At 45.9% G+C, this 576,716-nt stretch overlaps 1 protein-coding gene across 3 annotated transcripts; it reads right to left on the bottom strand.

Moving 5' to 3' along the window:
- Positions 1–149,795: 149,795 nt before the first annotated feature.
- LOC141162203 (cytochrome P450 2K4-like) lies at positions 149,796–453,095 on the bottom strand. Of its 3 annotated transcripts, XM_073648051.1 has the most exons (9): positions 452,852–453,095; positions 417,106–417,268; positions 415,578–415,727; positions 415,000–415,160; positions 404,989–405,162; positions 211,802–211,943; positions 200,813–201,000; positions 198,825–198,966; positions 149,796–150,278 (listed from the first exon to the last, which is right to left on the bottom strand). In XM_073648051.1, the coding sequence occupies exons 1-9, from the start codon at positions 453,044–453,046 to the stop codon at positions 150,091–150,093; spliced, it is 1,503 nt and encodes a 500-aa protein (XP_073504152.1). In that variant the 5' UTR covers positions 453,047–453,095; the 3' UTR covers positions 149,796–150,090. The 3 variants fall into 3 exon arrangements, with proteins under 3 accessions (XP_073504152.1, XP_073504153.1, XP_073504154.1); XM_073648052.1 differs by lacking the exon at positions 404,989–405,162; XM_073648053.1 differs by lacking the exon at positions 198,825–198,966 and having other exon boundaries at positions 452,852–453,094.
- Positions 453,096–576,716: the final 123,621 nt, after the last annotated feature.

The raw sequence follows: 576,716 nt of genomic DNA, 5'->3' as shown, positions 1-576,716 counted from the left end.
GCACACTGCTACAAAGCCCAAATTATTTTCCTGCCAAGATACAGATAAACATGATTAGTAATTTTAAATCTGGTGGAGCTTAGTATAGATGGCCTGATAGAATCAGTACTGCACACTGCTACAAAGCCCAAATTATTTTCCAGCCAAGATACAGATAAACATGATTAGTAATTTTAAATCTGGTGGAGCTTAGTATACATGGCCTAATAGAATCAGTACTGCACACTGCTACAAAGCCCAAATTATTTTCCAGCCAAGATACAGATAAACATGATTAGTAATTTGAAAGCTTAAAACGGTTGGTGAGGTGATTTTAACCAATCATCAAGCTTTTACTCTCCCCAGGATGACACAGGGGTAGAAAAGTCGTTTCGGATCCATGATTTGTTCATCTTTATGAACGTGAGTCTGTCTACATTATCAGTGGAGAGCCGCGTGCGCTTATCTGTCAGCACACCACCAGCAGCGCTGAACACATGTTCAGACAGAACGCTGGCTGCGGGGCATGACAAGATCTCCAAGGCGTAAGTGGCGAGCTCCGGCCATTTATCCAGATTAGAAGCCCAAAAAGAGCAAGGGTCCAGTGACACAGTCATGGTTTCAATGTTTACTTGGAGATACTCCTGTACCATCGCCTCTAGGCGTTGACTATGTGTCAGACTTCTTGTTTCCTGTGGGCTTGCAAAGGATGGGCTAAAAAAGTGGTGAAATGATTACGGCAAAATTGATGTTACCAGCAGATACTGTGTTTATGTTACGGTTTGAGTGCTGAACACTCGACGGTCCCACGGTTGGCAAGTTGGAACTGTGAGATTCACTACAGGCACCACTGGTGTTTTGTGGAAAAGTACATTTAAGATTCTGCAACAGTCTCTGCTGATACTCCTGCATTCGTGCATCCCTTTCTATGGCAAAAATAATTTCTGCAAATTTACTTTTGTACCGGGGATCTAACAGTGTGGCATCCCAGTAGTCAGGATTATTTCTAATTCTCACAATTCGAGGGTCATGTTGCAGGTAGTGCAGCAAGAAGGCACTCATGTGTCTTGCGCATCCAGGAGCACCAAGTCCCTGTTGTGTTGGTGGCGAGGTAATAATCATGCTTCTTTTCTCTGTCCTCTCCCCCCAACCTCGCACAACAGAAATGTGATCAAGGTCTCCCTCATCTGATGAGTCTTCCATCAGTTCGTCCTCCACTTCTTCCTGTGCTCCTGCACCTTCCTCACTAGTTTGGCTGCTACCATGCGCCCTGGTAAAACCATCTCCCCCACCCTGCCGCCTTGGTGCTGCCGACCGTCTGGACCTTGCAGATGTTAGCCCTTCCGCATACAACTCCTCCTCCTCTTCTTCCTCCACCTCCTCTTGTGCCACCACCTGACTCCGAATTCTGTTTAACATGTGCTTCAGCATGTAAATCACCGGAATAGTCATGCTGATAATGGCATCGTCAGCACTAAACATCTTCGTCGCCATTTCAAAACTGTGCAGAAGGGTGCATAGGTCCCTGATCTGAGACCACTCCTCCAGCGTGATTTGCCCCACCTCTGGATCTCGTTGGCCCAGGCTATACGTCAGAACATTTTGCACCAGGGCTTGTCGGTGCTGCCACAGTCGCTGCAACATGTGCAGAGTTGAATTCTACCGGGTAGGCATATCGCATTTTAACCAGTGAAGTGGCAGGCCCAACGACTTCTGTAGAGATGTAAGTCGCTGAGCTGAGGGATGCGAACGGCGGAAGTGAGCACACAGCGACCGTGCCCTCTGCAGAAGGCCATCTAGTCCGGGATAGTGGACTAAAAATTGCTGGACAACCAGGTTCAACACATGAGCCATACAAGGCACGTGTGTGACATTGCTCCGGCAAAGGGCCGCACCCAGGTTTGCAGCATTGTCGCACACGGCCTTCCCTGGTTTCAGGTCCAGTGGAGACAGCCATACATGAAATTGGTTCTCCAGAGCTGATCACAACTCCTCAGCTGTGTGACTCACATTTCCCAGACATTTCAAAGTAAAAACCGCCTGATGACGTTGAGCCCTACTGCCAGCATAGTAAGGAGGTGTGCAGGATCCCTTCTGTGCAGTTAGAAACCTTGTGGCATGACCAGACAGGCTTTGGGTGCAGGTGGAGGACCGAGAGGAGGTTGAGGAGGCAGAAGCAGTGGAGGAACTTTGAGATAAAGAGGATTGACGCACAACTCGTGGGGACGGCAAGACTTGGACAGCAGCCCCTTGTCCTGCTGTCACCATAGTTACCCAGTGCCCAGTCAGCGACATGTAATGCCCCTGTCCATGCCTACTCATCCAAGTGCCTGTGGTGAAATGCACCCTGTCACACACAGAGTTTCTCAAAGAAGCGGTGATGTTGTGTGCGACATGCTGGTGTAGCGCAGGCACACCTTTCTTTGAGAAGTAGTGCCGACTGGGCATCTGGTACTGGGGCACTGCGACGGACATAAGGTCTCAAAAATCCTCTGTGTCCACCAGGCGGAAAGGCAGCATTTCTGTAGCCAAGAGCTTGCAGATGGTGAAATTTAACCTCTTAGCTTTCTCATGGCTAGGAGGATATGGTCTTTTACTTGTCCACATCTGGGGGACCGAGGGCTGGCTGTTGTGCTTAGACTGGGTTGATAAGAGTGTCCCGGGCAAACTGCCGGTCTGTGAGGAAGATGCAGGCGGACATGTTAGGTAGCCTTGATCCAAAGGTGGTGCTATCAATGTCGGACAGCGCTGAACATCAGCTGGTGTTACCACCTCCAAAGAAAATGATGACCTGTCAATCACGCTGGCTGTTGCGGTTAAAGAGTTGGCAGGTCTGCGTCCCAAAACAGGTGTGACTGCTGTCCCCCCAGTCACAGAGTATGAAGAGGCCGCAGATGCACAAGATGGGGCAGATGGTGGTTGGCCCGGCCGGCTAGGCCGCATTGTAGCACAGTGAGCTTCCCACTGCAACTTATGCTTCATGTCCATGTGCCGGTTCATGCATGAAGTACTCAAACTATGTATTATTTGGCCTCTACTTAGCTTTTGTTGACCAATGTTACAGACAACATGAGTTGGGTCATCTTTATCGATCTGAAAAAATGCCCTGGCTATGCAAGGCTTAGCACCCATGCGACGTGAAGAGCCACCACGACTTGTGGTCAGAGGCAGAGTTGTGTTTGAGGATGCAGTTGTTGACGTGCTTCCAGTACTACGTCTCTGTCCAGGAAGGCGCAACCTGACCTCGTCGTCACTAGCATCCTCCTCCACCTCCTCTGCTGACCTTATCTCATGGCTGACTGTGGGTTGACAGTAAGTGGGATCTCCAACCTCATCATCATCACCCTGTGTGTTATCACACCAGTCGTACTCAGAGCCAACCTGTTCCTGCCCTGACAAAAAACTAAAGTTGTCGCTCCAATCAGGTATTTGAGTCTCATCATCGTCTTCCTCATTGTCTCCACCAACAGGAGTTACAGTTTGGGAATGAGGGTCTACATTATGTTCAGAACCTTCTGCGTCTGGTCCTGGATCCGACTCATAAAGATTCTGAGCATCAGTGCAGATCATTTCCTCGTCTGGATTCACAGAAGCGCTGGAGCCGACCTCTGATTCCCAGGCTATAGTATGAGTAAACAGCTCTGCAGACTCAACCATCTGTTCTACCTCATACTCAGACGAGCAGCTGGAGATTTGGGAGCTGTGAGGAAGCAAGTGCGATTGGGGTGACACCTTTGAGGACTGGAGTATTTGTGATGTTGAAGTTGATGTGGATGAGAGCCCACTTAAAGGAGCACTTGATATCCGTTGAAGCACCTGCTGTTTTTGTGCCTCATCTGGAATTTGCAGCGATTGGCGTGGCCGTAAGAAAGGGATCTTAACACATTGTCCGCTAAAAGAAGTAGACATTTTAGTTTGGCTGGAAGATGGTCTTTCTTCTGCAGATGTTACTGTTGCTTTAACACCTACCCCACGGACACAACCTTTTTTCCCCTTCCCAACACGCCTATTCCCCTTTCCACCAGCAGCAGGCCTTTTTCCACTCATTTTGATGGTTAACTAATTCACAACTCTGGAGTTGTTTGCACAAAAAAACAATGGATGTGAACCGAGCAGAGTTGAGTGGCCAAACTGTGGTATTAGGCCAAAACTATCGTCTGGGTTAGATGCAGAAAAAAATTATATTCAATTTGCAACCTGATGGAGGTCAGTATAGATGGACTAATAGACCAAGTCCCACACACTGCTAGAAGCCCGAATATTTTTTCAGAGCTAGATGCAGAAAAAAATTATATTCAATTTGCAACCTGAAGGAGGTCAGTATAGATAGACTAATAGAACAAGTCCGACACATTGCTAGAGGCCCAAATATTTTTTCAGAGCTAGATGCAGAAAAAAATTATATTCAATTTGCAACCTGATGGAGGTCAGTATAGATGGACTAATAGACCAAGTCCCACACACTGCTAGAAGCCAAAATATTTTTTCAGAGCTAGATGCAGAAAAAAATTATATTCATTTTGCAACCTGATGGAGGTCAGTATAGATGGACTAATAGACCAAGTCCCACACACTGCTAGAAGGCCAAATATTTTTTCAGAGCTAGATGCAGATAAAAATTATTTTTAATTTGCAACCTGATGGAGGTCAGTATAGATGGACTAATAGAACAAGTCCCACACACTGCTAGAAGGGCAAATATTTTTTCAGAGCTAGATGCAGACAAAAAATTATTTTGAATTTGCAACCTGAGGAGGTCAGTATAGATGGACTAATAGAACAAGTCCCACACACTGCTAGAAGGCCAAATATTTTTTCAGAGCTAGATGCAGAAAAAAATTACTTTTAATTTGCAACCTCATGGAGGTCAGTATAGATGGACTAATAGAACAAGTCCCACACACTGCTAGAATGGCAAATATTTTTTCAGAGCTAGATGCAGATAAAAATTATTTTTAATTTGCAACCTGATGGAGGTCAGTATAGCTGGACTAATAAAACAAGTCCCACACACTGCAAGAAGGGCAAATATTTTTTCAGAGCTAGATGCAGATAAAAATTATTTTTAATTTGCAACCTGATGGAGGTCAGTATAGATGGACTAATAGAACAAGTCCCACACACTGCTAGAAGGGCAAATATTTTTTCAGAGCTAGATGCAGACAAAAAATTATTTTGAATTTGCAACCTGATGGAGGTCAGTATAGATGAACTAATAGACCAATTCCCACACACTGCTAGAAGGCCAAATATTTTTTCAGAGCTAGATGCAGATAAAAATTATTTTTAACTTGCAACCTGATGGAGGTCAGTATAGATGGACTAATAGAACAAGTCCCACACACTGCTAGAAGGCCAAATATGTTTTCAGGGCTAGATGCAGCTAAAAATTATTTTTAATTTGCAACCTGATGGAGGTCAGTATAGATGGACTAATAGAACAAGTCCCACACACTGCTAGAAGGGCAAATATTTTTTCAGAGCTAGATGCAGATAAAAAATATTTTTAATTTGCAACCTCATGGAGGTCAGTATAGATGGACTAATAGAACAAGTCCCACACACTGCTAGAATGGCAAATATTTTTTCAGAGCTAGATGCAGATAAAAATTATTTTTAATTTGCAACCTGATGGAGGTCAGTATAGATGGACTAATAGAACAAGTCCCACACACTGCTAGAAGGGCAAATATTTTTTCAGAGCTAGATGCAGATAAAAATTATTTTTAATTTGCAACCTGATGGAGGTCAGTATAGATGGACTAATAGAACAAGTCCCACACACTGCTAGAAGGCCAAATATTTTTTCAGAGCTAGATGCAGAAAAAAATTATTTTTAATTTGCAACCTGATGGAGGTCAGTATAGATGGACTAATAGAACAAGTCCCACACACTGCTACAAGGCCAAATATTTTTTCAGAGCTAGATGCAGAAAAAAATTATATTCAATTTGCAACCTGATGGAGGTCAGTATAGATGGACTAATAGACCAAGTCCCACACACTCCTAGAAGCCCAAATATTTTTTCAGAGCTAGATGCAGAAAAAAATTATATTCAATTTGCAAACTTATGGAGGTCAGTATTGATGGACTAATAGAATGATGCTATGCCCAAAAGGTTTTACTTCACTAGGTGCAGTAAAAAAATTGGTATTCTATACACAGGTGGTGTAGCTTGCAACTCAGATTGGCTACTCCACTGACTAACACACTCTGCAATAGGCCAAAAAGGATTAGCTTTGCTACTGTAGATTTAGCCAAATGCTGTGAAAAAAACTTGCACAGCACTGGCACAGACCTGCCTGGCAAAAACTGATAGGAACTGATGTAACTTAGTCCTGAAAAGGACTGCAATTACAATTAGTCTTTACTCCAAACCTATCTATTTAAGAGCACAGACCTGCCTGATAAAAGTCGTAGGAAATGCTGTAACCTAGTCCTTAAAAGGACTGCAATCACAACTATTCCCTACTCCCAAGCTATCTGTAGATTTGTGCGAAAATTGGCTTGAAATTAACAAGGTATAGCGCACACAGCAACAGCTGTGCCCTCTAACACATAGCTGCAGCAGTGAGACAATGGTGGCGATGGGGAAAATGGCTGGGTCTTATAGGGCAAGGACATGTGACATACACTGCCAATGACACATGCCCTTGCTTGTGTGAAAAAAAGCAGCTCGCTCCGTGTGTGCTCTGCTGATAGGCTGACAGATTGCACCTCCCCACTGTAAATGCGGGAAAGAGAAAAAAAAAATGGAGATCTTCATTATTCCTGCAGAGATCCATCCCCTGCCCCTCCCCCCGCCCCGCTGTAGACTCAAACTGCGTATTAACATTAATTTTCAGCATTACTGAGAAAAAATCCAGTAATGATTTTGGTGCATGAACAGTTATCGAACATAACCTCGAACAGCCAAATTTTTTTCAAATCGTTCGTGTTCGCCGAACGGCTCGAACACCGTCCAAAACAGCTCGTATTTGAGATTGGCGAACAGTTCGAGTCGAACAACGCTCATCTCTACTGCTGATAACCCCAAAAAGGCCATTTGTACCACCAGCCATGTCCGCATCAGCAGGGGTGACAAAACTACCAGCCTGACCAACCACCACCAGCATGATCAGGCACATGGCAGCAAAGTACCCGAATTTGCGGGTGTCACCACTGCTTCTTCCGCTGTTGTGCGTGCAATAGAACCCCCTGTTGTGTGTGCAAGGCAATGTCCTGTCCATACTGCATGCAAAGATACCCCCTCCTCTCAGTCTTCACTTGATCTGTCAGTTTCTCAAGAAACAGCATCAACGTCCACTTCCACGTCCCACCGCAGTGTTCAATTGTCCATATCCCAGACCTTTGAACGAAAGCGGAAATTCGCAGCCAATGCCCCACAGGCCACAGTCCTAAATTCGCATATTTCACGACTGCTTTTGTTGGAAATGCTGCTTTTAGGCTGGTGGAGAAGGAATCCTTCCGCAACCTAATGGCAGTGGCAGTCCCTCGGTACTCGGTCCCCAGCCGACACTATTTTGCCCGGTGTGCCATCCCCGCACTACACAAGCACGTGTCCCAAAACATCTGCCGTGCCTTCAACAATGCAGTTACTGGGAGAGTCCACCTGACAACGGACACGTGGACAAGTGCTTGTGGCCAGGGACGGTATTTCTCCCTGACGGCACACTGGGTAAACATAGTGGAAGCAGGGACCCAGTCAGACCTTGGGACGGAACACATCCTCCCCACACCGAGGATTGCGGGCCCTATGTCAATCAGAGTTGCCCCCACAGTATACAGCATCATCGTCCTCCTCCTCCTCATGTTCAGCCTCCATCTCAGATATCACCACATCAGTTACAAGCTGGAAGCACTGCAGTACTGCCTCCGCCAAGTGGCAACAGTCTGTGCTGAAACTCCTAAGCTTAGGTGAGAAACCTCACACTGTTTGTGAGTTGTGGACAGCTGTGAAAGAGCAGGCAGATCTGTGGCTGAGACCGCTGAACCTACATCCAGGCATGGTCGTGTGTGACAATGGCCATAACCTGGTGGCGGCTCTGAGGCGAGATCACACACGTACCATACCTGGCTCATGTGCTTAACCTCGTGGTTCAGCGGTTTCTTAAATCGTACCCCGAGTTGCCAGATCTGCTTGTCAAAGTACGCCGCCTATCAGCTCATTTTCGCATGTCGGCTACAGCTTCCGCCGCCCTTGCTGTGTTGCAGCAGCGTTTGCAGCTTCCGTCACACCGACTGGTGTGTGATGTCCCCACACGTTGGAACTCTACCCTCCACATGTTGCAAAGGATTTGTGAGCAGAAGAGAGCAGTTTTGGAGTACTACCTGCAACAAGGCTGTCGATATTCAGGTCAGACTCCACACATAAGACCATCTGGAGTGGACCCGGATGTCTGACATATGTACCATCTTGACAAACTTTGAGGAGTCCACTAAGATGGTGAGTGGCGATGACGCCATCATTATTGTCAGTATTCCACTTGTCTGTCTTTTGCAACGCTCTCTGCAGAGAATAAAGAGAAGGCATTGCAGCCAGAGTATGATGAGATGGATCAAGAAGCCGTAGCGCTCGATTACACACAGTCCAGCCTCATCTCATCCCAACATGCATTGGGGGACAATGAGGAAGAGGAGGAGGAGCAAGAACAGGAGCTTGTATCATGCGCTGTAGACGGTAGTACCTGTACAACTGTCATACCGTCGGTTCAACGTGGGTGGCCTGAGGACAGGGGGGAGGAGGAGGAGGACAGCATGGTCAGTCGTCATCTTGGTGAGGACATGGAAGTCTTGCCCGTTACCAGTCTGGCACGTATGGCTGACTTTATGTTACGCTGCCTTAACCATGACCCTTGCGTTGTCAAAATGTTGGGTGACAGTCATTACTGGTTGGTGACACTTTTATACCCACGCTACAAGGAGAACTTTCACTCTCTTATTCCTTAGGTGGAGAGGTCTACAAAATGGGGCAGTACCAGAATGCCCTTGCTGCAGAACTGTTAAAAAAATTCCCATCTGAACATGCTAGCGGCAGAGGTCACAGTTCGTTGCCCAACCAAGGCGTACATGCAAGAGAGACGCAACTCCATCCCAGCAGAGGCAGGGGAACACTCTCAACGTTCTGGGACAGTTTTCTCAGACCTTCCCTTCGGATAGACCCTGAGGTGCGGGGTACTCTCACAAGGAGTGGAAAGTTTCAAAAGATGGTGAGGGAGTACCTTGCCGACCATACCAGCATCCTCCCTGATTCCTCTGTGCCTTTTAATTCTTGGGTATCCAAGCTTGACACTTGGAATGATCTTGCTCTGTATGCCTTGGAGGTCATGGCCTGCCCTGCCACTAGCGTGTTATTGAAGAGTGTTTTTAGTGCAGCTGGGGGAATTATAACTGATAAGCACACTCGCCTGTCAACTGACAATGCTGACAAGTTGACCCTTATCAAAATTAACAAGGGCTGGATTGGGCCAGACTTCTTATTACCACCAAATGACAGCAGAGTAACATAAAGTCAAATCCACTGTGTTATTTCGGGAGGTGTATTCACATGCACCGCTTAACACCCACTCATGGGTATACGCGTCCTCATTTTGGCTGTTTTATGTTCTTCTCCTTATCCTCAGCCTCCACCACCACTATACCACCAGGGTGACCGTGGTCCATGTTGCCATTATTGAAAATTCTTCCTTCCTTATTTTTGTCAGCTTTTGCTTGGAAGGCATAAGCAAAGACTGTGGGAGACCTATTCCCCAATAATGGGAATCATATTTTTAAGATGCTGTACTGTATGGCTCTTGTAAGGGGCATTAAAACCATCTTGTTAAGCTACTGGGACCTCCACAACTTTTCCAAGGGGCATTAATACCATCTTGTTAAGCTACTGGGACCTCCACGTCTCTACCAAGGGGTATTCAAACCATCTTGTTAAGCTACTGGGACCTCAACGTCTCTTCTGAGGGGCATTAAAAGAGTCTTGTTAAGCTACTGTGACCTCCACCACTTTTCCGAAGGGCATTCAAACCATCTTGTTAAGCTACTGGGACCTCCACGTCTCTTCCAAGGGGCATTCAAACTGTCTTGTTAAGTTACTGGGACCTCCATGTCTCTTCTGAGGGGCATTAAAAGCGTCTTGTTAAACAACTCTGAACTCCACAGCTCTTCCAAGGGGCATTGAAATGTTGCTTTTAATTAACTCTAACCTCCACGACTCTTCGAACGGGCATTGCATTCCCTACTAATTTTTGGCAGCTTTTGCTTGGAAGGCATAAGCAAAGACTATTCCCATTATTGGGAAGTGGGTCTCCCATAATGTTTGTAATATGTTGTACTGCATGGCTCTTGTAAGGGGCATTGCAAGTTCCTCCATCCAAATTTTTGGCAGCTTTTGCTTGGAAGGCATAAGGAAAGACTGTGGGAGACCCACTCCCCAATAATGGGAATAATATTTTTAAGATGCTGTACTGTATGGCTCTTGTAAGGGGCACTGCAAGTCCCTCCGTCCTAATTTTTGGCAGCTTTGGCTTGGAAGGCATAAGCAAAGACTATGGGAAACCCACTTCGCAATAATGGGAATAATGTTTGTAATATGCTGCACTGCATGGCTCTTGTAAGGGGCACTGCAAGTTCCTCCATCCTAATTTTTGGTAGCTTTTGTTTGGAAGGCATAAGCAAAGACTATGGGAGACCCACTCCCCAATAATTGGAATAATGTTTCTAATATGCTGTACTGCATGGCTCTTGTAAGGGGCATTGCAAGTAGTGATGAGCCACCCCCGTAGTGTTCGAGTTCGGTTCAGTTCGTCGAACACCCGTATGTTCGCCGAACTGTTCGTCGAACTGTTCGTCGAACACCTTTCAACACCGTTAAAACCAATGGCAGGCAAACAAAAACGCATAGAAACACATAGAAAACACTTTCAAAGGAGTCTAAAAGCTGACAAACTGCTCAGAAGACACAACTAACACATGGAAAAGTGACAAGTACATATAGTCATACTAAAAGAAAAGAGGTGGAGGAGTAAAAGAAGGGGGAGACACAGATATAGGCATGTCATGCCCTTCTAAAACCAAAAAAGTGCGAAGCGGACACGGCCAGTCCGTTCCTGCCTGTGCGACCTCCATGTCGCCGGGTTTGTGCCAGAGCTGCGGTGGACCCTGACGGCCAGCCCCCCTCTCCCAATACTGGTGCCTGTCCGCTGGTGGGTCGAGAAAGCCCCCCTGTGGTGGAGGCAGGTCTAAGCTTTTTCATTTAAATTGTCTCTCTAATTTGAATGAATACACTTTAAATCCTTTTACAAGGATCTATTGGAGGGCAAGTCTCATGCCAGCAGCTGCGTAATTCCAGCTCCAGTAGCTTCCACTAAAGCTGCTGCAGTTAAAAAGCTTTTATAAGGATCGAGCTCGGCTGTCCACCGCAAGGCGTTCTACCGCCAGTCCCAGCCCCTATGCCTTGGGGTGCCTCCCCTATGCTCTTCACTGAGTGTCCCGGGGGACCGAACAATTTCCTTTGAAAAAATTAAGCGTCCAAACTACAGGTGGAGTAGCTTGCTTAACAGCTGGGATAATCCGCTGACTAGCAGACACTGCTACTAGGCACAAAGTATTTCCTGGGCTAGATTCAGTTAAAAATTTGTAATTAGATACTCTCGTTGGATGCTGAGAAAGCACTCCATGGAGTCTCCTGGCACGCCATATATTATTCCCTTAAAAAGCTTGGGGTAGGGGTCTAGGGGACCCTTTTATAGGCAAAATCACGGCCCTGTATCACAATATGTCACCTAGGCTGAAGATAAATGGAACATTTTCATCCTTTCATAATCACCAATGGGACAAGGCAGGGATGTCCTCTGTCCCCTCTCTTATACATCCTAGTGACGGAGCACCTGCTCTCATCAATTTGTCATAACCCCAATATTAGGTGGATTGAGGTGGGAGGCACCGAGTACAAGTGCTCTGCATTTGCTGATGATATCTTAGTATATATCACTCAATCACATATATCCATCCCTGCTGTTATGGCTGAAATAGATCACTTTGTTACATGGTCAAATTTTAAAATTAAAGCAGCGAAGTCTGAGGCCCTCGATGTCTCCCTCCCCAAATCCATACAGGATTCCATCCAGTCCAACTTTCCCTTTGCCTGGCCCTCACAGGGTATCAAATACTTAGGAATTCGTATTCATAGAGACCTATCTCGTCTATGTTATGTTAATTTTGGGCCCTTTATTGAACAACTCCATACAGACCACGCTTGGCAAGTTAGAACTGTAAGATTCACTGCGTAAACCACTGGTGTTTTGTCGAAAATCACATGTACACTGTGTTCCAAATTATTATGCAAAAAGTGTTTAGGAGTGATAAGAGAAGAATTTGTTTGTTTGTCAGTTAAACTCATTGATGGTGATGCGTGTCAGGTCTTTTTATATCACTGTAAGCAATTGCAGACACCTGTGCTAATTAGTTTGGCAGGTGTGTCCAATGAAAGGCAAGACTACTTAAGAAGGCTGTCCCACATTATTAAGCAGACTACATTTTCTGCCAAAATGGGAAAGAAAAAGGATGTGTCGGCTGCTGAGAAACAACAAATTGTGGAGTTTTTAGGTCGAGGCATGACTACAATGAACATTGCGAAGACACTTCATCCTGATCATCGCACAATTACGAAGTATGTAGCTGATTCACAGTACACACGTGTGCATGCTGATAAGGGAAATTGAGGACTCTTTCCTACAGGCAATTACGTCAGGTTAAAGGAGCAGCGGCAAAAAAGCATTGTCATAGCAGCAGACAAGTTTTTGAAGCTGCTGGTGCCTCCAACGTCCCCCGAACAACAAGATGCAGAGTCCTTCAGAGGTTTGCAGCTGTGCGTAAGCCATCCTGTCGACCTCCTCTTTCCACTGCACACAAGCAGAAACGGCTCCAGTGGGCCAAAGAATACATGAAGACTGACTTCAAAACTGTTTTGTTCACCGATGAGTGCCGTGCAATTCTCGATGGTCCAGATGGATGGAGTGGAGGATGGCTGGTTGATGGACACCCCACGCAAACCTACTACAGCGCCAACAAGGAGGAGGTGGAGTAATGTTTTGGGCTGTAATCATGGGGAGAGAGATTGTCGGCCCTATTAGGATCCCTGAAGGCGTAAAGATGAACTCCATAATGTATGTGGAGTATCTCAAAGAGCACTTCCTGCCATGGTTCAAGAAGAAGAACCGTGTATTCCGCAGCAAGATCATTTTCATGCATGATAATGCACCGTCTCATGCTGCACATAACACATCTGCATCTCTGGCTGATATGGGCATAAAAGGGGACAAACTTATGGTGTGACCCCCATGCTCCCCTGACCTCAACCCCATTCAAAACCTCTGGAGCATCATCAAAAGGAGTGTCTATGATGGCGGGACGCAGTTCACATCTAAGCAACAGCTCTGGGAGGGTATTTTGTCCTCATGCAAAACAATTGTAGCAGAAACCATCCAAAACCTGACAAATTCAATGGACGAGAGAGTTCAGAAGCTCCTTTCGAACAAGGGGTCCTATGTGCAAATGAAACATCACCTAGAATAAAGTTTTGAGTTGAAAACTGTTTGATTTCAGTTTCTAATAACCTGTTAATGCTTATAATTTCAAAAATGACCATTTTTTTGTTCTTTATTAAAATGAAAAGGTTGATCGAAGAGTGTGGGGGATCTAAGAGTGTGGCAACCCAGTAGTCAGGATTACTTAGAATTCTGACAATCTGAAGGTCATATTGCAGGTAGTGCAGCAAGAAGGCACTCATGTGTCTTGCGCATCTAGGAGCCCCAAAATTATTTACCGGGCTAGATGCAGCTAAAAATTATTATTAATTTGAAAGCTGGTGGAGCTTAGTATAGATGGCCTAATAGAATCAGTACTGCCAACTGCTACAAAGCCCAAATTATTTTCCAGCCAAGATACAGATAAACATGATTAGTAATTTTAAATCTCGTGGAGCTTAGTATAGATGGCCTAATAGAATCAGTGCTGCACACTGGTACAAGGCCAAATTATTTTCCAGCCAAGATACAGATAAACATGATTAGTAATTTTAAAGCTTAAAACGGTTGGTGAGGTGATTTTAACAAATCAGCAAGCTTTTACTCTCCCCAGGATGACACAGGGGTAGAAAAGTCGTTTCGGATCCATGATTTGTTCATCTTTATGAACATGAGTCTGTCTACATTATCAGTGGAGAGCCGCGTTTTCTTATCTGTTAGCACACCACCAGCCGCGCTGAACACACGTTCAGACAGAACGCTGGCTGCAGGGCATGACAAGATCTCCAAGGCGTAAGTCGCAAGCTCCCGCCATTTATCCAGATTGGAAGCCCAAAAAGAGCAAGGGTCCAGTGACACAGTCATGGCTTCAATGTTTACTTGGAGATACTCCTGTACCATCGTCTCTAGGCGTTGACTATGTGTCAGACTTCTTGTCTCCTGTGGCCTTGCAAAGGATGGGCTAAAAAAGTGGTGAAATGATTCCGCAAAATTGATGTTACCAGCAGATACTGTGTTTCTGTTATGGTTTGAGTGCTGAACACTCGACGGTCCCAGGGTTGGCAAGTTGGAACTGTGAGATTCACTGCAGGTAGTGCAGCAAGAAGGCACTCATGTGTCTTGCGCATCCAGAAGCACCAAGTCCTTGTTGTGTTGGTGGCGAGGTAACAATCATGCTTCCTTCCTCTGTCCTCTCCCCCCAACCTCGCACAACAGAAATGTGATCAAGGTCTCCCTCATCTGATGAGTCTTCCATCAGTTCGTCCTGCAGTTCTTCCTGGGCTCTGCACCTTCCTCACTAGTTTGGCTGCTACCAAAACCATCTCCCCCACACTCACATGCCTGCCGCCTTGGTGCTGCCAACCGTCTGGACCTTGCAGATGTTAGCCCTTCCGCATACAACTCCTCCTCCTCTACTTCCTCCACCTCCTCTTGTGCCACCACCTGACTCCGAATTCTGTTTAACATGTGCTCCAGCATGTAAATCACCGGAATAGTCACGCTGATAATGGCATCGTCAACACTAAACACCTTCATCGCCATTTCAAAACTGTGCAGAAGGGTGCATAGGTCCCTGATCTGAGACCACTCCTCCAGCGTGATTTACCCCACCTTTGGATCTCGTTGGCCCAGGCTATACGTCAGAACGTATTGCACCAGGGCTTGTTGGAGCTGCCACAGTCGCTGCAACATGTGCAGAGTTGAATTCCACCAGGTAGGCACATAGCATTTTAGCCGGTGAAGTGGCAGGCCCATGATTCATGAAACTGGTTCTCCAGAGTTGACCACAACTCCTCAGCTGTGTGACTCACATTTCTTAGACATTTCAAAGTAAAAACCACCTGATGACGTTGAGCCCTGCTGCCAGCATAGTAAGGAGGTGTGCAGGATCCCTTCTGCGCAGTTAGAAAGCTTGTTGCATGACCAGACAGGCTTTGAGTGCAGGTGGAGGACCGAGTGGAGTTTGAGGAGGCAGAAGCAGTGGAGGAACTTTGAGATAAAGAGGATTGACGCACAACTAGTGGGGACGGCAAGACTTGGACAGCAGCCCCTTGTCCTACTGTCACCATAGTTACCCAGTGCCCAGTCAGCGACATGTAATGCCCCTGTCCATGCCTACTCATCCAAGTGTCTGTGGTGAAATGCACCCTGTCACACACAGAGTTTGTCAAAGAAGCGGTGATGTTGTGTGCGACATGCTGGTTGAGCGCAGGCACACCTTTATTTGAGAAGTAGTGCCGACTGGGCATCTGGTACTGGGGCACTGCGACGGACATAATGTCTCGAAAATCCTCTGTGTCCACCAGGCAGAAAGGCAAAATTTCTGTAGCCAACAGCTTGCAGATGGTGAAATTCAACCTCTTAGCTTTCTCATGGCTAGGAGGAAATGGTCCTTTATTTGTCCACATCTGAGGGACCGAGGGCTGGCTGTTGTGCTTAGACGTGGTTGAGAAGGGTGTCCCCGGCAAACTGCCGGTCTGTGAGGGAGATGCAGGCTGACATGTTAGGTTGCCTTGATCCAAAGGTGGAGCTATCAATGTCGGACAGCGCTGAACACCAGCTGGTGTTTCCACTTCCAAAGACAATGATGACCTGCCAATCACTCTGGCTGTTGCGGTTAAAGAGGTGGCAGGTCTGCGCCCCAAAACAGGTGTGACTGCTGTCCCCCCAGTCACAGAGGATGAAGAGGCCGCGGATGCACAAGATGTGGCAGACGGCGGTTGGCCCGGCCGGCTAGGCCGCATTGTAGCACAGTGAGCTTCCCACTGCAACTTATGCTTCATGTCCATGTGCCGGTTCATGCATGAAGTACTCAAACTATGTATTTTTTGGCCTCTACTTAGCTTTTGCTGACAAATGTTACAGATAACATGAGCTGGGTCTTCTTTATCGATCTGAAAAAATGCCCAGGCTATGTAAGGCTTAGCACCCATGCGACCTGAAGAGCCACCACGACTTGTGGTCAGAGGCAGAGTTGTGTTTGAGGATGCAGTTGTTGATGTGCTTCCAGTACTATGTCTCTGTCCAGGAAGGCGCAACCTGACCTCGTCGTCACTAGCATCCTCCTCCACCTCCTCTGCTGACCTCATCTCTTGGCTGACTGTGGGTTGATATTAAGTGGGATCTCCAACCTCATCATCATCACCCTGTGTGTTATCACACCCGTCGTCCTCAGAGCCAACCTGTTCCTGCCCTGACAAAAAACTAAAGTTGTCGCTCCAATCATGTATTTGAGTCTCATCATCGTCTTCCTCATTGTCTCCACCAACAGGAGTTACAGTTTGGGAATGAAGGTCTACATTATGGTCAGAACCTTCTGCGTCTGGTCCTGGATCCGACTCATAAAGATTCTGGGCATCAGTGCAGATCAGTTCCTCATCTGGATTCACAGAAGCTCTGGAGCCGACCTCTGATTCCCAGGCTATAGTATGAGTAAACAGCTCTGCAGACTCAACCATCTGTTCTACCCCATACTCAGACGGGCAGCTGGAGACTTGGGAGCTGTGAGGAAGCAAGTGCGATTGGGGTGACACCTCTGAGGACGGGAGTATTTGTGATGTTGAAGTTGAGGTGGAGGAGAGCCCACTTAAAGGAGCACGTGATATCCGTTGAAGCACCTGCTGTTTTTGTGCCTCATCTGGAATTTGTAGCAATTGGCATGGCCGTAAGAAAGGGATCTTATCACATTGTCCGCTAAAAGAAGTAGACATTTTAGTTTGGCTGGAAGATGGTCTTTCTTCTGCAGATGTTACTGTTGCTTTAACACCTACCCCACGGACACAACCTTTTTTCCCCTTCCTAACACGCCTATTCCCCTTTCCACCAGCAGCTGGCCTTTTTCCACTCATTTTTGTGGTTAACTAATACAGAACTCTGGAGTTGTTTGCACAAAAAACAATGGATGGGAACCGAGAAGAGCCGAGTGGCCAAATTGTGGTATTAGGCCAAAAGTATTGGCTGGGTTAGATGCAGATAAAAATTATATTGAATTTGCAACCTGATGGAGGTCAGTATAGATGGACTAATAGAACAAGTCCCACACACTGCTAGAAGCCTAAATATTTTTTCAGAGCTAGATGCAGAAAAAAATTATATTGAATTTGCAACCTGATGGAGGTCAGTATAGATGGACTAATAGAACAATTCACACACACTGCTACAAGCTGAAATATTTTTTCAGAGCTAGATGCAGAATAAAATTATATTGAATTTGCAACCTGATGGAGGTCAGTATAGATGGACTAATAGAACAAGTCCCACACATTGCTACAGCTGAAATATTTTTTCAGAGCTATATGCTGAAAAAAATTATATTGAATTTGTAACTGTCATGGTTGTGTCGCCACGAAGATCGTCACGATTGCACAGCCTGACTTCTCGCAGCTGAGTTTTTGGTGTTTTGTGCTTTTCGGCAGTGAGGGAGTTAACTCTCTCTCTCTGTGCTAGACAAGGTCCAGCCTCACCCAGCTGCAATCAATTCTGCAGTAGTGAGATTCCTTCATATGTCTGCTGCTCTGTTAGGGAAGTTGTCGGTGAAAGCATTTCATGCAGACTAACAGAGCGGATCGTGGTATTTGGAGTATCAGAGCTAAGTGTATTTGGAGTGGTTTTTCCCTTCCTCGCTTTATCATTTATCTCCTTTCCCGTTGGTGTTCCCTCTGTTGTAGTTGTGTAGTTTTTGTATGCAAGGTGGTTTTGGTTTTACCCTTGTACTGTCTCGTTCGTCTAAGAACTGAGTGTTGGGATATTATTACTAGTGTAGAGCCACCCCCGTAGTGTTCGAGTTCGGTTCGGTTCGTCGAACACCCGTGTGTTCGCCGAACTGTTCGTCGAACTGTTCGTCGAACACCTTCGAACACCATTAAAACCAATGGCAGGCAAACAAAAACACATAGAAACACATAGAAAACACCTTCAAAGGTGTCCAAAAGCTGACAAACTGCTCAGAAGACATAACTAACACATGGAAAATTGACAAGTACATATAGTCATGCGAAAATAAAAGAGGTGGAGGAGTAAAAGGAGGGGGAGACACAGATATAGGCATGTCATGCCCTTCTAAAATCCAAAAAGTGAGAAGCCGACACGGCCAGTCCGCTCCTGCCCGTGCCACCTCCGTGTCGCCGGGTTTGTGCCAGAGCCGCGGTGAACCCTGACGGCCAGCCCCCCTCTCCCAATACTGGTGCCTGTCCGCTGGTGGGTCGAGCGAGCCCCCCTGTGGTGGAGGCAGCTCTAAGCTTTTTAATTTAAATTGTATCTCTAATTTGAATGAATACACTTTAAATCCATTTACAAGGATCTATTGGAGGGCAAGTCTCATGCCAGCAGCCGCGGTAATTCCAGCTCCAGTAGCGTCCACTAAAGCTGCTGCAGTTAAAAAGCTTTTATAAGTATCGAGCTCGGCTGTCCACCGCAAGGCATCCTACTGCCAGTCCCAGCCCCTATGCCTTGGGGTGCCTCCTGATGCTCTTCACTAAGTATCCCATGGTCCCGAAGCATTTCCTTTGAAAAAATTAAGTGCCTAAACTACAGGTGGTGTAGCTTGCTTAACAGCCGGGATAATCCGCTGACTAGCAGACACTGCTACTAGGCACAAAGTATTTCCTGGGCTAGATGCAGTTAAAAATTTGTAATTAGATACTCTCGTTGGATGCTGAGAAAGCATTCCATAGAGTCTCCTGGCACGCCATATATGATTCTCTTAAAAAGCTTGGGGTAGGGGTCTAGGGGACCCTTTTATAGCCAAAATCACGGCCCTGTATCGCAATACGTCACCTAGGCTGAAGATAAATGGAACTGTAGCACCCTGAGGGCTCGGTTGCTACAGACGTATTGCACCTCACCCAGAGGTGTGATATCTCACTCTCAGGTAAGGATGGAGTGTGGATCAGGACCCGACACCTGCATGCATTACACCACATTGCCGTGGGGCAGGGCGACCAATATGCCCCTGAGATGGGCACGACAGTCCCTGTCCCTGGCTGGAGTGGGGGGAGGGAACACTGAGGAAGGGGAACCCTGTAGTGCAGGAGCAGGGAGGAAGCAGTTCCTGGGTGCATTGAGAAGGGAGTATAAAAGGTGGGCACCATCTTAGTTCAGTGCAGAGAAGTCTGAGCAGAAGTGGTAGGGAGCAGGGGCTCTGCATGAGCTCTGCTCCGGAGGCGGGCCTAGTAACAAAGGCCCAGGCCTGGAAGAGGGAGAAGGAAGAAAGAGGAGCGGAGAAGGCTCCAGGAACGAGGAATGAAGGGATCCCAGGGGTGCGGACGGGCGAGTCGCCACCGCACGCCCGAATCCACCTGTGTGGAGGGGTCAGGCCAAAGGGGGAGACCGGTCCCCGAACTAGTGGAGGCAGGAAACGACCCTCAGCTAGAAACCGGAGGCTCTGACATTTTATGTGGCGCAGCCCCTCGCTACACCCGCTAGGAAGGCACCACATAGGGTCAGGGAAACTGGCGCCAAGTTTACCAAGAGGAGGCCCGAGGCAGCCGGACAGAAGTGTTGGTAAGAAAGGCCAGACAAAGGACACACAAAGGGGGTCCTGTGAAGTGCTCCAAAGTTATCTGGGAGTTGTCTGAGCCCCTCACCTGGTGAGCACAGTACGACGTGGGCAGCCGTTACCTGCAGACGTGGTCTGGATAATAAGAACTGTGAGTAAAGGCCCTGGACTGCATCACTGACTCCGTGTCGTTACTGCTGCTGCCCTGCACCATCACCCCCATCCTCCGCAAACACTGCCCTGAGGCTATACTCCTCCCGTGGGGAGTTATGCTACGCTCTGCTGCACCCACAACACCAGCCTCAGCGGTCTGCCCTGTAGCGGCGGTTCACTCTGACCGCAATCCACGGGTGGCGTAGTCGGACATTTAAACATCAAAACCACATAAATAGTTCCGCCACTGGTTTGACCGCCCTGAGCCACGGAACCGGGTCGCCGCCACGAATACTACAACCACCAGCATCCACCAAAAAGGGTCCGGCTCCGGGTGTCCCAAGGCCCAGGGGGTGCGTCAGAACATTTTCATCACCTTTCACAATCACCAATGGGACAAGGCAGGGATGTCCTCTGTCCCCTCTCTTATACATCCTAGTGACGGAGCACCTGCTCTCATCAATTCGCCATAACCCCAATATTAGGTGGATTGAGGTGGGAGGCACCGAGTACAAGTGCTCTCTATTTGCTGATGATGTCCTAGTATATATCACTCAATCACATATATCCATCCCTGCTGTTATGGCTGAAATAGATCACTTTGTTACATGGTAAAATTTTAAAATCAATGCAGCGAAGTCTGAGGCCCTCGATGTCTCCCTCCCCAAATCCATATAGGATTCCATCCAGTCCAACTTTCCCTTTGCCTGGCCCTCACAGGGTATCAAATACTTAGGAATTCCTATTCATAGAGACCTCTCCCATCTATGTTATCTTAATTTTGGGCCCTTTATTGAACAAATCCATACAGACCACGGTTGGCAAGTTAGAACTGTAAGATTCACTACGTGAACCACTGGTGTTTTGTGGAAAAGCACATGTACACTGCGTTCCAAATTATTATGCAAAAAGTGTTTAGGAGTGATAAGGGAAGAATTTGTTTGTTTGTCAGTTAAACTCATTGATGGTGATGTGTGTCAGGGCTCTTTATATCACTGTAAGCAATTGCAGACACCTGTGCTAATTAGTTTGGCAGGTGTGTCCAATGAAAGGCAAGACTACTTAAGAAGGCTCTCTCACATTATTAAGCAGCCTACATTTTCTGCCAAAATGGGAAAGAAAAAGGATGTGTCGGCTGCTGAGAAGCAACAAATTGTGGAGTGTTTAGGTCAAGGCATGACTACAATCAACATTGTGCGATGATCAGGATGAAGTGTCTTGGCAATCAAGAAGTATGTAGCTGATTCACAGTACACACGTGTGCGTGCTGATAAGGGCAAATTGAGGACTCTTTCCTACAGGCAATTACGTCAGGTTAAAAGAGCAGCGGCAAGAAAGCCTTGTCATAGCAGCAGACAAGTTTTTGAAGCTGCTGGTGCCTCCAACGTCCCCCGAACAACAAGATGCAGGGTCCTTCAGAGGTTTGCAGCTGTGCATACGCCATCCTGTCGACCTCCTCTATCCACTTCACACAAGCAGAAACGGCTCCAGTGGGCCAAACATTACATGAAGACTGATTTCAAAACTGTTTTGTTCACGGATGAGTGCCGTGCAGCGCTCGATGGTCCAGATGGATGGAGTGGAGGATGGCTGGTTGATGGACACCCCACGCAAACACGGCTACAGTGCCAACAAGGAGGAGGTGGAGTAATGTTTTGGGCTGGAATCATGGGGAGAGAGATTGTCGGTCCCTTTAGGATCCCTGAAGGCGCAAAAGATGAACTCCATAATGTATGTGGATTTTCTCAAACAGCACTTCCTGCCATGGTTCAAGAAGAAGAACCGTGTATTTCACAGCAAGATCATTTTTCTGCATGATAATGCACCATCTCATGCTGCACATAAAACATCTGCATCTCTGGCTGATATGGGCATAAAAGGGGACAAACTTATGGTGTGACCCCCATGCTCCCCTGACCTCTACCCCATTCAGAACCTTTGGAGCATCATTAAAAGGAGTGTCTATGATGGCGGGAGGCAGTTCACATCTAAGCAACAGCTCTGGGAGGGTATTCTGTCCTCATGCAAAACAATTGAAGCAGAAACCATCCAAAACCTGACAAATTCAATGGACGAGAGAGTTCAGAAGCTCCTTTCGAACAAGGGGTCCTATGTGAAAATGTAACATCACCTACAATAAAGTTTTGAGTTGAAAACTGTTTGATTTCAGTTTCTAACAACCTGCTAATGCTTATAATTTCAAAAATGACCATTTTTTTGGTCTTTATTAAAATGAAAAGGTTGATCGAAAAGTTTGGGGGATCTAAGAGTGTGGCAACCCAGTAGTCATGATTACTTTGAATTCTGACAATATGAGGGTCATGCTGCAGGTAGTGCAGCAAGAAGGCACTTATGTGTCTTGCGCATCTCGGAGCCCCAAAATTATTTTCCGGGCTAGATGCAGCTAAAAATTATTTTTAATTTTAAATCTGGTGGAGCTTATTATAGATGGCCTAATAGGATCAGTGCTACACACTGCTACAAAGCCCAAATTATTTTCCAGTCAAGATACAGTTAAACATGATTAGTAATTTGAAAGCTTAAAACGGTTGGTAGGGTGATTTTAACCAATCATCAAGCTTTTACTCTCCCCAGGATGACACAGGGGTAGAAAAGTCGTTTCGGATCCATGATTTGTTCATCTTTATGAACGTGAGTCTGTCTACATTATCAGTGGAGAGCCGCGTGCGCTTATCTGTCAGCACACCACCAGCAGCGCTGAACACATGTTCAGACAGAACGCTGGCTGCGGGGCATGACAAGATCTCCAAGGCGTAAGTGGCTAGCTCCGGCCATTTATCCAGATTGGAAGCCCAAAAAGAGCAAGGGTCCAGTGACACAGTCGTGGCTTCAATGTTTACTTGGAGATACTCCTGTACCATCGTCTCTAGGCGTTGACTATGTGTCAGACTTCTTGTCTCCTGTGGCCTTGCAAAGGATGGGCTAAAAAAGTGGTGAAATGATTCCGCAAAATTGATGTTACCAGCAGATACTGTGGTTCTGTTACGGTTTGAGTGCTGAACACTTGACGGTCCCACGGTTGGCAAGTTGGAACTGTGAGATTCACTACGTGCACCACTGGTATTTTGTGGAAAAGCACATGTAAGATTCTGCAACAGTCTCTGCTGATACTCCTGCATGCGTGCATCCCTTTCTATGGCAGGAATAATTTCTGCAAATTTACTTTTGTACCGGGGATCTAACAGTGTGGCAACCCAGTAGTCAGGATTATTTCTAATTCTCACAATTCGAGGGTCATGTTGCAGGTAGTGCAGCAAGAAGGCACTCATGTGTGTTGCGCATCCAGGAGCACCAAGTCCCTGTTGTGTTGTTGGCGAGGTAACAATCATGCTTCCTTCCTTTGTCCTCTCCCCCCAACCTCGCACAACAGAAATGTGATCAAGGTCTCCCTCATCTGATGAGTCTTTCATCAGTTCGTCCTCCACTTCTTCCTGGGCTCCTGCACCTTCCTCACTAGTTTGGCTGCTACCATGCGCCCTGGTAAAACCATCTCCCCCACCCTCACATGCCTGCCGCCTTGGTGCTGCCGACCGTCTGGACCTTGCAGATGTTAGCCCTTCCGCATACAACTCCTCCTCCTCTACTTCCTCCACCTCCTCTTGTGCCACCACCTGACTCCGAATTCTGTTTAACATGTGCTCCAGCATGTAAATCACCGGAATAGTCATGCTGATAATGGCATCGTCAGCACTAAACATCTTCGTCGCCATTTCAAAACTGTGCAGAAGGGTGCATAGGTCCCTGATCTGAGACCACTCCTCCAGCGTGATTTGCCCCACCTCTGAATCTCGTTGGCCCAGGCTATACGTCAGAACGTATTGCACCAGGGCTTGTCGGTACTGCCACATTCGCTGCAACATGTGCAGAGTTGAATTCCACCGGGTAGGCACATCGCATTTTAGCCGGTGAAGTGGCAGGCCCAACGACTTCTGTAGAGATGTAAGTCGCTGAGCTGCGGGATGCGAACGGCGGAAGTGAGCACACAGCGACCGTGCCCTCTGCAGAAGGCCATCTAGTCTGGGATAGTGGGCTAAAAATTGCTGGACAACCAGGTTCAACACGTGAGCCATACAAGGCACGTGTGTGACATTGCCCCGGCGAAGGGCCGCACCCAGGTTTGCAGGATTGTCGCACACGGCCTTCCCTGGTTTCAGGTCCAGTGGAGACAACCATTCATGAAATTGGTTCTCCAGAGCTGACCACAACTCCTCAGCTGTGTGAATCACATTTCCCAGACATTTCAAAGTAAAAACCGCCTGATGACGTTGAGCCCTACTGCCAGCATAGTAAGGAGATGTGCAGGATCCCTTCTGCGCAGTTAGAAAGCTTGTGGCATGACCAGACAGGCTTTGGGTGCAGGTGGAAGACCGAAAGGAGGTTGAGGAGGCAGAAGCAGTGGAGGAACTTTGACATAAAGAGGATTGACGCACAACTCGTGGGGACGGCAAGACTTGGACAGCAGCCCCTTGTCCTGCTGTCTCCATAGTTACCCAGTGCCCAGTCAGCGACATGTAACGCCCCTGTCCATGCCTACTCATCCAAGTGTCTGTGGTGAAATGCACCCTGTCACACACAGAGTTTCTCAAAGAAGCGGTGATGTTGTGTGCGACATGCTGGTGGAGCGCAGGCACACCTTTCTTTGAGAAGTAGTGCCGACTGGGCATCTGGTACTGGGGCACTGCGACGGACATAAGGTCTCGAAAATCCTCTGTGTCCACCAGGCGGAAAGGCAGCATTTCTGTAGCCAAGAGCTTGCAGATGGTGAAATTCAACCTCTTAGCTTTCTCATGGCTAGGAGGAAATGGTCTTTTACTTGTCCACATCTGAGGGACCGAGGGCTGGCTATTGTGCTTAGACGGGGTTGATAAGGGTGTCCCCGGCAAAGTGCCGGTCTGTGAGGAAGATGCAGGCGGACATGTTAAGTTGCCTTGATCCAAAGGTGGAGCTATCGATGTCGGACAGCGCTCAACACCAACTGGTGTTACCACCTCCAAAGAAAATGATGACCTGCCAATCACGCTGGCTGTTGCGGGTAAAGAGGTGGCAGGTCTGCGCCCCAAAACAGGTGTGACTGCTGTCCCCCCAGTCACAGAGGATGAAGAGGCCGCGGATGCAAAAGATATGGCAGACGGTGGTTGGCCCGGCCGGCTAGGCCGCATTGTAGCACACTGAGCTTCCCACTGCAACTTATGCTTCATGTCCATGTGCCGGTTCATGCATGAAGTACTCAAACTATGTATTTTTTGGCCTCTACTTAGCTTTTGCTGACAAATGTTACAGATAACACGAGTTGGGTCATCTTTATCGATCTGAAAAAATGCCCAGGCTATGCAAGGCTTAGCACCCATGCGACCTGAAGAGCCACCACGATTTGTGGTGAGAGGCAGAGTTGTGTTTGAGGATGCAGTTGTTGAAGTGCTTCCAGTACTACGTCTCTGTCCAGGAAGGCGCAACCTGACCTCGTTGTCACTAGCATCTTCCTCCACCTCCTCTTTTGACCTCATCTCTTGGCTGACTGTGGGTTGACAGTAAGTGGGATCTCCAACCTCATCATCATCACCCTGTGTGTTATCACACCCGTCGTCCTCAGAGCCATCCTGTTCCTGCCCTGACAAAAAACTAAAGTTGTCGCTCCAATCAGGTATTTGAGTCTTATCATCGTCTTCCTCATTGTCTCCACCAACAGGAGTTACAGTTTGGGAATGAGGGTCTACATTATGGTCAGAACCTTCTGCGTCTGGTCCTGGATCCGACTCATAAAGATTCTGGGCATCAGTGCAGATCATTTCCTCGTCTGGATTCACAGAAGCGCTGCAGTCGACCTCTGATTCCCAGGCTATAGTATGAGTAAACAGCTCTGTAGACTCAACCATCTGTTCTACCTCATACTCAGACGGGCAGCTGGAGATTTGGGAGCGTGAGGAAGCAAGTGCGATTTGGGTGACACCTTTGCGGACTGGAGTATTTGTGATGTTGAAGTTGATGTGGAGGAGAGCCCACTTAAAGGAGCACTTGATATCCGTTGAAGCACCTGCTGTTTTTGTGCCTCATCTGGAATTTGTAGCGATTGGCGTGGCCGTAAGAAAGGGATCTTATCACATTGTCCGCTAAAAGAAGTAGACATTTTAGTTTGGCTGGAAGATGGTCTTTCTTCTGCAGATGTTACTGTTGCTTTAACACCTACCCCACGGACACAACCTTTTTTCCCCTTCCCAACACGCCTATTCCCCTTTCCACCAGCAGCAGGCCTTTTTCCACTCATTTTGGTGGTTAACTAATTCACAACTCTGGAGTTGTTTGCACAAAAAAACAATGGATGGTAACCGAGCAGAGCTGAGTGGCCAAACTGTGGTATTAGGCCAAAACTATTGGCTGGGTTAGATGCAGAAAAAAATTATATTCAATTTGCAACCTGATGGAGGTCAGTATAGATGGACTAATACAACAAGTCCCACACACAGCTAGAAGCCCAATATTTTTTCAGAGGTAGATGCAGAAAAAAATATATTCAGTTTGCAACCTGATGGAGGTCAGTATAGATGGACTAATACAACAAGTCCCACACACAGCTAGAAGCCCAAATATTTTTTCAGAGGTACTGTAGATGCAGATAAAAATTATTTTGAATTTGCAACCTGATGGATGTTAGTATAGATGGACTAATAGAGAAAGTCCGACACACTGCTAGAAGGCCAAATATTTTTTCAGAGCTAGATGCAGAAAAAAATTAGATTCAGTTTGCAACCTGATGGAGGTCAGTATAGATGGACTAATAGAATGATGCTATGCCCAAAAGATTTTACTTCACTAGGTGCAGTAAAAAAATTGGTATTCTATACACAGGTGGTATATCTTGCAACACAGATAGGCTACTCCACTGACTAACACACTCTGCAATAGGCCAAAAAGGATTAGCTTTGCTAGATTCAGCCAAATGCTGTGAAAAAAACTTGCACAGCACTGGCACAGTCCTGCCTGGCAAAAACTGATAGGAACTGATGTAACCTAGTCCTGAAAAGGACTCCAATTACAATTAGTCTTTACTCCCACAACCTATCTATTTAAGAGCACAGACCTGCCTGATAAAAGTCGTAGGAAATGCTGTAACCTAGTCCTTAAAAGGACTGCAATCACAACTATTCCCTACTCCCAAGCTATCTGTATATTTGTGCGAAAATTGGCTTGAAATTAACATGGTATAGCGCACACAGCAACAGCGGTGCCGTCTAACACGCAGCTGCAGCAGTGAGAAAATGGTGGCGACGGGGAAAATGGCTTGGTCTTATAGGGCAAGGACATGTGACATACACTGCCAATGACACATGCCCTTGCTTGTGTGAAAAAAAGCACTTCGCTCCGTGTGTGCGCTGCTGATAGGCTGACAGATTGCACCTCCCCACTGTAAATGCGGGAAAGAGAAAAAAAAATGGAGATCTTCATTGTTCCTGCAGAGATCCATCCCCTGCCCCTCCCCCCACCCCGCTGTACACTCAAACTGCGTATTAACATTAATTTTCATCATTACTGAGAAAAAATCCAGTTATGATTTTGGTGCACGAACAGTTATCGAACATAACCTCGAACAGCCGAATTCTTCTCAAATTGTTCGTGTTCGCCGAACGGCTCGAACACCGCCCAAAACAGCTCGAATTTGAGATTGGCGAACAGTTCGAGTAGAACAACACTCATCTCTAATTATTACCTGTCCCCTTTTGTTGTGATCGGGGTCCTTCTCAGGACTAGATTACTTAGGTGCAGGGATCCTCAGGAGGTAGGGGTTACGCTGGCGGCCTGGACCTCTGTACCTTTAACAGTACATCCAGGTAGAGGGATTAGTCAGGGCCCCTGCTTAGGGTCAGCTTAGGCCCCCTACCTCCAGTACACAGAGACAGCGTGACATTTTCACCGACCACTTAGATTTTTTCCAGCTACCATGGATCCAGTAGCCGGTCTAGCTCGGCAGTTGCAGAGTTTGTCCATGGAGCTGGCGGACGTTAGGTCCAAGGTTTTGTATCCCCAGGAGCAAGCCGGACCAGAACCTAAAGTAGCTCTCCCTGACAGGTTCACTGGGGGGCGGGACAAGTTTTTTGTTTTCCGGGAGGCATGCTAGTTGTACTTTCGGCTGCGGCCTCGGTCATCAGGGAGTGAAGAACAAAGGGTGAGAATTGTCATCTCGCTCCTACAAGGGGACCAACAATCTTGGGCATTCTCTCTTCCCCCGGGCTCCCCGGCTCTCCAGTCAGTGGATAGGTTTTTTGATGCTCTGGGTCTTGTATATGATGACCCGGATCGGATCTCCCTTGCTGAATCTAAGTTACGTAGGATCCAGCAGGGAGATCATCCGGCGGAGGAATTCTGTTCGGAGTTCCGTAGGTGGGCCACTGACACCCAGTGGAATGACCCGGCTCTTAGGAGCCAGTTTTGTCAAGGTTTATCCGACAAATTAAAGGATGTGTTGGCACAGTATGACTCTCCCGCATCTCTGGAAGCCGCTATGGCCCTTGCTATTCGCATTGACAGACGGCTTCGAGAGAGGTGCGGGATAACTCCACCCCCTGTGATGACTCCACCTCCTACAAGGTCCCCTCATATGGTGGTTCCCTTGGTCAGTCCAGAGGAGCCTATGCAATTAGGAGGGACATCATTTCGGGGGAGGGGACCGGTGGCACACCACAAGACTGGAAGGTGTTTCTTCTGCGGGAGAAAGGGACATTTTATTGGGGGGTGTCCATCCCGTCCTTTGCAGAGTAAAGAGTCGTCGGAAAACTTTTAATCCCAGGTTGTGTGGTGGACGGCAATCTGGGAATAGGTATTTCGTCCCTAGGGTCATCTCAGTTTCTCATACCGGCGGAGGTGGTGGTGGGTACGAGAACTGAGAAGATATCTGTTCTTTTAGATAGTGGGGCCAGGGCTAATCTGGTGGACGCTCGGTTTGCCCGGGTTCAAGGTATGCATTTGAGTGAGTTGGCTAAACCCATCCCCATATTCTCGATCGATACCAGGCCCTTCGGTCAGGGAAGTTTTTTGCATGTTGTGCATAACGTAAAACTTCAAGTGGGGGCGATACATAAAGAACTGTTGTCTTGCTACGTGTTGGAGGGTCTTCCCACTCCTATAGTGTTGGGCCTTCCTTGGTTAACTAAGCATAACCCGGTCATTAATTGGCAATCCAGAGAGATAAGCCAATGGAGTAATTTCTGTAATAAAAACTGCATGAATACGGTCGTCGGTGCTGTCACTCCTAGGGTCTTGCCTCCATTTTTGGTGGACTTTGAGGATGTATTCTCAGAGAAGGGGTGTCGGGAACTACCTCCTCATCGCGAGTATGACTGTTCTGTAAAACTGCTCCCTGAGGCCAAGTTACCTAAATCTAGGTTGTATAACCTTTCTGGTCCTGAGAGGCAGGCCATGAAGGATTATATTTCTGAAAGTCTGGCTAAGGGGAATATTAGACCTTCATCTTCCCCGGTGGCCGCGGGGTTCTTCTTTGTGAAGAAGAAGGATGGAGGCCTACGCCCTTGCCTGGATTTCCGTGAATTTAATCGGATTACGGTACGACATCCGTACCCGCTCCCACTTATTCCCGATCTCTTTAATCAGATCGTGGGCGCCAAAGGGTTCTCTAAGTTGGATCTCAGGGGGGCGTACAATCTGATTAGAATGAAGGAGGGGGATGAGTGGAAGACGGCGTTTAACACTCCGGAGGGGCATTATGAGAACCTTGTCATGCCATTCGGTCTGACTAATGCCCCGGCGGTGTTCCAACACTTTGTTAATGACATTTTTCGCCGCCTGGTTGGACAGTTTGTTGTCATATATCTGGATGATATCTTAATTTACTCGCCTGATCTGGTGTCTCATCAGGAGCACGTTAGGCAGGTGTTACAGATCTTGCGGGATAATAAACTGTATGCTAAATGGGAAAAGTGTGTGTTCGCCGTACAGGAACTCCAGTTTTTAGGTTTCCTGGTTTCAGCGTCTGGTTTTCGTATGGACCCTGGGAAAGTGCGGGCAGTTCTTGAGTGGGATCTGCCTGAGAATCTTAAGGCACTACAACGTTTCCTGGGGTTTGCTAATTATTACCGGAAGTTCATTTGTAATTTCTCGTCCATGGTTAAACCTCTCACTGACATGACAAAAAAGGGGACAGATTTTTCTAGGTGGTCTGACAAGGCTTGTCAAGCTTTCTCCTCCTTGAAAAAATGTTTTGCCTCGGCACCCATACTCATTCAACCTGATGCGTCACAGCCATTCATTGTAGAGGTAGACGCTTCCGAGGTAGGGGTGGGAGCAGTGTTGTCACAAGGTTCATCCCCTGGTAAGTGGCATCCGTGGGCCTTTTTCTCTAAAAAATTGTCGTCCGCCGAGAGGAATTACGATGTCGGCAATAGTGAACTCTTGGCCATTAAGTTAGCTTTTGAGGAGTGGCGCCATTTTTTGGAGAGGGCAGTCCATCCAGTCACCGTCATCACCGATCACAAGAACCTGCTTTATCTGGAGTCTGCAAAACATCTGAATCCCAGACAAGCCAGGTGGTCGTTGTTTTTTACCAGGTTTAATTTTGTAGTTACGTTTCGTCCTGGGTCAAAAAATGTGAAGGCGGATGCCTTATCTCGTAGTTTCCCTGGGGCCGGGAATACGGATGACCCGGTTCCTATCCTTCAAGAGGGGGTGGTGGTGTCGGCAGTATGCTCTGAGCTTGAGGAGGAGGTATTGGAGGCTCAGGGGGACACCCCTGTTGGACCTCCAGGGAGACTGTTTGTTCCAGATCAGCTACGACAAAAGGTGATCGAGGCACACCATAACTCAGCTTTAGCAGGACACCCAGGGAGTAAAGCAACTGTGGATCTCCTCTCGCGTCGGTTTTGGTGGCCTAACTTACATAAGGAGGTGGTAACTTTTGTTGCATCCTGTGGGGTTTGTGCGCGCTCTAAGACCCCACATACCCGTCCGTCTGGGGCCCTCTTACCTTTGAAGATCCCGGAGCGTCCTTGGACTCATCTGTCTATGGACTTTATTACGGACCTCCCGCCGTCTTCGGGTAAAACTGTCATTCTCGTTGCAGTAGACAGGTTCAGCAAGATGGCACATTTTATCGCTCTTCCTGCTCTTCCTAATGTTAAAACTCTTGCGCAGTTGTTCATTGGGGAGATTGTGAGGCTTCACGGGGTACCCTCCGATGTGGTGTCGGATCGGGGGTCTCAGTTTGTGTCCAAGTTCTGGAAGGCATTTTGTACTCAGCGGGGGATGCATTTGTCGTTCTCATCGGCTTTTCATCCCCAGACCAATGGTCAGACGGAACGTCTGAACCAGAGTTTGGAGACATATCTCCGGTGTTTTGTGTCAGAGAACCAGGAGGACTGGGCTTCTTTCTTACCTCTGGCAGAGTTTGCTCTTAATAATAGGCAGAGCGAGTCCACTGGTAAGTCCCCGTTTTTTGGGGCATATGGTTTTCACCCCCAGTTTTGTACTTTCAGTAGAGGGGGCTCTTCGGGGGTTCCTGAGGAGGAACGATTTTCGTCATCACTCGCTTCTGTATGGAGAGGGGTAATGAATAATCTGAGTACTATGGGGAACCGCTACAAACGTATGGCTGACAGGAGGAGAGTGTCTGGTCCGGACCTAAGTGTGAACTATCTGGTATGGTTGTCTACTAAGAATATAAAACTTAAGGTTCCTTCCTGGAAACTGGGTCCCAGGTTCATCGGGCCATACAGGATCAGTTCTATAATTAATCCGGTGGCATTCCGTCTTGATCTCCCCCCTACGTTTAAAATTCACAACGTGTTCCACAGATCGTTGCCTAAGAGGTATGTGGCGCCGGTGATACCGTCACCTTTACCTCCGCCTCCAGTGGTGGTCAATGGTAACTTGGAGTTCCAGGTATCGAAGGTCATCGATTCACGCTTTAATCGTCGGTCCCTTCAGTACCTGGTTCATTGGAAGGGGTATGGTCCTGAGGAGAAGATGTGGGTTCCTGCGTCAGATATTAACGCAGACCGGTTAATTCGGGCGTTCCACACGACTCACCCAGATAAACCTGGCCCTGAGGGTCCGGAGGCACCTCGTAGAAGGGGGGGTACTGTCATGGTTGTGTCGCCATGAAGATCGTCACGATTGCACAGCCTGACTTCTCGCAGCTGAGTTTTTGGTGTTTTGTGCTTTTCGGCAGTGAGGGAGTTAACTCTCTCTCTCTGTGCTAGACAAGGTCCAGCCTCGCCCAGCTGCAATCAATTCTGTAGTAGTGAGATTCCTTCATATGTCTGCTGCTCTGTTAGGGAAGTTGTCGGTGAAAGCATTTCATGCAGACTAACAGAGCGGATTGTGGTATTTGGAGTTTCAGAGCTAAGTGTATTTGGAGTGGTTTTTCCCTTCCTCGCTTTATCATTTATCTCCTTTCCCATTGGTGTTCCCTCTGTTGTAGTTGTGTAGTTTTTGTATGCAAGGTGGTTTTGGTTTTACCCTTGTACTGTCTCGTTCGTCTAAGTACTGAGTGTTATTACCTGTCCCCTTTTGTTGTGATCGGGGTCCTTCTCAGGACTAGATTACTTAGGTGCAGGGATCCTCAGTAGGTAGGGGTTACGCTGGCGGCCTGGACCTATGTACCTTTAACAGTACCTCCAGGTAGAGGGATTAGTCAGCGCCCCAGCTTAGGGTAAGCTTAGGCCCCCTACCTCCAGTACAGAGAGACAGCATGACAGCAACCTGATAGAAGTCAGTATAGATGGACTAATAGAACAAGTCCCACACACTGCTACTAGCTGAAATATTTTTTCAGAGCAAGATGCAGAAAAAAATTATATTGAATTTGCAACCTGATGGAGGTCAGTATAGATGGACTAATAGAACAAGTCCCACACACTGCTACAAGCTGAAATATTTTTTCAGAGCTAAATGCAGAAAAAAATTATATTGAATTTGCAACCTGATGGAGGTCAGTATAGATTGACTAATAGAACAAGTCCCACACATTGCTACAGCTGAAATATTTTTTCAGAGCTAGATGCTGAAAAAAATTGTATTGAATTTGCAACCTGATGGAGGTCAGTATAGATGGACTAATAGAACAAGTCCCACACACTGCTAGAAGCCTAAATATTTTTTCAGAGCTAGATGCAGAAAAAAATTATACTGAATTTGCAACCTGATGGAGGTCAGTATAGATGGACTAATAGAACAAGTCCCACACACTGCTAGAAGTCTAAATATTTTTTCAGAGCTAGAGGCAGAAAAAAATTATATTGAATTTGCAACCTGATAGAGGTCAGTATAGATGGACTAATAGAACAAGTCCCACACAATGCTAGAAGCCTAAATATTTTTTCAGAGCTAGATGCAGAAAAAAATTATACTGAATTTGCAACCTGATGAAGGTCAGTATAGATGGACTAATGGAACAAGTCCCACACACTGCTAGAAGTCTAAATATTTTTTCAGAGCTAGATGCAGAAAAAAATTATATTCAATTTGCAACCTGATGGAGGTCAGTATAGATGGACTAATAGAACAAGTCCCACACACTGCTGCAAGCTGAAATATTTTTTCAGAGCTAGATGCAGAAAAAAATAATATTGAATTAGCAACCTGATGGAGGTCAGTATATATGGACTAATAGAACAAGTACCACACAATGCTACAAGCTAAAATATTTTTTCAGAGCTAGATGCAGAAAAAAATTATATTGAATTTGCAACCTGATGGAGGTCAATTAAGATGGACTAATAGAACAAGTCCCACACACTGCTGCAAGCTGAAATAATTTTTCAGAGCTAGATGCAGAAAAAATTATATTGAATTTGCAACCTGATGGAGGTCAGTATAGATTGACTAATAGAACAAGTCCCACACACTGCTAGAAGCCTAAATATTTTTTCAGAGCTAAATGCCGAAAAAAATTATACTGAATTTGCAACCTGATGGAGGTCAGTATAGATAGACTAATAGAACAAGTCCCACACACTTCTGGAAGCCTAAATATTTTTTCAGAGCTAGATGCAGAAGAAAATTATATTGAATTTGCAACCTGATGGAGGTCAGTATACATGGCCTAATAGAACAAGTCCCACACACTGCTACAAGCCTAAATATTTTTTCAGAGCTAGATGCAGAAAAAAATTATATTGAATTTGCAACCTGATGGAGTTCAGTATAGATGGACTAATAGAAAAAGTCCCACACACTGCTAGAAGCCTAAATATTTTTTCAGAGCTAGATGCAAAAAAAAATTATATTGAATTTGCAACCTGATGGAGTTCAGTATAGATGGACTAATAGAACAAGTCCCACACACTGCTAGAAGCCTAAATATTTTTTCAGAGCTAGATGCAAAAAAAAATTATATTGAATTTGCAACCTGGTGGAGGTTAGTATAGATGGACTAACAGAATGATGTTATGCCCAAAAGGTTTTACTTCACTAGGTGCAGTAAAAAAAATTGTATTCTATACACAGGTGGTGTAGCTTGCAAAAAAGATAAGCTACTCCACTGATTAACATTCTCTGCAATAGGCCAAAAAGGATTTGCTTTGCTAGATTTATCCAAATGCTGTGAAACAAACTTGCACAGCAGTGGCACAGACCTGCCTGACAAAGAGTGATAGGAACTGATGTAACCTAGCCCTGAAAAGGACTGCAGACTGCAATTACAATTAGTCTTTACTCCCAACCTATCTATTTAAGAGCACAGACCTGCCTGATAAAAGTCGTATGAAATGATGTAACCTAGTCCTTAAAAGGACTGCAATCACAACTATTCCCTACTCCCAAGCTATCTGTAGATTTGTGCGAAAATTGTCTTGAAATTAACAAAGTATAGCGCACACAGCAACAGCGGTGCCGTCTAACACGCAGCTGCAGCAGTGAGAAAATGGTGGCAACGGGGGAAATGGCTGGGTCTTATAGGGCAAGGACATGTGACATACACTGCCAATGACACATGCCCTTGCTTGTGTGAAAAAAAGCACTTTGCTCCGTGTGTGCGCTGCTGATAGGCGAACAGACTGCACCTCCCCACTGTTAATGCGGGAAAGAGAAAAAAAAATGGAGATCTTCATTATTCCTGAAGAGATCCATCCCCTGCCCCTCCCCCCGCCCCGCTGTACACTTAAACTGCGTATTAACATTAATTTTCAGGATTACTGAGAAAAAATCCAGTTATGATTTTGGTGCACGAACAGTTATCGAACATAACCTCGAACAGCCGAATTTTTTTCAAATCGTTCGTGTTCGCCGAACGGCTCGAACACCGCCCTAAACAGCTCGAATTTGAGATTGGCGAACAGTTCGATTCGAAAACCGCTCATCTCTAATTGCAAGTTCCTCCATCCTAATTTTTGGCAGCATTTGCTTGGAAGGCATAAGCAAAGACTATGGGAGACCCACTCCCCAATAATGGGAATAATGTTTGTAATATCCTGTACTGCATGGCTCTTGTAAGGGGCATTATAAACATCTTGTTAAGCTACTGTGACCTCCACCACTTTTCCAAGGGGCATTAAAACCATTTTGTTAAGCTACTGGGACCTCCACGTCTCTTCTGAGGGGCATTAAAAGCGTCTTGTTAAGCTACTGCGACATCCACCACTTTTCCGAGGGGCATTAAAACCGTCTTGTTAAGCTACTATGTCCTCCACCACTTTTCCAAGGGGCATTAAAACCGTCTTGTTAAGCTACTGGGACCTCCACGTCTCTTCTAAGGGCCATTAAAAGCGTCTTGTTAAGCTACTGCGACCTCCACCACTTTTCTGAGGAGCATTAAAACCATCGTGTTAAGCTACTGGGACCTCCACCACTTTTCCAAGGGGCATTAAAACCGTCGTCTTAAGCTACTGGGACCTCCATGTCTCTTCTGAAGGGCATTAAAAGCGTCTTGTTAAGCTACTGCGACCTCCACCACTTTTCCGAGGGGCATTAAAACCATTTTGTTAAGCTACTGGGACCTCCACGTCTCTTCCAAGTGGCATACAAACCATCTGTTTAAGCTACTGCGACCTCCACCACTTTTCCAAAGGGCATTCAAACCGTCTTGTTAAGCTACTGTAACCGCCACCACTTTTCCAAGGGGCATTAAAACTGTCTTGTTAAGCTACTGGGACCTCCACATCTCTTCCGAGGGGCATTAAAACCGTCTTGTTAAGCTACTGTGACCTCCACGTCTCTACAAAGGGGCATTAAAAGTGTCTTCTTAAGCCACCCTGACCTCCACAGCTCATCCAAGGGGCATTGAAATGTTGTTTTTAATTACCTCTAACCTCCACGACTCTTCCAACGGGCATTGCATATCCTCCTAATTTTAGTCAGCTTTTGCTTTTCAATGCAAAGGTGAAAACGAAGGGAGACCCACTACCCAATAATGGGTAGAAGGTTTTTAGTACGCTGTAATCCACGTCTGTTTCAAGGGGCATTGCAGTACCTCATAATTTTTGGAAAGCCTTCCATTCACTGCTTAGGCCAACAGTGTTCAGGAGACCCAGTTGCTATAAATGGAAAAAACGGTTTAGTTAAGGCCCTCTGACCTCCATGTCATTTCCAAGGGGCATTGGAGTGCCTCTAAATTTTTGGTAGGCATTGCACTCACTGTATGCCCTATAACTGTGTAGCCGAACCACTCCTTTTGTTACAGAAACATATCCTACAAGACATATGTGGTTGACTGGCCTGATATTGATGTGAATGGTCCCTGTTCCTCCTGCTCTTTCTCCTTTGCCACCACCTCATCCATCATTTATCACCTGAAGCTTTGTTTTAACGGGAGTCATAGAACTGGGATAGTAGCAGGGAAACATCCAGCAATCCTCGGAGGAGGTAGGATATGCGCCAGAACGCTGACCACCTCAGGCCTAGCCGCTACTACATACATGCGCTTGCATTCCAAGAAAACAAAGCAAATGCTAACTTCTATCATCATCATCATGCTCCTCACCTTGGCACTCTCAACTCCCCTGATGGAGAAGCCAGGGCCCACTGGAGGAGTCTGGTTCTCTGGTGGGCTCGTCTAAAGTAGTCCGGGCTAAGAAAAGTGTGTGGGTGGAAGTTGACAGGAGAAATAGGGGCTTCTGGGGACCTTTTATGGACACCTGGCCACCACCAGGCGGCTGGGGACCGTGTGTGGACACCCGGCCGCGGGGCGGCTAGGGACAGAGTATGGACACCCGGCCGCCCCCTGGCGGCTGGGGTCCGAGTGTGGACACCCGGCCGCAAGGCGGCAGGGGACCGAGTGTGGACACCCGGCCACCGGGTTGCTGGGGGACTCAGTATTGATACCAGGCTGCCAACGCAGCCATGACTTGGTGGCCAGATTCCGCCTCCACATGCCTAAAAGGCCCAATTTCAAGTGCAGGCAAGCAGTATGGTATTGCAGCCTGGGGTGGGTGGGTGGCAGGCTGCATACATGCGCTTGCTTTGCAAGGAATGGGAGAGGTACAATTGAACACTGTCCTGGGACAAGGACTTGAACGGGGATAGTTGCAAATCTGCAATGACAGGTGCAGGGTGGGAGGCATCTTCGCATGTACCATGAACAGTGGTTTGGCATGCACACACTACAGCGGATTAGGCTGTCCTTCCCACAAAATTCACTGGGGAGGGCACAGGTAATGTTTTGGTATGCGCGCTTAATCTTATGTATAAGGCACACCAGGACAAATAGGGGCTACTGGGGACTGAGTATGGATACCTCGCTGCCGAAGCAACCATGAGGTAGTGGCCAGCTTCGGCCTCCTCCAAACTAAAAGGCCCCATTTCAAGTGCAAGCTAGCAGTATGACATTGCAGCCTGAGGATGGGTGGCAGGCTGCACACTTACTCTTGCATTTCAAGAAAACAAAGCAGATGCTAACTTCTATCATTATCATCATGCTCCTCACCTTGGTACTCTCAACTCCCCTGATGGAGAAGCCAGGGCCTACCGGAGGAGTCTGGTTCTCTGGTGGGCTCGTCCAATGCTGCCCTAAAGCAGGCCAGGCTAAGAAAAGTGTGTGGGAAGGTGACCGGAGAAATAGGGGTGGCTGGGGAACGAGTATGGACACCCGGCCGCCCCCTGGCGGCTGGGGACCAAGCGTGGACACCCGGCCGCCGGGCGGGTGGGGACTGAGTATGGATACCTCGCTGCCGAAACAGCCATGAGGTAGTGGCCAGCTTCGGCCTCCTACAAACAAAAAGGCCCCATTTCAAGTGCAAGCTAGCAGTATGGTATTGCAGCCTGGGGGTGGGTGGGTGGCAGGTTGCACAGTTACGCTTGCATTCCAAGAAAACAAAGCAGATGCTAACTTCTATCATCATCATCATGCTCCTCACCTTGGCACTCTCAACTCCCCTGATGGAGAAGTCAGGGCCCACGGAAGGAGTCTGTTTCTCTGGTGAGCTCGTCCAATGCTGCCCTAAAACAGGCCGGGCTAAGAAAAGTGTGTGGGGGAAAGTTGACAGGAGAAATAGGGGCGGCTGGGGACCGTTTATGGACACCCGGCTGCCCCCAGGCGGCTGGGGACCGAATGTGGACACCCGGCCGCCGGGCGGCTGGGGACTGAGTGTGGACACCCGGCCGCCGGGTGGCTGGGAACTGAGTATTGATACCAGGCCACCAACGCAGCCATGACGTGGTGGCTAGATTCCGCCTCCACATGCCTAAAAGGCCCAATTTCAAGTGCAAGCAAGCAGTATGGTATTTCAGCCTGGGGGTGGGTGGGTGGCAGGCTGCATACTTGTGTTTGCATTGCAAGGAATGGGGGAGGTACAATTGAACACTGCTCTGGGAGAAGGACTTGCACAGGGATGGTTGCAAGTCTGCATCTTCTGATGCGGCAAGGATGACTTCTGATGGGCACACTTTTAGGCAGTGACCTGGGTGTCAGAGATGCTTCCAGTGGTCTTCCCCATGCTATTCCCATGTCTTTTCAGCACTGTATGCATGTGTCACACAGCACATGGCCAGATAAGGTTGTAAAATATTAAAATGACATTTCCCGGTGAATGCATTTGTCACAGTTGAAAGCAATACAAAAGTGCAAAAACACATTAAAAATGCTACTTGTGAACATAGCCCAAGGTATGGAGGAGTATTTTTTGGGGGGGTTATTTATTTTACCTTATACACAAGTCTTTACTTCCTTAACATATTTCACAGGAAAAAAGTTTGTTTCGTTTTTGAACGTTTTATTGTGAGCACTTAAAAGTGGCTTAATACCTCTGACCACGTTGTTGACAGCAATGACCTGGGGGTCAGAAATGCTTCCTGGGGCGATCCTCATGCTGTCCCCATGTAATTTGAGCACTGTCACTATCGTTTTGGGCACTTGTTAGGCTTTTAAAAGACTGCCGAAGGTGCCGCCGCAAAAATGCTCGGGTCTCCCATAGACTAACATTGGGCTCGTTGCTCGGGTCGAGCACCCGAGTTTCACGGTGAGCTCAGCCCGAGCTTCGAGCACCCGAGCATTTTAGTGCTTGCTCAACACTAATCATTATATATTGGGGCAGATTTCTTATTGTTTCTATCTCAAAGTTAACATGAAACTAAACGAGGCAGAATATGAGCAAAATATACCACAGTGGCTTACACTGAGTGATAAATTTGGAGCATCTTGCTAGATAAAGGGAACCTGTCGCCAATGTTACCCAGTCCAATCTGCAGACATCATGTTATACGTCAAGAGGAGCTGAGCAGATGGATTTTGTGAGAAAAGATTAACTATATTCATCATTTAATCTTCTGCTCTTTCTGGGATGTTCGGTCCAGTGGGCGGTCCTCTCTGTGACTGACAGCTGTCTCTGCATGCACATTTATGCAAGGAAAGCTGTCAGTCGCTAATAGAACCGCCTATTGGACTGAAAATCCCAAAAAGAGCAGAGAATTAAATGGTGAAAACACAGGTTAGGGCTCATACCCATATGCGAGAAAAACGGACACATTCAAAAAAGGTGTGGTGTCCCCAGTCATTTTATTCTCTAGCAGAGGTTAAGCAGACAGCTGGGGCAGATGTTTTTAGCTTGGGAAGGGGGTATTATCCATGGAGCTTCCCAGGCTCCTAATATCAGCCCCCAGCCTTTGCTGGTTGTTAAAATAGGGGGACCCCACATCAATTTTTTTGGGGGTCCCCCATTTTAATAGCCAGTAAAGGCTAAGTGTAAATCTGGGGGCTGATATTAGTAGCCTGGGAAGCTCCATGGGTATTAACCCCTCCCGAGGCTACAAACATCTGGTCCCAGATGTTTGCTTACCCTCTGCTTGAGTATAAAATTATGGGGGACCCCACGCCATTTAAAAAAATCTTTAAATGAACAATAAATTTCATGTACAGTAAGCAACACATGCAAAACACAGAATATATATCTCACTCACACATTTATATATATATATATATATATATATATATATATATATGAATTTGTGTATTGTGTATTGCATTGTATGTATTGTAAGATGGCTGACGGACAGGTCCTTTAGGAGAGATATGTATCACCGAGGATGGTAGCTTCGGTGATGCAGACCCGGGAAAGCATGCTCCAGCACACGTAGTACTGAGAGGGTTGAGAGGGCGTATCAGGGCTGTTTTTTACGAGCAGTCATAAGAGATAGGAGGGAATATTTGCTCGTACCACGCCCACCCCAGGACGAGGTTTTGGTAACACTCATAACCGAGTGTCTCATTCAGTGTCTGTGGCTGGAGATGTGGAGACCTCCAGCGTGTTTGTGCTAAAAGACACTGTCTGTGAGTGGGCGAATCTACACTACTGTTATGTTCTGCAACTTAGAACTAAGGAATAGGAGGGAAAAGCTGTTACTGCACTGAGATTCAGCTTTACCCTATGCTGGGGTGCCCTATTCCTTATGAATAGCCCCATGGAAACTCCTGCACTGAACTCAAACAAAGACCTGTAGGAAAGGGAAAGGGGTCCCTAAAAGATCTAAGGACTGGGAGCAAAAGCAGGAGACCTCCTAACAGAAAAGTTAGTTGCAGAAATGAAAATTAAAGGAAACAAAGCTGGTGGAACAAGAAGTCCCAGGATAACCATAGTCCAAAGCAAGAAGAACTAAACTAGACTACTTAGCCAGAGCACGAGCGTTACAACACTGATGTCCAGCGGAGAAAGGGAGCCAGGTGCTGAGTAATAAAGAGTGCAGTGATCACGTGACCAAGAAACTCAGCACCAGAGGAAAAGACTAGAAGCCAGCAAACCACAACAAGATGGCCAATATTAAAACAACATAGATTCTAACAGTACCTCCCCTTTTACAAGGATCCTCCGGATCCTCTAGGTCGAGCCTTACCAGGAAATCTCCTATGAAAAGCCTTAATTAGCCTTGAGGCCGAGACGTCATTGGCCTTCACCCAGGAATTATCCTTGGGGCCGAAACCTCTCCAGGACACAAGATACTGTAATCTTCCTCTATGCGACCTGGAATCCAAAATGCGAGAAATCTCAAATTCATTGTCCTCATCAACAGGAGGAACAGTAGGATTTGACTACTTATCAGGTGTCTGCGCCTTCTTAAGTAATGACACATGAAACACAGAATTAATCCTCCAGGACGAGGGAATGCCCAACCTCACAGCTGCTGAGTTGACCATCTGAACCACTTTGAAAGGACCCACAAATTTAGGCCCCAGTTTTTTTAGAAGGAATTTTCAAACGAAGATTCATAGAGGACAACCAAACCATATCCCCAACAGCAAACAAGGACTCCTTTCTTTTTTTGTCAAAATACCTTTTTGATCTCCTGTTAGCCTCTTTAAGGTTCAGACGTACACTGGTCCAAACCCTTTCCAAATCACCAGAAAAATTGTCCTCCTCTGGTACAGCAGCCCCACCTTTGGAAAATGGACCAAAAGTTGGATACCTGCCAATACAACAAAAAAAAGGAGAACAACCGGCCGAGGAAGAAGTATGATTATTAAAGGTAAACTTCGCAAGTGGTAGAAATCCTGACCACATTTCCTGATTGTCTGCCACAAAACATCTCAAAAACTGTTCGGCATCCTCATTCTTCCTTTCAGTCTGTCCATTGGACTCTGGATGATACCCCGACAAGAATGACAAATGAATTTTCAATCTGTCACAAAAAGCACGCCAAAAGCGAGCTACAAACTGTGGTCCTCTATTGGAAACAATGTCCGTGAGAACACCATGGAGCCTGACACTCTTCTTCACAAAAGCTTTAGCAAGAGTCTTGGCGCAAGGTAACTTGTTGAACGGAACCAGATGACACATTTTACTAAACTGGTTCACAACAACCCAGATGACAGAAAAACCCTCCGATAAAGGCATATCGGTGATAAATCCCATGGCAAGGTGCGTCCATGGCGAACTAGGAACTTCCAAGGGGCATAGCAACCCCGCAGCTGGAGCGTGACAGGCCTTCGACCTAGTGCACACAAAACGCTGACGCACCCACTTGATGACTTCCCTTTGCCACCATGGCCACCAGAAACTCTGACCAATAGACTTCCTATTTTCCGAAATCCCTGGGTGACCCACCAACTGAGACTCATGACATTCAACAAACAACGCTCTCCTCAAGGCTCTAGGCACAAACAATTTACCACACGGACTGTTATTTGGTGCCGCACTCTGAGCTCCAGTATGCTATTCTCCAACTCAGAATCCAATGCGGCCATCACCACCCCTCTCTGCAAAATACACTCCTCCCTCTCAGCATTCACCGCTGGAGAGAAACAACAGACAACGCGTCAGCCTTAACATTCTTTGTCCCCCGGACAAAGGTTACGGAAAAATTGAACCGGGGAAAAAACAGGGCCTACCTAGCCTGACGGGCATTCAAATGTTTAGCTGAGTCCAGATAAATCAAATTCTTATGATCAGTGAAAACCTGTATAGGATGTCGAGCCCCCTCCACAAAATGTTGCCAATGCTCGAACGCGACTTTAATAGCCAACAAATCAAGATTCCCAACATCATAGTTGAGCTCTGTCTCAGAAAATTTTTTTGAAAAGAAGGCACAGGGATGCACCCCATCCTCACCCTCCTGGGACAGAACTGCCCCTACGCCTATAGATGAGGCATCCACCTCAGCCAAAAATGGCTTGGTCTCATCCATCTGGATAAGAACAGGAGCAGAGCTGAACCTCTCCTTGAGATATTCAAAAGCTTCAATAGCCTCAGTGGACCATTGGACTGTATTAGCACTCTTCTTGGTGAGATCAGTAATGGGTGTAGCGATGACAGAGAAATTATTTATGAATTTCCTGTAATAATTGGCAAACCCCAAAAACCTCTGTACGGACTTCAAACCCTCCGGCCTCGGCCTCTCCATCACAAACTGAACTTTCATAGGGTCCATCTCAAAACCATCACAATAGACAAAGAAACCAAAAAAATGAATTTTCTGGACAGCAAACTGACACTTCTCCAATTTAGCAAAGAGTGTGTTATCTCTCAGTATCTGAAGAACTTCGCGGACTCTCTACCAATGAGACTCAAGATCCGATGAATAAATCAAAATGTCATCCAGATAAACAATACCACTCCTACCGATCAAGGGTCTCAGAATGTCATTGATGAAATTTTGAAAAAATGCTGGGGCGTTAGTAAGCCCAAAAGGCATCAGCAAACACTCAAAATGTCCTTCTGGGGTGTTCACAGCTGTCTTTCATTCATCTCCGTCCTTCACCTGCAGCAAATTATATGCCCCACGAAGGTCAATCTTAGAAAACCATTTAGCTCCGGTCAATTGGTTAAACAAATCCGGAATAAGTGGTAACGGGTAAGGATTGCGCACAGTGAGTTTATTAATCTCCCGAAAATCCAGACATGGCCTAAGACCCCCGTCCTTCTTTTTTACAAAAAAGAACCCAACCGCCACAGGAGACTTAGAGGGTCTTATGTGACCTGCAGCTAAACTAGTCTGAAGGTACTCCTTCAAAGCCTCCCTCTCGGGAATTGTCAGATTAAACAACCGGCTCTTAGGGAGCTTAGCATCAGGGACGAAGTCAATAGCTCAATCGTAATCTCTATGAGGTGGTAAAGCTTTTGACTCCACCGCCAAAAAAACCCTCCAAAAATCCTGAATGGGTTCAGGTAACTCCCCTTTCACAACAGCTGCAATGTGAACATTACAACACTTACCATAACACCCCTGACGCCAGGATCTTATGGAACCAGATGACCAGTCCAGCAAAGGATTATGCACTTTTAACCAGGGCAACCCCAGGACGACCGGGGAAGGCAACTTAGCAAGTACAAATAAGTCAATCTGCTCCTGATGTTTCATATTTATAGTAAGAAGAAACCCAGTGACCTTTCGAAGAATGCGCCCATGCTCCAGGGGAGTATTATCAATCGCCACCACAGGAAAATTAGATGACAAAGGTGCAGAATCAAACTTATACTTTTCAAGAAATTGTTGACCAATCAAATTAAGTGCAGAACCACAATCCACCATAACCTGAAACTCAATCAAAAGATCCTGACAGGTGGTATTACCAGGAAAAAATACCCCAGCAGAACGTAAAAATGCAATGCGAACGGGAGTCTTATTTCTACTGACTATTTTCTTTTCTTTCCTTAAGCGAACCTCACATTGCTTTAAAAAATGATCAGCAATACAAGCAAAGTTCCTCAGAGAACCTCCTGTCCCTCTCCCTGGAATGGGATGACATTGCCCCGACCTGCAAAGGTTCCCCAGTGTCGGCAGGAATATCGTGAGAAACAGAATCCAACAATACAGGAAACTTCTCCTCATTCTGTCTAGCCCTCAACCTTCTATCCACATAGATAGCTAACTGCATGGCAAATTGCAGAGTATCAGGTGCAGGGAATGCAATGAGCAAATCTTTAACCCTTTCACTCAAGCCTGCCAGAAACTGAAACTTGAGTGCACGGTCGTTCCACCTGACCTCAGAAGACCATCATCTGAACAGGGTGCAATAACTCTCAGCATCAAAAGAGATGTCTGAGCTCTTCCTCAGCTGATGTAACCCGATCAAGATCATCATATTGCAAACCCATGGCATCAAAAAATGCCTCCACAGACCTCAGAAAGTGATCATCAGGAGACAAGGAAAATGCACAGATTTGAGGATCCTTTCGCGATAGAGACATAATAATTCCTACACGCTGTAGTTCACTACCAGAAGATCTAGGTCTGAGCCGAAAATACAACAAACAAGCATTTTTAAATGAAAACAAATCCTCTCGTTTGCCTGAGAAACACTCAGGTAATCCTACCTTAGGTTTTACATAGCGTTCTGCAGGGTATTTACTCATGTACTGCTGAAAATCGCAAACCTCCAGAGTCAGCCCATGCAAGCGTTGAGCAAGCTCCTGGATGGTACACATACTGAAGAAAATCCAGGAAGAGGAGAGGAGAGGAGAAAAAAAACGACAAAAAAACAAAAAACAAAACCTTTTTTTTTTTTTTTGAACGCTTCTGGACCTACTGTTCTGCAACTTAGAACTAGGGAATAGGAGGGAAAAGCTGTCCATGCACTGAGACTCAGCTTTACCCTACGCTGAGGTGGGTGCCCTATTCCTTATGAATAGCCCAACCTAAACTCCTTCACTGAACTCAAACGAAGACCTGTAGGAAAGGGAAAGGGGTCCCTAAAAGATCTAAGGACTGGGAGAAAAGCAGGAGACCTCCTAACAGAATAGCTAGTTGCAGAAACGAAAATTAAAGGAAACATAGCTGGTGGAACAAGAAGTCCCAGGATAACAATAGTCCAAAGTAAGAAGAACTAAACCAGGCTACTTAGACAGAGCATGAACGTTACAACTAGAGATGAGCGGTGTTCGACTCGAACTGTTCGCCAATCTCAAATTCGAGCTGTTTTGGGTGGTGTTCGAGCCGTTCGGCGAACACGAACAATTTGAAAAAAATTTGGCTGTTCGAGGTTATGTTCGATAACTGTTAGAGCACCAAAATCATAACTGGATTTTTTCTCAGTAATGCTGAAAATGAATGTTAATACGCAGTTTCAGTGTACAGCAGGGTGGGGGGAGGAGCAGGGGATGGATTTCTGCATAAATAATGAAGATCTCCATTTTTTTTTCCCTTTCCCGTATTTACAGTGGGGAGGTGCAATCTGTCAGCCTATCAGCAGCGCACACACGGAGCGAAGTGCTTTTTTTCACACAAGCAAAGGCATGTGTCATTGGCAGTGTATGTCACATGTCCTTGCCCTATATGACCCAGCCTTTTTTCCCCGTCGCCACCATTTTCTCACTGCTGCAGCTGCGTGTTAGACGGCACCGCTGTTGCTGTGTGCGCTATACTTTCAGTGTTAATTTCAAGCCAATTTTCGCACAAATCTACACATAGCTTGGGAATAGGGAATAGTTGTGATTGCAGTCCTTTTGAGGACTAGGTTACATCAGTTCCTATCACTTTTATCAGGCAGGTCTGTGCTCTTAAATAGATAGGTTGGGAGTAAAGAATAATTGTAATTGCAGTCCTTTTGAGGGCTAGGTTACATCAGTTCCTATCACTTTTATCAGGCAGGCCTGTGCTCTTAAATAGATAGTTTGGGAGTAAAGACTAATTGTAATTGCAGTCCTTTTGAGGGCTAGGTTACATCAGTTCTTATCACTTTTTGCCAGGCAGGTCTGTGCCAGTGCTGTGCAAGTTTTTTTCACAGCATTTGGCTAAATCTAGCAAAGCAAATCCTTTTTGGCCTCTTGCAGTGTGTGTTAGTCAGTGGAGTAGCCTATCTGTGTTGCAAGCTACACCACCTGTGTATAGAATACAATTTTTTTACTGCAGCTAGTGAAGTAAAACCTTTTGGGCATAGCATCATTCTATTAGCCCATCTATACTAACCTCCACCATGTTGGAAATTCAAAATAATTTTTATCTGCGTCTAGCTCTGAAAAAATATTTGGGCTTTGGCTTGAAGCAGTGTGTGGGACTTGTTCTATTAGTCCATCTATACTAACCTCCACCAGGTTGCAAATTCAAAATAATTTTTATCTGCATCTAGCTCTGAAAAAATATTTTGGCTTCGGCTTGTAGCAGTGTGTGGGACTTGTTCTATTAGTCCATCTATACTAACCTCCACCAGGTTGCAAATTCAAAATAATTTTTATCTGCATCTAGCTCTGAAAAAATATTTTGTCTTCGGCTTGTAGCAGTGTGTGGGGCTTGTTCTATTAGTCCATCTATACTAACCTCCACCAGGTTGCAAATTCAAAATAATTTTTATCTGCATCTAGCTCTGAAAAAATGTTTGGGCTTCGGCTTGTAGCAGTGTGTGGGACTCGTTCTAATTAGTCCATCTATACTAACCTCCACCAGGTTGCAAATTCAAAATAATTTTTATCTGCATCTAGCTCTGAAAAAATATTTGGGTTTGGGCTTGTAGCAGTGTGTGGGACTTGTTCTATTAGTCAATCTATACTAACCTCCACCAGGTTGCAAATTGAAAATAATTTTTATCTGCATCTAGCCATCCAATACTTTTGGGCTTGTACCACAGTTTGGCCACTCAGGACTCGGTTCCCATCAAGTGTTTTTTGTGCAAACAACTCCAGAGTTGTCTATTAGTTAACCAACAAAATGAGTGGAAAAAGGCCTGCTGCTGGTGGAAAGGGAATAGGAATGTTGGGAAGGGAAAAAAAGGTTGTGTCCGTGGGGTAGGTGTTAAAGCAACAGTAACATCTGCAGAAGAAAGACCATCTTCCAGCCAAACTAAGATGTCTATGTAGCACCCTGAGGATTCGGCTGCTACAGGGGTATTGCACCTCAGCCAGAGGTGTGATATTCCACTCCCGGGTAAGGATGGAGTGTGGAGCTGAGCTCAGAAGGCTGCATGCACTACACACATCCCATTTCCGGAGGGCAGACCAACGGTACTCCCACTTAGAAATGTGCAGGTACGACCGAGTCTGTCCTTGGCTGGAGTGGGAGGGGGGTGGACCATCCCAGTAGTGTAGGGGCAGATAGGGGGAGCAGTCTGGGTAGTGCTAGGAGCTCATTGGGTGCTGGTCACCTGAGCTCACACATAGAGGGAGTATAAAAGGTGGGAACCATCTAAGATCAGGGTCAGTCTGTGAGAAGTCAGTAAGTCTTTGCAGAGGAGTGGAAGAGAGCAGAGGAGCAGAGCAGCCCCAGGCCCAGAGTGAGAGAGGAGAGAACGAAAGACCCAGAGGGGGAGAAAGAAGGAACTCTGAGAGCCCAAATACAACCACAGGGTGAAGAGTTGGCAACAGGGTACCGGATCCCAAACTGGTGGGGGCTACAGCATACCTCAGCCAGAGACCGGAGGCCGTGGGCAGAATCTGCCACGGCCACCCACTATATCCACCCGGAAGGCAGACCACGCATAGGGTCAGGGAACCCAGAGGCAAGGGTTCGCCAACAAGAGGCCCGAGGGAGCCGGACATAGGTGGATCCCTGGTGGGGAAGGCCAGAGACGAGGACAGGACAGAAAGGGAGCTCAGAACCACGCTCCAGAACTACTTGGGGGTTGACCGAGTCCAGGACCTGGTGGACGCAGCACGGCTCGGGTGGTCACTCAAGGCCGGAGTGACCGGTACAAGAACAGCAGTAAGTAAAGAACCCTGAACTGCACAACCCGACTCTGACTCTAATTACCATCTTCCCTGCACTTCCACAACCACCATCCTCTGCACCTGACCCCCTGAGGCTATACCCTTCCCGTTGGGGGTTATACCACCTAAGCTGCACAAACACCATCAGCCTCAGCGGACCCTGCTGCAGCGGCGGCCGTAGTGACCGCAATTCAACGGGTGGCGTAGTCGACATAAAGAACTTTAGTAACATCAGTAAGGACTGCCACACACTGAGTTTGACACCCTGGGCACGGATCGGGTCACAGCCACTCGGAGACTACAACCCCCATCTGATCCGGCTCCGGGTATCCCCCAACAACACTGGCCCAGGGGGCGCGTCAACTTTGGCGTAGTCGGCAGGATTACGTGCCCGCAACAACCGGGTACTGCGTGCCTGAAGAAAAGTACATCGTTACCTTAAAAAGAAGTCTCCTGCCGGTTCCGGAGGGTCCCCGCCATTGGGCCCCATCACAGGTCGTTTCCCGCCGGTTGTCCGCCATTTGCAGCTTTTTCCCGCCATCCATGGAGTTTCCCGCCACTGGGAGACGATTCCCGCCATTTCCGAAGATTTCCCGCCTTGGAAGAGCGGACGCCATTATGGGCGTGCCAGAGGGTGGCAAGAGGCCACCTCCCATCGTGGGCCAGGTCGAAGAATGGCGCCAAAAGCGGAAACCGCGCCCACCAACAGAGACTGTGATGCTGGAAGTGTCCATCAGCGTAAGAGAACTGCCCCTGGAACTGAAGTTGCCCCGGGACCACCCTCGATGTGGGCGGAGACAGAAGAAGAGAACAAAGATGGGTGCAGCCTGGAGCAGTCTGGAGAGAGCGCACCCGGAGACAAGACATCTGGAAGAGAGTCCAGAGAAAGCACACCCGGAGATGGAGGGAGAGCCAGGCAGCACCGACCCAGTGGTCAGGAGCCTGATGCGGGCCGCCACTCCAGGCAGCACCGACCCAGTGGTCAGGAGCCTGTTGCCGGTCGCCATTCCAGAAGGCCGGCTGGAGACAACGGGAGGAGAGCAGAGCAGCACCGACCCGTTGGTCAGGAGCCTGCTAGAAGCAACGACTCCACTAGGCTTAGTGGAGGTCTTGGCACAGCTCCCCCGAGATCGGGAGTGTGCACAGACTGCGCTGGAGGGCCTCGCACGGAGGATGGCCCGGGTGCAGCGAGAGACGTTAGCAGAATGGAGCCGTGAGATGGCCCAGCAGACAAGAACCCGTCAGCGGAGCACGCCACCCGAGACGAGGAGACAGACCGCCTCTGAGGATGGCGCAGGAGGACTGAAGGCCGGAGACGGCGCCGAGAAGGGAGCCGAACGAAAGGAGGCAGGTAAAGGGGACGTCTCTACCCCAAACCGGGAAACCGCGTACCTGCCCCAGCTCCCCGTCGCAGAGCCCGAAGTATCCCCTGCCGTGCCCGTCGCTGCAACGTCACCGCCGCAGACTAGGCCTCAAACGGGAGCCGCGACCCCTGTGACGTCACACGCCTCGACCCCGAGCGTGACCAAGCAGGAAGTACCATCGGCCTGGTCGCAAGGCCTAGTACCCCCGGGCGCCGCAATACCAACAGCGCCCCCTACCTCCGCGGAGCCACCGGCCTGGTCGCAGGGCCAAGTAACACAGGGCGCCGCCGTCCTTACGGTGCCCTTTACTTTCAAAGTGCCCCAAGCCTGGTCGCAAGGCTTGGGCAACCCGGGCGCCGCTACCACCACAGCGCCCGTAACATCAAGAGTGCCGCACCCGGGTGAAAACCTGTTCGCCCAACATACGTGCCCGGATGGGCAGCCCTTCATATGGCCACCGGAGTTTCACCATCCTCGACTCCGGAAAGAGAGACCCCTAGACGAACCCCTGATCCCGGCTCCAAAGCCCATGAAGAGGATCTCGCCCCCGCTAGAAGAGACCCAGTTTGAGTGGGATCCCACCGGAGAAGACCTCATGGGGTTCACTCAGGAGACTCGGGCAGCCGCAGCGGAGCGTGCAGAGTGCTGCCGGCAGCAGCTTGAGGTCTTTGAGAGGGAGCGGAGAGAGAGGCGGGTCCGGGAACAGCAAGCCCAAGTAAGGAGCGCGGAGCAGAAGAGCCGGACCAGGAGAAACCCCCGTGCAGCGCATGGTCCCCGTACCATCGGGACTGTGATAAAGTTCAATCTGCAACATGGGTGGGGTTTCATCAGGGATCACCGCACCCCAGGCGACGTCTTCGTGACCAGGAGAGACGTTGAGTCCCACCTACCGGAGGGACACAGAGGTCGTGACCTGTATTTAGGGGACGAGGTCACCTTCACCCGGCACAAGTGTGCCAAAGGACCCTACGCCCTCCATGTGCATCGCCTGACGGAGGAGGAGCTGCGGTGTGAGGAGGAGCAAGAGGACCCGGACGGGTCTGAACCAGAACCTGGAACCAATCACAAAGAAAGAGCAGGAGGACGCCGTCGTTGAGTACGGTAGTATAGAAACTGTATATAGTTGCCCGTCGGGGCACAGTGAACCGTTGCTGCTAATATAGTCCCCTTTGGGACCAGAGAACTGAACTGTTAACCCGTGTGTCCCTATTCCCACTGACCGAGGACTGAGAACGGTCAATCCTCCCTAATACCTGGCCGAGGACTGAGAGCGGCCATATCCCCTTGTATATAGTTGCGCTTCCTAAAGCGCCCCCTTCTGGTTTTATGGGAAAACCATTTTCTTCAAGAGACTGTCGCACTTTACCCGGTCACAAGTTGCACCGTGACCGGAGGTACCAGAGACAAGAATGTTTTTATGAAAAGTTTATATGAAAAGTTTATGCTGCTGATAATGTTTATATGTTTTATATGTATATGTTTATGAAAAAATTGTATGTTTTGGTGTTTTTTATATCTTACAGCCCGAGGACGTGCTGTGATTTACCAGGGGGGAATGTAGCACCCTGAGGATTCGGCTGCTACAGGGGTATTGCACCTCAGCCAGAGGTGTGATATTCCACTCCCGGGTAAGGATGGAGTGTGGAGCTGAGCTCAGAAGGCTGCATGCACTACACACATCCCATTTCCGGAGGGCAGACCAACGGTACTCCCACTTAGAAATGTGCAGGTACGACCGAGTCTGTCCTTGGCTGGAGTGGGAGGGGGGTGGACCATCCCAGTAGTGTAGGGGCAGATAGGGGGAGCAGTCTGGGTAGTGCTAGGAGCTCATTGGGTGCTGGTCACCTGAGCTCACACATAGAGGGAGTATAAAAGGTGGGAACCATCTAAGATCAGGGTCAGTCTGTGAGAAGTCAGTAAGTCTTTGCAGAGGAGTGGAAGAGAGCAGAGGAGCAGAGCAGCCCCAGGCCCAGAGTGAGAGAGGAGAGAACGAAAGACCCAGAGGGGGAGAAAGAAGGAACTCTGAGAGCCCAAATACAACCACAGGGTGAAGAGTTGGCAACAGGGTACCGGATCCCAAACTGGTGGGGGCTACAGCATACCTCAGCCAGAGACCGGAGGCCGTGGGCAGAATCTGCCACGGCCACCCACTATATCCACCCGGAAGGCAGACCACGCATAGGGTCAGGGAACCCAGAGGCAAGGGTTCGCCAACAAGAGGCCCGAGGGAGCCGGACATAGGTGGATCCCTGGTGGGGAAGGCCAGAGACGAGGACAGGACAGAAAGGGAGCTCAGAACCACGCTCCAGAACTACTTGGGGGTTGGCCGAGTCCAGGACCTGGTGGACGCAGCACGGCTCGGGTGGTCACTCAAGGCCGGAGTGACCGGTACAAGAACAGCAGTAAGTAAAGAACCCTGAACTGCACAACCCGACTCTGACTCTAATTACCATTTTCCCTGCACTTCCACAACCACCATCCTCTGCACCTGACCCCCTGAGGCTATACCCTTCCCGTTGGGGGATATACCACCTAAGCTGCACAAACACCATCAGCCTCAGCGGACCCTGCTGCAGCGGCGGCCGTAGTGACCGCAATTCAACGGGTGGCGTAGTCGACATAAAGAACTTTAGTAACATCAGTAAGGACTGCCACACACTGAGTTTGACACCCTGGGCACGGACCGGGTCACAGCCACTCGGAGACTACAACCCCCATCTGATCCGGCTCCGGGTATCCCCCAACAACACTGGCCCAGGGGGCGCGTCATCTACTTCTTTTAGCAGACAATGTGATAAGATCCCTTTCTTACTGCCATGCCAATCGCTACAAATTCCAGATGAGGCACAAAAACAGCAGGTGCTTCAACGGATATCAAGTGCTCCTTTAAGTGGGCTCTCCTCCACCTCAACTTCAACATCACAAATACTCCAGTCCTCAGAGGTGTCACCCCAATCGCACTTGCTTCCTCACAGCTCCCAAGTCTCCAGCTGCCCGTCTGAGTATGGGGTAGAACAGATGGTTGAGTCTGCAGAGCTGTTTACTCATACTATAGCCTGGGAATCAGAGGTCGGCTCCAGAGCTTCTGTGAATCCAGAAGAGGAAATGATGTGCACTGATGCTCAGAATCTTTATGAGTCAGATCCAGGACCAGGCGCAGAAGGTTCTGACCATAATGTAGACCCTCGTTCCCAAGCTGTAACTCCTGTTTGTGGAGATTATGAGGAAGACGATGATGAGACTCAAATACCTGATTGGAGCGACAGCTTTAGTTTTTTGTCAGGGCAGGAAGAGGTTGGCTCTGAGGACGACGGGTGTGATAACACACAGGGTGATGATGACGAGGTTGGAGATCCTACTTACTGTCAACCCACAGTCAGCCAAGAGATGAGGTCAGCAGAGTAGGTGGAGGAGGATGCTAGTGACGACGAGGTCAGGTTGCGCCTTCCTGGACAAAGATGTAGAACTGGAAGCACGTCAACAACTGCATCCTCAATCACAACTCTGCCACTGACCACAAGTCGTGGTGGCTCTTCAGGTCGCATGGGTGCTAAGCCTTGCATAGTCTGGGCATTTTATCAGATCGATAAAGATGACCCAACTCGTGTTATCTGAAACACTTGTCAGCAAAAGCTAAGTAGAGGCCAAAAAATACATAGTTTGAGTACTTCATGCATGAACCGGCACATGGATATGAAGCATAAGTTGCAGTGGGAAGCTCACTGTGCTACAATGCAGCCTAGCCGGCCGGGCCAACCACCGTTTGCCACATCTTGTGCATCCGTGGCCTCTTCATCCTCTGTGACTGGGGGGACAGCAGTCACACCTGTTTTGGGACGCACACCTGCTACCTCTTTACCCGCAACAGCCAGCGTGATTGGCAGGTCATCATTTTCTTTGGAGGTGGAAACACCAGCTGGTGTTCAGCGCTGTCCGACATCGATAGCACCACCTTTGGATCAAGGCAACCTAAAATGTCCGCCTGCATCTTCCTCTCAGACCGCCAGTTTGCCGGGGACACCCTTCTCAACCCCGTCTAACCACAACAGCCAGCCCTCGGTCCCTCTGATGTGGACAAGTAAAAGATCATTTCCTCCTAGCCATGAGAAAGCTAAGAGGTTGAATTTCACCAACTGCAAGCTTTTGGCTACAGAAATGCAGCCTTTCCGCCTGGTGGACACAGAGGATTTTCGAGACCTTATGTCCGTCGCAGTGCCCCAGTACCAGATGCCTAGTCGGCACTACTTCTCAAAGAAAGTTGTGCCTGCGCTATACCAGCATGTCGCACACAACATCACCGCTTCTTTGAGAAACTCTGTGTGTGACAGGGTGCATTTCACCACAGACACTTGGACAAGTAGGCATGGACAGGGGCGTTACTTGTTGCTGACTGGGCACTGGGTAACTATGGTGACAGCAGGACAAGGGGCTGCTGTCCAAGTCTTGCCGTCCCCACGAGTTGTGCGTCAATCCTCTTTATATCGAAGTTCCTCCACTGCTTCTGCCTCCTCAACCTCCTATCGGTCCTCCACCTGCACCCAAAGCCTGTCTGGTCATGCCACAAGCTTTCAAACTGCACAGAAGAGATCCTGAACACCTCCTTACTGTGCTGGCAGCAGGGCTCAAGGTCATCAGGCGGTTTTTACTTTGAAATGTCTGGGAAATGTGAGTCACACAGCTGAGGAGTTGTGGTCAACTCTGGAGAACCAGTTTCATGAATAATTGTCTCCACTGGACCTGAAACCAGGGAAGGCCGTGTGCGACAATGCTGCAAACCTCGGTGCAGCCCTTCGCCGGGGCATTGTTACACATGTTCCTTGTATGGCTCACGTGTTGAACCTGGTTGTCCAGCAATTTTTAGCCCACTATCCCGGACTAGATGGCCTTGTGAAGAGGGCACGGTCATTGTGTGCTCAATTCCGCCGTTCGCATCCTGCAGTTCAGCGTCTTACATCTCTACAGAAGTCGCTGGGCCTGCCACTTCACTGGCTAAAATGCGATGTGCCTACACGGTGGAATTCAACTCTGCACATGTTGCAGCGACTGTGGCAGCACCGACAATCTGTATCTTGGCTGGAAAATAATTTGGGCCTTGTAGCAGTTTGCAGTACTGATTCTATTAGGCCATCTATACTAAGCTCCACCAGCTTTCAAATTAATAATAATTTTTAGCTGCATCTAGCCCGGTAAATAATTTTGGGGCTCCTAGATGCGCAAGACATATGAGTGCCTTCTTGCTGCACTACCTGCAACATGACCCTCAGATTTTCAGAATTCAAAATAATCCTGACTACTGGCTTGCCACACTCTTAGATCCCCCACACTCTTCGATCAACCTTTTCATTTTAATAAAGAACAAAAAATGGTCAGTTTTGAAATTATAAGCATTAGCAGGTTATTAGAAGCTGAAATCAAACAGTTTTCAACTCAAAACTTTATTCTAGGTGATGTTACATTTGCACATAGGACCCCTTGTTCGAAAGGAGCTTCTGAACTCTCTCATCCATTGAATTTGTCACGTTTTGGATGGTTTCTGCTTCAATTGTTTTGCATGAGCACAGAATACCCTCCCAGAGCTGCTGCTTAGATGTGAACTGCCTCCCGCCATCATAGACAATCCTTTTGATGATGCTCCAGAGGTTCTCAATGGGGTTGAGGTCAGGGGAGCATGGGGGTCACACCAAAAGTTTGTCCCCTTTTATGCCCATATCAGCCAGAGATGCAGATGTGTTATGTGCAGCATGAGATGGTGCATTATCGTGCATGAAAATTATCTTGCTGCGGAATACACGGTTCTTTTTCTTGAACCGTGGCATGGAGTTCATCTTTACCCTTTCAGGGATCCTAAAGGGGCCGACAATCTCCAATGATTCCAGCCGAAAACATTACTCCACCTCCTCCTTGCTGGCGCCGTAGCCGTGTTTGCATGGGGTGTCCATCAACCAGCCATCCTCCACTCCATCCATCTGGACCATCGAGCTTTGCACGGCACTCATCGGTTAACAAAACAGTTTTGAAGTCAGTCTTCATGTATTGTTTGGCCCACTGGAGCCGTTTCTGCTTGTGTACAGTGGATACAGGAGGTCGACAGGATGGCTTACGCACAGCTGCAAACCTGTGAAGGACCCTGCATCTTGTTGTTCGGGGGACGTTGGAGGCACCAGCAGCTTCAAAAACTTGTCTGCTGCTTTGACAATGCTTTTTTGCCGCTGCTCTTTTAACCTGACGTAATTGCCTGTAGGAAAGAGTCCTCAATTTTCCCTTATCAGCACGCACACGTGTGTACTGTGAATCAGCTACATACTTCTTGATTGGGCGATGATCAGGATGAAGTGTCTTGGCAATGTTGATTGTAGTCATGCATTGACCTAAACACTTCACAATTTGTTGCTTCTCAGCAGCCGACACATCCCTTTTCTTTCCCATTTTGGCAGAAAATGTAGGCTGCTTAATAATGTGGGACAGCCTTCTTAAGTAGTCTTGACTTTCATTGGACACACCTGCCAAACTAATTAGCACAAGTGTCTGCAATTGCTCACAGTGATATAAAGAGCCCTGACACACATCACCATCAATGAGTTTAACTGACAAACAAACAAATTCTTCCCTTATCACTCCTAAACAATTTTTGCATAATAATTTGGAACACAGTGTACATGTGCTTTTCCACAAAACACCAGTGGTTCACGTAGTGAATCTTACAGTTCTAACTTGCCAACCGTGGTCTGTATGGAGTTGTTCCATAAAGGGCCCAAAATCAAGATAACATAGACGGGAGAGGTCTCTATGAATATGAATTTCTAAGTATTTGATACCCTGTGAGGGCCAGGCAAAGGGAAAGTTGGACTGGATGGAATCCTGCATGGATTTGGGGAGGGAGACATCGAGGGCCTCAGACTTCGCTGCATTGATTTTAAAATTTGACCATGTAACAAAGTGATCTATTTCAGCCATAACAGCAGGGATGGATATATGTGATTGAGTGATATATACTAGGACATCATCAGCAAATGCAGAGCACTTGTACTCGGTGCCTCCCACCTCAGTCCACCTAATATTGGGGTTATGGCGAATTGATGAGAGCAGGTGCTCCATCACTAGGATGTATAAGAGAGGGGACAGAGGACATCCCTGCCTTGTCCCATTGGTGATTATGAAAGGTGATGAAAATGTTCCAATTATCTTCAGCCTAGGTGACGTATTGCGATACAGGGCCATGATTTTGCCTATAAAAGGATCCCCTAGACCCCTACCCCAAGCTTTTTAAGAGAATAATATATGGTGTGCCAGGAGACTCTATGGAATGCTTTCTCAGCATCCAATGAGAGTATCTAATTACAAATTTTTAACTGAATCTAGCCCAGGAAATACTTTGTGCCTAGTAGCAGTGTCTGCTAGTCAGTGGATTATCCCAGCTGTTAAGCAAGCTACACCACCTGTAGTTTGGATGCTTAATTTTTTCAAAGGAAATGGTTTGGGCCCCCAGGACACCCAGTGAATAGCATTGGGGAGTCACCCCAAGGCACTGGGCTGGGACTGGCAGTAGGACGCCTTGCGGTGGACCGCCAAACCTTTTTAACTGCAGCAGCTTTAGTGGATGCTACTGGAGCTAGAATTACCGCGGCTGCTGGTGCGGCACCCCAGGGGTCTGGTTGCCGCAGTAATAGAGATATTATGTCTGAGAGCAAGTGGGAGGTTTCTCTGGTCAGGATCCCTAAACATGCAACACGGCCCACCCAGACCTGGGAGGGGAGGAATCTGCCCTTATAAACTGGGTCTGGGGCGGGATTAGAGAGTGAAGTTCCAGACACAGGGAAAGGAAGAACTAGGAGCTCTGTAGGAGCAGTAGCAGAAGTCCAGGGGCTGGAGCTGAGCAGAGCTCGCCCTGGACGAGGACACTAAAACCGGACACAGGAGTCTGAGGCTGTGGGGCTGATCTACACCCAGCAGCAGAAACCAGCTGGCAGGGGATTCCAGGTCCTCTGGCCATAGAAGCCCGGAGGCTCGGTCACAGAGAAGGGACCAGCGCCGCCATCCAGGAGCGGAGGCTAACAGAAGGCCCCAGGTCACCAGCCATACGGGTGAGCACCACACGGTATACTCAGGGACGTGGGCTACTTGTAACCGCTGAGAGCAAGGTAGCCAGGAAGAGTGCAGATTAACGGGGAGGCCTACAACTCCATCTGGCCAGGGGAACTCCTGCTTGCTCGCAGACTGACCAGGCCCCTTATACTAGCCAGTACTCCCGGGAGGGTCTGCCTTGTACCATCAGTAAAGACCCTGAACTGCACCACACGTCTCTGTGATTCCTTGCCGCACCAGCACCATCAGCACTGGGACCCTCACACCATCACTCCCATCATCTCTCACATTAGCTGCCCTGAGGCAATACTCCTCCCGTGGGGAGTTATCCCATACTCGGCTGCGCAACCAACATCAGCCTCAGCGGTCGGCAGCGCAGCGGCGGTCCCCACTGACCGCAATCCACGGGTGGCGTAGTCGGACACTTATTACAACATTTAGACTGCCACTGGTTTGACCACCCTGGGCACGGACCGGGTCACCGCCACGGAGAACTACAACCCCCAGCGATCCGGCTCCGGGTATTCCCCCTGCACAGCAGCAGCGCACAGGCCCAGGGGGTGCGTCAACTTTGGCGCAGTCGGCAGGATTTCGTGCCCGCAACCACCGGGTACTGTGCCTGAAAAATACTTTTTGAACTTACCTGTGGTGAAGTTTCCCGCCGTCCGGAGCCGATTCCCGCCATCAGACGCCATCTTGGACCTTTTCCCGCCGTCTTCTGCCTTCTTCCCGCCATCAGACTCCATCTTGGACCATTTCCCGCCGTCTTCTGCCTTCTTCCCGCCATCCGCAGCTGCTTCCCGCCATCGGACGCCATCTTCGGGACGCCGAGCAGGAAGAAGAGGGGCGTGGACGCCGAAAGCGCGCGAGATCCGAAGCTCCGCCCCACGCTGACGCTGCGCAAGGTCCTGGAAGGAAGGAAGAGCGACGCTGACATCATCGGAGCGCGACGCCAGGTCCTCAACCCCGACGATCGACTGCGGAGCCGCGGCCTACGCAAGAAGAGCATCGCAAGGTAGGCCACGGTCCACTATGGGGGAGGAGGATGCCGGATACCGAGGAGAGCTCCACTGCCACAGCCACCGCCAGCGCAACCGCTGCTGCGGTCATGCCCTTCACCATGCCCTATATCCCGGGGGCAACCTGGCTACCCCAGTACTCAGGGGAGTCACATACCCTAAATGACTTTAGAGAAAGACTAGATAGCCTCTTCCAGGTGTACCCCATCACAGAAGAGCAAAAAGTGAGCATCCTGGTGGCCCAATTAATCGGGGCAGCCCAAAGGGAGGTAAAGTCCTGGCCACCTGGGAGGAAGAGGACTGTCAGAGAGATACTAACCCGGATGAAAGACACATTTGACACCCGCACCTCAGCCGAAATAAAGCTCAGATTTTACGGGTGCAAACAGCGAGCACATGAGAGTATAAGAGACTATGCGCTAAACCTACAAGAGGCCCTGAGAGCCATTAAGCAGGCAGACCCTGACAGCGTGGGAAATGAAGATAAGCTGTTGACTGAACAATTTATTGAGGGTCTACTGTGCAATGCCCACTGAACCCAGTTGCGGGCAATGGCCTTACAGGACCCTGACCTGGACTTTGCACAGTTCAAGGACAGAGTCATCCGGGTGCTCCGAGAACCAGCACCAGGTGGCGCTGTGACCCACAGGCGCCCTGCCATCACTTATCACCAGGAGACGGCGCCCTTGTCTGCAGGGCCTGTGGGGGCTGATGCGCAGGCTTTAAACAGTGACCCGGCTACAGACCTGCACCATCAGGTCCAAGAGCTGACTAAGAGCGTTGCCGCGCTAACCAGAACTGTGCAGTCTTTACAGGTCTCTTCTCCAGGAAAGATCCAGCTGGCATCCGGACCGGAGGACGTCCCGTGGCGCCGACTGAGGAGGACCCCACCGGCCAGAGGAAGACCCAGCGATAGATACGAGGACGGACGACCCATCTGCCGTCGCTGTAATCAACCCGGACATGTGGCAAGGTACTGTCATTTAAACGGGCACAACCTGGGGTAGAGGGCCAACCCCCAGGCACAAGACCATCAGGCCCATCAAACTGGCGTGATAAATACGTAGGGGGACGTCCAATCTTGCCTGTGGTACTGGATGGCATTCCTATGAGTGCCCTACTAGACACCGGGTCACAGGTCACCACCATCCCGTACGTGCTCTTCAAGCAGTACTGGAATGACTCGGACATAACCCGCTACCCAGATGACGACCTGAGTATCATCGCCAGCAATGGTCAGCCCGTGCCGCAGGTGCGATTCAAGGAGGTGACCATTAAGATCGGTAAAGTCGAACTGGCGGCACAGGGACTGATTATAGTGGACATAGACCGTCATGAGAGTCACCCTAGAATAACCTTGGGAACTAATGTGATTGAAAATTGTCTTGCAGAGGTGATTCTCATTTTACAGCAGGTTGCCAAGAACGCCGGTTCCGGCCAGCAGCGTGTGCTCCAAAAAGAGATCCGGGCACTGATGAAGCGGCAACAGGTGGAACTATCTGGTGGTGAGATAGGTAGCGTGAGAATGTGTGACCCGTTCCCTATTGCCATGCCCTCAAAAAGTGAGATGATGATTTGGTGTCGGGCAGCTATTGGTCTAAGAGGTAGAGACTACCAAGCAATGGTAGAACCCGTCTACTCAGACAGTAGGCCCACCATTTTGACAGCACGGGGGGTGGTCGATGTACGCCATGGGAGGGTGCCCGTTCGCATCATAAATATCGGGGAGAGAGAAGTACACCTGCACCGGTATGCCACGCTAGCCAAATTGTTCACCATAAACCAGAATTCTGTACAGGCCGTGGAACCCTTGCCTCCATCTCAACCAGAGGAAGGTAACGGCTCTAAGAAACCAATGGAGGACTGGTGTCAGCAACTGCATTTGGGTACTGACTCCACTCCCTCACACCAGAAACAGGGAGTCTATCGGGTGGTTCAATAGTACGAGAGAGTGTTTAGTAAACACCCGTTAGACTTCAGGCGAGTAAAGGGGGTAGAACACCACATCCCCACGGAAGACCATCCTCCCATAAAGGAGAGATACCGACCCGTACCCCCGGCACACTACCAACACGCCAAGGGGATGCTTAGAGACATGAAGGAGGCTGGGGTAATCAGGGACAGCTGTAGCCCCTGGGCAGCTCCACTAGTCTTAGTGAAAAAGAAAGACAACACCATGAGGATGTGTGTAGACTACAGGAAGGTCAACCGTATCACACACAAAGATGCGTACCCGTTACCAAGGATAGAAGAGTCCTTAGCTGCATTAAAATCTGCTAACTTCTTCTCCACTTTGGATCTCACTAGCGGGTACTGGCAGGTTCCTGTAGCAGAGGCGGACCGGGAGAAGACCGCATTCACCACCCCGATGGGTCTCAGTGAATTTAACTGTATGCCGTTCGGGCTCTGCAACGCACCAGGAACCTTCCAACGGTTGATGGAATGCTGTCTGGGACACCGGAACTTCGAGACGGTCCTGTTATACCTGGACGATGTCATCGTCTATTCCAAGACCTACGAGGACCACCTGAAACACCTGGCAGAAGTGTTTGAAGCTCTGGCAAACTACGGCCTAAAGGTGAAACCCTCCAAGTGTCACCTCCTGAAACCAAAGGTGCAGTACCTGGGACACGTGGTGAGTGCTGACGGAGTGGCTCCCGACCCTGATAAGATCACCGTGATTAAGGACTGGCCAAGACCCTCCAGCATAAAGGAAGTGCGGCAGTTCCTCGGGTTGGTAGGCTACTACCGAAGATTCATTCCCGGTTTCACCAAAATGGCAGCCCCTATGCAGGACCTCCTGATAGGTCAATCTCGGAAAGCCAAGAACCAGAAGCCGCCCTTCAGGTGGGAAAAGCTGGAAGAGGAGTCCTTCTGCCAGCTGAAGATGGCCCTCACGGGGGATGAAATCCTGGCATATCCAGACTACAGCCAGCCCTTTATCCTCCACACGGACGCGAGCAACATCGGGTAAGGAGCCGTACTGTCCCAGATCCAGCAAGGGAAAGAACGGGTAATCGCTTACGCCAGCCGAAAGCTACGGCCCACAGAGAGGAACCCTGAGAATTATAGCTCATTCAAGCTGGAGTTCCTGGCAGTAGTGTGGGCTGTGACCGAACGTTTCAAGCATTACCTTGCCTCCTCCAAATTCACCGTGTACACGGATAACAACCCGTTGACACACCTGGACACTGCAAGGCTCGGTGCCCTGGAACAGAGATGGATGGCTCGCCTGTCCAACTTTGAATTCACCATCAAATACCGGGCGGGACGCTCAAATGCCAACGCCGATGCCCTGTCTAGAATGCTGAACTTACCGGATGTAGGGGAAGATCCAGAAGATCTGGAAGAAGTCGAGCTCCCTGCATTCCACCGTCATGGGATTACCCTGTATTCCCACCGTGTGAAGGACAGGCGCTCTGTGACGTTCAATCCCTTGCCCCACTACAACTGGGCAGAAACGCAAGACAGTGATCCCGCAGTCTGTCTGGTGAAGGAAATGCTGACCCAAGCCGATGCCAGTCTTGACCCAGACGCTCCGGAGGAGACCAAGCAACTGTGGAAGGAGAAAAGTAAGCTGTTCCTCTACAGGGAGAAGCTGTGCCGGAGAATGGTTAACTCTCGAACACATGAGTTGACCTGGCAGGTAGTGGTCCCAAGACGAGACGCGGCTATGATTCTGGAGGCATACCACAATGGAGCAGGGCATTTCGGATGGAAGAAGCTGGAGTTCTTGTTGCGTGAACGGTTCTACTGGGTAGGCATGAGAGGAGCCATCGAGAGGTGGTGCAGAGACTGTGGCCCGTGCCACCTGAGAAGAAAAGACCGTGCCAGCCAGAAGACTCCCCTGCAGCCCATCATCACCAGACAGCCACTGGAACTGGTAGCCCTGGACCATGTGAAACTGGCTCCAAGCAGATCTGGGTATGTCTACGCCCTCACAATCGTAGATCATTACTCCCGGTTCCTAGTGGTGGTCCCGGTCAAGGACTTAACGGCTCAAACAGCAGCTAGAGCCTTCCAGCAGCACTTCTGCCGTCCACACGGGTACCCGGACCAAGTGTTGACAGACCAAGGACCAGCCTTTGAAGCGGAGGTCTTCCAGGAGTTCTGCAACCTGTATGGCTGCAAGAAGATAAGAACAACGCCCTATCACCCTCAAACCAATGGACTCTGCGAGAAGATGAACCAGGTGGTGATAGATCTGCTAAAAACATTGCTCCTGGAAGAACGCAGTCTGTGGCCTGAGAAACTGCCCGATCTGGTGGACCTGTATAACCACATCCCTGTAGGTTCCACCAACTGTACCCCGGCTTACCTAATGAGAGCAAGACCTGGTAAGCTGCCTATCGACCTGGATATGGGAGTCCTGGCTCCTGAGGACACCTCGCCAGAGGCAGACTGGGATACAGAACGGCAGCAGCAGTATCGGAAAGTGCAGGAGAGCGTCGAGCGAAGTCTGTCTCAAGCTAGAGAAAGGCAAGAGAGGGCTTATAACCAGTATGCTCCCGCTGTTCCCCTGGTACCTGGAGAGCAGGTCTTGAAGAGGAAGAGACGGCTCCACAAGTTGGACGACCAGTGGGAGAAGGACCCGTACACCGTACTGCCATCAAGCCATGAGAACCCAAAAATCTGCATAATCAGTAAGAATGTAGGAGAAACCACAGCCATTGTCTCCAGAGACCACCTGAAGAAGTGTCCCGAGCAGCTGCAAAGCCCTGATGAAGATCAAGAAAACCCTCAACCCGCAGAGGAAAGGGAAGAAATGATCAGTACCGTACTCGGAGACTTCCCCCGGTCTTGGACACAAGTGAATGGCGCTGTCGTGGTACCCGTCCTCACCTTTCTCCAGCCAGCCCCGCAAGTGCCTACAGAGGAATTGGTAGAGCTGGAAGAGCAGTCGGCCCAAGAGGCAGAAGAGTCCACACCAGCAGTCCAGGAGGATCAACCCTCTGCTAGTAGTGAGCCTGCCGTGCCCCTAGTGGGCCAAAGAGTGCGCAGACAGCTGCCTAGCTTACCCACAACATCTCCTACACCCTGTAGTTCAGAACCAGTTAGTGAGCTCCGTAGGTCCACTAGAGTCACTAGAGGTCAGATGCCCGCTCGCTGGAGAATCTAAACTAATGCACTGTAAATTTACTTGTTTCTTGAAAATGTTTTTGGTTTATGTTTGTTGCCTGTTACTAATTATGTTTCTCAGTTACCCTGCAGATTTATTTGGACTAACAGGTTATGGACACTGGATAACCGGAACAATGCTTGTAGATAGTTGCACCTTGGTGCCTCTTGCGAAGACGGCCGCGGAAGAGAAAACCTGTCTGGCGTGGCCTACTTACGGCCCAAAGTAGCTAGCTCCAGCCTTGCAGCCACGCCAAAGGACAACACAAGGGGTTTGCTTTGGACAGGTCCCCTACTTCGCTTAAAGTTCCACCTTGGGTGACATGGACACCCCCTTGTTTTACAAACTTCACCTTGGGTGATATGGACACCCGGTCACGGAAACGCCGTGACCTCTACAGACTAAAGCTTCTTGTAAATATGTTGTCTTGTTATTGTTATACCTTGTATTTATGTTTCTTTAAAAATGTGTTTAGTCCCAGAGTACTAAAATTTACTAGGGGGGAATGCGGCACCCCAGGGGTCTGGTTGCCGCAGTAATAGAGATATTATGTCTGAGAGCAAGTGGGAGTTTTCTCTGGTCAGGATCCCTAAACATGCAATACGGCCCACCCAGACCTGGGAGGGGAGGAATCTGCCCTTATAAACTGGGTCTGGTGCGGGATTAGAGAGTGAAGTTCCAGACACAGGGAAAGGAAGAACTAGGAGCTCTGTAGGAGCAGTAGCAGAAGTCCAGGGGCTGGAGCTGAGCAGAGCTCGCCCTGGACGAGGACACTAAAACCGGACACAGGAGTCCGAGGCTGTGGGGACTGATCTACACCCAGCAGCAGAAACCAGCCGGCAGGGGATTCCAGGTCCTCTGGTCATAGAAGCCCGGAGGCTCAGTCACAGAGAAGGGACCAGCGCCGCCATCCAGGAGCGGAGGCTAACAGAAGGCCCCAGGTCACCAGCCATACGGGTGAGCACCACACGGTATACTCAGGGACGTGGGCTACTTGTAACCGCTGAGAGCAAGGTAGCCAGGAAGAGTGCAGATTAACGGGGAGGCCTACAACTCCACCTGTCCAGGGGAACTCCTGCTTGCTCACAGACTGACCAGGCCCCTTATACTAGCCAGTACTCCCGGGAGGGTCTGCCTTGTACCATCAGTAAAGACCCTGAACTGCACCACACGTCTCTGTGATTCCTTGCCTCACCAGCACCATCAGCACTGGGACCCTCACACCATCACTCCCATCATCTCTCACATTAGCTGCCCTGAGGCAATACTCCTCCCGTGGGGAGTTATCCCATACTCGGCTGCGCAACCAACATCAGCCTCAGCGGTCGGCAGCGCAGCGGCGGTCCCCACTGACCGCAATCCACGGGTGGCGTAGTCGGACACTTATTACAACATTTAGACTGCCACTGGTTTGACCACCCTGGGCACGGACCGGGTCACCGCCACGGAGAACTACAACCCCCAGCGATCCGGCTCCGGGTATTCCCCCTGCACAGCAGCAGCGCACAGGCCCAGGGGGTGCGTCACTGGCATGAGACTTGCCCTCCAATAGATCCTTGTAAAAGGATTTAAAGTGTACTCATTCAAATTAGAGAGACAATTTAAATTAAAAAGATTAGACCTGCCTCCACCGCAGGGGGGCTCGCTCGACCCACCAGCGGACAGGCACCAGTATTGGGAGAGGGGGGCTGGCCGTCAGGGTCCACCGCAGCTCTGGCACAAACCCGGCGACACGGAGGTGGCTCGTGCAGGAACGGACTGGCCGTGTCGGCTTCGCTCTTTTTTGGTTTTAGAAGGGCATGACATGCCTATATCTGTGTCTCCCCCTCCTTTTACTCCTCCACTTCTTTTCTTTTCGCATGACTATATGTACTTGTCACTTTTCCATGTGTTAGTTGTGTCTTCTGAGCAGTTTGTCAGCTTGTGGACACCTTTGAAGGTGTTTTCTATGTGTTTCTATGTCTTTTTGTTTGCCTGCCATTGGTATTAATGGTGTTCGAAGGTGTTCGATGAACAGTTCGGCGAACATACGGGTGTTCGACGAACCGAACTGAACTCGAACACTACGGGGGTGGCTCAACACTACTTACAACACTGATGTCCAGCGGAGAATGGGAGCCATGTGTTGAGTAATAAAGAGTGCAGATTTCAAGTGACCAAGAAACCCAGCACCAGAGGTAAAGACTAGAAGCTAGCAAACCGCAACAAGATGGCCGATAGCAAAACAACATAGATTCTAACAACTACTGTATGGACTGTTTGTTTTCTATTTTGTTACTCTGTGCTGGACAAAGCTGTCTTTTGTTTGCTTATACGGAAAGGTTTATGAAGCTATAATAAACCTGCCTTGGACATTTTTAAAGAAACCACATCCCGTGCCTACCTCAAAAGCAGCGGAGTGAGTAAAACCCTACAATTGGTGCTGGAAGCATGGGCACGAATCCCAAGGGGCAGTATGACTGCTACAGGAAACCGTTTATGTCCTGTGTGAAGGCCGCCAGCCAGCAAGGGTGACGTCTGGCAGCATGAGGGAGCTGATAAACCAACTGGTGCAGGCTAATCTCCAGCAGCATCAAAAACAGCAGCAGCAGTGGCAGCAACAGGAGCTGCAGCATCAACAGCAGCAGCAGTGGCAATAGCAGCCGGAGATGCAGCAGCAGCACAAGCAGCAGATGGAGCTCCTAGCAGATGTGATCTGTGGCAAGGCAATCGCCCCACCCCCAAGTCCAGGTGATGACTCACATATCAGGAAGACGTTAAGAAGAGCATTACAAAAGATGACCCCGAGTGATAATGTTGAGGTGTTCCTGACTGTATTTTAAAGGGTAGCGGAACGGTAGAAATTGCCTCCGGAGCAGTAGGCGAATGTTCTTGCACCATATTTAACAGGGGAGCCGCAGAAGGCCTATTATGACCTGGCCCTGCAGGAGGCAAAAGAGTACGCCAAATTGAAAATGGAAATCTTGACGCGCTTGGGAGTGACTTTGACTGCCAGGGCACAACGGGTGCACCACTGGGCCTATTGCAATGACAAACCTCCCTGGTCCCAAATGTTCGACCTCCTACACCTGATACAAAAGTGTTTGCAACCTGAATCTTCCTCCCTAGAACAGTTGGTGGAGAAAGTTGTCATGGACAGGTTTATACAATCCCTTCCGAGGTCGATGCAATCCTCGGTTGCCCAGGGAGATACCCATAATGCTGATGACCTGGTGGGGTTGGTGGAAAGGTACCAGGGGGGTAAAGAGTTCCTTGGGGAAGCAAGGGGTCATATTATTTCCATACTGGGTTTCCCAAAGGGGGGACAGACACCCAAAAGAGGGTCTCTAGAGCCACATCTGGGGGCGTCCTAGAGCCTAGGAGGGGTCTGAGTTGCTGTCAAAGGCCCCATCTTATGTCGCAATTTGTTGGAGGTGTCACACCCCAGGTCACATAGCGGCCCATTGCACATGACCAACGAGCCAATGGACTGAAGCACAGGATGACGCTGCTTGTATTTTGCATATCCTGCCTACAGTGCTGTTCCTCAACCAGGCGAGGGTATGCAAGCATGCCCTGTGTCAGTGAATGCAGTGCAAATGACTGGTCTCTTGGACTCGGGGAGTTTGGTAGCCCTAGTGAGGGCCACCATTCCTCATTGGCTGATTCCGGGGAAAAAGGTCGTCATCCGTTGTATCCATGGGGTAGCTAAGGACTACCCTCTGGCCCGAGTGTTCATAGACACAAACTGTGGCCCCGAGTCCCATGAGCTGGGTGTAGTCAAGGACCTGTTGCACCCTGTTATAATAGGGCCCTGTTATATTAGGGCTTAGCCTTGTTTTGGGACTTGTGGAAGAAAGGAAGGATGCCGACTTGTTCAGACAACAACCAGGTCGCTCCTAAAGTGACCTCCTCTCAGGCCACAGCCGATGAGTTTCCTTTTTGTGTGCTGGTTAGGGATGAGGATGAGGTGGCATCCCTGGAGGCCAACATCACTGAGCTGGAGGTGTCCGGGGGAAACAACTCAGAGACTTAACTCTAAAAGGGGCATTTGATAATGTCACTGTTTTTAATCTTGTTGCTCAAGAGCTGGGGGCTGACACCCGATATCCGTACTTTGCCATAAATGGGGAGTTAATGTATTGAGTCACCAAGCTCAGAGGAGAGGTAATAGAGCTAGTGCCACGGCTGCACAGACACAGGGTGTTCTAAATGGCCCATGCACATGTCTTAGGTGGTCATCTTGGGGAAGAAAAACCCAGGAAAGGATCCTCCAGAGGTTCTAATGGCCTGAATCTCACTGAGAGATCGTGAATTATTGTAGTTCCTGTCTCACCTGTCAGCTGACCTGCCCATTGGCAGACTTCCGTAGCCCATTAGTGCCACTGCCTATCATTGAGGTCCCGTTCAATCGCATCGCCATGGATCTAGTGGGACCCCTGGTCAAGTCTGCCAGAGGAAATCAGTATATCCTGTTAGTACTGGACTATGCTACATGGTATCCGGAGGCCGTATCACTATGAAACTCCTCTTCCAAATATGTAGCCCGTGAGTTGGTCCATATCTTTTCCAGGATGGGGTTGCCTAAAGAGATTGTAACTGGTGATGAGCGAACATGCTTGCCACTGCTTGGTACTCGCCCGAGCATCACTGTGCTCGACAAGCTTGGTGAGTATTTCTGGGTTGCTCGGGCGGGAACTCGGGTCCCCTCCCTGTATGTTTGGCGCTCTTTAGAGAGCCAATGAACATGCAGGGTTTGACTGCCATGCACTGTAATGCCATCGCCATGTTGGTTGTGGGCATTACAGTGATTGGCTGGCTGCACAGCATCATCAGGTCTATATAAGACCTGGCGCCGCTATGCACGTCACAGTCTACACCGGAATCAGGCAGAGTAGGGAGAGCTGCTGCTGAGTCAGGGAGAGATTTGCATGTTTATAGTTAGTATAGGTATTCCACAACATATATCTATATCCATCTGAACTAACAGCTCTTCAGAGGACTAATCCAGCTGCATATCAGTGCTAGGCAGGCAGGCTGCAGTGTATGATACAGCACAAGAAGGTCCATGGAAAGTCTTGTCTGCTGCTTCTGTAATAATTACATATATTTGTAGACATAGCCCCTGATATCAGGGGCCGGGACAATTTTTTTTTTGTCTTAATCCTGGTTATTTGCTTAAAAAGCAATCCAGAGTACACCATTTTTCTGCTACATTTGCTTGTTCTCACTGAAGAATAAAGCTGGATCTGTTCCATATTTCAGCTATAAAAATCCAGAAATTTGAACTGAACGTGGAAAATATTGACCTCCTTTTTCATTCTGTTGCAGTGTGTCAGTGAAGCTATTCACACTAGGTGTCTGTGAAGAATAGTATTAGTAAATTACAGGCCTGCTATTTAAAACCATGGTTCTCTGTCAGACATATCACCTATAAGACTGTTCCAAAATCAGCCATTTCTTCCATTTCCATTCTGATGCAGTGTGTCGGTAAAGCTAATCACACTAGGTTTCTGTAGAATAATATTAGTAAATTACAGGCCTGCTATTTAAAATTGTGGTTCTCTGTCAAACGTATCACATATAACTGCGTTCCAAAATCAGTCATTTCTCGTGAACGCGGAAAATATTGTCCTCCATTAAAAATGGGCAAGGTACGTGGCAAGGGACGGAGAAGTGGACATGATGGTGATGGTGCATGCAGAGGCCAAGGACGGGGCCATGGGAAAGCCAAAATTGTGCCACAACAAACACTCACATCTTGTGGCACGACCTTCGTGTCCCAATTACTAAAGAACCGCAGTACACCAATATTGAACCTACAGCAGTGTCAAAAGGTTGTTGGTTGGATAGCAGATAATGCTTCCGGTCACTTTGCCACCACCACCACCACCATGTCTTCCATACAGTCAAGTCTCAGTAGCCGTGAGTCTGGACCGCATATTCCTCACCCTGATCCTCCTTCCTCCCACCATGCCGAGTGCCCGGAGACAACTGATCCCACACTTGGACACTAAGAAGAGCTGTTCCCTTTTCCATTTGTAGATTCAGGCATCTTGCCCAGCCAGCTTCAAGTGAGTCAAGAGGAGAACGCATGTAGTGATGCCCAAATATTGGAGCAGCCACGGTCACACAAAGGCGAAGGTGGGAAAGTGCAATTACTCTTGCAATAGGTGGATGATGATAATGATGAGACACAATTGCCAGAAAGTCAGGAGGAGGATGAGGGTGCGGAATTGGAAGACGAGGTGGTGGATGATATATTAACTTGCCCAACCTGGCAAGGGGACATACAGAGCGAGGACAGCAGCACCCAGGGGGAGGAAGGCGTAGCACCACAACAGGCAGGAAGAAGCAGTGTGGTGGCCGTAGACACAAGGAGGTAAAGCGTTCTTCATAACACCAACAAAACGGAAGTTGCCGGTACAACTGTTAGGTCTTCCCAAGTCTGGTTATTTTTTAAAGACTCTGCAGATAACCCCAAAAAGGCTGGAACCTGGTGGCGGCTCTGAGGCGAGCTCACACGTACCATGCCTGGCCCATGTGCTTTACCTCGTGGTTCAGCAGTTTCTCAAAACCTACCCGGATCTGCCGGATCAGCTTGTCAACGTATGCTGCCTGTGTGCCCATTTTAGAAAGTCAGCTACAGCTTCCGCCGCCCTTGTCGTGCTTCAGCAGCGTTAGCAGCTTCCAGCTCACCGACAAATTTGTTATGCCCTCACGCGTTGGAACTCTACATTGCAAATGTTGGGAAGGATTTGTGAGCAGAAGAGGGCAGTTGTTGATGACCAGCATCATCAAGGCCATGTGTATTCAGTTAAGACTCAACAAATAAGACCTCAGGAGTGGACATAAATGTCAGACATATGTACCATCCTCCAAAACTTTGAGGACTCCACCAAGATGATGAGCGGCGATGACGCCATAATTAGCATCACCATCCCGCTTCTCTGTCTTCTGAAATGCTCTCTGCTCACAATTAAAGAGGATACATTGCAGGCAGAGCATGATGAGATGGAGCAAAGAACCGTACAGGGTGATTCGACACAGCCCAGCCTCATCTCATCCGAACGTGGATTTGGTGACAATTAGGAAGAGGAGGAGGTGGAAGAACAGGAGCTAGTTTCCTGCGCTATAGATGGTACTACCTGCACAACTGTTATACCGTCTGTTCAGCGTGGTTGGCCTGATGACAGGGAGGAGGAGGAAGAGGAGAAGAATGAGGAGGAGAGCATGGTCAGTCGTCCTCTTGTTGAGGACACGGAAGTCTTGCCTCTTTGCAGTCTGGCACACATGGTCGTGTTTATGTTACGCTACCTTTCCAGTGTCCCTCGCGTTGTCCAAATTTGGGTGACAGTCATTACTGGTTGGTGACATTTCTAGACCCATGCTACAAGGAAAACTTTCTGTCTCTTATTCCCACGCTGGACAGGCCTAATAAAATGGGGCAGTACCATAATGCCCTTGTTGTGTAATTATTAAAAAAATTCCCATCTGAAAACGCTGGCGGCAGATGTTACAGTTCTTTGGACAATCAAGGAGTACAGGCCAGAGAGACACAGATGCAATCCAGCAGTGGCAGGGGAACACTGTGAAAGTGCCGGGACAGTTTTCTCAGACCCTCCCATCGCACAAGCCCTGATGCGCGAGGTTCTCTCGCAAGTAGGGATAAATTTCGGAAGATGGCGAGGAAGTACTTTACCGACCATAGCAACGTCCTCAAAGTTTTCTCTGTGCCTTATAATTATTGCATATCCAAGCTCGACATGTGGCATGAACTGGCTCTCTACGCCTTTTAGCTCCTGGCCTGCCCTGGCACTAGCGTTTTGTCAGAGCTGGTTTTTAGTGCCGCTGATGGAATTATAGCCAATAGGCGCATTCGCCTGACAACTGAAAATGCTGGCAGACTGACTCTTAGAAAAATGAACAAGGGCTGGATTGGGCCAGACTTCTCAACACCACTGAATGATAGCAGCGTAACATAAACTCAAATACAGTGTCTTTTTTTGGGAGGTCTAACATTATTCCCATGCACCTATGTCTTCACACCCATACATGGGTATACGCTTCCTGATTTTGTCTATTTGCTCTTGTCCTCCTCCTTCTCCGCATCCTCATCCTCCACCACCATATCACCACCATATGCATTATATCAACATATCTACTCATCTTGCAAGAGACATTGGAGTTCCTCCAAATTTTTTGCAGCCGTTACTTCACTGCATAGACAAACAGTATTTGAGACCCACTTCCTAATAATGGGAACATTGTTTTCAGGAGGCCCTCTGAACTCTACGTCTCTTACAAGGGGCATTTGAGTGAGTTCCTCCAAATTTTTGGCAGTCGTTGCTTCACTGCAAAGGCAAAAAGTATGGGAGACACACTACCTAATAATGGGAACATTGTTTTCAGGAGGTCCTCAGACTTCTCCATCTCTTACAAGGGGCATAGGAGTTCCTCCAAATTTTTGGCAGCTGTTGCTTCACTGCATAGGCAAACAGTATGGAAGACACACTTCCTAATAATGGGAACATCATTTTCACTAGGCCCTCTGACCTCTATGTCTCTTGCAAGGGGCATTGGAGTGCCTCCAAATTTTTGATAGCCATTGCAGTCACTTCAAACAGTATGGGAGACCCTCTCCTTTCTAAAGGGAATATGGCATTACTGAGGCCCACCTCTATGTGTCTTTAAATAGTTATTGGGGTTTTTCCTAAATTTTGGCAGCCGTTGGACTCACTGCATACCCTATAACTGTATACCAGACCCTTTCCATTCTAACATGAACATGTTGTACTGTGGCCCAGCTCTATGTGTCCAAATTTTGGCAGTCCTTGCAGTCGGCATGGGCATTACCACTATGGGAGACCCACTCCTTTATAATGGGATCACTTTTTTTACTGAGACCCTCCTCTATATCTCTTTAAAGGGATATTTGGTTGCGTCCAAATTTTTGGCAGCCCTTGCAGTCACTTCATACGCAATAACAGTATAGGAGACTCACTCGTTAATAATGGGAACAACAAAGCATAGCCAGCTGATGGTCTTAAGCAATAGCGAGGGCCAGCTGCTGGCCCTTTAAGAATAGTAAGGGCCGCCTGATGGCCCTATAAAAATAGACTTTGTGACTTTCACAATCCATCCTTCATAAAGGAAACAGGATGTGTCTGATGATGTGTCACACACCACATGGCCAGATAAGGCTGTAAAATGTTAAAATGACACTTCCTGGTGAATGCATTTGTCTTGGTCGAAAGTAATGCAAAAATGCATCAAAATGCTACGTGTGAACATAGCTCAAGGTGTGGAGGGGCATATTTGTTTTTGTATATTTATTTTGCCTTATATACAAGTCATTATCCTGGAAAGGATGTTCCTTAACATATTTCCCAGGAATCCATTTTGGTTTCATTTTTGTATGTTTCATTATGACTCTGTAAAAATGGCATAATACCTCTGACAACATTGTTGACACCAGTAACCTGGGAGTCATAAATGCTTCCAGGGGTCTTCCCTATGCTAAAATTCCTATGTCCCAAGTTGCCAAGGAGAAGACGGCCTATTCAGTGCCAGATGGGTGCTTCCAGTACACAAAGATGACATTTGGGTTGCAAGGAGCTACACCTACCTTCCAGAGAGCCATCCTAGCTCCCATAAGAAGCATGCAGTTGGCTACCTGGATGATATTGTGATCTATAGCCAGGATTGGGGAAGCCATCAGAGCAAAGTCCAGGCAATATTCGATGCTCTACAGCAGGTGGGGTTTCTCATCAACCCGAAGAAATGTGCCATGGGCATGGAGAAAGCCGAATATTTGGACTATGTCATAGGCAGAGGTGAGATAAAGCCCCAAATAAATAAAGTTGACGCGATCCAGGGTTGGCCACAACCTCTCTCAAAAAATCAGGTCAGAGAGTACCTGGGCATTGTGGACTACTACTGCAGGTTCATCCCTAATTTCGCCATCATAGCCGCCCCTTTGAAAGACCTCCCTAAATGGACAAAATCGGCTATGCTAAGTGGTCTTCAGTAGTGTTGAGCCACCCCCGTAGTGTTCGAGTTCGGTTCGGTTCGTCGAACACCCGTATGTTCGTCGAACTGTTCGTCGAACACCTTCGAGCACCGTTAAAACCAATGACAGGCAAACAAAAACACATATAAACACATAGAAAACACCTTCAAAGGTGTCCAAAAGCTGACAAACTGCTCAGAAGACACAACTAACACATGGAAAAGTGACAAGTACATATAGTCATGAGAAAAGAAAAGAGGTGGAGGAGTAAAAGGAGGGGGAGACACAGACATAGGCATGTCATGCCCTTCTAGAACCAAAAAAGTGCGAAGCCGACACGGCCAGTCCGTTCCTGTCCGTGCCACCTCCGTGTCGCCGGGTTTGTGTCAGAGCCGTGGTGGACCGTGACGGCCAGCCCCCCTCTCCCAATACTGCTGCCTTTCCGCTGGTGGGTCGAGCCTCCCCGCGGTGGGGGGGGAGTAACATCTGCAAAAGAAAGACCATCTTCCAGCCAAACTAAGATGTCGACTTCTTTTCGTGGACAATGTGATACGATCCCTTTCTTACGGACACACACCTCGCTACAAATTCCAGATGAGGCACAAAAACAGCAGGTGCTTCAATGGATATCAAGTGCTCCTTCAAGTGGGCTCTCCTCCACCTCAACTTCAACATCACAAAAACTCCAGTCCTCAGAGGTGTTACCCCAATCGCACTTGCTTCCTCACAGCTCCCAAGTCTCCAGCTACCCGTCTGAGTATGGGGCAACACAGATGGTTGAGTATGCACAGCTGTTTACTTATACTATAGCCTGGGAAATGGAGGTCTGCTCCAGAGCTTCTGTTAATCCAGATGAAGAAATGATCTGCACTGATGCCCAGAATATTTATGAGTCGGATCCAGGACCAGATGAAGGTTCTGAGTATAATGTAGACTCCATCAATGCACTCTTCTAAGATCTGTGATACCAAGCACAGCGGGGCGTCACAGATGCTATTGACGACGAGGTTAGGTTGCAACAGAGATGGAGTACTGGAAGCACGTCAACAACTGCATCCTCAACCACAACTCTGCCTCTGACCACAAGTCGTAGTGGCTCTTCAGGTCGCATGGGCTCTAAGTCTTGCATAGCCTGGGCATTTTTTCAGATCGATAACGATGACCCAACTCGTGTTATCTGTAATATTTGTCACAAAAGCTAAGTAGAGGCCAAAAAATCCTTAGTTTGAGTACTTCATGCAAGAACCGTCACATGGATATGAAGCATAAGTTGCAGTGGGAAGCTCACTGTGCTACAATGCGGCCTAGCGGGCCGGCCCAACCACCATCTGCCCCATCTTGTGCATCCATGGCCTCTTCATCCTCTGTGACTGGGGGGACAGCAGTCACATATGTTTTTGGACGCAGACCTGCCACCTCTTCACCCGCAACAGCCAGTTTGATTAGCAGGTCGTCTGTTCTTTTGGAAGTGGAAACACCAGCTGGTGTTGAGCATTCTCTGACATCGAGAGCACCACCTTTGGATCAAGGCAACCTAACATGTCCACCTGTATCTTCCTCACAGACTGGCAGTTTGCTGGGGACACCCTACTCAACCCCGTCTAAGCACAACAGCCAGCCCTCGGTCCCTCAGATGTGGACAAGTAAAAGACCATTTCCTCCTAGCCATGACAAAGCTAAGAGATTTAATTTCACCATCTGCAAGCTCTTGGCTACAGAAATGCTGCCTTTCCGCCTGGTGGACACAGAGGATTTTCGAGACCTTATGTCTGTCGCAGTGCCCCAGTACCAGATGCCCATTCGGCACTACTTCTCAAAGAAAGGTGTGCCTGCGCTCCACCAGCATGTTGCACACAACATCACCGCTTCTTTGAGAAACTCTGTGTGTGACAGGGTGCATTTCACCACAGACACTTGGATGAGTAGGCATGGACAGGGGCGTTACATGTCGCTGACTGGGCACTGGGTAACTATGGTGACAGCAGGACAAGGGGCTGCTGTCCAAGTCTTACCGTCCCCACGAGTTGTGCGTCAATGCTCTTTATCTCGAAGTTCCTCCACTGCTTCTGCCTCCTCAACCTCCTCTCGGTCCTCCACCTGCACCCAAAGCCTGTCTGGTAATGCCACCTGCTTTCTAACTGCACAGAAGGAATCCTGCACACCTTCTTACAATGCTGGCAGTAGGGCTCAACGGCATCAGTGTTTACTTTACAATGTCTGGGAAATGTGAGTCACACAGCTGAGGAGTTGTGGTCAGCTCTGGAGACACAGTTTCATGAATGGTTGTCTCCACTGGACCTGCAACCAGGGAAGGACATGTGCGACAATGCTGCAAACCTGGGTGCGGCCCTTCGCCGGGGCAATGTCACACATGTGCCTTGTATGGCTCACGTGTTGAACCTGGTTGTCCAGCAATTTTTAGCCCACTATCCCGGACTAGATGGCCTTCTGCAGAGGGCACGGTCGCTGTGTGCTCACTTCCACCGTTCGCATCCCGCAGCTTAACGACTTACATCTCTACAGAAGTCGTTTGGCCTGCCAGTTCACCAGCTGAAATACTATGTGAGACACGGTGGAATTCAACTCTGCACATGTTGCAGCGACTGTGGCAGCACCGACAAGCCCTGGTGCAATATGTTCTGACGTATAGCCTGGGCCAACGAGATCCAGAGGTGGGGCAAATCACGCTGCACGTGTGGTCTCAGATCAGGGACCTATGAAGTTGATGCGCACCCTGGGCCATGGGGTACCCAGAGCCGGGCCGGTAGACACTGGGGGTTGTAGTCACTGTGGCGGTGATCCGGTCCGTGACCCAGGGCGGTCAATCCAAGGGTAATTTTTATATATGGGTTTTATAATGTCCGACTACACCACCTGTGTAGTGCGGCCAAAGGGGCCGCCGCTGCAGAACAGTACTCTGAAGCTGGTGGTTTTGCAGCAATGGTATTATTACTCCCCACAGGAAGAGTGTAGCTTCAGGGCAGTGTGGGTGGATGATGGTGGTTGTAGTGCAGGGAATCAGTAATGAACACAGAGTCCGTGTGATGCAGTCCCAAGATCTTTACTCACAGTTGTTGCAGTCCAGATTACAGGTACCAGAGCAATCTCCCCCGTCATGCTGTGCGTACTCAGTGAGGGGCTCAGTCCACCCCCAGATAGCTCCGAAGTACTTAGCAGGACCCCCTTCTGTGTGTCCTTTCTCTGGCCTTCTCCCTGCACCTCACACCCAGTGACACTTCTATCCGGTATCCTCGGGCCTTGGCGGGCGATTTGTGTTCCGTCCCCTGGGTCCTATATGGCTACCTTCTTAGTGAGACTGGTGTGGACTTTGGCCTGCAGTACATGAAATGCTGCAGCCTCCGGTTTCTAGTTGAGCCTTGCTGTTTCTCCGCTAGTTGAGGGACCGGTTCCCCTTATCTGGCCTGACCCCTCTACCTCCTGGTAGCAGCGAGTGTACGGGTGGCCTTCTACAGGGCCCATACACCTAGGGTCCCTTCGGTTCCTGGAGCCTTCCTGCTCCCACTCCTCTCTTCTCTCCTTCAGTCCTGGGCCTCCCAGGCTAGGCCCGCCTCCGGAGAAGAGCTCATGCAGAGCCTCTGCTCGTGTCACTTCTCAATCTCGCCCTACCCCCCACTGCGGGTATGTGTTGGATGCAGGTGTTAGGGTCCCGAGCCATACTCCTTCCTTACCTGAGGGTGAGATACCACACCTCTGGGTGAGATGTAGTAACTCTGTGGCGACTGAACCCTCACGGGCGCCACACATCCTTCTGCACAGTTTTGAAATGGCGACGAAGATGTTTAGTGCTGACGACGATGCCATTATCAACATGACTATTCCGGTGATTTACATGCTGGAGCACACATTAAACAGAATTCAGAGTCAGGTGGTGGGACAAGAGGAGGTGGAGGAAGTAGAGGAGGAGTCGTATGCGGAAGGGATAACATCTCCAAGGTCCAGACGGTCGGCAGCACCAAGACGGCAGGCATGGGAGGGTGGGGGAGAGGGATTAACCAGGGCGCATGGTAGCAGCCAAACTGTTGAGGAAGGTGCAGGAGCCGAGGAAGAAGTGGAGGACGAACTGGCGATGGGCATGTAAGACTCATCAGATGAGGGAGACCTTGATCAAATTTCTGTTGTGCGAGGTTGGGGGGAGAGGGCAGAGGAAGGAAGCATGATTCTTACGTCGCTACCAACACAACAAAGACTTGGTCCTCCTGGATGCGCAAGACACATAAGTGCCTTCTTGCTGCACTGCCTGCAACATGACCATCGGATTGTGAGAATTCGAAGTAATCACGACTACTGGGTTGCCACACTCTTAGTACCCAGGAACAAAAGTAAATTTGCCGAAATAATTCCTGCCATAGAAAGGGATTCACGCATGCAGGAGTATCTGCAGATGCTGTTGCAGAATCTTACATGTGCTTTTCCACAAAACACCAGTGGTGCACGTAGTGAATCTCACAGTTCTAACTTGGAAACCGTGGGACTGTCGAGTCTTCATCAATCAAACCGTAATTTGCATATTCCCACTGCATTTTGGGGTAAGTGAAGAGTCTCCGCGAGCTCAAAGAACACTGGATTTTGGCTGTTGGAGCTGAAAAGAGGACATCGGTAAACCGCGCGCCTACCGGCGCGCGCATTTTGAAGCTTTTTTTTAAAGCTTTTTTCACTGTTTTCAGAACATTAACAATTAGAACATGGAAGAGTCCAGGAGCCATTTGGTGAGCTGCATATCCTGCTACATGTTCACAGACTTGCCAGTGGAAAAGCCAAACTTCACATGCCAGAAATGCAAGCTTGTGTCCCTGTTGGAGGAAAAGTTGCGAAATCTAGAAGAGAGGTTAACTACCTTGAAAATCATTAAGGAAGGTGAAGAGTTCTTAGACAGAGCAGAATTATCTCTTCATGATTCAGAAAGAGAAGAAATTCGAACTGCACCTGACGAAACAGAGGAATGGAAGCATGTGACCCACAGAAGCAGGAGGATCGAGAGGCAGTCAGCACCCATACTGCTCAGGAACCAGTACCAGGCTCTCACGCAGGAGAACCATGAAGAAATACAGCAAAATAAGACTTTGCCAGCAATGAATAACCTTGTAAGCCCTCAGAATCCTCCTGGATGGAGAAAGAAGAATGTTGTGAAGAAAAAACGGAGAGTGGTGGTCATGGGGGATTCCCTGTTAAGAGGAACAGAGGCCGCTATCTGCAGACCAGACATAACCTCAAGAGAAATGTGCTGTCTTCCAGGAGCAAAAATTAAAGATGTGTCTGACAGGATATCAAGACTCTTCAGACCTACAGATCACTACCCATTCCTGCTAATACATGTGGGGACAAATGACACCGCAAGAAAGGACCTGGAAACCATCTGCAGTGACTTTGAAGACTTAGGCAAGAAAGTGAAAGAATTGGGAGCGCAGGTGGTCTTCTCATCCATCCTCCCAGTGGATGGCCATGGAACAATGAGGTGGAATAAGATTCTACAGGTGAACAACTGGCTACGTCGATGGTGCCGTCAACAAGGATTTGGATTTCTGGATCACGGAATGAATTACCTATACGATGGACTACTTGCTAGAGATGGGGTGCACCTTACGAAGACTGGAAAACATGTATTTGGAAGTCGCCTTGCTACACTCATCAGAAGAGCTTTAAACTAGAACAATGTGGGAAGGGAAGCAAAAGGCCAGAAAAAGCCATACAGCTGACAAATACTATTGAGATCTCTGCTACTGGAAGTGGAAAGGAAGAACAAAGACAAAACAATTTAAACAATAAAAATATGGGAGGAAGAGAAACCAATCACAAACTAAAATGTTTTTATACAAATGCACAAAGCATGGGCAACAAACAAGGAGAATTGGAACTACTAATGCAGGAAAAGGAATATGATGTCATTGGAATCACTGAAACTTGGTGGGACGATACACATGATTGGAATAAAAGGCTAAAAGGATACAACTTATTTGCAAGAAACAGACTTGATAAACGAGGAGGAGGTGTTGCATTGTATGTTAGAAAAGCATATATCTGCACAGAGATTGAAGCTTCAGAGACTGGGAGTTCTGTGGAAACTGTTTGGGTAAGAATACAAGGAGAGAACAACGGAAAGGACACCATTGTAGGCAGTTACTACAGGCCACCTGGGCAAGCTGAAGATATGGATGAACTCTTTAAGTATCAAATGACCAAGTTCTCCAAAAAATATGACGTAGTGGTCATGGGAGATTTCAACTATCCAGACATTTGTTGGGAATCTCTCTCAAGTAAAACTAACAGGTCAAGCAAATTCTTATCCTCTCTTGCTGACAACTTTATCTTCCAAAAGGTAGGGGAGAAAACAAGGGGATCTGCTACTTTGGATCTAATCCTTATAAACAGGGAGGAAATGGTTGAGGAGGTAAAGGTGGCTGGGACCCTAGGAGGCAGCGATCATGCTATTATAGAATTTTGGATAACTAGAGGAGGAAGACATGTGAAGACTCAGACTTCAAGGTTAGATTTTAGAAAGGCAGATTTTAAGAGACTCAGAAAGAGAATAGGAGGGATCCAATGGCTGGATGTCCTTAAGGACAAAAATGTCCAGGAAGGTTGGGAAATTTTTAAAAATGAGATTCTCAAAGCACAATCGTTAACAATCCCGAAAAGTAGGAAGAATGGGAAGCATTTAAGGAAACCAGGATGGATGAACACAGAACTTAAACACATGCTAAAAAGAAAGAAAGAAATGTTTATTAAATGGAAAGAGGGAGGCATATCTAAAGAAGATTATAATGGAGTCTGCAGATCCTGTAGGGCACGTATCAGGTTAGCTAAAGCTGACAATGAATTAAGGCTTGCAAGAGATGTCAAAAGCAATAAAAAAGGATTTTGGGGGTATGTCAAAAGTAAAAGAAAAGTCAAAGATGCTATAGGATTTTTACAGGATGAAAATGGAGAAATGGTAAGAGAGGATGTTGAGAAGGCCGAACTTTTTAATTCCTATTTTGCATCTGTTTTCTCTCAGAAAGAAAATGTAACATCAACTGATCTTCACTGTCCTTTTAAAGGAATAGAGGAATCCAAGTTATCTGTAAACAGAAAGATTGTGAGGGAATATTTAGCTAACATAAATGAGTTCAAGTCTCCAGGTCCAGATGAATTACACCCCAGAGTACTGAAGGAGATCGTAGAAGAAATTTTAGAACCACTCTCCATAATCTTTGAAAATTCTTGGAGAACAGGAGAAGTCCCAGAAGACTGGAGAAGAGCAAATGTTGTTCCTATCTTCAAAAAGGGGAAGAAGGTGGACCCAGGGAACTATAGGCCGGTGAGTCTGACTTCTATACCAGGAAAGATCTTTGAACAAATTATTAAACAACATATATGTAAGTACATGGATAAGAATGAAGTGATTAACCAGAGTCAGCATGGGTTTGTAACTAACAAGTCATGTCAGACTAACTTAATTTCCTTCTATGACAGAATCACTGACTGGGTGGATCAGGGAAATGCTGTAGATATAGTATATCTTGACTTCAGCAAAGCATTTGACAAAGTATCTCACACCATCCTTATTGAAAAAATGACCAAGTATGCAATGGACCAGGCAACTGTTAGGTGGATTCATAACTGGCTTAGTGATCGGACTCAAAGGGTGGTTGTAAATGGCTTCACATCCAGCTGGATGAATGTCTCAAGTGGGGTACCACAGGGCTCCGTCCTGGGACCTGTATTGTTCAACATCTTTATCAATGATTTAGATGAAGGAATTGAGGGTAAACTGATTAAATTTGCTGATGACACAAAGCTAGGAGGGATAGCTAATACTAGAGAAGAGAGAGAGAGGATTCAAAAAGACCTAAATAAACTGGAGCAGTGGGCAGCAACCAACAGAATGGTTTTTAACAGGGAAAAATGCAAAGTACTACATCTGGGCAATAAAAATGAAAAAAGCATATACAGAATGGGAGGAATAGAGCTAAGCAACAGTACATGTGAAAAAGACTTAGGTATACTAATAGATCATAGACTGAACATGAGTCAACAGTGTGATGCAGCAGCAAAAAAGGCAAATACAATTCTGGGATGTATTAACAGAAGCATACAGTCTAGATCACGTGAAGTCATTATCGGTCTTTACTCCTCTTTGGTCAGACCTCATCTGGAATACTGTGTACAGTTTTGGGCACCACATTTTAAAAAAGACATAGACAAACTGGAGCAAGTTCAGAGAAGAGCGACCAGAATAGTGACTGGTCTGCAAACCATGTCCTATGAGGAACGGTTGCAGGATTTGGGAATGTTTAGCTTGCAAAAAAGAAGACTGAGAGGAGACTTAATAGCTGTCTACAAATATGTCAAGGGCTGTCACATTGTAGAAGGATCATCTTTATTCTCATTTGCACAAGGAAAGACTAGAAGCAATGGGATGAAACTAAATGGGAGGAGACACAGATTAGATATTAGAAAAAACTTTTTGACAGTTAGGGTGATTAATGAGTGGAACAGGCTGCCACGAGAGGTGGTGAGTTCCCCTTCAATGGACGTCTTCAAACAGAGGCTGGACAGATATCTGTCTGAGATGATCTAGTGAATCCTGCTTTGAGCAGGGGGTTGGACCAGATGACCCAGGAGGTCCCTTCCAACTCTACCATTCTATGATTCTATGATTCTATGAACAGAAACACAGTATCTGCTGGTAACAGCAATTTTGTGGAATTGTTTCACCACTTTTTTAGACCATCCTTTGCAAGGCCACAGGAGACAAGAAGTCTGACACATAGCCAACGCCTAGAGACGATGGTACAGGAGTATCTCCAAGTGAACATTGAAGCCATGACTGTGTCACTGGACCCTTGCTCATTTTGGGATTCCAATCTGGAAAAATGGCCGGAGCTCGCCACTCACGCCTTGGAGATCTTGTCATGCCCTGCAGCCAGCGTTCTCTCTGAACATGTGCTCAGCGCTGCTGGTGGTGTGCTGACAGATTAACGCACGCGGCTGTCTGCTGAGAATATAGACAGACTCACGTTCATAAAGATGAACAAATCATGGATTCGCAAGGACTTTTCTACCCCTGTGTCATCCTGGGGAGACTAAAAGCTTGAGGATTTGGTAAAATCACCTCACCAACCGTTTTAAGCAACTGTGGGACAATTGATGCCACTTAAGTGGTGTCTGTGCCACAATTTTGCAAAAAAATGGAGACTCTCTTTGGAGTCCCCTTGCTGTGTCTTATGTGACGTTGGCATCGTCAATTTCAGGTGGGTTGGGTTGCTCCCCCCTGTAAGAAACTACATACACTATGGTTTGGGTTAACACAGATGGTTGAGTCTGAAGAGCTGTTTACTCAGAGGTCTGCTCCAAAGCTTCAGTGTCTGCTAGTCAGCGTATAATTTTGCATCTAGCCTAGGTAATACTTTGGGCGTAGTAGCCCAGGTGCGAAGCAAGCTGCACCGCTTGTGTATCTTAAAAGAATTTTTAAATGCATCTAGCCTAGGCAGACTGTGGGGACTCCCAACCAAACCCAGACGCTCAGCCCCCCTACCGCCCCCCTTTCCTTGACAATACAATAATGTAACTCTTCCAACTGGATGGGTGAGGATCGGTCACAGCTTTATTAACTCTTTATACTCATTCCATTAGAAAGGCATTTTATTTCTAAAATAATTCAGCTTGTTGCAGCATGCCCTGGGTCTCCACTCCGGCAAGTGGGCCAACAAGTGTAACTCTCCAACTTGTCCTTTCTATTTCCAGGCCACGAAGGATCCTGCTAACTCGTATGCAGGACTCTGACCCCCACCCATCATTCTTAACGCTTGTTCCACTCCGTCCTGGAGTCCTGACAGGAACATGTCCAGTCCAATATCCATTAAGTGAACACCGTCGGGCCGTATGAGGCCTGCTTTATCTCCTTTCAGTTGTCGGTGTCGTATCACTACACCACCTCTGTCTCTTCTAAATTTTCCCATCCGAATATTTATTACCCGCCTTGTCCATTCGATGGCTGTGATGTCTCGCGCTCCTTGCCATACCGCTATCGGCACAATCACCATACTATAGTTAGTTTTGTGAAAAATTCTCTGAAGCGCTCAGTGTCTAGTTTCATTATTGCCATGAGTTATGCGCTCTTGTGATGACCTAGGTTGTTTCCCCTGGCCTGTATAACTAAAATGACCAGACCTCTTGCCTCTCTCCCTACCTTGATTACCTCAATTTGTACCTGTGGCCATAGCAGGCCTCCAATACCTCTCCAGTAGAAATGTGTTATGAAACTCTAATTTCCTCCCACCTGGGCGGACTTTCGCCCTTTTTTCTGCCCAATATATATACGAGTGGCCTATCACCCACACTGTTGGCTTAGCGTCACCTGTAAAAGAAACAAACCACGTTAGGATAACAAGTCCTGTCTTATGTATCTCGCCAAACACGTGGATCGCCATCTCCCTATCCTCTGAACTTCCGTTTCTGACAGTCCTGCTCTTGCTGCTTCCATGGCCGCGCCTATGCGGAATGAGTGTGTCCCGTAATCTTTGGGGTGGTTGCCTGCCAATGTTATGCATTTATTAAATATAGCTTGGAACTGGTATCTTGATAAAGGCGTTCCATCAATGTGTGATAGGAAGAAATTACTTTGTGATCTGATGGTTATATATGTTTTTACTATTGTTAACCGACTCAGCGTACCGTTTGTGGGTTGTAGAAGTACCCAAGTGCCCCTGCCCGCTGGAACCATTTTCGATTGGCGTATGCGTAGACGTATTGCATTATTGGCTATGACTACGTCCTGGTGTAATAAGCCTCCACTGGTGGTAATTTTGGATTGAGGGACTAATTCGCTTATGCATAGCTCCCCGAAGAAGGCGATCGCAAATGCAGTAGACAGTAGTGTTGCTTCAAATTGTGAGTGTCATGTTAATGGTGCTAGGGATATGATGTGAGAAATCAGTTTTAGTGACACGGGACGGGACGTCTACACTCCTGACTTGGCTGACCTCTTTTCCACCCTTTTATGGATTGTCTGATGATGAATCTTTGTCACATCTCCCCAATTCAGTAGTTGGAAGTGAAATGCTACTCCTGTCAGACACCGCTGCGCTGACGCCCCTGATATGCCCCTCATCATTAGCTGGTGGAGAAATTCTATGGTGACTTGTGATCAGGCTTGTTCACATTGGTCAACCCCTCTGCCTGCTACTAGTCGAGTCCACTCTCCCATGCCTTACCGTATGCTTGCCACATCGACGGGGCAACTGTCGCTCTGATTAATGGCATCAGCTATTCGCCACTAGATCCCATAGGGAGGGTGGGCAACTGTTGCCCGATGGGTGAGCGTTGGGGAAGAGCTCTGTGAAAATCTGCCAATAGAATTATGATAAAGCTTTAGCAGCCGCTTTAGACCCCTCAGCATTGTGGCTAGCACGGACCCATACATTGTGTTTTAGGTACAGGAATGCTAGCCGGCGTAGTAGGCCTAGCACTGGGAGAGATGATGATGCCATCTTATTAATGCAGTGCGCTAGGCTGGTGTTTTTTGTTATGAAGCGTATATTTTTGTTAGCCAGGCGAGCGCCCCATATTTCTATTGCTACCACTATTGGGAAGAAAATTTATTTTCAGGGCTAGATGCAGCTAAAAATTATTATTAATTTCAAAACTGGTGGAGCTTGGTATAGATGGCCTAATACAATGAGTACCACACACTGCTACAAGCCCAAATATTTTTTCAGAGCTAGATGCAGATAAAAATTATTTTGAATTTGCAACCTGGTGGAGGTTAGTATAGATGGACTAATAGAACAAGTCTCACACACTGCTACAAGCCCAAGCCCAAATATTTTTTCAGAGCTAGATGCAGATAAAAATTATTTTGAATTTGCAACCTGCTGGAGGTTAGTATAGATGGACTAATAGAACAAGTCCCACAGAATGCTACAAGCCGAAGCCCAAATATTTTTTCAGAGCTAAATGTAGATAAAAATTGTTTTGAATTTGCAACCTGCTGGAGGTTAGTATAGATGGACAAATAGAACAAGTCCCACACACTGCTACAAGCCGAAGCCCAAATATTTTTTCAGAGCTAGATGCAGATAAAAATTATTTTGCATTTGCAACCAGCTGGAGGTTAGTATAGATGGACTAATAGAACAAGTCCCACACACTGCTACAAGCCGAAGCCCAAATATTTTTCAGACCTAGATGCAGATAAAAATTATTTTGAATTTGCAACCTGCTGGAGGTTAGTATAGATGGACTAATAGAACAAGTCCCACACACTGCTACAAGCCGAAATATTTTTTCTGAGCTAGATGCAGATAAAAATTATATTGAATTTGCAACCTGGTGGAGGTTAGTATAGATGGACTAATAGAACAAGTCCCACACACTGCTACCAGCCGAAGCCCAAATATTTTTTAGAGCTAGATGCAGATAAAAATTATTTTGAAATTGCAACCTGCTGGAGGTTAGTATAGATGCACTAATAGAACAAGTCCCACACACTGCTACAAGCCGAAGCCCAAATAATTTTTCAGAGCTAGATCCAGATAAAAATTATTTTGAATTTGCAACCTGGTGGAGGTTAGTATAGATGGACTAATAGAACAAGTCCCACACACTGCTAGAAGCCGAAGCCCAAATATTTTTTCAGAGCTAGATGCAGATAAAAATTATTTTGAATTTGCAACCTGCTGGAGGTTAGTTTAGATGGACTAACAGAACAAGTCCCGCACACTGCTACAAGCCGAAGCCAAAATATTTTTTCAGAGCTAGATGCAGATACAAATTATTTTGAATTTGCAACCTGCTGGAGGTTAGTATAGATGGAATAATAGAATGATGCTGTGCCCAAAAGTTTTTACTTCACTAGGTGCAGTAAAAAAATATTGTTTTCTATACACAGGTGGTGTAGCTTGCAACACAGATAGGCTTCTCCACTGAATAACACACACTGCAAGAGGACAAAAAGGATTTGCTTTGCTAGATTTAGCCAAATGCTGTGAAAAAAACTTGCACAGCACTGGCACAGACCTGCCTGGCAAAAAGTGATAGGAACTGATGTAACCTAGTCCTGAAAAGGACTGCAATTACAATTAGTCTTTACTCCCAACCTATCTATTTAAGAGCACAGACCTGCCTGATAAAAGTGATAGGAACTGATGTAACCTAGCCTTGAAAATTACTGCAATTACATTTAGTCTTTACTCCCAACCTATCTATTTAAGAGCACAGACCTGCCTGATAAAAGTCATAGGAAATTATGTAACCTAGTCCTTAAAAGGACTGCAATCACAACTATTCCCTGCTCCCAAGCTATCTGTAGATTTGTGCGAAAATTGGCTTCAAATTAACAAAGTATAGCGCACACAGCAACAGCGGTGCCATCTAACACGCAGCTGCAGCAGTGAGAAAATGGTGGCGACGGGAAAAATGGCTGGGTCTTATAGGGCAAGTACATGTGACATACACTGCCAATGACACATGCCCTTGCTTGTGTGAAAAAAAGCACTTCGCTCCGTGTGTGCGCTGCTGATAGGCTGACAGACTGCCCCTCCCCACTGTAAATGCGGGAAAGAAAAAAAAAATGGAGATCTTCATTATTTATGCAGAGATCCATCCCCTGCCCCTCCCCCCGCCCCGCTGTACACTCAAACTGCGTATTAACATTAACTTTCAGCATTACTGAGAAAAAATCCAGTTATGATTTTGGTGCACAAACAGTTTTCGAATATAACGTTGAACAGCCGAATTTTTTTCAAATCGTTCAGGCTCGCCGAACGGCTTGAACACCGCCCAAAGCAGCTCGAATTTGAGATTGGCGAACAGTTCTAGTCGAACACCACTCATCTCTAGTCTCCAGAAGCTGAGATGGCCTTCCAGGAACTAAAGCAAGCCCTGTTTAAACAGCCAGTTTTGGTGGCACCAGATTTCTCTAAAGAATTTGTGGTCCAAATGCATGCGTCACATACTGGGCTGGGTGCTAACCTATCACAAGAGATGAATGGGTAAGAGCACCCCATAATGTATTTAAGTCGGAAGCTGACATCTTGTGAGAAGAATTACTCCATAGTGGAGAAAGAATGTTTGGCCATCAAGTGGGCGTTGGACACTCTAAGATACTATCTCTTAGGCAGGGAGTTCAGACTGGTGCCAGACCATTCCCCACTAAGATGAATGATCCAGAAGAAGGGGAACAATGCCCGAGTAGCCAGGTGGTTCCTAGCCCTTCAGGACTTCAGCTTCCATGTAGAGCATAGGCTCAAGAAACTGCATGGCAATGCTGATGCATTGTCGAGGGTCCACTGTTTGTTAGCGGAAGGTGCCAAGCCCCCCGGCTTTGAAAAGAGGGCGGGTACATAAGATGGCCGCCAGAAAATTCCTTGAGGGGAGATATGTATCGGTAGCATCGGTGATGTAAACCTGGTAAAGCATGCTCCAGCACACGTAGTGCTGAGAGTAACCCTCTCAGAGAGAGGGCATATCAGGGATGGTTTTTAAGAGCAGTCATAAGAGATAGGAGTGAATGGCTGCTCACATATCCCCAACCCAGGGCGTGGTTTTGGTAAATAAAATGGAGACCAAATGTCTTATTCAGTTTCTGTGACTGGAGGTGGGGAGACCTCCAGCGTGTTTGTGCTAAAGGACACTGTTCATGAGCGGGCGACCCTCCTCTATTGTATGGACTGTTTATTTTCTGTTTTGTTACTCTGTGCCGGTCAAGGCTGTGTTTTGTTTGCTTATACGGAGCGGTTTATCAAGTTATAATAAACCTGCCTTGGAATTTTTTAAAGAAACCACTTCCTATGCCTACCTCAAAAAAGCAGCGGAGTACCCTACAGTACCTCTGAATCTGTATTAGTGTTGAGCGAGCATGCTCGACACTGCTCGGTACTCGCCCGAGCATCACGCTACTCGGGATGTTCGGCGAGCACCAAGCATTTCCGGGTTACTCGGGCGGGAGCCCGGGTCTCCGCCCTGCATGTTTGGCGCTCTTTACAGAGCCAATGTGTAGCGCCCCGAGGGTTCGGCCGCTACAGGGGTATTGCACCTCAGACCAGAGGTGTGATATTCCACTCCCAGGTAAGGATGGAGTATGGACCAGGGCTCAGTTAGCTGCATACAGCACACACACCCCATTTCTGAGGGACAGCTCAACGGTGCTCCCACTAGACAGAAGTGCAGGCACGACCGACTAAGTCCCTGCCTGGAGAGGGGAGGGGGGTGGAACACCCAGTGCTGTAGGGGCAGATAGGGGTTGGTTCCTGAGCGTAGGAAGGAGCCCATTGGTTGCTGGTCACCTGGGCTCATGGTCGGAGGGAGGTATAAAAGGTGGGCACCATCTTAGATCTAGGTTCTGTCCAGAGAGGAGAAGACAGGGAGTAGAGGCTCTGTAGGAGCTCTACTCCAGAAGGGCCTAGTGAGAGGCCGAGGAGGAGGTGGAGGGGAGCTGAGATTTTGGCTCATCTCAGCTCCAAGAGAACGGAGCAGAAAGGAACAGGAAGGAACGGAAAGGGAGCAGAAGAGACAGAGAAACAGAAGGGCTCAGGAACAAGAAGGTGGAAGGGACCCTAAGAACCCACGAGAATCCAGGGTGAAGGGTCAGGCAGATTAAGGGTACCGGATCCCAAGTTGGTGGAGGAGAAACTACCCTCAGCCAAAGACCGGTCGTCGTGATCATCTATTGGTGCGACACCTCATCAAACCTGCTAGGAAGGCACCATATAGGACAGCGGAGGACGGGGTCCACGTTTAACCGCACAAGTCCGCGGCAGCTGAACAAAAGTGGGTCACTGGTGAGGCAGGCCAGAGAAAGGATTAAAGGGGGTCCTGTGCCATGCTCCTGAACTGCCTGGGAGTTGACCGAGCCCCTCACCTGGTGGACGCAGCACGGCTCGGGCGGTCACTGCCGACGGAAGTGACCCGGAACAAATGAACTGTGAGTAAAGACACTGGACTGTAACTTGTTGTCCGTGTGCTCCTTCGCGCCTCCAGCACTACCAGTACCGAGACTCTCACTACCATCACTCCCACCATCCACTACACTGCCCTGGGGCCGCACTCTTCCCGTGGGGAGTCACACCATCCCAGCTGCACACGTCATCAGCCTCAGCGGACTGCCTTGCAGCGGCGGTTCCTAATAGCCGCAATCCACGGGTGGCGTAGTCGGACATTATCTAAAACATCTGAAAGACTACCACTGGTCTGACCACCCTGAGCCGCGGGACCGGGCCGCCACTACTACTCCCAGCGTCTCCCTATCGCCCGGTTCCGCGTGCCCCACGGCCCAGGGGGCGAGTCAAATGAACATGCAGGGATTGCCAGCCAGTCACTGTAATGCTGCAGCCATGTTGTTTGTGGGCATTACAGTGATTGGCTGGCCGCACAGTATTTAAAACCGGGGGCCGCCATCTTGGACACAGTCGCTCCGGAATAGACAGTGTAGGGACTGCACTGCTGAGCTAGGGAGAGATTTTTCCTGCAAAATAGTTTGTGTAGGGTCTGTAAAGGCTGCCAGAACAAACAAACAGTCCTTCTCAGGACTAATATCCATCCCAGATATCAGGCAGGCAAGCAAGCAGGCAGGCTGTATAGGAGACGCAATGGTTATACCAGCAAATGCTGCATTACAGTCCTGTGTACTCCTGTTTCTGAAATTGCTGGACTTTTGGTGTCCCCCCCCCCCTCCCACCAGAAAAAAAGTGTGTCTTAGATTTTTCAGACACAAATATATCTGTTGAAAAGAGTCTGGTATAGGCCACAGAAACAGAAGTGTGGTTTTGCAGTTCCACGGCTCAAATCTCTGTATTATCTAGTTTTGGGCCTTTTGTATGTAAAAAAAAACTGTTTGAGTGTGTTGCTCACTGTTCAGCCGCAAATCTATCTATTTAAAAAATTCTGGTATACACCAGTAAATTATAACTGTGGGTTTGCTGTTCCACGGTAAAAAATCTCTATTAGCCTGCTTTTCGCATTTTTTGCAGTAAGAAAAAACCAGTAGTGTATCCTGACTGTTGTGACACAAAAATATATCTGTTGAAAATAGTCTGGTGTAGGCCCGACAAATCCCAGTGTGGTTTTGCTGTTCCATGGGTAAAATCTCTGTAGTATCCAGTTTTGGGCCTTTTGTATCTAAAAAAATACAGTTTGAGTTTGTCACTCACTGTTCAGCCGCAAATCTATATTTATTAAAAAGTCTGGTATACACCAGTAAACAATAACTGTGGTTTTGTCATTCCATGGTAAAAAGTCTCTATTATTCAGGTTTTGGTATTTTTTCCATAAAGAAAAACAGTAATAGTTTCACCCTGATTGTTCTGATTGTTTAAAAGAGTCGGGTGTAGGCCAGAGAAATAGAACTGTGGTTTTCCTCTTCCACGGTTCTAATCTACTTTATATTACCCTTTTTCCATTGATAGTGCGAGTGTAAGCTATATTACTTCCTTTACAATGGGCAAGGCACATGGCAAGGGACGTGGAAGTGGACGTTCAGGTGATGGTGCGTGCAGAGGACGGGGCCGTGGCCAAGGTAAAAAGGTGCCACAACCAAAAGCCACATCTTCTCGCTCCCACTTCTTGACCGAATTACTAGGGAAGCACAGAACAACACCAGTATTGCGAACTGATCAGTGTGAACACACGGTCAACTCTTAGTAGCCGTGAGTCTCGACCGTATACTCCTCCTCACCCTGATGCTCCTTCCTCCCACCATGCCGAGTGTCGTCAGACAGCAACTGATCCCACACTTGGACACTCTGAAGAGCTGTTCACTGGTCCATTTCCATATTTGTGCCCCTCGCCTTCTCTGCTTGAAGTGGTGGAAGAGGAGATCCCATGTAGCGATGCCCAAATATTTGAACAGCCACGGCCAAGGGAAGGCAACGCTGGCAATTTGTCACAAGAGGTGGACGATGATGAGACACAATTGCCACGAAGTGAGGAGGAGGACCGTGCGGAAGTGGAAGAGGAGGAGGTGGTGGATGATCTTGTAACTGACCCAACGCAGAGCAAGGCAATCAGCACACAAGGGGAGGGAGGCAGAGTACCCCAAAAGGCAGAAAGAAGCAGTGTGGTGGCCGCAGACAGAAGGTGAGCAACCGTTCCCCGTAACACCAACACGAGGGACGTTGCCAGTACAACCAGTAGGTCTTCCAGAGTCTGGAATTTTTGGAAAGACTCTGCTGATAACCCTAAAAAGGCCATTTGTACCACCTGCCAGGCCAGCATCAGCAGGGGTGACAAAAGTACCAGCCTGACCACCACCACCATGATCAGGCACATGTCAGCAAAGCACCCGACTTTGCAGGGCGAACCCCAGGGTCCACGACCAGTGTCAAGGGGTGTCACCATTGCTTCTTCCACTTTTGTGCATATAACAGAACCCCCTGTTGTGCGTGCAAGGCAATCCCCTGTCCATACTGCATGCAAAGATGCCCCCTCCTCTCAGTCTTCACTTGTTATGGCAGTTTCTCAAAAAACAGCATCAACGTCCACGTCCACGTCCCACCGCAGTGTTCAATTGTCCATATCCCAGACCTTTGAACGAAAACGCAAATTCGCAGCCAACGCCCCACAGGCCATAGTCCTAAATTCGCACATTTCACAACTGCTTGCATTGGAAATGCTGCCTTTTAGGCTGGTGGAGGCGGAATCCTTTCGCAACCTTATGGCGGTGGCCGTCCCTCGATACTCTTTCCCCAGCCAACACTATTTTGCCCGGTGTGCCATTCCCGCATTACACAAGCACGTGCCTCAAAACATCTGCCGAGCCGTCAACAATGCAGTTACTGGGAGAGTCCACCTGACAACGGACACGTGGACAAGTGCTTGTGGCCAGGGACGGTACATCTACCTGACGGCACACTGGGTAAACATAGTGAAGCCGGGACCCAGTCGGACCTTGGAACGGAACACCTCCGCCCCACACAGAGGATTGCGGGCCCTATGTCAGTCAGAGTTGCCCCCACAGTGTACAGCTCCTGCGCATCATCCTCCTCCTCATGTTGAGCCTCCATCTCTGGAAGCACTGCAGTACTGCCTCCGCCAAGCGGCAACAGGCTGTGCTGAAACTCATAAGCTTAGGTGATAAACCTCACACTGCTTGTGAGTTGTGGTCAGCTGTGAAAGAGCAGGCAGATCTGTGGCTGAGACCGCTGAACCTACATCCAGGCATGGTCATGTGTGACAATGGCCGTAACCTGGTGGCGGCTCTGAGGTGAGGCGAGATCACACACGTACCATGCCTGGCTCATGTGCTTAACCTCAAGGTTCAGCGGTTTCTTATATCATACCCCGAGTTGCCAGATCTGCTCGTCAAAGTAAGCCGCCTGTCAGCTCATTTTCGGAAGTCGGCTACAGCTTTCGCCGCCCTTGCTGTGTTGCTGCAGCGTTTGCAGCTTCCGGCACTCTGACTGGTGTGTGATGTTCCCAAACGTTGGAACTCTACCCTCCACATGTTGCTAAGGATTTGTGAGCAGAAGAGAGCAGTTGTGGAGTACCAGCTGCAACAAGGTATTCAGGTCAGACTCCACACATAACACCTCAGGAGTGGACCTGACATATGTACCATCCTGACAAACTTTGAGGAGGCCACCAAGATGGGGAGTGGCGATGACACCATCATTAGTGTCAGCATCCCACTTGTCTGTCTATTGCAATGCTCTCTGCAGAGAATTAAAGAGGAGGCATTGCAGCCAGAGTATGATGAGATGGATCAAGAAGCCATAGCGGGCGATTACACACAGCCCAGCCTCATCTCATCCCAATGTGCATTGGGGGACAATGAGGGAGAGGAGGATGAGGATGAAGAACAGGAGCTGGTATCATGCGCTGCAGACGGTAGTACCTCTACAACTGCCATACCGTCATTTCAGCGTGGGTGGCCTGAGGACAGGGGGGAGGAGGAGGAGGAGGAGGAGAGCATGGTCAGTCGTCATCTTGGTGAGGACACGGAAATCTTGCCCGTTACCAGTCTGGCACGCAGGGCTGACTTTATATTACGCTGCCTTAACCGCGACCCGCGCGTTGTCAAAATGTTGGGTGACAGTCATTACTGGTTGGTGACACTTGTAGACCCCCGCTACAAGGAGAACTTTCACTCTCTTATTCCTGAGGTGGAGAGGTCTGCACAAATGGGGCAGTACCAGAAGGCCCTTGCTGCAGAACTGTCAAAAATATTCCCATCTGAACACGCTAGCGGCAGAGGTCACAGTTCGTTGACCAACCAAAGCGTACAAGCGACAGAGCCACTCCAATCCAGCAGGGGAACACTGTCTGGGACAGTTTTCTCAGACCCTCCCTTTGGACAGACCCTGAGGCGCGGGGTACTCTCCCAAGGAGTGGAAAGTTTCAAAAGATGGTGAGGGAGAACCTTGACGACCGTACCAGCGTCCTCCGTGATTCCTCTGTGCCTTTTAATTATTGGGTATCCAAGCTGGACACTTGGAATGAACTCGCTCTGTACGCCTTGGAGGTCCTGGCCTGCCCTGCCGCAAGCGTGTTATCGGAGCGTGTTTTTAGTGCCGCTGGGGAAATTATAACTGATAAGTGCACTCGCCTGTCAACTGACATTGCTGACAAGCTGACCCTTATCAAAATGAATGAGGGCTGGATTGGGCGAGATTTCTCATCACCACCAAATGACAGCAGAGTAACATAAAGTCAAATCCACTGTGTTATTTCGGGAGGTGTATTCACATGCACCGCTTCACACCCACACATGGGTATATGCTTCCTCATTTCGGCTGTTTTATGTTCTCCTTATCCTCAGCCTCCACCACCACTATACCACCAGGGTGACCGTGGTCCGTGTTGCCATTATTTAGAGTTCCTCCATGCTGATTTTTGTCAGCTTTTGCTTGGAAGGCATAAGCAAAGACTATGGGAGACCTACTCCCCAATAATGGGAATAATATTTTTAAGATGCTGTACTGTATGGCTCTTCCAAGGGGCATTGAAAGCGTCTTCTTATACCACTCTGACCTCCACGTCTCTTGTAAGGGGCATTAAAACCGTCTTGTTATACCACTCTGACCTCCACGTCTTTTCTGAGGGGCATTAAAAGCGTCTTGTTATACCACTCTGACCTCCACGTCTCTTCTGAGGGGCATTAAAAGCATCTTGTTATACCACTCTGACCTCCACGTCTCTTGTAAGGGGCATTAAAACCATCTTGTTATACCACTCTGACCTCCACGTCTCTTCTGAGGGGCATTAAAAGCATCTTGTTATGCCACTCTGACCTCCACATCTCTTCTGAGGGGCATTAAAAGCGTCTTGTTATACCACTCTGACCTCCACGTCTCTTCTGAGGGGCATTAAAAGCGTCTTGTTATACCACTCTGACCTCCACGTCTCTTGTAAGGGGCATTAAAACCGTCTTGTTATGCAACTCTGACCTCCACGTCTCTTCTGAGGGGCATTAAAAGCATCTTGTTATACCACTCTGACATCCATGTCTCCTCTGAGGGGCATTAAAAACATCTTGTTAGGCTACTGGGACCTCCACGACTGTTCGAACAGGCATTGCAATTCCTCATAATTTTTGGAAGCTTTTGCTTGGAAGGCATAAGCAAATACTATGGGAGACCCACTCCCCAATAATGGGACTAATGTTTGTAATATGCTGTACTGCATGGCTCTTGTAAGAGGCATTGCAAGTTTTTCCCTTCTAATTTTTGGAAGCTATGGCTTGGAAGGCATAAGCAAATACTATGGGAGACCGACTCCCCAGTAATGGGATTTATGTTTGTAATATGCTGTACTGCATGGCTCTTGTAAGAGGCATTGCAAGTTGCTCGTCCTAATTTTTGGAAGCTTTTGCTTGGAAGGCATAAGCAAATACTATGGGAGACCCACTCCCCAATAATGGGACTAATGTTTGTAATATGCTGTACTGCATGGCTCTTGTAAGAGGCATTGCAAGTTGCTCCGTCCTAATTTTTGGAAGCTTTTGCTTGGAAGGCATAAGCAAATACTATGGGAGACCCACTCCCCAATAATTGGACTAATGTTTGTAATATGCTGTACTACATCGCTCTTGTAAGAGGCATTGCAAGTTGCTCCATCCTAATTTTTGAAAGCTTTTGCTTGGAAGGCATTAGCAAATCCTATGGGAGACCCACTCCCCAATAATGGGATTTATGTTTGTTATATGCTCTACTGCATGGCTCTTGTAAGGGGCATTGCAAGTTGCTCTGTCCTAATTTTAGGAAGCTTTTTGATTTGGAAGGCATAAGCAAATACTATGGGAGACCCACTCCCCAATAATGGGACTAATGTTTGTAATATGCTGTACTTCATGGCTATTGTAAGAGGCTTTGCAAGTTGCTCCATCCTAATTTTTGGAAGATTTTGCTTGGAAGGCATAAGCAAATACTATGGGAGACCCACTCCCCAATAATGGCACTAATGTTTGTAATATGGCTCTTGTAAGGGGCATTAAAACTGTCTTGTTCAGCTACTGTGACCTCCATGTCTCTTCCACGGGGCATTGATATTGTCTTTTTATTCCACTGCGACCTCCACCACTCTTCCAAGGGGCATTAAAACCATCTTGTTAAGCTACTGTGACCTCCATGTCTCTTCCAAGGGGCATTAAAACCATCTTGCTAAACCACTCTGAACTCCACAGCTCTTCTAAGGGGCATTAAAACCGTCTAGTTAAGCTACTGTGACCTCAACGTCTATTCCACGGGGCATTGATATTGTCTTTTTATTCCACTGCGACCTCCACCACTTTTCCAAGGGGCATTAAAACCATCTTGTTAAGCTACTGTGACCTCCACGTCTCTTCCAAGGGGCATTAAAACCGTCTTGTTAAACCACTCTGAAATCCGCTGCTCTTCCAAGGGGCATTAAAACCATCTTGTTAAGCTACTGTGACCTCCATGTCTCTTCCAAGGGGCATTAAAACCATCTTGTTAAGCTACTGTGACATCCACGCATCTTCTTAAGCCACCCTGAACTCCACAGTAGACATGAGCGTTGTTCGACTCGAATTGTTCGCCAATCTCAAATTCGAGCTGTTTTGGGCGGTGTTCGAGCCGTTCGGCGAACACGAACGATTTGAGAAAAATTCGGCTGTTCGAGGTTATGTTCGATAACTGTTCGTGCACCAAAATCATAACTGGATTTTTTCTCAGTAATGATGAAAATTAATGTTAATACGCAGTTTGAGTGTACAGCGGGGCGGGGGGAGGGGCAGGGGATGGATCTCTGCAGGAATAATGAAGATCTCCATTTTTTTTTCTCTTTCCCGCATTTACAGTGGGGAGGTGCAATCTGTCAGCCTATCAGCAGCGCACACACGGAGCGAAGTGCTTTTTTTCACACAAGCAAGGGCATGTGTCATTGGCAGTGTATGTCACATGTCCTTGCCCTATAAGACCCAGCGAGTTTCCCCGTCGCCACCATTTTCTCACTGCTGCAGCTGCGTGTTAGACGGCACCGCTGTTGCTGTGTGCGCTATACCTTGTTAATTTCAAGCCAATTTTCGCACAAATCTACAGATAGCTTGGGAGTAGGGAATAGTTGTGATTGCAGTCCTTTTAAGGACTAGGTTACAGCATTTCCTATGTCTTTTATCAGGCAGGTCTGTGCTCTTAAATAGATAGATTGTGGGAGTAAAGACTAATTGTAATTGCAGTCCTTTTCAGGACTAGGTTACATCAGTTCCTATCAGTTTTTGCCAGGCAGGTCTGTGCCAGTGCTGTGCAAGTTTTTTTCACAGCATTTGGCTGAATCTAGCAAAGCTAATACTTTTTGGCCTATTGCAGAGTGTGTTAGTCAGTGGAGTAGCCTATCTGTGTTGCAAGATATACCACCTGTGTATAGAATACCAATTTTTTTACTGCACCTAGTGAAGTAAAATCTTTTGGGCATAGCATCATTCTATTAGTCCATCTATACTGACCTCCATCAGGTTGCAAATTGAATATAATTTTTTTCTGCATCTAGCTCTGAAAAAATATTTGGCCTTCTAGCAGTGTGTGGGACTTGGTCTATTAGTCCATCTATACTGACCTCCATCAGGTTGCAAATTAAAAATAATTTTTTTCTGCATCTACCTCTGAAAAAATATTTGGGCTTCTAGCTGTGTGTGGGACTTGTTCTATTAATCCATCTATACTGACCTCCATCAGGTTGCAATCTGAATATATTTCTTTTCTGCATCTACCTCTGAAAAAATATTGGGCTTCTACCTGTGTGTGGGACTTGTTCTATTAATCCATCTATACAGACCTCCATCAGGTTGCAAACTGAATATATTTTTTTCTGCATCTAGCTCTGACAAAATATTTGGGCTTCTAGCAGTGTGTGGGACTTGTTCTATTAGTCCATCTATACTGACCTCCATCAGGTTGCAAACTGAATATAATTTTTTTCTGCATCTAGCTCTGAAAAAATATTTGGCCTTTTAGCAGTGTGTGGGACTTTCTCTATTAGTCCATCTATACTGACCTCCATCAGGTTGCAAATTAAAAATATTTTTTAGTCTGCATCTAGCTCTGAAAAACTATTTGGCCTTCTAGCAGTGTGTGGGACTTTCTCTATTAGTCCATCTATACTGACCTCCATCAGGTGGCAAACTGAATATAATTTTTTTCTGCATCTAGGTCTGAAAAAATATTTGGCCTTCTAGCAGTGTGTGGGACTTTCTCTATTAGTCCATCTATACTGACCTCCATCAGGTTGCAAATTAAAAATAATTTTTTGTCTGCATCTAGCTCTGAAAAACTATTTGGCCTTCTAGCAGTGTGTGGGACTTTCTCTATTAGTCCATCTATACTGACCTCCATCAGGTTGCAAACTGAATATATTTTTTTTCTGCATCTACCTCTGAAAAAATATTTGGGCTTCTAGCTGTGTGTGGGACTTGTTCTATTAGTCCATCTATACTGACCTCCATCAGGATGCAAATTGAATATAATTTTTTTTTGCATCTAACCCAGCCAACAGTTTTGGCCTAATACCACAATTTGGCCACTCAGCTCTGCTCGTTTCCCATCCATTGTTTTTTTGTGCAAACAACTCCAGAGTTGTGAATTAGTTAACCACCAAAATGAGTGGAAAAAGGCCTGCTGCTGGTGGATAGGGGAATAGGCGTGTTGGGAAGGGGAAAAAAGGTTGTGTCCGTGGGGTAGGTGTTAAAGCAACAGTAACATCTGCAGAAGAAAGACCATCTTCCAGCCAAACTAAAATGTCTACTTCTTTTAGCGGACAATGTGATAAGATCCCTTTCTTACGGCCACGCCAATCGCTACAAATTCCAGATGAGGCACAAAAACAGCAGGTGCTTCAACGGATATCAAGTGCTCCTTTAAGTGGGCTCTCCTCCACATCAACTTCAACATCACAAATACTCCAGTCCTCAAAGGTGTCACCCCAATCGCACTTGCTTCCTCACAGCTCCCAAATCTCCAGCTGCCCGTCTGAGTATGAGGTAGAACAGATGGTTGAGTCTGCAGAGCTGTTTACTCATACTATAGCCTAGGAATCAGAGGTCGACTCCAGTGCTTCTGTGAATCCAGACGAGGAAATGATCTGCACTGATGCCCAGAATCTTTATGAGTCGGATCCAGGACCAGACGCAGAAGGTTCTGACCATAATGTAGACCCTCATTCCCAAACTGTAACTCCTGTTGGTGGAGACAATGAGGAAGATGATGATGAGACTCAAATACCTGATTGGAGCGACAACTTTAGTTTTTTGTCAGGGCAGGAACAGGTTGGCTCTGAGGACGACGGGTGTGATAACGCACAGGGTGATGATGTTGAGGTTGGAGATCCCACTTACTGTCAACCCACAGTCAGCCAAGAGATGAGGTCAGCAGAGGAGGTGGAGGAAGATGCCAGTGACGACGAGGTCAGGTTGCGCCTTCCTGGACAGAGATGTAGTACTGGAAGCACGTCAACAACTGCATCCTCAAACACAACTCTGCCTCTCACCACAAGTCGTGGTGCCTCTTCAGGTCGCATGGGTGCTAAGCCTTGCATAGCCTGGGCATTTTTTCAGATCGATAAAGATGACCCAACTCGTGTTATCTGTAACATTTGTCAGCAAAAGCTAAGTAGAGGCCAAAAAATACATAGTTTGAGTACTTCATGCATGAACCGGCACATGGACATGAAGCATAAGTTGCAGTGGGAAGCTCAGTGTGCTACAATGCGGCCTAGCCGGCCGGGCCAACCACCGTCTGCCATATCTTGTGCATCCGCGGCCTCTTCATCCTCTGTGACTGGGGGGACAGCAGTCACACCTGTTTTGGGGCGCAGACCTGCCACCTCTTTACCCGCAACAGCCAGCATGATTGGCAGGTCATCATTTTCTTTGGAGGTGGTAACACCAGCTGGTGTTGAGCGCTGTCCGACATCGATAGCACCACCTTTGGATCAAGGCAACCTAACATGTCCGCCTGCATCTTCCTCACAGACCGGCAGTTTGCCGGGGACACCCTTATCAACCCCGTCTAAGCACAATAGCCAGCCCTCGGTCCCTCAGATGTGGACAAGTAAAAGACCATTTCCTCCTAGCCATGAGAAAGCTAAGAGGTTGAATTTCACCATCTGCAAGCTCTTGGCTACAGAAATGCTGCCTTTCCGCCTGGTGGACACAGAGGATTTTCGAGACCTTATGTCCGTCGCAGTGCCCCAGTACCAGATGCCCAGTCGGCACTACTTCTCAAAGAAAGGTGTGCCTGCGCTCCACCAGCATGTCGCACACAACATCACCGCTTCTTTGAGAAACTCTGTGTGAGACAGGGTGCATTTCTCCACAGACACTTGGACGAGTAGGCATGGACAGGGGCGTTACATGTCGCTGACTGGGCACTGGGTAACTATGGTGACAGCAGGACAAGGGTCTGCTGTCCAAGTCTTGCCGTCCCCACGAGTTGTGCGTCAATTCTCTTTATGTCAAAGTTCCTCCACTGCTTCTGCCTCCTCAACCTCCTCTCGGTCTTCCACCTGCACCCGAAGCCTGTCTGGTCATGCCACAAGCTTTCTAACTGCGCAGAAGGGATCTTGCACACCTCCCTACTATGCTGGCAGTAGGGCTCAACGTCATCAGGGGGTTTTTTCTTTGAAATGTCTGGGAAATGTGAGTCACACAGCTGAGGAGTTGTGGTCAGCTCTGGAGAACCAATTTCATGAATGGTTGTCTCCACTGGACCTGAAACCAGGGAAGGCCGTGTGCGACAATGCTGCAAATCTGGGTGCGGCCCTTCGCCGGGGCAATGTCACACACGTGCCTTGTATGGCTCACGTGTTGAACCTGGTTGTCCAGCAATTTTTAGCCCACTATCCCAGACTAGATGGCCTTCTGCAGAGGGCAGGGTCGCTGTGTGCTCACTTCCGCCGTTCGCATCCCGCAGCTCAGCGACTTACATCTCTACAGAAGTCGTTGGGCCTGCCACTTCACCGGCTAAAATGCGATGTGCCTACCCGGTGGAATTCAACTCTGCACATGTTGCAGCGACTGTGGCAGCACCGACAAGCCCTGGTGCAATACGTTCTGACGTATAGCCTGGGCCAACGAGATCCAGAGGTGGGGCAAATCACGCTGGAGGAGTGGTCTCAGATCAGGGACCTATGCACCCTTCTGCACAGTTTTGAAATGGCGACGAAGCTGTTTAGTGCTAACGATGCCATTATCAGCATGACTATTCCGGTGATTTACATGCTGGAGCACATGTTAAACAGAATTCGGAGTCAGGTGGTGGCACAAGAGGATGTGGAGGAAGAAGAGGAGGAGGAGTTGTATGCGGAAGGGCTAACATCTGCAAGGTCCAGACGGTCGGCAGCACCAAGGCAGCAGGGTGGGGGAGATGGTTTTACCAGGGCGCATGGTAGCAGCCAAACTAGTGAGGAAGGTGCAGGAGCCCAGGAAGAAGTGGAGGACGAACTGATGGAAGACTCATCAGATGAGGGAGACCTTGATCACATTTCTGTTGTGTGAGGTTGGGGGGAGAGGACAGAGGAAGGAAGCATGATTGTTACCTCGCCACCAACACAACAGGGACTTGGTGCTCCTGGATGCGCAACACACATGAGTGCCTTCTTGCTGCACTACCTGCAACATGACCCTCGAATTGTGAGAATTAGAAATAATCCTGACTACTGGGTTGCCACACTGTTAGATCCCCGGTACAAAAGTAAATTTGCCAAAATTATTCCTGCCATAGAAAGGCATGCACGCATGCAGGAGTATCAGCAGAGACTGTTGCAGAATCTTACATGTGCTTTTCCACAAAACACCAGTGGTGCACGTAGTGAATCTCACAGTTCCAACTTGCCAACCGTGGGACCGTCAAGTGTTCAGCACTCAAACTGTAACAGAACCACAGTATCTGCTGGTAACATCATTTTTGCGGAATCATTTCACCACTTTTTTAGCCCATCCTTTGCAAGGCCACAGGAGACAAGAAGTCTGACACATAGTCAATTCCTAGAGACGATGGTACAGGAGTATCTCCAAGTAAACATTGAAGCCATGACTGTGTCACTGGACCCTTGCTCTTTTTGGGCTTCCAATCTGGATAAATGGCCGGAGCTAGCCACTTACGCCTTGGAGATCTTGTCATGCCCCGCAGCCAGCGTTCTGTCTGAACGTGTGTTCAGAGCTGCTGGTGGTGTGCTGACAGATAAGCTCACGCGGCTCTCCACTGATAATGTAGACAGACTCACATTCATAAAGATGAACAAATCATGGATCCGAAACGATTTTCTACCCCTGTGTCATCCTGGGGAGAGTAAAAGCTTGATGATTGGTTAAAATCACCTTACCAACCGTTTTAAGCTTTCAAATTACTAAACATGTTTATCTGTATCTTGGCTGGAAAATAATTTGGGCTTTGTAGCAGTGTGCAGCACTGATTCTATTAGGCCATCTATAATAAGCTCCACCAGATTTAAAATTACTAATCATGTTTATCTGTATCTTGGCTGGAAAATAATTTGGGCTTTGTAGCAGTGTGCAGCACTGATCCTATTAGGCCATCTATACTAAGCTCCACCAGATTTAAAATTAATAATAATTTTTAGCTGCATCTAGCCCGGAAAATAATTTTGGGGCTCCGAGATGCGCAAGACACATAAGTGCCTTCTTGCTGCACTACCTGCAACATGACCCTCATATTGTCAGAATTCGAAGTAATCATGACTACTGGGTTGCCACACTCTTAGATCCCCCAAACTTTTCGATCAACTTTTTCATTTTAATAAAGACCAAAAAAATTGTCATTTTTGAAATTATAAGCATTAGCAGGTTATTAGAAACTGAAATCAAACAGTTTTCAACTCAAAACTTTATTCTAGGTGATGTTACATTTTCACATAGGACCCCTTGTTCGAAAGGAGCTTCTGAACTCTCTCGTCCATTGAATTTGTCAGGTTTTGGATGGTTTCTGCTTCAATTGTTTTGCATGAGGACAGAATACCCTCCCAGAGCTGTTGCTTAGATGTGAACTGCCTCCCGCCATCATAGACACTCCTTTTGATGATGCTCCAGAGGTTCTGAATGGGGTAGAGGTCAGGGGAGCATGGGGGTCACACCATAAGTTTGTCCCCTTTTATGCCCATATCAGCCAGAGATGCAGATGTTTTATGTGCAGCATGAGATGGTGCATTATCATGCAAAAAAATGATCTTGCTGTGAAATACACGGTTCTTCTTCTTGAACCATGGCAGGAAGTGCTGTTTGAGAAAATCCACATACATTATGGAGTTCATCTTTAGCGCCTTCAGGGATCCTAAAGGGGCCGACAATCTCTCTCCCCATGATTCCAGCCCAAAACATTACTCCACCTCCTCCTTGTTGGCGCTGTAGCCGTGTTTGCGTGGGGTGTCCATCAACCAGCCATCCTCCACTCCATTCATCTGGACCATCGAGCGCTGCACGGCACTCATCCGTGAACAAAACAGTTTTGAAATCAGTCTTCATGTAATGTTTGGCCCACTGGAGCCGTTTCTGCTTGTGTGAAGTGGATAGAGGAGGTCGACAGGATGGCGCATGCACAGCTGCAAACCTCTGAAGGACCCTGCATCTTGTTGTTCGGGGGACGTTGGAGGCACAAGCAGCTTCAAAAACTTGTCTGCTGCTATGACAAGGCTTTTTTGCCGCTGCTCTTTCAACCTGACGTAATTGCCTGTAGGAAAGAGTCCTCAATTTGCCCTTATCAGCACGCACACGTGTGTACTGTGAATCAGCTACATACTTCTTGATTGCCAAGACACTTCATCCTGATCATCGCACAATGTTGATTGTAGTCATGCCTTGACCTAAACACTCCACAATTTGTTGCTTCTCAGCAGCCGACACATCCTTTTTCTTTCCCATTTTGGCAGAAAATGTAGGCTGCTGAATAATGTGAGACAGCCTTCTTAAGTAGTCTTGCCTTTCATTGGACACACCTGCCAAACTAATTAGCACAGGTGTCTGCAATTGCTTACAGTGATATAAAGAGCCCTGACACACATCACCATCAATGAGTTTAACTGACAAACAAATTCTTCCCTTATCACTCCTAAACACTTTTTGCATAATAATTTGGAACACAGTGTACATGTGCTTTTCCACAAAACACCAGTGGTTCACGTAGTGAATCTTACAGTTCTAACTTGCCAACCGTGGTCTGTATGGAGTTGTTCAATAAAGGGCCCAAAATTAAGATAACATAGATGGGAGAGGTCTCTATGAATAGGAATTCCTAAGTATTTGATACCCTGTGAGGGCCAGGCAAAGGGAAAGTTGGACTGGATGGAATCCTATATGGATTTGGGGAGGGAGACATCGAGGGCCTCAGACTTCGCTGCATTGATTTTAAAATTTGACCATTTAACAAAGTGATCTATTTCAGCCATAACAGCAGGGATGGATATATGTGATTGAGTGATATATACTAGGACATCATCAGCAAATAGAGAGCACTTGTACTCGGTGCCTCCCACCTCAATCCACCTAATATTGGGGTTATGGCGAATTGATGAGATCAGGTGCTCCGTCACTAGGATGTATAAGAGAGGGGACAGAGGACATCCCTGCCTTGTCCCATTGGTGATTGTGAAAAGTGATGAAAATGTTCTGATGCACCCCCTGGGCCTTGGGACACCCGGAGCCGGACCCTTTTTGGTGGATGCTGGTGGTTGTAGTCTTCGTGGCGGCGACCCGGTTCCGTGGCTCAGGGTGGTCAAACCAGTGGCGGAACTATTTATGTGGTTTTGATCTTTAAATGTCCGACTACGCCACCCGTGGATTGCGGTCAGAGTGAACCGCCGCTGCAGGGCAGACCGCTGAGGCTGGTGTTGTGGGTGCAGCAGAGCGTAGCATAAGTATAGCCTCAGGGCAGTGTATGCGGAGGATGGGGGTGATGGTGATGAATTTTCCCACGCTGTCAGTGACGTGCATGAGGTGAGCTGAGTTCATTGGACATGACCTCACCTCATGTATGTCACTGACAGCGTGGGAGAATTCTCACGCTGAAGCGCTGAGTGCAGGAGAATTTTCCCACGCTGTCAGTGACGTGCATGAGGTGAGCTGAGTTCATTGGACATGAACTCGGCTCATCTGGATGACGTCACAGAGAGACACTGAGGAGCGCAAGCAAGCCTGCGCTTCTCAGCGTCTGCGGGATGACAGGCTGGATGGCAGCGTTCTGCTGCGGTCCAGCCTGTCATCTCGATGTAGCAGAGCTGAAGCTGTCGTGGGAACCATGGAAAGGTAAGGATGAGGTTGCTTTATTATTTTACTTTTATTGCAGGAGATCGTTGGCTTCAGCTGGAATGGGCGTGATGGTAAGTATGGTTTAATTTAGAACAATAAAGAATTGTGTGTTTATTTCAATTAAAGGACTTTATTCTGGGTGTTGTGTTTCTTTTAACTTTGACTATGGGGTTAGTAATGAGGGTGTCTTATAGACGCCTCTCCATTACTAACCTGGGCTTGATGTCAGCTGGCATTATAAGCTGACATCAACCCCAACCCTATTACCCCCTGCCACCGCACCAGGGCAGCGTGGAAGAGCGAGGCTAAGTGCCAGAATTGGCGCATCCTATGGATGCGCCATTTCTGGGGCGGCTGACGGCTGGTGTTTCTAGCCTGGGAGGGGGCCAATATTCATGGCTCCCTTCCTGGGCTATTAATATCAGCCCCCAGCTGTCTGCCTAGCCTTTGCTAGCTATTAAATTAGGGGGGACCCCACGTCATTTTTTTGGGGGGGTTCCCCCATTTTAATAGCTAGTAAAGGCTAGGTATTCAGCTGGGGGCTGATATTAGTAGCCTGGGAAGCTCCGTGGGTATTACCCCCTTCCCAGGCTTCAAACATTTGCCCCAGCTGTCTGCTTAACCTCCGCTAGAGCCTAAAATTAAGGGGAACCCCACGCCAATTTTTTTTTAAATAAATCCTTTATTTTAACACTAAATGACAAGTACAGTAAGCAACACTGTCACTGTACTTCATATATATGTGACTGACATGTTTCTATCTATCTAATCTATGTGTGATTCTCTATTCTTTCTATTCTAAATTGTCGGGTACAGATGCTGAATTGCCGGCCGGCTTTTTTAAAGAGACGGTGCATGAAAACACTATTATTTTTTTAAATAAATCCTTTACACTAAATGACAAGTACAGTAAGCAACACTGTCACTGTACTTCTTATATATGTGGCTGACATGTTTCTATCTATCTAATCTATGTGTGAAGCTCTATTCTGTCTGTTATAAATTGTCGGGTACCGCTGCTGAATTGCCGGCCGGCTTTTTTTAAGAGACGGTGCACGAAAACACTAATATTTTTTTTAATAAATCCTTTACACTAAATGACAAGTACAGTAAGCAACACTGTCACTGTACTTCATATATATGTGACTGACATGTTTCTATCTATCTAATCTATGTGTGAAGCTCTATTCTTTCTGTTGTAAATTGTCGGGTACCGGTGAATGCCGCTGATGAATTGCCGGCTTTTCATGTCATTCTACATTATTCTTAGTTGTTTTACTTCATGTAGAATTAACCTACAAGGAAAGAAAGGGTTTATTTTCATTCCGATATTTGTGTCCCATTGACTTGCATTGGTTTCCGGTATCGGAATCGGCGATATCCGATACTTTTTGGGTATCGGCCCGATCCAATCCGATACGATATTTCCTGATATCGGAAGGTATCGCTCAACACTAGTAATAATATTATCAGACATTTTCTCATTTTTGCCTGTCATAATCTCACCTTGGAGCTGTGCTGTATGCTCAGTATCCAGAGCCTCAACTATTAAACAGCGCGCTTGTGGTGTGTTGCTAGTGTCTGCCAAGATGGGTTTCCCCAAGTGCAGGGACATTTCCTGAGCTGGTAAGTAGCCCGACTTCTGAATGACAATGGCGCTGCCCGTTCTATCGCTGCCACGGCACTCCGTGTCATTAACCCCTTAAGCCCCGCGGGTGGTTTGCACGTTAATGACCGGGCCAATTTTTACAATTCTGACCACTGTCAATTTATGAGGTAATTACTCTGGAACTCTTCAACGGATCCTCCTGATTCTGAGAATGTTTTTTCGTGACATATTGTACTTCATGATTGTGGAAAAATTTCTTCGATATCACTTGCGTTTATTTGTGAAAAAAATGGAAATTTGGCGAAAATTTTGAAAATTTTTGCAATTTTCAAAATTTGAATTTTTAAGCCCTGAAATCAGAGCGATATGTCACACAAAAGAGTTAATAAATAACATTTCCCACATGTCTACTTTACATCAGCACAATTTTGGAACCAAAATTTTTTTTTGTTAGGGAGCTATAAGGGTTAAAAGTTGACCAGCGATTTCTCATTTTTCCAACAAAATTTACAAAACCATTTTTTTAGGGACCACATCACATTTGAAGTCACTTGGAGAGGTCTTTATGACAGAAAATACCCAAAAGTGACACCATTCTAAAAACTGCACCCCTCAAGGTGCTCAAAACCACATTCAAGAACTTTATTAACCCTTCAGGTGCTTCACAGGAATTTTTTGAATGTGGAAGAAAAAAATGAACATTTAACTTTTTTCACAAAAATGTTACTTTAGACCCAATTTTTTTTAATTTCACAGGGGTAACAAGAAAAAATGGACCCCAAAATTTGTTGTGCAATTTCCCCTGGGCACGCAGATACCTAATAATTGGGGAAGAAACACTGTTTGGGCGCATGGCAGGGCTCGGAAGGGAAGGAGCGCCATTTGACTTTTTGATTGTAAAATTTGCTTGAATAATTAGCGGACGCCATGTTGTGTTTGGAGAGCCCCTGTGTGCCCAAACATTGGAGCTCCCCCACAAGTGACCCCATTTTGGAAACTAGACCCCCCAAGGCACCTTTATAGATGCATAGTGAGCACTTGGAACCCCCAGGTGCTTCACAAATTGATTCGTAAAAATGAAAAAGTGAAAAAAAAAAACTTTTTCATTTTTACGAATCAATTTGTGAAGCACCTAGGGGTTCCAAGTGCTCACTATGCATCTAGAAAGGTGCCTTGGGGGGTCTAGTTTCCAAAATGGGGTCACTTGTGGGGGAGCTCCAATGTTTGGGCACACAGGGACTCTCTAAATGCAACATTGTATCCGCTAACAAATTGAATGGAAAATCGGCTCAAATTGTTAGCGGACACCACATTGCATTTGGAGAGCCCCTCTGTGCCCAAACTTTGGAGCTCCCCCACAAGTGACCCCATTTTGGAAACTAAACCCGCAAGGCACCTTTCTAGATGCATAGTGAGCACTTGGTACCCCCAGGTGCTTCACAAATTGATTCGTAAAAATGAAAAAGTGAAAAAAAAACACTTTTTCATTTTTACGAATCAATTTGTGAAGCACCTAGGGGTTCCAAGTGCTCACTATGCATCTAGATAGGTGCCTTGGGGGGTCTAGTTTCCAAAATGGGGTCACTTGTGGGGGAGCTCCAATGTTTGGGCACACAGGGACTCTCTAAATGCAACATGGTATCCGCTAACAAATTGAATGGAAAATCGGCTCAAATTGTTAGCGGACACCACATTGCGTTTGGAGAGCCCCTCTGTGCCCAATCTTTGGATCTCCCCCACAAGTGACCCCATTTTGGAAACTAGACCCCCCAAGGCACTTTTCTAGATGCATAGTGAGCACTTGGAACCCCCAGGTGCTTCACAAATTGATTTGTAATAATGAAAAAGTGATAAAAAAAAAACTTTTTCATTTTTATGAATTAATTTGTGAAGCACCTGGGGTTCCAAGTGCTCACTATGCATCTAGATAGGTGCCTTGGGGGGTCAAGTTTCCAAAATGGGGTCACTTGTGGGGGAGCTCCAAAGTTTGGGCACACAGGGGCTCTCCAAACGCAATGTGGTGTCCGCTAACAATTTGAGCCGATTTTCCATTCAATTTTTTAGCGGATACCATGTTGCATTTAGAGAGTCCCTGTGTGCCCAAACATTGGAGCTCCCCCACAAGTGACCCCATTTTGGAAACTAGACCCCCCAAGGCACCTTTCTAGATGCATAGTGAGCACTTGGAACCCCCAGGTGCTTCACAAATTGATTCGTAAAAATGAAAAAGTGAAAAAAAAAACACTTTTTCATTTTTATGAATCAATTTGTGAAGCACCTGGGGGTTCCAAGTGCTCACTATGAATCTAGATAGGTGCCTTGGGGGGTCTAGTTTCCAAAATGGGGTCACTTGTGGGGGAGCTCCAATGTTTGGGCACACAGGGACTCTCCAAATGCAACATGATATCCGCTAACAAATTGAGCCGACAATTTGTTAGCGGATATCATGTTGCATTTGGAGAGTCCCTGTGTGCCCAAACATTAGAGCTCCCCCACAAGTGACCCCATTTTGGAAACTAGACCCCCCAAGGCACCTATCTAGATTCATAGTGAGCACTTGGAACCCCAGGTGCTTCACAAATTGATTCATAAAAATGAAAAAGTGTTTTTTTTTTCACTTTTTCATTTTTACGAATCAATTTGTGAAGCACCTGGGGGTTCCAAGTGCTCACTATGCATCTAGATAGGTGCCTTGGGGGGTCTAGTTTCCAAAATGGGGTAACTTGTGGGGGAGCTCCAATGTTTGGGCACACAGGGGCTCTCCAAACGCAACATGGCGTCCGCTAACAATTTGAGCCGATTTTCCATTCAATTTGTTAGCGGACACCATGTCGCGTTTGGAGAGCCCGTGATGTGCCTAAACAGTGGAGCTCCCCCACAAGTGTCCCCATTTTGGAAACTATACCCCTCAAGGATTTTATTAAGGTGTATAGTGAACATTTTGAACCCAGAGGTACGGCACAGAATTTGTTTACATTAGGTCATCATATTGAATAAGTTGTCATTATTCTTGAGCGCAAGTGCTCGCTACTTGAGTTTGCATCGGGTACTCAGGTATGCACCATGTACAGCGTGTGCTTGAGTGACATGCTCGAGTCCCTGCTCCGCATGTTTCACGGTTATTAGACACCCAAAAAAAAACATGCGGGGATCGCTTGTGCATGGCAGGCAATCCCCGTAAAGTTTTTTGGCCGCGAAGCATATGGGGCAGAGACTCGAGCATGTCACTCAAATACCCACGATACTCAATGCATACCAGAGCACCCGATGCAAACTCAAGTAGCGAGCACTTGCTCTCAACACTAGTCGCCATATCGTCATCTTTTTTTCTTACTTTTGAAAAAAATCCCAACCCCAGCCCTAACCCTAGCACAACCCTAACCCTAGCACAACCCTAACCCTAGCACAACCCTAACCCTAGCACAACCCTAGCCCCAGCACAACCCTAGCCCCAGCACAACCCTAGCCCCAGCACAACCCTAGCCCCAGCACAACCCTAGCCCCAAACCCAGCCCTAACCCTAGCCCAATCCTAACCCAAGAGTTTATTTTTGAAGCCGTTCCTTGTGCGGTATAAGTGATTAGACGACTTTATTCTTCGGGTCGGTGTGATTACAGCAATGCCAGAATCATATGGGGTTTTTATGACTGACAGCTGTCACACACTAAAAGACGCATTTTTTGTAAAATCTAGTTTTTGCATCGCCATATTTTGAGAGCTATAATTTTTCCAGATTTTGTCAGACAGTCATGTGACGGCTCATTTTTCGCGGGATGACTTGACGTTGTTATTGGTGCCATTTTCAGGCACGTGACATTTTTTAATCGCTTTCTATTCCGATTTTTGGGAGGCAGAATAAACAAAAAACAACAATTCAGGAATTGTTTTTTTTTTTTTTTATTCTGTTCCGCGTGTGGTAAAATTGATGAGGTAGCTTTATTCTTCGGGTCAGTACGTTTACAGCGGTACCACATTTGTATCATTTTTCTATGTTTTGGCGCTTATACACAATAAAAGCTATTTTATAGAAAAAAATATTTTTTAGCATCGCTTTATTCTGAGAGCTATAACTTTTTTATTTTTCGGCTGATGGAGCTGTATGGCAGCTTGTTTTTTGCGGGACGAGATGATGTTTTCAGCGGTATCATTTTTATTTATATGCGTCTTTTTGATCGCGTGTTATTCCACTTTTTGTTTGGCGGTATGGTGATAAAGCATTGTTTTTTGCTTCGTTTTTTTTTTTTTACCGTGTTCACTGAAGGGGTTAACTAGTGGGACAGTTTTATAGGTCAGGTTGTTCCGGACGCGGCGATACCAAATATGTGTACTTTTATTGTTTTTTTTTTATTTTTTTTATAATAATATTTATTGATGGGTACATTATATTTTTATTTTTGGTGTATTATTTTTTTTATTTTTTTATAATATTTTTGCACTTTTTTTTTTTTTTTTCACTTTCAGACAGTTTATACTCTTTATTACTTTGTCCCACTCTGGGACTTTCACTTTTTTTTTCTGATCGCCTGCATGGCACAGGAATGGAGCACCATCCCTATGCCATGAAGGCTGTTAGAAGTGCACAGTGTGAAGATTGCTTGGAGATGCACTGCGCATGTCCAAGCAATCTTCCTGCTCTCTGGTGACCCGGATGTTGTCATGACGACATCGGGTCGTCATGGCAACACCCGGGAAGCCTCTGCAAACTGCGCTGGAAGCCGGAAGAGGAGGTGAGTATCGGCGATCACCTCCCCTTGCCCCCGCAATGCCGCGATCGATTTCGATCGACTTCGATCGCAGCATAGCGGGGGTTAATGTGCTGGGAGCGGTGCAGGACCGCTCCCTGCACATAGTACCGGGTGTCAGCTGTGACAATCAGCTGACACCCGGCGGCGATCGCGCCCGCACAGCCTGTGTGCGCGCGCGATCGCGATGACGTACTAATACGGGTCTGGGTCTTAAGTCCCAGGGCACAGACGCGTATTGGTATGTCAGATGTTGTTAAGGGGTTAATGAAGCATGCGGTGCTGCGCTGAGGTAAAGGGAGTTTACTCGTTGCTGCTGCTTAAGTGATTCCTGTCAGCGATGGGCTTTTTCTTCCTACTGTAAGTTCCTTTCTTTTTACCTCAGGTAGAGGTGGAGGTACCATTGGACCTTGATGGAGGGGTACAGAGGTGGGTCCAGGAGTAGGTTGAAGGTCCATGGTACTTCTTTTGGAAGTTGCTATCTTATGAAGAGAGAAGGTACTCACTGAGGTAATTGATTTCAGCATGGAGGATGTCAGTGAAACAGGCTTGTTTTCATTCTTCCAGTTGAACGGCATATTTATGTCCAGGAATATCCAAATGAGTCTAGATTTTCCCAAAAGAATCCAGGGAGGGTATTGAAGGTCTTAGGTACAATATGGCAGGTCCAGGTCTTCTTTTGTCGCTTTATGAAGTCATTCCAGGCTTGGTACAAGCAGAGCTTTAGCAGAGTGTGACCATACTCCTGCACTCTCAGGCTACGCCCCCATAAGGACTTTTTTATACACTCACTTTCAGGATGAGGTAACCCTGCAAATACACATCAGTTAAAGTTGAATGTGACAGGTTCAGTGGAACAATATTGCCAAACCTTTGCATTTTATGTATTACTGCATCAGTATAAGGCATTTTCTTCTGATCTTTAACTGTTGGTAGCAGTCCTGGTTTAATATGTTTTAATTTTATCCTGTACCCTTTTTGTAAAGCAAAACAAAACACATTTTTTTACTTTTTCAACCAGTTCAACAATGCTAAAGCAATTTAATCAATAGATAATAGGCTTTTATTACAACTCCTACAAAAGACAAAAAATATATCACATACCCTACCATCATTATATATAAATGTAAAGCAAAGTTGCATATGAAATATAGGGTACTTAGTGAACTATTTTTGATCAAAAAAAGTATACAAGCCGTTCAACCAGCGACAAGGTGACCCTAATTGGGACGGTCCTACACTGTCTATATTAAAAACCTTACTGTATATCAGAGTTGCTAGTGTGAACATGCTCTAATTTCTTGCATGTGTACCATCTTAGACCTCAGTTCACATTGCTTGGTTTTTTGTCTTGTTTGCATTCTGTGCAAATTAGGGGCATGGCATCCCCCTTGTTGAGCTGGTCAGTATATATGTAGCTTACCACGGGCTTAGGTGGTCTGATATTGTGACCCGGTTCTATTTGTCTACCCTTTTATATGCATTACTTCAACTCTGATATACAGTAAGGTTTTTAATCTAGACAGTATAGGACCGTCCCAATTAGGGTCACCTTGTCGCTAGTGGGACGGCTTGTATACTTTTTTTGATCAAAAATAGTTCACTAAGTACCCTATATTTCATATGCAACTTTGCTTTACATTTATATATAATGATGGTAGGGTATGTGATATATTTTTTGTCTTTTGTAGGTTTTGCATCTTTTTGCTAGTGTGAACATGCTCTTATTTCTTGCATGTGTACCATCTTAGACCTCAGTTCACATTGCTTGGTTTTTTATTACAACTCTTACGTTCAGTACTAGGGGTAACTGAATCAAGTATAGGCTGCCAATTGATTTAGCATCACCATATACCTACCTTCTTGTTATTTCTTGCCTCTCCTGACCTTTTTTTTTTCTTTATTTTATCTGCTGTAACTATGTATGTTTACTTATTAAATATATACAATAAAATTATGATTATAGCAATCCATTATATATAATAGTTTAAATAGTAACAAAAATAGTCTACACAGTCTAAAATCATTTCAGTTTTAACTGAATGTACTCAATAACCACAAATGCCTAATTCTTAACTAGAACAAGCATCTATTGTCATCTGTCATCTGAATTCTTAATGGAGTGCACTTAAGTTTATTTTTTAGTGGTTTTATTATGCCAGAATTTGGAATGAACAACATTATATAAATCCATTTTAAGGCAAAAGGACACCACGAAGACAAAAGAGACCTTGCCCCAAAGTTATTAAAAAGTCCCAATCAGCTGATGGAGATAACAAAATATTCCAGTCACTGAATATTCTTTAGGGCAACATTATGTAAATCATCTGTTCAGAGTAAGAAATCTTCAAAAAGGAAAGCACCATTAACCCTTTCGCAACCCTGGGATTTTCCGTTTTTGTTTTTTCGTTTTTTGCTCCCCTTGTTCCCAGAGTCATAGCGTTTTTATTTTTTGGTCAATATGGCCGTGTGAGGGCTTATTTTTTGCGGGACGAGTTCTACTTTTCAATGCATTACTAGTTTTACCATATAGTTTACGGGAAAACGGGAGAAAATTCCAAGTGCGGTGAAATTGCAAAAAAAGTGCAATACCACAGTTGTTTTTTATTTTGTTTTCTTACCACGCTCACAGAATGTTAAAATTGACCTGACATTCTTATTCTTCAGGTCATTCTGAGTTCATAAACACCAAACATGTATAAGTTCTTTTTTGTTTAAGTGGTGAAAAAAAAATCCAAAATTTGGTAAAAAAAAAGAAAGCGCCATTTTCCGAGACCTGTAGCGTCTCCATTTTTCGGGATCTTGGGCTGGGTGAGGGCTTATTTTTTGCGCACCGTGCTGACATTTTTACTAATACCATTTTTGGGTAGATACGATGTTTTGATCGCCCGTTATTGCATTTTATTGCAATTTTGTGGCGACCAAAAAACGTATTTCTGGCGTTTAGAATTTTTTTCTCGTTACGCCGTTTACCAATCGGATTAATCCTTTTCTCATATTGATAGATCAGGCAATTCTGAATGCGGAGATACCAAATATGTGTATGTAGGTTTTTTTTTTATTATTTTATTTTGAATGGGGCGAAAGGGGGGTGATTTAAACTTTTATATTTTTTTAATTTTTTTAATATTTTTAAAAACTTTTTTTTCACTTTTTGCTTGCTTCTATAGTCTCCGTAGGAGACTAGTAGCAGCACTTGTCTAATCGCCTCTGCTACATAGAGGTGATGAGCAGATCACCTCTATGTAGTAGAAATGCTCCTGTGCTATGTGCGCCGACCACTAGGTGGTGCTCATAGCGACCAGCTCATGACAACCATAGGCATGGGGAGCACTGAATATTCATGCTCCTTAATAGCAGCACACAGCATATCAGCAGCGCGTCTCCTGCTACTGCTGGGCGATTGCGTGTGCACCCCCATGGGCGTGGGGAGGGGGTGAATATTCATGCTCTTTAACAGCGGGCACACGCGATCGCCCGGCAGCAGCAGGAGCAGTGCTGCGGCTACGCTGTGTGCCAGATATTAAGGAGCATGAAGTCACTGCTCCCTGCGCACACACCCGGCGTGGGGAGCAGTGACTACCGGCAGCTGATCTCTTCTAGTTAGCCGCGCATGGCAGTGACGTTATGCGCGGCTCACATGTAGGATGCAGCGTTGGAGGAAAGAGAAGAAAGGTGAGTAGGAGTGTTTATTTTTTTATGTGCAGCCTGATGGGGATTAGGGGGACCATGCATACTAGGATAAGAATGAGGGGGGCCATACATACCAGGGTATGGATGAGGGGGCCATACATACCAGGATAAAGATGAGGGGGCCATACATACCATGGTAAGGATGAGGGGGCCATACATACCAGGGTAAGGATGAGGGGTGCAATGCATACCAGGATAAGGATGAGGGAGCCATGCATAGCAGGGTAGAGATGAGGAATGCCATGCATACCAGGATAGGGATGAGGGGTGCCATGCATAGCAGGATAGGGATGAGGGGTGCCATGCATACCAGGATAAGGATGAGGGGGCCATGCATACCAGGATAAGGATGAGGGGTGCCATGCATACCAGGATAAGGTTAAGGGGTGCCATGCATACCAGGATAGGGATGAGGAGTGCCATGCATACTAGGATAAGAATGCGGGGTGCCATGCATATCAGGATGGAGGGGTGCCATGTGACGCGCCCCCTGGGCCATATTCTTTAGTGGGAATATCCGGAGCCGGATCAGATGGGGGTTGTAGTCTTCCGAGTGGCTGTGACCCGGTCCGTGCCCAGGGTGTCAAACTCAGTTGTATGTGGCAGTCCTACAGATGTTATAAGTTCTTTATTGTCGACTACGCCACCCGTTGTATTGCGGTCACTATGGCCGCCGCTGCAGCAGGGTCCGCTGAGGCTGATGGTGTAGGTGCAGCTTGTGATGGTATAACCCCCAACGGGTGGGGTATAGCCTCAGGGGGTCAGGTGCAGAGGATGGGGGTTGTGGTGGTGCAGCATAGGTGTTAAAGGAAGACAGAGTCGGGTTGTGCAGTTTTAGGGTATTTACTCACTGCTGATGTTCCGGTCACTCCAGCTTCAAGTGACCTCCCGAGCCGTGCTGCATCCACCAGGTCCTGGATCCAGCCAACCCCCAAGCGAGTCCGGAGCGTGACCCTGAGCTCTCCTTCTGTCATTTCTCTGGCCGTCCCCACTAGTGATCCACCCAGGTCCAGCTCCCTCGGGCCTTCTGTTGGGTGACCCTTGGCCTTGGGTTCCCTGACCCTCCGCGTGGTATGCCTTCGTGGTGGATGTGGTGGGTGGCCGTGGCAGACGCTGCCCACGGCCTCCGGTCTCTGGCTGGGGTGTGTTTTTGCCCCCACCAGCTTGGGTTCCGGTACCCTAATGCCGGCTCTTCACCCGTTGTTTGGATTTGGGGTCTTAGAGTCCTCTCTTCTGCTTCCCCCTCTGGGTCTCTCTTTCTTTCTCCTCTCTCTCTCTGGATCTGCTCTGCTCCTCTTCCTGTGACTCCTCTGCAAAGGCTGACAGACTGACCCTGTTCTCTGATGGTGCCCACCTTATATACACCCTCTATGTGTGAGCTCAGGTGACCAGCACCCAATGAGCTCCTATCTTTACCCAGGCTGCTCCCCCTATCTGCCCCTACACTACTTGGGATGTACCACCCCCCTCTCACTCCAGCCAGGAACAGACTCGGTCGTACCTGCACATTTCTAAGTGGGAGTACCGTCGGCCTGCTCCTCGGAAATGGGATGTATGTAGTGCATGCAGCCTACCGAGCTCAGTTCCACACTCCATCCTTACCCGGGAGTGGAATATCACACCTCTGGGTTGAGGTGCAATACCCCTGTAGCAGCCGAATCCTCAGGGTGCTACATTCCCCCCTGGTAAATCACAGCACGTCCTCGGGCTGTAAGACATAACACCAAAAACATACAAAATTTTCATATAAACATATAAAACATTATATAAATAACATATCTTAGCAGATAAAACTTTCTCGTCGTCTCAGGCTCCTCCTCCGGTCACTGTGCAACGTGTGACCGGGTAAAGTGCGACAGTCTTTCTAGAAAAATGGTTTTTCCTATAAAACCGGTAGGGGGCGCTTTAGGACGCGCAACTATTTACAAGGGTATGGCCGCTCTCAGTCCTCGGCCAGTTAAGGAGGGGAAGGGAATGGCTGCTCACAGTCCTCAGCCTGTGGGATTAAGGGTAAACGGGTAAACAGTTCACTCAGCTGGTCCCAACGGGGACTATATTAGCAGCAGCAACAGTTTCAGTTTATGGTGCCCCGACGGGCAACTATTTACAGCATCTACTCCGCTGTACTCAACAACGTCTTCCTCCTGCTCTTTCTTTGGGGATCTCAGCTTCAGACCCGTCCGGATCCTCTTGCTCTTCCTCCTCACATCGCAGCTCCTCCTCTGTCAGGCGATGCACATGGAGGGCGTAAGGTCCTTTGGCACACTTGTGCCGGGTAAAGGTGACCTCGTCCCCGATATAAAGGTCACGACCTCTGTGCCCCTCCGGCAGATGGGACTCCACATCTCTGCGCGTGACAAAGACGTCGCCGGGGGTGTTGTGGTCTCTGATGAAGCCCCACCCATGCTGCATATTGAACTTAATTACAGTCCCGGTGGTGCGGGGACTGTGCGCTGCACGGGGGTCCCTCCTGGTTCGGCTCTTCTGCTCGGCGCTCCTTATTTGGGCCTGTTGTTCCCGGACCCGCCTCTCTCTCCGCTCCCTCGCAAACTCCTCGAGCTGTTGGCGGCAGCACTCAGCACGCTCCGCTGCAGCTGCCCTGGTTTCCTGAGTGAACCCCATTAGATCTTCTCCGGTGGGGTCCCACTCAAACTGCGCTTCCGCTAGCGGGGGCGAGATCCTTATTACGGGCTTCGGAGCCGGAATCAGGGGTGCACACATGGCCCCAACCCTCCTCTGGTGCTCCAGTTCATAATACTTCTGGGGCCAGATGAAAGGCTGCCCGTCCGGCCACGTGTGCTGGGCAAACAAGTCCTCTCCCAGACGCGGCACCCTTGGTTTCACGGGTGCGGGCGCGGTGGTGGTGGCGCCCGGGTTGCCCAGGCCTTGCGGCCAGGCCTGGGGCACCTGGAAGGTGAAGGGCACCGTTAAGACGGCGGCACCCTGGGCTACCTGGCCTTGCGGCCAGGCCGGAGGCTCCGCGGAGGTAGGGGGCGCTGATGGTGATGCGACGCCCGGGAATTCTAGGCCCTGCGACCAGGCTGGTGGTACTTCCTGCTTGGTCACGCTCGGGGTCGAGGCGTGTGACGTCACAGGGGTCGCGGCGGCGGCTTCCGGTTGGGGCCTAGTCTGCGTCGGTGACATGGCGTTTTCGGGCACAGCAGGGGGACTTTCGGGCTCTGCGACGGGGAGCTGGGGCAGGTAAGCGGTGTCCTGGTTTGGGGTATAGACGTTTCCTTTACCTGCCTCCATGCGTTCGGCTCCCTTCTCGGCGCCGTCTCCGGCCTTGGGTCCTCCCGCGCCATCCTCAGAGGCGGTCTGTCTCCTCATCTTGGCTGGCGTGCTCCGGGTCTTGGTTTGCTGGGCCATCTCTCGGCTCCACTCCGCCAATGTCTCTCGCTGTACCCGGGCCATCCTCCTTGCGAGGCCCTCCAGGGCAGTTTGTGCACACTCCCGGTCTCGGGGGAGCTGTGCGAGGACCTCCACTAGGCCTAGTGGGGTCGTGGTTTCCAGCAGGCTCCTGACCAACGGGTCGGTGCTGCTCTGCTCTTCTTCCAGCAGGCTCCTGGCCAGCGGGCCGGTGCTGCTCTGCTCTCTGGCCATCTCCGGGTGAGCTTCTCTGCTACTCCTCTCCAGGCTTCCTGCCTCCGGGTGCGCTCGCTCTCGACTGCTCCAGGCGGCACCCATCTTTGTTCTTTTCTTTCGTCTCCTCCCCCTTCGAGGGCGGTCCCTGGGCCACTTGGTGACTGTCAGCTCCAGGGGCAGTTCTTTCACGCTGACAGACACCTCTAGCATCACAGTCTCTGTTGGTGGGGGCGGTTTCCACTTTTGGCGCCATTTTCGGTCCTGGCCCACGATGGGAGGTGGCCTCTCGCCACCCTCTGGCACGCCCATAATGGCGTCCGCTCTTCCAAGGCGGGAAACCTTTGGAAATGGCGGGAATCGCTTCCCAGTGGCGGGAAACTCTGCAGATGGCGGGAAAAAGTTGTTAATGGCGGACAACCGGCTGGAATCGACTGGTGATGGGGTCCGATGGCGGGGACCCTCCGGAACCGGCAGGAGACTTCTTTTTGAGGTAAACTTGCACTTTTCTTCAGGCACGCAGTACCCGGGTGTTGCGGGCACGTAATCCTGCCGACTACGCCAAAGTTGACGCGCCCCCTGGGCCATATTCTTTAGTGGGAATATCCGGAGCCGGATCAGATGGGGGTTGTAGTCTTCCGAGTGGCTGTGACCCGGTCCGTGCCCAGGGTGTCAAACTCAGTTGTATGTGGCAGTCCTACAGATGTTATAAGTTCTTTATTGTCGACTACGCCACCCGTTGTATTGCGGTCACTATGGCCGCCGCTGCAGCAGGGTCCGCTGAGGCTGATGGTGTAGGTGCAGCTTGTGATGGTATAACCCCCAACGGGTGGGGTATAGCCTCAGGGGGTCAGGTGCAGAGGATGGGGGTTGTGGTGGTGCAGCATAGGTGTTAAAGGAAGACAGAGTCGGGTTGTGCAGTTTTAGGGTATTTACTCACTGCTGATGTTCCGGTCACTCCAGCTTCAAGTGACCTCCCGAGCCGTGCTGCATCCACCAGGTCCTGGATCCAGCCAACCCCCAAGCGAGTCCGGAGCGTGACCCTGAGCTCTCCTTCTGTCCTTTCTCTGGCCGTCCCCACTAGTGATCCACCCAGGTCCAGCTCCCTCGGGCCTTCTGTTGGGTGACCCTTGGCCTTGGGTTCCCTGACCCTCCGCGTGGTATGCCTTCGTGGTGGATGTGGTGGGTGGCCGTGGCAGACGCTGCCCACGGCCTCCGGTCTCTGGCTGGGGTGTGTTTTTGCCCCCACCAGCTTGGGTTCCGGTACCCTAATGCCGGCTCTTCACCCGTTGTTTGGATTTGGGGTCTTAGAGTCCTCTCTTCTGCTTCCCCCTCTGGGTCTCTCTTTCTTTCTCCTCTCTCTCTCTGGATCTGCTCTGCTCCTCTTCCTGTGACTCCTCTGCAAAGGCTGACAGACTGACCCTGTTCTCTGATGGTGCCCACCTTATATACACCCTCTATGTGTGAGCTCAGGTGACCAGCACCCAATGAGCTCCTATCTTTACCCAGGCTGCTCCCCCTATCTGCCCCTACACTACTTGGGATGTACCACCCCCCTCCCACTCCAGCCAGGAACAGACTCGGTCGTACCTGCACATTTCTAAGTGGGAGTACCGTCGGCCTGCTCCTCGGAAATGGGATGTATGTAGTGCATGCAGCCTACCGAGCTCAGTTCCACACTCCATCCTTACCCGGGAGTGGAATATCACACCTCTGGGTTGAGGTGCAATACCCCTGTAGCAGCCGAATCCTCAGGGTGCTACACCATGCATATCAGGATGGTGATGGGAGCCACGTATTATAGGAAGGGGGGGCATATCTACCAGGATGGGGGATATTATCAGAATTGGGGGACATTACCCCTATTCCAGTGTCAGCAGCAGACCCGCTCCCCCTTAACAGTGCATCATGACCACATTTTTTGCTTACATTTTTTTTCTATTTTCCTCCTCTAAAACCTAGGTGCGTTTTATGGTGCGGTGCATCTTATAGTCCGAAAAATACAGTATGTTGTTTGATGCGAATCTACCTAGAACGTATTGGGGAGAAGCCATCACGACAGCTTGCTATCTTCAAAACAGACTGCCAGGTAAAGCCACAAGTAAAACTCCATATGAGCTATGGAACTGTGAGAAGCCTAACCTGAAGCCCCTAAGGATATTTGGAAGCAAAACGTTTGTGTATGTTCCCAAAGCAAAATGTTCCAAGTGGGAATCACATGCAAAACAAGGAGTCCTGGTGGGTTATAGCGAAACTCAAAAGGGATACAGAAACCCAGAGACCAATACAGTAACAATCAGCAGAGACATAGTGATTGATGAGAACTCAGTTTCTCTCAAATTTTTAAGGCCCATCATGAATCCACTTATACCTGTTTCATTCAGCAATCCAATTCCTTTGCTCCCAGTTAAATACTGTTGCACCCTCTTTGACTATATAGTAAATACAGTATCCTACCTACATAAGAGATTCGTAGAGTCTTTTCAGGTCCACCAGGTTGAGATTTCTGAAAGCCAGAGGGATAGGTCCAGGGGGCATCTTTTCGGTGTCCTTCTTAGTTCCATTTATCCAATATGTGAAAAGTGCAATGAAAATTGAAAAGTATACCAACACATCGGCTCTAGCCAATAAAAGTCATAGCAAAGTACTGTTAAGAGTCTGTTCTGATTGTGCTGCTGTCCTTATTTATCCACGTGGGTTTATTTTTCCTACATGTGTTAATCTGGGGCTCCTGTTTCTGACTTACTTGGCACTGCAGCACTTTATGGGTGAGTATTGACTTTATATGCCCCTAAGCTCTCCTGGAAACATGGCCACTTTGGCTAGTATTGGGGTTTATCTTGAGATCTGATTGTATCATGGAGTATTATCGAGTACTAGTCCCCCCCTATAGCAACATTCATTTATGTAGGGACCTTATAATTATTTATATACACACTCTGAGTATCCCGTATATATGGAAGATGCTATTATTTATTTCCCTAGGTGTCTAGATACCCTATGTGAAATACTATTTTATATAAGTGTGGCACCCCAGGGGTCTGGTTTCCACAGTAATGTAATGTTATGTCTGAGAGCAGGTGGGAGGTCCTTTGGTCAGGGATCCTGTGCATGCCACACCTCCTGCCCAGTCTTGGGAGGGGAAGAACTTCCCCTATATAAACCCGGGGCTGAAGCAGGGTTAGGAGTCAAGGAGAGTACAGACAAGAAACAGTCACAGGAAGAAACAGCAGAAGCTCAGTGGGAGCAATACTACTACAAGTCAGGGGCTGGCAGCTGCAGAGCTCGCCCTGACTGAGAAGCTATCACCGGACCCGGAGTCCGAGGCTGTGGGGACTAACTCTTACCCAGCAGCAGAAACCGCCCGGCAGGGGATTTCAGGTCCTCAGGCCCAGAAACCCGAAGGCACGGTCACACGCGTGGGACCAGCGCCGCCATCGTGGAGCGGAAGCCATGAGAAGGCCCCGAGTCACCGGCCATACGGGTGAGCACCACACGGTACACTCAGGGACGTGGGCTACTTATATCCGCTTCTAGCAAGGTAGCCAGAAGAGTACAGTCAGTTTGGGAGGCCTACAACTCCGCCTGGCCAGGGGAGATCCCATCTGCTCAAGGACTGACCAGGCCCCGTTTGCTAGCAAGTACTCCGGGAGGGTCTATCGTTGTTACCAGTAAAGACCCTGAATTACACCGCACCGTCTCTGAGTGGTTCCTGCTACCCTCATCTTCCACGTCGGCTGCCCTGAGGCCATACCCCTCCCGTTGGGGGTTATACTATCACGCTGCACAATTCTACACCGGCCTCAGCGGTCTGCCCTGCAGCGGCAGCTCCATAGCTGCAAATCAACGGGTGGCGTAGTCGACACTCAAATAACATCTATCAAGACTGCCACACACTGAGTTGACTCCCTGGGCACGGACCGGGTCCCTGCCACTCGGAGACTACAACCCTCATCTGATCCGGTTCCGGGTAAGCCCCCGTGCGCGAGACGCTGCGCGACACAGCAGGCCCAGGGGCGCGTCAACTTTGGCGTAGTCGGCAGGATCTCGTGCCCGCAACCACCGGGTACTGCGTGTCTGAAAAAGAGACTTTTCAAACTTACCTGTGGTGAAGATTCCCGCCATCCGGCGCCATCTTCAGCCTTCTTTCCGCCATCGGTGAAGTTTCCCGCCATCCGGCGCCATCTTCTGCCTTCTTCCCGCCATCCGTGGAGTTTTCCCGCCATTGGACGCCATCTTGAGGACGCCGCGCGGGAAGAAGAGGGGCGTGGACTCCGAAAGCGCGCGAGAACTGAAGCCCCGCCTCACGTCACAGGAGCGCGACGGAAGGTCCTCAACCATCCACTGCGGAGCCGCGGCCTACGGAAGAGGATCATCGCAAGGTAGGTCACGGTCCACTAGGGGGGAGGAAGATGTCGGATACGGAGGAGAGCTTCACTGCCTCAACCCCCGCCAGCGCTACCGCTGCTGCAGTTATGCCCTTCACCATGCCCTATATCCCGGGAGCAGCTTGGCTACCCCAGTACTCAGGGGAGTCACATACCCTGCATGACTTTAGAGAAAAGCTGGATAGCCTCTTCCAGGTGTACCCCCTCACAGAAGAGCAAAAAGTGAGCATCCTGGTGGCCCAACTAACCGGGGCAGCCAAAAGGGAAGTAAAATCCTGGCCACCTGGGAGGAAGACTGTCGCAGGGATACTAACCCGGCTGAAGGACACCTTTGATACCCGCACCTCAGCCGAGATTAAGCTTAGATTCTACGGGTGCAAGCAGCGAGCGCATGAGAGTATAAGGGACTATGCACTAAACCTACAAGAGGCCCTGAGGGCCATTAAGCAGACCGACCCTGATGGAGTGGGAAACGAGGACAGGCTGTTGACCGAACAGTTTATAGAGGGACTATATTGTAATACCCACCGAACCCAGTTGCGGGCAATGGCCTTACAGGATCCCCATCTGGGCTTTGCACAGTTCAAGGACAGAGCCATCCGGGTGCTCCGAGAACCGGCACCGGGTGGCGTTGTGACCCACAGGCGCCCTGCTATCACTTACCACCAGGAGGCGGCGCCTTTGTCGGCAGGGCCTGTGGGAGCTGATGCGCAGGCTTTGGACAATGACCCGGCTCCAGACCTACACCATCAGGTCCAAGAGCTAGCTAAGAGCGTTGCTGCGCTAACCCGAACTGTGCAGTCTTTACAGGCTTCCACCCCAGGGAAGATCCAGCTGGCATCCGGACCGGAGGACATCCCGTGGCGTCGACCAAGGAGGACCCAACCGGCCAGAGGAAGACCCAGTGACCGATACAGCGAGGACGGACGACCCATCTGCCGCCGCTGCAATCAACCCGGACATATGGCAAGGTACTGTTCTTTAAACGGGCACAACCTGGGGTAGAGGGCCAACCCCCAGGAAAAAGATCACCAGGCCCATCGAACTGGCGCGACAGATATGTGGGAGGACGTCCAGTCTTGCCTGTGGTACTGGATGGCATTCCCATGAGTGCCCTACTGGACACCGGGTCACAGGTCACCACCATCCCGTACGTGCTCTTTAAGCAGTACTGGAATGACTCGGATATTACCCGCTACCCTGACGACGACTTGAGTATCATCGCCAGCAATGGCCAGCCCGTGCCACAGATCGGATTTAAAGAGGTGACCATCAAAATCGGTAGAGTCGAACTGGCAGCACAGGGACTGATCATTGTAGATATTGACAAACATGAGAGTCACCCAAAAATAACTCTAGGAACTAATGTAATTGAAAATTGTCTTGCAGAGGTGATTTTCCTTTTACAGCAGGTTGCCAAGAACGCCAGCTCCGGTGAGCAGCGGGTGCTCCAGAAAGAGATCCGGGCACTGATGCGACGGCAACAGGTGGAACTCTCCGGCGGTGAGATTGGTAGCGTAAGAATGTGTGACCCTTTTCCTATTGCCATGCCCCCAAAAAGTGAAATGATGATTTGGTGCCGGGCAGCTATTGGTCTGAGAGGTAGGGATTACCAGGCAATGGTAGAACCAGTTTACTCGGACAGTAGGCCCACCATTTTGACAGCACGGGGGGTGGTTGATGTACGCCATGGGAGGGTGCCCGTTCGCATAATAAATATCGGGGAGAGGGAAGTGTACCTGCCCCGGTATGCCACGCTAGCCAAATTATATACCATTAACCAAAATTCTATACAATCTGTGGAACCCTTGCCTCCATCTCACCCGGAGGAAGGTAACGGCTCTAAGAAAAACATGGAGGACTGGTGTCAGCAACTACATCTGGGTACTGACTCCACTCCCGCACACCAGAAACAAGGAGTCTATCGGGTGGTTCAAGAGTACGAGAGAGTGTTCAATAAACACCCGTTAGACTTCGGGCGAGTCAAGGGGGTAGAACACCACATCCCCACGGGAGACCATCCTCCTATAAAAGAGAGGTATCGACCCGTACCCCCTGCCCACTACCAACACGCCAAGGGGATGCTTAGAGACATGAAGGAGGCTGGGGTGATTAGGGATAGCTGTAGCCCCTGGGCAGCTCCACTAGTCTTAGTCAGAAAAAAAGACAACACCATGAGGATGTGTGTAGATTACCGGAAAATCAACCGTATCACACACAAGGATGCGTACCCCTTACCAAGGATAGAGGAGTCATTGGCTGCTTTAAGATCTGCTAACTTCTTCTCTACCTTGGATCTCACTAGCGGGTACTGGCAGGTTCCTGTAGCAGAGGCGGACCGGGAGAAGACCGCATTCACCACCCCGATGGGACTTAGCGAGTTCACCTGCATGCCGTTCGGACTCTGCAACGCACCAGGAACCTTCCAACGACTAATGGAGTGTTGTCTGGGCCACAGAAACTTCGAGACGGTCCTGTTGTACCTGGACGATGTCATCGTATATTCCAAGACGTATGAGGACCACCTGAAACACCTGGCGGAAGTGTTCGAAGCTCTGGCGAGTTACGGCCTAAAGGTGAAACCCTCCAAGTGTCACCTTCTGAAACCAAAGGTGCAGTACCTGGGACACGTGGTGAGCGCTGACGGAGTGGCTCCCGACCCTGATAAGATCACCGCAATTAAGGAATGGCCAAGCCCCTCCAGCGTAAAAGAAGTGCGGCAGTTCCTCGGGTTGGTAGGCTACTACCGAAGGTTTATTCCCGGTTTCACCAAAAAGGCAGCACCTATGCAGCACCTCCTGATAGGCCAGTCCCGGAAGGCCAAGAACCAGAAGCCGCCCTTCAAATGGGAGGAGCTGGAAGAAGAGTCCTTCCGCCAGCTGAAGATGGCCCTCACGGGGGACGAAATCCTGGCGTACCCGGATTATAGCCAGCCCTTTATCCTCTACACCGAAGCCAGTAACATCGGGCTAGGAGCCGTACTGTCCCAGATCCAGCAGGGGAAGGAACGAGTAATCGCCTACGCCAGCCGAAAACTGCGACCCACCGAAAGGAACCCCGAGAATTACAGCTCATTTAAGCTGGAGTTCCTGGCCGTAGTATGGGCAGTCACCGAGCGCTTTAAGCATTACCTCGCTTCTTCCCGGTTCACCGTGTACACGGATAACAACCCGTTGACACACCTGGACACGGCAAGACTCGGTGCCCTGGAGCAGAGGTGGATGGCCCGTCTGTCCAACTACGAGTTCACAATCAAATACCGGGCAGGACGCTCCAATACCAACGCGGACGCCCTGTCCAGGATGCCCAACCTGCCGGACGGAGGAGAAGATCCGGAGGGACTGGAAGAAGTTGAACTCCCTGCGTTCCACCATCATGGGACTATCCAGTATTCCCACCGGGTAAGGAGTAAGCAGGCTGCTACGTTGAACCCCTTACCCCACTACAACTGGGCGGAAACGCAAGACAGCGACCCTGCCGTCCAACTGGTGAAGGAGATGCTGACTCGGCCGGAGGCTCGCCTTGAACCAGACGCTCCGGAGGAAGCCAAACAACTATGGGCAGAGAAGAGTCGACTGTTCCTTTACAAAGGGAAGTTGTGCCGCCGAATGGATAACTCCCGGACGCATGAATTACTCTGGCAAGTAGTGGTGCCACGAAGAGACGCAGCCATTGTGATGGAGGCATACCACGACGGAGCTGGACACTTCGGGTGGAAGAAGCTGGAGTTCCTGCTGCGCGAGCGGTTCCACTGGGTAGGCATGAGGGGAACCATCGAGAAGTGGTGCAGAGACTGTGGCCCGTGCAACCTGAGAAGGAAGGACCGTGCCAGCCAGAAGACTCCCCTGCAGTCCATCGTCACCCGGCAACCGTTGGAACTGGTAGCCTTGGATCATGTAAAACTGACCCCAAGCAGAAGTGGCTACGTCTACGCGTTAACCATCGTGGATCATTACTCCCGGTTCTTGGTTGTCGTCCCCGTCAAGGACTTAACGGCTCAAACAGCAGCTAGAGCCTTCCAGCAGCACTTCTGCCGTCCACACGGGTACCCGGACCAAGTGCTGACGGACCAGGGACCTGCCTTTGAAGCGGAGGTCTTCCAGGAATTCTGCAATCTGTATGGCTGCCGGAAGATAAGGACGACACCCTACCATCCGCAAACTAATGGACTTTGTGAGAAAATGAACCAGGTGGTAATGGATCTTCTAAAAACGTTGCCCCTGGAAGAACGCAGTCTGTGGCCTGAGAAGTTGCCCGATCTGGTGGACCTATACAACCACATCCCGGTAGGTTCCACCAACTGTACCCCGGCTTACCTAATGAGGGCAAGACCTGGTAAGTTACCTGTTGACCTGGAAATGGGAGTCCTGACACCCGAGGACACTTCACCAGAAACAGACTGGGACACAGAGAGGCAGCAGCAGTACCGGAGAGTACAGGAGAGCGTGGAACGAAGTCTCTGTCAGGCTAGGGAAAGACAAGAGAAAACTTACAACCAGTATGCTCCCGCTGTTCCCCTGGTACCCGGAGAGCAGGTCTTGAAGAGGAAGAGACGGCTCCACAAGTTGGACGACCAGTGGGAGAAGGACCCGTACACCGTACTGCCCTCAAGCCACGAAAACCCGAAGGTTTGTACCATCAGTAAAGATGGAGGGGAAACCACAGCCATTGTATCCCGGGACCACCTGAAGAAGTGTCCCGAACAACTGAGGAACCCTGAGGAGGAACAAGAAGACCATCGACCCGTAGAGGAAAGGGAAGATATGGTTAGTACTGTGCTCGGGGACTTCCCTCGGTCTTGGACTCAAGTCAATGGTGCAGTTGTGGTACCCGTACTCACCTTCCTCCAACCAGCATCCCAAGCACCTACGGAGCAACAGGTAGAGCTGGAAGAACAGCCGGTCCAGGAGGCAGAAGGCCCCACACCCGCAACCCAGGAGGATCAACCCTCTGCTTGCAGTGAGCCTGCCATATCCCTAGTGAGCCAAAGAGCCGGTAGACAGCTGCCCAGTTTGCCCTTGACAGCTCCTACACCCTGTAGTTCAGGGCTAGGCAGTCAGCTCCGTAGATCCACTAGGGCCACTAGAGGCCAGTTACCCGCACGCTGGAGGATTTAAAGTGTATAAATTGTTTTATTTATGTTTACCTGTGTATTGTTGCTTGTGTATAATTTTGTGTTTCTAGTTATTTTTAGGAATCCTTGGTGGATCTACCGGGAATCCTTGTACAATTAGTTGGAGCGTAACCCAGGATGGACTAGAGACTGTAAGGACTCGGGGTAGGACAGACCCCTACCTGGTTACGTCTCCCTGTTTTGGTGAAATGGACACCTTTGTTTCTTCAAAGACTGCACCCGGTTACGGACATGCCGTGACCACCTTTATGTGTTTCTTTATTGTATTGTTATTGTTATATCTTGTTATGTTTTTCTAAAATATGTTTAGTCCCGGAGTACTAAATTTCACTAGGGGGGAATGTGGCACCCCAGGGGTCTGGTTTCCACAGTAATGTAATGTTATGTCTGAGAGCAGGTGGGAGGTCCTTTGGTCAGGGATCCTGTGCATGCCACACCTCCTGCCCAGTCTTGGGAGGGGAAGAACTTCCCCTATATAAACCCGGGGCTGAAGCAGGGTTAGGAGTCAAGGAGAGTAGAGACAAGAAACAGTCACAGGAAGAAACAGCAGAAGCTCAGTGGGAGCAATACTACTACAAGTCAGGGGCTGGCAGCTGCAGAGCTCGCCCTGACTGAGAAGCTATCACCGGACCCGGAGTCCGAGGCTGTGGGGACTAACTCTTACCCAGCAGCAGAAACCGCCCGGCAGGGGATTTCAGGTCCTCAGGCCCAGAAACCCGAAGGCACGGTCACACGCGTGGGACCAGCGCCGCCATCGTGGAGCGGAAGCCATTAGAAGGCCCCGAGTCACCGGCCATACGGGTGAGCACCACACGGTACACTCAGGGACGTGGGTTACTTATATCCGCTTCTAGCAAGGTAGCCAGAAGAGTACAGTCAGTTTGGGAGGCCTACAACTCCGCCTGGCCAGGGGAGATCCCATCTGCTCAAGGACTGACCAGGCCCCGTTCGCTAGCAAGTACTCCGGGAGGGTCTATCGTTGTTACCAGTAAAGACCCTGAATTACACCGCACCGTCTCTGAGTGGTTCCTGCTACCTCATCTTCCACGTCGGCTGCCCTGAGGCCATACCCCTCCCGTTGGGGGTTATACTATCACGCTGCACAATTCTACACCGGCCTCAGCGGTCTGCCCTGCAGCGGCAGCTCCATAGCTGCAAATCAACGGGTGGCGTAGTCGACACTCAAATAACATCTATCAAGACTGCCACACACTGAGTTGACTCCCTGGGCACGGACCGGGTCCCCACCACTCGGAGACTACAACCCTCATCTGATCCGGTTCCGGGTAAGCCCCCGTGCGCGAGACGCTGCGCGACACAGCAGGCCCAGGGGCGCGTCATAAGTGCCAAATTAGTCACACATTTGCGTTTTTTAGCATTTGCTCTTCACCATTGCCATAACAATTAGCTTGATTTTTAATTGATCAAATAAATTTTATTATGTTTTGTATGTATTACTGTTGCATTGACTCATTATTGGGTTACAACTCCCTTTTGCCTCTTATTGTTGTTCATGTTCATATCTAGTTTGGGAGGACCCCCCTGGTTACTATGGTCCCTACTTATTTAGACATTTCCATCTTATCTACTATATAATTGTCTTATCCCGTCTGTCTGTCTGTCTGTCTGTCTGTCTGTCTGTCCAGGAAATCCCGCGTCGCTCATTGGTCCGGCAGCGGCCAATCAGCGCCGCGGGATTTCAGAAAACAGATGGCGGCCGTTAGCGGCTCATCTGCGGGACGGAGCTCAGCGGCGTTGCAGCCGGGAGATGAGCGCCGCGAAGCGCTCATCTCCCGGCCGGTACCAGCAGAAGGACCCCGACCGCAGGACCCATCTGCGGGACGGAGATGCAGCTGGGAGATGAGCGACGCGAGGCGCTCATCTCCCGGCCGGTAGCAGCGGAAGGACCGCCGGCGCCGCTGACCTCCATGCGGAAGGGAGGACCGGGGATCGGCGCTGCGGGTCGGGATACTTCTGCTGCCAGCGCCCGCTATGTCCCGGGATCTTGCAGCAGAAGTAGCCGCACATGCAGCGCCGCTCCCCGGTCCTCACCAAGACGATTCGATGATTGGTCGCGGTCTTCGGACCCGACCAATCACTGATCTTAGTGCAAAAGTTAAATACCGCTGTGCTGATTGGTCGCGGACGCTGCCCGCGACCAATGACCAATTTGGGCGCCAAATTTAAATATCGGCCGCGACCAATCAGCACAGTGGTGTTTAAATCTGGAGCCAAGATAGGTGATTGGTCGCGGACGATATTTTAATTTGGCGCCCAAATCGGTGATTGGTTGCGGGCAGCATCCGCGACCAATCAGCACAGTAGTGGTTAACTTTAGCCGCAAGATCAGTGATTGGTCGGGGGCTAAGACCGCGACCAATCACCGATTCGTGCGGCAGATTTAAATAGCGGCCGCGACCAATTGGATGTCAGCGCCGCACCCCGGTCCTCCCGTCACACCCTAGCCGCTGATGTCCCCACAGTATCCGCATGGTGTTTCAAAGGTCCGGACATTTGTGTTAAAAATCGGTGATTGGTCGCAGGCGCTGCCCGCGACAAATCACTGATTTGGGCCCCAAATTAAAATATCGGCCGCGACCAATCAGCACAGCGGTGTTTAAATCAGGAGCCAAGATCGGTGATTGGTCGCGTCCGATATTTAAATTTGGCGCCCAAATCGGTGATTGGTCGCGGCCAGCGTCGGCGACCAATCAGTAGAGATGAGCGTTGTTCGACTCGAACTGTTCGCCAATCTCAAATTCGAGCTGTTTTGGGCGGTGTTTGAGCCGTTCGGCGAACACGAACGATTTGAGAAAAATTCGGCTGTTCGAGGTTATGTTCGATAACTGTTCGTGCACCAAAATCATAACTGGATTTTTTCTCAGTAATGATGAAAATTAATGTTAATACGCAGTTTCAGTGTACAGCGGGGTGGGGGGAGGGGCAGGGGATGGATCTCTGCAGGAATAATGAAGATCTCCATTTTTTTTTCTCTTTCCCGCATTTACAGTGGGGAGGTGCAATCTGTCAGCCTATCAGCAGCGCACACACGGAGCGAAGTGCTTTTTTTCACACAAGCAAGGGCATGTGTCTTTGGCAGTGTATGTCACATGTCCTTGCCCTATAAGACCAAGCCATTTTCCCCGTCGCCACCATTTTCTCACTGCTGCAGCTGCGTGTTAGACGGCACCGCTGTTGCTGTGTGCGCTATACCTTGTTAATTTCAAGCCAATTTTCGCACAAATCTACAGATAGCTTGGGAGTAGGGAATAGTTGTGATTGCAGTCCCTTTAAGGACTAGGTTACAGAATTTCCTACGACTTTTATCAGGCAGGTCTGTGCTCTTAAATAGATAGATTGTGGGAGTAAAGACTAATTGTAATTGCAGTCCTTTTCAGGACTAGGTTACATCAGTTCCTATCAGTTTTTGCCAGGCAGGTCTGTGCCAGTGCTGTGCAAGTTTTCTTCACAGCATTTGGCTGAATCTAGCAAAGCTAATCCTTTTTGGCCTATTGCAGAGTGTGTTAGTCAGTGGAGTAGCCTATCTGTGTTGCAAGATATACCACCTGTTTATAGAATACCAATTTTTTTACTGCACCTAGTGAAGTAAAATCTTTTGGGCATAGCATCATTCTATTAGTCCATTTATACTGACCTCCATCAGGTTGCAAATTGAATATAATTTTTTTCTGCATCTAGGTCTGAAAAAGTATTTGGGCTTCTAGCAGTGTGTGGGACTTGTTCTATTAGTCCATCTATACTGATCTCCATCAGGTTGCAAACTGAATATAATTTTTTTCTGCATCTAGCTCTGAAAAAATATTTGGTCTTCTAGCAGTGTGTGGGACTTTCTCTATTAGTCCATCTATACTGACCTCCATCAGGTTGCAAATTAAAAATAATTTTTATCTGCATCTACCTCTGAAAAAATATTTGGGCTTCTAGCTGTGTGTGGGACTTGTTCTATTAGTCCATCTATACTGACCTCCATCACGCTGCAAATTCAAAATAATTTTTTGTCTGCATCTAGCTCTGAAAAAATATTTGGCCTTCTAGCAGTGTGTGGGACTTTCTCTATTAGTCCATCTATACTGACCTCCATCAGGTTGCAAATTAAAAATAATTTTTATCTGCATCTACCGCTGAAAAAATATTTGGGCTTCTAGCTGTGTGTGGGACTTGTTCTATTAGTCCATCTATACTGAACTCCATCACACTGCAAATTCAAAATAATTTTTTGTCTGCATCTAGCTCTGAAAAAATATTTGGCCTTCTAGCAGTGTGTGGGACTTTCTCTATTAGTCCATCTTTACTGACCTCCATCAGGTTGCAAATTAAAAATAATTTTTATCTGCATCTACCTCTGAAAAAATATTTGGGCTTCTAGCTGTGTGTGGGACTTGTTCTATTAGTCCATCTATACTGACCTCCATCAGGTTGCAAACTGAATATAATTTTTTTCTGCATCTAGCTCTGAAAAAATATTTGGCCTTCTAGTAGTGTGTGGGACTTTCTCTATTAGTCCATCTATACTGACCTCCATCAGGTTGCAAATTAAAAATAATTTTTATCTACATCTAGCTCTGAAAAAATATTTGGCCTTCTAGCAGTGTGTGGGACTTTCTCTATTAGTCCATCTATACTAACCTCCATCAGGTTGCAAATTAAAAATAATTTTTATCTGCATCTACCTCTGAAAAAATATTTGGGCTTCTAGCTGTGTGTGGGACTTGTTCTATTAGTCCATCTATACTGACCTCCATCACGCTGCAAATTCAAAATAATTTTTTGTCTGCATCTAGCTCTGAAAAAATATTTGGCCTTGTAGCAGTGTGTGGTACTTCTCTATTAGTCCATCTATACTGACCTCCATCAGGTTGCAAATTAAAAATAATTTTTATCTGCATCTACCTCTGAAAAAATATTTGGGCTTCTAGCTGTGTGTGGGACTTGTTCTATTAGTCCATCTATACTGACCTCCATCACGCTGCAAATTCAAAATAATTTTTTGTCTGCATCTCTCTCTGAAAAAATATTTGGCCTTCTAGCAGTGTGTGGGACTTTCTCTATTAGTCCATCTATACTGACCTCCATCAGGTTGCAAATTAAAAATAATTTTTATCTGCATCTACCTCTGAAAAAATATTTGGGCTTCTAGATGTGTGTGGGACATCTATACTGACCTCCATCAGGTTGCAAACTGAATATAATTTTTTTCTGCATCTAGCTCTGAAAAAATATTTGGCCTTCTAGCAGTGTGTGGGACTTTCTCTATTAGTCCATCTATACTGACCTTCATCAGGTTGCAAATTAAAAATAATTTTTATCTGCATCTAGCTCTGAAAAAATATTTGGCCTTCTAGCAGTGTGTGGGATTTTCTCTATTAGTCCATCTATACTGACCTCCATCAGGTTGCAAATTAAAAATAATTTTTTGTCTGCATTTAGCTCTGAAAAAATATTTGGCCTTCTAGCAGTGTGTGGGACTTTCTCTATTAGTCCATCTATACTGACCTCCATCAGGTTGCAAACTGAATATATTTTTTTCTGCATCTACCTCTGAAAAAATATTTGGCTTCTAGCTGTGTGTGGGACTTGTTCTATTAATCCATATATACAGACCTCCATCAGGTTGCAAACTGAATATAATTTTTTTCTGCATCTACCTCTGAAAAATTATTTGGGCTTCTAGTTGTGAGTGGGACTTGTTCTATTAGTCCATCTATACTGACCTCCATCAGGTTGCAAATTGAATATAATTTTTTCTGCATCTAGCTCTGAAAAAATATTGGGCTTCTAGCTGTGTGTGGGACTTGTTCTATTAGTCCATCTATACTGACCTCCATCAGGTTGCAAACTGAATATATATTTTTTCTGCAGCTACCTCTGAAAAAATATTGGGCTTGTAGCTGTGTGTGGGACTTGTTCTATTAATCCATCTATACAGACCTCCATCAGGTTGCAAACTGAATATAATTTTTTTCTGCATCTACCTCTGAAAAAATATTTGGGCTTCTAGCTGTGTGTGGGACTTGTTCTATTAGTCCATCTATGCTGACCTCCATCAGGTTGCAAACTGAATATAATTTTTTTCTGCATCTAGCTCTGAAAAAATATTTGGCCTTCTAGCAGTGTGTGGGACTTTCTCTATTAGTCCATCTATACTGACCTCCATCAGGTTGCAAATTAAAAATAATTTTTATCTGCATCTAGCTCTGAAAAAATATTTGGCCTTCTAGCAGTGTGTGGGACTTTCTCTATTAGTCCATCTATACTGACCTCCATCAGGTTGCAAATTAAAAATAATTTTTTGTCTGCATCTAGCTCTGAAAAAATATTTGGCCTTCTAGCAGTGTGTGGGACTTTCTCTATTAGTCCATCTATACTGACCTCCATCAGGTTGCAAACTGAATATATTTTTTTCTGTATCTACCTCTGAAAAAAATATTGGGCTTCTAGCTGTGTGTGGGACTTGTTCTATTAATCCATCTATACAGACCTCCATCAGGTTGCAAACTGAATATAATTTTTTTCTGCATCTACCTCTGAAAAATTATTTGGGCTTCTAGCTGTGTGTGGGACTTGTTCTATTAGTCCATCTATACTGACCTCCATCAGGTTGCAAATTGAATATAATTTTTTTATGCATCTAGCTCTGAAAAAATATTGGGCTTCTAGCTGTGTGTGGGACTTGTTCTATTAGTCCATCTATACAGACCTCCATCAGGTTGCAAACTGAATATATATTTTTTCTGCATCTACCTCTGAAAAAATATTGGGCTTCTAGCTGTGTGTGGGACTTGTTCTATTAATCCATCTATACAGACCTCCATCAGGTTGCAAACTGAATATAATTTTTTTCTGCATCTACCTCTGAAAAAATATTTGGGCTTCTAGCTGTGTGTGGGACTTGTTCTATTAGTCCATATATACTGACCTCCATCAGGTTGCAAACTGAATCTAATTTTTTTCTGCATCTAGCTCTGAAAAAATATTTGGCCTTCTAGCAGTGTGTGGGACTTTCTCTATTAGTCCATCTATACTGACCTCCATCAGGTTGCAAATTAAAAATAATTTTTATCTGCATCTAGCTCTGAAAAAATATTTGGCCTTCTAGCAGTGTGTGGGATTTTCTCTATTAGTCCATCTATACTGACCTCCATCAGGTTGCAAATGAAAAATAATTTTTTGTCTGCATCTAGCTCTGAAGAAATATTTGACCTTCTAGCAGTGTGTGAGAATTGTTCTATTAGTCCATCTATACTGACCTCCATCAGGCTGCAAATTAAAAATAATTTTTATCTGCATCTAGGTCTGAAAAAATATTTGGGCTTCTAGCAGTGTGTGGGACTCATTGTATTAGGCCATCTATACCAAGCTCCACCAGCTTTGAAATTAATAATAATTTTTAGCTGCATCTAGCCCTGAAAATAATTTTTCCCAATAGTGGTAGCAATAGAAATATGGGGCGCGCGCCTGGCTAACAAAAATATACGCTTCATAACACAAAACACCAGCCTAGCGTACTGCATTAATAAGATGGCATCATCGTCTCTCCCAGTGCTAGGCCTACTACGCAGGCTAGCATTCCTGTGCCTAAAACACAATGTATGGGTCCGCGCTAGCCACTATGCTGAGGGGTATAAAGCTGCTGCTAACACTTTATAACAATTCAATTGGCAGATTTTCACAGAGCTCTTCCACAACGCCCACCCATCGGGCAACAGTTGCCCACCCTCCCTATGGGATCTAGTGGCGAATAGTTGATGCCATTAATCAGAGCATCAGTTGCCCCGTCAACGTGGCAAGCATACGGTAAGGCATGGGAAGAGTGGACACGACTAGTAGCAGGCAGACGGGTTGACCAATGTGAACAAGCCAGATCACAAGTCACCATAGAATTTCTCCACCAGCTAATGATGAGGGGCATATCAGGGGCGTCAGCGCAGCGGTGTCTGACCGGAATAGCATTTCACTTCCAACTACTGAATTGGGGAGATGTGACAAAGATTCATCATCAGACAATCCATAAAAGGGTGGAAAAGGGGTCAGCCAAGTCAGGAATGTAGACGTCCCGTCCCGTGTCACTAAAACTGATTTCTCACATCTTATCCCTAACACCATTAACATGACACTCACAATTTGAAGCAACACTAATGTCTACTGCATTTGTGATCACCTTCTTCGGGGCGCTATGTATAAGCTAATTAGTCCCTCAATCCAAAATTACCACCAGTGGAGGCTTATTACACCAGGACGTAGTCATAGCCAATAATGCAATACCTCTACGCATACACCAATCGAAAACGGTTCCAGCGGGCAGGGGTACTTGAGTACTTCTACAACCCACAAACGGTACACTGAGTCGGGTAACAATAGTAAAAACATATCTAACCATCAGATCACAAAGTAATTTCTTCCTATCACACATTGATGGAACGCCATTATCAAGATTCCTGTTCCAAGCTATATTTAATAAATGCATAACATCGGCAGGGAACCACCCCAAAGATTACGGGACACACTCATTCCGCATAGGTGCGGCCACGGAAGCAGCAAGAGCAGGACTGTCAGAAATGGAAGTTCAGAGGATAGGGAGATGGCGATCCACGTGTTTGGCGAGATACATAAGACCGGACTTGTTATCCTAAAATGGTTTGTTTCTTTTACAGGTGACGCTAAGCCAACAGTGTGAGTGATAGGCCACTCGTATATATATTGGGCACAAAAAAGGGCGAAAGTCCGCCCAGGTGGGAGGAAATTAGAGTTTCATAACACATATTTCAACTGGAGAGGTATTAGAGGCCTGCTATGGCCACAGGTACTAATGGAGGTAATCAAGGTAGGGAGAGAGGCAAGAGGTCCGGTCATCTTAGTTATACAGGCCGGGGGAAACAACCTAGGTCATCACAAGAGCGCATAACTAATGGCAATAATGAAACTAGACCCTGAGCGCTTCAGAGAATTTTTCACAAAATTAGCTATAGTATGGTCAGAGATTGTGCCGATAGCGGTATGGCAAGGTGCGCGAGACATCACGGCCATCGAATGGACAAGGCGGGTAAAAAATATTCGGATGGCAAAATTTAGAAGAGACAGAGGCGGTGTAGTGATACGACACCGACAACTGGAAGGAGATAAAGCAGGCCTCATACGGCCCGATGGTGTTCACTTAATAGATATTGGACTGGACATATTCCTGTCAGGACTCCAGGACGGAGTGGAACAAGCGTTAAGAGTGATGGGTGGGGGTCAGAGTCCTGCATACGAGTTCGCTGGATCCTCCCTGGCCTGGAAATAGAAAGGACATGTTGGAGAGTTACACTTGTTGGCCAACTTGCCGGAGTGGGGACCCAGGGCATGCTGCAACAAGCTGAATTATTTTAGAAATAAAATGCCTTTCTAATGGAATGAGTATAAAGAGTTAATAAAGCTGTGACCGATCCTCACCCATCCAGTTGTAAGAGTTACATTATTGTATTGTCCATGAAAGGGGGGTGGTAGGGGGGCTGAGCGTCTGGGTTTGGTTCGGGGTCCCCACAGTCTGCCTAGGCTAGATTCATTTAAAAATTCTTATTAGATACACAGGCGGTGCAGCTTGCTTCGCAGCTGGGCTACTACGCCCAAAGTATTGCCTAGGCTAGATGCAGTTAAAAATTCTACGCTGACTAGCAGACACTGAAGATTTGGAGCAGACCTCTGAGTAAACAGCTCTTCAGACTCAACCATCTGTGTTACCCCAAGCCATAGTGTATGTAGTTTCTTACAGTTAAAAGGGGGGGAGCGACCCAACCCACCTGGAATTGACGATGCCAACGTCACGTAAGACACAGCAAGGGGACTCCCAAAATTGTGGCACAGACACCACTTAACCCTAGAACGCATACCTGTGGCCTTGCAGGCCCGCCCAGTTAATTGTTTTCTTTTTTCTGCAAGATTACTTTAGTTAGAATTTTGAAACTCTAGGTATTCTTCATGTATATAGTTGTTTGTCATTTGAGTTTGAGTTATTCCATGTTATTTGCACACGGGCCTAAAGGGCCCCAGGTATGTGAAAGTGTAGATTTTTATGGTCATGCATTCTAGGGTTAAGTGGCATCAATTGCCCCACTGTTGCTTAAAACGGTTGGTGAGGTGATTTTACCAAATCCCCAAGCCTTTAGTCTCCCAAGGATGACACAGGGGTAGAAATGTCCTTGCTAATCCATGATTTGTTCATCTTTATGAACGTGAGTCTGTCTACATTCTCAGTGGACAGCCGCGTGCGCTTATCTGTCAGCACACCACCAGCAGCGCTGAACACACGTTCAGAGAGAACGCTGGCTCCATGGCATGACAAGATCTCCAAGGCGTGAGTGGCGAGCTCCGGCGATTTTTCCAGATTGGAATACCAAAATGAGCAAGGGTCCAGTGACACAGTCATGGCTTCGATGTTCACTTGGAGATTCTCCTGTACCATCCTCTCTAGGCATTGACTATGTGTCAGACTTCTTGTCTCCTGTGGCCTTGCAAAGGATGGTCTAAAAAAGTGGTGAAACGATTCCACAAAATTGCTGTTACCAGCAGATACTGTGTTACTGTTACTGTTTGAGTGATGAAGACTCGACAGTCCCACCGTTGGCAAGTTAGAACTGTGAGATTCACTACGTGCACCACTGGTGTTTTGTGGTAAAGCACATGTAAGATTCTGCAACAGCGTCTGCAGATACTCCTGCATTCGTCAATACCTTTTTATGGCAGGAATTATTTCGGCAAATATAATTTTGTACCGGGGATCTAAGAGTGTGGCAACCCAGTAGTCGGGATTACTTCGAATTCTGACAATCCGGGGGTCATGTTGCAGGTAGTGCAGCAAGAAGGCACTCATGTGTCTTGCGCATCCAGAAGGACCAAGTCCTTGTTGTGTTGGTAGCGAGGTAAGAATCATGCTTCCTTCCTCTGCCCTCTCCCTCCAACCTCGCACAACAGAAATGTGATCAAGGTCTCCCTCATCTGATGAGTCTTCCATGCCCATCGCCAGTTCGTCCTCCACTTCTTCCTCGGCTCCTGCACCTTCCTCAACAGTTTGGCTGCTACCATGCGCCCTGGTTAATCCCTCTCCCCCACCCTCCCATGCCTGCCGCCTTGGTGCTGCCAACCGTCTGGACCTTGGAGATGTTATCCCTTCCGCATACGACTCCTCCTCTACTTCCTCCACCTCCTCTTGTCCCACCACCTGACTCTGAATTCTGTTTAATGTGTGCTCCAGCATGTAAATCACCGGAATAGTCATGCTGATAATGGCATCGTCGTCAGCACTAAACATCTTCGTCGCCATTTCAAAACTGTGCAGAAGGGTGTGTGGCGCCCCTGAGGGTTCAGTCGCCACAGAGTTACTGCATCTCACCCAGAGGTGTGGTATCTCACCCTCAGGTAAGGAAGGCGTATGGCTCGGGACCCTAACTCCTGCATCCAACACATACCCGCAGTGGGGGTAGGGCGAGATTGCTCCTAAGGGAGAGCACAGTCCCAGGTCCCTAGCTGGTTTGAGGGTCCTATGTGGTGGGTGCTTAGGGGAGCAGCTTAGGGGAGCACATGACAAGGAGAGTATAAATAGGAAGCCATCTTAGAAAGAGCAAGCCAGACAGAGGAGGAAAAGTGACAGGAGCAGAGACTAGGCATGAGCTCTGCTCCAGAGGCGGGCCTAGCCTGGGAGGCCCAGGACTGAAGGAGAGAAGAGAGGAGTGGGAGCTGGAAGGCTCCAGGAACCGAAGGAACCCTACGGCTACCCGTACTCCCGCTGCTACCAGGAGGTAGAGGGGTCAGGCCAGATAAGGGGAACCGGTCCCTCAACTAGCGGAGAAACAGCAAGGCTCAACTAGAAACCGGAGGCTGCTGCATTTCATGTACTGCAGGCCAAAGTCCAAACCAGTCTCACTAAGAAGGTAGCCACAGAAACCCAGGGGACGGAACACACGTCACCCGCCAAGGCCCGAGGATACCGGATAGAAGTGTCACTGGGTGTGAGGTGCAGGGAGAAGGCCAGAGAAAGGACACACAGAAGGGGGTCCTGCTAAGTACTCCGGAGCTATCTGGGGGTGGACTGAGCCCCTCACTGAGTATGCACAGCACGACGGGGGAGATTGCTCTGGTACCTGTAATCTGGACTACAACAACTGTGAGTAATATCTTGAGACGGCATCACACGGACTCTGTGTTCATTACTGACTCCCTGCACTACAACCACCATCATCCACCCACACTGCCCTGAAGCTACACTCTTCCTGTGGTGAGTAATAATACCGTTGCTGCAAAACCACCAGCTTCAGAGGACTGTTCCGCAGCGGCGGCCCCTTTGGCCACACTCCACAGGTGGCATAGTCAGACATTATAAAATCCATATATACAAATTACCCTTGGATTGACCGCCCTGGGTCACGGACTGGGTCACCGCCACAGTGACTACAACCCCCTGCGTCTACCGGCCCGGCTCAGGGTACCCCATGGCCCAGGGGGCGCGTCAACTTCATAGGTCCCTGATCTGAGACCACTCCTGCAGCGTGATTTGCCCCACCTCTGGATCTCGTTGGCCCAGGCTATACGTCAGAACGTATTGCACCAGGGCTTGTCGGTGCTGCCACAGTCGCTGCAACATGTGCAGAGTTGAATTCCACCGTGTCGGCACATCGCATTTCAGCCGGTGAACTGGCAGGCCCAACGACTTCTGTAGAGATGTAAGTCGTTGAACTACGGGATGCGAACGGCAGAAGTGAGCACACAGCGACCGTGCCCTCTGCAAAAGGCCATCTAGTCCAGGATAGTGGGCTAAAAATTGCTGGACAACCAGGTTCAACACGTGAGCCATACAAGGCACGTGTGTGACATTGCCCTGGCGAAGTGCCGCACCCAGGTTTGCAGCATTGTCGCACATGGCCTTCCCTGGTTGCAGGTCCAGTGGAGACAACCTTTCATGAAACTGGGTCTCCAGAGCTGACCACAACTCCTCAGCTGTGTGACTCACATTTCCCAGACATTTCAAAGTAAACACTGATGCCGTTGAGCCCTGCTGCCAGCATAGTAAGGAGGTGTGCAGGATTCCTTCTGCGCAGTTAGAAAGCAGGTGGCATTACCAGACAGGCTTTGGGTGCAGGTGGAGGACCGAGAGGAGGTTGAGGAGGCAGAAGCAGTGGAGGAAATTCGAGATAAAGAGGATTGACGCACAACTCGTGGGGATGGTAAGACTTGGACAGCAGCCCCTTGTCCTGCTGTCACCATAGTTACCCAGTGCCCAGTCAGCGACATGTAACGCCCCTGTCCATGCCTTCTAGTCCAAGTGTCTGTGGTGAAGTGCACCCTGTCACACACAGAGTTTCTCAAAGAAGCGGTGATGTTGTGTGCGACATGCTAGTGGAGCGCAGGCACACCTTTCTTTGAGAAGTAGTGCCGACTGGGCATCTGGTACTGGGGCACTGTGACGGACATAAGGTCTTGAAAATCCTCTGTGTACTCCAGGTGGAAAGGCAGCATTTCTGTAGCCAACAGCTTGCAGATGGTGAAATTCAACCTCTTAGCTTTCTCATGGCTAGGAGGAAATGGTCTTTTACTTTTCCACATCTGAGGGACCGAGGGCTGGCTGTTGTGCTTAGACGGTGTTGAGTAGGGTGTCCCCGGCAAACTGCCGGTCTGTGAGGAAGATGCAGGCGGACATGTTAGGTTGCCTTGATCCAAAGGTGGTGCTCTCGATGTCGGAGAGCGCTCAACACTAGCAGGTGTTTCCACTTCCCAATGAACTGACGACCTGCCAATCTTACTGGCTGTTGCGGGTAAAGAGGTGGCAGGACTGCATCCAAAAACATGTGTGACTGCTGTCCCCCCAGTCACAGAGGATGAAGAGGCTGCGGATGCACAAGATGGGGCAGACGGTGGTTGGCCCAGCCGGCTAGGCCGCATTGTAGCACAGTGAGCTTCCCACTGCAACTTATGCTTCATATCCATGTGACGGTACATGCATGAAGTACTCAAACTATGGATTTTTTGGCCTCTACTTAGCTTTTGCTGACAAATATTACAGATAACACGAGTTGGGTCATCCTTATCGATCTGAATAAATGCCCAGGCTATGCAAGGCTTAGAGCCCATGTGACCTGAAGAGCCACTACGACTTGTGGTCAGAGGCAGAGTTGTGGTTGAGGATGCAGTTGTTGACGTGCTTCCAGTACTCCGTCTCTGTTCAGGAAGGGCCAACCTAACCTCGTCGTCAATAGCATCTGTGATGCCCCGCTGCGCTTGGTATCACAGATCCTAGAAGAGTGCATTGATGGAATCCTCCACAAGAGGCCCCCATAAACATTCACACATCTCCACCTTCCACCTCAGACCAGCAGAGGGAGCCCGTTAGGGATATAAATAGGGAAGGTGGAGCTAGGCAGTTCAGTTCCTCTGAAGAGTTCCTGCAGTAGAGAAGCCTAAGAGAGGTCAGTCTGCAGTGGAGCTCAGTCTAGTCTAGAGAACGCAGTTAATAGTTCAGCAGTGGAGCACGAGGCTCCTGCTTGCTAGATTCAGGGAGCCCAGATAGAGCTTAAGGTGTGCCGGTGCCGTAAGATCAGTGAAGCGCGGCAAGCTGCCGTTAGTGTGTATAGCCTAGTGAGGGCCCGAGTAGGCCGAAGGCGAGTGGCGAGTTAGTACATAAGGGGCAGAGGAGCTTAACCAGCTCACCCCGAAGCATTTACTGGACACAGTATCCGAGCTTACCGGTATCTCTATGACCCAGTAAGGCATAACCGGAATCCCTGGAGAACTACAAGTCCCAGGATCGCTAAGGTGCTGATATGTAACAGAGCCAGGAGACGCTTAGGCCCCGCATACTGGGAGCGTGAACTCCAAGAGAAGGCCCTACCACAAGGTCAGCCAGCGCAGGACAGAGACAAAGTTAGGCCTAGCTCCAGGCAGGTCAGAAACTTACTACGCAGAGGCAAGAAACAGGATGCCCTACACCCGCTCATTGGGGAGGATCCTGATATGCACCCTTCACCCTACAGTGCTCCGGGATGTGCCTGAATTTCCACCAGTAAAAGGTACTGAAGTGACTACCGTGTCCGTTCCCGTTCTTGCTCTGACCCAGCTGGGTCTCGCCTGTCCTGCATTCCCCCTGCATACGCTGCCCTGAGACCTAGCTCCACCTGTGGGGAGCTATACCATCGAGCTGCCTTATCACCGGCCTCAGTGGACTGCTGCAGCGCTGGTGCTTGTCACCAGATACCACAGGTGGCATCATGAACTCTTATAAAATTAACAATTATCCACCCTTTTAAGAGAGACCCCAGGGTACGGGCCAGGGAGCCGACCACCGCGACATCCCCAAGGCCAGGCAAATGCCTGGGTACCGAGTCATCCCCATCCCCAGGGCTAGTCACATCCTCCTCCACCTCCTCTGCTGACCTCATTGACTGGCTGACTGTGGGTTGACAGTAAGTGGGATCTCCAACCTCGTCATCATCCCCCTGTGTGTTATCACACCCGTCGTCCTCAGAGCCAACCTCTTCCTGCCCTGACCGAAAAGTCAAGTTGTCGCTCCAATCAGGTATTTGAGTCTCATCATCGTCTTCATCATTGTCTCCACCAACAGGAGTTACAGTTTGGGAACAAGGGTCTACATTATGCTCAGAACCTTCTTCATCTGGTCCTGGATCCGACTTATAAAGATTCTGGGCATCAGATCAGATCATTTCCTCATCTGGATTAACAGAAGCTCTGGAGCAGACCTCCGTTTCCCAGGCTATAGTATGAGTAAACAGCTGTGCAGACTCAACCATCTGTGTTACCCCATACTCAGACGGGCAGCTGGAGCCTTGGGAGCTGTGAGGAAGCAAGTGCGATTGGGGTGACACCTCTGAGGACTGGACTATTTGTGATGTTGAAATTGAGGTGATGGAGAGCCCACTTGAAGGAGCACTTGATATCCGTAGACGCACCTGCTGTTTTTGTGCCTCATCTAGAATTTGTAGCGATGGGCGTGTCAGTAAGAATGGGATTGTATCACATTGTCCACGAAAAGAAGTCGACATCTTAGTTTGGCTGGAAGATGGTCTTTCTTCTGCAGATGTTACTCCCCCCCCACTGTGGGGGGCCTCGACCCACCGGCGGACAGGTACCAGTATTGGGATAGGGGGGCTGGCCTTCAGGGTCCACCGCGGCTCTGGCACAAACCCGGCGACACGGAGGTGGCACGGGCAGGAACGGACTGGCCGTGTCTGCTTCTCACTTTTTGGACTTTAGAAGGGCATGACATGCCTATATCTGTGTCTCCCCCTCCTTTTACTCCTCCACCTCTTTTCTTTTCGCATGACTATATGTACTTGTCACTTTTCCATGTGTTAGTTGTGTCTTCTGAGCAGTTTGTCAGCTTTTGGACACCTTTGAAGGTGTTTTCTATGTGTTTCTATGTGTTTTTGTTTGCCTGCCATTGGTTTTAACGGTGTTCGAAGGTGTTCGACGAACAGTTCGACGAACACACGGGTGTTCGACGAACCGAACCGAACTCGAACACTACGGGGGTGGCTCAACACTACCAATCAGCGATTTTTAACACAAATGTCCGGACCTTTGTAACACCATGCGGATACTGTGGGGACATCAGCGGCTAGGGTGTGAAGGGAGGACCGAGGAGCGGCGCTGCCTGTGCGGATACTTCTGCTGCGAGAACTAGGGACATGAGCGGGCGCTCGCAGCAGAAGTATCCCGACCCGCAGCGCCGCTCCCCGGTCTTCCCTTCACACCCTAGCCGCTGATGTCCCCACAGTATCCGCATGGTGTTACAAAGGCCTGGAGATTTGTGTTAAAAATCGCTGATTGGTCGCTGGCGCTGGCCGCGACCAATCACCGATTTGGGCGCCAAATTTAAATATCGGCCGAGACCAATCACCGATCTTGGCTCCACATTTAAACACCACTGTACTGATTGGTCGCGGACGCTATTTAAATGTGGCGCCAAAATCGGTGATTGGTCGCTCCCAGCGTCGGCGACCAATCAGCACAGCGGTGTTTAAATGTGGAGCCAAGATCGGTGATTGGTCGCGGACGATATTTAAATTTAGCGCCCAAATCGGTGATTGGTCGCGGTCAGCGTCCGCGACCAATCAGCACAATAGTGTTTAACTTTGGCGCCAAGATCAGTAATTGGTAGCGGGCCAAGACAGCGACCAATCATCGATTTATGCGGCAGATTTAAATAGCGGCCGTGACCAATTGGATGTCAGCGCCGCTCCCCGGTCCTCCCTTCACACCATAGCCGCATGGATGTCAGCGGCGCTGCCTGTGCGGACACTTCCGCTCCGAGAACCCGGAACATGAGCGTGCGCTCGGAGCAGAAGTATCCCGACCCGCAGCGCCGCTCCCTGGTCCTCCCTTCACACCCTAGCCGCTGAGGTCCCCACAGTATCCGCATGGTGTTACAAAGGTCCGGACATTTGTGTTAAAAATCGCTGATTGGTCGCCGACGCTGGCCGCGACTAATCACCGATTTGGGTGCCAAATTTAAATATCGGCCGCGACCAATCAGCACAGCGGTGTTTAAATGTGGAGCCAAGATCGGTAATTGGTCGCGGCCGATATTTAAATTTGGCGCCCAAATCGGTGATTGGTCGCGGGCAGCGCCAGCGACCAATCACCGATTTTTAACACAAATGTCCGGACCTTTGTAACACCATGCGGATACTGTGGGGACATCAGCGGCTAGGGTGTGAAGGGAGGACCGGGGAGTGGCGCTGCGGGTCGTGATACTTCTGCTCCGAGCACCCGCTCATGTCCCAGGTTCTCGCAGCGGAAGTACCCGCACAGGCAGCGGCGATCCCCGGTCCTCACTAATACGATTCCGCTCCCCGCTCCTCACCAATACGATTCGCTGATTGGTCGCGCTCTCCGCACGCGACCAATCAGTGATCTTGACGTTAAAGTTAAACACCGCTCTGCTGATTGGTCGCGGCCGCTGCCCGCGACCAATCACCGATTTGGCCGCCACATTTAAATAGCGGCCGCGACCAATCACCGATCTTGCCGCCACATTTAAACACTGCTGTGCTAATTGGTCGCGGACGCCAGCCGCAACCAATCACCGAGCTTGGCGCCAAATTTAAACAATGCTCTGCTGATTGGTCGCGGACGGCGGACGCGTCCAATGAGCGAGATTGGCGCCAAATTTAAACAATGCTCTGCTGATTGGTCGCGGACTCCAGCCGTGACCAATCAACGAGATTGGCGCCAAATTTAAGCAATGCTCTGCTGATTGATCGCGGTCGCTGGCCGAGATCAATCAGCAGTATTGGCGCAAAATTTAAACACCGCTCTGCTGATTGGTCGCGGTTGTCGGCCGTGACCAGTCAGCAGTATTGGCGCCAAATTTAAACCTCACTCTGCTGATTGGTCGCAACCACCGGCCGCAACCAATTTGCGTTTTTTGTGCCAAATTTAAACAATGCTCTGCTGATTGGTCACGGTCGCCGACTCTGCGACCAATCAGCAGTATTGGGGCTAAATTTAAACCCCTCTCTCCTGACTGGTCGCGGTCGCCGGCCGCGACCCAGCAGCATTATTGGTGCCAAATTTAAACCCCGCTCTGCTGATTGGTCGCGGCCGCCAGCCGCCAACAATTAGCGAGATGGGTGCCAAATTTAAACACCGCTCTGCTAATTGGTTGAGGCCGGCGGCCGCGACCAATCAGCGATTTTGGCGCCAAATTTAAACAACGCTCTGCTGATTGGTCGCGGTCACCGGCCTCGACCAATCAGCGATTTTGGCGCCAAATTTAAACCCCGCTCTGCATCACTCTGCTGATTGGTGGCTGTTGGGGGCTGCGACCAGTCAGCAGTATTGGCGCCAAATTTAAACCCCACTCTGCTGATTGGTCGCGGCCGCCAGACGCCAACAATTAGCGAGATTGGCACCAAATTTAAACACCGCTCTGCTGATTGGTCACGGCCGTCAGCCACGACTAATCAGCGATTTTGGCGCCAAATTTAAACAACACTCTGCTGATTGGTCGCGGTCGCCGGCCTCGACCAATCAGCGATTTTGGCGCCAAATGTAAACCCCGCTCTGCATCGTTCTGCTGATTGGTTGCGGTCGGGGGCTGCGACCAGTCAGCAGTATTGGCGCCAAATTTAAACACCGCTCTGCTGATTGGTCGCGGTCACGACTAATCAGCGATTTTGGTGCCAAATTTAAACACGCTCTACAGTCCTCACCAACACGGTTTGCTGGTTGGTTGCGGCCGCCGCCCGCGACCAATCACCGATATTGCCGCCAAATTTAAACACCGCTTTGCTGATTGGTCGCGTTTGCCGAACGCGACCAATCAGCGATTTTGGCGCAAAATTTAAACACAACTCTGCTGATTGTGCCCGGTCGACCGCATACCTATTCTAGAATACCCGATGCAATAGAATCGGGCCACCATCTAGTTCTTTATATGTATGAATCTTTACTAGGGCACAAATAATCTATAATAAACTGATTGGCCCATTGACATTTACCTTGGTCAGACAATCTTGGCTTAGATTGCACAATCTTTGAGGACACAAATGAACCGATTTTTAATTACAGTAGATTTGTGTTTTAATGGTTTTAGTAAGTTACCAATATAGTCAGCTAAACGGAATTTGAGAGCAAGATTTTAAAAATATTTTGTAGACATTTCTGACAATTACATACATGAGAGCTTAGATGCTCACATGCCCACTAGTGATATACACAGAAGAAAAGGGTCCCGTTAGCAAAAATTAAATGTCATGATTAAGAGTGTTTAGCAGAAATGCGTTGGTTGCCGTGTTAGATGTAGTTACAGTTCTTGAACATGCCCGCTATCTGAATTGTCATCTTTTTTATGTACATTTGGGCTTTGGATTTTACCTAAAATATCAATAAAATTATTCATTTTATTTCATGGAGCTGGATTTTTTCTTCTACAAAACTAGTCCAGTATTATTCGGGGGTTCCTCCTCTTTTACAGAATTTGCTGTATTGTCTTTCATTCAGGAGGACCAATCAATTTTATGCATTTTTGGGGTAAGCCACAAGTTGCACTGTTAGGTATAAGAGAATTTTCTCTAGCTATAGATCTTAATGGTATTCTTATTTTTTACAAGCATTAATATTCTGATATGTAGAGATACATCTTTATATACCAGTACATTATTTCCCTGCATGTGTGTGCAATAATAACAGCAGCAATTACAATCATTCACTGTAGCTGGAGACCCCTTAGAGTACTTTACTCTGTCTTATGCCTTTGGGTGTAATAATCTATTGTAGGACTTTGTTTTCCTGAATATTTACACTGTTATCAGTCAAGAGGATGGATAGTGTCCCAAAGGCCCTGATTAGTGATCTACACGTGCCGATAAAGCTAGAAAAAAGTCGGCCACCACTCAATCGACCAACAACTATCTCTCCTGACTTCTAAAAATATATGTACACTTGGTGTGTAAATTTTTAATGGCAAAAGTGGAAAAAAGCTTAGAGCCTTTAACTTGAAAATGAAAGAACTTCCTTACTCCTCCTCACATCATTAGTCGGTAGAAAGTCAGGAGGCCCCTATACAGATTAGATGTTTGTCCGGCTTTAACCTAATGTGTACGGGAGTCCTAAGTTCTATTTTCTGTCCCAGAAGTTAAAGGCACAAGAAGTCAGGAGAAAACAAAATATCTTACAAAAGATAAACTATGCACAGTTATAGCACATTAAAATTTTTATTTGTGCCAGAATAAACATCTAATCAAAGAAATCCTATCAGAATTTACTACAACTCAAAAAATATTACTTTAGTTTAAAGGTCGATTAATAGCTGGAGACCATTACAAGATTCACTCCATTAAGGTTTGTGTGTGAGCTGTGTATTGTTTATTGATAATTTAGTGTTATATATTTGATAATGAAATTTTAAAAAAAAGTACAAATTAAAATATCTTAAAATATAATCAACAAAAAACATCGGTCTCTGTGTTGTCTCGTTTTTTCACTCCAAGCTAATAGTTTGGCTTCGCACATGTCATGTATGGTGTGGGGACTAACGTAAATCCAACGCCAGGCTTGAGATTTAGATCTTCTCTGGAAACTCCTGGAGGCGGATAGAAAGTAAATGCTTGAAGAAGTCCAGTAAAAAACAGGAACAGTTCCATCTTGGCCAAGGCCTCCCCAGCACAAGCTCTTCTTCCTGTAGAAATGGGATTAGTGAGTTAACATTGTCATGTTGAAAATAGATTTTGACCCCAACACTTGTAGTAACGAAATAAAACGGATGTAATGCAAACTTTCCAACTCTATCTGACTGCGAGTCTCCTGGAAAAAAAGGAGACCTCCAGGAAGTAACCAAAGTTTCCTAGAACCTCCTGGAAATCTTGATCATGGCTCCAGGATGTTTTGTATCCGAGCAAGTCTCAGCGTACATAGAATATTACAATACTCCATCCTCTACAAGGATGCCAATTGAGGGACAATTTCTTGAAAAGGGTCGAAAGTTTGACTTTGCCCCAGATATGACTATACTTTTTAGAAATGAATGCTTGTCTTTCTGAGCTTAAGTACCTAAAAGCATGACCAAGCGGCATATGATGATGTTTTTAACAATTGGCAGAGGAGGAAATCTCCAGTGATGCAGGTAAGTTAAAATACAAATTCTTTATTGGAATTGTTAAAAGAGTAAGGCTATGTCTACACTATGCGGAAATTCCCGCCAAAATCCACATGCGTTTTTTCTTCTCCCTGGCAGAAAAAAACGCATGCGGAATGGACATGAGTTTTTTCTGCCAGGGAGAAGCGTTTTAACTTTTTTACATGCGTTTTAAGCATGCATATTTTCAAGCACTTTTCCAAGCGATTTTGAGTATCACTTGGAAAAGGGCTTGACAAGTTGGTCACACAATATAAATCCTTGCGACTGGCATAGATTTAGATTTTGTGACCATAAAATAGTTTAAAAAAATGAATTACAAAGTAAAAAATATTCATACTCACCTTCCGCCAGCCCCTGGTCTCTTCCCGGCGACGATGCGCTCTCCTTGCCTCCTAGCGCTGATCTGCAAGGACCTTCGGCGAGTCATTTAGTCAGTTGATGGTCGCAACCATCATCTGATCGCTGACATCAGCGGTCATGTGACCATCAGCTGACTAAATGACCTCAGCGAAGGTCATTGCAGATCACCGTTGGGAGCCGATCAGAGCGCATCATCGCCGGGAGAACACCGGAAGGATGTCGGGGGCGCCGGAGAGGTGAGTATGACTTTTTTTTTAACTTTATAATTCTTTTTTCACTTGTAGGTACGATGGTACCAGGGTCGAGTGATAGTCTCCTCTTCTCCAGACCCGGGAACCATCCGCGCATTAAATCGCATAAGATCCGCATGACTACATGTAGTCATGTGGATCTTATGCAGTCCAAATCAAGTCAATGACGGCGATTTCACCGTGGAATCGCACTAGAATTGGTTTTGCTGCGGTTTTTACCACAATGCGAATCCGCAGCGGAAATTTCCATATGATGTGCACAGTACATGCGGATTTGTATTGCTGTACATGTCAGACCTATTACAAGCGATTTTAATGCATTTTCACAGCGTTTTCGCTGCGAATATCTGCCACAAAAACGCATTAAATCCGCATCGTGTGCACATAGCCTATCTCCAAAATACCAGCAACCAGCATGTAAATCTGATTAGGATCGACACGTTTCGACTATAACAACCTTAGTCATGATCTAATGTGAAGCTTAGACAATGCTATTTTTATATAGCTGTGCGATTCCTCCCTGCTGAAACAGATGTATGGAACTATTAATTTATTATTTCAAATCCACTGCAAGTGGAACAGTCAGGGAAGTAACGCTGTAGAATGGAATTAGATGGTAAATCCCATAAAAACAGATACATATATATAAAAACAAAAGTGAAAAAAGAAAAAAAAGGAGAAAAAAGAATAAATTAAAAACATACAAGATGTGACATCATCATACTAAGTATATTGAAGAATAAGGTCCTGTCTTATATCTACACCATTGGGAATTCTAGTTTGTAGCTTGAAAATCCAAACGCTCTCCCTATTAAGAATTTTCCTCTTAAGATCACTTCCTCAAATGGGTCTAATAACCGTCTCTATTTGTAAAAATGTAATAAATTGAGTGTCTCTCTGATGTTTGTGTAAAAAATGTTTTGAGACCACTGATAGATTAACTGCATTGGAATTAGTTTCATCTGACAGGTGCCTATGGATACTTTATTAAGGGGCCCTGCAGTACATCCAACATTTTGGACTTTGCGCGCTCTACAATCTATTAAAGAAGTTGCTCACTACTTAATATTACTCCCCCAATGTATCCCCCCGGGGCCCCTAAGACTTTTTGTAAATACCTTACAGGCATCATGTGACCCCGCGCTGACGTCACAACAAGTGAGGCGTGACTCAGTGCTGGGGTCCCCGTGGAGGCTGATGGGTTGTGGGCGGGGTTACCCCAGCGTCACACCAGGCAATCACAGTGCACTTTTCCAATGAATGGGGAGAGGCAGAGTGTGCGGTGGATGCCGGGTGTGACGCAGGGGGGTAACCCCACCCACAGCCTGGCATCCACCTGGAACGCGGAAGACAAAGACCTCCGGCTGCTGCTAGCACTTGTCGTGACATCAGTGGATGTCAGAGCCGGCTGCAGCCGGGAGACATGTGATGCCTGTGATCGGCCAGTGATAGCGCCACTCACAGGCATTATCAGCAACATAGCAACATAAGGTATTTACAAAAAGTCTTAGGGGCCCCAGGGGGATACATTGGGGGGATAATATAAAGTAGTGTACAACCCCTTTAAATAAATAACTCCTGTAGTATTACAATTAGTGTTGACCGAGCATACTCGGGCGGGAGCTCGGGTCTCTGCCCTGCACATTTAGCGCTCTTTGTAGAGCCAATGAACATGCAGGGATTGCCAGCCAGTCACTGTAATGCCGCAGCCATGTTATTTGTGGGCATTACAGTGATTGGCTGACTGCACAGCATCACCTCGAGTAATTAAAACCGGGCGCTGCCATCTTGGACACAGTCGCTCCGGATCAGACAGTGTAGGGTCTGTGCTGTTGAACTAGGGAGAGATTTATCCTTCAAAATAGTTAGTGTAGGATCTCTAAAGCCTGCCAAATCAAACAAACAGTCCTTCTCAGGACTAATATCCATCCCAGATATCAGGCAGGCAGGCAGGCTGTATAGGAGACGCAGTGGTTATACCAGCAAACACTGCATTACAGTCCTGTGTGCTCCTGTTGGACAAATTGCTAGACTTATCCCCCGGCCTCAGGGGCCAGGAAAAATCTTTTTTTTTTTCATCTAAATCCTTTTTTTTTTCCCTCAGTCAGACTGTACAAATACTCGTCTTATTAACCTTTTGGTATTTCCCCACCCCCCCAAAAAATTGAGTGTACCTGTGACTGTTCAGACACCAATATATCTGTTTAAAAGAGTCTGGTATAGGCCAGAAAAATAGAAGTGTGGTTTTCCAGTTCCACGGGTCAAATCTCTGTATTATCCTGCTTTTGGCATTTTTTGCCGTAAAAAAAGCAGTAATAGTGTCTCCCTGACTGGTCAGACACTAATATATCTGTTTAAAAGATTCTGGGGTATGCCAGAGAAATAGAACTGTGGTTTTGCAGTTCCACGGGTCAAATCTCTGTATTATCCTGTTTTTGGCATTTTTTGCCGTAAAAAGAAACAGTAATAGTGTCTCCCTGACTGGTCAGACACCAATATATCTGTTTAAAAGATTCTTGGGTAGGCCAGAGAAATAGAACTGTGGTTTTGCAGTTCCACAGGTCAAATCTCTGTATTATCCTGCTTTTGGCATCTTTTGCCGTAAAAAAAAGCTGTAATAGTGTCTCCCTGACTGGTCAGACACCAATATATCTGTTTAAAAGAGTCTAGTGTAGGCCACATAACTATAACTGTGGTTTTGCAGTTCCACGGGTCAAATCTCTGTATTATCCTGCTTTTGGCATCTTTTGCTGTAAAAAAAAGCTGTAATAGTGTCTCCCTGACTGGTCAGACACCAATATATCTGTTTAAAAGAGTCTAGTGTAGGCCACATAACTATAACTGTGGTTTTGCAGCTCCACTGGTCAAATCTCTGTATTATCCTGCTTTTGGCATCTTTTGCCGTAAAAAAAAGCTGTAATAGTGTCTCCCTGACTGTTCAGACACCAATATATCTGTTTAAAAGATTCTGGTGTATGCCACATAACTATAACTGTGGTTTTGCAGTTCCACGGGTCAAATCTCTGTATTATCCTGCTTTTGGCATTTTTTGCCGTGCCCTCAACAACGCAGTTACTGGGAGAGTCCACCTGACAACGGACACGTGGACAAGTGCTTGTGGCCAGGGACGGTACATCTCCCTGACGGCACACTGGGTAAACATAGTGGAAGCAGGGACCCAGTCAGACCTTGGGACGGTACACATCCTTCCCACATTGAGGATTACGGGCCCTTTGTCAGTCAGAGTAGCCCCCACAGTGTACAGCTCCTGCGCATCATGCTCCTCCTCCTCCTCATGTTCAGCCTCCATCTCAGAAATCACCACATCAGTTACCAGCTGGAAGCACTGCAGTAATGGCTCAGCCAAGCGGCAACAGGCTGTGCTGAAACTCACAAGCTTAGGTGATAAACCTCACACTGCTTGTGAGTAATGGACAGCTGTGAAAGAGCAGGCAGATCTGTGGCTGAGACCGCTGATCCTACATCCAGGTATGGTCGTGTGTGACAATGGCCGTAACCTGGTGGCGGCTCTGAGGCGAGGCAAGATCACACACGTACCATGCCTGGCTCATGTGCTTAACCTCGTGATTCAGCGGCTTCTTAAATCGTACCCCGAGTTGCCAGATCTGCTTGTCAAAGTACGCCGCCTGTCAGCTCATTTTCGCAAGTCGGCTACCGCTTCCCACGCCCTAGCTGTGTTGCAGCAGCGTTTGCAGCTTCCGGCACACCGACTTGTGTGTGATGCCCCCACACGTTGGAACTCTACCCTCCACATGTTGCAAAGGATTTGAGAGCAGAAGAGAGCAGTTGTGGAGTACCAGCTGCAACAAGGCCATCGATATTCAGGTCAGACTCCACACATAAGACCTCAGGAGTGGACCTGGATGTCTAACATATGTACCATCCTGACAAACTTTGAGGAGTCCGCCAAGATGGTGAGTGGTGATGATGCCATCATTAGCGTTAGCATCCCACTTGTCTGTCTTTTGCAGCGCTCTCTGCAGAGAATTAAAGAGGAGGCATTGCAGCTAGAGTATGATGAGATGGATCAAGAACCCGAAATGGGCGATTACACACAGCCCAGCCTCATCTCATCCCAACGTGCATACGTACAACTGTCATACAGTCGGTTCAGCGTGTGGAGCCTGAGGACAGGGGGGAGGAGGACGAATAGAGCATGGTCAGTCATCATCTTGGTGAGGACACGGAAGTCTTGCCCGTTACCAGTCTGACACGCATGGCTGACTTTATGGCTGCCTTAACCGTGACCCTCGCGTTGTCAAAATGTTGGGTGACAGTCATTACTGTTTGGTGACACTTTTAGACCCACGCTACAAGGAGAATTTTCACTCTGTTATTCCTGAGGTGGAGAGGTATATAAAAATGGGGCAGTACCAGAAGGCCCTTGCTGCAGAACTGTTAAAAAAATTCCCATCTGAACATGCTAGCGGCATAGGTCACAGTTCATTGACCAACCAAGGCGTACAGGCGAGAGAGATGCAGCTCCAATCCAGCAGAGGTAGGGGAACACTGTCAACTAGAGTTGAGCCACCCCCGTAGTGTTCGAGCTCGGTTCGGTTCATCGAACACCCGTATGTTCGTTGAACTGTTCGTCGAACTGTTCATCGAACACCGTTGAACACCGTTAAAACCAATGGCAGGCAAACAAAAACACATCGAAACACATAGAAAACACCTTCAAAGGTGTCCAAAAGCTGACAAACTGCTCAGAAGACACAACTAACACATGGAAAAGTGACAAGTACATATAGTCATGCGAAAAGAAAAGAGGTGGAGGAGTAAAAGGAGGGGGAGACACAGATATAGGCATGTCATGCCCTTCTAAAACCAAAAAAGTGCGAAGCTGACACGGCCAGTCCGTTCCTGCCCGTGCGACCTCCGTGTCGCCGGGTTTGTGCCAGAGCTGCGGTGGACCCTGACGGCCACCCCCCCTCTCCCAATACTGTTGCCTGTCCGCTGGTGGGTCGAGCGAGACCCCCTGCAGAGGAGGCAGGTCTAAGCTTTTTAATTTAAATTGTCTCTGTAATTTGAATGAGTACACTTTAAATCCTTTTACAAGGATATATTGGAGGGCAAGTCTGATGCCAGCAGCCGCGGGAATTCCAGCTCCAGTAGTGTCCACTGAAGCTGCTGCAGTTAAAAAGCTTTTATAAGAATCAAGCTTGCCGGTCCACCGCAAGGCGTCCTACTGCCAGTCCCAGCCCCTGTGCCTTGGGGTGCCTCCCCGATGCTCTTCACTGAGTGTCCCGGGAGCCTGAAGCATTTCCTTTAAAATCAATGCAGCGAAGTCTGAGGCCCTCGATGTCTCCCTCCCCAAATCCATACAGGATTCCATCCAGTCCAACTTTCCCTTTGCCTGGCCCTCACAGGGTATCAAATACTTAGGAAGTTGTATTCATAGAGACCTCTTCCGTCTATTTTATCTTAATTTTGGGCCCATTATTGAACAACTCCATAAAGATCTTACTTCTTGGACGGTGAAGGATTTTTCCTGGTTCAGCAGAATAAGTATACTAAAAATGAACGTCCTACCTAAACTCTTATACCTCTTTCAAACCATTCCCGTGGTAATTCCCTCAAATTTTTGGAAAAGACTACGCAGTAGCTTTTAGTCTCCCCAGGATGACACAGGTGGGGCAGATGGTGGTTGTAGCACAGTGAGCTTCGCACTGCAACTTATGCTTCATATCCATGTGACGGTTCATGCATGAAGTGCTCAAACTATGGATTTTTTGGCCTCTACTTAGCTTTTGGCGACAAATGTTACAGATAACACGAGTTGGGTCATCCTTAGCGATCTGAAAAAATGCACAGGCTATGCAAGGTTTAGAGCCCATGCGACTCTGCTACCAGCAATACTATCAAATGATTGGCTGGGTTAGATGCAGAGCGTCTGGGTTTGGTTGGGGGTCCCCACAGTCTGCCTAGGCTAGATGCAATTAAAAATTCTCATTAGATACACAGGCGGTGCAGCTTGCTTCGCAGCTGGGCTAATACGCCCAAAGTATTGGTAGACTCTATACTAAATGAGGAAGGATTCACTGACTGTGGTGGACCCTCCGTGGTCCGTGGCGATTGGTGGAGATTTGGTGGATGATTATAGGAGAAAGCTCCTTAATAGAGAAAGTTGGTGGATTTATACTTTAAATACACGTGTACCAGCGGGTTTAAAAATCAGACATGATTTGATGTATCATTATGAGTGATCATTTATAGATTATTATTATATATGTTCCTTTTTTCTTCTTTTCTTTTTCTTTTTGATTATTTACATTTATATGCATTGTTTCTATGCTATACGATTTTAACATGGTATGTGTGTTTACATTTCTGATTAACTCAGCCTTGAACAGGTGCATAGCAGGACATGACATATAAATACCACTTCCTTGCGTTTTTTTTGCTATGCAATGATTAAGAACTAGTATATATATTGTGTAGAAAGAAGGGTGAAAGTCCGCCCAGGCGGGAGGAAATTGGAGTTTCATAACACATATTTGAACTTGAGAGGTATTAGAGGCCTGCAATGGCCACAGGTACTAATGGATGTAATCAAGGTAGGGAGAGAGGCAAGAGGTCCGGTCATCTTAGTTATACAGGCCGGGGGAAATGACATAGCTTATCACAAGAGTGCATAACTAATGGCAATAATGAAACTAGACACTGAGCGCTTCAGAGAATTTTTCACAAAACTAACTATAGTATGGTCAGAGATTGTGCCGAGAACGGTATGGCAAGGTGCGTGAGGCATCACGGCCATCGAACGGACAAGGCAGGTAATAAATATTCGGATGGCAAAATTTATAAGAGACAGAGGCTGTGTAGTGATACGACACCGACAACTGGAAGGAGATAAAGCAGGCCTCATACGGCCCGATGGTGTTCACTTAATGTATACTGGACTGGACATATTCCTGTCAGGACTCCAGGACGGAGTGGAAAAAGCGTTAAGAGTGATGGATGGGGGTCGGAGTCCTGCATATGAGTAAGCAGGATCCTCCGTGGCCTGGAAATAGAAAGGACATGTTGGAGAGTTACACTTGTTGGCCAACTTGCCATTCTGGAGACTGGAGACACAGGGCATGCTTCAACAAGCTGAATTATTTTTTAAATAAAAAGTATTTCTAATGGAATGAGTATAAACAGTTAATAAAGCTGTGACCGATCCTCACCCATCCAGTTGTAAGAGTTACATGATTGTATTGTCAATGAAAGGGGGGCGTTAGGGGGCTGAGCGTCTGGGTTTGGTTAGGGGTCCCCACAGTGTGCCTAGGCTAGATGCATTTAAAAATCATTATTAGATACATAGGCGATGCAGCTTGCTTCGCAGCTGGGTTACTACGCTGACTAGCAGACACTGAAGCTTTGGAGCAGACCTCTGAGAAAACAGCTCTTCAGACTCAACCATCTGTGTTACCCCAAGCCATAGTGTACAGTGCTGGCCAAAAGTTTTGGCACCACTGCAATTCTGTCAGATAATACTCAGTTTCTTCCTGAAAATGATTGCAATCACAAATTCTTTAGTAGTATTATCTTAATTTAATTTGATTGCAAGGAAAAAACACAAAAGAGAATGAAGCAAAAATCAAATCATTGATCATTTCACACAAAACTCCAAAAAAGGGCCGGACAAAACTATTGGCACCCTCAGCCTAATATTTGGTTGCACAACCTTTAGCCAAAATAACTGCGAACAACCGCTTCCGGTAACCATCAATGCTCTGCTGGAAGTGTAGACCATTCTTCTTTGGCAAACTGCTCCAGGTCCCTGATATTTGAAGGGTGCCTTCTCCAAACTGCCATTTGAGATCTCTCCACAGGTGTTCTATGGGATTCAGGTCTGGACTCATTGCTGGCCACCTTAGAAGTCTCCAGTGCTTTCTCTCTAACCATTTTATAGTGCTTTTGGAAGTGTGTTTTGGGTCATTGTCCTGCTGGAAGGCCCATGACCTCTGAGGGAGACCCAGCTTTCTCACACTGGGCCCTACGGGTTGACACTGTTGTACCCTCGGACTGCAGGGCAGCTTGAACTTGTTTGGATGTTAGTCGAGGTTCTTTATCCACCATCCGCACAATCTTGCGTTGAAATCTCTCGTCAATTTTTCTTTTCCGTCCACATCTAGGGAGGTTAGCCACAGTGCCATGGGCTGTAAACTTCTTTATGACACTGCACACGGAAGACACAGGAACATTCAGGTCTTTGGAGATGGACTCGTAGCCTTGAGATTGCTCATGCTTCCTCACAATTTGGTTTCTCAAGTCCTCAGACAGTTCTTTGGTCTTATTTCTTTTCTCCTTGCTCAATGTGGTACACACAAGGACACAGGACAGAGGTTGAGTCAACTTTAATCCATGTTAACTAGCTGCAAGTGTGATTTAGTTATTGCCAACACCTGTTAGGTGCCACAGGTAAGTTACAGGTGCTGTTAATTACACGAATTAGAGAAGCATCACATGATTTTTCAAAGGGTGCCAATACTTTTGTCCACCCTCTTTTTTAGGTTTGGTGTGGAATTATATCCAATTTGACTTTAGGACAATTCTTTTTGTGTTTTTTTCATTGAAAACAAATTAAATGAACAGAATAATACCAAAGAATTTGTGATTGCAATCATTTTCAGGAAGAAACTGAGTATTATCTGACAGAATTGCAGGGGTGCCACTTTTGGCCAGCACTGCATGTATTTTCTTACGGTTAAAAGGGGGGGGGGCAACCCACCTCTAATTGACGATGGCAACGTCACGTAAAACAAAGCAAGGGGACTCCAAACAGAGTCTCCATTTTTTCCAAAAATTTGTGGCACAGACACCACTTAAGTGGCATCAATTGCCCCAGAGTTGCTTAAAACGGTTGGTTAGAATGAGTACCACACACTGCTAGTACGACCAAAATTATTTTCCAGACAAGAGGCAGCTAAAAATTATTAGTAATTTGCAAGCTGGTGGAGCTTAGTATAGATGGCATAAAAGAATGAGTACCGCACACTGCTACAGGCCCAAAATTATTTTCCAGACAAGATGCAGCTAAAAATTATTAGTAATTTGAAAGCTTAAAACGGTTGGTGAGGAGATTTTACGAAATCCTCAAGCTTTTACTCTCCCCAGGATGACACAGGGGTAGAAAAGTCCTTGCGGATCCATGATTTGTTCATCTTTATGAACGTGCATCTGTCTACATTCTCAGTGGAGAGCCGCGTGCGCTAATCTGTCAGCACACCACCAGCAGCGCTGAACACACGTTCAGAGAGAACGCTGGCTGCGGGGCATAACAAGATCTCCAAGGCGTAAGTGGCGAGCTGCGGCCATTTATCCAGATTGGAAGCCCGAAAAGAGCAAGGGTCCAGTGACACAGTCATGGCTTTGATGTTTACTTGGAGATACTCCTGTACTATCGTCTCTAAGCGTTGACTATGTGTCAGACTTCTTGTCTCCTGTGACCTTGCAAAGGATGGGCTAAAAAAGCTTTGCAATGATTCTGCAAAATTGCTGTTACCAGCAGATACTGTGTTTCTGTTATGGTTTGAGTGCTGAACACTCGACAGTCCCACGGTTGGCAAGTTAGAACTCTGAGATTCACTACTTGCACCACTGGTGTTTTGTGGAAAAGCACATGTAAGATTCTGCAACAGTCTCTGCTAATACTCCTGCGTGCGTGAATCCCTTTCTATGGCAGGAATTATTTCTGCAAATTTACTTTTGTACCGGGGATCTAAGAGTGTGGCAACCCAGTAGTCAGGATTATTTCAAATTCTGACAATTCGAAGGTCATGTTGCAGGTAGTGCATCAAGAAGGCACTCATGTGTCTTGCGCATCCAGGAGCACCAAGTCCCTGTTGTGTTGGTGGCGAGGTAACAATCATGCTTGCTTCCTCTGCCCTCTACCCCCAACCTCGCACAACAAAAATGTGATCAAGGTCTCCCTCATCTGATGAGTCTTCCATCAGTTTGTCCTCCACTTCTTCCTGGTCTCCTGCACCTTCCTCACTAGTTTGGCTGCTACCATGCGCCCTGGTAAATCCATCTCCCCCACCCTCACATGCCTGCCGCCTTGGTGCTGCCGACCGTCTGGACCTTGCAGATGTTAACTCTTCCGCATACAACTCCTCCTCCTCTACTTCCTCTACCTCCTCTTGTCACACCACCTGACTCCGAATTCTGTTTAACATGTGCTCCAGCATGTAAATCACCGGAATAGTCATGCTGATAATGGCATCGTCAGCACTAAACATCTTCGTTGCCATTTCAAAACTGTGCAGAAGGGTGCATAGGTCCCTGATCTGAGACCACTCCTCCAGCGTGATTTGCCCCACCTCTGGATCTCGTTGGCCCAGGCTATACGTCAGAACGTAATGCACCAGGGCTTGTCGGTGCTGCCACAGTCGCTGCAACATGTGCAGAGTTGAATTCCACCGGGTAGGCACATCGCATTTTAGCCGGTGAAGTGGCAGGCCCAACGACTTCTGTAGAGATGTAAGTCGCTAAGCTGCGGGATGCGAACGGCGGAAGTGAGCACACAGCGACCGTGCCCTCTTCAGAATGCCATCTAGTCCGGGATAGTGGGCTAAAAATTGCTGGACAACCAGGTTCAACACGTGAGCCATACAAGGCACGTGTGTGACATTGCCCCGGCGAAGGGCCGCACCGAGGTTTGCCGCATTGTCGCACATGGCCTTCCCTGGTTTCAGTTCCAGTGGAGACAACCATTCATGAAACTGGTTCTCCAGTGACTCACATTTCCCAGACATTTCAAAGTAAAAACCGCCTGATGACGTTGAGACCTACTGCCAGCATAGTTCGGAGGTGTGGAGGATCCCTTATGCGCAGTTAGAAAGCGTGTGGCATGACCAGACTGCTACTATGCCCAAAATTATTTTACAGGCAAGATGCAGTTAAAAAGTATTAGTAATTTGAAAGCTGGTGGAGCTTAGTATAGATGGCCGAATAGAATGAGTACCACACACTGCTAATATGCCAAAAATTATTTTACAGGCAAGATGCAGCTAAAAATTATTATTAATTTCAAAGCTGGTGGAGCTTGGTATAGATGGCCTAATACAATGAATACCACACACTACTAGTATGCCCAAAATTATTTTCCATGCAAGATGCACCTAAAAATTATTATTAATTTCAAAACTGGTGGAGCTTGGTATAGAAGGCCTAATACAATGAGTACCACACTGCTAATATGCCCAAAATTATTTTCCAGGCAAGATGCAGCTAAAAATTATTATTAATTTCAAAGCTGGTGGAGCTTAGTATAGATGGCCTAATAGAATGAGTACCACACATTGCTGATATGCCCAAAATTATTTTACAGGCAAGATGTAGCTAAAAATTATTATTAATTTCAAAGCTGGTGGAGCTTGGTATAGATGGCTTAATACAATGAGTACCACACACTACTACTAGGCCCAAAATTATTTTCCGAGCTAGATGCAGATAAAAAATATTTGTAATTTGCAAGCTGGAGGAGCTTAGTATAGATGGACTAAGAATAAGTCCCACACACTGCTGCAAGCCCAAAATTATTTTCCGAGCAGGATGCAGATAAAAAATATTACTAATTTGCAAGCTGGTGGAGCTTATTATAGATGGCCTAATAGAATGATGCTATGCCCAAAAGGTTTTACTTGGCTAGGTGCAGTAAAAAAAATTGTATTCTATACACAGGTGGTGTAGCTTGCAACACAGATACGCTACTCCACTAACTAACATACACTGCAAGAGGCCAAAAAGGATTTGCTTTGCTAGATTTAGCCAAATGCTGTGAAAAACACTTGCACAGCACTGGCACATACCTGCCTGGCAAAAATTCCTAGGAAATGCTGTAAAATAGTCCTCAAAAGGACTGCAATTACAATTTGTCCCTACTCCCAACCTATCTATTTAAGAGCACAGACCTGCCTGCTAAAAGTCATAGGAAATGCTGCAACCTAGTCCTCAAAAGGACTGCAATCACAACTATTCCCTACTCCCAAGCTATCTGTATATTTTAGAGAAAATTGTCTTGAAATTAACACTGAAAGTATAGCGCACACAGCAACAGCGGTTCCGTCTAACACGCAGCTGCAGCAGTGAGAAAATGTTGGCGACGGGGAAAATGGCTTGGTCTTATAGGGCAAGGACATGTGACATACACAGCCAATGACACATGCCCTTGCTTGTATGAAAAAAAGCAGTTCGCTCCGTGTGTGCGCTGCTGATAGGCTGACAGATTGCACCTCCCCACTGTAAATGCGGGAAAGAGAAAAAAAATGGAAATCTTCATTATTTCTACAGAGATCCATCCCCTGCCCCTCCCCCCGCCCCGCTGTATATTCAAACTGCGTATTAACATTGATTATCAGCATTACTGTGAAAAAATCCAGTTATGATTTTGGTGCACGAACAGTTATCGAACATAAACTCGAACAGCCGGATTTTTTTCAAATCCTTCGTGTTCGCCGAACAGCTCGAACACCGCTCAAAACAGCTTGAATTTGAGATTGGCGAACAGTTCGAGTCGAACAACGCTCATCTCTACCGTCAACGTTCTGGGACAGTTTTCTGAGACCCACTCAGCTTACAGGCCCTGAGGCATGGGGTACTCTCACAAGGAGTGGAAAGTTTCAAAAGATGGTGAGGGAGTACCTTGCCGACCGTACCAGCATCCTCCGTGATTCCTCTGTGCCTTTTAATTATTGGGTATCCAAGCTAGACACTTGGAATGAACTCGCTCTGTATGCCTTGGAGGTCCTGGCCTGCCCTGCCTCTAGCGTGTTATCGGAGCGTGTTTTTAGTGCCGCTGGGGGAATTATAACTGAAAAGTGCACTCGCCTGTCAACTGACAATGCTGACAAGCTGACCCTTATCAAAATGAACAAGGGCTGGATTGGGCCAGACTTCTCATCACCACCAAATGACAGCAGAGTAAAATAAAGTCAAATCCACTGTGTTATTTCGGGAGGTGTATTCCAATTCACCGCTTCACACCCACACATGGGTATACGCTTCCTCATTTCGGCTGTATTTTTCTCTTCTCCTTATCCTCAGCCTCCACCACCACTATACCATCAGGGTGACCATGGTCCTTGTTGCCAGCATTGCAAGTTCCTCCGTCCTAATTTTTGGCAGCTTTTGCTTGGAAGGCATAGGCAAAGACTATGGGAGACCCACTCCCCTAAAATGGGAATAATGTTTTTAATATTCTGTACTGCATGGCTCTTGTAAGGGGCATGAAAACCGTCTTCTTAAGATACTGCGACCACCACCACTTTTCCCAGGGGCATTAAAACCATCTTGTAAAGCTATTGTGACCTCCACCGCTTTTTCCAGAGGCTTTGATATTGTCTTTTTATTCCAATGCGACCTCCACGTCTCTTCCAAGGGGCATTAAAACCATCTTGTTAAGCTACTGCGACCTCCACCACTTTTTCAAGGGGCATTGATATTGTCTTTTTTTCCACTGCGGCCTCCACCATTCTTCCAAGGGGCAGTAAAATCATCTTGTTAAGCTACTGCGACCTCCACCACTTTTCCCAGGGGCATTAATACCGTCTTGTTAAGCTACTGCGACCTCCACCACTTTTCCCAGGGGCATTGATATTGTCTTTTTATTCCACTGCGACCTCCACGTCTCTTCCAAGGGACATTAAAACCATCTTGTTAAGCTACTGCTACCTCCACGTCTCTTCCAAGGGGCATTAAAACCGTCTTAAGCTACTGCGACCTCCACGTCTCTTGCAAGGGGCATTAAAACCATCTTGTTATTCTACTGCGACCACCACCACTTTTCCCAGGGGCATTAAAACCGTATTGTTAAGCTACTGTGACCTCCACCACTTTTCTCAGGGGCATTAATTTTGTCTTTTTATTCCACTGCGACCTCCACGTCTCTTCCAAGGGACATTAAAACCATCTTGTTAAGCTACTGCGACCTCCACGTCTCTTCCAAGGGGCATTAAAACTGTCTTGCTAAGCTACTGCGAAATCCACGTCTCTACCAAGGGGCATTAAAACCATCTTGTTAAGATACTGCGACCTCCACTACTTTTTAAAGGGTCATTGATATTGTCTCTTTATTCCACTGCGACCTCCACTATTCTTCCAACTGGCATTGCATTTCCTCCTAATTTTAGTCAGCTCTTGCTTTTCAATGCATAGGCGAACACTAAGGGAGACCCACTCCCCAATAATGGGTAGAAGGTTTTTAGTATGCTTTAATCCACGTCTGTTTCAAGGTGCATTGCAGTTCCTCAAAATTTTTGGAAAGCCTTCCATTCACTGCTTAGGCCAACAGTGCACAGGAGACCCAGTTGCTATATATGGAAAAAACAGTTCATTTAAGTCCCTCTGACCTCCATGTCACTTCCAAGGGGCAATGGAATGCCTCGAAATTTTTGGTAGGCATTGCACTCACTGCATGCCCTATAACTGTGTAGCCGAACCGCTCCTTTTGGTACAGAAACATATCCTACAAGACATGTGTGGTTGACTGGCCTGATATTCATGTGAATGGTTCCTGTTCCTCCTGCTCTTTCTCTTTTGCCACCACCTCATCCATCATTCATCACCTGAAGCTTTGTTTTAACGGGAGTCATAGAACTGGGATAGTAGCAGGAAAACATCCAGCAATCCTCGGACGAGGTAGGATATGCGCCAAAACACTGACCACCTCAAGCCTAGCCGCTACTACATACATGCGCTTGTATTCCAAGAAAACAAAGCAGACGCTAACTTCTATCATTATCATCATGCTCCTCACCTTGGCACTCTCAACTCTCCTGATAGAGAAGCCAGGGCCCACCTGAGGAGTCTGGTTCTCTGGTGGGCTCTTCCAATGCTGCCCTAAAGCAGGCCGGGCTAAGAAAAGTGTGGGGGAACTTCCAAGAAGAAATAGAGGCGGCTGGGGACCGTTTATGGACACCCGGCCGCCCCCAGGCGGCTGGGGAGCGTGTGTGGACACCCAGCCGCGGGGAGGCTGGGGACAGAGTATGGACACCCGGCCGCTCCCTGGTGGCTGAGGACCGAGTGTGGACACCCGGCCGCCGGGCGGCTGGGGACTGATATGGATATCTCGCTGCAAAAGCAGTCATGAGGTAGTGGCCAGCTTCGGCCTCCTCCAAACTAAAAGGCCCCATTTCAAGTGCAAGCTAGCAGTATGGTACTGCAACCTGGGGGTGGGTGGGTGGCAGGTTGCACACTTACGCCTGCATTCCAAGAAAACAAAGCAGACGCTAACTTCTATCATTATCATCATGCTCCTCACCTTGGCACTCTCAACTCTCCTGATGGAGAAGCCAGGGCCCACCTGAGGAGTCTGGTTCTCTGGTAGGCTCATCCAATGCTGCCCTAAAGCAGGCCGGGCTAAGAAAAGTGTGGGGGAAATTCCAAAGAGAAATAGGGGCAGCTGAGGACCGTTTATGGACACCCGGCCACCCCCAGGTGGCTGAGGAGCTTGTGTGGACACCCGGCCGCGCGGCGGCTGGGGACCGAGTATGGACACCCGGCCGCCCCCTGGCGGCTGGGGACCGAACGTGGACACCCGGCCTCCGGGCCGCTGGGGACTGAGTATGGATACCTCTCTGCCAAAGCAGCCATGAGGTAGTGGCCAGCTTTGGCCTCCTCCAAACTAAAAGGCCCCATTTCAAGTGCAAGCTAGCAGTATGGTATTGCTGCCTGGGAGTGGGTGGGTGGCAGGCTGCATACTTGCGCTTGCATTGCAAGGAAAGGGGGAGGTACAATTGAACACTGCACTGGGACAAGGACTTGCACGGGGATAGTTGCAAGTCTGCATCTTCTGATGCGGCAAGGATCACTTCTGATGGGCTCACTTTTAGGCAGTGACCTGGGTGTCAGAGATGCTTCCAGGGGTCTTCCCCATGCTGTTCCCATGTCTTTTCAGCACTGTATGCATGTGTCACACAACACATGGCCAGATAAGATTGTAAAATGCTAAAATGATATTTCCCAGTGAATGCATTTGTCACAGTTGAAAGTAATACAAAAGTGTAAAAACGCATAAAAAATGCTACTTGTGAACATAGCCCAAGGTGTGGAGGAGTATTTTTGTTTTTGGTTATTTATTTTACCTTATACCCAAGTCTTTACCCTGGAAATGAAGTTCCTTAATATATTTCACAGGAAAACCGTTTCAGTTTCGTTTTTGAACGTTTTATTGTGAGCCCGTAAAAGTGGCTTAATACCTCTGAGCAGGATGTCAGAAATGCTTCTTGGGGCAATGCCCATGCTGTCCCCATGTCTTTTGAGCACTGTCACTATTGTTTTGGGCACTTTTTAGGCTTTCTACAGACTGCCAGGGGTGCTGCCGCAAAAATGCTCAGGTCTCCCATAGACTAACATTGTGCTCGTTGCTCGGGTTGAGCACCCGAGCATTTTAGTGCTCGCTCAACACTAATCTATATATATAATCGTCTTATCCCGTCTGTCTGTCTGTCTATCTGTCTATCTGTCTGTCCTGGAAATCCCGCGTCGCTCATTGGTCCGGCAGCGGCCAATCAGCGCCGCGGGATTTCTGAAAAAAGATGGTGGCCGTTAGCTGCTCATCTGCGGGACGGAGCTCAGCAGCGCCGCTCCCCGGTCCTCACCAAGACGATTGGATGATTGGTCGCGGTCTTCGGACCCGACCAATCACCGATTTGGGCGCCAAATTTAAATATCGGCCGCGACCAATCACCGATCTTGGCTCTACATTTAAACACCGCTGTGCTGATTGGTTGCCGACACCGGGCGCGACCAATCACCGATTTTGGCGCCACATTTAAATAGCATCCGCGACCAATCAGCACAGAGGTGTTAAAATGTGGAGCCAAGATCGGTGATTGGTCGCGGCCGATATTTAAAATTGGCGTCCAAATCAGTGATTGGTCGCGGGCAGCGTCCGTGACCAATCAGCACATTAGTGTTTAACTTTTGCGGCAAGATCAGTGATTGGTCGCGGGTCAAGACCGCGACCAATCACCGATTTGTTCAACACATTTAAACAGCGGCCGCGACCAATTGGATGTCAACGCCGCTCCCCGGTCCTCCCTTCACACCCTAGGCACATGGATGTCAGCGGCGCTGCCTGTGCGGATACTTCCGCTGCGAGAACCCGGGACATGAGCGGGCGCTTGCAGCAGAAGTGTCCCGACCCGCAGCGCCGCTCGCCGGTCCTCCCTCGACACCCTAGCCGCTGATGTCCCCACAGTATCCGCATGGTGTAACAAAGGTCCGGACATTTGTGTTAAAAATCGCTGATTGGTCGCTGGCGCTGCCCGCGACCAATCACCGATCTTGGCGCCACATTTAAACACCGCTGTGCTGATTGGTTGCGGATGCTATTTAAATGTTGCGCCCAAATCGGTGATTGGTCGCGGTCATGGCCCGCGACCAATCACTGATCTTGCCGCAAAAGTTAAACACTACTGTGCTGATTGGTCGCGGACGCTCCCCGCGACCAATCACCGATTTGGGCACCAAATTTAAATATCGACCGCGACCAATCACCGATATTGGCTCTACATTTAAACACCGCTGTACTGATTGGTCGCGGACGCTATTTAATTGTGGCGCCAAAATCGGTGATTGGTTGCGGCCGATATTTAAATTTGGTGCCCAAATCGGTGATTGGTCGCAGGCAGCGCCAGCGACCAATCAGCGATTTTTAACACAAATGTCCGGACCTTTGTAACACCATGCAGATACTGTGGGGACATCAGCGGCTAGCGTGTCAAGGACGAAATGGGGAGTGGTGGCGCTGCGGGTCGGGATACTTCTGATGCGAGCAGTCGCTCATGTCCCGGCTTCTCGCAGCGGAAGTATCCGCACAGGCAGCCGGGCTCCCCTTTCCTCACCAATACGATTCAGCTCCCCGGTCCTCACCAATACGATTCGCGGATTGGGCGTGCTCTCCGCCCGCGACCAATCAGTGATCTTGGTGCTAAAGTTAAACACTGCTTTGCTGATTGATCGCGGCCGCTGCCCGCAACCAATCACCGATCTTGCCGCCACATTTAAATAGCGGCCGCGACCAATCACCGATCTTGCCACCACATTTAAACACTGCTGTGCTGATTGGTCGCGGACGCCAGCCGCGACCAATCAGCGAGCTTGGTGCCAAATTTAAACAATGCTCTGCTGATTGGTCGCGGACGCCAGATGCGACCAATCAGCGAGATTGGCGCCAAATTTAAACAACGCTCTGCTGATTGGTCGTGGTTTCCAGCCGCGACCAATCAGCGAGATTGGCGCCAAATTTAAACAGCGCTCTGCTGATTGGTCGCGGTTGCCAGCCGACCGCGACCAATCAGCGAGATTAGCGCAAAATTTAAACAACGCCCTAATGATTGGTCGCGGCCGCCAGCCGACCGCGACCAATCAGCGAGATTGTCGCCTAATTTAAACAGCGCTATGATCTATCTCCCGACGGCAAGTGTGAACGGAGGACCGAGGAGTCGGGATGCTTCTGCTGCGAGCAGCCGCTCATCTCACAGCTGCTCGCAGCGGAAGTACCCACACAAGCAGCGCCGCTCCCCGGTCCTCACTAATACGACGCTGATTGGTTGCGGCCGCCGGCCCCGACCAATCATCGATATTGGCGGCAAATTTAAACCCCACTCTGCTGATTGGTCGCGGTGGCCGGCCCCGACCAATCAGCGATTTTGGTGGCAAATTGAAACACCGCTCTGCTGATTGGTCGCTACCGCCAGCCGCGACCAATCAGCGATTTTGGCGCAAAATTTAAACAATGCTCTGCTGATTGGTCGCGGACGCCAGATGCGACCAATCAGCGAGATTGGCGCCAAATTTAAACAACGCTCTGCTGATTGGTCGTGGTTTCCAGCCGCGACCAATCAGCGAGATTGGCGCCAAATTTAAACAGCGCTCTGCTGATTGGTCGCGGTTGCCAGCTGACCGCGACCAATCAGCGAGATTAGCGCAAAATTTAAACAACGCCCTAATGATTGGTCGCGGCCGCCAGCCGACCGCGACCAATCAGCGAGATTGTCGCCTAATTTAAACAGCGCTATGATCTATCTCCCGACGGCAAGTGTGAACGGAGGACCGAGGAGTCGGGACGCTTCTGCTGCGAGCAGCCGCTCATCTCACAGCTGCTCGCAGCGGAAGTACCCACACAAGCAGCGCCGCTCCCCGGTCCTCACTAATACGACGCTGATTGGTTGCGGCCGCCGGCCCCGACCAATCATCGATATTGGCGGCAAATTTAAACCCCACTCTGCTGATTGGTCGCGGTGGCCGGCCCCGACCAATCAGCGATTTTGGTGGCAAATTGAAACACCGCTCTGCTGATTGGTCGCTACCGCCAGCCGCGACCAATCAGCGATTTTGGCGCAAAATTTAATCAAGGCTCTGCTGATTGGTCACGGACGCCAGCCGCGACCAATCAGCGAGATTTTCGCCAAAATTAAACAACGCTTTGCTGATTGGTCGCGGACGGCAGACGCGACCAATCAGCGAGATTGGCGCCAAATTTAAACAATGCTCTGCTAATTGGTCGCGAACAATCAGCAGTATTGACGCAAAATTTAAACCCCGCTCTGCTGATTGCCGCGACCAATCAGCAGAGCGAGGTTTACATTTGGCGCCAAAATCGGCAGTCGCGACCAATCAGCGATTTTGGCGTCAAATGTAAACCCCGCTCTGCTCATTGGTCGCGGTGGCCGGCCGCGACCAATCAGCAATTTTGGAAACAAATTTAAACAACGCTCTGCTGATTGGTCGCGGTCGCCAACCGCGACCAATCAGCAGTATTGGCGCCAAATTTAATCCTCGCTCTGCTGATTAGTTGCAACCACCGGCCGTGACCAATCAGCGATATTGGCGCCATATTTAAACACCGCTCTGCTCATTGGTCGCGGTTACCGGTCACAAATAACCAGCATTATTGGCGACAAATTTAAACACCGCTCTGCTGATTAGTCGCGGCCGTGACCAATCACTATTATTGGCGCCAAATTTAAATACCGCTCTGCTGATTGGTCGCGACCACCGGCCGCAAACAATCAGCATTATTGCCGCCAAATTTAAACCCCGCTCTGCTGATGGGTCGCGTTCGCTGGCCGCGACCAATCAGCATTATTGGCGCCAAATTTAAAACCCGCTCTGCTGATTAGTCGCGGCTGCCGGCCGTGACCAATCTGCGATATAGGCGCCAAATTTTAACACCGCTTTGCTGATTGGTCGCTGTTGCCGGCCTCGACCAATCAGCGATTTTGGCGCCAAATGTAAACACTGCTCTGCTGCTTGCGCCCGGTCGGCCGCATGCCTATTCTAGAATAGCCGATGCGTTAGAATCGGGCCACCATCTAGTTACAATTCATGAAACTGTTAATAGAATATTGCTGACCATCAGTTATTGAATTAAATGTAGTAGATGTAAGGGCATGATCACAGGATTTGCAGACTGTGTGTCCATATTTAAAAAAGCCTTTAAATGAGAGCCACATCGATTCCTGATGTTTTTCTGTCGGAAAAAACTTGGTGATATCATATTGCCAAGTTTAGGAGCTTTCCTAGCTACAAATCTCAAGTTGGAATTGGATAGAATGTTAGCAAGCTTTGGTTTAACATTGGCAAGTATTTCTTTATGATTGTTACAATTTTCGGATATTCTGGGCTATATTGTTTGGAGAATGTAATGAAATTGCTTTTGTTGTTGGGAAAATTAGATTTATTTATTTTTTTCTTTCTGTTGTAAGATAACAATTCCTTCCTATCCATTTTTTCCACAATAGATTCAACCCTATGCAGAGTCCAATCAGCGTAGCCTCTTTGAGTCTTTTTTTAACTGTTTGCAGTTCTAAGTTATAACTATCATTAGAAGAACAATTTTTTTTCATTCTCAACAATTCACCTACTGGAGTGTTTTTTATTGTATGTGACAGGTGACATGATTGTGCTTGAAGAATTGAATTGCATTCTGTAGGCTTTGGCTGCGTGCCCACTATGCGTTTTTCAAACATTTTTGCAGTGAAATTTCCACAGCGAAAAAGCTTAAAAAATGCTTGGTAATACGTGCTCCATGGTCCCCAATGATAATCCGCATGTGCTGTGCACATGCTGCAGAAATTTCCGCTGCGGATTATCATTGCAGAAAAATACGCAGCATGTCCATTAAATTTGCGGACATGCAGCATAATTGCCGCCATTGACTTGCATTGAATTGCATGATGTCCGCATGAGTACATGTGCACATGCGGATGTAAAGCGATTCAATGTGCGGATGGTACTCTGGTCTGGAGAAGAGGAGACTCTCCTCCAGACTCGGGGACCATAGAACCTGTTAAAAAAAGAATTTAAAATAAAAAATAAAGATTATACTTACCTTCTGATGGCCCAAGGTGTTTTCTCCGCTCCGTCCAGTCTATTATACGGCTCACGATGGTCTAAAAGGACCTGCGGTGACGTCATTTGGCCATGTGACAGGTCACGCGATCGCTGACGTTGGCGCTCACGTGACCTGTCACATGACTAAATGACATAATCGCAGGCCCTTTCACACCACCGTGAGCCGTACAAGAAGAAACCGGACACACCGGAGAGAAGACCGGGGGCCATCGGAAGGTGAGTATAATGTTTATTTTTTATTTTTTACCATTTTTATTCTTTTTTTTAACTATTAACTTGGTCATACTGTAGCGCTGGCGTCCCTGCCCTCTGCTAGGCAGGGACGCTGCTCCCCTCACCGCTCTGCTCCGTGCCCGGCGTCCTCTCCCCGCTCTGCTGTCAGCGCGCGCTCCTTCCCGGCGTCCTCCTCCCGCTCTGCTCTCAGCGCGCGCTCCTTCCCGGCCCCTGTGCTTAGGGCGCGCGCGCGCGCGCGCTCCCCTCCTCTTAAAGGGGCCGCGCGCGCCGTCCTAAGGAGTCCCCGGCCAATGGCCGGAGGACTTCATCATATATAAGGCACCTCCTCCAAAATGGAGGTGCCCGAGCAATGTTGTTTGCACCTGTGTCTCACCTGTGCTTCAGCCCTCAGGTCCCGTTGCCAGTTACCTGCCAGTTTCCTGCCAGTTTCCTGCTAGTTACCTGCCAGTTACCTGCCTGATTCCTGCTTGAATACTTGTTACCTGTCTGCCAGTCTGAGGTCCGACGGTCTGCCTTACTACTCCTGTCAGTCTGTCTAAAGGACCAGCCTGCCCGCTCACCTGGGAGCGCATATCAGCTACCTGCCTGCTTGCCTGAGGTCCGACGGTCTGCCTTACTACTCCGGTCAGTCTGTCTATGGACCAGCTTGCCCGCTCACCTGGGAGCGCTTCTCCGTTATCTGCCTGCTTGCCAGCCCGGAGGCTCCGTTGTCACGTGCTGTGACCACCAGCTATCTCAGAGACTCTTGCCCGCTCACCTGGGAGCGCATCTCCGTTACCTGCCTGCTTGCCAGCCCGGAGGTCCCGTTGTCACGTACGGTGACCACCAGCTATTCCAGAGACTCTTGCCCGCTCACCTGGGAGCGCTTCTCCGTTACCTACCTGCCTGCCAGCCCGGAGGTTCCGCCGTCACGTGCCGTGACCACCTGCTATTCCAGAGACTCTCGCTTGCTCACCTGGGAGCACACATCTTCCATCTGCCTGCTAGCCTACCCGGAGGCTCTGCCATCACAGGTCGTACCTACGCCTTACCCAGAGACTGCCCTGATCACTTGCCGTAACTCCCTGTCCGTTCACCCAGAGACTGCCACCCGCTCCCTTACAAGGGCCGCCCCCTTGTATAGTAGCTCAGAGGTTCCGCCTCCCGGACCCGTTACACATACTATATAAATCCATGCCGGTTGCATGGATTTATATAGTGTGACCAAGTTGTCAAGCACTTTGTCAAGTGATGCTAAAATCGCTTGGAAAAGCGCTTGATAACCCACATGCAGAAATGCATGCAAAAACGCTTGACAAACGCTTCTACCTGGCAGGAAAAACGCATGTAAAATCCGCATGCTTTTTTCCTGCCAGGGAGATATGGAAAAAATCTGCAGCATTTCTGTATCGTGGGCACTTAGCCTTTCTGTACGTAGTAGTTGAAATTTGATTAGAATACGGATCTCCTGTCAAGGTTATATCCAAGAAATTAATGGTTAAAGGGGTAGAAAAAGATGTAAATTTCAGATTATAATTATTATTATTGATGTAACTGATGAATTTTGGGACATCTTCCGTCTTGCCCTTCCAAATGAATATCAAATCCTCCGCGGGGAGGCTGGGGACAGAGTATGGACACCCGGCCGCTCCCTGGTGGCTGGGGACCGAGTGTGGACACCCGGCCGCCGGGCGGCTGGGGACTGATATGGATATCTCGCTGCAAAAGCAGTCATGAGGTAGTGGCCAGCTTCGGCCTCCTCCAAACTAAAAGGCCCCATTTCAAGTGCAAGCTAGCAGTATGGTACTGCAGCCTGGGGGTGGGTGGGTGGCAGGTTGCACACTTACGCCTGCATTCCAAGAAAACAAAGCAGATGCTAACTTCTATCATCGTCATCATGCTCCTCACCTTGGCACTCTCAACTCCCCTGATGGAGAAGCCAGGGCCCACCGGAGGAGTCTGATTCTCTGGTAGGCTCATCCAATGCTGCCCTAAAGCAGGCCGGGCTAAGAAAAGTGTGGGGGAAATTCCAAAGAGAAATAGGGGCGGCTGAGGACCGTTTATGGACACCCGGCCACCCCCAGGTGGCTGAGGAGCTTGTGTGGACACCCGGCCGCGCGGCGGCTGGGGACCGAGTATGGACACCCGGCCGCCCCCTGGCGGCTGGGGACCGAACGTGGACACCCGGCCTCTGGGCCGCTGGGGACTGAGTATGGATACCTCTCTGCCAAAGCAGCCATGAGGTAGTGGCCAGCTTTGGCCTCCTCCAAACTAAAAGGCCCCATTTCAAGTGCAAGCTAGCAGTATGGTATTGCTGCCTGGGAGTGGGTGGGTGGCAGGCTGCATACTTGCGCTTGCATTGCAAGGAAAGGGGGAGGTACAATTGAACACTGCACTGGGACAAGGACTTGCACGGGGATAGTTGCAAGTCTGCATCTTCTGATGCGGCAAGGATCACTTCTGATGGGCTCACTTTTAGGCAGTGACCTGGGTGTCAGAGATGCTTCCAGGGGTCTTCCCCATGCTGTTCCCATGTCTTTTCAGCACTGTATGCATGTGTCACACAACACATGGCCAGATAAGATTGTAAAATGCTAAAATGATATTTCCCAGTGAATGCATTTGTCACAGTTGAAAGTAATACAAAAGTGTAAAAACGCATAAAAAATGCTACTTGTGAACATAGCCCAAGGTGTGGAGGAGTATTTTTGTTTTTGGTTATTTATTTTACCTTATACCCAAGTCTTTACCCTGGAAATGAAGTTCCTTAATATATTTCACAGGAAAACCGTTTCAGTTTCGTTTTTGAACGTTTTATTGTGAGCCCGTAAAAGTGGCTTAATACCTCTGACCAGGATGTCAGAAATGCTTCTTGGGGCAATGCCCATGCTGTCCCCATGTCTTTTGAGCACTGTCACTATTGTTTTGGGCACTTTTTAGGCTTTCTACAGACTGCCAGGGGTGCTGCCGCAAAAATGCTCAGGTCTCCCATAGACTAACATTGTGCTCGTTGCTCGGGTTGAGCACCCGAGCATTTTAGTGCTCGCTCAACACTAATCTATATATATAATCGTCTTATCCCGTCTGTCTGTCTGTCTATCTGTCTATCTGTCTGTCTGTCTGTCCTGGAAATCCCGCGTCGCTCATTGGTCCGGCAGCGGCCAATCAGCGCCGCGGGATTTCTGAAAAAAGATGGTGGCTGTTAGCTGCTCATCTGCGGGACGGAGCTCAGCAGCGATGCAGCCGGGAGATGACCCGCGCGAGGCGCTCATCTCACGGCCGGTACCAGCGGAAGGACCTCGACCGCCGGACCCATCTGCGGGACGGAGATGCAGCTGGGAGATGAGCGGCGTGAGGCGCTCATCTCCCGGCCGGTAGCAGCGGAAGGACCCAGACCGCCGGCGCCGCTGACCTCCATGCGGAAGGGAGGACCGGGGAGCGACGCTGCGGGTTGGGATACTTCGGCTGCGAGCGCCCGCTCATGTCCCGGGCTCTCGCTGCGGAAGTAGCCGCACAGGCAGCGCCGCTCCCCGGTCCTCACCAAGACGATTGGATGATTGGTCGCGGTCTTCAGACCCGACCAATCACCGATTTGGGCGCCAAATTTAAATATCGGCCGCGACCAATCACCGATCTTGGCTCCACATTTAAACACCGCTGTGCTGATTGGTCGCCGACACCGGGCGCGACCAATCACCGATTTTGGCGCCACATTTAAATAGCATCCGCGACCAATCAGCACAGAGGTGTTAAAATGTGGAGCCAAGATCGGTGATTGGTCGCGGCCGATATTTAAAATTGGCGTCCAAATCAGTGATTGGTCGCGGGCAGCGTCCGTGACCAATCAGCACATTAGTGTTTAACTTTTGCGGCAAGATCAGTGATTGGTCACGGGCCAAGACCGCGACCAATCACCGATTTGTTCAACACATTTAAACAGCGGCCGCGACCAATTGGATGTCAACGCCGCTCCCCGGTCCTCCCTTCACACCCTAGGCACATGGATGTCAGCGGCGCTGCCTGTGCGGATACTTCCGCTGCGAGAACCCGGGACATGAGCGGGCGCTTGCAGCAGAAGTGTCCCGACCCGCAGCGCCGCTCGCCGGTCCTCCCTCGACACCCTAGCCGCTGATGTCCCCACAGTATCCGCATGGTGTAACAAAGGTCCGGACATTTGTGTTAAAAATCGCTGATTGGTCGCTGGCGCTGCCCGCGACCAATCACCGATCTTGGCGCCACATTTAAACACCGCTGTGCTGATTGGTTGCGGATGCTATTTAAATGTTGCGCCCAAATCGGTGATTGGTCGCGGTCATGGCCCGCGACCAATCACTGATCTTGCCGCAAAAGTTAAACACTACTGTGCTGATTGGTCGCGGACGTTCACCGCGACCAATCACCGATTTGGGCACCAAATTTAAATATCGACCGCGACCAATCACCGATATTGGCTCTACATTTAAACACCGCTGTACTGATTGGTCGCGGACGCTATTTAATTGTGGCGCCAAAATCGGTGATTGGTTGCGGCCGATACTTAAATTTGGTGCCCAAATCGGTGATTGGTCGCAGGCAGCGCCAGCGACCAATCAGCGATTTTTAACACAAATGTCCGGACCTTTGTAACACCATGCAGATACTGTGGGGACATCAGCGGCTAGCGTGTCAAGGACGAAATGGGGAGTGGTGGCGCTGCGGGTCGGGATACTTCTGATGCGAGCAGTCGCTCATGTCCCGGCTTCTCGCAGCGGAAGTATCCGCACAGGCAGCCGGGCTCCCCTTTCCTCACCAATACGATTCAGCTCCCCGGTCCTCACCAATACGATTCGCGGATTGGGCGCGCTCTCCGCCCGCGACCAATCAGTGATCTTGGTGCTAAAGTTAAACACTGCTTTGCTGATTGATCGCGGCCGCTGCCCGCAACCAATCACCGATCTTGCCGCCACATTTAAATAGCGGCCGCGACCAATCACCGATCTTGCCACCACATTTAAACACTGCTGTGCTGATTGGTCGCGGACGCCAGCCGCGACCAATCAGCGAGCTTGGTGCCAAATTTAAACAATGCTCTGCTGATTGGTCGCGGACGCCAGATGCGACCAATCAGCGAGATTGGCGCCAAATTTAAACAGCGCTTTGCTGATTGGTCGCGGTTGCCAGCCGACCGCGACCAATCAGCGAGATTAGCGCAAAATTTAAACAACGCCCTAATGATTGGTCGCGGCCGCCAGCCGACCGCGACCAATCAGCGAGATTGTCGCCTAATTTAAACAGCGCTATGATCTATCTCCCGACGGCAAGTGTGAACGGAGGACCGAGGAGTCGGGATGCTTCTGCTGCGAGCAGCCGCTCATCTCACAGCTGCTCGCAGCGGAAGTACCCACACAAGCAGCGCCGCTCCCCGGTCCTCACTAATACGACGCTGATTGGTTGCGGCCGCCGGCCCCGACCAATCATCGATATTGGCGGCAAATTTAAACCCCACTCTGCTGATTGGTCGCGGTGGCCGGCCCCGACCAATCAGCGATTTTGGTGGCAAATTGAAACACCGCTCTGCTGATTGGTCGCTACCGCCAGCCGCGACCAATCAGCGATTTTGGCGCAAAATTTAATCAAGGCTCTGCTGATTGGTCACGGACGCCAGCCGCGACCAATCAGCGAGATTTTTGCCAAAATTAAACAACGCTTTGCTGATTGGTCGCGGACGGCAGACGCGACCAATCAGCGAGATTGGCGCCAAATTTAAACAATGCTCTGCTAATTGGTCGCGAACAATCAGCAGTATTGACGCAAAATTTAAACCCCGCTCTGCTGATTGCCGCGACCAATCAGCAGAGCGAGGTTTACATTTGGCGCCAAAATCGGCAGTCGCGACCAATCAGGGATTTTGGCGTCAAATGTAAACCCCGCTCTGCTCATTGGTCGCGGTGGCCGGCCGCGACCAATCAGCAATTTTGGAAACAAATTTAAACAACGCTCTGCTGATTGGTCGCGGTCGCCAACCGCGACCAATCAGCAGTATTGGCGCCAAATTTAATCCTCGCTCTGCTGATTAGTTGCAACCAACGGCCGTGACCAATCAGCGATATTGGCGCCATATTTAAACACCGCTCTGCTCATTGGTCGCGGTTACCGGTCACAAATAACCAGCATTATTGGCGACAAATTTAAACACCGCTCTGCTGATTAGTCGCGGCCGTGACCAATCACTATTATTGGCGCCAAATTTAAATACCGCTCTGCTGATTGGTCGCGACCACCGGCCGCAAACAATCAGCATTATTGCCGCCAAATTTAAACCCCGCTCAGCTGATGGGTCGCGTTCGCTGGCCGCGACCAATCAGCATTATTGGCGCCAAATTTAAACCCCGCTCTGCTGATTAGTCGCGACTGCCGGCCGTGACCAATCTGCGATATAGGCGCCAAATTTTAACACCGCTTTGCTGATTGGTCGCTGTTGCCGGCCTCGACCAATCAGCGATTTTGGCGCCAAATGTAAACACTGCTCTGCTGCTTGCGCCCGGTCGGCCGCATGCCTATTCTAGAATAGCCGATGCGTTAGAATCGGGCCACCATCTAGTTACAATTCATGAAACTGTTAATAGAATATTGCTGACCATCAGTTATTGAATTAAATGTAGTAGATGTAAGGGCATGATCACAGGATTTGCAGACTGTGTGTCCATATTTAAAAAAGCCTTTAAATGAGAGCCACATCGATTCCTGATGTTTTTCTGTCGGAAAAAACTTGGTGATATCATATTGCCAAGTTTAGGAGCTTTCCTAGCTACAAATCTCAAGTTGGAATTGGATAGAATGCTAGCAAGCTTTGGTTTAACATTGGCAAGTATTTCTTTATGATTGTTACAATTTTCGGATATTCTGGGCTATATTGTTTGGAGAATGTAATGAAATTGCTTTTGTTGTTGGGAAAATTAGATTTATTTATTTTTTTCTTTCTGTTGTAAGATAACAATTCCTTCCTATCCATTTTTTCCACAATAGATTCAACCCTATGCAGAGTCCAATCAGCGTAGCCTCTTTGAGTCTTTTTTTAACTGTTTGCAGTTCTAAGTTATAACTATCATTAGAAGAACAATTTTTTTTCATTCTCAACAATTCACCTACTGGAGTGTTTTTTATTGTATGTGACAGGTGACATGATTGTGCTTGAAGAATTGAATTGCATTCTGTAGGCTTTGGCTGCGTGCCCACTATGCGTTTTTCAAACATTTTTGCAGTGAAATTTCCACAGCGAAAAAGCTTAAAAAATGCTTGGTAATACGTGCTCCATGGTCCCCAATGATAATCCGCATGTGCTGTGCACATGCTGCAGAAATTTCCGCTGCGGATTATCATTGCAGAAAAATACGCAGCATGTCCATTAAATTTGCGGACATGCAGCGTAATTGCCGCCATTGACTTGCATTGAATTGCATGATGTCCGCATGAGTACATGTGCACATGCGGATGTAAAGCGATTCAATGTGCGGATGGTACTCTGGTCTGGAGAAGAGGAGACTCTCCTCCAGACTCGGGGACCATAGAGCCTGTTAAAAAAAGAATTTAAAATAAAAAATAAAGATTATACTTACCTTCTGATGGCCCAAGGTGTTTTCTCCGCTCCGTCCAGTCTATTATACGGCTCATGATGGTCTAAAAGGACCTGCGGTGACGTCATTTGGTCATGTGACAGGTCACGCGATCGCTGACGTTGGCGCTCACGTGACCTGTCACATGACTAAATGACATAATCGCAGGCCCTTTCACACCACCGTGAGCCGTACAAGAAGAAACCGGACACACCAGAGAGAAGACCGGGGGCCATCGGAAGGTGAGTATAATGTTTATTTTTTATTTTTTACCATTTTTATTCTTTTTTTTAACTATTAACTTGGTCATACTATATAAATCCATGCCGGTTGCATGGATTTATATAGTGTGACCAAGTTGTCAAGCACTTTGTCAAGTGATGCTAAAATCGCTTGGAAAAGCGCTTGATAACCCACATGCAGAAATGCATGCAAAAACGCTTGACAAACGCTTCTACCTGGCAGGAAAAACGCATGTAAAATCCGCATGCTTTTTTCCTGCCAGGGAGATATGGAAAAAATCTGCAGCATTTCTGTATCGTGGGCACTTAGCCTTTCTGTACGTAGTAGTTGAAATTTGATTAGAATACGGATCTCCTGTCAAGGTTATATCCAAGAAATTAATGGTTAAAGGGGTAGAAAAAGATGTAAATTTCAGATTATAATTATTATTATTGATGTAACTGATGAATTTTGGGACATCTTCCGTTTTGCCCTTCCAAATGAATATCAAATCATCAATATATCTGCCATAAAATTGTATCATGGCAGAAAAAGGATTTTTTTCTGTGAAAATAAATTCTTTCTGCCACATTGCTACTACAATGTTCGCTAATGAGGGGGAAAATTTCCCCCCCATATTTACTCCCTGTTTCTGGAGGTACAAAAGTTTATCAAAGGTGAAATAATTCCGATCTAATAAGGAAACTGCTGAAAAAATGAAATCTTGAATTGTTGGGGTATAAGTGCTGTATTTTTTTTAAAAAAAGTTCTCAAACAATGAATAACCATTTTGCGAGGAATCGAGGGGTAAAATTGATCACATCACAGCTTAACCAGTTGAAAGAGGAACACCATTTAAAATAAAACAATAAAAACTTAATATTTGATATTACTGCTTTCAGAAATTTATCAAAATATAATGTATATTAATCCAATTGGTAAACGGCATATGAAAAAAAATCAAAACACCAGAATTATGTTTTTTTTGTTGCCGCAAGATTGCAAGAAAATGCAATAACAGGTGATCAAAACATTGTATCTACCCCAAAATAGCGTCATTAAAAATTTCAGCTCGGTGCACAAAAAAACAAGCCCTCACTCAGCCCCAGATTATGAAAAATGGAGACGCTACGGGTTTTGGAAAATTGTGACTTTTTTTTTCTTACAAACTTTTGATTTTTTTTTTACCACTTAAATAAAAAATAACCTATACATGTTTGACATCTGCATTCTCATACTGACATGGAGAATTATATTGGCAGGTCAGTTTTAGCATTTAGTGAACATGGTAAATAAAAAAACAAAAAACAATTGTGGAATTGAATTTTTTTGCAATTTCACAGCTGTTGGATTATTTTTCCCTTTTTCCAGTACACTAAATGGTAAAATAAATTATTTCATTCAAAAGGACAACTCGTCCCACAAAAACTAAGTCCTCAAATGGCTATATTGACAGAAAAATAAAAAAGTTACGGCTCTGTGAAGAAGGGGAGCAAAAAAAAAAAAACAAAAGCGGAAAATCGCAAGGTGGTGAAGGGGTTAAATGCACGCATGCTTGGGGGATCTCAATCAAACAACTCTGCCTTGGTCAGGGTATTTTGTCAAAGGGCCAGAGAAGCAAACTTAATTCTTGTCCCAGGTGAGAGAAAACACAGTGAAGACTTTGGGAAATGTACTCGCTATCTTGGGGATATATTTGACACAGAACTTTCCTTTATTCCCTACATCCAATCACTCAGTAGCTCATGTTACCTGTGTCTTAAAAACAACTTCAGAATCCAAACTTTTCTCACCTTTGAAACTGCAAAAACGTTTACTGTCGCGCTTATTTATTCCCATCTACACTAGTGCAACTCTCTACTGATCGATCTCCCTCTAACAAAACTGTCTTCTTTCCAATTTGTCCTGAATGCAGCAGCCAGGGTCGTATTTCTGTCCAGCCACTACACCGATGCCTCCACCTTGTGCCAGTCATTGCACTGGTTGCCGATTTGCTACAGAATACAATACAAACTTATCTCTCTCACCCATCCCTCATTTCTGTATATCACCCTACCCATGCCCTCTGTTCTGTTACTGATCTAAGACTAACGTCCTCTATAATCCGAACCTCGCTCCTCCAACTCCAAGACTTCTCTCTTGCTGCGACAGTGTTCTGCAATGCACTAGTCCCAAAAGATTTGACTAATATCTAGCCCCCATATTTTTAAGTGTGCTTTAAACACACATCTCTTTAGACAGGCCTATCACCTCAACTCACTAACATAATGCTCCCCTGTTCCCTCCTTCTAAATGTTAATCATAATCTGTTCCCTCCTATTCATCTGTCTCCACATCCTCTATGCATTCAATAGCACATGGTAACTGCACCTAGACAGATACTGGCTAATGACAGGATCATACAGCTTTATATGAAAACTAGTGATGAGCGAGTGTATTCATTACTATTCACTATTCGCATGGATAGTACGGTATTCAGGTTACTCGTTATTCTGCGAATATTTTCATACTCGCCTTGCTATATTCGGATGTCCTGCCCTGCAGTTTTGGCGCCTTCTATTAAGCCACTAAACATGCTGGGCTTCTTAACTAATCACAATAATGCCGCAGACATCTTGGTTGTAGCATTACTGTGATTGACTGGCCGCCCAGCGTCACAGGGTCTATTTAAGCCCTGCCGCCGCCATTTTGTGCACATTGCATCTGGAGCCTGTGTTGTAATAACCTAGGGAGAGATCGCTGAGCTGCTAGAGAGAGTGTTTAGGCCTCTTGATAAAACAAAAGCCCTTTTAAGGGCTACCTGCAGTGTATATGTGTCACCCTGGCCTGGATGCCACAAATATAATAAAGCTGTGTCTGAGAGCAAGGGGGAGGTTCTCTAGTCAGGGGAACATTAGCATGCAATACCTCCTGTCTCAGGCCAGTAGGGGGAGCAGGCTGCCCCTATAAAAGCTGGAACTGGGGTCAGGGTTAGAGAGAACTGGACGACCTGTCTCAAGACTGAGATGTGTCCCAGAGCAGAGAGAAGCAGTTGTATTGCACCGTAAGAGGACGTGTGGCAGTAGGAGAGCAACAAGCCAGGGACAAGAGGTGAAGTGTGCCTGTCCTGGCAGACAAAGAACCAAATTTACCAGACTTTGGTGTCTGAGGCTGTGAGGACTCCACGTCCTGCAGCAGATAACCAGTCCGCAGGGGACTGTATGTTCCTTGGCCTAAGAAGCCCGGAGGCTCCGCCACAGCAGAAGGGACCAGCAAAGCCGTACCAGGCCGAGAGTAGAAAGGGACCCACGTTGCAAACCATACAGGCGAGGGGACACGGTGAGCTCGGGAACGTGGGCTGTTACCCTATAAGGAGGAGATAGCCAGAAGGAGCGCAGAGAGCACAGTAGGCCTACACCCTCACCCTGACCAGGGCCAATTTCCCAATTGCTCTTAGACATCCAGGTCCCCTCCTAGCCGGGACTGTTTGTGGGTCAGTTCACCTGTTCTAGTAAAGACCCTGGACTACAACCTATTTTCTGTGTGCTCCTTGCTCCTCCAGCACGTACTGGGACGCCCTACACCATCACCCCCATCTTCCATTATACTGCTCTGGGGCTGCACTCTACCCGTGGGGAGTCACACCATCCCAGCTGCATACATCATCAGCCCCAGCGGTCTGCCAGGCATCGGCGGTACGCACTGACCGCAATCCACGGGTGGCGTAGTCGGACATACCAACAGCACATCGCAGACTACCACTGGTCTGACCACCCTGAGCCACGGAGCCGGGTAGCCACTACTACCCCCATCGTTCCCCTATTGCCCGGATCCGAGTGCCCCACGGCCCAGGGGGCGAGTCATATACTAGTTCTGTGTTTAAAGGAGCCACTCATTAGCTCCATAATACCACCAAACATAGCTCTTTTCAGAGCTGTAGGCACACAACAAAGTCAGACTACAGAGAGGGAGAGATTGTATATTTGGTAGGGAGTGTATCAGGTAGTGCTCTTTCAGTATCCATCTTAAAACAGCTCGTCAGAGGCTAAGCAATATTTTTACAGCACACACAGAAGTAGCATTTTGTGCTGCCTTAGTGACTCGCCCAGGGGGGATACATGGGGGAAACTCGGTACCCGGGCCTTGATGTTCTGTGGGATGTCACGGCAGTCGGCTCCCGGGCCCGTCCTCTGGGGTCACTCTTTAAAAGGGGTTTTAATGTTTTTGGTTTGTTTTGTGACGCCACCTGTGGTGTCTGGTAATAGTTACCAGCGCTGCTGCAGACCTCCGGGGGTTGATGGGATGGCAGCTGGGATGATTCTGCTCCCCACAAGCGGAGTGGGCCCCCTGGGGCAGAGTTGATAGATGGGATGCAGGTGAGAGATGGTCGAGTCAGGAGGAATAACGGACACGCACACAGGGGATTCGCTTCAGTACCTTTACTGGTGTAACGGCAGGTATGGTCCAGGGTACTTGCTAGGAAGGGTGCACTTCAGGACTCTCCCCAGTGAGCGGGTATCCGTGTCTCCCTCTCTCTAAGCTTCTGGCCTGCCTGGAACTTGGCCTGGCTTCTGTGTTGCGTTGCTCTCTCACCTGCTGGTAGTAGGACTTTGTTCTGGCTACCACTATCCCTGGATGCTGAGGCCTTCGTGGTTCCTAGTCCTGTACTTGATGGTAGCTTCAGGATGACCAGGGGTCTGGAAGCCTCCTGGTATGCCGTTTGTCCCTACTGGGTGTAGAGAACCCTGTAGGCACGGACCCGGTGTCCGGACTGTGTCTTGGGGTGAGCCTGTGATGCTCCTCTGCCCCCTCAACTACTCTCTATTCTCCTCTTGCCTCGGCCACACTCAGGGCCCTCACACAGCAGCAGACGTACTGCGTCTTCACTGCTCTCAGTGCATGCACACTCTCTCTAAATACCTAACTCCACCCTCCATATATATATATCGCTAACAGGGCTCCCTCTGGTGGTATGAGGTGGAAGGGTAATAAGGGCCTCTTGTGGAGGAGTCCATCCATGCACCCTTTTGGGTCCTGTGGTACCTGTGGTAACAGGGTGCCACATTAGCACCGGTTTATTTTCCCTGCTGTTTTAGGGGTCAGAACCTGGCTTCTGCTGTCCACATTAGTCCACTTAAAAAGATGTTTTGGTGTCCTACACAAAGCAGTAGTCTAAACATTTCCTACTGCCTGCAACCAAGTACGCACCAGGCCATTTTAACCACTATTTTGGCTGTGACCTGGGAAGGAGGATAAGATGGAAGATGAGGTGGTCGATGATGAGTCCACTGATCCGACCTGGACTGTTGGCATGCATAGCCATGACAGCAACACAGAGGAAGATGGATATGTAGCACCAACACAGGCACCAATGGGGCGTGGTTTGCCCAGAGTGAGAACTGGGCCAAATGTACCCAAGAGCACCCCCGCTGTGCACCAAGTCAGGTCAAGGGAGCAAGGGGGCATTCAGCTGCTGTGTGGAATATTTTTTCTGAAAGCCCTTCAGAGAAAAACATTGTAGTCTGTAGCATCTGCCATACCAAGTTGAGCAGAGGCCAGTGCAAAGGGAGCCTAAGCACCACCAGTATGCGAAACCACATGGCAGCCAAGCACCCCAGTAGGTGGGTGGAACACCAGGGTACCAAATCTGCATCTGCGGGTCAAACCAATGCCATGTCGCCTGGGCTATGTCCTTCAGAATCTGCTGTTCAGGACGCTGGCGCTTATACCTTCTTCCCACAAGCTGCAGTTGCTCACAAAGAACAAACATCAACCACATCCACTTCCTTGTCCCGTCAAATTGTCCGTGCCTGAGAGCTTGGAAAGAAAGCGTAAATACCCAGCCAAGCACCCACAGGCACAAATACTAAACTTGCACATTGCCAAATTGCTAGCTGTGGAGAGTTTGCCATTTAGAAATGTGGGAACACAGTCTTTCCATGATCTCTTGGTTGTGGCTGCCCTACGATACAGTGTTCCTAGCCGCCACTATTTTGCACGGTGTGCCGTCCCTGTGTTACACAAACACAAACAATCTGAACCGTGCTCTCACCAACTCCGTAACTGGGAAGGTCCACCTAATAACAGACACCTGAACTAGTTGTTGTGGACAGGGACGATACATTTCTGTCATGGCACACTGGGTGAACCTGGTGGAGGGTGGGACAAAGGCGCAAATGGGAACATCACACCTCCTACCCATGCCAAGAATAGAGGGCCCAACTTCTGTCAGGGTTTCCGCCTCTTCAAATTCCACTTCCTCTCTCCCCTCCTCCTCCTCATCCTCAGCTGAATTACCCTCCCCATCACTGCCAAGCTGGGAGCTGTGCAGCAGTGCATCGGCAAAGCGGCAACACGTTCTGCTGAAGCTGATCTGTTTAGGTCAGAAACCACACACTGCAGCAGAGCTGTGGCAAGCTTTAAAACAACAGACCGATCAGTGGCTCTGCCCGCTGCACCCTCAACCCAGTCTGGTCGTCTGTGATAATGTGCTTAACCTGGTGGCAGATTTAAAGGTCGGCAAGCTGGTACACGTGCCATGCACGGCTCATGTGCTGAACCTAATTGTTCAGAAATCTCTGAAAACTTACTGTGACTTGCTGTATCTACTTGAGAAGGTGCGCCGTATTAGCACCCATTTCTACCATTCCTCTACCGCTTTTGAAGCTCTTAAATCACTTCAAAAGCGCTTGAATCTGCCTAAGTCACCAACTCATTTGCGACCTGCCCACGCTGTGGAACTCGAACTATCTTATGTTGGCGAGGATTAGTCAACAGCAGAGGGCAGGATCTGAATACCAGCTTCAGCATGCCCGTCAGACTGAGAGTCAGCCACCACACACAACAACTGTCGAGTGGGTGTGGATCGCTGACATTTGTGAGGTTCTTGAGAACTTTAAGTACTGCACCAACCTCGTAAGAGGTGATCAGGCTATTATCAGCGTAATCATACCGCTGCAGTGTCTCTTCAAACAATATTACTGCATAATGTCAAAGAGGAAGCTTTGAGTGCCCAGCATGTTAGTATTGAGCCAGATTTCTCAATGGGTGTTACTACCCAGCCCAGCCAATATTCTGAGGCAACAATGGGTGATGAGGAGGAAGATGAGAAGGATGAGGAGTCAGAGGACTTGTTTTTTGGTGCTACTGAGGGGACTCGTAATGCTACAGAGGGGACACCCAACCCAAGCTTCATGTCTGTCCAGGCTGGATGGGCTGGAGAGGAGGACGAGGAGGTGGAGGAGGAGGAGGAGGCGGCGAGTCAGCATGAGGAGAGGATGGGTACTTTTTCTACTGTTGGGGACACAGAACATTTGCCTTTTTGCAGCTTGGCCTACATGGCACAGTTCATGTGTAAGTGTCTGTGGCAAGACCCTCGCGTGATACATATTTTATCCAAGAACCTATACTGGTTGGCCACCTTTCTTGATCCATGGTACAAGGAGAAATTTCCTTCTATCCTTTTGAAGTCACCAAAGAGTTTTACAATTGAATCGTTCAAGAAACATCACCCTCAGACTATGTTGGTGGCAGAGGTACCGGCTCTTTTCAACACCAAGGGATAATGGGGAGAGACACGAACACCAGCTCCAACAGAGATGGGGGGAAAATGTGCAGAAATTGGGCAATTTTCAATAAACCAGCGCAACAGCAAGGGCTATCTGTGTCTGTAACAATGCCAAGGAGGGATAAGTTGCAGAACATGGTCAAGGGGTACTTAAGTGACCATACGTGTGTCCTTTCTGACACTTCAGTTCCCTTTAATTATTGGGTGTCTAAGCTGAACACTTGGCCCAACCTCTCCTTATATGCCTTGTAGGTGCTGGCCTGCCCGGATGCTAGTGTGGTGTTTGTGTCTGTTTTCAGTTCCACTGGGGAAATCATCACTGATAGGCGCACATGGCTCTCCATGGAAAATGCAGACAGACTTACTCTGATTAAATTCAACAAGGACTGGATATCTCCACAGTTTGTAATTCCTACAGATGACAGCAATCCAACCTAAATTCACCAAAAATGCAGATTCATGCTACTGCTGTTAACGTCACCCCCTTCCCATAAAAACCCGTATCCTTCCTTCGTCAACCATGACTCAGCCCATAGGGCTAATTTTTACAAACCCTATGCACATTATGCAGTGGACAAACCATGACCATATTTCTACTCCAGCCTAACTACTTTTTGTGATTGGAGGACCTTGGGATGGTGTCTACCTACGTCAACCATTACTCAGCCCATAGGGCTCATTTTTACAAACCCTATGCACATTGTGCAGTGGACAAATCTGGAATGTACAGAGGTCCTACCAAACTAATATTTGTCATTGGAGGCCCTTGTCACAGGCTGTGCCACATTGTGACTGGGATATGGGATACATATTCAATAGAAATGTACTGTCAGTCACCCTATTTGGCAAAAAACATGCCTGGCCTCTGCCACTTTGTGACTGAGATAGGGGTTACATATTCAATAGAAATTTACACTGACTGTTGATGACCGACTGATGGCCCTCTGAAAACTTGAACTGACGGCCACAACTACTACAGTACTCCATCATAGATAATGTTTGACAAGGGAGGCCCTTGTACTGGAATCTCCCTGCACCTATGACACAGCCCCCAGGAGAAATTTTTGGAAATACGATGCACATTCTGCACTGGACCAAGTAGTACAGTATCAAGAAGTCAAGTTGACGCGCCCCCTGGGCCGTGCGTGTGTGGGAATACCCGGAGCCGGGTCTCTGTGTAACGCTGGGGATTGTAGTCTCCGTGGCGGCGACCCAGTCCCGTGGCTCAGGGTGGTCAAACCAGTGGCGGATCTGTTTACTTGGTGTTTAATGTTGTAATGTCTGACTACACCACCCGTGGATTGCGGTCACTGATAACCGCCGCTGCGGGGCAGACCGCTGAGGCTGATGTTGTGTGCGCAGCAGAGGGTAGTATAACTCCCCACGGGAGGAGTATAGTCTCAGTGCAATGAGTGCAGATGGTGGGGGTGATGGTGCGCGGGATCGACAGTAATGACTCAGAGTCCAGTGATGCAGTCCAGGGTCTTTACTCACAGTTTTACACTCCAAGCCTCTTCTGCAGGTAATGGCTGCCCGCATCGTACTGTGCTCACCAGGTGAGGGGCTCGGCCAACTCCCAGGTACCTTTGGAATGCTTTTCAGGACCCCCTTCATGTGTCCTTTCTCTGGCCTGTTGTACCCCACAATTGACCACGTTTCTGTCCAGCTGCCTCGGGCCTTGGCGGGCAAACATATGTTCCGTTTCTCTGGGTCGTATATGGTGCCTTCCTAACGGGTGTAGTGAGGGGTCGTGCACGTGCAATGCCACGGCCTCCGGTTACTAGCTGAGGGTAGTTGCTCTCCTCCACTAGATGAGGGATCCGGTTCCCTTTCTTGGCCTGACCCCCCTACTCTGGTAGCGGCGGGCGTGCGGTGGCGGCGACTGGCCGGTCCGCACCCCTGGGGTCCCTTCACTCCACTCCTGGAGCCTCCTCCATTCCTCTCCTCTCCTTTCTTCCAGGACCAGGCCTTGAGACTTGAGCTGCCTGCAGAGCAGAGCCCATAGAGAGCTCCTGCTCCCTGCCTCCTTCTCTCTGCTCTCTTCTCCACCTTCTATCTCCCGACTCTAAGATGGTGCCCACCATATATACTCTCCTATACAGTGCACCCGGGATCTACTCTCCCCACCCACACACTACCGGGTTCCCCCTTTCTAGGTGTTCCCTCCCCCCACTCCAGCCAGGGACAGGGACAGTTGTGCTCACTCTGCCCCCCGGAAATGTGGTGTAGTGCATGTGGGTGTTAGGGTCCTGAGCCACACTCCATCCTTACCTGGAAGTGAGATATCACACCTCTGGGTGAGATGCAATACCTCTGTAGCAACCGAACCCTGGGGGGCACTCTATTCTCTTGCTATATAATCTTGGGACTATTGACAATCAAAATCTCTGAGCCATTTGGAGAAGCTTCTCCAACCTATCCTGGAGGGGGCACCATATATCTTTTGTCCTTTGACTTGCACAAGTGATATATTTGAGCTTGTCATCCAGTTGACTAGTGCAGCTTTATTTTTCCAGTTCACAGAATTAAGCCAAGCCTGAGGATCGCAGGTCGCACTCACTGCTACCTTCTAGTACTCCATGTCTCTTGGCCTTTTTCTCTGTAGTCTCTGCCCTTAAATGAGTTAAATAATAGTGTGAGGGACCTACAATATGAATAAGTGAGGGTACTCTCAAATGTGTTGTACACAAGAGGGACCTCCAAAATCTCTAGAGGAGGGCACTTAAAAATGTATGTTACAGGTCCACACGAGGGCTCTCACAAAACTCAGCTTTCCTGTCTACTGCAGGGCCTCTGAACATTTGAATTTAGGGCCTCAGTATCACATGGTGGTGGAGGAAGAGGAGGGCCAAGCCCAATGCTACAATGGGCACAACTGCTATTCAATATGTATTCCACTATCTGAGTGTCAATGATGGAGGGACTGCCCAAGTGTCTAAGTAACAGCTGTCCCTCCAAAACTCATGTTACAGAGCCACCTGAGGCCTCTCAGGTCAAAGATCAACATACCTTCTAGTACGTTCTAGCTGTGCTTGTAAAGTGCTGGGGAATGGCAAACTAAAAATGATGTATGACAGAGGGACCTACAAAATGTATAAGTCAGGGCCCTCCCAATTGTAAAAGGCGAAAAAAAGCCACAACAGTATGTGTGAACAAAGACTAAAAGGGATATTTTTTTGGTTTCTCTGGTTTATTTAGCCTTATATACAAGTGATTGTGCAGGAAAAACTGTTTCTTAACCTTTTTGGCCTGTTAAATGCAATTTAGGTTTGGTTTGGTAGTTGTTCTTGTGTGTCTATAAAAGTGGCGTAATACTGCGACAAACTTATTCCCAGAAACCATATGTGAGTCAGAAATGCATGCAGGCACATTCTCCAGGCTCTTCCCATTCTGTTTCATCACTTTCCCATCCATTTCAGCCTTTTCTTCCGGCCCCCAGACCCCTTTGTAGCGTCCAGCAGAAAATTAGTCGCATTTCCCATTAACTTACATTTTACTCACTATTCGGAATGAATACGTTATTATTACAAAGTACTCTTTACGAGTATAGCGATTATGAATATTATGGTACTCGCTCATCACTAATGAAAACCCCTATTTATTATAATGATGACTGGACCTTACATGACAAGCACATTCTATCTAATTGTGTCCCCCCTTTTTTCTTATAGATTGTAAGCATGCGAGCAGGGCCTTCACTCCTACTGTAACAGGGCCTTCACTCCTACTGTGTTACTTTGTATTGTTTTTATTGTCTATACGTGTCTCCGCTTAACCCCTTTAAAGGCCATGATGTACTAATATGCGTCTGTGCCCTGGGACTTAAGAGCCTGACCTGTATTAGTACGTCATATCTTTAATGTGGCACCGAAGTCGCGGTGATCGCATTAAATTTCAGGCGCCATGTTACCTCTGGGTAGATGGCGCCGTCACCCCGCCACCCCGCACCAGCGATCGCTGTGACTGGCTGTTCAAATCTGAACAGCCAATCACAGCATTTTTCACTGTTTCCGGCAATGTGATTGCCTGAAACAGTGATCTGCAGCCTAGGATCGGTGCTCCTAAGAGCACCGATCCTAGGCTGTTGCTAGGACACCCCAGCCCTGGCCCCAGACTGCTATGATCGGTGCGATTGCCGATCACATCGATCGCACCGATCGTAGCTCGACCGCGCGGTGACAGGGTGGTCATGTGGCGGTGACCGGCTTGTGACCTGCCTGTCACCACCCCATGACCCCCTGTAATGTGATCCAAGCTCCCAGACTACTGTGATTGGAGCGATCGATGATGACATCGATTGCTCTAATCAGAGCACCTGAATAGAGGTGACCGGGCGGTCACAGGGAGGTGTCACCTCCCTGTAACCCCCTGTGGTGCGTGCTCTGCTCCAGCCATGTCTGATTGGTGCAATCAATGTCACCAATCATATGGCTGGGGCACATCATGCACCACAGTGGGTCACAGAGAGGTGACACCTCCCTGTGACCGCCCTGTCACCTGTATTCAGGTACTCTGATTGGAGCAATCGATGTCATCAATGATTGCTCCAATCAGATTACCTGACCGGGAGGTGACTGGGTGGTGACCTCCACCTGTCACCACCCTATCACCCCCCTGTGACTGCCCTGCAGACCCTCACACTTGGTGAGGATTGCTACAGAGCGGTCACATCTGATGTGTCTGTGCTGGGCCTTGTAGTGCCACAGAATATTCTGTGACACCACAAGACCATCTACTCACCTGTTCCAGTCGCTGCTGCTGCTGCTGCTCCTTGATCTTCTGCTCCAGCGTCCTGGGTATCCTGCTCCTGACCTGCTGTGGTTACTGCTCCAGAGCCTGCTGCTGATCCTGCTGCTGATCCTGCAGAGAACACTTTGATAAGTCTGTTCTCCCCTCATCCACCCCAATCCCACCCCCCTCTTTTTACCCCCCACCCCATACCACCATTTTTTTTCTGTGTCCTGCAGCGGTCTCCAGCTCCGGTCCCGGTCTCCAGCTCTGGTCCGAGTCTCCAGCTCTGCTCCCAATCTCCTGCTCCGGGCTCCCGGTCACCAGCATCGGGCTCTCGCTCCGGGCTCCCTGTCACCAGCACCAGGCTCTCGCTCCAGGCTCCCAATCACCAGCACCAGGCTCTCGCTCCAGGCTCCCAGTCACCAGTGCCGGGCTCCTGCTTCGGGCTCCCAGTCACGCACCACATACATAACAAAAATTGGCCCGCTCATCCCAAACTCGCTATTCAGTGGAGGAGGCATACGCTTTTCTTGCCTCTGACACTGACAGCGAGGGCGAGGATCCCACATTTCTTTGTTTTTCCGACTCCTCGTCGTCTTCCTCCTCCTCTTCTTCCTCCTCTTCCTCTTCATCCTCAGGTGCTTCTGGACCACCCCGCAGTCGTCGAATGAGAGAAGATGATCCAGCATTCCCCACTACTGATCCCATATGGAGCCACTGATTCCTGATTTAGTGGTGGAATCAGGAATCAAGTTTGACACCACCGGCCTCACAGAACTAGACTTTTTCAAAATCTTTTTCTCTGAGGATTTTGTAAACCTCATGGTGGGCCAAACTAATTTATACGCTCATCAATTTTTGGAACAAAACCCCTCTTCATCATTTTCTAACTGGTCTCCTGTAGACGCAGTAGAAATGATGAAGTTTTGGGGCCTGGTCCTTCTTATGGGGATCCTGAAGAAGCCCGAGCTTTGGCAATACTGGAGTGTTGACGTTTTATATAACACTCCAGTGTTCCGAATGGTCATGATCCGGAGACGTTTTCAGGCCATCCACAAGCTCTTGCATTACCAAGATAATGCAAGGTGTCCTGCACGCGATGACCCGAACTTTGATCGTCTTTTCAAAGTTCGTCCGGTCATCGAACACTTCAACAACAAGTTTGCTGAAGTGTACGTGCCCCAAGGGACATCTGCGTGGATGAGTCCTTAATTGCTTTTAGGGGGCAGCTTGGATTCCGGCAGTACCTGCCCAGTAAGAGGGCAAGGTACGGGATCAAGCTGTATAAACTTTGTGAGAGTACCTCAGGGTACACTCACAAGTTTAGAGTTTATGAAGGGAAGGACTCCCGGATTGAACCCCTTGAATGCCCCCCTGTTCTGGGAGTGAGTGGGAAAATTGTGTGGGACTTGGTGCACCCACTGCTGGATAAAGGTTATCACCTCTACGTGGATAACATTTATACAAGTATCCCGCTCTTCAAGTCCCTCTCTGTGCGACGTACCACATCCTGTATTACTGTCCGCAAAAATCAGAAAGGCCTCCCAAAGATGCTAATTTGGCAGCTGCTAAGAAGGGGTGACAGCAGAGCCCAATGTAGCGACCACCTGCTGATGGTCAAGTACAAGGACAAAAGGGATGTCCTTTTATTGACCACCATACATGGTGATGGCAGCACCCTCAGCACTGTACGAGGTTCCACTACACCAATTCCAGTCACCAAACCAGACTGTGTAGTGGGGTACAACAAGTACATGGGGGGAGTTGATCTCTCTGATCAAGTCCTCCAGCCGTACAGTGCTTTGAGAAAGGCCAAGGTATGTTATGAGAAGCTGGCCATGCACATTGTACAGATGGCAATGCACAACGCTTTCCTTCTGTCACAATGTGCAGGCCAGACTTCTACATCGTATCTTCACTTCCGGGAAACAGTTATCAAGGCCCTGATATTTGGCAGCGGTGGCGGAGCGGGCCCCACTACTTCCGGAACCGAAGGTCCGAGAATTGTACCAGGCCAGCATTTCCCAGGGGAGATCCCTCACAGCTGAAAAAAAGGAAAGTCACAAAAGAGGTGCCGAGTGTGTTATAAAAGGGGAATACGCAAGGACACCATTTATCAATGTGACACCTGCCTTGACAAACCTGGCCTGTGTATGAAAGACTGCTTCAAAAGGTACCATACTTCCATGAACTATTAAATTAATTTCTGACGTATGACAACCTGACGAACACTACACAGCTGACGTAGTGTTCGTCAGGTTGTCACACGTCAGGTTGTCCTACACAACTGACGTATGACACCACATTATACATTTCAAAAATAAGCTACCACTACCAAAAAGAGGGCACTTGATGGGCATTTCCACTGTTTAGGCACATCAGGGGCTCTGAGAACATGACATGACGCCCGCAGACCATTCCATCAAAGTCTGCATTCCAAAGCGTCACTCCTTTCCTTCCGAGCCTTGACATGCGCCCAAACAGTAGTTTTCTCCAACACATGGGGTATCTGCATACTCAGGAGAAATTTCACATTAAATTATGGGGTGCAATTTCTCCTGGTACCCTTGTGGAAATATTTTTTTTTTGTATTTTTGTGGAAAAAATGTTTTTTTTTTATTTTCACAAGTCAACATTATAATTTTCTGTGAAGCACCTGGGGGTTCAATGGGCTCACCACACATCTAGATAAATTCATTTGGGGGTCTAGTTTCCTCAAAGGGGGCACTTGTTGGGCATTTCCACTGTTTAGGCACATCAGGGGTTCTGAGAACGTGACATGACGCCCGCAGACCATTCCATCAAAGTCTGCATTCAAAAGCGTCACTCCTTCCCTTCCGAGCCCTGACATGCGCTTAAACAGTAGTTTTCATCAACATATGGGGGCGTACTCAGGAGAAATTGCTCAACAACTTATAGGGTGCAATTTCTCCTGGTACCCTTGTGAAAATATTTTTTTTTTGCATTTTTGTGGAAAAATGTTTTTTTTTTTTTTTTCACAAGTCAACATTAGAATTTTCTGTGAAGCACCAGGGGGTTTAATGGGCTCACCACACATCTAGATAAATTCATTGGGGGTCTAGTTTCCAAAAAGGGGGCACTTGTTGGGCATTTCCACTGTTTAGGCACATCAGGGGTTCTGAGAACGTGACATGATGCCCGCAGACCATTCCATCAAAGTCTGCATTCAAAAGGGTCACTCCTTCCCTTCCAAGCCCTGACATGCGCCCAAACAGTAGTTTTCTCCAACACATGGGGTATCTGCATACTCAGGAGAAATTGCTCAACAACTTTTGGTGTCCAATTTCTCCTAGTACCCTCGTGAAAATGAAAATATTGCGGCTAAAAGATCGTTTTTGTGGAAAAAAAATGTTTGTTTTTATTTCATGGCTCTACGTCATAAACCTTTGCAAAACACTTGGGGGTTCAAAGTGCTCACCACACATCTAAATAAGTTCCCTGAGGGGTCTAGTTTCCAAAATGGGTCACTTGTGGGGGGTTTCCACTGTTTAGGCACATCAGGGGGTTTCCAAATGCAACACTGGGTCCGCTGTCAATTCCAGCGAGTTTTACATTAAAAACGTCAAATGGCGCTCCTTCCCTTCCGAGCCCTGCCGTGCGCCCGAACAATAGCTTTCCTGCGCATATGAGGTATCAGCAGACTCAGGAGAAATTGGAGAACAACTTTTGGTGTCCAATTTCTCCTAGTGCCCTTGTGAAAATAAAAATATTGCGGCTAAAAGATAGTATTTGTGGAAAAAAATTATTTTGGCTCTACGTCATAAGCTTTTGCAAAACACTTGGGGGTTCAAAGTGCTCACCACACATCTAAATAATTTCCTTAAGGGGTCTAGTTTCCAGAACGGGGTCACTTGTGGGGGGTTTCCACTGTTTAGGCACATCAGGGGCTCTCCAAACGCGACATGGGGTCCGCTGTCAATTCCAGCAAGTTTTACATTGAAAACGTCAAATGGCACTCCTTCCCTTCCGAGCTCTGCCATGCGCCCAAACAATGGTTTACCCCCACATATGAGGTATCGGCGTACTCAGTAGAAATTGCACAACAACTTTTGGAGTCCAATTTCTCCTAGTACCCTCGTTAAAATAAAAATATTGCGGCTAAAAGATTGTTTTTTTTGAAAAAAAATGTTTGTTTGTTTTTCACGGCTCTACGTCATAAACCTTTGCAAAACACTTGGGGGTTCAAAGTGCTCACCACACATCTAAATAAGTTCCTTAAGGGGTCTAGTTTCCAAAATGGGGTCACTTGTGGGGAGTTTCCACTGTTTAGGCACATCAGGGGCTCTCCAAACGCAACATGGGGTCCGCTGTCAATTCCAGCGAGTTTTACATTGAAAACGTCAATTGGCGCTCCTTCCCTTCCGAGCCCTGCCATGCACCCAAACAATAGCTTTCCCGCACATGAGGTATCATCAGACTCAGGAGAAATTGGAGAACAACTTTTGGTGTCCAATTTCTCCTAATGCCCTTGTGAAAATAAAAATATTACAGCTAAAAGATCGCTTTTGTGGAAAAAAAATGATTTGGGCTCTACGTCATAAACTTTTGCAAAACACTTGGGGGTTCAAAGTGCTCATCAGACATCTAAATAAGTTCCTTAAGGGGTCTAGTTTCCAAAATGGGGTCAATTTTGGGGGTTTCCACTGTTTAGGCACATCAGGGGCTTTCCAAACGCGACATGGGGTCCGCTGTCAATTCCAACGAGTTTTACATTGAAAACGTCAATTGGCGCTCCTTCCCTTCCGAGGCCTGCTGTGCGCTCAAACAATGGCTTTCCCCCACATATGAGATATCGGCGTACTCAATAGAAATTGCACAACAACCTTTGTGGTCCAATTTCTCCTGGTACCCTTGTGAAAATAAAAAAATTGGGGTCTAAAATAAAATGTTAGTGAAAAAAAGTTAAATGTTCATTTTTTCCTTTCACGTTCAATTAATTGGTGTGAAGCACCTGAAGGGTTAATAAAGTTCTTGAATGTGGTTTTGAGCACCTTGTGGGGTGCAGTTTTTAGAATGGTGTCACTTTTGGGTATTTTATGTCATATAGACCCCTCAAAGTGACTTCAAATGTGATATGGTCCCTAAAAAAATGGTTTTGCTAATTTTAATGTAAAAATGAGAAATCGCTGGTCAACTTTTAACCCTTATAGCTCCCTAATAAAAAAATGTTTGCTCCAAAATTGTGCTGATGTAAAGTAGACATGTGGGAAATGTTATTCATTAACTATTTTGTGTGACATATCTCTCTGTTTTAACGGCATAAAAATTCAAATTTTGAAAATTGCAAAATTTTCAAAATTTTCGCCAAATTTCCGTTTTTTTCACAAATATATGCAAGTGATATCGAAGAAATTTTACCACAATCATGAAGTACAGAATCAGGGGGATCCGTTGAAGCGTTCCAGAGTAATTACCTCATAAAATGACTGTGGTCAGAATTGTAAAAATTGGCCTGGTTATTAACTTGCAGACAACCTTGAGTTGTAAAGGGGTTAATTGTATAGAGCTGCGAAATATGTTGGCTCTATAGAAATAAAATTTTTATTTTCAATAATTATTATTACTCTAGGCTATATTGCAAAAATATATAAAGTGCTCAAGCATATGCTGAGCATCTTAATATGACCATAGAACATTTTTGAAGGAAAAAAAAAATGAGATTTAGAAAACATAAATATTATTCCTGATAAAATATAGTCATTCTGTTAGGCAGTGTTTTGTCAGTTGAGGTACATGTAAAATAATTAGATTTTTTATCTTAATGGTTCTCATTACTTACCTAATGAGAATGGGATAAATGCATCATGTCGGACAAATTTCCCATTTTCATCCAAGAAGTGATTGGGATTGAAAACATAGGGTGTTTTCCATTGAGTCTTGTCATAGAGTACTGATGTTAGTAATGGAATAACCTCTGTACCCTGAGGACAACAAATCACCAAATATCTTTTCTATTATATACATTTCATTTTAAAAAATGTGAGACTATTGGGATGGCTATGGACTCCATAGCAGTCCCTTTTACTACAACCCCTGGCAAAAATTATGGAATCACCAGGCTCGGAGGATGTTCATTCAGTTGTTTAATGTTGCTGAAAAAAGGCAGATCACAGACATGGCACAAAACTAAAGTCATTTCAAATGGTAACTTTAGGGCTTTAAGAAATACCAAAAGAAATCAAGATAAAAAATGTACTCAGTAAGGGTACTTTTTTTCAAACCAAGCAGAGGGAAAAAATATGGAATCACTCAATTCTGAGGAAAACATTATGGAATCATGAAAAACAAACACACAAAAGAACACTCCAATACATCACTAGTATTTTGTTGCACCACCTCTGGCTTTAATAACAGCTTGCAGTCTCTGAGGCATGGACCTATAGAGTGACAAACAGTACTCTTGATCAATCTGGCTCCAACTTTCTCTGATTGCTGTTGCCAGATCAGCTTTGCAGGTTGGAGCCTTGTCATGGACCATTTTCTTCAACTTCCACCAAAGATTTTCAATTGGATTGCGATCCGGACTATTTGCAAGCCATGACATTGACCTAATGTGTCTTCTTTTAAGGAATGTTTTCACAGTTTTTGCTCTATGGCAGGATGCATTATCATCTTGAAAAATGATGTCATCATCCCCAAACATCCTTTCAATTGATGGGATAAGAAACTGTCCAAAATATCAATGTAAACTTGGGCATTTATTGAAGATGTAATAACAGCCATCTCCCCAGTGCCTTTACCTGACATGCTGCCCCATATCATCGATGACTGTGGAAATTTTCATGTTCTCTTCATGCAGTCATCTTTATAAATCTCATTGGAACGGCATCAAACAAAAGTTCCAGCATCATCACCTTGCCCAATGCAGATTCGCTATTCATCACTGAATACGACTTTCATCCAGTCATCGACAGTCCACGATTGCTTTTCCTTAGCCCATTGTAACCTTGTTTTTTTCTGTTTAGGTGTTAATGATGGCTTTTGTTTAGCTTTTCTGTATGTAAATCCCATTTCCTTTAGGCGGTTTCTTACAGTTTGGTCACAGACATTGACTCCATTTTCCTTCCATTCGTTCCTCATTTGTTTTGTTGTGCATTTCCTGTTTTGGAGACATATTGCTTTAAGTTTCCGGTCTTGAAGCTTTGATGTCTTCCTTGGTCTACCAGTATGTTTGCCTTTAACAACCTTCTCATGTTGTTTGTATTTGGTCAAGATTTTAGACACAGCTGACTGAACAACCAACATCTTTTGCAACATTGCGTGATGATTTACCTTCTTTTAAGAGTTTGATAATCCTCTCCGTTGTTTCAATTGACATCTCTCATGTTGGAGACATGATTCATGTCAGTCCACTTATTGCAACAGCTCTCCAAGGTGTGATCACTCCTTTTTAGATGCAGACTAACGAGCAGATCTAATTTGATGCAGGTGTTAGTTTTGGAAATGAAAATTTACAGGGTGATTCCATAATTTTTTCCTCAGAATTGAGTGATTCCATAATTTTTCCCTCTGCTTGGTCTGAAAAAAATTACCCTTACTGAGTACCACATTTTTTATCTTGATTTCTTTTAGTGTTTCTTAAAGCCCTAAAGTTGCCATTTGAAATTACTTTAGTTTTGTGCCATGTCTGTGATCTGCTTTTTTTCAACAACATTAAACAACTGAATGAACATCCTCCGAACCCGGTGATTCCATAATTTTTACCAGGGGTTGTAATAGGTAAACACATACAGTACTTGAGAATATAGACTTTTTTTATAAACTCACTTTTGGGATCAGGTATCCCCGCAAGTACACATCAGTTGGAGTTGAGTGTGGCAGGTTCAATGGGATAATATTGCCAAACCTTTGTATTTCATGTATTACTGCATCAGTATAAGGCATTTTCTTCCGATCTTCAACTGTTGGCAGCTGTCCTGGTTTAATATGTGTTTTAATTTCCTCCTGTACCCTCTCTATAAGCAAAACAAAACATATTTTGTTACATTTTGTACAAGCTCAATGATACCAATGCATTTAATTAATAGATTATAGGCTTTTATTATGATTTTTGTACCGGCTGTCAGTCAGTGCTGGAGCATGGTTACTGCTGCAACTCACTATGTACTAAGCAGTGACTGAAGTCGGGTCAGCTACACCTCTATGACTGAAAGCCAGAGGCTGCCGAGAGGAATAAAGTTAATTTCCTCCCAGTATTCGTGCTTTCATTGCAGTGGCTGGACGTCTTTGGAATGCTATTAACCTGCAGATTAATCCTATCTCTGCATGTTAATAGCATTTGGGAACATGACAGATTCTCTTTAAATGGAGTAGAAATCAAGCATGGGCACTGCCTCTCCATTCATTCTCTATTGGACTGCTGGAGATTACATCAAGAATTCCCGCTATACTCCTTTGTGTAACAAAGTTCTAAAGCTTGATAAGACTAAAACTTGGACTTTCATTGGCTATGAAAAAAGCTATTTTAGGTGAAATATAAATGTCCAACTCTGCCAAAAAATCACATGTCCCCTCTGTCTAAGGTGTTTGTCAGCATCATCCAAGAACATTAGGAAATATAAAACATGAAATAAATGCAAAAAAATATATCCTAGAATTACCTCAACTTAATTGATGCATTGTACATACAATTAAAATAAAACCTACTTGAGAGAACCACCCAAAATTGCATTCAAAAATTGATTTCTGCAGGGGTGGTCGTCATAGAGATGGCCATTATACAGTATATGGAATATTATGCAAAAGTGAATAAATAACAGAAAATCTGAGTAAAGTGGTAGCCTCCAGGAAGAGGTGATCTGGTGGTCATTACTAGTGTTGAGCCACCCCCGTAGTGTTCGAGTTCGGTTTGGTTCGTCGAACACCCGTGTGTTCGCCGAACTGTTCGTCGAACTGTTCGTCGAACACCTTCGAACACCGTTAAAACCAATGGCAGGCAAACAAAAACACATAGAAACACATAGAAAACACCTTCAAAGGTGTCCAAAAGCTGACAAACTGCTCAGAAGACACAACTAACACATGGAAAAGTGACAAGTACATATAGTCATGCGAAAAGAAAAGAGGTGGAGGAGTAAAAGGAGGGGGAGACACAGATATAGGCATGTCATGCCCTTCTAAAATCCAAAAAGTGAGAAGCCGACACGTTCAGTCCGCTCCTGCCCGTGCCACCTCCGTGTCGCCGGGTTTGTGCCAGAGCCGCGGTGAACCCTGACGGCCAGCCCCCCTCTCCCAATACTGGTGCCTGTCCGCTGGTGGGTCGAGCGAGCCCCCATGTGGTGGAGGCAGCTCTAAGCTTTTTAATTTAAATTGTCTCTCTAATTTGAATAAATACACTTTAAATCCATTTACAAGGATCTATTGGAGGGCAAGTCTCATGCCAGCAGCCGCGTAATTCCAGCTCCAGTAGCGTCCACTAAAGCTGCTGCAGTTAAAAAGCTTTTATAAGGATCGAGCTCGGCTGTCCACCGCAAGGCATCCTACTGCCAGTCCGAGCCCCTATGCCTTGGGGTGACTCCTGATGCTCTTCACTGAGTATCCCGTGGTCCCGAAGCATTTCCTTTGAAAAAATGAAGTGTCCAAACTACAGGTGGTGTAGCTTGCTTAACAGCCGGGATAATCCGCTGACTAGCAGACACTGCTACTAGGCACAAAGTATTTCCTGGGCTAGATGCAGTTAAAAATTTGTAATTAGATACTCTCGTTGGATGCTGAGAAAGCATTCCATAGAGTCTCCTGGCAAGCCATATATGATTCTCTTAAAAAGCTTGGGGTAGGGGTCTAGGGGACCCTTTTATTGGCAAAATCACGGCCCTGTATCGCAATACGTCACCTAGGCTGAAGATAAATGGAACTGTAGCACCCTGAGGGCTCGGTTGCTACAGAGGTATTGCACCTCACCCAGAGGTGTGATATCTCACTCTCAGGTAAGGATATAGTGTGGATCAGGAACCGACACCTGCATGCATTACACCACATTGCCGTGGGGCAGGGCGACCAATATGCCCCTGAGATGGGCATGACAGTCCCTGTCCCTGGCTGGAGTGGGGGGAGGGAACACTGAGGAAGGGAAACCCTGTAGTGCAGGAGCAGGGAGGAAGCAGTTCCTGGGTGCATTGAGAAGGGAGTATAAAAGGTGGGCACCATCTTAGTTCAGTGCAGAGAAGTCTGAGCAGAAGTGGCAGGGAGCAGGGGCTCTGCATGAGCTCTGCTCCGGAGGCGGGCCTAGTAACAGAGGCCCAGGCCTGGAAGAGGGAGAAGGAAGGAAGAGGAGCGGAGAAGGCTCTAGGAACGAGGAGTGAAGGGATCTCAGGGGTGCGGACGGGCGAGTCGCCACCGCACGCCCGAATCCACCTGCGTGGAGGGGTCAGGCCAAAGGGGGAGAATGGTACCCGAAACTAGTGGAGGCAGGAAACGACCCTCAGCTAGAAACAGGAGGCTGTGACATTTTATGTGGCGCAGCCCCTCGCTACACCCGCTAGGAAGGCACCACATAGGGTCAGGGAAACTGGAGCCAAGTTTACCAAGAGGAGGCCCGAGGCAGCCGGACAGAATGGTTAGTAAGAAAGGCCAGACAAAGGACACACAAAGGGGGTACTGTGAAGCGCTCCAAAGTTATCTGGGAGTTGTCTGAGCCACTCACCTGGTGAGCACAGTACGACGTGGGCAGCCGTTACCTGCAGACGTGGTCTGGATAATAAGAACTGTGAGTAAAGGCCCTGGACTGCATCACTGACTCCGTGTCATTACTGCTGCTGCCCTGCACCATCACCCCCATCCTCCGCATACACTGCCCTGAGGCTATACTCCTCCCGTGGGGAGTTATGCTACGCTCTGCTGCACCCACAACACCAGCCTCAGCGGTCTGCCCTGGAGCGGCGGTTCACTCTGACCGCAATCCACGGGTGGCGTAGTCGGACATTTAAACATCAAAACCACATAAATAGTTCCGCCACTGGTTTGACCGCCCTGAGCCACGGAACCGGGTTGCCGCCACGGAGACAACAACCACCAGCATCCACCAAAAAGGGTCCGGCTCCGGGTGTCCCAAGGCCCAGGGGGCGCGTCAGAACATTTTCATCACCTTTCACAATCACCAATGGGACAAGGCAGGGATGTTCTCTGTCCCCTCTCTTATACATCCTAGTGACGGAGCACCTGCTCTCATCAATTCGCCATAACCCCAATATTAGGTGGATTGAGGTGGGAGGCACCGAGTACAAGTGCTCTCTATTTGCTGATGATGTCCTAGTATATATCACTCAATCACATATATCCATCCATGCTGTTATGGCTGAAATAGATCACTTTGTTACATGGTCAAATTTTAAAATCAATGCAGCGAAGTCTGAGGCCCTCGATGTCTCCCTCCCCAAATCCATATAGGATTCCATTCAGTCCAACTTTCCCTTTGCCTGGCCCTCACAGGGTATCAAATACTTAGGAATTCCTATTCATAGAGACCTCTCCCATCTATGTTATCTTAATTTTGGGCCCTTTATTGAACAACTGCATACAGACCATGGTTGGCAAGTTAGAACTGTAAGATTCACTACGTGAACCACTGGTGTTTTGTGAAAAAGCACATGTACACTGTGTTCCAAATTATTATGCAAAAAGTGTTTAGGAGTGATAAGGGAAGAATTTGTTTGTCAGTTAAACTCATTGATGGTGATGTGTGTCAGGGCTCTTTATATCACTGTAAGCAATTGCAGACACCTGTGCTAATTAGTTTGGCAGGTGTGTCCAATGAAAGGCAAGACTACTTAAGAAGGCTGTCTCACATTATTAAGCAGCCTACATTTTCTGCCAAAATGGGAAAGAAAAAGGATGTGTCGGCTGCTGAGAAGCAACAAATTGTGGAGTGTTTAGGTCAAGGCATGACTACAATCAACATTGTGCGATGATCAGGATGAAGTCTCTTGGCAATCAAGAAGTATGTAGCTGATTCACAGTACACACGTGTGCGTGCTGATAAGGGCAAATTGAGGACTCTTTCCTACAGGCAATTACGTCAGGTTGAAAGAGCAGCGGCAAAAAAGCCTTGTCATAGCAGCAGACAAGTTTTTGAAGCTGCTTCTGCCTCCATCGTCCCCCGAACAACAAGATGCAGGGTCCTTCAGAGCTTTGCAGCTGTGCATACGCCATCCTGTCGACTTCCTCTATCCACTTCACACAAGCAGAAACGGCTCCAGTGGGCCAAACATTACATGAAGACTGATTTCAAACCTGTTTTGTTCACGGATGAGTGCCGTGCAGCGCTCGATGGTCAAGATGGATGGAGTGGAGGATGGCTGGTTGATGGACACCCCACGCAAACACGGCTACAGCGCCAACAAGGAGGAGGTGGAGTAATGTTTTGGGCTGGAATCATGGGGAGAGAGATTGTCGGCCCCTTTAGGATCCCTGAAGGCGCTAAAGATGAACTCCATAATGTATGTGGATTTTCTCAAACAGCACTTCCTGCCATGGTTCAAGAAGAAGAACCGTGTATTTCACAGCAAGATCATTTTTATGCATGATAATGCACCATCTCATGCTGCACATAAAACATCTGCATCTCTGGCTGATATGGGCATAAAAGGGGACAAACTTATGGTGTGACCCCCATGCTCCCCTGACCTCTACCCCATTCAGAACCTTTGGAGCATCATTAAAAGGAGTGTCTATGATGGCGGGAGGCAGTTCACATCTAAGCAACAGCTCTGGGAGGGTACTCTGTCCTCATGCAAAACAATTGAAGCAGAAACCATCCAAAACCTGACAAATTCAATGGACGAGAGAGTTCAGAAGCTCCTTTCGAACAAGGGGTCCTATGTGAAAATGTAACATCACCTAGAATAAAGTTTTGAGTTGAAAACTGTTTGATTTCAGTTTCTAACAACCTGATAATGCTTATAATTTCAAAAATGACCATTTTTTTGGTCTTTATTAAAATGAAAAGGTTGATCGAAAAGTTTGGGGGATCTAAGAGTGTGGCAACCCAGTAGTCATGATTACTTCGAATTCTGACAATATGAGGGTCATGCTGCAGGTAGTGCAGCAAGAAGGCACTTATGTGTCTTGCGCATCTCGGAGCCCCAAAATTATTTTCCGGGCTAGATGCAGCTAAAAATTATTATTAATTTTAAATCTGGTGAAGCTTTAGTATAGATGGCCTAATAGGATCAGTGCTGCACACTGCTACAAAGCCCAAATTATTTTCCAGTCAAGATACAGATAAACATGATTAGTAATTTTAAATCTGGTGGAGCTTATTATAGATGGCCTAATAAAATCAGTGCTGCACACTGCTACAAAGCCCAAATTATTTTCCAGCCAAGATACAGATAAACATGATTAGTAATTTGAAAGCTTAAAACAGTTGGTAGGGTGATTTTAACCAATCATCAAGCTTTTACTCTCCCCAGGATGACACAGGGGTAGAAAAGTCGTTTCGGATCCATGATTTGTTCATCTTTATGAACGTGAGTCTGTCTACATTATCAGTGGAGAGCCGCGTGCGCTTATCTGTCAGCACACCACCAGCAGCGCTGAACACACGTTCAGACAGAACGCTGGCTGCGGGGCATGACAAGATCTCCAAGGCGTAAGTGGCTAGCTCCGGCCATTTATCCAGAATGGAAGCCCAAAAACAGCAAGGGTCCAGTGACACAGTCGTGGCTTCAATGTTTACTTGGAGATACTCCTGTACCATCGTCTCTAGGCGTTGACTATGTGTCAGACTTCTTGTCTCCTGTGGCCTTGCAAAGGATGGGCTAAAAAAGTGGTGAAATGATTCCGCAAAATTGATGTTACCAGCAGATACTGTGGTTCTGTTACGGTTTGAGTGCTGAACACTTGACGGTCCCACGGTTGGCAAGTTGGAACTGTGAGATTCACTACGTGCACCACTGGTATTTTGTGGAAAAGCACATGTAAGATTCTGCAACAGTCTCTGCTGATACTCCTGCATGCGTGCATCCCTTTCTATGGCAGGAATAATTTCTGCAAATTTACTTTTGTACCGGGGATCTAACAGTGTGGCAACCCAGTAGTCAGGATTATTTCTAATTCTCACAATTCGAGGGTCATGTTGCAGGTAGTGCAGCAAGAAGGCACTCATGTGTGTTGCGCATCCAGGAGCACCAAGTCCCTGTTGTGTTGGTGGCGAGGTAACAATCATGCTTCCTTCCTCTGTCCTCTCCCCCCAACCTCGCACAACAGAAATGTGGTCAAGGTCTCCCTCATCTGATGAGTCTTCCATCAGTTCGTCCTCCACTTCTTCCTGGGCTCCTGCACCTTCCTCACTAGTTTGGCTGCTACCATGCGCCCTGGTAAAACCATCTCCCCCACCCTCACATGCCTGCCGCCTTGGTGCTGCCGATCGTCTGGACCTTGCAGATGTTAGCCCTTCCGCATACAACTCCTCCTCCTCTACTTCCTCCACCTCCTCTTGTGCCACCACCTGACTCCGAATTCTGTTTAACATGTGCTCCAGCATGTAAATCACCGGAATAGTCATGCTGATAATGGCATCGTCAGCACTAAACATCTTCGTCGCCATTTCAAAACTGTGCAGAAGGGTGCATAGGTCCCTGATCTGAGACCACTCCTCCAGCGTGATTTGCCCCACCTCTGGATCTCGTTGGCCCAGGCTATACGTCAGAACGTATTGCACCAGGGCTTGTCGGTGCTGCCACAGTCGCTGCAACATGTGCAGAGTTGAATTCCACCGGGTAGGCACATCGCATTTTAGCCGGTGAAGTGGCAGGCCCAACGACTTCTGTAGAGATGTAAGTCGCTGAGCTGCGGGATGCGAACGGCGAAAGTGAGCACACAGCGACCGTGCCCTCTGCAGAAGGCCATCTAGTCTGGGATAGTGGGCTAAAAATTGCTGGACAACCAGGTTCAACACGTGAGCCATACAAGGCACGTGTGTGACATTGCCCTGGCGAAGGGCCGCACCCAGGTTTGCAGCATTGTCGCACACGGCCTTCCCTGGTTTCAGGTGAAGTGGAGACAACCATTCATGAAATTGGTTCTCCAGAGCTGACCACAACTCCTCAGCTGTGTGACTCACATTTCCCAGACATTTCAATGTAAAAACCGCCTGATGACGTTGAGCCCTACTGCCAGCATAGTAAGGAGGTGTGCAGGATCCTTTCTGCGCAGTTAGAAAGCTTGTGGCATGACCAGACAGGCTTTGGGTGCAGGTGGAAGACCGAGAGGAGGTTGAGGAGGCAGAAGCAGTGGAGGAACTTTGACATAAAGAGGATTGACGCACAACTCGTGGGGACGGCAAGACTTGGACAGCAGCCCCTTGTCCTGCTGTCACCATAGTTACCCAGTGCCCAGTCAGCGACATGTAACGCCCCTGTCCATGCCTACTCGTCCAAGTGTCTGTGGTGAAATGCACCCTGTCACACACAGAGTTTCTCAAAGAAGCGGTGATGTTGTGTGCGACATGCTGGTGGAGCGCAGGCACACCTTTCTTTGAGAAGTAGTGCCGACTGGGCATCTGGTACTGGGGCACTGCGATGGACATAAGGTCTCGAAAATCCTCTGTGTCCAGCAGGCGGAAAGGCAGCATTTCTGTAGCCAAGAACTTGCAGATGGTGAAATTCAACCTCTTAGCTTTCTCATGGCTAGGAGGAAATGGTCTTTTACTTGTCCACATCTCAGGGACCGAGGGCTGGCTATTGTGCTAAGACGGGGTTGATAAGGGTGTCCCCGGCAAACTGCCGGTCTGTGAGGAAGATGCAGGCGGACATGTTAGGTTGCCTTGATCCAAAGGTGGTGCTATCGATGTCGGACAGCGCTCAACACCAGCTGGTGTTACCACCTCCAAAGAAAATGATGACCTGCCAATCACGCTGGCAGTTGCGGGTAAAGAGGTGGCAGGTCTGCGCCCCAAAACAGGTGTGACTGCTGTCCCCCCAGTCACAGAGGATGAAGAGGCCGCGGATGCACAAGATATGGCAGACGGTGGTTGGCCCGGCCGGCTAGGCCGCATTGTAGCACAGTGAGCTTCCCACTGCAACTTATGCTTCATGTCCATGTGCCGGTTCATGCATGAAGTACTCAAACTATGTATTTTTTGGCCTCTACTTAGCTTTTGCTGACAAATGTTACAGATAACACGAGTTGGGTCATCTTTATCGATCTGAAAAAATGCCCAGGCTATGCAAGGCTTAGCACCCATGCGACCTGAAGAGCCACCACGACTTGTGGTGAGAGGCAGAGTTGTGTTTGAGGATGCAGTTGTTGACGTGCTTCCAGTACTACGTCTCTGTCCAGGAAGGCGCAACCTGACCTCGTCGTCACTAGCATCCTCCTCCACCTCCTCTGCTGACCTCATCTCTTGGCTGACTGTGGGTTGACAGTAAGTGGGATCTCCAACCTCATCATCATCACCCTGTGCGTTATCACACCCGTCGTCCTCAGAGCCAACCTGTTCCTGCCCTGACAAAAAACTAAAGTTGTCGCTCCAATCAGGTATTTGAGTCTTATCGTCTTCCTCATTGTCTCCACCAACAGGAGTTACAGTTTGGGAATGAGGGTCTACATTATGGTCAGAACCTTCTGCGTCTGGTCCTGGATCCGACTCATAAAGATTCTGGGCATCAGTGCAGATCATTTCCTCGTCTGGATTCACAGAAGCGCTGGAGTCGACCTCTGATTCCCAGGCTATAGTATGAGTAAACAGCTCTGCAGACTCAACCATCTGTTCTACCTCATACTCAGACGGGCAGCTGGAGATTTGGGAGCTGTGAGGAAGCAAGTGCGATTGGGGTGACACCTTTGAGGACTGGAGTATTTGTGATGTTGAAGTTGATGTGGAGGAGAGCCCACTTAAAGGAGCACTTGATATCCGTTGAAGCACCTGCTGTTTTTGTGCCTCATCTGGAATTTGTAGCGATTGGCGTGGCTGTAAGAAAGGGATCTTATCACATTGTCCGCTAAAAGAAGAAGACATTTTAGTTTGGCTGGAAGATGGTCTTTCTTCTGCAGATGTTACTGTTGCTTTAACACCTACCCCACGGACACAACCTTTTTTCCCCTTCCCAACACGCCTATTCCCCTTTCCACCAGCAGCAGGCCTTTTTCCACTCATTTTGGTGGTTAACTAATTAACAACTCTGGAGTTGTTTGCACAAAAAAACAATGGATGGGAACCGAGCAGAGCTGAGTGGCCAAACTGTGGTATTCAATTTGCAACCTGATGTAGGTCTGTATAGATGGATTAATAGAACAAGTCCCACACACAGCTAGAAGCCCAATATTTTTTCAGAGGTAGATGCAGAAAAAAATATATTCAGTTTGCAACCTGATGGAGGTCTGTATAGATGGATTAATAGAATAAGTCCCACACACAGCTAGAAGCCCAATATTTTTTCAGAGGTAGATGCAGAAAAAAATATATTCAGTTTGCAACCTGATGGAGGTCAGTATAGATGGACTAATACAACAAGTCCCACACACAGCTAGAAGCCCAATATTTTTTCAGAGGTAGATGCAGAAAAAAATATATTCAGTTTGCAACCTGATGGAGGTCTGTATAGATGGACTAATACAACAAGTCCCACACACAGCTAGAAGCCCAATATTTTTTCAGAGGTAGATGCAGAAAAAAATATATTCAGTTTGCAACCTGATGGAGGTCAGTATAGATGGACTAATACAACAAGTCCCACACACAGCTAGAAGCCCAATATTTTTTCAGAGCTAGATGCAGAAAAAAATTATATTCAATTTGCAACCTGATGGAGGTCAGTATAGATGGACTAATAGAATGATGCTATGCCCAAAAGATTTTACTTCACTAGGTGCAGTAAAAAAATTGGTATTCTATACACAGGTGGTATAACTTGCAACACAGATAGGCTACTCCACTGACTAACACACTCTGCAATAGGCCAAAAAGGATTAGCTTTGCTAGATTCAGCCAAATGCTGTGAAAAAACTTGCACAGCACTGGCACAGACCTGCCTGGCAAAAACTGATAGGAACTGATGTAACCTAGTCCTGAAAAGGACTCCAATTACAATTAGTCTTTACTCCCACAATCTATCTATTTAAGAGCACAGACCTGCCTGATAAAAGTCGTAGGAAATGCTGTAACCTAGTCCTTAAAAGGACTGCAATCACAACTATTCCCTACTCCCAAGCTATCTGTAGATTTGTGCGAAAATTGGCTTGAAATTAACAAGGTATAGCGCACACAGCAACAGCGGTGCCGTCTAACACGCAGCTGCAGCAGTGAGAAAATGGTGGCGACGGGGAAAATGGCTTGGTCTTATAGGGCAAGGACATGTGACATACACTGCCAATGACACATGCCCTTGCTTGTGTGAAAAAAAGCAGTTCGCTCCGTGTGTGCGCTGCTGATAGGCTGACAGATTGCACCTCCCCACTGTAAATGCGGGAAAGAGAAAAAAAAAATGGAGATCTTCATTGTTCCTGCAGAGATCCATCCCCTGCCCCTCCCCCCACCCCGCTGTACACTCAAACTGCGTATTAACATTAATTTTCATCATTACTGAGAAAAAATCCAGTTATGATTTTGGTGCACGAACAGTTATCGAACATAACCTCGAACAGCCGAATTTTTCTCAAATTGTTCGTGTTCGCCGAACGGCTCGAACACCGCCCAAAACAGCTCGAATTTGAGATTGGCGAACAGTTCGAGTAGAACAACTCTCATCTCTAGTTATTACAGACTGTAGCTGTTCACCTAAAGTCTTGTATAACTTTTAAAAATATAGCAAAAATTACTTTGAATCTCTGGATACTTCATCAGCAATAAAATTCCCCAGCGGATCGTTGTAGATGTAGTTTCAGTTCCAGCACCAAAGAGATCCAGAACGCAAGTAAGTAGATTTTCTTCATTAAAATGTGTCTGAGCTTTTGTTGATTCCTAAAAATACATAACATGAATATTCCCCATGTTACTATAATCAGCTGATTCCAAGGCAATTCTAACCTTCTTCTGTTTCTTATGTGGTAGGCACCTTCCCTTTTTGCTTAACTTTTTTTTTTTACCTGAAACAGTAAATGTTACACGCACACCGATAAGTTCAGATAGGGCGAGATGGGTTTCATGAATTCTTTGGAATCCTGGGGGAACCGTTACTCAGGGCGACCATAGACTGCAGTTTCTCTCAGGCACACGATAGATTCAATTGCTGACAGACACATTTGACAAGAGTCTTTTTCAACAGTTTAACAATGGAATTTAATCTGAAGCACGGCTAGTGCAATTCAGGGATATTACAGCAACAATCTTCATTACAGTACAGTCTGAGTTTCTTGAGCAACCAACTGCAGCAACAATACAGTAGTTTCTTCACAAGGCACAGTATTACAGTCTCTTCAGCAGCAAAATTCAGCATAGATTAAATCTCTTAGCAGCACACTTCTATGCTTCTATGCATACACAACCACAGGCTTTTCCTTCACAAGGACTCAATAGTAAACAGCATTCTTTATCCTGCATGTAGAGAGAGGGGGGTTGGGTTTGATGAGGGAAATGATCCCTATTACACAATTCATTCCAGTCCTTATCTTCCTGCCAGACAATACTCTGCACTGTTAGTTCAGGGAGTTTATCTGACCTGTGTTTAGTTTCTCTCCTGATCTGAATCCTGTTCAGTTGCCTTCTGTCAGATACAGATAACACACCACCTTATCTTCAGCTTCAGCCAGACTACAATAACAAGTTCCCCACAATCCCCCTGGGGCTCTGCTAAAACATTTCCTGTGACTGTGTTAACCCCTCCCCCTCTAGTTGCAGGATGCTTCTGAAGCACAACAGCACTACTTATGCATGTCACACTCTCCCCTTCTTTTTGAATGTCGTCCTCGACATTCGTCTTAATTGGTCAATCTGACCAATTCTGAGACAGTGGTAAAAGTTGAGTAACTTTATATACAAATTGGCATAACATTTACAAACATTTGCAACAACCTATTCTACGACCTTTTTCTTGTAGTACTCCTGTAAGAAATAAACAATTAACACAATTAACACAATCGACGTCTCTTCAGCTGGAGCTTTTCATACGTCTTCAACCATCTCTCTCTCTCACTAGGCCTTAACAGTTCTTTGTTTTTACAAAGTCTTTTAAGGAATATCAAAGTATGAAAACAAGTCTTTCCACCAGGCAACATCTTCCATACTGTGGTGAACACAACTCTAGTGGGCTTACCTGGTCCACAGGCTGAGATACCTGTTTCCAGTCGACAGTCCTTGGCACTTGACTCGGTTCACCAATTGTCTCGCACGTCAGCATCACAGGCCTCCACTTCTCGAGTTGACATTCTCCTGGTGGGTTGTTCCTCAGATACCACGGGTTCTTCGGTCACAGGAGTTTCTTCTGCCGCACTCATTTCCCATGCTTCCTCAGATGCTCTTGGAGCTGCCTCTGTAAGTTGCTGTACTTCTCATGATTTGCCTGTTTCTGCACAGTCTCGTAATTCCGCTTCTCCTGAGTGTCGATCGGTCTCTTCAGGGGCTGGTATTTGATCATCAGATCTGAATTGGACTTCATCTGTACTCTTTGGTACAAACTCTGGAGCCTCGGGACTAAGTTCACTCTCCTGTGGATGGTACATCCCTCTCTTTGCTGGTCCGAGAAATACAACGGTGTGCTCTTCTTCATCGGAACTTTCAAGTTCACTATCCACCTCCAGAGCTTCAGTCTGTGGTGGTCCCTTAGTCGATCTCAGATGATGTCGGTCTACTTCTGAGAAGTCTTGTTGTGGTGGGAGATAATCACAGGGTAGTAGTAAATTCCATTGGACTGTTCTCGTTTTCTTGTCTCCCGTTTCCAATTGGATTTCATACACTGGACTGTCATTGGCTTTCCTCCTTACGACTACATAAACCTTGTCTTCTCAGTATGAATGAAGTTTTCCTGGACCACCTTTCTCACATACTGTATATTCTTGACTAGCACCCGGCTTCCCGGTGCCAATTCTGTTCCATAACATTTTCAATCATAGTACTCCTTACTCTTGCTCGGTCCTTGCATAACCACTTTGTTATGTTGTATGCCTCTGTCATCCGTTCCTTCCATTTCTGAACATACTCTGGATATGTTCTGTAAGTCTCTGACAACGGAGTATTGAACATGATGTCGATTGGCAGTCTTGGCGATCGTCCATACAATAGGAAGAAGGGTGAGTAACCCGCTGCATCGCTCTTTGTACAGTTATAGGCATGTACCACTTTTGACAGAGAACTCATCAAGTCTTTCTTTTCGTCAGCTGTTAAAGTGCGCAACATCGACAATATTGTCCGGTTAAAACGTTCCACTTATTCATCATCCACTGGGAGATAGGGCGTTATGTGGGATCTCTGAATGCTACAGTACTTTCCTAGCTTGGCAAAGAGCTGGTTCTCAAATTCTCTTCCTTGGTCGTGGTGTAACTGATGCGCCCCCTGGGCCAAGTGCAGGGAAATGCTTGGATTCGGGTCTCTGTGTAATGTCAGGGGTTGTAGTTTCCGTGGCAGCGACCCGGTCCCGTGGCTCAGGGTGGTCAAACCAGTGGAAGATCTGTTTACTTGGTTTTTAATGTTTAAATGTCCGACTATGCCACCCAAGGATTGCGATCACTGATAACCGCCGCTGCGTGGCAGACCGCTAAGGATGATGTTGTGTGCGCAGCAGAGGGTAGTATAACTCCCCACGGGAGGAGTATAGCCTCAGGGCAGCATGTGTAGATGGTGAGGGTTGTGATGCATGGGCGCAGCAGAAATGACTCAGAGTCCATGCAGTGCAGTTCAGGGTCTTTACTGTTGGTAATGAAGAAGGCCCTGCAGGGAGTACTGGCTAACATTAGAGGCCTGGTCAGTCTGTGAGCGAACAAGAGACCCCTGGCCAGGTGGAGGTGTAGGCCTTCCCGTCTGACTGCACTCTTCCTGGCTACCTTACTGTAGTCGTGTAGTAGCGCACTTCCCTGAGTGTACCGTGCGGTGCTCACCCATATGGCTGGTGACTTGGGGCCTTTGGTGCCTTCCACTCCTCGATGGCGGTGCCGGTCCCTAGCGTGTGACTGAGCCTCCGGGCATTCTATGGCCAGAGGACCTGAAATCCCCTGCCAGGTGGTTTCTGCTGCTGGATATGGATATCCTCACAGCTTCGGACTCCGGTGTCCGGTTCTCTGCGTCTTCTGCCAGGATGAGCTCTATCAGCTCCAATCCCTGGCTTTCAGCTCCTGGCTCCTACAAAGCTCCTTGCTGCTCCTCTGTTCCTTCCTCTGGAACTAACTAACTAACACCACCCCAGATCCAGTTTATAAAGGGCAGGTTTCTCCCCTCCCAGGACTGGGGCAGGAGGCGTTGCATGTAATAGTGCTCTTGACCAGGAAAACCCATGCTCGCTCTCAGACATGGTATTTCTACCACTGTGGCAACCAGACCCCCTAGGGTGCCACATAACCTCGTAGGGAACCCAAACCTCAAAGCAAAATCATTGAAGATTTTCTCTGCCGCTGTTCGACCCGCTTTTTTGGTGGTGGTGATGGCATATGCTTGAGCAAATCGAGTAAAATGGTCAATCACCACCAATATGTATTCGGAACCACCCTTGCACATCTCGAGATGTAGAAAGTCTATTGAGATCATCTCAAATGGATATGTAGTTTGGATGTTGCCCATAGGTGCCCGGGTTGATGGGTTGGGACATTTATCTTTCACACATCCACACTCCCTGGTCACGTTCCTCTCAATATCTCTCTGCATGTACGGCAAGAAGAAATGTTCATGGATCAAGTTGGTTGCCCTTTCCACTCCCAGGTGTCCCATGTTTTCATGGAATTCTTTGAAGACCAACCTTTGGAATAATCTGGATAGTACCAAATGCCAGTTTTGTCCTCCTTTACGATACAGGATATCGTCTTCACTGAGGTAGAGCTTCATCCATTCTTTAACTAAAACAGATACTGCTGGTGGCTCATTATTAGAGATGAGCGGTGTTCGACTAGAACTGTTCGCCAATCTCAAATTCGAGCTGTTTTGGGCGGTGTTCGAGTTGTTCGACGAACCCGAACGATTTGCAAAAAATTCGGCTGTTCGAGGTTATGTTCGATAACTGTTCGTGCACCAAAAGCGTGTCCTGCATGTCTGGCGCTATTTAGAGCACCAATCATGCAGGGATTGTCTGCCACTCACTGTAATGCCACAGCCATGGTGGTTGTGGCATTACAGTGATTGCCCAAATCGATGGGAACAGTGCCAACAGTGAAACATGAAAAGCCGGCAATTCAGCAGCGGCATACACCTGTACCCGACAATTTAGAACCGAAAGAATAGAGCTTCACACATAGATTAGATAGATATAAACATGTCAGCCACATATATATGAAGTACAGTGACAGTGTTGCTTACTGTACTTGTCATTTAGCGTAAAGGATTTATCAAAAAAAATAATAGTGTTTTCATGCACCGTCTCTTTAAAAAAGCCGGCCGGCAATTCAGCATCTGTACCCGACAATTTATAACAGACAGAATAGAGCTTCACACATAGATTAGATAGATAGAAACATGTCAGTCACATATATATGAAGTACAGTGATAGTGTTGGTTACTGTACTTGTCATTTAGTATTAAAATAAAGGATTTATTATTAAAAAAATTGGCGTGGGGTTCCCCTTAATTTTAGGCTCCAGCGGAGGTTAAGCAGACGGCTGGGGCAGATGTTTGAAGCCTGGGAAGGGGGTAATACCCACGGAGCTTCCCAGGCTACTAATATCAGCCCCCAGCTGAATACATAGCCTTTACTAGCTATTAAAATGGGGGACACCCCCAAAAAAATGACGTGGGGTCCCCCCTAATTTAATAGCTAGCAAAGGCTAGGCAGACAGCTGGGGGCTGATATTAATAGCCCAGGAAGGGAGCCATGAATATTGGCCCCCTCCCAGGCTAGAAACACCAGCCGTCAGCTGCCCCAGAAATGGCGCATTCATAGGATGCGCCAATTCTGGCACTAAGCCTCGCTCTTCCACGCTGCCCTGGTGCGGTGGCAGGGGGTAATAGGGTTGGGGTTGATGTCAGCTTATAATGCCAGCTGACATCAAGCCCAGGTTAGTAATGGAGAGGCGTCTATAAGACACCCCCATTACTAACCCCATAGTCAAAGTTAAAAAAAACACAAACACCCAGAATAAAGTCCTTTAATTGAAATAAAGACACAATCCTTTATTGTTCTAAATTAAACCATACTTACCGTCACGCCCATTCCAGCTGAAGCCAACGATCTCCTGCAATAAAAGAAAAATAATAAAGCAACCTCATCCTTACCTTTCCATGGTTCCCACGACAGCTTCAGCTCTGCTACATCGAGATGACAGGCTGGACCGCAGCAAAACGCTGCCATCCAGCCTCTCATCCCGCAGACACTGAGAAGCGCAGGCTTGCTTGCGCTGCTCAGCGTCTCTCTGTGACGACATCCAGATGAGCCGAGTTCATGTCCAATGAACTCGGCTCACCTCATGCACGTCACTGACAGCGTGGGAAAATTCTCACGCTGAAGCGGTGAGTGCAGGAGAATTCTCCCACGCTGTCAGTGACGTGCATAAGGTGAGCTCATGTCCAATGAACTCAGCTCACCTCCTGCACATCACTGACAGCGTGGGAGAATTCTCCTGCACTCAGCGCTTCAGTGTGAGAATTCTCCCACGCTGAAGCGCTGAGTGCAGGAGAATTTTCCCACGCTGTCAGTGACGTGCATGAGGTGAGCCGAGTTCATTGGACATTAACTCGGCTCATCTGGATGCCCTCACAGAGAGACACTGTGGAGCGCAAGCAAGCCTGCGCTTCTCAGTGTCTGCGGGATGAGAGGCTGGATGGCAGCGTTCTGCTGCGGTCCAGCCTGTCATCTCGATGTAGCAGAGCTGAAGCTGTCATGGGAACCATGGAAAGGTAAGGATGATGTTGCTTTATTATTTTTCTTTTATTTCAGGAGATCGTTGGCTTCAGCTGGAATGGGCGTGATGGTAAGTATGGTTTAATTTAGAACAATAAAGAATTGTGTGTTTATTTCAATTAAAGGACTTTTTTCTGGGTGTTGTGTTTTTTTTAAATACTTTACTAGAAATTCATGGTGGTCATGTCTAATATTGGCGTGACCCCATGAATTTCGGGCTTATTGCCAGCTGATAATGCCAAGCTGGCCCTAACCCCTTTATTACCCAGTGAGCCACCGCATCAGGGCCCTGGATGAGTTGGGTACAGCGCCAGAAGATGGCGCTTCTATGAACGCGCCATTTTCCGGGGTGGCTGCGGACTGCAATTTGCAGCGGGGGTGGCCCAGAAAGGTTGGGCCTCCCTGCGCTGCGGATTTCAGCCCCCAGCTGCCTAGTTGTACCTGGCTGGACACAAAAACAGGGCGAAGCCCCACGTCAATTTTTTTTAAATTATTTCATGAAATAATTAAGAAAAAAAGGGCTTCCCTATATTGTTGTGTCCGGCCAGGTACAAATAGGCAGCTGGTGGTTGGGGGCAGCCCGTTCCTGCCTGCTGTACCTGGCTGGACACAAATATAGTGCGAAGCCCCACGTCAATTTTTTTTAAATTATTTCATGAATTTCCTGAAATAATTTAAAAAAATTGAAGTGGGGCTTCGCACTATATTTGTGTCCAGCCAGGTACAGCAGGCAGGAACGGGATGCCCCCATCCACCAGCTGCCTATTTGTACCTGGCCGGACACAACAATATAGGGAAGCCCTTTTTTTCTTAATTATTTCATGAATTTCATGAAATAATTAAAAAAAATTGAAGTGGGGCTTCGCACTATATTTGTGTCCAGCCAGGTACAGCAGGCAGGAACGGGCTGCCCCCAACCACCAGCTGCCTATTTGTACCTGGCCGGACACAACAATATAGGGAAGGCCTTTTTTTCTTAATTATTTCATGAATTTCATGAAATAATTAAAAAAAAAGTACGTGGGGCTTCGCCCTATTTTTGTGTCCAGCCAGGTACAACTAGGCAGCTGGGGGCTGGAATCTGCAGCGCAGGGAGGCCCAAGCTTTCTGGGCCCCCCCCCGCTACAAATTGCAGTCCGCAGCCACCCCGGAAAATGGCGCGTTCATAGAAGCGCCATCTTCTGGCGCTGTACCCAACTCATCCAGGGCCCTGGTGCGGTGGCTCACTGGGTAATAAAGGGGTTAGGGCCAGCTTGGTATTATCAGCTGGCCCCAAGCCCAAAATTCATGGGGTCACGCCAGTATTAGACATGACCACCATGAATTTCTAGTAAAGTATTTAAAAAAAACACAACACCCAGAATAAAGTCCTTTAATTGAAATAAAGACACAATTCTTTATTGTTCTAAATTAAACCATACTTACCATCACACCCATTCCAGCTGAAGCCAACGATCTCCTGCAATAAAAGAAAAATAATAAACCAACCTCATCCTTACCTTTCCATGGTTCCCACGACAGCTTCAGCTCTGCTACATCGAGATGACTGGCTGGACCGCAGCAGAACGCTGCCATCCAGTCTGTCATCCCGCAGACACTGAGAAGCGCAGGCTTGCTTGCGCTGCTCAGCGTCTCTCTGTGACGACATCCAGATGAGCCGAGTTCATGTCCAATGAACTCAGCTCACCTCCTGCACGTCACTGACAGCGTGGGAAAATTCTCCTGCAATCAGCGCTTCAGCGTGAGAATTTTCCCACGCTGTCAGTGACGTGCATGAGGTGAGCCGAGTTCATTGGACATGAACTCGGCTCATCTGGATGTCGTCACAGAGAGACGCTGAGCAGCGCAAGCAAGCCTGCGCTTCTCAGTGTCTGCGGGATGACAGGCTGGATGGCAGCGTTCTGCTGCGGTCCAGCCTGTCATCTCGATGTAGCAGAGCTGAAGCTGTCGTGGGAACCATGGAAAGGTAAGGATGAGGTTGCTTTATTATTTTTCTTTTATTGCAGCAGATCGTTGGCTTCAGCTGGAATGGGCGTGATGGTAAGTATGGTTTAATTTAGAACAATAAAGGATTGTGTCTTTATTTCAATTAAAGGACTTTATTCTGGGTGTTTGTGTTTTTTTTAACTTTGACTATGGGGTTAGTAATGGGGGTGTCTTATAGACGCCTCTCCATTACTAACCTGGGCTTGATGTCAGCTGGCATTATAAGCTGACATCAACCCCAACCCTATTACCCCCTGCCACCGCACCAGGGCAGCGTGGAAGAGCGAGGCTTAGTGCCAGAATTGGCGCATCCTATGAATGCGCCATTTCTGGGGCGGCTGACGGCTGGTGTTTCTAGCCTGGGAGGGGGCCAATATTCATGGCTCCCTTCCTGGGCTATTAATATCAGCCCCCAGCTGTCTGCCTAGCCTTTGCTAGCTATTAAATTAGGGGGGACCCCACGTCATTTTTTTGGGGGGGTCCCCCATTTTAATAGCTAGTAAAGGCTATGTATTCAGCTGGGGGCTGATATTAGTAGCCTGGGAAGCTCCGTGGGTATTACCCCCTTCCCAGGCTTCAAACATCTGCCCCAGCCGTCTGCTTAACCTCCGCTAGAGCCTAAAATTAAGGGGAACCCCACGCCAATTTTTTTAATAATAAATCCTTTATTTTAATACTAAATGACAAGTACAGTAACCAACACTATCGCTGTACTTCATATATATGTGACTGACATGTTTCTATCTATCTAATCTATGTGTGATGCTCTATCTTTCTGTTCTAAATTGTCGGGTACCGCTGCTGAATTGCCGGCCGGCTTTTTTAAAGAGACAGTGCATGAAAACACTATTATTTTTTTAAATAAATCCTTTACACTAAATGACAAGTACAGTAAGCAACACTATCACTGTACTTATTATATATGTGACTGACATGTTTCTATCTATCTAATCTATGTGTGAAGCTCTATTCTTTCTGTTCTAAATTGTCGGGTACAGATGCTGAATTGCCGGCCGGCTTTTTTAAAGAGACAGTGCATGAAAACACTAATATTTTTTTTAATAAATCCTTTACACTAAATGACAAGTGCAGTAACCAACACTGTCACTGTGCTTCTTATATGTGTGACTGACATGTTTCTATCTATCTAATCTATGTGTGATGCTCTATTCCTTCTTGTCTAAATTGTCGGGTACCGGTGTATGCCGCTGCTGAATTTGCCGGCCGGCTTTTTTAAAGAGAGTGTCTTCTGAGCAGTTTGTCAGCTTTTGGACACCTTTGCAGGTGTTTTCTATGTGTTTCTATGTGTTTTTGTTTGCCTGCCATTGGTTTTAACGGTGTTCGACGGTGTTCTAAGGTGTTCGACGAACAGTTCGACGAACAGTTCCTCGAACATCCCGGTGTTCGACGAACCGAACCGAACCCGAACACTACGGGGGTGGCTCAACACTACTCATTATCTCTCTTCCGTTTACTTGGAAACCGATTTTGGTCCACATAAAGTAGTATTCTACCAATTATCTGATCTTCCCATTGTGCTCTATGGATTTTTCCTTTTGGTAGTTGTTGAATGGACAGGGGGTGATCTTGGTCTCTCGCTTTTATGGTGATTTCCACTGTCAACAGACACCACAATGGTGTGTCTTCCTCTTAATAAGCTTGCACTGATTGGGTAGTGCTCTCAATTGCTTCCAGACTGATTTCCTCCAAGCATTCTTGATTGATCTCCTCAGGCTCTAGTGGAATTCTCGCACATCAGCATCCGCATTGCATTTTTCTGGCCTGTACTTGATGCTGAAATTGAAGTCAGCTAGTTCAGCGACCCATCTCTGACCCGTTGCATTCAGTATGGCTGTAGTGAGGACATAGGTCAAAGGGTTGTTGTCAGTGTATACCTCAAATTCTTTGCTGTAGTAGAGATAATCTCTAAATCGTTCACAAATAGCGCATTTCAATACCAGGAACTCCAATTTTCCGGAATGTAGATGGTAATTCTTCTCGGCATCTGTCAACGCTCTAGAACCATAACCGATGACTCTCAATTTTCTATCTTGATGCTGATCCAGGGCAGCTCCCAGTCCAACTTGAGAAGCGTCACAATGAAGAACAAATGGTAAGTTGAAATCAGGATATCCCAAGATGGGTGGTTTTACCAGGTAGACTACTAGTTCTTCCAATACCTCCTGGTGGTCTGCTGTCCAAAGAATGGGCTGCTGAGACGAAATGGTGTTGTTTCTTGTTGTGTAAGCCCTGTCCTACCCGCGTTCTGCTTTTTCTCTGTGGGTGTTGTTAACTCTGTCGTTCCACCCAAAAGGAGGTATAGCGTGACGGCAATCCTGGAGAAGTTCTGAACGCAAGTACGATAGTATGAGAGGAATCTTAAATCTGCCTCAACTCCCCGACAATAGAGGGATGCTTGTCTTTTGAGGCCAGTACCAGAGCGATTTCTGCTGGGTTCATGGTATATCATTCTCTAGACATAATTTTCCCTAGAAATTGGACTTGCCTTTTGAACAGTTCACACTTCTTTGGGGTCAACTTAACTCTGTGTTGTTGATACCGCTGTAATACAGTCCTCACCTGTTCAACATGCTCCCGGAAGGTTTTGCTGTGTACCACATTGTCATCCAAGTATGGCTGGCAGATATTGTCCCTCAATCCTTCCAAACAGGTCTCCATGCTCCTCTGAAATTCTGCTGGAGCTGAACTGAGCCCAAACGGTATGCGAATCCACTCATATAACCCCCATGGTGTGATGAATGCTGTCAAGGGTCTACTGGAGTCTTCAAAAAACCCTTGATGGTATGCTTTACCCTGATTGAGGACAGAGAACCAGGTACTTCCTGATAGGCTATCCAGCATATCTTGAATCTTTGGTATCGTGTGCCGATAAGGTACTGCCTTTCGGTTTAGTTCCCTGTTATCTCAGCAGAGCCTCAATGTACCGTCTTTCTTCCTAACACAAACAATAGGAGAGGAATAAGACGACTTTGACTTTTGGACCTTTCAGCTTAATCGGTGAAAGGTGCATTATACAGTGCCATCTAGATGTACTCCTGGTAAAAGCACTGTGGGACACAGGAACTCAAGCAAACCTTTTAAATGAAGAATGGAGAAGGCGCTACCTGCTACAGACCTGCCTACGGTCACTAAAATAACTCTTAGGACAAGTGCAACTACACGGCAAATCTGTCAACCAGACCAAAATACCTTTCATAGTGTTATGTTCTGCTACCAGAGCTAAGGAAAGAGAGGAGATCTGTCCCTACGATAGAACTCAGCTGAATCCCTACGATGTAACAGGGGACCTGATCCTGCGATCAGACCTGCTAAAGTCCTAAGCTAGTCTGTACGGAGACCTATAGATGTGGGGATGGAATCCCTACAAGTACTAAGGACTGGGAGGAAAATGGACACCTCCTAACAGAAATAGTAGCAGACAGACGAACAAACAAAATATATAGAACATAGAGGTCCGTAGACCAAGCAAACTAACAGAGTTGGATACAGAGCACAGGCTAGCTAGAAAGTAGTTATACAATGAAGTCCAGCAAAGCCAGAAGGGCGGAGCAGGATTAAATAGGCCAACAAGGTCATGTGACCAGCAAAGGAAAAAACCTAAGAGCAAGGTTCTAACAGTACCCCCCCTTCTAAGAGGATCCTCCGGATCCCCTAGGACCAGGCTTATCAGGAAATCTCCTGTGAAACGCTCTGATAAGTCTGGACGCGGAAACATCATCTGACCTCACCCAAGAGTTATCCTCGGGTCCGAAACCTTTCCAGGCCACAAGATACTGCAAACTACCTCTATACCGTCTAGAGTTAAGGATGCGAGAAATTTCATATTCCCCGTCCTCCACCACCGGAGGAACAGAGGCAGAGGCGTCACCATCCGACACAACAGCTTTTTTTAACAGAGAGACATGAAATACCGGATTAATTCTCCAGGAGGTAGGAACCTCCAACCTAACAGCAGATTGGTTGACAACCTGAAGCACCTTAAAGGGCCCTACAAACTTGGGACCCAATTTCTTAGAAGGAATCCTCAACCGCAGATTCCTAGAGGACAACCAAACCATGTCACCAACAGCGAACAAAACCTCCTGTCGTTTCCTATCAAAGTAGTCTTTAGATTTTCTGTTGGCCTCCTGAAGATTACCACGCACATCCGTCCAAACTCTCTCCAAATCACCGGAAAAATTCTCCTCCTCAGGCACGGCAGATCCCAACTTGGAGAACGACCCAAACGACGGATGTCTCCCAGAACAACAAAAAAAAGGCGAACAACCAGCAGAAGAAGATGTATGATTGTTCAGAGCAAATTCAGCAAGTGGCAGAAACTCAGACCACCCCTCTTGATTGTCTGCCACAAAACAACGCAAGAACTGCTCAAGATCCTGGTTTTTCCTTTCTGTCTGGCCATTAGATTCAGGATGATATCCGGACGAGAACGATAAATGAACTCCCAACCTGTCACAAAAGGCACGCCAAAAACGAGCCACGAACTGAGGACCCCTATCAGAAACAATGTCAGTAGGAACGCCATGAAGTCTGACAATTTCCTTGACAAAGGCCTTAGCGAGAGTTTTAGCGCAGGGCAGTTTGACGAAGGGAACCAAGTGACACATCTTGCTAAAACGGTCCACGACCACCCAGATGACAGTAAAACCCTCAGAGGGGGGAAGGTCAGTTATAAAGTCCATAGCCAAATGTGTCCAAGGAGCACTGGGAACCTCCAAAGGACAAAGTAACCCCGCAGCAGGAGTATGTGAGGACTTAGATCTAGCACATATAGTACATTGACGCACCCACTTAATGACTTCCTTCTGCCATCCAGGCCACCAAAAACTGCGACCCACCAGTCTCTTGGTCTCAGAGATTCCGGGATGACCTGCCAACCGAGATTCGTGACACTCAACAAACAAATCTCTCCTAAAGGTCCCAGGCACAAACAACCTCCCATGAGGAGTGTTAGATGGGGCATTCTCCTGTGCTTTAAGAATCTCATCTTCCAAAACGGAGTCCAAAGCAGCTATCACAACACCTTCTTGTAAAATGTTCTCCTCTTTCTCAGCACCGACAATGGGAGAAAAACTGCGAGACAAGGCATCCGCCTTAACATTCTTAGTACCAGGGATGTAAGTAACGGAGAAATTAAACCGCGAGAAAAACAGTGCCCACCTAGCCTGACGGGCATTCAGGCGCTTGGCAGCATCAAGATATATCAGATTTTTATGATCCGTAAGAACCTGAACGGGAAATTCCGCACCTTCCAAGAAGTGGCGCCAGTGTTCAAATGCGAGTTTAATAGCCAATAATTCGCGATTACCAATATCGTAATTCAGTTCAGTCTCCGAAAATTTTTTTGAAAAAAAGGCACAGGGATGTAATCCATCCCCATTATCCTGAGACAATACTGCGCCAACCCCCACAGAGGAAGCATCAACCTCAACCAAAAATGGCTTAGTCACTAGAGATGAGCGTTGTTCTACTCGAACTGTTCGCCAATCTCAAATTCGAGCTGTTTTGGGCGGTGTTCGAGCCGTTCGGCGAACACGAACAATTTGAGAAAAATTCGGCTGTTCGAGGTTATGTTCGATAACTGTTCGTGCACCAAAATCATAACTGGATTTTTTCTCAGTAATGATGAAAATTAATGTTAATACGCAGTTTGAGTGTACAGCGGGGTGGGGGGAGGGGCAGGGGATGGATCTCTGCAGGAACAATGAAGATCTCCATTTTTTTTTCTCTTTCCCGCATTTGCAGTGGGGAGGTGCAATCTGTCAGCCTATCAGCAGCGCACACACGGAGCGAAGTGCTTTTTTTCACACAAGCAAGGGCATGTGTCATTGGCAGTGTATGTCACATGTCCTTGCCCTATAAGACCAAGCCATTTTCCCCGTCGCCACCATTTTCTCACTGCTGCAGCTGCGTGTTAGACGGCACCGCTGTTGCTGTGTGCGCAATACCTTGTTAATTTCAAGCCAATTTTCGCACAAATATACAGATAGCTTGGGAGTAGGGAATAGTTGTGATTGCAGTCCTTTTAAGGACTAGGTTACAGCATTTCCTACGACTTTTATCAGGGAGGTCTGTGCTCTTAAATAGATAGGTTGTGGGAGTAAAGACTAATTGTAATTGGAGTCCTTTTCAGGACTAGGTTACATGAGTTCCTATCAGTTTTTGCGGGCAGGTCTGTGCCAGTGCTGTGCAAGTTTTTTTCACAGCATTTGGCTGAATCTAGCAAAGCTAATCCTTTTTGGCCTATTGCAGAGTGTGTTAGTCAGTGGAGTAGCCTATCTGTGTTGCAAGATATAATACCTGTGTATAGAATACCAATTTTTTTACTGCACCTAGTGAAGTAAAATCTTTTGGGCATAGCATCATTCTATTAGTCCATCTATACTGACCTCCATCAGGTTGCAAACTGAATATAATTTTTTTCTTCATCTAGCTCTGAAAAAATATTTGGGCTTCTAGCAGTGTGTGGGACTTGGTCTATTAGTCCATCTATACTGACCTCCATCAGGTTGCAAATTAAAAATAATTTTTTTCTTCATTTAGCTCTGAAAAAATATTTGGGCTTCTAGCAGTGTGTGGGACTTGTTCTATTAGTCCTTCTATACTGACCTCCAGCAGGTTGCAAATTGAATATAATTTTTTTCTGCATCTAGCTCTGAAAAAATAGTTGGGCTTCTAGCAGTGTGTGGGACTTGGTCTATTAGTCCATCTATACTGACCTCCATCAGGTTGCAAATTAAAAATAATTTTTTTCTGCATCTAGCTCTGAAAAAATATTTGGGCTTCTAGCAGTGTGTGGGACTTGGTATATTAGTCCATCTATACTGACCTCCATCAGGTTGCAAATTAAAAATATTTTTTTTCTGCATCTAGCTCTGAAAAAATATTTGGGCTTCTAGCAGTGTGTGGGACTTGGTCTATTAGTCCATCTATACTGACCTCCATCAGGTTGCAAATTAAAAATAATTTTTTTCTGCATCTAGCTCTGAAAAAATATTGGGGCTTCTAGCAGTGTGTGGGACTTGGTCTATTAGTCCATCTATACTGACCTCCATCAGGTTGCAAATTAAAAATAATTTTTTTCTTCATTTAGCTCTGAAAAAATATTTGGGCTTCTAGCAGTGTGTGGGACTTGTTCTATTAGTCCTTCTATACTGACCTCCAGCAGGTTGCAAATTGAATATAATTTTTTTCTGCATCTAGCTCTGAAAAAATAGTTGGGCTTCTAGTGTTGTGTGGGACTTGGTCTATTAGTCCATCTATACTGACCTCCATCAGGTTGCAAATTAAAAATATTTTTTTTCTGTATCTAGCTCTGAAAAAATATTTGGGCTTCTAGCAGTGTGTGGGACTTGGTCTATTAGTCCATCTATACTGACCTCCATCAGGTTGCAAATTAAAAATAATTTTTATCTGCATCTACAGTACCTCTGAAAAAATATTTGGGCTTCTAGCAGTGTGTGGGACTATTTGTATTAGTCCATCTATACTGACCTCCATCAAGTTGCAAATTCAAAATAATTTTTTTCTGCATCTAACCCAGCCAATAGTTTTGGCCTAATACCACAGTTTGGCCACTCAGCTCTGCTCGGTTACCATCCATTGTTTTTTTGTGCAAACAACTCCAGAGTTGTGAATTAGTTAACCACCAAAATGAGTGGAAAAAGGCCTGCTGCTGGTGGAAAGGGGAATAGGCGTGTTGGGAAGGGGAAAAAAGGTTGTGTCCGTGGGGTAGGTGTTAAAGCAACAGTAACATCTGCAGAAGAAAGACCATCTTCCAGCCAAACTAAAATGTCTACTTCTTTTAGCGGACAATGTGATAAGATCCCTTTCTTACGGCCACGCCAATCGCTACAAATTCCAGATGAGGCACAAAAACAGCAGGTGCTTCAACGGATATCAAGTGCTCCTTTAAGTGGGCTCTCCTCCACATCAACTTCAACATCACAAATACTCCAGTCCTCAAAGGTGTCACCCAAATCGCACTTGCTTCCTCACAGCTCCCAAATCTCCAGCTGCCCGTCTGAGTATGAGGTAGAACAGATGGTTGAGTCTGCAGAGCTGTTTACTCATACTATAGCCTGGGAATCAGAGGTCGACTCCAGCGCTTCTGTGAATCCAGACGAGGAAATGATCTGCACTGATGCCCAGAATCTTTATGAGTCGGATCCAGGACCAGACGCAGAAGGTTCTGACCATAATGTAGACCCTCATTCCCAAACTGTAACTCCTGTTGGTGGAGACAATGAGGAAGACGATGATAAGACTCAAATACCTGATTGGAGCGACAACTTTAGTTTTTTGTCAGGGCAGGAACAGGTTGGCTCTGAGGACGACGGGTGTGATAACGCACAGGGTGATGATGATGAGGTCGGAGATCCCACTTACTGTCAACCCACAGTCAGCCAAGAGATGAGGTCAGCAGAGGAGGTGGAGGAAGATGCTAGTGACGACGAGGTCAGGTTGCGCCTTCCTGGACAGAGACGTAGTACTGGAAGCACGTCAACAACTGCATCCTCAAACACAACTCTGCCTCTCACCACAAGTCGTGGTGGCTCTTCAGGTCGCATGGGTGCTAAGCCTTGCATAGCCTGGGCATTTTTTCAGATCGATAAAGATGACCCAACTCGTGTTATCTGTAACATTTGTCAGCAAAAGCTAAGTAGAGGCCAAAAAATACATAGTTTGAGTACTTCATGCATGAACCGGCACATGGACATGAAGCATAAGTTGCAGTGGGAAGCTCAGTGTGCTACAATGCGGCCTAGCCGGCCGGGCCAATCACCGTCTGCCATATCTTGTGCATCCGCGGCCTCTTCATCCTCTGTGACTGGGGGGACAGCAGTCACACCTGTTTTGGGGCGCAGACCTGCCACCTCTTTACCCGCAACAGCCAGCGTGATTGGCAGGTCATCATTTTCTTTGGAGGTGGTAACACCAGCTGGTGTTGAGCGCTGTCCGACATCGATAGCACCACCTTTGGATCAAGGCAACCTAACATGTCCGCCTGCATCTTCCTCACAGACCGGCAGTTTGCCGGGGACACCCTTATCAACCCCGTCTAAGCACAAAAGCCAGCCCTCGGTCCCTCAGATGTGGACAAGTAAAAGACCATTTCCTCCTAGCCATGAGAAAGCTAAGAGGTTGAATTTCACCATCTGCAAGCTCTTGGCTACAGAAATGCTGCCTTTCCGCCTGGTGGACACAGAGGATTTTCGAGACCTTATGTCCGTCGCAGTGCCCCAGTACCAGATGCCCAGTCGGCACTACTTCTCAAAGAAAGGTGTGCCTGCGCTCCACCAGCATGTCGCACACAACATCACCGCTTCTTTGAGAAACTCTGTGTGTGACAGGGTGCATTTCACCACAGACACTTGGACGAGTAGGCATGGACAGGGGCGTTACATGTCGCTGACTGGGCACTGGGTAACTATGGTGACAGCAGGACAAGGGGCTGCTGTCCAAGTCTTGCCGTCCCCACGAGTTGTGCGTCAATCCTCTTTATGTCAAAGTTCCTCCACTGCTTCTGCCTCCTCAACCTCCTCTCGGTCTTCCACCTGCACCCAAAGCCTGTCTGGTCATGCCACAAGCTTTCTAACTGCGCAGAAGGGATCCTGCACACCTCCTTACTATGCTGGCAGTAGGGCTCAACGTCATCAGGCGGTTTTTACATTGAAATGTCTGGGAAATGTGAGTCACACAGCTGAGGAGTTGTGGTCAGCTCTGGAGAACCAATTTCATGAATGGTTGTCTCCACTGGACCTGAAACCAGGGAAGGCCGTGTGCGACAATGCTGCAAACCTGGGTGCGGCCCTTCGCCGGGGCAATGTCACACACGTGCCTTGTATGGCTCACGTGTTGAACCTGGTTGTCCAGCAATTTTTAGCCCACTATCCCAGACTAGATGGCCTTCTGCAGAGGGCACGGTCGCTGTGTGCTCACTTCCGCCGTTCGCATCCCGCAGCTCAGCGACTTACATCTCTACAGAAGTCGTTGGGCCTGCCACTTCACCGGCTAAAATGCGATGTGCCTACCCGGTGGAATTCAACTCTGCACATGTTGCAGCGACTGTGGCAGCACCGACAAGCCCTGGTGCAATACGTTCTGACGTATAGCCTGGGCCAACGAGATTCAGAGGTGGGGCAAATCACGCTGGAGGAGTGGTCTCAGATCAGGGACCTTTGCACCCTTCTGCACAGTTTTGAAATGGCGACGAAGATGTTTAGTGCTGACGATGCCATTATCAGCATGACTATTCCGGTGATTTACATGCTGGAGCACATGTTAAACAGAATTCGGAGTCAGGTGGTGGCACAAGAGGAGGTGGAGGAAGTAGAGGAGGAGGAGTTGTATGCGGAAGGGCTAACATCTGCAAGGTCCAGACGGTCGGCAGCACCAAGGCGGCAGGCATGTGAGGGTGGGGGAGATGGTTTTACCAGGGCGCATGGTAGCAGCCAAACTAGTGAGGAAGGTGCAGGAGCCCAGGAAGAAGTGGAGGACGAACTGATGGAAGACTCATCAGATGAGGGAGACCTTGATCACATTTCTGTTGTGCGAGGTTGGGGGGAGAGAACAGAGGAAGGAAGCATGATTGTTACCTCGCCACCAACACAACAGGGACTTGGTGCTCCTGGATGCGCAACACACATGAGTGCCTTCTTGCTGCCCTACCTGCAACATGACCCTCGAATTGTGAGAATTAGAAATAATCCTGACTACTGGGTTGCCACAATGTTAGATCCCCGGTACAAAAGTAAATTTGCAGAAATTATTCCTGCCATAGAAAGGGATGCACGCATGCAGGAGTATCAGCAGAGACTGTTGCAGAATCTTACATGTGCTTTTCCACAAAATACCAGTGGTGCACGTAGTGAATCTCACAGTTCCAACTTGCCAACCGTGGGACCGTCAAGTGTTCAGCACTCAAACCGTAACAGAGCCACAGTATCTGCTGGTAACATCAATTTTGCGGAATCATTTCACCACTTTTTTAGCCCATCCTTTGCAAGGCCACAGGAGACAAGAAGTCTGACACATAGTCAACGCCTAGAGACGATGGTACAGGATTATCTCCAAGTAAACATTGAAGCCACGACTGTGTCACTGGACCCTTGCTCTTTTTGGGCTTCCAATCTGGATAAATGGCCGGAGCTAGCCACTTACGCCTTGGAGATCTTGTCATGCCCCGCAGCCAGCGTTCTGTCTGAACGTGTGTTCAGCGCTGCTGGTGGTGTGCTGACAGATAAGCGCACGCGGCTCTCCACTGATAATGTAGACAGACTCACGTTCATAAAGATGAACAAATCATGGATCCGAAACAACTTTTCTACCCCTGTGTCATCCTGGGGAGAGTAAAAGCTTGATGATTGGTTAAAATCACCCTACCAACCGTTTTAAGCTTTCAAATTACTAATCAAGTTTATCTGTATCTTGAGTGGAAAATAATTTGGGCTTTGTAGCAGTGTGCAGCACTGATCCTATTAGGCCATCTATACTAAAGCTTCACCAGATTTAAAATTAAAAATAATTTTTAGCTGCATCTAGCCCGGAAAATAATTTTGGGGCTCCGAGATGCGCAAGGCACATAAGTGCCTTCTTGCTGCACTACCTGCAGCATGACCCTCATATTGTCAGAATTCGAAGTAATCATGACTACTGGGTTGCCACACTCTTAGATCCCCCAAACTTTTCGATCAACCTTTTCATTTTAATAAAGACCAAAAAAATGGTCATTTTTGAAATTATAAGCATTAGCAGGTTGTTAGAAACTGAAATCAAACAGTTTTCAACTCAAAACTTTATTCTAGGTGATGTTACATTTTCACATAGGACCCCTTGTTCGAAAGGAGCTTCTGAACTCTCTCGTCCATTGAATTTGTCAGGTTTTGGATGGTTTCTGCTTCAATTGTTTTGCATGAGGACAGAATACCCTCCCAGAGCTGTTGCTTAGATGTGAACTGCCTCCCGCCATCATAGACACTCCTTTTAATGATGCTCCAAAGGTTCTGAATGGGGTAGAGGTCAGGGGAGCATGGGGGTCACACCATAAGTTTGTCCCCTTTTATGCCCATATCAGCCAGAGATGCAGATGTTTTATGTGCAGCATGAGATGGTGCATTATCATGCAGAAAAATGATCTTGCTGTGAAATACACGGTTCTTCTTCTTGAACCATGGCAGGAAGTGCTGTTTGAGAAAATCCACATACATTATGGAGTTCATCTTTAGCGCCTTCAGGGATCCTAAAGGGGCCGACAATCTCTCACCCCATGATTCCAGCCCAAAACATTACTCCACCTCCTCCTTGTTGGCGCTGTAGCCGTGTTTGCGTGGGGTGTCCATCAACCAGCCATCCTCCACTCCATCCATCTGGACCATCGAGCGCTGGACGGTACTCGTCCGTGAACAAAACAGTTTTGAAATCAGTCTTCATGTAATGTTTGGCCCACTGGAGCCGTTTCTGCTTGTGTGAAGTGGATAGAGGAGGTCGACAGGATGGCGCATGCACAGCTGAAAACCTCTGAAGGACCCTGCATCTTGTTGTTCGGGGGACGTTGGAGGCACAAGCAGCTTCAAAAACTTGTCTGCTGCTATGACAAGGCTTTTTTGCCGCTGCTCTTTCAACCTGACGTAATTGCCTGTAGGAAAGAGTCCTCAATTTGGCCTTATAAGCACGCACACGTGTGTACTGTGAATCAGCTACATACTTCTTGATTGCCAAGACACTTCATCCTGATCATCGCACAATGTTGATTGTAGTCATGCCTTGACCTAAACACTCCACAATTTGTTGCTTCTCAGCAGCCGACACATCCTTTTTCTTTCCCATTTTGGCAGAAAATGTAGGCTGCTTAATAATGTGAGAGAGCCTTCTTAAGTAGTATTGCCTTTCATTGGACACACCTGCCAAACTAATTAGCACAGGTGTCTGCAATTGCTTACAGTGATATAAAGAGCCCTGACACACATCACCATCAATGAGTTTAACTGACAAACAAACAAATTCTTCCCTTATCACTCCTAAACACTTTTTGTATAATAATTTGGAACGCAGTGTACATGTGCTTTTCCACAAAACACCAGTGGTTCACGTAGTGAATCTTACAGTTCTAACTTGCCAACCGTGGTCTGTATGGAGTTGTTCAATAAAGGGCCCAAAATTAAGATAACATAGATGGGAGAGGTCTCTATGAATAGGAATTCCTAAGTATTTGATACCCTGTGAGGGCCAGGCAAAGGGAAAGTTGGACTGGATGGAATCCTATATGGATTTGGGGAGGGAGACATCGAGGGCCTCAGACTTCGCTGCATTGATTTTAAAATTTTACCATGTAACAAAGTGATCTATTTCAGCCATAACAGCATGGATGGATATATGTGATTGAGTGATATATACTAGGACATCATCAGCAAATAGAGAGCACTTGTACTCGGTGCCTCCCACCTCAATCCACCTAATATTGGGGTTATGGCGAATTGATGAGAGCAGGTGCTCCGTCACTAGGATGTATAAGAGAGGGGACAGAGGACATCACTGCCTTGTCCCATTGGTGATTGTGAAAGGTGATGAAAATGTTCTGACGCACCCCCTGGGCCTTGGGACACCCGGAGCCGGACCCTTTTTGGTGGAAGCTGGTGGTTGTAGTCTTCGTGGCGGCGACCCAGTTCCGTGGCTCAGGGCGGTCAAACCAGTGGCGGAACTATTTATGTGGTTTTCATGTTTAAATGTCCGACTACGCCACCCGTGGATTGCGGTCAGAGTGAACCGCCGCTACAGGGCAGACCACTGAGGCTGGTGTTGTGGGTGCAGCAGAGCGTAGCATAACTCCCCACGGGAGGAGTATAGCCTCAGGGCAGTGTATGCGGAGGATGGGGGTGATGGTGCAGGGCAGCAGCAGTAACGACACGGAGTCAGTGATGCAGTTCAGGGCCTTTACTCACAGTTCTTATTATCCAGACCACGTCTGCAGGTAACGGCTGCCCACGTCGTACTGTGCTCACCAGGTGAGGGGCTCAGACAACTCCCAGATAACTTTGGAGCACTTCACAGGACCCCCTTTGTGTGTCCTTTGTCTGGCCTTTCTTACCAACACTTCTGTCCGGCTGCCTCGGGCCTCCTCTTGGTAAACTTGGCGCCAGTTTCCCTGACCCTATGTGGTGCCTTCCTAGCGGGTGTAGCGAGGGGCTGCGCCACATAAAATGTCAGAGCCTCCGGTTTCTAGCTGAGGGTCGTTTCCTGCCTCCAATAGTTCGGGGACCGGTCTCCCCCTTTGGCCTGACCCCTCCACGCAGGTGGATTCGGGCGTGCGGTGGCGACTCGCCCGTCCGCACCCCTGGGATCCCTTCATTCCTCGTTCCTGGAGCCTTCTCCGCTCCTCTTCCTTCCTTCTCCCTCTTCCAGGCCTGGGCCTCTGTTACTAGGCCCGCCTCCGGAGCAGAGCTCATGCAGAGCCCCTGCTCCCTGCCACTTCTGCTCAGACTTCTCTGCACTGAACTAAGATGGTGCCCACCTTTTATACTCCCTTCTCAATGCACCCAGGAACTGCTTCCTCCCTGCTCCTGCACTACAGGGTTCCCCTTCCTCAGTGTTCCCTCCCCCCACTCCAGCCATGGACAGGGACTGTCGTGCCCATCTCAGGGGCATATTGGTCGCCCTGCCCCACGGCAATGTGGTGTAATGCATGCAGGTGTCGGGTCCTGATCCACACTCCATCCTTACCTGAGAGTGAGATATCACACCTCTGGGTGAGGTGCAATACGTCTGTAGCAACCGAGCCCTCAGGGTGCTACAGTTCCATTTATCTTCAGCCTAGGTGACGTATTGCGATACAGGGCCGTGATTTTGGCTATAAAAGGGTCCCCTAGACCCCTACCCCAAGCTTTTTAAGAGAATCATATATGGCGTGCCAGGAGACTCTATGGAATGCTTTCTCAGCATCCAACGAGAGTGTCTAATTACAAATTTTTAACTGCATCTAGCCCAGGAAATACTTTGTGCCTAGTAGCAGTGTCTGCTAGTCAGCGGATTATCCCGGCTGTTAAGCAAGCTACACCACCTGTAGTTTAGACACTTAATTTTTTCAAAGGAAATGCTTCGGGACCATGGGATACTTAGTGAAGAGCATCAGGAGGCACCCCAAGGCATAGGGGCTGGGACTGGCAGTAGGATGCCTTGCGGTGGACAGCCGAGCTCGATCCTTATAAAAGCTTTTTAACTGCAGCAGCTTTAGTGGACGCTACTGGAGCTGGAATTACCGCGGCTGCTGGCATGAGACTTGCCCTCCAATAGATCCTTGTAAATGGATTTAAAGTGTATTCATTCAAATTAGAGAGACAATTTAAATGAAAAAGCTTAGAGCTGCCTCCACCACAGGGGGGCTCGCTCGACCCACCAGCGGACAGGCACCAGTATTGGGAGAGGGGGGCTGGCCGTCAGGGTTCACCGCGGCTCTGGCACAAACCCGGCGACACGGAGGTGGCACGGGCAGGAGCGGACTGGCCGTGTCGGCTTCTCACTTTTTGGATTTTAGAAGGGCATGACATGCCTATATCTGTGTCTCCCCCTCCTTTTACTCCTCCACCTCTTTTATTTTCGCATGACTATATGTACTTGTCACTTTTCCATGTGTTAGTTATTTCTTCTGAGCAGTTTGTCAGCTTTTGGACACCTTTGAAGGTGTTTTCTATGTGTTTCTATGTGTTTTTGTTTGCCTGCCATTGGTTTTAACGGTGTTCGAAGGTGTTCGACGAACAGTTCGACGAACAGTTCGGCGAACACACGGGTGTTCGACGAACCGAACCGAACTCGAACACTACGGGGGTGGCTCAACACTATTAGTCACATCAGGCTGCATAAGGATGGGAGCAGAGGTGAACCTCTCCTTGAGATACACAAAAGCTTCAATAGCCTCAGAAGACCACTGAACCGCATCAGCACCTTTCCTGGTGAGATCGGTCAGAGGTTTGACAATACTAGAAACATTTTTTATGAATTTTCTGTAATAATTGGCGAAACCTAAAAACCTCTGTATCGATTTCAAACCAATAGGCCTAGGCCATTCCTGTACAGCTTGAACTTTAACCGGGTCCATCTCAAAACCTTCGCTGGAGATAATGTAACCCAAAAAACTAATTCTCTGTACAGCGAACTCACATTTCTCCAGCTTAGCAAAAAGCGAATTGTCCATTAACAACTGTAATACCTCACGTACGCTCCGCCAATGAGACTCCAGATCCGGCGAATAAATCAAAATGTCATCCAAATACACAACCACATTTTTGCCGATCAAAGGTCTAAGGATGTCATTAATAAGATTCTGAAAAAATGCAGGAGCATTGGTAAGACCAAAAGGCATCACCAGATTCTCAAAATGACCCACAGGAGTGTTAAAAGCAGTCTTCCATTCGTCACCCTCCTTCATGCGCAACAGATTGTATGCCCCCTTAAGGTCAATTTTAGAGAACCACTTGGCCCCCATTAACTGGTTAAATAAATCAGGAATCAATTGCAGTGGGTAAGGATTGCGTACAGTAATTTTGTTAATCTCACGAAAATCCAGACAAGGACGTAAACCGCCGTCCTTTTTTTTTACAAAAAAAAATCCAACCGCCACAGGAGACTTAGAAGGCCTAATGTGACCGGCGGCCAAACTTGTCTGTATGTATTCCTCCAAAGCCTTCCTCTCAGGAATAGTAAGGTTAAATAAACGACTTTTAGGAAGAGTCGATCCAGGGACAAATTCAATAGAACAATCATAGTCTCTATGGGGAGGCAAAACCTGCGATTCCTTCTCAGAAAAAACTCTCCAAAAATCCTGAATAGGAACAGGCAATTCTCCCCTATCCAAAGCTGCAATACGCCCGTTACAACACTTGTCATAACATTTATGGCTCCAGGATTTAATTTCACTGGTAGACCAATCCAGTACAGGATTGTGAAATTTTAACCAGGGCAATCCCAATATTACTGGAGAAGGCAAGTTATTCAACACTACCAAATCCAATTTCTCATGGTGAACACCATTAATAGTGAGAGGAAATTCACAGACCTTGAGAGTAATATTCTTCAAAGGGGAGCCATCCACAGAAACCACAGCAATGGGGGATGATAAAGGTTCGGGTTTTAAATTGAGTCTTTCCAAGAATCCCCCATCAATTACATTCAGAGTAGACCCACAATCGACAAACACCCGAAATTCCATTAATTTTTCCTGAGCAATCGTGGAAGCAGCTAAAAATACACCCTTGGAATTTAAACAGGCAATACGGGCATGACTGACCATTTTTTTTCTTTCTTCATACGAAGCTCACAGCCTTTAATCAAATGACCAGATTTTCCGCAATAGAAACACAAGCCTTCAAAAAGTCTACGGTCTTTTTCTTGAGAGCGAGGTGCCACCGATCCAATCTCCATCGGTTTACCACTGTTAGTACACACATTTTCATAACGAGAAACTGACATAGCAGAGGATTTGCTCTCATTAACCCTTGCACGCAGTCTTCTATCCACCCGTATAGCTAATTGCATAGCCTGTTGCAAATCTTCAGGTGTAGGATAAGCAATTAGCAGGTCTTTAACCCTTTCATTGAGCCCAGCAAGAAATAGACTTTTCAGAGCAGAATCGTTCCACCCTGTTTGATTAGACCATCGACGGAAATGAGTACAATATTTTTCCACATTACCTGATCCCTGTCTCAAACGTCTTAACTCAGTCTCAGCTGATGCGACACGGTCAGGATCATCATATAATAGCCCCAAAGCAGAAAAAAAACTATCCACTGATCTGAAGCATGTATCACTGGTTTGCAAAGAAAAGGCCCACTCCTGAGGCTCTTTGCGCAAAAGTGACATTATGAACCCTATGCGCTGGGATTCATCCCCAGAGGACTTGGGTCTCAAACGAAAATACAATAAGCAAGCATTTTTAAATGAAAAAAATTCTCGGTGTTCACCAAAAAATAAATCCGGCAAACATACCTTAGGCTCCAAGAAATGTGCTCCAGTACAGCTACTCACGTGCTGACGGAGCTCAGCCACCTCCAGAGAGAGTCCCTGCAGGCGATGAGCCAAATCCTGAACCGACACCATGATGGAACAGAAAAATCTTTCCTTAGAGAATTTGCGGGCTGGACTTACTGTTATGTTCTGCTACCAGAGCTAAGGAAAGAGAGGAGATCTGTCCCTACGATAGAACTCAGCTGAATCCCTACGATGTAACAGGGGACCTGATCCTGCGATCAGACCTGCTAAAGTCCTAAGCTAGTCTGTACGGAGACCTATAGATGTGGGGATGGAATCCCTACAAGTACTAAGGACTGGGAGGAAAATGGACACCTCCTAACAGAAATAGTAGCAGACAGACGAACAAACAAAATATATAGAACATAGAGGTCCGTAGACCAAGCAAACTAACAGAGTTGGATACAGAGCACAGGCTAGCTAGAAAGTAGTTATACAATGACGTCCAGCAAAGCCAGAAGGGCGGAGCAGGATTAAATAGGCCAACAAGGTCATGTGACCAGCAAAGGAAAAAACCTAAGAGCAAGGTTCTAACACATAGGCTGGGTGGAAGTGACTTTCCAACTGAAGGCCACGAAGAACAACAACACAATTGAGCTTTCGGTACCTTTTCTCGTGACCAGTGATCAGAACGTAGCAGAGGATCCTATCCTGGGTTATAATGTAATCAGTGATGTCATCATGAAGCACAAGTCAGGGACGCTGGTGATGGATGCAATTGCCACATCACTTGCCATACCCAACGCCGTGGCGGAAAATGTGAGTCATAGAGTAAAGAATTTATTCCTCCTCTTTAATCCTTCTCCAGATCTGAATTCTGTTTAGTTGACTTCTGTCTAGTGTTGAGCCACCCCCGTAGTGTTCAGGTTCGGTTCGGTTCGTCGAACACCCGTGTGTTCGCCGAAGTGTTCATCGAACTGTTCGTCGAACACCTTCGAACACCGTTAAAACCAATGGCAGGCAAACAAAAACACATAGAAACACATAGAAAACACCTTCAAAGGTGTCCAAAAGCTGACAAACTGCTGACAAACTGCTCAGAAGACACAACTAACACATGGAAAAGTGACAAGTACATATAGTCATGCGAAAGGAAAAGAGGTGGAGAAGTAAAAGGAGGGGGAGACACAGATATAGGCATGTCATGCCCTTCTAAAATCCAAAAAATGAGAAGTCGACACGGCCAGTCCGCTCCTGCCCGTGCCACCTCCGTCTCGCCGGGTTTGTGCCAGAGCCGCGGTGAACCATGACGGCCAGCCCCCCTCTCCCAATACTGGTGCCTGTCCGCTGGTGGGTCGAGCGAGCCCCCCTGTGGTGGAGGCAGCTCTAAGCTTTTTAATTTAAATTGTCTCTCTAATTTGAATGAATACACTTTAAATCCATTTACAAGGATCTATTGGAGGGCAAGTCTCATGCCAGCAGCCGCGTAATTCCAGCTCCAGTAGCGTCCACTAAAGCTGCTGCAGTTAAAAAGCTTTTATAAGGATCGAGCTCGGCTGTCCACCGCAAGGCATCCTACTGCAAGTCCCAGCCCCTATGCCTTGGGGTGTCTCCTGATGCTCTTCACTGAATATCCCGTGGTCCCGAAGCATTTCCTTTGAAAAAATTAAGTGTCCAAACTACAGGTGGTGTAGCTTGCTTAACAGCCGGGATAATCCGCTGACTAGCAGACACTGCTACTAGGAACAAAGTATTTCCTGGGCTAGATGCAGTTAAAAATTTGTAATTAGACACTCTCGTTGGATGCTGAGAAAGCATTCCATAGAGTCTCCTGGCACGCCATATATGATTCTCTTAAAAAGCTTGGGGTAGGGGTCTAGGGGACCCTTTTATAGCCAAAATCACGGCCCTGTATCGCAATACGTCACCTAGGCTGAAGATAAATGGAACTGTAGCACCCTGAGGGCTCGGTTGCTACAGAGGTATTGCACCTCACCCAGAGGTGTGATATCTCACTCTCAGGTAAGGATGGAGTGTGGATCAGGACCCGACACCTGCATGCATTACACCACATTGCCGTGGGGCAGGGCGACCAATATGCCCCTGAGATGGGCACGACAGTCCCTGTCCCTGGCTGGAGTGGGGGGAGGGAACACTGAGGAATGAGGAAGGGGAACCCTGTAGTGCAGGAGCAGGGAGGAAGCAGTTCCTGGGTGCATTGAGAAGGGAGTATAAAAGGTGGGCACCATCTTCGTTCAGTGCAGAGAAGTCTGAGCAGAAGTGACAGGGAGCAGGGGCTCTGCATGAGCTCTGCTCCGGAGGCGGGCCTAGTAACAGAGGCCCAGGCCTGGAAGAGGGAGAAGGAAGGAAGAGGAGCGGAGAAGGCTCCAGGAACGAGGAACGAAGGGATCCCAGGGGTGCGGTCGGGCGAGTCCCCACCGCACGCCCGAATCCACCTGCGTGGAGGGGTCAGGCCAAAGGGAGAGACCGGTCCCCGAAACTAGTGGAGGCAGGAAGCGACCCTCAGCTAGAAACCGGAGGCTGTGACATTTTATGTGGCGCAGCCTCTCGCTACACCCGCTAGGAAGGCACCACATAGGGTCAGGGAAACTGGCGCCAAGTTTAACAAGAGGAGGCCCGAGGCAGCCGGACAGAATGGTTGGTAAGAAAGGCCAGACAAAGGACACACAAAGGGGGTCCTATGAAGCGCTCCAAAGTTATCTGGGAGTTGTCTGAGCCCCTCACCTGGTGAGCACAGTACGACGTGGGCAGCCGTTACCTGCAGACGTGGTCTGGATAATAAGAACTGTGAGTAAAGGCCCTGGACTGCATCACTGACTCCGTGTCGTTACTGCTGCTGCCCTGCACCATCACCCCCATCCTCCGCATACACTGCCCTGAGACTATACTCCTCCCATGGGGAGTTATGCTACGCTCTGCTGCACCCACAACACCAGCCTCAGCGGTCTGCCCTGCAGCGGCGGTTCACTCTGACCGCAATCCACGGGTGGCGTAGTCGGACATTTAAACATCAAAACCACATAAATAGTTCCGCCACTGGTTTGACCGCCCTGAGCCACGGAATCAGGTCGCCGCCACGGAGACTACAACCACCAGCATCCACCAAAAAGGGTCCGGCTCCGGGTGTCCCAAGGCCCAGGGGGTGCATCAGAACATTTTCAGCACCTTTCACAATCACCAATGGGACAAGGCAGGGATGTCCTCTGTCCCCTCTCTTATACATCATAGTGATGGAGCACCTGCTCTCATCAATTCGCCATAACCCCAATATTAGGTGGATTGAGGTGGGAGGCACCAAGTACAAGTGCTCTCTATTTGCTGATGATGTCCTAGTATATATCACTCAATCACATATATCCATCCATGCTGTTATGGCTGAAATAGATCACTTTGTTACATGGTCAAATTTTAAAATTAATGCAGTGAAGTCTGAGTCCCTCGATGTCTCCCTCCCCAAATCCATACAGGATTCCATCCAGTCCAACTTTCCCTTTGCCTGGCCCTCACAGGGTATCAAATACTTAGGAATTCCTATTCATAGAGACCTCTCCCATCTGTTATCTTAATTTTGGGCCCTTTATTGTACAACTTCATACAGACCACGGTTGGCAAGTTAGAACTGTAAGATTCACTACGTGAACCACTGGTGTTTTGTGGAAAAGCACATGTACACTGTGTTCCAAATTATTATGCAAAAAGTGTTTAGGAGTGATAAGGGAAGAATTTGTTTGTTTGTCAGTTAAACTCATTGATGGTGATGTGTGTCAGGGCTCTTTATATCACTGTAAGCAATTGCAGACACCTGTGCTAATTAGTTTGGCAGGTGTGTCCAATGAAAGGCAAGACTACTTAAGAAGGCTGTCCCACATTATTAAGCAGCCTACATTTTCTGCCAAAATGGGAAAGAAAAAGGATGTGTCGGCTGCTGAGAAGCAACAAATTGTGGAGTGTTTAGGTCAAGGCATGACTACAATCAACATTGTGCGATGATCAGGATGAAGTGTCTTGGCAATCAAGAAGTATGTAGCTGATTCACAGTACACATGTGTGCGTGCTGATAAGGGCAAATTGAGGACTCTTTCCTACAGGCAATTACGTCAGGTTAAAAGAGCAGCGGCAAAAAAGCCTTGTCATAGCAGCAGACAAGTTTTTGAAGATGCTGGTGCCTCCAACGTCCCCCGAACAACAAGATGCAGGGTCCTTCAGAGGTTTGCAGCTGTGCATACGCCATCCTGTCGACCTCCTCTATCCACTTCACACAAGCAGAAACGGCTCCAGTGGGCCAAACATTACATGAAGACTGATTTCAAAACTGTTTTGTTCACGGATGAGTGCCGTGAAACGCTTGATGGTCCAGATGGATGGAGTGGAGGATGGCTGGTTGATGGACACCCCACGCAAACACGGCTACAGCGCCAACAAGGAGGAGGTGGAGTAATGTTTTGGGCTGGAATCATGGGGAGAGAGATTGTCGGCCCCTTTAGGATCCCTGAAGGGGTAAAGATGAACTCCATAATGTATGTGGAGTTTCTCAAACAGCACTTCCTGCCTTGGTTCAAGAAGAAGAACCGTGTATTCCACAGCAAGATCATTTTTATGCATGATAATGCACCATCTCATGCTGCACATAAAACATCTGCATCTCTGGCTGATATGGGCATAAAAGGGGACAAACTTATGGTGTGACCCCCATGCTCCCCTGACCTCTACCCCATTCAGAACCTCTGGAGCATCATCAAAAGGAGTGTCTATGATGGCGGGAGGCAGTTCACATCTAAGCAACAGCTCTGGGAGGGTATTCTGTCCTCATGCAAAACAATTTTAAGCAGAAACCATCCAAAACCTGACAAATTCAATGGACGAGAGAGTTCAGATGCTCCTTTCGAACAAGGGGTCCTATGTGAAAATGTAACATCACCTAGAATAAAGTTTTGAGTTGAAAACTGTTTGATTTCAGTTTCTAATAACCTGCTAATGCTTATAATTTCAAAAATGACCATTTTTTTGGTCTTTATTAAAATGAAAAGGTTGATCGAAAAGTTTAAGGGATCTAAGAGTGTGGCAACCCAGTAGTCAGGATTACTTCGAATTCTGACAATATGAGGGTCATGTTGCAGCTAGTGCAGCAAGAAGGCACTTATGTGTCTTGCGCATCTCGGAGCCCCAAAATTATTTTCCGGGCTAGATGCAGCTAAAAATTATTATTAATTTTAAATCTGGTGGAGCTTAGTATAGATGGCCTAATAGAATCAGTGCTGCACACTGCTACAAAGCCCAAATTATTTTCCAGCCAAGGTACAGATAAACATGATTAGTAATTTTAAATCTGGTGGAGCTTAGTATAGATGGCCTAATAGAATCAGTACTGCACACTGCTACAAAGCCCAAATTATTTTCCAGCCAAGATACAGATAAACATGATTAGTAATTTTAAATCTGGTGGAGCTTATTATAGATGGCCTAATAGAATCAGTGCTGCACACTGCTACAAATCCCAAATTATTTTCCAGCCAAGATACAGATAAACATGATTAGTAATTTGAAAGCTTAAAACGGTTGGTGAGGTGATTTTAACCAATCATCAAGCTTTTACTCTCCCCAGGATGACACAGGGGTAGAAAAGTCATTTCGGATCCATGATTTGTTCATCTTTATGAACGTGAGTCTGTCTACATTATCAGTGGAGAGCCGCGAGCGCTTATCTGTCAGCACACCACCAGCAGCGCTGAACACACGTTCAGACAGAACGCTGGCTGCGGGGCAAGACAAGATCTCCAAGGCGTAAGTGGCTAGCTCCGGCCATTTATCCAGATTGGAAGCCCGAAAAGAGCAAGGGTCCAGTGACACAGTCATGGCTTCAATGTTTACTTGGAGATACTCCTGTACCATCGTCTCTAGGCGTTGACTATGTGTCAGACTTCTTGTCTCCTGTAGCCTTGCAAAGGATGGGCTAAAAAAGTGCTGTTATGTTACGGTTTGAGTGCTGAACACTCGACGGTCCCACGGTTGGCAAGTTGGAACTGTGAGATTCACTACGTGCACCACTGGTGTTTTGGGGAAAAGCACATGTAAGATTCTGCAACAGTCTCTGCTGATACTCCTGCATGCGTGCATCCCTTTCTATGGCAGGAATAATTTCTGCAAATTTACTTTTGTACCGGGGATCTAACAGTGTGGCAACACAGTAGTCAGGATTATTTCTAATTCGCACAATTCGAGGCTCATGTTGCAGGTAGTGCAGCAAGAAGGCACTCATGTGTGTTGCGCATCCAGGAGCACCAAGTCCCTGTTGTGTTGGTGGCGAGGTAACAATCATGCTTCCTTCCTCTGTCCTCTCCCCCCAACCTCGCACAACAGAAATGTGATCAAGGTCTCCCTCATCTGATGAGTCTTCCATCAGTTCATCCTCCACTTCTTCCTGGGCTCCTGCACCTTCCTCGCTAGTTTGGCTGCTACCATGCGCCCTGGTAAAGCCATCTCCCCCACCCTCACATGCCTGCCGACTTGGTGCTGCCGACCGTCTGGACCTTGCAGATGTTAGCCCTTCCGCATACAACTCCTCCTCCTCTACTTCCTCCACCTCCTCTTGTGCCACCACCTGACTCCGAATTCTGTTTAACATGTGCTCCAGCATGTAAATCACCGGAATAGTTATGCTGATAATGGCATCGTCAGCACTAAACATCTTCTTCGCCATTTCAAAACTGTGCAGAAGGGTGCATAGGTCCCTGATCTGAGACCACTCCTCCAGCGTGATTTGACCCAGCTCTGGATCTCGTTGGCCCAGGCTATACATCAGAACTTATTGCACCAGGGCTTGTCGGTGCTGCCACAGTCGCTGCAACATGTGCAGAGTTGAATTCCACCGGGTAGGCACATCGCATTTTAGCCGGTGAAGTGGCAGGCCCAACGACTTCTGTAGAGATGTAAATCGCTGAGCTGCGGAATGCGAACGGCGGAAGTGAGCACACAGTGACCGTGCCCTCTGCAGAAGGCATCTAGTCTGGGATAGTGGGCTAAAAATTGCTGGACAACCAGGTTCAACACGTGAGCCATACAAGGCACGTGTGTGACATTGCGCCGGCGAAGGGCCGCACCCAGGTTTGCAGCATTGTCGCACACGGCCTTCCCTGGTTTCAGGTCCAGTTGAGACAACCATTCATGAAATTGGTTCTCCAGAGCTGACCACAACTCCTCAGATGTGTGACTCACATTTCCCAGACATTTCAAAGTAAAAACCGCCTGATGACGTTGAGCCCTACTGCCAGCATAGTAAGGAGGTGTGCAGGATCCCTTCTGCGCAGTTAGAAAGCTTGTGGCATGACCAGACAGGCTTTGGGTGCAGGTGGAGGACCGAGAGGAGGTTGAGGAGGCAGAAGCAGTGGAGGAACTTTGAGATAAAGAGGATTGACGCACAACTCGTGGGGACGGCAAGACTTGGACAGCAGCCCCTTGTCCTGCTGTCACCATAGTTACCCAGTGCCCAGTCAGTGACATGTAACGCCCCTGTCCATGCCTACTCGTCCAAGTGTCTGTGGAGAAATGCACCCTGTCACACACAGAGTTTCTCAAAGAAGCGGTGATGTTGTGTGCGACATGCTGGTGAAGCGCAGGCACACCTTTCTTTGAGAAGTAGTGCCGACTGGGCATCTGGTACTGGGGCACTGCGACGGATATAAGGTCTCGAAAATCCTCTGTGTAAACCAGGCGGAAAGGCAGCATTTCTGTAGCCAAGAGCTTGCAGATGGTGAAATTCAACCTCTTAGCTTTCTCATGGCTAGGAGGAAATGGTCTTTTACTTGTCCACATCTCAGGGACCGAGGGCTGGCTATTGTGCTTAGACGGGGTTGATAAGGGTGTCCCCGGCAAACTGCCGGTCTGTGAGGAAGATGCAGGCAGACATGTTAGGTTGCCTTGATCCAAAGGTGGTGCTATCGATGTCGGACAGCGCTCAACACCAGCTGGTGTTACCACCTCCAAAGAAAATGATGACCTGCCAATCACGCTGGCGGGTAAAGAGGTGGCAGGTCTGCGCCCCAAAACAGGTGTGACTGCTGTCCCCCCAGTCACAGAGGATGAAGAGGCCGCGGGTGCACAAGATATGGCAGACGGTGGTTGGCCCGGCCGGCTAGGCCGCATTGTAGCACAGTGAGCTTCCCACTGCAACTTATGCTTCATGTCCATGTGCCGGTTCATGCATGAAGTACTCAAACTATGTATTTTTTGGCCTCTACTTAGCTTTTGCTGACAAATGTTACAGATAACACGAGTTGGGTCATCTTTATCGATCTGAAAAAATGCCCAGGCTATGCAAGGCTTAGCACCCATGCGACCTGAAGATCCACCACGACTTGTGGTGAGAGGCAGAGTTGTGTTTGAGGATGCAGTTGTTGACGTGCTTCCAGTACTACGTCTCTGTCCAGGAAGGCGCAACCTGACCTCGTCGTCACTAGCATCCTCCTCCACCTCCTCTGCTGACCTCATCTCTTGGCTGACTGTGGGTTGACAGTAAGTGGGATCTCCAACCTCATCATCATCACCCTGTGCGTTATCACACCCGTCGTCCTCAGAGCCAACCTGTTCCTGCCCTGACAAAAAACTAAAGTTGTCGCTCCAATCAGGTATTTGAGTCTCATCATCATCTTCCTCATTGTCTCCACCAACAGGAGTTACAGTTTGGGAATGAGGGTCTACATTATGGTCAGAACCTTCTGCGTCTGGTCCTGGATCCGACTCATAAAGATTCTGGGCATCAGTGCAGATCATTTCCTCGTCTGGATTCACAGAAGCGCTGGAGTTGAACTCTGATTCCCAGGCTATAGTATGAGTAAACAGTTCTGCAGACTCAACCATCTCTTCTACCTCATACTCAGACGGGCAGCTGGAGATTTGGGAGCTGTGAGGAAGCAAGTGCGATTGGGGTGACACCTTTGAGGACTGGAGTATTTGTGATGTTGAAGTTGATGTGGAGGAGAGCCCACTTAAAGGAACACTTGATATCCGTTGAAGCACCTGCTGTTTTTGTGCCTCATCTGGAATTTGTAGCGATTGGCGTGGCTGTAAGAAATGGATCTTATCACATTGTCCGCTAAAAGAAGTAGACATTTTAGTTTGGCTGGAAGATGGTCTTTCTTCTGCAGATGTTACTGTTGCTTTAACACCTACCCCACGGACACAACCTTTTTTCCCCTTCCCAACACGCCTATTCCCCTTTCCAGCAGCAGCAGGCCTTTTTCCACTCATTTTGGTGGTTAACTAATTCACAACTCTCGAGTTGTTTGCACAAAAAAACAATGGATGGGAACCGAGCAGAGCTGAGTGGCCAAACTGTGGTATTAGGCCAAAACTATTGGCTGGGTTAGATGCAGAAAAAAATTATATTCAATTTGCAACCTGATGGAGGTCAGTATAGATGGACTAATAGAACAAGTCCCACACACAGCTAGAAGCCCAAATATTTTTTCAGAGGTAGATGCAGAAAAAAATTATATTCAGTTTGCAACCTGATGGAGGTCAGTATAGATGGACTAATAGAACAAGTCCCACACACAGCTAGAAGCCCAAATATTTTTTCAGAGGTAGATGCAGAAAAAAAATATATTCAGTTTGCAACATGATGGAGGTCAGTAAAGATGGACTAATAGAACAAGTCCCACACACTGCTAGAAGGCCAAATATTTTTTCAGAGCTAGATGCAGACAAAAAATTATTTTTAATTTGCAACCTGATGGAGGTCAGGATAAATGGACTAATAGAACAAGTCCCACACACAGCTAGAATCCCAAATATTTTTTCAGAGGTAGATGCAGAAAAAAAATATATTCAGTTTGCAACCTGATGGAGGTCAGTATAGATGGACTAATAGAGAAAGTCGCACACACTGCTAGAAGGCCAAATAATTTTTCAGAGCTAGATGCAGACAAAAAATTATTTTGAATTTGCAACCTGATGGAGGTCAGTATAGATGGACTAATAGAACAAGTCCCACACACTGCTAGAAGGCCAAATATTTTTTCAGAGCTAGAAGCAGAAAAAAATTATATTCAGTTTGGAACCTGATGGAGGTCAGTATAGATGGACTAATAGAACAAGTCCCACACACAGCTAGAATCCCAAATATTTTTTCAGAGGTAGATGCAGACAAAAAATTATTCAGTTTGCAACCTGATGGAGGTCAGAATAGATGGACTAATAGAGAAAGTCCCACACACTGCTAGAAGGCCAAATATTTTTTCAGAGCTAGATGCAGACAAAAAATTATTTTGAATTTGCAACCTGATGGAGGTCAGTATAGATGGACTAATAGAACAAATCCCACACACTGCCAGAATGCCAAATATTTTTTCAGAGCTAGATGCAGAAAAAAATTATATTCAGCTTGCAACCTGATGGAGGTCAGTATAGATGGACTAATAGAACAAGTCCCACACACAGCTAGAAGCCCAAATATTTTTTCAGAGCTAGATGCAGACAAAAAATTATTTTTAATTTGCAACCTGATGGAGGTCAGTATAGATGGACTAATAGAGAAAGTCCCACACACTGCTAGAACGCCAAATATTTTTTCAGAGCTAGATGCAGACAAAAAATATTTTGAATTTGCAACCTGATGGAGGTCATTATAGATGGACTAATAGAACAAGTCCCACACACTGCTAGAAGGCCAAATATTTTTTCAGAGATAGATGCAGAAAAAAATTATATTCAGTTTGCAACCTGATGGAGGTCAGTATAGATGGACTAATAGAACAAGTCCCACACACAGCTAGAAGGCCAACTATTTTTTCAGAGGTAGATGCAGAAAAAAATTATATTCAGTTTGCAACCTGATGGAGGTCAGTATAGATGGACTAATAGAACAAGTCCCACACACAGCTAGAGGCCCAAATATTTTTTCAGAGGTAGATACAGAAAAAATATATATTCAGTTTACAACCTGATGGAGGTCAGTATAGATGGACTGATAGAGAAAGTCCCACACACTGCTAGAAGGCCAAATATTTTTTCAGAGCTAGATGCAGACAAAAAATTATTTTGAATTTGCAACCTGATGGAGGTCAGTATAGATGGACTAATAGAACAAGTCCCACACACTGCTAGAAGGCAAAATATTTTTTCAGAGCTAGATGCAGAAAAAAATTATATTCAGTTTGCAACCTGATGGAGGTCAGTATAGATGGACTAATAGAACAAGTCCCACACACAGCTAGAAGCCCAAATATTTTTTCAGAGGTAGATGCAGAAAAAAAATCTATTCAGTTTGCAACCTGATGGAGGTCAGTATAGATGGACTAATAGAACAAGTCCCACACACTGCTAGAAGCCCAAATATATTTTCAGAGCTAGATGCAGACAAAAAATTATTTTTAATTTGCAACCTGATGGAGGTCAGTATAGATGGACTAATAGAGAAAGTCCCACACACTGCTAGAAGGCCAAATATTTTTTCAGAGCTAGATGCAGACAAAAAATTATTTTGAATTTGCAACCTGATGGAGGTCAGTATAGATGGACTAATAGAACAAGTCCCACACACTGCTAGAAGGCCAAATATTTTTTCAGAGCTAGATGCAGAAAAAAATTATATTCAGTTTGCAACCTGATGGAGGTCAGTATAGATGGACTAATAGAACAAGTCCCACACACAGCTAGAGGCCCAAATATTTTTTCAGAGGTAGATACAGAAAAAATATATATTCAGTTTACAACCTGATGGAGGTCAGTATAGATGGACTGATAGAGAAAGTCCCACACACTGCTAGAAGGCCAAATATTTTTTCAGAGCTAGATGCAGACAAAAAATTATTTTGAATTTGCAACCTGATGGAGGTCAGTATAGATGGACTAATAGAACAAGTCCCACACACTGCTAGAAGGCAAAATATTTTTTCAGAGCTAGATGCAGAAAAAAATTATATTCAGTTTGCAACCTGATGGAGGTCAGTATAGATGGACTAATAGAACAAGTCCCACACACAGCTAGAAGCCCAAATATTTTTTCAGAGGTAGATGCAGAAAAAAAATCTATTCAGTTTGCAACCTGATGGAGGTCAGTATAGATGGACTAATAGAACAAGTCCCACACACTGCTAGAAGCCCAAATATATTTTCAGAGCTAGATGCAGACAAAAAATTATTTTTAATTTGCAACCTGATGGAGGTCAGTATAGATGGACTAATAGAGAAAGTCCCACACACTGCTAGAAGGCCAAATATTTTTTCAGAGCTAGATGCAGACAAAAAATTATTTTGAATTTGCAACCTGATGGAGGTCAGTATAGATGGACTAATAGAACAAGTCCCACACACTGCTAGAAGGCCAAATATTTTTTCAGAGCTAGATGCAGAAAAAAATTATATTCAGTTTGCAACCTGATGGAGGTCAGTATAGATGCACTAATAGAACAAGTCCCACACACAGCTAGAAGCCCAAATATTTTTTCAGAGGTAGATGCAGAAAAAAATTATATTCAGTTTTCAACCTGATGTAGTTCAGTATAGATGGACTAATAGAACAAGTCCCACACACAGCTAGAAGCCCAAATATTTGTTCAGAGGTAGATGCAGAAAAAAAATATATTCAGTTTGCAAGCTGATGGAGGTCAGTATAGATGGACTAATAGAGAAAGTCCCACACACTGCTAGAAGGCCAAATATTTTTTCAGAGCTAGATGCAGACAAAAAATTATTTTTAATTTGCAACCTGATGGAGGTCAGTATAGATGGACTAATAGAGAAAGTCACACACACTGCTATAAGGCCAAATATTTTTTCAGAGCTAGATGCAGATAAAAATAATTTTTAATTTGCAACCTGATGGAGGTCAGTATAGATGGACTAATAGAACAAGTCCCACACACTGCTACAAGCCCAAATATTTTTTCAGAGCTAGATGCAGACAAAAAATTATTTTGAATTTGCAACCTGATGGAGGTCAGTATAGATGGACTAATAGAGAAAGTCCCACACACTGCTAGAAGGCCAAATATTTTTTCAGAGCTAGATGCAGAAAAAAAATATATTCAGTTTGCAACCTGATGGAGGTCAGTATAGATGGACTAATAGAACAAGTCCCACACACAGCTAGAAGCCCAATATTTTTTCAGAGCTAGATGCAGAAAAAAACTATATTCAATTTGCAACCTGATGGAGGTCAGTATAGATGGACAAATAGAATGCTGCTATGCCCAAAAGATTTTACTTCACCAGGTGCAGTAAAAAAATTGGTATTCTATACACAGGTGGTATATCTTGCAATACAGATAGGCTACTCCACTGACTAACACACTCTGCAATAGGCCAAAAAGGATTAGCTTTGCTAGATTCAGCCAAATGCTGTGAAAAAAACTTGCACAGCACTGGCACAGACTTGCCTGGAAAAAACTGATAGGAACTGATGTAACCTAGTCCTGAAAAGGACTGCAATTACAATTAGTCTTTACTCCCACAACCTATCTATTTAAGAGCACAGACCTGCCTGATAAAAGTCGTAGGAAATGCTGTAACCTAGTCCTTAAAAGGACTGCAATCACAACTATTCCCTACTCCCAAGCTATCTGTAGATTTGTGCGAAAATTGGCTTGAAATTAAGAAGGTATGGCATAGTAACATAGTTTGTAAAGCCGAATAAAGACTTGCTTCCATCAAGTTCGACCTGTAAGTTCAGCGCACACAGCAACAGCGGTGCCGTCTAACACGCAGCTGCAACAGTGAGAAAATGGTGGCGACGGGGAAAATGGCTTGGTATTATAGGGCAAGGACATGTGACAAACACTGCCAATGACACATGCCCTTGCTTGTGTGAAAAACAGCAGTTCGCTCCGTGTGTGCGCTGCTGATAGGCTGACAGACTGCACCTCCCCACTGTAAATGCGGGAAAGAGAAAAAAAAATGGAGAACTTCATTATTCCTGCAGAGATCCATCCCCTGCCCTTCCCCCCGCCCCGCTGTACACTCAAACTGCGTATTAACATTAATTTTCATCATTACTGAGAAAAAATCCAGTTATGATTTTGGTGCACGAACAGTTATCGAACATAACCTCGAACAGCCGAATTTTTCTCAAATCGTTCGTGTTCGCCAAACGGCTCGAACACCTCCCAAAACAGCTCGAATTTGAGATTGGCGAACAGTTCAAGTCGAACAATGCTCATCTCTACTTCTGTCATATCCAGATAACACACCTCCTTTCTCTTTGGCTTCAGCCAGACTACAATAGCAGAGCCCTGGGGCTCTCCTAAAACACTCCCTGTCTCCTGTGACTGTGTTAATGACGCGCCCCCTGGGCCATATTCTTTAGGGGAATACCCGGAGCCGGATCAGATGGGGGTTGTAGTCTCCGAGTGGCTGTGACCCGGTCCGTGCCCAGGGTGTCAAGCTCAGAGTATGTGGCAGTCCTACAGATGTTACAAAGTTCGTTATGTCGACTACGCCACCCGTTGGATTGCGGTCACTACGGCCGCCGCTGCAGCAGGGTCCGCTGAGGCTGATGGTGTTGGTGCAGCTTTAGATAGTATAACCCCCAACGGGAGGGGTATGGCCTCAGGGGGTCAGGTGCAGAGGATGGGGGTTGTGGTGGTGCAGCGTAGATGATAATTAAAGACAGAGTCGGGTTGTGCAGTTCAGGGTGTTTACTTACTGCAGATATTCCGGTCACTCCGGCCTTGAGTGACCACCCGAGCCGTGCTGCGTCCACCAGGTCCTGGATTCAGCCAACCCCCAAGCAAGTCCGGAGCGTGTCCCTGAGCCCTCCTTCTTGTCCTTTCTTCTGGCCGTCCCCACCAGGGATCCACCTAGGTCCAGCTCCCTCGGGCCTTCTGTTGGGAGACCATTGGCCTTGGGTTCCCTGACCCTACACGTGGTTTGCCTTCAGGGTGGATGTGGTGGGTGGCCGTGGCAGATCCTGCCCACGGCCTCCGGTCTCTGGCTGAGGTATGCTTTAGCCCCCACCAGTTTGGGATCCGGTACCCTGTTGCCAACTCTTCACCCTAGGGTTGTACTTGGGTTCTCAGAGTTCCTTCTGTCTCCCCCTCTGGGTCTTTCTTGCTCTCCTCTCTCACTCTCTCTGGGCCTGGGGCTGCTCTTCTCCTCTGCTCTGCCCTTCAGGTTATACTCTGACAGACTGACTGGCCTCTCACAGACTGACTGACCTCTCACAGACTGACCCTGATCTTAGATGGTGCCCACCTTAAATACTCCCTCTATGTGTGAGCTCAGGTGACCAGCACCCAATGAGCTCCTAACTTTACCCAGGCTGCTCCCCCTATCTGCCCCTACACTACTGGGATGTACCACCCCCCTCCCACTCCAGCCAGGAACAGACTCGGTCGTACCTGCACATTTCTAAGTGGGAGTACCGTTGGTCTGCTCCTCGGAAATGGGATGTGTGTAGTGCATGCAGCTTTCTGAGCTCAGTCCCACACTCCATCCTTACCCGGGAGTGGAATACCACACCTCTGGGTTGAGGTGCAATACCCCTGTAGCAGCCGAATCCTCAGGGTGCTACATTCCCCCCTGGTAAATCACAGCACGTCCTCGGGCTGTAAGATATAAAAACACCAAAACATACAATTTTTGCATAAACAACATAATAAAAACATATAAAACATATATATCAGCAATAAAACTTTTTTTTTCATAAATAACATTCTCGTAGACTTCTCTTGCTTCTAGCTCCTCCTCCGGACACTGTGCAACGTGTGCCCGGGAAAAGTGCAACAGTTTCTCTAGAAAAATGGTTCTCCTATAAAACCGGTAGGGGGCGCTTTAGGAAGCGCAACTATATACAAGGGATATGGCCGCTCTCAGTCCTCGGCCAGGGGGATTAAGGGAAATACGGGTAACAGTTCAATTCTCTGGTCCCAACGGGGACTATAATAGCAGCAACGGTTCACTGTGCCCCGACGGGCAACTATATACAGCTTCTACTCCGCTGTACTCAACGACGACGTCCTCCTGCTCTTTCTTGTTGGTTGGTTTCAGTTTCAGACCCGTCCGGGCACGTATGCTGGGCGAACAGGTCTTCTCCCAGATGCGGCACTCTTGGTTTTATGGGCGCGGTGGTGGTGGCGGCGCCCGGGTTGCCCAGGCCTTGCGACCAGGCTTGGGGCACTTTGAAAGTAAAGGGCACCGTAAGGACGGCGGCGCCCTGTGTTACTTGGCCCTGCGACCAGGCCGGTGGCTCCGCGGAGGTAGGGGGCGCTGTTGGTATTGCGGCGCCCGGGGGTACTAGGCCTTGCGACCAGGCCGATGGTACTTCCTGCTTGGTCACGCTCGGGGTCGAGGCGTGTGACGTCACAGGGGTCGCGGCTGCGGCTTCCGGTTGAGGCCTAGTCTGTGGCGGTGATGTTGTGGTTACGGGCACGGCAGGGGGTACTTCGGGCTCTGCGACGGGGAGCTGGGGCAGGTGCGCGGTTTCCCGGTTTGGGGTAGAGACGTCCCCTTTACCTGCCTCCTTTCGTTCGGCTCCCTTCTCGGCGCCGTCTCCGGCCTTCAGTCCTCCTGCGCCATCCTCAGAGGCGGTCTGTCTCCTCGTCTCGGGTGGCGTGCTCCGCTGACGAGTTCTTGTCTGCTGGGCCATCTCACGGCTCCACTCTGCTAACGTCTCTCGCTGCACCCGGGCCATCCTCCGTGCGAGGCCCTCCAGCGCAGTCTGTGCACACTCCCGATCTCGGGGGAGCTGTGCCAGGACCTCCACTAAGCCTAGTGGGGTCGTTGCTTCTAGCAGGCTCCTGACCAACGGGTCGGTGCTGCTCTGCTCTCCTTCCGTTGTCTCCAGCAGGTCTTCTGGAGTGGCGACCGACAACAGGCTCCTGACCACTGGGTCGGTGCTGCCTGGAGTGGCGGCCCGCATCAGGCTCCTGACCACTGGGTCGGTGCTGCCTGGCTCTCCCTCCATCTCCGGGTAGGCTCTTTCTGGACTCAGCTCTAGGCTTCTTGTCTCCGGGTGCGCTCTCTCCAGACTGCTCCAGGCGACACCCATCTTTGCTCTCTTCTTCTCAGTCCTCCCACTTCGAGGGCGGTCCCGGGGCCACTTGGTGATTGTCAGCTCCAGGGGCAGTTCTTTCACGCTGACAGACACCTCTAGCATCACAGTCTCTGTTGGTGGGGGCGGTTTCCACTTTTGGCGCCATTTTCGGTCCTGGCCCACGATGGGAGGCGGCCTCTTGCCACCCTCTGGCACGCCCATAATGGCGTCCGCTCTTCCAAGGCGGGAAATCTTCGGAAATGGCGGGAATCGTCTCCCAGTGGCGGGAAACTCTGCAGATGGCGGGAAAAAGCTGTTAATGGCGGACAACCGGCGAGGATCGATCTGTGATGGAGTCCGATGGCGGGGACCCTCCGGGACCGGCGGGAGACTTCTTTTTGAGGTAAACTTGTTCTTTTCTTCAGGCACGCAGTACCCGGGTGTTGCGGGCACGTTATCCTGCCGACTACGCCAAAGTTGACGCGCCCCCTGGGCCATATTCTTTAGGGGAATACCCGGAGCCGGATCAGATGGGGGTTGTAGTCTCCGAGTGGCTGTGACCCGGTCCGTGCCCAGGGTGTCAAGCTCAGAGTATGTGGCAGTCCTACAGATGTTACAAAGTTCGTTATGTCGACTACGCCACCCGTTGGATTGCGGTCACTACGGCCGCCGCTGCAGCAGGGTCCGCTGAGGCTGATGGTGTTGGTGCAGCTTTAGATAGTATAACCCCCAACGGGAGGGGTATGGCCTCAGGGGGTCAGGTGCAGAGGATGGGGGTTGTGGTGGTGCAGCGTAGATGATAATTAAAGACAGAGTCGGGTTGTGCAGTTCAGGGTGTTTACTTACTGCAGATATTCCGGTCACTCCAGCCTTGAGTGACCACCCGAGCCGTGCTGCGTCCACCAGGTCCTGGATTCAGCCAACCCCCAAGCAAGTCCGGAGCGTGTCCCTGAGCCCTCCTTCTTGTCCTTTCTTCTGGCCGTCCCCACCAGGGATCCACCTAGGTCCAGCTCCCTCGGGCCTTCTGTTGGGAGACCCTTGGCCTTGGGTTCCCTGACCCTACACGTGGTTTGCCTTCAGGGTGGATGTGGTGGGTGGCCGTGGCAGATCCTGCCCACGGCCTCCGGTCTCTGGCTGAGGTATGCTTTAGCCCCCACCAGTTTGGGATCCGGTACCCTGTTGCCAACTCTTCACTCTAGGGTTGTACTTGGGTTCTCAGAGTTCCTTCTGTCTCCCCCTCTGGGTCTTTCTTGCTCTCCTCTCTCACTCTCTCTGGGCCTGGGGCTGCTCTTCTCCTCTGCTCTGCCCTTCAGGTTATACTCTGACAGACTGACTGGCCTCTCACAGACTGACTGACCTCTCACAGACTGACCCTGATCTTAGATGGTGCCCACCTTAAATACTCCCTCTATGTGTGAGCTCAGGTGACCAGCACCCAATGAGCTCCTAACTTTACCCAGGCTGCTCCCCCTATCTGCCCCTACACTACTGGGATGTACCACCCCCCTCCCACTCCAGCCAGGAACAGACTCGGTCGTACCTGCACATTTCTAAGTGGGAGTACCGTTGGTCTGCTCCTCGGAAATGGGATGTGTGTAGTGCATGCAGCTTTCTAAGCTCAGTCCCACACTCCATCCTTACCCGGGAGTGGAATACCACACCTCTGGGTTGAGGTGCAATACCCCTGTAGCAGCCGAATCCTCAGGGTGCTACATTAACCCCTCTAGTTGCTGGATGCTTCTGAAGTACAGCAGCACTACTTCTGCATGTCACCTAAAGTTGTCATAGTAATGTTCTCATCACCTGAATGGGAAATACTAAGCCAATTTGTGATGTCATTGAAGCTGGGTTATGTTTGACAACTAAGTGCATCAGTAGGTAAGAGACATCAACATGCTCCAGCGCAATCAATGGACACGGGATATGTAACCACCAAGCTCTGTGCCTAATATTGTGCGTAACTGCCAAGATTGTAGCCTCATTGAGAGACTGTAGCCATTATGCAAATTGGTTTCTATTCAGTGAACACCTGTTCTGACTACATCTTGCAGATCTTGTGCCTTACTCAATAAAATTGTCATAGTCAGCACAATTTTGGTAGCACAGGGGCAGCTAAAAGTAACAGCCACTGACCAGGCTGTAGTGACTTAGACCCCCTCAAAACTGGGAAAAGAGATGACAGAGCATAAAGTGGAGAAAGGTCAATCAGTTCTAGGTTCTTAGGGAGGAAGAGTCCGCGAGGTCCGCCCAAAACTGAAAGGCCAGGACTAGGTTATTTTATCTATGTATTTATAGAACAGAAGACCCATAGGGAGCTGTTAAAAGGGCTGTAAGCGAAGCAGTTCAGCAGCAGGGGACTATCACCTACAGTCGTTCTCATTGTTATTGGCACCAATGATGTTTAAGTATGACGCGCCCCTGGGCCTGTGTCGCGCTGCGTTGCGCACGCGGGAGCTTACCCGGAGCCGGATCTCTTGAGGGTTGTAGTCTCGTGGCGGTGACCCGGTCCGTGCCCAGGGAGTCAAACTGAGCGGCGATGTAACAGCGGTAGATGTAGGACGACTACGCCACCCGTTGAATGCAGCTATGGAGCTGCCGCTGCAGGACAGTCCGCTGAGGCCGGTGGATGGATGGTGCAGCGTAGATGGTATAACCCCCAACGGGAGGGGTATGGCCCCAGGGCAGCAGATGTGGATGATGGGGGTAGCAGGAACCACTCAGAGACGGTGCGGTGTAATTCAGGGTCTTTACTGGTAACAACGATAGACCCTCCCGGAGTACTTGCTAGTGAACGGGGCCTGGTCAGTCCTTGAGCAGATGGGATCTCCCCTGGCCAGGCGGAGTTGTAGGCCTCCCAAACTGACTGTACTCTTCTGGCTACCTTGCTAGAAGCGGATATAAGTAGCCCACGTCCCTGAGTGTACCATGTGGTGCTCACCCGTATGGCCGGTGACTCGGGGCCTTCTAATGGCTTCCGCTCCACGATGGCGGTGCTGGTCCCACGCGTGTGACCGTGCCTTCGGGTTTCTGGGCCTGAGGACCTGAAATCCCCTGCCGGTCGGCTTCTGCTGCTGGGTAAGAGTTAGTCCCCACAGCCTCGGACGCCGGGTCCGGTAAGAAAGCTTCTCAGTCAGGGCGAGCTCTGCAGCTGCCAGCCCCTGACTCGTAGTAGTATTGCTTCTGCTGTTTCTTGTCTCTACTCTCCTTGACTACTAACCCTGCTTCAGCCCCGGGTTTATATAGGGGAAGTTCTTTCCCTCCCAAGACTGGGCAGGAGGTGTGGCATGCACAGGATCCCTGACCAAAGGACCTCCCACCTGCTCTCAGACATAACATTACATTACTGTGTAAACCAGACCCCTGGGGTGCCACAAGTACCTAATGTGGAATATCTCCTGAAAAAATTGAATCAAGTGAAACAGCTTTTTTGTATAGAGCACTTGTGTTAAATGCAAAAGAGTAAATGATAAACAATAATTTAAAACAAAAACCAATGAGATGAAAAAATAGAAAAACCTATAGCTTGCTGTGACACTGGTATTGGCACCCTTTACATTAATTTAGTATGGAAACACATTTTGACTTGCCTGTGGAAAATCACAAAAGAGATTCACCTGTGATTAATAGTCAGTGCCTGTGTGACATGAATTTGCCAATGAATGATGACTTCAGTGTTTTAAAAAGCCACATGGTAGGCCCTGTTCCTTTGTCACAATGCTGAAGACAAAGGAGGTGTCTGAGTACATCAGAACTGCTATTATTAGTAAAACAAGACTTTCAAAGAGTATAAGGACATCTCTAAAGACCTTGGCATCCCAGATTCAACAGTGCGCAATATTAAGAAGTTAGCCAAGCATGAAATCATCAAAAACCTTCCTGGACATGGAGGAAAGAGGAAAATTGACAAGAGATGTCTTCGAAGGTTGTTGAGAATGGTGGAAAAAACACCACGTCAAACATCCAAAGACCTGAAGGCCAACCTGGAACAGTCTGGGATCATGGTTTCAACAAGTACCATATGCCACATATGAAACCAAGCAGAGCTTTATGGGCAAAGGCCAAGGAAGAAACCATTGCTGAAGAAAATACATAAAAAGGAACGACTAATCTTTGCCAAAGAGTATCTTGACAAACCACAATCCTTCTGGGAAAATGTTCTGTGGACCAATGAAACAAAACTAGAACTTTTTGGGAATGCAGAGCAACAGTTTGTTTACAGATGGTGCAATGAAGCTTATAAGTAGAGATGAGCAGTGTTCGACTAGAACTATTCGCCAATCTCAAATTTGAGCTGTTTTGGACGGTGTTCGAGTTGTTCGACGAACGCAAACGATTTGCAAAAAATTCGGCTGTTCGAGGTTATGTTCGATAACTGTTTGTGCACCAAAAGCATGTCCTGCATGTCTGGCGCTATTTAGAGCACCAATCATGCAGGGATTGTCTGCCACTCACTGTAATGCCACAGCCATGGTGGTTGTGGCATTACAGTGATTGCCCAAATCGATGGGAACAGTGCTCACAGTGAAACATGAAAAGCCGGCAATTCAGCAGCGGCATAAACCGCTACCCGACAATTTAGAACCGAAAGAATAGAGTATCACACATAGATTAGATAGATAGAAACATGTCAGTCACATATATAAAAATTCTGGCACTTAGCCTCGCTCTTCCCACTGCCCTGTAGCAATGGCAGTGGGGTAATAGGGCTGGGGTTGATGTCAGCTTATAATGCCAGCTGACATCAAGCCCAGGTTAGTAATGGAGAGGAGTCTATAAGACACCGCCATTACTAACCCCATGGTCAAAGTTAAAAAAAAAAATACAAGCACCCAGAATAAAGTCCTTTAATTGAAATAAAGACACTATTCTTTTTTGTTCTAAATTAAACCATACTTACCATCATTCCAGCTGCAATAAAAGTAAAATAATAAAGCAACATCATCCTTACCTTTCCATGGTTCCCACAACAGCTTCAGCTCTGCTACATTCACATGACAGGCTGGACCGCAGCAGAACGCTACCATCCAGCTTGCCATGCGGCAGACACTGAGAAGCGCAGGCATGCTTGCGCTCCTCAGTGTCTGGCTGTGACGGCATCCAGATGAGCCGAGTTCATGTCCAATGAACTCAGCTCACCTCATGCACGTCACTGACAGCATGGGAAAATTCTCAGCGCTTGAGCAGGAGAATTCTCCCACGTTGGGATGTCATTGAGATGACAGGCTGGATCACAGCTGAGCGCTGCCATCCAGCATGCCATCCTTCATAGACACTGCAGAGTGCAGGCAATGCCATCCCAGCGTGGGAGAATTCTCCTGCTCAAGCGCTGAGTGCTGAGAATTTTCCCACGCTGTGAGTGACGTGCATGAGGTGAGCTGAGTTCATTGGACATGAGCTCACCTCATGCACGTCACTGACAGCGTGGGAGAATTCTCACGCTGAAGCGCTGAGTGCAGGAGAATTTTCCCACGCTGTCAGTGACGTGCATGAGGTGAGCTCATGTCCAATGAACTCGGCTCACCTCATGCACGTCACTGACAGCGTGGGAAAATTCTCCTACACTCACCGCATGCGCAGAATAATTTTCCCACGCTGTCAGTGACGTGCATGAGGTGAGCTGAGTTCATTGGACATGAACTCGGCTCATCTTGATGCTGTCACAGCCAGACACTGAGGAGCACAAGCATGCCTACGCTTCTCAGTGTCTCTGGCATGGCAAGCTGGATGGCAGCGTTCTGCTGCGGTCCAGCCTGTCATGTGAATGTAGCAGAGCTGAAGCTGTCGTGGGAACCATGGAAAGGTAAGGATGATGTTGCTTTATTATTTTATTATTTTATTTTTATTGCAGGAGATCGTTGGCTTCAGCTGGAATGGGTGTGATGGTAAGTATGGTTTAATTTAGAACAATAAAGAATTGTGTCTTTATTTCAATTAAAGGACTTTTTTCTGGGTGTTTGTGTTTTTTTGTATCTTTGACTATGGGGTTAGTAATGGGGGTGTCTTATAGACGCCTCTCCATTACTAACCTGGGCTTGATCTCAGCTGGTATTATAAGCTGCCATCAACCCCAACCCTATTACCCCACTGCCACCGCTACAGGGCAGTGGGAAGAGCGAGGCTAAGTGCCAGAATTGGCGCATCCAATGGATGCGCCATTTCTGGGGCGGCTGACGGCTGGAGTTTCTAGCCTGGGAGGGGGCCAATATTCATGGCACCCTTCCTGGGCTATTAATATCAGCCCCCAGCTGTCTGCCTAGCCTTTGCTAGCTATTAAAATAGGGGGGACCCCACGTTATTTTTTTTTGGGTCCCCCATTTTAATAGCTAGTAAAGGCTAGGTATTCAGCTGGAGGCTGATATTAGTAGCCTGGGAAGCTCCGTGGGTATTACCCCCTTCCCAGGCATCTGCTTAACCTCCGCTAGAGACTAAAATTACAGGGAACCCCACGCCAATTTTTTTTTAAATAAATCCTTTATTTTAACACTAAATGACAAGTACAGTAGCCAACACTGTCACTGTACTTATATATGTGACTGACATGTTTCTATCTATCTAATCTATGTGTGATGCTCTATTCTTTGTGTTATGAATTGTCGGGTACCGATGTAAGCCACTGATGAATTGCCGGCCGGCTTTTTTAAAGAGACAGTGCATGAAAACACTAATATTTTTTTAAATAAATCCTTTAACACTAAATGACAAGTACAGTAACCAACACTGTCACTGTACTTCCTATATATGTGACTGACATGTTTCTATCTATCTAATCTATGTGTGATGCTCTATTCCTTCTTGTCTAAATTGTCGGGTACCGGTGTATGCCGCTGCTGAATTGCCGTCCGGCTTTTTTAAAGAGAGTGTCTTCTGAGCAGTTTGTCAGCTTTTGTACACATTTGAAGGTGTTTTCTATGTGTTTCTATGTGTTTTTGTTTGCCTGCCATTGGTTTTAACGGTGTTCGACAGTGTTCGACGGTGTTCTAAGGTGTTCGACGAACAGTTCCTCGAACATCCCGGTGTTCGACGAACCGAACCGAACCCGAACACTACAGGGGTGGCTCAACACTACTTATAAGGAAAATAACACCTTACCAACAGTTAAATATCCATAATGCTGTGGGCTTTCTTTGCTGCATTCGGTACTGGAGACCTTGACCGTATCACAGGAATCATGAAATCAGAAAATCATCAAGAGATTTTAGAGTAAAATGTCCTACCCAGTGTAAGAAAACTTGGTTTCAGTCGAAGCTCATGGGTCCTCCAGCAAGACAATGACCCAAAGCACACATACAAAAGTACACAGGAATGGTTGAAAAAGTAAAATGGACTGTTTTAAAATGGTCAGCAATGAGTTCTGTTCGAAATGCTCGGCGCTTGGCGAGTACTTCTGGGATGCTCGGGCGGGAGCTTGAGTCTCCGCCCCGCATGTTTGGCGCTGTTTAGACAGTGAGTGAACATGCGGGGATTGCCTGACACTCAGTGAAATGCCACAGACATATTAGTTGTGGCATTACAGTGATTGGCTGGCCGCATATGGTCATCGGGTCTGTATAAGACCTGGTGAGCCTATGCTTGTCACAGTCTACTCTTCAGACAGGCAGACTAGGGAGAGGTGCTGCTGAGCTATGGAGAGAATTGGCAGTTTATTTAGTTAGGTAATAGATATTCCAGAGCAATATATATACTGTACATCCCAACTAACAGTCCTTCTAAGGACTAATCCAGATGCATATCAATCCAGATGATAGCAGGAGTTAGGCAGGCAGAGTTTGTGGTAAGTGTATAGAGCAGAATAGGGTCCATTACATGTTCTGTCAGCTGCTATTACTGATATTCATAGCCCTAGATATAAGGGCTAATATTCTTTTTGCTCTTAATCCTGATTATTTGCTTGAAAAGCAATATAATACACAATTTTACTGCTTCATTTGCTTGTTAGCAGCATACAGCCAGATTTGTTTGTTTTCAATAGCATTGCTGTATTGTGGAAGCAGAGAAATTTGTCCATCATCTCAGATATGATATTTCTGTGGTAATAATTGTGACATTTTTTGGGAGCATGCCAAATATTATACTCCATTGAAAGTCTGCCAGTTATGTGTTGTCCAAACCTATTCACACTTATTCACTGACCAATACCATACTAATAGGCCACTGCCTAAAATTGTGGTCATCAGACGTGATCCAATATTACTGCGGTAATAATCGTGACATTTTTGGGAGCGTGCCAAATATTATACTCCATTTAAAGTCTGCCAGTTGTGTATTGTTCAAACTATTCACACTTGGTCGCTGACGAATACCATACTACAAGGCCATTGCCCAAAACCTTGGTCATGAGACGTGATCCGATATTATTGCCGCAATCATCGTGAAGTTTTTTGGGAGCGTGCCAAATATTCCACTCCATTTAAAGTCTGCCAGTTGTGTATTGTTCAAACTATTCACACTTGGTCGCTGACCAATACCATACTACAAGGCCACTGCCTAAAGCCGTGGTCATCAGATGTGATCTGATATTACTGCGGTAATAATCCTGAAATTTTTGGGGAACATGCCAAATATTATACTCCGTTGAAAGTCTGCCAGTTGTGTCTTGTTCAAACCCATTCAAACTTGGTCGCTGACCAATACTATACTACAAGGCCACTGCCCAAAGCCGTGGTAATCAGACGTGATCCGATATTACTGCGGTAATAATCCTGACATTTTTGGAACGTGACAAATATTATACTCCATTTAAAGTCTGCCAGTTGTGTGTTGTTCAAACTTATTCATACTTGGTCGCTGACTAATAACATATCTGTGAACAATGTTGTCAGAGTATTACGCCACTTTTACGGACTGACAATGAAACATGCAAAAACAAAGCTAAAATGGATTTTCCTGGAAGAAATGTTAAGAAATATTCTTTGCAGCGTCATAACTTGTATATAAGGCGAAATAAATAACAAAAACAAAAAAAAATTTTCGCATTGCTTTCAACGGTGAAAAATGCATTCACCAGTAAATGTAATTTTAACATTTAACTACCTTATCTGGCCATGTGGTGTGTGAGACATGATAAGACACGCCCTGTTTCATTTATGAAGGAGGGACTCTGAAAGTGACAAAGCCTATTTTTACAGGGCCATCAGGTGGCCCTTACTATTATTAAAAGACCAGCAGTCGGCCCTCACTATTGTTAGAGGTTCATCAACCAGCTGTGCTTTTCACAGCCGCACATTTTTACTTCAATATAACGTATCCACCTGAGGTGGTCACTTTTTCTTTTTTGTATATATTCTGTCAAGTTTGAAATTCTGATGTCAATTAGGCGGCCCTCACAATTTATGGATGTTCAGCATGCTGCCCTCACAATTTATATTTTTGTCAACCTTGATTAATTTCTGAGTACAGATCACTGTAAAAATTATGAATCGGTCAATGAGTGCATGGAAAAAAAAATTAAGTTATGGACTGTGGAAGAGATGTATGCAACCAGAATGAACACTCATCTTGAACTAATGATACCACCTAGCACCTGTCCCCATTGTAAATGCATCTAAGAGCGGTGTCAATAGGGAGTAGCATAGATTTGTATTTTTTTTTCTGCAGCACGCAGTATAAGGCAATAATATCTGGCTGGATCGGTGTAATACGCTATTCAAACTGCAATAGCTCACCTGTAAACAAATTTCAGATAAGAGAGGTAATATTTTAGAATATAGAATCTATTTGAAATGGCGTTTCCATTATTAAGGAGTTGGTCTCCTATACTGTTATTGCGTATGCAGCAAGTTCAAGGGCTGCCAAAGATTAGGACGCACTACAATACACATTTGAAGAAACGTAGTGGAGGGTCTCAGTTAAAAATGTATTTTCTATAATTAAGGAGTGGGTCTCCTAGACTGGTAATGCCCATGCACTAAGTGCATGGGCTGAAAAACAATGACCCCCGGGGGGTATACATATATACAGGGTGGGCTATTTATTTGGATACACCTAAATTAAATGGGAATGGTTGGTGATATCAACTTCCTATTTGTGGCACATTAGTATATGGGAGGGGGAAAACTTTTCCAGATGGGTGGTGACCCCATGGTGGCCATTTTGAAGTCAGACATTTTGGATCCAACTTTATTTTTTTCAATGGGAAGAGGGTCATGTGACAAATCAAACTTATTGAGAATTTCATAAGAAAAACAATGGTGTGCTTGATTTTAACGTATCTTTATTCTTTCATGAGTTTTTTACAAGTTTATGACCACTTATATAATGTGTTCAAAGTGCTGCCCATTGTGTTGGATTGTCAATGGAACCCTCTTCTCCCACTCTTGACACACTGATAGCAACACCGCAGAAGAAATGATAGCACAGGTTTCCAATATCCATTGTTACATTTTTTCCAGTGCTGCTCCAGGTGTGCTGAGCGTCTGTGGAGAAAATCACTTTAAGCAGAAGACTTCATCCACTAATAGGTTCATGCTCAAAAAAATATAAATCTGCTCTCCATCTGGCTAAACAAGTCTACTTTACCACCCTCATCGCATCTCTAGCCAACAATCCTAAATGACTCTTTGAAACCTTCCACTCCCACCTGAGCCTAAAGTACAAACCCCCGTCATCACCAACCTAAGCGCTGACAATCTGGTCACTTATTTCCTACAAAAAATCAATCATATCTGTCAAGACATTTTTGCACAATCCTTTCAGAGTCTGGATCCCCTTCCCTGCTGCACTCAATTGAGTGACCAGACTCCTCACTTCTTCTCGCCCTACAACCTGCAACAGTGGCACTATTCCCTTACATCTCCTTCAGTCCCTTTCCCCAGCTATCACTACCCACCTAACTAAAATATTTAATATTTCTCTTTCTTCTGGTATCTTTCCCTCGTTATTCAAACATGCAATCATAACCCCTTTTCTTAAAAAGCCATCCCTATACCAGAATTGCGCCGCTAACCACAGACCGGTCTCTAATCTTCCTTTCATCTGTGAACTCCTAGAAAGCTTGGTCCACTCCTATTTTATCCACTGTCTGTCAGATAACACTCTTCTCGATCCTTTACAATCTGGTGTCCGCTCTTCACACTCTAATGAAACTGCCCTCACTAACTGATCTGCTAACAGCTAAATACAATTGCCACTACTCCCTGCTGTCTTTCCTGGATCTCACTGCCACATTTGACACTGGATCACCAGCTCCTCCTCACTATTCTCTGCTCTATAGGCCTCAAGGACACCTTTCTCTCCTCGGTCTTTCTCTTCTCAGACCATCCATGATGAACAGACGGTATGAATGTGGTGTGGGTAGTACCATCTGTAGCTCAGGAAACCAGCTCCTTTTCCTCGTCCTCCTCATTATCACGGAATCTGCATTAAGAGGAGATGAGGCTGGGCTGTGTGGCATCACCCTGTATAGTTCCTTGCTCCAATTCATCGTGCTCTGCCTGCAATGCCTCCTCTTTAATTGTGAGCAGCGAGTATTTCAACACACAGAGAAGTAGGATGGTGACTAGTGTTGAGCAAGCACTAAAATGCTCGGGTGCTCAAAGCTCGGGCCGAGCTCACCGTGATACTCGGGTGCTCGATCCGAGCAACGAGCCCAATGTTAGTCTATGGGAGACCGGAGCATTTTTGCGGCGGCACCCCCGGCAGTCTGTAGAAAGCCTAAAAAGTGCCCAAAACTATAGTGACAGTGCTCAAAAGACATGGGGACAGCATGGGCATCGCCCCAGGAAGCAGTTCTGACCCCCAGGTCACTGCTGTCACAACGTTGTCAGAGGTATAAAGCCACTTTTACGGGCTCACAATAAAACGTTCAAAAATGAACCTGAAACGGTTTTCCTGTGAAATATATTAAGGAACTTCCTTTCCAGGGTAAAGACTTGTGTGGCGCCCCTGAGGGTTCGGTCGCAACAGAGGTACTACACCTCACCTAGAGGTGTGGTGTCTCCCTTCTCTAAGGTAAGGAGGGAGTGCTGCATGGAACCCCAAACACCTGCATCCAACACTACACTACTCCAGGCTGTTATGATCTGCTACAAGCACTAAGGAAAGACAGGAGATCTGTCCCTACAATAGAACTGAGCTGGATCCCTACGATGTAACGGGGAACCTGATCCTGCGATCAGACCCGCTAAAGTCCTCGGCTAGTCTGAACGAAGACCTGTAGATGTGAGGAAGGGATCCCTACAAGAACTAGGGACTGGGAGAAAGATGGACACCTCCTAGCAGAAATTGTAGCAGTAATAAGACAAACAAACAACATAGAACATGGAGGTCCGAAGACCTAGCAAAACTGAGTGAGAAAGGTAACAGAGCACCAAGCTAGCTCAAGAGTAGAAATTACAATGAAATCCAGCAAGGCCAGAAGGGTGGAGCAGGATTAAATAGTCAAAAAAGGTCATGTGACCAGCGAGATAGAAAAAACCTAACAGGAGAGTTCTAACAGTATCCCCTCTTCTGAGAGGATCCTCCGGATCCCCTAGGCCCGGGCTTATCAGGAAACCTCCTGTGAAATGCTCTGACAAGTCTGGAAGCAGAAACATCATCCGCCCTCACCCATGAGTTATCCTCAGGTCTGAAAACCTTCCAAGCGATGAGATACTGCAAACTCCCTCTATACCATCTAGAATTTAGGATGCGGGAAATTTCATATTCCCCGTCCTCCACCACCGGAGGAACAGTGGCAGAGGCATCACCATCCGACACATCAGCTCTTTTCAACAGAGAAACATGAAACACCGGATTAATCTTCCAGGAGGTAGGAACCTAACAGCAGATTGGTTAACTATCTGAAGCACCATAAAGGGCCTTACAAACTTGGGACCCAATTTCTTAGAAGGAATCCTCAATCACAGATTCTTAGAGGACAACCAAACCATGTCACCAATAGCAAAGTAAACCACTTGCCGTTTCCTATCAAATTACCTCTTAGATTTTTTGTTAGCCTCCTGAAGATTACCATGCACATCCGTCCAAACTCTCTCCAAATCACCGGAAAAACTTTCCTCCTCAGGCATAGCGATACCAATTTGGAGAATGACCCAAAAGACGGATGTCTCCCAGAACAACAAAAAAAGCGAACACCCAGCAGAGGAGGATGTATGGTTGTTAAGAGCAAATTCAGCAAGTGGCAGAAACTCAGACCACCCCTCTTGATTGTCTGCCACAAAACAACGCAAGAACTGCTCATCATCCTGGTTCTTCCTTTCTGTCTGGCCATTAGACTCAGGATGATATCCGGATGAAAACGACAAATGAACTCCCAACCTGTCACAAAAGGCACGCCAAAAACAAGCCACGAACTGAGGTCCCTTATCAGAAACAATGTCGGTGGGAACGCCATGTAGTCTGACAATTTCCTTGACAAAGGCCTTAGCGAGTATCTTAGCGCAGGGCAGTTTGATGAAGTGAACCAAGTGACACATCTTGCTAAAACGGTCCACGACCACCCAGATGATTGTGAAACCCTCAGAGGGGGGAAGGTCAGAAATAAAGTCCATAGCCAGATGTGTCCAAGGTGCACTAGGAACCTCCAGAGGGCAAAGCAACCCCGCAGCAGGAGCATGCGAAGACTTAGATCTAGCACACACAGTACATTGACGCACCCGCTTAATGACTTCCTTCTGCCATCCAAGCCACCAAAAACTGCGACCCACAAGTCTCTTGGTCTCAGAAATTCCTGGATGACCTGCCAACCGAGACTCATGACACTCAACAAACAAATCCCTCCTAAAGGTCCTAGGCACAAAACGGAGTCCAAAGCAGCAATCACAACACCTTCTTGTAAAATGCTCTCCTCCTCCTCAGCACCGGCCATGGGAGAAAAGCTGCGAGACAAAGCATCAGCTTTCACATTCTTGGTACCCGGGATGTAAGTAACGGAAAAATTAAATCGCGAGAAAAAAAGTGCCCACCTAGCCTGACAGGCATTCAAGCGCTTGGCAGCATCAAGATAGATCAGATTTTTATGATCAGTGAAAACCTGAATGGGAAATTCAGCACCTTCCAAGAGATGACGCCAGTGTTCAAATGCGAGTTTAATAGCCAGCAATTCCCGATTACCAATATCGTAATTAAGATCAGTCTCAGAAAAATTTTTTGAAAAAAAGGCACAGGGATGTACTCCATCCTTGTTTTCCTGAGACAACACCGCACCGACCCCCACAGAAGAAGCATCAACCTCAACCAAAAACGGTTTAGTCACATCAGGCTGCATAAGGATGAGAGCAGAGCTGAACCTCTCCTTTAGAAACACAAAAGCTTCAATGGCCTCAGAAGTCCTCTGAACCGTATTAACACCTTTCCTGGTGAGATCGGTCAGTGGTTTGACAATAATAGAAAATTTTTTAATGAATTTTCTGTAATAATTGGCGAAACCCAAAAACCTCTGTATCGATTTCAAACCAATAGGCCTAGGCCATTCCTGCACAGCTTGAACTTTCACCGGATCCATCTCAAAACCTTCGCTGGAGATAATGTAGCTCAAAAAACTAATCCTCTGTACAGCGAACTCACATTACTCTAGCTTAGCAAAAAGTGAATTGTCAATTAATAACTGTAAAACCTCACGTACGCCCCACCAATGAAACTCCAGATCCGGCGAATAAATCAAAATGTCATCCAAATACACAACCACATTTTTGCTGATCAAAGGTCTAAGGATGTCATTAATAAGATTCTGAAAAAATGCTGGAGCATTGGTAAGACCAAAAGGCATAACCAGATTCTCAAAATGACCCACAGGAGTGTTAAAAGCAGTCTTCCATTCATCACCCTCCTTCATGCGCAACAAACTGTATGCCCCCCGGAGATCAATTTTAGAGAACCACTTGGCCCCCACTAACTGGTTAAACAAATCAGGAATCAATGGCAGTGGGTAAGGATTGCGTACAGTAATTTTATTAATCTCACGAAAGTCCAGACAAGGACGTAAACCGCCGTCCTTTTTTTTTAACAAAAAAAAATCCAACAGCCACAGGAGACCTGGAAGGCCTAATGTGACCGGTGGCCAAGCTTGTTTGTATGTATTCCTCCAAAGCCTTTCTCTCAGGAATAGTAAGATTAAATAAACGACTTTTAGGAAGAGTCGCTCCAGGGACAAATTCAATGGTACAATCAGAGTCTCTATGGGGAGGCAAAATTTGCGATTCCTTCTCTGAAAAAACTTTCCAAAAATCCTGAATAGGTACAGGTGATTCCTCTTTATCCACAGCAGCAATGCGCCCGTTACAACACTTGTCATAACACTTAGGGCTCCAGGACTTAATTTCATTGGTAGACCAATCCAGTACAGGATTGTGCAATTTTAACCAGGGTAACCCCAACACTACTGGTGAAGGCAAATTATTTAATACTACCAAATCCAAATTCTCATGGTGAATACCATTAATAGTGAGGGGAAATTCACAGACCTTGTGAGTAACACTCTTTAAGGGAGAGCCATCGACAGAAACCACGGCAATAGGGGATGACAAAGGTTTGGGTTTTAATTTAAGTTTTTCCAAGAATCCCCCATCAATCACATTCAGAGTAGAACCACAATCCACAAATACCCGAAATTCAATTAATTCTTCCTGAGCAGCAGTAGTAGCAGAAAGAAATACACCCTTAGTATTTAAACAGGCTATACGGGCGTAACTGACCTTTTCTTTTCTTTGTTCATACGAAGCACACAGTTCTTAATGAAATGGTCAGATCCACCGCAATAAAAGCACAAACCTTCAGAAAATCTGCGGTCTTTTTCCTTAGAGCGGGGTGACATCGCCCCAATCTCCATCGGCTCTCCAATGTCAGTACAGACCCTCTCAAGACTCGGAGCTAACATGGCAGAGGATTTACTCTCATTAACCCTTGCACGCAGTCTCCTGTCCACCCGTATAGCTAATTGCATTGCCTCCTGCAAGTTTCCAGGTGTAGGATAAGCAATCAGCAGATTCTTAACCCTTTCACCTAGCCCCGCAAGAAACAAACTTTTCAAAGCTGAATCGTTCCACCCCACCTGAGCAGACCACCGACGGAAGTGAGTACAATAATTTTCCACATTACCTGATCCCTGCCTCAAACGTCTTAATTCAGACTCAGCAGATGAGACACGATCAGGATCATCAGTCAACAACCCCAAAGCAGAAAAAAAACTATCCACTGATCTAAAACACGGATCACTAGGTTGGAGAGAAAAGGCCCATCCCTGAGGTTCTTTGCGCAAAAGTGACATTATGAACCCTATGCGCTGTGATTCATCACCAGAGGATCTGGGTCTCAAACGAAAATACAGCAAACAAGCATTTTTAAAGGAAAAAAAATCTTGTTGTTCAGGAAAAAATAAATCAGGCAATCATTCCTTTGGCTCCACAAAATGCGATCCAGAATAGTTACTCACATGTTGTTGGAGCTCGGCCACCTACAGAGAGAGTCCCTGCAGGCGTTGAGCCAAATCCTGAACCGACACCATGATGGAAACTGGAAGTCTTTCCTTAGAGAAATTTTTGGGCTGGACATACTGTTATGATCTGCTGCAAGCACTAAGGAAAGACAGGAGATCTGTCCCTACAATAGAACTGAGCTGGATCCCTATGATGTAACGGGGAACCTGATCCTGCGATCAGACCCGCTAAAGTCCGCGGCTAGTCTGAACGAAGACCTATAGATGTGAGGAAGGGATCCCTACAAGAACTAGGGACTGGGAGAAAGATGGACACCTCCTAGCAGAAATTGTAGCAGTAATAAGACAAACAAACAACATAGAACATGGAGGTCCGAAGACCTAGTAAAACTGACTGAGAAAGGTAATGGAGCACCAAGCTAGCTCAAGAGTAGAAATTACAATGAAGTCCAGCAAGGCCAGAAGGGCGGAGCAGGATTAAATAGGCAAAAAAGGTCATGTGACCAGCAAGATAGAAAAAACCTAACAGGAGAGTTCTAACACAGGCCAGCTGGAGGGGCAAGACGCAATGTATGCTTCTCCTGAGCCCTGACCCTGGCTGGAGTGGGGGGAACCCAAACGCAGGGGGAACTAGTAGTGGGTATGGGTGCAGGAAGTAGTTTAGGGGAGCACTCATACAGTAGATATAAAAAAGGAAGACATCTTAGAAAGAGTAGGAGAGTGTGGTTGAGCAGGAACAGTTCGCAGGAACAGTCTGAAAGCAGAGTCTCTGTAGGAGCTCTGCTCCACAAGGGCCTAGGACAGAGGCCCAGGAGGGGAGCAGGAATTAAGCTCCGTTCTGCAGAAGGTATCCTAGGGGGTACGGCAAGGACAGGCGGCACCCATACACCCCGAACCTGCCAGGTGTCAGGAGGATCTAGGCCGCAAGAAGGGGACCGGCCCCTGGCCCAGTGGTGCAGCTTCAAGCCTCGGCTGGAAAAACCGGAGGCTTCTGGCTTCTATAGCCGAAAGCCAAACCCTCACTTCTACCCAAGTAAGGTCAAGCAGGTTTGTGCAACTCCGACGGACAGGGGGTACCTCCGAGCACTCGAACAGGATTCACAGTGGGAAGCGCAGGGCAGGAGGGAGTAAGACCCAGCATGAAGTCGGTCTAGAGAGGCACATAAGAAAGTGGGGTTCTGCCAGGTACACCCGACCTGCCTGAGGAAGGACTGGACCCCTGCCCAGTGAACACAGTGTGACGCGGGAGGCTTGCACCAGTACAGTGTACCTGTGGACTGTCTAAGAACTGTGAGTAAATCTTGGATGACTCCACTGTACTGCCTCCGTACCTTTCTTTTGCCGGTGCCATTTCCCTCCCAGCACTACAACGCCCAGCGCACCTACATTTATCTACACTGCCAAGAGGCCTGCTCCACCTGTGGGGAGCCGCTCCATGTCAAGCTGCCCTATTATCTGCCCCAGAGGACTGTTGCAGTGCTGGTGATCCTCACCAGACACCACAGGTGGCGTTACGACAAATCCCCTATAAATATCCCCTTTTTGCACTGACCGCCCTGGGTCATGGAAAGGGCCAGCCACCGTGATATCCCCTGCAAGCAGCCAGAGGCCCGGCTGCCGAGAACCCCACAAACCCTGGGGGCGACTCACTTGTGTATAAGGTAAAATAAATAACCAAAAACAAAAATACTACTCCACACCTTGGGCTATGTTCACAAGTAGCATTTTTTATGCATTTTAGCACTTTTGTATTGCTTTCAACCGTGACAAATGCATTCACCGGTAAATGTCATTTTAACATTTTACAATCTTATCTGGCCATGTGCTGTGTGACACATGCATACAGTGCTGAAAAGACATGGGAAAAGCATGGGGAAGACCCCTGGAAGCATCTCTGACACCCAGGTCACTGCCTAAAAGTGAGCCCATCAGAAGTGATCCTTGCAGAACTATCCCCGTGCAAGTCCTTGTACCAGGGCAGTGTTCAATTGTACCTCCCACATTCCATGCAATGTAAGTGCAAGTATTCAGCCTGCCACCCACCCACCCCCAGGCTGCAATACCATACTGCTAGCTTGCACTTGAAATGGGGCCTTTTAGTTTGGAGGAGGCCGAAGCTGGCCACTACCTCATGGCTGCTTTGGCATTGAGGTATCCATACTCAGTCACCAGCCGCTCAGCGGCCGGGTATCCACGCTCGGTCCCCAGCCACCAGGGGATGGCCGGGTGTCCATACTCGGCTCCCAGCCTCCCCATGGCCGGGTGTCCACACACGGTCCCCAGCCACCTGGGGTTGGCCGGGTGTCCATAAACGGTCCCCAGCCACCCCTATTTCTCCTTGGAAGTTCCCCCCACACTTTTCTTAGCTGGCCTGCTTTAGGGCAGCATTGGACGAGCCCACCAGAGAACCAGACTCCTCCGGTGGGCCCTGGCATCTCCATCAGGGGAGTTGAGAGTGCCAAGGTGAGGAGCATGATGATGATGATAGAAGTTAGCATCTGCTTTGTTTTCTTGGAATGCAAGTACATGTATGTAGTAGCGACTAGGCCTGAGGTGGTCAGCGTTTTGGCGCATATCCTAACTCCTCCTAGGATTGCTGGATGTTTTCCTGCTACTATCCCAGTTCTATGACTCCCGTTAAAACAAATCTACAGGTGATGAATGATGGATGAGGTGGTGGCAAAGGAGAAAGAGCAGGAGGAATAGGGACCATTCACATCAATATCAGGCCAGTCAACCACACATGTCTTGTAGGATATGTTTCTGTACCAAAAAGAGCTCTTCGGCTACATAGTTATAGGGCATGCAGTGAGTGAAATGCCTACCAAAAATTTCTAGCCACTCCAATGCCCCTTGGAAGTGACATGGAGGTCAGAGGGCCTTAACTAATGCTTTTTTCCATTTATAGCAACTGGGTCTCCTGTGCACTGTTGGCCTAAGCAGTGAGTGGAAGGTTTTCCAAAAATTATGAGGAACTGCAATGCCCCTTAAAACAGACGTGGATTACAGCATACTAAAAACCTTCTACCCATTATTGGGGAGTGGGTCTCCCTTAGCGTTCGCCTATGCATTGAAAAGCAAAAGCTGACTAAAATTAGGAGGAAATGCAATGCCCGTTGGAAGAATGGTGGAGGTCGCAGTGGAATAAAAAGAGAATAGCAATGCCCCTTGGAAAAGTGGTGGCGGTCGCAGTAGCTTAACAAGACGGTTTTAATGCCCCTTGGAAGAGACGTGGAGGTCGCAGTGGAATAAAAAGACAATGTCAATGCCCGTGGGAAAAGTGGTGGAGGTTGCAGTAGCTTAACAAGACGATATTAATGCCCTGGGAAAAGTGGTGTAGATCCAGTAGCTTAACAGGATGGTTTTAATGCCCCTTGGAAAAATGGTGGAGGTCATAGTTGAATAAAAAGACAATATCAATGCCCCTTGTAAAAGTGGTGGAGGTCGCAGTAGCTTAACAAGACGGTTTTAATGCCCCTGGTAAAAGTGGTGGAGGTCACAATAGCTTAACAAGATGGTTTTAATGCCCCTGGGAAAAGTGGTGGAGGTCGCATTAGCTTAACAAGACGGTTTTAATGCCCCTGGGAAAAGTGGTGGAGGTCGCAGTAGCTTAACAAGACGTTTTTAATTACCATTTGAAGAATGGTGGAGATCGCAGTAGCTTAACAAGATGGGTTTAATGACCCTGGGAGAAGTGGTGGAGGTCGCAGTAGCTTAACAAGATGGTTTTAATGCCCCTTGGAAGAATGGTGGAGGTCGCAGTAGCTTAACAAGACGATTTTAATGCCCCTTGGAAGAATGGTGGAGGTCGCAGTAGCTTAACAAGACGGTTTTAAAGCCCCTGGGAAAAGTAGTGGAGGTCGCAGTAGCTTAACAAGACGGTTTTAATGCCCCTTGGAAGAATGGTGGAGGTCGCAGTAGATTAACAAGATGGTTTTAATGCCCCTTGGAAGAATGGTGGCGGCCGCAGTAGCTTAACAAGACGGTTTTAATGCCCCTTGGTAGAGATATGGAGGTTGCAATGGAATAAAAAGACAATATCAATGCCCCTTGAAAAAGTGGTGGAGGTCGCAGTAGCTTAACAACACGATTTTAATGCCCCTGGGAATAGTAGTGGATGTTGCAGTAGCTTAAAAAGACGGTTTTAATGCCCCTTGGAAGAATGGTGGAGGTCGCAGTGGAATAAAAAGACAATATCAATGCCCCTTGAAAAAGTGGTGGAGGTGGCAGTAGCTTACCAACACAGTTTTAATGCCCCTTGGAAGAATGGTGGAGGTCGCAGTAGCTTAAAATGACGGTTTTAATGCCCCTGGGAAAAGTGGTGGAGGTCGCAGTAGCTTAACAAGATGGTTTGAATGCCCCTTGGAAGAGACGTGGAGATCGCAGTGGAATAAAAAGACGGTTTTAATGCCTCTTGAAAGAGACGTGGAGGTTGCAGTGGAATAAAAAGACAATATCAATGCCCCTTGAAAAAGTGGTGGAAGTCGCAGTAGCTTAACAAGACGGTTTTAATGCCCCTGGGAAAAGTAGTGGAGGTCGCAGTAGCTTAACAAAACAGTTTTAATGCCCCTTGGAAGAATGGTGGAGGTCGCAGTGGAATAAAAAGACAATATCAATGCCCCTTGAAAAAGTGGTGGAGGTCGCAGTAGCTTAACAAGACGGTTTTAATGCCCCTTGGAAGAGACGTGGAGGTCGCAGTGGAATAAAAAGATGGTTTTAATGCCCCTTGAAAGAGACGTGGAGGTCGCAGTGGAATAAAAAGAAAATATCAATGCCCCTGGGAAAAGTGGTGGAGGTAGCAGTAGCTTAACAAGACAGTTTTCATACCCCTTACAAGAGCCATGCAGTACAGCATATTAAAAACATTATTTCCATTATTGGGGAGTCGGTCTCCCATAGTCTTTGCCTATGACTTCGAAGCAAAAGCTGCCAATAATTAGGACGGAGGAACTTGCAATGCTGGCAATACGGACCACAGTCTCCCTGCTGGTATAGTGGTGGTGGAGACTGAGGATAAGGAGTAGAGCAAAATACAGCCAAAATGAGGAAGCGTATAACCATGTGTGGGTGTGAAGCGGTGCATGGAAATACACCTCCCAAAATAACACAGTGGATTTGACTTTATGTTACTCTGCTGTCATTTTTGTGGTGATGAGAAGTCTGGCCTATTCCAGCCCTTGTTCATTTTGATAAGGGTCAGCTTGTCAGCATTGTCAGTTGACAAGTAGTGTTGAGCCACCCCCGTAGTGTTCGAGATCGGTTCAGTTCGTCGAACACCCGTGTGTTCACCGAACTGTTCGTCGAACACCTTCGAACACCACTAAAACCAATGGCAGGCAAACAAAAACACATAGAAACACATAGAAAACACCTTCAAAGGTGTCCAAAAGCTGACAAACTGCTCAGAAGAGATAACTAACACATGTAAAAGTGGCAAGTACATATAGTCATGCGAAAAGAAAAGAGGTGGAGGAGTAAAAGGAGGGGGAGACACAGATATAGGCATGTCATGCCCTTCTAAAATCCAAAAAGTGAGAAGCCGACACGGCCAGTCCACTCCTGCCCTTGCCACCTTCGTGTCGCCGGGTTTGTGCCAGAGCCGCGGTGAACCCTGATGTCCAGCCCCCCTCTCCCAATACTGGTGCCTGTCCGCTGGTGGGTCGAGCGAGCCCCCCTGTGGTGGAGGCAGCTCTAAGCTTTTTAATTTAAATTGTCTCTCTAATTTGAATGAATACACTTTAAATCCATTTACAAGGATCTATTGGAGGGCAAGTCTCATGCCAGCAGCTGCGTAATTCCAGCTCCAGTAGCGTCCACTAAAGCTGCTGCAGTTAAAAAGCTTTTATAAGGATCGAGCTTGGCTGTCCACTGCAAGGCATCCTACTGCCAGTCCCAGCCCATATGCCTTGGGGTGCCTCCTGATGCTCTTCACTAAGTATCTCGTGGTCCCGAAGCATTTCCTTTGAAAAAATTAAGTGTCCAAACTACAGGTGGTGTAGCTTGCTTAACAGCCGCGATAATCTGCTGACTAGCAGACACTGCTACTAGGCACAAAGTATTTCCTGGGCTATATGCAGTTAAAAATTTGTAATTAGACACTATCCTTGGATGCTGAGAAAGCATTCCATAGAGTCTCCTGGCACGCCATATATTATTCTCTTAAAAAGCATGGGGTAGGGGTCTAGGGGACCCTTTTATAGCCAAAATCACGGCCCTGTATCGCAATATGTCACCTAGACTGAAGATAAATGGAACTGTAGCACCCTGAGGGCTCGGTTGCTACAGAGGTATTGCACCTCACCCAGAGGTGTGATATCTCACTCTCAGGTAAGGATGGAGTGTGGATCAGGACCCGACACCTGCATGCATTACACCACATTGCCGTGGGGCAGGGCGACCAATATGCCCCTGAGATGGGCACGACAGTCCCTGTCCCTGGCTGGAGTGGGGGGAGGGAACACTGAGGAAGGGGAACCCTGTAGTGCAGGAGCAGGGAGGAAGCAGTTCCTGGGTGCATTGAGAAGGGAGTATAAAAGGTGGGCACCATCTTAGTTCAGTGCAGAGAAGTCTGAGCAGAAGTGACAGGGAGCAGGGGCTCTGCATGAGCTCTGCTCCGGAGGCGGGCCTAGTAACAGAGGCCCAGGCCTGGAAGAGGGAGAAGGAAGGAAGATGAGCGGAGAAGGCTCCAGGAATGAGGAACGAAGGGATCCCAGGGGTGCGGACGGGCGAGTCGCCACCGCACACCCGAATCCACCTGCGTGGAGGGGGCAGGCCAAAGGGGGAGACCGGTCCCCGAAACTAGTGGAGGCAGGAAACGACCCTCAGCTAGAAACCAGAGGCTGTGACATTTTATGTGGCGCAGCCCCTCGCTACAACCGCTAGGAAGGCACCACATAGGGTCAGGGAAACTGGCGCCAAGTTTACCAAGAGGAGGCCCGAGGCAGCCGGACAGAAGGGTTGGTAAGAAAGGCCAGACAAAGGACACACAAAGGGGGTCCTGTGAAGCGCTCCAAAGTTATCTGGGAGTTGTCTGAGCCCCTCACCTGGTGAGCACAGTACGACGTGAGCAGCCGTTACCTGCAGACGTGGTCTGGATAATAAGAACTGTGAGTAAAGGCCCTGGACTGCATCACTGACTCCGTGTCGTTACTGCTGCTGCCCTGCACCATCACACCCATCCTCCGCATACACTGCCCTGAGGCTATACTCCTCCCATGGGGAGTTATGCTACGCTCTGCTGCACCCACAACACCAGCCTCAGCGGTCTGCCCTGTAGCGGCGGTTCACTCTGACCGCAATTCACGGGTGGTGTAGTCGGACATTTAAACATAAAAACCACATAATTAATTCCGCCACTGGTTTGACCGCCTTGAGCCATGGAACCGGGTCGCCGCCACGGAGACTACAACCACCAGCATCCACCAAAAAGGGTCCGGCTCCGGGTGTCCCAAGGCCCAGGGGGTGCATCAGAACACTTTCATCACCTTTCATAATCACCAATGGGACAAAGCAGGGATGTCCTCTGTCCCCTCTCTTATATATCCTAGTGACGGAGCACCTGCTCTCATCAATTCGCCATAACCCCAATATTAGGTGGATTGAGGTGGGAGGCACCGAGTACAAGTGCTCTCTATTTGCTGATGATGTCCTAGTATATATCACTCAATCACATATATCCATCCATGCTGTTATGGCTGAAATAGATCACTTTGTTACATGGTCAAATTTTAAAATCAATGCAGCGAAGTCTGAGGCCCTCGATGTCTCCCTCCCCAAATCCATACAGGATTCCATCCAGTCCAACTTTCCCTTTGCCTGGCCCTCACAGGGTATCAAATACTTAGGAATTCCTATTCATAGAGACCTCTCCCGTCTATGTTATCTTAATTTTGGGCCCTTTATTGAACAACTCCATACAGACCACGGTTGGCAAGTTAGAACTGTAAGATTCACTACGTGAACCACTGGTGTTTTGTGGAAAAGCACATGTACACTGTGTTCCAAATTATTATGCAAAAAGTGTTTAGGAGTGATAAGGGAAGAACTTGTTTGTCAGTTAAACTCATTGATGGTAATGTGTGTCAGGGCTCTTTATATCACTGTAAGCAATTGCAGACACCTGTGCTAATTAGTTTGGCAGGTGTGTCCAATGAAAGGCAAGACTACTTAAGAAGGCTGTCCCACATTATTAAGCAGCCTACATTTTCTGCCAAAATGGGAAAGAAAAAGGATGTGTCGGCTGCTGAGAAGCAACAAATTGTGGAGTGTTTAGGTCAAGGCATGACTACAATCAACATTGTGCGATGATCAGGATGAAGTGTCTTGGCAATCAAGAAGTATGTACAGTGCCTACAAGTAGTATTCAACCCCCTGCAGATTTAGCTGGTTTGATAAGATGCAAATAAGTTAGAGCCTTCAAACTGCAAACGAGAGTAGGATTTATGAACAGAAGCATAAATCTTACAAACCAAAATGTTATGTTGCTCAGTTGAATTTTATTAAATTTTAAACATAAAAGTGTGGGTCAATTATTATACAACCCCTATGTTTAATATTTAGTGGAATAACCCTTGTTTGCAATTACAGCTAATAATCGTCTTTTATAAGACCTGATCAGGCCGGCACAGGTCTGTGGAGTTATCTTGGCCCACTCCTCCATGCAGATCTTCTCCAAGTTATCTAGGTTCTTTGGGTGTCTCATGTGGACTTTATTCTTGAGCTCCTTCCACAAGTTTTCAATTGGGTTAAGGTCAGGAGACTGACTAGGCCACTCCAACACCTTGACTTTTTCCCTCTTGAGCCAGGCCTTGGTTTTCTTGGCTGTGTGCTTTGGGTCGTTGTCTTGTTGGAAGATGAAATTACGACCCATCTTAAGATCCTTGATGGAGGAGCGGAGGTTCTTGGCCAAAATCTCCAGGTAGGCCGTGCTATCCATCTTCCCATGGATGCAGACCAGATGGCCAGGCCCCTTGGCTGAGAAACAGCCCCACAGCATGATGCTGCCACCACCATGCTTGACTGTAGGGATGGTATTATTGGGGTCGTATGCAGTGCCATCCAGTCTCCAAACGTCACGTGTGTGGTTGGCACCAAAGATCTCGATCTTGGTCTCATCAGACCATAGAACCTTGAACCAGTCTGTCTCAGAGTCCTCCAAGTGATCATGAGCAAACTATAGACGAGCCTTGACATGACGCTTTGAAAGTAAAGGTACCTTACGGGCTCGTCTGGAACGGAGACCATTGCGGTGGAGTACGTTACTTATGGTATTGACTGAAACCAATGTCCCCACTGCCATGAGATCTTCCCGGAGCTCCTTCCTTGTTGTCCTTGGGTTAGCCTTGACTCTTCGGACAAGCCTGGCCTCGGCACGGGAGGACACTTTCAAAGGCTGTCCAGGCCGTGGAAGGCTAACAGTAGTTCCATAAGCCTTCCACTTACGGATGATGCTCCCAACAGTGGAGACAGGTAGGCCCAACTCCTTGGAAAGGGTTTTGTACCCCTTGCCAGCCTTGTGACCTTCCACGATCTTGTCTCTGATGGCCTTGGAATGCTCCTTTGTCTTTCCCATGTTGACCATGTCTGAGTGCTGTTCACAAGTTTGGGGAGGGTCTTAAATAGTCAGAAAAGGCTGGCAAAAGAGATCTTTAATCCACACATGTGAAGCTCATTAATCTTGGTGCCTGAACTACTTCTTAATACTTTAGGGGGACCAAACATAATTCTTGTGGTTTGAGGGGTTGAATAATAAATGACACTCTGAATTAACTTTTAACGTTTTAAAAAACAGAGAAAAAAAAAAACAAAAACAATATTTGCTGCAGTGCATTTCCCACTTCCAGGCTGATCTACAGTACAAATGTCACAATGCCAAGTTAATTCTGCATGTGTCAACCAGCTAAATCTGCAGGGGGTTGAATACTACTTGTAGGCACTGTAGCTGATTTACAGTACACATGTGTGCGTGCTGATAAGGCAAATTGAGGACTCTTTCCTACAGGCAATTACGTCAGGTTAAAAGAGCAGCGGCAAAAAAGCCTTGTCACAGCAGCAGACAAGTTTTTGAAGCTGCTGGTGCCTCCAACGTCCCCCGAACAACAAGATGCAGGGTCCTTCAGAGGTTTGCAGCTGTGCATACGCCATCCTGTCGACCTCCTCTATCCACTTCACACAAGCAGAAACGGCTCCAGTGGGCCAAACATTACATGAAGACTGATTTCAAAACTATTTTGTTCACGGATGAGTGCCGTGCAACACTCGATGGTCCAGATGGATGGAGTGGAGGATGGCTGGTTGATGAACACCCCACGCAAACATGGCTACAGCGCCAACAAGGAGGAGGTGGAGTAATGTTTTGGGCTGGAATCATGGGGAGAGAGATTGTCGGCCCCTTTAGGATCCCTGAAGGGGTAAAGATGAACTCCATAATGTATCTGGAGTTTCTCAAACAGCACTTCCTGCCTTGGTTCAAGAAGAAGAACCGTGTATTCCACAGCAAGATCATTTTTATGCATGATAATGCACCATCTCATGCTGCACATAAAACATCTGCATCTCTGGCTGATATGGGCATAAAAGGGGACAAACTTATGGTGTGACCCCCATGCTCCCCTGACCTCTACCCCATTCAGAACCTCTGGAGCATCATCAAAAGGAGTGTCTATGATGGCGGGAGGCAGATCACATCTAAGCAACAGCTCTGGGAGGGTATTCTGTCCTCATGCAAAACAATTAAAGCAGAAACCATCCAAAACCTGACAAATTCAATGGACGAGAGAGTTCAAATGCTCCTTTCGAACAAGGGGTCCTATGTGAAAATGTAACATCACCTAGAATAAAGTTTTGAGTTGAAAACTGTTTGATTTCAGTTTCTAATAACCTGCTAATGCTTATAATTTCAAAAATGACCATTTTTTTGGTCTTTATTAAAATGAAAAGGTTGATCGAAAAGTTTAAGGGATCTAAGAGTGTGGCAACCCAGTAGTCAGGATTACTTCGAATTCTGACAATATGAGGGTCATGTTGCAGCTAGTGCAGCAAGAAGGCACTTATGTGTCTTGCGCATCTCGGAGCCCCAAAATTATTTTCCGGGCTAGATGCAGCTAAAAATTATTATTAATTTTAAATCTGGTGGAGCTTAGTATAGATGGCCTAATAGAATCAGTACTGCACAGTGCTACAAAGCCCAATTTATTCTCCAGCAAAGATACAGATAAACATGATTAGTAATTTTAAATCTGGTGGAGCTTAGTATAGATGGCCTAATAGAATCAGTGCTGCACACTGCTACAAAGCCCAAATTATTTTCCAGCCAAGATACAGATAAACATGATTAGTAATTTTAAATCTGGTGGAGCTTAGTATAGATGGCCTAATAGAATCAGTACTGCACACTGCTACAAAGCCCAAATTATTTTCCAGCCAAGATACAAATAAACATGATTAGTAATTTTAAATCTGGTGGAGCTTAGTATAGATGGCCTAATAGAATCAGTGCTGCACACTGCTACAAAGCCCAAATTATTTTCCAGCCAATGTACAGATAAACATGATTAGTAATTTTAAATCTGGTGGAGCTTAGTATAGATGGCCTAATAGAATCAGTACTGCACACTGCTACAAAGCCCAAATTATTTTCCAGCCAAGATACAAATAAACATGATTAGTAATTTTAAATTTGGTGGAGCTTAGTATAGATGGCCTAATAGAATCAGTGCTGCACACTGCTACAAAGCCCAAATTATTTTCCAGCCAATGTACAGATAAACATGATTAGTAATTTTAAATCTGGTGGAGCTTAGTATAGATGGCCTAATAGAATCAGTGCTGCACACTGCTACAAAGCCCAAATTATTTTCCAGCCAAGGTACAGATAAACATGATTAGTAATTTTAAATCTGGTGGAGCTTAGTATAGATGGCCAAATAGAATCAGTACTGCACACTGCTACAAAGCCCAAATTATTTTCCAGCCAAGATACAGATAAACATGATTAGTAATTTTAAATCTGGTGGAGCTTAGTATAGATGGCCTAATAGAATCAGTGCTGTACACTGCTACAAAGCGCAAATTATTTTCCAGCCAAGGTACAGATAAACATGATTAGTAATTTTAAATCTGGTGGAGCTTAGTATAGATGGCCTAATAGAATCAGTACTGCACACTGCTACAAAGCCCAAATTATTTTCCAGCCAAGATACAGATAAACATGATTAGTAATTTTAAATCTGGTGGAGCTTAGTATAGATGGCCTAATAAAATCAGTACTGCACACTGCTACAAAGCCCAAATTATTTTCCAGCCAAGATACAGATAAACATGATTAGTAATTTTAAATCTGGAGGAGCTTAGTATAGATAGCCTAATAGAATCAGTACTGCACACTGCTACGAAGCCCAAATTATTTTCCAGCCAAGATACAGATAAACATGATTAGTAATTTTAAATCTGGTGGAGCTTAGTATAGATGGCCTAATAGAATCAGTGCTGCACACTGCTACAAAGCCCAAATAATTTTCCAGCCAAGATACAGATAAACATGATTAGTAATTTGAAAGCTTAAAATGGTTAGTGAGATGATTTTAACCAATCATCAGGCTTTAACTCTCCCCAAGATGACACAGGGGTAGAAAAGTCATTTTGGATCCATGATTTGTTCATCTTTATGAACGTGAGTCTGTCTACATTATCAGTGGAGAGCCGCGTGCCCTTATCTGTCAGCACACCACCAGCAGCGCTGAACACACTTTCAGATAGAACGCTGGCTGCGGGGCATGACAAGATCTCCAAAGCGTAAGTGGCTAACTCTGGCAATTTATCCAGATTGGAAGCCCAAAAAGAGCAAGGGTCCAGTGACACAGTCATGGCTTCAATGTTTACTTGGAGATACTCCTGTACCATCGTCTTTAGGGGTTGACTATGTGTCAGATTTCTTGTCTCCTGTGGCCTTGCAAAGGATGGGATAAAAAAGTGGTGATATGATTCCGCGAAATTGATGTTACCAGCAGATACTGTGTTTCTGTTACGGTTTGAGTGCTGAACACTCGACGGTCCCACGGTTGGCAAGTTGGAACTGTGAGATTCACTACGTGCACCACTGGTGTTTTGTGGAAAAGCACAAGTAAGATTCTGCAACAGCCTCTGCTGATACTCCTGCATGCGTGCAGGAATAATTTCTGCAAATTTACTTTTGTACCGGGGATCTAACAGTGTGGCAACCCAGTAGTCAGGATTATTTCTAATTCTCACAATTCGAGGGTCATGTTGCAGGTAGTGCAGCAAGAAGGCACTCATGTGTGTTGCGCATCCAGGAGCACAAAGACCCTGTTGTGTTGGTGGCGAGGTAACAATCATGCTTCCTTCCTCTGTCCTCTCCCCCCAACCTCGCACAACAGAAATGTGATCAAGGTCTCCCTCATCTGATGAGTCTTCCATCAGTTCGTCCTCCACTTATTTCTGGGCTCCTGCACCTTCCTCACTAGTTTGGCTGCTACCATGCGCCCTGGTAAAACCATATCCCCCACCCTCACATTCCTGCCGCCTTGGTGCTGCCGACCGTCTGGACCTTGCAGATGTTAGCCCTTCCGCATACAACTCCTCCTCTACTTCCTCCACCTCCTCTTGTGCCACCACCTGACTCCGAATTCTGTTTAACATGTGCTCCAGCATGTAAATCACCGGAATAGTCATGCTGATAATGGCATCGTCAGCACTAAACATCTTCGTCGCCATTTCAAAACTGTGCAGAAGGGTGCATAGGTGCCTGATCTGAGACCACTCCTCCAGCGTGATTTGCCCCACCTCTGTATCTCGTTGGCCCAGGCTATACATCAGAACGTATTGCACCAGGGCTTGTCGGTGCTGCCACAGTCGCTGCAACATGTGCAGAGTTGAATTCCACCGGGTAGGCACATCGCATTTTAGCCGGTGAAGTGGCAGGCCCAACGACTTCTGTAGAGATGTAAGTTGCTGAGCTGCGGGATGCGAATGGCGGAAGTGAGCACACAGCGACCGTGCCCTCTGCAGAAGGCCATCTAGTCCGGGATAGTGGGCTAAAAATTGCTGGACAACCAGGTTCAACACGTGAGCCATACAAGGCACGTGTGTGATATTGCCCCGGCGAAGGGCCGCACCCAGGTTTGCAACATTGTCGCACACGGTCTTCCCTGGTTTCAGGTCCAGTGGAGACAACCATTCATGAAATTGGTTCTCCAGAGCTGACCACAACTCCTCAGCTGTGTGACTCACATTTCCCAGACATTTCAAAGTAAAAACCGCCTGATGACGTTGAGCCCTACTGCCAGCATAGTAAGGAGGTGTGCAGGATCCCTTCTGCGCAGTTAGAAAGCTTGTGGCATGACCAGACAGGCTTTGGGTGCAGGTGGAGGACCGAGAGGAGGTTGAGGAGGCAGAAGCAGTGGAGGAACTTTGAGATAAAGAGGATTGACACACAACTCGTGGGGACGGCAAGACTTGGACAGCAGCCCCTTGTCCTGCTGTCACCATAGTTACCCAGTGCCCAGTAAGCGACATCTAACGTCCCTGTCCATGCCTACTCGTCCAAGTGTCTGTGGTGAAATGCACCCTGTCACACACAGAGTTTCTCAAAGAAGCGGTGATGTTGTGTGCGACATGCTGGTGGAGCGCAGGCACACCTTTCTTTGAGAAGTAGTGCCAACTGGGCATCTGGTACTGGGACACTGCGACGGACATAATGTCTCGAAAATCCTCTGTGTCCACCAGGCGGAAAGGCAGCATTTCTGTAGCCAAGAGCTTGCAGATGGTGAAATTCAACCTCTTAGCTTTCTCATGTCTAGGAGGAAATGGTCTTTTACTTGTCCACATCTGAGGGACCGAGGGCTGGCTATTGTGCTTAGACGGGGTTGATAAGGGTGTCCCCGGCAAACTGCCGGTCTGTGAGGAAGATGCAGGCGGACATGTTAGGTTGCCTTGATCCAAAGGTGGTGCTATCGATGTCGGACAGCGCTTAACACCAGCTGGTGTTACCACCTCCAAAGAAAATGATAACCTGCCAATCAAGCTGGCTGTTGCGGGTAAAGAGGTGGCAGGTCTGCGCCCCAAAACAGGTGTGACTGCTGCCCCCCCAGTCACAGAGGATGAAGAGGCCGCGGATGCACAAGATATGGCAGACAGTGGTTGGCCCGGCCGGCTAGGCCACATTGTAGTACACTGAGCTTCCCACTGCAACTTATGCTTCATGTCCATGTGCCGGTTCATGCATGAAGTACTCAAACTATGTATTTTTTGGCCTCTACTTAGCTTTTGCTGACAAATGTTACAGATAACACGAGTTGGGTCATCTTTATCGATCTGAAAAAATGCCCAGGCTATGCAAGGCTTAGCACCCATGCGACCTGAAGAGCCACCACGACTTGTGGTGAGAGGCAGAGTTGTGTTTGAGGATGCAGTTGTTGACGTGTTTCCAGTACTACGTCTCTGTCCAGGAAGGCGCAACCTGACCTCGTCGTCACTAGCAATCTCCTCCACCTCCTCTGCTGACCTCATCTCTTGTCTGACTGTGGGTTGACAGTAAGTGGTATCTCCAACCTCATCATCATCACCCTGTGCATTATCACACCCGTCGTCCTCAGAGCCAACCTGTTCCTGCCCTGACAAAAAACTAAAGTTGTCGCTCCAATCAGGTATTTGAGTCTCATCATTGTCTTCCTCATTGTCTCCACCAACAGGAGTTACAATTTGGGAATGAGGGTCTACATTATGGTCAGAACCTTCAGCGTCTGGTCCTGGATACGACTGATAAAAATTCTGGGCATCAGTGCAGGTCATTTCCTCGTCTGGATTCACAGAAGCTCTGGAGACGACCTCTGATTCCCAGGCTATAGTATGAGTAAACAGCTCTGCAGACTCAACCATCTGTTCTACCTCATACTCAGACGGGCAGCTGGAGATTTGGGAGCTGTGAGGAAGCAAGTGCGATTGGGGTGACACCTTTGAGGACTGGAGTATTTGTGATGTTGAAGTTGATGTGGAGGAGAGCCCACTTAAAGGAGCACTTGATATCCGTTGAAGCACCTGCTATTTTTGTGCCTCATCTGGAATTTGCAGCGATTGGCGTGGCCATAAGAAAGGGATGTTATCACATTGTCCGCTAAAAGAAGTAGACATTTTAGTTTGGCTGGAAGATGGTCTTTCTTCTGCAGATGTTACTGTTGCTTTAACACCTACCCCACGGACACAACCTTTTTTCCCCTTCCCAACACGCCTATTCCCCTTTCCACCAGCAGCAGGCCTTTTTCCACTAATTTTGGTGGTTAACTAATTCACAACTCTGCAGTTGTTTGCACAAAAAATCAATGGATGGGAACCGAGCAGAGCTGGGTGGCCAAACTGTGGTATTAGGCTAAAACTATTGGCTGGGTTAGATGCAGAAAAAAATTATATTCAATTTGCAACCTGATGGAGGTCAGTATAGATGGACTAATAGAACAAGTCCCACACACAGCTAGAAGCCCAAATATTTTTTCAGAGGTAGATGCAGAAAAAAGTTATATTCAGTTTGCAACCTGATGGACGTCAGTATAGATGGACTAATAGAACAAGTCCCACACACTGCTAGAAGGCCAAATATTTTTTCAGAGCTAGATGCAGAAAAATATTATATTCAATTTGCAACCTGATGGAGGTCAGTATAGATGGACTAATAGACCAAGTACCACACAATGCTAGAAGCCCAAATATTTTTTCAGAGCTAGATGCAGAAAAAAATTATTTTGAATTTGCAACCTGATGGAGGTCAGTATAGATGGACTAATAGACCAAGTCCCACACACTGCTAGAAGCCCAAATATTTTTTCAGAGCTAGATGCAGAAAAAAATTATATTCAATTTGCAACCTGATGGAGGTCAGTATATATGGACTAATAGAACAAGTCCCACACACTGCTAGAAGGCCAAATATTTTTTCAGAGCTAGATGCAGACAAAAAATTATTTTGAATTTGCAACCTGATGGAGGTCAGTATAGATGGACTAGTAGAACAAGTCCCACACACTGCTAGAAGGACAAATATTTTTTCAGAGCTAGATGTAGAAAAAAATTATATTCAATTTGCAACCTGATGGAGGTCAGTATAGATGGACTAATAGACCAAGTCCCACACACTGCTAGAAGCCCAAATATTTTTTCAGAGCTAGATGCAGACAAAAAATTATTTTGAATTTGCAACCTGATGGAGGTCAGTATAGATGGACTAATAGAACAAGTCCCACACACTGCTAGAAGGCCAAATATTTTTTCAGACCTAGATGCAGAAAAATATTATATTCAATTTGCAACCTGATGGAGGTCAGTATAGATGGACTAATAGACCAAGTCCCACACACTGCTAGAAGCCCAAATATTTTTTCAGAGCTAGATGCAGACATAAAATTATTTTGAATTTGCAACCTGATGGAGGTCAGTATAGATGGACTAATAGAACAAGTCCCACACACTGCTAGAAGCCCAAATATTTTTTCAGAGCTAGATGCAGATAAAAAATATTTTGAATTTGCAACCTGATGGAGGTCAGTATAGAAGGACTAATAGAACAAGTCCCACACACTTTTAGAAGCCCAAATATTTTTTCAGAGCTAGATGCAGATAAAAAATATTTTGAATTTGCAACCTGATGGAGGTCAGTATAGATGGACTAGTAGAACAAGTCCCACACACTGCTAGAAGGACAAATATTTTTTCAGAGCTAGATGCAGAAAAAAATTATATTCAATTTGCAACCTTATGGAGGTCAGTATAGATGGACTAATAGAATGATGCTATGCCCAAAAGGTTTTACTTCACTAGGTGCAGTAAAAAAATTGGTATTCTATACACAGGTGGTGTATCTTGCAACACAGATAGGCTACTCCACTGACTAACACACTCTGCAATAGGCCAAAAAGGATTAGCTTTGCTAGATTCAGCCAAATGCTGTGAAAAAAACTTGCACAGCACTGGCACAGACCTGCCTGGCAAAAACTGATAGGAACTGATGTAACTTAGTCCTGAAAAGGACTTCAATTACAATTAGTCTTTACTCCCACAACCTATCTATTTAAGAGCACAGACCAGCCTGATAAAAGTCGTAGGAAATGCTGTAACCTAGTCCTTAAAAGGACTGCAATCACAACTATTCCCTACTCCCAAGCTATCTGTAGATTTGTGTGAAAATTGGCTTGAAATTAACAAGGTATAGCGCACACAGCAACAGCGGTGCCGTCTAACACGCAGCTGCAGCAGTGAGAAAATGGTGGCGATGGGGAAAATGGCTGGGTCTTATAGGGCAAGGACATGTGACATACACTGCCAATGACACATGCCCTTGCTTGTGTGAAAAAAAGCACTTCGCTCCGTGTGTGCGCTGCTGATAGGCTGACAGATTGCACCTCCCCACTGTAAATGCGGGAAAGAGAAAAAAAAATGGAGATCTTCATTATTCCTGCAGAGATCCATCCCCTGCCCCTCCCCCCACCCCGCTGTACACTCAAACTGCATATTAACATTAATTTTCATCATTACTGAGAAAAAATCCAGTTATGATTTTGGTGCACGAACAGTTATCGAACATAACCTCGAACAGCCGAATTTTTCTCAAATCGTTCGTGTTCGCTGAACGGCTCGAACACCGCCCAAAACAGCTCGAATTTGAGATTGGCGAACAGTTCTAGTCAAACACGCTCATCTCTATTGACAAGCGAGTGCACTTATTATTATTATTATTATTATTAAATATTTATATAGCACCATTAGGTTCCATGGCGCTTTACAAGTGTAGGGGAAACAGGGACACGAACATGAAGCATCAGACGAGGCACACTGGTACAGTAGGGCAGGGGGTCCTGTCCACGAGGGCTCACAGTCTATAGGGAGTGGGTGGGGAGACAGGAGGAAGGGGGAGAGGAGAGGGGGAGATGGTGTCTCAGCGTGGGCTTTAGGCCTGAAGGAAGAGGTGGGTCTTTAAGTTTTTCTTGAAGGTTCCCAGGGTGGGGGAGTGTCGGATGTGATGGGAGAGACAGTTCCAGAGTATGGCGGATGCACGAGAGAAGTCTTGTAGATGGTTGTGGGAGGAGGAAATGAGAGGGGAGAAGAGTTGAAGTTTTTGAGAGGAGCGAAAATTGCGTGGGGGAACATATCTGGAAACCAGGTCGGAGATGTAGGGGGGGACAGGTTATGTATGGCCTTGTATGCTAGGGTTAGGGTTTTGAACCGTGATCTCAGGGCAATGGGGAGCCAGTGAAGGGCTTGGCAGAGGAAGGAGGTGGGGGTGAAATGCTTATCAGTGATAATTCCCCCAGCGGCACTAAAAACACGCTCCGATAACACGCTAGCGACAGGCCAGGCTAGGACCTCCAAACCGTACAGAGTGAGTTCATTCCAAGTGTCCAGCTTGGATACCCAATAATTAAAAGGCACAGAGGAATCACGGAGGTTGCTGGTACTGTCGGCAAGGTACTCCCTCACCATCTTTTGAAACTTTCCACTCCTTGTGAGAGTACCCCGCGCCTCAGGGCCTGTAAGCTGGGCGGCTCTCAGAAAACTGTCCAAGAATGTTGACAGTGTTCCCCTTCCTCTGCTGGATTGGAGTTGCGTCTCTCTCGCCTGTACGCCTTGGTTGGTCAACGAATTGTGACCTCTGCCGCTAGCGTGTTCAGATGGAATTTTTTTTAACAGTTCTGCAGCAAGGGCCTTCTGGTACTGCCCCATTTTTGTAGACCTCTCCACCTCAGGAATAAGAGAGTGAAAGTTCTCCTTGTAGGGGGGTCTAAAAGTGTCACCAACCAGTAATGACTGTCACCCAACATTTTGACAATGCGAGGGTAACGGTTAAGGCAGCGTAACATAAAGTCAGCCATGCGTGCCAGACTGGTAACGGGCAAGACTTCCATGTCCTCACCAAGATGACGACTGACCATGCTCTCCTCCTCCTCCTCCCCCCTGTCCTCAGGCCACCCACGCTGAACCGACTGTATGACAGTTGTACAGGTACTACCGTCTACAGCGCATGATACCAGCTCTTGTTCTTCCTCCTTCTCCTCCTCCTCTCCCTCATTGTCCCCCAATGCACATTGGAATGAGATGAGGCTGGGCTGTGTGTAATCGCCCATTACAGGTTCTTGATCCATCTCATCATTCTCTGGCTGCAATGCCTCCTCTTTAATTCTCTGCAGAGAGCTCTGCAAAAGACAGACAAGTGGGATGCTGATGCTGATGCTAATGATGGCGTCATCGCCACTCACCATCTTGGTGGACTCCTCATAGTTTGTCAAGATGGTACATATGTCAGACATCCAGGTCCACTCATGAGGTCTTATGTGTGGAGTCCGACCTGAATATCGACGGCCTTGTTGCAGCTGGTACTGCACAACTGCTCTCTTCTGCTCACAAATCCTTTGCAACATGTGGAGGGTAGAGTTCCAACGTGTAGGGACATCACACACCAGTCGGTGTGCTAGAAGCTGCAAACACTGCTGTAACACAGCAAGGGCGGCGGAAGGTGTAGCCGACTTGCGAAAAATAGCTGACTGGCGGCGTACTTTGACGAGCAGATCTGGCAACTTGGGGTAAGATTTAAGAAACTGCCTAACCACGAGGTTAAGCACATGAACCAGGCATGGTATGTGTGTGATTTCGCCTCGCCTCAGAGCCGCCACCAGGTTACGGCCATTGTTACACATGACCATGCCTGGATGTAGGTTCAGTGGTCTCAGCCACAGATCTGCCTGCTCTTTCACAGATGTCCACAACTCACAAGCAGTGTGAGGTTTATCACCTAAGCTTATGAGTTTCAGCACAGCCTGTTGCCGCTTGGCTGAGGCAGTACTGCAGTGCTTCCAGCTTGTAACTGATGTGGTGATATCTGAGATGGAGCCTGAACATGAGGAGGAGGAAGATCATGCGCAGGAGCTGTACACTGTGGGGGCAACTGGGACTGACATAGGGCCCGCAATCCTCGGTGTGGGGAGGATGTGTTCCATCCCAAGGTCCGACTGGGTCCCGGCTTCCAATATGTTTACCCAGTGTGCCGTCAGGGAGATGTACCGTTCCTGGCCACAAGCACTTGTCCACATGTTCGTTGTCAGGTGGACTCTCCCAGTAACTGCGTTGTTGAGGGCACGGCAGATGTTTTGGGACACGTGCTTGTGTAGTGCGGGGATGGCACACCGGGCAAAATAGTGTCGGCTGGGGACTGAGTACCGAGGGACGGCCACCGCCATAAGGTTGCGGAAGGATTCCGTCTCCACCAGTCTAAAAGGCAGTATTTGCAACGCAAGCAGTCGTGAAATGTGCGAATTTAGGACTGTGGCCTGTGGGGCGTTGGCTGCGAATTTGCGCTTTTGTTCAAAGCTCTGGGATATCGAAAATTGAACGCTGCGGTGGGACGTGGATGTGGACGTTTATACTTTTTCTTGAAAACTGGCATAACAAGTGAAGATTGAGAGGAGGGGGCATCTTTGCATGCAGTATGGACAGGGGATTGCCTTGCACGCACAATAGGGGGTTCTATTACACGCACAACAGTGGAAGAAGCAGTGGTGACACCCGCTGACACGGGTCGTGGACCCTGGGGTTCGCCCTACAAAGTCGGGTGCTTTGCTGACATGTGCCTGATCATGCTGGTGGTGGTCAGGCTGGTTTTGTCACCCCTGCTGATGCTGGCATGACAGGTGGTAAAAATGGCCTTTTTGGGGTAATCAGCAGAGTCTTCAAAAAAATTCCAGACTCTGGAAGACCTACCGGTTGTACTGGCAATGTCCCTCGTATTGGTGTTATGGGGAACTGTTGCCCGCCTTCTGTGTGCTGCCACCACACTGCTTCTTCCTGCTTGTTGGGGTACTCGACCTCCCTCCCCCTGTGTTCTGCTGGCCTCGCTCTGCATGTCCTCCTGCCACGTTGGGTCAGTTACTGGATCATCCACCACCTCCTCCTCTTCCACTTGCGCACCACAATCCTCCTCTTCACTTTGTGGCAATTGTGTCTCGTAATTATCCACCTCTTGTGACAAATTGACAGCGTCGACTTCCTGTGGCCGTGGCTGTTCAAATATTTGGGCATCGCTACATGGGATCTCCTCTTCCACCACTTCAAGTGGAGCAGGCGAGGGGCACAAATCTGGAAATGGACCAGTGAACAGCTCTTCAGAGTGTCCAAGTTTGGGATCAGTTGCTGTCTGACGACACTCGGCATTGTGGGAGGAAGGATCATCAGGGTGAGGAGGAGTGTGCGGTTGAGACTCACGGCTACTAAAACTTGACTGTGTGGTAGACAGACTGGAGGTGGTGGTGCCCAGGTAACTGGAAGTATTATCTGCTATCCAATTAATAACCTGTTCACACTGATCAGTTCGCAATAGTTGTGTTGTAGTGTTCTTCCCTAGTAATTTGGTCAAGAAGTGGGAGCGAGAAGATGTGGCGAGAAGATGTGGCTGTTGGTTGAGGCACATTTTCACCTTGGCCATGGCCCCGTCGTCTACACGCACCATCACCAGAATGTCCAGTTCCACGTCCCTTGCCACGCACGTTGCCCATTGTAAATGAAGTAAAATAGCTTACACTCGCACTATCAATGGAAAAAGGGTAATAAAAAGGAGATTAGGACCGTGGAAGAGGAAAACCACAGTTCTAGTTGTGTGGCCTACACTAGAGATGAGCGTGTTTGACTAGAACTGTTCGCCAATCTCAAATTCGAGCTGTTTTGGGAGGTGTTCGAGCCGTTCGGCGAACACGAACGATTTGAAAAAAATTTGGCTGTTCAAGGTTATATTTGATAACTGTTCGTGTCCCAAAATCATAACTGGATTTTTTCTCAGTAATGCTGAAAATTAATGTTAATACGCAGTTTGAGTGTACAGCGGGGCGGAGGGAGGGGCAGGGGATGGATCTCTGCAGGAATAATGAAGATCTCCATTTTTTTTCTCTTTCCCGCATTTACAGTGGGGAGGTGCAATCTGTCAGCCTATCAGCAGCGCACACACGGAGCGAAGTGCTTTTTTTCCCACAAGCAAGGGCATGTGTCATTGGCAGTGTATGTCACATGCCTTGCCCTATAAGACCCAGCCATTTTCCCCGTCGCCACCATTTTCTCACTGCTGTAGCTGCGTGTTAGACAGCACCGCTGTTGCTGTGTGCGCTATACCTTGTTAGTTTCAAGCTAATTTTCGCACAAATCTACAGATAGCTTGGGAGTAGGGAAGAGTTGTGATTGAAGTCCTTTTAAGGACTAGGTTACAGCATTTCCTATGACTTTTATCAGGCAGGTCTGTGCTCTTAAATAGATAGGTTGGGAGTAAAGACTAAATGTAGTTGCAATCCTTTTCAGGACTAAGTAACATCAGTTCCTATCAGTTTTTGCCAGGCAGGTCTGTGCCAGTGCTGTGCAATATTAAAAATAATTTTTCTCTGTATCTAGCTCTGAAAAAATATTTGGGCTTCTAGCAGTGTGTGGGACTAGGTCTATTAGTCCATCTATACTGACCTCCATCAGGTTGCAAATTGAATATAATTTTTTTATGCATCTTGCTCTGAACAAAAATTTAGGGCTTCTCGCAGTGTGTGGGACTTGGTCTATTAGTCCATCTATACTGACCTCCATCAGGTTGCAAATTAAAAATAATTTGTTTCTGCATCTAGCTCTGAAAAAATATTTGGGCTTCTAGCAGTGTGTGGGACTTGTTCTATTAGTCCATCTACACTGACCTCAATCAGGTTGCAAATTGAATATAATTTTTCTCTGCATCTAGCTCTGAAAAAATATTTGGGCTACGAGCAGTGTGTGGGACTTGTTCTATTACTCCATCTATACTGACCTCCATCAGGTTGCAAATTGAATATAATTTTTTTCTGCATCTAGCTCTGAAAAAATATTTGGACTTCTAGCAGTGTGTGGGACTTGTTCTATTAGTCCATATATACTGACCTCCATCAGGATACAAATTGAATATAATTTTTTTCTGCATCTAGCTCTGAAAAAATATTTGGGCTTCTAGCAGTGTGTGGGACTTGGTCTATTAGTCCATCTATACTGACCTCCATCAGGTTGCAAATTGAATATAATTTTCTGCAACTAGCTCTGAAAAAATATTTGGGCTTCTAGCAGTGTGTGGGACTTGTTCTATTAGTCCATCCACACTGACCTCCATCAGGTTGCAAATTGAATATAATTTTTCTCTGCATCTAGCTCTGAAAAAATATTTGGGCTACGAGCAGTGTGTGGGACTTGTTCTATTAGTCCATCTATATTGACCTCCATCAGGTTGCAAATTGAATATAATTTTTTTCTGCATCTAGCTCTGAAAAAATATTTGGGCTTCTAGCAGTGTGTGGGACTTGTTCTATTAGTCCATCTATACTGACCTCCATCAGGTTGCAAATTAAAAATAATTTTTTTCTGCATCTAGCTCTGAAAAAAAAATTGGGATTCTAGCAGTGTGTGGGACTTGGTATATTAGTCCATCTATACTGACCTCCATCAGGTTGCAAATTAAAAATATTTTTTTTCTGCATCTAGCTCTGAAAAAATATTTGGGCTTCCAGCAGTGTGTGGGACTTGTTCTATTAGTTCATCTATACTGACCTCCATCAGGCTGCAAAATGAATATAATTTTTTTCTGCATCTAGCTCTGAAAAAATATTTTGCTTCTAGCAGTGTGTGGGACTTGGTCTATTAGTCCATCTATACTGACCTCCATCAGGTTGCAAATGAAAAATAATTTTTTTCTGCATCTAGCTCTGAAAAAATATTTGGGCTTCTAGCAGTGTGTGGGACTTGTTCTATTAGTCCATCTATACTGACCTCCATCAGGTTGCAAATTAAAAATATTTTTTTTCAGCATCTAGCTCTGAACAAAAATTTGGGCTTCTAGCAGTGTGTGGGACTTGGTCTATTAGTTCAACTATACTGACCTCCAACAGGTTGCAAATTAAAAATATTTTTTCTCTGCATCTAGCTCTGAAAAAAAATTTGGGCTTCTAGCAGTGTGTGGGACTTGGTCAATTAGTCCATCTATACTGACCTCCATCAGGTTGCAAATTGAATATAATTTGTTTCTGCATCTAGCTCTGAAAAAAAATTTGGGCTTCTAGCAGTGTGTGGGACTTGGTCTATTAGTCCATCTATACTGACCTCCATCAGGTTGCAAATTAAAAATAATTTTTCTCTGTATCTAGCTCTGAAAAAATATTTGGGCTTCTAGCAGTGTGTGGGACTTGGTCTATTAGTCCATCTATACTGACCTCCATCAGGTTGCAAATTGAATATAATTTTGTTATGCATCTTGCTCTGAACATAAATTTGGGCTTCTCGCAGTGTGTGGGACTTGGTCTATTAGTCCATCTATACTGACCTCCATCAGGTTGCAAATTAAAAAAATTTGTTTCTGCATCTAGCTCTGAAAAAATATTTGGGCTTCTAGCAGTGTGTGGGACTTGTTCTATTAGTCCATCTACACTGACCTCCATCAGGTTGCAAATTGAATATAATTTTTCTCTGCATCTAGCTCTGAAAAAATATTTGGGCTACGAGCAGTGTGTGGGACTTGTTCTATTACTCCATCTATACTGACCTCCATCAGGTTGCAAATTGAATATAATTTTTTTCTGCATCTAGCTCTGAAAATATATTTGGACTTCTAGCAGTGTGTGGGACTTTTTCTATTAGTCCATATATACTGACCTCCATCAGGTTACAAATTGAATATAATTTTTTTCTGCATCTAGCTCTGAAAAAATATTTGGGCTTCTAGCAGTGTGTGGGACTTGGTCTATTAGTCCATCTATACTGACCTCCATCAGGTTGCAAATTGAATATAATTTTTCTCTGCATCTAGCTCTGAAAAAATATTTGGGCTACGAGCAGTGTGTGGGACTTGTTCTATTAGTCCATCTATATTGACCTCCATCAGGTTGCAAATTGAATATAATTTTTTTCTGCATCTACCTCTGAATAAATATTTGGGCTTCAAGCAGTGTGTGGGACTTTGTCTATTAGTCCATCTATACTGACCTCCATCAGGTTGCAAATTGAATATAATTTTTTTCTGCATCTAGCTCTGAAAAAATATTTGGACTTCTAGCAGTGTGTGGGACTTGTTCTAGTAGTCCATCTATACTGACCTCCATCAGGTTGCAAATTGAAAATATTTTTTTTCTGCATCTAGCTTTGAAAAAATATTTGGGCTTCTAGCAGTGTGTGGGACTTGGTCTATTAGTCCATCTATACTGACCTCCATCAGGTTGCAAATTGAATATAATTTTCTGCAACTATCTCTGAAAAAATATTTGGGCTTCTAACAGTGTGTGGGACTTGTTCTATTAGTCCATCTATACTGACCTCCATCAGGTTGCAAATTAAAAATAATTTTTTTCTGCATCTAGCTCTGAAAAAAAAATTGGGCTTCTAGCAGTGTGTAGGACTTGGTCTATTAGTCCATCTATACTGATCTCCATCAGTTTGCAAATTAAAAATAATTTTTCTCTGCATCTAGCTCTGAAAAAATATTTGGGCTTCTTGCAGTGTGTGGGACTTGGTCTATTAGTTCATCTATACTGACCTCCATCAGGTTGCAAATTAAAAATAATTTTTATCTGCATCTAGCTCTGAAAAAATATTTGAGCTTCTATCAGTGTGTGGGACTTGTTCTATTAGCCCATCTATACTGACCTCCATCAGGTTGCAAATTGAATATCATTTTTTTCTGCATCTACCTCTGAAAAAATATTTGGGCTTCTAGCAGTGTGTGGGACTTGGTCTATTAGTCCATCTAACCTCCATCAGGTTGCAAATTCAATATAATTTTTTTCTGCAACTAGCTCTGAAAAAATATTTGGGCTTCTAGCAGTGTGTGAGACTTGTTCTATTAATCCATCTATACTGACCTCCATCAGGTTGCAAATTAAAAAAATTTTTTTTCAGCATCTAGCTCTGAACAAAAATTTGGGCTTCTAGCAGTGTGTGGGACTTGGTCTATTAGTTCAACTATACTGACCTCCATCAGGTTGCAAATTAAAAATATTTTTTCTCTGCATCTAGCTCTGAAAAAAAATTTGGCCTTCTAGTAGTGTGTGGGACTTGGTCAATTAGTCCATCTATACTGACCTCCATCAGGTTGCAAATTCAATATAATTTTTTTCTGCATCTAGCTCTGAAAAAAAATTTGGGCTTCTAGCAGTGTGTGGGACTGGGTCTATTAGTCAATCTATACTGACCTCCATCAGGTTGCAAATTAAAAATAATTTTTCTCTGTATCTAGCTCTGAAAAAATATTTGGGCTTCTAGCAGTGTGTGGGACTTGGTCTATTAGTCCATCTATACTGACCTTCATCAGGTTGCAAATTGAATATAATTTTTTTATGCATCTTGCTCTGAACAAAAATTTGGGCTTCTCGCAGTTTGTGGGACTTGGTCTATTAGTCAATCTATACTGACCTCCATCAGGTTGCAAATTAAAAATAATTTTTTTCTGCATCTACCTCTGAAAAAATATTTGGGCTTCAAGCAGTGTGTGGGACTTGTCTATTAGTCCATCTATACTGACCTCCATCAGGTTGCAAATTGAATATAATTTTTTTCTGCATCTAGCTCTGAAAAAATATTTGGACTTCTAGCAGTGTGTGGGACTTGTTCTAGTAGTCCATCTATACTGACCTCCATCAGGTTGCAAGTTAAAAATAATTTTTCTCTGCATCTAGCTCTGAAAAAATATTTGGGCTTCTAGCAGTGTGTGGGACTTGGTCTATTAGTTCATCTATACTGACCTCCATCAGGTTGCAAATTAAAAATAATTTTTTTCTGCATCTAGCTCTGAAAAAATATTTGGGCTTCCAGCAGTGTGTGTGACTTGTTCTATTAGTTCATCTATACTGACCTCCATCAGGCTGCAAATTGAATATAATTTTTTTCTGCATCTAGCTCTGAAAAAATATTTGGGCTTCTAGCAGTGTGTGGGACTTGTTCTATTAGTCCATCTATACTGACATCCATCAGGTTGCAAATTAAATATATTTTTTTTCAGCATCTAGCTCTGAACAAAAATTTGGGCTTCTAGCAGTGTGTGGGAGTTGGTCTATTAGTTTAGCTATACTGACCTCCATCAGGTTGCAAATTAAAAATATTTTTTCTCTGCATCTAGCTCTGAAAAAAAATTTGGGCTTCTAGCAGTGTGTGGGACTTGGTCAATTAATCCATCTATACTGACCTCCATCAGGTTCCAAATTGAATATAATTTTTTTCTGCATCTAGCTCTGAAAAAAAATTTGGGCTTCTAGCAGTGTGTGGGACTTGGTCTATTAGTCCATCTATACTGACCTCCATCAGGTTGCAAATTAAAAATAATTTTTCTCTGTATCTAGCTCTGAAAAAATATCTGGACTTCTAGCAGTGTGTGGGACTTGTTCTAGTAGTCCATCTATACTGACCTCCATCAGGTTGCAAATTGAATATAATTTTTTTCTGCATCTAGCTTTGAAAAAATATTTGGGCTTCTAGCAGTGTGTGGGACTTGGTCTATTAGTCCATCTATACTGACCTCCATCAGGTTGCAAATTGAATATAATTTTCTGCAACTAGCTCTGAAAAAATATTTGGTCTTCTAGCAGTGTGTGGGACTTGTTCTATTAGTCCATCTATACTGACCTCCATCAGGTTGCAAATTAAAAATAATTTTTTTCTGCATCTAGCTCTGAAAAAAAAATTGGGCTTCTAGCAGTTTGTAGGACTTCGTCTATTAGTCCATCTATACTGATCTCCATCAGTTTGCAAATTAAAAATAATTTTTCTCTGCATCTAGCTCTGAAAAAATATTTGGGCTTCTTGCAGTGTGTGGGACTTGGTCTATTAGATCTTCTATAATGACCTCCATCAGGTTGCAAATTAAAAATAATTTTTATCTGCATCTAGCTCTGAAAAAATATTTGAGCTTCTATCAGTGTGTGGGACTTGTTCTATTAGCCCATCTATACTGACCTCTATAAGGTTGCAAATTGAATATAATTTTTTTCTGCATCTACCTCTGAAAAAATATTTGGGCTTCTAGCAGTGTGTGGGACTTGGTCTATTAGTCCATCTATACTGACCTTCATCAGGTTGCAAATTGAATATAATTTTTTTATGCATCTTGCTCTGAACAAAAATTTGGGCTTCTCGCAGTGTGTGGGACTTGGTCTATTAGTCCATCTATACTGACCTCCATCAGGTTGCAAATTAAAAATAATTTTTTTCTGCATCTACCTCTGAAAAAATATTTCGGCTTCAAGCAGTGTGTGGGACTTGTCTATTAGTCCATCTATACTGACCTCCATCAGGTTGCAAATTGAATATAATTTTTTTCTGCATCTAGCTCTGAAAAAATATTTGGACTTCTAGCAGTGTGTGGTACTTGTTCTAGTAGTCCATCTATACTGACCTCCATCAGGTTGCAAATTGAATATAATTTTTTTCTGCATCTAGCTTTGAAAAAATATTTGGGCTTCTAGCAGTGTGTAGGACTTGGTCGATTAGTCCATCTATACTGATCTCCATCAGTTTGCAAATTAAAAATAATTTTTCTCTGCATCTAGCTCTGAAAAAATATTTGGGCTTCTTGCAGTGTGTGGGACTTGGTCTATTAGTTCATCTATACTGACCTCCATCAGGTTGCAAATTAAAAATAATTTTTATCTGCATCTAGCTCTGAAAAAATATTTGAGCTTCTATCAGTGTGTGGGACTTGTTCTATTAGCCCATCTATACTGACCTCCATCAGGTTGCAAATTGAATATAATTTTTTTCTGCATCTACCTCTGAAAAAATAGTTGGGCTTCTAGCAGTGTGTGAGACTTGTTCTATTAGTCCATCTATACTGACCTCCATCAGGTTGCAAATTAAAAAAAAAAATTTTCTGCATCTAGATCTGAAAAAAAATTTGGGCTTCTAGCAGTGTGTGGGACTTGTTTTATTAGTCCATCTATACTGACCTCCATCAGGTTTCAAGTTAAAAATAATTTTTCTCTGCATCTAGCTCTGAAAAAATATTTGGGCTTCTAGCAGTGTGTGGGACTTGGTCTATTAGTTCATCTATACTGACCACCATCAGGTTGCAAATTAAAAATAATTTTTTTCTGCATCTAGCTCTGAAAAAATATTTGGGCTTCCAGCAGTGTGTGTGACTTGTTCTATTAGTTCATCTATACTGACCTCCATCAGGCTGCAAATTGAATATAATTTTTTTCTGCATCTAGCTCTGAAAAAATATTTGGGCTTCTAGCAGTGTGTGGGACTTGATCTATTAGTCCATCTATACTGACCTCCATCAGGTTGCAAATTAAAAGTATTTTTTTTCAGCATCTAGCTCTGAACAAAAATTTGGGCTTCTAGCAGTGTGTGGGACTTGGTCTATTAGTTCAGCTATACTGACCTCCATCAGGTTGCAAATTAAAAATATTTTTTCTCTGCATCTAGCTCTGAAAAAAAATTTGGGCTTCTAGCAGTGTGTGGGACTTGGTCAATTAATCCATCTATACTGACCTCCATCAGGTTCCAAATTGAATATAATTTTTTTCTGCATCTAGCTCTGAAAAAAAATTTGGGCTTCTAGCAGTGTGTGGGACTTGGTCTATTAGTCCATCTATACTGACCTCCATCAGGTTGCAAATTAAAAATAATTTTTCTCTGTATCTAGCTCTGAAAAAATATCTGGACTTCTAGCAGTGTGTGGGACTTGTTCTAGTAGTCCATCTATACTGACCTCCATCAGGTTGCAAATTGAATATCATTTTTTTCTGCATCTAGCTTTGAAAAAAAATTTGGGCTTCTAGCAGTGTGTGGGACTTGTTCTATTAGTCCATCTATACTGACCTCCATCAGGTTTCAAGTTAAAAATAATTTTTCTCTGCAACTAGCTCTGAAAAAATATTTGGGCTTCTAGCAGTGTGTGGGACTTGGTCTATTAGTTCATCTATACTGACCTCCATCAGATTGCAAATTAAAAATATTTTTTTTCTGCATCTAGCTCTGAAAAAATATTTGGGCTTCCAGCAGTGTGTGTGACTTGTTCTATTAGTTCATCTATACTGACCTCCATCAGGCTGCAAATTGAATATAATTTTTTTCTGCATCTAGCTCTGAAAAAATATTTGGGCTTCTAGCAGTGTGTGGGACTTGATCTATTAGTCCATCTATACTGACATCCATCAGGTTGCAAATTAAAAGTATTTTTTTTCAGCATCTAGCTCTAAATAAAAATTTGGGCTTCTAGCAGTGTGTGGGACTTGGTCTATTAGTTCAGCTATACTGACCTCCATCAGGTTGCAAATTAAAAATATTTTTTCTCTGCATCTAGCTCTGAAAAAAAATTTGGGCTTCTAGCAGTGTGTGGGACTTGGTCAATTAATCCATCTATACTGACCTCCATCAGGTTCCAAATTGAATATAATTTTTTTCTGCATCTAGCTCTGAAAAAAAATTTGGGCTTCTAGCAGTGTGTGGGACTTGGTCTATTAGTCCATCTATACTGACCTCCATCAGGTTGCAAATTAAAAATAATTTTTCTCTGTATCTAGCTCTGAAAAAATATCTGGACTTCTAGCAGTGTGTGGGACTTGTTCTAGTAGTCCATCTATACTGACCTCCATCAGGTTGCAAATTGTATATCATTTTTTTCTGCATCTAGCTTTGAAAAAATATTTGGGCTTCTAGCAGTGTGTGGGACTTGGTCTATTAGTCCATCTATACTGACCTCCATCAGGTTGCAAATTGAATATAATTTTCTGCAACTAGCTCTGAAAAAATATTTGGGCTTCTAGCAGTGTGTGGGACTTGGTCTATTAGTCCATCTATACTGACCTCCATCAGGTTGCAAATTAAAAATATTTTTTTTCTGCATCTAGCTCTGAAAAAAAAATTGGGCTTCTAGCAGTGTGTAGGACTTGGTCTATTAGTCCATCTATACTGATCTCCATCAGTTTGCAAATTAAAAATAATTTTTCTCTGCATCTAGCTCTGAAAAAATATTTGGGCTTCTTGCAGTGTGTGGGACTTGGTCTATTAGTTCATCTATACTGACCTCCATCAGGTTGCAAATTAAAAATAATTTTTATCTGCATCTAGCTCTGAAAAAATATTTGAGCTTCTGTAGTGCCGGCGTCCCTGCCCTCTGCTAGGCAGGGACGCTGTTCCCCTCACCGCTCTGCTCCGTGCCCGGCGTCCCTCTCCCGCTCTGCTGGCAGCGCGCGCTCCTTCCCGGCCACTGTGCTTAGGGCGTGCGCGCGCGCCCTCCCTCCCTCTTAAAGGGGCCGCGCGCGCCGTCCTAAGGAGTCCCCGGCCAATGGCCGGAGGACTTTACCATATATAAGGCACCTCCTCCAAAATGGAGGTGCCCGAGCAATGTTGTTGCACCGTTCTACTCTGCTTCAGCCCTCAGGTCCCGTTGCCAGTTACCTGCCAGATTCCTGCCAGCTTGCTGTCCTAATCCTGCCTGATTTCCTGTTACCTGCCTGCCTGCCTGAGGTCCGACGGTCTGCCTTACAACTCCGGTCAGTCTGTCTAAGGACCAACTTGCCCGCTCACCTGGGAGCGCACATCAGCTACCTGCCTGCTTGCCTGAGGTCCGACGGTCTGCCTTACAACTCCGGTCAGTCTGTCTATGGACCAGCTTGTCCGCTCACCTGGGAGCGCTTCTCCGCTACCTGCCTGCTTGCCTGCCCGGAGGCTCCGCTGTCACGTGCTGTGACCACCAGCTATTCCAGACTCTTGCCCGCTCACCTGGGAGCGCTTCTCCGCTACCTGCCTGCTTGCCTACCTGGAGGCTCCGCCGTCACGTTCTGTGACCACCTGCTATTCCAGAGACTCTCGCTTTCTCACCTGGGAGCACACATCCTCCATCTGCCTTGCTAGCCTACCTGGAGGTTCAGCCATCACAGGTCGTACCTACCCCTTACCTAGAGACTGCCCCGGTCACTTGCCGTGACCTCCAGCCCGTTCTTCCAGAGACTGCCCCGGTCACTTGCCGTGACCTCCAGCCCGTTCTTCCAGAGACTGCCCTGATCACTTGCCGTGACCTCCTGGCCGTACACCCAGAGACTGTCCCGGTCACCTGCTGTGACTGCCTGCCTGGTCGCCACCCGCTCCCTTACAAGGACCGCTCCGTTGTATAGTAGCCCAGAGGTTCCGCCTCCCAGACCCGTTACAGTTTGCTCGGGCCATGGAACCCGGTGGCACCCAAGCTCCCTCGCTCTCGGACCTGTGTCATGAACTGTCCCGTCAAAGGTCCCAACAGGAGTCCATCCTGGGTCACCTGCGGAATGTCAATACTCGCCTGGACACTCTGACTGTTCCACCAACAACCTCCGCCAGTGCCATGTCTCGCAATCCGGCAGCTCCGCTGTCCACTAACACCATGATATCCTACCCCGGACCTCGGCTTTCTGCACCTCCTCGCTTCGGAGGCGACTCAGCCCAGGCTCGGGGCTTCATAAATCAGTGCACCCTGCACTTTGAACTATTGTCCCACCAGTTTAACTCCGACCGAGCCAAAATTGCATTCATCATGTCCCATCTCACCGGGGAGGCCCTGGCCTGGCTAAATCCTCTATGGGAGAGAGGAGACCCCCTGGTGTCCAACTTGCCTGCTTTTCTCACGGCTTTCCGGAAAGTCTTCGACGAACCCGGACGGAAGACCTCATCCGCATCATCGTTGCTACGCCTCCGTCAGGAAAGTCTCACCGTGGGCCAATATGCCATACGGTTCCGTACCCTTGCCTCGGAGCTGGCCTGGGATAACGACGCTCTGGTTTCCGTCTTCTGGGAGGGTCTGTCCGGCCGTATTAAAGATGAACTTGCCGGTCGGGACATTCCTACCACTCTCGATGACTTAATAACTCTTGCCACCCGGATTGACCTACGGTTCCAGGAGCGTGCCAGAGAGGTCACCCGTGAGAGGAGGTTACCACGTCTAGCTCCTACTTTTCAGAAACCCGTCACTCCTTCTGTCTCTAACCAGGTACACCCTCCTGAGCCTATGCAGGTCGATCAGACCAAGATGGTCAAGACCCGTCAGGACTTACGCCGTGCCGAGGGGACCTGCTTCTACTGTGGCAGTAAGGAGCACCGGATCCGTGCCTGCCCGGAGAGGTCGGGAAACGCCTGTGTCTAGGTTCGCTCAGAGAGGTCCACCTAGACAAGAATAAATCCTCTCCATCCCTGCTGTTGTCAGTTTCAATCGTCTACGGGGAGAACCGTTATTTCGAACTAGCCCAACTGGACTCTGGAGCAGCCGGGAATCTTATTTCACAGTCCCTGGTAGAGAAATACCGCATCCCCACCAAACCTCTGGCTGTACCCTTGTCTGTTGCTGCCGTGGATGGGGGGCTCTTACCACGCCCCATCCAACTCATCACCGAATCCATTACTCTGCAGGTGGGAATGCTGCATTCTGAAAGTATCTCCTTCCATGTTCTGCCTGGACTCTCTCACGCCCTCTTGCTAGGCCTACCTTGGCTCCAGAAACATGCACCCGTTCTTGACTGGCAGACCGGAGAAGTCCTTCGCTGGGGACAGGGCTGCCATAAGACCTGTCTGGTTCCCGTTCATCCCGTCCGTCCTTCTCCTACCCCAGCTAATCTACCTGGACTTCCGATTCCTTATTGGTCTTATGCTGATGTCTTTAATAAAAAGGAGGCAGAGACACTACCCCCTCATAGACCATACGACTGCCCTATCGACCTGTTACCTGGTACTTCTCCTCCCCGTGGGCGTATTTATCCATTATCCGCTGCTGAGACCCGGTCGATGTCCGAATATATTGAGGAGAATCTGGCCAGGGGATTCATCCGGAAATCTACCTCCCCGGCGGGAGCAGGCTTCTTTTTCGTCAAAAAGAAGGACGGCTCTCTCCGTCCCTGTATAGACTATAGAGGCCTTAACCAGATCACGGTGAAGAATAAGTACCCCCTTCCGCTCATTCCGGAGTTATTTGATCGTCTGAGGGGGGCTAGAATCTTCACCAAACTGGACCTCCGTGGGGCGTACAACCTGGTTCGTATCCGTCAGGGGGATGAATGGAAGACGGCATTCAACACCAGGGACGGCCACTATGAATATCTGGTAATGCCCTTTGGCCTCTGTAACGCTCCTGCCGTCTTTCAAGAGTTGGTCAATGACATCTTCCGGGACCTTCTCTACTCCTGCGTAGTGGTGTACCTGGACGACATCTTGGTCTTCTCTCCGGATCTCCAGACTCACCGGAGGGATGTTCGTCAGGTCCTGCTCAGGCTCAGGCAGAACCATCTCTACGCTAAATATGAGAAGTGCCTCTTTGAGCAGACCTCGCTTCCGTTTCTGGGCTACATTATCTCTCAGACCGGCCTACAAATGGATCCTGAGAAACTGTCTGCCATCGAGAAATGGCCCCGACCAGAGGGGTTGAAGGCTATTCAACGGTTCCTGGGCTTCGCCAACTATTACCGCCTCTTCATCCCGCACTTCTCTTCCCGGACTGCCCCAATTTCCGCGCTCACCCGTAAGGGTACTAATCCCAAAGAGTGGCCGCCCGAAGCAGAGGAGGCCTTTCTTTCCCTAAAACAGGCCTTCTCTTCCGCCCCGGTGCTGCATCGCCCGGACGGCAACAAGCAGTTCTTCCTGGAAGTTGACGCCTCCTCCTCTGGAGCCGGAGCGGTACTTACTCAAAAATCATCTTCCGGGAGAATGGTAACTTGTGGCTTCTTCTCCAAACTCTTCTCCTCTTCTGAGCGCAACTATTCCATAGGAGACCGAGAGTTACTGGCCATCAAGCTGGCGTTGGAGGAGTGGCGTTACCTACTCGAGGGGGCTCTTCATCCGGTAATAATTTACACTGACCACAAGAACTTGGCTTACCTCCAGCATGCCCAGAGACTTAACCCGCGCCAAGCCCGGTGGTCCTTGTTTTTTGCTCGCTTTGATTTTGTTCTTCATTTTCGCCCGGCTGACAAAAACGTCAAAGCAGACGCCTTGTCCCGATCCTTTCTGGTGTCCGATCTTGAGGAAGAACCTAAACATATCATCGATCCCGCCAGAGTAATGCAGGTGGCTCCCGTGAGTCTAAATCGTCTCCCTCCCGGTAAGACGTTTGTTTCAGTACCTGATCGGGAGAAGATCCTACACTGGGGCCATTCGTCTAAACTAGCTGGCCACGCCGGTCAGAAAAAGACCCTCCAGCTTATTGCCCGGCACTATTGGTGGCCTACCCTGCACAAGGACATAATAGACTTTGTTTCTGCCTGTGTGTCCTGCGCCCGCAACAAAGTCCCGAGACATCTGCCAGCCGGACGCCTCCTTCCGCTTCCTGTACCTGCTGCCCCCTGGCAGAATATAGCAATGGACTTTATAACTGATCTCCCCGTCTCTGCCGGTTGTACGGTCATTTGGGTGGTCGCTGACCGCTTTTCCAAGATGGCTCACTTTATTCCCCTGCCAGGCCTTCCGTCTGCACCCGAGCTGGCTAAAGACTTTATCCGCCACATCTTCCGTCTTCATGGCCTGCCCCTCCACATCGTGTCGGATCGTGGGGTACAGTTCACCTCACGTTTCTGGAGAGCCACTTGTAAACTACTAGACGTCACCCTGGACTTCTCTTCCGCTTACCACCCACAGTCCAATGGTCAAGTGGAGCGGATCAATCAGAACCTGACCAGTTACCTCCGGCACTTCGTTAATGCCCACCATTCTGACTGGGTGGATCTCCTACCATGGGCCGAGTTCTCTTATAATAATCACGAGAGCGAATCCTCCTCCAAATCCCCGTTTTTTGTAGTCTTTGGTCAGCATCCTCGGATTCCTTTTCCTGTCTCCACCTCTGTGGACAACCCGGCTGCGGAATCTCTCGTTAGCAAATTTTCCTCCATATGGGAGAGTACCCGGTCCGCACTCCTTCTGTCATCCGAGCGTATGAAAAGACACGCTGACAAAAAACGCCTGGATCCTCCACAATTTCGTCCAGGAGATAAAGTCTGGCTCTCATCTAAATATGTTCGACTCAAGATACCTTCTTACAAGTTAGGGCCTCGGTTCATCGGTCCTCTGGAGGTCATCAGTCAGATCAACCCGGTGGCCTATAAATTGAAACTCCCGGCCAACTTACGGATCCCTAACTCCTTCCATGTATCTCTCCTCAAACCTGTGGTGCTTAACTCTTTTTCCAAGTCTACAGGTACGCCTCCTGCTCCGGTTTCTGCTGAGGACGAGTTTGAGGTAGAGAACATTCTTGCCACCAAAAGGGTAAGAGGAAAGACCTTTTTTCTGGTAGATTGGAAGGGGTTTGGTCCTGAGGAGAGAACGTGGGAGCCCCGGGAGAACATCCATGCCCCTCTCATCCTAGCTAAATTTCTATCTGGCCTAAAAAAGGGGAGGCCTAAAGGGGGGGTACTGTAGTGCCGGCGTCCCTGCCCTCTGCTAGGCAGGGACGCTGTTCCCCTCACCGCTCTGCTCCGTGCCCGGCGTCCCTCTCCCGCTCTGCTGGCAGCGCGCGCTCCTTCCAGGCCACTGTGCTTAGGGCGCGCGCGCGCGCCCTCCCTCCCTCTTAAAGGGGCCGCGCGCGCCGTCCTAAGGAGTCCCCGGCCAATGGCCGGAGGACTTTACCATATATAAGGCACCTCCTCCAAAATGGAGGTGCCCGAGCAATGTTGTTGCACCGTTCTACTCTGCTTCAGCCCTCAGGTCCCGTTGCCAGTTACCTGCCAGATTCCTGCCATCTTGCTGTCCTAATCCTGCCTGATTTCCTGTTACCTGCCTGCCTGCCTGAGGTCCGACGGTCTGCCTTACAACTCCGGTCAGTCTGTCTAAGGACCAACTTGCCCGCTCACCTGGGCGCGCACATCAGCTACCTGCCTGCTTGCCTGAGGTCCGACGGTCTGCCTTACAACTCCGGTCAGTCTGTCTATGGACCAGCTTGCCCGCTCACCTGGGAGCGCTTCTCCGCTACCTGCCTGCTTGCCTGCCCGGAGGCTCCGCTGTCACGTGCTGTGACCACCAGCTATTTCAGACTCTTGCCCGCTCACCTGGGAGCGCTTCTCCGCTACCTGCCTGCTTGCCTACCTGGAGGCTCCGCCGTCACGTGCTGTGACCACCTGCTATTCCAGACTCTCGCTTGCTCACCTGGGAGCACACATCCTCCATCTGCCTTGCTAGCCTACCTGGAGGTTCAGCCATCACAGGTCGTACCTACCCCTTACCTAGAGACTGCCCCGGTCACTTGCCGTGACCTCCAGCCCGTTCTTCCAGAGACTGCCCCGGTCACTTGCCGTGACCTCCAGCCCGTTCTTCCAGAGACTGCCCTGATCACTTGCCGTGACCTCCTGCCCGTACACCCAGAGACTGTCCCGGTCACCTGCTGTGACTGCCTGCCTGGTCGCCACCCGCTCCCTTACAAGGACCGCTCCCTTGTATAGTAGCCCAGAGGTTCTGCCTCCCAGACCCGTTACAGCTTCTATCAGTGTGTGGGACTTGTTCTATTAGCCCATCTATACTGACCTCCATTAGGTTGCAAATTGAATATAATTTTTTTCTGCATCTACCTCTGAAAAAATATTTGGGCTTCTAGCAGTGTGTGGGACTTGGTCTATTAGTCCATCTATACTGACCTCCATCAGGTTGCAAATTCAATATAATTTTTTTCTGCAACTAGCTCTGAAAAAATATTTGGGCTTCTAGCAGTGTGTGAGACTTGTTCTATTAGACCATCTATACTGACCTCCATCAGGTTGCAAATTAAAAAAAAAATTTTTCTGCATCTAGCTCTGAAAAAAAATTTGGGCTTCAAGCAGGGTGTGGGACTTGTTCTATTAGTCCATCTATACTGACCTCCATCAGGTTGCAAGTTAAAAATAATTTTTCTCTGCATCTAGCTCTGAAAAAATATTTGGGCTTCTAGCAGTGTGTGGGACTTGGTCTATTAGTTCATCTATACTGACCTCAATCAGGCTGCAAATTGAATATAATTTTTTTCTGCATCTAGCTCTGAAAAAGTATTTGGGCTTCTAGCAGTGTGTGGGACTTGTTCTATTAGTCCATCTATACTGACCTCCATCAGGTTGCAAATTAAAAATATTTTTTTTCAGCATCTAGCTCTGAAAAAAAATTTGGGCTTCTAGCAGTGTGTGGGACTTGGTCTATTAGTTCAACTATACTGACCTCCATCAGGTTGCAAATTAAAAATATTTTTTCTCTGCATCTAGCTCTGAAAAAAAAATTGGGCTTCTAGCAGTGTGTGGGACTTGGTCAATTAGTCCATCTATACTGACCTCCATCAGGTTCCAAATTGAATATAATTTTTTTCTGCATCTAGCTCTGAAAAAAAATTTGGGCTTCTAGCAGTGTGTGGGACTTGGTCTATTAGTCCATCTATACTGACCTCCATCAGGTTGCAAATTGAATATCATTTTTTTATGCATCTTGCTCTGAACAAAAATTTGGGCTTCTCGCAGTGTGTGGGACTTGGTCTATTAGTCCATCTACACTGACCTCCATCAGGTTGCAAATTAAAAATAATTTGTTTCTGCATCTAGCTCTGAAAAAATATTTGGGCTTCTAGCAGTGTGTGGGATTTGTTCTATTAGTCCATCTACACTGACCTCCATCAGGTTGCAAATTGAATATAATTTTTCACTGCATCTAGCTCTGAAAAAATATTTGGGCTACGAGCAGTGTGTGGGACTTGTTCTATTAGTCCATCTATACTGACCTCCATCAGGTTGCAAATTGAATATAATTTTTTTCTGCATCTAGCTCTGAAAAAATATTTGGACTTCTAGCAGTGTGTGGGACTTGTTCTACTAGTCCATCTATACTGACCTCCATCAGGTTGCAAATTGAATATAATTTTTTTCTGCATCTAGCTCTGAAAAAATATTTGGGCTTCTAGCAGTGTGTGGGACTTGGTCTATTAGTCCATCTATACTGACCTCCATCAGGTTGCAAATTGAATATAATTTTCTGCAACTAGCTCTGAAAAAATATTTGGGCTTCTAGCAGTGTGTGGGACTTGTTCTATTAGTCCATCTACACTGACCTCCATCAGGTTGCAAATTGAATATAATTTTTCTCTGCATCTAGCTCTGAAAAAATATTTGGGCTACGAGCAGTGTGTGGGACTTGTTCTATTAGTCCATCTATACTGACCTCCATCAGGTTGCAAATTGAATATAATTTTTTTCTGCATCTACCTCTGAAAAAATATTTGGGCTTCAAGCAGTGTGTGGGAATTTGTCTATTAGTCCATCTATACTGACCTCCATCAGGTTGCAAATTGAATATATTTTTTTTCTGCATCTAGCTCTGAAAAAATATTTGGACTTCTAGCAGTGTGTGGGACTTGTTCTAGTAGTCCATCTATACTGACCTCCATCAGGTTGCAAATTGAATATAATTTTTTTCTGCATCTAGCTTTGAAAAAATATTTGGGCTTCTAGCAGTGTGTGGGACTTGTTCTATTAGTCCATCTATACTGACCTCCATCAGGTTGCAAATTGAATATAATTTTCTGCAACTAGCTCTGAAAAAATATTTGGGCTTCTAGCAGTGTGTGGGACTTGGTCTATTAGTCCATCTATACTGACCTCCATCAGGTTGCAAATTAAAAATAATTTTTTTCTGCATCTAGCTCTGAAAAAAAAATTGGACTTCTAGCAGTGTGTAGGACTTGGTCTATTAGTCCATCTATACTGATCTCCATCAGTTTGCAAATTAAAAATAATTTTTCTCTGCATCTAGCTCTGAAAAAATATTTGGGCTTCTTGCAGTGTGTGGGACTTGGTCTATTAGTTCATCTATACTGACCTCCATCAGGTTGCAAATTAAAAATAATTTTTATCTGCATCTAGCTCTGAAAAAATATTTGAGCTTCTATCAGTGTGTGGGACTTGTTCTATTAGCCCATCTATACTGACCTCCATCAGGTTGCAAATTGAATATAATTTTTTTCTGCATCTACCTCTGAAAAAATATTTGGGCTTCTAGCAGTGTGTGGGACTTGGTCTATTAGTCCATCTATACTGACCTCCATCAGGTTGCAAATTCAATATAATTTTTTTCTGCAACTAGCTCTGAAAAAATATTTGGGCTTCTAGCAGTGTGTGAGACTTGTTCTATTAGTCCATCTATACTGACCTCCATCAGGTTGCAAATTAAAAAATTTTTTTTTCTGCATCTAGCTCTGAAAAAAAATTTGGGCTTCTAGCAGTGTGTGGGACTTGTTCTATTAGTCCATCTATACTGACCTCCATCAGGTTGCAAGTTAAAAATATTTTTTCTCTGCATCTAGCTCTGAAAAAATATTTGGGCTTCTAGCAGTGTGTGGGACTTGGTCTATTAGTTCATCTATACTGACCTCCATCAGGTTGCAAATTAAAAATAATTTTTATCTGCATCTAGCTCTGAAAAAATATTTGGGCTTCTAGCAGTGTGTGGGACTTGTTCTATTAGTCCATCTATACTGACCTCCATCAGGTTGCAAATTGAATATAATTTTTTTCAGCATCTACCGCCGAAAAAATATTTGGGCTTCTAGCAGTTTGTGGGACTCATTGTATTAGGCCATCTATACCAAGCTCCACCAACATTTAAATTAATAATAATTTTTAGCTGCATCTGGCCTTGAAATTAATAAGATGGCATCATCGTCTCTCCCAGTGCTAGGCCTACTACGCAGGCTAGCATTCCTGTGCCTAAGACACAATGTATGGTTCCGCACTAGCCACTATGCTGAGGGGTCTAAAGCTGCTGCTAACGCTTTATAACAATTCAATTGGCAGATTTTCACAGAGCTCTTCCACAACGCCCATCTATCGGACAACAGTTGCCCACCCTTCCTATGGGATCTAGTGGCGAATTGTTGATGCCTTTAATCAGAGCGTCAGTTGCCCCGTCGACGTGTCAAGCATACGGTAAGGCATGGGAAGAGTGGACACGACTAGTAGCAGGCAGACGGGTTGACCAATGTGAACATAGCCAGATCACAAGTCACCATAGAATTTCTCCACCAGCTAATGATGAGGGGCATATCAGGGGCGTCAGCGCAGCGGTGTCTGACCTGAGTAGCATTTCACTTCCAACTACTGAATTGGGGAGATGTGACAAAGATTCATCATCAGACAATCGATAAAAGGGTGGAAAAGGGGTCAGCCAAGTCAGGAGTGTAGACGTCCCGTCCCGTGTCACTAAAACTGATTTCTCACATCATATCCCTAACACCATTAACATGACACTCACAATTTGAAGCAACACTACTGTCTACTGCATTTGTGATCGCCTTCTTCGGGGCGCTATGCATAAGCGAATTAGTCCCTCAATCCAAAATTACCACCAGTGGAGGCTTATTACACCAGGACGTAGTCATAGCCAATAATGCAATACAACAACGCATACACCAATCGAAAACGGTTCCAGCGGGCAGGGGCACTTGGGTACTTCTACAACCCACAATCGGTACACTGAGTCGGGTAACAATAGTAAAAACATATCTAACCATCAGATCACAAAGTAATTTCTTCCTATCACACATTGATGGAACGCATTATCAAGATGCCAGTTCCAAGCTATATTTAATAAATGCATAACATCGGCAGGGAACCACCCCAAAGATTACGGGACACACTCATTCTGCATAGGCGCGGCCACGGAAGCAGCAAGAGCAGGACTGTCAGAAACGGAAGTTCAGAGGATAGGGAGATGGCGATCCACGTGTTTGGCAAGATACATAAGACCGAACTTGTTATCCTAACGTGGTTTGTTTCTTTTACAGGTGACGCTAAGCCAAAAGTGTGGGTGATAGGCCACTCGTGTAATGCACACGCCCGGGCTGAGCGGCGTGTGCGTGTGATTGTAGTGATTCCACTGGACCGTGCCGGAGAGTGAATGCCTGGAGGGGCGTAACTAGGTATTCACCCGATCCGACCAGGGTCGCACGACGGCATACGACGCCAGTGCACCAAGGAGGAACCGAGCAGAGGGACCAGGTGCTACTCCAGGACAGACCCCGGACACGGCTGTTGACCCACACAGGGGAATACAGGAACAGACTGGTAGGCTGGCACACAGACTGGTGGGTATAGGCAGGCTCGACTGGGATGCAGGCAGGCGGGTATGCAGGCAGGGGGGTACAGGCAAGCACAGCTAGAGTGCAGACAGGGAAGCACTAGCAGGTAGGAACACAGGCGGGATAGGACCCAGTACACACTGGGACTCAGGAACAATACACAGATGTGGCGAACAAACACAGCAGAGTGAGGCCGCCCAGAGAGGTGAGCGAGAACAGGGCAGGACAAGGCCGCCTGGAGCGGTGAGCAAGAGTAGAGCAGGACAAGGCCGCCAGGAGCGGTGAACAAAGGGTCAGAGCTGAGCGAGACTGCCGGAGCAGTGAGCAAGAGTAAAGCAGGTCGAGGCCGCCTGGAGCGGTGAGCAAGAGTAGAGCAGGACAAGGCCGCCAGGAGCGGTGAGCAAGAGTAGAGCAGGACAAGGCCGCCAGGAGCGGTGAGCAAAGGGTCAGAGCTGAGCGAGACTGCCGGAGCAGTGAGCAAGAGTAAAGCAGGACAAGGCCGCCAGGAGCAGTGAGCAAGAGTGGAGCAAGACTGCCGGAGCAGTGAGCAAAAGGATAAGAGCGAAGCGAGACTGCCGGAGCAGTGAGCAAAAGGATAAGAGCGGAGCGAGACTGCCGGAGCAGTGAGCAAAAAGGTCAGAGCGGAGCAAGGCTGCCGGAGCAGCGAGCAAAAGGGTCAGAGCGGAGCAAGGCTGCCGGAGCAGCGAGAAAAAGGGGCAGAGCGGAGCAAGGCTGCCGGAGCAGCGAGCAAAGGAGTCAGAGCAGGCTAGAACCGCCGGAGCGGTGAGCAAAGGAGTCAGAGCAGGCTAGAACCGCCGGAGCGGTGAGCAAAGCAGGGCAGGGGGGACAGGGCTCTGTTCACACGGAACAGACAGGAAGAGAAAGGCAGAGCCAGATACCCACAGGGTACTTGCAGTGAAGTAGCGAGTGGACCACAAACTCACAAACGGGAGTACAGAGACAACAAGCAGGAGTTAGGTACGAGTTCAGACTCTGCAGAAAAAGGAAGGGAACGGACATAGAGGCAAAACAGGTAAAGGATAGGAGAGAGTTCAGACTGGAACTGAGTGTACGGAGGAGACCGACACTGCAGCGGGATACAGGAGCGGGTCTGGGAATACGGCCCCCAGAGAGGCGGCACGAACAGGCAAGGAGCGTGTTCAGACAGGACAGACAAGATACAGGAGCGGGTCTAGGTAATCGGCCCCTAGAAGGCGGGAGGAACAGGCTAGGAGCGTGTTCAGACAGGACAGACAAGATACAGGAACGGGTCTAGGTAATCGGCCCCTAGAAGGCGGGAGGAACAGGCTAGGAGCGAGTTCAGACAGGCCTGGAAATACAGCCTCCAGGATAGGCAGATAAGAGAACACAGAACGGGACCTGGCACCTTCAGAGTGCAAGCACACACTGAATGAAACACTATGCTCAGGCAGGGATTGATTGGAGCAGCTGAGCTATATACCAGGTGACAGACAGCAATAGGCTGAGGACGCACAAGGGGTGTGACCCACAGCAGGTACAAAAAGCAAGAAGTGATCGGGCGCCGCCCTTAAGCAGCAGAAACAGACACAAACAGACAGCATGGAGGGAAGCCAGAGAGACATTCTGGATTGGAGATCAAGTGCGCGCTCTTGCACAGTGGGAGATGGACCACCATGCAAGGACGCCACCAGGTATGTTACAACTCGTATATATATTGGGCAGAAAAAAGGGCGATAGTCCGCCCAGGTGGGAGGAAATTGGAGTTTCATAACACATATGTCAACTGGACAGGTATTAGAGGCCTGCTATGGCCACAGGTACTAATGGAGGTAATCAAGGTAGGGAGAGAGGCAAGATGTCCGGTCATTTTAGTTATACAGGCCGGGGGAAACAACCTAGGTCATCACAAGAGCGCATAACTAATGGCAATAATGAAACTAGACACTGAGCGCTTCAGAGAATTTTTCACAAAACTAGCTACAGTATGGTCAGAGATTGTGCCGATAGCGGTATGGCAAGGTGCGCGAGACATCACGGCCATCGAACGGACAAGGCGGTTAATAAATATTTGGATGGCAAAATTTAGAAGAGACAGAGGTGGTGTAGTGATACGACACCGACAACTGGAAGGAGATAAAGCAGGCCTCATACGGCCCGACGGTGTTCATTTAATGGATATTGGACTGGACATATTCCTGTCAGGACTCCAGGACGGAGTGGAACAAGCGTTAAGAGTGATGGGTGGGGGTCAGAGTCCTGCATACGAGTACGCAGGATTCTCCATGGCCTGGAAATAGAAAGGACATGTTGGAGAGTTAAACTTGTTGGCCAACTTGCCGGAGTGGTGACCCAGGGCACGGTGCAACAAGCTGAATTATTTTAGAAATAAAATGCCTTTCTAATGGAATGAGTATAAAGAGTTAATAAAGCTGTGACCAATCCTCACCCATCCAGTTGTAAGAGTTACATTATTGTATTGTCAAGGAAAGGGGGGCTGAGCGTCTGGGTTTAGTTTGGGGTCCCCACAGTCTGCCTAGGCTAGATGCATTTAAAAATTCTTATTAGATACACAGGTGGTGCAGCTTGCTTCGCAGCTGGGCTACTACACCCAAAGTATTGCCTAGGCTAGATGCAGTTAAAAATTCTATGCTGACTAGCAGACACTGAAGATTTGGAGCAGACCTCTGAGTAGACAACTCTTCAGACTCAACCATCTGTGTTACCCCAAGCCATAGTGTATGTAGTTTCTTACAGTGAAAAGGGGGGGGGAGCGACCCAACCCACCTGGAATTGACGATGCCAACGTCACGTAAGACACAGCAAGGGGACTCCAAAAAGAGTCTCCATTTTTTCCCAAAATTCTGGCACAGACACCACTTAAGTGGCATCAATTGCCCCACAGTTGCTTAAAACGGTTTGTGAGGTGATTTTACCAAATATTCAAGCTTTTAGTCACCCAAGGATGACACAGGGGTAGAAAAGTCCTTGCGAATCCATGATTTGTTCATCTTTATGAACGTGAGTCTGTCTACATTCTCAGTGGACAGCCGCGTGCGCTTATCTGTCAGCACACCACCAGCAGCGCTGAACACACGTTTAGAGAGAACGCTGGCTGCTGGGCATGACAAGATCTCCAAGGCGTGAGTGGCGAGCTCCGGCCATTTTTCCAGATTGGAATACCAAAATGAGCAAGGGTCCAGTGACACAGTCATGGCTTCGATGTTCACTTGGAGATACTCCTGTACCATCCTCTCTAGGCATTGACTATGTGTCATACTTCTTTTCTCCTGTGGCCTTGCAAAGGAAGGTCTAAAAAAGTGGTGAAACGATTCCATAAAATTGCTGTTACCAGCAGATACTGTGTTACTGTTATGGTTTGAGTGATGAAGACTCAACAGTCTCACGGTTGGCAAGTTGGAACTGTGAGATTCACTACATGCACCACTGGTGTTTTGTGGAAAAGCACATGTAAGATTCTGCACCAGCGTCTGCAGATACTCCTGCATGCGTCAATCCCTTTTTATTGCAGGAATTATTTTATCAAATTTACTTTTGTACCGGGGATCTAAGAGTGTGGCAACCCAGTAGTCAGGATTACTTCGAATTCTGACAACCCGAGGGTTATGTTGCAGGTAGTGCAGCAAGAAGGCACTCATGTGTCTTGCGCATCCAGGAGAACCAAGTCCTTGTTGTGTTGGTAGCGAGGTAAGAATCATGCTTCCTTCCTCTGCCCTCTCCCCCCAACCTCGCACAACAGAAATGTGATCAAGGTCTCCATCATCTGATGAGTCTTCCATGCCCACCGCCAGTTCGTCCTCCACTTCTTCCTCGGCTCCTGCACCTTCCTCAACAGTTTGGCTGCTACCATGCGCCCTGGTTAATCCCTCTCCCCCACCCTCCCATGCCTGCCGCTTTGGTGCTGCCAACCGTCTGGACCTTGGAAATATAATCCCTTCCGCATACGACTCCTCCTCTACTTCCTCCACCTCCTCTTGTCCCACCACCTGACTCTGAATTCTGTTTAATGTGTGCTCCAGCATGTAAATCACCGGAATAGTCATGCTGATAATGGCATCGTCGTCAGCACTAAACATCTTTGTCGCCATTTCAAAACTGTGCAGAAGGGTGTGTGGCGCCCCTGAGGGTTCAGTCGCCACAGAGTTACTACATCTCACCCAGAGGTGTGGTGTCTCACCCTCAGGTAAGGAAGGCGTATGACTCGGGACCCTAACACCTGCATCCAACACATACCCGCAGTGGGGGTAAGGCGAGATTGCTCCTAAGGGAGAGCACAGTCCCAGGTCCCTAGCTGGTGGAAGGGTCTTATGTAGTGGGTGCTTAGGGGAGCAGCATAGGGGAGCACATGACAGGGAGAGTATAAATAGGAAGCCATCTTAGAAAGAGCAAGCCAGTCAGAGGAGGAAAAGTGACAGGAGCAGAGACTCGGCATGAGCTCTGCTTCGGAGGCGGGCCTAGCCTGGGAGGCCCAGGACTGAAGGAGAGAAGAGAGGAGTGGGAGCAGGAAGGCTTCAGGAACCGAAGGGACCTTAGGGCTACGGGACGTACAGAAGGCCACCCGTACTCCCGCTGCTACCAGTAGGTAGAGGGGTCAGGCCAGATAAGGGGAACCGGTCCCTCAACTAGCAGAGAAACAGCAAGGCTCAACTAGAAACCAGAGGCTGCAGCATTTCATGTACTGCAGGCCAAAGTCCACACCAGTCTCACTAAGAAGGTAGCCACATAAGACCCAGGGGACGGAACACACGTCGCCCGCCAAGGCCCGAGGATACCGGATATAAGTGTCACTGGGTGTGAGGTGCATGGAGAAGGCCAGAGAAAGGACACACAGAAGGGGTCCTGCTAAGTACTCCGGAGCTATCTTGGGGTGGACTGAGCCCCTCACTGAGTACGCACAGCACGACGGGGGAGATTGCTCTGGTACCTGTAATTTGGACTGCAACAACTGCGAGTAAAGATTTTGGGACTGCAGCACACGGACTCTGTGTTAATTACTGACTCCCTGCACTACAACCACCATCATCCACCCACACTGCCCTGAAGCTACACTCTTCCTGTGGTGAGTAATAATACCATTGCTGCAAAACCACCAGCTTCAGAGGATTGTTCCGCAGCGGCAGCCCCTTTGGCCGCACTCCACAGGTGGCATAGTCGGACATTATAAAATCCATATATACAAATTACCCTTGGATTGACTGCCCTGGGTCACGGACCGGGTCACCGCCACAATGACTACAACCCCCAGCGTCTACCGGCCCGGCTCAGGGTACCCCATGGCCCAGGGGGTGTGTTAACTTCATAGGTCCCTGATCTGAGACCACTCCTGCACCGTGATTTGCCCCACCTCTGGATCTCGTTGGCCCAGGCTATACGTCAGAACATATTGCACTAGGGCTTGTCGGTGCTGCCACAGTCGCTGCAACATGTGCAGAGTTGAATTCCACCGTGTCGGCACATTGCATTTCAGCCGGTGAACTGGCAGGCCCAACGACTTCTTTAGAGATTTAAGTCGTTGAGCTGCGGGATGCGAAAGGCGGAAGTGAGCACACAGCGACCGTGCCCTCTGCAGAAGGCCATCTAGTCCGGGATAGTGGGCTAAAAATTTATGGACAACCAGGTTCAACACGTGAGCCATACAAGGCACGTGTGTGACATTGCCCCGGCAAAGGGCCGCACCCAGGTTTGCAGCATTGTCGCACACGGCCTTCCCTGGTTGCAGGTCCAGTGGAGACAACCATTCATGAAACTGGGTCTCCAGAGCTGACCACAACTCCTCAGCTGTGTGACTCACATTTCCCAGACATTTCAAAGTAAACACTGATGCCGTTGAGCCCTGCTGCCAGCATAGTAAGGAGGTGTGCAGGATTCCTTCTGCGCAGTTAGAAAGCAGGTGGCATTACCTGACAGGCTTTGGGTGCAGGTCGAGGACCGAGATGAGGTTGAGGAGGCAGAAGCAGTGGAGGAACTTTGAGATAAAGAGGATTGACGCACAACTCGTGGGGACGGTAAGACTTGGACAGCAGCCCCTTGTCCTGCTGTCACCATAGTTACCCAGTGCCCAGTCAGCGACATATAACGCCCCTGTCCATGCCTACTCGTCCAAGTGTCTGTGGTGAAATGCACCCTGTCACACACAGAGTTTCTCAAAGAAGCGGTGATGTTGTGTGCGACATGCTGGTGGAGCACAGGCACACCTTTCTTTGAGAAGTAGTGCCGACTGGGCATCTGGTACTGGGGCACTGCGATGGACAAAAGGTCTCGAAAATCCACTGTGTCCTCCAGGCGGAAAGGCAGCATTTCTGTAGCCAACAGCTTGCAGATGGTGAAATTCAACCTCTTAGCTTTCTCATGACTAGGAGGAAATGGTCTTTTACTTTTCCACATCTGAGGGACCGAGGGCTGGCTGTTGTGCTTAGATGGGGTTGAGTAGGGTGTCCCCGGCAAACTACCGGTCTGTGAGGAAGATGCAGGCGGACATGTTAGGTTGCCTTGATCCAAAGGTGGTGCTCTCGATGTCGGAGAGCGCTCAACACCAGCAGGTGTTTCCACTTCCCAATGAACTGACGACCTGCCAATCACACTGGCTGTAGTGGGTAAAGAGGTAGCAGGTCTGCGTCCAAAAACATGTGTGACTGCTGCCCCCCCAGTCACAGAGGATTAAGAGGCTGCGGATGCACAAGATGGGGCAGACGGTGGTTGGCCCAGCCAGCTAGGCCGCACTGTAGCACAGTGAGCTTCCCACTGCAACTTATGCTTCATATCCATGTGTCGGTACATGCATGAAGTACCCAAACTGTGGATTTTTTGGCCTCTACTTAGCTTTTGGTGACAAATATTACAGATAACATGAGTTGGGTCATCCTTATCGACCTGAATAAATGCCCAGGCTATGCAAGGCTTAGAGCCCATGCGACCTGAAGAGCCACTACGACTTGTGGTCAGAGGCAGAGTTGTGGTTGAAGATGCAGTTGTTGATGTCCGTCTCTGTCCAGGAAGGTGCAACCTAACTTCGTCGTCAATAGCATCTGTGACGCCCCGCTGCGCTTGGTATCACAGATCCAAGAAGAGTGCATTGATGGAATCCTCCACAAGAGGCCCCCATAAAAATTCACACATCTCCACCTTCCACCTCAGACCAGCAGAGGGAGCCTGTTAGTGATATAAATAGGGAAGGTGGAGCTAGGCAGTTCAGTTCCTCTGAAGAGTTCCTGCAGTAGAGAAGCCTAAGAGAGGTCAGTCTGCAGTGGAGCTCAGTCTAGTCTAGAGAACTCAGTTAATAGTTCAGCAGTGGAGCACGATGCTCCTGCTAGCTAGATTCAAGGAGCCCAGATAGAGCTTAAAGTGTGCCGGCGTCATTAGATCGGTGAAGAGTGGCAAGCTTCCGTTAGTGTGTATAGCCTAGTGAGGGCCCGAGTAGGCCGAAAGCGAGTGGCGAGTTAGTACATGAGGGGCAGAGGAGCTTAACCAGCTCACACCGAAGCATATACCGGACACCGGATCCGAGCTTACCGGGATCTCTATTACCCAGTAAGGCATAACCGGAATCCCTGGAGAACTACAAGTCCCAGGATCGCTAAGGTGCTGATATGTAACAGAGCCAGGAGACGCTTAGGCCCAGCATACTGGGAGCGTGAACTCCAAGAGAAGGCCCTACCACAAGGTCAGCCAGCACAGGACAGAGACAAAGTTAGGCCTAGCTCCAGGCAGGTCAGAAACTTGCTACGCAGAGGCAAGAAACAGGAGGCCCTACACCCACTCATTGGGGAGGATCCTGATTTGCACCCTTCACCCTACAGTGCTCCGTGATGTGCCTGAATTTCCACCAGTAAAATGTAATGAAGTGACTACCGTGTCCGTTCCCGTTCTTGCTCTGACCCAGCTGGGTCTCACCTGTCCTGCATTCCCCCTGCATACGCTGCCCTGAGACCTAGCTCCACCTCTGGGGAGCTATACCATCGAGTTGCCTTATCACCGGCCTCAGTGGACTGCTGCAGCGCTGGTGCTTCCCAACAGATACCACTGGTGGTGTCACGAACTCTTATAAAATTAACAATTATCCACCCTTTTAAAGAGTGACACCAGGGTACGGGCCAGGGAGCCGACCACCGCGACATCCCCAAGGCCAGGCAAAGGCCCGGGTACCGAGTCATCTCCATCCCCTGGGCTAGTCACATCCTCCTCCACCTCCTCTGCTGACCTCATCGACTGGCTGACTATGGGTTGACAGTAAGTGGGATCTCCAACCTCGTCATCATCACCCTGTGTGTTCTCACACCCGTCGTCCTCAGAGCCAACCTCTTCCTGCCCTGACCGAAAAGTCAAGTTGTCGCTCCAATCAGGTATTTGAGTCTCATCATCGTCTTCATCATTGTCTCCACCAACAGGAGTTACAGTTTGGGAATGAGGGTCTACATTATGCTCAGAACCTTCTTCATCTGGTCCTAGATCCGACTTATAAAGATTCTGGGCATCAGTGCAGATCATTTCCTCGTCTGGATTAACAGAAGCTCTGGAGCAGACCTCCGTTTCCCAGGCTATAGTATGAGTAAACAGCTGTGCAGACTCAACCATATGTGTTACCCCATACTCAGACGGGCAGCTCGAGACTTGGGAGCTGTGAGGGAGCAAGTGCAATTGGGGTGACACCTCTGAGGACTGGAGTATTTGTGATGTTGAAATTGAGGTGGTGGAGAGCCCACTTGAAGGAGCACTTGATATCCGTTGAAGCACCTGCTGTTTTTGTGCCTCATCTGGAATTTGTAGCGATGGGCATGTCCGTAAGAAAGGGATCGTATCACATTGTCCACGAAAAGAAGTCGACATCTTAGCTTGGCTGGAAGATGGTCTTTCTTCTGCAGTTGTTACTCCCCCCCACCACGGGGGGGCTCGACCCACCAGCGGACAGGCACCAGTATTGGGAGAGGGGGGCTGGCAGTCAAGGTCCACCGCGGCTCTGGCACAAACCCGGCGACACGGAGGTGGCACGGGCAGGAATGGACTGGCCGTGTCGGCTTCTCACTTTTTGGATTTTAGAAGGGCATGACATGCCTATATCAGTGTCTCCCCCTCCTTTTACTCCCCCACCTCTTTTCTTTTCGCATGACTATATGTACTTGTCACTTTTCCATGTGTTAGTTATGTCTTCTGAGCAGTTTGTCAGCTTTTGGACACCTTTGAAGGTGTTTTCTATGTGTTTCTATGTGTTTTTGTTTGCCTGCCATTAGTTTTAACGGTGTTCGAAGGTGTTCAACGAACAGTTCGACGAACAGTTCGGCGAACACAAGGGTGTTCGACAAACTGAACTCGAACACTACGGGGGTGGCTCAACACTAGCCTACACCAGAATCTTTTAAACAGATGTATTTGTGACTGAACAGACAGGGAGACACTATTACTGTTTGTTTTACGTAAAACAGGCCAAAAGCAGAATAATGCAGAGATTTAACCCGTGGAACTGCAAAACCACAGTTATAGTTATGTGGCGTACAGTAGAATCTTTTAAACAGTATTATTGCTGTCTGTCCAGTCAGGGAGACACTGTCACTGTTTTTTTTTACAGCAAAAAAATGCCAAAAGCAGGATAATACATAGATTTGACCCGTGGAACTGCAAAACCACAGTTAGAGTTATGTGGCGTACACCAGAATCTTTTAGAGAGACATATTGGTGTCTGACCAGTCAGGGAGACACAATTGTTTGGGTTTTTTTACCGCAAAAAAGCCAAAAGCAGGATAATACAGTGATTTGACCCATAGAACTGCAAAACCACAGTTATAGTTACGTGGCGTACACCAGAATCTTTTAAACAGATAAATTGGTGTCTGACCAGTCAGGGAGACACTATTACTGTTTTTTTTATGGCAAAAAATGGCAAAAGCAGGATAATACAGAGATTTGACCCGTGGAACTGCAAAGTCACAGTTATATTTTTCTAGTCTACACTAGACTCTTTTAAACAGATATATTGGTGTCTGACCTGTTAGGGAGACACTATTACTGATTTTTTTTTATGGCAAAAAATGCCAAAAGCAGGATAATACAGAGATTTGACCCGTGGAACTGCAAAACCACAATTATAGTAATGTGGCGTACACCAGAATCTTTTAAACAGATATATTGGTGTCTGACCAGTCAGGGAGGCACTATTACTGATTTTTTTTACGGCAAAAAATGCCAAAAGCAGGATAATACAGAGATTTGACCCTTGGAACTGCAAAACCACAGTTCTATTTTTCTGGCCTACACTAGACTCTTTTAAACAGATATATTGGTGTCTGACCTGTCAGGGAGACACTATTACTGTTTTTTTATGGCAAAAAATGCCAAAAGCAGGATAATACAGAGATTTGACACGTGGAACAGCAAAACCACAGTTCTATTTCTCTGGTCTACACCAGACTCTTTGAAACAGATATATTGGTGTCTGTCCATTCAGGGAGACACTATTACAGTTTTTTTACGGCAAAAAATGCCAAAATCAGAATAATTCCGAGATTTGACCCGTGGAAATGCAAAACCACAGTTCTATTTCTCTGGCCTACACCAGACTCTTTTAAACAGATATATTGGTGTCTGGACAGTCAGGAAGACACTACTACTTTTTTTTACGGCAAAAAATGGAAAAGCAGGATAATACAGAGATTGACCGGTGGAACTGCAAAACCACAAATATAATTATGTGGGGTACACTAGAATCTTTTAAACAGATATATTGGTGTCTGACCAGTCAGGGAGACACTATTACAGTTTTTTTTTTACGGCACAAAATGCCAAAACAGGATAATACAGAGATGTGACACGTGGAACTGCAAAACCACAGTTCTATTTTTTTGGCCTACACTAGACTCTTTTAAACAGATATATGGGTGACTCACCAGTCAGGGAGACACTATTGTTGTTTTTTTTGCGGCAAAAAATGCCAAAAGCAGGATAATACAGAGATTTGACCCGTGTAACTGCAAAACAACAGTTATAGTTATGTGGCATACACCAGAATCATTTAAACAGATATATTGCTGTCTGACCAGTTAGGGAGCCACTATTACAGTTTTTTTTTTACAGAAAAAAATGCCAATAGCAGGATAATACAGAGATTTGACCCTTGGAACTGCAAAACCACAGTTTTATTTTTCTGGCCTACACTAGACTCTTTTAAACAGATATATAGGTGTCTGACCAGTCAGGGAGACACTATTACAGGTTTTTTTACGGCAAAAAATGCCAAAAGCAGGATAATTCCGAGATTTGATCCGTGGAAATGCAAAACCACAGTTCTATTTCTCTGGCCTACACCAGACTCTTTTAAACAGATATATTGGTGTCTGGACAGTCAGGGAGACACTATTACTATTTTTTACGGCAAAAATTGCCAAAAGCAGGATAATACAGAGATTTGATCCGTGGAACTCCAAAACCACAGTTATAGTTATGTGGCGTACACTAGAATCTTTTAAACAGATATATTGGTGTCTGACCAGTCAGGGAGGCACTATTACTGATTTTTTTTACGGCAAAAAATGCCAAAAGCAGGATAATACAGAAATTTGACCCTTGGAACTGCAAAACCACAGTTCTATTTTTCTGGCCTACACTAGACTCTTTTAAACAGATATATTGGTGTCTGACCTGTCAGGGAGACACTATTACTGTTTTTTTATGGCAAAAAATGCCAAAAGCAGGATAATACAGAGATTTGACACGTGGAACAGCAAAACCACAGTTCTATTTCTCTGGTCTACACCAGACTCTTTGAAACAGATATATTGGTGTCTGTCCAGTCAGGGAGACACTATTACAGTTTTTTTACGGCAAAAAATGCCAAAATCAGGATAATTCCGAGATTTGACCCGTGGAAATGCAAAACCACAGTTCTATTTCTCTGGCCTACACCAGACTCTTTTAAACAGATATATTGGTGTCTGGACAGTCAGGAAGACACTACTACTTTTTTTTACGGCAAAAAATGGAAAAGCAGGATAATACAGAGATTGACCGGTGGAACTGCAAAACCACAAATATAATTATGTGGGGTACACTAGAATCTTTTAAACAGATATATTGGTGTCTGACCAGTCAGGGAGACACTATTACAGTTTTTTTTTTACGGCACAAAATGCCAAAACAGGATAATACAGAGATGTGACACGTGGAACTGCAAAACCACAGTTCTATTTTTTTGGCCTACACTAGACTCTTTTAAACAGATATATGGGTGACTAACCAGTCAGGGAGACACTATTGTTGTTTTTTTTGCGGCAAAAAATGCCAAAAGCAGGATAATACAGAGATTTGACCCGTGTAACTGCAAAACAACAGTTATAGTTATGTGGCATACACCAGAATCATTTAAACAGATATATTGCTGTCTGACCAGTTAGGGAGCCACTATTACAGTTTTTTTTTTACAGAAAAAAATGCCAGTAGCAGGATAATACAGAGATTTGACCCTTGGAACTGCAAAACCACAGTTTTATATTTCTGGCCTACACTAGACTCTTTTAAACAGATATATTGGTGTCTGACCAGTCAGGGAGACACTATTACAGGTTTTTTTACGGCAAAAAATGCCAAAAGCAGGATAATTCCGAGATTTGATCCGTGGAAATGCAAAACCACAGTTCTATTTCTCTGGCCTACACCAGACTCTTTTAAACAGATATATTGGTGTCTGGACAGTCAGGGAGACACTATTACTATTTTTTACGGCAAAAATTGCCAAAAGCAGGATAATACAGAGATTTGATCCGTGGAACTCCAAAACCACAGTTATAGTTATGTGGCGTACACTAGAATCTTTTAAACAGATATATCGGTGTCTTACCAGTCAGGGAGACACTATTACAGTTTTTTTTTATGGCAAAAAATGCCAAAAGCAGGATAATACAGAGATTTGACACGTGGAACTGCAAAACCACAGTTCTATTTTTCTGGCCTACACTAGACTCTTTTAAGCAGATATATTGTTGTCTGACCTGTCAGGGAGACACTATTGTTGTTTTTTTTGCGGCAAAAAATGCCAAAAGCAGGATAATACAGAGATTTGACCCGTGTAACTGCAAAACAACAGTTATAGTTATGTGGCATACACCAGAATCATTTAAACAGATATATTGCTGTCTGACCAGTTAGGGAGCCACTATTACAGTTTTTTTTTTACAGAAAAAAATGCCAATAGCAGGATAATACAGAGATTTGACCCTTGGAACTGCAAAACCACAGTTTTATTTTTCTGGCCTACACTAGACTCTTTTAAACAGATATATAGGTGTCTGACCAGTCAGGGAGACACTATTACAGGTTTTTTTACGGCAAAAAATGCCAAAAGCAGGATAATTCCGAGATTTGATCCGTGGAAATGCAAAACCACAGTTCTATTTCTCTGGCCTACACCAGACTCTTTTAAACAGATATATTGGTGTCTGGACAGTCAGGGAGACACTATTACTATTTTTTACGGCAAAAATTGCCAAAAGCAGGATAATACAGAGATTTGATCCGTGGAACTCCAAAACCACAGTTATAGTTATGTGGCGTACACTAGAATCTTTTAAACAGATATATCGGTGTCTTACCAGTCAGGGAGACACTATTACAGTTTTTTTTTATGGCAAAAAATGCCAAAAGCAGGATAATACAGAGATTTGACCCGTGGAACTGCAAAACCACAATTATAGTAATGTGGCGTACACCAGAATCTTTTAAACAGATATATTGGTGTCTGACCAGTCAGGGAGGCACTACTACTGATTTTTTTTACGGCAAAAAATGCCAAAAGCAGGATAATACAGAAATTTGACCCTTGGAACTGCAAAACCACAGTTCTATTTTTCTGGCCTACACTAGACTCTTTTAAACAGATATATTGGTGTCTGACCTGTCAGGGAGACACTATTACTGTTTTTTTATGGCAAAAAATGCCAAAAGCAGGATAATACAGAGATTTGACACGTGGAACAGCAAAACCACAGTTCTATTTCTCTGGTCTACACCAGACTCTTTGAAACAGATATATTGGTGTCTGTCCAGTCAGGGAGACACTATTACAGTTTTTTTACGGCAAAAAATGCCAAAATCAGGATAATTCCGAGATTTGACCCGTGGAAATGCAAAACCACAGTTCTATTTCTCTGGCCTACACCAGACTCTTTTAAACAGATATATTGGTGTCTGGACAGTCAGGAAGACACTACTACTTTTTTTTACGGCAAAAAATGGAAAAGCAGGATAATACAGAGATTGACCGGTGGAACTGCAAAACCACAAATATAATTATGTGGGGTACACTAGAATCTTTTAAACAGATATATTGGTGTCTGACCAGTCAGGGAGACACTATTACAGTTTTTTTTTTACGGCACAAAATGCCAAAACAGGATAATACAGAGATGTGACACGTGGAACTGCAAAACCACAGTTCTATTTTTTTGGCCTACACTAGACTCTTTTAAACAGATATATGGGTGACTAACCAGTCAGGGAGACACTATTGTTGTTTTTTTTGCGGCAAAAAATGCCAAAAGCAGGATAATACAGAGATTTGACCCGTGTAACTGCAAAACAACAGTTATAGTTATGTGGCATACACCAGAATCATTTAAACAGATATATTGCTGTCTGTCCAGTTAGGGAGCCACTATTACAGTTTTTTTTTTACAGAAAAAAATGCCAGTAGCAGGATAATACAGAGATTTGACCCTTGGAACTGCAAAACCACAGTTTTATATTTCTGGCCTACACTAGACTCTTTTAAACAGATATATTGGTGTCTGACCAGTCAGGGAGACACTATTACAGGTTTTTTTACGGCAAAAAATGCCAAAAGCAGGATAATTCCGAGATTTGATCCGTGGAAATGCAAAACCACAGTTCTATTTCTCTGGCCTACACCAGACTCTTTTAAACAGATATATTGGTGTCTGGACAGTCAGGGAGACACTATTACTATTTTTTACGGCAAAAATTGCCAAAAGCAGGATAATACAGAGATTTGATCCGTGGAACTCCAAAACCACAGTTATAGTTATGTGGCGTACACTAGAATCTTTTAAACAGATATATCGGTGTCTTACCAGTCAGGGAGACACTATTACAGTTTTTTTTTATGGCAAAAAATGCCAAAAGCAGGATAATACAGAGATTTGACACGTGGAACTGCAAAACCACAGTTCTATTTTTCTGGCCTACACTAGACTCTTTTAAGCAGATATATTGTTGTCTGACCTGTCAGGGAGACACTATTACTGTTTTTTTTATGGCAAAAAATGCCAAAAGCAGGATAATACAGAGATTTGACCCGTGGAACTGCAAAACCACAGTTCTATTTCTCTGGCCTATACCAGAATCTTTTAAACAGATATATTGGTGTCTGAACAGTGAGGTAGACACTATTACAGTTTTTTTTACCGCAAAAATGCCAAAAGCAGGATAATACAGATTTATGACCCGTGGAACTGCAAAACCACAGTTATAGTTTTGTGGCGTACACCAGAATCTTTTAAACAGATATATTGGTGTCTGACCAGTCACGGAGACACTATTACAGTTTTTTTTTACGGCAAAAAATGCCAAAAGCAGGATAATACAGAGATTTGACCCGTGGAACAGCAAAACCGCAGTTCTATTTTTCTGGCCTACACTAGACTCTTTTAAACAGATATATTGGTGTCTGACCTGTCAGGGAGATACTATTACTGTTTTTTTTTACGGCAAAAAATACCAAAAGCAGGATAATACAGAGATTTGACCCTTGGAACTGCAAAACCACAGTTTTATTTTTCTGGCCTACACTAGATCTTTTAAACAGATATATTGGTGTCTGACCAGTCAGGGAGACAGTATTACAGGTTTTTTTACGGCAAAAAATGCCAAAAGCAGGATAATACAGAGATTTGACCCGTGGAAATGCAAAACCACAGTTCTATTTCTCTGGCCTACACCAGACTCTTTGAAACAGATATATTGGTGTCTGTCCAGTCAGTGAGACACTATTACAGTTTTTTTATGGCAAAAAATGGCAAAAGCAGGATAATTCCGAGATTTGACCCGTGGAAATTCAAAACCACAGTTCTATTTCTCTGGCCTACACCAGACTCTTTTAAACAGATATATTGGTGTCTGGACAGTCAAGGAGACACTATTACTATTTTTTACGGCAAAAAATGCCAAGAGCAGGATAATACAGAGATTTGACCCGCGGAACCGCAAAACCACAGTTATAGTTATGTGGCGTACACTAGAATCTTTTAAACAGATATATTGGTGTCTGACCAGTCAGGGAGACACTATTACAGTTTTTTTTTACGGCAAAAAATGCCAAAAGCAGGATAACACAGAGATTTGACCCGTGGAACTGCAAAACCACAGTTCTGTTTTTCTGGCCTACACTAGACTCTTTTAAACAGATATATTGGTGTCTGACCTGTCAGGGAGACACTATTACTGTTTTTTTTATGGCAAAAAATGCCAAAAGCAGGATAATACAGAGATTTGACCCGTGGAACTGCAAAACCACAGTTCTATTTTCTGGTCTACACCAGACTCTTTTAAACAGATATATTGGTGTCTGAACAGTGAGGTAGACACTATTTCTGTTTTTTTTACCGCAAAAATGCCAAAAGCAGGAAAATACAGAGATTTGACCAGTGGAACAGCAAAACCACAGTTCTATTTTTCTGGCCTACACCAGACTCTTTGAAACAGATATATTGGTGTCTGTCCAGTCAGGGAGACACTATTACAGTTTTTTTACGGCAAAAAATGCCAAAAGCAGGATAATTCCGATATTTGACCCGTGGAAATGCAAAACCACAGTTCTATTTCTCTGGCCTACACCAGACTCTTTTAAAAATAAATATTGGTGTCTGGACAGTCAGGGAGACACTATTACTTTTTTTTTACGGAAAAAAATGCCAAAGGCAGGATAATACAGAGATTTGACCCGTGGAACTGCAAAACCACAGTTATAGTTATGTGGCGTACACTAGAATGTTTTAAACAGATTTATTGGTGTCTGACCAGTCAGGGAGACACTATTATAGTTTTTTTTTACGGCAAAAAATGCCAAAAGCAGGATAATACAGAGATTTGACCCGTGGAACTGCAAAACCACAGTTCTGCTTTTCTGGCCTACACTAGACTCTTTTAAACAGATATATTGGTGTCTGACATGTCAGGGAGACACTATAACTGTTTTTTTTATGGCAAAAAATGCCAAAAGCAGGATAATACAGAGATTTGACCCGTGGAACTGCAAAACCACAGTTCTTTTTCTCTGGCCTACACCAGACTTTTTTAAACAGATATATTGGTGTCTGAACAGTGAGGTAGACACTATTTCTGTTTTTTTTACCGCAAAAATGCCAAAAGCAGGATAATACAGATATTTGACCGGTGGAACTGCAAAACCACAGTTATAGTTATGTGGCGTACACCAGAAAATTTTAAACAGATATATTGGTGTCTGAACAGTCAGGGAGACACGATTACTGTTTTTTTTACGGCAAAAAATGCCAAAAGCAAGATAATACAGAGATTTAACTCATGGAACTGCAAAACCACAGTTCTATTTTTCTGGCCTACACTAGACTCTTTTAAACAAATATATTGGTGCCTGACCAGTCAGGGAGTCACTATTACAGTTTTTTTATGGCAAAAAATGCCAAAAGCAGGATAATAGAGAGCTTTGACCCGTGGAACTGCAAAACCACAGTTCTATTTCTCTGGCCTACACCAGACTCTTTGAAACAGATATACTGGTGTCTGACCAGTCAGGGAGACACTATTACAGTTTTTTTACGGCAAAAGATGCCAAAAGCAGGATAATTCAGAGATTTGATGCGTGGAAATGCAAAACCAGAGTTCTATTTCTCTGGCCTACACTAGACTCTTTTAAACAGATATATTGGTGTCTGGACAGTCAGGGCGACACTATTACTGTTTTTTTTTATGGCAAAAAATGCAAAAAGCAGGATAATACAGATGTTTGACCCGTGTAACTGCAAAACCACAGTTATAGTTATGTGGCGTACACCAGAATCTTTTAAACAGATATATTGGTGTCTGACCAGTCAGGGAGACACTATTACAGTTTTTTTTACGGCAAAAAATGCCAAAAGCAGGATAATAAAGAGATTTGACACTTGGAACTGCAAAACCACAGTTCTATTTTTCTGGCCTACACTAGATTCTTTCAAACAGATATATTGGTGTCTGACCTGTCAGGGAGACACTATTACTGTTTTTTTTATGGCAAAAAATGCCAAAAGCAGGATAATACAGAGATTTGACCAGTGGAACAGCAAAACCACAGTTCTATTTTTCTGGCCTACACCAGACTCTTTGAAACAGATATATTGGTGTCTGTACAGTCAGGGAGACACTATTACAGTTTTTTTACGGCAAAAAATGCCAAAAGCAGGATAATTCCGAGATTTGACGCGTGGAAATGCAAAACCACAGTTCTATTTCTCTGGCCAACACCAGACTCTTTTAAAAAGATATATTGGTGTCTGGACAGTCAGGGAGACACTATTACTTTTTTTTACGGAAAAAAATGCCAAAAGCAGGATACTACAGAGATTTGACCCATGGAACTGCAAAACCACAGTTATAGTTATGTGGCGTACACCAGAATCTTTTAAACAGATATATTGGTGTCTGACCAGTCAGGGAGACACTATTACAGTTTTTTTTACGGCAAAAAATGCCAAAAGCAGGATAATAAAGAGATTTGACACTTGGAACTGCAAAACCACAGTTCTATTTTTCTGGCCTACACTAGATTCTTTCAAACAGATATATTGGTGTCTGACCTGTCAGGGAGACACTATTACTGTTTTTGTTATGGCAAAAAATGCCAAAAGCAGGATAATACAGAGATTTGACCAGTGGAACAGCAAAACCACAGTTCTATTTTTCTGGCCTACACCAGACTCTTTGAAACAGATATATTGGTGTCTGTACAGTCAGGGAGACACTATTACAGTTTTTTTACGGCAAAAAATGCCAAAAGCAGGATAATTCCGAGATTTGACGCGTGGAAATGCAAAACCACAGTTCTATTTCTCTGGCCAACACCAGACTCTTTTAAAAAGATATATTGGTGTCTGGACAGTCAGGGAGACACTATTACTTTTTTTTACGGAAAAAAATGCCAAAAGCAGGATAATACAGAGATTTGACCCATGGAACTGCAAAACCACAGTTATAGTTATGTGGCGTACACTAGAATCTTTTAAACAGATTTATTGGTGTCTGACCAGTCAGGGAGACACTATTATAGTTTTTTTTTTACGGCAAAAAATGCCAAAAGCAGGATAACACAGAGATTTGACCCGTGAAACTGCAAAACCACAGTTCTGCTTTTCTGGCCTACACTAGACTCTTTTAAACAGATATATTGGTGTCTGACCTGTCAGGGAGACACTATTACTGTTTTTTTTATGGCAAAAAATGCCAAAAGCAGGATAATACAGAGATTTGACCCGTGGAACTGCAAAACCACAGTTCTTTTTCTCTGGCCTACACCAGACTCTTTTAAACAGATATATTGGTGTCTGAACAGTGAGGTAGACAGTATTTCTGTTTTTTTTACCGCAAAAATGCAAAAAGCAGGATAATACAGATATTTGACCGGTGGAACTGCAAAACCACAGTTATAGTTATGTGGCGTACACCAGAAACTTTTAAACAGATATACTGGTGTCTGAACAGTCAGGGAGACACTATTACTGTTTTTTTTACGGCACAAAATGCCAAAAGCAAGATAATACAGAGATTTAACCCATGGAACTGCAATACCACAGTTCTATTTTTCTGGCCTACACTAGACTCTTTTAAACAGATATATTGGTGCCTGACCAGTCAGGGAGACACTATTACAGTTTTTTTACGGCAAAAAATGCCAAAAGCAGGATAATAGAGAGATTTGACCCGTGGAACTGTAAAACCACAGTTCTATTTCTCTGGCCTACACCAGACTCTTTGAAACAGATATACTGGTGTCTGACCAGTCAGGGAGACACTATTACAGTTTTTTTACGGCAAAAGATGCCAAAAGCAGGATAATTCAGAGATTTGATGCGTGGAAATGCAAAACCAGAGTTCTATTTCTCTGTCCTACACTAGACTCTTTTAAACAGATATATTGGTGTCTGGACAGTCAGGGCGACACTATTACTGTTTTTTTTTATGGCAAAAAATGCCAAAAGCAGGATAATACAGACGTTTGACCCGTGTAACTGCAAAACCACAGTTATAGTTATGTGGCGTACACCAGAATCTTTTAAACAGATATATTGGTGTCTGACCAGTCAGGGAGACACTATTACTGTTATTTTACGGCAAAAAATTCCAAAAGTAGGATAATACAGAGATTTGACCCATGAAACTGCAAAATCACAGTTTTATTTTTCTGGCCTACACTAGACTCTTCTAAACAGATATATTGGTGCCTGACCAGTCAGGGAGACACTGTTACAGTTTTTTTTATGGCAAAAAATGCCAAAACCAGAATTATACAAAGATTTGACCAGTGGAACTGCAAAACCACAGTTCTATTTCTCTGGCCTACACCAGACTCTTTTAAAAAGATATATTGGTGTCTGGACAGTCAGGGAGACACTATTACTTTTTTTTACGGAAAAAAATGCCAAAAGCAGGATAATACAGAGATTTGACCCGTGGAACTGCAAAACCACAGTTATAGTTATGTGGCGTACACTAGAATCTTTTAAACAGATTTATTGGTGTCTGACCAGTCAGGGAGACACTATTACAGTTTTTTTTTACGGCACAAAATGCCAAAAGCAGGATAATACAGAGATTTGACGCGTGGAACTGCAAAACCACAGTTCTATTTCTCTGGCCTACACCAGACTCTTTTAAACAGATATATTGGTGTCTGGACAGTCAGGGAGACACTATTACTTTTTTTTACGGAAAAAAATGCCAAAAGCAGGATAATACAGAGATTTGACCCGTGGAACTGCAAAACCACAGTTATAGTTATGTGGCGTACACTAGAATGTTTTAAACAGATTTATTGGTGTCTGACCAGTCAGGGAGACACTATTATAGTTTTTTTTTACGGCAAAAAATGCCAAAAGCAGGATAACACAGAGATTTGACCCGTGGAACTGCAAAACCACAGTTCTGCTTTTCTGGCCTACACTAGATTCTTTCAAACAGATATATTGGTGTCTGACCTGTCAGGGAGACATTATTACTGTTTTTTTATGGCAAAAAATGCCAAAAGCAGGATAATACAGAGATTTGACCAGTGGAACTGCAAAAGCACAGTTCTTTTTCTCTGGTCTACACCAGACTCTTTTAAACAGATATATTGGTGTCTGAACAGTGAGGTAGACAGTATTTCTGTTTTTTTTACCGCAAAAATGCCAAAAGCAGGATAATACAGATATTTGACCGGTGGAACTGCAAAACCACAGTTATAGTTATGTGGCGTACACCAGAAACTTTTAAACAGATATACTGGTGTCTGAACAGTCAGGGAGACACTATTACTGTTTTTTTTACGGCAAAAAATGCCAAAAGCAAGATAATACAGAGATTTAACCCATGGAACTGCAAAACCACAGTTCTATTTTTCTGGCCTACACTAGACTCTTTTAAACAGATATATTGGTGCCTGACCAGTCAGGGAGACACTATTACAGTTTTTTTACGGCAAAAAATGCCAAAAGCAGGATAATAGAGAGCTTTGACCCGTGGAACTGTAAAACCAAGGTTCTATTTCTCTGGCCTACACCAGACTCTTTGAAACAGATATACTGGTGTCTGACCAGTCAGGGAGACACTATTACAGTTTTTTTACGGCAAAAGATGCCAAAAGCAGGATAATTCAGAGATTTGATGCGTGGAAATGCAAAACCAGAGTTCTATTTCTCTGGCCTACACTAGACTCTTTTAAACAGATATATTGGTGTCTGGACAGGCAGGGCGACACTATTACTGTTTTTTTTTATGGCAAAAAATGCCAAAAGCAGGATAATACAGACGTTTGACCCGTGTAACTGCAAAACCACAGTTATAGTTAGGTGGCCTACACCAGAATCTTTTAAACAGATATATTGGTGTCTGACCAGTCAGGGAGACACTATTACTGTTATTTTACGGCAAAAAATTCCAAAAGTAGGATAATACAGAGATTTGACTCATGAAACTGCAAAATCACAGTTTTATTTTTCTGGCCTACACTAGACTCTTCTAAACAGATATATTGGTGCCTGACCAGTCAGGGAGACACTGTTACAGTTTTTTTTATGGCAGAAAATGCCAAAACCAGAATTATACAAAGATTTGACCAGTGGAACTGCAAAACCACAGTTCTATTTCTCTGGCCTACACCAGACTCTTTTAAAAAGATATATTGGTGTCTGGACAGTCAGGGAGACACTATTACTTTTTTTTACGGAAAAAAATGCCAAAAGCAGGATAATACAGAGATTTGACCCGTGGAACTGCAAAACCACAGTTATAGTTATGTGGCGTACACTAGAATCTATTAAACAGATTTATTGGTGTCTGACCAGTCAGGGAGACACTATTACAGTTTTTTTTTACGGCACAAAATGCCAAAAGCAGGATAATACAGAGATTTGACGCGTGGAACTGCAAAACCACAGTTCTATTTCTCTGGCCTACACCAGACTCTTTTAAACAGATATATTGGTGTCTGGACAGTCAGGGAGACACTATTACTTTTTTTTACGGAAAAAAATGCCAAAAGCAGGATAATACAGAGATTTGACCCGTGGAACTGCAAAACCACAGTTATAGTTATGTGGCGTACACTAGAATGTTTTAAACAGATTTATTGGTGTCTGACCAGTCAGGGAGACACTATTATAGTTTTATTTTACGGCAAAAAATGCCAAAAGCAGGATAACACATAGATTTGACCCTTGGAACTGCAAAACCACAGTTCTGCTTTTCTGGCCTACACTAGACTCTTTTAAACAGATATATTGGTGTCTGACCTGTCAGGGAGACACTATTACTGTTTTTTTTATGGCAAAAAATGCCAAAAGCAGGATAATACAGAGATTTGACCTGTGGAACTGCAAAACCACAGTTCTTTTTCTCTGGCCTACACCAGACTTTTTTAAACAGATATATTGGTGTCTGAACAGTGAGGTAGACACTATTTCTGTTTTTTTTACCGCAAAAATGCCAAAAGCAGGATAATACAGATATTTGACCGGTGGAACTGCAAAACCACAGTTATAGTTATGTGGCGTACACCAGAAAATTTTAAACAGATATATTGGTGTGTGAACAGTCAGGGAGACACGATTACTGTTTTTTTTACGGCAAAAAATGCCAAAAGCAAGATAATACAGAGATTTAACTCATGGAACTGCAAAACCACAGTTCTATTTTTCTGGCCTACACTAGACTGTTTTAAACAAATATATTGGTGCCTGACCAGTCAGGGAGTCACTATTACAGTTTTTTTACGGCAAAAAATGCCAAAAGCAGGATAATAGAGAGCTTTCACCCGTGGAACTGCAAAACCACAGTTCTATTTCTCTGGCCTACACCAGACTCTTTGAAACAGATATACTGGTGTCTGACCAGTCAGGGAGACACTATTACAGTTTTTTTACGGCAAAAGATGCCAAAAGCAGGATAATTCAGAGATTTGATGCGTGGAAATGCAAAACCAGAGTTCTATTTCTCTGGCCTACACTAGACTCTTTTAAACAGATATATTGGTGTCTGGACAGTCAGGGCGACACTATTACTGTTTATTTTATGGCAAAAAATGCAAAAAGCAGGATAATACAGATGTTTGACCCGTGTAACTGCAAAACCACAGTTATAGTTATGTGGCGTACACCAGAATCTTTTAAACAGATATATTGGTGTCTGACCAGTCAGGGAGACACTATTACAGTTTTTTTTACGGCAAAAAATGCCAAAAGCAGGATAATAAAGAGATTTAACACTTGGAACTGCAAAACCAGAGTTCTATTTTTCTGGCCTACACTAGATTCTTTCAAACAGATATATTGGTGTCTGACCTGTCAGGGAGACACTATTACTGTTTTTTTTATGGCAAAAAATGCCAAAAGCAGGATAATACAGAGATTTGACCAGTGGAACAGCAAAACCACAGTTCTATTTTTCTGGCCTACACCAGACTCTTTGAAACAGATATATTGGTGTCTGTACAGTCAGGGAGACACTATTACAGTTTTTTTACGGCAAAAAATGCCAAAAGCAGGATAATTCCGAGATTTGACGCGTGGAAATGCAAAACCACAGTTCTATTTCTCTGGCCTACACCAGACTCTTTTAAAAAGATATATTGGTGTCTGGACAGTCAGGGAGACACTTTTACTTTTTTTTATGGAAAAAAATGCCAAAAGCAGGATAATACAGAGATTTGACCCATGGAACTGCAAAACCACAGTTATAGTTATGTGGCGTACACTAGAATCTTTTAAACAGATTTATTGGTGTCTGACCAGTCAGGGAGACACTATTACAGTTTTTTTTTACGGCACAAAATGCCAAAAGCAGGATAATACAGAGATTTGACGCGTGGAACTGCAAAACCACAGTTCTATTTCTCTGGCCTACACCAGACTCTTTTAAACAGATATATTGGTGTCTGGACAGTCAGGGAGACACTATTACTTTTTTTTACGGAAAAAAATGCCAAAAGCAGGATAATACAGAGATTTGACCCGTGGAACTGCAAAACCACAGTTATAGTTATGTGGCGTACACTAGAATGTTTTAAACAGATTTATTGGTGTCTGACCAGTCAGGGAGACACTATTATAGTTTTTTTTTACGGCAAAAAATGCCAAAAGCAGGATAACACATAGATTTGACCCTTGGAACTGCAAAACCACAGTTCTGCTTTTCTGGCCTACACTAGACTCTTTTAAACAGATATATTGGTGTCTGACCTGTCAGGGAGACACTATTACTGTTTTTTTTATGGCAAAAAATGCCAAAAGCAGGATAATACAGAGATTTGACCCGTGGAACTGCAAAACCACAGTTCTTTTTCTCTGGCCTACACCAGACTTTTTTAAACAGATATATTGGTGTCTGAACAGTGAGGTAGACACTATTTCTGTTTTTTTTACCGCAAAAATGCCAAAAGCAGGATAATACAGATATTTGACCGGTGGAACTGCAAAACCACAGTTATAGTTATGTGGCGTACACCAGAAAATTTTAAACAGATATATTGGTGTCTGAACAGTCAGGGAGACACGATTACTGTTTTTTTTACGGCAAAAAATGCCAAAAGCAAGATAATACAGAGATTTAACTCATGGAACTGCAAAACCACAGTTCTATTTCTCTGGCCTATACCAGAATCTTTTAAACAGATATATTGGTGTCTGAACAGTGAGGTAGACACTATTACAGTTTTTTTTACCGCAAAAATGCCAAAAGCAGGATAATACAGATTTATGACCCGTGGAACTGCAAAACCACAGTTATAGTTTTGTGGCGTACACCAGAATCTTTTAAACAGATATATTGGTGTCTGACCAGTCACGGAGACACTATTACAGTTTTTTTTTACGGCAAAAAATGCCAAAAGCAGGATAATACAGAGATTTGACCCGTGGAACAGCAAAACCGCAGTTCTATTTTTCTGGCCTACACTAGACTCTTTTAAACAGATATATTGGTGTCTGACCTGTCAGGGAGATACTATTACTGTTTTTTTTTACGGCAAAAAATACCAAAAGCAGGATAATACAGAGATTTGACCCTTGGAACTGCAAAACCACAGTTTTATTTTTCTGGCCTACACTAGATCTTTTAAACAGATATATTGGTGTCTGACCAGTCAGGGAGACAGTATTACAGGTTATTTTACGGCAAAAAATGCCAAAAGCAGGATAATACAGAGATTTGACCCGTGGAAATGCAAAACCACAGTTCTATTTCTCTGGCCTACACCAGACTCTTTGAAACAGATATATTGGTGTCTGTCCAGTCAGTGAGACACTATTACAGTTTTTTTATGGCAAAAAATGGCAAAAGCAGGATAATTCCGAGATTTGACCCGTGGAAATTCAAAACCACAGTTCTATTTCTCTGGCCTACACCAGACTCTTTTAAACAGATATATTGGTGTCTGGACAGTCAAGGAGACACTATTACTATTTTTTACGGCAAAAAATGCCAAGAGCAGGATAATACAGAGATTTGACCCGCGGAACCGCAAAACCACAGTTATAGTTATGTGGCGTACACTAGAATCTTTTAAACAGATATATTGGTGTCTGACCAGTCAGGGAGACACTATTACAGTTTTTTTTTACGGCAAAAAATGCCAAAAGCAGGATAACACAGAGATTTGACCCGTGGAACTGCAAAACCACAGTTCTGTTTTTCTGGCCTACACTAGACTCTTTTAAACAGATATATTGGTGTCTGACCTGTCAGGGAGACACTATTACTGTTTTTTTTATGGCAAAAAATGCCAAAAGCAGGATAATACAGAGATTTGACCCGTGGAACTGCAAAACCACAGTTCTATTTTCTGGTCTACACCAGACTCTTTTAAACAGATATATTGGTGTCTGAACAGTGAGGTAGACACTATTTCTGTTTTTTTTACCGCAAAAATGCCAAAAGCAGGAAAATACAGAGATTTGACCAGTGGAACAGCAAAACCACAGTTCTATTTTTCTGGCCTACACCAGACTCTTTGAAACAGATATATTGGTGTCTGTCCAGTCAGGGAGACACTATTACAGTTTTTTTACGGCAAAAAATGCCAAAAGCAGGATAATTCCGATATTTGACCCGTGGAAATGCAAAACCACAGTTCTATTTCTCTGGCCTACACCAGACTCTTTTAAAAATAAATATTGGTGTCTGGACAGTCAGGGAGACACTATTACTTTTTTTTTACGGAAAAAAATGCCAAAGGCAGGATAATACAGAGATTTGACCCGTGGAACTGCAAAACCACAGTTATAGTTATGTGGCGTACACTAGAATGTTTTAAACAGATTTATTGGTGTCTGACCAGTCAGGGAGACACTATTATAGTTTTTTTTTACGGCAAAAAATGCCAAAAGCAGGATAATACAGAGATTTGACCCGTGGAACTGCAAAACCACAGTTCTGCTTTTCTGGCCTACACTAGACTCTTTTAAACAGATATATTGGTGTCTGACATGTCAGGGAGACACTATAACTGTTTTTTTTATGGCAAAAAATGCCAAAAGCAGGATAATACAGAGATTTGACCCGTGGAACTGCAAAACCACAGTTCTTTTTCTCTGGCCTACACCAGACTTTTTTAAACAGATATATTGGTGTCTGAACAGTGAGGTAGACACTATTTCTGTTTTTTTTACCGCAAAAATGCCAAAAGCAGGATAATACAGATATTTGACCGGTGGAACTGCAAAACCACAGTTATAGTTATGTGGCGTACACCAGAAAATTTTAAACAGATATATTGGTGTCTGAACAGTCAGGGAGACACGATTACTGTTTTTTTTACGGCAAAAAATGCCAAAAGCAAGATAATACAGAGATTTAACTCATGGAACTGCAAAACCACAGTTCTATTTTTCTGGCCTACACTAGACTCTTTTAAACAAATATATTGGTGCCTGACCAGTCAGGGAGTCACTATTACAGTTTTTTTATGGCAAAAAATGCCAAAAGCAGGATAATAGAGAGCTTTGACCCGTGGAACTGCAAAACCACAGTTCTATTTCTCTGGCCTACACCAGACTCTTTGAAACAGATATACTGGTGTCTGACCAGTCAGGGAGACACTATTACAGTTTTTTTACGGCAAAAGATGCCAAAAGCAGGATAATTCAGAGATTTGATGCGTGGAAATGCAAAACCAGAGTTCTATTTCTCTGGCCTACACTAGACTCTTTTAAACAGATATATTGGTGTCTGGACAGTCAGGGCGACACTATTACTGTTTTTTTTTATGGCAAAAAATGCAAAAAGCAGGATAATACAGATGTTTGACCCGTGTAACTGCAAAACCACAGTTATAGTTATGTGGCGTACACCAGAATCTTTTAAACAGATATATTGGTGTCTGACCAGTCAGGGAGACACTATTACAGTTTTTTTTACGGCAAAAAATGCCAAAAGCAGGATAATAAAGAGATTTGACACTTGGAACTGCAAAACCACAGTTCTATTTTTCTGGCCTACACTAGATTCTTTCAAACAGATATATTGGTGTCTGACCTGTCAGGGAGACACTATTACTGTTTTTTTTATGGCAAAAAATGCCAAAAGCAGGATAATACAGAGATTTGACCAGTGGAACAGCAAAACCACAGTTCTATTTTTCTGGCCTACACCAGACTCTTTGAAACAGATATATTGGTGTCTGTACAGTCAGGGAGACACTATTACAGTTTTTTTACGGCAAAAAATGCCAAAAGCAGGATAATTCCGAGATTTGACGCGTGGAAATGCAAAACCACAGTTCTATTTCTCTGGCCAACACCAGACTCTTTTAAAAAGATATATTGGTGTCTGGACAGTCAGGGAGACACTATTACTTTTTTTTACGGAAAAAAATGCCAAAAGCAGGATAATACAGAGATTTGACCCATGGAACTGCAAAACCACAGTTATAGTTATGTGGCGTACACCAGAATCTTTTAAACAGATATATTGGTGTCTGACCAGTCAGGGAGACACTATTACAGTTTTTTTTACGGCAAAAAATGCCAAAAGCAGGATAATAAAGAGATTTGACACTTGGAACTGCAAAACCACAGTTCTATTTTTCTGGCCTACACTAGATTCTTTCAAACAGATATATTGGTGTCTGACCTGTCAGGGAGACACTATTACTGTTTTTTTTATGGCAAAAAATGCCAAAAGCAGGATAATACAGAGATTTGACCAGTGGAACAGCAAAACCACAGTTCTATTTTTCTGGCCTACACCAGACTCTTTGAAACAGATATATTGGTGTCTGTACAGTCAGGGAGACACTATTACAGTTTTTTTACGGCAAAAAATGCCAAAAGCAGGATAATTCCGAGATTTGACGCGTGGAAATGCAAAACCACAGTTCTATTTCTCTGGCCAACACCAGACTCTTTTAAAAAGATATATTGGTGTCTGGACAGTCAGGGAGACACTATTACTTTTTTTTACGGAAAAAAATGCCAAAAGCAGGATAATACAGAGATTTGACCCATGGAACTGCAAAACCACAGTTATAGTTATGTGGCGTACACTAGAATCTTTTAAACAGATTTATTGGTGTCTGACCAGTCAGGGAGACACTATTATAGTTTTTTTTTTACGGCAAAAAATGCCAAAAGCAGGATAACACAGAGATTTGACCCGTGAAACTGCAAAACCACAGTTCTGCTTTTCTGGCCTACACTAGACTCTTTTAAACAGATATATTGGTGTCTGACCTGTCAGGGAGACACTATTACTGTTTTTTTTATGGCAAAAAATGCCAAAAGCAGGATAATACAGAGATTTGACCCGTGGAACTGCAAAACCACAGTTCTTTTTCTCTGGCCTACACCAGACTCTTTTAAACAGATATATTGGTGTCTGAACAGTGAGGTAGACAGTATTTCTGTTTTTTTTACCGCAAAAATGCAAAAAGCAGGATAATACAGATATTTGACCGGTGGAACTGCAAAACCACAGTTATAGTTATGTGGCGTACACCAGAAACTTTTAAACAGATATACTGGTGTCTGAACAGTCAGGGAGACACTATTACTGTTTTTTTTACGGCACAAAATGCCAAAAGCAAGATAATACAGAGATTTAACCCATGGAACTGCAATACCACAGTTCTATTTTTCTGGCCTACACTAGACTCTTTTAAACAGATATATTGGTGCCTGACCAGTCAGGGAGACACTATTACAGTTTTTTTACGGCAAAAAATGCCAAAAGCAGGATAATAGAGAGATTTGACCCGTGGAACTGTAAAACCACAGTTCTATTTCTCTGGCCTACACCAGACTCTTTGAAACAGATATACTGGTGTCTGACCAGTCAGGGAGACACTATTACAGTTTTTTTACGGCAAAAGATGCCAAAAGCAGGATAATTCAGAGATTTGATGCGTGGAAATGCAAAACCAGAGTTCTATTTCTCTGTCCTACACTAGACTCTTTTAAACAGATATATTGGTGTCTGGACAGTCAGGGCGACACTATTACTGTTTTTTTTTATGGCAAAAAATGCCAAAAGCAGGATAATACAGACGTTTGACCCGTGTAACTGCAAAACCACAGTTATAGTTATGTGGCGTACACCAGAATCTTTTAAACAGATATATTGGTGTCTGACCAGTCAGGGAGACACTATTACTGTTATTTTACGGCAAAAAATTCCAAAAGTAGGATAATACAGAGATTTGACCCATGAAACTGCAAAATCACAGTTTTATTTTTCTGGCCTACACTAGACTCTTCTAAACAGATATATTGGTGCCTGACCAGTCAGGGAGACACTGTTACAGTTTTTTTTATGGCAAAAAATGCCAAAACCAGAATTATACAAAGATTTGACCAGTGGAACTGCAAAACCACAGTTCTATTTCTCTGGCCTACACCAGACTCTTTTAAAAAGATATATTGGTGTCTGGACAGTCAGGGAGACACTATTACTTTTTTTTACGGAAAAAAATGCCAAAAGCAGGATAATACAGAGATTTGACCCGTGGAACTGCAAAACCACAGTTATAGTTATGTGGCGTACACTAGAATCTTTTAAACAGATTTATTGGTGTCTGACCAGTCAGGGAGACACTATTACAGTTTTTTTTTACGGCACAAAATGCCAAAAGCAGGATAATACAGAGATTTGACGCGTGGAACTGCAAAACCACAGTTCTATTTCTCTGGCCTACACCAGACTCTTTTAAACAGATATATTGGTGTCTGGACAGTCAGGGAGACACTATTACTTTTTTTTACGGAAAAAAATGCCAAAAGCAGGATAATACAGAGATTTGACCCGTGGAACTGCAAAACCACAGTTATAGTTATGTGGCGTACACTAGAATGTTTTAAACAGATTTATTGGTGTCTGACCAGTCAGGGAGACACTATTATAGTTTTTTTTTACGGCAAAAAATGCCAAAAGCAGGATAACACAGAGATTTGACCCGTGGAACTGCAAAACCACAGTTCTGCTTTTCTGGCCTACACTAGATTCTTTCAAACAGATATATTGGTGTCTGACCTGTCAGGGAGACATTATTACTGTTTTTTTATGGCAAAAAATGCCAAAAGCAGGATAATACAGAGATTTGACCAGTGGAACTGCAAAAGCACAGTTCTTTTTCTCTGGTCTACACCAGACTCTTTTAAACAGATATATTGGTGTCTGAACAGTGAGGTAGACAGTATTTCTGTTTTTTTTACCGCAAAAATGCCAAAAGCAGGATAATACAGATATTTGACCGGTGGAACTGCAAAACCACAGTTATAGTTATGTGGCGTACACCAGAAACTTTTAAACAGATATACTGGTGTCTGAACAGTCAGGGAGACACTATTACTGTTTTTTTTACGGCAAAAAATGCCAAAAGCAAGATAATACAGAGATTTAACCCATGGAACTGCAAAACCACAGTTCTATTTTTCTGGCCTACACTAGACTCTTTTAAACAGATATATTGGTGCCTGACCAGTCAGGGAGACACTATTACAGTTTTTTTACGGCAAAAAATGCCAAAAGCAGGATAATAGAGAGCTTTGACCCGTGGAACTGTAAAACCAAGGTTCTATTTCTCTGGCCTACACCAGACTCTTTGAAACAGATATACTGGTGTCTGACCAGTCAGGGAGACACTATTACAGTTTTTTTACGGCAAAAGATGCCAAAAGCAGGATAATTCAGAGATTTGATGCGTGGAAATGCAAAACCAGAGTTCTATTTCTCTGGCCTACACTAGACTCTTTTAAACAGATATATTGGTGTCTGGACAGGCAGGGCGACACTATTACTGTTTTTTTTTATGGCAAAAAATGCCAAAAGCAGGATAATACAGACGTTTGACCCGTGTAACTGCAAAACCACAGTTATAGTTAGGTGGCCTACACCAGAATCTTTTAAACAGATATATTGGTGTCTGACCAGTCAGGGAGACACTATTACTGTTATTTTACGGCAAAAAATTCCAAAAGTAGGATAATACAGAGATTTGACTCATGAAACTGCAAAATCACAGTTTTATTTTTCTGGCCTACACTAGACTCTTCTAAACAGATATATTGGTGCTTGACCAGTCAGGGAGACACTGTTACAGTTTTTTTTATGGCAGAAAATGCCAAAACCAGAATTATACAAAGATTTGACCAGTGGAACTGCAAAACCACAGTTCTATTTCTCTGGCCTACACCAGACTCTTTTAAAAAGATATATTGGTGTCTGGACAGTCAGGGAGACACTATTACTTTTTTTTACGGAAAAAAATGCCAAAAGCAGGATAATACAGAGATTTGACCCGTGGAACTGCAAAACCACAGTTATAGTTATGTGGCGTACACTAGAATCTATTAAACAGATTTATTGGTGTCTGACCAGTCAGGGAGACACTATTACAGTTTTCTTTTACGGCACAAAATGCCAAAAGCAGGATAATACAGAGATTTGACGCGTGGAACTGCAAAACCACAGTTCTATTTCTCTGGCCTACACCAGACTCTTTTAAACAGATATATTGGTGTCTGGACAGTCAGGGAGACACTATTACTTTTTTTTACGGAAAAAAATGCCAAAAGCAGGATAATACAGAGATTTGACCCGTGGAACTGCAAAACCACAGTTATAGTTATGTGGCGTACACTAGAATGTTTTAAACAGATTTATTGGTGTCTGACCAGTCAGGGAGACACTATTATAGTTTTATTTTACGGCAAAAAATGCCAAAAGCAGGATAACACATAGATTTGACCCTTGGAACTGCAAAACCACAGTTCTGCTTTTCTGGCCTACACTAGACTCTTTTAAACAGATATATTGGTGTCTGACCTGTCAGGGAGACACTATTACTGTTTTTTTTATGGCAAAAAATGCCAAAAGCAGGATAATACAGAGATTTGACCCGTGGAACTGCAAAACCACAGTTCTTTTTCTCTGGCCTACACCAGACTTTTTTAAACAGATATATTGGTGTCTGAACAGTGAGGTAGACACTATTTCTGTTTTTTTTACCGCAAAAATGCCAAAAGCAGGATAATACAGATATTTGACCGGTGGAACTGCAAAACCACAGTTATAGTTATGTGGCGTACACCAGAAAATTTTAAACAGATATATTGGTGTGTGAACAGTCAGGGAGACACGATTACTGTTTTTTTTACGGCAAAAAATGCCAAAAGCAAGATAATACAGAGATTTAACTCATGGAACTGCAAAACCACAGTTCTATTTTTCTGGCCTACACTAGACTGTTTTAAACAAATATATTGGTGCCTGACCAGTCAGGGAGTCACTATTACAGTTTTTTTACGGCAAAAAATGCCAAAAGCAGGATAATAGAGAGCTTTCACCCGTGGAACTGCAAAACCACAGTTCTATTTCTCTGGCCTACACCAGACTCTTTGAAACAGATATACTGGTGTCTGACCAGTCAGGAAGACACTATTACAGTTTTTTTACGGCAAAAGATGCCAAAAGCAGGATAATTCAGAGATTTGATGCGTGGAAATGCAAAACCAGAGTTCTATTTCTCTGGCCTACACTAGACTCTTTTAAACAGATATATTGGTGTCTGGACAGTCAGGGCGACACTATTACTGTTTATTTTATGGCAAAAAATGCAAAAAGCAGGATAATACAGATGTTTGACCCGTGTAACTGCAAAACCACAGTTATATTTATGTGGCGTACACCAGAATCTTTTAAACAGATATATTGGTGTCTGACCAGTCAGGGAGACACTATTACAGTTTTTTTTACGGCAAAAAATGCCAAAAGCAGGATAATAAAGAGATTTAACACTTGGAACTGCAAAACCAGAGTTCTATTTTTCTGGCCTACACTAGATTCTTTCAAACAGATATATTGGTGTCTGACCTGTCAGGGAGACACTATTACTGTTTTTTTTATGGCAAAAAATGCCAAAAGCAGGATAATACAGAGATTTGACCAGTGGAACAGCAAAACCACAGTTCTATTTTTCTGGCCTACACCAGACTCTTTGAAACAGATATATTGGTGTCTGTACAGTCAGGGAGACACTATTACAGTTTTTTTACGGCAAAAAATGCCAAAAGCAGGATAATTCCGAGATTTGACGCGTGGAAATGCAAAACCACAGTTCTATTTCTCTGGCCTACACCAGACTCTTTTAAAAAGATATATTGGTGTCTGGACAGTCAGGGAGACACTTTTACTTTTTTTTATGGAAAAAAATGCCAAAAGCAGGATAATACAGAGATTTGACCCATGGAACTGCAAAACCACAGTTATAGTTATGTGGCGTACACTAGAATCTTTTAAACAGATTTATTGGTGTCTGACCAGTCAGGGAGACACTATTACAGTTTTTTTTTACGGCACAAAATGCCAAAAGCAGGATAATACAGAGATTTGACGCGTGGAACTGCAAAACCACAGTTCTATTTCTCTGGCCTACACCAGACTCTTTTAAACAGATATATTGGTGTCTGGACAGTCAGGGAGACACTATTACTTTTTTTTACGGAAAAAAATGCCAAAAGCAGGATAATACAGAGATTTGACCCGTGGAACTGCAAAACCACAGTTATAGTTATGTGGCGTACACTAGAATGTTTTAAACAGATTTATTGGTGTCTGACCAGTCAGGGAGACACTATTATAGTTTTTTTTTACGGCAAAAAATGCCAAAAGCAGGATAACACATAGATTTGACCCTTGGAACTGCAAAACCACAGTTCTGCTTTTCTGGCCTACACTAGACTCTTTTAAACAGATATATTGGTGTCTGACCTGTCAGGGAGACACTATTACTGTTTTTTTTATGGCAAAAAATGCCAAAAGCAGGATAATACAGAGATTTGACCCGTGGAACTGCAAAACCACAGTTCTTTTTCTCTGGCCTACACCAGACTTTTTTAAACAGATATATTGGTGTCTGAACAGTGAGGTAGACACTATTTCTGTTTTTTTTACCGCAAAAATGCCAAAAGCAGGATAATACAGATATTTGACCGGTGGAACTGCAAAACCACAGTTATAGTTATGTGGCGTACACCAGAAAATTTTAAACAGATATATTGGTGTCTGAACAGTCAGGGAGACACGATTACTGTTTTTTTTACGGCAAAAAATGCCAAAAGCAAGATAATACAGAGATTTAACTCATGGAACTGCAAAACCACAGTTCTATTTCTCTGGCCTATACCAGAATCTTTTAAACAGATATATTGGTGTCTGAACAGTGAGGTAGACACTATTACAGTTTTTTTTACCGCAAAAATGCCAAAAGCAGGATAATACAGATTTATGACCCGTGGAACTGCAAAACCACAGTTATAGTTTTGTGGCGTACACCAGAATCTTTTAAACAGATATATTGGTGTCTGACCAGTCACGGAGACACTATTACAGTTTTTTTTTACGGCAAAAAATGCCAAAAGCAGGATAATACAGAGATTTGACCCGTGGAACAGCAAAACCGCAGTTCTATTTTTCTGGCCTACACTAGACTCTTTTAAACAGATATATTGGTGTCTGACCTGTCAGGGAGATACTATTACTGTTTTTTTTTACGGCAAAAAATACCAAAAGCAGGATAATACAGAGATTTGACCCTTGGAACTGCAAAACCACAGTTTTATTTTTCTGGCCTACACTAGATCTTTTAAACAGATATATTGGTGTCTGACCAGTCAGGGAGACAGTATTACAGGTTATTTTACGGCAAAAAATGCCAAAAGCAGGATAATACAGAGATTTGACCCGTGGAAATGCAAAACCACAGTTCTATTTCTCTGGCCTACACCAGACTCTTTGAAACAGATATATTGGTGTCTGTCCAGTCAGTGAGACACTATTACAGTTTTTTTATGGCAAAAAATGGCAAAAGCAGGATAATTCCGAGATTTGACCCGTGGAAATTCAAAACCACAGTTCTATTTCTCTGGCCTACACCAGACTCTTTTAAACAGATATATTGGTGTCTGGACAGTCAAGGAGACACTATTACTATTTTTTACGGCAAAAAATGCCAAGAGCAGGATAATACAGAGATTTGACCCGCGGAACCGCAAAACCACAGTTATAGTTATGTGGCGTACACTAGAATCTTTTAAACAGATATATTGGTGTCTGACCAGTCAGGGAGACACTATTACAGTTTTTTTTTACGGCAAAAAATGCCAAAAGCAGGATAACACAGAGATTTGACCCGTGGAACTGCAAAACCACAGTTCTGTTTTTCTGGCCTACACTAGACTCTTTTAAACAGATATATTGGTGTCTGACCTGTCAGGGAGACACTATTACTGTTTTTTTTATGGCAAAAAATGCCAAAAGCAGGATAATACAGAGATTTGACCCGTGGAACTGCAAAACCACAGTTCTATTTTCTGGTCTACACCAGACTCTTTTAAACAGATATATTGGTGTCTGAACAGTGAGGTAGACACTATTTCTGTTTTTTTTACCGCAAAAATGCCAAAAGCAGGAAAATACAGAGATTTGACCAGTGGAACAGCAAAACCACAGTTCTATTTTTCTGGCCTACACCAGACTCTTTGAAACAGATATATTGGTGTCTGTCCAGTCAGGGAGACACTATTACAGTTTTTTTACGGCAAAAAATGCCAAAAGCAGGATAATTCCGATATTTGACCCGTGGAAATGCAAAACCACAGTTCTATTTCTCTGGCCTACACCAGACTCTTTTAAAAATAAATATTGGTGTCTGGACAGTCAGGGAGACACTATTACTTTTTTTTTACGGAAAAAAATGCCAAAGGCAGGATAATACAGAGATTTGACCCGTGGAACTGCAAAACCACAGTTATAGTTATGTGGCGTACACTAGAATGTTTTAAACAGATTTATTGGTGTCTGACCAGTCAGGGAGACACTATTATAGTTTTTTTTTACGGCAAAAAATGCCAAAAGCAGGATAATACAGAGATTTGACCCGTGGAACTGCAAAACCACAGTTCTGCTTTTCTGGCCTACACTAGACTCTTTTAAACAGATATATTGGTGTCTGACATGTCAGGGAGACACTATAACTGTTTTTTTTATGGCAAAAAATGCCAAAAGCAGGATAATAGAGAGCTTTGACCCGTGGAACTGCAAAACCACAGTTCTATTTCTCTGGCCTACACCAGACTCTTTGAAACAGATATACTGGTGTCTGACCAGTCAGGGAGACACTATTACAGTTTTTTTACGGCAAAAGATGCCAAAAGCAGGATAATTCAGAGATTTGATGCGTGGAAATGCAAAACCAGAGTTCTATTTCTCTGGCCTACACTAGACTCTTTTAAACAGATATATTGGTGTCTGGACAGTCAGGGCGACACTATTACTGTTTTTTTTTATGGCAAAAAATGCAAAAAGCAGGATAATACAGATGTTTGACCCGTGTAACTGCAAAACCACAGTTATAGTTATGTGGCGTACACCAGAATCTTTTAAACAGATATATTGGTGTCTGACCAGTCAGGGAGACACTATTACAGTTTTTTTTACGGCAAAAAATGCCAAAAGCAGGATAATAAAGAGATTTGACACTTGGAACTGCAAAACCACAGTTCTATTTTTCTGGCCTACACTAGATTCTTTCAAACAGATATATTGGTGTCTGACCTGTCAGGGAGACACTATTACTGTTTTTTTTATGGCAAAAAATGCCAAAAGCAGGATAATACAGAGATTTGACCAGTGGAACAGCAAAACCACAGTTCTATTTTTCTGGCCTACACCAGACTCTTTGAAACAGATATATTGGTGTCTGTACAGTCAGGGAGACACTATTACAGTTTTTTTACGGCAAAAAATGCCAAAAGCAGGATAATTCCGAGATTTGACGCGTGGAAATGCAAAACCACAGTTCTATTTCTCTGGCCAACACCAGACTCTTTTAAAAAGATATATTGGTGTCTGGACAGTCAGGGAGACACTATTACTTTTTTTTACGGAAAAAAATGCCAAAAGCAGGATAATACAGAGATTTGACCCATGGAACTGCAAAACCACAGTTATAGTTATGTGGCGTACACCAGAATCTTTTAAACAGATATATTGGTGTCTGACCAGTCAGGGAGACACTATTACAGTTTTTTTTACGGCAAAAAATGCCAAAAGCAGGATAATAAAGAGATTTGACACTTGGAACTGCAAAACCACAGTTCTATTTTTCTGGCCTACACTAGATTCTTTCAAACAGATATATTGGTGTCTGACCTGTCAGGGAGACACTATTACTGTTTTTTTTATGGCAAAAAATGCCAAAAGCAGGATAATACAGAGATTTGACCAGTGGAACAGCAAAACCACAGTTCTATTTTTCTGGCCTACACCAGACTCTTTGAAACAGATATATTGGTGTCTGTACAGTCAGGGAGACACTATTACAGTTTTTTTACGGCAAAAAATGCCAAAAGCAGGATAATTCCGAGATTTGACGCGTGGAAATGCAAAACCACAGTTCTATTTCTCTGGCCAACACCAGACTCTTTTAAAAAGATATATTGGTGTCTGGACAGTCAGGGAGACACTATTACTTTTTTTTACGGAAAAAAATGCCAAAAGCAGGATAATACAGAGATTTGACCCATGGAACTGCAAAACCACAGTTATAGTTATGTGGCGTACACTAGAATCTTTTAAACAGATTTATTGGTGTCTGACCAGTCAGGGAGACACTATTATAGTTTTTTTTTTACGGCAAAAAATGCCAAAAGCAGGATAACACAGAGATTTGACCCGTGAAACTGCAAAACCACAGTTCTGCTTTTCTGGCCTACACTAGACTCTTTTAAACAGATATATTGGTGTCTGACCTGTCAGGGAGACACTATTACTGTTTTTTTTATGGCAAAAAATGCCAAAAGCAGGATAATACAGAGATTTGACCCGTGGAACTGCAAAACCACAGTTCTTTTTCTCTGGCCTACACCAGACTCTTTTAAACAGATATATTGGTGTCTGAACAGTGAGGTAGACAGTATTTCTGTTTTTTTTACCGCAAAAATGCAAAAAGCAGGATAATACAGATATTTGACCGGTGGAACTGCAAAACCACAGTTATAGTTATGTGGCGTACACCAGAAACTTTTAAACAGATATACTGGTGTCTGAACAGTCAGGGAGACACTATTACTGTTTTTTTTACGGCACAAAATGCCAAAAGCAAGATAATACAGAGATTTAACCCATGGAACTGCAATACCACAGTTCTATTTTTCTGGCCTACACTAGACTCTTTTAAACAGATATATTGGTGCCTGACCAGTCAGGGAGACACTATTACAGTTTTTTTACGGCAAAAAATGCCAAAAGCAGGATAATAGAGAGATTTGACCCGTGGAACTGTAAAACCACAGTTCTATTTCTCTGGCCTACACCAGACTCTTTGAAACAGATATACTGGTGTCTGACCAGTCAGGGAGACACTATTACAGTTTTTTTACGGCAAAAGATGCCAAAAGCAGGATAATTCAGAGATTTGATGCGTGGAAATGCAAAACCAGAGTTCTATTTCTCTGTCCTACACTAGACTCTTTTAAACAGATATATTGGTGTCTGGACAGTCAGGGCGACACTATTACTGTTTTTTTTTATGGCAAAAAATGCCAAAAGCAGGATAATACAGACGTTTGACCCGTGTAACTGCAAAACCACAGTTATAGTTATGTGGCGTACACCAGAATCTTTTAAACAGATATATTGGTGTCTGACCAGTCAGGGAGACACTATTACTGTTATTTTACGGCAAAAAATTCCAAAAGTAGGATAATACAGAGATTTGACCCATGAAACTGCAAAATCACAGTTTTATTTTTCTGGCCTACACTAGACTCTTCTAAACAGATATATTGGTGCCTGACCAGTCAGGGAGACACTGTTACAGTTTTTTTTATGGCAAAAAATGCCAAAACCAGAATTATACAAAGATTTGACCAGTGGAACTGCAAAACCACAGTTCTATTTCTCTGGCCTACACCAGACTCTTTTAAAAAGATATATTGGTGTCTGGACAGTCAGGGAGACACTATTACTTTTTTTTACGGAAAAAAATGCCAAAAGCAGGATAATACAGAGATTTGACCCGTGGAACTGCAAAACCACAGTTATAGTTATGTGGCGTACACTAGAATCTTTTAAACAGATTTATTGGTGTCTGACCAGTCAGGGAGACACTATTACAGTTTTTTTTTACGGCACAAAATGCCAAAAGCAGGATAATACAGAGATTTGACGCGTGGAACTGCAAAACCACAGTTCTATTTCTCTGGCCTACACCAGACTCTTTTAAACAGATATATTGGTGTCTGGACAGTCAGGGAGACACTATTACTTTTTTTTACGGAAAAAAATGCCAAAAGCAGGATAATACAGAGATTTGACCCGTGGAACTGCAAAACCACAGTTATAGTTATGTGGCGTACACTAGAATGTTTTAAACAGATTTATTGGTGTCTGACCAGTCAGGGAGACACTATTATAGTTTTTTTTTACGGCAAAAAATGCCAAAAGCAGGATAACACAGAGATTTGACCCGTGGAACTGCAAAACCACAGTTCTGCTTTTCTGGCCTACACTAGATTCTTTCAAACAGATATATTGGTGTCTGACCTGTCAGGGAGACATTATTACTGTTTTTTTATGGCAAAAAATGCCAAAAGCAGGATAATACAGAGATTTGACCAGTGGAACTGCAAAAGCACAGTTCTTTTTCTCTGGTCTACACCAGACTCTTTTAAACAGATATATTGGTGTCTGAACAGTGAGGTAGACAGTATTTCTGTTTTTTTTACCGCAAAAATGCCAAAAGCAGGATAATACAGATATTTGACCGGTGGAACTGCAAAACCACAGTTATAGTTATGTGGCGTACACCAGAAACTTTTAAACAGATATACTGGTGTCTGAACAGTCAGGGAGACACTATTACTGTTTTTTTTACGGCAAAAAATGCCAAAAGCAAGATAATACAGAGATTTAACCCATGGAACTGCAAAACCACAGTTCTATTTTTCTGGCCTACACTAGACTCTTTTAAACAGATATATTGGTGCCTGACCAGTCAGGGAGACACTATTACAGTTTTTTTACGGCAAAAAATGCCAAAAGCAGGATAATAGAGAGCTTTGACCCGTGGAACTGTAAAACCAAGGTTCTATTTCTCTGGCCTACACCAGACTCTTTGAAACAGATATACTGGTGTCTGACCAGTCAGGGAGACACTATTACAGTTTTTTTACGGCAAAAGATGCCAAAAGCAGGATAATTCAGAGATTTGATGCGTGGAAATGCAAAACCAGAGTTCTATTTCTCTGGCCTACACTAGACTCTTTTAAACAGATATATTGGTGTCTGGACAGGCAGGGCGACACTATTACTGTTTTTTTTTATGGCAAAAAATGCCAAAAGCAGGATAATACAGACGTTTGACCCGTGTAACTGCAAAACCACAGTTATAGTTAGGTGGCCTACACCAGAATCTTTTAAACAGATATATTGGTGTCTGACCAGTCAGGGAGACACTATTACTGTTATTTTACGGCAAAAAATTCCAAAAGTAGGATAATACAGAGATTTGACTCATGAAACTGCAAAATCACAGTTTTATTTTTCTGGCCTACACTAGACTCTTCTAAACAGATATATTGGTGCTTGACCAGTCAGGGAGACACTGTTACAGTTTTTTTTATGGCAGAAAATGCCAAAACCAGAATTATACAAAGATTTGACCAGTGGAACTGCAAAACCACAGTTCTATTTCTCTGGCCTACACCAGACTCTTTTAAAAAGATATATTGGTGTCTGGACAGTCAGGGAGACACTATTACTTTTTTTTACGGAAAAAAATGCCAAAAGCAGGATAATACAGAGATTTGACCCGTGGAACTGCAAAACCACAGTTATAGTTATGTGGCGTACACTAGAATCTATTAAACAGATTTATTGGTGTCTGACCAGTCAGGGAGACACTATTACAGTTTTCTTTTACGGCACAAAATGCCAAAAGCAGGATAATACAGAGATTTGACGCGTGGAACTGCAAAACCACAGTTCTATTTCTCTGGCCTACACCAGACTCTTTTAAACAGATATATTGGTGTCTGGACAGTCAGGGAGACACTATTACTTTTTTTTACGGAAAAAAATGCCAAAAGCAGGATAATACAGAGATTTGACCCGTGGAACTGCAAAACCACAGTTATAGTTATGTGGCGTACACTAGAATGTTTTAAACAGATTTATTGGTGTCTGACCAGTCAGGGAGACACTATTATAGTTTTATTTTACGGCAAAAAATGCCAAAAGCAGGATAACACATAGATTTGACCCTTGGAACTGCAAAACCACAGTTCTGCTTTTCTGGCCTACACTAGACTCTTTTAAACAGATATATTGGTGTCTGACCTGTCAGGGAGACACTATTACTGTTTTTTTTATGGCAAAAAATGCCAAAAGCAGGATAATACAGAGATTTGACCCGTGGAACTGCAAAACCACAGTTCTTTTTCTCTGGCCTACACCAGACTTTTTTAAACAGATATATTGGTGTCTGAACAGTGAGGTAGACACTATTTCTGTTTTTTTTACCGCAAAAATGCCAAAAGCAGGATAATACAGATATTTGACCGGTGGAACTGCAAAACCACAGTTATAGTTATGTGGCGTACACCAGAAAATTTTAAACAGATATATTGGTGTGTGAACAGTCAGGGAGACACGATTACTGTTTTTTTTACGGCAAAAAATGCCAAAAGCAAGATAATACAGAGATTTAACTCATGGAACTGCAAAACCACAGTTCTATTTTTCTGGCCTACACTAGACTGTTTTAAACAAATATATTGGTGCCTGACCAGTCAGGGAGTCACTATTACAGTTTTTTTACGGCAAAAAATGCCAAAAGCAGGATAATAGAGAGCTTTCACCCGTGGAACTGCAAAACCACAGTTCTATTTCTCTGGCCTACACCAGACTCTTTGAAACAGATATACTGGTGTCTGACCAGTCAGGAAGACACTATTACAGTTTTTTTACGGCAAAAGATGCCAAAAGCAGGATAATTCAGAGATTTGATGCGTGGAAATGCAAAACCAGAGTTCTATTTCTCTGGCCTACACTAGACTCTTTTAAACAGATATATTGGTGTCTGGACAGTCAGGGCGACACTATTACTGTTTATTTTATGGCAAAAAATGCAAAAAGCAGGATAATACAGATGTTTGACCCGTGTAACTGCAAAACCACAGTTATATTTATGTGGCGTACACCAGAATCTTTTAAACAGATATATTGGTGTCTGACCAGTCAGGGAGACACTATTACAGTTTTTTTTACGGCAAAAAATGCCAAAAGCAGGATAATAAAGAGATTTAACACTTGGAACTGCAAAACCAGAGTTCTATTTTTCTGGCCTACACTAGATTCTTTCAAACAGATATATTGGTGTCTGACCTGTCAGGGAGACACTATTACTGTTTTTTTTATGGCAAAAAATGCCAAAAGCAGGATAATACAGAGATTTGACCAGTGGAACAGCAAAACCACAGTTCTATTTTTCTGGCCTACACCAGACTCTTTGAAACAGATATATTGGTGTCTGTACAGTCAGGGAGACACTATTACAGTTTTTTTACGGCAAAAAATGCCAAAAGCAGGATAATTCCGAGATTTGACGCGTGGAAATGCAAAACCACAGTTCTATTTCTCTGGCCTACACCAGACTCTTTTAAAAAGATATATTGGTGTCTGGACAGTCAGGGAGACACTTTTACTTTTTTTTATGGAAAAAAATGCCAAAAGCAGGATAATACAGAGATTTGACCCATGGAACTGCAAAACCACAGTTATAGTTATGTGGCGTACACTAGAATCTTTTAAACAGATTTATTGGTGTCTGACCAGTCAGGGAGACACTATTACAGTTTTTTTTTACGGCACAAAATGCCAAAAGCAGGATAATACAGAGATTTGACGCGTGGAACTGCAAAACCACAGTTCTATTTCTCTGGCCTACACCAGACTCTTTTAAACAGATATATTGGTGTCTGGACAGTCAGGGAGACACTATTACTTTTTTTTACGGAAAAAAATGCCAAAAGCAGGATAATACAGAGATTTGACCCGTGGAACTGCAAAACCACAGTTATAGTTATGTGGCATACACTAGAATGTTTTAAACAGATTTATTGGTGTCTGACCAGTCAGGGAGACACTATTATAGTTTTTTTTTACGGCAAAAAATGCCAAAAGCAGGATAACACATAGATTTGACCCTTGGAACTGCAAAACCACAGTTCTGCTTTTCTGGCCTACACTAGACTCTTTTAAACAGATATATTGGTGTCTGACCTGTCAGGGAGACACTATTACTGTTTTTTTTATGGCAAAAAATGCCAAAAGCAGGATAATACAGAGATTTGACCCGTGGAACTGCAAAACCACAGTTCTTTTTCTCTGGCCTACACCAGACTTTTTTAAACAGATATATTGGTGTCTGAACAGTGAGGTAGACACTATTTCTGTTTTTTTTACCGCAAAAATGCCAAAAGCAGGATAATACAGATATTTGACCGGTGGAACTGCAAAACCACAGTTATAGTTATGTGGCGTACACCAGAAAATTTTAAACAGATATATTGGTGTCTGAACAGTCAGGGAGACACGATTACTGTTTTTTTTACGGCAAAAAATGCCAAAAGCAAGATAATACAGAGATTTAACTCATGGAACTGCAAAACCACAGTTCTATTTCTCTGGCCTATACCAGAATCTTTTAAACAGATATATTGGTGTCTGAACAGTGAGGTAGACACTATTACAGTTTTTTTTACCGCAAAAATGCCAAAAGCAGGATAATACAGATTTATGACCCGTGGAACTGCAAAACCACAGTTATAGTTTTGTGGCGTACACCAGAATCTTTTAAACAGATATATTGGTGTCTGACCAGTCACGGAGACACTATTACAGTTTTTTTTTACGGCAAAAAATGCCAAAAGCAGGATAATACAGAGATTTGACCCGTGGAACAGCAAAACCGCAGTTCTATTTTTCTGGCCTACACTAGACTCTTTTAAACAGATATATTGGTGTCTGACCTGTCAGGGAGATACTATTACTGTTTTTTTTTACGGCAAAAAATACCAAAAGCAGGATAATACAGAGATTTGACCCTTGGAACTGCAAAACCACAGTTTTATTTTTCTGGCCTACACTAGATCTTTTAAACAGATATATTGGTGTCTGACCAGTCAGGGAGACAGTATTACAGGTTATTTTACGGCAAAAAATGCCAAAAGCAGGATAATACAGAGATTTGACCCGTGGAAATGCAAAACCACAGTTCTATTTCTCTGGCCTACACCAGACTCTTTGAAACAGATATATTGGTGTCTGTCCAGTCAGTGAGACACTATTACAGTTTTTTTATGGCAAAAAATGGCAAAAGCAGGATAATTCCGAGATTTGACCCGTGGAAATTCAAAACCACAGTTCTATTTCTCTGGCCTACACCAGACTCTTTTAAACAGATATATTGGTGTCTGGACAGTCAAGGAGACACTATTACTATTTTTTACGGCAAAAAATGCCAAGAGCAGGATAATACAGAGATTTGACCCGCGGAACCGCAAAACCACAGTTATAGTTATGTGGCGTACACTAGAATCTTTTAAACAGATATATTGGTGTCTGACCAGTCAGGGAGACACTATTACAGTTTTTTTTTACGGCAAAAAATGCCAAAAGCAGGATAACACAGAGATTTGACCCGTGGAACTGCAAAACCACAGTTCTGTTTTTCTGGCCTACACTAGACTCTTTTAAACAGATATATTGGTGTCTGACCTGTCAGGGAGACACTATTACTGTTTTTTTTATGGCAAAAAATGCCAAAAGCAGGATAATACAGAGATTTGACCCGTGGAACTGCAAAACCACAGTTCTATTTTCTGGTCTACACCAGACTCTTTTAAACAGATATATTGGTGTCTGAACAGTGAGGTAGACACTATTTCTGTTTTTTTTACCGCAAAAATGCCAAAAGCAGGAAAATACAGAGATTTGACCAGTGGAACAGCAAAACCACAGTTCTATTTTTCTGGCCTACACCAGACTCTTTGAAACAGATATATTGGTGTCTGTCCAGTCAGGGAGACACTATTACAGTTTTTTTACGGCAAAAAATGCCAAAAGCAGGATAATTCCGATATTTGACCCGTGGAAATGCAAAACCACAGTTCTATTTCTCTGGCCTACACCAGACTCTTTTAAAAATAAATATTGGTGTCTGGACAGTCAGGGAGACACTATTACTTTTTTTTTACGGAAAAAAATGCCAAAGGCAGGATAATACAGAGATTTGACCCGTGGAACTGCAAAACCACAGTTATAGTTATGTGGCGTACACTAGAATGTTTTAAACAGATTTATTGGTGTCTGACCAGTCAGGGAGACACTATTATAGTTTTTTTTTACGGCAAAAAATGCCAAAAGCAGGATAATACAGAGATTTGACCCGTGGAACTGCAAAACCACAGTTCTGCTTTTCTGGCCTACACTAGACTCTTTTAAACAGATATATTGGTGTCTGACATGTCAGGGAGACACTATAACTGTTTTTTTTATGGCAAAAAATGCCAAAAGCAGGATAATACAGAGATTTGACCCGTGGAACTGCAAAACCACAGTTCTTTTTCTCTGGCCTACACCAGACTTTTTTAAACAGATATATTGGTGTCTGAACAGTGAGGTAGACACTATTTCTGTTTTTTTTACCGCAAAAATGCCAAAAGCAGGATAATACAGATATTTGACCGGTGGAACTGCAAAACCACAGTTATAGTTATGTGGCGTACACCAGAAAATTTTAAACAGATATATTGGTGTCTGAACAGTCAGGGAGACACGATTACTGTTTTTTTTACGGCAAAAAATGCCAAAAGCAAGATAATACAGAGATTTAACTCATGGAACTGCAAAACCACAGTTCTATTTTTCTGGCCTACACTAGACTCTTTTAAACAAATATATTGGTGCCTGACCAGTCAGGGAGTCACTATTACAGTTTTTTTATGGCAAAAAATGCCAAAAGCAGGATAATAGAGAGCTTTGACCCGTGGAACTGCAAAACCACAGTTCTATTTCTCTGGCCTACACCAGACTCTTTGAAACAGATATACTGGTGTCTGACCAGTCAGGGAGACACTATTACAGTTTTTTTACGGCAAAAGATGCCAAAAGCAGGATAATTCAGAGATTTGATGCGTGGAAATGCAAAACCAGAGTTCTATTTCTCTGGCCTACACTAGACTCTTTTAAACAGATATATTGGTGTCTGGACAGTCAGGGCGACACTATTACTGTTTTTTTTTATGGCAAAAAATGCAAAAAGCAGGATAATACAGATGTTTGACCCGTGTAACTGCAAAACCACAGTTATAGTTATGTGGCGTACACCAGAATCTTTTAAACAGATATATTGGTGTCTGACCAGTCAGGGAGACACTATTACAGTTTTTTTTACGGCAAAAAATGCCAAAAGCAGGATAATAAAGAGATTTGACACTTGGAACTGCAAAACCACAGTTCTATTTTTCTGGCCTACACTAGATTCTTTCAAACAGATATATTGGTGTCTGACCTGTCAGGGAGACACTATTACTGTTTTTTTTATGGCAAAAAATGCCAAATGCAGGATAATACAGAGATTTGACCAGTGGAACAGCAAAACCACAGTTCTATTTTTCTGGCCTACACCAGACTCTTTGAAACAGATATATTGGTGTCTGTACAGTCAGGGAGACACTATTACAGTTTTTTTACGGCAAAAAATGCCAAAAGCAGGATAATTCCGAGATTTGACGCGTGGAAATGCAAAACCACAGTTCTATTTCTCTGGCCAACACCAGACTCTTTTAAAAAGATATATTGGTGTCTGGACAGTCAGGGAGACACTATTACTTTTTTTTACGGAAAAAAATGCCAAAAGCAGGATAATACAGAGATTTGACCCATGGAACTGCAAAACCACAGTTATAGTTATGTGGCGTACACCAGAATCTTTTAAACAGATATATTGGTGTCTGACCAGTCAGGGAGACACTATTACAGTTTTTTTTACGGCAAAAAATGCCAAAAGCAGGATAATAAAGAGATTTGACACTTGGAACTGCAAAACCACAGTTCTATTTTTCTGGCCTACACTAGATTCTTTCAAACAGATATATTGGTGTCTGACCTGTCAGGGAGACACTATTACTGTTTTTTTTATGGCAAAAAATGCCAAAAGCAGGATAATACAGAGATTTGACCAGTGGAACAGCAAAACCACAGTTCTATTTTTCTGGCCTACACCAGACTCTTTGAAACAGATATATTGGTGTCTGTACAGTCAGGGAGACACTATTACAGTTTTTTTACGGCAAAAAATGCCAAAAGCAGGATAATTCCGAGATTTGACGCGTGGAAATGCAAAACCACAGTTCTATTTCTCTGGCCAACACCAGACTCTTTTAAAAAGATATATTGGTGTCTGGACAGTCAGGGAGACACTATTACTTTTTTTTACGGAAAAAAATGCCAAAAGCAGGATAATACAGAGATTTGACCCATGGAACTGCAAAACCACAGTTATAGTTATTTGGCGTACACTAGAATCTTTTAAACAGATTTATTGGTGTCTGACCAGTCAGGGAGACACTATTATAGTTTTTTTTTTACGGCAAAAAATGCCAAAAGCAGGATAACACAGAGATTTGACCCGTGAAACTGCAAAACCACAGTTCTGCTTTTCTGGCCTACACTAGACTCTTTTAAACAGATATATTGGTGTCTGACCTGTCAGGGAGACACTATTACTGTTTTTTTTATGGCAAAAAATGCCAAAAGCAGGATAATACAGAGATTTGACCCGTGGAACTGCAAAACCACAGTTCTTTTTCTCTGGCCTACACCAGACTCTTTTAAACAGATATATTGGTGTCTGAACAGTGAGGTAGACAGTATTTCTGTTTTTTTTACCGCAAAAATGCAAAAAGCAGGATAATACAGATATTTGACCGGTGGAACTGCAAAACCACAGTTATAGTTATGTGGCGTACACCAGAAACTTTTAAACAGATATACTGGTGTCTGAACAGTCAGGGAGACACTATTACTGTTTTTTTTACGGCACAAAATGCCAAAAGCAAGATAATACAGAGATTTAACCCATGGAACTGCAATACCACAGTTCTATTTTTCTGGCCTACACTAGACTCTTTTAAACAGATATATTGGTGCCTGACCAGTCAGGGAGACACTATTACAGTTTTTTTACGGCAAAAAATGCCAAAAGCAGGATAATAGAGAGATTTGACCCGTGGAACTGTAAAACCACAGTTCTATTTCTCTGGCCTACACCAGACTCTTTGAAACAGATATACTGGTGTCTGACCAGTCAGGGAGACACTATTACAGTTTTTTTACGGCAAAAGATGCCAAAAGCAGGATAATTCAGAGATTTGATGCGTGGAAATGCAAAACCAGAGTTCTATTTCTCTGTCCTACACTAGACTCTTTTAAACAGATATATTGGTGTCTGGACAGTCAGGGCGACACTATTACTGTTTTTTTTTATGGCAAAAAATGCCAAAAGCAGGATAATACAGACGTTTGACCCGTGTAACTGCAAAACCACAGTTATAGTTATGTGGCGTACACCAGAATCTTTTAAACAGATATATTGGTGTCTGACCAGTCAGGGAGACACTATTACTGTTATTTTACGGCAAAAAATTCCAAAAGTAGGATAATACAGAGATTTGACCCATGAAACTGCAAAATCACAGTTTTATTTTTCTGGCCTACACTAGACTCTTCTAAACAGATATATTGGTGCCTGACCAGTCAGGGAGACACTGTTACAGTTTTTTTTATGGCAAAAAATGCCAAAACCAGAATTATACAAAGATTTGACCAGTGGAACTGCAAAACCACAGTTCTATTTCTCTGGCCTACACCAGACTCTTTTAAACATATATATTGGTGTCTGGACAGTCAGGGAGACACTATTACTTTTTTTTATGGAAAAAAATGCCAAAAGCAGGATAATACAGAGATTTGACCCGTGGAACTGCAAAACCACAGTTATAGTTATGTGGCGTACACTAGAATGTTTTAAACAGATTTATTGGTGTCTGACCAGTCAGGGAGACACTATTATAGTTTTTTTTTACGGCAAAAAATGCCAAAAGCAGGATAACACAGAGATTTGACCCGTGGAACTGCAAAACCACAGTTCTGCTTTTCTGGCCTACACTAGATTCTTTCAAACAGATATATTGGTGTCTGACCTGTCAGGGAGACATTATTACTGTTTTTTTATGGCAAAAAATGCCAAAAGCAGGATAATACAGAGATTTGACCAGTGGAACTGCAAAAGCACAGTTCTTTTTCTCTGGTCTACACCAGACTCTTTTAAACAGATATATTGGTGTCTGAACAGTGAGGTAGACAGTATTTCTGTTTTTTTTACCGCAAAAATGCCAAAAGCAGGATAATACAGATATTTGACCGGTGGAACTGCAAAACCACAGTTATAGTTATGTGGCGTACACCAGAAACTTTTAAACAGATATACTGGTGTCTGAACAGTCAGGGAGACACTATTACTGTTTTTTTTACGGCAAAAAATGCCAAAAGCAAGATAATACAGAGATTTAACCCATGGAACTGCAAAACCACAGTTCTATTTTTCTGGCCTACACTAGACTCTTTTAAACAGATATATTGGTGCCTGACCAGTCAGGGAGACACTATTACAGTTTTTTTACGGCAAAAAATGCCAAAAGCAGGATAATAGAGAGCTTTGACCCGTGGAACTGTAAAACCAAGGTTCTATTTCTCTGGCCTACACCAGACTCTTTGAAACAGATATACTGGTGTCTGACCAGTCAGGGAGACACTATTACAGTTTTTTTACGGCAAAAGATGCCAAAAGCAGGATAATTCAGAGATTTGATGCGTGGAAATGCAAAACCAGAGTTCTATTTCTCTGGCCTACACTAGACTCTTTTAAACAGATATATTGGTGTCTGGACAGGCAGGGCGACACTATTACTGTTTTTTTTTATGGCAAAAAATGCCAAAAGCAGGATAATACAGACGTTTGACCCGTGTAACTGCAAAACCACAGTTATAGTTAGGTGGCCTACACCAGAATCTTTTAAACAGATATATTGGTGTCTGACCAGTCAGGGAGACACTATTACTGTTATTTTACGGCAAAAAATTCCAAAAGTAGGATAATACAGAGATTTGACTCATGAAACTGCAAAATCACAGTTTTATTTTTCTGGCCTACACTAGACTCTTCTAAACAGATATATTGGTGCCTGACCAGTCAGGGAGACACTGTTACAGTTTTTTTTATGGCAGAAAATGCCAAAACCAGAATTATACAAAGATTTGACCAGTGGAACTGCAAAACCACAGTTCTATTTCTCTGGCCTACACCAGACTCTTTTAAAAAGATATATTGGTGTCTGGACAGTCAGGGAGACACTATTACTTTTTTTTACGGAAAAAAATGCCAAAAGCAGGATAATACAGAGATTTGACCCGTGGAACTGCAAAACCACAGTTATAGTTATGTGGCGTACACTAGAATCTATTAAACAGATTTATTGGTGTCTGACCAGTCAGGGAGACACTATTACAGTTTTTTTTTACGGCACAAAATGCCAAAAGCAGGATAATACAGAGATTTGACGCGTGGAACTGCAAAACCACAGTTCTATTTCTCTGGCCTACACCAGACTCTTTTAAACAGATATATTGGTGTCTGGACAGTCAGGGAGACACTATTACTTTTTTTTACGGAAAAAAATGCCAAAAGCAGGATAATACAGAGATTTGACCCGTGGAACTGCAAAACCACAGTTATAGTTATGTGGCGTACACTAGAATGTTTTAAACAGATTTATTGGTGTCTGACCAGTCAGGGAGACACTATTATAGTTTTATTTTACGGCAAAAAATGCCAAAAGCAGGATAACACATAGATTTGACCCTTGGAACTGCAAAACCACAGTTCTGCTTTTCTGGCCTACACTAGACTCTTTTAAACAGATATATTGGTGTCTGACCTGTCAGGGAGACACTATTACTGTTTTTTTTATGGCAAAAAATGCCAAAAGCAGGATAATACAGAGATTTGACCCGTGGAACTGCAAAACCACAGTTCTTTTTCTCTGGCCTACACCAGACTTTTTTAAACAGATATATTGGTGTCTGAACAGTGAGGTAGACACTATTTCTGTTTTTTTTACCGCAAAAATGCCAAAAGCAGGATAATACAGATATTTGACCGGTGGAACTGCAAAACCACAGTTATAGTTATGTGGCGTACACCAGAAAATTTTAAACAGATATATTGGTGTGTGAACAGTCAGGGAGACACGATTACTGTTTTTTTTACGGCAAAAAATGCCAAAAGCAAGATAATACAGAGATTTAACTCATGGAACTGCAAAACCACAGTTCTATTTTTCTGGCCTACACTAGACTGTTTTAAACAAATATATTGGTGCCTGACCAGTCAGGGAGTCACCATTACAGTTTTTTTACGGCAAAAAATGCCAAAAGCAGGATAATAGAGAGCTTTCACCCGTGGAACTGCAAAACCACAGTTCTATTTCTCTGGCCTACACCAGACTCTTTGAAACAGATATACTGGTGTCTGACCAGTCAGGAAGACACTATTACAGTTTTTTTACGGCAAAAGATGCCAAAAGCAGGATAATTCAGAGATTTGATGCGTGGAAATGCAAAACCAGAGTTCTATTTCTCTGGCCTACACTAGACTCTTTTAAACAGATATATTGGTGTCTGGACAGTCAGGGCGACACTATTACTGTTTATTTTATGGCAAAAAATGCAAAAAGCAGGATAATACAGATGTTTGACCCGTGTAACTGCAAAACCACAGTTATATTTATGTGGCGTACACCAGAATCTTTTAAACAGATATATTGGTGTCTGACCAGTCAGGGAGACACTATTACAGTTTTTTTTACGGCAAAAAATGCCAAAAGCAGGATAATAAAGAGATTTAACACTTGGAACTGCAAAACCAGAGTTCTATTTTTCTGGCCTACACTAGATTCTTTCAAACAGATATATTGGTGTCTGACCTGTCAGGGAGACACTATTACTGTTTTTTTTATGGCAAAAAATGCCAAAAGCAGGATAATACAGAGATTTGACCAGTGGAACAGCAAAACCACAGTTCTATTTTTCTGGCCTACACCAGACTCTTTGAAACAGATATATTGGTGTCTGTACAGTCAGGGAGACACTATTACAGTTTTTTTACGGCAAAAAATGCCAAAAGCAGGATAATTCCGAGATTTGACGCGTGGAAATGCAAAACCACAGTTCTATTTCTCTGGCCTACACCAGACTCTTTTAAAAAGATATATTGGTGTCTGGACAGTCAGGGAGACACTTTTACTTTTTTTTATGGAAAAAAATGCCAAAAGCAGGATAATACAGAGATTTGACCCATGGAACTGCAAAACCACAGTTATAGTTATGTGGCGTACACTAGAATCTTTTAAACAGATTTATTGGTGTCTGACCAGTCAGGGAGACACTATTACAGTTTTTTTTTACGGCACAAAATGCCAAAAGCAGGATAATACAGAGATTTGACGCGTGGAACTGCAAAACCACAGTTCTATTTCTCTGGCCTACACCAGACTCTTTTAAACAGATATATTGGTGTCTGGACAGTCAGGGAGACACTATTACTTTTTTTTACGGAAAAAAATGCCAAAAGCAGGATAATACAGAGATTTGACCCGTGGAACTGCAAAACCACAGTTATAGTTATGTGGCGTACACTAGAATGTTTTAAACAGATTTATTGGTGTCTGACCAGTCAGGGAGACACTATTATAGTTTTTTTTTACGGCAAAAAATGCCAAAAGCAGGATAACACATAGATTTGACCCTTGGAACTGCAAAACCACAGTTCTGCTTTTCTGGCCTACACTAGACTCTTTTAAACAGATATATTGGTGTCTGACCTGTCAGGGAGACACTATTACTGTTTTTTTTATGGCAAAAAATGCCAAAAGCAGGATAATACAGAGATTTGACCCGTGGAACTGCAAAACCACAGTTCTTTTTCTCTGGCCTACACCAGACTTTTTTAAACAGATATATTGGTGTCTGAACAGTGAGGTAGACACTATTTCTGTTTTTTTTACCGCAAAAATGCCAAAAGCAGGATAATACAGATATTTGACCGGTGGAACTGCAAAACCACAGTTATAGTTATGTGGCGTACACCAGAAAATTTTAAACAGATATATTGGTGTCTGAACAGTCAGGGAGACACGATTACTGTTTTTTTTACGGCAAAAAATGCCAAAAGCAAGATAATACAGAGATTTAACTCATGGAACTGCAAAACCACAGTTCTATTTTTCTGGCCTACACTAGACTCTTTTAAACAAATATATTGGTGCCTGACCAGTTAGGGAGTCACTATTACAGTTTTTTTACGGCAAAAAATGCCAAAAGCAGGATAATAGAGAGCTTTGACCCGTGGAACTGCAAAACCACAGTTCTATTTCTCTGGCCTACACCAGACTCTTTGAAACAGATATACTGGTGTCTGACCAGTCAGGGAGACACTATTACAGTTTTTTTACGGCAAAAGATGCCAAAAGCAGGATAATTCAGAGATTTGATGCGTGGAAATGCAAAACCAGAGTTCTATTTCTCTGGCCTACACTAGACTCTTTTAAACAGATATATTGGTGTCTGGACAGTCAGGGCGACACTATTACTGTTTTTTTTATGGCAAAAAATGCAAAAAGCAGGATAATACAGATGTTTGACCCGTGTAACTGCAAAACCACAGTTATAGTTATGTGGCGTACACTAGAATCTTTTAAACAGACATATTGGTGTCTGACCAGTCAGGGAGACACTATTACAGTTTTTTTTACGGCAAAAAATGCCAAAAGCAGGATAATAAAGAGATTTGACACTTGGAACTGCAAAACCACAGTTCTATTTTTCTGGCCTACACTAGATTCTTCAAACAGATATATTGGTGTCTGACCTGTCAGGGAGACACTATTGCTGTTTTTTTTATGGCAAAAAATGCCAAAAGCAGGATAATACAGAGATTTGACCAGTGGAACAGCAAAACCACAGTTCTATTTTTCTGGCCTACACCAGACTCTTTGAAACAGATATATTGGTGTCTGTACAGTCAGGGAGACACTATTACAGTTTTTTTACGGCAAAAAATGCCAAAAGCAGGATAATTCCGAGAGTTGACGCGTGGAAATGCAAAACCACAATTCTATTTCTCTGGCCTACACCAGACTCTTTTAAAAAGATATATTGGTGTCTGGACAGTCAGGGAGACACTATTACTTTTTTTTACGGAAAAAAATGCCAAAAGCAGGATAATACAGAGATTTGACCCATGGAACTGCAAAACCACAGTTATAGTTATGTGGCGTACACTAGAATCTTTTAAACAGATTTATTGGTGTCTGACCAGTCAGGGAGACACTATTATAGTTTTTTTTTTACGGCAAAAAATGCCAAAAGCAGGATAACACAGAGATTTGACCCGTGAAACTGCAAAACCACAGTTCTGCTTTTCTGGCCTACACTAGACTCTTTTAAACAGATATATTGGTGTCTGACCTGTCAGGGAGACACTATTACTGTTTTTTTTATGGCAAAAAATGCCAAAAGCAGGATAATACAGAGATTTGACCCGTGGAACTGTAAAACCACAGTTCTATTTGTCTGGCCTACACCAGACTCTTTGAAACAGATATACTGGTGTCTGACCAGTCAGGGAGACACTATTACAGTTTTTTTACGGCAAAAGATGCCAAAAGCAGGATAATTCAGAGATTTGATGCGTGGAAATGCAAAACCAGAGTTCTATTTCTCTGGCCTACACTAGACTCTTTTAAACAGATATATTGGTGTCTGGACAGTCAGGGCGACACTATTACTGTTTTTTTTTATGGCAAAAAATGCCAAAAGCAGGATAATACAGACGTTTGACCCGTGTAACTGCAAAACCACAGTTATAGTTAGGTGGCGTACACTAGAATCCTTTAAACAGATATATTGGTGTCTGACCAGTCAGGGAGACACTATTACAGTTATTTTACGGCAAAAAATTCCAAAAGTAGGATAATACAGAGATTTGACCCATGAAACTGCAAAATCACAGTTTTATTTTTATGGCCTACACTAGACTCTTCTGTACAGATATTTTGGTGCCTGACCAGTCAGGTAGACACTGTTACAGTTTTTTTTATGGCAAAAAATGCCAAAACCAGAATTATACAAAGATTTGACCAGTGGAACTGCAAAACCACAGTTCTATTTCTCTGGCCTACACCAGACTCTTTTAAAAAGATATATTGGTGTCTGGACAGTCAGGGAGACACTATTACTTTTTTTTACGGAAAAAAATGCCAAAAGCAGGATAATACAGAGATTTGACCCGTGGAACTGCAAAACCACAGTTATAGTTATGTGGCGTACACTAGAATCTTTTAAACAGATTGATTGGTGTCTGACCAGTCAGGGAGACACTATTACAGTTTTTTTTTACGGCACAAAATGCCAAAAGCAGGATAATACAGAGATTTGACGCGTGGAACTGCAAAACCACAGTTCTATTTCTCTGGCCTACACCAGACTCTTTTAAACAGATATATTGGTGTCTGGACAGTCAGGGAGACACTATTACTTTTTTTTACGGAAAAAAATGCCAAAAGCAGGATAATACAGAGATTTGACCCGTGGAACTGCAAAACCACAGTTCTATTTCTCTGGCCTACACCAGACTCTTTTAAACAGATATATTGGTGTCTGGACAGTCAGGGAGACACTATTACTTTTTTTTACGGAAAAAGATGCCAAAAGCAGGATAATACAGAGATTTGACCCGTGGAACTGCAAAACCACAGTTATAGTTATGTGGCGTACACTAGAATCTTTTAAACAGATTTATTGGTGTCTGACCAGTCAGGGAGACACTATTACAGTTTTTTTTTACGGCACAAAATGCCAAAAGCAGGATAATACAGAGATTTGACGCGTGGAACTGCAAAACCACAGTTCTATTTTTCTGGCCCACACTAGACTCTTTTAAACAGATATATTGGTGTCTGACCACTCAGGGAGACACTATTACAGTTTTTTTTAAGGCAAAAAATGCCAAAAGCAGGATAACACAGAGATTTGACCCGTGGAACTGCAAAACCACAGTTATATTTATGTGGCATACACTAAAATCTTTTAAACAGATATATTGGTGTCTGACCAGTCAGGGAGACACTATTACTGTTTTTTTTACTGCAAAAAAATGCCAAAAGCAGGATCATTCAGAGATTTGACCCATGGAACTGCAAAACCACAATTCTATTTCTTTGACCTACACCAGACTCTTTAAAACAGATATATTGGTGTCTGGACAATCAGGGAGACACTATTTCTGTTTTTTTACGGCAAAAAATGCCAAAAGTAGGATAATACAGAGATTTGACCCGTGGAACTGCAAAACCACAGTTATATTTATGTGGCATACACCAGAATCTTTTAAACAGATATATTGGTGTCTGACCAGTCAGGGAGACACTATTACAGTTTTTTTTACGGCAAAAAATGCCAAAAGCAGGGTAAAACAGAGATTTGACCCTTGGAACTGCAAAACTACAGTTCTATTTTTCTCGCCTACACTAGACTCTTTTAAACAGATATATTGGTGTCTGACCTGTCAGGGAGACTCTATTACTGGTTTTTTTACGGCAAAAAATGCCAAAAGCAGGATAATACAGAGATTTGACCCTTGGAACTGCAAAACCACAGTTTTATTTTTCTGGCCTACACTAGACTCTTTTAAACAGATATATTGGTGTCTGACCAGTCAGGGAGACACTATTACAGGTTTTTTTTACGGAAAAAAATGCCAAAAGCAGGATAATACAGAGATTTGACCCGTGGAACTGCAAAACCACAGTTCTATTTTTCTGGCTTACACCAGACTCTTTTAACCAGATGTATTGGTGTCTGAAGTCATAGACACACTCAATTTTATTTTTTTTGGGGGGGGGATACACAAAGGTTAATAAGATGATTTTTTGTATAGTCTGACTGAGGGGAAAAAAAAGGATTTAGAAGAAAAAAAAATGGATTTTTCCTGGCCCCTGAGACCGGGGGATAAGTCTACCAATTTGACCATCAATAGCACACAGGACTGTAATGCAGCGTTTGCTGGTATAACCACTGCGTCTCCTATACAGCCTGCTTGCCTGATATCTGGGATGGATATTAGTCCGGAGAAGGACTGTTTGTTTGATTTTGCAGGCTTTAGAGACCCTACGCTAACTATTTCGGAGTATTAATCTCTCCCTACCTTAGCAGCACTGACCCTACACTGGATGATCCTGAGCGACTTTGTCCAAGATAGCGGCGCCCGGTTTAAAATACTTGAGGTGACGCTGTGAGGCCAGCCAATTACTGTAATGCCCACATACAACATGGCTGCGGCATTACAGTGACTTTCTGGCAATCCCTGCATGTTCATTGGCTCTGTAAAGAGCGCCAAACGTGCAGGACGGAGACCCGAGCTCCCGCCCGAGTAACCCAGAAATGTTCAGTGCTCGCCGAACATCCCGAGTAGTGAGATGCTCGGGCGAGTAACGAGTAGTGTCGAGCATGCTCGCTCAGCACTAATGGTGACGCTAATTATGGCGTAAACGCAACTCACCATCTTAGTGGAGTCCTCAAAGCTTAAGAGGCCAGCACAGATGTCAGACATCTATTCCCACTCATCAGTTCTTATGTGCAGAGGCTCACCTGAATTCCGAGAGGCTTGTTGAAACTGGTACTCAATAACTGACCTCTGCTGCTCACAAATCCTTCCCAGCATCTGCAATGTTGATTTCCAACGCATGCTCACATCACACACCAGTTGGTGAGCTGAAAGCTGCAAATGCTACTGAAGCACTGCCAGGGCAGCAGAAGCATGAGCCGCAAAAAGGAAAATTTCTAGTACAAGCAGTCGAGAAATGTGGCTGTTTAACAATGGGGCCTGTGAGTGGATGGCTGCGTATTTGCACTTGTGTTCAAAGGACTGGGGTAGGGACAACTGAACGCTGCGCTGGGACAAAAAATGGACGTGGTTGCTGATGGTGATGGCTGCAAGTGGGCAACGACCGGTGCAGGGTGGAATGCATCTTTGCCTGCATCATTGACATAGGCTTGGTGTGCACATACAACAGGGGAAGAGGCATTGGTGTCACCTGCAGACACTGTTTCTGGTCCCTGGCGTTCGGCCCTACTATTCGTGTGCTTTGCTGTCATAAGCCTGAGCATGCTGGTGGTGGTCAGGCTGGTAGTTTTGCTACCCCTGCTGATGCTGACATGGCAGATGTTGCAAATGGTCTTTTTTGGGTTAACTGGACAGTCTATAAAAAAGAGCCAGAATCAGGAAGACCTTGCAGTTGGATTGGCAACTTCCTGGGAATTCATGTTTTGGGGAAAAGCTGCCCACCTTGTGTCTGTGGCCACCCCACTGCTTCGTCCTGCCAGTTGTGATGCTAAGCCTCCCTTGGGTCAGTGACTTCATTGTCCACCACTTCGTCTTACACTTCCGCATCCTGGTCCTCCTCCTAACTTTCTGTCAATTGTGTCTCATCATCATCCACCTCTTGCGACAGTAATTGCACTTTCCCACCATTTCCTTCGTGTGTCCATGGTTGCTCAAATATTTGGGCATCGCTACATGCGATCTCCTGTTGCCCCGGTTGAAGAGGACCGAGCGAGGGACCAAAATATATAAATGGAAAGATAAACAAAACAACTCTTCAGAGTGTCCAAGTGTGGGAACAGTTGTCTCCGGGCACTTGGCATGGTGGGAAGTAGTAGGATCAGCGTGAGGAATATGCTGACTCCAAGTAAAAAAAACTCCCGGATCCGCACGTTCCTCAAACAAGAATGTGCAAGAACAATTGTGCATGCCCTCATCATCTTCCGCCTCTACTACTGCAACCTCCTGCTCTGTGGCCTTCCATCTAACACTCTCGCACCCCTCCAATCTATCCTAAACTCTGCTTCCCAACTAATCCACCTGTCCCCCCGCTATTCCCCGGCCTATCCTCTCTGTCAATCTCTTCCTTCTAACACTCTCACACCCCTCCAATCTATCCTAAACTCTGCTGCCCGACTAATCCACCTGTCCCCCCGCTATTCCCCGGCCTCTCCTCTCTGTAAATCCCTTCACTGTCTTCCCATTGCTGAGAGACTTCTGTTCAAAGCCCTAACCTTGGTATGCAAATCCATCCACAACCTGTCTCCTCCATACAACCCTGGACTCTGATATCTCCTTCAAACCACATATCCAAGCCCTTTCTACTTCCTGCCGACTCCAACTCAAAAATATCTCCCGGATCCGCACATTCCTCAACCACGAATCTGCAAAAACAATAGTGCACGCCCTCATCATCTCCCGCCTCAACTACTGCAACTGTAACCTCCTGCTTTGTGGCCTCCCCTCTAACACTCTCGCACCCCTCCAATCTATCCTAAACTCTGCTGTCGACTAATCCACCTGTCCCCACGCTATTCCCCGGCCTCTCCTTTCTGTCAATCCCTTCACTGGCTTCCCATTGCCCGGAGACTCCAGTTCAAAACCCTAACCATGGCATAAAAAGCCACCCACAACCTGTCTCCTCCTTATATCTGTGATCTAGTCTCCCAGTACTTACCTGCTTTCAATCTCCGATCCTCATAAGATTTCCTTCTCTATTCCCCTCTTATCTCCTCTTCCCACAATTGTTTGTTGTGCTCCCTGAATAGGCACAGTTTCATCTTGCACTGGGCGTCTGCGTGCACCTCACCATCACCATTACGTCCACTTCCCCATCCCTTGCCACACGCCTTGCCCGTTTTAAATGGAGTTTAACCCCTTAATAACATCTGACGTACTAATACGCGTCTGTGCCCTGGGACTTAAGACCCAGACCCGTATTAGTACGTCATGGCGATCGCGCGCGCACACAGGCTGTGCGGGCGCGATCGCCGCCGGGTGTTAGCTGATTGTCACAGCTGACACCCGGAACTATGTGCAGGGAGCGGTCCTGCACCGCTCCCAGCACATTAACCCCCGCTATGCTGCGATCGAAGTCGATTGAAATCGATCGCGGCATTGCGGGGGCAAGGGGAGGTGATCTGCGATACTCACCTCCTCTTCCGGCTTCCAGCGCAGTCTGCAAAGGCTTCCCGGGTGTTGCCATGACGACCTGATGTCGTCATGACAACATCCGAGTCACCAGAGAGCAGGAAGATTGCTTGGACATGCGCAGTGCATCTCCAAGCAATCTTCACACTGTGCACTTCTGACAGCCTTCATGGCATAGGGATGGTGCTCCATTCCTGTGCCATGCAGGCGATCAGAAAAAAAAAGTGAAAGTCCCAGAGTGGGACAAAGTAATAAAGTGTATAAACTGTGTGAAAGTGGGAAAAAAAAAAATGTGCAAAAATATTATAAAAAAATAAAAAAAATAATACACCAAAAATAAAAATATAATGTACCCATCAATAAATATTATTATAAAAAAAATATAAAAAAAACAATAAAAGTACACATATTTGGTATCGCCGCGTCCGGAACAACCTGACCTATAAAACTGTCTCACTAGTTAACCCCTACAGTGAACACAGTAAAAAAAAAAAAAAAAAAAAACGAAGCAAAAAACAATGCTTTATCACCATACTGCCAAACAAAAAGTGGAATAACACGCGATCAAAAAGACGCATATAAATAGAAATGATACCGCTGAAAACGTCATCTCGTCCCGCAAAAAACAAGCCACGATACAGCTCCATCAGCTGAAAAATAAAAAAGTTATAGCTCTCAGAATAAAGCGATGCTAAAAAATATTTTTTTCTATAAAATAGCTTTTATTGTGTATAAGCGCCAAAACATAGAAAAATGATACAAATGTGGTACCGCTGTAAACGTACTGACCCGAAGAATAAAGCTACCTCATCAATTTTACCACACGCAGAACAGAATAAAAAAAAAAAAAAAACAATTCCTGAATTGTTGGTTTTTGTTTATTCTGCCTCCCAAAAATCGGAATAGAAAGCGATCAAAAAATGTCACGTGCCTGAAAATGGCATCAATAACAACGTCAAGTCATCCCGCAAAAAACGAGCTATCACATGACTGTCTGCCAAAATCTGGAAAAATTATAGCTCTCAAAATATGGCGATGCAAAAACTAGATTTTACAAAAAATGCGTCTTTTAGTGTGTGACAGCTGTCAGTCATAAAAACCCCATATGATTCTGGCATTGCTGTAATCACACCGACCCGAAGAATAAAGTCGTCTAATCACTTATACCGCACAAGGAACGGCGTCAAAAATAAACTCTTGGGTTAGGATTGGGCTAGGGTTAGGGCTGGGTTTGGGGCTAGGGTTGTGCTGGGGCTAGGGTTGTGCTGGGGCTAGGGTTGTGCTGGGGCTAGGGTTGTGCTAGGGCTAGGGTTGTGCTAGGGTTAGAGCTGGGGTTGGGATTTTTTTCAAAAGTAAGAAAAAAAGATGACGATATGGCGACTAGTGTTGAGAGCAAGTGCTCGCTACTTGAGTTTGCATCGGGTGCTCTGGTATGCATTGAGTATCGTGGGTATTTGAGTGACATGCTCGAGTCTCTGCCCAATATGCTTCGTGGCCAAAAAACTTTACGGGGATTGCCTGCCATGCACGAGCGATCCCCGCATGTTTTTTTTTGGGTTTCTAATAACCGTGAAACATGAGGAGCAGGAACTCGAGCATGTCACTCAAGCACTCGCTGTACATGGTGCATACCTGAGTACCCGATGCAAACTCAAGTAGCGAGCACTTGCGCTCAAGAATAATGACAACTTATTCAATATGATGACCTAATGTAAACAAATTCTGTGCCGTACCTCTGGGTTCAAAATGTTCACTATACACATTAATAAAATCCTTGAGGGGTATAGTTTCCAAAATTGGGACACTTGTGGGGGAGCTCCACTGTTTAGGCACATCACGGGCTCTCCAAACACGACATGGTGTCCGCTAACAAATTGAATGGAAAATCGGCTCAAATTGTTAGCGGACGCCATGTTGCGTTTGGAGAGCCCCTGTGTGCCCAAACATTGGAGCTCCCCCACAAGTGACACCATTTTGGAAACTAGACCCCCCAAGGCACCTATCTAGATGCATAGTGAGCACTTGGAACCCCCAGGTGCTTCACAAATTGATTCATAAAAATGAAAAAGTGAAAAAAAAAACACTTTTTCATTTTTATGAATCAATTTGTGAAGCACCTGGGGTTCCAAGTGCTCACTATGAATCTAGATAGGTGCCTTGGGGGGTCTAGTTTCCAAAATGGGGTCACTTGTGGGGGAGCTTTAATGTTTGGGCACACAGGGACTCTCCAAATGCAACATGATATCCGCTAACAAATTGTCGGCTCAATTTGTTAGCGGATATCATGTTGCATTTGGAGAGTCCCTGTGTGCCCAAACATTGGAGCTCCCCCACAAGTGACCCCATTTTGGAAACTAGACCCCCCCAAGGCACCTATCTAGATTCATAGTGAGCACTTGGAACCCCAGGTGCTTCACAAATTGATTCATAAAAATGAAAAAGTGTTTTTTTTTTCACTTTTTCATTTTTACGAATCAATTTGTGAAGCACCTGGGGGTTCCAAGTGCTCACTATGCATCTAGAAAGGTGCCTTGGGGGGTCCAGTTTCCAAAATGGGGTCACTTGTGGGGGAGCTCCAATGTTTGGGCACACAGGGACTCTCTAAATGCAACATGGTATCCGCTAACAAATTGAATGGAAAATCGGCTCAAATTGTTAGCGGACACCACATTGCGTTTGGAGAGCCACTCTGTGCCCAAACTTTGGAGCTCCCCCACAAGTGACCCCATTTTGGAAACTAGACCCCCCAAGGCACCTTTCTAGATGCATAGTGAGCACTTGGAACCCCCAGGTGCTTCACAAATTGATTCGTAAAAATGAAAAAGTGAAAAAAAAAACACTTTTTCATTTTTATGAATCAATTTGTGAAGCACCTGGGGTTCCAAGTGCTCACTATGAATCTAAATAGGTGCCTTAGGGGGTCTAGTTTCCAAAATGGGGTCACTTGTGGGGGAGCTCCAATGTTTGGGCACACAGGGACTCTCCAAATGCAACATGATATCCGCTAACAAATTGTCGGCTCAAATTGTTAGCGGATATCATGTTGCATTTAGAGAGTCCCTGTGTGCCCAAACATTGGAGCTCCCCCACAAGTGACCCCATTTTGGGAACTAGACCCCCCAAGGCACCTATCTAAATGCATAGTGAGCACTTGGAACCCCAAGTGCTTCACAAATTGATTCATAAAAATGAAAAAGTGTTTTTTTTTTCACTTTTTCATTAATACGAATCAATTTGTGAAGCACCTGGGGGTTCCACGTGCTCACTATGCATCTAGAAAGGTGCCTTGGGGGGTCTAGTTTCCAAAATGGGGTCACTTGTGGGGGAGCTCCAAAGTTTGGGCACAGAGGGGCTCTCCAAACGCAATGTGGTGTCCGCTAACAATTTGAGCCGATTTTCCATTCAATTTGTTAGCGGATACCATGTTGCATTTAGAGAGTCCCTGTGTGCCCAAACATTGGAGCTACCCCACAAGTGACCCCATTTTGGAAACTAGACCCCCCAAGGCACCTATCTAGATACATATTGAGCACTTGGAACCCCTAGGTGCTTCAGAAATTGATTCGTAAAAATAAAAAAGTGTTTTTTTTTTCACTTTTTCATTTTTACGAATCAATTTGTGAAGCACCTGGGGGTTCCAAGTGCTCACTATGCATCTAGAAAGGTGCCTTGGGGGGTCTAGTTTCCAAAATGGGGTCACTTGTGGGGGAGCTCAAAAGTTTGGGCACAGAGGGGCTCTCCAAACGCAATGTGGTGTCCGCTAACAATTTGAGCCGATTTTCCATTCAATTTGTTAGCGGATACCATGTTGTATTTAGAGAGTCCCTGTGTGCCCAAACATTGGAGCTCCCCAACAAGTGACCCCATTTTGGAAACTAGACCCCCCAAGGCACCTATCTAGATGCATAGTGAGCATTTGGAACCCCTAGGTGCTTCACAAATTGATTCGTAAAAATGAAAAAGTGTTGTTTTTTTTCACTTTTTCATTTTTACGAATCAATTTGTGAAGCACCTGGGGGTTCCAAGTGCTCACTATGCATCTAGAAAGGTGCCTTGGGGGGTCTAGTTTCCAAAATGGGGTCACTTGTGGGGGAGCTACAAAGTTTGGGCACAGAGGGGCTCTCCAAACGCAATGTGGTGTCCGCTAACAATTTGAGCCGATTTTCCATTCAATTTGTTAGCGGATACCATGTTGTATTTAGAGAGTCCCTGTGTGCCCAAACATTGGAGCTCCCCCACAAGTGACACCATTTTGGAAACTAGACCCCCCAAGGCACCTATCTAGATGCATAGTGAGCACTTGGAACCCCTAGGTGCTTCACAAATTGATTCATAAAAATGAAAAAGTGTTTTTTTTTTCACTTTTTCATTTTTACGAATCAATTTGTGAAGCACCTGGGGGTTCCAAGTGCTCACTATGCATCTATAAAGGTGCCTTGGGGGGTCTAGTTTCCAAAATGGGGTCACTTGTGGGGGAGCTCCAAAGTTTGGGCACACAGGGGCTCTCCAAACACAACATGGCGTCCGCTAATTATTCAAGCAAATTTTACAATCAAAAAGTCAAATGGCGCTCCTTCCCTTCCGAGCTCTGCCGTGCGCCCAAACAGTGTTTCTTCCCAAAATATTGGGTATCTGCGTGCCCAGGGGAAATTGCACAACAAATTTTGGGGTCCATTTTTTCTTGTTACCCCTGTGAAAATAAAAAAAATTGGGTCTAAAATATCATTTTTGTGGAAAAAGTTAAATGTTCATTTTTTTCTTCCACATTCAAAAAATTCCTGTGAAGCACCTGAAGGGTTAATAAAGTTCTTGAATGTGGTTTTGAGCACCTTGAGGGGTGCAGTTTTTAGAATGGTGTCACTTTTGGGTATTTTCTGTCATAAAGACCTCTCCAAGTGACTTCAAATGTGATGTGGTCCCTAAAAAAATGGTTTTATAAATTTTGTTGGAAAAATGAGAAATCGCTGGTCAACTTTTAACCCTTATAGCTCCCTAACAAAAAAAAATTTGGTTCCAAAATTGTGCTGATGTAAAGTAGACATGTGGAAATGTTATTTATTAACTCTTTTGTGTGACATATCGCTCTGATTTCAGGGCTTAAAAATTCAAATTTTAAAAATTGCAAAATTTTAAAAATTTTCACAAAATTTCCATTTTTTTCACAAATAAACGCAAGTGATATCGAAGAAATTTTTCCACAATCATGAAGTACAATATGTCACGAAAAAACAATCTCAGAATCAGGGGGATCCGTTGAAGCGTTCCAGAGTAATTACCTCATAAAGTGACAGTGGTCAGAATTGTAAAAATTGGCCCGGTCATTAACGTGCAAACCACCTGTGGGGCTTAAGGGGTTAATATTGTACGAGTAAGGAGGCGCTGGCAGGCTAGTCAAATGGCAGCAGCGAATTTGGGAGACACAAACCACTATGTGTCAATGAGTGAAGATATCAATATGACAAGTAGTAATTTGCGCTTAGGGAGAGGGATACAGACACAGAGAGAGGTGTTGGAAGTTTAAAAAGTGGGTCTTTATTAGAATATCAAGACATAAAATATAAAATAAAAAAATATATAGAATTTATAAGGAGGGGGGGTGTAGCGAGTGAGGGCTTAAAAATAGATAAAAATGGATAAAAATAGGGGGTCTGGAATCTAAAAAGCACACACTAGGGTGTGTATAGCGGAGCAGTGGTCCTGAGGAAACAGTATTTCTGGGTTCAAATAGATCCTCTGTGTAGCTCAGAGTAGGAGGACCTGTAAGGAGAAGGAGTGGGTGGTTAGGATATTTTAAGAAGTGGTCATGGGGGGATTTTTGAGGTGGTATGAATGCAAGTTTAATATTGGTCACATTGCCAAACATGTCTGTATTATTACCGCAGTAATATAGGATCACATCTGATGACCACAGTTTTAGGCAGTGACCTGGGATGCAGAGATGCTTCCAAGGGTCTTCCCCATACTTCTCATGTCATTTCAGCACTGTATGGATGTGTCTGATCATGTCTCACATACCACATGGCCAGATAAGGTATTAAAATGTTAAAATTACATTTACTGGTGAACATATTTTTCACCGTTGAAAGCAATGCGAAAGTGCAAAAATGTTGTTATTAATATGCCGTTAAATATAATTCATTACCCTGGAAAGGATGTTCCTTAACATTTTTCTCCAGGTAAATCCATTTTGGCTTCGTTTTTGTATGTTTTATTGTCAGTCCGTAAAAGTCATGTAATACTATGACAACATTGCTCACAGCAGTGACCTGAGAGTCAGAAATGCTTCCAGGAGTCTTCCCCATGCTGTTCACATATCATTTGAGCACTGTTTCCATCAATTTGGCCAATTTTTAGGCCCCCTCCAGACCTCCACGGGGGCCGTCGGAAAAATGCTTGAGTTTCCCATTGACTTACTTTGGGCTTATTGGTCGAGTCGAGCACCAGAGCATTACAATTAGCTCGACCCAAGCAATGAGCACCCGAGCATTTTAGTGCTCACTCATCACTAGTCCTGACCTCAATCCTATTGACATTCTTTGGAGTGAGCTGAAATCTGCCACTGGGAAAAAGAACCCTGCAAACATTCAAGAGCTTGAACAAACTGCAAAGGAAGAGTGGGAGAAAATTCCAGCTGAGAAATGCAAGAAGCTGATAGATGGCTACAAGAAACGTTTGGAGGCTGTCAACGATGTCAAAGGGTGTGCAACCAAGTATAAATTGGGGGTGCCTTTATTGCTGCACATGCTGTTTATTCCATTTCTTCTTTGAAATTGCAACATGGAAGTTGAAAAACAATGCTTTGTTGTATTACTTTGGATAACTAATTAAAAAATCCTGAGGATATAACTGGTATATTTCCATTTATTCCTGAAGATATTGCACAGTCTATGAAACAAATGAAGGGGTGCCAATAATGGTGAGCAGCACTCTACTTTCACCACAATATGGACTCTGTTCGACCTCTGAGGTCAATCAAGGCCAGAGAGCTACCAGAGCCAAGAAAAGGGAAGGACAAAGTAGCGATATGTGCATGCCAAGGTTGGCACTGAGTTTCAGACTCTCCTTGGCAGTAGTCACTGATCATGGCTATCCCATAATAGCTCATAGATAAAAAATAAATTGAAAATAAAGCATAAACAGCATAAACTCAGTAACTGAAGTTACTGATTTACACATAATTTTTAAGCATACAATCTAACATCCAGGTTAACTGTTTTCTGGATGTTTCTAGTATTGTGTATTGTCTAACCACAGGTATTCAGTCATTTATGAAATTTAAGTTTTCTTTCACAAAGAATGTGCCTTGAATACTTGAAGCATTGGAGGACAGGGCAGGGAAACACATTTCCAACTTTACCTACTGTAATGCAGCGACTTGCTTGGCATTACTGTAATGGTCCAGGATGTGTTTTGGGCTGACCATGTACCTTCCCCCTCAGGTAACTGGTCACATGACTGTGACATAGTGCAGGACCTGTGCACACAGAATATCTGATCACATGACTGTGACATCAGCACAGGTCCTGTGGGTGTGTACTACAGGATATATAAACCCTGGTAGTCTTGACACAGGTGTGTGTGTAATGTGTGAGGCCTGTTCCAGTGTGGGACCCCACTAGAGTGTGAGGCCTAGTGAGGCCTATTGAAGCCTGGTGAAGCCTGAAAGGCGGAGGCTGGATCCTTAGCTGTGTAAGCGTTCCCAGTAGCCTTGGATGGCCAGAGAATTGGAAGGCAAGAGCTTGAAAGGCAGAGACTGGATGTTGGCTGTGTAAGCATACCAGTAGCCTTGGATGGTACGAGGGCTGGAGACCCCCATCTTGGAAGCCATAAAGCCACAGGAGTGGCAGAATAAACCTGAAGCAGCTAAAAACCCGCCAAAGGTAAAAACACTGCGTTATATGGACATTTATGTTTTTGCCTAACTGAGGGCTGTAACTGGAGCCAAGTGGATGTGTCTGTCGCTGGAAAGGCTCCCGAATGTTATGTCTGTAATATGCTACTAAGATGGACTGTGTGATAAGCAGTTATGAAGTGCAATAAACTGCTGAAGTGTGAAAACTGAAAAACGTGGCTGGTGTGCTTAATTGACCCGGTGCAGCGAGCATCCCCCAGTATGATGACTAGCGCTGCCTTACATGTGGTTCGAGAATGCGGGCAATTGCAGCCCGGTTGATAGGGGCAACCGCACCGCTTTGTTGCTAGAAGTAACGGCATTGAACGACGAGTGTGGATAAAGCATCTTGCTGTGACTCGGACTCGGCGGGGTCACGAAGATTAAAGCATCTTGTGGTAACTCGGCAGGGGTTATGAAAATTGTCGTCACACTCAAACCTGGTTTGCTGTGGCTCGGTGGGCCCACGAAAATTTTCTGGGGAGAGCGGTGTGTGTGAATAGTGTACCGCGATGGCTGTGAATGGAGCAGCAAAAGAAAATGAAGCTTTTGAGCGATTAGAATGCCGGTAAAAACCGCAGCAGGAATTTGAGAAACATCTGCGGGACATGGCACAGGAAAGGCAGGAGCTGTGGGCACCATATGGAATGGCGGCAATAGACCATTCCGTGAACTCTCCGGGGGTGTCATTGTTGTCCCAGAATGGGAAGGTGGTAAGAGCTGTTGTGAACTGAGTCCTAAGACTATTGTTGATTTTTATTGTAAAAATTCCCCTACCGGTGAGGTTGTTAAAAAGGGGGTGGAGTCTAAAAAAGGGGCGGTTGTTCAAAACAGCGTGGAGTATAGAAAATCAAAAAAATGTACTGGTGGTGGGTTGGTACCGCCTAAAAATAACAATGTGACCGTTGATAATGGAGTAGCTCCAGCAGAAGGGGGTGACGTCAAGGTGGGAGGTGACTTGTTGGTCCACGACACCATAGGAAGTGACGCAGACCCCGCAACTGACCGTGACACTACAAAAGTAGAAAGAGAGTTAAGTCAGGAGGGGCTAGACGAGGGGAGAGAGTCCCCCTCTCGTCGTCGACGGCGCAAGGGCCACAAAAAGGTTGGTCCTGTAGTCTTTGCTGCAAGTGAAAATAAAGAAAATGTAGTTCTGTGTGCCTTTGTTTCAAGTGTGGATCCTCCTTTAGAAGCAAAAGAGGAGGCGGCCAGTCCTGACCAAGAGCTGGAGCCTATCAGGCAGCAGTATCAGAGTGACATGCAGAAACTAAGGGAAAACCTGGGGAACGTGTCCTCAGACCAGCTGCACCTGGAGTCTGAACAGCAGAAAATATACCAGATTGTGAGGAACTGGCAGCGAGACCTGGAGGGAAGCGATGAGGAGGTTAACCAATGGAAGGAAGCGTTCTACGAAATAGAGGAGGACCGCCGCAAAATCAAGGAGGAGGTTTTTCAATTAGAGATTGACAAAGCGGAGTGTGAAGATGAGTTATGCGAGGTGAAAGATCGCTTTTCCCTGGTACAGTTAGAGCTGTCTGCCCTCAAAGAGGCGCTGCAGGATGAAGTTTCTGGGCGTGAACAAAACCTAGAACGACTGCGCAAACAGTACAACCGGGAGCTGTGTGACTCCAAGAAGGAATATGGTGAACTCATGAGGGAGCTGGAGAAATTCCAGGACCAAGTAAAACCTCTAATGCAGGAGAAGGAGCGGCTGGTGGACTCTCTGTACCAGCGAGACCGGGAGCTATCCGCCCTGAAAGAGGCAATAAAAGATGAAGTGTCTGGTCACGATCATGAGGCAGAAAAGAGGCATGAAAAGTTCAATAGGGAACTGCAACAAATCAAGAGAGACTATGAGGATCTCCTCAAGGTAAAAGAAAAACTAGAGGATGATAAGGCGGATGCAGAGCACATGCGCCAAGTGGTTGAGACCACTCTGCAGGACACCCGTGATGAAAATGGTGATCTCCGCAGAAAGACCCTAGGTCTGGAAGCTCAGGTGAAGGAGCTGCAGACGTTCTGTGATAATCTCCAGAGGGCAGACACGTGCCTTAAGGAAAGAATCAGCAAGATGGAAGCTGAGCGGAAACAGATGGAGGAGTCTATCGGAGAAGCCACAGACCAGGGCCAGGAGTCGGCCACTGGAGATGGGAGGTATGAAACCGATACCTCCTTGAATAATACGAACTCGGATGATTCGGTGAATGTAAGAGCCAAGATCAAGGAGCTCAAGGAGTCGCTACAAGCCCATTGGAAGCAAAAGAAGCTTCAGGGACTGGCTGTTGAGAGCCGAGTGGGCACATTGGAGACAGAGAGGTCTGAGAGAATTCTATTGTTAAAGGAGCAGCTGAAGCAGGAAGAGCTTCAGAGATGGGCTGCTGAGAGGCGAGTAGCCGACCTAGAGGAAGAAGTTTTCAAGCTCAAAAGTCACCTGGCAAGGTATCATTCAGTGAACAAGGCCTCCTTGAAGAAGGAAAAGGAAAAACAAGTTGCACTCACTCCCTTATACCATGAGAAGGTGGACCTGAGGAGAGCTAAGAGAGTGTTAACAGAAGATAAACATGAAATGGAAGTGGTCAAGACAGAAATTCTTGAGTTTGTAGCTGTGAGTCAGCTCAGGGGAAGCATACAGGGTGAAGAAGCTGAAAGTCAGTTGCCCCTGAAACCTGAGCTAGATGATCTATTGGGGACCACTGGTGAGACAGAAACGTCCCGGTACAAATGCCTCATCGATGTACCTGAGGATTTGAGGGAAGAATGTACCAGTGAGTCTGTGTATGAAGAGTTTAAAAAGGCCGAGGGAGCCTGTAAGGTGTACCCGACCTCAGGAGCTAAACAGCTGGTAGTCCTGTCCACGACCGAAGTCACAGTGAAGAGGGTGGTGATCCTAAGTGACATGCACTGGTGGTTTCTCCGGTTGAAGACGGAACAAGCCGTTAGACAACTGGAGCTTATGAGAAAAGCTCACAGTCTGCGGGAAGAGGTCATCCGGGTGCTTCATGTTCTGGTGAGAAAGCTCATTGGGAGGAATGGCCGAGCCATGCAGATGATGGTAAATAAGTCTGGTGTGGTGAAAGTAAGCAGTCCACGTGATCGTCAGGACTGGATACCAGATGAAGATGGCATGGTGTCATTCTCCGCTGTAGGAACGGAAGAAAGTCTTGCATATGTGCGCATGCTGATGGAGTACCGAGTGACCTACCTGCAGGAGGTAGAACAGTTGAATCTCGCTAGACTGCGAGTGGATAGACAGCATCATCTGAGCAGCAGAAGATGGCAGCCGCCTAGAAATTGTGAGACCAGACAGAGCAAGGGCCCCCTAAGTAACAGAACAGCTACAGCTGAAGTTAGGGACCTTTCAAGACGTCCTGAGAGTAGTGGGCATGGGTTTAGAGGTAGTGAGACCTCCAGCAACTCAGGTTTGAGTGGCCCATACAAACGACCCAATAGAGGACAGGACAGTACGGAGTCGAACCGGACCTTTGATACCAGGGCATGTGAGTCACACTGCTGTATTGACCGCTGGGAGCGGGGGAGGTCTGACAAGGTTACGACTGACTGCTGGGAGCGCGGGAGGTCTGACAAGGTTACGACTGACCGCTGGGAGTGGGGGAGGTCTGACAAAGTTACGACCTGGAAATGTGACTTGACGAGGTCAGTGACAATGACGAATGGTAGGTCCCTAAGGAATGGGCTAATGTTGATGACTAATGTTCCAGGCGCTGAACAGCGCAATTGTCAAATACATGGTCTCAGTGTGAACTGTGGGTTATGAGGTAATGGTGTATACTATGTGTTCAACCCCACAAGTTTAAACAGAGGGGGGGGGGATATGTAATGCAGCAACTTGCTTGGCATTACTGTAATGGTCCAGGATGTGTTTTGGGCTGACCATGTACATTCCCACTCAGGTGACTGGTCACTTGACTGTGACATAGTGCAGGTCCTGTGCACACAGAATGTCTGATCACAAGACTGTGACATCAGCACAGGTCCTGTGGGTGTGTACTACAGGATATATAAACCCTGGTAGTCTTGACACAGGTGTGTGTGTGTAAGGCGTGAGGCCTGTTCCAGTGTGGGACCCCACTAGAGTGTGAGGCCTAGTGAGGCCTCTTGAAGCCTGGTGAAGCCTGAAAGGCGGAGGCTGGATCCTTAGCTGTGTAAGCGATCCCAGTAGCCTTGGAGGGCCAGAGACTTGGAAGGCAAGAGCCTGAAGGGCAGAGACTGGATGTTGGCTGTGTAAGCATACCAGTAGCCTTGGATGGTACGAAGGCTGGAGACCCCCATCTGGGAAGCCATAAAGCCACAAGAGTGGCAGAATAAACCTGAAGCAGATAAAAACCCGCCAAAGGTAAAAACACTGCGTTATATGGACATTTATGTTGCTGCCTAGCTGAGGGCTGTAACTGGAGCCAAGTGGATGTGTCTGTCGCTGGAAAGGCTCCAGAATGTTATGTGTGTAATATGCCACTAAGATGGACTGTGTGATAAGCAGTTATGAAGTGCAATAAAGTGCTGAAGTGTGAAAACTGAAAAACGTGGCTGGTGTGCTTAATTGACCCAGTGCAGCGAGTATCACCCAATATGATGACTAGCGCTGCCTTACACTACTCTGTCATTATTAGAGATGAGCGGTGTTCGACTAGAACTGTTCGCCAATCTCAAATTCGAGCTGTTTTGGGCGGTGTTCGAGTTGTTCGACGAACCCGAACGATTTGCAAAAAATTCGGCTGTTCGAGGTTATGTTCGATAACTGTTCGTGCACCAAAAGCGTGTCCTGCATGTCTGGCGCTATTTAGAGCACCAATCATGCAGGGATTGTCTGCCACTCACTGTAATGCCACAGCCATGGTGGTTGTGGCATTACAGTGATTGCCCAAAGCGATGGGAACAGTGCCAACAGTGAAACATGAAAAGCCGGCAATTCAGCAGCGGCATACACCTGTACCCGACAATTTAGAACCGAAAGAATAGAGCTTCACACATAGATTAGATAGATATAAACATGTCAGCCACATATATACGAAGTACAGTGAAAGTGCTGCTTACTGTACTTGTCATTTAGCGTAAAGGATTTATCAAAAAAAATAATAGTGTTTTCGTGCACCGTCTCTTTAAAAAAGCCGGCCGGCAATTCAGCAGCGGTACCCGACAATTTAGAATAGAAAGAATAGAGAATCACACATAGATTAGATAGATAGAAACATGTCAGTCACATATATATGAAGTACAGTGACAGTGCTGCTTACTGTACTTGTCATTTAGCGTAAAGTATTTATCAAAAAAAATAATAGTGTTTTCATGCACCGTCTCTTTAAAAAAGCCGGCCGGCAATTCAGCAGCGGTACCCGACAATTTATAACAGACAGAATAGAGCTTCACACATAGATTAGATAGATAGAAACATGTCAGTCACATATATATGAAGTACAGTGATAGTGTTGGTTACTGTACTTGTCATTTAGTATTAAAATAAAGGATTTATTATTAAAAAAATTGGCGTGGGGTTCCCCTTAATTTTAGGCTCTAGCGGAGGTTAAGCAGACGGCTGGGGCAGATGTTTGAAGCCTGGGAAGGGGGTAATACCCACGGAGCTTCCCAGGCTACTAATATCAGCCCCCAGCTGAATACATAGCCTTTACTAGCTATTAAAATGGGGGACCCCCCAAAAAAAATGACGTGGGGTCCCCCCTAATTTAATAGCTAGCAAAGGCTAGGCAGACAGCTGGGGGCTGATATTAATAGCCCAGGAAGGGAGCCATGAATATTGGCCCCCTCCCAGGCTAGAAACACCAGCCGTCAGCCGCCCCAGAAATGGCGCATTCATAGGATGCGCCAATTCTGGCACTTAGCCTCGCTCTTCCACGCTGCCCTGGTGCGGTGGCAGGGGGTAATAGGGTTGGGGTTGATGTCAGCTTATAATGCCAGCTGACATCAAGCCCAGGTTAGTAATGGAGAGGCGTCTATAAGACACCCCCATTACTAACCCCATAGTCAAAGTTAAAAAAAACACAAACACCCAGAATAAAGTCCTTTAATTGAAATAAAGACACAATCCTTTATTGTTCTAAATTAAACCATACTTACCGTCACGCCCATTCCAGCTGAAGCCAACGATCTCCTGCAATAAAAGAAAAATAATAAAGCAACCTCATCCTTACCTTTCCATGGTTCCCACGACAGCTTCAGCTCTGCTACATCGAGATGACAGGCTGGACCGCAGCAGAACGCTGCCATCCAGCCTCTCATCCCGCAGACACTGAGAAGCGCAGGCTTGCTTGCGCTGCTCAGCGTCTCTCTGTGACGACATCCAGATGAGCCGAGTTCATGTCCAATGAACTCGGCTCACCTCATGCACGTCACTGACAGCGTGGGAAAATTCTCACGCTGAAGCGGTGAGTGCAGGAGAATTCTCCCACGCTGTCAGTGACGTGCATAAGGTGAGCTCATGTCCAATGAACTCAGCTCACCTCCTGCACGTCACTGACAGCGTGGGAGAATTCTCCGGCACTCAGCGCTTCAGTGTGAGAATTCTCCCACGCTGAAGCGCTGAGTGCAAGAGAATTTTCCCACGCTGTCAGTGACGTGCATGAGGTGAGCCGAGTTCATTGGACAATAACTCGGCTCATCTGGATGCCCTCACAGAGAGACACTGTGGAGCGCAAGCAAGCCTGCGCTTCTCAGTGTCTGCGGGATGACAGGCTGGATGGCAGCGTTCTGCTGCGGTCCAGCCTGTCATCTCGATGTAGCAGAGCTGAAGCTGTCATGGGAACCATGGAAAGGTAAGGATGATGTTGCTTTATTATTTTTCTTTTATTTCAGGAGATCGTTGGCTTCAGCTGGAATGGGCGTGATGGTAAGTATGGTTTAATTTAGAACAATAAAGAATTGTGTGTTTATTTCAATTAAAGGACTTTTTTCTGGGTGTTGTGTTTTTTTTAAATACTTTACTAGAAATTCATGGTGGTCATGTCTAATATTGGCGTGACCCCATGAATTTCGGGCTTAGGGCCAGCTGATAATGCCAAGCTGGCCCTAACCCCTTTATTACCCAGTGAGCCACCGCATCAGGGCCCTGGATGAGTTGGGTACAGCGCCAGAAGATGGCGCTTCTATGAACGCGCCATTTTCCGGGGTGGCTGCGGACTGCAATTTGCAGCGGGGGTGGCCCAGAAAGCTTGGGCCTCCCTGCGCTGCGGATTCCAGCCCCCAGCTGCCTAGTTGTACCTGGCTGGACACAAAAACAGGGCGAAGCCCCATGTCAATTTTCTTTAAATTATTTCATGAAATAATTAAGAAAAAAAGGGCTTCCCTATATTGTTGTGTCCGGCCAGGTACAAATAGGCAGCTGGTGGTTGGGGGCAGCCCGTTCCTGCCTGCTGTACCTGGCTGGACACAAATATAGTGCGAAGCCCCACGTCAATTTTTTTTAAATTATTTCATGAATTTCCTGAAATAATTTAAAAAAATTGAAGTGGGGCTTCGCACTATATTAGTGTCCAGCCAGGTACAGCAGGCAGGAACGGGCTGCCCCCATCCACCAGCTGCCTATTTGTACCTGGCCGGACACAACAATATAGGGAAGCCCTTTTTTTCTTAATTATTTCATGAATTTCATGAAATAATTAAAAAAAATTGAAGTGGGGCTTCGCACTATATTTGTGTCCAGCCAGGTACAGCAGGCAGGAACGGGCTGCCCCCAACCACCAGCTGCCTATTTGTACCTGGCCGGACACAACAATATAGGGAAGGCCTTTTTTTCTTAATTATTTCATGAATTTCATGAAATAATTAAAAAAAAAGTACGTGGGGCTTCGCCCTATTTTTGTGTCCAGCCAGGTACAACTAGGCAGCTGGGGGCTGGAATCTGCAGCGCAGGGAGGCCCAAGCTTTCTGGCCCCCCCCCGCTACAAATTGCAGTCCGCAGCCACCCCGGAAAATGGCGCGTTCATAGAAGCGCCATCTTCTGGCGCTGTACCCAACTCATCCAGGGCCCTGGTGCGGTGGCTCACTGGGTAATAAAGGGGTTAGGGCCAGCTTGGTATTATCAGCTGGCCCCAAGCCCAAAATTCATGGGGTCACGCCAGTATTAGACATGACCGCCATGAATTTCTAGTAAAGTATTTAAAAAAAACACAACACCCAGAATAAAGTCCTTTAATTGAAATAAAGACACAATTCTTTATTGTTCTAAATTAAACCATACTTACCATCACACCCATTCCAGCTGAAGCCAACGATCTCCTGCAATAAAAGAAAAATAATAAACCAACCTCATCCTTACCTTTCCATGGTTCCCACGACAGCTTCAGCTCTGCTACATCGAGATGACAGGCTGGACCGCAGCAGAACGCTGCCATCCAGCCTGTCATCCCGCAGACACTGAGAAGCGCAGGCATGCTTGCGCTCCTCACTGTCTCGCTGTGACGGCATCCAGATGAGCCGAGGTCATGTCCAATGAACTCGGCTCACCTCATGCACGTCACTGACAGCGTGGGAAAATTCTCACGCTGAAGCGCTGAGTGCAGGAGAATTCTCCCACGCTGTCAGTGACGTGCAGGAGGTGAGCTGAGTTCATTGGACATGAGCTCATGTGGCACCCCAGGGGTCTGGTTTTCCACAGTAATGTAATGTTATGTCTGAGAGCAGGTGGGAGGTCCTTTGGTCAGGGATCCTGTGCATGCCACACCTCCTGCCCAGTCTTGGGAGGGGAAGAACTTCCCCTGTATAAACCCGGGGCTGAGGCAGGGTGAGTCAGACAAGTGGAGTAGAGACAAGAAGCAGCATAGGAAACAGCAGAGTTACAAGGAGTCAGGGGCTGGCAGCTGCAGAGCTCGCCCTGACTAAGAAGACTTCTTTCCGGACCCGGAGTCCGAGGCTGTGGGGACTAACTCCTACCCAGCAGCAGAATCCGTCAGGCAGGGGATTTCAGGTCCTCTGGCCCAGAAGCCCGAAGGCACGGTCACACGCGTGGGACCAGCACCGCCATCGTGGAGCGGAAGCCATTAGAAGGCCCCGAGTCACCGGCCATACGGGTGAGCACCACACGGTACACTCAGGGACGTGGGCTACTTACATCAGCTTCTAGCAAGGTAGCCAGAAGAGTACAGTCAGTTTGGGAGGCCTACAACTACGCCTGGCCAGGGGAGATCCCATCTGCTCAAGGACTGACCAGGCCCCGTTCGCTAGCAAGTACTCCGGGAGGGTCTATCGTTGTTACCAGTAAAGACCCTGAACTACACCGTACCGTCTCTGAGTGGTTCCTGCTACCCCCATCATCCACGTCGGCTGCCCTGAGACCATACCCCTCCCGTTGGGGGTTATACTATCACGCTGCATAATCCTACCATCGGCCTCAGCGGTCTGCCCCGCAGCAGCAGCTCCCTGGCTGCACTCAACGGGTGGCGTAGTCATCAACTATTTACTACTAGTAGACTGCCGTCCAGTTTGACTCCCTGGGCACGGACCGGGTCACCGCCACGAGACTACAACCCTCCACGGATCCGGCTCCGGGTAAGCTCCCGCGTGCGCACCGCAGCGCGACACAGGCCCAGGGGCGCGTCAACTTTGGCGTAGTCGGCAGGATTTCGTGCCCGCAACCACCGGGTACTGCGTGCCTGAAAAGCAAAGACTGTTCAAACTTACCAGTGGTGAAGATTCCCGCTATCCGTGGAGGTTTCCCGCCATCCGGCGCCATCTTCTACCTTCTTCCCGCCGTCCGCGAAGTTTTCCCGCCATCCGGCGCCATCTTCGACCTTCTTCCCGCCATTGGACGCCATCTTGAGGACGCCGCGCGGGAAGAAGAGGGGCGTGGACTCCGAAAGCGCGCGAGAACTGAAGCCCCGCCTCACGTCCGGACGTTGCGTAAGGTCCTGGAAGGAGCCCAGCAGACGCCGACGTCACAGGAGCGCGACGGAAGGTCCTCAACCCTGACGATCCACTGCGGAGCCGCGGCCTACGGAACAGGATCATCGCAAGGTAGGCCACGGTCCACTAGGGGGGAGGAAGATGTCGGATACGGAGGAGAGCTTCACTGCCTCAACCCCCGCCAGCGCCACCGCTGCTGCAGTTATGCCCTTCACCATGCCCTATATCCCGGGAGCAGCTTGGCTACCCCAGTACTCAGGGGAGTCACATACCCTGCATGACTTTAGAGAAAAGCTGGATAGCCTCTTCCAGGTGTACCCCCTCACAGAAGAGCAAAAAGTGAGCATCCTGGTGGCCCAACTAACCGGGGCAGCCAAAAGGGAAGTAAAATCCTGGCCACCTGGGAGGAAGACTGTCGCAGGGATACTAACCCGGCTGAAGGACACCTTTGATACCCGCACCTCAGCCGAGATTAAGCTTAGATTCTACGGGTGCAAGCAGCGAGCGCATGAGAGTATAAGGGACTATGCACTAAACCTACAAGAGGCCCTGAGGGCCATAAAGCAGACCGACCCTGATGGGGTGGGAAACGAGGACAGGCTGTTGACTGAACAATTTATAGAGGGTTTATATTGCAATGCCCACCGAACCCAGTTGCGGGCAATGGCCTTACAGGATCCCCATCTGGACTTTGCACAGTTCAAGGACAGAGCCATCCGGGTGCTCCGAGAACCGGCACCAGGTGGCGTTGTGACCCACAGACGCCCCACTACCACTTACTACCAGGAGGCGGCGCCCTTGTCAGCAGGGCCTGTGGGAGCCGATGCGCAGGCTTTGGACAATGACCCGGCTCCAGACCTACACCATCAGGTCCAAGAGCTAGCTAAGAGCGTTGCTGCGCTAACCCGAACTGTGCAGTCTTTACAGGTTTCCACCCCAGGGAAGATCCAGCTGGCATCCGGACCGGAGGACATCCCATGGCGTCGACCAAGGAGGACCCCACCGGCCAGAGGAAGACCCAGTGACCGATACAGTGAGGACGGACGACCCATCTGCCGCCGCTGCAATCAACCCGGACATATGGCAAGGTACTGTTCTTTAAACGGGCACAACCTGGGATAGAGGGCCAACCCCCAGGAAAAAGATCACCAGGCCCATCGAACTGGCGCGACAGATATGTGGGAGGACGTCCAGTCTTGCCTGTGGTACTGGATGGCATTCCCATGAGTGCCCTACTGGACACCGGGTCACAGGTCACCACCATCCCGTACGTGCTCTTCAAGCAGTACTGGAATGACTCGGATATTACCCGCTACCCCGACGACGACTTGAGTATCATCGCCAGCAATGGTCAGCCCGTGCCACAGATCGGATTTAAAGAGGTGACCATCAAAATTGGTAGAGTCGAACTGGCCGCACAGGGACTGATCATTGTAGATATTGATAAACATGAGAGTCACCCAAAAATAACTCTAGGAACTAATGTAATTGAAAATTGTCTTGCAGAGGTGATTTTCCTTTTACAGCAGGTTGCCAAGAATGCCAGCTCCGGCGAGCAGCGGGTGCTCCAGAAAGAGATCCGGGCACTGATGCAACGGCAACAAGTGGAACTCTCCGGCGGTGAGATTGGTAGCGTAAGAATGTGTGACCCTTTTCCTATTGCCATGCCCCCAAAAAGTGAAATGATGATTTGGTGCCGGGCAGCTATTGGTCTGAGAGGTAGAGATTACCAGGCAATGGTAGAACCAGTTTACTCAGACAGTAGGCCCACCATTTTGACAGCACGGGGGGTCGTCAATGTACGCCATGGGAGGGTGCCCATTCGCATAATAAATATCGGGGAGAGGGAAGTGTACCTGCCCCGGTATGCCACGCTAGCCAAATTATATATCACTAATCAAAATTCTATACAATCTGTGGAACCCTTGCCTCCATCTTCCCCGGAGGAAGGTAACGGCTCTAAGAAAGACATGGAGGACTGGTGTCAGCAACTACATCTGGGTACTGACTCCACTCCCTCACATCAGAAACAAGGAGTCTATCGGGTGGTTCAAGAGTATGAGAGAGTGTTTAGTAAACACCCGTTAGACTTCGGGCGAGTCAAGGGGGTAGAACATCGCATCCCCACGGGAGATCATCCTCCCATAAAAGAGAGGTATCGACCCGTACCCCCTGCACATTACCAACACGCCAAGGGGATGCTTAGAGACATGAAGGAGGCTGGGGTAATCCGGGATAGTTGTAGCCCCTGGGCAGCCCCATTAGTTTTAGTCAAAAAGAAAGACAACACCATGAGGATGTGTGTAGATTACCGGAAAATCAACCGTATCACACACAAGGATGCGTACCCCTTACCAAGGATAGAGGAGTCATTGGCTGCTTTAAGATCTGCTAACTTCTTCTCTACCTTGGATCTCACTAGCGGGTACTGGCAGGTTCCTGTAGCAGAGGCGGACCGGGAGAAGACCGCATTCACCACCCCGATGGGACTTAGCGAGTTCACCTGCATGCCGTTCGGACTCTGCAACGCACCAGGAACCTTCCAACGCCTAATGGAGTGTTGTCTGGGCCACAGAAACTTCGAGACGGTCCTGTTGTACCTGGACGATGTCATCGTATATTCCAAGACGTATGAGGACCACCTGAAACACCTGGCGGAAGTGTTCGAGGCTCTGGCGAGTTACGGCCTAAAGGTGAAACCCTCCAAGTGTCACCTCCTGAAACCAAAGGTGCAGTACCTGGGACACGTAGTGAGCGCTGACGGAGTGGCTCCCGACCCTGATAAAATCACCGCAATTAAGGAATGGCCAAGCCCCTCCAGCGTAAAAGAAGTGCGGCAGTTCCTCGGGTTGGTAGGCTACTACCGAAGGTTTATTCCCGGTTTCACCAAAAAGGCAGCACCTATGCAGGACCTCCTGATAGGCCAGTCCCGGAAGGCCAAGAACCAGAAGCCGCCCTTCAAATGGGAAGAGCTGGAAGAAGAGTCCTTCCGCCAGCTGAAGATGGCCCTCACGGGGGACGAAATCCTGGCGTACCCGGATTATAGCCAGCCCTTTATCCTCTACACCGACGCCAGTAACATCGGGCTAGGAGCCGTACTGTCCCAGATCCAGCAGGGGAAGGAACGAGTAATCGCCTACGCCAGCCGAAAACTGCGACCCACCGAAAGGAACCCCGAGAATTACAGCTCATTTAAGTTAGAGTTCCTGGCCGTAGTATGGGCAATCACTGAGCGCTTTAAGCATTACCTCGCTTCTTCCCGGTTCACCGTGTACACGGATAACAACCCGCTGACACACCTGGACACGGCAAGACTCGGTGCCCTGGAGCAGAGGTGGATGGCCCGTCTGTCCAACTACGAGTTCACAATTAAATACCGGGCAGGACGCTCCAATACCAACGCGGACGCCCTGTCCAGGATGCCCAACCTGCCGGACGGAGGAGAAGATCCGGAGGGACTGGAAGAAGTTGAACTCCCTGCGTTCCACCGTCATGGGACTATTCAGTATTCCCACCGGGTAAGGAGTAAGCAGGCTGCTACGTTGAACCCCTTACCCCACTACAACTGGGCGGAAACGCAAGACAGCGACCCTGCCGTCCGACTGGTGAAGGAGATGCTGACTCGGCCGGAGGCTCGCCTTGAACCAGACGCTCCGGAGGAAGCCAAACAACTATGGGCAGAGAAGAGTCGACTGTTCCTTTACAAAGGGAAGTTGTGCCGCAGAATGGTTAACTCCCGGACGCATGAATTACTCTGGCAAGTAGTGGTGCCACGAAGAGACGCAGCCATGGTGATGGAGGCATACCACGACGGAGCTGGACACTTTGGGTGGAAAAAGCTGGAGTTCCTGCTGCGCGAGCGGTTCCACTGGGTAGGCATGAGGGGAACCATCGAGAAGTGGTGCAGAGATTGTGGCCCGTGCAACCTGAGAAGGAAGGACCGAGCCAGCCAGAAGACTCCCCTGCAGTCCATCGTCACCCGGCAACCGTTGGAACTGGTAGCCTTGGATCATGTAAAACTGACCCCAAGCAGAAGTGGCTACGTCTACGCGTTAACCATCGTGGATCATTACTCCCGGTTCTTGGTTGTCGTCCCCGTCAAGGACTTAACGGCTCAAACAGCAGCTAGAGCCTTCCAGCAGCACTTCTGCCGTCCACACGGGTACCCGGACCAAGTGCTGACGGACCAGGGACCTGCCTTTGAAGCGGAGGTCTTTCAGGAATTCTGCAATCTGTATGGCTGCCGGAAGATAAGGACGACACCCTACCATCCGCAGACTAATGGACTTTGTGAAAAAATGAACCAGGTGGTAATGGATCTTCTAAAAACGTTGCCCCTGGAAGAACGCAGTCTGTGGCCTGAAAAGTTGCCCGATCTGGTGGACCTATACAACCACATCCCGGTAGGTTCCACCAACTGTACCCCGGCTTACCTAATGAGGGCAAGACCTGGTAAGTTACCTGTTGACCTGGAAATGGGAGTCCTGACCCCCGAGGACACTTCACCAGAAACAGACTGGGACACAGAGAGGCAGCAGCAGTACCGGAGAGTACAGGAGAGCGTGGAGCGAAGTCTCTGTCAGGCTAGGGAAAGACAAGAGAAAACTTACAACCAGTATGCTCCCGCTGTTCCCCTGGTACCCGGAGAGCAGGTCTTGAAGAGGAAGAGACGGCTCCACAAGTTGGACGACCAGTGGGAGAAGGACCCGTACACCGTACTGCCCTCAAGCCACGAGAACCCGAAGGTCTGTACCATCAGTAAAGACGGAGGGGAAACCACAGCCATTGTATCCCGGGACCACCTGAAGAAGTGTCCCGAACAACTGAGGAACCCTGAAGAGGAACAAGAAGACCATCGACCCGTGGAAGAAAGGGAAGATATGGTTAGTACCGTGCTCGGGGACTTCCCTCAGTCTTGGACTCAAGTCAATGGTGCAGTTGTGGTACCCGTACTCACCTTCCTCCAACCATCATCCCAAGAACCTACGGAGCAACGGGTAGAGCTGGAAGAACAGCCGGTCCAGGAGGCAGAAGACTCCACACAAGCAGAACAGGAGAATCAACCCTCTGCTTATAGTGAGCCTGCCGTACCCCTAGTGAGACAAAGAGCCGGTAGACAGCTGCCCAGTTTACCCTTGACAGCTCCTACACCCTGTAGTTCAGGGCCAGACAGTCAGCTCCGTAGGTCCACTCGGGCCACTAGAGGCCAGTTACCCGCACGCTGGAGAATTTAAAGTGTATAAATTGTTTTATTTATGTTTTTCTGTGTCTTGTTGCTTGTGTATAATTTTGTGTTTCTAGTTATTTTTAGGAATCCTTGGTGGATTTACCGGGAATCCTTGTACATAGTTGGAGCGTAACCCAGGATGGACTAGAGACTGTTAAGGACTCGGGGTAGGACAGACCCCTACCTGGTTACGTCTCCCTGTGTTGGTGAAATGGACACCTTGCTCTCTTCAGAGACTGCACCCGGTTGCGGACACGCCGTAACCATCTTTATATGTTTTCTTATTGTATTATTAATGTTTTTGCCTTGTTATGTTTTTCTAAATGTGTTTAGTCCCGGAGTACTAAATTTCACTAGGGGGGAATGTGGCACCCCAGGGGTCTGGTTTTCCACAGTAATGTAATGTTATGTCTGAGAGCAGGTGGGAGGTCCTTTGGTCAGGGATCCTGTGCATGCCACACCTCCTGCCCAGTCTTGGGAGGGGAAGAACTTCCCCTGTATAAACCCGGGGCTGAGGCAGGGTGAGTCAGACAAGTGGAGTAGAGACAAGAAGCAGCATAGGAAACAGCAGAGTTACAAGGAGTCAGGGGCTGGCAGCTGCAGAGCTCGCCCTGACTAAGAAGACTTCTTTCCGGACCCGGAGTCCGAGGCTGTGGGGACTAACTCCTACCCAGCAGCAGAATCCGTCAGGCAGGGGATTTCAGGTCCTCTGGCCCAGAAGCCCGAAGGCACGGTCACACGCGTGGGACCAGCACCGCCATCGTGGAGCGGAAGCCATTAGAAGGCCCCGAGTCACCGGCCATACGGGTGAGCACCACACGGTACACTCAGGGACGTGGGCTACTTACATCAGCTTCTAGCAAGGTAGCCAGAAGAGTACAGTCAGTTTGGGAGGCCTACAACTACGCCTGGCCAGGGGAGATCCCATCTGCTCAAGGACTGACCAGGCCCCGTTCGCTAGCAAGTACTCCGGGAGGGTCTATCGTTGTTACCAGTAAAGACCCTGAACTACACCGTACCGTCTCTGAGTGGTTCCTGCTACCCCCATCATCCACGTCGGCTGCCCTGAGACCATACCCCTCCCGTTGGGGGTTATACTATCACGCTGCATAATCCTACCATCGGCCTCAGCGGTCTGCCCCGCAGCAGCAGCTCCCTGGCTGCACTCAACGGGTGGCGTAGTCATCAACTATTTACTACTAGTAGACTGCCGTCCAGTTTGACTCCCTGGGCACGGACCGGGTCACCGCCACGAGACTACAACCCTCCACGGATCCGGCTCCGGGTAAGCTCCCGCGTGCTCACCGCAGCGCGACACAGGCCCAGGGGCGCGTCACTCACCTTATGCACGTCACTGACAGCGTGGGAGAATTCTCCTGCACTCACCGCTTCAGCGTGAGAATTTTCCCACGCTGTCAGTGACGTGCATGAGGTGAGCCGAGTTCATTGGACATGAACTCGGCTCATCTGGATGTCGTCACAGAGAGACGCTGAGCAGCGCAAGCAAGCCTGCGCTTCTCAGTGTCTGCGGGATGAGAGGCTGGATGGCAGCGTTCTGCTGCGGTCCAGCCTGTCATCTCGATGTAGCAGAGCTGAAGCTGTCGTGGGAACCATGGAAAGGTAAGGATGAGGTTGCTTTATTATTTTTCTTTTATTGCAGGAGATCGTTGGCTTCAGCTGGAATGGGCGTGATGGTAAGTATGGTTTAATTTAGAACAATAAAGGATTGTGTCTTTATTTCAATTAAAGGACTTTATTCTGGGTGTTTGTGTTTTTTTTAACTTTGACTATGGGGTTAGTAATGGGGGTGTCTTATAGACGCCTCTCCATTACTAACCTGGGCTTGATGTCAGCTGGCATTATAAGCTGACATCAACCCCAACCCTATTACCCCCTGCCACCGCACCAGGGCAGCGTGGAAGAGCGAGGCTAAGTGCCAGAATTGGCGCATCCTATGAATGCGCCATTTCTGGGGCGGCTGACGGCTGGTGTTTCTAGCCTGGGAGGGGGCCAATATTCATGGCTCCCTTCCTGGGCTATTAATATCAGCCAACAGCTGTCTGCCTAGCCTTTGCTAGCTATTAAATTAGGGGGGACCCCACGTCATTTTTTTTGGGGGGTCCCCCATTTTAATAGCTAGTAAAGGCTATGTATTCAGCTGGGGGCTGATATTAGTAGCCTGGGAAGCTCCGTGGGTATTACCCCCTTCCCAGGCTTCAAACATCTGCCCCAGCCGTCTGCTTAACCTCCGCTAGAGCCTAAAATTAAGGGGAACCCCACGCCAATTTTTTTAATAATAAATCCTTTATTTTAATACTAAATGACAAGTACAGTAACCAACACTATCACTGTACTTCATATATATGTGACTGACATGTTTCTATCTATCTAATCTATGTGTGATGCTCTATCTTTCTGTTCTAAATTGTCGGGTACCGCTGCTGAATTGCCGGCCGGCTTTTTTAAAGAGACAGTGCATGAAAACACTATTATTTTTTTAAATAAATCCTTTACACTAAATGACAAGTACAGTAAGCAACACTATCACTGTACTTCATATATATGTGACTGACATGTTTCTATCTATCTAATCTATGTGTGAAGCTCTATTCTGTCTGTTATAAATTGTCGGGTACAGATGCTGAATTGCCGGCCGGCTTTTTTAAAGAGACGGTGCATGAAAACACTAATATTTTTTTTAATAAATCCTTTACACTAAATGACAAGTGCAGTAACCAACACTGTCACTGTGCTTCTTATATGTGTGACTGACATGTTTCTATCTATCTAATCTATGTGTGATGCTCTATTCCTTCTTGTCTAAATTGTCGGGTACCGGTGTATGCCGCTGCTGAATTTGCCGGCCGGCTTTTTTAAAGAGAGTGTCTTCTGAGCAGTTTGTCAGCTTTTGGACACCTTTGCAGGTGTTTTCTATGTGTTTCTATGTGTTTTTGTTTGCCTGCCATTGGTTTTAACGGTGTTCGACGGTGTTCTAAGGTGTTCGACGAACAGTTCGACGAACAGTTCCTCGAACATCCCGGTGTTCGACGAACCGAACCGAACCCGAACACTACGGGGGTGGCTCAACACTAGTCATTATCTGATGTCCTGTTTTGCCAATATTCATGTTTTATTCATATGCAAATTGGTCTTGCAAGTGCACCAGTGGGGGTATCAGTGTACTTGCAGTCCTCAGTTCCTCTTTGATTCTTTATGCTGGTGCCACTCCCGAGTGGAGAGCAGAGGTGACATTGGGCAGCAGAGCCTGTCTCTATTTTAATCAATCAAGAAGCAGCACCCCTCCTTGGTGCCCCTGTGTTTCCCTTCTAGTATTGTTTTTCTATCAGCTGGAGTTACATTATCGCCATCTGGATATTTTTTAAAAATTCTAAATAAAAGACATTTGCTTTTACTATTGGAGTCTGTGGAGCTGGATCATCGTCTTTCCTATTACTTATTCTGCAGTACCTCAGGTTTCTTAAGTACATTCTTACAGACAAGCACCTTTAAGTAAGAAAAACTATGAAAAAGCACAAAATAATCTTTTACTTCTTTAACTGTAGAGTTGTGTCTCTTAAGTGTTTTCAAGTGTTGAATGGATGTAAAAACCTAATTTCAATTAGATGACTGGCATGACTCCTGTAATATATTGTAATATAAAAATACAGTTATATGAAAAAGTTTGGTCACCCCTATTAATCTTAAGCTTATTGTTTTAAAAAAATTGGTGTTTTTGCAACAGCTATTTCAGTTTGATATATGTAATAACTGTTGGACACAGTAATGTTTCTGCCTTGAAATGAGGTTTATTGTACTAACAGAAAATGTGCAATCTGCATTCAAACAAAATTTGACAGGTGCATTAGTATGGGCACCCTAATCATTTTCTTGTTTTAAATACTCCTACCTACTTTTTACTGATGTACTAAAGCACTTTTTTTGGTTTTGTAACCTCATTGATCTTTGAACTTCATAGCCAGGTGTATGCAATCATGATAAAAGCTACTTAAAGTGGCCACTTGCAAGTTGTTCTCCTGTTTGAATCTCCTCTGAAGAGTGGCATCATGGGCTCCTCAACACAACTGTCAAAGGATCTGAAAACAAAGATTATTCAACATAGTTGTTCAGGGGAAGGATACAAAAAGCTGTCTCAGAGATTTAACCTGTCAGTTTCCACTGTGAGGAACATAGTAAGGAAATGGAAGAACACAGGGACAGTTCTTGTTAAGGCCAGAAGTGGCAGGCCATCAGAAAGGCCGAGAAGAAAAATGGTGAGATCAGTCAAGGACAATCCTCAGACCACCTCCAGAGAGCTGCAGCATAAACTTGCTGCAGATGGTGTCACTGTGCATCGGTCAACTATACAACGCACTTTGCACAAGGAGAAGCTGTATGGGAGAGTGATGCGAAAGAAGCCGTTTCTGCAAGCACGCCACAAACAGAGTCGGTTGAGGTATGCAAAAGCACATTTGGAGAAGCCAATTTCTTTTTGGAAGAAGGTCCTGTGGACTGATGAAACCAAGATTGAGTTGTTTGGTCATACAAAAGGCGTTATGCATGGCGGCAAAAAAACACAGCATTCCAAGAAAAACACTTGCTACCCACAGTAAAATTTGGTGGAGGTTCCATCATGCTTTGGTGCTGTTTGGCCAATGCCGGCACCGGGAATCTTGTTAAAGTTGAGGGACGCATGGATTCCACTCAGTATCAGCAGACTCTTGACAATAATGTTCAAGAATCAGTGATAAAGTTGAAGTTACGCAGGGGATGGATCTTTCAGCAAGACAATGATCCAAAACACCGCTCCAAATCTACTCAGGCATTCATGCAGAGGAACAATTACAATGTTCTGGAATGGCCATCCCAGTCCCCAGACCTGAATATCATTGAACATCTGTGGAATCATTTGAAGAGGGCTGTCCATGCTCGGTGACCATCAAACTTAACTGAACTGGAATTGTTTTGTAAAGAGGAATGATCAAAAATACCTTCATCCAGGATCCAGGAACTCATTAAAAGCTACAGGTAGCGACTAGAGGCTGTTATTTTTGCAAAAGGAGGATCTACTAAATATTAATGTCACTTTTCTGGTGAGGTGCCCATACTTATGCACCTGTTGTTTGAATGCAGATTGCACATTTTCTGTTAGTACAATAAACCTCATTTCAAGGCAGAAACATTACTGTGTCCAACAGTTATTACATATATCAAACTGAAATAGCTGTTGAAAAAACACCAATTTTTATAAAACATTAATCTTAAGATTAATAGGGGAGCCCAAACTTTTTCATATAACTGTACAAACCAGAGATATACCAAGCGGAAGCTGTGTGGTCATTTCATTAGAAGGTCCCAGCCCCAGTTAAACCCATCACATTTGATATTGGTAGGTTAGTACCTGTGCAAGAAAGCCATCTCTAGAAGAACTGCACTATAAAGGGAGAACCATTAGATTTCCTGTGTCACCACTTGTCTAATTGTATAACAGGCAAAGGCAGTGATATGAGTAGAATTACTGACTGCAGGGCTGGCATGCGGAAGGGCGGTAGTGGGCAAATCCCTTTTCAAAAGTTGCCTTCTAGTTACACAGGGTAACAGACTTTTGGCCCTAAGGGCATGGATACAGATCAAGGATGCTAAATATTCAGTGAACATAACCCTGCAGTCACAATTGTGTCTGGAAGAAGTCTTCATAGCGGTCTGGGCTAGATGAAAAAGATGGGAAAAGTGAACAAGTCCAATAAGAGAAAACATTGATATTGGATTGGATTTATAACACACACTGTAGAAAAACACTGACAATAGATCTATTACCTCACTATTTTACCCTGTAGTGCATCAAACATTGTGACATTGATTCCACACACACTTTTTTATACTGCCAGAAAAGTTTTGATTGGTAGAAAATATGTTGCAGTGCATCTTAAAAAAAAAAAAATACTGTAGTTTAATATTGTGCTCTTCATCCTGAACAACCCAAGCAGCGGCCCAGAAATCAGTGCTTCTGCTCTCAGATCAAGACCTTCTGTGCTGACTGAATATGATTGCTATGTTGGTATAATAGTAGAGCATTTACATTCTCACTTTTGCTTTCGGCCAGCCCTGACCAACTAGATAGTAAAATCCTTAGATGTACCCAGAATAATTGATATCACACCCCTTTTGATCACATAAAAGAAAATGAAGGTAACATATGCACTATTAACTCACCTGTTTCTGCTTCATAAGATATGCATCGATATATCCTGTGATGTCATTTGCATCTAAATCCAATCGGCGATTCATCGAACATTGGGAAATAAAACCCCTCAGATCTTTTACGTTCTGCTGTAGTTTCTTATGTAGGCCAAGGAGTGATCCAAGGAAGGGATAATAATCATACAGCTGTGGAAATCAACAGTTCTTCTTCAGATATTCTTGCAACAAAAAGTACAGACCAGTTCAGTAACGGTGTATACTGGGAATAGCTCGGCCAGTCGGTGGTTAGCGCTCCACCCTCCATCACTAAGAGCCTAGGTTAGAATCCCGCCAAGTGTAATCTCTGAATTGGCCCCATTCAGGTTTTTTTTCTACATGATTTTTATCAGTGTAGTGGTTCTAATTTTTATCCATTTTTCGTCAGTGTAGATTATTTTTTTTTTACTATTCTTGCATGTCATCCATTTTTCTCATTTGAGAAAAAAACAGATTGAGGTTTCCTAAGCTTCTACTAGCACTAGTCAGTCAAAATGGGACACTGCACAAATTCACTGAAATCGATAAGTTTTGTCCACAAAATGAATCCAAATCGGACATGAGTTTGGGTATGTGAAAAAGACCATAGACTATAATAGGTATGCGTTCTATCTGCAAAAAAAACAAGCAAATAAAAAAAAAACACCAAACATATACGCAAAACTTGAGTAAATGTGACCTAAGTTGATATGTTCTCCTTGTTGGTTTGCATGGGTTTTCTCGTGGTTCTCCACTTTCTTGCCATACTCTATAAAATATACGGGTAGGCTCATTGGTCCTAGTGTGTATGTGAGCGAGAGACAGATTAAGATTGTGGCGCTCATTGGGGACAAGAACAGATAAGAGTAATGGCAATCTCTGTAGAGCGCAGTAGAATATTGTGGTACAAACCTCTTTATCCAAGAGAGGACACATCAGATCAATCAATTAATTATAGGCATTATATAGGATTAGTAAATAGGGTCTCCTTTTTCATGAAAGAGTAATGCTTCAACTGTGTCTAGTTTTTCACCTAAAATAATTCACTTATAGGGAAGCTATCATCAGTAAATGAACAACTGTTTAAACCAGGTTTTTATGTTACATGTATTTTTTTTCTTTTTACTATTAAAATCTTTATTTTAAAAAAATTGTAATCTTGCAATTTTCACATTGGCCACTGGGGCTTTTTTAGACTCATACTTCCTGTGCTTTCAGGAAGAGTTTGCAGTAGGCTCCATAACATCAGAGGCAGGATTACAATAAGAAATACACAGCTGATTACACAGGATCCACCAATCACAATAAGCGGTCACAGCTGACCTGCTTTCCCTCGTTTCACAATGACCTTTGCATACGCTCATTCTATCCAAATTACAAAAACACATTTAACACAAAAACCTGATGTAATCAATGTCATTTAATTCTCTTTAATTGATTAAAAACTCTACATTCCTGTCTAGCAACTTATCTGTGTATTATAACTTGCTCTGTACCATATATCAGTAAGAATACTAAAAAGGTCCTTATTCAGTTACATAAAATATGAAGAATAGGTATGAGAGCTACTAACAGCTAAATCTAATGGTCAGTGCTCCCTGCTGATTCTCCTGGATCTCTCTGCAGCATCCAACACAGTTGATCACCAGTTCCTCCTCACTATGCTTCGTTCTATCAGCCTCTAGGACACCATTCTATCCTGGTTCTCCTCTTACCTCTCTGACAGCTCCCTCACTGTATCTTTTGCTGGCTCCTCTTCCTCTCCTCTTCCTCTTACTTTCGGGGTTCCCCAAGGATCAGTCCCCAGCCCCCCTCTTCTCATTATACACTGCTCCTACTGGACAAACAATCAGTAGATTCAGTTTTCAGTACCATCTCTATACTGATGACACTCAATTATACACCTCATCTCCTGACATCACCCCTGCATTATTACAAAATACCAGTGACTGTCTTTGAACTGCCTCTAACATCATGTCCTTCCGCTATCTAAAACCGAACCTGTCAAAAACTAAGCTCCTTGTGTTTCCTCCCTCCACTAACCTACCTATTTCAGATATTGCCATTTCCATGTGTGGTTCTACCATTACTCCCCAGCAACATGCCCACATATTTGTATCAGATCTTTCCTTCATTCCCCAAATGTAAGGGTGTGACAGGGACGGTCATACGCCTCTCCTACTGAAGATAACATATGAATTGTATTGTATGAGTAATAGGGTTTTATTGTGCATAGATTCTTATAGGCACTAAGGAGTGAATTTAATGTATTGTAATGTGATGAATGTATAATATTCCTTATGGTTAACATATAGGGAAAGTCTAGGTTTAAGTATAAGACATAGGTATAGCCAGAGCATCAGGTGTAAGTTAGGAATGGGAAAGGTGCCTGTCTACAATCGACAGTCCTTGGCACTTGGTTCACCAAGTGTCTCATACGTCAGCATCACAGGCCTCCTCACTTTTCGAGTCGACATCCTCCTGGTGGGTTGTTCCTCAGATAGCACGGGTTCTTTGGTCACAGGAGCTTCTTCCGCCACACTCTTTTCCCATGCTTCCTCAGATGCTCTGTTACAGGTCCAGGTGGTGGAACCTCTGTGCCGAGGTGCAAGGAGGGACCCAGAGGGGCGTGACTAAGTATCAACCCGAACCGACCCTGGTTGTACGGCGGCAACGACACCGTGACCAGGGAGGATCCGGGCTGAGGGACCAGGTGCTACTCTGGGGACGACCTTGTAAGAGAGAAGGTGGCTCCCACGGGTCAGATTGCTGGGACTGACCGGTATGGCGGATGGACACGGCAAGCAGGCGGAAGTCTCTGGTAGCTGACAGGTGGTCACAGTTCGTGAAAGCAGGGCAAGTAGCAGTCTTTAGTTTTACCAGGAAGGTGGTCACAGCAAGTGACGGCAGGGTCTCCAGGCAGGCTGGCAGGAAACAGGCGGGTGCTCCCAGGTGAGCGGTCTGACGGACACACCAGATAACAGGCGGGTGCTCCCAGGTGAGCGGGCAGACAGACGAGGCAGGTAACTGGCAGGTAACTGGTGGGCGCTCCCAGGTGAGCGGTCTGACGGACACACCAGATAACAGGCGGGTGCTCCCAGGTGAGCGGGCAGACAGACGAGGCAGGTAACTGGCAGGTAACTGGTGGGCGCTCCCAGGTGAGCGGGCTGACGGACACAGCAGGTAACAGGCGCGTGCTCCCAGGTGAGCGGTCTGACAGACAGGGCAGGCGGTTGCTCCCAGGTAAGCGGACTGACAGCCAAGGCAGGTAACAGGCAGGTAACAGGTGAGCACTCCAGGTGAGCAGGCTGGCAGGCTTGGCAGGTAACGGGCAGATAACAGGCTGGCAGGCAGGACGAGGAGTCAGGCTAGCAGCGGGACCTGAGGGTTGAAGAAAAGATCAGACACAGAGCAACAACTTTGCTCGGGCACCTCCATTTTGGAGGAGGTGCCTTATATATGGGAGGTCCTCCGACAATTGGCCGGGGACTCCTTAGGACGGCGCGCGCGGTCCCTTTAAGAGAGGGGGAGCGCGCCGTGCCCTAAGCACACTGCCGGGGAAGGAGTGCGCACCGGCAGCAGGGGGGAGAGAAGCGCTGGAGGACGCCGCGCCAGGAGCGGGGAGGTGAGAGGGATGGCATCTCTGCCTAGCAAGGGGCAGAGACGCCAATGCTACATGCTCTAGGAACTGCTTCTGTAAGTTGCTGTACTTCTCAGGAATCGTCTGGTTCTGCACGGTCTGGTAATTCAGTTTCTCCTGAGTGTCGATCGGTCTTTCCAGTGACTGGTGTTCGATCATCAGATCTGAATTGGACTTCATCTGTACTCCTTGGTACAAACTCTGGAGCCTCGGGATGTAGTTCACTCTCCTGAGGATGGTACATCCCTCTCCTTGCCGGTCCGAGAAATAGAACGGTGTGCTCTTCTTCATCGGAACTTTCAAGGTAACTATCCACCACTGGAGCTTCAATCTGTAGTGGTCTCTTAGTAGATCTCGGTCGATGTCAGTCTGCTTCTGGGAAGTCTTGTTGTGGTGGGAGATAATCACAGGGTAGTAATAAATTCCGATGGACTATTCTGGTTTTCTTGTCCCCTCTTTCCAATCGGATTTCATATACTGGACTGTCATCGGCTTTCTGCTTTACGACCACATACACCTTGTCTTCCCAGTATGAATGAAGTTTTCCTGAACCACCTTTCTCACGTACATTCTAGACTAGCACCCGGCTTCCCGGTGCCAATTCTGCTCCATAACATTTTTCGATCATAGTACTCCTTACTCTTGCTCTGTCCTTGTGTAACCACTTTGGACGCTATGTTGTATGCCTCTGCTATCCGTTCCTTCCATTTCTGAACGTACTCAGGATACGTTCTGTAAGTCTCTGACACCGGAGTATAGAACATGATGTCGATTGTCAGCCTTGGCTGACAATAGGAAGAAGGGTGAGTTATAGGCATGTACCACTTTTGACAAAGAGCTCCTCCAGTCTTTCTTCTTATCAGCTTTTAAAGTGCGCAACATTGACAATAATGTCCAGTTAAAACGTTTCACTTGTTCATTACTGTGTGGGATCTCTGAATTCTACAGTACTTTCCTAGCTTGGCAAAGAGCTGGTTCTCAAATTCTCTTCCATGGTCATGGTGTAACCTGGTAGGGAACCCAAACCTCAAAGCAAAATCATTGAAGATCTTCTCTGCCGCTGTTCGACCCGCTTTTTTGATGGTGGCATATGCTTGGGCAAACCGAATAAAATGGTCCATCACCACCAATATGTATTCGTAACCACCCTTGCACGTCTTGAGATGTAAAAAGTCTATTGAGACCATCTCAAACGGATACATAGTTTGGATGTTGCCCATAGGTGTCTGGGTTGATGTGTTGGGACGTTTATCTTTCAGACACCCACACTCCCTGGTCACATACCTCTCAATATTTCTCTGCATGTATGGCCAGAAGAAACTATCATGGATCAAGTTGGTTGTCCTTTCCACTCCCAGGTGTCCCATGTTTTCATGGAGTTCTTTGAAGACCAACCTACGGAATACTCTGAGTAGTACCAACTGCCGGTTTTGTCCTCTTTAACGATACAGGATACCGTCTTCACTGAGGTAGAGCTTTGTTCATTCTTTACCTAAAACAGATACTGCTGGTGGCTCATTATCTCTCTCCCGTTTGCTTGGAAACTGATATTGGTCCACATAAAGTAGTATTCTACCAATTATCTGATCTTCCCGTTGAGCTCTACGGATTTTTCCTTTTGGTAGTTGTTGAATGGACAGGGGGTGATCTTGTTCTCTCGCTTTTATGGTGGTTTCCACCATCAACGGACACCACAATGATGTGTCTTCTTCTTGATAAGCTTGCACTGCTTGGGTAGTGCTCTCAATTGCTTCCAGACTGGCTTCCTCCGAGCATTCTTGCATGAACTCCTCAGGCTCTAGTGGCATTTTCGACAATCCATCAGCATATATAGTTAGTAAAGCCGAATAAAGACTTGCGTCCATCAAGTTCAACCTGTAAGTTCTGTAATTGCTAAAGTTGATCCAGAGGAGGGCAAAAACCCCAAATGATTTAGCCAATCTTCACCTGAGGAAAAATTCCCTCCCGACTCTGAAACCAGCAGTCAGAATAAATCCCTGTATCAACCTACTATTTTATTTTATTTTTAAGTATATGCAGAAATCTGCCTGGTATCTAGAAATGCATCCAGTCCCCGCTTGAACTGGTTTAGTGAATCCGACATTACCGTCTCCTCACTCAGTGAATTCCATATTTTCACTGCTCTTACCGTAAAGAACCCCTTCCTATGCTGGTGCTGGAACCTTTTCTCTTCTAGTCTTAGTGAATGCCCTCTTGTTACCGTAATATCCCTCCTTTTGAACAAATCCCTGGCAAGGTCTCTATACTGTCCCCTAACATATTTGTACACATTTATTATATCCCCCCTCAACCTTCTTTTTTCCAGGCTGAATAGTCCTAGTTTTGCCAACCTTTCTGGGTTTTGCAGTCCCTCCATTCCCCTTATTAATTTTGTTGCCCTCCTTTGTACCTTTTCAAGCTCGTTTATATCCTTTCTATATATTGGGGCCCATAACTGAGCACAGTATTCTAAGTGTGGTCTGACCAGTGCTTTGTACAGTGGAAGAACAATGTTCTCATCCTTTGCAGCTATACCTCTTCTGATACATCTGCATTGCATTTTCCTGGCCTGTACTTGATGCTGAAAATGAAGTCAGCTAGTTCAGCGACCCATGTCTAACCCATTGCTTTCAGTTTGGCTGTAGTGAGAACATAGATCAAAGGGTTGTTGTCAGGGTATACCTCAAACTCTTTGCTGTAGTAGAGGTAATCTCTAAATCATTCACAGATAGCCTATTTCAATGCCAGGAACTCCAATTTTTCAGAATGTAGTCTCTTAATGACTCTTAATTTTCTATCTTGATGCTGATACAGGGCAGCTCCCAGTCCAACTTGAAAAGCATCACAATGAAAGACAAATGGTAAGTTGAAATCAGGATATCCCAAGATGGGTGGTTTTACCAGGTAGTCTACTAGCTCTTCCAACACCTCATGATGGTCTGCTATCCAGAGAATTGGCTGTCGGGACGAAACAACGTTGTTTCATTTAATATTATGATTTTTAACTGGTGCAAATGCATAGTATTTAATTAGTGGCACAAAATGAGTGGCACCTATGGATACTGTGATAATACAGGCATAATCGCAAAAAATGCATATTCAAACAAAACAACCACGATCTAAAGCCCAAATTTTATACAATATAAAAACATGCTTTTATTAGACATAAATATAAAAACACATGGCCCGTCTGTGAGCCCTGATATCCGATGTCCCTGTACTTTGGTATGCAGCTTCTCATTTATTGATATATAAACACAATGAATGTACTGTTATTTAATGACTACTAGCATATCTCTTGCATAATCATTACCTGTCATACTACTTGACATTCTACTTTTGAACTCTACATCAGTGACTGCAGGGTGCACCTGGTGTGTACTCAGTGTTTAGTACATATGGCTAATTAGCCGTATATGGTTCTGACAGAATGGGTCTTGCATGTCCCATATCATGATTTATTTTTATATATTGTATGTGGTTTGGATCACCTGTGGACTAAATATCTGCATGTGAATTTTTTATATTTATGTCTAATAAAAACATATTTTTATATTGTAAAAAATTTGGGCTTTGGTTCGTCTTTATTTTGTTTGAATATGTTTCTTTCTTTTAAGCCCGGTCCTACCCCCGTTCTTTTTTTCTCCGTGGGTGTCCACCCCCCAAGTGGAGGTATAGCAGGGCGGCAATCTTGGAGAAGTTCCGAACATAAGTACGATAGTAGGAGAGAAATCCTAAGATCTGCTTCAACTCCTCGACAGTAGAGGGCAGGTTGTCTTTTAAGGCCAGTACCGGTGCGATTTCTGCTGGGTCCATGGTATATCCTTCTCCAAACACAATTTTCCCTAGAAATCGGACTTGCCTTTTGAACTGTTCACACTTCTTTGGGGTCAACTTAACTCCATGTTGTTGATAACGCTGTAATACGGTCCTCACGTGTTCAGCATGCTCCTGGAAGGTTTTGCTGTGTACCACATTGTCATCCAAGTATGGCTGGCAGATACCATCCCTCAGTCCTTTCAAACAGGTCTCCATGCTCCTCTGAAATTCAGCTGGAGCTGAACTGAGCTCAAACGGTACGCAGATCCACTCTTAACCCCCACGGTGTTATGAATGCTGTGAAGGGTCTACTGGCCTCTTCAGCAAACCCTTGAAGGAATGCTTTACCCTGATCGAGGACAGAGAATCAGTTATTTCTTGATATGCTATCCAGCATATCTTGAATCTTTGGTATTGGGTGCTGATTAGGTACTGACTTTTGGTTTAGTTCCTGGTAATCACAGCAGAATCTCAACGTACCGTCCTTCTTGATAACACAAACAATAGGAGAGGAATAAGACAACTTCAACTTTTGGACCCAACCTCTGTTGATTAGATCTTGTAAATACTCTTTCACTTCATGGTTTAATGGCACAGACATGTAACTTCTTGCTACTGGAGTCATGTCTTTCAAATTGATTTTCAATTGCAATGACGGGATACAGCCTATATCAGAGTCATCTTTAGAGAATGCATGACACTCGTCTCTCAGCATCTGTTTTGCTATCGCTATATCTTCAGCACACAAGTGTTCCAGGAATACTGGGGGATCCCAGGACCCTGAGGTGGGTCGTGCAATTTCCTCCCCTGGACAACTCCTGTTCCTTGGTGGGGAGACTGAATTCAAGGTGGGTCTCACACTGGCTGTATATACCATTTTAATGGTTTCAATGTGACCTAACACAGCCTTTGGATCCAGTCTAATTTCGTGTTTTGTAGTATTCATCACCGTACTGTCAGTCGTTCGGAGGTTTTGGTCGATTCCTGCAGAGCTGATGTTAGGGCTTTGAATTATTCTTTAAATTCCTGTAGTTCTGTCTGCGGATGGAGATTACCGCTTTTGGTAATTGTTGCCGCACCGGCATCCTCCAACTTCAAACTGGTTAGAAACTGTATTAGCTTCTGGAGAAACGTCCCCATGACATCTTCATCTTCTTTCTCCTCCAGTTCATCCATTTTTGCATTAATGGCAGCTAACAGTTGCCTGCGGTTGTGTGCTTTAGAAATCTGTTCTTCTCACATGTTTATATGTTCTGCTATTGCTCTCAATTCTTCACAAGTTAACTGAAGAAGCAGCTCACTAATTCTGTCCATTTGTATTTCCACATCCATTACTGCCAGTGAGTTTTTCTTTAGGGCTGGTCCCCTTTAACTGGTGTAGCAGAGTTGAATTGAGATGCTGTGCTGCTGTGTTTTTCCAGACACTTTTCTTCTTCTCCCTCTACACACTAATTCCCGCTCAGGATTCCCCGTACGGGCCACCAATGTTACACACATGCCACTAGGTTCAGATAGGGTGAGACTGGTTTCATGAATTCTTTGGAATCCTGGGGGAGCCGTTACTCAGGGCGACCATAGGATGCAGCTTCTCTCAGGTACACAATAGATTCAATTGCTGACCAGACACATTTGACAAGAGTCTTTTTCAACAGTTTAACAGTGGAATTTAATCTGAAGCACAGCCAGTGCAATTCTGGGATATTACAGCAACAATCTTCATTACAGTACAGTTTGAGTTTCTTGAGCAACTGTCTCCAGTAACAATACAGTAGTTTCTTCACAAGGCACAGTATTACAGTGTCTTCAGTAGCATAATTCTGCATAGATTAGATCTCTTAGCAGCACACTTCTATGCATACACAACCACAGGCTTTTCCTTGACAAGGACACAATAGTACACAGCATTTTTTATCCTGCATGGAGATGGAGGGGGGAGGGTTTGATGAGGGAAATGATTCCTGTGACACAATTCCTTCCAGTCCTAGTCCTCCTGCCCGATAATACTCTGCACTGTTAGTTCAGGGAGTTTATCTGACCTGTGTTTAGTTTCTCTCCTGATCTGAATCCAGTTCAGTTGCCTTCTGTCAGATCCATATAACACACCACCTTGCTCTTCGGCTTTAGTCAGACTACAATAACAATTTCCCCACAATCCCCCTGCATGCTTCTGAACCACGACACTTCCTGTCTCCTGTGCTTGTGTTTTTTGTAACAGTTGCTGGATGCTTTTGAAGCAACAGCACTACTTTTGCATGTCAGAAATATATTATAAATCTATAGAGGACCGCAATCAGTAATATCTGGACCCCATAGGTAAAAGCAGTCTGCTTCCCTACACTCTGAGATTGTACATCATCATCTATTATACAGTGCACTTTTATTTTATAAATTAAGCAACTGGAGGGTAGTGGGTGACAACCAAGAGATGTGTTTGGGTTCATTTGTCTGAGCTCATGATAGTACTACCATTAGCCCTAAAGGTGACCCTTAAACTATTCTTCTGAGAATGCACTATAAAGGTTAGATATAAGATCTGAAGGTTTTCTTACCATTACTTTGGGAGTACCGACCAGTTTGGGAATTTCATCTAACATTTTGATTAATTTTTGAAATGTTGGGTCATCATATTCAAACCTTTTCCCAAAGATAATAGAGCAGATTACATTGGAAACTGCACTGTTTATCAGCAGGTGAATATTGAATGGTTTGCCTAAAATAATAAAAATATATATACAATAAAATAAAATATGAATAAAAAAGCCTAACACATATATAAAAAATTGCTCCATATATTGTAGCCCCAGGTCAAATCTACTTTCATTAATGAAAGTAGATCCAAGAAACAAGAAACAACCAAGTCATAATTGCAGAAACAATTGAAATCCTAATGATATGTTTAGATGCTGCAGATGTTTCCCACGTGTAGCAAAATGTGATGCAAATATAGAGCAAAAACTTCACACTTTGTGGCATGCCCTCTTCTATATGTGAATGGGGGTTTGCAAAAACCCTTTGAATAATGTAGTTTAACCGTGTTGTGGATTCTGGAGATCGGGTTGTAGAAAGAGACAGAAAAGAAGTTGGAGTATCTAAAAACTATGAGATAAAAGTGAATGATGTATCTTACCATTGTGAGATTTAATACTATCTATAAGGGGCATTAATTCATCTTGAATTCTGGATTCCACACTTTTCTTCCCCATTCCAAAGTCTCGAAGTGTTGATATTGTGAACCTCCTCATGGATTTCCATATTTCTCCATTAGAAAGTATTATACCTAAAATATAGTTAAATATGGAAAACATTGGCAAGTATTAATTAATCATACTTAATAGAAAATAGCCTTCTAATCTAAACAATCCAACAAGTGGTTTCTTTAATAAGTTAAAGAAGTTGAATTTTTTTATTTAAAAATTGCATTTATAAAAACACTAATAAATGAGAAAATGCATGTAAATTGACAACCGAGGTTGTCATAAACAATAATAATTTTATTAATAATGTAAAAGAAGAAAATGAGAAAGAAGAAAATGATGCAAAAGTAAGAGGAAAGAAGAAGAGAAGAAGAAAAGAAAAAGATGTTGGCTACAGAAAAGATGGAGAAAATGAGGACAAAAAAAGAAAGAAAAAAGATAAGAAAAAAACAGGAAAAGTAAGAAAGAAAATGAAAAAATTATGGTACAACTAAAGAAGAAAGTTGGAGAAGGAGATGATGCAAGAGGAAGAAGAAAAGAGAAAGAAAAGTAGAATGTAGATGATAATAATAAAGATGGAGAAGAAAATGGTAAAGGAAGAGTAATCAAGATTTTGTTATGATAATGATGATGAAGGAGATTGAAAAGAAGTCAGGACAGAGATAAGGTGAAGATAAGAAAAAAATGAAGAAAATGATGAAGTAGATGAATAATTAGATAAAGAAAAACAAACAGAAGGAAGATGAAATAAAAAAAAAGAGGAAAATGAAAAAGGAAGAATAATGAACATGATGATGATGATGAGGAAGATGAATGAGAAGAAGGAAACAGAAGAAGAATGATGTATAGAAGTAGAAGGAGATGAAGAAGAAGGTTAAAAAAAAAGGACTGCTGGCTACTTTCTAGGAATAACTTGAGCGCCTCCCTCCCCTCCCCTTTTCTTTTCTGTCTTTCTTGTTCTTGTTCACACTTGACTGATAAATAATGTTTGGATGTTTGTTCCCCTGGACTTGTTCAATAAATATAGCAGCTTCATTTTAATGTATATTAATTTGTGTAAAATTCACAAAAAAAGTTTAAAAAAATATATGAAAAGGAGAAAAAGGAAGTAGAATGATGATGGTGATAAAGGAGGAATAAGAAGAATGCGAAATTATAATAATAGTAATTTTTACTTTTATAGCGCCAACATATTCTGCATCCCTTTACAATTTTATAGATACTAGCCACTATAACTTTCTGCAGCCATTACACATCCTCTAAGAGTTGGCGTAGATGTTTAAAGTCTTCTTCAATTCATAACATTTACTCGTAAATGACCTTAGTTGATGTTTTTAGTGAATCTTCGATTAGCAAAATCAGCTATAGTTATTGGACTTTAAAGTATTCTGCTCCCCTAACAGGTTACCATTGTGGATTTTACAAGTCATAGAGGGCATAATATTATAGTTCTATAAATACCATGTCCATTAGAGACAATTTCGAAGACTGGAGTAATTGGCCGATCTCCAAAATCCTCAGCTTGAGTTACAAGTGCTTCTTTTATAATCTTATATCCAGCAAGTATCACCATTTTCTTCGGTCCAAAATTCAAAGTAAATATTTCGCCATACTTCTTAGAAAGCTGAAAAATATCATATTTTATAGTTATATAAGACATTCATTTGAATCATGCTTCTGTAAATACAAAAAATGTATTTTCAAACCACAATGTCACTTAATCAGAGCTAATAAAGATAAACTTCCAACAAGCCACAGTTGCTATTGATACCATGAAGCTGGGGAAATATGCAAAAATCTTAACATAATCATGGTATTTCGCCTTAGTACTAAATTTAGGGAAAAGGAGGCCTAGTAAAGACCCATTCGGAACAGCTGAAAAATTAAGCCTGAGAGGAAATAGCTAGTGTTTGAAGGCTCTATGCTAACTGGAGTGATGCCCTGACCTAAAGATAGAACCTGGACTTAGAAGCTCCTGTGGTGACCCTGGGAAATTGAATACGTCAGTCTACCTGCCTTGAAACAGCTGCGGCTCCAGAGATAGTAAGAGAGGAGCCATGGCCTGGACGCGCTTCAGTACTATAGTTAGAGAATGTTTGAGAGACTGTGACTGGAGGTGAGCTGTGGCCTGAACTAGAAGTCTTCTAACACCTGACCCAGCAGTGAGAAACTCTAGCCTGTACCAGGAGACCAGAGCAAAGAGTCAGTGTGTGTCTATTGTGCCTTGCATATGTAAGATAGTGCAAGACATGCTCTGAGAGCTGCTTGGTAATTAACTATTTAAAGAGTATCAAACTGTTATGCATTTTTTTATATTTTGAAGACACTAGAGTGGGATTCCGGTTTATGAGACCCTCACCGATCTCTCAGAACATGGCAGAGAAATGTCAGCGCTGGAGGCAGGAGTGCACAGCTCTTGTTCATGAGAGTACACAAAATGGAATATGGAAATAATAGAGAGCCTATTACTTTCTAATTTATCTGTACTCTGTTCTGTGTGCTCACTCGGGAAGGAACTTTGCGTTCCAGCCTCCCGTTCTGCGCACTTATCTGCCAACTTTTCAGTGATTTGTGAGGATCTCATTTCCGTAACCACCATCTACAAGCATGAAAAGTGCCTGCAAGATATAAAAAATGCATAAAGGTTTAGTTATTCTTCAATAATTTCATATGTCCACGTATTTTGCACTTTCTCAGATGTTAACCATTAAAATGTACTTGCATAGCCTCTAATAACATAGACAATGTTCAGAAAGTTGAACATTAAAAGCCTTGCCATTAGCAGAAGACTTTACACCTGTGCAGAAGACAGGAGCGTTGCAACCAATGTAGACCTCCGCCATCTATACAAATGATATTTCCCACAACTACTAGGAACTGATAAAAATGTTTTCTTGCATTGTAAAAGGTCGCTCTGCCACGCTGAATATCAGAAAAGTACTATTGGTACCGGATAAAATCCACTCCTCATCTAACTCAAAAGGCTCCCCAGCGATTGTTTCCTTGGACGCGGAAAAGGCCTTTGATAACATAAATTGGGAGTGGCTATACAAGTGTAGCACCCCGAGGGCTCGGCTGCTACAGGGGTATTGCACCTCGAACCAGAGGTGTGATATTCCACTCCCGGGTAAGGATAGAGTGTGGACTAGGACTCGGTAGGCTGCATGCACCACACACACCCCATTTCCGAGGGACAGCTCAACGGTGCTCCCACAGAAGTGCAGGCACGACAGCATCTGTTCCTGGCTGGAGTGGGGAGGGGGAGGAAAACCCAGTGGTGTAGGAGCAGATAGGGGTGGTTCTCTGGGCATAGGTAGGAGCCCATTGGTTGCTAGTCACCTGGGCTCGGGTGTTAGAAGGAGGTATAAAAGGTGGGCACCATCTTAGAACAGTGTTCAGTCTGGGAGAGGAAGTGACAGAGCAGGGCCTCTGTGGAGCTCTGCTCCGGAGGCGAGCCTAGCCTGTGAGGCCCAGCCAGCACTGAAAGAGAAAGAAGAAGTTCAGCCAGTTCAGTTCAGTGGAGACAGTCTGAGGAGAAGACAGGAAGCAGAGCCCCTGCATGGGCTCTGCTCCGCAGGCAGGCCTTGTCAGGAGGCTGGAGCCTGAGAGAGAGAGAGAGAAGAAGGAACAGAAAGGACAGTAAGAAAGGACGCAAGGAACAGGAACACAGAGAAAGGCCCAGAGACACGAAGGCAGAAGGAACCCTAAAGACCCAAGAGATTGCGGGTGACGGGTTGGCAGAACAGGGTACCGGAACCCAAATTGGTGGAGGCAACAGATTCCTCAGCCAAAGACCGGAGGTTGTTACCACATCTTGGTGCGACCCCTCACTACATCCACCAGAAAGGCATACCGTATAGGGTCAGGGAAACCGGGAGAGGTTTCGCCAACAGAAGGCCCGAGGAAGCTGGACAAAGGTGGGTCACTGGTGGGGACGGCTAGAGAAAGGGAAAAGAAGGGAGCTCTGAACCACACTCTGGAATTGCCTGGGAGTTGACCGAGTCCCTCACCTGGTGGACGCAGCACGGCTTGGGCAGTCATCGCCTGCAGCATTGACCTGAACAACAACTGTGAGTAAAGCATTGAAAACTGCAACTGCTCGTCTCTGTGGTTCCTCGCCGCACCAGCACCATTAGTACTGGGACGCTCACACCATCACCACCATCATCCACATTAGCTGCCCTGAGGCAATACTTCTCCCGTGGGGAGTCATCCCAAACTTAGCTGCGCAAACAACATCAGCCTCAGCGGTCTGCAGCGCAGCGGCGGTCCCCACTGACCGCAATCCACGGGTGGCGTAGTCGGACAATTATAACACCAATAGACTGCCACTGGTTTGACCACCCTGGGCACGGACCAGGTCACCGCCACACGGAAACTACAACCCCCAGCATCCTACAACAGGCCCGGTTCCGGGTATCCCCTGCACAGCACAGGCCCAGGGGGCGCGTCAACTTTGGCGTAGTCGGCAGGATCGTGACCAACCCGCCACAAACGGGTATTGCGTGCCTGAAGAAGATTGTACATGTACCTTGAAAAGAAGTCTCCCGCCATTTCCAGAAGTTTCCCGCCATCCGGAGTCGTTTCCCGCCATCCGGAGCCGATTCCTGCCCTCAGACGCCATCTTGGACCGTTTCCCGCCATCCGCAGCCGCTTCCCGCAATCGGACGCCATCTTCGGGACGCCGTGCAGGAAGAAGAGGGGCGTGGACGCCGAAAGCGCGCGAGATCCGAAGCTCCGCCCCATGCTCTGATGCTGCGCAAGGTCCTGGAAGGGAGAGGGAGCGACGCTGACGTCACAGGAGCGCGAAGCAAGGTCCTCAACCATGACGATCGACTGCGGAGCCGCGGCCTACAGAAGAGGATTGCCGGAAGGTAGGCCACGGTCCACCAGGGGGGAGGAGGACACCAGGAACGGAGAGCGAGATGGCGGACCGGCAGCAGACCAAACTGCCCAGCATCGGCAGTGCCCCAGCCGTCGCGGGCCCCAACCAGCGCCAGGAGAAGACGCGTGATGCAGGAGCGGTCGCGGGAGCAGGTAACAGGAGTCTCCCTGTCCCGGACGCTGCCAGCGTCAGCCTGCTCCCGGGCCCCCTGGTGGAGCCGCCAATCCCGGGCGCTGCAGACACCGACCTGCTCCAGACCCCGCTACAAGCCCTGCAGCCGAGCCCTCCAGCCCTGGGCACCGCCACCAGCAGCCCGCACCCAGGCCCAAAGTCGCACCCTCTGACCCCGGGCGTCATAAACGGCGGCCCTCTCCAGGCCCGGTCGCAAGGCCTGAACTCCCCAGGTGAAAAAGGACTGTACACCCTCCACGTCAACCGGCTAACCGAAGAAGAGCTGCAGTACCACCAGTACGAGGAAAGCCAAGAGGACCCGGACGGGTCTGAGGATTATGAGGAAGGTGCGCAAGGAGGACACCGTTACTAATGAACGGTAAAGTGTAACTGTATATAGTTACCCGTAAGGGTATAGAAACTGTTGCTAAGTGGAGTGTGGTCCCCGTTGGGACTGTTACCGGTTTGAAAAGTTGCCCTATTCCCTAAGTTATCTGGCTGAGGACTGAGAGCAGCCATCCCTCTTCCCTACCTGGCTGAGGACTGAGAGCAGCCATCTCCCTAATAGAAAAATGGACACCTGGTCGCAAGTTGCACAGTGGCCAGTGAAGAAAAGAATTTACTAAAATGTTTTACCAGAAAAAGTTTGATATGCTGAATAGTTTTATATGCGGCTAGAAAATGTTATATGACAAAAGAGTTCCAGTAATATTAAAAGTGCAGTATAATGTCTAGAAAAGAGAAAGTGTTTCCCATAAAGGGAAGTTGAATAATGTCGGCCGGTTTCTAATGTGAAAGGTTTTGAAAAAGTATTGCATGTTTTTGAATTGTCTTTGCTCTTTCCCAGCCCGAGGACGTGCTGTGATTTACCACGGGGGAATGTAGCACCCCGAGGGCTTGGATGCTACAGGGGTATTGCACCTCGAACCAGAGGTGTGATATTCCACTCCCGGGTAAGGATGGAGTGTGGACTAGGACTCGGTAGGCTGCATGCACCACACACACCCCATTTCCGAGGGACAGCTCAACGGTGCTCCCACAGAAGTGCAGGCACGACAGCATCTGTTCCTGGCTGGAGTGGGGAGGGGGAGGAAAACCCAGTGGTGTAGGAGCAGATAGGGGTGGGTCTCTTGGCATAGGTAGGAGCCCTTTGGTTGCTAGTCACCTGGGCTCGGGTGTTAGAAGGAGGTATAAAAGGTGGGCACCATCTTAGAACAGTGTTCAGTCTGGGAGAGGAAGTGACAGAGCAGGGCCTCTGTGGAGCTCTGCTCCGGAGGCGGGCCTAGCCTGTGAGGCCCAGCCAGCACTGAAAGAGAAAGAAGAAGTTCAGCCAGTTCAGTTCAGTGGAGACAGTCTGAGGAGAAGACAGGAAGCAGAGCCCTTGCATGGGCTCTGCTCCACAGGCAGGCCTTGTCAGGAGGCTGGAGCCTGAGAGAGAGAGAGAGAAGAAGGAACAGAAAGGACAGTAAGAAAGGAAGCAAGGAACAGGAACACATAGAAAGGCCCAGAAACACGAAGGCAGAAGTAACCCTAAGGACACAAGAGATTGCGGGTGACGGGTTGGCAGAACAGGGTACCGGAACCCAAATTGGTGGAGGCAACAGATTCCTCAGCCAAAGACCGGAGGTTGTTACCACATCTTGGTGCGACCCCTCACTACATCCACCAGAAAGGCATACCGTATAGGGTCAGGGAAACCGGGAGAGGTTTCGCCAACAGAAGGCCCGAGGAAGCTGGACAAAGGTGGGTCACTGGTGGGGACGGCCAGAGAAAGGGAAAAGAAGGGAGCTCTGAACAAGTGTTGAGCCACCCCCGTAGTGTTCGAGTTCGGTTCGGTTCGTCGAACACCCGTGTGTTCGCCGAACTGTTCGTCGAACTGTTCGTCGAACACCTTCGAACACCGTTAAAACCAATGGCAGGCAAACAAAAACACATAGAAACACATAGAAAACACCTTCAAAGGTGTCCAAAAGCTGACAAACTGCTCAGAAGACACAACTAACACATGGAAAAGTGACAAGTACATATAGTCATGCGAAAAGAAAAGAGGTGGAGGAGTAAAAGGAGGGGGAGACACAGATATAGGCATGTCATGCCCTTCTAAAATCCAAAAAGTGAGAAGCCGACACGTTCAGTCCGCTCCTGCCCGTGCCACCTCCGTGTCGCCGGGTTTGTGCCAGAGCCGTGGTGAACCCTGACGGCCAGCCCCCCTCTCCCAATACTGGTGCCTGTCCGCTGGTGGGTCGAGCGAGCCCCCCTGTGGTGGAGGCAGCTCTAAGCTTTTTAATTTAAATTGTCTCTCTAATTTGAATAAATACACTTTAAATCCATTTACAAGGATCTATTGGAGGGCAAGTCTCATGCCAGCAGCCGCGTAATTCCAGCTCCAGTAGCATCCACTAAAGCTGCTGCAGTTAAAAAGCTTTTATAAGGATCGAGCTCGGCTGTCCACCGCAAGGCATCCTACTGCCAGTCCGAGCCCCTATGCCTTGGGGTGCCTCCTGATGCTCTTCACTGAGTATCCCGTGGTCCCGAAGCATTTCCTTTGAAAAAATGAAGTGTCCAAACTACAGGTGGTGTAGCTTGCTTAACAGCCGGGATAATCCGCTGACTAGCAGACCCTGCTACTAGGCACAAAGTATTTCCTGGGCTAGATGCAGTTAAAAATTTGTAATTAGATACTCTCGTTGGATGCTGAGAAAGCATTCCATAGAGTCTCCTGGCACGCCATATATGATTCTCTTAAAAAGCTTGGGGTAGGGGTCTAGGGGACCCTTTTATAGCCAAAATCACGGCCCTGTATCGCAATACGTCACCTAGGCTGAAGATAAATGGAACTGTAGCACCCTGAGGGCTCGGTTGCTACAGAGGTATTGCACCTCACCCAGAGGTGTGATATCTCACTCTCAGGTAAGGATGTAGTGTGGATCAGGACCCGACACCTGCATGCATTACACCACATTGCCGTGGGGCAGGGCGACCAATATGCCCCTGAGATGGGCACGACAGTCCCTGTCCCTGGCTGGAGTGGGGGGAGGGAACACTGAGGAAGGGGAACCCTGTAGTGCAGGAGCAGGGAGGAAGCAGTTCCTGGGTGCATTGAGAAGGGAGTATAAAAGGTGGGCACCATCTTAGTTCAGTGCAGAGAAGTCTGAGCAGAAGTGGCAGGGAGCAGGGGCTCTGCATGAGCTCTGCTCCGGAGGCGGGCCTAGTAACAGAGGCCCAGGCCTGGAAGAGGGAGAAGGAAGGAAGAGGAGCGGAGAAGGCTCCAGGAACGAGGAACGAAGGGATCTCAGGGGTGCGGACGGGCGAGTCGCCACCGCACGCCCGAATCCACCTGCGTGGAGGGGTCAGGCCAAAGGGGGAGACCGGTCCCCGAAACTAGTGGAGGCAGGAAACGACCCTCAGCTAGAAACAGGAGGCTGTGACATTTTATGTGGCGCAGCCCCTCGCTACACCCGCTAGGAAGGCACCACATAGGGTCAGGGAAACTGGCGCCAAGTTTACCAAGAGGAGGCCCGAGGCAGCCGGACAGAAGGGTTGGTAAGAAAGGCCAGACAAAGGACACACAAAGGGGGTCCTGTGAAGCACTCCAAAGTTATCTGGGAGTTGTCTGAGCCCCTCACCTGGTGAGCACAGTACGACGTGGGCAGCCGTTACCTGCAGACGTGGTCTGGATAATAAGAACTGTGAGTAAAGGCCCTGGACTGCATCACTGACGCCGTGTCATTACTGCTGCTGCCCTGCACCCTCACCCCCATCCTCCGCATACACTGCCCTGAGGCTATACTCCTCCCGTGGGGAGTTATGCTACGCTCTGCTGCACCCACAACACCAGCCTCAGCGGTCTGCCCTGGAGCGGCGGTTCACTCTGACCGCAATCCACGGGTGGCGTAGTCGGACATTTAAACATCAAAACCACATAAATAGTTCCGCCACTGGTTTGACCGCCCTGAGCCACGGAATCGGGTTGCCGCCACGGAGACTACAACCACCAGCATCCACCAAAAAGGGTCCGGCTCCCGGTGTCCCAAGGCCCAGGGGGCGCGTCAGAACATTTTCATCACCTTTCACAATCACCAATGGGACAAGGCAGCGATGTTCTCTGTCCCCTCTCTTATACATCCTAGTGACGGAGCACCTGCTCTCATCAATTCGCCATAACCCCAATATTAGGTGGATTGAGGTGGGAGACACCGAGTACAAGTGCTCTCTATTTGCTGATGATGTCCTAGTATATATCACTCAATCACATATATCCATCCATGCTGTTATGGCTGAAATAGATCACTTTGTTACATGGTCAAATTTTAAAATCAATGCAGCGAAGTCTGAGGCCCTCGATGTCTCCCTCCCCAAATCCATATAGGATTCCATCCAGTCCAACTTTCCCTTTGCCTGGCCCTCACAGGGTATCAAATACTTAGGAATTCCTATTCATAGAGACCTCTCCCATCTATGTTATCTTAATTTTGGGCCCTTTATTGAACAACTCCATACAGACCACGGTTGGCAAGTTAGAACTGTAAGATTCACTACGTGAACCACTGGTGTTTTGTGGAAAAGCACATGTACACTGTGTTCCAAATTATTATGCAAAAAGTGTTTAGGAGTGATAAGGGAAGAATTTGTTTGTTTGTCAGTTAAACTCATTGATGGTGATGTGTGTCAGGGCTCTTTATATCACTGTAAGCAATTGCAGACACCTGTGCTAATTAGTTTGGCAGGTGTGTCCAATGAAAGGCAAGACTACTTAAGAAGGCTGTCTCACATTATTAAGCAGCCTACATTTTCTGCCAAAATGGGAAAGAAAAAGGATGTGTCGGCTGCTGAGAAGCAACAAATTGTGGAGTGTTTAGGTCAAGGCATGACTACAATCAACATTGTGCGATGATCAGGATGAAGTGTCTTGGCAATCAAGAAGTATGTAGCTGATTCACAGTACACACGTGTGCGTGCTGATAAGGGCAAATTGAGGACTCTTTCCTACAGGCAATTACGTCAGGTTGAAAGAGCAGCGGCAAAAAAGCCTCGTCATAGCAGCAGACAAGTTTTTGAAGCTGCTTGTGCCTCCAACGTCCCCCGAACAACAAGATGCAGGGTCCTTCAGAGGTTTGCAGCTGTGCATACGCCATCCTGTCGACCTCCTCTATCCACTTCACACAAGCAGAAACGGCTCCAGTGGGCCAAACATTACATGAAGACTGATTTCAAAACTGTTTTGTTCACGGATGAGTGCCGTGCAGCGCTCGATGGTCCAGATGGATGGAGTGGAGGATAGCTGGTTGATGGACACCCCACGCAAACACGGCTACAGCGCCAACAAGGAGGAGGTGGAGTAATGTTTTGGGCTGGAATCATGGGGAGAGAGATTGTCGGCCCCTTTAGGATCCCTGAAGGCGCTAAAGATGAACTCCATAATGTATGTGGATTTTCTCAAACAGCACTTCCTGCCATGGTTCAAGAAGAAGAAGCGTGTATTTCACAGCAAGATCATTTTTCTGCATGATAATGCACCATCTCATGCTTCACATAAAACATCTGCATCTCTGGCTGATATGGGCATAAAAGGGGACAAACTTATGGTGTGACCCCCATGCTCCCCTGACCTCTACCCAATTCAGAACCTTTGGAGCATCATTAAAAGGAGTGTCTATGATGACGGGAGGCAGTTCACATCTAAGCAACAGCTCTGGGAGGGTATTCTGTCCTCATGCAAAACAATTGAAGCAGAAACCATCCAAAACCTGACAAATTCAATGGACGAGAGAGTTCAGAAGCTCCTTTCGAACAAGGGGTCCTATGTGAAAATGTAACATCACCTAGAATAAAGTTTTGAGTTGAAAACTGTTTGATTTCAGTTTCTAACAACCTGATAATGCTTATAATTTCAAAAATGACCATTTTTTTGGTCTTTATTAAAATGAAAAGGTTGATCGAAAAGTTTGGGGGATCTAAGAGTGTGGCAACCCAGTAGTCATGATTACTTCGAATTCTGACAATATGAGGGTCATGCTGCAGGTAGTGCAGCAAGAAGGCACTTATGTGTCTTGCGCATCTCGGAGCCCCAAAATTATTTTCCGGGCTAGATGCAGCTAAAAATTATTATTAATTTTAAATCTGGTGAAGCTTTAGTATAGATGGCCTAATAGGATCAGTGCTGCACACTGCTACAAAGCCCAAATTATTTTCCAGTCAAGATACAGATAAACATGATTAGTAATTTTAAATCTGGTGGAGCTTATTATAGATGGCCTAATAGAATCAGTGCTGCACACTGCTACAAAGCCCAAATTATTTTCCAGCCAAGATACAGATAAACATGATTAGTAATTTGAAAGCTTAAAACGGTTGGTAGGGTGATTTTAACCAATCATCAAGGTTTTACTCTCCCCAGGATGACACAGGGGTAGAAAAGTCGTTTCGGATCCATGATTTGTTCATCTTTATGAACGTGAGTCTGTCTACATTATCAGTGGAGAGCCGCGTGCGCTTATCTGTCAGCACACCACCAGCAGCGCTGAACACACGTTCAGACAGAACGCTGGCAGCGGGGCATGACAAGATCTCCAAGGCGTAAGTGGCTAGCTCCGGCCATTTATCCAGATTGGAAGCCCAAAAAGAGCAAGGGTCCAGTGACACAGTCGTGGCTTCAATGTTTACTTGGAGATACTCCTGTACCATCGTCTCTAGGCGTTGACTATGTGTCAGACTTCTTGTCTCCTGTGGCCTTGCAAAGGATGGGCTAAAAAAGTGGTGAAATGATTCCGCAAAATTGATGTTACCAGCAGATACTGTGGTTCTGTTACGGTTTGAGTGCTGAACACTTGACGGTCCCACGGTTGGCAAGTTGGAACTGTGAGATTCACTACGTGCACCACTGGTATTTTGTGGAAAAGCACATGTAAGATTCTGCAACAGTCTCTGCTGATACTCCTGCATGCGTGCATCCCTTTCTATGGCAGGAATAATTTCTGCAAATTTACTTTTGTACTGGGGATCTAACAGTGTGGCAACCCAGTAGTCAGGATTATTTCTAATTCTCACAATTCGAGGGTCATGTTGCAGGTAGTGGAGCAAGAAGGCACTCATGTGTGTTGCGCATCCAGGAGCACCAAGTCCCTGTTGTGTTGGTGGCGAGGTAACAATCATGCTTCCTTCCTCTGTCCTCTCCCCCCAACCTCGCACAACAGAAATGTGGTCAAGGTCTCCCTCATCTGATGAGTCTTCCATCAGTTCGTCCTCCACTTCTTCCTGGGCTCCTGCACCTTCCTCACTAGTTTGGCTGCTACCATGCGCCCTGGTAAAACCATCTCCCGACCCTCACATGCCTGCCGCCTTGGTGCTGCCGACCGTCTGGACCTTGCAGATGTTAGCCCTTCCGCATACAACTCCTCCTCCTCTACTTCCTCCACCTCCTCTTGTGCCACCACCTGACTCCGAATTCTGTTTAACATGTGCTCCAGCATGTAAATCACTGGAATAGTCATGCTGATAATGGCATCGTCAGCACTAAACATCATCGCCATTTCAAAACTGTGCAGAAGGTTGCATAGGTCCCTGATCTGAGACCACTCCTCCAGCGTGATTTGCCCCACCTCTGGATCTCGTTGGCCCAGGCTATACGTCAGAACGTATTGCACCAGGGCTTGTCGGTGCTGCCACAGTCGCTGCAACATGTGCAGAGTTGAATTCCACCGGGTAGGCACATCGCATTTTAGCCGGTGAAGTGGCAGGCCCAACGACTTCTGTAGAGATGTAAGTCGCTGAGCTGCGGGATGCGAACGGCGAAAGTGAGCACACAGCGACCGTGCCCTCTGCAGAAGGCCATCTAGTCTGGGATAGTGGGCTAAAAATTGCTGGACAACCAGGTTCAACACGTGAGCCATACAAGGCACGTGTGTGACATTGCCCTGGCGAAGGGCCGCACCCAGGTTTGCAGCATTGTCGCACACGGCCTTCCCTGGTTTCAGGTCCAGTGGAGACAACCATTCATGAAATTGGTTCTCCAGAGCTGACCACAACTCCTCAGCTGTGTGACTCACATTTCCCAGACATTTCAATGTAAAAACCGCCTGATGACGTTGAGCCCTACTGCCAGCATAGGAGGTGTGCAGGATCCCTTCTGCGCAGTTAGAAAGCTTGTGGCATGACCAGACAGGCTTTGGGTGCAGGTGGAAGACCGAGAGGAGGTTGAGGAGGCAGAAGCAGTGGAGGAACTTTGACATAAAGAGGATTGACGCACAACTCGTGGGGACGGCAAGACTTGGACAGCAGCCCCTTGTCCTGCTGTCACCATAGTTACCCAGTGCCCAGTCAGCGACATGTAACGCCCCTGTCCATGCCTACTCATCCAAGTGACTGTGGTGAAATGCACCCTGTCACACACAGAGTTTCTCAAAGAAGCGGTGATGTTGTGTGCGACATGCTGGTGGAGCGCAGGCACACCTTTCTTTGAGAAGTAGTGCCGACTGGGCATCTGGTACTGGGGCACTGCGACGGACATAAGGTCTCGAAAATCCTCTGTGTCCACCAGGCGGAAAGGCAGCATTTCTGTAGCCAAGAACTTGCAGATGGTGAAATTCAACCTCTTAGCTTTCTCATGGCTAGGAGGAAATGGTCTTTTACTTGTCCACATCTGAGGGACCGAGGGCTGGCTATTGTGCTTAGACGGGGTTGATAAGGGTGTCCCCGGCAAACTGCCGGTCTGTGAGGAAGATGCAGGCGGACATGTTAGGTTGCCTTGATCCAAAGGTGGTGCTATCGATGTCGGACAGCGCTCAAGACCAGCTGGTGTTACCACCTCCAAAGAAAATGATGACCTGCCAATCACGCTGGCTGTTGCGGGTAAAGAGGTGGCAGGTCTGCGCCCCAAAACAGGTGTGACTGCTGTCCCCCCAGTCACAGAGGATGAAGAGGCCGCGGATGCACAAGATATGGCAGACGGTGGTTGGCCCGGCCGGCTAGGCCGCATTGTAGCACACTGAGCTTCCCACTGCAACTTATGCTTCATGTCCATGTGCCGGTTCATGCATGAAGTACTCAAACTATGTATTTTTTGGCCTCTACTTAGCTTTTGCTGACAAATGTTACAGATAACACGAGTTGGGTCATCTTTATCGATCTGAAAAAATGCCCAGGCTATGCAAGGCTTAGCACCCATGCGACCTGAAGAGCCACCACGACTTGTGGTGAGAGGCAGAGTTGTGTTTGATGATGCAGTTGTTGACGTGCTTCCAGTACTACATCTCTGTCCAGGAAGGCGCAACCTGACCTCGTCGTCACTAGCATCTTCCTCCACCTCCTCTGCTGACCTCATCTCTTGGCTGACTGTGGGTTGACAGTAAGTGGGATCTCCAACCTCATCATCATCACCCTGTGCGTTATCACACCCGTCGTCCTCAGAGCCAACCTGTTCCTGCCCTGACAAAAAACTAAAGTTGTCGCTCCAATCAGGTATTTGAGTCTTATCATCGTCTTCCTCATTGTCTCCACCCACAGGAGTTACAGTTTGGGAATGAGGGTCTACATTATGGTCAGAACCTTCTGCGTCTGGTCCTGGATCCGACTCATAAAGATTCTGGGCATCAGTGCAGATCATTTCCTCGTCTGGATTCACAGAAGCGCTGGAGTCGACCTCTGATTCCCAGGCTATAGTATGAGTAAACAGCTCTGCAGACTCAACCATCTGTTCTACCTCATACTCAGACGGGCAGCTGGAGATTTGGGAGCTGTGAGGAAGCAAGTGCGATTGGGGTGACACCTTTGAGGACTGGAGTATTTGTGATGTTGAAGTTGATGTGGAGGAGAGCCCACTTAAAGGAGCACTTGATATCCGTTGAAGCACCTGCTGTTTTTGTGCCTCATCTGGAATTTGTAGCGATTGGCGTGGCCGTAAGAAAGGGATCTTATCACATTGTCCGCTAAAAGAAGTAGACATTTTAGTTTGGCTGGAAGATTGTCTTTCTTCTGCAGATATTACTGTTGCTTTAACACCTACCCCACGGACACAACCTTTTTTCCCCTTCCCAACACGCCTATTCCCCTTTCCACCAGCAGCAGGCCTTTTTCCACTCATTTTGGTGGTTAACTAATTAACAACTCTGGAGTTGTTTGCACAAAAAAACAATGGATGGGAACCGAGCAGAGCTGAGTGGCCAAACTGTGGTATTAGGCCAAAACTATTGGCTGGGTTAGATGCAGAAAAACTTATATTCAATTTGCAACCTGATGGAGGTCAGTATAGATGGACTAATAGAGAAAGTCCCACACACTGCTAGAAGGCCAAATATTTTTTCAGAGCTAGATGCAGAAAAAAATATATTCAGTTTGCAACCTGATGGAGGTCTGTATAGATGGATTAATAGAACAAGTCCCACACACAGCTAGAAGCCCAATATTTTTTCAGAGGTAGATGCAGAAAAAAATATATTCAGTTTGCAACCTGATGGAGGTCAGTATAGATGGACTAATACAACAAGTCCCACACACAGCTAGAAGCCCAATATTTTTTCAGAGGTAGATGTAGAAAAAAATATATTCAGTTTGCAACCTGATGGAGGTCTGTATAGATGGATTAATAGAACAAGTCCCACACACAGCTAGAAGCCCAATATTTTTTCAGAGGTAGATGCAGAAAAAAATATATTCAGTTTGCAACCTGATGGAGGTCAGTATAGATGGACTAATACAACAAGTCCCACACACAGCTAGAAGCCCAATATTTTTTCAGAGGTAGATGCAGAAAAAAATATATTCAGTTTGCAACCTGATGGAGGTCCGTATAGATGGATTAATAGAACAAGTCCCACACACAGCTAGAAGCCCAATATATTTTCAGAGGTAGATGCAGAAAAAAATATATTCAATTTGCAACCTGATGGAGGTCAGTATAGATGGACTAATACAACAAGTCCCACACACAGCTAGAAGCCCAATATTTTTTCAGAGGTAGATGCAGAAAAAAATATATTCAGTTTGCAACCTGATGGAGGTCTGTATAGATGGATTAATAGAACAAGTCCCACACACAGCTAAAAGCCCAATATTTTTTCAGAGGTAGATGCAGAAAAAAATATATTCAGTTTGCAACCTGATGGAGGTCAGTATAGATGGACTAATACAACAAGTCCCACACACAGCTAGAAGCCCAATATTTTTTCAGAGGTAGATGCAGAAAAAAATATATTCAGTTTGCAACCTGATGGAGGTCTGTATAGATGGACTAATACAACAAGTCCCACACACAGCTAGAAGCCCAATATTTTTTCAGAGGTAGATGCAGAAAAAAATATATTCAGTTTGCAACCTGATGGAGGTCAGTATAGATGGTCTAATACAACAAGTCCCACACACAGCTAGAAGCCCAATATTTTTTCAGAGCTAGATGCAGAAAAAAATTATATTCAATTTGCAACCTGATGGAGGTCAGTATAGATGGACTAATAGAATGATGCTATGCCCAAAAGATTTTACTTCACTAGGTGCAGTAAAAAAATTGGTATTCTATACACAGGTGGTATATCTTGCAACACAGATAGGCTACTCCACTGACTAACACACTCTGCAATAGGCCAAAAAGGATTAGCTTTGCTAGATTCAGCCAAATGCTGTGAAAAAAAACTTGCACAGCACTGGCACAGACCTGCCTGGCAAAAACTGATAGGAACTGATGTAACCTAGTCCTGAAAAGGACTCCAATTACAATTAGTCTTTACTCCCACAACCTATCTATTTAAGAGCACAGACCTGCCTGATAAAAGTCGTAGGAAATGCTGTAACCTAGTCCTTAAAAGGACTGCAATCACAACTATTCCCTACTCCCAAGCTATCTGTAGATTTGTGCGAAAATTGGCTTGAAATTAACAAGGTATAGCGCACACAGCAACAGCGGTGCCGTCTAACACGCAGCTGCAGCAGTGAGAAAATGGTGGCGACGGGGAAAATGGCTTGGTCTTATAGGGCAAGGACATGTGACATACACTGCCAATGACACATGCCCTTGCTTGTGTGAAAAAAAGCACTTCGCTCCGTGTGTGCGCTGCTGATAGGCTGACAGATTGCACCTCCCCACTGCAAATGCGGGAAAGAGAAAAAAAATGGAGATCTTCATTGTTCATGCAGAGATCCATCCCCTGCCCCTCCCCCCACCCCGCTGTACACTCAAACTGCGTATTAACATTAATTTTCATCTTTACTGAGAAAAAATCCAGTTATGATTTTGGTGCACGAACAGTTATCGAACATAACCTCGAACAGCCGAATTTTTCTCAAATTGTTCGTGTTCGCCGAACGGCTCGAACACCGCCCAAAACAGCTCGAATTTGAGATTGGCGAACAGTTCGAGTAGAACAACGCTCATCTCTACTCTGAACCACACTCTGGAATTACCTGGGAGTTGACCGAGTCCCTCACCTGGTGGACGCAGCACGGCTTGGGCAGTCATCGCCTGCAGCATTGACCTGAACAACAACTGTGAGTAAAGCATTGAAAACTGCAACTGCTCGTCTCTGTGGTTCCTCGCCGCACCAGCACCATTAGTACTGGGACGCTCACACCATCACCACCATCATCCACATTAGCTGCCCTGAGGCAATACTTCTCCCGTGGGGAGTCATCCCAAACTTAGCTGCGCAAACAACATCAGCCTCAGCGGTCTGCAGCGCAGCGGCGGTCCCCACTGACCGCAATCCACGGGTGGTGTAGTCGGACAATTATAACACCAATAGACTGCCACTGGTTTGACCACCCTGGGCACGGACCAGGTCACCGCCACAACGGAGACTACAACCCCCAGCATCCTATAACAGGCCCGGTTCCGGGTATCCCCTGCACAGCACAGGCCCAGGGGGCGCGTCACAAGGTCTTAGCAAAAATGTCATTAACAGGCCCCTTCTTTAATTACATATGCAATTTATATTCGTCCCCAAGGGCTCAGGTGTACATCCCAGGTTTCTTGTCCACTCCCTTTCCCCTTGAGAAGGGAACGAGACAGGGTTGTCTGTTGTCCTCCCTCCTCTTCAACTTTGCTCTGGAACCCTTAGTTTGCATTCTGTCAGATCCAAACACTTTCTCAGGTATCAAGTTTACTAGGAGATCAATTCAGGCGGCTTTTTTTGCAGATAACGTCATTCTGTTTATGTCTGATCCCATTCAACATTTGCCAGTAGTGTTGGACTTGCTTAAAAATTTTGGTTCTTATTCCAGGTTTAAAATCAATATTAAAAAGTGTGAAATTCTCCCATTAACCGAGAAGGGAATAAAACTCTGCCCAAATGGGTCTTTAAACGGTATATCCTTAGCACCCTCATATATCACCTATTTGGGAATTAAAATATGTTGCTCGCATTCATCTATATACACCTTAAACCAGTGTTTCCCAAACCCCATCCTCACGGCCCCCACAGGTCATGTTTTCAGGATCTCCTTAGTATTACACAGGTGACTGAAGTATCATCAAGGCATCAGGAATTCTCTCACCTGTGCAATGCTAAGGAGATCCTGAAAACATGACCTGTGGGGGGCCGTGAGGATGGGGTTTGGGAAACACTGCCTTAAACTATCCCCCTCTTATAAGAAAATCATTAGCCTATTAAAGTCATGGCAAGATTTGCCCTTATCTTTTATGGGTAGGGCACATTTTGTAAAAATGATTAGTACAGACAGGATTATGCATCAATTACAAACCTTACCATTACTCCTCAAACACTCTGACGTAACTATACTCAATAGGGCCTTCAGTTATTTTATCTGGATGGGAAAACGTCCTAGGAATAGTCTGAACATACTTATGGCTTCCAAAGACGATGGAGGCATTAATTTTCCAAGCATCAGAAATTACAATATCCCTGAAGAAGCCCCTGTGAATCGCGCATTGGAGTGGGGGGCGACATGGACACATCTCCAGCATGGCTCATGGTTGGTAACCCTTTCTTATACACTTGGATTATTATGGGCATTGTCTTTTATGTAGAATTACTCTTATGAGCCCTGTCTCTTATATATGATATATTTGTCTAAATTAGAGGCATTGTATGCACAGATGTGTAATTTATTCTTTGGAATTTAAGCACTTTGTACTTTATATCAGCAGTTCAGCACACATTGATTATTCAAATCTACTCTCAGTCCATGCACCTGGCACTTTTTTCATGCATGCTGCTGATGTTTCCCTGGCTCCCCCTTATTTTATTTTAGATTTTTTAATCTGTCCTATATGTTTTTTTATTTTCATGGTTGTCGTGTGATGTCTTTATACACAATAAAATTATTATTGTTAAACTTTATATGTGATAGTTATTATTTATTCCCGGATAGTTTTTTCTAGAAATTACAATCTTGCCTGCCTCTTTCATTACATAATAGACTGGTTCCACAAGAGACATACGAATTCTGACTACATGTTAGAGTCCGACTATGCATACCCCTTTAACTTAACTGCCCTCCTTCATTCTCGATTTACATCTTTACCTCTGGCAGATAAAAAGTGGTCAATCCTTAGGGACACTATTTCCGCATGGAAGGCAGTCAGGAAAAAATATGGCCTTTCCTTCAGAATCTCAAAGTACCTTCCGATATGGCAGAACCCAGAATTCCCCCAGGGTAGTGAAAATAAACTATTTTTGAAATTGCAGCAGGCAGGTGTAGACAACGTATCTCATCTTCTTCATCTAACTGAGCAGAGATGGTTGACTTATGTTTGGAAAGATATAACCTACCTCTCCAACATTATTGCCAATGTGAACAAATCAAACTCTCCATTATGGCCAATTTAAAAGACAATACCTTTGAACCTTACCAAAACGAGTTGGATGTCATTTTGTTATCTCCAATGGGTACCCCTTCAATATCTGTTCTTTATTCTGTAATGAGGTCTAATCTAATGGGGGTGCACCCAGACATTTTTTTTTAATATTGGAGGCAACAGTTGGAGGATGTGGAGATTCCCGATAAGGTCAGGACAGATTGGAATTTATTAAGAAATCACATTATAAATGAAGAGTGGAGAGAAACTCAAGATAAAATTATACGGGCCATTTATGCCTTTAAAATACCTAAAGAAAGATCCACTATCAAATATGCTAACTGCATGTCCTAAATGCCACCTTCCATGTTCAGACCTTATACATGGCCTTTGGTCATGCCCTGCATCAGTATCATGTTGGGGACAGGTATCAGATATGATTAACACCAATTGGGGTCCAGGATACATCCTCTCTCCTTATCTAGCCTTGTTGCATTTCTGGAGTAACACAGAGAACCCTGGTGGGAAGATAGGAGACCCACCCAAATAGATCCACACCCTGCTCATACTGGCAAAAAAATAGTTGCATAAATATTGGCTAGACCCCAACACTCCCCTCATTGCAGAATTGACAGCTCAAATGAAACATTTTATGGGAGTGGAGCAACAAGACGAGTCGTCCTTCCTCCGTCTCGACTAATTAAGCAGGTCTTCTAATTATCAAATCTTGACTGTAACACAGTGTAGGGTTCTCTCTCCCACTGGTCATCAAGTTTGTGAGTTCGTCTTTTCCTTTTCAATACTACTTCACCAGGTGAGAAGAGGAGGCGCGTTTTTGTTGTAGTGCGCCTCCTGCTTTTCTCTCACCCGAGTGAGACTGTCCTCTACACAGGCCTGTACTCTCCTGTACTGCTTCTGTCTAGTCGTGTCCCAGTCCTCAGTGGTCATATCAGCTTCAGGCTCAACAACACCAAGCTCCAGATCCATGGGAAGCTTTCCTGGCCTTGCTCGCATGAGATATGCCGGAGTGCAATTGGTGGAACTTACTGGTATATGATTATACAGATCTACTAGGTCAGGTAGTAGATCTGGCCACTGATTTCTCTCCTCAAGTGGTATGGTCTTTAGCAGGTCGATGATGATGTTATTCATCTTCTCACAGAGACCATGGGTTTGCGGGTGGTACGGTGTAGTTCTTATCTTCTTACACCCGTATAGATGGCAGAACTCCTTGAACAACTCAGCCTCAAAGGCCAGGCCTTGGTCCATCAGCACCTGCTCAGGATAACCATGGGGTCTACAGAAATATGCTTGGAATGTCTTTGCTGCTGTCTCTGCCATCAGGTCTTTGACGGGGGCAACCACTAGGAAACGTGAGTAGTGAACCACCATGGTCAGAGCATAGGAGTACCCTGACCTGCTGGGTGACAACTTGACATGGTCCAGGGCCACGATCTCCAGGGGTCGAGTCATCTTGATGGGTTGCAGGGGTGTGTTCTGGCTGCTGTAGTCCTTTCTTCTGAGGCTACAGGGTCCACAGTCCCGGCACCACCGCTCAATGGAGCTGCGCATTCCTACCCAGTTGAATCGACACTTCAGCATGGTCTCTAGATTTTCCAGCCAAAGTGCCCCGCCTGATCGTGGTAGGCCTCCAACACCATTTGGATGTCTGCCTTGGGGACCACTATCTGCCATACCGTGGGTTTTTGGATTGACGTACCTCCGGCACAGCTTCTCACGGTATATAAACAGCTGGCTTCTCTCGTTCCACAGCTGCTTTGCTTGCAGAGACGCTTCTTTTTCCAGGGAGGAACCTTCTTGAGTAATCTGTTCCTTGATGCGGCTGACAACCGGGTCACTGTACTGGGTCTCTTTCCAGCTGTGGTGAGGCAGGGGGTTTAACGTCTTTCCACGCTGCCTCCTGGAGGCTCATTGCTCGTGGATCATCCCATTCCAGTGAAATGCAGGCAGCTCAATCTCTTCCAGGTCATCCACTTCTTCTTCTGTGTCTGACTGGTGAGGCATCTTGGACAGGGCATCGGCATTGGTGTTCTTGCAGCCCACCCGGTATTTAATTGTGAATTGATAGTTTGACAGCCGAGCCATCTATCGTTGTTCCAGTGCTCCTAGCTTAGCTGTTTCAAGATGGGTCAAGGGGTTGTTATCAGTGAGGGCAGTGAACTTACTGGAGGCTAGGTAGTGCTTGAACCTTTCAGTGATGGCCCAGACCAAGGCCAGGAATGCTAACTTGAAGCTGCTATAGTTCTCTGGGTTCCTCTCGGTCGGGCGGAGCTTCCTGCTTGCGTATGCGATCACTTTTTCTTGGCCATTCTGCTTCTGACTTAAGACAGCTCCCAGTCCTTCGTTGCTGGCATCAGTATACAGCAGGAATGGTTGGCTGTAATCAGGGTAGGCTAGGATCTCATCACCTGTCAGGATCTCCTTCATCTCCTGAAATGACTCAGCTTGCTCCTTACCCCAGTGGAATGGGGGATTTCTGCCTTTGGGGGATTGCCCTACCAGGAGGTCTTGCAGAGACGCTGCTTTCTTGGTGTAGTCTTTTACAAACCTCCGGTAGTATCCTACTAGTCCCAAGAACTGTTGCACCTCTATGAGGTTCTTCGGCTCCGGCCACTTCTGGATGGCAGTGACTTTCTCCAGGTCTGGTGCTACTCCCTCTGGACTAACGATGTGCCCCAGGTACTGTACCTTTCTCTTGAGCAGGTGGCAATTTGAGGGCTTCAGCTGTATCCCGTACCGGACAGTGACTCAAATACATCTGCCAGATGCTTCAAGTGGTCCTCATACGTTTTGGAGTACACTATCACATCATCCAGGTATAGTAACACAGTCTCGAAGCTGCGGTGTCCCAGGCAGCACTCCATCAATCTCTGGAACGTTCCAGGGGCATTGCAGAGTCCAAACGGCATACTGTTGAACTCGCAGAGTCCCATCGGGGTGGTGAAGGCCGTCTTCTCCCGATCCTCCTCTGCCACAGCTACTTGCCAGTACTCACTAGTGAGGTCAAAGGTGGAAAAGTAATTTGCAGACTTTAAGGCAGCTAGGGACTCCTCTATGCGTGGTAAAGGGTATGCATCTTTATGTGTAATGCGATTCACTTGTTGGTAATCTACACACATTCTCACGCTCCCGTTCTTTTTCCTAACTAGCACTAGGGGATCTGCCCAGGGACTACAACTATCCCTTACTACCCCCACCTTTCTCATGTTGTGCAACATTTCCTTAGCCTTCTGGTAGTGTGCTGGTGGTATAGGCCTGTAACGTTCTTTGATGGGTGGATGGTCACCTGTGGGGATATGGTGTTGAACCCCCTTAATCCTCCCGAAGTCAAGTGGATGTTTACTGAACACTAGTGTTGAGCCACCCCCGTAGTGTTCGAGTTCGGTTCGGTTCGTCGAACACCCGTGTGTTCGCCGAACTGTTCGTCGAACTGTTCGTCGAACACCTTCGAACACCGTTAAAACCAATGGCAGGCAAACAAAAACACATAGAAACACATAGAAAACACCTTCAAAGGTGTCCAAAAGCTGACAAACTGCTCAGAAGACACAACTAACACATGGAAAAGTGACAAGTACATATAGTCATGCGAAAAGAAAAGAGGTGGAGGAGTAAAAGGAGGGGGAGGCACAGATATAGGCATGTCATGCCCTTCTAAAATCCAAAAAATGAGAAGCCGAGACGGCCAGTCCGCTCCTGCCCGTGCCACCTCCGTGTCGCCGGGTTTGTGCCAGAGCCGCGGTGAACCCTGACGGCCAGCCCCCCTCTCCCAATACTGGTGCCTGTCCGCTGGTGGGTCGAGAGAGCCCCCCTGTGGTGGAGGCAGCTCTAAGCTTTTTAATTTAAATTGTCCCTCTAATTTGAATGAATACACTTAAAATCCATTTACAAGGATCTATTGGAGGGCAAGTCTCATGCCAGCAGCCGCGTAATTCCAGCTCCAGTAGCGTCCACTAAAGCTGCTGCAGTTAAAAAGCTTTTATAAGGATCGAGCTCGGCTGTCCACCGCAAGGCATCCTAGTGCCAGTCCCAGCCCCTATGCCTTGGGGTGCCTCCTGATGCTCTTCACTAAGTATCCCGTGGTCCCGAAGCATTTCCTTTGAAAAAATTAAGTGTCCAAACTACAGGTGGTGTAGCTTGCTTAACAGCCGGGATAATCCGCTGACTAGCAGACACTGCTACTAGGCACAAAGTATTTCCTGGGCTAGATGCAGTTAAAAATTTGTAAGTAGATACTCTCGTTGGATGCTGAGAAAGCATTCCATAGAGTCTCCTGGCACGCCATATATGATTCTCTTAAAAAGCTTGGGGTAGGGGTCTAGGGGACCCTTTTATAGCCAAAATCACGGCCCTGTATCACAATACGTCACCTAGGCTGAAGATAAATGGAACTGTAGCACCGAGGGCTCGGTTGCTACAGACGTATTGCACCTCACCCAGAGGTGTGATATCTCACTCTCAGATAAGGATGGAGTGTGGATCAGGACCCGACACCTGCATGCATTACACCACATTGCCGTGGGGCAGGGCGACCAATATGCCCCTGAGATGGGCACGACAGTCCCTGTCCCTGGCTGGAGTGGGGGGAGGGAACACTGAGGAAGGGGAACCCTGCAGTGCAGGAGCAGGGAGGAAGCAGTTCCTGGGTGCATTGAGAAGGGAGTATAAAAGGTGGGCACCATCTTAGTTCAGTGCAGAGAAGTCTGAGCAGAAGTGGCAGGGAGCAGGGGCTCTGCATGAGCTCTGCTCCAGAGGCGGGCCTAGTAACAGAGGCCCAGGCCTGCAAGAGGGAGAAGGAAGGAAGAGGAGCGGAGAAGGCTCCAGGAACGAGGAATGAAGGGATCCCAGGGGTGCGGACGGGCGAGTCGCCACCGCACGCCCGAATCCACCTGCGTGGAGGGGTCAGGCCAAAGGGGGAGACCGGTCCCCGAACTAGTGGAGGCAGGAAACGACCCTCAGCTAGAAACCGGAGGCTCTGACATTTTATGTGGCGCAGCCCCTTGCTCCACCCGCTAGGAAGGCACCACATAGGGTCAGGGAAACTGGCGCCAAGTTTACCAAGAGGAGGCCCGAGGCAGCCGGACAGAAGTGTTGGTAAGAAAGGCCAGACAAAGGACACACAAAGGGGGTCCTGTGAAGCGCTCCAAAGTTATCTGGGAGTTGTCTGAGCCCCTCACCTGGTGAGCACAGTACGACGTGGGCAGCCGTTACCTGCAGACGTGGTCTGGATAATAAGAACTGTGAGTAAAGGCCCTGAACTGCATCACTGACTCCGTGTCGTTACTGCTGCTGCCCTGCACCATCACCCCCATCCTCCGCATACACTGCCCTGAGGCTATACTCCTCCCGTGGGGAGTTATACTACGCTCTGCTGCACCCACAACACCAGCCTTAGCGGTCTGCCCTGTAGCGGCGGTTCACTCTGACCGCAATCCACGGGTGGCGTAGTCGGACATTTAAACATCAAAACCACATATATAGTTCCGCCACTGGTTTGACCGCCCTGAGCCACGGAACCGGATCGCCGCCACGAAGACTACAACCACCAGCATCCACCAAAAAGGGTCCGGCTCCGGGTGTCCCAAGGCCCAGGGGGTGCGTCAGAACATTTTCATCACCTTTCACAATCACCAATGGGACAAGGCAGGGATGTCCTCTGTCCCCTCTCTTATACATCCTAGTGACGGAGCACCTGCTCTCATCAATTCGCCATAACCCCAATATTAGGTGGATTGAGGTGGGAGGCACCGAGTACAAGTGCTCTCTATTTGCTGATGATGTCCTAGTATATATCACTCAATCACATATATCCATCCCTGCTGTTATGGCTGAAATAGATCACTTTGTTACATGGTAAAATTTTAAAATCAATGCAGCGAAGTCTGAGGCCCTCGATGTCTCCCTCCCTAAATCCATATAGGATTCCATCCAGTCCAACTTTCCCTTTGCCTGGCCCTCACAGGGTATCAAATACTTAGGAATTCCTATTCATAGAGACCTCTCCCATCTATGTTATCTTAATTTTGGGCCCTTTATTGAACAATTCCATACAGACCACGGTTGGCAAGTTAGAACTGTAAGATTCACTACGTGAACCACTGGTGTTTTGTGGAAAAGCACATGTACACCGCGTTCCAAATTATTATGCAAAAAGTGTTTAGGAGTGATAAGGGAAGAATTTGTTTGTTTGTCAGTTAAACTCATTGATGGTGATGTGTGTCAGGGCTCTTTATATCACTGTAAGCAATTGCAGACACCTGTGCTAATTAGTTTGGCAGGTGTGTCCAATGAAAGGCAAGACTACTTAAGAAGGCTCTCTCACATTATTAAGCAGCCTACATTTTCTGCCAAAATGGGAAAGAAAAAGGATGTGTCGGCTGCTGAGAAGCAACAAATTGTGGAGTGTTTAGGTCAAGGCATGACTACAATCAACATTGTGCGATGATCAGGATGAAGTGTCTTGGCAATCAAGAAGTATGTAGCTGATTCACAGTACACACGTGTGCGTGCTGATAAGGGCAAATTGAGGACTCTTTCCTACAGGCAATTACGTCAGGTTGAAACAGCAGCGGCAAAAAAGCCTTGTCATAGCAGCAGACAAGTTTTTGAAGCTGCTTGTGCCTCCAACGTCCCACGAACAACAAGATGCAGGGTCCTTCAGAGGTTTGCAGCTGTGCATATGCCATCCTGTCGACCTCCTCTATCCACTTCACACAAGCAGAAACGGCTCCAGTGGGCCAAACATTACATGAAGACTGATTTCAAAACTGTTTTGTTCACGGATGAGTGCCGTGCAGCGCTCGATGGTCCAGATGAATGGAGTGGAGGATGGCTGGTTGATGGACACCCCACGCAAACACGGCTACAGCGCCAACAAGGAGGCGGTGGAGTAATGTTTTGGGCTGGAATCATGGGGAGAGAGATTGTCGGCCCCTTTAGGATCCCTGAAGGCGCTAAAGATGAACTCCATAATGTATGTGGATTTTCTCAAACAGCACTTCCTGCCATGGTTCAAGAAGAAGAACCGTGTATTTCACAGCAAGATCATTTTTCTGCATGATAATGCACCATCTCATACTGCACATAAAACATCTGCATCTCTGGCTGATATGGGCATAAAAGGGGACAAACTTATGGTGTGACCCCCATGCTCCCCTGACCTCTACCCCATTCAGAACCTTTGGAGCATCATTAAAAGGAGTGTCTATGATGGCGGGAGGCAGTTCACATCTAAGCAACAGCTCTGGGAGGGTATTCTGTCCTCATGCAAAACAATTGAAGCAGAAACCATCCAAAACCTGACAAATTCAATGGACGAGAGAGTTCAGAAGCTCCTTTCGAACAAGGGGTCCTATGTGAAAATGTAACATCACCTAGAATAAAGTTTTGAGTTGAAAACTGTTTGATTTCAGTTTCTAACAACCTGCTAATGCTTATAATTTCAAAAATGACCATTTTTTTGGTCTTTATTAAAATGAAAAGGTTGATCGAAAAGTTTGGGGGATCTAAGAGTGTGGCAACCCAGTAGTCATGATTACTTCGAATTCTGACAATATGAGGGTCATGCTGCAGGTAGTGCAGCAAGAAGGCACTTATGTGTCTTGCGCATCTCGGAGCCCCAAAATTATTTTCCGGGCTAGATGCAGCTAAAAATTATTTTTAATTTTAAATCTGGTGAAGCTTATTATAGATGGCCTAATAGGATCAGTGCTGCACACTGCTACAAAGCCCAAATTATTTTCCAGTCAAGATACAGATAAACATGATTAGTAATTTGAAAGCTTAAAACGGTTGGTAGGGTGATTTTAACCAATCATCAAGCTTTTACTCTCCCCAGGATGACACAGGGGTAGAAAAGTCGTTTCGGATCCATGATTTGTTCATCTTTATTAACGTGAGTCTGTCTACATTATCAGTGGAGAGCCGCGTGCGCTTATCTGTCAGCACACCACCAGCAGCGCTGAACACACGTTCAGACAGAACGCTGGCTGCGGGGCATGACAAGATCTCCAAGGCGTAAGTGGCTAGCTCCGGCCATTTATCCAGATTGGAAGCCCAAAAAGAGCAAGGGTCCAGTGACACAGTCGTGGCTTCAATGTTTACTTGGAGATACTCCTGTACCATCGTCTCTAGGCGTTGACTATGTGTCAGACTTCTTGTCTCCTGTGGCCTTGCAAAGGATGGGCTAAAAAAGTGGTGAAATGATTCCGCAAAATTGATGTTACCAGCAGATACTGTGGTTCTGTTACGGTTTGAGTGCTCAACACTTGACGGTCCCACGGTTGGCAAGTTGGAACTGTGAGATTCACTACGTGCACCACTGGTATTTTGTGGAAAAGCACATGTAAGATTCTGCAACAGTCTCTGCTGATACTCCTGCATGCGTGCATCCCTTTCTATGGCAGGAATAATTTCTGCAAATTTACTTTTGTACCGGGGATCTAACAGTGTGGCAACCCAGTAGTCAGGATTATTTCTAATTCTCACAATTCGAGGGTCATGTTGCAGGTAGTGCAGCAAGAAGGCACTCATGTGTGTTGCGCATCCAGGAGCACCAAGTCCCTGTTGTGTTGGTGGCGAGGTAGCAATCATGCTTCCTTCCTCTGTCCTCTCCCCCCAACCTCGCACAACAGAAATGTGATCAAGGTCTCCCTCATCTGATGAGTCTTCCATCAGTTCGTCCTCCACTTCTTCCTGGGCTCCTGCACCTTCCTCACTAGTTTGGCTGCTACCATGCGCCCTGGTAAAATCATCTCCCCCACCCTCACATGCCTGCCGCCTTGGTGCTGCCGACCGTCTGGACCTTGCAGATGTTAGCCCTTCCGCATACAACTCCTCCTCCTCTACTTCCTCCACCTCCTCTTGTGCCACCACCTGACTCCGAATTCTGTTTAACATGTGCTCCAGCATGTAAATCACCGGAATAGTCATGCTGATAATGGCATCGTCAGCACTAAACATCTTCGTCGCCATTTCAAAACTGTGCAGAAGGGTGCATAGGTCCCTGATCTGAGACCACTCCTCCAGCGTGATTTGCCCCACCTCTGAATCTCGTTGGCCCAGGCTATACGTCAGAACGTATTGCACCAGGGCTTGTCGGTGCTGCCACAGTCGCTGCAACATGTGCAGAGTTGAATTCCACCGGGTAGGCACATCGCATTTTAGCCGGTGAAGTGGCAGGCCCAACGACTTCTGTAGATATGTAAGTCGCTGAGCTGCGGGATGCGAACGGCGGAAGTGAGCACACAGCGACCGTGCCCTCTGCAGAAGGCCATCTAGTCTGGGATAGTGGGCTAAAAATTGCTGGACAACCAGGTTCAACACGTGAGCCATACAAGGCACGTGTGTGACATTGCCCCGGCGAAGGGCCGCACCCAGGTTTGCAGCATTGTCGCACACGGCCTTACCTGGTTTCAGGTCCAGTGGAGACAACCATTCATGAAATTGGTTCTCCAGAGCTGACCACAACTCCTCAGCTGTGTGACTCACATTTCCCAGACATTTCAATGTAAAAACCGCCTGATGACGTTGAGCGCTACTGCCAGCATAGTAAGGAGGTGTGCAGGATCCCTTCTGCGCAGTTAGAAAGCTTGTGGCATGACCAGACAGCCTTTGGGTGCAGGTGGAAGACCGAGAGGAGGTTGAGGAGGCAGAAGCAGTGGAGGAAAAATGACATAAAGAGGATTGACGCACAACTCGTGGGGACGGCAAGACTTGGACAGCAGCCCCTTGTCCTGCTGTCACCATAGTTACCCAGTGCCCAGTCAGCGACATGTAACGCCCCTGTCCATGCCTACTCGTCCAAGTGTCTGTGGTGAAATGCACCCTGTCACACACAGAGTTTCTCAAAGAAGCGGTGATGTTGTGTGCGACATGCTGGTGGAGCGCAGGCACACCTTTCTTTGAGAAGTAGTGCCGACTGGGCATCTGGTACTGGGGCACTGCGACGGACATAAGGTCTCGAAAATCCTCTGTGTCCTCCAGGCGGAAAGGCAGCATTTCTGTAGCCAAGAGCTTGCAGATGGTGAAATTCAACCTCTTAGCTTTCTCATGGCTAGGAGGAAATGGTCTTTTACTTGTCCACATCTGAGGGACCGAGGGCTGGCTATTGTGCTTAGACGGGGTTGATAAGGGTGTCCCCGGCAAACTGCCGGTCTGTGAGGAAGATGCAGGCGGACATGTTAGGTTGCCTTGATCCAAAGGTGGTGCTATCGATGTCGGACAGCGCTCAAGACCAGCTGGTGTTACCACCTCCAAAGAAAATGATGACCTGCCAATCACGCTGGCTGTTGCGGGTAAAGAGGTGGCAGGTCTGCGCCCCAAAACAGGTGTGACTGCTGTCCCCCCAGTCACAGAGGATGAAGAGGCCACGGATGCACAAGATATGGCAGACGGTGGTTGGCCCGGCCGGCTAGACCGCATTGTAGCACACTGAGCTTCCCACTGCAACTTATGCTTCATGTCCATGTGCCGGTTCATGCATGAAGTACTCAAACTATGTATTTTTTGGCCTCTACTTAGCTTTTGCTGACAAATGTTACAGATAACACAAGTTGGGTCATCTTTATCGATCTGAAAAAATGCCCAGGCTATGCAAGGCTTAGCACCCATGCGACCTGAAGAGCCACCACGACTTGTGGTGAGAGGCAGAGTTGTGTTTGAGGATGCAGTTGTTGACGTGCTTCCAGTACTACGTCTCTGTCCAGGAAGGCGCAACCTGACCTCGTCGTCACTAGCATCTTCCTCCACCTCCTCTGCTGACCTCATCTCTTGGCTGACTGTGGGTTGACAGTAAGTGGGATCTCCGACCTCATCATCATCACCCTGTGCGTTATCACACCCGTCGTCCTCAGAGCCAACCTGTTCCTGCCCTGACAAAAAACTAAAGTTGTCGCTCCAATCAGGTATTTGAGTCTTATCATCGTCTTCCTCATTGTCTCCACCAACAGGAGTTACAGTTTGGGAATGAGGGTCTACATTATGGTCAGAACCTTCTGCGTCTGGTCCTGGATCCGACTCATAAAGATTCTGGGCATCAGTGCAGATCATTTCCTCGTCTGGATTCACAGAAGCGCTGGAGTCGACCTCTGATTCCCAGGCTATAGTATGAGTAAACAGCTCTGCAGACTCAACCATCTGTTCTACCTCATACTCAGACGGGCAGCTGGAGATTTGGGAGCTGTGAGGAAGCAAGTGCGATTTGGGTGACACCTTTGAGGACTGGAGTATTTGTGATGTTGAAGTTGATGTGGAGGAGAGCCCACTTAAAGGAGCACTTGATATCCGTTGAAGCACCTGCTGTTTTTGTGCCTCATCTGGAATTTGTAGCGATTGGCGTGGCCGTAAGAAAGGGATCTTATCACATTGTCCGCTAAAAGAAGTAGACATTTTAGTTTGGCTGGAAGATGGTCTTTCTTCTGCACCTACCCCACGGACACAACCTTTTTTCCCCTTCCCAACACGCCTATTCCCCTTTCCACCAGCAGCAGGCCTTTTTCCACTCATTTTGGTGGTTAACTAATTCACAACTCTGGAGTTGTTTGCACAAAAAAACAATGGATGGTAACCGAGCAGAGCTGAGTGGCCAAACTGTGGTATTAGGCCAAAACTATTGGCTGGGTTAGATGCAGAAAAAAATTATTTTTAATTTGCAACCTGATGGAGGTCAGTATAGATGGACTAATAGACCAAGTCCCACACACCGCTAGAAGCCCAAATATTTTTTCAGAGCTAGATGCAGAAAATTTTTTTATTCAATTTGCAACCTGATGGAGGTCAGTATAGATGGACTAATAGACCAAGTCCCACACACTGCTAGAAGCCCAAATATTTTTTCAGAGCTAGATGCAGAAAAAAATTATTTTTAATTTGCAACCTGATGGAGGTCAGTATAGATGGACTAATAGACCAAGTCCCACACACTGCTAGAAGCCCAAATATTTTTTCAGAGCTAGATGCAGAAAAAAATTATTTTTAATTTGCAACCTGATGGAGGTCAGTATAGATGGACTAATAGAACAAGTCCCACACGCTGCTAGAAGCCCAAATATTTTTTCAGAGATAAATGAAGAAAAAAATTATTTTTAATTTGCAACCTGATGGAGGTCAGTATAGATGGACTAATAGACCAAGTCCCACACACTGCTAGAAGCCCAAATATTTTTTCAGAGCTAGATGCAGAAAAAAATTATTTTTAATTTGCAACCTGATGGAGGTCAGTATAGATGGACTAATAGACCAAGTCCCACACACTGCTAGAAGCCCAAATATTTTTTCAGAGCTAGATGCAGAAAAAAATTATATTCAGTTTGCAACCTGATGGAGGTCAGTATAGATGGACTAATAGAATGATGCTATGCCCAAAAGATTTTACTTCACTAGGTGCAGTAAAAAAATTGGTATTCTATACACAGGTGGTATATCTTGCAACACAGATAGGCTACTCCACTGACTAACACACTCTGCAATAGGCCAAAAAGGATTAGCTTTGCTAGATTCAGCCAAATGCTGTGAAAAAAACTTGCACAGCACTGGCACAGACCTGCCTGGCAAAAACTGATAGGAACTGATGTAACCTAGTCCTGAAAAGGACTCCAATTACAATTAGTCTTTACTCCCACAATCTATCTATTTAAGAGCACAGACCTGCCTGATAAAAGTCGTAGGAAATGCTGTAACCTAGTCCTTAAAAGGACTGCAATCACAACTATTCCCTACTCCCAAGCTATCTGTATATTTGTGCGAAAATTGGCTTGAAATTAACAAGGTATAGCGCACACAGCAACAGCGGTGCCGTCTAACACGCAGCTGCAGCAGTGAGAAAATGGTGGCGACGGGGAAAATGGCTTGGTCTTATAGGGCAAGGACATGTGACATACACTGCCAATCACACATGCCCTTGCTTGTGTGAAAAAAAGCACTTCGCTCCGTGTGTGCGCTGCTGATAGGCTGACAGATTGCACCTCCCCACTGCAAATGCGGGAAAGAGAAAAAAAAATGGAGATCTTCATTGTTCCTGCAGAGATCCATCCCCTGCCCCTCCCCCCACCCCGCTGTACACTCAAACTGCGTATTAACATTAATTTTCATCATTACTGAGAAAAAATCCAGTTATGATTTTGGTGCACGAACAGTTATCGAACATAACCTCGAACAGCCGAATTTTTCTCAAATTGTTCGTGTTCGCCGACCGGCTCGAACACCGCCCAAAACAGCTCGAATTTGAGATTGGCGAACAGTTCGAGTAGAACAACGCTCATCTCTACTGAACACCTCCACATATTCTTGAACCACCCGGTGTGCACCCTGTTTCTGATGGGCAGGAGTGGTGTCTGTCCCAACATGGAGCTGTTGACACCAATCCTCCACCTGGGTTGCAGGGTCGTTATCCTCCACTTCGTCTGGTGAAGTTAAGAACTCCGCCTTGTGAATGCAGTTGTTATTTACAGCATGTAATTTGGCAACAGTGGCATAACGTGGAAATCTGACCTCACCTTTCCCACAGTTGAGAAGATAGACGGACACCCTCCCATCTACCACTCCTCTGGCGGTTAACAGCGTGGGTCTGTGCTCGGAGCAAAGGGGTTCTACTACCGCCTGGTAGCTCTGTCCTCTAAGACCTATGGCAGCGCTACACCAGATAAGCATTTCACTCATTGGGGGGATCACAATGGGTATGGGGTCCGTCACCCGCACATTACCAATTTCACCATCTGTTAACCTTACTTGCTGTTGGTACATGAGGACTCGGATCTCCTTCTGCAGCGCCCTCCTCTGTCCTGGTCTGGCAGTGTCAGCTATCTGTTGGAGCAAGAGCACAACTTCTCCCAAACAGTTACCAACAATGTTAATGCCTAGTACCATATACGGATTGGTATCATCAGGATTAGTCTCTACTACAATTAGTCCCTGGTCCTTCAGCTCCACTCTTCCCACTTTTACTGTCACATTCTTAACCCCGATTAGATTAAGGGGGAGTCCGTTTGAGGCATAAACAGAAAGGTTTGGAGCTGGTGGACGTAGGTCTTCCATGGACCAAAACCTCTTGTAGAGGACGTCAGGCATTATGGTTACCTGAGATCCTGTGTCCAGCAGAGCGTGCGTCGGCATGCCGTTCAGCACAATGGACAGGAAAGGTCTTCCTCCGACTAACCTGTTTTACCAGTCTGATGGGCCTGGGAAGTTTACTCCAGGGTGTCGGCCCTCGGCCCCAGGGTTTTGTCGTTTAAAGGACAATTCTGGGCTGTGTGTCCGGTCTTGCGGCAGCGGTAGCAGGTAGTGTCCTTCTGTGGACGGCGCTGGTCACTGATCCTCGTAGAAGGTGGTGTTGTCCTCCTCCTCCTTCGCATCCAGGGGAGATCCTCAGGGCTATCGGCTAACAGGATTTTCCTTCCTTCCTCAGCCTCCTTCCGCAGCTGCAGAGCATTCAGCACAGTGGTCAGGGTTTTGCTCAACTGACGCACTTCAGAGCGCAGACTGTCCAGCTCTCTAGGGGACGTTGCTGGAACCTTGGCTTTAGCAGCCACTGGGGAAAAAGTGGGTGTAGCAGGCACTGGGTAGCCCCACCCTGGTAACATTGGATGGCATTTGTTTCCAGGGGCTGCAGTCCTTTTTATAGCCATGTCCTTAAGATTGTCAAAGGTGGCATCTGGATGATCCAAGGACCACCAACGCACAGTCCTGCTCTCCTCTGGAGACCTCAGTCCCCAGACAAACTGTTCCTTCAGCATTTTGTTTTCATTTTCGATGCTGGTCAGACTAACCTGTTTCAGAGCCCGCAGGGCCCCTTGTAGACGCCATGCATAGTCCCGAATATTGTCCTCCGGCTGTTGAGAACAGTTGTAGAACCTCATCTGGAGGTCGGCCTCCGTATGATCCTCAAAAACAGTCTGCGGACACTGACTCCTGGTCTGTGGCTGACCAGGTTTCCACTTCCCGTTCCGCAGCACCAGTCAGTTGTCCTAATACAACAGCGGCTCATGCCTTGCCTGTCATAGAGTACATGTCCAAGATACTGCATATCTTCCGTTTGAATCCAGACAGGGTATCTGGTTTGCCTTTGTACTGGGGGAGCCACTTTGCGCCAGGAATGTACGGTAAAGTTATGGGAATGACAGGAGTTACAGGCGCTGCTGGTGAAGCGTCCGCCTCGGCCTGCCCGGAGTCGGGCGCGGGTTGAACATCATGGCATTCTGGCATTATGCTGTTCGTCAGACATTCTGGTGCCCCCCTAGCAAACCTACCTTCTTTTGTTTTCTTCCGGTAGGCCGCAGCTCCACAGGTGACGGTCTCCTTCAGGACCTTGCGTCGCTTGCATCCTACATCAGAGCATTCAGCGACACTCCTTCCAGGACCTGGCGCTTCTCGGTTTGACGTTGAAGTGTGGGGCGTGTCCGGGGCTTCGCGCGCTTTTGCAGGTACGCCCCTCAGTTTCCCGCGGTTACGCCCTTCTTCATAACACTCCGTCGTTGCAGCGGGCACGCGATCCTGTTTGTGACGCCAGGAAAGATGACCAGCCCAGGGGATGGGGATGACTCGGTACCCGGGCCTTTGACTGGCCTTGGGGATGTCGCGGTGGTCGGCTCCCGGGCCTGTACCCTGTGGTCAGCTTTTAAAAGGGGATTGTTTGTTAAGTTTATGAAAGTTCGTGACGCCACCTGTGGTTTCTGGTGAGAATCACCAGCGCTGCGGCAGTCCACTGAGGCCGGTGATAAGGCAGCTTGATGGTATAGCTCCCCACAGGTGTAGCTAGGCCTGAGGGCAGCATACGGAGAAGGGGATGCAGGACAAGCGAGACCCAGCCGGGTCAGAGCAAGAACAGGGTCAGACACGATAGTCACTTCAGTACCTTTTACTGATGGAAATTCAGGCACGTCCCGGAGCACTGTAGGGTGAAGGGTGCATATCAGGATCCTCCCCAATGAGCGGGTGTAGGGCCTCCTGTTTCTTGCCTCTGCGTAGTAAGTTTCTGACCTGCCTGAAGCTAGGCCTAACTTTATCTCTGTCCTGCACTGCCTGACGTTGTGGTAGGGCCTTCTCTTGGAGTGCACGCTCCCAGCTTACGGGGCCTATGTGTCTCCTGGCTCTGCTACGTATCAGCTCTCTGGTGAACCTGGGACTTGTAGTTCTCCAGGTATTCCAGTTATGCCTTACTGAGTCGTAGAGATCCCGGTAAGCTCAGGCAAGGTGTCCGGTATATGCTTCGGGGTGAGCTGGGTAAGCTCCTCTGCCCCCACTGCAACTCACTTTCCACTCGCCTTTGGCCACGCTCGGGCCCTCACCAGGCTACTCACACTAACGGTAGCTTGCCGCACTTCACCGATCTTATGGCGCCGGCACACCTAAAGCTCACTATTCTGAGATAGAACTGAGTCTTAGTCTGGATGAGCTCCACTGCAGGCTAGCAACTGCAGAAGCTGGAGCTACTCTGTCCTCTGAGGTAACTCTTCTCAGTTGTACTGGACTAGACTGAACTGCTTAGCTCCACCTTCCCTATTTATATCCCTAACGGGCTCCCTCTGCTGGTCTGAGGTGGAAGGTGGAGATGTGTGAATGTTTATGGGGGCCTCTTGTGGAGGATTCCATCAATGCACTCTTCTAGGATCTGTGGTACCAAGCGCAGCTAGGCGTCACACTGTGATCAGTTGACCAGAGCAGATTTAGCTTTTCTGATCCATGGTGATTAACTGGTAATCCCAAGGAACGTCCAACAGCAATGCCCAGCTTTACTAATGCTCATGTGCTTCAATGGACATAAATCTCTAAAGCCATTTGTAGTATTTGGTATCAATGCTCCCCAGGATACTGGAAACTGTTATAGCACCAGGAGAGACAATCGACCCCATAATATATTATTGGCCAAAGTTTTCGAATAAAATGATCAACGCTTTTAGAAATGGTATTGGATTTACATTTGGCCATACATTAAATTCTATGGTATTTTCATTAATCCATTTTTTCTTCTCCTATTGCTTCATTAAATGAACGAGGAACTAACTCAGTAAATTAGCACAGTTAAAACCTTGATAGCAGAACATGGTTGCATACATCTCCAGCAACATGACAAGTCTACAGCTCTTCAAGAGGTTCTTGACTTTGAACAATCCCTATTTTATTAGATGGTTCCTGATCAGCTGTTATTACATTGAAATCTGCCAGTAGGTATTCAATCTCTCTGCCTCACCACCACAGGTTAAATGAAGCATTACACAGTGCCCATTCACATCAATAGTTTTTGTATAATGCAGCAAAGGACGAGAACTCCAGAGCTTTAATACCCACCATGAATCCATTCATATCTGTCTCATTCGGCAACCACCCCAATTCCTTTGCTCCCAGCTAAATACTGTTGCACCCTCCTTGACTATACAGTAAGTACAGTATCCTACCTGCATCAGAGATTCGTGGGGCCTTTCCAGGTCCACCAGGTGGAGATTTCCAATGACAGGCAGAGGCATAGGTCCAGGGGGCATTTTTGCTGTGCGCTTCCTAATTCCATTTATCCAATAGATGAATAATGAAATGAAAATTGAAAAGTATACCAACACATCAGCTCTAGCTAAAAAGTAGGTAATAAAAGCCATAGCGAAGTCTGTTCTAATTGTGCTGCTGTCCTTATATTTATACACATGGGCTTTTTTTTCCTACATGCGTTAATCTTTACAAATAACCCATAATAAACTGATTGGCCAATTGCTATTTACCTTGGCCAGACAATCTTGGTTTAGATTGCACAATTTTGTTGTTACATTCATAGTATTATGCATTCCTTCCAAATAAATGTTGGCCAAGGTGTATTATAACGTGATATCATACAATAGTATAAAGGAATATGATTTGCAATTTTATATCTTATCTGTTCTGCAGCTGTATCACTGCTATGGTGTAAAGTTCACACTGTAAGGCAGCGCTAGTCATCATGCTGGGGGCCACTCGCTGCAGCAGGTCAATTAAAGCACACCAGACACGTTTTCCAGTATTTCACAATCCAGCAGTTTATTACACTTTACTACTGCTTATCACCGAGTCCAACTCAGTGGCTCGCTGACATACACATATAATGTCTAGGAGCCTTTCAAGTGGCAGACAGGCCCACTTGGCTCCAGTTACAGCCTCCAGCAAAGTCACTTATAGCAACGTCCATATAATGCAGTGTTTTACCTTTGCCGGGTTTTAGCTGCTTCAGTCAGTTTTGTTCTGCCACCACTGTGGCTTTACGGCTTCCCAGATGGGGGACTCCAGCCCTTGTTCCTTCAAAGGCTACTGGCATGTTGTCTCACCTAACATCCAGCCTCTGCCTTCCAGGACTCTTGCCTTCCAAGCCTCTGGCCCTCCAAGGTTACTGGTATCGCTTACACATTAGGATCCAGCCTCTGCCTTTCAGGCTTTGCTAGGCCTCACTAGGCCTCTCCAGGCCTCTCCAGGCTAATGGTGTCCCACACGGGAACAGGCCTCATGCCTTACACACCCTGTCTCAAAACTACCAGGGTTTATATATCCTGTAGTGTACACCCAGGACCTGTGCTGATGTCACAGTCATGTGATCAGACCTATTGTGTGTACAGGACCTGTGCGATGTCACAGTCATGTGACTAGTCACCTGGGAGAGGTACATGGTCGGCCAAAACGCACCCTGGACCATAACAGTAATGCTGCAAGCCGCTGCATTACAACACACACTAATGTTTGGGGACACAAATGAATCTATTTGCAGTTATATCAGGAAGACCTTTATGTCCATTATGCTCTTTTGCATTAGATTTTATATATTAAAGGTTTTAATAAATTACAAATATAATCAGATGAACAGAATTTGGTGGGCAAGAGTTTGAAAAGATTTCTCATTTTTGGACATGTCTGACAATAAAATGCTCAGGTACTCATTGCCCGGGTCGAGCAAATTTTTTCGGCGGCTCCCTCTGGTGGTCTGCAGAGGGCCTAAAAATTGCCCAAATTGATGGGAACAGTGCTAAAATGACATGGGAACAGCATGGGGAAGACCACTGGAAGCATTTCTGACTCCCAGGTCACTGTTGTCAACAATGTTGTCAGTAGTATCACGCCACCTTTACGGACTCACAATAAAACATACAAAAACGAAACCAAATGCATTTTCCTGGGAAACATGTTAAGGAACATCCTTTCCAGGGTAATGACTTGTGTGGCACACCAGGGGTCCGGTTGCCACAGTGGCATTGCCTCCCTCACCCAAGGTGATGCTGACGCGCCCCCTGGGCCATATTCTTTAGGGGAATACCCGGAGCCGGATCAGATGGGGGTTGTAGTCTCCGAGTGGCTGTGACCCGGTCCGTGCCCAGGGTGTCAAGCTCAGTGTGCGGCAGTCCTTACTGATGTTACTAAAGTTCTTTATGTCGACTACGCCACCCGTTGAATTGCGGTCACTACGGCCGCCGCTGCAGCAGGGTCCGCTGAGGCTGATGGTGTTTGTGCAGCTTAGGTAGTATAACCCCCAACGGGAGGGGTATAGCCTCAGGGGGTCAGGTGCAGAGGATGGTGGTTGTGGAAGTGCAGGGATGATGGTAATGAGAGTCAGAGTCGGGTTGTGCAGTTCAGGGTTCTTTACTTACTGCAGATGTTCCGGTCACTCCGGCCTTGAGTGACCACCCGAGCCGTGCTGTGTCCACCAGGTCCTGGACTCGGCCAACCCCCAAGTAGTTCTGGAGCGTGGTTCTGAGCTCCCTTTCTGTCCTGTCCTCGTCTCTGGCCTTCCCCACCAGGGATCCACCTATGTCCGGCTCCCTCGGGCCTCTTGTTGGCGAACCCTTGCCTCTGGGTTCCCTGACCCTATGCGTGGTCTGCCTTCCGGGTGGATATGGTGGGTGGCCGTGGCAGATGCTGCCCACGGCCTCCGGTCTCTGGCTGAGGTATGCTGTAGCCCCCACCAGTTTGGGATCCGGTACCCTGTTGCCAACTCTTCACCCTGTGGTTGTATTTGTGGTCTCAGAGTTCCTTCTTTCTCCCCCTCTGGGTCTTTCTTGCTCTCCTCTCTCACTCTTGGGCTGGGGCTGCTCTGCTCTTCTGCTCTCTTCCACTGCTCTGCAAAGACTTACTTCTCACAGACTGACTGACTGACTGTGGCTGACTGACCCTGATCTTAGATGGTGCCCACCTTATATACTCCCTCTATGTGTGAGCTCAGGTGACCAGCACCCAATGAGCTCCTAGCTTTACCCAGGCTGCTCCCCCTATCTGCCCCTACACTACTGGGATGTACCACCCCCCTCCCACTCCAGCCAAGGACAGACTCGGTCGTACCTGCACATTTCTAAGTGGGAGTACCTTTGGTCTGCCCTCCGGAAATGGGATGTATGTAGTGCATGCAGCTGACTGAGCTCAGTTCCACACTCCATCCTTACCCGGGAGTGGAATACCACACCTCTGGCTTGAGGTGCAATACCCCTGTAGCAGCCGAATCCTCAGGGTGCTACATTCCCCCCTGGTAAATCACAGCACGTCCTCGGGCTGTAAGATATAAAAAACACCAAAACATACAATTTTTTTGCATAAACATAAACATATAAAACATCATATAAAACTTTTCATAAAAACTTTCTTGTCTTCTGGTACCTCCGGTCACGGTGCAACTTGTGACCGGGTAAAGTGCTACAGTCTCTTAAAGAAAATGGTTTCCTATAAAACCGATAGGGGGCGCTTTAGGAAGCGCAACTATATACAAAGGGAAGGTATGGCCGCTCTCAGTCCTCGGCCAGGTATTAGGAAAGGGATGACCGCTCTCAGTCCTCGGTCAGTGGGGTTAAGGGACACACGGGTTAACAGTTCAGTTCTCTGGTCCCAACGGGGACTATATTAGCAGCAACAGTTCACTGTGCCCCGACGGGCAACTATATACAGCTTCTACTCTGCTGTACTCAACGACGACGTCCTCCTGCTCTTTCTTTGTGATTAACTTTAGCTTCAGACCCGTCCGGGTCCTCTTGCTCCTCCTCACACCGCAGCTCCTCCTCCGTCAGGCGATGCACATGGAGGGCGTAGGGTCCTTTGGCACACTTGTGCCGGGTGAAGGTGACCTCGTCCCCTATATAAAGGTCACGTCCTCTGTGTCCCTCCGGTAGGTGGGACTCAACGTCTCTTCTTGTCACGAAGACGTCGCCTGGGGTGCGGTGATCTCGGATGAAGCCCCACCCGTGCTGCATATTAAACTTGATCACAGTCCCGGTGGAAGGGGGACCATGAGCTGCACGGGGACTCCTCCTGGCCCGGCTCTTCTGCTCCGCGCTCCTTATTTGGGCTTGTTGTTCCCGGACCCGCCTCTCTCTCCGCTCCCTCTCAAAGACCTCGAGCTGCTGGCGGCAGCACTCTGCACGCTCCGCTGCGGCTGCCCGAGTCTCCTGAGTGAACCCCATGAGATCTTCTCCGGTGGGGTCCCACTCAAACTGTGCCTCCTCTAGCGGGGGCGAGGTCCTTTTTACGGGCTTTGGAACCGGAATCAGGGGTTCGTCTAGGGGTCTCTCTTTCCGGAGTCGGGGATGGTGAAACTCCGGTGGCCATATGAAGGGCTGCCCTTCCGGGCACGTATGTTGGGCGAACAGATCTTCTCCCAGATGCGGCACTCTTGGTTTTATGGGCGCGGTGGTGGTGGCGCCCGGGTTGCCCAGGCCTTGCGGCCAGGCCTGGGGCACCTGGAAAGTGAAGGGCACCGTAAGGACGGCGGCGCCCTGGGCTACTTGGCCCTGCGACCAGGCCGGTGGCTCCGCGGAGGTAGGGGGCGCTGTTGGTATTGCGGCGCCCGGGGGTACTAGGCCTTGCGACCAGGCTGGTGGTACTTCCTGCTTGGTCACGCTCGGGGTCGAGGCGTGTGACGTCACAGGGGTCGCGGCTGCGGCTTCCGGTTGAGGCCTAGTCTGTGGCGGTGACGTTGCGGTTACGGGCACGGCAGGGGGTACTTCGGGCTCTGCGACGGGGAGCTGGGGCAGGTACGTGGTTTCCCGGTTTGGGGTAGAGACGTCCCCTTTACCTGCCTCCACCAGTTTGGCTCCCTTCTCGGCGCCGTCTCCGGCCTTCAGTCCTCCTGCGCCATCCTCAGAGGCGGTCTGTCTCCTCGTCTCGGGTGGCGTGCTCCGCTGACGGGTTCTTGTCTGCTGGGCCATCTCTCGGCTCCACTCCGCTAACGTCTCTCGCTGCACCCGGGCCATCCTCCGTGCGAGGCCCTCCAGCGAAGTCTGTGCACACTCCCGATTTCGGGGGAGCTGTGCCAGGACCTCCACTAAGCCTAGTGGGGTCGTTGCTTCTAGCAGGCTCCTGACCAACGGGTCGGTGCTGCTCTGCTCTCCTCCCGCTGTCTCCAGCCGGCCTTCTGGAATGGCGACCGGCAACAGGCTCCTGACCACTGGGTCGGTGCTGCCTGGAGTGGCGGCCCGCATCAGGCTCCTGACCACTGGGTCGGTGCTGCCTGGCTCTCCCTCCATCTCCGGGTGTGTTCTCTCTGGACTCTCTTCCAGACGTCTTGTCTCCGGGTGCGCTCTCTCCAGACTGCTCCAGTCGACACCCATCTTTGCTCTCTTGTTCTCAGTCCTCCCACTCCGAGGGCGGTCCCGGGGCCACTTGGTGATTGTCAGCTTCAGGGGCAGTTCTTTCACGCTGACAGACACCTCTAGCATCACAGTCTCTGTTGGTGGGGGCGGTTTCCACTTTTGGCGCCATGTTCGGTCCTGGCCCACGATGGGAGGCGGCCTCTTGCCACCCTCTGGCACGCCCATAATGGCGTCCGCTCTTCCAAGGCGGGAAACCTTTGGAAATGGCGGGAATCGTCTCCCAGTGGCGGGAAACTCTGCAGATGGCGGGAGAAAGCTGTTAATGGCGGACAACCGGCGGGAATCGATCTGTGATGGAGTCCGATGGCGGGGACCCTCCGGAACCGGCAGGAGACTTCTTTTTGAGGTAAACTTGTTCTTTTCTTCAGGCACGCAGTACCCGGGTGTTGCGGTCACGTTATCCTGCCGACTACGCCAAAGTTGACGCGCCCCCTGGGCCATATTCTTTAGGGGAATACCCGGAGCCGGATCAGATGGGGGTTGTAGTCTCCGAGTGGCTGTGACCCGGTCCGTGCCCAGGGTGTCAAGCTCAGTGTGCGGCAGTCCTTACTGATGTTACTAAAGTTCTTTATGTCGACTACGCCACCCGTTGAATTGCGGTCACTACGGCCGCCGCTGCAGCAGGGTCCGCTGAGGCTGATGGTGTTTGTGCAGCTTAGGTAGTATAACCCCCAACGGGAGGGGTATAGCCTCAGGGGGTCAGGTGCAGAGGATGGTGGTTGTGGAAGTGCAGGGATGATGGTAATGAGAGTCAGAGTCGGGTTGTGCAGTTCAGGGTTCTTTACTTACTGCAGATGTTCCGGTCACTCCGGCCTTGAGTGACCACCCGAGCCGTGCTGCGTCCACCAGGTCCTGGACTCGGCCAACCCCCAAGTAGTTCTGGAGCGTGGTTCTGAGCTCCCTTTCTGTTCTGTCCTCGTCTCTGGCCTTCCCCACCAGGGATCCACCTATGTCCGGCTCCCTCGGGCCTCTTGTTGGCGAACCCTTGCCTCTGGGTTCCCTGACCCTATGCGTGGTCTGCCTTCCGGGTGGATATGGTGGGTGGCCGTGGCAGATGCTGCCCACGGCCTCCGGTCTCTGGCTGAGGTATGCTGTAGCCCCCACCAGTTTGGGATCCGGTACCCTGTTGCCAACTCTTCACCCTGTGGTTGTATTTGGGGTCTCAGAGTTCCTTCTTTCTCCCCCTCTGGGTCTTTCTTGCTCTCCTCTCTCACTCTTGGGCTGGGGCTGCTCTGCTCTTCTGCTCTCTTCCACTGCTCTGCAAAGACTTACTTCTCACAGACTGACTGACTGACTGTGGCTGACTGACCCTGATCTTAGATGGTGCCCACCTTATATACTCCCTCTATGTGTGAGCTCAGGTGACCAGCACCCAATGAGCTCCTAGCTTTACCCAGGCTGCTCCCCCTATCTGCCCCTACACTACTGGGATGTACCACCCCCCTCCCACTCCAGCCAAGGACAGACTCGGTCGTACCTGCACATTTCTAAGTGGAAGTACCGTTGGTCTGCCCTCCGGAAATGGGATGTATGTAGTGCATGCAGCTGACTGAGCTCAGTTCCACACTCCATCCTTACCCGGGAGTGGAATACCACACCTCTGGCTTGAGGTGCAATACCCCTGTAGCAGCCGAATCCTCAGGGTGCTACAATGCCATGCCTAGAAGCAAGCAGGGGTCCCCTAATCAGGTTTTACTAAGCATGCAACACTTTCCTGGCTCCAGACCAGCAAGGGGAGTTCCTCCCCTTGGCAACTGGGATCTGGGGGTGGGGTTAGTTAGTCTTAGTGTCAGGAGTTGAGTTTAGGACGTCGAGGAGACAAGAGCTAGGGACTAGAGCTGAGGTAGCTCGTCCTAGCTAGAGAAACACAGAGGACCGGACACCGGAGTCCGAGGCTGTGGGGCACGGAAGGCCCAGCAGCGGATACCATAGGGCTGGAGATTGAAAGTCTCCTGGCCCCATCAGACGCCCGGAGACTCAGCAGCACAGAGGGACCAGCACGGCTAAGTGGGAGCAATGCATGAGTAAGGCCCGAGCTGCTAGCCATACGGGTGAGCACAGAACGTTACACTCAGGGACATGGGCTATAGAACAGCTACAGGCAGCAAAGCCAAAGAGTATAGTGAGAAGGGGAGGCCTATAACTTCACCTGGCAAGGAGGACTCTATGGTTGCTTCCAGGCTGACCCGACTCTTACCTCTAGCCAGTACCCCATTCCAGGCTTGCCTAATTGTCATCAGTAAAGACCCTGGGACTGCACTATACTGACTCTGTGGTTAATACTGCACTATGACACCCTGCACAACCACCAACATCCACACCCTGCCCTGAAGCTAACTCTTCCTGTGGGGAGTCATAACGTCCTTGCTGCAATACCACCAGCTTCATAGGACTGTTCCGCAGCGGTGGCCCTCCCCCCTTAGCCGCATTCCACAGGTGGCGTAGTCGGACTCTTTAATAAAACCTATACATATAATTTCCCTTTGATTGACCGCCCTGGGTCACGGACCGGGTCACCGCCACTGTCACTACAACCCCCAGCATCTACCGGCCCGGTACCGGGTACCCCACGGCCCAAGGGGTGCGTCACTTGTATATAAGGCAAAATAAATAACCAAAAATAAAAATGCTCCTCCACACCTTGGGCTATGTTCACACGTACTGTCTTTGAAGCATTTTTGCACTTTTGCATTGCTTTCAACTAAGACAAATGCATTCACTGGGAAATGTCATTTTAACATTTTACAACCTTATCTGGCAATGTGGTGTGTGAAACATCATCAGACACATCCTGTTTAATTTATGAAGGAGGGATTGTGAAAGTCACAAACACTATTTTTATAGCCTTACTATTCTTAAAGGGCCAGCAGTCGGCTATGCTTTGTTGTTCCCATTATTAAAGAGTGGGTCTCCTATACTGTTATTGCAGTTATTGCAAAAACCCCATTAACAATTTAAAGACACATAGAGATGGGCCACAGTAACGACATGTTCCCATTAGAAAGGAGACTGTCTGCTATACAGTTATCGGGTATGCAGTGAGTCCAACGGCTGCCAAAATGTAGGAAAAACCCCACTAACAATTTAAACACAAATAGAGATGGGCCACAGTAAGGAAATATTCCTATTAGAAAGGAAAGGGTCTGCTATACAGTTACAGAGTATGCAGTGAGTCCAACAGCTGCCAAAATTTAGGAAAAATTCCACTAACAATTTAAACAGACATAGAGCTGGGCCACAGTAACGAGTACGACATGGTCCCATTAAAAAGGAGTCTCCCATACTGTTTGCCTATGGAGTGAATGCAACAGCTGCTAAAAATTTGGAGGAACTCCAATGTCCCTTGCAAAAGACATAGAGGTCAGAGACTTGGAGGGCCTCCTGAAAACAATGTTCTCATTATTAGGAAGTTGGTCTCCCATACTGTTTGCCTATGCAGTGAATGCAACGGCTGCCCAAAATTTGGAGGAACTCCAATGCCCCTTGCAAGAGACATAGAGGTCGGAGACTCGGAGGGCCTGCTGAAAACAATGTTCCCATTATTAGGAAATGTGCCTCCCATACTGTTTGCCTATGCAGGGAATGCAATGGCTGCCAAAAATTTGGAGGAATTACAATGTCCCTTGCAAGAGACATAGATGTGGAAGATATGGTGGTGATTTGGAGGAGGATGTGGAGGATGAGGAGAAGGAGGAGGACAAGAGCAAATAGACAAAATCAGGAAGCATATACCCATGGTGGGTGTAAAAACAGAGGTGCATGGGAATAGAGTTAGACCTCCCAAAAAAAACACTGTATTTGAGTTTATGTTACGCTGCTATTATTTGATGGTGTTGAGAAGTCTGGTCCAATCCAGCCCTTATTCATTTTTATAAGAGTCAGCCTGTCAGCATTCTCAGTTGACAGGCGGATGTACCTATCGGTTATAATTCCATCGGCGGCAGTAAAAACCCGCTCTGACAAAATGCTAGCAGTAGGGCAGGCCAGGACCTCAAAGGCGTAGAGAGCCAGTTCATGCCACGTGTCCAGCTTGGATACCAAATAATTATAAGGCACAAAGGAATCATGGAGAATGTTGGTATGGTCGACAAGGTACTCCCTCATCATCTTCTGAAACTTTTCCCTCCTTGGAAGAGTACCCCACTCCTCAGGGCCTGTGCGATGGGAGGGTCTGAGAAAACTGTCCCAGAACTTTGACAGTGTTCCCCTGCCTCTGCTAGATTGCATTTGTGTCTCTCTCGCCTGTACTCCTTGGTATTCCAATGAACTGTGACCTGTGCCGCCAGCTTTTTCATATGGGAATTTTTTTAATAATTCCGCAACAAGGACCTTCTCATACTGAACCATTTTGTTAGGCCTGTCCTGCAAGGGAATAATAGACAGAAAGTTCTACTTGTAGCGCTGGTCTAGAAATGTCACCAACCAGTAATAACTGTCACCCAAAATTTGGACAACGCAAGGGTCACGGGAAAGGCAGCGTAACATAAACTCAGCCATGTGCGCCAGACTGCTAACAGGCAAGACTTCCGTGTCCTCGCCTAGAGGATGACTGACCATGCTCTTCTCCTCATCCTCCACCTCCTACTCCCTGTCCTCAGGCCATGCTGAACAGACGGTATGACAGTTGTGCAGGTAGTGCCGTCTATAGCGCAGGAGACTAGCTCCTGTTCTTCCTCCACCTCCTCCTCATTGTCACCCAATCCACATTGGGATGAGATGAGGCTGGGCTGTGTGGAATCACCCAGTATGGTTCCTTGCTCCATCTCATCATGCTCCGCCTGCAATGCTTCCTCTTTAAGCGCTTTCCGACCAGGTCATTAATAGTACTCACCAGGTCGGAAAGGCAGGTTCAGCGGGGGCTCCGGCGCTGAGCCCGCACTGAACTGGGCACATGTCAGCTGAATATTACAGCTGATATGTGCCTGCAACAGCCGCAGGTGGAATCACGATCCACCCACCGCTGTTCACATGTTAAATGCCGCTGTCAATCTCTGACAGCGGCACTTAACTCGCGCTTCCGGGAAGCGCGTCCTAAGCCCCGCCCATCGGTGACCCCGTCACGTGATCGCGGGTCATCGATGGGTGGGCATGACAACCCAGGGTCTGCAGCAGGTTGTCATGTCTCAATTGCTATGAGCGCCACCTAGTGGTTGGCGCTCATAGCAAGTGAGCATTTCTGCTGCATACAAGAAATCTGCTCATTGCCTGTATGCAGTAGAAGCAATCAGACAACTGCTGCTTCTAGTCTCCTATGGAGACTATTGAAGCATGCAGTAAGTGTAAAAAAATGTTTTTAAAAATATTTAAAAAATATTGTTATCATGAACAAAACCGATTATGTCAGTGAGATAAAACGCCAGTTGGGTGACACCACTACTTACCGTCCGCTGCCATGTGACCCTACATCACATTTAACCACATTAATTCAAACAACCGTGGAGAATTATCAGAAGGCGGGAGTTATTGACTCCAAGACTAGCACATTTTTGATAAAAAAATTTCCCATTACTCCAGTTTTCTATATCCTGCCCAAAATACACAAGAATCTTCAACATCCCCCGGGCAGGCCTATAGTAGCTTCAACGGACTCATTACTCTCCCCCCTCTCAATTTTCTTAGAGAAAGTCCTCACACCGTTAACCCAACACAGTCCGTCTTACCTTCTTGACAAAGGGGCTTTCCTACAGAGCCTACGCGACACAGGACAGGTTCCATCCAACGCAATACTGGTATCTCTGGACGTTAAAGACCTTTACACCTCAATACCACATGAACATGGAATCACTGCGGTCCAACGGTTACTAGAATCCTCTCACACCGATTGCAGGGTTTCCAGTCTTTGCCTTGACCTTCTACGCATAGTTCTCACGGAGAACTTCTTTTTATTTCAAGATACCTATTACCTCCAAGTTAGGGGGACCACAATGGGGTCCAATGTGGCCCCCCATATGCAAATTGCTAAATGGCTGCTTTCGAACAAGATGTCATCTATCCCCATGCTTTATTTCAACAATTTTCTATCATCTGGAAAAGGTATATAGATGACATCTTTTGCATATGGGTGGGCCCACAAGACTCCCTCATGACATTTTTTTCGGACATCAATACAGCCTGGCCCAATCTCAACTTCACATTGACCCATGATCCGGACCATATGAGCTTCCTGGACACTAAAGTCATGAAAGACCAATATGGCAACCTCACTACTGATTTGTTCTCTAAATCCACTGATCGCAACAGCTTATTGCACTTCACTAGCAATCATCCCATGGCTATGAAACGCTCTATCCCCCAGTCTCAATTCAAAAGGGTTGAAAGAATTGTCACTGATGAAAATCTCAGACAGACAAGACTACAGGAGATGCAGGATAAATTTATCCAAAGGGGATATCCTACATCCATTTGGGACTCTAAACATCAAAAACCTAGGCGTCCCAATCCGCCTATGAGAGATCGTATCCCCTTTGTACATACTTATCACCCATATGCATACATGATCCATAAAGCTATCAGAAGACACTGGGGTATTTTGAGCACAGGCTATCCAGACATCCCCTCTTTTCAGACACCATTTTTACCGTGTTTCAAACGATCCTCAAATCTGAGAGATAGCCTGATACGGGCAGACATAGGGAGCCAATGCTCAGGTCCAAGACAGAGGTTTCTCCAAAACCCCAGAAATGGTACTTTTCCCTGTCTACAATGTAGACAATGTAACAACGTATTACGCGGCGATACTGTTCACCACCCATTATCTGGGAAGCGGTATAAGGTCAAGGACTACTTCACATGTGACACGTCATTCGTGGTCTATCTAATTAAATGTCCTTGCGGCCTCGTTTACATTGGGGAGACCACGCAACCCATTAGAGATCGTATCTCTAAACATAAATCTACGATTCGCTGTAAGAACCTGTTATTGCCCATTCCATTTCACTTCCATTCAGCAGGTCATCAAATTTCACAACTTAAATTCCAAATATTAGAACAGGTTTTAACACCACGCAGGGGTGGGGTTCGTATACGCCATCTCAAACAAAGGGAGGCTTTTTGGATACACGAGTTACAGTCCCTTGCTCCCAGGGGTCTCAATAGGGACTACGACCTATTGTCCTTTATTTGAAACATTGTGATGAGATATAACATTCATTCTATGTGATATTTTAATGACATATCATTGATATCCTTCTAATAACTGTGTATTGATATTTCAGATAAGCAATTTTCACTGTATCTCTACTGATGTCACCTCCATATGACTCATCTTGCCACCTGGACATAGAACTGCTCAAGCACGATGCACCCTGATGTCACCTCTGATGCACTACTGATGTCTTCTCCATATGACTCATCTTGCCACCTGGACATAGGTCTGCTCAAGCACGATGCACCCTGTTTAGTGATCTGCCTTCCTTTTCATAATCTGTTCCCCAAGCTCCCCTTTGCGTTCTTTCCCCTGGTGGAACGCAAGCTCTCATGTGTGGAACGCACTTGACTTCCGGTTCGCGCGTATCCGGTGACGTCACTTCCGGAATTGTCACTTCCGGTTCTCCGTGGAACGCACGCACATACAGCAGCATTGCTGGGTGCGTTCCACCTACACTCACCACCTCATTAGCGACGTCTAGCACGCTCCCCCCCGCCCCCCCACCTCAGGCTTATAAATAGCGGCAATTATAAACCCACAAGGTCTCTCCTCCCACAACTAGCGGTGGACTCCGCGTTGGAATCACAGGATCACTTCCAGGACACACAGGTACTCCCTAATAGGACTGTATGCGGCACCCCTAACTATTACTGTGAGCCCTGTAACTGACTCCCTGACTCACATCCTCTTACAGGACTGACCTCTACTTCTAGAGACTCTTTTTGCCTATTTCCCTCTGGACTTACTCCAATCCATATCTGGTATGTGTCGTTTTTGAGGCTTCCCCATTGTTATTATGCTATGTTATAGATGTTCTCAATGCCGGCGTATGATCAATATGTAACTCCACTTTTTGCTATATTTCGCATTTTCATATTATAATCTATGGTGTCCATTTGTACTTATAGATTGTATTGATGAAGGCCACTGATTGGCCGAAACGTCTGCTGCTCTTTTGGTTTGGACTATGATTATAATAAATTTTCACATTTATTCATCTATTTTGAGTGCTGAGGTTATTTACTACGAACTTGTAATGACCTGGAGAATAATTATGACAGGTCAGTTTTAGCAATCAGTGAATGTGGTAAAAAAAGGACCCAAAAAACAACTGTGGAAGTGCATTTTTTTTGCAATTTCACCGCACTTGGAATTTTTTTCCTGTTTTCCAGCACACGATATGGTAAAACCAGTGATGGCATTTAAAAGTACAACTCGTCCCTCAAAAAATAAGGCCTCACACGGCTATATTGAATGAAAATTAAAAAAGTTCTGGCATTGGCAAGAAGGGGAGCAAAAAATGAAAACACAAAAACAGAAAGACCCATTGTCGTTAAGGGGTTAATTGTGAGCAGAGAGTGTTTCACAAGACAGAGAAGCGGGATGGTCACGCTAATTATGGCGTCATCGCCACTCACCATCTTGGTGGAGTCCTCAAAGTTTTTGAGGGTGGTACATACAGTACAGACCAAAAGTTTGGAAACACCTTCTCATTTAAAGATTTTTCTGTATTTTCATGACTATGAAAATTGTACATTCACACTGAAGGCATCAAAACTATGAATTAACACATGTGGAATTATATACTTAACAAAAAAAGTGTGAAACAACTGAAAATATGTCTTATATACTAGGTTCTTCAAAGTAGCCACCTTTTGCTTTGATGACTGCTTTGCTCACTCTTGGCATTCTCTTGATGAGCTTCAAGAGGTAGTCACCGGAAATGGTTTTCACTTCACAGGTGTGCCCTGTCAGGTTTAATAAGTGGGATTTCTTGCCTTAGAAATGGGGTTGGGACCATCAGTTGTGTTGTGCAGAAGTCTGGTGGATACACAGCTGATAGTCCTACTGAATAGACTGTTAGAATTTGTTTTATGGCAAGAAAAAAGCAGCTAAGTAAAGAAACATAAGTGGCCATCATTACTTTAAGAAATAAAGTATGAAAAATTGGGAAAACTTTGAAAGTGTCCCCAAGTGCAGTTGCAAAAACCATCAAGCGCTATAAAGAAACTGGCTCACATGAGGACCGCCCAAGGAAAGGAAGACCAAGAGTCACCTCTGCTTCTGAGGATAAGTTTATCCAAGTCACCAGCCTCAGAAATCGCAGGTTAACATTGGCTCAGATTAGAGACCAGGTCAATGCCACACAGAGTTCTAGCAGCAGACACATCTCTACAACAACTGTTAAGAGGAGACTTTGTGCAGCAGGCCTTCATGGTAAAAAAAGCTGCTAGGAGACCACTGCTAAGGACAGGCAACAAGCAGAAGAGACATGTTTGGGCTAAAGAACACAAGGAATGGACATTAGACCAGTGGAAATCTGTGCTTTGGTCTGAGTCCAAATTTGAGATCTTTGGTTCCAACCACCTTGTCTTTGTGCGACGCAGAAAAGGTGAACAGATGGACTCTACATGCCTGGTTCCCACCGTGAAGCATGGAGGAGGAGGTCTGATGGTGTGGGGGTGCTTTGCTGGTGACACTGTTGGGGATTTATTGAAAATTGAAGGCATACTGAACCAGCATGGGTACCACAGCCTCTTGCAGCGGCATGCTATTCCATCCGGTTTGCGTTTAGTTGGACCATCATTTATTTTTCAACAGGACAATGACCCCAAACACACCTCCTGGCTGTGTAAGGGCTATTTTACCAAGAAGGAGGGTGATGGGGTGCTACGCCAGATGACCTGGCCTCCACAGTCACCAGACCTGAACCCAATCGAGATGGTTTGGGGTGAGCTGGACTGCAGAGTGAAGGCAAAAGGGCCAACAAGTGCTAAGCATCTCTGGGAACTCCTTCAAGATTGTTGGAAGACCATTTTCGGTGACTACCACTTGAAGCTCATTAAGAGAATGCCAAGAGTGTGCAAAGCAGTCATCAAAGCAAAAGGTGGCTACTTTGAAGAACCTAGAATATCCTACTAATATTATAAATGCGAAAGTTTGTGAGTATGTATGTTTGTTACTCTTTCACGAAAAAACTACTGGACGGATTTGCATGAAACTTTACAGTAATATAGATTATACATCAGAATAACATATAGGCTACAATTTGTAATGATTTTATGTAATTTTGGTCGTAATATAACGATACATGTCAATTAAGTCGGAAAAAAATCTGGCCTCTGAGAACTATCTTGGCGTACGCTGCCTAAACCGTTGGAGTTACACAAAGATGATGTACCGTAGAATTGTTTGTCTTGAATAGTTCTAAATAAAAGTCTACGACAGCATATATCTGCCTTTTATGTGGAAGCCACTATGACCAAAATTGTGAACCATAAATTTAATTAAATTAGATACTATTTTACAATGCACATTTTAGTATATTTAGCAAACTTTTTAGTATATTTATTAAACTCTTATATACACACATACACAGGTGATATTTAAATGGCTGATTTACAGCAGTCAGAAGACATTGATAATACAATAATTTGCCCATAGTGGATCATTGTATAGTGAGGTCACAGTTGCCGCCTATCCACAGTCAGAATACAGGGGTGATCATATACCGTGGCCAGGTACAAGTGTGGCACAGGGGGTTCACCCACGACCCCCAGGGACTGACATTTCCTAGAAACTTTGGCAGCTGTCAGTCATGAGCTCACCCTGATACATTACACTCTGGAAACAGCTGAAGGGAGAAGGATAATTTATGACATTTTCTCAGACTTAAAAAAAAAAATAGCCCAGAAAACAGCCCATATGTCAGGAACAGGTTACTAGGGATCTACACGTCCCAGCATGGCCTGCCCGCACCCACAGCCCGGGGGTATTGTGAGGCTTCCTCCTGCAGGTTGCCCGGGGGCACCGGGCCATCAATGTCCTCACACAGGGCGTCCCTGCCGCCATTGTCCCTCCACATAACACCGTATAATAAAACATGCGCTCACCTGCGCTAGCTGCTGCAGCCGGGAAAGTTCCAAGCACCTCACCTGGGCGGAGGGGAAGTGACTCACACACGGGGAGGGGCAGTTACCTGAGCGCGGCTCCATGGAGGATGCACACACTGCAGCCTGACAGCACCGGCAGCAGCGCTACACAAATGGCGTCCTCCCCTCCTGTGTGCAGCACAGCCCTGTGTGTGTGCAGCACAGCGTGTCACCCACAGCACCAGCAGGCTGCTCTCAGCTCCCACAGAGCACTGGGAATGGTTGCTATGGGTAACCGCGCCACAGCTGCTTCTCATAGACCAGTCATATACAACTGATATCGTCTGTACAGCGATCGTAATATAACTAATTAGATTGTTTTAGTATTTTGTTTGTACTTTACTAAGTGCCTATTTTGTAATTAGTACTTATAAAAATGCCACGAAAGCGTAAGTCTAACATTTCGCAAAGCTCTAATAAAGCCCGAGCTATGAAAATAATTTGACGTGATGAGATGTCTCAACAAGCCGAGCAACGAAGGCTTGAGCAGGCGGTGCGTTGTGCGGCACATAGAGCTGCGGAGACTCCAGAACAATCCCAAGCCCGACGTGAACGGAATGCGGAGTTTTTGGCATCTCAACGGGCTGCTGAAACTCAAGAACAGTCCCAAGCCTGATGTGAACAGCATGTGGAGTATCTGGCATCTCAACGGGCTGCTGAAACTCCAGAACAGTCCCAAGCTCGACGTCAGCAGCAAGCGACTTACATGGCGTCCCAAAGAGCCACTGAAACTTATGAAATGGCCGAATCTCGCAGATGCACTGTTGCTGAAAGGGCAGCACAGCGACGTCAAACATTTACAAGAAATACATGGATATTGTTTAATAAAGCTGCATTTGAGTATGACGAGACTCTTGATTATGAAACTCACAAGCTTATAAAAATAGAAGCAATGACCATAGATTGCAAATATTGCGGAGCTCTTAAGTGGAAGGAGGAAGCAGCAGGTATGTGTTGTTTGGGCGGGAAAGTAGCTCTTCCTTATATAGACGAGCCAGTTCAACCTTTAAAAGAGCTTTTCTCTACTGAAACTGATGAATCTCGCCTTTTTCTAAATAATATAAAAAAATACATGTGCTTTCATATGACGTCTTTTGGAGCAGATCAAATTGTCTCAATGCCAGGGTTTTGCCCGACCTTTACAACACAAGGACAAGTATACCACCGTATCGGTTCTTTAATTCCTACGTCCATTTCGCAACCACAATTTTTACAAGTTTATTTCATAGGTGACGAAGAAGAACAAATCAACAGGCGTACTGAGTGCGTGTAAAGCGTAGATAGAAACATAGTTAAAAAATTAAAATGAGTACTTCACGACCACAACATTTTGGTGCATGAATTTAAAACGGCTAGAGACAGAATGATCAATGACGATGATTTCAAAGTAGTGATTCACCCAGACCATGTACCACGTGGTCAACATGAGAGACGATTCAATGCCCCTACTACAAATGAAATAGCTGCTGTAATAGTTAGTAGCGAACAAACTATGTCTCGAGACATCGTTGTGCAGGCGCGCGATGGCATGCTCACTAGGGTTCCCGATACACATAGATTCTATGACGCTCTAGAGTACCCAATAATTTTTTGGAAAGGACAAGAGGGGTACAGCATTGATATTCCTCAGATAAATCCAATTACCAAACAAGCAATGCCAAGCAAAAAGGTGTCCTGCAAAGATTTTTATGCCTTTCACTTGATGGTCGGTCGCAGCAATTTTAATTTGATGCTTAAGTGTAGGCTCCTACTTCATCAGTTTCTGGTCGACATGTATGTAAAGATGGAAAGTGAGCGCTTAAGGTTCATTTCTTAAAATCAAAAAAAACTGCGCGCAGAAAATTATATTCAATTGCAAGATGCAATAAGAAATTATGCGGATTTGGATCCAAATAACTTAGGTCAGATGGTGATTCTCCCGTCATCATTTGTAAATAGCCCGAGATACCTACACTAATACACACAAGATGCGTTCACATACGTACGTAATTATGGGAGGCCTGATTTATTTATTACAATGACTTGCAACCCCGCTTGGCCAGAAATCACCAAAGAGCTTATGGCTGGTCAAAATTCAACGGACAGACATGACTTAACAGCCCGAGTATTTAGAATAAAAGTACAGAAGTTGGTAGCTCTACTTACAAAAGGTAACATATTTGGTGATATGCAATGCTTCATGTACTCGATCGAGTGGCAAAAGCGAGGTTTGCCTCATGTGCACTTACTGCTGTGGTTAAACGAAAAATTGCATCCGAACCAAATTGACGAAATCATATGTGCTGAGACACCAAACCCAGAAACCGATCAAAAGCTCTATGATACAGTGACAAAGAATATGATTCACGGGCCATGTGGTACATTCAATTCTTCATCGCCATGCATGAAGGAAGGAAAATGTACCAAAAAATATCCGAGGAAGCTTTTTAAAGATACTCAAACCAATGACAAAGGTTATCCTTTGTACAGGCGCAGAGCACCAGAGAATGGTGGACGCACGACGATTATAAAAACCCGTAGAGGAACACAGGAAATATTGGTGGACAATAGCTGGGTGGTCCCATATTCTCCACTCTTATCAAAAAATTTTAATTCTCATTTAAATGTAGATTTCTGTAATACGGTACAGGCGATAAAATATATTTGTAAATATATTAATAAGGGTAGCGACCAGGCTATTTTTAACATCCGCCAGCAAGGGAATGTTAACATTGACCCAAGAGATGAGGTGCAGACCTTTAGAACCGGCCGATATGTTAGTAGTAACGAAGCAGCGTGGCGGATCTTAGGTCTGCCTCTGCACGAGAGACACCCAACCGTCACTCATCTCACGATTCATTTACCCAATGGCGAGAGGGTTTACTTTACGGAAAATAATTTTAGAGAGAGATTAGAAGCACCACCTAAAACTACACTAACTGCATTTTTCCTGTTGTGCCAAAGTGATACGTTTGCAAAAACATTACTTTACATTGACGTGCCTCACTACTATACTTGGAATGTGGCACGGAAGCAATGGAAACGTCGTTTACAAGGAACACTTGTCGATGGCTGGCCAGGTGTGAAGGCAGGAGACGCTCTAGGTCTCATTTACACGGTGCACGTTAGCAATTTTGAATGTTATTGCTTGCGTATGCTGCTGAATGTAATAAGGGGTCCAACCAACTTCTCGGATTTAAAAACATTTGAAGGTCAAGAACTTGCAACTTTTCGGCAGGTGTGTGAGAAGATGGGGTTGTTGGAAGATGATAACCACTGGGATACCACCTTAGAAGAGGCCGTGCTATGTCGCTCCCGGCGCAAATAAGAGAGCTGTTTGCCATACTTATATGCACTTGCGGTTTATCCAATCCTCTACAACTCTGGCACAAGTATAAAACTGCGTTATCAGAGGATATCATGCACAGATTTGAAAGAATTGATCAGGTTAACAATGATCTCTGTTTCAATGAACCATTGGGGCTTATCGAGGAAAAAATATTAATAATTTCTGGAAAGAAATTGTCCGATTTTGGTCTACCCTCACCGTGGCGTAGAGGAGAGCTGTCGAACGAGTTGATAAAAGAGCTAAGCTATGATACCAACTAGTTAGACGCTCACGTTTGCGAAACTGAGCCACGTTTGCTACCTGATCAAAGAGAGATTCATCACAAAACAGTAGGACGAGTTGAGAATGGTGAAGGCGGACTTTTTTTCCTTGATGCCCCGGGTGGTAAAGGAAAAACTTTCTTGCTTAATTTACTTTTAGCAAAAATTCATAGCGGTCATAATGTTGCATTAGCTGTGGCTTCTTCTGGAATTGCTGCAACATTGCTAAGCGGTGGACGGATGGCACATTCAGTCTTTAAATTACCTCTTAATCTGGTGAACGAAGAAACCCCATCGTGTAATATCAGCAAGAGCAAGTGTGGTTGTTTTATTGGCTGGGGACTTTAGGCAAACTTTGCCTGTCATCGAGCGAGGCACTGCAGCAGATGAAATTAACGCATGTCTGAAATCCTCATATTTATGGACCAAAGTTGAAAAGCTGCACCTCACCACCAACATGCGTGTCCAGTTATTCAGTGATCTAGAGTCGGGCGCGTACGCTGAGAAACTGCTCGAGATCGGTGAAGGTCGAATCGAAACTGATGAAGAAGGTATGGTTCTATTCACTAACCAATTTTGTCATGTTGTGGATTCGGAAGATGCACTTATTGCTCAAGTTTTTCCAAATTTGCAACAAAACATCCACGATGAAAATTGGCTATGTGAAAGAACTATACTAGCACCAAGAAATGAAACAGTTGCGAAAATCAATAAAATTATCTTGGACCAAATAACCAGCGATGCAACAACCTACAACTCCATCGACACAGTCATGTCATCTGAAGACTGTACGAGCTACCCCGTGGAGTTTCTTAACTCTTTGGAGCTATCCGGGGTCCCATCTCATAAGCTCGAATTAAAGGTCGGTATACCCGTTTTGTTAATGCGCAACTTGGACGCCCCGAGATTATGTAATGGCACTAGATTGCTAGTCACTGAACTAGGCAGGCACATTGTAAAGGCCACAATTTTAACTGGAGAAGCTAAGGGTGAAAATATTCTTATACCACGCATCCCAATAATACCCAATAACTTACCCTTTAATTTCAAACGTTTGCAGTTCCCACTTAAAGTTGCATTTTCAATGACAATCAATAAATCGCAAGGGCAAACTTTGAAGGTAGCGGGGATACATTTAGGCACGCCCTGTTTTTCCCACGGTCAGCTATACGTAGCTTGCTCACGTGTTTCTAAATCGCAAAATCTATATTTTTTCGCTGAATGAAAGAAATCAAATAACATAGTTTACAGGAGTATATTGCAGTAAAAACACATAGATAAATTACCTGCAGATGTCCATTATTCCAATTACATACTAATTCTTTACTAACACGAACAATATTAAACGCAAGTAACTTCAGTCCGTCCTGTTTATTAATCAGTGTTTAGTAATCCGTTTGTGATGAAATTTGATATGGATAATTTCAAGCCTGGGGAAGGACATAGGGCTACTTTTTATAAACACAACATACAGGCGAAGATTATATAAAACTGTAAACCTGATTGACTGACACACCTAGCGGTCAAAGCACAGCCGAAACCACTGAACTTAGCATCTTGAAATTTGCAGATAGGTTCTATTATAGCTTAAATGAGCACTAAGAAAGGAATTTTGATAATTCCACCCTCAAGAGTTTCCCTCTTAATATTATAGGGGTTCAAAGATTGTATGGAACCCGTCAGTTTTGAAGTTAGACATCTGAAATTTTGAATGTACGAGTAACTAAATAAGATTATTTTTTTTTACTATTAAGATTATTTTTTTTTACTATTAAAATGATCTGTCACGAAACTTAATGTGGCAGACCAAATTCCACGCGAGTGAAGCCACGGGTAAAAGCTAGTAAACAATATGTGGGTAGAACGACTCAGCTGCTCCACAACAGAATTAATTCACATAGATACAATATTGTAGGGGTTTCCTTAAAGATGATTTATCTCGACACTGAACAATAGAACACAATAATGTGTATAAAAAATGAAAATGAGTCCAATTGAATATATTCCTGCTAATAGGCCGAACCGCATTCAGAAACTGAACAGGAAGGAGATTTACTGGATATAGAGACTGAACAGTATGAAACCCCATGGATTAAATGAAATGTCTGAAATGTTCCTTTAGATGTTAAGAAATCTACTTGTATGGTCATTTTGGAGATAGAAAGCCTGATGTGGAAGCTCCCTTAAAATTAGTATTAATTGTAATAATTTAGATGATCTTTAATAAGATATTTTATTGTAATATCTATTTACAACAATATTATCCATGATCTGTGACATGGTTTTATTAACCAATTGATTAATTATTTTAGATAAAACCCTCGACCTTTCAGGTTTTAATATTTAGTTCTTTTATATACATTTCCTATGATTTATTAAGACATATAACTATGGTCCAATGATGATCTTTTAATATCCTATGTATATTTTTTAGATGTCACAATTTTATCAAACTCCCGGAACATCAAGCATTTAGATCTCCATTAAGTGATTGTCTTTTTTTCTCAGAGTATAAAACTCCACTCATTGTAATTCGAGTCACTAATGTTTTACGTTCCAAGAGAATCCATGTAGCAAGCACGGGATTCCTCTGATGTTCCCCGTCCTCTATTACCTACAGTCCCTGATAAAGAAGGCTTGTAGTAAAAAGAAACCGCTCCCTGACCGGATTCCCACGTGACGTCACTGCTGACCCCCCAGCAGATGAAATCCTTCCAAGTTAAGCACATAGCCATATATTTACTCAAGCGGCCGTATTCATGGACAGAGGTAAACCACGCTCTCTCCCCATATTTTACCATCACAGTGTATGGGAAACAAATTAATTAAAAAAGGAAGCATGGAATTAATTTATAATGATATTTATTTTCCCTCTAATAAAATTATACAGGAATTGATAAAACACACTCATATCAGTATAATGACACAAAATAATATTCTGACATATGAAACACGACAAATGGACTGTAACAAATATAAACAAACTAAAATAACATTAAGAGAAATTTGGATAAGAGCATTTGAGCTCATCTAAAGACATTAAATAAAATAAAACAAGAATTTTTTGACATACAATGAATTACAAGTTTTTTTACAAACTTTTCTCCTACCCTTGGATTTGCTTTATGTTTTAATCATCTGTTAATTCCTAAATACACATAGCAGCTTACCGAGTAAAGAACACAGGACACAGTGGTTTTCCCTATAGAGACATAGGTTCTAGCCCAACTCCTGCTTTTAGAATAAGTGAATAAATACATTTATTTTATTTGAACATTTGAATTTATATATATGCAATTTTTAAATAATATCAAATAGGTTTATAGTATATGAATTATGATAAATTTTTAGGAGGAATTTCTTTGTATAATTGAAATGCACGCAATTTTGTTATTTTCCGATGTAATCGTGTGCCAATCCAGTGAAATTTGACACAAGTCAGACAGTCATGTGTTGATTTGGTGTTTTAATTCAAAACTCAAGCCTTTACACTGTCTTGCACAATTTTGTCTATATGTGGTTGTTTCCTGAAGAAGTGCTTGTCACTTTACAGCGCATCGAATAAAAACAGCAATTTAATAAACCTTTCTGAATTGACGTCTTCAATAAACCAGCAGCGTGAGAAGCATCCATAAATTTCTCCAGATCCTGATATTCAATGATAAACCCTGCCAAGTTAAGGATGGTAGCCCGAGGTACTGTGCACTTTATTCAAGATTCATAAGCCCTTCACTGGCTGGATATGAATGAGAGGATAAAATATGAAATAAACCAGGATCACATTTGGGATGTTACAAGTTGAAGATCCTGTGGTACAAACCCTAATTCTTCAAAAACATGGTGATCCATGGGTGTATGGGAAGGTGTGTATCCCTGCTTGTTTTTAATAAATGCTAGAATAATGAGGGAGAGAATGTTATGAGTACTGATGCGCGAGCACTAAAATGCTCGGGTACTCGTTGCTCGGGTCGTGCTAATTGGAATACTCGGGTGCTCGACCCAATCAACGAGCCCAATGTAAGTCGATGGGAAACTCGAGCATTTTTCAGGCGGCTCCCCCCCGGTGGTCTGCAGAGGTCCTAAATATTGCCCAAATCGATGGGAACAGTGCTGAAATGACATGGGAGCATGGGGTAGACCCCTGGAAGCATTTCTAACTCCCTGATCATTGCTTTCAACAATGTTGTCAGAATATTACGCCACTTTTATGGACTCACAATAAAACATACAAAAATGAAACCAAAATGGATTTTCCTGGGAAATATGTTAAGGAACAGCAAAATAAATAACTAAAAATAAAAATACTCCTTGACACCTTGGGCTATGTTCACACGTAGCGTTTTTGATGCGTTTTTGCACTTTTGCATTGCTTTCAATCAAGACAAAAGCATTCACGAGGAAATGTGATTTTAACCCCTTTACCCCCGAGGGTGGTTTGCACTTTAATGACCATGAGGTAATTACTCTGGAACGCTTCAACGGATCCCCCTGATTCTGAGATTGTTTTTTCTTCGATATCACTTGCGTTTATTTGTGAAAAAATCAGAAATTTGGCGAAAATTTTGAAAATTTTGCAATTTTCAAAATTTGAATTTTTATGCCCTTAAATCAGAGAGATATATCACACAAAATACTTAATAGATAACATTTCCCACATGTGTACTTTACATCAGCACAATTTTGGAACCAAAATTTTTTTTTTGTTAGGGAACTATAAGGGTTAAAAGTTGACCAGCGATTTCTCATTTTTCCAACAAAATTTACAAAACCATTCTTTTAGGGACCACATCACATTTGAAGTCGCTTTGAAAGTTCTTTATGACAGAAAATACCCAAAAGTGACACCATTCTAAAAACTGCACCCATAGGGGCTCAAAACCACATTCAAGAACTTTATTAACCCTTCAGGTGCTTCACAGGAATTTTTGGAATGTGGAAGAAAAAAATGAACATTTAATTTTTTTTACAAAAATGTTACTTTAGACCCAATTTTTTTTTATTTTCACAAGGGTAACAAGAAAAAATGGACCCCAAAATTTGTTGTGCAATTTCCCATGGGCACACATATACTCCATATGCAGGGAAAAAACGCTGTTTTGGCGCACGGCAGGGTTCGGAAGGGAAGGAGCGCCATTTGACTAATTGATTGTAAAATTTGCTTGAATAATTAGCGGAAACCATGTTGCGTTTGGAGAGCCTCTGATGTGTCTAAACAGTGGAAACCCCCCACAAGTGACCCCATTTTGGAAACTAGACCCCCCATGGCACCTATCTAGATGCATAGTGAGCACTTGGAACCCCTAGGTGCTTCACAAATTGATTCGTAAAAATGAAAAAGTATTTTTTTTCCACTTTTTAATTTTTACAAATCAATTTGTGAAGCACCTCAGGGTTCAAAGTGCTCACTATGCATCTACATGGGTGACTTGGGGGGTCTAGTTTCCAAAATGGGGTCACTTGCGGGGGAGCTCCAATGTTTAGTCACACAGGGGCTCTCCAAACGCAACATGGTGTCCGCTAACAAATTGAATGGAAAGCCCCTGTGTGCCTAAACATTGGAGCGCCTCCACAAGTAACCCCATTTTGGAAACTAGACCACCCAAGGCACCTATCTAGATGCATAGTGAGCACTTGGAACCCCGAGGTGCTTCACAAATTGATTCGTAAAATGAAAAAGTGTTTTTTTTCCACTTTTTCATTTTTATGAATTAATTTGTGAAGCACCTGGGGGTTCCAAGTGCTCACTATGCATCTAGATAGGTGCCTTGGGGGGTCTAGTTTCCAAAATGGGGTCACTTGTGGGGGAGCTCCAATGTTTAGGCACATGCGTCAGGTCGTTACGGACGCGGCGATACCAAATATGTGACTTTTATTGTTTTTTTTATAATAATATTTATTGATGTATACATTATATTTTTATTTTTGGTGGATTATTTTTTTATTTTCTTTTTTATATTTTTACAATTTTTTTTTTTTTCACTTTATGACACTTTTTTTATTTTTTTACTTTGTCCCACTATGGGACTTTCACTTTTTTTTCTCTGATCGCCTGCATGGCACAGGAATGGAGCACCATTCCTGTGCTATGCAGGCTGTCAGCGCTGGATAGGGAGAAGATAGTTTGGAGATACACTGCGCATGTCCAAAAAATTTTCCTGCTGTCTGATGACCCGGATGTTGTCATGACGACATTGGGTCGTCATGGCAACATCCTGGAAGCCACGGCAGACAGCGCTGGAGGCCAGAAGAGGAGGTGAGTATTCCGATACCCTCCTCTTAGCCCCCGCAATGCTGTGATCGACTTCGATCGCAGCACTGCGGGTGTTAATGTGCCTGGAGCGGTGCGGGACCGCTCCCTGCACATAGCACCGGGTGTCAGCTGTGATAATTAGCTGACACCCGGTGGCGATCGCGCCCGCACAGCCTGTGTGCGGGCGAAATCGCCAGGGCGTATGAATACGTATATGGTCCATAAATCCCAGGGCACAGATACGTACTAATGCGCCCTATGTCGTAAAGGGGTTAACATTTTACAAACTTATCTGGCCATGTGGTATGTGACACATCATCCGACACATGCATACAGTGCTGAAAAGACATGGGAACAGCATGGGGAAGACTTCTGAAAGCATCTCTGACTCCCAGGTACTGCCTAAAAGTGTGTCCATCATAAGTGATCCTTGGCGCATGCGAAGATGCCTTCCGCCATGCACCTGTCGTTGCAAACTTGCAACAATTGTTGGCGTATGCAACAGATTAGAACTTATTATAAGTGAAAGGAGGACTTTATACTAACCAGACAGCAGATGGCGATAGTGTGTAAAGTTATATGCTTTCTGTAATGTGGGGGAGGAAAGCTCTCAATTGTTGGTTGTTTTTACTTCCTGTTTTCTTTCTTTCCTGAATGTGTTATGTCAGCAGCACACAGACTGTGTAACACTGAATTGTATCTTATGTTTAACCAGTATGAAGTAAATACTAGAGATGAGCGTTGTTCGACTCGAACTGTTCGCCAATCTCAAATTCGAGCTGTTTTGGGCGGTGTTCGAGCCGTTCGGCGAACACGAACGATTTGAAAAAAATTCGGCTGTTCGAGGTTATGTTCGATAACCGTTCGTGCACCAAAATCATAACTGGATTTTTTCTCAGTAATGCTGAAAATTAATGTTAATACCCAGTTTGAGTGTACAGTGGGGCGGGGGGAGGGGCGGGGGAGGGGCAGGGGATGGATCTCTGCAGGAATAATGAAGATCTCCATTTTTTTTTCTCTTTCCCACATTTACAGTGGGGAGGTGCAGTCTGTCAGCCTATCAGCAGCGCACACACGGAGCGAAGTGTTTTTTTTCACACAAGCAAGGGCATGTGTCATTGGCAGTGTATGTCACATGTCCTTGCCCTATAAGACCCAGCCATTTTCCCCGTCGTCACCATTTTCTCACTGCTGCAGCTGCGTGTTAGACGGCACCACTGTTGCTGTGTGTGCTATACCTTGTTAATTTAAAGCCAATTTTCGCACAAATCTACAGATAGATTGGGAGTAGGGAATAGTTGTGATTGCAGTCCTTTTAAGGACTAGGTTACAGCATTTCCTACGACTTTTATCAGGCAGGTCTGTGCTCTTAAATAGATAGGTTGGGAGTAAAGACTAATTGTAATTGCAGTCCTTTTCAGGACTAAGTTAGATCAGTTCCTATCAGTTTTTTCCAGACAGGTCTGTGCCAGTGCTGTGCAAGTTTTTTTCACAGCATTTGGCTAAATCTAACAAAGCTAATCCTTTTTGGCCTATTGCAGAGTGTGTTAGTCAGTGGAGTAGCCTATTTGTGTTGCAAGCTACACCACCTGTGTATAGAATACCAATTTTTTAACTGCACCTAGTGAAGTAAAACCTTTTGGGCATAGCATCATTCTATTAGTCCATCTATACTGACCTCCATCAGGTTGCAAATTAAAAATAATTTTTGTCTGCATCTAGCTCTGAAAAAATATTTGGCCTTCTAGCAGTGTGTGGGACTTGTTCTATTAGTCCATCTATACTGACCTCCATCAGGTTGCAAATTGAATATATTTTTTTTCTGCATTTAGCTCTGAAAAAATATTTGGGCTTCTAGCAGTGTGTGGGACTTTCTCTATTAGTCCATCTATACTGACCTCCATCAGGTTGCAAATTGAATATAATTTTTTTCTGCATCTAACCCAGACAATAGTTTTGGCCTAATACCACAGTTTCGCCACTCAGCTCTGATCGGTTCCCATCCATTGTTTTTTTGTGCAAACAACTCCAGAGTAGTGTTGAGCCACCCCCGCAGTGTTCGAGTTCGGTTCGGTTCGTCGAAAACCCGTGTGCTCGCCGAACTGTTCGTCGAACTGTTCGTCGAACACCTTCGAACAACATAAAAACCAATGGCAGGCAAACAAAAACACATAGAAACACATAGAAAACACTTTCAAAGGTGTCCAAAAGCTGACAAACTGCTCAGAAGACATAACTAACACATGGAAAAGTGACAAGTACATATAGTCATGCGAAAACAAAAGCGGTGGAGGAGTAAAAGGAGGGGGAGACACAGATATAGGCATGTCATGTCCTTCTAAAATCCAAAAAATGAGAAGCCGACACGGCCAGTCCGCTCCTGCCCGTGCCACCTCCGTGTCGCCGGGTTTGTGCCAGAGCCGCGGTGAACCCTGACGGCCAGCCCCCCTCTCCCAATACTGGTGCCTGTCCGCTGGTGGGTCGAGTGAGCCCCCCTGTGGTGGAGGCAGCTCTAAGCTTTTTAATTTAAATTGTCTCTCTAATATGAATGAATACACTTTAAATCCATTTACAAGGATCTATTGGAGGGCAAGTCTCATGCCAGCAGCCGCGTAATTCCAGCTCCAGTAGCGTCCACTAAAGCTGCTGCAGTTAAAAAGCTTTTATAAGGATCGAGCTTGGCTGTCCACCGCAAGGCATCCTACTGCCAGTCCCAGCCCCTATGCCTTGGGGTGCCTCCTGATGCTCTTCACTGAGTATCCCGTGGTCCCGAAGCATTTCCTTTGAAAAAAATAAGTGTCCAAACTACAGGTGGTGTAGCTTGCTATAAAACAAAGAAAAAAAAAACAAATACAATATTTGCTGCAGTGCATTTCCCACTTCCAGGCTGATCTACAGTACAAATGTCACAATGCCAAGTTAATTCTGCATGTGTCAACCAGCTAAATCTGCAGGGGGTTGAATACTACTTGTAGGCACTGTAGCTGATTCACAGTACACATGTGTGCGTGCTGATAAGGGCAAATTGAGGACTCTTTCCTACAGGCAATTACATCAGGTTAAAAGAGCAGCGGGAAAAAAGCCTTGTCTTAGCAGCAGACAAGTTTTTGAAGCTGCTGGTGCCTCCAACGTCCCCCGAACAACAAGATGCAGGGTCCTTCAGAGGTTTGCAGCTGTGCATACGCCATCCTGTCGACCTCCTCTATCCACTTCACACAAGCAGAAACGGCTCCAGTGGGCCAAACATTACATGAAGACTGATTTCAAAACTGTTTTGTTCACGGATGAGTGCCGTGCAACGCTCGATGGTCCAGATGGATGGAGTGGAGGATGGCTGGTTGATGGACACTCCACGCAAACATGGCTACAGCGCCAACAAGGAGGAGGTGGAGTAATGTTTTGGGCTGGAATCATGGGGAGAGAGATTGTCGGCCCCTTTAGGATCCCTGAAGGGGTAAAGATGAACTCCATAATGTATGTGGAGTTTCTCAAACAGCACTTCCTGCCTTGGTTCAAGAAGAAGAACCGTGTATTCCACAGCAAGATCATTTTTATGCATGATAATGCACCATCTCATGCTGCACATAAAACATCTGCATCTCTGGCTGATATGGGCATAAAAGGGGACAAACTTATGGTGTGACCCCCATTCTCCCCTGACCTCTACCCCATTCAGAACTTCTGGAGCATCATCAAAAGGAGTGTCTATGATGGCGGGAGGCAGTTCACATCTAAGCAACAGCTCTGGGAGGGTATTCTGTCCTCATGCAAAACAATTGAAGCAGAAACCATCCAAAACCTGACAAATTCAATGGACGAGAGAGTTCAGAAGCTCCTTTCGAACAAGGGGTCCTATGTGCAAATGTAACATAACCTAGAATAAAGTTTTGAGTTGAAAACTGTTTGATTTCAGTTTCTAATAACCTGCTAATGCTTATAATTTCAAAAATGACCATTTTTTTGGTCTTTATTAAAATGAAAAGGTTGATCGAAAAGTGTGGGGGATCTAAGAGTGTGGCAACCCAGTAGTCAGGATTACTTCGAATTCTGACAATCTGAGGGTCATGTTGCAGGTAGTGCAGCAAGAAGGCACTTATGTGTCTTGCGCATCTCGGAGCCCCAAAATTATTTTCCTGGCTAGATGCAGCTAAAAATTATTATTAATTTTAAATCTGGTGGAGCTTAGTATAGATGGCCTAATAGAATCAGTACTGCACACTGCTACAAAGCCCAAATTATTTTCCAGCCAAGATACAGATAAACATGATTAGTAATTTTAAATCTGGTGGAGCTTAGTATAGATGACCTAATAGAATCAGTGCTGCACACTGCTACAAAGCCCAAATTATTTTCCAGCCAAGGTACAGATAAACATGATTAGTAATTTTAAATCTGGTGGAGCTTAGTATAGATGGCCTAATAGAATCAGTACTGCACACTGCTACAAAGCCCAAATTATTTTCCAGCCAAGATACAGATAAACATGATTAGTAATTTTAAATCTGGTGGAGCTTAGTATAGATGGCCTAATAGAATCAGTACTGCACACTGCTACAAAGCCCAAATAATTTTCCAGCCAAGATACAGATAAACATGATTAGTAATTTGAAAGCTTAAAATGGTTGGTGAGGTGATTTTTACCAATCATCAAGCTTTTACTCTCCCCAGGATGACACAGGGGTAGAAAAGTCATTTGGGATCCATGATTTGTTCATCTTTATAAACGTGAGTCTGTCTACATTATCAGTGGAGAGCCGTGTGCGCTTATCTGTCAGCACACCACCAGCAGCGCTGAACACACGTTCAGAGAGAACGCTGGCTGCGGGGCATGACAAGATCTCCAAGGCGTAAGTGGCTAGCTCCGGCCATTTATCCATATTGGAAGCCCAAAAAGAGCATGGGTCCAGTGACACAGTCATGGCTTCAATGTTTACTTGGAGATACTCCTGTACCATCGTCTCTAGGCGTTGACTATGTGCCAGACTTCTTGTCTCCTGTGGCCTTGCAAAGGATGGGCTAAAAAAGTGGTGAAATGATTCCGCAAAATTGATGTTACCAGCAGATACTGTGTTTCTGTTACGGTTTGAGTGCTGAACACTCGACGGTCCCACGGTTGGCAAGTTGGAACTGTGAGATTCACTACGTGCACCACTGGTGTTTTGTGGAAAAGCACATGTAAGATTCTGCAACAGTCTCTGCTGATACTCCTGCATGCGTGCATCCCTTTCTATGGCAGGAATAATTTCTGCAAATTTACTTTTGTACTGGGGATCTAACAGTGTGGCAACCCAGTAGTCAGGATTATTTCTAATTCTCACAATTCGAGGGCCATGTTGCAGGTAGTGCAGCAAGAAGGCACTCATGTGTGTTGCGCATCCAGGAGCACCAAGTCCCTGTTGTGTTGGTGGCGAGGTAACAATCATGCTTCCTTCCTCTGTCCTCTCCTCCCAACCTCGCACAACAGAAATGTGATCAAGGTCTCCCTCATCTGATGAGTCTTCCATCAGTTTGTCCTCCACTTCTTCCTGGGATCCTGCACCTTCCTCACTAGTTTGGCTGCTACCATGCGCCCTGGTAAAACCATCTCCCCCACCCTCACATGCCTGCCGCCTTGGTGCTGCCGACCGTCTGGAACTTGCAGATGTTAGCCCTTCCGCATACAACTCCTCCTCCTCTACTTCCTCCACCTCCTCTTGTGCCACCACCTGACTCCGAATTCTGTTTAACATGTGCTCCAGCATGTAAATCACTGGAATAGTCATGCTGATAATGGCATCGTCAGCACTAAACATCTTTGTTGCCATTTAAAAACTGTGCAGAAGGGTGCATAGGTCCCTGATCTGAGACCACTCCTCCAGCGTGATTTGCCCCACCTCTGGATCTCGTTGGCCCAGGCTATACGTCAGAACGTATTGCACCAGGGCTTGTCGGTGCTGCCACAGTCGCTGCAACATGTGCAGAGTTGAATTCCACCGGGTAGGCACATCGCATTTTAGCCGGTGAAGTGGCAGGCCCAATGACTTCTGTAGAGATGTAAGACGCTGAGCTGCGGGATGCCAATGGTGGAAGTGAGCACACAGAGACCGTGCCCTCTGGAGTGGAAGAACTTTGACATAAAGATGATTGACGCACAACTCGTGGGGACGGCAAAACTTGGACAGCAGCCCCTTGTCCTGCTGTCACCATAGTTACCCAGTGCCCAGTGAGCGACATGTAACGCCCCTGTCCATGCCTACTCGTCCAAGTGTCTGTGGTGAAATGCACCCTGTCACACACAGAGTTTCTCAAAGAAGCGGTGATGTTGTGTGCGACATGCTGGTGGAGCGCAGGCACACCTTTCTTTGAGAAGTAGTGCCGACTGGGCATCTGGTACTGGGCACTGCGACGGACATAAGGTCTCGAAAATCCTCTGTGTCCACCAGGCGGAAAGGCAGCATTTCTGTAGCCAAGAGCTTGCAGATGGTGAAATTCAACCTCTTAGCTTTCTCATGGCTAGGAGGAAATGGTCTTTTACTTGTCCACATCTGAGGGACCCAGGGCTGGCTATTGTGCTTAGACGGGGTTGATAAGGGTGTCCCCGGCAAACTGCCGGTCTGTGAGGAAGATGCAGGCAGACATGTTAGGTTGCCTTGATCCAAAGGTGGTGCTATCGATGTCGGACAGCGCTCAACACCAGCTGGTGTTGAGTGCTGTTCGACATCGATAGCACCACCTGGTGTTCCCACCTCCAAAGAAAATGATGACCTGCCAATCACGCTGGCTGTTGTGGGTAAAGAGGTGGCAGGTCTGCGCCCCAAAACAGGTGTGACTGCTGTCCCCCCAGTCACAGAGGATGAAGAGGCCGTGGATGCACAAGATATGGCAGACGGTGGTTGGCCCGGCCGGCTAGGCCGCATTGTAGCACAGTGAGCTTCCCACTGCAACTTATGCTTCATGTCCATGTGCCGGTTCATGCATGAAGTACTCTACTTAGCTTTTGTTGACAAATGTTACAGATAACAGGAGTTGGGTCATCTTTATGAAAAAATGCCCAGGCTATGCAAGGCTTAGCACCCATGCGACCTGAAGAGCCACCACGACTTGTGGTGAGAGGCAGAGTTGTGTTTGAGGATGCAGTTGTTGACGTGCTTCCAGTACTACGTCTCTGTCCAGGAAGGCGCAACCTGACCTCATCGTCACTAGCATTCTCCTCCACCTCCTCTGCTGACCTCATCTATTGGCTGACTGTGGGTTGACAGTAAGTGGGATCTCCAATCTCATCATCATCACCCTGTGCGTTATCACACCCGTCGTCCTCAGAGCCAACCTGTTCCTGCCCTGACAAAAAACTAAAGTTGTCGCTCCAATCAGGTGTTTGAATCACATCATCATCTTCCTTATTGTCTCCACCAACAGGAGTTACAGTTTGGGAATGAGGGTCTACATTATGATCAGAACCTTCAGCATCTGGTCCTGGATTCGAATCATAAAGATTCTGGGCATCAGTGCAGATCATTTCCTCGTCTGGATTCACAGAAGCGCTGGAGCCGACCTCTGATTCCCAGGCTATAGTATGAGTAAACAGCTCTGCAGACTCAACCATCTGTTCTACCTCATACTCAGACGGGCAGCTGGAGATTTGGGAGCTTGGGGTGACACATTTGAGGACTGGAGTATTTGTGATGTTGAAGTTGATGTGGAGGAGAGCCCACTTAAAGGAACACTTGATATCCATTGAAGCACCTGCTGTTTTTGTGCCTCATCAGGAATTTGTAGCGATTGGTGTGGCTGTAAGAAAGGGATGTTATCACATTGTCCGCTAAAAGAAGTAGACATTTTAGTTTAGCTGGAAGATGGTCTTTCTTCTGCAGATGTTACTGTTGCTTTAACACCTACCCCATGTACACAGCCTTTTTTCCCCTTCCCAACACGCCTATTCCCCTTTCCACCAGCAGCAGGCCTTTTTCCACTCATTTTGGTGGTTAACTAATTCACAACTCTGGAGTTGTTTGCACAAAAAAACAATGGATGGGAACCGAGCAGAGCTGAGTGGCCAAACTGTGGTATTAGGCCAAAACTATTGTCTGGGTTAGATGCAGAAAAAAATTATATTCAATTTGCAACCTGATGGAGGTCAGTATAGATGGACTAATAGAACAAGTCCCACACACAGCTAGAAGCCCAAATATTTTTTCAGAGGTAGAAGCAGAAAAAAATTATATTCAGTTTGCAACCTGATGGAGGTCAGTATAGATGGACTAATAGAACAAGTCCCACACACTGCTAGAAGGCCAAATATTTTTTCAGAGCTAGATGCAGAAAAATATTATATTCAATTTGCAACCTCATGGAGGTCAGTATAGATGGACTAATAGACCAAGTCCCACACACTGCTAGAAGGCCAAATATTTTTTCAGAGCTAGATGCAGATAAAAATTATTTTCAATTTGCAACCTGATAGAGGTCAGTATAGATGGACTAATAGAGAAAGTCCCACACACTGCTAGAAGGCCAAATATTTTTTCAGAGCTAGATGCAGATAAAAATTATTTTTAATTTGCAACCTGATGGAGGTCAGTATAGATGGACTAATAGAGAAAGTCCCACACACTGCTAGAAGGCCAAATATTTTTTCAGAGCTAGATGCAGACAAAAAATTATTTTGAATTTGCAACCTGATGGAGGTCAGTATAGATGGACTAATATAACAAGTCCCACACACTGCTAGAAGGCCAAATGTTTTTTCAGAGCTAGATGCAGAAAAAAATTATATTCAATTTGCAACCTGATGGAGGTCAGTATAGATGGACTAATAGAATGATGCTATGCCCAAAAGGTTTTACTTCACTAGGTGCAGTAAAAAAATTGGTATTCTATACACAGGTGGTGTATCTTGCAACACAGATAGGCTACTCCACTGACTAACACACTCTGCAATAGGCCAAAAAGGATTAGCTTTGCTAGATTCAGCCAAATGCTGTGAAAAAAACTTGCACAGCACTGGCACAGACCTGCCTGGCAAAAACTGATAGGAACTGATGTAACCTAGTCCTGAAAAGGACTGCAATTACAATTAGTCTTTACTCCCACAACCTATCTATTTAAGAGCACAGACCAGCCTGATAAAAGTCATAGGAAATGCTGTAACCTAGTCCTTAAAAGGACTGCAATCACAACTATTCCCTACTCCCAAGCTATCTGTAGATTTGTGCGAAAATTGGCTTGAAATTAACAAGGTATAGCGCACACAGCAACAGCGGTGCCGTTTAACACGCAGCTGCAGCAGTGAGAAAATGGTGGCGACGGGGAAAATGGCTGGGTCTTATAGGGCAAGGACATGTGACATACACTGCCAATGACACATGCCCTTGCTTGTGTGAAAAAAAGCACTTCGCTCCGTGTGTGCGCTGCTGATAGGCTGACAGATTGCACCTCCCCACTGTTAATGGGGGAAAGAGAAAAAAAATGGAGATCTTCATTATTCCTGCAGAGATCCATACCCTGCCCCTCCCCCCGCCTCGCTGTACACTCAAACTGCGTATTAACATTAATTTTCATCATTACTGAGAAAAAATCCAGTTATGATTTTGGTGCACGAACGGTTATCGAACATAACCTCGAACAGCCAAATTTTTCTCAAATCGTTCGTGTTCGCCGAACGGCTTGAACACCGCCCAAAACAGCTCGAATTTGAGATTGGCGAACAGTTCGAGTCGAACAACGCTCATCTCTACTCCAGAGTTGTGAATTAGTTAACCACCAAAATGAATGGAAAAAGGCCTGCTGCTGGAGGAAAGGGGAATAGGCGTGTTGCGATGGGGAAAAAACGTTGTGTCCGTGGAGTAGGTGTTAAAGCAACAGTAACATCTGCAGAAGAAAGACCATCTTCCAATGTGATAAGATCCCTTTCTTACGTCCACGCCAATCGCTACAAATTCCAGATGAGGCACAAAAACAGCAGGTGCTTCAACGGATATCAAGTGCTCTATTAAGTGGGCTCTCCTCCACCTCAACTTCAACATCACAAATACTCCAGTCCTCAGAGGTGTCACCCCAATCGCACTTGCTTCCTCACAGCTCCCAAATCTCCAGCTGCCCGTCTGAGTATGAGGCTCCAGCGCTACTGTGAATCCAGACGAGGAAATGATCTGCAATGATGCCCAGAATCTTTATCAGTCGGATCCAGGACCAGACGCAGAAGGTTCTGACCATAATGTAGACCCTCATTCCCAAACTGTAACTCCTGTTGGTGGAGACAATGAGGAAGACGATGATGAGACTCAAATACCTGATTGGAGCGACAACTTTAGTTTTTTGCCAGGGCAGGAACAGGTTGGCTCTGAGGACGACGGGTGTGATAACACACAGGGTGATGATGATGAGGTTGGAGATCCCACTTAATGTCAACCCACAGTCAAATAAGAGATGAGGTCAGCAGAGGAGGTGGAGGAGGATGCTAGTGACGACGATGTCAGGTTGCGCCTTCCTGGACATGGACGTAGTACTGGAAGCACGTCAACAACTGCATCCTCAAACACAACTAGAGATGAGCGGTGTTCGACTAGAACTGTTCGCCAATCTCAAATTCGAGCTGTTTTGGGCGGTGTTCGAGTTGTTCGACGAACCCGAACGATTTGCAAAAAATTCGGCTGTTCGAGGTTATGTTCGATAACTGTTCGTGCACCAAAAGCGTGTCCTGCATGTCTGGCGCTATTTTGAGCACCAATCATGCAGGGATTGTCTGCCACTCACTGTAATGTCACAGCCATGGTGGTTGTGGCATTACAGTGATTGCCCAAATCGATGGGAACAGTGGCAACAGTGAAACATGAAAAGCCGGCAATTCAGCAGCGGCATACACTGGTACCCGACAATTTAGAACCGAAAGAATAGAGCTTCACACATAGATTAGATAGATAGAAACATGTCAGTCACATATATATGAAGTACAGTGACAGTGTTGCTTACTGTACTTGTCATTTAGTGTAAAGGATTTATCAAAAAAAAATAATAGTGTTTTCATGCACCGTCTCTTTAAAAAAGCCGGCCGGCAATTCAGCAGCGGTACCCGACAATTTAGAATAGAAAGAATAAAGAATCACACATAGATTAGATAGATAGAAACATGTCAGTCACATATATATTAAGTAAAGTGACAGTGTTGCTTACTGTACTTGTCATTTAGTGTAAAGGATTTATTAAAAAAAAAATAATAGTGTTTTCATGCACTGTCTCTTTAAAAAAGCCGGCTGGCAATTCAGCATCTGTACCAGACAATTTAGAATAGAAGGAATAGAGAATCACACATAGATTAGATAGATAGAAACATGTCAGCCACATATATACGAAGTACAGTGACAGTGTTGCTTACTGTAATTGTCATTTAGTGTAAAGGATTTATCAAAAAAAATAATAGTGTTTTCATGCACCGTCTCTTTAAAAAAGTCGGCTGGCAATTCAGCAGCGGTACCCGACAATTTAGAATAGAAAGAATAAAGAATCGCACATAGATTAGATAGATAGAAACATGTCAGTCACATATATATGAAGTACAGTGACAGTGCTGCTTACTGTACTTGTCATTTAGTGTAAAGGATTTATTAAAAAAAATAATGGTGTTTTCATGCACTGTCTCTTTAAAAAAGCCGGCCGGCAATTCAGCATCTGTACCCGACAATTTAGAATAGAAGGAATAGAGCATCACACATAGATTAGATAGATATAAACATGTCAGTCACATATATATGAAGTACAGTGACAGTGTTGATTACTGTACATGTCATTTAGTGTTAAAATAAAGGATTTATTTAAAAAAAAATTGGCGTGGGGTTCCCCTTAATTTTAGGCTCTAGCGGAGGTTAAGCAGACGGCTGGGGCAGATGTTTGAAGCCTGGGAAGGGGGTAATACCCATGGCGCTTCCCAGGCTACTAATATCAGCCCCCAGCGGAATACCTAGCCTTTACTAGCTATTAAAATGGGGGACCCCCCAAAAAAAATGACGTGGGGTCCCCCCTATTTTAATAGCTAGGAAAGGCTAGGCAGACAGCTGGGGGCTGATATTAATAGCCCAGGAAGGGTGCCATGAATATTGGCCCCCTCCCAGGCTAGAAACACCAGCCGTCAGCCGCTCCAGAAATGGTGCATCCTTAGGATGCGCCAATTCTGGCACTTAGCCTCGCTCTTCCCACTGCCCTGTAGCGGTGGCAGTGGGGTAATAGGGTTGGGGTTGATGTCAGCTTATAATGCCAGCTGACATCAAGCCCAGGTTAGTAATGGAGAGGCGTCCATAAGACATCCCCATTACTAACCCCATAGTCAAAGATAAAAGAAAACACAAACACCCAGAATAAAGTCCTTTAATTGAAATAAAGACACAATTCTTTATTGTTCTAAATTAAACCATACTTACCGTCAAGCCCATTCCAGCTGAAGCCAACAATCTCCTGAAATAAAAGAAAAATAATAAACCAACCTCATCCTTACCTTTCCATGGTTCCCACGACAGCTTCAGCTCTGCTACATCGAGATGACAGGCTGGACCGCAGCAGAACGCTGCCATCCAGCCTGTCATCCCGCGGACACAGAGAAGCGCAGGCTTGCTTGCGCTCCTCAGTGTCTCTCTGTGACAACATAAAGATGAGACGAGTTCATGTCCAATGAACTCGGCGCACCTCATGCACGTCACTGACAGCGTGGGAAAATTCTCCTGCACTCAGCGCTACAGCGTGAGAATTCTCCCACGCTGTCAGTGACGTGCATGAGGTGAGCTCATTCATGTCCAATGAACTCAGCTGACCTCATGTACGTCACTGACAGCATGGGAGAATTCTCACTCTGAAGTGCTGAGTGCAGGAGAATTCTCCCACGCTGTCAGTGACGTGCATGAGGTGCGCCGAGTTCATTGGACATGAACTCGTCTCATCTTTATGCCGTCACTGCGAGACACTGAGGAGCGCAAGCATGCCTGCGCTTCTCAGTGTCCGCGGGATGACAGGCTGGATGGCAGCGTTCTGCTGCGGTCCAGCCTGTCATCTCGATGTAGCAGAGCTGAAGCTGTCGTGGGAACCATGGAAAGGTAAGGATGAGGTTGGTTTATTATTTTACTTTTATTGCAGAAGACATTGGCTTCAGCTGGAATGGGCATGACGGTAAGTATGGTTTAATTTAGAACAATAAAGAATTGTGTGTTTATTTCAATTAAAGGACTTTTTTCTGGGAGTTGTGTCTTTTTTAAATACTTTACTAGAAATTCATGGTGGTCATGTCTAATATTGGCGTAACCCCATGAATTTCGGGCTTAGGGCCAGCTGATAATGCCAAGCTGGCCCTAACCCCTTTATTACCCAGTGAGCCACCGCACCAGGGCCCTGGATGAGTTGGGTACAGCGCCAGAAGATGGCGCTTCTATGAATGCGCCATTTTCCGGGGTGGCTGCGGACTGCATTTTGCAGCGGGGGGGACCCAGAAAGCTTGGGCCTCCCTGCGCTGCAGATTCCAGCCCCCAGCTGCCTAGTTGTACCTGGCTGGACACAAAAATAGGGCGAAGCCCCACGCATTTTTTTTTTTAATTATTTCATGAAATTCATGAAATAATTAAGAAAAAAAGGGCTTCCCTATATTGTTGTGTCTGGCCAGGTACAAAAAAGCAGCTGGTGGTTGGGGGCAGCCCGTTCCTGCCTGCTGTACCTGGCTGGACACAAATATAGTGCGAAGCCCCACGTCAATTTTTTTTTAAATTATTTCATGAAACTAGATGGTGGCCCGATTCTAACGCATCGGGTATTCTAGAATATGTATGCGGCAGACCCGGCGCAATCAGCAGAGCTGTGATTAAATTTGGCGCCAAAATCGCTGACTGGTCGCGGCCAGCAACCGCGACCAATCAGCAAAGCGTTGTTGAAATTTGGCGACTATATCGCTGATTGGTCACGGCCGGCGGTCGCGACTAATCAGCAGAGCGGGGTTTAAATTTTGCGCCAATAATGCTGATTGGTCGCGGTCGCGACCAATCAGCAAAGCGGTGCTTAAATTTGGCGCCAATAATGGTGATTGGTCACGACCGCGACCATTCAGCAGAGCAGTGTTTAAATTTGGCGCCAAAATCGCTGATTGGTCGCGGCTGGCAACTGTGACCAATCAGCCGAGCAGGGTTTAAATTTGGCGCCAATACTGCTGATTGGTCGCGGACGGCGACCGCGATCAATCAGCAGAGTGGTGTTTAAATTTGGCGCCAATACTGCTGATTGGTCGCGGCCGGCAACCCTGACCAATCAGCCGAGCAGGGTTTAAATTTGGCGCCAATACTGCTGATTGGTCGCGGACGGCGACCGCGATCATTCAGCAGAGCGGTGTTTAAATTTGGCGCCAATAATGCTGATTAGTCGCGGCCGGCATCCGCGACCAATTAGCAGAGCGGGGTTTAGATTTGGTGCCAATCTCGCTGATTGGTCGCGACTGGAGTCCGCGACCAATCAGCAGAGTGTTGTTTAAATTTGGCGCCAATCTCACTGATTTGACGCATCTGGCGTCCGCGACCAATCAGCAGAGCGTTGTTTAAATTTGGCGCCAAGCTCGCTGATTGGTCACGGTCGCTATTTAAATGTGGCGCCCAAATCGGTGATTGGTCGCAGGCAGCGTCCGCGACCAATCAGCAGAGCGGTGTTTAACTTTAGCGCCAAGATCACTGATTGGTCGCGTGCGGAAAGCGCGACCAATCAGCGAATCGTATTGGTGAGGACCGGGGAGCGCCGCTGCCTGGTCGGTGCTTCCCCTGCGAGAAGCCGAGAAATGAGCGACTGCTCGCAGCAGAAGTATCCCGACCCGCAGCGCCGCTCCCCGGTCCTCCCTTCACACCCTAGCCGCTGATGTCCCCACAGTATCCGCATGGTGTTACAAAGATTCGGACATTTGTGTTAAAAATCGCTGATTGGTCGCTGGCGCTGCCCGCGACCAATCACCGATTTGGGCGCCAAATTTAAATATCGGCCGCAACCAATCACCGATCTTGGCTCCACATTTAAACACCGCTGTGCTGATTGGTCGCCGACGCTGGGCGCGACCAATCACCGATTTTGGCGCCACATTTAAATGGCGTCCGCGACCAATCAGTACAGCGGTGTTTAAATGTGGAGCCAAGATGGGTGATTGGTCGCGGCCGATATTTAAATTTGGCGCCCAAATCGGTGATTGGTCGCGGGCAGCGCCAGCGACCAATCAGCGATTTTTAACACAAATGTCCGGACCTTTGTAACACCATGCGGATACTGTGGGGACATCAGCGGCTAGGGTGTGAAGGGAGGACCGGGGAGCGGCGCTGCGGGTTGGGATACTTCTGCTGCGAGCGCCCGCTCATGTCCCGGGTTCTCGCAGCGGAAGTATCCGCACAGGCAGCGCTGCTGACATCTATGCGGCTAGGGTGTAAAGGGAGGACCGGGGAGCGGTGCTGACATCCAATTGGTCGCGGCCGCTATTTAAATGTGCCGCACAAATCGGTGATTGGTCGCCGTCTTGACCGCGACCAATCACTGATCTTGCCGCCAAAGTTAAACACTACTTTGCTGATTGGTCGCGGACGCTGCCCGCGACCAATCACAGATTTGTGCGCCAAATTTAAATATCGGCCGCGACCAATCACCGATCTTGGATCCACATTTAAACAATGCTGTGCTGATTGGTCGTGGCCGATATTTAAATGTGGCGCCCAAATCGGTGATTGGTCGCGGTCTTGGCGCGCGACCAATCACTGATCTTGCCGCCAAAGTTAAACACTACTGTGCTGATTGGTCGCGGACCCTGCCCGCGACCAATCACCGATTTGTGCGACAAATTTAAATATCAGCCTCATGCACGTCACTGACAGCGTGGGAAAATTCTCCTGCACTCAGCGCTTCAGCGTGAGAATTCTCCCACGCTGTCAGTGACGTACATGAGGTGAGCCGAGTTCATTGGACATGACCTCGGCTCATCTTTATGCCGTCACAGAGAGACACTGAGGAGCGCAAGCATGCCTGCGCTTCTCAGTGTCTGCGGGATGACAGGCTGGATGGCAGCGTTCTGCTGCGGTCCAGCCTGTCATCTCGATGTAGCAGAGCTGAAGCTGTCGTGGGAACCATGGAAAGGTAAGGATGAGGTTGCTTTATTATTTTTCTTTTATTGCAGGAGATCGTTGGCTTCAGCTGGAATGGGCGTGATCGTAAGTATGGTTTAATTTAGAACAATAAAGAATTGTGTCTTTATTTCAATTAAAGGACTTTATTCTGGGTGTTTGTGTTTTTTTTTTAACTTTGACTATGGGGTTAGTAATGGGGGTGTCTTATAGACGCCTCTCCATTACTAACCTGGGCTTGATGTCAGCTGGCATTATAAGCTGACATCAACCCCAGCCCTATTACCCCACTGCCACCGCTACAGGGCAGTGGGAAGAGCGAGGCTAAGTGCCAGAATTGGCGCATCCTAAGGATGCGCCATTTCTGGGGCGGCTGACGGCTGGTGTTTCTAGCCTGGGAGGGGGCCAATATTCATGGCACCCTTTCTGGGCTATTAATATCAGCCCCCAGCTGTCTGCCTAGCCTTTGCTAGCTATTAAAATAGGGGGGACCCCACGTCATTTTTTGGGGGGGGGTCCCCCATTTTAATAGCTAGTAAAGGCTAGGTATTCAGCTGGGGGCTGATATTAGTAGCCTGGGAAGCTCCATGGGTATTACCCCCTTCCCAGGCTTCAAACATCTGCCCCAGCCGTCTGCTTAACCTCCGCTAGAGCCTAAAATAACGGGGAACCCCACGCCAATTTTTTTAATAATAAATCCTTTATTTTAACACTAAATGACAAGTACAGTAATCAACACTATCACTGTACTTCATATATATGTGACTGACATGTTTATATCTATCTAATCTATGTGTGATGCTCTATCTTTCTGTTCTAAATTGTCGGGTACAGATGCTCAATTGCCGGCCGGCTTTTTTAAAGAGACGGTGCATGAAAACACTATTATTTTTTTTAATAAATCCTTTACACTAAATGACAAGTACAGTAAGCAACACTGTCAGTGTACTTCTTATATGTGTGACTGACATGTTTCTATCTATCTAATCTATGTGTGAGGCTCTATTCCTTCTTGTCTAAATTGTCGGGTACCGGTGTATGCCGCTGCTGAATTACCGACCGGCTTTTTTAAAGAAAGCGTCTTCTGAGCAGTTTGTCAGCTTTTGGACACCTTTGAAGGTGTTTTCTATGTGTTTCTATGTGTTTTTGTTTGCCTGCCATTGGTTTTAACGGTGTTCGACGGTGTTCTAAGGTGTTCGACGAACAGTTCGATGAACAGTTCCTCGAACATCCCGGTGTTCGACGAACCGAACCGAACCCGAACACTACGGGGGTGGCTCAACACTAAACACAACTCTGCCTCTGACCACAAGTCGTGGTGGCTCTTCAGGTCGCATGGGTGCTAAGCCTTGCATAGCCTGGGCATTTTTTCAGATAGATAAAGATGAGCCAACTCGTGTTATCTGTAACATTTGTCAACAAAAGCTAAGTAGAGGCCAAAAAATGCATAGTTTGAGTACTTCATGCATGAACCGGCACATGAACATGAAGCATAAGTTGCAGTGGGAAGCTCACTGTGCTACAATGCTGCCTATCCGGCCGGGCCAACCACCGTCTGCCCCATCTTGTGCATCTGCGGCCTCTTCATCCTCTGTGACTGGGGGGACAGCAGTCACACCTGTTTTGGGATGCAGACCTGCCACCTCTTTACCCGCAACAGCCAGCTTGATTGGCAGGTCATCATTTTCTTTGGAGGTGGAAACACCAGCTGGTGTTGAGCGCTGTCCGACATCGATAGCACCACCTTTGGATCAAGGCAACCTAACAAGTCCGCCTGCATCTTCCTCACAGACCAGCAGTTTGCCGGGGACACCCTTATCAACCCCCGTCTAAGCACAACAGCCAGCCCTGGGTCCCTCAGATGTGGACAAGTAAAAGACCATTTCCTCCTAGCCATGAGAAAGCTAAGTGGTTGAATTTCACCATCTGCAAGCTCTTGGCTATAGAAATGCTGCCTTTCCGCCTGGTGGACACAGAGGATTTTCGAGACCTTATGTCCGTCGCAGGGGCCCAGTCGGCACTACTTCTCAAAGAAAGGTGTGCCTGCGCTCCACCAGCATGTCGCACACAACATCACCGCTTCTTTGAGAAACTCTGTGTGTGACAGGGTGCATTTCACCACAGACACTTGGACGAGTAGGCATGGACAGGGGCGTTACATGTCGCTGACTGGGCACTGGGTAACTATGGTGACAGCAGGACAAGGGGCTGCTGTTCAAGTCTTGCCTTCCCCACGAGTTGTGCGTCAATCTTCTTTATCTCAAAGTTCCTCCACTGCTTCTGCCTCCTCAACTCCTCTCGGTCCTCCACCTGCACCCAAAGCCTGTCTGGTCATGCCACAAGCTTTCTAACTGCGCAGAAGGGATCCTGCACACCTCCTTACTATGCTGGCAGTAGGGCTCAACGTCATCAGGCGGTTTTTACTTTGAAATGTCTGGGAAATGTGAGTCATACAGCTGAGGAGTTGTGGTCAGCTCTGGAGAACCAATTTCATGAATGGTTGTCTCCACTGGACCTGAAACCAGGGAAGGCCGTGTGCGACAATGCTGCAAACCTGGGTGCGGCCCTTCGCCGGGGCAATGTCACACACGTGCCTTGTATAGCTCAAGTGTTGAACCTGGTTGTCCAGCAATTTTTAGCCCACTATCCTGGACTAGATAGCCTTCTGCAGAGGGCACGGTCGCTGTGTGCTCACTTCCCCCGTTCGCATCCCGCAGCTCAGCGATTTACATCTCTACAGAAGTCGTTGGGCCTGCCACTTCACCGGCTAAAATGTGATGTGCCTACCCGGTGGAATTCAACTCTGCACATGTTGCAGCGACTGTGGCAGCACCGACAATCCCTGGTTCAATACGTTCTGACGTATAGCCTGGGCCAATGAGATCCAGAGGTGGGGCAAATCACGCTGGAGGAGTGATCTCAGATCAGGGACCTTTCTACCCTTCTGCACAGTTTTGAAATAGCGACGAAGATGTTTAGTGCTGACGATGCCATTATCAGCATGACTATTCCGGTGATTTACATGCTGGAGCACATGTTAAACAGAATTCGGAGTCAGGTGGTGGCCCAAGAGGAGGTGGAGGAAGTAGAGGAGGAGGAGTTGTATGTGGAAGGGTTAACATCTGCAAGGTCCAGACGGTCGGCAGCACCAAGGCAGCAGGCATGTGAGGGTGGGGGAGATGGTTTTACCAGGGCGCATGGTAGCAGCCAAACTAGTGAGGAAGGTGCAGGGGCCCAGGAAGAAGTGGAGGACGAACTGATGGAAGACTCATCAGATGAGGGAGACCTTGATCACATTTCTGTTGTGCGAGGTTGGGGGGAGAGGACAGAGGAAGGAAGCATCATTGTTACCTTGCCACCAACACAATAGGGACTTGGTGCTCCTCGATGCGCAAGACACATGAGTGCCTTTTTGCTGCACTACCTGCAACATGACCCTCGAATTGGGAGAATTAGAAATAATCCTGACTACTGGGTTGCCACACTGTTAGATCCCCGGTACAAAAGTAAGTTTGCAGAAATTATTCCTGCCATAGAAAGGGATGCACGCACGCAGGAGTATCAGCAGAGACTGTTGCAGAATCTTACATGTGCTTTTCCACAAAACACCAGTGGTGCACGTAGTGAATCTCACAGTTCCAACTTGCCAACCGTGGGACCGTCAAGTGTTCAGCACTCAAACCGTAACAAAAACACAGTATCTGCTGGTAACATCAATTTTGCGGAATCATTTCATCACTTTTTTAGCCCATCCTTTGCTAGGCCACAGGAGACAAGAAGTCTGACACATAGTCAAAGCCTAGAGACGATGGTACAGGAGTATCTCCAAGTAAACATTGAAGCCATGACTGTGTCACTGGACCCTTGCTCTTTTTGGGCTTCCAATCTGGATAAATGGCCGAAGCTCGCCACTTACGCCTTGTAGATCTTGTCATGCCCCGCAGCCAGCATTCTGTCTGAACGTGTGTTCAGCGCTGCTGGTGGTGTGCTGACAGATAAGCGCACGTGGCTCTCCACTGATAATGTAGCCAGACTCACGTTCATAAAGATGAACAAATCATGGATCCGAAAGGACTTTTCTACCCCTGTGTCATCCTGGGGAGAGTAAAAGCTTGATGATTGGTTAAAATCACCGCACCAACCGTTTTAAGCTTTCAAATTACTAATCATGTTTATCTGTATCTTGGCTGGAAAATAATTTGGCTTTGTAGCAGTGTGCAGTACTGATTCTATTAGGCCATCTATACTAAGCTCTACCAGATTTAAAATTACTAATCATGTTTATCTGTATCTTGGCTGGAAAATAATTTTGGCTTTGTAGCAGTGTGCAGTACTGATTCTATTAGGCCATCTATACTAAGCTCCAACAGATTTAAAATTACTAAACATGTTTATCTGTATCTTGGCTGGAAAATAATTTGGGCTTTGTAGCAGTGTGCAGTACTGATTCTATTAGGCCATCTATACTAAGCTCCACCAGATTTAAAATAACTAATCATGTTTATATGTATCTTGGCTGGAAAATAATTTGGGCTTTGTAGCAGTGTGCAGTACTGATTCTATTAGGCCATCTATACTAAGCTCCACCAGATTTAAAATTAATAATAATTTTTAGCTGCATCTAGCCAGGAAAATAATTTTGGGGCTCCGAGATGCGCAAGACACATAAGTGCCTTCTTGCTGCACTACCTGCAACATGACCCTCAGATTGTCAGAATTCGAAGTAATCCTGACTACTGGGTTGCCACACTTAGATCCCCCACACTCTTCGATCAACCTTTTCATTTTAATAAAGACCAAAAAAATGGTCATTTTTGAAATTATAAGCATTAGCAGGTTATTAGAAACTGAAATCAAACAGTTTTCAACTCAAAACTTTATTCTAGGTTATGTTACATTTGCACATAGGACCCCTTGTTCGAAAGGAGCTTCTGAACTCTCTCGTCCATTGAATTTGTCAGGTTTTGGATGGTTTCTGCTTCAATTGTTTTGCATAAGAACAGAATACCCTCCCAGAGCTGTTGCTTAGATGTGAACTGCCTCCCGCCATCATAGACACTCCTTTTGATGATGCTCTAGAGGTTCTGAATGGGGTAGAGGTCAGGGGAGCATGGGGGTCACACCATAAGTTTGTCCCCTTTTATGCCCATATCAGCCAGAGATGCAGATGTGTTATGTGCAGCATGAGATGGTGCATTATCATGCATGAAAATGATGTTGCTGTGGAATACACGGTTCTTCTTCTTGAACCATGGCAGGAAGTGCTGTTTGAGAAACTCCACATACATTATGGAGTTCATCTTTACCCCTTCAGGGATCCTAAAGGGGCCGACAATCTCTCTCCCCATGATTCCAGCCCAAAACATTACTCCACCTCCTCCTTGTTGGCGCTGTAGCCGTGTTTGCGTGGGGTGTCCATCAACCAGCCATCCTCCACTCCATCCATCTGGACCATCGAGCGTTGCACGGCACTCATCCGTGAACAAAATAGTTTTAAAGTCAGTCTTCATGTATTGTTTGGCCCACTGGAGCCTTTTCTGCTTGTGTGCAGTGGATAGAGGAGGTCGACAAGATGGCGTACGCACAGCTGCAAACCTCTGAAGGACCCTGCATCTTGTTGTTCGGGGGACATTGGGGGCACCAGCAGCTTCAAAAACTTGTCTGCTGCTATGACAAGGCTTTTTTGCTGCTGCTCTTTTAACCTGACGTAATTGCCTGTAGGAAAGAGTCCTCAATTTGCCGTTATCAGCACGCCCACGTGTGTACTGTGAATCAGCTACATACTTCTTGATTGCCAAAACACTTCATCCTGATCATTGCACAATGTTGATTGTAGGTATGCCTTGACCTAAACACTCCACAATTTGTTGCTTCTCAGCAGCCGACACATCCTTTTTCTTTCCCATTTTGGCAGAAAATGTAGGCTGCTTAATAATGTGGGACAGCCTTCTTAAGTAGTCTTGCCTTTCATTGGACACACTGTAAGCACAGTTGTCTGCAATTGCTTACAGTGATATAAAGAGCCCTGACACACATCACCATCAATGAGTTTAACTGACAAACAAACAAATTCTTCCCTTATCACTCCTAAACACTTTTTGCATAATAATTTGGAACACAGTGTACATGTGCTTTTCCACAAAACACCAGTGGTTCACGTAGTGAATCTTACAGTTCTAACTTGCCAACCGTGGTCTGTATGGAGTTGATCAATAAAGGGCCCAAAATTAAGATAACATAGACGGGAGAGGTCTCTATGAATAGGAATTCCTAAGTATTTGATACCCTGTGAGGGCCAGGCAAAGGGAAAGTTGGACTGGATGGAATCCTGTATGGATTTGGGGAGGGAGACATCGAGGGCCTCAGACTTCGCTGCATTGATTTTAAAATTTGACCATGTAACAAAGTGATCTATTTCAGCCATTACAGCAGGGATGGATATATGTGATTGATTTATATATACTAGAACATCATCAGCAAATAGAGAGCACTTGTACTCGGTGCCACCCACCTCAATCCACCTAATATTGGGGTTATGGCGAATTGATGAGAGCAGGTGCTTCGTCACTAGGATGTATAAGAGAGGGGACAGAGGACATCCCTGCCTTGTCCCATTGGTGATTGTGAAAGGTGATGAAAATGTTCTGACGCGCCCCCTGGGCCTTGGGACACCCGGAGCCGGACCCTTTTTGGTGGATGCTGGTGGTTGTATTCTCCGTGGCGGCTACCCGGTTCCGTGGCTCAGGGCGGTCAAACCAGTGGCGGAACTATTTATGTGGTTTTGATGTTTAAATGTCCGACTATGCCACCCATGGATTGCGGTCAGAGTGAACCCCCGCGCAGGGCAGACCGCTGAGGCTGGTGTTGTGGGTGCAGCAGAGCGTAGCATAACTCCCCACGGGAGGAGTATAGCCTCAGGGCACTGTATGCGGAGGATGGGGATGATGGTGCAGGGCAGCAGCAGTAACGACACGGAGTCAGTGATGTAGTCCAGGGCCTTTACTCACAGTTCTTATTATCCAGACCACTTCTGCAATTAACGGCTGCCCACGTCGTACTGTGCTCACCAGGTGAGGGGCTCAGACAACTCCCAGATAACTTTGGAGCGCTTCACAGGACCCCCTTTGTGTGTCCTTTGTCTGGCCTTTCTTACCAACCCTTCTGTCCGGCTGCCTCGGGCCTCCTCTTGGTAAACTTGGCGCCAGTTTCCCTGACCCTATGTGGTGCCTTCCTAGCGGGTGTAGCAAGGGGCTGCGCCACATAAAATGTCACAGCCTCCGGTTTCTAGCTGAGGGTCGTTTCCCACCTCCACTAGTTTCGGTGACCAGTCTCCCCCTTTGGCCTGACCCCTCCACGCAGGTGGATTCGGGTGTGCGGTGGCGACTCGCTCGTCCGCACCCCTGGGATCCCTTCATTTCTCATTCCTGGAGCCTTCTCCGCTCCTCTTCCTTCCTTCTCCCTCTTCCAGGCCTGGGCCATTGTTACTCGGCCCGCCTCCGGAGCAAAGCTCATGCAGAGCCCATGCTCCCTGTCACTTCTGCTCAGACTTCTCTGCACTGAACTAAGATGGTGCCCACCTTTTATACTCCCGTCTCAATGCACCCAGGAACTGCTTCCTCCCTGCTCCTGCACTACAGGGTTCCCCTTCCTCAGTGTTCCCTCCCCGCTCTCCAGCCAGGGAAAAGGACTGTCGTGCCCATCTCAGGGGCATATTGGTCGCCCTGCCCCATGGCAATGCGGTGTAATGCATGCAGGTTTCGGGTCCTGATCCACACTCCATCATTACCTGAGAGTGAGATATCACACCTCTGGGTGAGGTGCAATACGTCTGTAGCAACCGAGCCCTCAGGGTGCTACAGTTCCATTTATCTTCAGCCTAGGTGACGTATTACGATACTGGGCTGTGATTTTGGCTATAAAAGGGTCCCCTAGACCCCTACCCCAAGCTTCTGAAGAGAATAATATATGGCATGCCAGGAGACTCTATGGAATGCTTTCTCAGCATCCAACGAGAGTATCTAATTACAAATTTTTAACTGCATCTAGCCCAGGAAATACTTTGTGCCTAGTAGCAGTGTCTGCTAGTCAGCGAATTATCCCGGCTGTGAAGCAAGCTACACCACCTGTAGTTTGGACACTTAATTTTTTCAAAGGAAATGCTTCGGGACCACGGGATACTCAGTGAAGAGCATCAGGAGGCACCCCAAGGCATAGGGGCTGGGACTGGCGGTAGGACGCCTTGCGGTGGACAGCTGAGCTTGATCCTTATAAAAGCTTTTTAACTGCAGCAGCTTTAGTGGACGCTACTGGAGCTGGAATTACGCGGCTGCTGGCATGAGACTTGCCCTCCAATAGATCCTTGTAAAAGTATTTAAAGTGTATTCATTCAAATTAGAGAGACAATTTAAATTAAAAAGCTTAGAGCTGCCTCCACCACAGGGGGGCTCGCTTGACCCACCAGCGGACAGGCACCAGTATTGGGAGATGGGGGCTGGCCGTCTGGGTCCACCGCGGCTCTGGCACAAACCCGGCGACACGGAGGTGGCACGGGCAGGAACGAACTGGCCGTGTCGGCTTCTCACTTTTTGGATTTTAGAAGGACATGACATGCCTATATCTGTGTCTCCCCCTCCTTTTACTCCTCCACCTCATTTCTTTTCGCATGACTATATGTTCTTGTCACTTTTCCGTGTGTTAGTTATGTCTTCTGAGCAGTTTGTCAGCTTTTGGACACCTTTGAAAGTGTTTTCTATGTGTTTCTATGTGTTTTTGTTTGCCTGCCATTGGTTTTAATGGTGTTCAAAGGTGTTCGACGAACAGTTCGACGAACAGTTCGGCGAACACACGGGTGTTTGACGAACCGAACCGAACTCGAACACTATGGGGGTGGCTCAACACTAGTAAATACTGCTTACTCAAGATATCTTGCTGATTGAAGCTCTCGTAAGTATAGTGGTGACTTTAAGAAGATGCACTCTGCGACAGGTTATGGGCCCAGGCCGCAACCCAGACACTAAAGCCCAGACACTACAGGCCCGCACTACAAGAGGATCATGGTTTATAACCCCAGATAACGGATCACATAGATTAGCTCTGTAAACAGAAGGAAATAAATCCAGATACAGAGTGACAGAGGAATTCATGATCCCAGGAGCTGGATATGATTACGGAGAATTCAACACAGGCAGGACATACAGGAACTCTCAGCAAGAAAAAACAGGAGAATATCTTCAGTACAACTCTCTAAACAAGTAAGACTATATAAAGATGATGAGTAACACAGAACTGAAATTCACAGTAGCTAAACTGAATAGTGAAAATTATCAGTTATGAAAATTCAAAGTAGAGATGTTGTTATCTAAGGATGATTTACGGGAAGTAATTGTTACAGAAAGACCAGATCAAGATAATCAGACATGGGATATGAAGAATAGACAAGAGAGAGCCACCATTAGCTTATTAGTGGATGATGCTCAATTAATACATATAAGAAATGAAGAAACAGCTAAAGGAATGTGGCAAGAATTAAGAAAACTGTTTGAAAGACCTAGCTTGAATCACAAGTTATTTTTATTAAGAAAGCTTTACAGTATGAGATTGAGTGCAAATGATGACATGCAGAAGCACATATTCTCAATAATGGAAGTGATATCACAGCTAAGATCTATTGGTGAAGACATTAAAGAAAGTCATGTAGCAGCTATATTATTGTGTAGTTTACCAGATTTGTGTACAGCCTTGATAAATGCCCTTGAGACGAGACCAGAAACTGACATTACATTAGATTTTGTGAAAAGAAGACTAATAGATGAATATCAGAGTAGAAAAGAACAAAGAAATGATTCTTCTACTGAAAAGAACTGTGAAAATGCTCTTAAAGCTACAAAATTTAAAAAACCCTATAATAAAGAGACAACAGAATGCTTCAGATGTAAGAAAAAAGGTAATTTAAAGAAAGATTGTACCATATGGAAAGCAGAACTACAAAAATTACAACATAAAAAGCATACACAGAAAGTAAAAAACACAATTTCTGATTCATGTGAGAATAATTGGAATGGCACATTTAAAGTAACAGACAAGAAATCATCATTTGGTTGGTTTATTGATTCAGGAGCAACGAGTCATATGACAAGTGACAAGAATTTCTTTACTTATCTTGATTTAGATAAGAAAGAAGCCATTCATCTTGCAGATGGAAGCAAAATAACAGCAGAAGGTATCGGACAAGGTATGCTAAATTGTTCAAACAAGTTCGGACAAGATTCAAAGATACTTGTACAGGATGTGTTGTATGTTCCGAAATTGGAAGGCGGATTATTATCTGTGAAACGTTTAACAGCAAAAGGACTTACTGTAAAATTCAAAGACAATGAGTGTGCAATTATTGCAGGAAACAAGGTGATCACCAAAGTCAAGGCAGATGAACAATTATATCATTTTGACACACCAAAGGAACAGATGAAGGTATGTACATATGATCACAAAAACTGTATTCACATGTGGCATAGACGTGTAGGACATAGACACCCTGACAATATAAGGGAACTACAGAGAAAAGAATTGACAAAAGATTTAAAGATATCAGATTGCTCAATTACCATAAGATGTGAATGTTGTATAAAATCCAAAGCCACAAGGATATCTATTCCAAAAGAAAGTGAGATGAAAAGTGAAAGACCACTTGATTTGGTGCATACTGACGTATGTGGACCCATGAAAGTGACTACATCAGGAGGCAAAAGATACATGTTGACTAGTGTTGAGCCACCCCCGTAGTGTTCGGGTTCAGTTCGGTTCGTGAAACACCGGGATGTTCGAGGAACTGTTCGTCGAACTGTTCGTCAAACACCTTAGAACACCGTCGAACACCGTTAAAACCAATGGCAGGCAAACAAAAACAAATAGAAACACATAGAAAACACCTTCAAAGGTGTCAAAAAGCTGACAAACTGCACAGAAGACGCTCTCTTTTAAAAAGCCGGCCGGCAATTCAGCAGCGGCATACAATGGTACCCGACAATTTAGACAAGAAGGAATAGAGCATCACACATAGATTAGATGGATAGAAACATGTCAGTCACATATATAAGAAGTACAGTGACAGTGTTGCTTACTGTACTTGTCATTTAGTGTAAAGGATTTATTTAAAAAAATAATAGTGTTTTCGTGCACTGTCTCTTTAAAAAAGCCGGCCGGCAATTCAGCAGTGGTACCCGACAATTTAGAACTGAAAGACTAGAGCTTCACACATAGATAGATAGATATAAATATGTCAGTCACATATATAATAAGTACAGTGACAGTGTTGCTTACTGTACTTGTCATTTAGTGTAAAGGATTTATTTAAAAAAATAATAGTGTTTTCATGCACTGTCTCTTTAAAAAAGCCGGCCGGCAATCCAGCAGCGGTACCCGACAATTTAGAACAGAAAGATAGAGCATCACACATAGATTAGATAGATAGAAACATGTCAGTCACATATATATGAAGTACAGTGATAGTGCTGATTACTGTACTTGTCATTTAGTGTTAAAATAAAGGATTTATTAAAAAAAAAATTGGCGTGGGGTTCCCCTTAATTTTAGTCTCTAGCGGAGGTTAAGCAGATGGCTGGGGCAGATGTTTGAAGCCTGGGAAGGGGGTAATACCCATGTAGCTTCCCAGGCTACTAATATCAGCCCCCAGCTGAATACCTAGCCTTTACTAGCTATTAAAATGGGGGACCCCCAAAAAAATGACGTGGGGTCCCCCCTATTTTAATAGCTAGCAAAGGCTAGGCAGACAGCTGGAGGCTAATATTAATAGCCCAGGAAGGGTACCATGAATATGGGCCCCCTCCCAGGCTAGAAACACCAGCCGTCAGCTGTCCCAGAAATGGCGCATCCATAGGATGCGCCAATTTTGGCACTTGGTCTCGCTCTTCCCACTGCCCTGTAGCGGTGGCAGTGGGGTAATAGGGTTGGGGTTGATGTCAGCTTATAATGCCAGCTGACATCAAGCCCAGGTTAGTAATGGAGAGGCGTCTATAAGACACCCCCATTACTAACCCCATAGTGAAAGTTAAAAGAAAACACAAACACCCAGAATAAAGTCCTTTAATTGAAATAAAGACTGTCAGTGACGTGCATGAGGTGAGCTCATGTCCAATGAACTCACCTCACCTCATGTACGTCACTGACAGCGTGGGAGAATTCTCACGCTGAATCGCTGAGTGCAGGAGAATTTTCCCACGCTGTCAGTGACGTGCATGAGGTGCGGCGAGTTCATTGGACATGACCTCGGCTCATCTGGATGCCGTCACAGCGAGACACTGAGGAGCGCAAGCATGCCTGCGCTTCTCAGTGTCTGTGGGATGACAGGCTGGATGGCAGCTTTCTGCAGCGATCCAGCCTGTCATGTGAATGTAGCAGAGCTGAAGCTGTCGTGGGAACCATGGAAAGGTAAGGATGAGGTTGCTTTATTATTTTACTTTTATTGCAGGAGATCGTTGGCTTCAGCTGGAATGGGCGTGACGGTAAGTATGGTTTAATTTAGAACAATAAAGATTTGAGTCTTTATTTCAATTAAAGGACTTTATTCTGGGTGTTGTGTTTTTTTAAATACTTTACTAGAAATTCATGGCGGTCATGTCTAATATTGACGTGACGACATGAATTTCGGGCTTAGGGTCAGCTGATAATGCCAAGCTGGCCCTAACCCCTTTATTACCCAGTGAGCCACCGCACCAGGGCCCTGGATGAGTTGGGTACAGCGCCAGAAGATGACGCTTCTATGAACGCGCCATTTTCCGGGGTGGCTGCGGACTGCAATTTGCAGCAGGGGGGCCCAGAAAGCTTGGGCCTCCCTGCGCTGCGGATTCCAGCCCCCAGCTGCCTAGTTGTACCTGGCTGGACCCAAAAATACGGCGAAGCCCCACGCATTTTTTTTTTTAATTATTTCATGAAATTCATGAAATAATTAAGAAAAAAAGGGCTTCTCTTTATTGTTGTGTCCGGCCAGGTACAAATAGGCAGCTGGTGGTTGGGGGCAGCCCGTTCCTGCCTGCTGTACCTGGCTGGACACAAATATAGTGTGAAGCCCCACGTCAATTTATTTTAAATTATTTAATGAATTTCCTGAAATAATTTTCAAAAATTGACGTGGGGCTTCGCACTATATTTGTGTCCAGCCAGGTACAGCAAGTAGGAACGGGCTGCCCCCAACCACCAGCTGCCTATTTGTACCTGGCCGGACACAACAATATAGGGAAGCCCTTTTTTTAAAAAATTATCTACTATATAATTGTCTTATCCCATCTGTCTGTCTGTCCAGGAAATCCCGCGTCGCTCATTGGTCCGTCAGCGACCAATCAGCGCCGCGGGATTTCTGAAAAAAGATGGCGGCCGTTAGTGGCTCATCTGCGGGACGGAGCTGAGCGGCGATGCAGCCAGGAGATGACCGGCGCGAGGCGCTCATCTCCCGGCCGGTAACAGCAGAAGGACCCCGACCGCTGGACCCATCTGCGGGACGGAGATGCAGCCGGGAGATGAGCGACGCGAGGCGCTCATCTCCCGGCCGGTAGCAGCGGAAGGACCGCCGGCGTCGCTGACCTCCATGCGGAAGGGAGGACCGGGGAGCGGTGCTGCGGGTCGGGATACTTCAGCTGCGAGCGCCCCTCAAGTCCCGGGTTCTCGCAGCGGAAGTAGCCGCACAGGCAGCGCCGCTCCCTGATCCTCACCAAGACGATTCGATGATTAGTCGCGGTCTTCGGACCCGACCAATCACTGATCTTACCGCAAAAGTTAAACACCGCTGTGCTGATTGGTCGCGGACGCTGCCCGCGACCAATCACCGATTTGGGCGCCACATTTAAATATCAGCCGCGACCAATCAGCACAGCGTTGTTTAAATATGGAGCCAAGATCGGTGATTGGTCGCGGCCGATATTTAAATTTGGCGCACAAATCGGTGATTGGTCGCGGGTGTATAGCGCACCTGCTCCATAAGGCATTTCTGACCGTTACACTGGGCGCTTCTTTCTTTATATAGCCCCATTCACCAGCAATCCGGTAAGTTTGTTGCTCACATTCTGTATACTCAATTTTCCCTTTTTGGAACCATTCTCGTATGGTCACTTCACTATTGTTTTATACGTATCTTGCTTTTTTGTATTCACTTTTTTGTATATTCCTTTTGTTTGTACTATTTCCCTTAGTCCTAGATACTTATTTTTTACTTTCACTTTATCATGCTCATTACAATCTCTTTCTTACCTTTCCCCTTTTTCAGATGTACTCTTTGGCTCTTCCTTTTTTACTCATGTCATTTTTTGTCCTATTTTCCGGCCATTAGCCGCTCCAAATTTCTTTTGTTGCTCTCTTTTTTGAGACTTGTTCATTTCTGTCGGATTATTTGTTATATGCATTACAGTATGCCACTATGATGGAATTTATTTATTAATTTATCTTATGTCTTTATATGTCTTTTTCTGTAAAAATTATAATATTTGATTTATATTTATGAGTATGCTAAAATATTAATACTTTTTTTATTGTTCTGTTTTCTATCTATACATTAGTGTCTGATGAAGGTCGTAGTTTGACGACCGAAACGTTACATTGTATGGATTGCAATTTTTGAAAATTACTCTAAGAACAGTGAATATTTCATTAAAGAATTTATTTCATATCACTATATGAGTGCCGGATTATATTCTTACATTTAAATATCGGCCGCGACCAATCAGCACAGCGTTGTTTAAATGTGGAGCCAAGATCGGTGATTGGTCGCGGCCGATATTTAAATTTGGCGCACAAATCGGTGATTGGTCGCGGGCAGCGTCCGCGACCAATCAGCACAGTAGTGTTTAACTTTGGCGGCAAGATCAGTGATTGGTCGCGCGCCAAGACCGCGACCAATCACCGATTTGGGCGCCACATTTAAATATCGTCCGCGACCAATCAGCACAGCGTTGTTTAAATGTGGAGCCAAGATCGGTGATTGGTCGCGGCCGATATTTAAATTTGGCGCACAAATCGATGATTGGTCGCGGGTCCAGACCGCGACCAATCAACGATTTGTGCGGCACATTTAAATAGCGGCCGCGACCAATTGGATGTCAGCGCCGCTCCCCGGTCCTCCCTTTACACCCTAGCCGCATGGATGTCAGCGGCGCTGCCTGTGCGGATACTTCCGCTGCAAGAACCCGTGACAGGAGCGGGCGCTCGCAGCAGAAGTATCCCGACCCGCAGCGCCGCTCCCCGGTCCTCCCTTCACACCCTAGCCGCTGATGTCCCCACAGTATCCGCATGGTGTAACAAAGGTCCGGACATTTGTGTTAAAAATCACCGATTTGGGCGCCAAATTTAAATATCGGCCGCGACCAATCACCGATCTTGGCTCCACATTTAAACACCACTGTAATAATTGGTCGTGGACGCTATTTAAATGTGGCGCCAAAATCGGTGATTGGTGACGCCCAGCGTCGGCGACCAATCAGCACAGCGTTGTTTAAATGTGGAGCCAAGATCGGTGATTGGTCGCGGGCGATATTTAAATTTGGCGCCCAAATCGGTGACCAATCAGCGATTTTTAACACAAATGTCCGGATCTTTGTAACACCATGCGGATACTGTGTCAAGGGAGGACCGGGGAGCGGCGCTGTGGGTCGGGATACTTCTACTGCGAGCAGTCGCTCATCTCCCGGCTTCTCGCAGCGGAAGTATCCGAAGAGGCAGCGGCGCTCCCTGGTCCTCACCAATATGATTCGCTGATTGGTCGCGCTCTCCGGACGCGACCAATCAGTGATCTTGGCGCTAAAGTTAAACACCGCTCTGCTGATTGGTCGCGGACGCTGCCCGCGACCAATCACCGATTTGGGCGCCACATTTAAATAGCGGCCGCGACCAATCAGCGAGCTAGGCGCGAAATTTAAACAACGCTCTGCTGATTGGTCACGGACTCCAGCCACGATCAATCAGCGAGATTGGCGCCAAATTTAAACCCCGCTCTGCTAATTGGTCGCGGATGCCGGCCGCGACTAATCAGCATTATTGGAGACAAATTTAAACACCGCTCTGCTGATTGATCGCGGTCGCTGGCCGAGATCAATCAGCAGTATTGATGCAAAATTTAAACACCGCTCTGCTGATTAGTCGCGGTCGCCGTCCGCGACCAATCAGCAGTATTGGCACCAAATTTAAACCCTGCTCGGCTGATTGGTCGCGGTTGCCGGCCGCGACCAATCAGCAGTATTGGCGCCAAATTTAAGCACCGCTCTGCTGATTGGTCACGGTTGCCGGCCGCGACCAATCAGCGATTTTAGCGCCAAATTTAAACACCGCTCTGCTGATTGGTCGCGGCCAGCAATTGCGACCAATCAGCATTATTGGCACCAAATTTAAACCCCACTCTGCTGATTGGTCGCGACCGCCGGCCGCGACTAATCAACATTATTGCTGCCAAATTTAAACACCGCTCTGCTGAATGGTCGCGGTCGTGACCAATCACCATTATTGGCGCCAAATTTAAACACCGTTTTGCTGATTGGTCGCGACCGCAACCAATCAGCATTATTGGCGCAAAATTTAAACCCCGCTCTGCAGATTGGTCACGTTCGCTGGCCGTGACCAATCAGCATTATTGGCGCAAAATTTAAACCCCGCTCTGCTGATTAGTCGCGACCGCCGGCCGTGACCAATCAGCGATATAGTCGCCAAATTTCAACACCGCTTTGCTGATTGTTCGCGGTTGCTGGCCGTGACCAGTCAGCGATTTTGGCGCCAAATTTAAACACCGCTCTGCTGATTGCGCCGGGTCTGCCGCATGCATATTCTAGAATACCCAATGCATTAGAATCGGGCCACCATCTAGTTTCATGAAATAATTTAAAAAAAAATTGACGTGGGGCTTCGCACTATATTTGTGTCCAGCCAGGTACAGCTGGCAGGAACGGGCTGCCCCCAACCACCAGCTGCCTATTTGTACCTGGCCGGACACAACAATATAGGGAAGCCCTTTTTTTCTTAATTATTTCATGAATTTCATGAAATAATTAAAAAAAAAAATATGTGGGGCTTCGCCCTATTTTTGGGTCCAGCCAGGTACAACTAGGCAGCTGGGGGCTGGAATCTGCAGCGCAAGGAGACCCAAGCTTTCTGGGCCCCCCCCCCGCTGCAAATTGCAGTCCGCAGCCACCCCGGAAAATGGCGCGTTCATAGAAGCGCCATCTTCTGGCGCTGTACCCAACTCATCCAGGGCCCTGGTGCGGTGGCTCACTGGGTAATAAAGGGGTTAGGGCCAGCTTGGCATTATCAGCTGGCCCAAGCCCGAAATTCATGGGGTCACGCCAATATTAGACATGACCGCCATGAATTTCTAGTAAAGTATTTAAAAAAAAACACAACACCCAGAAAAAAGTCCTTTAATTGAAATAAACACACAATTCTTTATTGTTCTAAATTAAACCATACTTACCGTCACGCCCATTTCAGCTGAAGCCAATGTTTTCTGCAATAAAAGTAAAATAATAAAGCAACCTCATCCTTACCTTTCCATGGTTCCCACGACAGCTCCAGCTCTGCTACATCGAGATGACAGGCTGGACCGCTGCAGAACGCTGCCATCCAGCTTGCCATGCTGCACAGACTGAGAAGCGCAGGTATGCTTGCGCTCCTCAGTGTCAGGCTGTGACGGCATAAAGATGAGACGAGTTCATGTCCAATGAACTCGGCGCACCTCATGCACGTCACTGACAGCGTGGGAAAATTCTCCTGCACTCAGCGCTTCAGCGTGAGAATTCTCCCACCAAAAACCAAAAACCAAATAAAGCTGATTGGAATGTCGTGAAGAGAGTAATGCATTATTTGAAAGAACTAGCAATGTTAAGCTGAAATTACCCACAAGTGATAATTGCATTTTAACAGGATATGTTGATGCAGATTGGGCTGGAGATCCAACTGACAGAAGATCTACCAGTGGACATATTTTTTTTCTCTCAGGTGGACCAATAAGTTGGACAAGTAAGAAACATTCAATTGTGACACTGTCTTCAACAGAAGCAGAATATGTTGCCGCAGCACATGCGAGTCAAGAAGTACTGTGGTTAAGACAATTGTTGACAGAATTAGGACAACCACAGTTGGAACCAACAAAACTGAAAGAGGATAATCAAGGATGTCTTGTTCTTGCTCAGATGGAAAGAGTCAATCCAAGAACCAAGCATATTCATGTGAAATATAATTTCTTGAGAGATCATCAGGAACAAGGAGTCTTGAAGTTAGAGTATTGTCCTACTGCAGAAATGACAGCAGACATCTTCACGAAGGTGTTGAATGCTGATAAACACCAGAGACTAATAAAAAAGTTGGGTTTGATTGAATAAGTCCTTACTGTTGAGAAAGGGTGTTGGCATATGCAACAGATTAGAAATTATTATAAGTGAAAGGAGGACTTTATACTAACCAGACAGCAGATGGCGATAGTGTGTAAAGTTATATGCTTGCTGTTATGTGGGGGAGGAAAGCTCTCAATTGTTGGTTGCTTTTACTTCCTGTTTTCTTTCTTTCCTGAATGTGTTATGCCAGCAGCACATGGACTGTGTGACACTGAATTGTATCTCATGTTTAACCAGTATGAAGTAAATACTGTTTACTCAAGTTATCTTGCTGATTGAAGCTCTCGTAAGTATAGTGGTGACTGTAGGAAGATGCACTCTACGACAAAAATCACCGTCCACGTCCTTGTCCCAGTGCAGCGTTCAGTTGTCCCTACCCCACCAACTCACAGGCTGCAATACTATACTGCCAAATTTTTGACAGCTGCTTGCACTTGAAATGTGGCCTTTTAGGCTCGTGGAGGCGAAAGCTTTTCATAACTTCATGCCGGCGGCGGCCGGGTGTCCATACTCGGTCCCCAGCCGCCACTATATTTCCCGGTATTGCCTCTGCCTTCCACAAGCATGGGTCCCACAACATTACCCGTGCCCTCCCCAGTTAACTTACTGGGAAGGACCGCCTAACCACAAACACGTGGACAGGTGAATGTGGCCAGGGACGGTACGGAGCCAGTCCACAACTTTTTTTTGTTAAGAGTTGTATTTAGCTTAGTGAAAGGACTGGCATAGAGGGAAACGGTATCTACCCTGTGTGTCACTTCTCCCAGGAAGTCCGGTAATGCAGTTTGTTTCAGAAGCAATGGCAGCCCATCCAACATCAACTCGCACTTGTTGGTGGTGCTTTGACACACACGCATCTTTCTTCGTGCATTTAATTTCTTGAATACAGAGTTGGGCAATGGCCTGATCTGTAATGCATTTTGAGAAATAACATGCATAAGCATGGCCAATCCACATTAAAAAAGCAGCCATAGAGTGACGTGAACCTTTCCCCACACTTTTCTTAGCCTGGGCTGCTTTTCGGCAGGGTTGGACGGGCCCACCAGAGAACCGGAGACTCCTGCGGCGGGCCCTGGCTTCTCCTTCAGGAGAGTTCATAGTGCCGAGGTGAGGCCATGATGATAATAGAGGCCACCATCTGCTTAGTTTTCTGTTACTTGGAATGCAAGTGCAAGTATGCAGCCAGCCACTCACCCATCCACAGGCCGCAACACTAAACTGCCCGATTTCTGGGCAGCTCTTTGCACTTGAAATATGACCTTTTAAGCTCGTGGAGGAGGAAGCAATTCACAACCTCATGCCGGCAGCGGCCGGGTGTCCATACTTGGTCCCCAGCCGCCACTATATTTCCCGGTATTGCCTCCACCTTCCACAAGCATGGGTCCCACAACATTACCGGTGCCCTCCCCAGTGCATTTACTGGGAAGGACCGCCTAACCACAAACACGTGAACAGGTGAATGTGGCCAGGGACGGTGCGGAGCCAGTCCACAACTTTTTTTTGCTAAGCGTTCTATTTAGCTCGGTGAAAAGACTGGCATAGAGGGAAACCGTGTCTACTCTGCGTGTCATTTCTCCCAGGAAGCCCTCTAAAGCTGCTTGCACTAGAAATGTGGCCTGAACATTACTGCTGGTACTTTTTTGTGGGAATTTGCTTGCCTCCTACTAGCCTGGAATATTTCTAGCAAACTATGGTACAAAGCCATGGTATTAGCACTGCCCCCAGTACCAGTAGCGAAGCCATCCCCAATTTCCTTCTCAGGAATTTTATTTGGTAGACTGAGTGGCTGCCCAAATACATTTTCTCAAAAAGGAGCTGAAGATAGAGTGGCAGTAGCTGCAAGTTTCTCCAGCCTGTTAGATATTAGAGGGTGAACCACAGCACATTGGATCAGTGGTTAGCACTGTAGCCTTGAAGCCTTGCAGCGCTGGGATCCTGGGTTCAAATCCCAGCAAGGACAACATCTGCAAGGACTTTGTATGTTCTCCCCGTGTTTGCGTGTGTTGCCTCCTCAATAAAAAAGCAGCCATAGAGTGTCCGGGAACCTTTACACACACTTTTCTTAGCCAGGACTGCTTCTCGTCAGGGTTGGACGGTCTCACCAGAGAATTCTCTGGTGTGCCTTGGCTACTACCTCAGGAGAGTTTATGATAGCGCTAACTTTGCAGATGCTAAGGGGCTCTTGAGTAGGTGAGAAAGGTTAGCCCTCAGAATCAAATCCTCTGGTGGGCACAATGTTTTTCAATCTAATACAGGTTCTGGGAGTTGTATTTTACCACAGCCATATTCTTTATCTTGGTGAATGGACTGGCATAGAGGGAAACCGTATCTACCCCGGCTGTCATTTCTCCATCACCAAGTTCCAACCATTGTCACACACGACCATGCCTGGCTGTATGTTCAGTGGTGAGAGCCACAGATCAAGCTGCTGTGTTTCAGCTTTCAACAACTCCGCAGCGCTGCGCGGTTTGTCAATTAAGCATGTTATCTTCAGCACAGCCTGTTGTGGCTTGGCCAAGGCAGTGCTGCAGTGCTCTCAGCTTGTGACTGATGTGGTAATTTCAGAGATGGAGGAGGATGTGCATGAGCTGAGCAATGTGATTACCTTGAGGTTAAATTGGTGATGCTGTTTTTTATACTAAAGAAAGATCCTATTGTTTTGTTTTTTTTAAGCTATTTTTAAGACAAATGCATTCACCGGGAAATGTCATTTTAACATTTTACAACCTTATCTGGCAATGTGGTGTGTGACACATCATCAGACACATCCTTTTTTATTTATGATGGAGGGACTCTGAAAGTCATAAAGCCTATTTTTAAAGGGACATCAGACTGCCTTTACTATTCTTAAAAGGCCAGCAGTCGGCCCTAGCTATTGTTAGAGAGCCATCAGCTGGCTATGCTTTGTTGTTCCCATTATTAACAAGTGGGTCTCCTATACTGTTATTGCGTATCCAGTGACTGCAAGGGATGCCAAAAATTTGGACGCAACCCAATACCCCGTTAAAGAGACATAGAGAAGGGTCTCAGTAAAAAGAAATGTTCCCATTCTAAAGGAGCGGGTCTCCTATAGTGGTAATGCCCATGCTGTGACTGCAAGGGCTGCCAAAATTTGGGAAAAACCCCACTAAGAATTCAAAGACACATAGAGCAGGGCCACAGTAGCTAGGTACGACATGTTCCCATTAGAAAGGAGAGCGTCTGATATACAGTTATAGGGTATGCAGTGAGTCCAACGGCTGACCAATTTTAGGAAAAACCTCAATAGGAAATTTAAAGACACATAGAGCAGGGCCACAGTAACGACAAATTCCTATTAGAAAGGAGAGAGTCTCCCATAGTGTTGGCCTATGCAGTGAATGCAAGTGCTGCCAAAAAATTTGAGGCATTTTAATGCCCCTTAGAAGATACGTGGACGAGGGCCTCACTAAAAAATATTCCCATTAGAAAGGAGCGGGTCTCCTATACTTGTAATGCCCATGCACTAAGTGTATAGGCTGACAAACTTTTACCCCTGGGGGGTATACATGAACATACTGTATGAAAAAAAATTTACGGGCATCATTAACACCCTTTAAAAAAATGATGTGGGTGTTGCATCACGGACCACGGTCACCCTGGTGATATGATGGTGGAGGATGAGGAGAAGGAGGATGACAAGAGCAAATAGACAAAATCAGGAAGCGTATACCCATGTGTGGGTGTGAAAAGGTGCATGGGAATACACCTCCCAAGAAAAGACACTGGATTTGAGTTTATGTTACGCTGCTATCATTCGGTGGTGTTGAAAAGTCTGGCCCAATCCAGTCCTTCATCATTTTTATAAGAGTCAGCCTGTCAGCATTTTCAGTTGACAGGCGGATGCGCTTATCAGTTATAATTCCACCAATGGCACTAAAAAGCCGCTCTGATAAAAGGCTGGCGGCAGGGCAGGCCAGGACCTCCAAGGCATAGAGAGCCAGTTCATTCCACGTATCCAGCTTGGATACCCAATAATTATAAGGCACAGAGGAATCATGGAGGACGTTGGTACGGTCGGCAAGGTACTCCCTCAGCATCTTCTCAAACTTTTCACTCCTTGTGAGAGTGCCCTGCACCTCAGGGCCTGTGCGATGGGAGGGTCTGAGAAAACTCTCCCTGAACTTTGACAGTGTTCCCCTGCCTCTGGATTGAAGTTGTGTCTCTCTCGCCTGTACTCCTTGGTTGTCCAAAGAAGTGTGTCCTCTGCCGCCAGCGTTTTCAGATGGGAATTTTTTTAAGAGTTCCGCAACAAGGGCCTTCTGGTACTGCCCCATTTTTGTACAACTGTCCGCCTCAGGAATAAGAGATACAAAGTTCTCCTTGTAGCATGGGTCTAGAAGTGTCACCAACCAGTAATGACTGTCACCCAAAATTTTGAGAACGCGAGGGTTATGGGAAAGGCAGTGTAACATAAACTCAGCCATGAGTGCCAGACTACTAACAGGCAAGACTTCCGTGTCCTCACCAAGAGGATGACTGACCATGCTCTCCTCCTCCTCCTTTCTGTCCTCTGGCCATCCACACTGAACAGACGGTATGACAGCTGTGCAGGTAGTACCGTCTATAGTGCATGAAACTAGCTCCTGTCCTTTCTCCTCCTCCTCCTCTTCCTCATTGTCACCCAATTCACGTTGGGATGAGATGAGGCTTGGCTTTGTGTAATCACCCTGTATGGTTCCTTGCTCCATCTCATCGTGCTCCACCTGCAATGCATCCTCTTTGATTGTGAGCAGAGAGCATTTCAGAAGACAGAGATGCGGGATGGTGATGCTAATTATGGCATCATCGCCGCTCACCATCTTGGTGGAGTCCTCAAAGTTTTGGAGGATGGTACATATGTCTGACATCCATGTCCACTCCTGAGGTCTTATGTGTGGAGTCTGAACTGAATACTGATGGCCTTGTTGATGCTGGTACTCAACAACTGCCCTCTTCTGCTCACAAATCCTTCCCTACATCTTCAGTGTAGAGTTACAACGCGTGGGGACATCGCACACCAGCCTGTGAGCCGGAAGTTGCAAACGCTGCTGAAACGCTGCAAGGGCGGCGGAAGCTGTAGCTGACTTTCTAAAATGGGCACACAGGTGGCATACTTTAACAAGCAGATCTGGCAGCTCCGGGTAGGATTTGAGAAACCGCTGACCCACGAGGTTAAGCACATGGGCCAGGCATTGTACTTGTTTGAGCTCGCCTCGCCTCAGAGCCGCCACCAGATTCCGGCCATTGTCACACACGACCATAACTGGCTGTAGGTTCAGCGGTGTAAGCCACAGATCTGCCTGCTCTTTCAGAGCTGTCCAAAACTCTTCAGCATTGTGCGTTTTTTTTCCTAAGCATATTAGCTTCAGCACAGCCTGTTGCCGCTTGGCTGAGGCAATGCTGCAGTGCTTCCATCTTGTGACTGATGTGGTCATTTCGGAGATGGAGGCTGAAGAGGAGCAGGAGGCTGAGGAGGATGAGGTGCAGGAGCTGTAGACCGTGAGGGCAACCTTGATTGACCTAGGGCCCGCAATCCTCGGCGTCGGGAGGACGTGTTCTGTTCCAAGGTCCGACTGGGTCCCGGCTTCCACTATGTTAACCCAGTGTGCCGTCAGCGAGATGTATAGTCCCTGCCCACAATCACTTGTCCATGTGTCCGTGGTTAGGTGGACTTTACCGGTAACTGCTTTGTTGAGAGCATGGCTATTGTTTTGGGACACGTGCTTGTGTAATGCGGGGACGTCACACCTGGAGAAGTAGTGGAGGCTGGGGACCGAGTACGGAGGGAAGACCGCCGCCATCTGATTGCGGAATGTTTCCGTCTCCACGAGCCTAAAAGGCAACATTTCGAGCACAAGCAGTCATGAAATGTGAGAATTTAGTAGTGTGGCATGTGGGGCATTGGCTGCATATTTGCGTTTGTGTTCCAAGGACTGGGGTATAGACAACTGAACGCTGCGCTTAGAAAAGGGCATGGATGTGATTCCTTTCTGATTAGTGTTGAGCCACCCCCGTAGTGTTCGAGTTCGGTTCGGTTCGTCGAACACCTGTATGTTCGCCGAACTGTTCGTCGAACTGTTCATCGAACACCTTCGAACACCATTAAAACCAATGGCAGCAAACAAAAACACATAGAAACCACATAGAAAACACTTCAAAGGTGTCCAAAAGCTGACAAACTGCTCAGAAGACACAACTAACACATGGAAAAGTGACAAGTACATATAGTCATGCGAAAAGAAAAGAGGTGGAGGAGTAAAAGGAGGGGGAGACACAGATATAGGCATGTCATGCCCTTCTAAAACCAACAAAGTGCGAAGCCGACACGGCCAGTTCGTTCCTGCCCGTGCGACCTCCGTGTCGCCGGGTTTGTGCCAGAGCCGCGGTGGACCCTGACGGCCAGCCCCCCTCTCCCAATACTGATGCCTGTCCACTGGTGGGTCGAGCGAGTCCCCCTGCGGTGGAGGCAGGTCTAATCTTTTTAATTTAAATTTTCTCTCTAATTTGAATGAGTACACTTTAAATCCTTTCACAAGGATCTATTGGAGGGCAAGTCTCATGTCAGCAGCCATGGTAATTACAGGTCCAGTAGCGTCCACTAAATCTGCTGCAGTTAAAAAGCTTTTATAAGGATCGAGCTTGGCGGTCCACCGCAAGGCGTCCTACCGCCAGTCCCAGCCCCTGTGCCTTGGGGTGCCTCCCCGATGCTCTTCACTGAGTGTCCCAGAGGCCCGAACCATTTCCTTTGAAAAAATTAAGTGTCCAAACTACAGGTGGTGTAGCTTGCATAACAGCTGGGATAATCCGCTGACTAGCAGACACTGCTACTAGGCCCAAAGTATTTCTCGGGCTAGATGCAGTTAAAAATTTGTAATTAGATACTCTCGTTGGATGCTGAGAAAGCATTCCATAGAGTCTCCTGGAACGCCATATATTATTCTCTTAAAAAGCTTGGGGTAGGGGACCCTTTTATAGCCAAAATCATGGCCCTGTATCGCAATCGGTCAGCTAGGCTGAAGATAAATGGAACATTATCATCACCTTTCATAATCACCAATGGGACAAGGCAGGGATGTCCTCTGTCCCCTCTCTTATACATCCTAGTGATGGAGCACCTGCTCTCATCAATTCACGATAACCCAATATTAGGGGGATTGAGGTGGGAGGCACCGAGTACAAGTGCTCTGCTTTTGCTGATGATGTCCTAGTATATATCACTAAACCACATATATTCATCACTGCTGTTATGGATGAAATAGATCACTTTGGTACATGCTCAAATTTTAAAATCAATGCAGCAGTCTGAGGCCCTCGATGTCTCCCTCCCCAAATCCATACAGGATTCCATACAGTCCAACTTTCCCTTTGCCTGGCCCTCACAGGGTATCAAATACTTAGGAATTCGTATTCATAGAGACCTCTCCCATCTATTTTATCTTAATTTTGGGCCCTTTATTGAACAACTCCATAGAGATCTTACTTCTTGGCCGGTGAAGGATTTTTCCTGGTTCGGCAGAATAAATATACTAAAAATGAACGTCCTACCTAAACTCTTATACCTCTTCCAAACCATTCCCGTGGTAATTCCCTCAAATTTTTGGAAAAGACTACGTAGTAGCTTTTGCAGATTTATCTGGGCAAGTGGGCGTCCACGCATTCGGGGGGACGTTCTAATCAGACACAAACGAAAGGGGGGCCTTAGCCTTCCGGATTGTAGACGGTATTATGTGGCAGCAGTACACGCTAGAATCCTAGACTTCTTCCATCATTCGGAGGGGAAATTGTGGGTCAAAATAGCTCAATCCATTTGTCCTAAAGCTCTTACCACTCTCCCATGGTGCGCCCAGGTAATTGTCCCCTCTCTTGGCCTCATGTCATATAGTACTTATGCCACTGCTTTAGCTTTGAGATCCCAAAAAAAAGCTTATCCTCAATCGACCCCCAGGGCCCCTTGCTACTGATTTCAGATAATCCAGATTTCCCACCAGGACTATCTGCAAATAGATTTCTCGGTTCAAATAAATCCCATCCGATATCATTTTCTCATGTCATCTCCAATACTTCGCTGCTCCCCCTCAATGACTTGTTACAGGGAATATTTTGAATATAGCCAGTTACAACACTTCTATTCAACTGTGAAGAAGCGCACACATCTTCATAGAGATCTCACAAACTTTGAAAAATTGAGCCTATCATTGTCACCCCTACACACTCCATCTCCCTACTGTACAATCTCTTCATTGCCCAGGTAACTGACAATAGGCCAGGATTCTGCGGTGCATGGGAAAGGGAACTGGTGAAGTCCTTCTCTGACTCACAATGGGATAAATGTTTCTTCCTAACACATAAAACCTCAATAGGGTCCAAAGCTCAGGAAACCTCCTTCAAAATTATCTCTAGAAGGTACCGGGTACCAGCAGTCCTTCATAGATGGTATCCAGTGGTCTCAGATAGATGTTGGAGATGTGGGGAGGGGGAAGGGACAATGTCACACATATGGTGGGCATGCCCTATAATAAATGCATTTTGGACAAAGGTGGTTCCCATGATTGAGAAAATAACTGGTTTGACTATCCCTAATATGCCAGAAGCCCTCCTTTTATCAATGTTACCAATAAGTAAACGCAGTTATAAAAGGTCATCAATAGGCTACCTAATACAGGCGGCTAAAAATGTCATTCCACGACACTGGAAAAGCAGAGACCCACCCACTGTGGAGGAATGGTTTGTGGAGATCTCCCTCCTTAATAGGATGGAGCGTCTGATTGCCATCTCACCGGCTGATGTTGATAGATACTGTGTGATTTGGAGGGATTGGATTGATTTGCAAAACTCTGACGCCTACCATCTAGCCACCATGATCATAATCGCACTATATTGATTGGTGGTCTGCCGTGGTCCGCTCCCTCTCTATCTTTCATAAGGAAAAATACATGCTTGATCTGGATATTGATGGAAAACCCTCCCTGTACCCCCCAATGTACTGTCGTTATGCATAGATTTATAGTTATACTACCCCTTTTACTATGTATATTGTATTTTCTTGTACTTTTTCAACACAAAAATAAAAAAAAACTTGAATTTGAAAAAAAAAATTGTAATTAGATCTACAGGCTGTGGCTACTCCGCTGACTAGCAGACACTGAAGCTTTGGAGCAGACCTCTGATTCCCAGGCTATAGTATGAGTAAACAGCTCTTCAGACTCAACCATCTGTGTTACCCCAAGCCATAGTGTATGTAGTTTCTTACGGTTAAAAGGGGGGGAGAGACCTGACCCACCTGGAATTGACGATGGCAACGTCATGTAAAACACATGAGTCTCCATTTTTTCAAAAAATTGTGACACATACACCACTTAAGTGGCATCAATTGTCCCAGAGTTGCTTAAAATGGTTGTTGAGGTGATTTTCCAAAATCCTCAAGCTTTCAGTCTCCCCAGAATGACACAGGTGGGGCAGATGGTGGTTGTCCCGGCCCGCTAGGCCGCATTGTAGCTTCGCACGGCAACTTATGCTTCATATCCGTGTGACAGTTCATGCATGAAGTACTCAAACTATGGATTTTTTGGCCTCTACTTAGCTTTTGGTGACAAATGTTACAGATAACATGAGTTGGGTCATCCTTATCGATCTGAAAAAATGCACAGGCTATGCAAGGTTTAGAGCCCATGCGACTCTGCTACTAGCAATACTAGCAATACTATCAAATGATTGGCTGGGTTAGATGCAGAGTGTCTGGGTTGGGTTGGGGGTCTCCACAGTCTGCCTAGGCTAGATGCAGTTAAAAATTATTATTAGATACACAGGCAGTGCAGCTTGCTTCGCAGCTGGGCTAATACACCCAAAGTATTGGTAGACTCTATACTAAATAAGGAAGGATTCACTGACTGTGGTGTCCCCTCCGTGGGCCGTGGCAATTGGTGGAGATTTCGTGGATGATTATAGGAGAAAGCTCCTTAATAGAAAAAGTTGGTAGATTTATACTTTAAATACACGTGTACCAGCGGGTTTAAACATCAGACATGATTTGATGTATCATTATGAATGATCATTTATAGATAATTATTTTATATAAGTTCCTTTTTTCTTCTTTTCTTTTTCTTTTGGATTATTTACATTTATATGCATTGTTTCTATGCTATACGATTTTAACATGGTATGTGTGTTTAAATTTCTGATTAACTCAGCCTTGAACAGGTGCATAGCAAGACATGACAAATAAATATGACTTCCTTGCTGTTTTTTTGCTATGCAATGATTAAGAGACTTTAGTTCGAAAAGCGTTTGCTGTTCTTCTCAAAGGTGGACTTTTAAAATATTTTTTGTATGACCCAATAAAAAGTGGATTTTAGAAGATTTGATCAGGTGGATCTTCCTGATTCCTCATGTTCGTCTGGTAGCACTCCTGGCTCTGTGCTGTTGATCTTCTAGGTGGGTGAGCTGATTTTTTCCTTTCTTTTTCTGCCATGTGGCGATTGGTCATTCACTTTCGCTGCCCCTTACTCAATGAATTCAAAAACATCTCCCGTCGGTTTGGAGTCCCATTATGCCCAACCAAAAACATAGGCCCCACAACTAAAAAAAATCGTTCTTAGGCATCGAAATCACCACCACAGCAAGGTTGTTCCGCCTCCCATGGGAAAAAATACCAAAACATTACACCTGATTAGAGATGAGCGTTGTTCGACTCGAACTGTTCGCCAATCTCAAATTCGAGCTGTTTCACACAAGCAAGGGCATGTGTCATTGGCAGTGTATGTCACATGTCCTTGCCCTATAAGACCCAGCCATTTTCCCCGTCGACACCATTTTCTCACTGCTGCAGCTGCGTGTTAGACGGCACCGCTGTTGCTGTGTGCGCTATACCTTGTTAATTTCAAGCCAATTTTCGCACAAATCTACAGATAGCTTGGGAGTAGGGAATAGTTGTGATTGCAGTCCTTTTAAGGACTAGGTTACAGCATTTCCTACGACTTTTATAAGGCTGGTCTGTGCTCTTAAATAGATAGGTTATGGGAGTAAAGACTAATTGTAATTGCAGTCCTTTTCAGGACTAGGTTACATCAGTTCCTATCAGTTTTTGCCAGGCAGGTCTGTGCCAGTGCTGTGCAAGTTTTTTTCACAGCATTTGGCTGAATCTAGCAAAGCTAATCCTTTTTGGCCTATTGCAGAGTGTTAGTCAGTGGAGTAGCATATCTGTGTTGAAAGCTACACCACCTGTGTATAGAATACCAATTTTTTTACTGCACCTAGTGAAGTAAAACCTTTTGGGCATAGCATCATTCTATTAGTCCATCTATACTGACCTCCATCAGGTTGCAAATTGAATATAATTTTTTTCTGCATCTAGCTCTGAAAAAATATTTGTCCTTCTAGCAGTGTGTGGGACTTGTTCTACTAGTCATACTGACCTCCATCAGGTTGCAAATTCAAAATAATTTTTTGTCTGCATCTAGCTCTGAAAAAATATTGGGCCTTCTAGCAGTGTGTGGGACTTGTTCTATTAGTCCATCTATACTGACCTCCATCAGGTTGCAAATTCAAAATATTTTTTTGTCTGCATCTAGCTCTGAAAAAATATTTGGCCTTCTAGCAGTGTGTGGGACTTTCTCTATTACTCCATCTATACTGACCTCCATCAGGTTGCAAATTAAAAATAATTTTTATCTGCATCTAGCTCTGAAAAAATATTTGGCCTTCTAGCAGTGTGTGGGACTTTCTCTATTACTCAATCTATACTGACCACCATCAGGTTGCAAATTAAAACTAATTTTTATCTGCATCTAGCTCTGAAAAAATATTTGGCCTTCTAGCAGTGTGTGGGACCTTCTTTATTACTCCATCTATACTGACCTCCATCAGGTTGCAAATTAAAAATAATTTTTATCTGCATCTAGCTCTGAAAAAATATTTGGCCTTCTAGCAGTGTGTGGGACCTTCTCTATTAGTCCATCTATACTGACCTCCATCAGGTTGCAAATTAAAAATAATTTTTATCTGCATCTACCTCTGAAAAAATATTTGGCCTTCTAGCAGTGTGTGGGACTTTCTCTATTACTCCATCTATACTGACCTCCATCAGGTTGCAAATTAAAAATAATTTTTATCTGCATCTAGCTCTGAAAAAATATTTGGCCTTCTAGCAGTGTGTGGGACTTTCTCTATTACTCCATCTATACTGACCTCCATCAGGTTGCAAATTAAAAATAATTTTTATCTGCATCTAGCTCTGAAAAAATATTTGGCCTTCTAGCAGTGTGTGGGACTTTCTCTATTACTCCATCTATACTGACCTCCATCAGGTTGCAAATTAAAAATAATTTTTTGTCTGCATCTAGCTCTGAAAAAATATTTGGCCTTTTAGCAGTGTGTGGGACTTGTTCTATTAGTCGATCTATACTGACCTCCATCAGGTTGCAAATTCAAAATAATTTTTTGTCTGCATGTAGCTCTGAAAAAATATTTGGCATTCTAGCAGTGTGTGGGACCTTCTCTATTAGTCCATCTATACTGACCTCCATCAGGTTGCAAATTAAAAATAATTTTTATCTGCATCTACCTCTGAAAAAATATTTGGCCTTCTAGCAGTGTGTGGGACTTGTTCTACTAGTCCATCTATACTGACCTCAATCAGGTTGCAAATTCAAAATATTTTTTTGTCTGTATCTAGCTCTGAAAAAATATTTGGCCTTCTAGCAGTGTGTGGGACTTTCTCTATTACTCCATCTATACTGACCTCCATCAGGTTGCAAATTAAAAATAATTTTTATCTGCATCTAGCTCTGAAAAAATATTTGGCCTTCTAGCAGTGTGTGGGACTTTCTCTATTACTCCATCTATACTGATCTCCATCAGGTTGCAAATTAAAAATAATTTTTATCTGCATCTAGCTCTGAAAAAATATTTGGCCTTCTAGCAGTGTGTGGGACCTTCTCTATTACTGCATCTATACTGACCTCCATCAGGTTGCAAATTAAAAATAATTTTTATCTGTATATAGCTCTGAAAAAATATTTGGCCTTCTAGCAGTGTGTGGGACCTTCTCTATTAGTCCATCTATACTGACCTCCATCAGGTTGCAAATTAAAAATAATTTTTATCTGCATCTAGCTCTGAAAAAATATTTGGCCTTCTAGCAGTGTGTGGGACTTTCTCTATTACTCCATCTATACTGACCTCCATCAGGTTGCAAATTAAAAATAATTTGAAAAAATATTTGGCCTTCTAGCAGTGTGTGGGACTTTCTCTATTACTCCATCTATACTGACCTCCATCAGGTTGCAAATTAAAAATAATTTTTTGTCTGCATCTAGCTCTGAAAAAATATTTGGCCTTTAAGCAGTGTGTGGGACTTGTTCTATTAGTCCATCTATACTGACCTCCATCAGGTTGCAAATTCAAATTAATTTTTTGTCTGCATCTAGCTCTGAAAAAATATTTGGCCTTCTAGCAGTGTGTGGGACTTGTTCTATTAGTCCATCTATACTGACCTCCATCAGCTTGCAAATTAAAAATATTTTTTTGTCTGCATCTAGCTCTGAAAAAATATTTGGCCTTCTAGCAGTGTGTGGGACTTTCTCTATTACTCCATCTATACTGACCTCCATCAGGTTGCAAATTAAAAATAATTTGAAAAAATATTTGGCCTTCTAGCAGTGTGTGGGACTTTCTCTATTACTCCATCTATACTGACCTCCATCAGGTTGCAAATTAAAAATAATTTTTTGTCTGCATCTAGCTCTGAAAAAATATTTGGCCTTTAAGCAGTGTGTGGGACTTGTTCTATTAGTCCATCTATACTGACCTCCATCAGGTTGCAAATTCAAAATAATTTTTTGTCTGCATCTAGCTCTGAAAAAATATTTGGCCTTCTAGCAGTGTGTGGGACTTTCTCTATTACTCCATCTATACTGTCCTCCATCAGGATGCAAATTAAAAATAATTTTTATCTGCATCTAGCTCTGAAAAAATATTTGGGCTTCTAGCAGTGTGTGGGACTTGTTCTACTAGTCCATCTATACTGACCTCCATCAGGTTGCAAATTCAAATTAATTTTTTGTCTGCATCTAGCTCTGAAAAAATATTTGGCCTTCTAGCAGTGTGTGGGACTTTCTCTATTACTCCATCTATACTGTCCTCCATCAGGTTGCAAATTAAAAATAATTTTTATCTGCATCTAGCTCTGAAAAAATATTTGGCCTTCTAGCAGTGTGTGGGACTTTCTCTATTACTCCATCTATACTGACCTCCATCAGGTTGCAAATTAAAACTAATTTTTATCTGCATCTAGCTCTGAAAAAATATTTGGCCTTCTAGCAGTGTGTGGGACCTTCTCTATTACTCCATCTATACTGACCTCCATCAGGTTGCAAATTAAAAATAATTTTTATCTGCATCTAGCTCTGAAAAAATATTTGGCCTTCTAGCAGTGTGTGGGACCTTCTCTATTAGTCCATCTATACTGACCTCCATCAGGTTGCAAATTAAAAATAATTTTTATCTGCATCTAGCTCTGAAAAAATATTTGGCCTTCTAGCAGTGTGTGGGACCTTCTCTATTAGTCCATCTATACTGACCTCCATCAGGTTGCAAATTCAAAATAATTTTTTGTCTGCATGTAGCTCTGAAAAAATATTTGGCATTCTAGCAGTGTGTGGGACTTTCTCTATTAGTCCATCTATACTGACCTCCATCAGGTTGCAAATTAAAAATAATTTTTATCTGCATCTACCTCTGAAAAAATATTTGGCCTTCTAGCAGTGTGTGGGACTTGTTCTACTAGGTCATCTATACTGACCTCCATCAGGTTGAAAATTCAAAATATTTTTTTGTCTGCATCTAGCTCTGAAAAAATATTTGGCCTTCCAGCAGTGTGTGGGACTTTCTCTATTACTCCATCTATACTGACCTCCATCAGGTTGCAAATTAAAAATAATTTTTATCTGCATCTAGCTCTGAAAAAATATTTGGCCTTCTAGCAGTGTGTGGGACTTTCTCTATTACTCCATCTATACTGTCCTCCATCAGGTTGCAAATTAAAAATAATTTTTATCTGCATCTAGCTCTGAAAAAATATTTGGCCTTCTAGCAGTGTGTGGGACTTTCTCTATTACTCCATCTATACTGACCTCCATCAGGTTGCAAATTAAAAATAATTTTTATCTGCATCTAGCTCTGAAAAAATATTTGGCCTTCTTGCAGTGTGTGGGACCTTCTCTATTACTCCATCTATACTGACCTCCATCAGGTTGCAAATTAAAAATAATTTTTATCTGCATCTAGCTCTGAAAAAATATTTGGCCTTCTAGCAGTGTGTGGGACCTTCTCTATTAGTCCATCTATACTGACCTCCATCAGGTTGCAAATTAAAAATAATTTTTATCTGCATCTAGCTCTGAAAAAATATTTGGCCTTCTAGCAGTGTGTGGGACCTTCTCTATTAGTCCATCTATACTGACCTCCATCAGGTTGCAAATTCAAAATAATTTTTTGTCTGCATGTAGCTCTGAAAAAATATTTGGCATTCTAGCACTGTGTGGGACTTTCTCTATTAGTCCATCTATACTGACGTCCATCAGGTTGCAAATTAAAAATAATTTTTATCTGCATCTACCTCTGAAAAAATATTTGGCCTTCTAGCAGTGTGTGGGACTTGTTCTACTAGGTCATCTATACTGACCTACATCAGGTTGAAAATTCAAAATATTTTTTTGTCTGCATCTAGCTCTGAAAAAATATTTGGCCTTCTAGCAGTGTGTGGGACTTTCTCTATTACTCCACCTATACTGACCTCCATCAGGTTGCAAATTAAAAATAATTTTTATCTGCATCTAGCTCTGAAAAAATATTTGGCCTTCTAGCAGTGTGTGGGACCTTCTCTATTACTGCATCTATACTGACCTCCATCAGGTTGCAAATTAAAAATAATTTTTATCTGCATCTAGCTCTGAAAAAATATTTGGCCTTCTAGCAGTGTGTGGGACCTTCTCTATTTGTCCATCTATACTGACCTCCATCAGGTTGCAAATTAAAAATAATTTTTATCTGCATCTAGCTCTGAAAAAATATTTGGCCTTCTAGCAGTGTGTGGGACTTTCTCTATTACTCCATCTATACTGTCCTCCATCAGGATGCAAATTAAAAATAATTTTTATCTGCATCTAGCTCTGAAAAAATATTTGGGCTTCTAGCAGTGTGTGGGACTTGTTCTACTAGTCCATCTATACTGACCTCCATCAGGTTGCAAATTCAAATTAATTTTTTGTCTGCATCTAGCTCTGAAAAAATATTTGGCCTTCTAGCAGTGTGTGGGACTTGTTCTATAAGTCCATCTATACTGACCTCCATCAGCTTGCAAATTAAAAATATTTTTTTGTCTGCATCTAGCTCTGAAAAAATATTTGGCCTTCTAGCAGTGTGTGGGACTTTCTCTATTACTCCATCTATACTGACCTCCATCAGGTTGCAAATTAAAAATAATTTTTATCTGCATCTAGCTCTGAAAAAATATTTGGCCTTCTAGCAGTGTGTGGGACTTTCTCTATTACTCCATCTATACTGTCCTCCATCAGGTTGCAAATTAAAAATAATTTTTATCTGCATCTAGCTCTGAAAAAATATTTGGCCTTCTAGCAGTGTGTGGGACCTTCTCTATTAGTCCATCTATACTGACCTCCATCAGGTTGCAAATTAAAAATAATTTTTATCTGCATCTAGCTCTGAAAAAATATTTGGCCTTCTAGCAGTGTGTGGGACCTTCTCTATTAGTCCATCTATACTGACCTCCATCAGGTTGCAAATTCAAAATAATTTTTTGTCTGCATGTAGCTCTGAAAAAATATTTGGCATTCTAGCAGTGTGTGGGACTTTCTCTATTAGTCCATCTATACTGACCTCCATCAGGTTGCAAATTAAAAATAATTTTTATCTGCATCTACCTCTGAAAAAATATTTGGCCTTCTAGCAGTGTGTGGGACTTGTTCTACTAGGTCATCTATACTGACCTCCATCAGGTTGAAAATTCAAAATATTTTTTTGTCTGCATCTAGCTCTGAAAAAATATTTGGCCTTCTAGCAGTGTGTGGGACCTTCTCTATTAGTCCATCTATACTGACCTCCATCAGGTTGCAAATTCAAAATAATTTTTTGTCTGCATGTAGCTCTGAAAAAATATTTGGCATTCTAGCAGTGTGTGGGACTTTCTCTATTAGTCCATCTATACTGACCTCCATCAGGTTGCAAATTAAAAATAATTTTTATCTGCATCTACCTCTGAAAAAATATTTGGCCTTCTAGCAGTGTGTGGGACTTGTTCTACTAGGTCATCTATACTGACCTCCATCAGGTTGAAAATTCAAAATATTTTTTTGTCTGCATCTAGCTCTGAAAAAATATTTGGCCTTCTAGCAGTGTGTGGGACTTTCTCTATTACTCCATCTATACTGACCTCCATCAGGTTGCAAATTAAAAATAATTTTTATCTGCATCTAGCTCTGAAAAAATATTTGGCCTTCTAGCAGTGTGTGGGACCTTCTCTATTAGTCCATCTATACTGACCTCCATCAGGTTGCAAATTAAAAATAATTTTTATCTGCATCTAGCTCTGAAAAAATATTTGGCCTTCTAGCAGTGTGTGGGACCTTCTCTATTAGTCCATCTATACTGACCTCCATCAGGTTGCAAATTCAAAATAATTTTTTGTCTGCATGTAGCTCTGAAAAAATATTTGGCATTCTAGCACTGTGTGGGACTTTCTCTATTAGTCCATCTATACTGACGTCCATCAGGTTGCAAATTAAAAATAATTTTTATCTGCATCTACCTCTGAAAAAATATTTGGCCTTCTAGCAGTGTGTGGGACTTGTTCTACTAGGTCATCTATACTGACCTACATCAGGTTGAAAATTCAAAATATTTTTTTGTCTGCATCTAGCTCTGAAAAAATATTTGGCCTTCTAGCAGTGTGTGGGACTTTCTCTATTACTCCATCTATACTGACCTCCATCAGGTTGCAAATTAAAAATAATTTTTATCTGCATCTAGCTCTGAAAAAATATTTGGCCTTCTAGCAGTGTGTGGGACCTTCTCTATTACTGCATCTATACTGACCTCCATCAGGTTGCAAATTAAAAATAATTTTTATCTGCATCTAGCTCTGAAAAAATATTTGGCCTTCTAGCAGTGTGTGGGACCTTCTCTATTTGTCCATCTATACTGACCTCCATCAGGTTGCAAATTAAAAATAATTTTTATCTGAATCTAGCTCTGAAAAAATATTTGGCCTTCTAGCAGTGCGTGGGACTTTCTCTATTACTCCATCTATACTGTCCTCCATCAGGATGCAAATTAAAAATAATTTTTATCTGCATCTAGCTCTGAAAAAATATTTGGGCTTCTAGCAGTGTGTGGGACTTGTTCTACTAGTCCATCTATACTGACCTCCATCAGGTTGCAAATTCAAATTAATTTTTTGTCTGCATCTAGCTCTGAAAAAATATTTGGCCTTCTAGCAGTGTGTGGGACTTGTTCTATAAGTCCATCTATACTGACCTCCATCAGCTTGCAAATTAAAAATATTTTTTTGTCTGCATCTAGCTCTGAAAAAATATTTGGCCTTCTAGCAGTGTGTGGGACTTTCTCTATTACTCCATCTATACTGACCTCCATCAGGTTGCAAATTAAAAATAATTTTTATCTGCATCTAGCTCTGAAAAAATATTTGGCCTTCTAGCAGTGTGTGGGACTTTCTCTATTACTCCATCTATACTGTCCTCCATCAGGTTGCAAATTAAAAATAATTTTTATCTGCATCTAGCTCTGAAAAAATATTTGGCCTTCTAGCAGTGTGTGGGACCTTCTCTATTAGTCCATCTATACTGACCTCCATCAGGTTGCAAATTAAAAATAATTTTTATCTGCATCTAGCTCTGAAAAAATATTTGGCCTTCTAGCAGTGTGTGGGACCTTCTCTATTAGTCCATCTATACTGACCTCCATCAGGTTGCAAATTCAAAATAATTTTTTGTCTGCATGTAGCTCTGAAAAAATATTTGGCATTCTAGCAGTGTGTGGGACTTTCTCTATTAGTCCATCTATACTGACCTCCATCAGGTTGCAAATTAAAAATAATTTTTATCTGCATCTACCTCTGAAAAAATATTTGGCCTTCTAGCAGTGTGTGGGACTTGTTCTACTAGGTCATCTATACTGACCTCCATCAGGTTGAAAATTCAAAATATTTTTTTGTCTGCATCTAGCTCTGAAAAAATATTTGGCCTTCTAGCAGTGTGTGGGACCTTCTCTATTAGTCCATCTATACTGACCTCCATCAGGTTGCAAATTCAAAATAATTTTTTGTCTGCATGTAGCTCTGAAAAAATATTTGGCATTCTAGCAGTGTGTGGGACTTTCTCTATTAGTCCATCTATACTGACCTCCATCAGGTTGCAAATTAAAAATAATTTTTATCTGCATCTACCTCTGAAAAAATATTTGGCCTTCTAGCAGTGTGTGGGACTTGTTCTACTAGGTCATCTATACTGACCTCCATCAGGTTGAAAATTCAAAATATTTTTTTGTCTGCATCTAGCTCTGAAAAAATATTTGGCCTTCTAGCAGTGTGTGGGACTTTCTCTATTACTCCATCTATACTGACCTCCATCAGGTTGCAAATTAAAAATAATTTTTATCTGCATCTAGCTCTGAAAAAATATTTGGCCTTCTAGCAGTGTGTGGGACTTTCTCTATTACTCCATCTATACTGTCCTCCATCAGGTTGCAAATTAAAAATAATTTTTATCTGCATCTAGCTCTGAAAAAATATTTGGCCTTCTAACAGTGTGTGGGACTTTCTCTATTACTCCATCTATACTGACCTCCATCAGGTTGCAAATTAAAAATAATTTTTATCTGCATCTAGCTCTGAAAAAATATTTGGCCTTCTTGCAGTGTGTGGGACCTTCTCTATTACTCCATCTATACTGACCTCCATCAGGTTGCAAATTAAAAATAATTTTTATCTGCATCTAGCTCTGAAAAAATATTTGGCCTTCTAGCAGTGTGTGGGACCTTCTCTATTAGTCCATCTATACTGACCTCCATCAGGTTGCAAATTAAAAATAATTTTTATCTGCATCTAGCTCTGAAAAAATATTTGGCCTTCTAGCAGTGTGTGGGACCTTCTCTATTAGTCCATCTATACTGACCTCCATCAGGTTGCAAATTCAAAATAATTTTTTGTCTGCATGTAGCTCTGAAAAAATATTTGGCATTCTAGCAGTGTGTGGGACTTTCTCTATTAGTCCATCTATACTGACCTCCATCAGGTTGCAAATTAAAAATAATTTTTATCTGCATCTACCTCTGAAAAAATATTTGGCCTTCTAGCAGTGTGTGGGACTTGTTCTACAAGGTCATCTATACTGACCTCCATCAGGTTGAAAATTCAAAATATTTTTTTGTCTGCATCTAGCTCTGAAAAAATATTTGGCCTTCTAGCAGTGTGTGGGACTTTCTCTATTACTCCATCTATACTGACCTCCATCAGGTTGCAAATTAAAAATAATTTTTATCTGCATCTAGCTCTGAAAAAATATTTGGCCTTCTAGCAGTGTGTGGGACTTTCTCTATTACTCCATCTATACTGACCTCCATCAGGTTGCAAATTAAAAATAATTTTTATCTGCATCTAGCTCTGAAAAAATATTTGGCCTTCTAGCAGTGTGTGGGACCTTTTCTATTACTGCATCTATACTGACCTCCATCAGGTTGCAAATTAAAAATAATTTTTATCTGCATCTAGCTCTGAAAAAATATTTGGCCTTCTAGCAGTGTGTGGGACCTTCTCTATTTGTCCATCTATACTGACCTCCATCAGGTTGCAAATTAAAAATAATTTTTATCTGCATCTACCTCTGAAAAAATATTTGGCCTTCTAGCAGTGTGTGGGACTTTCTCTATTAGTCCATCTATACTGACCTCCATCAGGTTGCAAATTAAAAATAATTTTTATCTGCATCTAGCTCTGAAAAAATATTTGGCCTTCTAGCAGTGTGTGGGACCTTCTCTATTAGTCCATCTATACTGACCTCCATCAGGTTGCAAATTCAAAATAATTTTTTGTCTGCATGTAGCTCTGAAAAAATATTTGGCATTCTAGCAGTGTGTGGGACTTTCTCTATTAGTCCATCTATACTGACCTCCATCAGGTTGCAAATTAAAAATAATTTTTATCTGCATCTACCTCTGAAAAAATATTTGGCCTTCTAGCAGTGTGTGGGACTTGTTCTACTAGGTCATCTATACTGACCTCCATCAGGTTGAAAATTCAAAATATTTTTTTGTCTGCATCTAGCTCTGAAAAAATATTTGGCCTTCTAGCAGTGTGTGGGACCTTCTCTATTAGTCCATCTATACTGACCTCCATCAGGTTGCAAATTCAAAATAATTTTTTGTCTGCATGTAGCTCTGAAAAAATATTTGGCATTCTAGCAGTGTGTGGGACTTTCTCTATTAGTCCATCTATACTGACCTCCATCAGGTTGCAAATTAAAAATAATTTTTATCTGCATCTACCTCTGAAAAAATATTTGGCCTTCTAGCAGTGTGTGGGACTTGTTCTACTAGGTCATCTATACTGACCTCCATCAGGTTGAAAATTCAAAATATTTTTTTGTCTGCATCTAGCTCTGAAAAAATATTTGGCCTTCTAGCAGTGTGTGGGACTTTCTCTATTACTCCATCTATACTGACCTCCATCAGGTTGCAAATTAAAAATAATTTTTATCTGCATCTAGCTCTGAAAAAATATTTGGCCTTCTAGCAGTGTGTGGGACCTTCTCTATTACTGCATCTATACTGACCTCCATCAGGTTGCAAATTAAAAATAATTTTTATCTGCATCTAGCTCTGAAAAAATATTTGGCCTTCTAGCAGTGTGTGGGACCTTCTCTATTTGTCCATCTATACTGACCTCCATCAGGTTGCAAATTAAAAATAATTTTTATCTGAATCTAGCTCTGAAAAAATATTTGGCCTTCTAGCAGTGCGTGGGACTTTCTCTATTACTCCATCTATACTGTCCTCCATCAGGATGCAAATTAAAAATAATTTTTATCTGCATCTAGCTCTGAAAAAATATTTGGGCTTCTAGCAGTGTGTGGGACTTGTTCTACTAGTCCATCTATACTGACCTCCATCAGGTTGCAAATTCAAATTAATTTTTTGTCTGCATCTAGCTCTGAAAAAATATTTGGCCTTCTAGCAGTGTGTGGGACTTGTTCTATAAGTCCATCTATACTGACCTCCATCAGCTTGCAAATTAAAAATATTTTTTTGTCTGCATCTAGCTCTGAAAAAATATTTGGCCTTCTAGCAGTGTGTGGGACTTTCTCTATTACTCCATCTATACTGACCTCCATCAGGTTGCAAATTAAAAATAATTTTTATCTGCATCTAGCTCTGAAAAAATATTTGGCCTTCTAGCAGTGTGTGGGACTTTCTCTATTACTCCATCTATACTGTCCTCCATCAGGTTGCAAATTAAAAATAATTTTTATCTGCATCTAGCTCTGAAAAAATATTTGGCCTTCTAGCAGTGTGTGGGACCTTCTCTATTAGTCCATCTATACTGACCTCCATCAGGTTGCAAATTAAAAATAATTTTTATCTGCATCTAGCTCTGAAAAAATATTTGGCCTTCTAGCAGTGTGTGGGACCTTCTCTATTAGTCCATCTATACTGACCTCCATCAGGTTGCAAATTCAAAATAATTTTTTGTCTGCATGTAGCTCTGAAAAAATATTTGGCATTCTAGCAGTGTGTGGGACTTTCTCTATTAGTCCATCTATACTGACCTCCATCAGGTTGCAAATTAAAAATAATTTTTATCTGCATCTACCTCTGAAAAAATATTTGGCCTTCTAGCAGTGTGTGGGACTTGTTCTACTAGGTCATCTATACTGACCTCCATCAGGTTGAAAATTCAAAATATTTTTTTGTCTGCATCTAGCTCTGAAAAAATATTTGGCCTTCTAGCAGTGTGTGGGACCTTCTCTATTAGTCCATCTATACTGACCTCCATCAGGTTGCAAATTCAAAATAATTTTTTGTCTGCATGTAGCTCTGAAAAAATATTTGGCATTCTAGCAGTGTGTGGGACTTTCTCTATTAGTCCATCTATACTGACCTCCATCAGGTTGCAAATTAAAAATAATTTTTATCTGCATCTACCTCTGAAAAAATATTTGGCCTTCTAGCAGTGTGTGGGACTTGTTCTACTAGGTCATCTATACTGACCTCCATCAGGTTGAAAATTCAAAATATTTTTTTGTCTGCATCTAGCTCTGAAAAAATATTTGGCCTTCTAGCAGTGTGTGGGACTTTCTCTATTACTCCATCTATACTGACCTCCATCAGGTTGCAAATTAAAAATAATTTTTATCTGCATCTAGCTCTGAAAAAATATTTGGCCTTCTAGCAGTGTGTGGGACTTTCTCTATTACTCCATCTATACTGTCCTCCATCAGGTTGCAAATTAAAAATAATTTTTATCTGCATCTAGCTCTGAAAAAATATTTGGCCTTCTAACAGTGTGTGGGACTTTCTCTATTACTCCATCTATACTGACCTCCATCAGGTTGCAAATTAAAAATAATTTTTATCTGCATCTAGCTCTGAAAAAATATTTGGCCTTCTTGCAGTGTGTGGGACCTTCTCTATTACTCCATCTATACTGACCTCCATCAGGTTGCAAATTAAAAATAATTTTTATCTGCATCTAGCTCTGAAAAAATATTTGGCCTTCTAGCAGTGTGTGGGACCTTCTCTATTAGTCCATCTATACTGACCTCCATCAGGTTGCAAATTAAAAATAATTTTTATCTGCATCTAGCTCTGAAAAAATATTTGGCCTTCTAGCAGTGTGTGGGACCTTCTCTATTAGTCCATCTATACTGACCTCCATCAGGTTGCAAATTCAAAATAATTTTTTGTCTGCATGTAGCTCTGAAAAAATATTTGGCATTCTAGCAGTGTGTGGGACTTTCTCTATTAGTCCATCTATACTGACCTCCATCAGGTTGCAAATTAAAAATAATTTTTATCTGCATCTACCTCTGAAAAAATATTTGGCCTTCTAGCAGTGTGTGGGACTTGTTCTACAAGGTCATCTATACTGACCTCCATCAGGTTGAAAATTCAAAATATTTTTTTGTCTGCATCTAGCTCTGAAAAAATATTTGGCCTTCTAGCAGTGTGTGGGACTTTCTCTATTACTCCATCTATACTGACCTCCATCAGGTTGCAAATTAAAAATAATTTTTATCTGCATCTAGCTCTGAAAAAATATTTGGCCTTCTAGCAGTGTGTGGGACTTTCTCTATTACTCCATCTATACTGACCTCCATCAGGTTGCAAATTAAAAATAATTTTTATCTGCATCTAGCTCTGAAAAAATATTTGGCCTTCTAGCAGTGTGTGGGACCTTTTCTATTACTGCATCTATACTGACCTCCATCAGGTTGCAAATTAAAAATAATTTTTATCTGCATCTAGCTCTGAAAAAATATTTGGCCTTCTAGCAGTGTGTGGGACCTTCTCTATTTGTCCATCTATACTGACCTCCATCAGGTTGCAAATTAAAAATAATTTTTATCTGCATCTACCTCTGAAAAAATATTTGGCCTTCTAGCAGTGTGTGGGACTTTCTCTATTAGTCCATCTATACTGACCTCCATCAGGTTGCAAATTAAAAATAATTTTTATCTGCATCTAGCTCTGAAAAAATATTTGGCCTTCTAGCAGTGTGTGGGACCTTCTCTATTAGTCCATCTATACTGACCTCCATCAGGTTGCAAATTCAAAATAATTTTTTGTCTGCATGTAGCTCTGAAAAAATATTTGGCATTCTAGCAGTGTGTGGGACTTTCTCTATTAGTCCATCTATACTGACCTCCATCAGGTTGCAAATTAAAAATAATTTTTATCTGCATCTACCTCTGAAAAAATATTTGGCCTTCTAGCAGTGTGTGGGACTTGTTCTACTAGGTCATCTATACTGACCTCCATCAGGTTGAAAATTCAAAATATTTTTTTGTCTGCATCTAGCTCTGAAAAAATATTTGGCCTTCTAGCAGTGTGTGGGACCTTCTCTATTAGTCCATCTATACTGACCTCCATCAGGTTGCAAATTCAAAATAATTTTTTGTCTGCATGTAGCTCTGAAAAAATATTTGGCATTCTAGCAGTGTGTGGGACTTTCTCTATTAGTCCATCTATACTGACCTCCATCAGGTTGCAAATTAAAAATAATTTTTATCTGCATCTACCTCTGAAAAAATATTTGGCCTTCTAGCAGTGTGTGGGACTTGTTCTACTAGGTCATCTATACTGACCTCCATCAGGTTGAAAATTCAAAATATTTTTTTGTCTGCATCTAGCTCTGAAAAAATATTTGGCCTTCTAGCAGTGTGTGGGACTTTCTCTATTACTCCATCTATACTGACCTCCATCAGGTTGCAAATTAAAAATAATTTTTATCTGCATCTAGCTCTGAAAAAATATTTGGCCTTCTAGCAGTGTGTGGGACTTTCTCTATTACTCCATCTATACTGTCCTCCATCAGGTTGCAAATTAAAAATAATTTTTATCTGCATCTAGCTCTGAAAAAATATTTGGCCTTCTAACAGTGTGTGGGACTTTCTCTATTACTCCATCTATACTGACCTCCATCAGGTTGCAAATTAAAAATAATTTTTATCTGCATCTAGCTCTGAAAAAATATTTGGCCTTCTTGCAGTGTGTGGGACCTTCTCTATTACTCCATCTATACTGACCTCCATCAGGTTGCAAATTAAAAATAATTTTTATCTGCATCTAGCTCTGAAAAAATATTTGGCCTTCTAGCAGTGTGTGGGACCTTCTCTATTAGTCCATCTATACTGACCTCCATCAGGTTGCAAATTAAAAATAATTTTTATCTGCATCTAGCTCTGAAAAAATATTTGGCCTTCTAGCAGTGTGTGGGACCTTCTCTATTAGTCCATCTATACTGACCTCCATCAGGTTGCAAATTCAAAATAATTTTTTGTCTGCATGTAGCTCTGAAAAAATATTTGGCATTCTAGCAGTGTGTGGGACTTTCTCTATTAGTCCATCTATACTGACCTCCATCAGGTTGCAAATTAAAAATAATTTTTATCTGCATCTACCTCTGAAAAAATATTTGGCCTTCTAGCAGTGTGTGGGACTTGTTCTACAAGGTCATCTATACTGACCTCCATCAGGTTGAAAATTCAAAATATTTTTTTGTCTGCATCTAGCTCTGAAAAAATATTTGGCCTTCTAGCAGTGTGTGGGACTTTCTCTATTACTCCATCTATACTGACCTCCATCAGGTTGCAAATTAAAAATAATTTTTATCTGCATCTAGCTCTGAAAAAATATTTGGCCTTCTAGCAGTGTGTGGGACTTTCTCTATTACTCCATCTATACTGACCTCCATCAGGTTGCAAATTAAAAATAATTTTTATCTGCATCTAGCTCTGAAAAAATATTTGGCCTTCTAGCAGTGTGTGGGACCTTTTCTATTACTGCATCTATACTGACCTCCATCAGGTTGCAAATTAAAAATAATTTTTATCTGCATCTAGCTCTGAAAAAATATTTGGCCTTCTAGCAGTGTGTGGGACCTTCTCTATTTGTCCATCTATACTGACCTCCATCAGGTTGCAAATTAAAAATAATTTTTATCTGCATCTACCTCTGAAAAAATATTTGGCCTTCTAGCAGTGTGTGGGACTTTCTCTATTACTCCATATATACTGACCTCCATCAGGTTGCAAATTAAAAATAATTTTTATCTGCATCTAGCTCTGAAAAAATATTTGGCCTTCTAGCAGTGTGTGGGACTTTCTCTATTACTCCATCTATACTGACCTCCATCAGGTTGCAAATTAAAAATAATTTTTATCTGCATCTAGCTCTGAAAAAATATTTGGCCTTCTAGCAGTGTGTGGGACTTTCTCTATTACTCCATCTATACTGACCTCCATCAGGTTGCAAATTAAAAATAATTTTTTCTCTGCATCTAGCTCTGAAAAAATATTTGGCCTTTTAGCAGTGTGTGGGACTTGTTCTATTAGTCCATCTATACTGACCTCCATCAGGTTGCAAATTCAAAATAATTTTTTGTCTGCATCTAGCTCTGAAAAAATATTTGGCACTCTAGCAGTGTGTGGGACTTTCTCTATTAGTCCATCTATACTGACCTCCATTAGGTTGCAAATTAAAAATAATTTTTATCTGCATCTACCTCTGAAAAAATATTTGGCCTTCTAGCAGTGTGTGGGACTTTCTCTATTAGTCCATCTATACTGACCTCCATCAGGTTGCAAATTAAAAATAATTTTTATCTGCATCTAGCTCTCAAAAAATATTTGGCCTTCTAGCAGTGTATGGGACTTTCTCTATTACTCCATCTATACTGACCTCCATCAGGTTGCAAATTAAAAATAATTTTTATCTGCATCTAGCTCTGAAAAAATATTTGGGCTTCTAGCAGTGTGTGGGACTTGTTCTACTAGTCCATCTATACTGACCTCCATCAGGTTGCAAATTCAAAATAATTTTTTGTCTGCATCTAGCTCTGAAAAAATATTTGGCCTTCTAGCAGTGTGTGGGACTTGTTCTATTAGTCCATCTATACTGACCTCCATCAGCTTGCAAATTAAAAATATTTTTTTGTCTGCATCTAGCTCTGAAAAAATATTTGGCCTTCTAGCAGTGTGTGGGACTTACTCTATTACTCCATCTATACTGACCTCCATCAGGTTGCAAATTAAAAATAATTTTTATCTGCATCTAGCTCTGAAAAAATATTTGGCCTTCTAGCAGTGTGTGGGACCTTCTCTATTAGTCCATCTATACTGACCTCCATCAGGTTGCAAATTAAAAATAATTTTTATCTGCATCTAGCTCTGAAAAAATATTTGGCCTTCTAGCAGTGTGTGGGACCTTCTCTATTAGTCCATCTATACTAACCTCCATCAGGTTGCAAATTAAAAATAATTTTTATCTGCATCTAGCTCTGAAAAAATATTTGGCCTTCTAGCAGTGTGTGGGACCTTCTCTATTAGTCCATCTATACTGACCTCCATCAGGTTGCAAATTCAAAATAATTTTTTGTCTGCATGTAGCTCTGAAAAAATATTTGGCATTCTAGCAGTGTGTGGGACTTTCTCTATTAGTCCATCTATACTGACCTCCATCAGGTTGCAAATTAAAAATAATTTTTATCTGCATCTACCTCTGAAAAAATATTTGGCCTTCTAGCAGTGTGTGGGACTTGTTCTACTAGGTCATCTATACTGACCTCCATCAGGTTGAAAATTCAAAATATTTTTTTGTCTGCATCTAGCTCTGAAAAAATATTTGGCCTTCTAGCAGTGTGTGGGACTTTCTCTATTACTTCATCTATACTGACCTCCATCAGGTTGCAAATTAAAAATAATTTTTATCTGCATCTAGCTCTGAAAAAATATTTGGCCTTCTAGCAGTGTGTGGGACTTTCTCTATTACTCCATCTATACTGACCTCCATCAGGTTGCAAATTAAAAATAATTTTTATCTGCATCTAGCTCTGAAAAAATATTTGGCCTTCTAGCAGTGTGTGGGACCTTCTCTATTGCTGCATCTATACTGACCTCCATCAGGTTGCAAATTAAAAATAATTTTTATCTGCATCTAGCTCTGAAAAAATATTTGGCCTTCTAGCAATGTGTGGGACCTTCTCTATTTGTCCATCTATACTGACCTCCATCAGGTTGCAAATTAAAAATAATTTTTATCTGCATCTACCTCTGAAAAAATATTTGGCCTTCTAGCAGTGTGTGGGACTTTCTCTATTACTCCATATATACTGACCTCCATCAGGTTGCAAATTAAAAATAATTTTTATCTGCATCTAGCTCTGAAAAAATATTTGGCCTTCTAGCAGTGTGTGGGACTTTCTCTATTACTCCATCTATACTGACCTCCATCAGGTTGCAAATTAAAAATAATTTTTATCTGCATCTAGCTCTGAAAAAATATTTGGCCTTCTAGCAGTGTGTGGGACTTTCTCTATTACTCCATCTATACTGACCTCCATCAGGTTGCAAATTAAAAATAATTTTTTCTCTGCATCTAGCTCTGAAAAAATATTTGGCCTTTTAGCAGTGTGTGGGACTTGTTCTATTAGTCCATCTATACTGACCTCCATCAGGTTGCAAATTCAAAATAATTTTTTGTCTGCATCTAGCTCTGAAAAAATATTTGGCCTTCTAGCAGTGTGTGGGACTTTCTCTATTACTCCATCTATACTGACCTCCATCAGGTTGCAAATTCAAAATAATTTTTATCTGCATCTAGCTCTGAAAAAATATTTGGCCTTCTAGCAGTGTGTGGGACTTTCTCTATTACTCCATCTATACTGTCCTCCATCAGGTTGCAAATTAAAAATAATTTTTATCTGCATCTAGCTCTGAAAAAATATTTGGCCTTCTAGCAGTGTGTGGGACTTTCTCTATTACTCCATCTATACTGACCTCCATCAGGTTGCAAATTAAAACTAATTTTTATCTGCATCTAGCTCTGAAAAAATATTTGGCCTTCTAGCAGTGTGTGGGACCTTCTCTATTACTCCATCTATACTGACCTCCATCAGGTTGCAAATTAAAAATAATTTTTATCTGCATCTAGCTCTGAAAAAATATTTGGCCTTCTAGCAGTGTGTGGGACCTTCTCTATTATTCCATCTATACTGACCTCCATCAGGTTGCAAATTAAAAATAATTTTTATCTGCATCTAGCTCTGAAAAAATATTTGGCATTCTAGCAGTGTGTGGGACCTTCTCTATTAGTCCATCTATACTGACCTCCATCAGGTTGCAAATTCAAAATAATTTTTTGTCTGCATGTAGTTCTGAAAAAATATTTGGCATTCTAGCAGTGTTTGGGACTTTCTCTATTAGTCCATCTATACTGACCTCCATCAGGTTGCAAATTAAAAATTATTTTTATCTGCATCTACCTCTGAAAAAATATTTGGCCTTCTAGCAGTGTGTGGGACTTGTTCTATTAGTCCATCTATACTGACCTCCATCAGCTTGCAAATTAAAAATATTTTTTTGTCTGCACCTAGCTCTGAAAAAATATTTGGCCTTCTAGCAGTGTGTGGGACTTTCTCTATTACTCCATCTATACTGACCTCCATCAGGTTGCAAATTAAAAATAATTTTTATCTGCATCTAGCTCTGAAAAAATATTTGGCCTTCTAGCAGTGTGTGGGACTTTCTCTATTACTCCATCTATACTGTCCTCCATCAGGTTGCAAATTAAAACTAATTTTTATCTGCATCTAGCTCTGAAAAAATATTTGGCCTTCTAGCAGTGTGTGGGACCTTCTCTATTACTCCATCTATACTGACCTCCATCAGGTTGCAAATTAAAAATAATTTTTATCTGCATCTAGCTCTGAAAAAATATTTGGCCTTCTAGCAGTGTGTGGGACCTTCTCTATTAGTCCATCTATACTGACCTCCATCAGGTTGCAAATTAAAAATAATTTTTATCTGCATCTAGCTCTGAAAAAATATTTGGCCTTCTAGCAGTGTGTGGGACCTTCTCTATTAGTCCATCTATACTGACCTCCATCAGGTTGCAAATTCAAAATAATTTTTTGTCTGCATGTAGCTCTGAAAAAATATTTGGCATTCTAGCAGTGTGTGGGACTTTCTCTATTAGTCCATCTATACTGACCTCCATCAGGTTGCAAATTAAAAATAATTTTTATCTGCATCTACCTCTGAAAAAATATTTGGCCTTCTAGCAGTGTGTGGGACTTGTTCTACTAGGTCATCTATACTGACCTCCATCAGGTTGAAAATTCAAAATATTTTTTTGTCTGCATCTAGCTCTGAAAAAATATTTGGCCTTCTAGCAGTGTGTGGGACTTTCTCTATTACTCCATCTATACTGACCTCCATCAGGTTGCAAATTAAAAATAATTTTTATCTGCATCTAGCTCTGAAAAAATATTTGGCCTTCTAGCAGTGTGTGGGACTTTCTCTATTACTCCATCTATACTGACCTCCATCAGGTTGCAAATTAAAAATAATTTTTATCTGCATCTAGCTCTGAAAAAATATTTGGCCTTCTAGCAGTGTGTGGGACCTTGTCTATTACTGCATCTATACTGACCTCCATCAGGTTGCAAATTAAAAATAATTTTTATCTGCATCTAGCTCTGAAAAAATATTTGGCCTTCTAGCAGTGTGTGGGACCTTCTCTATTTGTCCATCTATACTGACCTCCATCAGGTTGCAAATTAAAAATAATTTTTATCTGCATCTACCTCTGAAAAAATATTTGGCCTTCTAGCAGTGTGTGGGACTTTCTCTATTACTCCATATATACTGACCTCCATCAGGTTGCAAATTAAAAATAATTTTTATCTGCATCTAGCTCTGAAAAAATATTTGGCCTTCTAGCAGTGTGTGGGACTTTCTCTATTACTCCATCTATACTGACCTCCATCAGGTTGCAAATTAAAAATAATTTTTATCTGCATCTAGCTCTGAAAAAATATTTGGCCTTCTAGCAGTGTGTGGGACTTTCTCTATTACTCCATCTATACTGACCTCCATCAGGTTGCAAATTAAAAATAATTTTTTCTCTGCATCTAGCTCTGAAAAAATATTTGGCCTTTTAGCAGTGTGTGGGACTTGTTCTATTAGTCCATCTATACTGACCTCCATCAGGTTGGAAATTCAAAATAATTTTTTGTCTGCATCTAGCTCTGAAAAAATATTTGGCCTTCTAGCAGTGTGTGGGACTTTCTCTATTACTCCATCTATACTGACCTCCATCAGGTTGCAAATTAAAAATAATTTTTATCTGCATCTAGCTCTGAAAAAATATTTGGCCTTCTAGCAGTGTGTGGGACTTTCTCTATTACTCCATCTATACTGACCTCCATCAGGTTGCAAATTAAAACTAATTTTTATCTGCATCTAGCTCTGAAAAAATATTTGGCCTTCTAGCAGTGTGTGGGACCTTCTCTATTACTCCATCTATACTGACCTCCATCAGGTTGCAAATTAAAAATAATTTTTATCTGCATCTAGCTCTGAAAAAATATTTGGCCTTCTAGCAGTGTGTGGGACCTTCTCTATTACTGCATCTATACTGACCTCCATCAGGTTGCAAATTAAAAATAATTTTTATCTGCATCTAGCTCTGAAAAAATATTTGGCCTTCTAGCAGTGTGTGGGACCTTCTCTATTTGTCCATCTATACTGACCTCCATCAGGTTGCAAATTAAAAATAATTTTTATCTGCATCTACCTCTGAAAAAATATTTGGCCTTCTAGCAGTGTGTGGGACTTTCTCTATTACTCCATATATACTGACCTCCATCAGGTTGCAAATTAAAAATAATTTTTATCTGCATCTAGCTCTGAAAAAATATTTGGCCTTCTAGCAGTGTGTGGGACTTTCTCTATTACTCCATCTATACTGACCTCCATCAGGTTGCAAATTAAAACTAATTTTTATCTGCATCTAGCTCTGAAAAAATATTTGGCCTTCTAGCAGTGTGTGGGACCTTCTCTATTACTCCATCTATACTGACCTCCATCAGGTTGCAAATTAAAAATAATTTTTATCTGCATCTAGCTCTGAAAAAATATTTGGCCTTCTAGCAGTGTGTGGGACCTTCTCTATTAGTCCATCTATACTGACCTCCATCAGGTTGCAAAATAAAAATAATTTTTATCTGCACCTAGCTCTGAAAAAATATTTGGCATTCTAGCAGTGTGTGGGACCTTCTCTATTAGTCCATCTATACTGACCTCCATCAGGTTGCAAATTCAAAATAATTTTTTGTCTGCATGTAGTTCTGAAAAAATATTTGGCATTCTAGCAGTGTTTGGGACTTTCTCTATTAGTCCATCTATACTGACCTCCATCAGGTTGCAAATTAAAAATTATTTTTATCTGCATCTACCTCTGAAAAAATATTTGGCCTTCAAGCAGTGTGTGGGACTTGTTCTACTAGGTCATCTATACTGACCTCCATCAGGTTGAAAATTCAAAATATTTTTTTGTCTGCATCTAGCTCTGAAAAAATATTTGGCCTTCTAGCAGTGTGTGGGACTTTCTCTATTACTCCATCTATACTGACCTCCATCAGGTTGCAAATTAAAAATAATTTTTATCTGCATCTAGCTCTGAAAAAATATTTGGCCTTCTAGCAGTGTGTGGGACTTTCTCTATTACTCCATCTATACTGACCTCCATCAGGTTGCAAATTAAAAATAATTTTTATCTGCATCTAGCTCTGAAAAAATATTTGGCCTTCTAGCAGTGTGTGGGACCTTCTCTATTACTGCATCTATACTGACCTCCATCAGGTTGCAAATTAAAAATAATTTTTATCTGCATCTAGCTCTGAAAAAATATTTGGCCTTCTAGCAGTGTGTGGGACCTTCTCTATTTGTCCATCTATACTGACCTCCATCAGGTTGCAAATTAAAAATAATTTTTATCTGCATCTACCTCTGAAAAAATATTTGGCCTTCTAGCAGTGTGTGGGACTTTCTCTATTACTCCATATATACTGACCTCCATCAGGTTGCAAATTAAAAATAATTTTTATCTGCATCTAGCTCTGAAAAAATATTTGGCCTTCTAGCAGTGTGTGGGACTTTCTCTATTACTCCATCTATACTGACCTCCATCAGGTTGCAAATTAAAAATAATTTTTATCTGCATCTAGCTCTGAAAAAATATTTGGCCTTCTAGCAGTGTGTGGGACTTTCTCTATTACTCCATCTATACTGACCTCCATCAGGTTGCAAATTAAAAATAATTTTTTCTCTGCATCTAGCTCTGAAAAAATATTTGGCCTTTTAGCAGTGTGTGGGACTTGTTCTATTAGTCCATCTATACTGACCTCCATCAGGTTGCAAATTCAAAATAATTTTTTGTCTGCATCTAGCTCTGAAAAAATATTTGGCCTTCTAGCAGTGTGTGGGACTTTCTCTATTACTCCATCTATACTGACCTCCATCAGGTTGCAAATTAAAAATAATTTTTATCTGCATCTAGCTCTGAAAAAATATTTGGCCTTCTAGCAGTGTGTGGGACTTTCTCTATTACTCCATCTATACTGTCCTCCATCAGGTTGCAAATTAAAAATAATTTTTATCTGCATCTAGCTCTGAAAAAATATTTGGCCTTCTAGCAGTGTGTGGGACTTTCTCTATTACTCCATCTATACTGACCTCCATCAGGTTGCAAATTAAAACTAATTTTTATCTGCATCTAGCTCTGAAAAAATATTTGGCCTTCTAGCAGTGTGTGGGACCTTCTCTATTACTCCATCTATACTGACCTCCATCAGGTTGCAAATTAAAAATAATTTTTATCTGCATCTAGCTCTGAAAAAATATTTGGCCTTCTAGCAGTGTGTGGGACCTTCTCTATTAGTCCATCTATACTGACCTCCATCAGGTTGCAAATTAAAAATAATTTTTATCTGCATCTAGCTCTGAAAAAATATTTGGCATTCTAGCAGTGTGTGGGACCTTCTCTATTAGTCCATCTATACTGACCTCCATCAGGTTGCAAATTCAAAATAATTTTTTGTCTGCATGTAGTTCTGAAAAAATATTTGGCATTCTAGCAGTGTTTGGGACTTTCTCTATTAGTCCATCTATACTGACCTCCATCAGGTTGCAAATTAAAAATTATTTTTATCTGCATCTACCTCTGAAAAAATATTTGGCCTTCTAGCAGTGTGTGGGACTTGTTCTACTAGGTCATCTATACTGACCTCCATCAGGTTGAAAATTCAAAATATTTTTTTGTCTGCATCTAGCTCTGAAAAAATATTTGGCCTTCTAGCAGTGTGTGGGACTTTCTCTATTACTCCATCTATACTGACCTCCATCAGGTTGCAAATTAAAAATAATTTTTATCTGCATCTAGCTCTGAAAAAATATTTGGCCTTCTAGCAGTGTGTGGGACTTTCTCTATTACTCCATCTATACTGACCTCCATCAGGTTGCAAATTAAAAATAATTTTTATCTGCATCTAGCTCTGAAAAAATATTTGGCCTTCTAGCAGTGTGTGGGACCTTCTCTATTACTGCATCTATACTGACCTCCATCAGGTTGCAAATTAAAAATAATTTTTATCTGCATCTAGCTCTGAAAAAATATTTGGCCTTCTAGCAGTGTGTGGGACCTTCTCTATTTGTCCATCTATACTGACCTCCATCAGGTTGCAAATTAAAAATAATTTTTATCTGCATCTACCTCTGAAAAAATATTTGGCCTTCTAGCAGTGTGTGGGACTTTCTCTATTACTCCATATATACTGACCTCCATCAGGTTGCAAATTAAAAATAATTTTTATCTGCATCTAGCTCTGAAAAAATATTTGGCCTTCTAGCAGTGTGTGGGACTTTCTCTATTACTCCATCTATACTGACCTCCATCAGGTTGCAAATTAAAAATATTTTTTATCTGCATCTAGCTCTGAAAAAATATTTGGCCTTCTAGCAGTGTGTGGGACTTTCTCTATTACTCCATCTATACTGACCTCCATCAGGTTGCAAATTAAAAATAATTTTTTCTCTGCATCTAGCTCTGAAAAAATATTTGGCCTTTTAGCAGTGTGTGGGACTTGTTCTATTAGTCTATCTATACTGACCTCCATCAGGTTGCAAATTCAAAATAATTTTTTGTCTGCATCTAGCTCTGAAAAAATATTTGGCATTCTAGCAGTGTGTGGGACTTTCTCTATTAGTCCATCTATACTGACCTCCATCAGGTTGCAAATTAAAAATAATTTTTATCTGCATCTACCTCTGAAAAAATATTTGGCCTTCTAGCAGTGTGTGGGACTTTCTCTATTAGTCCATCTATACTGACCTCCATCAGGTTGCAAATTAAAAATAATTTTTATCTGCATCTAGCTCTCAAAAAATATTTGGCCTTCTAGCAGTGTATGGGACTTTCTCTATTACTCCATCTATACTGTCCTCCATCAGGTTGCAAATTAAAAATAATTTTTATCTGCATCTAGCTCTGAAAAAATATTTGGGCTTCTAGCAGTGTGTGGGACTTGTTCTACTAGTCCATCTATACTGACCTCCATCAGGTTGCAAATTCAAAATAATTTTTTGTCTGCATCTAGCTCTGAAAAAATATTTGGCCTTCTAGCAGTGTGTGGGACTTGTTCTATTAGTCCATCTATACTGACCTCCATCAGCTTGCAAATTAAAAATATTTTTTTGTCTGCATCTAGCTCTGAAAAAATATTTGGCCTTCTAGCAGTGTGTGGGACTTTCTCTATTACTCCATCTATACTGACCTCCATCAGGTTGCAAATTAAAAATAATTTTTATCTGCATCTAGCTCTGAAAAAATATTTGGCCTTCTAGCAGTGTGTGGGACTTTCTCTATTACTCCATCTATACTGTCCTCCATCAGGTTGCAAATTAAAAATAATTTTTATCTGCATCTAGCTCTGAAAAAATATTTGGCCTTCTAGCAGTGTGTGGGACTTTCTCTATTACTCCATCTATACTGACCTCCATCAGGTTGCAAATTGAATATAATTTTTTTCTGCATCTAACCCAGCCAATAGTTTTGGCCTAATACCACAGTTTGGCCACTCAGCTCTGCTCCGTTCCCATCCATTGTTTTTTTGTGCAAACAACTCCAGAGTTGTGAATTAGTTAACCACCAAAATGAGTGGAAAAAGGCCTGCTGCTGGTGGAAAGGGGAAAAGGCGTGTTGGGAAGGGGAAAAAAGGTTGTGTCCGCGGGGTAGGTGTTGAAGCAACAGTAACATCTGCAGAAGAAAGACCATCTTCCAGCCAAACTAAAATGTCTACTTCTTTTAGCGGACAATGTGATAACATCCCTTTCTTACGGCCACACCAATCGCCACAAATTCCAGATGAGGCACAAAAACAGCAGGTGCTTCAACGGATATCAAGTGTTCCTTTAAGTGGGCTCTCCTCCACACCAACTTCAACACATACTTCAGTCCTCAAAGGTGTCACCCCAATCGCACTTGCTTCCTCACAGCTCCCAAATCTCCAGCTGCCCGTCTGAGTTTGAGGTAGAACATATGGTTGAGTCTGCAGAGCTGTTTACTCATACTATAGCCTGGGAATCAGAGGTCGGCTCCAGCGCTTCTGTGATTCCAGACGAGGAAATGATCTGCACTGATGCCCAGAATCTTTATGAGTCGGATCCAGGACCAGACGCTGAAGGTTCTGACCATAATGTAGACCCTCATTCCCAAACTGTAACTCCTGTTGGTGGAGACAATGAGGAAGACGACGATGAGACTCAAATACCTGATTGGAGCGACAACTTTAGTTTTTTGTCAGGGCAGGAACAGGTTGGCTCTGAGGATGACGGGTGTGATAACGCACAGGGTGATGATGATGAGGTTGGAGATCCCACTTACTGTCAACCCACAGTCAGCCAAGAGATGAGGTCAGCAGAGGAGGTGGAGGAGAATGCTAGTGACGACGAGGTCAGATTGCGCCTTCCTGGACAGAGACGTAGTACTGGAAGCACGTCAACAACTGCATCCTCAAACACAACCTGCCTCTCACCACAAGTCGTGGTGGCTCTTCAGGTCGCATGGGTGCTAAGCCTTGCATAGCCTGGCCATTTTTTCAGATCGATAAAGATGACCCAATTCGTGTTATCTGTAACATTTGTCAGCAAAAGCTAAGTAGAGGCCAAAAAATACATAGTTTGAGTACTTCATGCATGAACCGGCACATGGACATGAAGCATAAGTTGCAGTGGGAAGCTCACTGTGCTACAATGCGGCCAAGCCGGCCGGGCCAACCACCGTCTGCCATATCTTGTGCATCCGCAGCCTCTTCATCCTCTGTGACTGGGGGGACAGCAGTCACTCCTGTTTTGGGACGCAGACCTGCCACCTCTTTACCCGCAACAACCAGCGTGATTATCAGGTCATCATTTTCTTTGGAGGTGGAAACACCAGCTGGTGTTGAGCGCTGTCCGACATCGATAGCACCACCTTTGGATCAAGGCAACCTAACATGTCCGCCTGCATCTTCCTCACAGACCGGCAGTTTGCCGGGGACACCCTTATCAAACCCGTGTAAGCACAATAGCCAGCCTTCGGTCCCTCAGATGTGGACAAGTAAAAGACCATTTCCTCCTAGCCATGAGAAAGCTAAGAGGTTGAATTTCACCATCTGCAAGCTCTTGGCTACAGAAATGCTGCCTTTCCGCCTGGTGGACACAGAGGATTTTCGAGACCTTATGTCCTTCGCAGTGCTCCAGTACCAGTTGCCCAGTCGGCACTACTTCTCAAAGAAAGGTGTGCCTGCGCTCCACCAGCATGTCGCACACAACATCACTGCTTCTTTGAGAAACTCTGTGTGTGACAGGGTGCATTTCACCACAGACACTTGGACGAGTAGGCATGGACAGGGGCGTTACATGTCGCTGACTGGGCACTGGGTAACTATGGTGACAGCAGGACAAGGGGCTGCTGTCCAAGTCTTGCCGTCCCCACGAGTTGTGCGTCAATCCTCTTTATCTCAAAGTTCCTCCACTGCTTCTGCCTCCTCAACCTCCTCTCGGTCCTCCACCTGCACCCAAAGCCTGTCTGATTATGCCACAAGCTTTCTAACTGCGCAGAAGGGATCATGCACACCTCCTTATTATGCTGGCAGTAGGGCTCAACGTCATCAGGCGGTTTTTACTTTGAAATGTCTGGGAAATGTGAGTCACACAGCTGAGGAGTTGTGGTCAGCTCTGGAGAACCAATTTCATGAATGGTTGCCTCCACTGGACTTGAAACCAGGGAAGGCCGTGTGCGACAATGCTGCAAACCTGGGTGCGGCCCTTCGCCGGGGCAATGTCACACACGTGCCTTGTATGGCTCACGTGTTGAACGTGGTTGTCCAGCAATTTTTAGCCCACTATCCTGGACTAGATGGCCTTCTGCAGAGGGCACGGTCGCTGTGTGCTCACTTCCGCCGTTCGCATCCCGCAGCTCAGCGACTTACATCTCTACAGAAGTCGTTGGGCCTGCCACTTCACCGGCTAAAATGCGATGTGCCTACCCAGTGGAATTCAACTCTGCACATGTTGCAGTGACTGTGGCAGCACCGACAAGCCCTGGTGCAATACGTTCTGACGTATAGCCTGGGCCAACGAGATCCAGAGGTGGGGCAAATTACGCTGGAGGAGTGGTCTCAGATCAGGGACCTATGCACCCTTCTGCACTGTTTTGAAATGGCGACGAAGATGTTTAGTGCTGACGATGCCATTATCAGCATGACTATTCCGGTGATTTACATGCTGGAGCACATGTTAAACAGAATTCGGAGTCAGGTGGTGGCACAAGAGGAGGTGGAGGAAGTAGAGGAGGAGGAGTTGTATGTGGAAGGGCTAACATCTGCAAGGTCCAGAAGGTCGGCAGCACCAAGGCGGCAGGCATGTGAGGGTGGGGGAGATGGTATTACCAGGGCGCATGGTAGCAGCCAAACTAGTGAGGAAGGTGCAGGAGCCCAGGAAGAAGTGGAGGACGAACTGATGGAAGACTCATCAGATGAGGGAGACCTTGATCACATTTCTGTCGTGCGAGGTTGGGGGGAGAGGACAGAGGAAGGAAGCATGATTGTTACCTCGCCACCAACACAACAGGGACTTGGTGCTCCTGGATGCGCAAGACACATGAGTGCCTTCTTGCTGCACTACCTGCAACATGACCCTCGAATTGTCAGAATTTGAAATAATCCTGACTACTGGGTTGCCACACTGTTAGATCCCCGGTACAAAAGTAAATTTGCAGAAATTATTCCTGCCATAGAAAGGGATGCACGCATGCAGGAGTATCAGCAGAGACTGTTGCAGAATCTTACATGTGCTTTTCCACAAAACACCAGTGGTGCACGTAGTGAATCTCACAGTTCCAACTTGTCAACCGTGGGACCGTCGAGTGTTCAGCACTCAAACCGTAACAGAAACACAGTATCTGCTGGTAACATCAATTTTGCGGAATCATTTCACCACTTTTTAGCCCATCCTTTGCAAGGCCACAGGAGACAAGAAGTCTGACACATAGTCAACGATGGTACAGGAGTATCTCCAATTAAACATTGAAGCCATGACTGTGTCACTGGACCCTTGCTCTTTTTGGGCTTCCAATCTGGATAAATGGCTGGAGCTAGCCACTTACGCCTTGGAGATCTTGTCATGCTCCGCAGCCAGCGTTCTGTCTGAACGTGTGTTCAGCGCTGCTGGTGGTGTGCTGACAGATAAGCGCACACGGCTCTCCACTGATAATGTAGACAGACTCACGTTTATAAAGATGAACAAATCATGGATCCGAAACGACTTTTCTACCCCTGTGTCATCCTGGGGAGAGTAAAAGCTTGATGATTGGTTAAAATCACCTCACCAACCATTTTAAGCTTTCAAATTACTAATCATGTTTATCTGCATCTTGGCTGGAAAATTATTTGGGCTTTGTAGCAGTGTGCAGTACTGATTCTATTAGGCCATCTATACTAAGCTCCACCAGATTTAAAATTACTAATCATGTTTATCTGTATCTTGGCTGGAAAATAATTTGGGCTTTGTAGCAGTGTGCAGTACTGATTCTATTAGGCCATCTATACTAAGCTCCACCAGATTTAAAATTAATAATAATTTTTAGCTGCATCTAGCCCGGAAAATAATTTTGGGGCTCCGAGATGCGCAGGACACATAAGTGCCTTCTTGCTGCACTACCTGAAACATGACCCTCAGATTGTCAGAATTCGAAGTAATCCTGACTACTGGGTTGCCACACTCTTAGATCCCCCAAACTTTTCGATCAACCTTTTCATTTTAATAAAGACAAAAAAAATGGTCATTTTTGAAATTATAAGCATTAGCAGGTTATTAGAAACTGAAATCAAACAGTTTTCAACTCAAAACTTTATTCTAGGTGATGTTATATTTGCACATAGGACCCCTTGTTCAAAAGGAGCTTCTGAACTCTCTCGTCCATTGAATTTGTCAGGTTTTGGATGGTTTCTGCTTCAATTGATTTGCATGAGGACAGAATACCCTCCCAGAGCTGTTGCTTAGATGTGAACTGCCTCCCGCCATCATAGACACTCCTTTTGATGATGCTCCAGAGGTTGTGAATGCGGTAGAGGTCAGGGGAGCCTTGGGGTCACACCATAAGTTTGTCCCCTTTTGTGCCCATATCAGCCAGAGATGCAGATGTGTTATGTGCAGCATGAGATGGTGCATTAACATGCATAAAAATGATCTTGCTGTGGAATACACGGTTCTTCTTCTTGAACCATGGCAGGAAGTGCTGTTTGAGAAACTCCACATACATTATGGAGTTCATCTTTACCCCTTCAGGGATCCTAAAGGGGCCGACAATCTCTCCCCATGATTCCAGCCCAAAACATTACTCCACCTCCTCCTTGTTGGCGCTGTAGCCATGCTTGCGTGGGGTGTCCATCAACCAGCCATCCTCCATTCCATCCATCTGGACCATTGAGCGTTGCACAGCACTCATCCGTGAACAAAACAGTTTTGAAATCAGTCTTCATGTAATGTTTGGCCCACTGGAGCCGTTTCTACTTGTGTGAAGTGGATAGAGGAGGTCGACAGGATGGCGTGTGCACAGCTGCAAACCTATGAAGGACCCTGCATCTTGTTGTTCGGGGGACGTTGGAGGCACCAGCAGCTTCAAAAACTTGTCTGCTGCTATGACAAGGCTTTTTTTGCCGCTGCTCTTTTAACCTGACGTAATTGCCTGTAGGAAAGAGTCCTCAATTTGCCCTTATCAGCACGCACACGTGTGTACTGTGAATCAGCTACATACTTCTTGATTGCCAAGACACTTCATCCTGATCATCGCACAATGTTGATTGTAGTCATGCCTTGACCTAAACACTCCACAATTTGTTGCTTCTCAGCAGCCGACACATCCTTTTTCTTTCCCATTTTGGCAGAAAATGTAGGCTGCTTAATAATGTGGGACAGCCTTCTTAAGTAGTCTTGCCTTTCATTGGACACAAGTGCCAAACTAATTAGCACAGGTGTCTGCAATTGCTTACAGTGATATAAAGAGCCCTGACACACATCACCATCAATGAGTTTAACTGACAAGCAAACAAATTCTTCCCTTATCACTCCTAAACACTTTTTGCATAATAATTTGGAACACAGTGTACGTGTGTTTTTCCACAAAACACTAGTGGTTCACGTAGTGAATCTTACAGTTCTAACTTGCCAACTGTGGTCTGTATGGAGTTGTTCAATAAAAGGCCCAAAATTAAGATAACATAGATGGGGGAGGTCTCTATGAATAGGAATTCCTAAGTATTTGATACCCTGTGAGGGCCAGGCAAAGGGAAAGTTGGACTGGATGGAATCCTGTATGGATTTGGGGAGGGAGACATCGAGGGCCTCAGACTTCGCTGCAATGATTTTAAAATTTTACCATGTAACAAAGTGATCTATTTCAGCCATAACAGCAGGGATGGATATATGTGATTGAGTGATATATACTAGGACATCATCAGCAAATAGAGAGCACTTGTACTCGGTGCCTCACACCTCAATCCACCTAATATTGGGGTTATGGCGAATTGATGAGAGCAGGTGCTCCGTCACTAGGATGTATAAGAGAGGGGACAGAGGACATCCCTGCCTTGTCCCATTGGTGATTATGAAAGGTGATGAAAATGTTCTGACGCACCCCCTGGGCCTTGGGACACCCGGAGCCGGACCCTTTTTGGTGGATGCTGGTGGTTGTAGTCTCCGTGGCGGTGACCTGGTTCCGTGGCTCAGGGCGGTCAAACCAGTGGCGGAACTATTTATGTGGTTTTGATGTTTAAATGTACGACTACGCCACCCGTGGATTGCGGTCAGAGTGAACCGCCGCTGCAGGGCAGACCGCTGAGGCTGGTGTTGTGGGTGCAGCAGAGCGTAGCATAACTCCCCACGGGAGGAGTATAGCCTCAGGGCAGTGTATGCGGAGGATGGGGTTGATGGTGCAGGGCAGCAGCAGTAACGACAGTCAGTGATGCAGTCCATGGCCTTTACTCACAGTTCTTATTATCCAGACCACGTCTGCAGGTAACGGCTGCCCACATCGTACTGTGCTCACCAGGTGAGGGGCTCAGACAACTCCCAGATAACTTTGGAGCGCTTCACAGGACCCCCTTTGTGTGTCCTTTGTCTGGCCTTTCTTACCAACCCTTCTGTCCGGCTGCCTCGGGCTTCCTCTTGGTAAACTTGGCGCCAGTTTCCCTGACCCTATGTGGTGACTTCCTAGCAGGTGTAGCGAGAGGCTGCGCCACATAAAATGTCACAGCCTCCGGCTTCTAGCTGAGGGTCGTTTCCTGCCTCCACTAGTTTCGGGGACCAGTCTCCCCCTTTGGCCTGACCCCTCCACGCAGGTGGATTCGGGCGTGCGGTGGCGACTCGCCCGTCCGCACCCCGGGGATCCCTTCGCTCCTCATTCCTGGAGTCTTCTCCGCTCCTCTTCCTTCCTTCTCCCTCTTCCAGGCCTGGGCCTCTGTTACTAGGCCCGCCTCCGGAGCAGAGCTCATGCACAGCCCCTGCTCCCTGTCTCTTCTGCTCAGACTTCTCTGCACTGAACTAAGATAGTGCCCACCTTTTATACTCCCTTCTCAATGCACCCAGGAACTGCTTCCTCCCTGCTCCTGCACTACAGGGTTCCCCTTCCTCAGTGTTCCCTCTCCCCACTCCAGCCAGGGACAGGGACTGTCGTGCCCATCTCAGGGGCATATTGGTCGCCCTGCCCCACGGCAATGTGGTGTAATGCAAGCAGGTGTCGGGTCCTGATCCACACTCCATCCTTACCTGAGAGAGAGATATCACACCTCTGGGTGAGGTGCAATACGTCTGTAGCAACCGAGCCCTCAGGGTGCTACAGTTCCATTTATCTTCAGCCTACGTGACGTATTGCGATACAGGGCCGTGATTTTGGCTATAAAAGGGTCCCCTAGACCCCTACCCCAAGCTTTTTAAGAGAATCATATATGGTGTGCCAGGAGACTCTATGGAATGCTTTCTCAGCATCCATCTAATTACAAATTTTTAACTGCATCTAGCCCAGGAAATACTTTGTGCCTAGTAGCAGTGTCTGCTAGTCAGCGGATTATCCCGGCTGTTAAGCAAGCTACACCACCTGTAGTTTAGAATATACACCATTCATGAATAGGTAGAATGTATCACCAAAAAAGATTTTTTCAATACATATTCAATTTATTACTACCCTATTATGGACATCATACGACTCCATCGCCAAAAATATACATAGACAACCAGAGAAAAAGAAGACGAAAAAGGAGTCCACAGTATTATAGAAAAGTGTTTCACTATTTATTGGTAATAAAAGATCAGACATATAGCAAAATTCAGTGCAGCAACACTAATGGGCATTAAAATCCACAAACCCTCTCCGCATGTAAAACCAATACAAGACCTAAATATATGAATAATACCGCACTATAACATGTCCATTCTGTCACCACACATCAACCAAGGTATGTAGTTTTAAAATAGGACATGTGTATCTATACTCATGCGAAATACCCTCACTGACCCGTTAGATATATATATATATGTTTCGTGTCACCTGTATCACATTGAATACCATAATGGCTATCCAGGTTTTTTGACATCACCACTACACATATATACAAAACGGATTTCAGCACACGGTATACTAAAGACAGTCGGAATCATAGAGGTCCATATCAACCTATCACCATACATTGGTATCTAATCAATATTTTCAGAGTGTAACATGTATACAACCCCATATGGATAGATATATACCTCTCATCATCCAGCTCATACTGGGCATATGTATCCTATCACATATGGCTAATAGGAATTATACAGAGCCATTTAGTATCATTATCAGATACATACCGGTATCCCCAGTTTGTGCACACCGTATGCCGAGGGCAGGCAGATTTGTCAGGGTCCTTGTAGCAGCAGCACACACAGAGTAGGGGCGCCCCGACGCGCGTTTCGGTGGTTCCCTTCGTCAGGGGGCCTGTTTGTACCACCTCCATTCCTTGCTTATATCCGCACCAAATGTGCCGTAAGACCGGAAGTGACGTGTGCGTCGTCATGGGGACCAAGACGCCGGCCGGCGTCAGCATCACGTGACACCGCGCGAGGAGGAACAAAGTTCCGACGCTGCATGTCACTGAGACGCAGAAAGCCGGCAAGCGCCCCGGTCCCCACAAACAAGGGCACACTCCATCATCCATCCTCCCATATACACTCACCAGACACCATGCACAGAACTAAATACACATATAGAGATGGGGGAAGGGGAGGGGGAAGTGCCAAAAGTGAGGATCACAGACAGGAGGGATAGAGCACACATACCAGAGAAATGCACACCTGGGTTACATGGGCACTCCACACATTGTATAGGGGAAGGACAATCAAGAAGGGTGTATGCCCTCCATGTGTGCATAAAGGAAGGAGGGGGGGGGGAGGAGAGACACCACCGGGAGACCGAGCACAGGGACGCACCCCATACTCCAGATCCCACAGGATGCCACCCACGCCACCCATGAACACATATGACGTCCATCATTATAGTATGTACACACCATCTACCCACCAATCTATCAATTTGCATGTTACCCACCCTGAGAACAACCTATAAGGGATCTATCATCTGGGTATTTGTATTGGCAGAATCATACTTCAAAAAATGAAAAAAATTAAAAAAATGAAACAATAAATGACATAAAAATAATAATAATGAAAATAAATATGAAAACAAATATAAACGACATCCTCATGATTTGGCAGGGTTCTTCTATTTGGCTTAAAAAATTTATGGAACAATTAAATGGTAACACATTTAATATACATCTTACATATCAGTCTAATGAACAACAGGTGGAGTTTCTGGATGTGTCACTAATGAGAGATGACACAAATTGTGTACAAACCACGTTGTTCCGGAAACCCACATCTACCAATGTGTTGCTACATGCAACATCATCACATCCAACACATATGATAAGATCGGTGCCTGTGGGGCAGTTCCTCCGTATTCGTAGGATCTGCTCCACGGACACCGATTTTGAAAGGCAGGCCTCCGAACTTAAGGAGAGATTCCTTGAACGAGGATACAGCCGTCGCACAATTAAGAGGGCGTATAATAGAGCGAGATTCTCGTCTAGGCATGATCTCATCTATGGCAATAGAGATAATAAAAATGGAGGGAGAGAGAAAGAAAAAGTGAGGTTCATTACCAACTATCACTCCCAATTTTCTCGGATGAGACAGATATTGTCTAGATCTTGGCATATTCTGAGAGCTGATAAAATCATCTCTAAGTTCATTCCAGAGAGACCATCGATCACCATCAGACGGTCAAGGAATCTACGAGATCACTTGGTCCACTCACATTATGAGGGATCGGAGGTGGTTTCATTTTTGGATACCCAGAGGAAGAGGAGTGGATGTGTCCCTTGTGGACGGTGTGTCGCGTGCCCGAACGTGGATCGCTGTGACTCGTTCTTTAAAGCTGACGGGTCTAAAGTGTATAAGATCAATAAATTCATTACCTGCACTACGAAATATGTTATATATTTTGCCACATGTCCATGTGGACTTATATATGTGGGGATGACTACACGTCAGCTTAAGGTGCGTGTCCGTGAGCACGTGCTGGGCATCACTGCGGCAGCCGGCCACACGGACACATCCACTCTGAAAACTCTGCCCCGCCATTTTAAGATCTATCACAATTGTGATTCATCTGTACTCCGTGTAAGGGGTATTGATTGTTTAGTGCCCAATATACGGGGAGGCAAGGTGGGCCAAAGATTGGCTCAAATGGAGTCTCGCTGGATTTGGACCTTGGGTATACTACAGCCGAAGGGCCTGAATGAGAGCATTAGTTATTCCCCCTTCCTTTAAATCCCAGGTCATCTACCATAATATGAATATTTTAGCACTAGCGGCCTTATGCAACAAGGGCTTTTTAAGTATGTGTATATTGATTTTTATCTCTTTCCTTGTATTGATTAGGTTTTTTTCGCCTTATTGCTGGTCGTCTCTCTCTTTGTCTTCTGGGTGATTCGGCTAGTGATTGTTGTTTTTCGGAGGTGGTATGTTGTTGGATCCTGACAAGACGGCGAGGGAGTTTGGACTTTAAGCTCTATGATGGACTGTGAAACACTAGAGCCAAGATGATTACGCGTACATGGATGTGCCACCATTATGTTGTATGTGAATATATCGGAGAATAGCCTTCATGATGTGACCCATGAATTTTCTGTTCATGGTATATATGGGGATCTAGGAAAGTTGCACATCTGATATGGCGAAGATTTACTACATATTATACTTTATTGATTGTTTTTTATAGTTTCTAGTTTTTATTATTTATTTTATTACTATGTATTATTACTTTGTATTTCTTTTTCATTATTTCTGATTTTTTCAATATTTATATTGATTTTCTTATTTTTATTTTTATTTTTTCAATTTATATTTGTTTTCATATTTATTTTCATTATTATTATTTTTATGTCATTTATTGTTTCATTTTTTTCATTTTTTTCATTTTTTGAAGTATGATTCTGCCAATACAAATACCCAGATGATAGATCCCTTATAGGTTGTTCTCAGGGTGGGGAACATGCAAATTGATAGATTGGTGGGTAGATGGTGTGTACATACTATAATGATGGACGTCATATGTATTCATGGGTGGCGTGGGTGGCATCCTGTGGGATCTGGAGTATGGGGTGCGTCCCTGTGCTCGGTCTCCCGGTGGTGTCTCTCCTTTCCCCCCCCTCCTTCCTTTATGCACACATGGAGGGCATACACCCTTCTTGATTGTCCTTCCCCTATACAATGTGTGGAGGGCCCATGTAACCCAGGTGTGCATTTCTCTGGTATGTGTGCTCTATCCCTCCTGTCTGTGATCCTCACTTTTGGCACTTCCCCCTCCCCTTCCCCCATCTCTATATGTGTATTTAGCTCTGTGCATGGTGTCTGGTGAGTGTATATGGGAGGATGGATGATGGAGTGTGCCCTTGTTTGTGGGGACCGGGGCGCTTGCCGGCTTTCTGCGTCTCAGTGACATGCAGCGTCGGAACTTTGTTCCTCCTCGCGCGGTGTCACGTGATGCTGACGCTGGCGTCTTGGTCCCCATGACGACACACACGTCACTTCCGGTCTTACGGCACATTTGGTGCGGATATAAGCAAGGAATGGAGGTGGTACAAACAGGCCCCCTGACGAAGGGAACCACCGAAACGCGCGTCGGGGCGCCCCTACTCTGTGTGTGCTGCTGCTACAAGGACCCTGACAAATCTGCCTGCCCTCGGCATACGGTGTGCACAAACTGGGGATACCGGTATGTATCTGATAATGATACTAAATGGCTCTGTATAATTCCTATTAGCCTTATGTGATAGGATACATATGCCCAGTATGAGCTGGATGATGAGAGGTATATATCTATCCATATGGGGTTGTATACATGTTACACTCTGAAAATATTGATTAGATACCAATGTATGGTGATAGGTTGATATGGACCTCTATGATTCCGACTGTCTTTAGTATACCGTGTGCTGAAATCCGTTTTGTATATATGTGTAGTGGTGATGTCAAAAAACCTGGATAGCCATTATGGTATTCAATGTGATACAGGTGACACGAAACATATATATATATCTAACGGGGCAGTGAGGGTATTTCGCATGAGTATAGATACACATGTCCTATTTTGAAACTACATACCTTGGTTGATGTGTGGTGACAGAATGGACATGTTATAGTGCGGTATTATTTATATATTTAGGTCTTGTATTGGTTTTACATGCGGAGAGGGTTTGTGGATTTTAATGCCCATTAGTGTTGCTGCACTGAATTTTGCTATATGTCTGATCTTGTATTACCAATAAATAGTGAAACACTTTTCTGTAATACTGTGGACTCCTTTTTCGTCTTCTTTTTCTCTGGTTGTCTATGTATAGTTTTGGCGATGGAGTCGTATGATGTCCATAATAGGTTAGTAATAAATTGAATATGTATTGAAAAAATCTTTTTTGGTGATACATTCTACATATTCATGAATGGTGTATATTATAGTCTTGTTACTGTGTTTTGCACAGTTTTTTTCCTTTCTGACAATATGGACTACAAGGCCAAAGAAAAGTCATGGCTTTCTCAAATTGATCAGACATTTGGGGGTTCAGTGACTGATGGCCCAGTGGTAGCTGAGCAGGGATGGGATGAGAAATCTATTTATATACAGAAATTACTTATTAAAAGAACGAAACTGTGGTGGAATAAGGCCTTTCTGGGAAAATACATCACTCGGCAAATGATTCCACGAGGATTACGAATACGTATTACCCCTACATTTCCAGTAGAAGATGATATGTTTATGTCTAGATGGGAAGAATCGTGCACTAATTGCTCGTTAACGCTGATGCAACTATTGGTGGACTTGAATTCACAATTCATTGTGGATTTGGACAATCAAATAGATGCTGCACAGACGGAGTTGAGATCTAACTGCCCAGCGGAGAAACTTTCTAATTATAATATACAAATTGATAAAATTTTGGACTCCACAGTTAAAAAGATTCAGGATGTACAGGTATCCAAGTTCAACAGAGACATGAGAGACTACCATCAGAAGAGAGTATATGTGTGGCGTAGACCAGGAGGTCAGGGCCCTAGTCACATACGCAAATTGTCTAATTCATCAGCCACATCACTGAGTGATCATTCGGAGGCGTCCTCTTCAACAATGGTCACAAGATCTGGTACTTCCAACAAAAGAATGAGGGAAACTAATTTCCACCCATATAAACGGCAGGAATATGTATCACCGGACCATAAGAGGAATGATTTTAAGGTAATCAATCTTAGCAAATATATTTTAACTAAGTCAGATGTGGCTCTTCTAAGCAGGGGTTTATCCTTTGCTCCGAGTGCTCAATTTGATACATTTACAGCGATTAAGGACTTACATATATTTGCACGGGCCCTGATCTTCAAAAGGCACTTTTTTGATGGTGGTCTCCATGATCTCTTTCCTACAGAGGAGGAACAGGCTGCGGTGAGAACACTGGAAGATCTGGCCACGGAGCATAACACCCCGTTAGGAGGTAAGATTCCTGAATGCATTAGACCTAAGTCTAGGAAGTTCCCACCACTTGCAGCATGCCCCAATGTGGATCTCTTTGTGAGGATTGTCGCGGATGAGTTGATGGCGGTCCCGCGCCATGTCTCGCGCGACAATCTTTCCAAGTAAGAACGGGATAGGCTAATTATATTGCAGAACTTACCTGATGTTCTTATTAAACCTGCAGATAAAGGTGGAAATATTGTTATATGGCCTAAGCCAATGTATGAGAGAGAAGCATATCGTCAATTAAATAATAAAACCTACTATAAAAAACTGATGTATAATCCTCTCAGTTCATACATGGCAGAATTGAAAACTGTTATCAGTAGAGCTGTTGCTGAGGAAATCATCACGAAAGAATTGGCTTCTGCTCTACTGGTAGCAGAACCAACTGTTCCCACCTTCTACCTCTTACCCAAGATTCACAAAAATGCTGAAGTCCCCCCCGGACGTCCCATTGTTTCGGGTAGGGGGAACTTTTTGGAACATGTCAATAGGTGGATTGACTCCCATCTGCAGCCACTGGTGGAATGTCTACCCTCCTTCCTTAAAGACACCGGGGAACTTCTCAAAAAGGTAGATGGATTATATATCGAGGATGACACCACCTTAGTGACTGCGGATGTGGAGTCACTCTACACCAATATTAGACACTCAGATGGCCTCTCTGCGGTTAAATTTTTCTTGGATACCTCAGATATACCTTATGCACTAAGATCTTTGATCTTGGAGCTGTTGGAGTTTTCTCTTAATCATAATTTTTTTACATTTAAGGGGTCCTTTTTTCTGCAGACCCAGGGGACAGCTATGGGCGCGGCCTTTGCGCTGGCCTATGCCAACCTGTTCCTGGGTCTGTGGGAAAGGGACCTCTGCCTGTCAGATCGTGAGGAGTCGATGGGTCGTGTCATCTTTTGGACGCTTTACATAGACGACATCCTCATGATTTGGCAGGGTTCTTCTATTTGGCTTAAAAAATTTATGGAACAATTAAATGGTAACACATTTAATATACATCTTACATATCAGTCTAATGAACAACAGGTGGAGTTTCTGGATGTGTCACTAATGAGAGATGACACAAATTGTGTACAAACCACGTTGTTCCGGAAACCCACATCTACCAATGTGTTGCTACATGCAACATCATCACATCCAACACATATGATAAGATCGGTGCCGGTGGGGCAGTTCCTCCGTATTCGTAGGATCTGCTCCACGGACACCGATTTTGAAAGGCAGGCCTCCGAACTTAAGGAGAGATTCCTTGAACGAGGATACAGCCGTCGCACAATTAAGAGGGCGTATAATAGAGCGAGATTCTCGTCTAGGCATGATCTCATCTATGGCAATAGAGATAATAAAAATGGAGGGAGAGAGAAAGAAAAAGTGAGGTTCATTACCAACTATCACTCCCAATTTTCTCGGATGAGACAGATATTGTCTAGATCTTGGCATATTCTGAGAGCTGATAAAATCATCTCTAGGTTCATTCCAGAGAGACCATCGATCACCATCAGACGGTCAAGGAATCTACGAGATCACTTGGTCCACTCACATTATGAGGGATCGGAGGTGGTTTCATTTTTGGATACCCAGAGGAAGAGGAGTGGATGTGTCCCTTGTGGACGGTGTGTCGCGTGCCCGAACGTGGATCGCTGTGACTCGTTCTTTAAAGCTGACGGGTCTAAAGTGTATAAGATCAATAAATTCATTACCTGCACTACGAAATATGTTATATATTTTGCCACATGTCCATGTGGACTTATATATGTGGGGATGACTACACGTCAGCTTAAGGTGCGTGTCCGTGAGCACGTGCTGGGCATCACTGCGGCAGCCGGCCACACGGACACATCCACTCTGAAAACTCTGCCCCGCCATTTTAAGATCTATCACAATTGTGATTCATCTGTACTCCGTGTAAGGGGTATTGATTGTTTAGTGCCCAATATACGGGGAGGCAAGGTGGGCCAAAGATTGGCTCAAATGGAGTCTCGCTGGATTTGGACCTTGGGTACACTACAGCCGAAGGGTCTGAATGAGAGCATTAGTTATTCCCCCTTCCTTTAAATCCCAGGTCATCTACCATAATATGAATATTTTAGCACTAGCGGCCTTATGCAACAAGGGCTTTTTAAGTATGTGTATATTGATTTTTATCTCTTTCCTTGTATTGATTAGGTTTTTTTCGCCTTATTGCTGGTCGTCTCTCTCTTTGTCTTCTGGGTGATTCGGCTAGTGATTGTTGTTTTTCGGAGGTGGTATGTTGTTGGATCCTGACAAGACGGCGAGGGAGTTTGGACTTTAAGCTCTATGATGGGCTGTGAAACACTAGAGCCAAGATGATTACGCGTACATGGATGTGCCACCATTATGTTGTATGTGAATAAATCGGAGAATACCCTTCATGATGTGACCCATGAATTTTCTGTTCATGGTATATATGGGGATCTAGGAAAGTTGCACATCTGATATGGCGAAGATTTACTACAAATTATACTTTATTGATTGTTTTTTTATAGTTTCTAGTTTTTATTATTTATTTTATTACTATGTATTATTACTTTGTATTTCTTTTTCATTATTTCTGATTTTTTCAATATTTATATTGATTTTCTTATTTTTATTTTTTCAATTTATATTTGTTTTCATATTTATTTTCATTATTATTATTTTTATGTCATTTATTGTTTCATTTTTTTCATTTTTTTCATTTTTTGAAGTATGATTCTGCCAATACAAATACCCAGATGATAGATCCCTTATAGGTTGTTCTCAGGGTGGGGAACATGCAAATTGATAGATTGGTGGGTAGATGGTGTGTACATACTATAATGATGGACGTCATATGTGTTCATGGGTGGCGTGGGTGGCATCCTGTGGGATCTGGAGTATGGGGTGCGTCCCTGTGCTCGGTCTCCCGGTGGTGTCTCTCCTCCCCCCCCCTCCTTCCTTTATGCACACATGGAGGGCATACACCCTTCTTGATTGTCCTTCCCCTATACAATGTGTGGAGGGCCCATGTAACCCAGGTGTGCATTTCTCTGGTATGTGTGCTCTATCCCTCCTGTCTGTGATCCTCACTTTTGGCACTTCGCCCTCCCCTTCCCCCATCTCTATATGTGTATTTAGTTCTGTGCATGGTGTCTGGTGAGTGTATATGGGAGGATGGATGATGGAGTGTGCCCTTGTTTGTGGGGACCGGGGCGCTTGCCGGCTTTCTGCGTCTCAGTGACATGCAGCGTCGGAACTTTGTTCCTCCTCGCGCGGTGTCACGTGATGCTGACGCCAGCCGGCGTCTTGGTCCCCATGACGACGCACACGTCACTTCCGGTCTTACGGCACATTTGGTGCGGATATAAGCAAGGAATGGAGGTGGTACAAACAGGCCCCCTGACGAAGGGAACCACCGAAACGCGCGTCGGGGCGCCCCTACTCTGTGTGTGCTGCTGCTACAAGGACCCTGACAAATCTGCCTGCCCTCGGCATACGGTGTGCACAAACTGGGGATACCGGTATGTATCTGATAATGATACTAAATGGCTCTGTATAATTCCTATTAGCCATATGTGATAGGATACATATGCCCAGTATGAGCTGGATGATGAGAGGTATATATCTATCCATATGGGGTTGTATACATGTTACACTCTGAAAATATTGATTAGATACCAATGTATGGTGATAGGTTGATATGGACCTCTATGATTCCGACTGTCTTTAGTATACCGTGTGCTGAAATCCGTTTTGTATATATGTGTAGTGGTGATGTCAAAAAACCTGGATAGCCATTATGGTATTCAATGTGATACAGGTGACACGAAACATATATATATATATATATCTAACGGGTCAGTGAGGGTATTTCGCATGAGTATAGATACACATGTCCTATTTTGAAACTACATACCTTGGTTGATGTGTGGTGACAGAATGGACATGTTATAGTGCGGTATTATTTATATATTTAGGTCTTGTATTGGTTTTACATGCGGAGAGGGTTTGTGGATTTTAATGCCCATTAGTGTTGCTGCACTGAATTTTGCTATATGTCTGATCTTTTATTACCAATAAATAGTGAAACACTTTTCTATAATACTGTGGACTCCTTTTTCGTCTTCTTTTTCTCTGGTTGACCACCTGTAGTTTGGACACTTAATTTTTTCAAAGGAAATGCTTAAGGACCACGGGATACTCGGTGAAGAGCATCAGGAGGCACCCCAAGGCATAGGGGCTGGGACTGGCAGTAGGATGCCTTGCGGTGGACAGCCGAGCTCGATCCTTATAAAAGCTTTTTAACTGCAGCAGCTTTAGTGGACGCTACTGGAGCTGGAATTACGCGGCTGCTGGCATGAGACTTGCCCTCCAATAGATCCTTGTAAATGGATTTAAAGTGTATTCAATCAAATTAGAGAGACAATTTAAATTAAAAAGCTTAGAGCTGCCTCCACCACAGGGGGGCTCGCTCGACCCACCAGCGGACAGGCACCGGTATTGGGAGAGGGGGGCTGGCCGTCAGGGTTCACCGCGGCTCTGGCACAAACCCGGCGACACGGAGGTGGCACGGGCAGGAGCAGACTGGCCGTGTCGGCTTCTCACTTTTTGGATTTTAGAAGGGCATGACATGCCTATATCTGTGTCTCCCCCTCCTTTTACTCCTCCACCTCTTTTCTTTTCGCATGACTATATGTACTTGTCACTTTTCCATGTGTTAGTTATGTCTTCTGAGCAGTTTCTCAGCTTTTGGACACCTTTGAAGGTGTTTTCTATGTGTTTCTATGTGTTTTGGTTTGCCTGCCATTGGTTTTAACGGTGTTCGAAGGTGTTCGACGAACAGTTCGACGAACAGTTCGGCGAACCCACGGGTGTTCAATGAACCGAACCGAACTCGAACACTGCGGGGGTGGCTCAACACTAATCCCTAACACCATTAACATGATACTCACAATTCGAAGCAACACTACTGTCTACTGTATTTGCGATCGCCTTCTTCGGGGTGCTATGCATAAGCGAATTAGTCTCTCAATCCAAAATTAACACCAGTGGAGGCTTATTACACCAGGACGTAGTCATAGCCAATAATGCAATACGTCTACGCATACGGAAATCGAAAACGGTTCCAGTGGGCAGGGGCACTTGGGTACTTCTACAACCCACAAATGGTACGCTGAGTCGGGTAACAATAGTAAAAACATATATAACTATCAGATCACAAAGTAATTTCTTCCTATCACACATTGATGGAACGCCATTATCAAGATACCAGTTCCAAGCTATATTTAATAAATGCATAACATCAGCAGGGAACCACCCCAAAGATTCTGGGACACACTCATTCCGCATAGGCGCGCCACGGAAGCAGCAAGAGCAGGACTGTCACAAACGGAAGTTCAGAGGATAGGGAGATGGCGATCCACGTGTTTGGCGAGATACATAAGACCGGACTTGTTATCCTAACTTGGTTTGCTACTTTTACAGGTGACGCTAAGCCAACAGTGTGGGTGATAGGCCACTCGTATATATATTGGGCAGAAAAAAGGGCGAAAGTCCACCCAGGCGGGAGGAAATTAGAGTTTCATAACAAATATTTGAACTGGAGAGGTATTAGAGGCCTGCAATGGCCTCAGGTACTAATGGAGGAAATCAAGGTAGGGAGAGAGGCAAGAGGTCCGGTCATCTTAGTTAACCTAGGTCGTTTCCCCCGGCCTGTATATCACAAGAGCGCATTACTAATGGCAATACTGAAACTAGACACTGACAGCTTGAGAGAATTTTTCACAAAAGTAGTCAGAGATTGTGCCGAGCGCGGTATGGCAAGGTGCCCGAGACATCACGGCCATCAAATGGACATGGCGGCTAATAAATATTTGGATGCCAAAATTTAGAAGAGACAGAGGCGGACAACTGGAAGGAGATAAAGCAGGCCTCATACAGCCTGACTGTGTTCAATTAATGGATATTGGACTGGACATATTCCTGTCAGGACTCCAGGACGGAGTGGAACAAGCGTTAAGAGTGATGGATGGGGGTCAGAGTCCTGCATACGAGTACGCAGGATCCTCCGTGGCCTGGAAATAGAAAGGACATGTTGGAGAGTTACACTTGTTGGCCAACTTGCCGTTGTGGAGACTGGAGACACAGGGCATGCTGCAACAAGCTGAATTATTTTAGAAATAAAAATGCCTTTCTAATGTAATGAGTATTAACAGTTAATAAATCTGTGACCGATCCTCACCCATCCAGTTGTAAGAGTTACATTATTGTATTGTCAATGAAAGGGGGGCGGTAGGGGGCTGAGCGTCTGGTTTGGTTGGGGGTCACCACAGTCTGCCTAGGCTAGATGCAGTTAAAAATCATTATTAGATACATAGGTGGTGCAGCTTGCTTCGCAGCTTGGTTACTACGCTGACTAGCAGACACTGAAGCTTTGGAGCAGACCTCTGAGTAAACAGCTCTTCAGACTCAACCATCTGTGTTACCCCAAGCCATAGTGAATGTAGTTTCTTACGGTTAAAAGGGGGGGGGGACCCAACCCACCTGTAATTGACAATGCCAACGTCACGTAAAACACAGCAAGGGGACTCCAAAAAGAGTCTCCATTTTTTCCAAAAATTTGGGACACAGACACCACTTAAGAGGCAATGTGTCACCCCAGGCTTGGATGCCACAAACTTGTAAGGCTGTGTCTGAGAGCAGGAGGGAGGTTCTCTGGTCATGGACCATTTGCATGCAGCACCTCCTGTCCCAGGCCAGTAGGGGGAGCAGGCTGTCCCTATAAAAGATGGTACTGAGGGCAGGGTTAGGGAGACCAGGATCCACTTCTGAACGATCCAGAAGGGTTCCCAGAGGAGAGGGACAGGTCAGCCGCAGCTGAGGAGTCCAGGAGGCAAAGGAGGAACAGAAACCCAGGGACAGAAGCGACGAGAGCCGGTCCTGGCAGAGAGGAAACTACACAACCGGACACTGGGGTCGGAGGCTGTCAGGATTGCAAGTCCTGCAGCAGATCACCAACCCACAAGGGATTTCAGGTCCCTTGGCCTAAGAAACCTGGAGGCTCCGCCACACAGAGGCACCAGTACAGCACAGAGAAGCTACAGGTACCTAAGGCACGAGTCGCAAGCCATACAGGCGTAGTACACGGCAAGCTCAGGGACGTGGGCTATCATAACACTAAAGGGGGAGATAATCAGCAAGGGCAGAGAGAGAACGGTAGGCTTACCCACTCACCCTGGCCAGTGGAGCTCGCCCGAATGCCCTCCGACACCCAGGCCCATTCCTACCCTGTACTCCTGGTGGGTCTGTGATAAGGGAAGAATAGGGGCGTGGACGTCCAAAGCGCGCGAGATTTGAAGCCCCGTCCTACGCACCGACGCTGCGCAAGGTCCTGGAAGGGAGAGAGAGCGACACTGACGTCACCAGGACGCGACGCAAGGTCCTCGCACGGAGCAGCACCAGCAGAGCCGTGGCCTACAGAAGATGATCGTCGGAAGGTAGGCCACGCTTAACTAGGGGGGAGGATGATAACGGACGCGGAGGGGCCTTCTACAACCAGCGGGGCTGCAGCAGCGGTGATGCCGTTCTCTATTCCCTACATCCCCGGAGCAGCCTGGCTGCCCCAATACTCAGGGGAATCCCATACCTTAACTGACTTTAGGGAAATACTGCACAGTTTATTTAAAGTTTATCCCCTGACAGAAGAACAGAAAGTGAGCATTCTAACGGGGCAGCTAACCGGTGCAGCCCAGCGGGAAGTGAAATCATGGTCAGATGAGGAGAAAAGGACTGTAAAGGACATTCTGACCCGGCTGCAGAGTACCTTTGATACCCGTACCTCAGCAGAAATCAAAATGCGGTTCTATGGCTGTAAGCAGCGGGCCCAGGATAGTATCAGAGACTATGCCTTGAACCTGCAAGAAGCTCTGAGAGCTATCAAACAAGCTGACCCTGGCAGCGTGCAGGACACTGATAAACTGTTGACTGACCAGTTCATAGAAGGTCTGCTGTCCAGCGCCCACAGGACCTAGCTGCGCCTCATGGCCCTACAGAACCCCGATTTGACTTTTGCGCAGTTCAAGGATAGGGCCATCCGGGTGCTCAGAGAACCCGCACCAGGTGGCGCTGTAGCTTCCCGGCGCCCTGCCATCACCTACCACCAGGGGGCAGCGCCCTACCCCGCAGACCTTGTGGGGGCTGATGCACAGGCCCTAAACCCATCCCAGCCTGCAGACCTGCACCATCAGGTCCAGGAGCTAACAAAGAGTGTGGCTGCATTAACCAGGACCGTACAGTCATTGCAGGTGGAACCGTCAAGACCAATCGAGCTGGCTTCCAGTCCGGAGGATGTCCCGTGGCGTCGACAGAGGAGGATCCCGCCATTCAGAGGGAGGCCCTCCGACCGCTACACTGAGGATGGACAGCCGATTTGCAGCTGTTGCAGTCAGCCAGGACACATAGCAAGGTACTGTACTTTAAATGGGTCCGACCTGGGGCAGAGGGCCAACCCCCAGGCATAAGGTCATCAGGCCCATCTACTTGGCGTGATAAGTACGTGGGGGGACGCCCGGTCTTACCCGTAGTGCTGGACGGTATCCCCATGAGTGCACTGCTGGAAACCGGGTCTCAAGTGACTACCATCCCCTACGTACTTTTCCAGCGGTACTGGAGTGACGCTGACATAACCCGCTACCCAGACGATGACTTAAGCATCATTGCCAGCAATGGCCAACCCGTGCCGCAGGTGGGGTTCAGAGAGATGACCATCAAGATTGGTAAGGTGGAACTGCCGGCACAGAGAGTGATCATTGTGGACATTGACCGTCGTGAAAGTCACCCTAAGATAACCTTGGGTACTAATGTAATTGAAAACTGTCTTTCCGAAGTAATTGTGATTTTGCAGCAGGTGGCGATGAATGCTAGCTCCAGCCAGCAGAGGGTCCTCCAGAAAGAGATAAGAGCCCTGATGAGACGGCAACAGGTAGAACTGTCTGGTGGTGAGATCGTTAGCGTAAGAATGAGTGACCCATTCCCCATTTCCATGCCTCCCAAAAGTGAAATGATGATCTGGTGTCGGACTGCAATCGAGTTGAGAGGCAGAGACTACCAAGCCATGGTAGAACCCGTGTACTCAGACAGCAGGCCCACCATTTTGACAGCCCGGGGGGTGGTTGATGTCCGTCATGGGAGGGTGCCCGTTTGCATTCTCAACATTGGGGAGAGGGAGGTACACTTACCCAGGAACGCTACACTTGCCAAACTGTTTGCTATTGAGCACAGAGCTATCAGGGCCGTGGAACCGTTGCCTCCATCTCCTCAGGAGAAGGGTAATGGCTCCCAGAAACAAAAGGAGGACTGGTGCCAGAAACTCCATGTGGGTGCTGACTCCACTCCCCTGCACCAAAAACAAGGAGTCTACTGGGTGGTACAGGAGTACGAGAGAATCTTTAGTAAGCACCCGCTGGACTTCGGCAGAGTAAAAGGGATAGAACACCATATCCCCACAGGGAGCCACCCACCAATAAAAGAGAGACACAGGACTGTACCCCCTGCACATTATCAGAACGCCAAGGGTACGCTGAGAGAAATGAAAGAAGCCGGGGTTATTAAAGATAGCTGTAGCCCCTGGGCAGCTCCCTTAGTTTTGGTAAAAAAGAAAGACGGTACCATGAGAATGTGCGTGGACTATAGACAAATCAATCGTATCACCCATAAAGATGTGTACCCATTACCTAGGATAGAGGAGTCTTTAGCAGCCCTAAAATCAGCTAAGTTCTTCTCTACTTTGGACCTTACTAGCGGGTACTAGCAGGTTCCTGTGGCAGAGGCTGACAAGGAGAAGACCGCCTTCACCACCCCGATGGGACTGAGTGAGTTCAACTGTATGCCCTTCGGGCTCTGCAATGCACCAGGGACCTTCCAGAGGCTGATGGAATGCTGTCTAGGGCACCGAAACTTCGAGACTGTCCTCCTTTACCTGGATGACGTGATCGTCTATTCGAAGACTTACGAGGACCATCTAAAGCACCTGGCCGAGGTGTTCGAAGCCCTGGCAGGCTACGACCTGAAAGTGAAGCCTTCAAAGTGCCACCTGTTAAAACTGAAGGTCCAGTACCTAGGACACGTGGTGAGTGCAGAGGGAGTAGCCCCCGACCCCGACAAAGTTACAGCCATCAAGAACTGGCCAAGCCACTCTAACATCAAGGAAGTGAGGCAATTCCTCGGGTTGGTAGGCTACTACCGAAGGTTCATCCCCGGGTTCACTAAGATGGCAGCCCCTATGCAGGACCTCCTGATAGGGCAATCTAAATCCAGATGTCACAAGCCACCCTTCAAGTGGGACAAGCAGGAAGAGGAGTCCTTCCGCCAGTTGAAGATGGCCCTCACGGGGGATGAGATCCTGGCCTACCCCAATTATGGCCAGCCTTTTATCCTCCACACAGATGCCAGTAATTTGGGGCTGGGAGCCGTTCTGTCACAGAACCAGCAGGGCAGAGAAAAGGTGATCACGTATGCCAGCCGGAAGCTGAGGCCCACTGAAAGAAACCCGGAGAACTACAGCTCCTTCAAGCTAGAATTCTTGGCAGTGGTGTGGGCTGTCACAGAGTGGTTTAAGCATTACCTGGCCTCCGCAAAGTTCACCGTGTACACGGACAACAACCCGTTGACACATCTGGACAATGCAAGACTAGGTGCCCTAGAACATCGGTGGATGAACCGGTTGTCCAATTATGACTTCACAATCAAATACCGGGCAGGCAGAACCAACGCCCCACCTACCTGAAGGAGAAGACAACTTGGGTGCGTTCCACCGGTATGGGGCCACTCAGTATTCTACCGAGTAAGAGACAAAGACTTAACCACCATCATGTTCAATCCCTTACCCCACCACGGCTGGGCTGAAACGCAAGATAGCGACCCTGCAATACGCCTGGTGAAAGACATGTTAACCCAGGAAGACGCTAGCCCTGGCCCGGACGCTCCAGAGGAAGCCGAGCAGATATGGAAGGAGAAAAGCAGGCTATTCCTTTACGAAGGTAAGCTGTGCAGAAGGCTTGTCAACCACTGGACGCACGAGCTGACCTGGCAGATAGTGGTCCCAAGGCGCGATGCAGCAATGGTCCTGGAGGCCTATCATGACAGAGCGGGACACTTCGGGTGGAAGAAACTGGAGTTCCTACTGAGAGAGTGGTTCTACTGGGTCGGCATGAGAAGGGCCATCGAGAAGTGGAGCAGGGACTGCGGCCCATGTCACCTCAGAAGGAAGGACCATACCAGCCAGCAGACACCCTTGAGGCCCATCGTCACCAGGCAGCCTCTTGAGCTGGTAGCTCTGGACCATGTGAAATTGGCTCCAAGCCGGTCGGGCTACGTCTATGCCTTGACAATTGTGGGCCATTACTCCCTGTTCCTGGTAGTGGTTCCTGTTAAAGACCTGACAGCCCAAACAGCGGCCAGAGCCTTCCAGCAACACTTCTGACGTCCACATGGGTATCCAGAACAGGTCTTGACAGATCAAGGTCCAGCATTTGAGGCTGAAGTGTTCCAGGAGTTCTGCAACCTCTACGGCTGTAGGAAAATTCGGACAACGCCTTACCACCCGCAAACAAATGGGCTGTGTGAGAAGATGAACAATATCGTCATTGATCTTCTCAAGACGTTACCCCTGGAAGAACGCAGCCTGTGGCCGGAGAAGCTGCCAGACCTGATTGACTTGTACAACCATATCCCGGTGAATGCTACAAATTGCACCCCGGCTTACCTGATGCGAGCAAGACCTGGTAAGCTGCCGATTGACCTGGAAATGGGAGTCCTAACACCTGAGGACACCTCCCCAGATGCAGACTGGGATACGGAACGGCGGCTGCAGTACAAGAAGGTACAGGAGAGTGTGGAGAGGAGTCTGGCTCAAGCGAGAGAAAAGCAAGAGAGGCTCTTCAACCAACATGCCCCTGCTGGTCCCCTGTAACCTGGTGAGCAGGTCCTGAAGCAGAAGAGAAGGCTTCACAAGCTGGATGACCAGTGGGAGAGAGACCCGTACACAGTACTGCAGTCCGACCTCGACAACCCGAAGGTATGTGTCATCACCAAGGATGGAGGAGAAACCACTAGTACTGTTGCCAGAGACCACCTAAAACGGTGCCCCGAGCAACTACAGAGTCCAAATGAAGATCAAGATGACCTTGAACCCGCAGAGGACAAGGAAGAGATGATCAGCACAGTTCTCGGAGAGTTCCCCCGGACCTGGACTCAGATAAATGGCGCAATAGTGGTGCCCGTCCTACACTTCCTTCAGCCTACCCAGCAGGAGCCTACAGAAGACCAAGAAGAACAAGCAGCCCCAGAGGCAGAACAACCCAAGCCAGCAGCCCAGGAGAGTCAACCCTCTGCTGACAGTGAGCCTGCCATGCCTGCGGTAAGCCAAAGGACCCGCAGACAGCTGCCTGCCCTGCCTGTACACCCAGCTAGTAGCTGTACCCTCAATGATAGTGGGGAAAGCCAGGTTGGTCCACCACCAGACAGTGGGTTAAAGAGGTCAACCAGGAGCACTAGGGGTCAAATACCAGCTCGCTGGAGGATATAGGTGCAAGATCTAAATGTACCATGTATATATATAATATGTTTGTTACCTGTAACTAATAGTGTTTTCTCCAGTTTTTCTAGATATATGCACTAACAGGTAATGAATAGAGATGAGCGGTGTTCGACTAGAACTGTTAGCCAATCTCAAATTCGAGCTGTTTTGGGCGGTGTTCGAGTTGTTCGACGAACCCGAACGATTTGCAAAAAATTCGGCTGTTCGAGGTTATGTTCGATAACTGTTCGTGCACCAAAAGCGTGTCCTGCATGTCTGGCGCTATTTAGAGCACCAAACATGCAGGGATTGTCTGCCACTCACTGTAATGCCACAGCCATGGTGGTTGTGGCATTACAGTGATTGCCCAAATCGATGGGAACAGTGCCAACAGTGAAACATGAAAAGCCGGCAATTCAGCAGCGGCATACACCGGTACCCGACAATTTAG

The sequence above is a fragment of the Phyllobates terribilis genome, unplaced genomic scaffold (assembly GCF_046119375.1).
Source record: "Phyllobates terribilis strain yellow unplaced genomic scaffold, ASM4611937v1 Scaffold_9__5_contigs__length_417890890, whole genome shotgun sequence".
NCBI lineage: Eukaryota > Metazoa > Chordata > Amphibia > Anura > Dendrobatidae > Phyllobates > Phyllobates terribilis.
This window is presented reverse-complemented; position numbering and strand designations above follow the sequence as displayed.

Coding starts and splice junctions, on each gene's coding strand:
- LOC141162203 (XM_073648051.1), bottom strand. CDS start 453,046: ATGGCTTTTATTACCTACTTTTTAGCTAGAGCTGATGTGTTGGTATAC. Junction 417,269..452,851: donor CCCACGAATCTCTGATGCAG/GTAGGATACTGT, acceptor GATATTTTTCAG/CTTTCTAAGAAGTATGGCGA. Junction 415,161..415,577: donor TAGTATTAAATCTCACAATG/GTAAGATACATC, acceptor TTATTATTTTAG/GCAAACCATTCAATATTCAC.